Below are 499,769 nucleotides of genomic sequence, written 5' to 3' on the forward strand. Positions count from 1 at the left end.
CAAGGCTCCCCTAAGGTTGGGGAAAAGAAAGCCGGGCTGTGCCCTGCAGCCATGGGTCGCAGCAGGCATTGGCGGTCTTCTATCTGCATTTGTCTCACACCTGCAATGCTCTCCTTGGGCAGGTGTGACCCAGGCTGAGAGGCCTCAACTGCCGCTTTCACTTCTCAAGTGGGCCAACGGGCCCCATCTGGGAAGGCTGCAGGCGCGCTGTTGTGGGGAGAGTACTGTCCCTGGACCCAGGAGCACTGTCTCTTACCATTTTAGTTCTACTCCACCCAGCACCATTCAAGGTACATAATCCCATCTTCCCAGGGCTGGAGAATTTCTCCGAAAGTACAGTGTAGCCACTCCCCTAACGCTGAGTCTCCCTTCTAATGGCAGAGGCGGCAGTTGGCCCCATCTCCGGGCAGCTCTGCCTCTTAGAAAGGCCTTTCAGCTCAACTGTCTTCTTACAGCCTCTTCTCATTTTTCTTGCTTCCCGCCCCCTTCCTGGGTGGCAGGGAGAGACTGACACGACAGCATTTGTAATCCTAAGAAGAGGCTTAGCTCACGTCTGTGAACGGGAGGCAGGTGTGCCCAATAGGCCTAAGTGCGACAGAGGAAAGAGGCAGAGCTCCTGGACCCAAGGGTGGCACAGGACAGGGAACAAGGGGTTCTGCTGCTCATCTTACCCATGAAGTTAGACCTTTGGAGTGAAGAGAGGAAAGTGAGCAACCACTGGAAAGTGGCTTTGGAGATGCTGTGGATAAGAATGTCAGGACCACAAAGAACCATACTGGACAGCACCAGGTAGGAACAGTTAAATACCCTGGGTTCAAAGCCAGCTCTGCCATCTACTGTGTGATCTCCAAACCTCAGTATCCTCATCTGTAAAATAGGGATGATAACAGCACCTAACTCACAGGGCTGATGTCATGGTTAAATGAGTAATTAATATTTCACTGAAAATGCATGTCTTGCGTGTTAGTAAGGGCTCAATAAACTTCAGCCTTTTTTTTTTGCTTTTTAAAGTGAGGAGATAATCTCAGGATGTATTTGTGCCAGGATAGCTCACCGGATGAGGGACTTTAAACTAAAATGGGGTAGGTTCAGGGAGGGAGAACCCAAAGAAGCCCAAGAGGCTGGTCCTTTGGAGGAGATAAGCAAAGAAAGATAAGCTACGCGTGTGGAAGGGGAGGGCGTGACTCACAGGTGCAAAGGCCCAGAAATGGTCAGAAATGGGCGCTGAGCCTCAGCAGTGCAAGAACCGTCAGGCTATCGGCTCAGGGGAGTGAGAAAAGGAGCTTCGCGGGGGGGTGGAACCTCACTGGCACCTCAGAGCTGTGGCAGGAACCAGGCAGGGCTACAAAAAGGAGCAGCCCAGACCGCTACAGAGCAAGTGTGGGCGCAGATCTCAGGGTCTGAACAGGAGCAAGCCGGGGAGGGGATGTGGGTGTAGAAGAGGCAGCAGGACAAGGGGAGGTAGCAGAAGTGGGGCAGCATTCAGCACAGGCACATCTGCTTGGCCATATGGGGTATTAAAAGTCTCAAACATGTCCTACCCTCTGAGGACTTCCCAACCGCTCCCAGCAAAAAAAAATCCAAAGTCCATACTGTGACCTAACGGAAGCAGCTCGGCAGGATCCGGCCAGGCCAGCCCCACACGGCCCTCCCCCTCGATCCCCATGCTTCGGCAGCCTCCGTCCCTGTCCGCTCCCCCAGGACTCCAAGCCCCCTTTCCTCCTCTGCAAGTGTGCACCTGCCGTCCCTCTGTCCTGAGCTCACGTCCCCAGCTCTCTGGACGGCTCATCAGTCCTCAGCCTTCGGGCCTCAGCTCTGAAGTCTCTTCTCAGAGACGCCTTCCTTGCACGCCTGCATCTAAAGCAGCCCCTTGACAGCACAGCGGTTCCGAAGAATCTCGTCCATCTACATTTCCTTGCTAACTGGCCTTGCTCACCCCAACGTGCCCGGTGCGTAGCAGAGTGACCGGCACAAGGGAGTTTATGAGTAAATACTTGTGAATAAAAGACGGATCCATGTGGCCAACACGGCCTGAACCCTGTTGTGCTGGACACTGGAGGGAATACTGATAAATCAGGCCTAATCCCTGCTCCCATGGACCATGCAGTCTAGTGGAGACGACAGAAGTATGAACAAATAATTATGACACAGCGTGAGGTATGCGGATAGAGGCGGGTACGTAGTTTCCCTGGGCCTTAAAGGATGGGTAGGAACTTTCTCAGTAGACAAGGGCGATTCCAGGCAGAGGGGGCAGTGCATGAAAGGCAGGAAAACATGTAAAGACAGGATGTAGTTGGCAAATGTCAGAACGGTTGACGAAATTATACAGGAACATCCGGCTGCTCACCATGAGTCAAAACCCTCCATGGAATTCACTTCAGCGTGATAAGGGCAATTAATGAGAGGAGCTTGGGAATTACACCCACGGCTTCAGGGATCTGGACGCCCGTGCTTGGCAACTCAAGTGGCCTCAGATGTAAACTTGATAGAGATTTTTAAAAAGACCTCATATTTCAGCAAACTGGCTCCATTGGGGGCCTTAGTACCTGGGTGAAAGGTAAGAGAGCAGTCAGAAGGTGCTGAGCCCAGAGGGCCCAGCTAGGCCCCCTGCAACAGAAGGGCCATGACAGATGACCCATGGGCCCTCTGCCCGAGGATGAGTTTGTACCTGGCAGATAGCAAGTTGGGTGGATCCGTAGGAGCTGGTGAAATATGAGTGAAGGGAAATATGAGTCAAAGGTATATCATCTTTATGGCCCAGGACCTGGGCCAGTAAGACTGCAAGCGCTCGGGAGCCAGAACCTGCTTTGGGTGGCTGACGAACTCAGCTCTGGGTCTGAGATGACGGCAGGATGCAGGGAGAACGGGCTCTGCCAGCCTCTGATGCAGAGCGGCTATGAGGGGTCAGTGGTGTGGGGTACAAGGGGGACCGCTGAAGGCCAAATGTGCCGTAGGAGCCAGGCCTCCAGGCGCATCTGTGAACACGGACACTCTGCAATAGGGAAGCCACGATTCCATTCACCGACCATTCCCATGCTGGCAGCTACAGCCATTTCCTTCCCTCACAAGGTTAGGGCTCCCCATCAGTAACGCACCCCTGCTTTCAAGGAACTGTGGGTCCCAGAGGCAAACGTGGGATCCGGCTGCACTCAGTGTATCTGTTCATCCCCACAGAGACACAGCACCTCCCTTGGGAGCCTAGGTTCATCTGGGATGTGGGGCTTAAGTGCACAAAGCACCAGAAGCTGCGTGCGAGGAGGCCCCCCGCAGAGGAGTAAGGTGAAGAGGCTGGGGGGCACATCTGCAAGAGGCAGTAACCCAAGGGCTGGGAAAGAGAGCAGGATCCAGGGCAAACTCCAAAGGGGCGCGCGAAAGGCAGGGCAGCCTCTAAGCAGGTGGTGGGGAATGGAGGTGAAACCAGGTTCTTCACCCATGAGAGGGGAGCTGCGGCAGCCACCCAGGCTGGACAGCAGAGGAGCTGAGAGACTTGAAGGGGGGCGCCCCACCAGCCCAGGAAGGAGAGGAGCAGGCAGAGGAGGACGCGGCGCTCTTAACACGCTCAGTCCAGTGACGGTTGCTGTATTGGCCGAAAGCGGTTTTCATTCTCTCTGGACACTTGGACTATTAACACAGCCCTGCATTTGACCCTGACGAGCAGGTAGCCTTCTCAAACCAAGAAACTGGCTCACCCTGAGCTGCAAAGATAAGGTAGGGAATGTTGTTTAAGGAAAGAAAAGGTGTGGTCCATTCCTCATGCATCCTTCCCCTCCCCCACAGGGCTCTCTAGAGGCTGTCATCTGCCCACCTGTGAAGGTACCTGATGCTGGGCCCCCCTAACACAGGGCTTGACCCTCCTCTTTGCTACCAGCCAGGGAGGAAACAACCCTGCAGCTGTGAGACCAGCCAGCGAGGAAGGAACAGCCACGTTTTACGACAGCGTCTGTGAGAGGTGTCAGAGTCACATGATCTGCGTCACACAGAGGCTGGTTTGGCACTTTGAATCTGAATAGGAGGCACGGTTAGGTGAAGTTTAGAAAGTGAGCCACAATTAGTCACCCATCACCTGGTGGACTCTAAGGCGGTAACTTAGATACGGTATTAACTACCCCCATGCTCAGCAACAGAGACTCAGAAGGAGGCAGGAATGGCTGACTAAGTAAGTCTTGGGCAACTAAATCTTAACTTGTCCCACCCATGCTGAAATGCAAGCTTCCATTCCATTTTATAAACCACTTTTCTCTCACTAAAAGTGGTTAGGGATGCAAGTGTTTTGGGCAGGCTCGGACTGTCCTGGATGGAGGAAGGAATCAGGAACAGATCTAGAGTCCCTGGTACCCTCCAGGGTCTCCTGCCAGGGCTGCACCTCAACTCCTCACAGCTGCAGCCAGATGGGCGCCCGCATTCCTGCGTAGAAAGCAAGAACTGGGGAAGGAGCCCTCAGCCAGGAACCCACCACCACCAAACTCAGACTCATCTCAGACCTCTCCTGGCCCCAAATGGTCAACAGGTGGTAAAGAAGTATCACCACATCACAACAAACCGAAGACTCTTCCCCACAATTTACTGGTCACCCATAAACCACAGGGGCTCCTTCTTCAAATGGTTATTTAAAGGAATACCTGTTTTTATCCCTAAGCTGAGGAGATGGCCTCTTAAAAGGATATAGGGGAAAAAAAAAAAAAGGATATAGGAAACTTACCTCTTTGGGATAGTAGAGAAAGAAGCCATTTTCAGCATTACAAAAACAATAATAAAGATGGGGAAGACATACAAAGAAAATTGACGGCAGTGCCTACATTCTCAATCACATCCCATATCGACCAATATTAACTTTCTTTTTAAAGGACAAGTAAGAACATAGGGTTTACAGCCAGACTGTCTTGAGTTAAAACCTGGCTCTGCTGCATAATGGCTGTGGGTCTTTAAAGAGATTACTTAATCTCTCTGAGCCTCAACTGTCTCATCTGTAAAATCAGTATAAAACCAATCTCATTATGGGCAAAAGTAAACAAGAGGTAGAGCTCAGATAAATATAGGAGATTGAAGTCAAACATCTACTTTAGCTACCCACTGAAACAAGAGGAATTTATTTTGAAAGACATAAACCCACAAGGACATGGAGAATGTGATAAGAGACATAAGGGTGATGCTGGGGCGACAGCTATGCAGCAAGCAGAAAAGGGCAGTTGGTCCATGTTGGAGGGCTTCCAAAGGCTCTGGGAGAGATTTCTTTAGTAATAGGAAATTAACAGAACGCCTGATGCCTCTGAACATCTTCAGAGATCTATACAGTTGGTGAAGAATTTGTTTAATTCCATGATAAGAAAATAGCAAACCAAGCAAATGACAAAAGAACTCTGAGGAAACCAAAAAGTAAAAATAATCTTCGTCCTTACAATAAAACATCACAAACGTGTGGATTTAACAGAAATTGCACTGGCAGGATGGGGAGATGGAAAAGTCCTCGTGAGTGGTGGGAACAAGGTTGGAGAGAGAGCTGATTCCTTATCTTCTAGGGTGGGAACTCAGAAGTCACTAGATAACGACAACTGAAAAAAAGTAATAAAGTAGCAGAACAAGCATTTTCCCAGTCATATGGATAAAAATACTAAGAGTTTGAAGTGGCTGCACCTGAGGAAGGGCAATGGGGTGGGTAGATGGGGAGACGACTACTTTAACAAATCATATACAATTATTTGAGCCTTTAAATTGTGCAGATATATAGTAGTGATAAAAATAAAAACAATCAAAAAGATTAAAAGAGATAAAATGTGTGGTGTGCCTGGCACAGAGTCGAGATTTGATTAACGTGCGCTCCTTTCTCCTCGCAGCTACTGTATTATTGGGCAGGTGTCTGTTAGCTATCTACTAAGAGTTTATCCAACATTATCTCACTTAATCCCGCGTGCCACTTAGGAGTTATTCTCCCCCTTTACAGAGGAGCAAACAGATTAAGCAATGTGCCTGAGGATGGGCACTGTTCTTCCTCCCTTCCAAATTTCTTCTGAGACAGGAGCCCAGTGGAGGGTTTTGAGCACAGGAGGGTCTAACTTACCCTTTAAAAGGATCATTTTGGCTGCTGCTTGAACTGCGGGTGGGGAAGGTGGGGCGGTGCAGCAGTGAACACAAGAAAACCAGGCAAGAGATAAAGGCAGCTTGGACCACAATGATTATGGTAGCTGTTCTATGAGGGCGAAGCCAGTAAGTTCTACTGATAGATTGGGCGTGGGCATGAGAGAGATGGGTGAAACATGATTACAAGGCTTTTGCCCTGAGCCCCTGGGAGAGCGGGGAGAACTGCAGGAGCAACAGTCGGGGGGTGGGGGGTGGGGGGTGGGGAAGGGAGGGATGGGTAAAATCAGGAGGTTGGTTTTGGAAATATTCAGTTTAAGATGCCCGGGATATCTAGAGAGATATGCTGAGTAGGCATTTGGAAATTCAAGTCTGATATTCAGAGAGAAATCTGGGCTGGAGATAATCTGGGAGCCGTTTGCATAAAGGTGGTATTTAAAACAACTGTGTGAAGTAAGTTAAGTAGTGTAAGACCAAAAAAAAAAAGAAAAGAGGCCCCAGGACTCTTTGAAACACTCCAACGCGCAGTCAGGGAGGAGAACCAACGAAAGAGGCTGAAGAGGAGAACCGAGACAGGGGTGCCCTAGAAACCAATGAAGCGTTCAGTGTAGAGGACAAAATCGGGGCGCCGAGTGCTACCGAGTCAGACCAGAGGCCATCTTCTCCCCAAAGGCTCGCTGGAGGTGATCTCACCTGCTTCATAGCCCCACCTGCCCCTGCCTTACCTCCCCCTCGACTGCAAGGGCCTGACTGGTTGCCCTGCCTCAGGCAGCCTCTTCACTCACCTGCACGAGGGGCTCACCTACTCAGTGCCCCTCGAGTCTTGGAGTTTGTCAGAATCACCTGGAGAGCCAATGGAGCACGAGGCCCAGGCTCATCGAAGGAGAAGAGCGCCAGGTGATTCTGAGGCTGACCGAAGTCGAGCCACTGACGGAATGCAAACGCAGCTCCCAGCCGGGCACTCTTCTGCTTGGTCAGGAGTCTCGCGGGCTCACCACCAGCCGGGGCAGAATTATGCTTCTTACCGCGCCCACTCAATCTTCTCAGCTGCAACTCTAACTCTCATCATATGCCTTGGCAAACCTCTGCCCCATCCCAGCCAAATGTCTTATCATCCGGGGACAGATTCTAGGTGTTAACTGCCTGAACCAGTGGCTTTCCTGCTTTTATGTCCATGCCAGAGGCTTTCCCTACTAACTTCCCACTTTCTCTTCGAGCCAATTCTCCCAGAAAACCATGTGTATGATTAGGCCACTCAAGATGGCTGCTCTCTTGTTCTCTGTACATCCCCTGCCCAACCAGTGCCTGCTTTACCCATAACTTATGCACATGACTGACCTTCCTACATACTTGCCTCAGGCCCCCGCTAATGACAGCTTGCCAGAGGGGTGGTGAGGGGCGTGCCCCTCTACTGGTTTCCCTGGTAACTAATAAGCCCATCTGAGGTCAGTTTCCCCCGTAACTGGCAATCTCCCCTTCCCCAAGGATCGTAGACTGCCACCATGTCCTGCCCGCCGTCTGCTGCACATGGTGGGGTGTCGCTCCAGGACCTTGCTTCAGACATGTGAGCTCCCCAGTCCATTAAACCACCGATGTCTCTGCTGTTGACTCTGGGCTATTTCTTTGGTCTTGAAGCTGGGCAAGCACAGGCCTTGTAGGCCTGCAGGATTCAGCCCAACACCATGCTTGACCCTGCCCACCTAAATGTGATCTCCGCATCTCTTTGACCTTGCAGGAAAAGGGTGAGAGCAGCTGTGCACAGCCATCTTCTCTGCGAGCCTTCCACGGGTCTGGGCCCCCGAGAGCATCCCCCCTTCTGTAAGCCCCAAAGAAACTTTTAATTACTGATAAAATAAAACAGTGGGGGGCTTCCCTGGTGGCTCAGTGGTTGAGAGTCCGCCTGCCAATGCAGGGGACGCGGGTTCGTGCCCCGGTCCGGGAAGATTCCACATGCCGCGGAGCGGCTGGGCCCGTAAGCCATGGCCGCTGAGCCTGCGCGTCCGGAGCCTGTGCTCCGCAACGGCAGAGGCCGCAACAGTGAGAGGCCCGTGTACCGCAAAAAAAAAAATAAAACAAACAAACAGTGGGAAACTAAAGCCTGGGAGATAGTGGGGGCTTGGAGAAGGAGTAGCAGCAGGTGGCCCATCCCCCTTCCTACAACCTGACACCCTCCTCCCTCTCCATGCCCTCACTTTCAGTGGACCCCAATTGATGGCCTTCCCAAAACTGCTCCCCATCTCACCTCAGTGATGCCACCACAGTCGCCAAGCCAGAAACCTGGGGGTCATCCCTGGCCTTCCCTTCTAAAGGCCACTGGTCTTAACTGGAAGCTGAGAGGCTCCTAGGGGTGGCAGGCAAGTCTGCAAGTCTGCATGGACCCCGAGGCCCGACTGAGGCCCTGTCCAGCCCTGAGGTCTTTGATCCCACGGGGACGGGCCTGACAGTGCAGAAAAGCAGCACACCTGGCCTCAGGGCCACGGCAGGGCCTATAGACACCAACACTGTATCAGGACTGAAGGACAAGGCCACGGGCATTAACTTCCCATCAGGACAGGGGAGCCAGACACAGAGACACCCTGTCACTACGAAGGGGAGTCAGAGCTGAGCAGAGGGGCCAGGTTGCTGAGAAAGCAGCTGTCAGAGCCGGTGACCGCCTTTCGTGAATATCTGAGTCTAATAAAAGTGAAGAGGTGCAGACGGTTTCTTTTGTCAGTGAATAGAAGCTTAAATAGCCTAAGAAAAACTGCACAGGAGAAAATAAAAGGATGCTACTTAAGGTGAACAAGCACACTTAACTTGTCCCCGTCGAATCGTGGTATCAGCAACTCCTAATAACAAGCATTCGTTTAAAGCTCTTGGCTTCAGAAATGTTTTTCACACCTAAGGCTTCTCATTCCCACCTAAACATCCCAGATCAAGCTGCTCTGATTAGTGGGCCAGTTAAGCTGAGCCCAGTGGGTGCCAATATAAGTCAGAATCCCTGAAGGGCCCTAAGCCTAGGTGCAGGCTGGCGGTGCTGGCTGGCGACAGGGGACAGATGCAATATTTCTTGCTCAGTGTCTTCTTCCCGCTGGACCAGATTAGTGAGCTGCGAGCACTGGGCATTCCCAGCCACTCCCTGTTGGGCGAGTTCCAAAAGATCCCTAAGAACACTTGTGCTGGGGCCTGGCTCTCTCGAGCCCACAGGAAGGAGAGCTTCGGCTTTCTGGCCCTTCCATTTGAAGCCCAGCCCTGCTCCTGTCACACGTCACCGCTCCTGCAGCAGCCTTCTTTGGCACGCCTGAACCCAGATGCTTCCATTTAAGCACTTACCTAGAAAGCACTCGCCCTTCTCACCAAACCACCGCCCTTTAAACAGGGCTCCGTGATCCCAAACAGCTCTTCCACCAACATGTAATAGGGGACTCAGTCCCAAAGCTGAACAGCGTTCTCTAAGGAATTCAGTGAGCACCAGGTACTGAACCTCACCTCTAGGCACCGTGAGCTGGACCCCTCCTGGCTTAGCTGTTCCCCCAGACACAGGAGTGGCATCCTCCTCTTCCTTGAAAGGGCAGTCTTCTTCAGAGAAACACCACCCCAAAGACATGAGCATGAGACACCTCGAGCCCAGCCCACAAGGAGGGACACGGGCTCTGGCCGGGAAACCGGTATGAGAGAGTGCAAGGTTGTCACACCCACACCCAAACCGCTCAGCTGACCCTCTAGGCTGAAGGAGCCAGGAGAGGCGATGTCGAGTTTCTCTCAATGCCTTTGCTCAAGATTTTTAAACATCTGCTTCACCTTCCTGACTGTGCTCACCTCCCATTTTCTGCTCTTGACATTCTGTCCCCAAGCTGGTCTTTTTCCCCAATTCAAGGATTTATTACTGTGGTAAAGAGGCCACAGCAATCTCAGTGACCAAGGCCGTGGGCCTTAAAATAGACCCGCCTGCCAAGGAACAGTTTGGGCAGATGAGTGAGCTGCGTGCACTGGGCATTCCCAGCCACTCCCTGTTGGGCTGCCCTAAGTATTCTTAGGGATATTTTGTCTCAAAAGACAAAGGATACAGGTGCTCCGACAAGGAGAGGGATGGGGGGCAGGGGGAGTGGCTCCAGGCAGGGACCTGTGCCTTTGGGAAGAGTGAGATGGGGAGCCAGACAGCGTCCGGGGGCACAGCTCATCACCAGTCCTCCCACCAGTTTGCCCCTCAAAACTGTGCCGAAGACAAGTACATCCGTGTCTTCACTGCGGTGGGACTCCCTGTAGGTGCCCAGAGAACCTGGGCTGGGAGGTTCTTTTCCTTCCTTCTGAGAGTCTCAGAACGAGTTGCTCTGAGGAGCAAACATAAACGAGAGAGTCCCCTTTGAGGCTGGGATGTGAAGGACCAGGCCGGATGACAAACACCTCGCCCGCTGGAAGATCTAGCTGAGATCTGGTGGCCTGCCCCAGCCCCACAGCTGGCTGGCCGCAGTCCATCGAATGACAGCAGCTCCCTCCAGGGCCACGCAGTCTCCACCTGTCTGTAAGAGCCGCCTGCCTGCAAGTTCACAGAGGGTGAACAGACGCGGCAGCCCCAGTAAAAAGCCTTTGCCTTCATTATCTCACTTAATCTTCCTGGTGACACAGTGCCCTGTGAGGGATATAGTACAATTATCAGCCCCATGTACAAAAGAGGCAGCTGAGACACAAGATATTAAGACTGTGCCGAGGTCCCACGGCCTCTGAAGTGTTCCCAGAGTCCCGCCTGTCTGTCATCTAAGTCTCCGCCTGCTCTCCCTGCCACATTGCCCTGTCCTGCAGATTTGCTCGATGCAGTAAAGAGCTGGGAGACGACGAAGCTGGTTTCCAAGTCCAAACCGAAAGAGCTCAAACACGTGGGGCCATGAGACTCTCTGCTAATGGCTGCCCTGCGTATCTTCATGGGGACTCTGCCTGCTGCCCCGCTTCAACTGTTAACAAGACAGTATCTTATCTGAAAAAAGATACACAGAACGGAGAACAATTCTCATAAAGATGCGTAACCCACAAAAATCAATATATTATTTTTTTTAGATTGGTTTATCTATTTAACAAATACTATTTGCCCCTCTATCATGTGTGAAACCCTGTGGTAGATGCTATGAGGGGAAAAGGAAATGAATTTAAGACTATGTTATTTACCTACCAAGGACCAAAAATCTTTCATCTCTCATCCATGTCGATTAGACTGTGAAGGTTGCATTAGAATTGGGCCTCTATCTGGGATCTGTGAGCCAAAGCCAACAAACTTTGGCTTTTGCCAACGTAGACTTCAGAAATTCATAAATTAATGGTCTTTTTTTTTTTTTTTGCGGTACACGGGCCTCTCACTGTTGTGACCTCTCCCGTTGCGGAGCACAGGCTCCGGACGCGCAGGCTCAGCGGCCATGGCTCACGGGCCTAGCCGCTCCGCAGCATGTGGGATCTTCCCAGACCGGGGCACGAACCTGCGTCCCTTGCGTTGGCAGGCGGACTCTCAGCCACTGCACCACCAGGGAAGCCCCTAATGGTCTAATTTTAAAGCAGCCATGGTATTCTTTTGTGAGAAGAAAAACATCATTTCCCTGAAATTCCCATCCTCTCTAAAATTAAGTTCGGATGGCAATTAACTGCGAGGGTCAGTTCTCCGATGTGACTAGATCAACAGGCAAGTAACTTGGAAAACATCACATGGAAGTTAGTTTCAAAGACAGGCTGAGTTTCAAAAATCAACCATTTCCTGAGCATCTTATGGACAACGAGGTTCACCTTGTCATCCATTTGTTCAAGTTGCTGAACATCCCAGGGGAAGCTCTCGGGTGCCTGGCACCATAGAGGCCCTGGGGATTCCCAGGGAGAAAGACACACACACACAGGGCAACAACAAACCAGGAGGTGTGCTCCCAGGAGAGGGAAGCTCGGCAGGCTCGGGGCACAGCAGCAGCAGGAGGAACGAGACACCAGCACAGTGTGGGCAATCTCAGAAGGCTTCACAGAGGAAGTGAGATTTCTCCAGGTGGGCAGCAGGCACTAATGCAAATGCATTGCAAGAGGAGTAAAGAGCATACCCCAAGGTATGGGGAAGGGTGGGGTATGCATGTAGCTCTGTGTGGCCAGAGAACAACAGGGGAAGAGTGGCAGCAAATGAGGCCGGGACCAGCTTGTGAAGGTCCTCTCACAGCATTTCACCCTCTAGAGCTTGGCCTTTATCCGTTAGGCAAGGGAAACCACTGAAGGGAGCTGCCCATTCTTCTCTAGCAATAGTGCAGAAGCAGGCAAGGACCTGAGGGAAGGATCCTTCTCAGAGGAACCTGCAGGGCTCTCTGGGTGCCCCTCCCCAAGTACAACCAGGCTATGGCAGCCTGTCCACCCCCCCCCCACCTCAGGAGCTCTCCAACACCCTCCCCCACTCCTCTGACGCAGTATCCCCTTTCACCACCCCAACATTCTGGACAGTGAAGATGGAGGTCTTTCTACTGCGTCAGCAGTCAGCATGCAGGACCATCCCCTGAAACTCCGCCTACCTCTCTCCTGCCACTTCCCCAGCTGGCTCTGCCTCCCCGCCTCCCCGACTGAGGGAGGGGCAGGGCAAGTCAGGACCGGAGAGGCAGAGTGAGCCGGGGAGCAGTGCTTCTTCCTTCTGCGCTCGCGGACAGACGCTGAGCAATGCGTACAGCTCCATCAGACCCTCGTGCACCCGGATCTGTAGGCTCGTACTTCCTTCCTCTCAGACTCCTCGGCAAACGGCCGTGCATCTTTCTTTGATGAGAAACGGAATCCCTCAGTTCCCTTTCTCTCCACCTCAAACCTCCCCTCCGCCCTTTGATCCCCTAACCTATCATCACTGAGGCCGGAACCTCTCCATTACTCCCTCTCTAGGCTGAATCCACATCTCCCCCTCTTCTGCTCCTTCCTCCCAGCCCCCACGGACATCAAAGCCTCTGCTACCTTAGAACACGTCCTCTGGCCCGCATCCCCCAGCTACCATTTCATGCTCTTCCTCTGCTTCACTGCCAAAGGGCTCACCTCCCGTTCTCTCCGACGCCCACCGCTATGAGATTTCCACTTATGTGCCTGATGTGCTCTCTCGTCCATCGAGCTACTTTGGTTATTTTCTTGAGAGGCGGTACGTGCAGGGTGAGGTTAAAGCACAAGCTGGAGAACCGGACCGCCTGGGTTCAGAATCCCTGCTGCAGACTCTCACTCGCCATGCACGTGTCCTAAGGCAGGACGCTCACCCTCAGCGCCTCCGCTCCCTCATCTATAAGATGAGAATAATAAAAGTACTTCCTCAAGAGCGGCTGTGAAGGTAACATGAGACCGGCAATCAGTCAGTGTCAGCTGGGATCACTTTCCTTGGCAAACCCGAGACTCTCCTCTTCTGGCATTTGGGACAAAGTGCTCTCTGGGTCCTTCCTTCACTAAATGTCCTATATCTCAGCTCCACTCACTGCCCCGGGGCCGATTCTGGTTTCCTTCTACAGTCTCTCCCTGGATAATCCATACTTCATTTCCATGGTTATGACTCATAACGCTAGATCGCTCCTGTAAACTCCAGACCCAAAAACCCAAATACGCATCAGCTTTATGGCTACGTCTTAGCAGCCCCTGAGATTCTGCATGTTCAGAAACTCTCAGCATGGCCCTGCCCTCGCTTGGAAGCTCCTAGCCTCCTGGAACTGTACACCCTGCACTGCCCTGGGACTCTTCCCTGCCCCCTCCCTCTCCTTCAAACAGCGGCCACATCCCTGGGCATCACTCTGTGCAGGGACGTGCTTCTCCATCTCAACCTTCCCACTCCAGCTGGCCCAGCATGGGTTCAGGTGTCCAGAACTAGGTATTGGAGGGCCTCCTCTCACCTGAACGGTACCCGGCCTCTCCCACAGCAGTCCAAACTCAGGAGTCTGGCATCCAAGGCTAACCACAAATTATCCTGGACATGTGACAGTAATAATAACGGCTGTCATGTATAAAGCACTCACTCTGCTTTGAGTTAAGCATTTATACGCATCTCATATCTCAAGAGTCATAACCATTACTGTCCACATTTTACAGACGAGGAAACTGAAGCTTCGAGAGGTTAAGCTGGTCAAACCACACATCCAGGGAGCAGCAGAGGTGGCATCTGAACCCAGGCAGTCTGACCCCAAGGTCATGTTCTTAACCACTCTGTACTACCTCACCAAGCCTGGTCCCTTCCAACCACATCCTTCTGAGTTCCTGACACTCCAGCCACAGGAGAGCATTCTCATTTTGCCGTGCCCTTTCCATGCTGTCCCCTCAAGCTGAAGGTCCAGTCTCTGGCCATCAGAACTAATTTTTCAAGGCCCAGGTGATTCTCCTTCCTCTATGACAGCATTCCCACCCCTACCTGTGCAAGAGAACTTCTGCTGAGACCCACAACACACGCTCAAGCCTTCATTTAGTTTCTGTTTCATGTTGCCACGGGGATAGCCACAGGGAGGACACTGGCGGTCTCTCCTTCCCGGACCTTCTCACGGTGTGGCTGTGGGGGGAAGCTGAGTATCTGATTGGTGGGAATGAGAGAGGGAACTGAGCCGAGGGGCCCAGCCCCATCCTTCCCTCTGTTTCCAGGGCCGCCTCGCCAGAGGGAAGAGGCCTGTCCCGTGAGGAAGACTGCAGCCAGCTGGGTCCCAGACAGAGGTGGGTCTGTGGACTCAGCAAAGGGATCCACTGGGAATCCTATTAGCCACATTCTCTAAACACCTTTATTAGCCCTGGAGCTGATATCTTGGTCTCCACTTGTCTGACTCGTGGTCTTATTTTTCAGTTGATGCCAAACTCAGAGGGCATTTAAGTGGTACACTTACCACACACCCCCCCGCCCTGCCTACCTGGGTCACCCTCAGTGAAGGATGACTGGTCAGAGTTGGTCTGTGTGGCCCACTGGCAACTAACTGATACTACATCTCGGGGGGGATGAGTAGCGATCACTAACAAGGGTGCCCCAGAGCAGCCTGGGGTGACCCCGCCACCATCCACATGGTGCTGTCTGGGAGCCTGGCTCCCCAGCCACCTGCAGATGACCCTGTAATCCACTTTCCCAGGTGGGGTCCCGCCAGGAAGGCAGGCATTTGTTGTAGCCTCTGGATGACACCTGCCAAAGCAAATGAGCCCACTGGTGTCTGGTGTATAGCCCAGCCTTGTCGGTCTGGTCAGCGTGAATCAGACCCCAGGCCACAAACAGCCTCCGATGAATGGATGATGAGGGTGTCTGACCCAGCAGGCTGGCCTCCCACGCCATCCTCACCTCTATCCTCTCCCCTATCCACACCCACCTGCCCCCCGCGGCAGACAGAACCCTGCCCCACTGACAGAACACACCCTTCAAAGACAGCTACCCTCACTGCCTCGGTCACAGCAGAGAACAGGCACGCATGCGCACACAAATTTAGCCCCAGGGAGGAACAAATGACCATCAAGTCGTTCTACCACCTCGACCTGGTGGTAGACAGATTCAGAGAAATGCTTCCAATGCAATCTCAGCTTGACTACTTCCCAAGCTTCATCTCAAAAAACGCCTCCTAAAAAAACAGAACCAGCGAGGGGTTACTGTTGCAGCTGGGTGATGGATAAGGAGATTCATTAAACTACTCCTACTTTTTTGTATGTTTGAATTTTTTTTAATAACGAAAGTTTTGTTTTGTTTTTTTTAAATCCACCACTCAGGGATCTGGGCTTTTCCAGAGGGCAATACCGGATTCTACCTTCCCTTGCTGAGGACCGCCAGAGCTGAGGTTTGAACCTAAGTTCCTGACGACTCAGACGGTGCTCTTTCTGCGGTGCCATTCAGACTCCCTGAAGGTCCTAACATCTGACCAAACTCTCATCCCACCACCGTCCAGACCCTCACCATCTCTCACCTGGATTTCCAAAGCTGCCTCTCCTAGACTTCCTACTTCTAGCTGACTCTTCTTCAACGCTTCTTTCCCAGAGAAGGCAGGGTATGTTTCATAAAGCTCATGACATTACTCCTCTGCTCTCAAAGCCTCTGTGGTTCCTCACTGTTTCGGGAACAAAGCTGCATTCTGTAGCTCAGCCATCCAAGTCCTCCAAAAAGATTCACTTCCCCGTGGTACTCACCGTGCTCTCGGTCAAGCCACTTGCTACTCTCTAAATACAGAAAACTTTTCCTGTTTTCTCTAATTTCTCTTTTTAGGATGCTTTTCTCCACCTATATTTTCAAATCTCACCCATTCTAAGAACTTATCCAAATGCACCAACCCAAGGAAGCCTTTCCTGACACCGCTACCCCCAGGGCCCAAAGGTGGTGGATGCCTCCACTCTGCTCCTGCCACAGTTGCACTCACGTTCATCATCTCCTTTCCAGCTCTGTTTATATGATTCCTCAATACATCTGTCTCCCCTTCCAAATTAAGATGCTTGAGAGCAAGGAGGATGTGCTATTCACTTGTCCATCCTCAGGGAACAGCAACCAGTATCCACTTGCTTACTTTCTCCATACCCGAGGCCCCCTCTCTTTGTGGTCTTATGCTCAGAGGTGAAGGCAGCTCTGCCACAAGGGGCACCTGACCGTGCTTGGGCCTGGCATGAGCTAACTGATGAATGCAATTATATTCCCAAAGCATCGATGGGAGAAGATGTAACTTCCCCTAATGGATGATAAAACGAGGCATTTCTCCTCATTCTATGATTTTCGAATGCTAAGCAACACGAAAAATCAAAAACGGATCTGAATTGGCAAGTTTTCTCTATCATCTAGTGTGCAGGGGCCTCGTGCATAACTTTAGCCTGCAGCCAGCTACCTCCTACGAGCCTCCCAAGCTGCCTGGGGAGGAGCGCAGGCCCCTGGTAAGTACTAATTGAATTAATCAACATTTATTCTGTATTTTGAACCTTCATTTCAACAAGTGTTAAACAGTTTAATTTTGAATCAATGCAATAGCTTTCCTTCTGCACTAAAAAAAAAAAAAAGTTTAAATTATTAGGAGACCAAAGAATTTCCTTAAAGATGGGCTGTGTGCATCAACAGTCTGGCTCCTGCCTCTGTCAGAGGAGAAGGGGGCTCCCTCTGCAGGCCTGGCTGGAGGGTATTAGTGGAAGATTAGCAGCTCTGTCTTCACTGGAGGGCTGAGGGCCACATGGAAGCCAGGTGAAGACACCAGGCAGAACCCACTGCTGCCAGAGAGCCCAGACTACAGGGAATAGGGCTTTCTGGGCTGAGCCTTTGGACAAAGCCAATCAAACTTCCTCCGCTGGCTGGGCTGAGTCTACCTGCCTCTCCTGGTTCCCTTGGCAGGACCAGCAGTGAATGCCTCTCCGTGCCTCATCATGACACCGAGTCTTGTTCACTGAGGCTTTTGGAAACATCCTGTTATGAGCTGAACTGTATCCCCCTCTCCCAAATTCAGATGCTGAAGTCCTAACCCCCAGTACCTCAGAATGTGAATGTATTTAGAAATAAGATCTTTAAAGACGTAATTAAGTTAAAAATGACACCATTAGGGTGAGCCCTAATCCGACACGACTGGTATCCTTATAAAGACACAGACAGGTACAGAGGGAAGACCTCGTGAAGACACAGGGAGGAGATGACCGTCCACAGCCAAAGAGAGGGGCCTCCGAAGAAACCAACCTTGCCGACTCCTTGATCTTGGACTTCTAGCCTCCAGAATCGTGAGACGATAAATTGCTCTTGCTTAATCCCCCTAGTCTGTGGTATTTTTGTTATGGCAGCCGTAGCAAACTGACAGATGCCCCCATCTGATCTCGGATACGCGCTGGACAAACCTACGGGAAGAAGGCAGCCTCCTCTCCAGAGACGTGGGTCTCTGTTCTCATCCACTGGTGTTCCTCTTCCCTCTCAGTCTAAGGGAGATGGCTTTGCATCTCCAGACCTTATACAACATCCAGGTAAGGACAGTTCCTGACAGTCCTTTATCTATCGTCTTTGTAAGTCAGCTCCGAGTCAGGTCATGCCTGGGGACCATGACCATTTAGTGAGACCAGATGTTGGTATGTTGTAAGGAGGAAACTTGAAGACCCTGCAGCCTGACCAGCTGTCACGCTGCATTCAAGGAGCCATGAGCCCTGGGCCCAGCCCTCTTCTCTTCAAGGCAATTCAACAATCCAGCATATGACGGGGGGAGGGAGGGGCAAAGCCGGTCCCCTAACCTCAGCTCACCAGTCACAAGACACTTGCCACTCAGATCACTTCCCTCCGCTAAGAGTACTTAGGCCAGAGAGTGGCCCAGGGACTTTCCTAAGAAAAGTGATCCAGGAATCCCCCATCTGCACACATACTCACAGACCACAGACAAGCTGGCTGGGGACTGCACTGCAAGAGGTCTCCCCTCCCTGGGGATCCATGAGGTCTGGCTCCCGGAAGTCTGTCAGTCTGACCCCAGGGGAGTGGGAGCAACTGCGACAGCTCCTAGAGGCTTCTCTCCCATCGTTCTCACCTCGTCTTTTCCACAAAGCAGGGCCATTATTTTCCCATGGGAGACACCTGAACAGGTCCTTAGTCTCAAAGTGAAAGGTGTAGAAACTTGTGTGATGCAGAAGGACCACAGAAGGGGAGGCAGTACCTACACCAGAGGCCCACAGCCCAGCCCAACCTGGACCCCCGAGTCTTTGCAGCTCCTTCCTCACTCCCCTGAAGAAGGAGACGAGCAAGATACAACAGAGAGAGTCCAGGCTTGGGAGTCAAGACCGACTTGGGTTTAAATCCTGACTCTACTGCTTAGAGCTGCGTTAGTTTCTGACCGTGGGTAACATAGATTAACCTCTCAGGTTACTGGGTAATGAAGATATTACCACCTGCCTCACACAGGGCTGGTCAGAGGGTTAGGGGGGAAGAGTCAACCACCCAGCTCAGTGCCTGGCCCTTCTCAGAGACCGTGTCCCCACTGCACTATTCCAGAAGATGGACCTCTTATCAGGGCCTAAATGTTGGGATCAGGAAAAAAATATGCAACACTGGCTCCCTTTGAGAAATTGCCAGATCTCTTGAGGCCAGCCTGCAATTAGGGGAACCCTAGGGTACCGCGCAGCGCACTTGCTCTGTGCTTTCTGCGTCTCTCTAGCAGGGCCTTGCAGAATGGTAAGGGAATTGATGACATGTGAGCTCTTACAGCCCCTGGGTGCCTCGCTCAGTCATTCTGCCAGTCCCACCAGGCACCCAGCTTAGGGGCGGTGAGCAGGCAGAGTTTATGATGTTCTCGGGCCATCTGAAGGCAGGTACCTGGCGGAGAAGTCACAGCTGTGGAGATGGATTTGGGGGCCCCAAACATGGCGGCTAAAGCTGAAGCTGGGCTCCAGGGCTTGGGAGGATGAAGGGCCGAATTCTGACCACATCTGTGGAGCAGGAAGGCCCAGACCCCAGGCACTGGCGTCGGGAGAACCCTTAGTAACTCAGAGGTGGCCTTGAGAGAGGACGGCCGAGTGGTACTGGTGTCCCAGAGAGGCCCCCAATTGCGCCCAGTGGGCGTCTCACTCTCAGACACCTAGAACCAAACAGGCGAGCACCCCCAAGTCACTCAGGAATGGGCTCCGCACGGGCGTGTGACAGTGATGCCACAGACGCGTCTCTCACGCACCCTGCAGGCTCCCTCTCACGACTGCCATCCCTCACTCGACTGTCACCAGCTTTATTTAAAATTCTTTCAGGAGTGCCCTGGTGGCCTAGTGGTTAGGATTCCGGGCTCTCACTGATGTGGCGCGGGTTCAATCCCTGGTCGGGGAACTGGGATCCTGCAAGCTGCACGGTGGGGTGAAAAAGATAAAAAATAAAATTTCCTGTCAAATGTAAGTAATCACGACATGTGAAGACTGGATTTGTGACCCTGGAGTAGCCCTTTACGTTTTCAAAGGCGGGACATGGGGGTACAGCTCTGTCCCCCAAGCGCCCTGTAACACGAGATCCCAAGACACTGCAGCCCAGATACGCCCTCCTCAGCACCGGGGCTTCCTCCCTAGGCTGAGGGAGACCTTCCCATCAGGAAGCCTGAAAGACCCTAGGTCCACCCTGAGGACAAAAGCCAGGTGTGGCTGGCAGAGCTGGGTCTGGGTTCCGAGCTCCAGGAGGCAGGCCGAGCTGGACAGAGGGAGTGGCCCTGTGCAGACCTGGTCAGCAATGAGGACCGGCTGGCTCCACAGGACACAGGATAAGAAAGTACCTCAGCTTTGGCAGGCAGCCACCAGCAGCGCCCACCTGCTCAGACCCTGAACATGACACCGTGGAAACAATGCTCTCCCTTCACGCAGGCTCTCAGCACCCACTCCACGCCCCTGCACGGACAGGCTCCCAGCAAACACTTCCAGAAAGGTCAGCCCCTCCTCTCCACCCTGACAGCTCCACCTGGGTTATGGCCCAGGTGTCTCTCTCATCCTCACCCCCACCCTCCCAATCCCCCATCTTGCTTAACATCCCTCGACGGCTGACACCCTGGGGGCCCCAACAGGTGGGATGTAAGGAACTTGTTACTAATGATAAAGTAGCTAAAGTCAGGAATCTTTAGGGACTTCCCTGGTGGCGCAGTGGATAAGACTCTGCCTGCCAATGCAGGGGACACGGGTTCGAGCCCTGGTCCAGGAAGATCCCACATGCTGCGGAGCAACTAAGCCCGTGCACCACAGCTACTGAGTCCGCACACCTAGAGAGCATGCTCTGCAAAGAAGAGTAGCCCCCACTCGCTGCAACTAGAGAAAGCCCGCGTGCAGCAACGAAGACCCAAAGCAACCAAAAATAAATAAATAAATAAATTTTTAAAAAGGAATTATTTTGTATAAATTAGAGAAGATTCTGTTATCTTGCCCCATTCTAATATACTTTGAGTGGGAGAGAAAATAGAGGAATTCGGCCAGGAAGTCAGCAATTGCCTATAGCACTCAGGAAACGTCAGTTTCTGTGACACCATGAACAACTGTGCAACTTCCTACTATTTTTTAGAGATTTACTTATAAATACGTGTGTGTGCACGCGTGTATATATCACATTGGGGCCGGGTGTGCATCATGGCAACCTGGCCACGTCCACCAAGTGCTTCTCACAGGCTAATGTCATCTGACCATCTTCCTGCCTCAACGTGAAGAGCTGATCTTCGTGGCAAACTTAAGACCAAATCCTCTGGACTGTCAAGGTGGCGGCAAGATAGAGTGGAAGGAACATGGGTTTGGGGATCAGATAGATGGGGCATCGATTTTATTTCAACCACTCGCCAGCTAGGGAACCTTGGGAAAGTCACTTATCCTGAGTCAGTTTCCTCCTCCGCTAAAGCCCTGAAAGGCTCCTGCGAGACGTAAGTGAGCACCGACGAGTCTGTGCTCAGTGCCTGACGCATGGTGCGCGCTTAATAAATGATGATTTCCAGTCCCTGGTTCCCTGTCTAGCCTCCCTTCCTCCTCCAGCTCTAGCCAAACCAAACCACTGGCTGTTTGCCACCCGTGCCCCTTAACTTACCGCCCCATGCCTTTCTTTGTACATTGCTGTTCCCTCTGCTAGAAATGCCCTCCTTCACCCCCATAGAACGGGGTGTCTCTGGTCCATCTTTCCTTCAAGACATATCTCAAATGCCCCCTCCTTGGCAAGCCAGGTGCCCCAACCTCTCCTTTCTCTGAACGTTCACTGTGTTTTCTCTGCAGTTATTACTGCCTATTTTGAATGAGGGGTACATTCCTTAAATTCCATCCAGGCAGGGGACATGTCTTACTCATCTTGTGTTCCCACCATAACAGTTCTTGGCACGGAGCATGCTAAAAAAAAAAAAATTAAAAAAATAATGGCGACTGAAATAATAAATGAGGTCACAAGTCTATTGACTCCAGAATACTTAGGAATTATGCCCCACCTCTGCTGCTAAAAGAATTTCCTAGATCCAGTGGGCCAATTCTCATTTAGGGGCTTCCCTGGCCTCCCTCCTACCAGCCTTGGCGGGCTCTCCTCCCTGCCACCCCAGCCAGGACTGTGTGCCCGTCAGGCATCCACGTTGCTTAACCGCAGCACTCTCCATCCTCCAGCACTCACCCCACCCAAAACCTCAGCTCACTTGAATAAGGCCCTGCTGCCCACAGCCCTTCCCTGTCCCCTCTCGGGTCTGGAAGCTTGTTCTGTGACCCAGGCTGCAGACAGTCGATCAGAAGTCCCAGTGTCGCTGCCCACCGCCCTCCTGGATCGCTCCCTCCTACACCCGCTATTACCTCTTGGATGTTGTGAGCTCATTGTCTCAGACCGCATGGCCCTGGTCCTGCAGGTACCAGGACTCTGTGTTCTCGAGATCTTCAAGGGAGGGCCCATGTGTCCATAAGAGCCTTCATGCCCCAGTCAGGTGGTCAGGCCAAGGTAGGCATCAGCAGAGAATACACACAGTACAATCGCTTTGGGGTCATGACCTCAAAGTTCCCGCCCACAAAGGCACTTCCTCAGAGTTTTTCCTCTCTCCCAACGCCTGTACTGGGTGGGACTTTGGCCTAGGACCTGGGATAGAGAAGCTTCTGCACAGCTTCATGGCCGCCCTACCCTAGCGTTCCACTTTCATTCCCCCCTACATTTGCTGCCAGTCACCTCTCTGCTGAGAAGCCACCAATCACCTCCCCAAATCCTACAGTACTTTTAGTGAGACCTACACCCTTTCGGCAAAGTCTGCTTCCTCAGTTATTTCACAAACTCCTCTCTAGTCAGTACTGTCTGCACAATACCCTCTTCAGGTAGACTCCAATAACACGCGCTAAAACAGCCACCCGGCCCTAGAGGGAAGCTTGAGTTATGTGGAATTTCTTACATCATGCCAAACTGAAACCGGCCTCTTCTTTAATCCTCTGTACCGTTACCACCAAGGCCCCTCAGTCCTGTCCTCTGAGCAAAGGCACAACATGGCAGCTCCCCTTGCCCACCTAAAGATCACAGTTCCAACCCTGTGTCTTCCTGTCTGCCCCAGGACCTCCCGGAGCTTACAGGACAGGGACTCCAGCTTTGATGCGGTAACGGGCCCTCCTCCACCTGCTCCCCAGGTGTGGTGCCCAGGGTGCCACCTCCAGGTGCGGCCAGGTTTGGCCACTGCAGGGAAGAGTGGGATGACCCCTCTCCCCAGCAAGGTCTAAAGTCAGGACTTCTATTAATGCAGCCAGGCTAAGGCAAGTTCTGTGGGCTTTTCCACGTGGCCGGGTAGAAAACCCATGAATTGATTTTTGGGGCCTAAGGGCAGGACTCTGACCTTACCCCAGCATGTCCCATGGAGCTGGTTTGGGCTCTGAGCTCACCGTTTGTTGTCCTTGTCCCGTACATTGGTGACCGGCCATCTGGAATCAGCCTGTTCCCTCACCCTGCCGGGGACTGCTGCCTCTTGGACTGACTGCTCACCTCCACCATGGGGGTCACATCTGGAGGCCCAGACAATGCTACTTCCCCCCATGAAATTTCAGAATAAGCCCTCTGGTTGGTGTAAATCACTCCTCTTGACAAACTATATTTGCCAGGCTTTCTGAGAAGAGGATGATAATAATACCACTTACTACTTACGACACCCGAGCACTGGAGCCAACACTTTATACGCATCATCATCTCATTTAATCTTTACAACAAGCAGGTGAGATGGGCCTAGTACTGTTCCCGTGCGACAGGCGAGGAACTTCAAGCTCAGAGAAGGAGACACTTGCTCAAAGGAGAAACAGCAAGTCTGAGGAGAGCCAGGATTTAAATGAAAGAGTGAGCTGGCAGGGCCCTCGGAGATGAGGGCATCCCAGTCCCCACGGTAGTGGGCACCCACCGCCTGCCATGCTGGAGTCAGGGGGCGAGCGAGGAGTCAGTGCCCTGTTCTCCAGCAGGACAACACCCCTGCCAGAGGCTCTGTGCAGCTCCAGTGAGCCACGCAGCAGAAACCTAGCCGGACACACAGGGCAGGGCGGTGGTGCTTGCTGTTACCGGGACAGCAGCGCTGCATGGAAGAACCAGATGTCTTGGCTGCCTGCAGGAAGAGCTTATGTAATAAAACTTTCTCATGACAAGCAGTCGAGGGCAGGTGTCGGAGCCAAGAACTGTTCCTTTGCTTTGGTAAAATGTCGAATTAGAAGACTCCTCCTTTCTCACACAAATTCCAGTTCTAACTTCTCCCCTCGCCCTACTCTAATCCCCTCTCCCCCATCGCCTTCCCCTGCCCCCCCCCCCGCCATTGCTTACTGAATTTAGAGTTCGATGCCGCACGCCCCAGTACGCCCGAGGCAGTGCTGTCTCCCGGGGTCCCATCCAGCTCAGCATCTGTCTCCTCCTCTCACTCTCAGAAGTGGCCCAGTCAGGACAATAAATTCAAGTGAATACTCTGGAACCTTAAAAAAAAATCACTTTCCTTCTCTGGTACCTGTTTGCCTCCCATAAATGGGAATAACACTACCTGCCTCATGAGACAAGCCCTTTATAAAACCCACCAAAGCCAGAAGTTCCTCTCCATCTTTCCTCTGGAGGCAGCTTTCTGGGGCCAGTCAACATACACCTTTGTTTCATCCATAAAGCAGTCCAGGGTCAAGCCAGCCGTACATGTGAAAACCTCTCTGATTCAGGGGAACAGAGCCTTGTGTTGTGGGAAGGAAACAGTCACCCCTAAAAAGAGGAGCTGTTATGTGTGCATGCAAGGAACAAAAGTAACCCGTATTTGGTCTTCCTAACCTGAACTGTGCTCTGCCCTTCTCTGTTCCCTTCGTCCCTACAGCAGATCCCTTGGCCTCTACGCAACTCTCTCTCTCTCTCTCTCACACACACACAAACACACACACGCACAAACACACATATTGTCAACCCAAGAAGTTCCTTCTGGTGGGCTCTCTGGGCCTTTTGGCCAGAGGAAGGTTGGAAAAGTTTGCTAAGAAGACCTCTCGGGACACCCCAGTGCAGTCACGGGAGTGGCCCTCTCGGTCAAAGTGGTCCCTGCCCAGTCAAGAGGCCCAGCCACAGCTGAGCGGGCCATTCCAACCACGCACACAAGTCACTGTGGGTTTATCTCTTTACCTGGGACTCAGGGCAGGGGTCTGACCATGCCCACCAAACACGCCCAGCAACCAGCAGGCGTTGGCTGTCCCTGAGCCAGCAGGGCAACCCTGGGATTTGGGTCACCTCCTTCCCTATGCCTGCCCTCATTCCAGGAAGAAACAGATGTACCCAGAGTGCAGCTCCTGGGAACACCACAGCACCTGTAGGCAGGGGAGCAACCGTGATAGGATCAGTTCCCCACAGCCTCTCCCTGGAGGTTTGTTAGTAGGCCCACCACCCACTTACTTCTGCATAAGTCATTCCTGACACACGTACAACTCAAATATCCTGTCTGCATCCTACGGCTGTCCGTGATATTTTACCATGGGTGAGCAGGCTTTGGTCTCTGTAAAGCGCACATGTGTGCGCGCGCACACACACACACACACACACACACACACACACACACACTCAAAACAAGATGAGGTAGAAACTTGCCAGACCCAGCTACGTAACTCAAAGAGAACCAAGAGGCTTGGGAACTCCCTGGCGGTCCAGTGGTTAGGACTCCACGCTTCCACTGCAGGGGGCATGGGTTTGATCCCTGGTTGGGGAACTAAGATCCCGCAAACCGCTGCACAGTGAGGCCAAAAAAAAAAGAACCAAGAGGCTTAACAAGTTTGACTGAAAGTTGAATCCCAGCATTTCTTGTGTCTGTTTTTATTTGGCAATTATCATATGCCAGGCAATAATCTAAAGGTTTCCCAGGCATTAACCGAGCTCTGCCTTAGCAAAACGAGGTAATCCCTGTGCCACAGCAAAGGCAGGACTCATCCTGGGAGGCTGAGGAGGGTGGCCAGGCAGAGAGGTGTGGAAGCGAAAGGTAAGGAGGGGCGGGAAGCCCAGCCGCAGGGCCACTGAGGCTCTCGGCAGCAGTGCAGACTCTAGACAAGGTCCTCCCTCCTTATCAGACAGCTGTGGCCCTCACTCAACCATCTAAATCCCTGACACTGGCCCTACACACAGGCCCAGGCTTGGAAAAAGTTCTCACGGCTGATTGCCTTCCCCGGATAGGCATAGCCCACTGCCCCCACTCCAGCGCTACACTGGCAACTTCTCAGAGCTGGTTGGAGGCATCCCTAGAGTTTGTTGATGATAGGGAGTGGGGTGGTGGGAGTTTGGGTCCCTGGAATACATCTTCCCATGGAACTGATAGATTGGTGTTTGCATTCCCAGAAGAACAATGTACTCACAGTAAGCGCTAACAAGTATAAGAGTGTAGATACCATAAAAGCACTCCCTACTTCCCGCCAGCCCACATCCCCATAGATCACAGGACAGAAAGAAGGTCTCATGAGCCTTCACACCCCCCAGTGGCTTTGGCTGCCGCACACACTTCCTCCTGAGTCTTTGACCTACACGACTCCATCCAGCCTTAGCTGTACTGCAGAATGAATTCACCCCAAACCTGGTCTCTTTCTCGTTTTTCATTGCCTAATGGAGTCTCCATCTGCACCTTCCGGCAGCTCTCGTCTGGCCAAACCCACTGTGCTACAAAGGGCAGAATTCAAGGCCAGAAGGCCTGAGTTCTGCCACCAGCAGCTGCGTGACCCTGGGTAGCTTCCTTTGCGCCTCACCATCCTCATGGGTAAAAACATAAGGGGCATGCAAGAAACTCCCCAAGGCTCCCTCCTGATCTCAAAAGGAATCGAACACCCTCATCTCCTTTCCCCTTTCCAAGAAGCTCCTCCATGCTCTCATGCTGCTGACAATTGCCTCATTCTTCTCCAGCAAACTAGCACGAAATGTCAGTGTCCAATTGGACTCTTTTCCCTCTCCCTCAAATCTGATCGGTCACCAAATCCTGCAGGATTTCTTGGCAAGCTCCTCACCTCCTCAACATCCCTATTGCCATTGCCTTGATTTAGGTCCTAATCTACCTCAGTGGGTTATTCCAACAGCTCATTCTCAGAAGAAGTTCCTTCCTGTCCCTCCAACCTGCCCTTCTCAGCCTTGAATCCTCCTGAAAGCACAGGCTTCACCTTGTCTCTTCCACACTCAAAGACCTTCAAGGTCATCAGTATTACATTTTAATTCTTTAACTTCAACTTTCAAGACCTTCCAGGATCTCTCCCCAGCCTGAGACTCCAGCATCATTTCTCCCAGTTCCCCTCCCCACCCCACCCTATGACTCTAGCCCTGTGGACCACCCATCAGGCTTGTCCTAGTCTTTCAGGTTCTGCTCTTGCTCCTTCCCTCATCTCCAACACAAAACAACCTGCCCTTTCTACCCTTTTACTGAAGCCAACACTGCAGAACAGACTCAAGGGCTCAAGGCCCTTGCCTGCCACAAACGCTTCCTCAACATCTGCTGAGTGTAGGGCCGAACACAAGGGCCGATGCAGCTCCAGGGCAGCTCAGAGTTTGGGGGGGGTGTGGACAGAGACGTGCGAGCGAAGTGTGTTAAGAACCATAGAAGACATCTGTACTGGATGCTATACTAGTACAATTTAGAGAGAAGAGTAAAAATAACTTGGGGGTGCGGGGAGGAGAGGTGTTTCAAGGCTTTGATCTGCATTTTGAAGGATTAGTAAGAGTTCATTCATCTGGCAGAGCAGAGACAAAAGGGCTTCCCAGGAAGAGGAAATAGCATATGCAAAGGCAGAGAGGCACAAAGGATAGAAATTGTCAAGCTACTCAGTTTGGGGAACAGTGGAGATGCAGCTGGTAAGTCAAATTATTGCCAGCTTCTGTGGAGGAGCCTTGAAAGCCGAACAAGGATATTATACCTTATCCCTTTGAGAGGCGATCCTATCCCACCTTGCCTATACCTTCCATCCACAGCTGAGTTACAGAGGCCAAGATTATTACACAACATGGAACATGATGATTAAAAGCATTGTGCACACATGCCGCGGAGCGGCTGGGCCCGTGAGCCATGGCCGCTGAGCCTGCGCGTCCGGAGCCTGTGCTCCGCAGCGGGAGAGGCCACAACAGTGAGAGGCCCGCGTACCGCAAAAAAAAAAAAAAGTTTGGTTTTCCCTGGTGGCGCAGTGGTTGAGAATCTGCCTGCTAATGCAGGGGACAAGGGTTCGAGCCCTGGTCTGGGAGGATCCCACATGCCGCGGAGCAACTAGGCCCGTGAGCCACAACTACTGAGCCCGTGCGTCTGGAGCCTGTGCTCCGCAACAAGAGAGGCCACGATAGTGAGAGGCCCGCGCACCGCGATGAAGAGTGGCCCCCGCTTGCCACAACAAGAGAAAGCCCTCGCACAGAAACGAAGACCCAACACAGCCAAAAATAAATTAATTAATAAAACTCTTACCCCCAACAGCTTAAAAAAAAAAAAAAGCATTGTGCACAGTGAAAGCTGGGTTCTCAGTGTGCATAAATGTGTATGTGACAGAGATAGGAAATGAAAGTAAGAATTACCAAGGAGCACCAAAGCAAGGATTATCTAGGAGCACTAAACAGAAATCATAAATTTCCCAAAGACAAAGCTGAGAGTTGGCAGCCCCCTGGGAACTCACAAGGCCTTAAGGAAATCTGGTCTAAAGGTAAACAGACGCTCTAAGACGGCATCTCCTGGAAGATTATTTACTGAGTGTGAGAGAGATAAGAATGGCCCTCATGAAAATCCCCATGACCTGGCTTTCAGAGTCTACAAAGGATACAGCCCACCTTTCTGAGACCAGCTGTGGATTCTGCAAAAACTGAGACACACATGTGTCAGCAAGTGTTGAAACCAAAGAATGATGCCATGAAAACATCAAGTGGAACTGCTCTGAGGAAGGAGGAAGCAGGAAAAAGTGACTCAGGAAAACACAAGGCTGCCAGGAGTTTCAGCCTAGTTGTGCCCACACCAATGACGACAGTGTCACATCTTCCCCCTGCCCCCCCCCGACTGTCACCTCTTGAATGAGGGTGCACAGTCCGGGATCTTAATAAATGTTTAAATGCCTCAACAGTTCATAATAGCTCTCCCTTCTCATGTTTTGCAAAAGGGGATCCACCAGAAGCTTTTAAGCAAGAGTGTCATGAACAGATCTGTATATCAGGAAGGAAACGTTTTTGACGGCCAAGTAAAAAACAACTTCCAAATATTATCACAAATGTGATAGTCTAAAGGTCATGCCATTCCTTGTCCAAAGCTCAATTCTTGTTCCTCCCTCCCCACCTCTCGGCCTGGCCCCCTAGTCCATAGATTCTCTCTCTCTAGTCTCTCCTACCTGTCCCCTCTCTGAGGTGCAACACAGGTCCTCCTCACTTCTATCTTAATTGATCTTCCACATCCTAACTGGCCTCTCCACCTCCAGGGCCTTTTCCCACTGGTCACTGCTTCCCACAGCCCGGCCAGAGTCCACCCCAGCAGTTCCCACCTGGCCTTCAACAGAATCACGGAGGCACTTAGTGAAAACAGGCCAGACCTACTTAATCTGAGTAATTTAAAAGCTTCCCAGGCAATTCTGAGGCACAGCCAGGTTTGCAAACTACTGTTCTCATCCTAGTTATCGATAGTGAAGGGGCTGCAACCACTGAGGACTTGTAAGAAATGTAGAATGTCAGGTCCCACCTCTGACCTAGGAATAAAAATTTGCATTTGAAAAAGATCCCCAGGTGACTCTTAAGCTTGTTAAAGGTTGAAAAGCACTGCTACAAAGTGTTGCTTGACCATTCCTTTCACAAATATTTACTGGATTTTCTCTGGGCTGGAGGTTGGGAGGTTGGGAGGTTGAGAGGGTCAAGGGCCAAGGTCCCCGACTTTAAACGCACAGAACCATCAGCCAATCTCCTGCTTAAAACCCATTATTGGTTCTCCTGCTTTCAAAGCCCAAACTTCTCCACCTGGCCTTCATGGCCCGCTGGGAATAGGTTTCTTACTTGTCACCAGCTTTATTGTTTATCGTTCGCCACAGGAGCCAAGCTGGGCCACTTGCCACTTCTCATGGCTACAAAGTGCTTGCCTGCCTGTGTAGCTCTCGCAGCCCAGGTCACGCTCTACTCACCTCTGCCTGGAGAAACCCACAAGAAATTCTTCGAGGTCCATCACACACATGTCACCCCTTCCGTGAAATTATTCCAGATTTTCCGCACTCAGATGAAAGACAAATTCCCACAACTCTTTGCTCTTACCTCCTTCATAGCATTCATCTCATTCTACTTAGTCTTAAAGTCAGGGCAACCGCCATAGCTACCCCAGTAAAGAGACTATGATGCTGGGGACTTCCCTGGTGGCGCAGTGGTTAAGAATCTGCCTGCCAATGCAGGGGACACGGGTTCGAACCCTGGTCCGGGAAGACCCCACATGCCACGGAGCAACTAAGACCGTGTGCCACAACTACGGAGCCCACATGCCATAACTACTGAAGCCTGAGAGCCTAGAGCCCATGCTCTGCAGCAAGAGACGCCACCGCAGTGAGAAGCCCGCGTGCTGCAAAGAGGAGTAGACCCTGCTCACAGCAACTAGAGAAAGCCAGCATGCAGCAACGAAGACCCAATGCAGCCAAAAATTAATTAATTTTTTTAAAGAAAGGAGACTATGATGCTCAGTTTGTTTCCACAGTAGCAATAAGCTAATAACCGGCACATCACCGAATCTCGAAGTAATAATAACAATAATGTATTAAATAAAATTATGGATGAATGCAGTAAGTGAAAAGTTCACCAGTCTCCCTGCTCTCCCACTTCAAAGTCGTTTATATATGAATTTAAGCAGATTACAAACAGGCTGCCTCTCAAGCCCCAAGGAGAAATAATCTCTAAATCAAATATTTTGTGTTTTTCATATGACACAAATAATCATCAAAGACAATATGCTGAAGATGAATTTTGTGTACAGCCAACTACCTTTGTTGGGCATTCAACTTCACAGAATGCAACATAAAATTTGTATTATAATCGATTAAGGAACTGGGAGAGGAAGGAGAGACAGGAAGTAAACCAAAATATGGAAAGGGAGACGGATCTATACCAAATATCCAGCTGCTCTAAAAGTAAAAATATAATACGCTGGATCTGTTTTGTAAGCGGATTAAATGCTGGCCAGAACGCCCGTTTTGATCTTAAGCAAACTTCGGAAGTTCTGGTCTTTAAATATATAATCTTATTTTCAACTGAGGAACAACTGCAGGTCTGGAGTCAGGATGTCATGAGGGAGAGAAGCCCACTTTCAAACAGAACTATCCCATCTTGCCGTCTACTGGAACGCAGTGGCTTGAGATTTGGAAAAGCATGTTGCATTTTTGCAATTACAGTATATAGCTGGTTTCAGCTAAGGCGTTGCAGCTGAACACACGCTCTGCAGAACACCCATTTGCTCGGGCAAATAGACCGTGAGCTTCCCTACCACCTTGGGCTCTCTCTCCAGACTGGGCCGCTGCTCCAGCTGACTTAGCAGAGCTCTGACATACTACATAGAACTGAGGTGACCTGCCACCTTGCGCATCTCCAGGGCCATCCGGGCACCTGTAGGGGCGCGGACTGTCCGTAGACCCCGGACAGGACTGGGTGGAGATTCGGAGCAAATCCACAGGAGTTATACCCTCCTCCCAGTCTTCTGGCCAGAGAAGGGGAGGAGGGTCCCCGCCCTCGCGCCTGGGACACACTCCAGTGCTCTCAGTTCCTCAGGCAATGCCCCTACGCGGGCTCGCAGTCCCGACCGCGCAGAGGGCCTGGGGGCGTGGGGAGAACCCACTGACCTGGGTACGGGGATCCTCTCCGGGCTGCTCAGGTGTGCGGGCGTTTCCCGTGTCCCTCCCACCTCCGAACATGAGAGCCGAGAACCGAGCTCTAGGCCACCGACCCACCGACCAACTAACCGACCAACCAGCGTACCGACCGGCAGCGGCCGGGTCTGGAGCCCACGTGACGGGGGCGGGGACCCGCGGGAGGCTCGTCCCGCAGCGCCCGCTTCCCCACCGCCCCACCTTCCCCCGGGACCGCCCCTCTGCCACGCCCCCTCCCTCTTGGTTCCTTGGCTGCCCGCAGGGACCCATCCGCCGAGGGTTCTGGCTCCGCAGGGACCGGCCTCATCAACCCGGCGCCTTCGAACCTGCTTAGCCCCCGCCCATCCCGCCCCAGCTCCGGCGCCGCCCCCTAGGCCGAGCTTACCGTTCCCCCCCCCAAGCCCCGCCTCTCTCAGGAGGCCACGTCCCTCCGTGGAGCCCCGCTCCGCTCTTGGTCACCTCCCCCCTCCAGCACCCTTCCGGCCCCGAGGAGTCGCCCGGCGGTTCTCAGCCCCCTGTCCCCGGGCTTGTCCAGCCCTTCAGCACCGCTCCTTGGCCGTAGGGAATGAAAGAGAAAAGCAGAAAGGGAACTTGTGTCGAGAATTGCGAAGAGACAGAGCCATAGAAAAAACGTTTTAGAGGCGCTCGCAGCGCAGCAACCTTTTGGGTGTGCGGACTATCTGGGCCCCTGGGATCGCGTTCAAATTGAGGTTGGCCTGACAGCAGCCTCATTTCTTGTCTATGAGCGCCCCCAGTTCGGAAGACTGAGTTACCCTAGGGTCTGGCCGCACTTGAACCCCGCAACCTGGGATGGAGGTCCCTCTAGTGGTTGGCGCCAGTCACTGACACCCATTCTTGTGAACAGCTGGGTACAAGCAGCGCTGCCCTGTGCCCAGCGCTTAGACGAGGTTCCACAGGCGCAAGAAAAGCTTTGGCGATGTCTGACCACAGGAATGGATTGTAGAATCGGGGCAGCACGGGACCCTGGGGACCTAGTCCAGTGCCTGCCCCCAGTGTAGGGCCTGAATCCCCTTTGGTTGTACTGCTAGGTTGTTGCCCTACCTGGATCTCCAAGAATTGGTTGCTCAGTTCGGTTGATGAAAATCCCTGTGGGCCTCAGATGGCATCACACCAGGGACTCTGGCATAGTCCCCAGCTCAGGCAGGAGTCACTACTGCTCTAACCTCAATTTTTATCCACACGTCTACAGGCTGGAGTGTTGACAAACTCCTCAAGACACATATTTTTTCACACTCTCCTGGTGGTCTGAAATTACCAGTGTGCCCAGAAGGCTTGTACATGTGAACAAAACTTAAGCCACCCTGGCAAATATGAGACTCTGGTCACTGCAGGAACCTGGCCAGATGCAGGCCAAGGGCAAAGCCAGCAGACGAAGGCTGGGGCCCACAAGAGTTGTATTACAACAGGACACTCCTTAGTTCTCTTTCACTTCCTTAAAATAGCAGCACAGAGGCTTTGTAGAGAAGGCTGCCACAGTTCACACGAGTTCATGGGTGTTTCCAAATCCCACATGTTATTGCCCTCGTGGGCCCACAGTCCCCAGAAAATGCTAGTCTGTTCTTTAGAACTATACAATTACTTTTTAAAACTCACTTCTAAAAAATGGCGTAAGTCACAGACATTGAAAACAAACTTATGGTTACTGAAAGGGAAAGGGGGGTGAGGGATAAAGTAGGAGTTTGGGATTAGCAGATACACACAACTCTATATAAAACAGATAAACAACAAGGATCTACTGTATAGCACAGGGAACTATATTTAATATCTTGTAATAACGTATAATAAAAAAATCTGAAAAAGAATATATATACGCATATATAAATGCATCACTTTGCTGTACACCTGCAACTAATACAACATTGTAAACCAACTATACCTCAATTTTTTAAAAATGGTGCAAGTCACTGGCTTTCCAGCTTATTCATACTTCGGAACCACTTTAGGGAAGGGGGCTTGAAAGTTATAGTCCTGTCTGGTCCCACCTCCAGAGGCTCTGACTGAATGGTCTGGGGGTATGGCCTGGCAGCAGGATTTTTAAAAGCTCCTCAGGTGATTTAAGAACCACTGGTCTAGGTCTTAGGAACTTCAATCCTCACTAAGATCCAAGAAGAGAGCCAGAGCTGAGAAGTTCATCTGAAAGAAGCCCAAGAAGTATTTGAGGGCCTGCATGTCCAGCCCTGGCTCCCAGGAAGCAAAGTGGCCCGTTAACAGGGGCTTCCTGGAGAAAATGTCTTGACCTGAAGAAGTGATTCTAGCTGCAGGAATTTAAGGCGCCAGAGTGGGTTGGTTGTTAGTGGCAGGTGTGCCCTGCAGAACTGTCAAAGCAAAGCGTATCACAGATGAAAGGCAGATAGCAAGCACATTACAGGCAGCCTCTGTGTGCCTCCAGAGGAACTGTGTGTGCATGACTTACACATAATTCCACTCCAAGATAATTCCCCTGCTACCCTCCTCTGTGAGGCAGCCCGCATTCCTTTTCCCTGTGAAATAGGTAATGTTATTTTACCCATGGGGCAGCTAATGTCCCCAAACCCATGGAGTGGGTAATATCACCACGTTTAATTACTCATACCTGCCTCATTCCACAACAGATTTGGGCTCTCTGTAAAACTCTGTTAGAACTGTGGGTAACTGCACTGTGTCCGTGGAGTGAGTAATTCCATTCTGCCAAAGCTTTACTCAAATGCTATGGGGGAAAAAAAACAAAAAACCTCTCTTCACTGCCTATGGTCTCAGCCTGGGCTTGGCAGAGGAGGGGAAACAGCTGCAAACACACAGAGCAAACCCTCTCATGTGACCAGCCTGGAAAGATAGAGGCCTCAGCACATGACACAGACAGGCACCACAGCCTGCACTTGTGACCCAAACCAGGCTGCAGTGGACAAACGCGTGGGAAAGAGCTTGAAGAAGCCCCACTGGATGGGCACAGCTGCCCTCTGTCCCCTGTGCCACAAGGCACTCCTGCTGTGGCAGGGAGTCCCCTGCCTGCTATCTGGCTTCCATCCAGATTCCAGAATATTTACCGAGGGCCTCAGTGTGCTGGGGATTGTTCACAGTAAACCCAAGCACAGGCAGCACCCCCAGAAACACTTATGCGGAGGGCATGGAGGCAAATAGAGCCTGATGAGGTTTAGTTGCTCAGTGTCTGTTTTATTGTATTTCAAGCAAGATGAGAAAAGCAAGGGAAGGAAAGGCAAGATAAGAACAGAGGTGGGGTCCTCACCCTTAGGCTGGTTTTCTAGAGGAAGCAGCTTTTGAAAGGCCTATAGGAGGGTCTTGTGTGGACATGCGACTAGCTAAAGGGGCGAACCATTATTTTTAGGTTGAGATGATTAACGTATTGCTTAGAGAAGGTTGGGCGAACAAACATATATATTTGATGCTTCCTTGGACAACGGAAAGATTATGGGGTTTGCAGTATTTTCTAGCTCTTTCATTTTGTAGCTTTGGTACTTTGAATGGCTCACCTGAACCCTCCTCCTCTATAAAGACTTGTCCTGACTATCTCCTAAGGGTGAGATGACTTGTAACATGGGTGCAGACACTCTGTAACTGGAAACTGGTATTCAAATGGTAATGTTTTCACTTTATTATTACATCCACCTGGCTTGGTGGAGGGGCAGAACCAGGGGAAACCGAGATTAAACATCAATAAGAAATAGTACTTTATTTGGGCAGTGAATAATGGAAGAATATCAGTAGGCATTTGTGAAAGAGGAAAGAGATTTGAGCAAAGACCAGAGGGGAGAGAAGCCAGGAGTATTAGGGGGTGGCTTACATTTCTAATGGCTGGGGGGCGGGGGCAGGGAGAGTTAGAGTAAATGCTAGTAAAAGAAAAGGCTAGAAGTAAACTGGATCGGAATGTGGAAGGCCTTGAGCTCCAGGAGGTCTGGATGGGTAATGGAAGTTGTTGAAAATTCCTGAATGACAGACTCTCATCTATGCTCTTGGAAGATACTGAAGGCAGTACCATCTGGAAAAGGACGCGTGCACATTCCCGCTTCCAGCCCCTATCCCTGTGTGCGATTAGAGGGATTCTGTGTTGCAAAGGGGCTGTGGCTTCTGTCTCCCGGAGAGCAGCATCCCCGGCGCTCTCCCTCGTGGCTGCAAAGCATCACTGCAGAGGCTGCTTTCTCTTTGTCTGGAGTTTGTAAATGATCTGGTTTCCATCATTCCAGGCATAGAGCTGCTTATCTCTAGGGTTGTAATGGATCATGGAGTGACTCCTCGACCGCCTGGGGAAGAACACGTTGGGCAGATCCTCCTCCATGACAGCGCCCAGCGGATCATAGACACAAGTGATGTGATGCGGGCCGAGGCCACCAGAGCTGTAGACCACGTAGAGGACACCACACAAGAGGAAGGAGGCTTCGGCATCCTGACTTCTGCATGGAGTGTCCCATGAGTGTTCCACTCCCAGTGTGTCGGGCTCAATTTTCGTGAGAACCAAATGGCCGTGGATGCTTGGCCCTGAGTGGATGGCCCAGAGCCCGTGCTCATCCGCAGCCAGGTCAATGTAAGTCGAGGGGGAGCGCGGGTAGGCCAGGGCTCTGCCTGCCCCTCCCGAGAGCAGCATCCGATCTTCCACGGTCCTCTTCTGCAGGTTATATTTGATGATCTCATTGGGAGTCCCTTGGCTGTGAAAAAATAGGAAACCTTTGTAGATCACTTGGCCTGTCCCCTGCCAGGAATGTGTTAGGATCAGCTTCCGGGGGGCTGGCTTGGTGCTATCTTCCATGAATGCCCGGATGCTGGCAAATTCCCAGACAGTGTTGTTTCTGGATCCAATTAAGAGATACACTTTTGGAGAGTCTCTGACAGCATCTTTCATCCAAGAGCCATCTGTGTCCACTGTCTTCTTCACTATTTTCAGAGACTTTATGCCCATCAGCATGTTATCACAGCCTGGCCAAACAGGAGAAAAGGGGAAGGTTACTTTATAAACGCAAGAGGTCTGCTTTTCTCACAGATTGCTTTTTTTTTCCTTCAGTGTCTAGAATAAAATGATCACACAGAGATCAATCATAACTGATTGTAGGATTCAATGAATCAAGGACTTTAATGAATAACTGGGTCTCTGTGAAGCGAGCTGCCGTCCAGTTATAAGCGCATTAGTCACGAAAATCAAATCAGGATATAACCAACTATTTGCTGTGTCAGAGGCCCTGTTAACTCTCTAGAGCGCTTGAGGTTGACACACTGAGAATGACTAGGGTATGGAACGACCTAATTCAATTCTGTTTGCCAAGATGTTACTGGGTATCTGCCGTATACTTAGCTTACAGTACTCTCCCAGAACAGTGCTAAGTACTAAAGATAAAAATTATACTATCAACCCTACACCTTGAGGAGGTGACCTTCTAGTGAAGGATTCTGGTTCTTAACCCTACTAGACCATTATAAGGGTTCTACTCATGCCTTCACTCATTTAGTGATGAATGCATGCGTGCCTTTAGTCAGCTGACTTTGGATACCTACAAAAAGCAAGATACTGAGCTAGGTGTTATGAGCTGGGGCTACAATGGACTGCGGTGCAATGATAAATTAGGCACGGTCCTGGCTTAACAGGTACATGACTATCTAGAATATAAAGCTTAAAATGAATTTTTTTCAAAAAGGAGGACAAAGAAGAGACATATCATGTGACACAGGAGAGAATCTGCATTTGAATTAGCCCTTGAAAGACACCTCGAAGGACATTCTGAGATGGGCGGGAAAATCTTTCCCAACAGTTAACAAAACCACACTGGGGAAAGTCCTCCAAGATTAGTGTTAGTTAAGTAGTATAGAGTTTCACCCAATACCAGCCAAATACTTTGTGTATAAAACTAGATGCATAAAACAAAGCAGTAAATTGAAACCAGCTCCGTGCCTGGAACCTTGAGGGTGGAGCTAAGGAACATGAATTTAATTCTGTAGGGAGGTAGGGAGCTACTGAAGTTTTTGAGCACGACTGAAACATGGTCAAGGTTGTTCTATAAGATTAATTAAGCTGGCAGCCATGTGTACGATGGATACAGGGAGAAGAGACTAAAATCAGGGAAACCAATTCGGAGGGTATTTCTATAATCCAAACAGGATGATAAAGGTCTAAACTAGGTGGAAGAAGATGAAGTAAAAAGAAGGGGCCTACATTTTTCTAGCTCCTCACAGCTACTTAGACTATTACTCTCTCAGCTTCATGCAAAAACCCTTCCTTGGGACTTCCCTGGTGGTCCAGTGGTTAAGAATCCGCCTTCCAATACAGGGGACGCGGGGTCGATCCCTAGTCGGGGAACTAAGATCCCACGTGCCGCGGGGCAACTAAACCCGTGTGCCACAACCAGAGAGCCTGCGCGCTCTCTGCCACAACTAGAGAGAAGCCGGCGTGCCACAACAAAGAGCCCTCGCGCTGCAAGCAATGCCACAACGAAGGTCCTGCATGCTGCAACTAAGACCCAACACAGCCTAATTAATTAATTTAAAAACCCCAAAAAGCAAAAACCCTTCCTTCTTTGACCCTGATCCTGGATCAGTTCAAAGTTCTGCCTGCCCTTGAGAGTTGTGTGTTGGTGGAGAAAAACTCAAAATGGTGCATATTGGTGTCATTACACTAAGGGATCTCCAACCTCAGCTGAGCCCTAACTACTGTACTATACTCTCTGTGCTCAGCCCATCTTCCACATGGCACCTATCTTAAATCCTGCCTCCTGCCCCAAAACTAGCTCATCAGTGCCTCATAATAACTCCTTTGCAAAAATAAATACCATTAGATGTGAACTCCCTCCACTTCCTGTTCCTCACTCATAGACTTTTCTTCAACTCCTGCCCTTTCTACCCTCCCACACATCTTTTTTTTTTTTTTAATTTATTTTTGGCTGCCTTGGGTCTTTGCTGCTGCACGCGGGCTTTCTCTAGTTGCAATGAGTGCCAGCTACTCTTTCGTTGCGGTGTGCAGGCTTCTCATTGCGGTGGCTTCTCTTGTTGCGGAGCACGGGCTCTAGGCGCGTGGGCTTCAGTAGTTGTGGCACACAGGCCTCAGTACTTGTGGCTCGCGGGCTCAGTAGCTGTGGCACACGGGTTTAGTTGCTTCACAGCATATGGGATCTTCCCAGACCAGGGCTTGAACCCGTGTCCCCTGCATTGGCAGGCGGATTCTTAACCACTGCACCACCAGGGAAGCCCCCTCCCACACATCTTAAAAGAAGCCATGTCATTCCTCCTATGTAAGACTAATACTTCCATCTGCACCCATCTCATCCTTTCCTGGCTTCTTCTAGATTTCCTCCATGAATGATCCCCTTTCTATTATCTCAGATTTCTCCTTCGCTACTATTTTATTAGCTTGGCAACATCAATTCTCCCACAGTTAGGCACTCTTTTCTACTTACTTCACCCTTTCTATAATTTTATAGAACTAGACTCTCCTACAGGATAGTTTATACTCTCTGCATCCATTTCTTCACCTCCCATTCTTTCACTTCACCAGAACTTCACAGAAACAACCTTTTAAAATGTGACCAGGGACTTCCTAACTGAAAACTCAGACCTTTTATTTCCGTATCTTACCTGACCTTTCTGTAGCATGGCAGTATTGATCAGTAAAGATCAAGGGGGGAGAAAATGTCTTCCCCCTTGATCTTTGTGTCACCACAGAGACAATGTCTGTGTTCATCAAATGCCGTTTCATTTTCCTCTTCCTTAGTCACACGTTAGCAGTCTCCTTTGTATGTAAGCTGCACCCGTTGACCTATATCCTGTCTAACGGGATGTAGACAGAAGTGGTATAAGCCATTTCCACATGGTCCTTACATACGCTATCTTCAAGAAGACCTTAGAGTCTTGGGATTGTCATGGTGACCAAGTTAAAGAGGGATGTGGGCCAAGATGAGATGAGAGCTGCTCATCATTTTAGGAAAAGTGGGTCATCAGTTGTAATTATGAGCTGCTTGTCGGGACTGCCCTGTTAGGGCAGTGAGCAGTGGTGAGCAGTGTCACAGAGGCAGGGAGTGGTGGCCTTACTAGAAGCATGAAGAACCTTGTGTTTCTCCCTCAAATCTGTAACACAGGTGGGAGAGCAGAGTCTTAATAAAAGCATGGGAACTCTCTGGGCCTCCCTCACTGACTGCTGTAGGGTAAGGTGGTGGAGTGACAGTTGGGTGTATAACAGTCTCTCAAGAAGAACTGAGCACGCTGAGAGTCTCCCTCAAATCCTTCTAAAACCTTTGATATCAGAAGCTAGAAGGGCCAGTGGGTTGTCATTTTGTTCTTAATAAATGCATGGGTTCTCCAGGCCAGCTGGAGGCCGAGTAGAGTCAGAGGACAAGAAGCAGGATGATGGGAGAGAAAGCGGACACGAGGAAGAAGGATACACAGCCATAGCACAGGGAACTATAGCCAGTCTCCTGGGATAAACCATAATGGAAAAGAATATTAAATAAAGAATGTATATATGGGTAAAACTGAGTCACTTTGCTTTACAGCAGAGACTGGCACAACACTGTAAATCAATTATACTTCGATTAAAACAAACAAACAAATAAACATGCACAGCCAGAGAAGTCCCAGAGGTTGAGGTCAGTAAGCATTTGGCAAACTGCTTGTGACTGCCAGCTGTTTGGGTAGCAATCCTACCACAGTTCCTTAATCAATTCACCACCCACAATGATCACAGCTTCTCTTCTCTCCTCAAGGGTCCCTCATACCCTCCTCACTCGCCTAGGCAGATCTTGCCTCTGATTTCACTGAGAAAACAGAAGCAACAGGAGAACAGCATCATCGCTGGTGTGGATTACTGCAATAGCCTTCTACGTGGTGGCCAAACTTCTATCCTTGACCCCAGAGGCCATTCCTCACAGCAGCCGAAGCATCTTTGAAAAATTAAGTCAGATCATGTCACATGAGTTCAAAACTCACCAGGGACTTCCCATCTGACTCAGAGTAAAGCTCACATCTCTGCCTTCCGGGCCATCTGGGACTGCCTGCCCACTGCTTCCCTGCCTTGTCTCCTGCAACTCCCCTACTTTGATCATTTTGTGCAGCTACACTGGTCTCCGTGCGGTTCCTCAAATTATGCCAAGCACGTTCCTGCCTCAGGAATTTGGCACATTTTGTTCCCTCTGCTGGGAACCATCTTCCTGAAGATATCTACTAGACTTCCTCCCTCGCTCCCTTTAGATCTGCTCCCAAATGTCTTCTCCTGATCATAAAGGTCTTCTCTGACCACCCTATTAAAAATGGTGGCCCGTCCTCCAGCTCTCCATATCCCCTTTACCCTAGCTCACTGTTCTCCATAGCGCTTACCTTCTATCTGACATATTATAAATTCATCTGTTAACATATTTATGGCTCAACTCCCCTCAATAGAGTATAAACTCCACGAGGGCATGAGCTTTGCCTTATCTGTTTCATTCACTGCTGTATGTCTTGCCCCTAGGATAGCATCTGGCACACAGCAGGCCAGTATTTGCTGAATGAATGAGTTTCCAACCACCCAATCTATTAACCAGTTGCGCCCAATCCCATGCTCCCTGCGTCCCTCCTGCTCTCTTTACTTTTGCAGTGGATCTCATCCCTCTCACCGAGTCAAGGACTCAGCACCAGAAATTATCTCGCCCTCTCCTGCTCAATAGTCTCTTCCTCCCAACTGGATCGTTCCCCTCTGTAAACAAGCAGGCTGTAAGATCATGCTAGAATCCAGTGTGGCCCCATTTTTCTATTCCACTTTATAACAAAACTCCTTGAGAGAGGAGGTTTCTCACCTCCAATTATCCCTTAAGCCACTCTAATCGGCTCCAGCTCTCCGCAAGCCTAAGTTCCCCTGCCCCACTCCGCTGGATCAGTTTTTGCCAAGGTCGCCAACAACCACCATGCTGTAAAATCTGAGGGTCAGTTCCCAGTCTTCATCCTAATCAACTTCCCAGTAAGCTTTGGTTACTTGATCGCTACCTCTCCCTGAAACTCTTTCTCCTCGTGATTCTGGAACACCCCTGCTTTTGTTTGTCCTATTGTTCAGGATTGTTTTAATCTTGGAATTCATGGCTGCTTCCTTACCACCATCCATCTTTAAGTGTTCTATCCTCAGACCTTTTCATTTCTCTATCTACGATCACTTTCCAGCTCACTTCATTCTTTCCCATGGCTCTGAAGAGCATGTAAGTTCTGAATAAGGATGAAATCCAAACTTGTACCTGGAATGACATCCTATCTGGATGTCTACTTAGCCCCAAACTCGTTCATCTAGTCAGTGTTCCTCATTGGCTATCTTCAAACTTCACCTGTCCAAAGCAGAACTCTTGCTTTTATCCCCCAAACTTCCTCCCTCTTCTTCCCATTTCGAGCAAGAACCATCAATCAAATTTCTTCTCTAGTAGTCATTCTTGATTCATTTCCTTCCATCTCCCCACACTAGCAAGTTCTGGCAGTAAACTTACCTTTAACTTATGACGTTATACTTAAATTAAAATGCTCAGTATATTTATATATCCTCCTCTTCCCACTCCCTCTGCCTCCTCTTCCCCTGCACGCCGTGAACCCTCACCTTTTGCCTGGACTACTACAATAGTCCCTAATTTGTCTCTCTGATTTTACTCTTGCTTTGCTATAGAATGTTCTCCACAAAGCAGTAGGAGTGATCTGTTTAAAAACATGAATTATGTGACCAACCTGCTAACCCTTTTTTCCCACCACTCTTGGAATAAAATCCTAATTTGGTTTAAAGCGCCTACCTCGTTTGGCCCCTCCCTGTCTCTGGGACTTGATCCTCCACTTTCTCCCCAACCCTGCCCCACAATCTTGCCTCACTGTGCACTGATTACATTGGCTTTCTTGCTGTTCTGGGAGCTGTCAAGTTTGCTTCTGCCTCAGGACTCTTGCACTTGCAATTCTTTCTGCCTGGAGTGTTCTCTTCCTTGATCCTCCCATGGCCTGCTCCTACTCGTCCTTCAAAGCTCAGTTTCAATCTTATCTCCTTAAGAGACTACCTGCGACCACTGTATCTACATTTAAAATGATCTACTGCAGCATCTCTCTTATTTTCTTTATATCACTTACCATGTTCTGTAATTATGTTATCTGTTTTACTTACTAGTGTATTGTCCTTCTCCCCCATTAGACTATAAGCTCCACAAAAGCAGGGCCTTTGTCTTCCTGTTTACTGTTGTACTCTACTGCCTTACTGAGAGCTCTGTGGTTCAATAAATATCTATTGAATTAATAAGGAAAATAGGTTCATTCAAGCAGATGTTTTTCTAGGGTTTAACTGGTGCTGCACATCCAGAGTTCTGACCACAGAGCTGTCTTAAGTAATAATAATTTGTAAAGCGCCTTAAAGCTTTTATGATACTTTCAAATGCATTATTTCATTTAAAGATGTGGCACAACATTGTTACCAAGGAAACATAGGGCAGGAGTGGGGTTGGGGAGAGCCAAGTCCTGGGAAATCAGTCCTTTCAGCAGTCATGTCATCAGTGGTTGCTCCCAGAGGCTTTGCCTGGCCCACAGCATGGCCAGGGTCAGACTTTGGGGCAAGCTATTGAAATGAGCAGGACCCTGTGGGGCTCCTGGGCACGGAAGTCTTTCTGTGTCCCCCGTTTCTTGTTTGTAGGGAATAGACTCCAGCCTCCATGACCTTCCCTGAGTTCCAAAGGCCAGACTCGAACAGCTGCTAATCAGGGAAGGGAGGGGACTCAGAGACAAGGGAGGAGCAGTCAAGAAACAATAGTGCAGCCTCGGGGCAGGGTCCTGGTTCCACCTCAAGGGATACACATAACAGTATCTTTGAGCTCTTCTGCAGAACTGAAACCCCCAACAAATGGAAGATGTTACATTCTTCATTCAAGAGAAGGTCACAGTTTGATAACCTTGAGAAGCTCATTGGGAGACCACCTGAGGCCAGATTAAAGGAGTGCAGGCCCTGCACACACCCTGATCCTTGTCAGCAACCCCACCCTTGAACCACTGCTATAAAACTCCTCGCGTTAAGACGCACAGTTTTTCAGGGCATGAGTCCACCATGTCCCCTTCGCCTGGCAAAGCAATAAACCTATTCTTTTCTACTTCACCCAGAACTCTGTCCCCAAGATTTGACTCAGCACCGGTGTACAGCGGCCGAGTTTTTGACATCATTATGGAAATCTCTCGGCCATCATTTGCCACTGTGTTACCCTACTGACCCGCTTTGCCAGACTGGGGGATTGCTTCCCTGTGGCCTCTGGGTCAACTTCATTCTGGTTGGCCTGGGTTAAAGAAGCCAAACCCCTAGGAAAGGCAGAGGAGCCTGGGCCAGCTGGGAACCCTAGAATAAGTTTCAAATATCTCAGCATGGCACTCAAGGTCCCTCATCTGCATTTCAGGAGCAGCTCACAGAAGGATCCCCCTCCACGCTGAGCTTTGGGGGCTATGGGCCGTGGTGCAGAAAAGAGAAGAGTGGACTGCCCTGCTTACCGAGATCCGTCTCTGCTAGGGCTCGGTATGCCTTTTCTCAGTCTCACCAGCCGAATCTGTCTCATGTGAACGCTCTGCTCTTCCCACATACTCTGGTGATCACAGAGGATGAATGAACAAGGATTTAAGCTTGTATGTGATCACAGATACATTTAATGGGAAAGAGTGGGGGTCCCAAGGGCCACAAGAGAAGCTCAGAAGCTGTTCCCTATTGAGGAACAAGCCCAAAATCTCAAGAAATGAATAAATACCTACAAATACATATAATATGCTTGGTACTGTGATAGGTACTTATTTGCATTAATTTATCTACGTCTTATAATAAGCCTAAGTGGTAGATATTTTAATCTCCATTTTCCAAGTTTAAAAAAAAAAAAGTTTGGATAAGTTACTTGGATAGATCATCTAGCTAAGAGGGCCTCTGAGCTCATCTGAGCTGGAAGGCAGGGCCATCCAGGACACCCCCAGCCAGCCCCAGGAACATGGTGGATGGGTGTGTGCACATGGTGGGAAGGGGTGAGCCTGGGTGTGCCTAGAGAGGGAGCGATGAGGATAATGGACTCCCTGGGGCCTGTTCACAGGGTGCTAAGATATCTGTCCTGACTGGGAAGCTCTCAGGCTGCCCATCCTCCTGGGAAGAAAGTTAGCAGGCTTGCAGCCCAGCTACGAGAAACTATGGCTAAGAACAAGGCATTCAATGTCCCATCAGTGAGAAAATGTTCATTTAAAATACAGGAGAAATTAATACAAACATTCTTCTTTCTCCTTCTACTCCTCTTTTCTAATGCAGAATCCTTGAAGAAATAGCAAAACAAGAGTGTTAGATGGTTTCGATCAGGGAAACACAGTCCGGGGGGGAACACAGAATTTCCAACCCCGTGAGGTCCCGCTTCTCCTATCCCTTTGTAGCCAGAACCTGGGACTGGGAGTCAGAGACCTGAGTGGTCCGAGCTCCATCTCTGCCTCCCTCTGTGACCCCCTGAAAGTTCCTTGTCAATCAAGCCTTAGCTTTTCCAGCTGCAGAACGAGGGGTTTAGCCTGGATGTCGTATAGTTTATTCAGGTGGATATTCTGTAATTTTTATAAATTCCTCCTCTTTTGGAATTTGGGGAAAATATACTCACAGTGTCTGAGTAAAAGGGTAAGTTAAAACTCCCTGCTGTGCTTCTCTTGAGAGGAGATAATTAACAGGAGTAAAAGGTTGAGGAAGGATAGGAAACAAATTGAAAACTTTTGAGTCCAGCCAAGATGCAAATTATTTAACAGAGACACTGACATTGTGCAAACCAGAGAATGAAAATCTGTGGTTTAGCCCTTAGGCAGACTTGCAGACAAGCAATTAGGATAGAATTTGGCCCAAGGCCTCAGAGTGAATTCATATATAAATATCATTTATTTGAATCTTTTAAATATTTTCCCCCTTATTTAATAGGATTACTCTCCAGACTTGCTGAGACTCGTCCCTCCATAGGGGAATGACTCAATCAGAGTTATGTTTTAAAAACAGTGGTCTGCATATTAGTAGAGAATGAACGGGGGGCGGGGTAGAGGCGGGGGAGAGGGGATAGAGGGAGACAGGTGGAGAGTCTGTAAGTACAATCCAGACGAGAAAAATCTAAATGGTGATGGGAATGAAAAAATGGGCATAGACTCAAAAAACAGAAAAAGAGAGGTCAGGTAACTGATTCAGTTGTGGGAGTGGAGTGATAAACCAGACTCAAGGTTTTGAGACAGAAGGGAAGCGGGGAGGGCACAACCTTTAAAAGTATGACACTGAGGATACAACAAAAACTGGTTAGACCCAACTAGGCCCAAGATGGCAGAAGATTCAACGTCCAGTAGGCCTTGAGCCCCATTATACGCTCACTGTACTACATTAGCATATGTTAAATGACACCCACAGGCACCATGACAGTTCTGAGGCCGACCATAAAAGACCAAAAGGTGGGTGATGGCCCAATTCCTGGAAATCTCCAAACATTCCCCAAAATAATTGGAAAAATCCCCCCATTCATTAGCCTATGAAATTACCCAGCCTGTAAAAACTAACCACCCCATATTTCGGGGCTGCACTCACCTTCTGAGACAGACCACATTCTGTCTATGGAATGTGTATTTCTCAATACACCTGCTTTCACTTTACTATGGCTCACTCTTGAATTCTTCCCTGTGTGAAGCCAAGGAACCTCACTTGGCGGCCTGTCCCATGGACTTGCCCAAGACCTCAGACGTGACCATCCTCTCACGCCCCATTTTCCTACAACAGTTGGGGGTGATAGAATGCATGAGACAGCAACAGGGAAGGAAGGTCAGATTTAACTGGGAAGAAAAGTGATGAATTCACTGAAAAGAAGAGAATTTCTGTAAAGCCATGCATATTTTGACTGCTTCTTGAAATTCTCTGTTATAAATCTTGATTTCTTCAACCATCTGAATTGTATTCATGTTAATAAACATTTGTCAATACCTCTGAAGTGACAGGTACGTGGGGATGTCAAAGATGACTGCTCTCAGACGAGTAGTCAATTATGAAGCTTCAAGCTATTACAATAAAATTGTCAATGTGGACTTAAGTGTTCTGGAAACTAGGGGCATTTATGCTTTTTGCCCACGGGATATATTTCCTTTTTTTTATTTAATAAATTTATTTATTTTATTTATTTATTTTTGGCCGTGCTGGGTCTTCGTTGCTGCGTGCGGGCTTTCTCTAGTTGAGGTGAGCAGGGTCTACTCTTCATTGCAGTGCACAGGCTTCTCATTGCGGTGTCTTCTCTCATTGTGGAGCACAGGCTCTAGGGGCACGGGCTTCGGTAGTTGCGGCACACGGGCTCAGCAGTTGTGGCTCACAGGCTCTAGAGCACAGGCTCAGTAGTTGTGGCGCATGGGCTTAGTTGCTCCGCGGCATGTGGGATCTTCCCGGACCAGGGATCGAACCCGTGTCCCCTGCATTGGCAGGCAGATTCTCAACCACTGCGCCACCAGGGAAGCCCCTCACAGGATATATTTCTGATATGTCAGCATGGTACCCAAGGTCCTTCATCTGACCTCTTTTGTCATTTGCCCACCACAATGGACTAGTTACTAGTCACTGAACTTGCCATGGCCTCTCACAAGTTTTAAACTTTGCCCCTACTTTTCCTTAGCTCATCTTCACTAACTTAGGATACATCTCTTGTCCTTCAAAACAAGTCTCTGACTCTTGCATAGCAGCTAGTTGCTCCTTGTGTACCTGAAGCATTCTGTGCAGCCCTCTTCTGGGGCAGTTTTCGGGCTGAACTGGAATCGCCCATTCACTTTGCTTCCTTGCAAGCACTTAAGACAGAAGCTGTGCCTTGTCTTTTTATCCACAGTGCCTGGGACACAGTACACATCTCCCTCACTATTCAAACGCTTACTGTTCAAACTCAGGAATCCATTCGATTCAGATAATGCAGTATTAGTCAGTTGCTACCCCAACTCACGCTAGGCCAACTTGGAAATCAAATAGATTCAAATAACAAGAAGTATGTGTGGACATTAGCAGGTGCCATTTCACTGTCTGAATGCCTGGGGGGCTGGATAGCAGGAAGGCAGGAAGACCAGCTTATATGAAGGGTACTCAGTGAGCCGTGGGAGGATTTGGCTTTGCAGACGGGCTGAGAACCCAGGGTGAGTGCTTAAACAGGGCCTGGCATACGATATGCGCTCCACATGTTTTGGTGAGTCGCACAGAACTCTTCAGTGAATCCACCTCAAAGGTCTTTCTAGGTTCCCAACACTAAAAGTATTTCATGGCACCCAGTACAGAGCCTGGCCAGCTTCCCTTTATTAGTGATTAGCAGCAGAGCGTGAGAAAGAAAACATGGCTGTTGACTTGCATGGCTGGGTGCTGCTCAACAGCATGGAGTGCGTGGAAGCTGGGAAGACCTGTGAGTAGACGCGAGTCCACTGCTTCCACTGGAATTACCTATAGTTGGAGTTCATAGCCAGGATGTGTCCTTTCAGAAGAGGACAGCTTTCCATAACCTCATCTTACTTGTTTTTCTTCCACAGTATTTATCTTCTTTCTGACATATTATAAATTTCCTTGCTAACGTATTAATTGTTTGACTCCCCTCAATAGAATGTAAGCCCTATGACGGCAGGGCTTTATCCAATGTGTTATATTCACTGCTGGACATCCTGTCCTAGAATAGCCTCTGGCACATATTACTATTTCTCTATTTTAATTATGACATAATTATACAAAATTATGATTTGTATAATTATAACAAAATTATAATTTTGTTATACATCAACAAAAATTCTTTGGGGTCCTGAATAATCTTTTAAAAGTAAAGGGTTCCTGAGATAAAAGTTTGAGAGCTGTGGTCCTAGAGGATCCAGGCTGGTAAATACTCATGTAAAGTGAAGTACGGAACTGGGCAGTCCTCCAGGGAACTTCTGATCAAACAGCCTCTGTTTAGCATTATTTACCTAACTGTTGCAACATCTTAAGCATTCCAGGTTTATAATTATGAACTTCTTGCTTTTATTTAACTTTTATTTAAAGACTAAGCTGGGTTTTGTTTTTTGCATATTAGGTTAATTTTTTCCTGTAATATTCTTACCCAAACTAAAAAGGATGGAAATGTTCTCAATGTCTAGGTGTGGTATTACCATTCTCCCATGTGCCTGGTTAGAAAACAGAATCATTTTGCGTGTCGCCATGGATTCTTCCCGTGCAATCAATCCCACCGTTCTCTCTATCCTTTCTCAACGTGTGTGGGTATAGCAGCTGCTCACCTCATCCTGAACTCTGCAGCAGCCCTCTCACTGGTTCTCTGGTCTCCCCTCAAAACGATCAATCACACTAATGCCCCACTAATCCACTGCTTTCCTATAGAGATTTGCATATTTAAAATCCCATCTTTTTCTTTTTTTCTTTTTCTTTGCCACACCACACGGCATGTGGGATCTCAGTTCCCTGAACAGGGATCAAGCCCACGCCCCCTGCATTGGAAGGCAGAGTCTTAACCACTGGACCGCCAGGGAAGTCCCTAAAAACACATCTTGATTGCTGCCTCTTTCCAGAAGCAGCAACACCAAAAGCCTCAGATGGATGCTACTAGAGGTTCTAGGGAAGGATGGGCTCCAGAGCCAGACTTGAACTTGCTTTGGCCAAAAGAACGTGGTCAAAGTGACCAGACCTTGGTGTGCTTGTGCCCTCTCCCTCAGACATCTGCCTCCACCACAAGAACAAGCCCAGGTTTGCCTCCTGCAAGATCAGATGCCATGTGGAGAAGAATAAAGCCATTGCAACTGAGGCCATCCTCCACCAGCCATCTCCTGGGCAACGTGTCACTAATTGTAGATGCACTAGGGAGCCCTGCCGAGAATAGCTAAGCCTGGTCCAGGCCAACAGAACTGCCCAGCTGCCCTGTGGACTCCTGAGAAATAGTCAATGATTGTTTTAACCCACTAACTTTCAAAGTGGCTTGTCATGCAGCATTCTTGTGGCAGACACCTCGTGTGGGGTCCGGGTAAGGGAACCATGAGCAAGATAGGGAGACTGAGATGAATCTAGTGTGTCTAGCAGGTGATGCTTACTCTTCAGCGTAGCAGGAAAGTGGGAGGAAGATCGGGCTACATGAAACTCTGAGACACAGTTTCATCATCTGAAAAGAAGTCCTAATACTATCTACCTAGCAGAGTTGTCATGGGCATTGGATACCATATCAGATACAAGAGGTGTAATGGAATTCCTGGCAAACAGTTGCTTCCACTTTCCAAGAAACTACTCCTCAAGGTCAGAAAGTACTGATCCCTACTCTGTTCCAGGCACTGTGTTAGACTTGGGGAACACAGCATGAATAGTGCAGAGATGCATGGAGTATATTTTATGTTTTCAGAATAGCAGATTCAACACAGCATAGAGCATCAGGTGAATGGGAACTGGCAGTAGTGGCACAAGACTAAGTTGAGAAATGCTAAAAGTTGCTGTGTTCAAAACTTACAGTTACCAAAGGGGAAAGGGGGGGAGGAATAAATTTGGAATTTGGGATTAACAGGTACACACGACTATATATAAAATAGATAAACAACAAGGACCTACTGTATAGCACAGGGAACTATATTCAATATCTCATAATAACCTATAATGGAAAAGAATCTGAAAAAGTATATATATATGTATTTTCAGATATATATCTGAATCACTTTGCTGTACACCTGAAACACTGTAAATCAACTATACTTCAATAAAAAAAAAAGAACTTAAAGAAAACTTAAAAAAATTGTTCATATGGCTTGCTATCTACTTTTACAATAACAGTAAATACAATAGATATAGTATGTACAATATTCATGGTTTTTATTTAATCAGCAGGTATTACTTTCAGAGAATAACAAAACACATTATTTGAAGAAAGCTAGGTTGGGGTCAGTTGTAAAGCGCTTTCTTTACGTTATTTTATGGGGTTTGCTTTACCCTGTAGGTTGTGGCTGCCATCCAAGATGATAAGCACTGATGCAGTAATTTTATCAAGATAACCCTGATGGCAATACAGGATGAAACCCTGGAAAAGGAAGATCGGTTAGGAGTCTTCTGCAGTCATCGAGACTGGAGATGATGAGAGAGCAGTGTAGATGGAAAGAATAAACTTGAGAGACATTCAGAAGGAAGAATCTATTGAGCAACTTATCAGATGAGGGCCAAAGGGATGCTCCTGAGATTTCTAGCACAGGAGAGTGTGTGTGGGACTCTTCTGTTAACTGAGAGAATAGTGGGGGAAAGCAGAGGAAGTTCATTATTTAAAAATAAATGAAGAAAAGGCAGGGAATTAAAAACCAAGGGTTGGAGAGAGGCGGGGAACTGGCGCTTCTTGGACAGGATTTGAAAGAATGATTTAAAGCAATCTGTTTGTGAGTAGGAATCATCATTAAATAACAACTAAGAGGCCTGGCGTGGTCTTCACGCATGTCCCACAATAATAATGCCTCTGGGCGCAGGTATTTAGTCTCAGAGCCGAGGGCTGCTACCTGAGGGCCTCTGTGACAGCTCTGCAGATGGCCGGCCTGGCCCCGGCTCTCCCTGCTATGAGCACTCAAACTCCCCCACTGCCAGTCCATTCTGAACACTGGAGCCAGATGATCTTCCTCAAAACCTCCGTCCGAGCCCGGACACTCCCCTGCGTACCACTATTACGCAAAACAGCACGATGGGAAAGGTTAGTATATGTAGGAGTCGGCCTGCCTTGGTTTGAACCCTCGTCTGGCGTCAGTTAGCAGTGAGACCTTGGACAGATGACTTATTCACTCAGTGCCCTGATTTCCACATCTATAAAATGGGGGTTAATTATAATACCCGTCACATAGGTTTGTTGTGAGAATTAGCTGATATAATCCAACAAGACATAGAAAATACTTGAAGATTACCCGGTACATAATAAGCACTCAATAACTATTAGCTACGGTTATTCATATTACTTTCATTCCCCACAGCTAGAAAGCGAAGAGGCTCAGCACAAAGGAGCTTAGGTCTTTTCTGGTTCTTTCATCTCCTCTCCACTCCTCCCTACACCTGGGTCTACTGAACCCTAAGCCCGATTAGGCCTTTGTACATCCGCATGCTGGTCATTTGCTTGAAGTGCCCTTTACTCTGTTCTCCATGTAATTAGTTCTTTTCCAACATTAAAACTTGGCTTGAGGGTCACATTCCAGATTCCACGGTCTCCCCCATCCCCATCTCCATGGCAACCTTGACCTTACTTAATTACTGAATGCCTGCCCCTGTGCTTCTGTGACACCCTCCATCAGAACAGGCATCACACTACCTGTTATTCTGTGTTTGTTTGGAGGTTTCCCCACTTGGCTGTAAGCTTTTTGAGGACAAGAATGTTATCCTATTCAATGTTCCATCTTTAATGCCTGGCACAATGCCAATGTATATACGGAATTCAGCTAGAGATTTGTTGAATGAATGAACAAATGAATGAGTCAGAGAGAGAATGAATAGGGAGGTTCACTACACCTGGAGCCAAAGCCATCAGCTAAAACAACTCTGGGATCTTCTATTAATACCTGTAGTGATGGTCCTGGAGGTATCCTCATAGACCACGGGCCTATGTCCGTTGGCCTTTCTGAACCCAGCACAGTGACCTATGGCACTGTCCCAGAGGCAGCATAGGATAAGCTATACATATACCTTTGGCACTGCTGCTCTGCGAATGCAGTAACTTCTCTGCGTGTGTATGTGTGTGCGCACACAAGTACTCTCATACCCTCCTGCGCTCACACCTGTGTGTACCCTCAATGCCCTCCTTTGTGGGAGATACCTCTGTTGCAATTTAGAGTTATACATCTCTTAATGTTTTGTTCCACTCATCGCAAACTAATGGACCTTGAGAGTTGGCTCACAAATATGTTTTATTTGGCTTCTAGTGGGTTTTATGCTAGTTTGTTTTTTTTTAATTTTAATTTAATTTAATTTAATTTAATTTAATTTAATTTTTGCGGTACGCAGGCCTCTCACTGCCGTGGCCTCTCCCGTTGCAGAGCATAGGCTCCAGACGCGCAGGCTCAGCGGCCATGGCTCACGGGCCCAGCCGCTCCGCGGCATGTGGGATCCTCCCGGACCGGGGCACAAACCCGTGTCCCCTGCATCGGCAGGCAGACTCCCAACCACTGTGCCACCAGGGAAGCCCTGTTTTTATTTTTTATTTTGTTTGGTTTTTAATGGCTTTCAGTATGAGGCACACACATTTATACCTGAATGGACCCCAGAGGCATTTGAATTTGCAGCAATAGACTTTCTCCTCTAAAACATGATCTAACAAAGGATATGAGTTATTTACTTCAGCAGGGAGAGGGTTACTGGAGGTAATTTGCATGCACTCTTGCAAATAAAGGAGCAGGACTAAAACAGGAAGTAAAATAATGCTATAATGTCTTATTCTGACTGCCTTGAGAATTTTTCTTTACAAGCTATTTACAAGTTAAGAAGAGGTTAACACTCTTCTGATCCATCCATGAATACAGCCTGTGGAATCTGCCAAAGACTGTTAGTTGGATAAATTCTCAATCTGGGTATCTGAACCAGTGGTGCTTTGCCATAAGTCGCCAAGTGCAATGCAAAATTTCTTTTTACTTATAACAGTTATAGTACCAAAGACTTGGAATGAGTTTAAAATATAAGTTAGATTGTATTCAAATATCTTTCAGTCACTGCATTCTAAATTGTGTGCATGAGAGACAGAGAAAAAGAGAGAGAGAGAGAGAGAGAGAGAGAGAGAGAAAGGAGGAGAGAGAGTCTATATGTGTTAGAGTTAAGATTCTAAGAATTTTACCTTAGCCCAAACATCCCTGGAATTGCGGTCCTCACCTGAACATCATTTGTGGATCATCTCTCAATAAAGGCTGAAGACTTGAGAACAGCTCTACAGGAAATGGCTTAATTACAGAGCAACTCTACCGTATTTATTATCCCCAGTATCTGGCCCTTTGTAGTTGCCCAATAAATATTCCTAGAATAAACGAGAACCATTTAGACTGATGTTAGAATTTTCTGGAAATCTCCTAAGACACAATGTTGAATTTTCCAAGGAAGTTATGTTATCTTCTCTCTCTAGGTTTTCTGAAAACACTCTCTAAGATGGCACGTATGTATGAATGAAACACTTGATGTGAACTCTGGCGACCCTCCCTAGCCCATAATCCCATATTTGCCCACACGAGGATGCTGACTCGAGGCCTCAGGATTCTAGTGAAAGTTTCACAGCCAGCACAGTCCCAGCAACCAAGGTTAGAAGATAGGAAGATGGGAGCCTTGTGGGAAGAAGGTGGGTACAGGTAACAGCACTGGCTGGGATGGGCAGAATTCTAAGGTTCCCACCCCCATGGTCATGCCCTACATACTCCCCTCCCCTTGAGTGAGGGCTGCAGCCTCACTCAATATGATTGTGAATATGATTGCCCTCCTTGACTAGGTTACATCATGAGACAAAGCTAAAGAGATTTTGGAGATATAATTAAGGTCCAAAATCAGTTGATTTTGAGTTAATCAAAAGGAAGATGATTATGGGTGGGCTTGACCTAAATCTTAAAAGAGAGACTGAGCACATCCGAAAGAGAGGCGCTCTCCTCCTGGCCCCGAGGGAGCAGTAGCCACATTGCGAGCTGCCTGTGAAGAGGAGCGGCTTCTGGAAGCTGAGGCCTCCGCCCTACGACCACAGGAAGGTGAATTCTGCCAACATCAATGAACTTGAAAGAGGACCCTGAGCTCCAGGTGAGAATGGAGCCCAGCCAACACCTTGATTGTACCCTCACGAGACTGTTGAACGAAGCATCCAGCTAAGCTGTGCCTGGACTCCTGAACCCAAAGAAACTCTAAGATAATACACGTATATTATTTTAAACTGCTAGAGCTGCGGTGATGTGTTACACAGCATTAGAATAACTAATACAGGCATAGTTACTAAGATACATGGCCGAAACCATGGGGGATGGGCACAGTATGTAAAATACAAAACAGTGCGTGGAAGGGGGATACGCTGGCATTCCAAAGTCCATCCTTGGGCACAGAACTTCTGGAAATAATAGGTCAGAGGGCACTAATCACGCAGTTGTGATTGTTTGCAGGTCTGCCTTTCCCTAACCACGTTCTGAGGGGTCTCTGCCATCACAGATGGTTCTGCCCTGACCCCGGCTCTCTGAGTACAGGAATGAAGACGTCAGTATATTCACGGTCAGGCTGAGGAGTCAAACACACACAGATATGCGTGCTTGAGAGTTAGTGCTGCCTTGGAAGAGTGAGTGAGGCGCTCCAGGTGCATTAGGGGCCAATCTGTCTAGTGGGGCGGGGAGGGGAGAGCTGGGGAGGTGGGCAGAAGTGTTTACAGAGGATCCACAGAATTTTTGAGACATAAAACGTGGGTAGAAAAATATATATACATATATATATATATATTTGTTTATCTGTTTTAATTGCTCCTGCATGTGGGTAAATTATGGGAGGAGATGGAGATCAGCTCAGGCCACTTTCTGAAGGGTCTTCCTCATATAAAAGGCTGAGATTTGAAGGGGTTTTTTGTGGCTGTTGATAATTGGTGCCAAACGGCGAACACATTCTACATCCACGTGTGTTGTGGGAAGGCCTACGAGACAGCACACGGCAGGAGGAGGCAAAACCAGAGGCCAGAGAAGCTGTAAGAAAGCCAGTGCAGGATGCAGACATGTTCCACTGCTTCCTCTGTCCCTGCTGTGAGCACAGGGCCCATCCAGGAGTCGAGGCAAAAAGTGCTTGTTGAATCATAAACTGACAAATCATCAAAAGAGGGCTCCTGGGATTCCCTGGTGGCGCAGTGGTTGAGAGTCCGCCTGCCGATGCAGGGGACACGGGTTCGTGCCCCAGTCCGGGAAGATGCCGTGGAGTGGCTCGGCCCGTGAGCCATGGCCGTTGAGCCTGCGCGTCCGGAGCCTGTGCTCCGCAACGGGAGAGGCCACAACAGTGAGAGGCCCGTGTACCGCAAAAAACAAAAAACAAAAAACAAAAAGAGGGCTCCCGAGGCAACAGGCATGGAAGCAGCCATCTCTGAAAAGTTGAAAGAGTTTTCACTCACCATGGAGCTGGGAGAGGGAATATTTTAGGCCTCCAGGGTCTGAGAGATGAGGCAGAGGACAAGGGTTGAAATAGCAGAAAGTCCAGACTCAGGACCTCTGCTGAGCTCTAGCTGGAGTGGAAGTGGGCAACCTCAAGGCCTGAGGGGCTTAGAGTGTCTCAGAGATCCAAGCCAGCACCATCGTCCAGGCTTGGGGTCCTCCCTCACCCCTGGGAGAGCACATTCTAGCTCAGGCTACATTTATCACCCAATCCTCCCCATCAGCTTTTTAGGGAGCTGTTCCTTTTCCACTGGCTCATCCTTGCCCTTTTCCCCAGTCCCTCGTCCCATGCTTACCCCCAGCTGCTCCCTCTCAGAAGGAGGAGGTTCATCTCAAGACAGGGCCAGAAAGGACCACTCACTTGACCAACTTGACCAAGTGCTTCATAATATAGATAAGGGACCCTCTTCTCTGTCTTCTGACTCAGAGATAAGATTTTCTCTTTTCTGCCAAAACCTAATAACCCCTCTGTCTGTGCTAACAATCCCTCTATCCATTCATTCATTCGTCCCCTTAGTTATTCACCAACAAGTATTTATTGAACATAGACACTATTCTAGGCACTGGGATGCAGCATCGAACATGAAAGGCAGGATCCAGGCTCTCATAGAGCTGACACTCGAGAAGGGGAGGCAGAAAATGAGCATCGAGCAAATAAATGAACTAGAAGATCTCAGAGTAATAAGCGCTCCGAAAAAAACAACAAAAACAGTCCAGTAGTAAGTGCTCCACAATGCCTCTTGGGTTACCTTTCGCAGCGTACTTCAGACCAACCACCCGACGGCCTAGGCCAAAGACCCAGGAAGCATCGTGGACTCCACCCTCTCACTCATTTTTCACATTCAATTATCTGTCACAAAGCCACGTGTATTCCAATTCTCAGTGACTCTGAAATCCGTCTGTCCTTCTCCATCTCCCTGACACTTCATGCAGACACCATCACTTATTGACCAATTTTTTGCAGTATTTCCCTGATTAGTGTTCTCTCTCTAGTCTCGTCCTCTTCCTGCATGTCATGCCCCTGCTTAAAATTGTTCAATGGTTCTCAACAGTTTCTTCAGTCAAGTTCAACCCCCTTAGCCTAGCACGCAAGGTCTTTCATTATCTGGGTGCTACTGAACCCTTCAGCCTTGCTTCCCTGCACTCACCTGCCCCACGTAGCTTCCACTCAGCCATCACTGCAGATCTACACGTGGAAGTGTTACTTGCCTTTGACCTGCTGCACCCTCACTTAACGCGCCCTCTGCTCATCGTTCTCTAACTTCTTTGTTCAAAAGTCAGATCAAATGTCACCTCATTTTGGAAGACCCATGGAGTTTTTACAAGGATTACATTGAAAAGATATATGAGGGGCTTCTCTGGTGACACAGTTGTTGGGAATCCACCTGCCAATGCAGGGGATATGGGTTCGATCCCTGCTCCGGGAAGGTCCCACATGTCGCCGAGCAAGTGGGCCCGTGCGCCACAACTACTGAGCCTGCGCTCTGGAGCCCGCGTGCCACGAATACTGGGGCCCACATGCCCAGAGCCCGTGCTCCGCAACGGGAGATGCCACTTCAAAGAGAAGCCCGCGCTCCGCAACGAGGGGTGGCCCCCCACCCCCCACCCGCCGCTTGCCGCAATTAGAGAAAGCCTGCGCAGCAATGAGGACCGAATGCAGCCAAAGATAAATAAATTTTAAAAAAAAAAGAAAGAAAAAGAAAAGATACGTGAAACCCTTAGCCCAATAACGGCATTCAGCTTATGTCTTATTTACCTGATGAAATTTCTTACATTTGGGGCAGGCATAATTAGCATATAAATAAAGTTTTCCTATTTGCAATGAAACCATGTCAGAATACAGCCTCTGAGGTGGGGGACTTGTCTCCCTCGTTGTTTTAATGAAATGGAAATTCTCCTTCTCATTTATGTTTCTGTTGCTTGATACTTGCTATTATCATTTGAGCTTCTAACCATTATTCTTAATGGCCTGGAAGTGATTCTGATGGATCCCAAGATTGGAGACAAATACCTTGAACATATCATCATCCCAACAGAATACACAATAATAATTCACTGTAGTTCCTGGCCCTGAGGGTTGGCTGTTGCCTTGTCCAATTTCACGATGTTTCTGGGCACATTTGCAGCCTCTCCCTACTCCCAGGGCACTGGGAGAATCCACCAACCTGCCACTCTTCGTGGCAGGGGACCACACACCTCTATCAACCCAAGGTCTATCTCGAGATGCCCTTCCTAGGCTGGCTTCTAACACGATAGCCCTGATCTTCTACGGGGGCTTTAGGAACTCTCTGGGAAAGGGAAAGCTGCTTTCTGAGAATGGATTTTCCTTTGGACACCTGTGCCCCGATAAGGTTTCTCTCCCAGCACATGCCCACAAGAGCACATGTCCAGTTCTTACTGGGTCAGACCCCCTACCTGTGTGGGAGCTGTCTCCGAGCGTGAAAGTCCCCAGAAGGGGTAATAAAAGACGCAGTTCTCTTACTTGCATTCAGCAGTGTCCGGATCCTTTTCTCCTCCTCAGCTCCTTGGACTTGCTTTTCTGTCAGCATCTTGTCCTCTGACTCTGTGCACACCTCAGCCTCCCGCAGGTACTCCAGGTAGTCGATCTCCCGCTGGGCACGTTCGACTCTCAGGGCCAGGTTATGGACCGCACTCTTGTACTCACTTGTGTACGTCTGACATCGTCCCAGCATAACGGATATGTTTTTCGAGAACTCTCGGAAATCTTCAATGTATTCTCTCGTTGCTTGGGTACATTTCTGCAGTCCTTGCTTCAGTCAGAAAATAAATTCCCAAATTACTGCCAGTTATTTAACTTGCCCAAGTAATATCAACAGCTCTCGTTCACAGGAAAAAGACTTTTAAAGTACAGATAGTCAAATGGGGGGGAAATAAAAATCACCCACAGTTCCTTAATTCAAAGGACTATTGACACTTTAGTGTACAAATCTTTAAAAGTTTTCCCATGCATGTAGTCATACATATATAAACATATTTTTAATGTGATTTCGCTACATGTATGTTTTATAACATATTTTTAGCTTGCTGATATATTGTGAACATATTTCAATACCAATTAATATATATCTATACCATAATTTTAATGACACAATTCCACTGAATTGACATCCCATTATTTATTCCATTAGACTCTTTTTAATGGACACTTACGTAGTTTTCAACGTTCTGCCATTCAAACAAAATCTTTGTCTTTACATATTTGTGTATTTCTCTGGTTATTTTCTGAGGATACCTTTCCAGATGTGAGCTCCATCCCCAGCACCTGCACAGGGCCTGGCACACAGTCGTACTCAATAAATACTTGCTGAATGAAAGATAAGTGAATGAAGGATGGAAATGGGAGGGGTTGCTGGGTCAAACAGCATGTAGACTTAAAGACCATTTGGCGGTTCACCAAAATGCTCTCCACAAAAGTTGTAACAATATTAATATATACTCCAAACAGCAGGATATAAGACTGTTCATTGATGAATGAAAGAGAGAGAGAAAGGTGGGGGGAGAGAGAGTGTGTGAGAGGAAGGGAGGGAAGGAAGGAGGGAGAGAGAGACAGAAATAGAGAGGGAGAGAGAAACAGGAAGGGTGAGAGGGAAAGAGGGAGGAGAGAGAAACTGTCTAAATCTTTCCTCTTTTTCCTTACCCCTCTGACACAAATCCCTCAGTGTGGAAATGGCTTCACTTTGCTGCTACGTGTCTGCCTTGGCCTGATGGAGCACCTGGGGACTCAACTTCCCGCCCAGGTTACCACGATCGGGGCGGGAAGACCTATATACATCATATCCCTATCTTCTTAAATCCACATTCATAGCTATGAAAATATCAGTCTATACTCGATACCCTTGTCTGCAGACAGATTCGAGTATTGGGAAAGCTTGCAGGGATGTGACTGGCGCTGACCCCCAAGGCAGGTTGGTGGTAAATGAAGAGGGACCACGGTTGAGAGTAATTCTGGCACATTTAAGGAGGTGAGACTGGGCAGGAGGTGTCTGAGGAGAGAGCAAATGAGGCAGCAGCAAGAGGCCACTGGCCTGGGAACATTTCATCCATGGCTTCCTGGCCTCAGTCCGCCGGACGTTAGGAAACGTGTGCAGCCTGCTCTGAGGAGCTGTTTTACCCTGACTGTAACCAAATAGTTTGGACTTGAAGAGTTTTCAGGAAAAAACAGAAAATTGGAGATAAGCGTGTCTTTGAGAGGAGATAAATAATTTATCAAAAGTTAACTTGTACAAAAGCAAGGCATGAAGTATGAAACAGCCAATGTCATGGCCAGGGTGTGTCAGAGGTTACTGCGGAGGGTTACATTTGGCCCTGGGAGTCTGTCCCTGCGGCAAAAATGTTGGGTTTTGCAAAGTTTAATGAAGTGGCAGCTGCAACACTTGGAGAAAAAGAGGCCCCAACGCTTTTCTCTCTGTTTAACGTTGCTGAAATCTGCTCATTTCTAAAACCAAGTCCAGTTCAGCAAAAGAAGCTACGAGCTTCTCAGGACACCAATATCATGACTTTTTGCAGTGACCTAATGGCTCACCATGAAAAGACATAAAGAAAACTAAAATCTGCGATCATCCTGATATAGTAAAACATGAAGAAAACGTGACCAAATGTTTAATTTTCCTATTTTAAAAACTGAGCAACTGAATAATATTTTAGACATTTACCACCATGCCAGGCAATGTTCTAAGTAGGAATTAATTTATTAAATCTTCAGAATAGCCGTAAGAGGTAAATTCTATTATCGTCCCCATTTTACAGATGAGGAAAACCTGCCATACCAGAGGATAGCGGAAAGCCCTGCTCAAGGTCTGGGAGAAACCACTAGACTATGAAAAATACTAAGTGTACATTTAGCAATCTATTTATCATTCACTCTCCGGAAAAATGTATCACAGTAGGTAGTGAAGCGTGGGTAAGATAAAGTGACTTCCGGGAGGCAGGTTCCCCAGATCAGGGGCACAGATGCCACCTACCTCCAAGACTTGAAAGCGCTGATAGATGTAGTGCACCATGGCCGGGTCCTGGGCGAACTGCGGCAGGGGCAGAAAGGCTGTGAGGATCAGAACGCTGAAAGCAGAAGCTCGCCTAAGAGCCAGCATGGTCCTGCAAACCACCCAGGGTGGGAATCTCTTCTGCTGTTGCTTCTCGAAGAAGGCTCAAGGGTCCAGGGGGTGGTCTCCTGCTTTCTAGCCGCTGCTGAGAAAAATTCTCCAAAAACAGCCAGACAGCAAAGTCTGCTAGTTACTCCCTCAGATGCGTGATCTTGCTTAGCAAGCTGGTGATCAAGTCCAGCTGTTGGCAAGTCAGTCTCCGGAGGCCCTGCAGGCCGACTTGGGGTAGAGGTCTCCCTGGGTCCAGCATCTGTCGCTATCACCTTTGACACACACGGACCCTCTGCAGGCTAGTGGCTGTCCCCTCTTCCAAGCCTGGGTGAGTGCGCATAGGGGTGGGATGGGGGGCGGGGTGGGCCTCTCCCCTCTCCCCAGCTCTTTCCTTTTTACTTTTGTTTTCTTCCTCCCTAGAGAACTCTGCAGTCCAATCACAGGCCTGACCCAACACACACACCATCCCCAGCTTCTCAGAGTTGGACTCTCAGTTTAGTTTCTGGCCCAGATTCCCGGGATCCTTTTCCCCGGAAATCCCTTTGGGAGACCCCACCCCTCCTCCAGACTCTTTGCATTCCTGCAGCTCTTAAAGGCACAGCAAGGAAAAATGAAAGCTCTGATATACCCGGTCTCTGAGCAGCCTGGGCACTGGGCCCCATTGCCTCTTGGGGAGAGAGGTCCAATGGGCCACAGGCCTAGCCACCCAGGGAGGCAGCTGAAAAATCTGAGATTCACGCTCAGAAGAGTTTCATTAAGAGCCAAACAATGACTGATACAGGGGCATTTCCGGAGCCAAACCATCAGGAAATGGAACTCCTTAGCGCGGAGGTCCTTGAGTTTTCTCAGTCTCCAGTAGCAGAATTCCCTTCACTTGCAGCTGCAGGCCAGCAATACATAGGACTCAACTCCTGCAGGCCCCAGTCCAGCTGAAGATAAATCACATCCTTAGGACACAAGTGTAAAATCTTCCAATTTTTTGCCTTTGCTGTCCAGGTCTACTTATCGCAACCTCTCCTTCCATGGTTGGGTCCAGGATACTCACAGTTCTTTCTCAATCACCTACCAAAGTGGAGAAGGTTGGGGCATCTACGAGAAGTGGAAAGATCTCTGACCAGGAGTCAGAAGACCTGGGTTTGTATTTGGTCCCTGCAAGAGACACTAAAAGAATTTTCCAGTGTGGCCCTTGCATGTCCTTGTCCCCATTAGCTGTTCCTCTCTACCTCTCTTCCAAGTGACGTCAGCCCCTACTGTTCCTTCCCACCCTCTTGGTATCATCACAGACAATGGCTCCTCATCCTTAAGAACAATTCCCTCCTATTTCCAAGAACTGTCTTTGATGACATTCAGCCCTCTGTATCTGCGGATGTGGAGGGCTAAGTGTACTAAGCCATTTTACATAAGGAAGGTGAGCATCGCAGGATTTTGGTATCTTCGGGATGCGGGGGTAGGGGACGGGGGATGGGGCAGTCCTGGATCGAATTCCCCGCGGATATCAAGGGGCAACGGTATTCCCCAATCTAGGTGAACTTCTGCTGATCCCTCCTCTTAAATTCTCATGAAAAATACTGCCCCACTCAGCCTCCTTCCCTGAGCGAGAATGCTCTTTGGGAAACTTTTCATGCCTGGCATTTTGGAATAAAGTGTTATGCTAAAGGTGCTCTGGTTGATTTTCTTTTAAATTTTTATTTATTTATTTATTTGGCTGCATTGGGTCTTCACTTTGTTGCTGCGCGCGGGCTTTCTCTAGTTGCGGTGAGCGGGGGCTACTCTTCCTTGCAGTGCTCGGATTTCTCACTGCGGTGGCTTCTCTTGTTGCGGAGCACAGGCTCTAGTCCTGCAGGCTTCAGTAGTTGTGGCATGCGGGCTGAGCAGTTGTGGCGCACGGGCTTAGTTGCTCCGTGGCATGTGGGATCTTCCCAGACCAGGGATACGAACCCGTGTCCCCTCCATTGGCAGGTGATTTCTTAATCACCGCGCCGCCAGGGAAGTCCTGGTTGATTTTCCTGATGAACTCCTTAAGTCCTAACTTGGAGATGGTGAACTAAGATGGATAAGATCCAGTGGAAGTGAAACTCACAATTAACTTTTAGGAGGCAGTGTTTTCTTGGGGTAATCTTTTTCTTGGTTTTCTATAGCAGGTTTACATTATTTTTACAATGAAATATACATTCAATACTAATGGCATGTAAAGAATTATTGGAGACTCGGTGAGAACGAAGTGGGAGGCCTCATGGTAGCACATGTCCTTGGGCTGTTTCCAAGGCTGCTGTTGCCCCCATGTCTCTGGAAGGGCCTCCAAAGAGCTTGGCCTCAGAGCCCTTCAGTTCAGTCCTGGCAGACGCTCCCTCTCTGCCCCACACACTCTCTTCAGTTACCTGGTTCACAGGCACAAGCCTGGTCTCCCCGCTCTAACGGCCCACACCTGGTCTTGGTTGGCAAGCTTTTACTCTTGTGACCCCAGAGGCAGCAAAGCCCACAGCTGGTTCCCCTAACCCATTAGGACTGATGAGCCATGGGGCAGGACTGGAACATGAGTGGAAACCCTCATGTTCTTGTGACCAGAAGTTTCAAAAAGGAAAGTTAAACTCCTTTCGGAGATAGTCACAGCTTTGACTGACATACAGTGGCCAATGGTGGCCATTTTTATTCAGAGCAGGCCTTACTCAATGGAAAGAAAAAGATGGCTTGGTGCCCCTTAGCCTGCTATTGGGATAAAATCATCCGCTTGGTTCTTTTCCCTTCCTTACATTTAACCTCTGGCCTTGACCACTGCTATAAGCTAGCTCATTAAGGAGGCTAGTGACCCAGCACAGTGACCCCTTTTCTCCTTTGCAAGTGCCTGATCCATCTGCTTTCCAGTCCAGGTATCCTGAGAGAGGAAACTTAAGCCCTTTGACAGCTACCACTATGTCCTCAATGTGGTTGGACCTAAGTCACTAGTCATTGAGCTGTAAGCCCAGCCCCGAGTTGGTGTTTTTCCCTAAATGACCAGTCAGAACTGGACATGCGAATGTCCAGCCTAATCAGCCCACCGAGGCTGATCTCATCCAGTTTTCCAGGTCCTCTTGGAATTCACTATCTTCATTACTGGTGGTCCTTTTGCTGCTGTGCCTCCATGCTAACTGACCCCCTGATTTCTAGAGCCTTCTCTGCTCCCTGCACCCTCCACTTTACTGAGGGGTGCTGGCTAACTCCAGGAAAGTCTGTGAGGAGGAGACCTTGTCTTCTTAAGGAGGCAGAGGCCAAGTCAACAGAATTCCATCTGGGATACTAGAATTCATCATCTGGATCTGAACAGGATGTCTGTTTTTTTCTTCTCTTCTCTTTTTTCCCCAGATTCTTCCCTTTATCTTTTATTCACCACTCCTGCCTCCCCACCCCACCGCCAATAGCTCTTTGCCTTAATGTCATCCTCCAATCTTCCAACCTTTTACAACTAATTGCATTGTTTCCTGCTTGAGTGACTGGAGCGGCCTCTAATTCCCTGTCTCTTTAGATAAAACATTGGCTGCTTTTATGCCAAAAGGAAAGCCCTTTAAAATGTGACCTCAGCCAACCCCTTGTGGGGAGGAAAACATTTTTCTCTATCCTTCTAGGTTCTTCTGGCTGGTCTAAGAATTAAATCGACATGAGGCAGATTAACAAGAGAAAATCAAACAAACATTTAAAAACACGTGTGCATTGGAGAGACCCAGGGAAACAGTAACTCGTCAGAATGGCTGAAGCCCTCACCTTAAATACCATCCTCCGCTAAAGACAAAAGAAGCTGTTGGGTTAGTGATTTGGGACTTCAAAGGGGAGGAAGGCAATTCACAAGGAGATGGAAAAGCAAATGTCTGGTAAACAAATGTTTGCTGGTCCCTGTAGAGACAGAGGGACACAGAGAGAAATTTTAACAGACTTTGCTAGGTTCCTTTCTGTCTGTCACAGCTGGTTCATACTTCGTTATCTATAGTGATGGCTCCCTTCCCAAAGGGAAGAGGTCCTCTATCTATGTTCTTTTAGGCAGTTAGGGGGAAGGTCAAAGTTTCTTCCTGAGTCTTGGGCCTTGATTGTTTTCAGCTCGAAATAATCCAAATGCCAAAGAGATTTTGGGGTGGGAAATTTTGCTCCCCTACAAAAGCAAGACATTTCTGGGGGTATACTCTCTGGAACAATACCTGTGGGGGGATGAATGGAGCATGAGTGAGCAAAGAGAGAAGTTCACCTGCAATGCAGTTGCAACAGAGGCATCAACCAATCCCACAAGGAGCTCTGGAACTAGGCGGGACCTTCAGACGTGTCCAGAATGGAGGCAAAGGGACGATGCCTTGGCAGCCCTGCATCAAGCACTCCTTGGTGGGGGCTGTTCCTGGGAAGGGAGCGTATATGTATATAACCTTAAGTAGGGCAGCTTCCTCTGCCTGAGGACACGGCCTGGAGAAGGACTCAGCTCTGAGCTGTTAGCGGCAACACCCACACAACTGAGGGAATGAGTCTCCTTATCCTGAAGGGTAGATTTGGCCAACATGCCGCAGCACCCACTTCAGTAGGATAAGCAGAGGCCAGACTTTGCCAAGTTTGTAGAACACACCAAATATTTTAGATGTTATGGTAAGAAGAATGAGAGACAATTAGAGTTTCAAGTAAATGAGTTACAGAAATAGGTCTGTCTTTCAGAGAGATGTCTCTGGAAGCCAGGTAAAGGCAACAAGACTAAATTCAAGGTGGGAGATGACGATGCTGTTATGGTGATTCGTGGAGAGATCATGAGGGCCAGAACAAAAGTAGTGTCAGCAGAGAGAGAGAGAAATGGATGTCATGGTATTGTGATTGATAATAAGAAACATATATTTGGTCTTCCACCACTGTTCCTGGAGTTTTCTTTGATGAGAGCCATTAAAGTGTCTTTTGTTTTGTTAATGAGGTGCCTTTGGAAATCACCTAAGGATGGGGACTGGTTGCCAGTGGAGCCAACCTTGTGATGAAAGGGTTGAAGCTTTCCTTTCCACCCCCTGACCTGGGGGAGGGAAGAGGGGCTGGAAGTTGAGGTTAGTCACCAGTGGCCAATGATTTAATCAATCATGCCTCTGTAATGAAGCCTCCAGAGAAACCCACAAGGAGAAAGAGTTCGGAGAGCTTCCTGGTTGATAAACACATAGAGATTCAGGAGAGGGTGCTCCCAGAGAGTATGCAAGCTCCACGCCCTTTCCCTACACCTTGCCCTATGCACCTCTTCCATATGACTGCTCCTGAGTTAGATCCTTTTATAATATACCAGTAATCTAGTAAGTAAAGTGCTTCTCTGAGTTCTCTGAGCTGCTCCAGCAAGTTAATCAAACTCAAGAAGGGGACTGTGGGAACCATGGACTTATAGCCAGATGGTCAGAAGCACAGGTGACATGACAACGTGGACTGGGGACTGGCATCCGAAGTGGAGGCAGTCCTGTGGGACTGAGCCCCGAACCTGTGGGATCTGGTGCTACCTCCAGGTAGACAGTGTCAGCACTGAGTTAAATCGTAGGACACCCAGCTGGTAAAGGAGAATGGTGGTGTGGGGAAAAAAACCGTACATTGTCATTGGTGATCAGCACTGCAGACGTCTTTGAGAAATATTTAGAATGTACAATTGACGGAACTCGTTTACTGACCAAATGAGAGGTAGAGAGACGGGGGAGTCGGGTTCACGGCCAGATTCTGCATTGTTTTCAACAGCCTCCATTTTGACCCCCTTCTAGTTTTAACATTCAGACTGCAGCCAGGGGGATGGAGCCAGTTGGCAAAGCTCATTACGTAATTCCCCTGTTTCGAAGCCTTGACTGTCTGCCAGTTCCTCCCCAATAAATTCCTCAGGCTCAGGGAAGGCTTTGCAAGGAAGTTAAATCTGAATGAAGATGTACAGTTGGAGTGGAAGGTAGGCCAAGGCACAGGGGTGAGTGAGGTACCCTCCTGGTGGCCAGCAAGGTCCTCTTCGGGACCCAGTTTCTGCTACCCTGTTGATGTTTGCCGTATGTCTCCCACTCAGCTCTTAGAGTTTAGACACACATCCTTGCTGAGACTAACTCTTGAAAGAAAGGCTGGGCTTTCCTCTTGGGCTGGGCTCACAACTGACTCAGGAACTGGTCCCTTGTCTAAATCATGCTCACTCCCACCTGGCAGCCAGGACATACCACCTAACCGGCTCTCGGAAAGACACTTGGCAATTCACATGTATGATGTGCAGACCTCAGCTCCATTACAGAGGCCCACTTAATGGGTTTAAGCATTGCCCACAAATCTTATATTATTTTGAAGCGCTCAGTGCCTTCCATCTCCTAGGAAGCTGGACAAATGTGAGATAATTTCACTGTGGGTCACCATAGCCCACGTGCCTATGAAGACTGAGTGCTTGGATACATCAGTTTTACAAGCCATGCAGTGCTGAGGACATGATCCCTCACTTCTCTATCCTTGCTGGAGAATGAGACATTCTTCATAAACCAATTTTCAGAAAGCACAAATTTTCTTTTCACCCAGAAAATTTCAAAACATTTTTTAACCTTATTTTCATGGAAATCTTCCCAACTACTTTTCAAATCTATTTGCAGCCATTTATTATTTTCTTAATGACATTAGATGACATTATGAAAATTAGCTGTAATGGATCTCTCAGAGATTATTAAGGCATGTTGAGGCATTTGCCTTGGTACTTAGTAGGGAAGGACAACTAGGGATTTTTAGTTCCTGGATCTGCTTTTTATATTTTCTCTCTTTCCCTTTCCCTCTCTGTCTCTGCCCAATCCTTTTTTAATATTTTTAAATTTATTTATTTTATTTTTGGTTGCATTGGGTCTTCGTTGCCACGTGCAAGCTTTCTCTAGTTGCAGCGAGCAGGGGCTACTGTTTGTTGTGGTGCGTGGGCTTCTCATTGCGGTGCGTGGGCTTCTCATTGCAGTGGCTTCTCTTGTTGCGGAGCACGGGCTCCAGGAGCGCAGGCTTCAGTAGTTGTGGCGCACGGGCTTCGTTGCTCCATGGCATGTGAGATCTTCCCGGACCAGGGCTCGAACCCGTGTCCCCTGCATTGGCAGGCGGATTCTTAACCACTGCGCCACCAGGGAAGTCCTCCAATCATTTTTTTTAAAAAAATGGGCTCATTCTCATGCCGGTACCCTCAAAGCATGTGAAACAGTCTGGGATTATTTAAACTCAGGCTCCAGAAATCATTTGAGGCTGCCTCCTAATCATACTCCTCAGCTGCTTTGTGTCTCCCCATCTCGTGGGCTCATGATCCGTTTCAATAACTCATCCTGCTTCTGCTCCGTAACAGCATCTAGAACTGGACTGGGGCTCATTATTCTGACCTCAATCTTCAGCACCCTTCCAGACCTTGGCTGCTGAAATCTGTCCTCCAGGTTCATGGGACTTAGCAATGGGTAAGGGGAACCCCACCCTGTGACCTCAGTAAAGTCCTTTGGGACCTGCTCAGATAGGCTAATCTTGGAAATCTCACTCTGTTCTCTTCATCTCTGAATGCAGCCCCAATATCATCTGCACCCCCCTCCAGTCTCTGTCACAAAGTTGCCCCGAGGATACTCTGCCAGTTTTGACAGGCAGAGATCAGGTAGGACTTTTCAGGGTCTGAAGCTTGTCTTGTTTCCGCTTAGGCTGTAGAGAACTCCCTGAATAGTGAGCATAAAATCCCAGAGGGTTTTCTACATTTCAAGGAGGAAAACATCTTCCTTTCCACCTCTGTTCCACCCGAGACAGCAAAAGATAAATCTGAACACTTCAGCCTCCATGGTGGCTGTCCCAGGAGGACATTGCCACGATGGTCAAACCTTGAAAATTCAGACCACTTGGGGTAGGGGAGGGGCACTGAATGAAGAAGAGGCGCCTGAAATACCAAATTAATTGTTAAAAAAGTCAGGGTTAGTACCTTTCAGTATGTAAGAAAACCAGAGCTAGAATCCATAGGAGACTGGTTTTAGTGCCAAAAAAGAATGGTAAGAATAGTTTATAATAAGAGTGCCAAGTGATGGCTACGTGTGTTTATTGAAGCCAATGTGCTGTGAAAATAAGAGGACATGTTCCTGCCCTCAAGGAGCTTATAATTTACAAGTCACACAGACACACACACAATTAGAGAGCAGTATAAGAGAATCCAGTTGTGAGGATGGGGGTTGTTTGTATATAAACGTGAGGTGTTTAGGTGACTTGAAACAGCTTCTTCCTTTCTTAAGTTCTCTCATTTTCCCCTCCATATATTAATTTTGTTAATTTGCTACTCTCATCCTTTCAAATTTTTGGATTATATGGAAAGGAAGGGGGTGGAAGTGAAGCCATAGGGAGTGGCCACAGGGTCACTTCAGGATGTAATAAAAAGGAAGAGACATCTTGCAGAAGGGGTTTAAATTAGACATTAGGAAGAGTGTTCTGAGACTTCTGGGCTAAGAGGTTATTGAAGAAAGTTGGTATTTTTCTAGTGGATAATGAGATATTTGGGGGATCACTTCAAACTCTGTAGAGATTTGTGTGAGAATATGGGAAGTTGGGAGAGAACCCCCAAGAAGGCCCCGTAAAGGTAACAAAAAATGACAGTCGTCTGTAAATGCTTGTGATACGTCCAACCATCGTCAGCTACAGCTTTAGTTAGCCTCTAGCCCACACACCCTCTGCTGCGCCACCAGCCTCTCCTTTTATCAGTAACTTCACAGTTTGACAGGAGTGAGAATTTCCCAAGATGCTCCCTTGACCCCATTCACCTCTTCCTACCTCCCCCACTCACTCCTGGTCTGAGTCCACTCAGAGCACAGGCTTCTCAGTTCTGGGCATCCTCCCCCCACCCCCCGTGCTTTACTAGAAATGCCTTCCAGCCAGATTCCTCTCCGGTCGCTGGCAGTGCCGCTGTTCCCTGCCTGTCACCGGAAGCCTGGTCCCAGGGTGGACAGCTACCTACCTGGCATCCCGTGGTGGACAGTCACAGCCTCTCTCTGCTCTTTGACATAAAAACTATGTGCACCAGAGTCCCAGGAACTCTCAAAACCTCTCATTGTGATCACTTTGGTTTGGCTCTTGAAACCCACAGGGCAGTTTCCTATGAACTGATTCTCCCTGGAGGCCAGTGTCCGGACCTAACTGGCACCAGTCAAACGCTGGACATGGCAGGTGTGGCTGGTTGGGCTCAGGTGGCCTATTCGGAGTCTCTGTTCCTGCAGCACCTGGTAACTTCATTTCTTTTTTTTTTGTATATAAATTTATTTATTTTTAGTTTTGGCTGCGTTGGGTCTTCGTTGCTGTGCGCAGGCTTTCTCTAGTTGCGGCGAGCGGGGGCTACTCCTCACTGCAGTGTGCGGGCTTCTCCTTGCGGTGGCTTCTCTTGTTGCGGAGCACGGGCTCTAGGCGCGCAGGCTCAGTAGCTGTGGCTCATGGGCTCTACAGCGCAGGCTCAGTAGTTGTGGCACATGGGCTTAGTTGCTCCGCAGCATGTGGGATCTTCCCGGACTGGGGCTCGAACCTGTGTCCCCCTGCATTGGCAGGCGGATTCTTAACCACTGAGCCAACAGGGAAGCCCCTGGTAACTTCATTTCTGCCAGAAGTTTCTAAAGTCTTGCTGATGTTTGCTCACCTTGGGGAGGTTTGGGAGTGGAGGGTGGAGAGCTGGGGGGAGGGGACTGATTAATGGGCACCACAGATGGGATGGGATGAGTGATTTCAGGTGGTGTAAGAGAAGTGGCTGCAGCTGGAGAAGACATGCTGGCCGGGAGATGACGTCACCTGCACAGGCTCCTTCCTGAGTGGACCCCAGGGCCAGGGGCTGTCAGCATATGTGGGAAAGCTGGGTCTCACCTAGGTTCTGTGTCTTCCCCAGTGACCCTACTCTTGGTCTCTCTGCTGAGCAGGTTCGAAAGTAAGTGAGGCCTCTGGGACCTATGAACATTTAACCCTCTGGGAACAGAGCCCCAGGAAGTAAAACCAAGGGGTTACCTGCTGTCCCCAGAGAGCACCTGCTTGGGTGGTACCAGTTCAGTGTTCCAGGCACAAACACTGAATCAAATATTCAACGCAAATATTTGTTTAAGCCTCTTGCCACTAGAGGGCAGAGGCTTTTCCAACTGTGGGAGGGTCACAGCCCTTTTCCTTTTTAGAGTTGAATGGGAATCTACAAAAAATATTTGAGTGGGCACGTACAAAAAGTGTCCACAAACCTCTGGCTTTTCTCCCTCCTCACAATAAACTGATATTCTCAACCAGATTGACTAAACGGATAGAATGGACAGTGGTTTTGTTTTCAAAAACGTTCTTGCAGTCAGCAGAGCATCAGGCACTAGAAATCCACATCCCAAGCCAGTGCACACATGGGCCTGGTGGGTGGGCAGCGCTGGCCTGCGTTTGCTAACGCAGTTTGGAGAAGGAAGATACGTGCCCCCAGACACCTCTGACTTGATGTTATCAGGAGCACAGGGCTGAGGCACTGGAGCTGTGGACAAATCCATGAACTTCCCAGGATCAAGATTTCTATCACAGCCTGAGGCAAGGGATTATAGGCTGTTACTTGAGGAAGTAAGCCCAGGAAGGAGCCTCTCAACACCCTCCCCCTTTCCTGCCCCTGACTACGCACGGAGCACAGACTGTCTTTTCCCCTTTTCTTCATCTCGCACCTACTTCATCCAGAAGCCCTTCTTGCAGGGAGCTCTCTTTGCTGCTGCCCTCTTCCCTCCCTCCAGCTAAGCAGCAGGGCTACGATGAGCTCACGGCGTGTGTGTGTGTGTGTGTGTGTGTGTGTGTGTGTGTGTGCGCGCGCGCGCGCGCCAGTTCTGGTTTTATGATGTACAGGAGACATCACTGATCATTAAAAGATTTTTCAGGAAACTCTCAAAATCAAATTCCTTTCAGATCGTTTGTTAAAAATGAAAATCCGTAGAAAAAGGAAATCAGAAAAAATGAAAGGGGTGGAGAGAGAGACAATGTCCTCTGGAAATCATAAAAAAAGTCCTCCAGACTTAGTCTGCACTTGGGTTTCTGGGCAATCTGGGACTGCATGGGCCCCACCCTGGCTACATCGCTTTCCCAGTGACAGGCACATCAGTTCCTTAGACCAGGGACAGGCAGACAGACCCCAGAGGTGGAAGGAGCACAGAACGCACGGGCCGACACTCTTCGTGTGAGAAGCAGCTGGGAGCCGCTTCAGAGGCAGGAGTGGGGGCTTGGGCCGCAGCCCAGCCTGTGACTCTCCGCTGCGTCCTGCTGCGTCTTCTTTGCTCAGCCTTCTTCAGGCTGGCCATCCAGTTAAAAACCCTACATGTGAGTGGCAGAAATGGCAGCCCTGACAAACCCTGCACGTGATGCTGTCGTCTCTAACTTGATCCTTTCTTGAACCTACATATCATGGCCCTGGAGGGGTGGGTGTCACCCCTAGTGACACCTTTCCTGGCTGCAGGGAAAGGCAGAATCTTGCCTTATGGATGTAGAATCTTGCATAAAATGAGAGGGGAGAGCTGCCATGACTGAGGGTCACAGGAAGACCCAGAGAGCTCCTTGCTGCAAAGAAATGCACAAACTCAGGTCTCCCAGCTCTCCTCAGTCATTTCCCCCTGCCTAGGAGGGGCATGAAGCCCCACACCAGCCTCTTCTGAGCTGCGCCTGTACAGTAATTGCATTTGTGCTTGTGTGTGCCTCTGTACAGTGGCCTGGGGACACCAAGCACCATGAAGTAAACATCAGTGAGAGGCTGGGGCAGGGCAGGAAATTCGAGGCTTCTTTGTGGCCATGTTTCTGTTGTGAGCTTGAGCCCTTTGGGGATTGCTTCTTCCAGGAAGTCCTCTGAAGCCCAGAAGAGTGGGAGCCGAGTACAACCACAGGTGCACCACTGTTCTCCCTCGGGCATGTGCGATCTGTTTGTACCAGCGACTGACAAGGTCTGGGCAGGGCCCCTGAGGGCTGGGAGAACAGCAGGAAGATGAGGGCTGGAGGTTCCAGGGTTGGTCAGTGGCAAGAGCAGATGCTCAGCCCCTCCGCGGGCAGGGCTGTCTCCAACCAGCACTTGGACTGGTTTGAGTTCCTTCTGCATCTTCTAGGGCCAGCTGGTCTCTGTCACTGCTTCTGTCTACCAGAACGAGGCAGATGTTTTATGATTAGAACCCAAAGCAGTGCGATCATGCACTAGAATAGTTTCAAGTCGTGGGTAAATTTTAGTTAATCTTCCTTCCCAGTCCTTAACCCCTGTATAATTACAGCCTCAAGCCTGAAATCTGCCTTTTCCAAACTAGTGATTTTACCTTGTCCGCTGGAGTCAAAGGTCATGAGTTCTTCCCTCATGAAGAAAAGTTTAAAAAGTTTTTAGCTTTAAAAAAATATTTATTTATTTATTTGGCTGCATCGGGTCTTAGTTGCGGCACACGGGATCTTCATTGTGGCATGCAGGATCTATTGTTGCGGCGCACGGGGCTTCTCTCTGTGGCGGATGGGCTCAGTAGTTGCAGCACATGGGCTCTCTAGTTGTGGTGCACGGGCTCCAGAGCACGCAGGCTTAGTTGCCCCGCAGCGTGTGGGATCTTAGTTCCCTGACCAGGGATCGAGCCCACGTCCCCTGCATTGGAAGGCGGATACTTAACCACTGGACCACCAGGGAAGTCCCCTTCCTTCATTTACATAAATGCCTTTCTCCACAAGGACTTCCCCTCCATATGGAAGCATCAGAAGACCTGAAGACTGCACTGGGGTTTCCTGAGTCTGCTCTTCCAAGCCAGAAAGGGCCCCTCTGAGGGATAGTAGGTCCCACTGAGGGTTCACGCATAGGAACAGTCCTTTAAGAAGGCACCTGCCAACAGCTACTTTTACATGGGCTGGGAACGTTGACATAATGGAGCCATTCAACCAAATGTCAATATTTGGTCTACCAGACAGAATAAGTGTTTGAATAATTTACTAAACTTTTCTGGGTTTATGGGACTCTTTCAAGTCACGGATATACCCCCTTGGATTTCCTTTGAGATCATTGTTTATGTTTTTTGAAATTCCATCTTTATGTCCCCTAAAAGTTCAAGATCAATAAACTTTAAAACGTAGGGAAAAAAATGAAGAATACGGCATTTGGGCTGGCTCTAGAGTTTCCCCCCCACTCCCCTGCAAGCACACACACTGGTTGTCCTTGTTCTTATTGTGTTTGGTGACATGAATTCATTCTCCTTTGCTCTGAATTTTTTGGGAAAAAAAGAACCACCTTTCAGAGTGGGGAGAATCAAAACCAAGTGGCATTCTGTTGACCCAGAAGCCCCTGCTAAGTGGGTGCTCCGGGCAGTGTCAGCAGGCCAGGGAGTAGCTGTGAAAGGGCCAGCAGGGGTTAACCGCGCTGGTCAGGGCCGGGATCAGGCAAGCAGCTCCTGTGGATTTCAAGTGTGGAAAACACCCGGAGGCAAAGTTTAAATGCCCTCTTGTTAATTTTCCTCAAACAAATCCAATTATTGCAAAATCTGTTAGTGCTGTTCAAGATAGTGTGACACAACTTTGCAGAGAACAAAATAAAATCTATCTATCTAACTATATGAGAAAAATATTTACTTTGGTTGAAGTATTTTCAACCCCAGGAGTTCTGATTTGGAAAAGAGTATTCAGTGTTCCTCTTTCATTTTATGTGGTAAGCCAAGGCACCTTATTCTCTCCAGGGGGCTTACTTAGCTCAGGACTGCCTGGGTCTTATTCTCAATAAAACATTCATATATTCACTCTTTCTATGCCAAAAACACAATTTTAAAATACTGACCATCATGTTGGGACACAATGCTGCTTGTGTAAGAAAGTCTGTAAGCCTTTCTGGATCCAACAGGCCCAATGAGCCCTCAGCAGGGTTGCCATCCGAGTTTGTAGACACACAGGCAGGGACAGCACATTTGTTTGCCTTTAAGAAAGGTACAGTTTATGGCGATGCTTTTCTTTATTGAGTCCTTATCTTGTACTTGCTAGTGCACTTTTAAGGTAAGGATCGTTGGAAAACTCTATTTTAGGCTTAAAAAAATTTAATTAGTTACAAAATTTCTTGAGGAAAAAAATATATTTAAAGAATCATTACTTTTTTGAGATGAAGGTAAAACTTGTTTCTGGAAGACTTATTCACCAGTTTCTATAGTCCATAAGTTCACCTCTGAGGCCGTGGATACAAATATCTTTAGGTATTTGAAGAAATGATTTTATTATTACCTGAAAGCTTTGAGTTTGGTGAATTAGACAAATTGTCTTAACTTGAAGATTCAAATCTGGATACTGCTGCCATGCAGAAAGAATTTTATCTAAATTGTGAAAAAGTCAGTGTCCTGAAGATGATGTTTACTTGATAGGAAAAACCATCAGTATTACTATGTCAAATGCTGGTTTGGAAATAGCTTTCATGCAATGGATAGTTATTGGAATAATAACTACAATAAATTTAGTATCGAGCCAAGAAGATATTAACTTGTTTTTTTAAACTACCTTTACCACTTGGAATTACAAGTTGAATTTTCAAAAAATAAAGAAAATGGATAAAAAAATGATACCATGCATAGTAAACTATAAGATGTGGTGTTATCATCAATAATCTTCATATTGATAAATATACTTAAAAAAAAAAACTGTCTGGCAATGCTTATCCATTTCCCAGGGAAATCTACCTTATGATGGAGTTTGGAGAGGCAGTAGCAATGAGTTAAGGGGACAGCCTCTGTGGCCCGGGTCCCTTTGGCCCGTTCTCCTCTTCCCTACCAGGAGGAGGTACATGAGAATCATCAGCTGGCCTGTGGATGAGATGGGGGACCCTGATGCCACTGAGACTTAGCCAAAGTTACGGGACTTCAGGGCTGGCTCTCGATCCTCTGAGGCCTTGGGGGGCATCTTCAATTTTGATTCTTAGTCCTTCCCATGCCCGGAGCTCCTGGAAACAGTGAGAAGACACCAGGGAGCGAGGGGACAGAAGTGATCATACTACTGGTTTAACTTTGCAGCCCATATGCCCAGGGAGCCCAGGCAGCAAGCGACATGTAAGCCTCTTGAGTGGAAGAAGGAAGAAGTGGGTTCCGCCATAGTCAATGGAGAGCCTCGATCTGTTCTCTTGGGAGACTGAGCAAAGGGAGCTTTATGTCTGACATCATCAACACTGGAGGCAGGTCCGTGGCGCTGACCAGAGCTTCCTTTACCTCACATCTGGGCTTAGCGGTGAGGACCAGGGCTCGTCTTCCGCAGTTCCCAGAATAACAGCCAACCCTCCTTTTTTCTATTTTTCTCAGAGTTCTCCTACAGGTCTTCTCCGGGATTTCCTTAACTGCTGGGACAACTTTTCTGATTATTATCTTTTCCTGAGCTTTACTATTTCACTTCTTCCATGAAGGTCAGTCTATTTGATATGAAGTTGGAGAGAAGGTGGACTAGCTTGTGCTACAATGGAAGGGCTCCACTCATATGGAACGGGCATCTCAGACACACTAGGTTTCTCTGAACACTGCCTATGACTTCCCTCTGGCTGAGAAGGTAAGGTGCCAGGCAGCGCCTTTGTGGCAGGTGTCACTGGGTCTGTGGTTCGGAAAGTGCCCACAGGTGGTTGTTAAAGGACATTGAAGGGTTATGGCCTCTTTTTGGCCCTGAGAGAGGATTGGAGGGGGAGGAGTCAGAAGACCCCATCGGTGAGAAAACCCAAGCCTCAGAGAGGTCTCACTGGCCACTCTCAGCCTCTGGTTGTGCTCCATGTCAGCAAGCAGCTCAGGAATCCTACGTGTGAGAGATTCTTCACAGGGATCTAGAACAGGACAGTAAAGAAACAGGCGAGGCCATCCTCTCTGGCCATTCCAAGGCGCCCCCAGGCTGGACACTCTCAATACCCCTCAGTGGCCATCAGTGAAATGGGTGGCCATGGGCAGCCACATGGCCTGCAGAGTTCTCAGGATCCACATACAGGCTGCAGACACTGTTTTTGGCCATGTGCGCATCCATGGTTATGTCCTTTTCTCAGTTCATTAAATCACTTTCTATAACTTTGCTTTGAAAGTTCTAGCAAGGTGGCTGCATTTGGAGGAGGCCAGGGTGGAGGGAAGAGCAGTGGACCGACCCTGACTATTCCATATGGCAGGACTGCTGCAAGAGAGGGAGGGGCAGACTGGAGGAAGCACCATGGCAACACTAGCCATGCCAGGACCTCATGCCAGGGGACAACTGGCAGAGTTATGCTTAAACTAGATTTGATAAAATCTCTCTTTTAATTAACTACAGTAATTCTTTCTGAAGCGAAGTCTTCAGAAAAGGGACAAACAACCTCTGCTTGCTTACTTTGCATTTTCATTTCTAAGTATGTCCCCAAGCATGGGAATGTCTTGTTTGCACTTTTACTTTGGCAGTAAAGATAAGGGGGGTAAAAAGCACTCAACTCAAGCTTTTGAGCAGTCACTAGAATGACAATTTTCCTCCAGCGTTTCTTGTGACACTGTAAGTTCTGTTTTGATCATAACTATTCACTTTTCTCCAGCTTATGCTCTATTTAAGTGTTCATGAATAACCCTTGCCCTTCTCCTCTGCCCCTTATTATTCCCCCCTCACTCCACCCTCATGCATGTTAAGTATTGCGTGTGATTTTAAAGTGACAGCTATCCAGGAAGCCTTCTGAGTCAGTGACACCTCCCCCTCCACTCCCATCCCCACTATCTCCAAAGTGGCCCCAATGAGATGAGCCACACTTTCTGGTATTCCATTCTTGTGGAATCCCTTCCCCTTGAATCTAGGCTGGCCCTGTGACTTGCATTTGACCAACAGTCTGTGATGGGAATGACTCTGTTACTTCTGAGGTTATTTAGAAGAGCCTTGCAGCATCTACTGGGACCTCTTGCAACGTTAGCTCTGGGGGAAGCCAGCCACTATGAAAGCAGTCTGACTGCCTTGAGACCTCCATGTTGTGAGGAAGCACAAGCTAACCATGTGGAGAGACTATGTGTAGAGAGACGCCCAATCAGCCTCCCGCTGTTCTGGTCATCCGAATAGAGGAGCCAGATGTATCTGCAAAGAGTCCATCACGGATATCCTGCCCAGTTCCGTATTCAGATAGTACCAGCCTCAAGCTGCCATCTGATAGCAACCGTAAGACTCCAAGAGAGAGCAATCACCTAAACACCACCAACCCACAGAATCGTGAGAGATAACTTGCCATTTAAACCACTAAGTTTTGTAGTGCTTTGTTATGCAGCAATAGGTAATTGGGACACCCACCAGGACAGGATGGCCATGAAGACAGCAAGACATTGTCCATATCTACCTTTTGTCAGTCTTGTTGGCTTGAGAGTATGCCTTTCTTCTCTTCATATGAAATGTAGTTCTACTGATGGCCATAAGGACAAAAGCATTCCATTTACAGTCATGCTTGTTTGGGCATTTTGAAAACATCCACACTGTAGACACCATTCCTTTCCCTCCCCTCCCCTATTCCTCCTCTGGTCATGCACCAGTGTACTTCCTAGGTGTCACATCGCCTGCAAAATGTGCCCAGTTCACTGGCTGGGAAGATGCTTTTGCAGGAACACGCAACCAGGGCAGATCTCCTTGAAGACAAAGGCAGCAAGAGGAATGGGCTGAGAGTCAGTGCCAGGTGACTGAGCGAGACAGTTGGTTTCTCTCCATCTCTTGGAACCAGTTTCCCCCAAGGTCTCTTCCAAAGATCTAACCAGGTTATATCCCTTTCCACTGCCATTTCCATTTTTTCAAGGTACTTTAATTTCCTTCTCTATCCTGGAAAAGACAATGGAGAATTACCTTCCCCCCAGGTTCAATGAAACAAGGTTGGAATTTTTCAAAAGGAATATTTACTAGGAAACTAAAGGGAAACCAAACAGAAGGCAAGAGAACAGAGGCAGAGTTGCAGATGGGCTCAAGGAGTTCAAATTTATAACCAGCCTCTGGCCACAGCTGGACTGTTAAAAGCTCTCCAGCACAAGCCACCTGCCTGCCTCACTTTGCCTGCTGGCCCCTACAAAGCCACCTTCTGTTTCATAACAACAAGCCAGTAGCATACTCGTAAGTACCCCAGGGCTGCTAGTTCTCTAGGCAGGAAGATCTTAGCCTGGGGAACAATAGGCACAGCTGCCCCAGGATCTCCTACCCAGGCTCCCAGTGCCAAGGACAAGTCAAAGTTTATTGGGATGGCTGCCTGATATCTACTGGGGCCAGTCTGGTTTCTCTGGGACCATCCTTCTGGGCTCATCCGCCTGGATCAAGAGATAATATTTATCCTGCTGGCACTAGTCCTTCATGCTTTGGTTCTAAACACTGGTATGATGGAAGGTGTCTGAATGCAGAGGAATAGGCAGAGGGAACCTTGGGCAAAGAAGGCTGAATTCTTCTCATGTCAACAGACATAGGCAGAACCTTGGGTTCCCTTTGGATCCTGGAGGTTGAAAGCCAGTCAGAGATGGAAATGGATTAGGCAGGCTGGGGAACACATGAAGCTGGAATATTGTAACACTGCCTCATACAACCAAAGGTCTCCATCCCTTTAAGGTCTGACATTGGGGTAGTTTCTTGTACTGGGTAGCTGTGGCAATAAGAACTTTCTGAAGACCTGCAATGACTGTGCTTCCACCCAGTTAGTCCCACATGGAAGTGTTAATTCAAATGAAGATAAATGAGCTTCCCAGGACGGTAAACTACAGTCCAACTCTGGATTCTACTGCAAAGCGATTGTATGAAAGGGAAATGCTGTCTTGGAGAAATGGTGCAAATGTACGGACGGGGCACCTTACACCTATAATGGGAGAGAGAGGTAACAATACCACCCCCCGGGCATGCTGAGGCCTTTAGTTTCATTTGTATGGAGGCAGAAGCAATGAGGATGAAGAACACAGCTGGCAGTGGGTTGGCTGATGTGGTCACAAAGGAAGCTGAGTAATGAATGTGATACCCGGGGAGAGCCCTTGACCTTCACTCCTGCAGGTATTTCCATTCCCCAAGTGCTGTGAAAGTGATGCATGTGTCCAGAAGTGAAAGGAAACCTGTCGGTGGCTGCCCAAGGCTATGCCTCTGGGCTGTTGCACATGGAAATACCCCAAAAGGCACTCAGGCCAAGAAGGCCCAAAAGTTGTGCCTTGAATCAGGGGCCAGCCGTATCATCTCTCCAGGAACTCAGCTCACTCAATGGTACTTCTGTTTCTGAGGCTGTTCCCTCAGTGGACAAATGTACCTGGGAAAGGTATTCCAGAATGCCTATGCCACTGAGATGTATGCCTCTCTAACAGGGATGACAATGAACTTTCATTCTCATTGCCAACACCAGTTGAAAGGAAGTGGCTACTGGCCATCTTGAAAACAGTGTTGGGGATTCTGACTCCTCACATCTGGGTTTAGCAGAAGAGAGGGCCATGATCAACTGGTACTCACTGCCATGTACATGGGAGTAGGCAGAGAATTTGCTGTGAACTAGACCTCTTTGTACTCGATTTTCTCCAGGGTAACAGCTTGTTTATCCTATTACTCTCCTGGGGCTATTCCTTGCAAAGCTGGAGTACTTCTTGGGTGAAATTATTTTCTGGAGACAACTATTAGCTCAGTGGTCGTCCAGTGTGAATTAGAACTGCTTCCTATTTAGCACCTGGATAGATTTGAAAATATTCTGTCCTTCCAGGGCCTTCGAGCAAATAACATCATGTCAGAGTGACATTGCCAGGGCAGCTGCTAAGACCCCATCACCAAGGGCCTTATGTTAATCATTAAGAGTCCTTTAGGTACTCTGAGTACTCTCACTGTATCAGGTGGTTTCTTCCATAGTCCAATCTCAATTCTTGGCCAGAAGAGATGTGCTTCCCCTACAGCACACCACCTTAGGCCACCTGAAGACAGCTGGACTGTTCACGTTCAGCAAACCCAATCTGGAAAGAGGGCCAGTTACTGCTGTGGTTACAGCTGAATATTTGGTCACTGGCGTCGTCTAGATGTTGTTGGATGGGAAAAGTTACTGAAGATCTTTGTAAGATGGTTGTCCTACTGTGTTCTTGGCATAAGTGGTCCTCTTACCCACAGTCATCGTTTCTGTAGGAAGAAGAAACAAAAAGAATGCTTTGGTTTTCATCCATATATATATATTTTTTCCGTTATTTTCTTTTTTTAATTGAAGTACAGTTGACTTACAATGTTGTTAATTTTGCTATACAGCAAAGTGATTCAGTTATACATATATATGTATGTATGTGTGTGTATATATATATATACACATATATATACACACATTTGTTTTTAAGTATTCTTTTCCATTATGGTTTATCATAGGATATTGAATATAGTTCTCTGTGCTGTACAGTAGTACTTCGTTGTTTATCCATTCTACACGTAAAAGCTTACATCTGCTAACCCCAACCTCCCACTCCATCCTTCTCCTATCCGCCTCCCCCTTGGCAACCACCAGTCTATTCTCTATGTCTGTGATTCTGTTTCTGTTTCATAGATGGGTTCATTTGTGTCATATTTTAGATTCCACATATAAGTGATATCATATGGTATTTGTCTTTCTCTTTCTGACTTACTTCACTTAGTATGATAATCTCTAGTTGCATCCATGTTGCTGCAAATGGCATTATTTTGTTCTTTTTCATGGCTGAGTAGTATTCCGTTGTATATATGTACCACATCTTCTTTATCCATTCATCTGTTAGTGGACATTTAGGTTGCTTCCATGTAGTGCCTACATAGTAGTGAATAGCACTACTATGAACATAGGTGGCATGTATCTTTTTAAATTACAGTTTTGTCTGGATATGTGCCCAGAAGTGGGATTGCTGGATCATACAGTAATTCTATTTTTAGTTCTCTGAGGAACCTCCATACTGTTTTCCACAGGGGCTGTACCAACTTACACTCCCACCAACAGTGCAGGAGGGTTCCCTTCTCTTCACACCCTCTCCAGCATCTGTCATTTGTAGACTTTTTTTTTTAACTTAAAAAAATATATAAATTTATTTATTTATATTGTTAATTTTTGGCTGTGTTGGGTCTTCATTGCTGCGTGTGGGCTTTCTCTAGTTGCGGAGAGCAGGGGCTATTCTTCATTGCGGTGCGTGGCCTTCTCATGGCGGTGGCTTCTCTTATTGCGGAGCAAGGGCTCTAGGCACGTGGGCTTCAGTAGTTGTGGCATGTGGGCTCAATAGTTGTGGCTCACAGGCTCTAGAGCGCAGGCTCAGTAGTTGTGGCACACGGGCTTAGCTGCTCTGTGGCATGTGGGATCTTCCCAGACCAGGGCTCGAACCTGTGTCCCCTACACTGGGGACACGGGTGAACCCGAATCCACCCTGCTGGTGGATTCTTAATGACTACGCCACCAGGGAAGTCCCATTTGTAGACTTTTTAATGATGGCCATTCTGACGGGTGTGAGGTGGTACCTCATTGTAGTTTTGATTTGCATTTCTCTAATAATTAGCAACGTTGAGCATCTTTTCATATACCTATTGGCCATCTGTATTTCTTCTCTGGAGAAATATCTATTTAGGTCTTCGGCCCATTTTTCGATTGGGTTGTTTTTGTTGTTGTTGTTGTTGAGTTGTATAAGCTGTTTGTATATTTGGGAAATTAAGCCCTTGTTGGTTGCATCATTTGCAAATATTTTCTCCCAGCCCATAGGTTCTCTTTTTGTTTTGTTGATGGTTTCCTTTGCTATGCAAGAGCTTGTAAGTTTGATTAGATCCCATTTGTTTACTTTTGTTTTTATTTCTACTGCCTTGGGAGACTGACCTAAGAAAACACTGGTACGATTTATGTCAGAGAATGTTTTGTGTATGATCTCTTCTAGGAGTTTTATGGTGTCATGTCTTATGTTTAAGTCTTCAGGCCATTTTGAGTTCAGACAATACTACAAAGCTACAGTAATCAAAACATCACGGTATTGGCACAGACATAATGGATCAATGGAACAGAATAGAGAGCCCAGAAATAAACACACACACCTACGGTCAATTAATCACTGACAAAGGAAGCAAGAATATACAGTGGGAAAAAGAAAGTCTCTTCAGCAAGTGGTGGTGGGAAAGTTGGACAGCTGCATGTAAATCAATGAAGTTAGACCACACCCTCTCACCATACACAAAAATATTTCCTTTTTTTTTTAGCACTGAAGTATAGTTGATTTACAATGTTTCAAGTATATAGCAAAGTGACTCAGTTATATATATATATACACACACACACACACACACACACACATATATGTTCTTTTTCAGATTTTTTTCCATTATAGGTTATTACAATTGAATATAGTTGAATATAGTTCCCTGTGCTAACAGTAGGTCCTTAATGTTTATTTTATATACAATAGTGTATATCTGTCAATCCCAAATTCCCAGTTTATCCCCCTACCCTTCTCCTTTGGTAACCATAAGTTTATTTTCTATGTCTGTCATCCATATATTTTTAATGGGTATCAGACAAATGCCAGGCACTGTGACAGATGCTGGGAATACAGATACCATGAGGAAGACACAAATCCTGCTTTCAAAGAGCTCACAGAGGGAGAGATTACAACGTGAGAAGCTCAACAACAGAGATGTGTGTAAAATGCGTAGGAGCAAAGAGCAGGGAAGGACAAACTTCAAGGGGACTGAGGTCTACAGGGAGGATTCTGAAGATGTCTTGAGCTGGGCCATTTAGGCTGAAGGGGAGGCCGTCAGGAGAGAAGGAGGGAAGGCCACCGTGGGCCGAGGAAGTTGGAGGGACTGTCAGAATTTGGTGTGAGAAGTGGAGCAGGAGGAAGTAAGCCTGGGGAGGGGAGAGTGGTTCTGCGTGGTGTGACACCCCTTCCGTGCTCTCAAGCTGTAAGGGGTGGGCTTTTTCACTGGAGCCCCAGACTTAGAGTGGCAGGATATCTTGTGATTCACACTCAGCCCGGCATTCAAGTTAATTTAAACTCAGGGCATCTTCCAATACAGACTAAGAGTATTAATGCTGCAGTCACAGAGAGAAAGAACACTGGAGTCACTTCTATGGACATAGCAATAACAAAAAGCAAACATGTAAACCATGGGAGAGCTGCAAACGTTCCCAAACTGGAATGTGTGGACTGCATTTCAAAGGTCAAATGTTCACGTGTGAGGCTATTAGAGAAAGTAATACAAGCCAGAGCATAACTGGTGAAGGTAAAGCCAAGTCTGACGGTGACCCTGGGCTCTGAAGTGTGTGCATGGGTGTGGGTACGCCCATACCCCTGGGAGAAGAACATTCTTTTCTGGATCTAGAAGGAAAATGTGAATGGATATTTCCCTTATATTGTGATTCAAATACAACTGTCCCAGATGCTCTGGAGCACCCTCCAGCTGGCTCTGCTTCCCAACCCACCACCCACATCAGGTACTGGTTCCCAGAGCCCCTTCTGCCAGCTGTGAGACTCATACTGCAGGCCAGCTTGCCAGTCCCTGAATCCTTTCTTATCAGGAAGGCAAACCATCAACAGGCTTAGCCCCACCAATGAATGCCACGTGGTCTGGAATTAGCTGTGCTGCTATTAGCCAGTGAGGCCATATGCCACATGCCTTCAGTTTTTGATTATCTATAGTGATACAAACTTTACAAATCCTTAGAAGAACCCTCTGAAGTTCTTTACTGAAGGATACAGAGATGTAGAGAGATTAGTTTGCCCAAAGCCATGCTAAGTGTCAGAGTTGGAATCTGAACCCAAGATTTCTAACTACAAAGTTTAAGCTTCACAGTATTTACAACAGCCAAGACATAGAAGCAACCTAAATGTCCATCGACAGATGAATAGATAAAGAAGGTGTGACACACACACACACACACACACACACACACACTGGAATACTACTCAGCCTTAAAAAAGAATGAAATAATGCCATTTTCAGCACCATGGATGGGCCTAGAGATTATCATATGAAGTGAATTAAGTCAGAAAGAGAAAGACAAATACCACATAGTATCACTTATATGTGGAATTTAAAATATGACACAAACGAACTTTTCTACGAAACAGAAATGGACTCACAGACATAGAAAACAAAGGAAAGGGGGTGGGGGAGGGATAAACTAGGAGTTTGAGATTAGCAGATACAAACTACTATATATAAAATAGGTAACAATAGGGGCTTCCCTGGTGGTGCAGTGGCTGAGAGTCCGCCTGCCGATGCAGGGGATATGGGTTCGTGCCCCGGTCCGGGAAGATCCCACGTGCCGCGGAGCGGCTGGGCCCGTGAGCCATGGCCGCTGAGCCTGTGCGTCCGGAGCCTGCGCTCCGCAACGGGAGAGGCCACAACAGTGAGAGGCCCGCGTACGCAAAAAAAAAAAAAAAAAAAAAAAAAGATAACAATAAAGTCCTACTATATAGCACAGGGAACTATAGTATATTCAGTATCCTGCAATAAACCATAATGGAAAAGAATATGAAAAAGAATATATATATATATGTATAACTGAATCACTTTGTTGTATATCAGAAACTAGCACAACATTGTAAATCAACTATACTTAAATTTAAAAAAATTTAAAAAATAAAATGAAATAAAAAGTTTAAGGTTTAGCAATTATATCATTCCTAAACGCACCGTGTAAGTTCAGTCTATATATCTGAGCTTCTGCCTTGGTTTTCTAGATACTCTAAATCTAGCCAGATGAGGTAACTTTAAGAAACCCTAATCCAAGCTAGCAGCCTGCCGCAGGTGCTGCATATCCCACTTCAGCTTCCTACCCTCTTATTCCATTTCTCTGGATTCCCCTGGCCAGTGGCCTGCATGTGTATCTCACTTGCCCCCTCAGCTCTATACCCCATTCTTCCCTGTTACGACCTTAGTTTCACCTCTTCATTTGCATAGTCCCTCCAGACTGCTTTGGGTAGAGCTCTCCCAAAATGCCCAGCCTTAGGGACTACCTCTGTACCTGGTTTGTTATGGCCTTACCTAAGGCCTGCTTAGAGGGCTGGGCTATGACCTCAGCCCATCTTTTAACAGTCCCCATACCCAGGAATACCATCAGCAGAGGCCATGCTGCCAGTGGTCAAATCACAGTATAGCTCCAAACTGACCTCTATAACTGTGCTTTGCTCACTTGGTGAAGTCTCCTTATGTGCTCTTAGCTGGAATCAAGCTCAGCCCCTGGGAATACTGTGGAGCAGCCTACTGGTCTACCCCTTCTTCACCTGGGTGACATTTCTGGGCCCTGATCCTGCCTGGTCCCAGCATCCTTGTTTTCCTACTCTGGACAGTGCCACTAAGTCCCCAGAACACTTTTGGTCTGCCAGCCCACAGGATGAAGGGATTAAAGAAGTTTCAACACCTCTGGCAGAGTGGTAAGGTCACTTCTACCAGGAATCTCACAAAAAAAGCTTTTGTAAACAAATTTCTCCCAGGGAAAGTCAGGTATACAAGTCAGGCATGAGAAAAAGTAGTTGAGTTTTTCCAGGAGAAGGACAATTTTGAGTATGCCACGGGTGTATTGTGCTGGGGCTCAGTCCTTTTTGCCTCTCTTGTGGGAGGAAGACTTGAAAAACTCAACCAACCCCCCCAAATAAGCAAATTACAATCTCTTTCTAAATTCTTGTAACCTAATGAGCTGTTTCTCAGCCAAGATTTCTGTTAAATGAGGTATAAGGAAAGAGTTTTCTGTAGTTCAGAAGAGCAATGACCCGGTAGGAATGGTGGTGGGATGGGGTGGTGGAGACCGTGCCATCAAGGTCGGAGACAGCAGTGGTGGTTCAAGGATTGGTGGCTGTCAGGCTGCCTCGCCGCTTCCAGTGCTGGTACCGGGCCCATTTCAGGGGGCAGAAGCAGCAGCGTCCTTGCTATCGGGAAGCGCCAGGGGTTTAGAAGGTATCAGGAACTTCAGTGGCATCAACAAGACGTACTGGTTACAATCTTATCTGAACAGAGGGGATTTTAAGCAAATTCAATTGTTCTGAGACATATGGATTTGATTTGAATTAAATTGAATTGAAACTAAAGATGAGAACTGTCCCAATGAAAACTGTAATGTGAAGTGACATTTCTATCACAAAAATGACAGCTGATGTGAGACAGGCCATTGAGACTGACCCCAAATTAAGAACATGAAAAGATTAAGTAGATCATTAGATAATATCTGCCTGTGAATTGGAAAATGGGTTTCGATTACAGGAAGTATCTAAGGGCTTTGAAATAAGAAGCTTGTCAAAAATTGAAGTGACTCATTACATGATTCAATCTTACTATACTTAATACTGTTAAACTTGTATTTTAAAATTTTATTTTTTAAATAAACAAAAATCTTGGGATTTCATTGACTATTTATTACTTAACACAGCTCTTCAAATATATGAAGAGGGCTTCTCTGGTGGCGCAGTGGTTGAGAGTCCGCCTGCCGATGCAGGGGATACGGGTTTGTGCCCCGGTCCGGGAAGATCCCACATGCTGCGGAGCGGCTGGGCCCGTGAGCTATGGCCGCTAAGCCTGCGCGTCCGGAGCCTGTGCTCCGCAACGGGAGAGGCCACAGCAGTGAGAGGCCCACGTACCGCAAACAAAACAAAACAAAAAAACAAATATATGAAGAAACATAATGCCTGGCCCACTTAGAATCTGATTCTTCCCTTCCCAATTTCCCCAAGGAGGGCATTCTCTAGTCTTCACTCCCCCTCACATCTTGAAGAATCAGTATGTTAAAGAAAGAAAGCAGTGTGAATGTAACTGCATTTCCAGCCAGGAGATTGGGGCAAAAGACAGAAAATGGAAGCGTCCATCTGGGTAATAACTACTATCTATTGAGCACTCAAGCACCCTGCTTTGTCCTAAGAGCTTTGCAAACCTCTCATTCAATACTTGTCTCGACCCTCTGGGACAGATGTTACAGTTATTTTTTTTTACAGAGGTAACTGAGTCTGAGAAAGGCCAAACAACAAAGGTTGTAAATGGCAGAGCCAGGATCTGCCATCACGCGTTTATGGATCCAAATGTGTGCTCTTAGGTACTCTGCCCAGGATGGCAAATTATGGCACCTTGAATGCCAATTCCACTACAGCGCCTTTCTAAGGATTCTCAGCTCAGAAAAGAACTCGGAACAGTCCAGACTTCATAGGAAAGCATGTTAAGATCCATTGTCAGGTCAACCTTGAGGGGAAGGTGGTGAATGGTGACATGTGTGACATGCAGGCTGTTACTGAGAGGGGTTCATCAGAAACAAGCAAGGAGCAGGGCTATAAGTGAGGCACCGTTCATAAGATGAGTGTTGTCATGGTTTTTCAGATGAAGGGGCAAGTTAGGGAACTGCCGCAAGGAAAAACTTATTCTACCTGATGAAGTCAAGTAGAGGATTTTTGGGTTGGTTACTCCAGGTTTACATTCAGTACATTTATTAATTAATTGGTTCAACAAGCATTTATTGAGCACCAGGCAAATGTGCTGACCGCTAGAAACAAGAAGATAACCAACGCACACCCTGCTCTTGAAGAGCTCAGTTGTCAATAGATGACTAGAGAACCGAGGATGATGAGCAAGAAGAAAGAGTAAATGAGGTCTTATCAGGAAGCTTGATTGTAACTGTTAAGCAGTATGTGCATATGCATGCGTGTGTGTGTGTGTGTGTGTGCGCACGCACGCGCACAGGCGCACATAGCTCCATCTACTCAAATCAGGGAAGGAAGAAAAAAGTTATGATAAAAAAATTGGGTAAGGGTGAAAGTTGAAAGGTTCCTAGGATATATGTGATGCACTGGATTGAGGAAAAAATTCCCATTTTAGAAGCCTGAGGATGTCTCCCACTGACAATGCAGCTAGAAGCAGCCAACCATAAGAAGAGACTTCCTTTGTTAATGCACAGCTTTGGTGAAATCTCCCTGGGAGGCAGCCCATGCCCGGTCCCAGGTCTGTGCACAGGTAGCCTACCTTTGTAATTTGGGACTCAGATCTCTGCTAATCTCAGTCACTATAGAGGACTTGAACAGATAATTCTATTCCTGTTATTTGGGAAAGTAACTTTGTAATGCCAGAAAGGTATAACATACAAGAATAACAAATGAGGAAGTAATGATGCTTTTGTGTTAAGTCATATTTATTTAAGTGTAATAACACAATTTTGCTTCGTTTATGTTTTGTTCATGTTTTTAAAGTAAATGCTTAATGAAATAATATAGTAGAAATTTATCAGACTTACGATTTTTAGTGCATATATTTAGGAGAACATAACTTGTTAAATTTATAGTCAATATTCAAATGCTTAGGAAAATCCAATATACTAAATTTATGAATTTGATTTTTAAGATGTTGAAATGCTCAAGGCAATTTAATCTAAATGTATAAGATTTTATTTATTACCATTATAGGAGTTAACAGTCCTTGAGAACAATTCTGTTTAACACCTACTGTGTTAGATATCTGAAGTGTTTCATATAATCACATTTTAAATTTGTGACCTTAGTTTGAAATGTTTAAGGGAAAATAGTCAAATCAATTGCTTAAACAGTGTTTAAATATTAGAAGAATTTTTTGCTAGATTTATAAGGTTTTTTCCCCATTAATTTGAAATATTTAAGAGAATTTGATTAAGTGTGAAATTGGCTTTAGAACTCTAGGGAAATTTAATCTGTCAAATTAATGAGCTAATTGAGAATAAAGCAAAGAACAAGTAAAAATGAGCATTTTAATTTCAAAACAAAATGATTAGATTTATAATCATTGTAACAGTTAACACTAGGTAGGATCTAGTATGTACTGTTTTAAGCATATTGCATATATTAATCTATTTACTCCTCACCACGATTCTTTGAGGTGGGTTCTATTATTATCCCCACTTTATAGATGAGGAAACTGAGGTACAGAGATGTTAAATGACTGCTTTACCAAGTGCTACAGTCCGAATTGTGTACCCTCCAAAATTCATCTTTGCAGATGGGGTCAGAGCAGGTAATCAGGGTCAGATGACATCATGAGGGTGGGGCCTTCATGATGTGATTAGTGTCCTTATAAGATGAGACACCAGAGAGCTCTCTCTACTTCTCTTTCTTTCTCTCTACCTACCATGTGAGGACACAGTGAGAAAGTTGCCACCTGCAATCCAGGAAGAGAGCTTTCACCAGAACCCAATCATGCTGGCACGCTGACCTCTAACTTCCAGCCTCCAGAACTGTGAGAAAATTAATTTCTGTCGTTTTAGGCCCCCAGTCTGTGGTATTTTGTTATGGCAGTCTGAGCTAAGACACCAAGTATATTAGTTTCCTAGGGCTGCCATAACAAAATACCACAAACTGGGTGGCTTAAGTCAACAGAGATTTATTCTCTCACAGTTCTGGAAGCCAGAAGACTGAAATCAACATGTGAGTGGGGCCATGCTCCCTCTGAAGGCTGTAGGTAAGAATTTCCCCTTGCTTCTTCCTAGCTTCTGGTGGGTACCGGCAACCCTTGGCTCTTCGGCTTACAGCTGCATCACTCCAATTCCTGTCTTTATTATCATGCTGCATTCTCCCTGTGTGTCCCTCTGTGTCTTCACATCGTCTTCTTATAAGGACACTAGTCACTGGATTTCGGTCCCATCATTTGGGGCCCAGTACAACTCCATTTTAACTTAACTACATATATCTACAAAAACTATTTCCAAATAAGGTCACATTCTGAGGTTCTAGGTAGATAGGAATTTGGGGAGGAACACTATTTAACCCAGTATCCCATGTCACCATATTCACCACATTGATAAACCCAATGTCAGTTCTCAGTCCTCATTTTACTTGACCTATTGGCAACATCTGACAGATCTGATCATCCCTTTCTCCTGGAAACAACTGCTTTTCTCTTGTCTTTGGATAGTACAAGTTTCTTACTACCACAATGACTTTCTCTTTCCTATTCTCTGTTGGTTTCTCCTCTTTCCCCTACTTTTTTTTTTTTTCCCTACTTTTAAGTGTTGGAATGTCCCAATTTTTAGTCCTTGGGCCTCTTCTCTTCTCCATTTACATCTCAACCACAACTTTACAACTACAGTTTGACCTACCTCTGGAAATCTAGATTTCTGTATCTAACTGCCACTGACGTCTCCCTGTAGATGCATCCAACAGATGCTTCAAATGTAGTAGGTCCAATTCCTGACTGCCCTGCGCAGGGGCTCCACTTGCAGTCTTCCTCAGCTCACTTCATGGCAACTCCATCTTTCCAGTTGCTCAGGCCCCAAACATTGGAATCATCCCTTCGCTTGTCTGTCACACCCTACATCAGGAAATCCTAATAGGTCCCCTTCCAAAATATATCCAGAATGTAACCACTTCTCACCTCTACTGTTTCCATCTAGGTAACAGTGGCAGACTCCTAAAGGTCTCCCCACTTTCACCCTTGCCCTGATATAGTCTATTCCCAGCACAGAACCAGAGGGAACAATTGTAAGCCCAGGCCATGTCATATCTCTCTTCAAAATGTTGCAATGACTTTCCTGTTCATCTCAGAGTGTGAACCAAAGTCCTTATGAAGATCTACTAGGTTCTTTGTAATTGGGCCCTGCCCACCCTGTGTACCGTCCTGATCTCACTCCTATTACTCTCCCTCTCACTCCCTCTGCAACTCCCACACTGCTCTCCTCACTGTTCCTTGTACGAAGTTCCTTAAGGCCTCAGCGCTGGCTGTTCCCTCAGCCTGCTTTTCCACATGGCTTGCTCACTCATCTCCTTCAGGTATTTGCTCAAATGTAAGAATTCTTCTTGAGACCTACCATTACCTCTATTAAAATTAACCTCCCTTTAAAAAACACAACCAACCAACAAAAAAAAAACCATTACCACATTTCTGATTCTCCTTACTTTCTTGTATTTTTTGTAGTACTTATCACCTTCAATATTATATACTGTGTTCATTTACAATGTCTATTTTCTGTTTCTTTCACTAGAATATAAGCTTTATGAGGGCAAAAGTTTTTGTCTATTTCTTTCTCACAGATGTATACCCAGAGTAGTGTGGTACTCAATCAATATTTACTGGACTGATCATTACTTGGACAGAATGGCACAATACGACAAATTATGCAGGAATGCAAAGAGGAATCTTGAAAGATTGCTGAGATAAGCAACCAGCATGGTGATTACAACCATGAAGGAATTCTGAGCTTCCTGTAGGAAACAGTCATGGATCTCCCAATGTGCTTTTAAACTAAGGTGATTCTTTTGCAGAGACATTTATGGAACTGTCTGCCCTTTTGTGTTGCCACAAATATCATCTGTGATAATGACTGGGAATTTGACTGCATTGATTTAACTCTCATGGGCGTCATCTTGCAGTTGGAGAACTGAGTGCTGGAAGGAAGGTAGAGCTCATTTAGTCCTCAAGCAAAGGGAGCTTCTCTGGCTTTCAGAGCTAGCCCTGGGTTACTTTTATATATTAATAGAACCATATGCCTGTATGTTTGAAAATATGACATGCAGAGTCTTCCTAACAAATCAGCAATCATGTTCCAAGTTGTAAGATAGAAGGAACTGGAATTCTATCCAGCAAGAAATTATTCGACACTGACTTTGTGCCAGGCATTCTGCCAGGTACTGGTTATACAATGATGAATAACAGGCTCTGTCCTCAAGGAGCCGTTGGATGTGCTGCAGGTGACTCATACACAGATAATATCAAGCGACACCAAATGTTAAGTTAGGGGTGGGCCAGGGTACTAGGAGAAGAGAACTCAGGCAAGAGACATTTAACTCACAGCGGGACGATCTTCAGAATGCTTCCTGAAGAAGATGACTTCAGGAATGCTTAAAAGATGAGCTGGATCTAGCCAGGCAAAGAGGGGTGGAAAGGACAGCACACACACAAAAAGAAGTGAAAGCAGGAGTAGGGGCCATGGGGTGAATAAAAAGCATGGTGTGGACCACCAATGATTGGGCATGGCCTCAACATAATGCAAGGGGGAGATGAGGAAGGAGTCACAGAGGATTCTGAATGCCAAAATAAAGAACTGGATCTTGTTCTGGACAGAGGGCAGTTACTGAAGGATTTCAAGTACAGGAGGAACACGGTCAGATTTGTGTTTTAGGACTTGGACCCCAGAAGCAGTGTGGAGATTGGATTGGAGAGCACACAAGAGAGCAGGGAAACCAGAGCAAGTGAGCATGTGGGAGCAGCCGAAGCACCCCTCGTGCCTTCGTAGTCCCCATCACCCTGGCAGTGAAGATGGGAAGGAGATAGTGGGTTTCGGCTCCTGAGAGCTCTATTAGGAGCTGGCCCCCAAATAGGACTAGAGTCTTTAAGTTCAGTGTTTCCTGAAAAGGGACAAATGGAGCTCTGAAAAAGAACAAAGAGCCACAAATGCCAAAGAGATCATGAACGAAGAGCCATATATCTACCCCCAACTGCCCCTAAACATGAGCGCACGGTAAATGGAGGCTAGATCACATTAGCGCACAGTAAATGGATGCTAGATCTGTTCACCTCTGAACTTGACTTCGGGATATTACCTTTATGGATGGTGGGCATTTTCTGGCTAAAGAACAAGATCCCAATGTCCTCGAGCTCTCATTTGCCTGACATTGGAGGGGGGTGCACCCAGCCTGCTGCAGGTGTGGGTGCCTTGCATTTCTCCTCGGATGCTTCCACCCACTGTAAGTAGCTGTGTGCAGGCTTCATTTGTCTTAATCCTCCCCCAGGCACGCTCACACCGACCAGTCCCCTCCTGTCTTCTGATCACCACATACTGGAGACTTATCCGTGGACCACAGAGGAAAGCCTCAGTCACCACTGTAGCAAAGGTCAACAAGGAGCCCAAATCAGTTAAATACAGTGAATTTAACTGATTCAGACCTCAAGGGGTTCACGGTCAAGGGAGAAGACAGATGTATTTAACAAACTATAAAGCTAGAGGCGGTAAGTGGTCGATGGGAGTCACCATCAAAGTATTAAGGGAACACTTCGTGCTAAGTGGGGTGCAGTTCACAGAAGAGGTGGCACTTAGACTGAACCCTGAGGATTAGGTAGGATTTATACGGTGAGAGTGTAGAGGAACAGTATTCTAGGGCAAGGAAGCATCAGGAGAAAAGGTACAAAATAGAAAATTAATTTGGAAAACATAAATAGGTATGACTATTTACCTAAAAGCTTCCATGTAAGCTTTTGAAGGAGAAAGACTTGGTCAAACCTGGGTTCTCCTTCCTAAGATGAATGGCTTAGAATGAGAAGGAAACGACTGAGGGGCTGCTGAAATCGCTTCCACAGAGCACCTGAGGGAGAGGTGACAGGCACCGGGCGACCTCCTTCTCAGGCACCTGCTGGGGCCAGTCTCACCTGACTGGGTAGTGATGCGGGGATGTGCCTGCCCTGAACCAACTCCTGATTGTGCCGGTTGGACACAGCCTCAGGGCACACAGAGCACTGGAGCCAAGGGTGTGGCCAGGTCTACCTAAACCACATGGACACAGAGGGAAGCCAGCGGATCCTCAAGGAAAATGGGGTTGTTTTACCAGAAGAGGAGAGAAGAAACACTGCGTATGAAAAACCCTAAGGGTCCACTTCAGAGCTTTTCCCGTTAAGATGACCAGGGAAAATCATGTTCCAATCTGAAGGAATCAAATCTTTGCAGCTACAAAGTTTAGCCTTAGCAGAATACAACATTGAAAAACACATTTGTGGGAAAAAACTCCACAGAATATAACATGACTTCTAAAATGAAAAAGAGTATTCCATTAGCTTTTAGGATTTTCTTTTTTTTAATGGGGCTTTCAGTTAATCAGTTTTACTGTATACTGTTCACTGCACATCCTACTGGTTTTGAAAATTATGGTTATATTGAAGCAGATGATTTAGGTGGGGGGAAGAAACAGCAGAAACAGAACAACTGAAAGTAAATTAGCAAAAAACTTACATGACAAATCATTTGGGAATGTGAAGTTAAGGAACACTGAATTAGTGCCAGCAGGATGAAAACAAAAGAAATTTCCGCAAAGTTCTTAGGCATTGTTTTAGTTTTGTAGTCTTCATTGAGCTGAATAATAACAGCACAGAGGGGAAAAATCTTTTAGAACCAGCAGAGCTGACCAAGCATGTGACAACCTGGTTGTGTCTGACTGATAAAGCTGCGTCTTCTTCCAAGCTGAAGATTTGCTGGGATGTGTAGGTTCCTGCAATTTTTTTTCTAGGGAGAGGGCAGGGGAAGAAAAAGAAGAGTGCACCTGGAACAGCTATAGGTTGCCTACTTCAACTTGATGATGAAGTGGTGAAGAGACAGCCTTTCCTAAGGGGGCGGAGAGAGGTCCCCATCTGGATCTAGCCCAAACAGCCTTGGTTTCTATGCCCAAGAAGCAATGGCACAGAAGAACACTGTGATGTTAAAAGCTCTGTATGGAATCAGAAACATCTTAGTTTAAATCTGGATTAGTCAGCTTTTGCTGCAGTAACAAACAACCCCCAAATCTCAGTTGCTTTCAGCAATAAATTTGTGGGTTGGCTACAGCTCTGCTGGGCTCAGCTGGACCTGGCTCCAGACAGGTAGAGGTCTGCTTCTGAGTCTTACTGTTTGTTCCAGGACCCAGGGAATTCCTATGACAGAGGCCAAAAGCTCAAGGGGTCAAATAAAAATATGTGATGCTTATTAAAGCCCTCACTTGGAACTGTCACCCCACCCATAGTCTACTGGATAAAGCAAGTCACAGGGCCAAGTCCAAGTCATTGGAGTATAAGGCCCTCAGAGAGTGTGGAGAGGGCATATGCCAATGGGCAGACAATGCCATCGACTTCATTATGCTAGCTCTACCACTTAATGGCCTCTCGATGTTTGATAAGTTAGTTCAGCCTCAACTTTTTTCATCTGGGGAGATAATACTGTTTACCTCACAGGGTGAGGGTTAAATTAGATGATGCATGTACAGCACTTAGCGCAGTGCCCTGGATGGAGGAGATGTCACATGTAGGAAAGCTAATGTTGTCTTATTATTAATCTGAGGCATCAGATTACAGGTAAGGTGTGCCTGCTTGTCAGGAGCCCAGTGACCGGCACTGGGGAGAAGGTGGGACGCAGGATTGGCAGGTCACATGGGCACAGACCAGGGTAGCAGAAGAGGAGGGTGGTCAGGCAGGCACGTAAGAGTTGAAGGTGGTGGGAAGGCCAGGGGCACTAGACCCAAGGCTCATGAACATGGGGTGATGAACGCATGGACGCACGGGTGAGAGATGGCTCACGTCCCCTCTCAAACAACTCTGGGAGGGCAGCTGGGTTGGGAGAGCTTGTGCCTTTATCTTCCCACCCCCGGGGCAGCCTGGTCGCCCTACTTCCTCCAGGTAAGGCATACTTGGCCCCTGAGGCCAAACCTGCCAGGCCTCACTCCCTCACCTTCCACCCACTGTCCAGTAGCCTCTCCTCTCCCTACTGCCCCCCACATCCTGTCCTGTACTTCCCCTGCCACGAATGAATCCCCCCTTTGAACCATCCCCAGTCCTCCTCTGGGGCTTTCCATCTGCTGTCCATTCTTGACCTTTATCAAAGGCTCCATCCGTCTCCTCCCCTTAAGTCAATCCTGCTTCTCTCTGATGTCACGACTCTGCCACCCTCTCCTTCGATCCCTTGAACTCCCCACACCTCAGGGTGGGGTGGTGGCATCGTCTCTTTTGCTCCTTGATGCCTTTGTTCCTACACCTTCTTGTAATACCGCCCGTCTACCCTCGACCTCTCCTGCTACCACCAGGAGGAAAGGTCGAGGGTAGATGGCCTCTTGGCCACCTCCTTCATCTGTGCTCCGGTTTTCCCTTCCAACCCCCAGTCCCACACTAATAACCAGGCCAGGGAGGTGTCCCACTTGGGTGCCAACACATCCCACTGTGACACCAGAGCTGGGCATACGGTGGCAGTGGCGGGTGAGGAGAGTAGCGCAGATCTCTGGAAAAGCTTTAGAGATGCAGCCTCTGACTCAGTGTGCCTACTGCAGAATTATCTCGGAGGTGAGTTATTTATGCAAAAGGTGAGTTATTTTGAGAGAATTCTTTGTGCTCTGAAGCAGAGGGGATTTTGCCACTTTATCAAACGATTTCAGTGAAGTCTGGAAAACGAAATCCATGCGCTACATAACGCTGGAGATGGTGGGTACAGTTGGTATTTTCAGCATAGACTGAAGTGGGATAATCACAGCGTGAAACTGCAGTAAGTAAAGCACAGTCGTTTCGCTGAAGCAGACACACGCACATGCATGGGATGCTTTCTTCTTTGGAGCAGGAGATGTGTGCCGCTACCCTGGTCTCCACTGTGTGGCCAGTGCGGCCGGGACTAGAGCTCTGAGTGGAGAAGATAAGACCCCGTGAGGGGTCTGTGTACACACCGCTCGTCTCACAGGAGCCTTCAAAGGCAATGATGTTTCCCGCAAGCCTCAGGCTAGACCTCCACACCTGAGCACGGCTTCCTCGCACGGCAAAGGCTGTTTGCAGAAGAGATCTGAGACAGAAGCAGGTGGTTCTGAAGTCCTGTCGGAGGCCGTGGCCTCCTCTGCCCACTGTCCTCCCTCCCTGCTGCCTCGCCATCTCGTGCCTTCTCAGGTTGACAAGCAAAGTTACAAAATCGTCTCAGAATGCGAAATAGCCCAAAGTCTGCAGAAGCCTGAAGCCCAGCTGGATTTCTCTCTTCGTGGACTGTTCAGACTTTTCCTAAAAGCCCTTCCTGAGCAGGAGATCCCATACTGTCGGTCCAAGCACGGGATGCTGTCTGTGGGTGTTTCCATTCACCTTTCAGTGGGTAGAAGTTGAAACACGTCAACTTCCAGAATCGTGCATTGAGTGTCAGTGAAGGACCCCCGGTCCGGGAGTCAGGAAAGGGGCTTGTGCAACTCATGCTGAGCACGTGGGAAGCTCGGCCCTGCCCTCTTGCCTCCCTCCTTCCCTTCATCTGTCTTTCTCTCCTTCAGCCAGTTCCGAGCACCTCCTCATGAGGCGGGGTCTTACCCAAGGCTGTGCAGGGACTCAGAGACACATGAGATTCCATCCCTGCTCCCAGGGAACTCATCGTCTAATCAGGAAAACACACACAAAGTTACAACGCAGCCTTATGCGAGCTATCACGTAGGTATTTACACAGAGAGGAGGCTATGCTTGGGTTGTATCCTAAGGAAGTCTGCACCGCCGTTCTGGGGAGGTGTCCCGGGCAGATGGAACGGCACAGGCAAAAGCAGAGCGACACCACAGCGCAGCGTCTCTGCATCCTAGAATTAGCTGGTGTGGTGTGGCTGGGGCATAATATGTCGAGGGAGAGAGAGAGAGAGAGAGAGAGAGGGAGAGAGAGAGAGAGAGAGGGAGAAGCCCGGCTGTGAAGGGCTCTGTGTGCACTCTAAGGAACCTGGGTTCTACCCTGTGAAAGGAAGCCAGGGAGAGTGAGAGGGAAAGACAGAATTGGGCTGGGGTGGCCGGGAGACATGAAGCTAGCAGGCAATTCCCATATGCACTCACCAGGGCACAGGGGAGCCGGCTGCACGTCTCCTGCTCAGAGGGGCTCTGATACTAAGTCGAGACTGCTCAGACCCCCAAATATACCGTGGTACCGCAGCGGAAAGCCTTAGCATCTGTCAGCCAGTGCTCTCGCCAGCCCTGCAGACACGCATACTTCCAAGTCACCAATCCCCGCAGGCCAAAGCTGAAGGACAGCAGGATGTGCGAGCGCTTGGGCCCCAGGAGTACAGGTAATGTCGCGGTCACGGCCAGGTTCTGCTGGGACCCAGGGTGGACACCGCAGGTGGCGCTGGTATGGGTGTGCCCTGTGCGTCCTTCCCTAGCTCCTCTCAAGGACTGAGCCTTTACTGCTCCCTGGATGGGCATCACTCTGTTACTCTGGAGTCATTGCAAGGGGCCCAGGGGGCTGACCAGGACCAAGGTGGCTCACAGACAGAAAGGCAGGCAGCGACCACCTGCCCACATGATCCAGGAAGAAGGGAGGAGAAGCCTTGCGCCTCCCACAGGGAGCTCGGGGTATCCACCCGCCACTTCTCCTTGAGGGAGTTGACACAAGGGCCATGTGGCTGGTAGGTGTCGAGCCGGAATGCCAGGGAGGGCTTTTCCTTCCCTTGCTCTGGGAATGCCGGAGTCCAGGTTCTTAAGGGACCACCCTGTGGTACCAAATGCTGAGTTTAGGAGTCAGGAAGCTGCCATGATGTCACTGGGCCTGGAGACACTGGATGGGAGGACAAGCCCCACAGAAGGCCCTTCTGGGAGGTCCCAAAACAGGAGAACCAGGGTCTGCCTAGTGTGTCTGGCCAGCAATCCAACAGCCCTGTGGGCCTGGTTCCTACTTCAATAATAATGACAGTAATAAGAGTTAATATCTCTTAAGCTTACACTAGGTACTAGGCACTCTTTTAATTGCTTTACATTTACTAATTCACTTAATTCGTACAACTCTAGAAGGCAGTTGAAAAACAAACTCCGCTTTACAATCCTTCCAACAATAACAGTGACCATCCATGAACATCTGGCTCTGTCACATCACTGGCTGGGAGCCTCTCATCCTCTCATTTGCTCTGCAGCCCTGCCTCAGGGCCGGGCATAGCTGTAAGATGAGATGGGTGCCCTCCAGGCCAGTCTGGCACCTGGGTGGTGCTGTGCTGGGGGCTGGTTCCCAGTCTGGGGCTGCCGCATAGTTGCTGCTCACGCAGGGGCAGGAGCCAGCCCCAGGGGCCAGTTCCATGCTGGCTGCAAGAGTTGGGCTTTTTAGCAAGCTCAGCGGAAAGAGCCCCATGCTACGGACAGGAGGACAGGATGGCCTAAGCCCAGACACCGGCCAGGGGGCTGCTGCAGCAGTCTGGAAGAGTCGGCTCCCAAACAGGGGACTTCCCCCAGCACCCTCCGGTGTAGACAGTGTCTCTGGGATCCCAGATTTAGGCACAGAGTCAGAAGAGCTGATCTGGCCCAAGAGCCCTGCCTATTAGAGAAGTTGTGTCTCTGGTATCACGAGGCAGGGAAGCAACTGAATCCTGTGGGTCAGCAGCCCCCTGGCCGCCAACTGATGGAGAACAACAGAAAGCAGCTTAAGACAGAAACTTGGGGCATAACTGTATCCAACTGTGAGTCCACGAAAGCATCTGAGAGAGACAGAAAAGGGCCGTCAGAGGTTTGGGAGGGAAGAAGGCTTGTTCGGGGAGCTGCCAGAGCAGTGAGGTCAGGTTCCTGGAGAAGCACGGGGGCAGCAGCTGAGGGAGGGCAGGCTCAGAAAGGATAGGGTCGCAGAGCAAGGGGCTTCTGAGTGGGTCACCACCGAGGGAGGTCAGGGCGGAGGGGCAGCAGCTGTGAAGCCCAAGGCTGGCGCCACAGGCTCTCAGAAGCCGCTGGGCCTCGTGGCGGCACATTTCTGGGCACTCCGGTTCTCCCTCTGCTTCTCTCCTTCCCCGGTACCCACTTGTATGCTGACTAACAGCGATGATTCCAACTTCCCGAGTGCCCATTAAGTGCCAGACACTGTGCTGAACACGTTACATTATTTTCTCACGTTTAAGTCTCCCAACAGCTCTACGAGGCAGGGCCTATTACTGTCCCATCACAGTGTTGAATAATCTGAGGCTTGGAGAGGTTCAAAGACCGGCTCAAGGACACACAGCTGGGAAGTGGGGGGGCAGAAACGTGAGCCCCTGCTTCTAAACATCACAAGCTTCCGGTTCCCAGAGGGAAAAGACCTCGTCCCTGCCTTTGAGCTAGTGGGTGGTGGCCCAGGGCCCCTGCAAAAGTCCAGCGGGGGGGACCCTCCTGGAGACCTCTTGGCAACCAAACCAAAGCCCCTCCCTGCTGCCCCCAGGTTCCTCTAGGTCCCAGTGTTAATCCTGCTCTGCAAAATCACAGGGAGATGAAAGGTAAAAGCCTGCGTCCCTCCCGCCCCCCTGCGGCAGGGCCCGGGGAGACGGCCACCAGGAGACCCGGACCTTCCCCTGGCTCTGCCTCCATGGGAAAGCATACACGTGGGCTCTGGAAACGGGGCAAGTTTTCACTTAAAACCATCTGCAAACAAACTTCAGTGCCTTCAAAATTATACATTCACAGACCATTTCTAGACTCTGGAATAGGATTAGACGGTAATGATTTAATTGATGGTTAAGTGTGTAGATAAAATGAATGTGCTGAATCCTTTCCGTAATTCTCTCTCCAAGGAGCCCCAGCAGCTGTAATTACTGTCTGAGGCTGAAATTACAAACCAGCTGTAGTTTTTAAGCAAAATGTGCTGTAGCCCCTGCTGGAGCACAGGCTCAGCGGCCATGGTTCACGGGCCCAGACGCTCCGCAGCATGTGGGATCTTCCCGGACCGGGGCACGAACCCGTGTCCCCCGCATCGGCAGGCGGACTCTCAACCACTACGCCACCAGGGAAGCCCCCTGCTGGATCTTTGAGTAAAAGTTGGTCACTCCCAGCCCAGGTTCACTAGGTCCTCTCAGTGAAGCACCGCCCTGGCAAAGGCTCCTCTCCCAAACCTCGGGAGCTTGTTCTCACGGCTGCTCTGCACCCCTGGCCCTCACTGCTCTCTCTCGCCTGCTGCGGGTGATCCTTCCTCCTGCCCCTTCTTGACTGGGAAGATTCCTCAGATCAGCCGGCTCCCACAGATCTACCCCTGTGGGCTGAGAGCAGGCTGAACAAAGGGGTGCCCTTAAATCTCAGCTCGGGGATGATGGCGGAGCTCTCCTTGCCCTGGAGGTTGACCCCTGGGGTCACTACAACTCAGGGTCTACACCCTTTTTGCGGCCAATACACCACATTAGGTTATAAATCCACTTCTGGCTACAGTGAACCAGGAGAGCTGTCTCTATTGATCAAATGAGCCCAATCACGATTAGTTCCTTGCAGAAGCTAAGCTCCTGTCTGGATAATTACGCAGAACTCACGTGTTCATTCAACAACCACCACAGAACTACCAGGTACAACCTATGTGCCGGGTGCTGTGCGGAGGACTGGGGACGCCTTGGTGAACACAGCAGACACAGCCCCTGCAATACTGGACTGTGGCTCTTGAACTGTCCTCTACTTGACCAGGAACCTAGCAAAGGTCCTGGTCAGCAGGTTCATACATCTGGACCTGCATCTGGAGAGGAGGTAGGTGGATAGAAGAGGCTGGGGTGGGCATGCTGCAGGTAAGGGGTGAACACAGGAGCTGCTGATTTCAGCAGAGCTCATGGGCAACAATGGGCTCGGTTCCCTCTAGCCGCTTTCATGCATTCAGCACTTTCTGAGACGTCTACTGCGTGCACAGGCTGTGCTCTTCTGCGGTTCATCTCTTCTATCCCAAACCACGGACCCCATACCCTTTTCTTGCAGGGCTCTTACTGGGTGTGAACAAGACAGAACAGCACCAGGTAACACTTATCGAAGCTGTTATCAAACAATCTGTCTCATGATCTACTTATGCAGACATCCTCAGCTGGAGTGTAAATTCCATGGGGGATGGGATTAGCATTTTCCCTCTGTACCTCCAGTGCCTGGCAGAATGCTCACCACCTGCTCAGAAATATTTGGTTTATGAATGAAAACAAACCATCAAATGCTAGGGAGGAAGAAGACAGATGTCCCCAACACATTCCACTACTTGGAGCAGGGCGGGTGTCAAAGATCCCCATTTCCACCCCTAAAGGGGAAGCGGTGCTCAACTCCAAGGACTTTGTCAGGCGAAGGTGCAAGGCAGGGGAGTTTGTGGAATGATGAGTAAATCTAGGCTTCACAGGGGTACCCTGGAATTCATTCATTCTACTCCCATTCATTCATATTCATTCATTCCCCCCCACCTCTGTTCACTTTCCCTCAGTAGACTGTGTGCTTGTGCGAGGCAAGCTCCACATACTTTTATTGCCAAATCCTTTGTCTACACATTGGATACTACAGAGAGGCCCTAAATAAACGCTTCAGAATGAGCACACCAGGGCTTCCCTGGTGGCGCAGTGGTTAAGAATCCACCTGCCAATGCAGGGGACACGGGTTCGAGCCCTGCTCTGGGAAGATCCCACATGCCGTGGAGAAACTAAGCCCGTGCGCCACAACTACTGAGCCTGCGCTCTAGAGCCCATGAGCCACAACTACTGAGCCCACGTGCCACAACTGCTGACCCCCGCGCACCTAGAGCCCTTGCTCCGCAACAAGAGAAGCCACCGCAATGAGAAGCCCGCGCACCGCAATGAAAAGTAGCCCCCACTGGCTGCAACTAGAGAAAGCCTGCGCGCAGCAACAAAAGACCCAACTCGGCCCAAAATAAATAAACAGATTTAAAAAAAAAAAAGAATGAGTAGCACACCAATGAAGCCATCAAAGCACTGAAGGGTCACCTGCAGTGACACGGATGGCCAGGGGAGGGCAGCAAAGGGTAGCAGAGCTGATGGCAGAGGCCCCAGCACCGGGTTATTTGCTCTTAGGAGATCACTTAGGTCCTGTCACCCATGTGACTATTAGGCGAGAGCACTGACTGGAGAAAACTGCTGACAGAAGTCCAGTAAAGTCCAGAATCATAAAGGAGGGAGGTCAGTTTGAGTGGGGAGCTACAGAGGCTGGTGGCCAGGGCTGGGGTTTGTGTGGAGATGAGCTGAGGCCAGGATCACAGGCGAAGAAGTACGTGGTGCAGAGCCACAGTGTCGGCAGCACGAGCCCGTGCGGAGCATCCTTGAGAGCCTCAAACTTACCCCCGGTGTTGACTCTGGTCCTTAAGGTGACAAATGTCCTGAAAGTCAGACCTGATACCGTGTTCCATCCTGGTCTGGGCTCAGGAACAGTGGGAGGGAGGGCCAGGACCAGACGAGGGCTGGTTTTGTGAAGGATGCTCTCAAGGCCCCCCACTCCTGCCGCCAGGCGTGGGAACTGGCAGAGCCCTGGGGCTTTAGCAGAAGAGCTCTTCCTCTCAGTGGAGTTCCCCTGTCGCGCAGAGTGCTGACGGCGTGTGCAGAGGTGTGACAGGAGGCAGGTGGAGGGCAGGCCAGTCTCCTGCCAGCCAGGATCAGCCCTCACCTGGAGAGGTTCTCAGCCGGGGCTACTGGTCTGGTAAACTCTGGTCCAGGCTTGACTTGCTGCCCTGCCTATGTTGGCTTGAGCCTTTTGGAACTGGCTAGAAAATGCTTTCTTTCCAGGAGGGCAGATGACGGAGTCCAGAGTTGCAGACAATGGGGGAGTGCTGGGGAGTCACGGCTGGAAGGTTAGACGGACAAGGGGATGGTCAGTCTGAAGAAGGGGCTCTGTCCAGGCTGGAAAACAACGTCCTCCGAATCAGGGGAAGGCCTTTGGGGCTTGGTGGGTGTGACGTGGCCAGCTAACCTGGACGGTAGGACACACATCCCTTTGGGATGCTATGAATATCAGTAGCTTTGGGAGTCCTTAGCCCAGGAGAATATGGAGAAGCACATCCTGTCCAGTATTTCTAACCAAAGCAGTTTCCTGCACGAAGCTCATAGTGACCTAGCTGTGAAAAACCTGCGGCCTTGTCTCGAGTACGCTCGTTCTTTGAAGAAGCTCAGCTTCCTAGTACAGAGAGATGAGCCGATGTCTAGGTTCAGGAGTGGGGCCCTAAATTTAGGGAAGTTGATAAACAGGCAAATTTCTAGACAGTGGAAGTGCTGCAGAGGGGCAGAAGCGGTGCTGAGAGAGACCAATTAGTAAGAAAAAGGCAAGAGTGCATTTTCCTTCCTGTTTTTTTCATCTTTTGTACATGTCCATGTAACATATCAGTAATTGTGTGTTCCTCATACTTATGGAACCTAAAAAAAAATGGTTCTGATGAACCTAGGGGCAGGACAGGAGTAAAGACGCAGACGTAAAGAATGGACTTGAGGACACGAGGAGGGGGAAGGGGAAGCTGGACGAAGTGAGAGAGTGGCATGGACATATATACACTACCAAATGTAAAATAGATAGCTAGTGGGAAGCAACCGCATAGCACAGGGAGATCAGCTCGGTGCTCTGTGACCACCTAGAGGGGTGGGATAGGGAGGGTGGGAGGGAGACGCAAGAGGTAGGAGACATGAGGATATATGTATATGTATAGCTGATTCACTTTGTCATACAGCAGAAACTAACACAACAATGTAAAGCGATCATACTCCAATAAAGATGTTAAAAAAAAATTGTGTGTTTCTGTGAGCACCGCCCTTACTGTCACTTCTGATTGCACAGTCAGAATAGCATTCTGAAGAGCTTTTCAAATATTTCAAGTCTCTCCGTCAAGGCTTCCAGCAACAGAAGCCTTTATTTTTTCTTCTGAGGTTTGGAAAATCTTGATTCTAAAGCTGATGGGAGAATCTAACCATATCCAAACAGCGCTTCACTGCCTCAGTCTCTCTGATGATAGAGTAGTTCTCCTAAGGGTCTCATCACTTCTACTTTGCCAAAGAGTTCTCATTTTGCTGCAAATTTTCTTTCTCCTTCTCCTTCACATTTTAATATACACTTTTCCTTACTGTCTACATTTATCAGAAGATGCCTGGTGAAGTACACTGTTAATGACCTACCCAGCACCCATTCCCCCTATTTCCTTCTTCCTAAGTGAACCCTGCAACCATCCAGGGTCCCACCTCTTGCCATGCACCTACCTAGGCACCTCATGAGAAGGGGATCCATCTCCAGGGCTGGACCTGTTTGGCCCACATAATCCCATTCCTTTTGCCAGTGACTGATTTAAACTTGGCATACTTTTGACCATGACATACAAGGAGAAAGTTGGGGACTTGAGAAATTTATTCCTTGCTCCATAGCTTCAGGAAGGGCATTTTCCTCTGGTTATTTTCACGTCTGGACACAATGCCTGGAAGTGCATTCATCTTGCTGCCAACCTGAAGATGGCAGCCTGGAAAGATCCAGTGTTCCTGACCCCATGATTAGCTCCTGAATCTACCATCCCGGATCCCTATCTTACCTCTAATTCCTTAGCCAGATGATACATTTCTCATTGTTTAATCGTTTGTGTCAGGATTTCTGTTCTTTTAAAAAAAAAATGAAGAATAGTTGACTTACAATATTACATTAGTTTCAGGTGTACAGCATAGTAATTCAGCAGTTTTACAGATTATACTCCATTAAAAGTTATTATAACAGCTGCAATTCCCTGTGCTATACGATATATCCTTGTTGTTTACCTATTTTATACACAGCAGTTTGCATTTCTGAATCCCATACCCCTAATTTGCCCCTCCCCCCTTCCCTCTGTTTTTTTACATCAAAAGTATTCTAACTGATTTATCCTGACAGCAAAGCAACTCATGAACTTGTCAGATCCTCTGTTTTCAACCAACAAAGACTTCCAGGAAATGTCTTTTCAGTGAGCTTCTCCCTCAAGATGAGATTTAATCTCTGCACTGGTGCTAGGATTTGTTTCAGGAGAGCATCACCTCTACCTGTGATACTCCCACAGTGCGGTCATCTCTGCTAAGACCCACGCATCTGTTTCTCAATTATTCTTCTGCCTCAGATGCACAGCTTTCCAGGCAGGCACAGCGCATTAGTCTGCCCATTTCTAAGTGGTCTGTTGACATGCTTGGGTGCCTGCAGACCTTGCTCTGGGTTAGTGTTTGTTCTCTGTGAGGGATGCACTGGGATACCTAAGGCCACTTACAGCTAGGCTTTCGGTCTTCCTTCCTGGGCACTGCCTGTCCTGAAACTCTTTTTTCCACATCCCATTTAATATCATTCATAGCAACTGGTCTAATGGGTTATCTGTTTTGTTGTGTTGTTTCCCTTTTCCTCCTGCTATTCATTTTTAAATCCTCCTGATGAAACTAACTCATCAATCACCAGTCCCCCGTCTATAGAAGATCTTCTGCACTCTTGGCTAAGAATGGTGTCTTCTAGAATGTTAAGCCAGGGTTCATAGCCTCAGCTAAATATCAACCCGATCTTTTTAGGTAAGTGTTGATCTTCTTTGAGATGTTCCTAGGTCTTCCAGAGTCCCAAAGGGCGATGGGAAGAAGTGATGAAAATAGCGCCTGTGTTCTCAAGTCCTTCATTTTCCACCCCAAAATCATTGTGTCTGAAGATGCAACTGTTTGCTCCTAGTGGGTTGTCTCTGGCCAGGAGAAGCAGTCAGTTTGCCCAATTTCGGCTAACTCTTTGTTACACCTTATTCACCATCAGGAAGGCATCTTGCCGTCAGATCTTTGGGGCCCCTGCACAGCTGCTCTATGCCCCCCAACAGGGAGTCACCAACCAGGGTCTTCTAAGCTTCCCTCCAAGCAGCATTCTTCACACGCATATTCTTAGGGCTTCTTCTTCATCTATGTTTCTCTTCCAGAAACTCTGGACTCCTCTCTGTGGGATAAACCTCATTTCTACTTGTGTTGTTCTGCTGACTCTAGCTTCTTTTCTATTCAGAGACATTCCCACCATTTTAAGGTTTCATCTTAAGCACAGCTAGACTGTGACAAACTAAGGCAAACAAATAGAGTGGCCCAAATCCAACACCCACCAAATATACTTCTGGGCAGGACAAGTCCACACGCGTCCTGGTCAGTCTTTGGGTTGCAAAAAACAGAGACGCACTCAAGGTAGCTCAATACAACGTTAGCTGGAGTGGTGGTGGGGATTTATTGCAAAAGCACTCATGGGGCAATAACGGAAATGGATTCTCATAGAAGTTCAAGAGCAGGAACCATGGTGAGAGGCCCTATGAAGAAACGAGCAGGAGTTTTGCTCTGGGTCCAAGGTAACCCCTGGAACATCAGCATCAGAACTTCTAGATGTTGTCTCTGGTCTGCTATTGTTTAATTTTTTTTAATTTTTTAATTTTTTTTTTGTGGTACGCGGGCCTCTCACTGTTGTGGTCTCTCCCGTTGCAGAGCACAGGCTCCGGACACGCAGGCTCAGCGGCCATGGCTCACGGGCCCAGCCGCTCCACGGCATGTGGGATCCTCCCAGCCCGGGACACGAACCCGTGTCCCCTGCATTGGCAGGCGGACTCTCAACCACTGCGCCATCAGGGAAGCCCTCTGGTCTGCTAATAATGAGACTTCTCTGTCCTCTCCTCTTCTTACCAACTGGCTTCTTAATCCTCTACTGAGTCTATATTTCCATTCACTACAATTTCAGCATACTTATAATGTGGTTTTTTTCATGGCTTACCAAGACCTCTTAAGACTCCCTTCATCTCATGGTTCCACTAATGCCTCATTTTCTTCACATCTACCAAGTGCAGGGGTAGTATCTAATTGACCCAACCCACCTTGGGGTATCAGGCCATGTCATGTGTCACTGGACAGCACACAGACTGGCTGCTGGGAGCACGTGCCCCTGTGGCTCTTGTATCACCTGTGGCCAGGGTTACACTGTACAAACCACGGCGGTCAGGACGGCCTCTTCTACAGACATGCGAGTGGAGCTGTGTGTGCATGTAGGGGGGCTGAGATGGGGCAGCACTGTGAATGGGGGTCAGATGCTTCCACAGCAGTCTTGGCAGGTAGAACCCAGCATTCTCGAGGCTACTGGAGATCAGATAGGCTCCTCTTTCTATCAGCCTGCCTTTGGCTCCATCATGGACCCCCCGTCATCTTCTTTTTTCCTAGAACAGAGGAAGCTTCCCAGAAGGTTTAGGTTCACATTCTAGATGGAGGTCTCACACCATCATGAAACCGCAGTGACAGAGTGACCTTTCCTTCTCTTCTGTGTTGTGTGAATGTCCAGGCCTCCAGTGGCCTGTAAAATTTCTTCCATTCTCTCCCAGAGCTTTGTCCTCTCTATTAAGCTGGGTTTTTCGGCTGCTTCATCCCTCCAAATGTCCTGGAGTTTGTCTGATTGAAGCCAAAAGGGAACAGTGAGTGTTTGCATCCTGAGGGGTGAGGGGTGGCCTCTTGCATCAATGTTGGGCCCTTTAGGACTTTAGAATAAATGCTCAAAGACTGTCCACAGCTGGACGTGCTGGAAGTGAATGGAGGTGGGGGCTATGAATTAGAGCAGGGAGGAGACGATTTAACAGGAAGAAGCGTCTGCATCAAGGGCTGATGCCGAAATCAGAGGTGAGGTCCAAGCAGAGGTGTGGCGTGTCATTCAGGCGTCAGGGGTGGGGCGTGGAGGTGCACGGGATGACAAGGAGTGCGGCTCTGATCTGAGGGGTGCGGTGGCAAACTGCAGCGTATTGGGAGGAGGGGGGTTGTGCGGACAACCTGATCAAAGTTGACAACAGAATAAGAGCAGCCTCTGGCTGCTGCAAAAAGCCCAGCAGGATCCAGGTGGAGAAAGAGGCCCTTTCAAGACTGAGCAAGGCTGGAAGAGGGCTGAGCTGCTTCCAGGACACCGGAGAGTGTGGTACGTCTGCAGAGGAAACCTGGGGACTTGGAGATGCAGGAACTGAGGAGGCAGGAGATCGTCTGGGCCTCGTTCTGGCCGCTGTGGGAGGTGGTAAGGGGCGCTGCATAGATGCCGGGTGTCCTGCCTCGTATGGAGAGCAGCCTCAGGCTACTCTTAACCCCACCTGGGGAGTAACATCTGCTTCCACAGGCTACAGAGGTGAGATGGAGCCAGGCTGTGCCTGAAACGGGGAGGAACATCCTGTGTGCTCGGCGAGAAAAGCTGGGAGTAGACCAGGGCCATGTGGCTCCAGGTTAAAGGCCACACATCAGTCATCCCCTCTCTCCTCTCTCTTCCGTCTTGCCTTCCCTCTCGACCTCTACCACAGCCTATAAAAACACTCACATTTCTTGCTTCCGAACAAGAAAATCCTGCTCTCAAAATCCTTCACCCTTTTCTAGCAACTGGCCTGACCTACCTTCGCCTTTCAGCCAGGACACTGGAAGGAGTTGTCCGTATTCATTAACTCTAGTTCCTCGGGCCTTGTCTGTCTCCAGTCTGGACGCCCCGCGCCTGCCTGGCGACACCCCAGCTCTGCTGAGGATGCCCTGCTCAGGGGAAGGACACACACACAGACCAACGCTCAGGGGAAGGACACACACACAGACCAACACTCAGGGGGGCCAGCCGCGCCCTGTGTGCACAGGAGGGCTGCGGTGTTCTATCCTTCTCTAGATAGCTGAAGAATCTGAAGGGGGCAGAGGAGCGGTGTCTAGTGACGAGGAATGATTTCAAGATGTCAGACGGTTTAATGTGTGGTTGATTTGAACAGATTCTGTCCCAGGCTGCTCGGTGACCTGACGTGGACCGTCTCCACGTGACCCTGTCTCCCGTGTCTCTCTCCGGTCCTCGTTCCCCCCTACTTCTTCCTTGTTCAGAGGACACCCATCTGTCTGAGTGCCCTTTATGACTGCTGCTCCAGAATTTTCTTTTTCGGTCCTCACTCTCGGCCTCGGCAGGGAGAGGGCTGCAATAGGAGAAGCCTGCCCGTCTGAATCCAGGCCCCCTCTCCCCTCAGGGGGATCACAGTGGAGTCTGAGACGCGGGCCAGCAGACAACACCTGCAACCTCCCTTAATTCAGGGACAGCTTCCCTCTGTAAAGCTTGGCGCTTCCTGACGTGCTCTTCCCCGAGGGATCTGGGACTTCAAATTCAGGCTAATTAGCCTTTTGTCAGCAGATTACGGGCATCAGCATTTTCATTTAAAGACCAGGTGAACCAATCTGCCTCCTTCCTGTGGCCGTGGGCCCAGAACAGAATCGGACTGGCTGCCAGCTCGGAGAAGGGTAGGAGCTAGAAGCGGCGCGTGCAGGCGTGTGTGCACGTCTGGGGTTAAAGTCACAATATACCTTCCAGAAGAGCATCTTTTGGAAGGTAACACGGGAACAGTAAGATTTGTCAAATTCTACTGCTTTGGGCACACAGTGAACCTCCTTCATCTCCCCTCTCTCCTGTCAGCTCCTTCTTCCCTGACCCCTACCCCAAACACCCTGTCCCTTCTCTGCTGTTCTGCAGCTCAGTGGACGCCAGGACCCTCCATCTGGCCAACAGAGAGGCCTGGTCATCGTCCTGAGCTCCTCTCTCCCCTGACCTCTCAGAACCCTTTGCATCCTTTCCCACCCGTCCCCCCTACTTCTTCCCTCTTCAGGCCTGAACACAGCTCATCTTGCCTACTCCAGCCCGTGCTCCTCCAGACGGTCAGTGTGCTGCTCTTAAAACACACATTTGAGCACGCTCAGCTCTTCTCAAAAATTACCCCAAAGCTCCTTTACTGCCCCAGCAGAAAGTTCAAATTCCTTATCGTTTCCTTCCCTCTCTGGCCTTGTTTCCGTCCCCTGCGTACCCTGTGTTTTGGTCATCCTGAACTCCTTGGTGTCCCAGGCACCAGCCCTTCTTTTCCACCATGGCTTTGAAGTGTTCTTTCTTTCTCCTTGAGGTTCCTTTTCCTCTTTGCTCAATGGGAGGATTCCTACTCATTTTCTAGAGCCTGTCTTAGTGGGTCATCGTGTCTCTCTGGTCACCACCCTTCCCCAACGAGTGCTTGGGAACTTTCTTGCCTGTGCTCCCGTACAAATCCCCCACTGTCTCCCTGGAGGCGGGCCCTGCGTCCTCAGGACTTCGGACAGTACCTGGGACCCGGCAGGAGGGGGGAGTCAATGTGGAGCCAGGTACCTCGGGGAACTCTTTCACAGCAGCAACACACACATCCAACAAGAGTCACCACTCCTTCCTTTTGTGGCTTTACCCAATATTCTTCTTCAATTATAAACACACAGTTGGTGTCTCTGTGCTGTTTAAGCATTGTAGGCAAAGCACAGCTCCAAACCAGAAGGTTAAAATATTTGTGATAGGGCTTCCCTGGTGGCGCAGTAGTTAAGAATCTGCCTGCCAATGCAGGGGACATGGGTTCGGGCCCTGGTCCGGGAAGATCCCAGATGCTGCGGAGCCACTAAGCCCATGCGCCACGACTACTGAGCCTGCGCTCTAGAGCCCGCAAGCCACAACTACTGAGCCCACGTGCCACACCTGCTGAAGCCCACGTGCCTAGAGCCTGTGCTCCGCAATAAGAGAAGCCACTGCAGTGAGAAGCCCGCGCACCGCAACAAAGAGTAGCCCCCGCTCACCGCAACTAGGAAAAGCCCATGCACGGCAACGAAGACCCAACGCAGCCAAAAATAAATTTAAAAAAAAAGCAAAATATACATATATATTTGTGATAAAAATAATCTATTTGTGCTCATGCAAATGTGGCACATGCAGCTACCTACACAGAGAAGCTCAAACCAAGGGATGGTGTTGTTTCCTGACAAAGAGATGTGATGAAAAATCTAGAATTCTGGTCTTTTGGAGAAAACGCATTCTGGATGGCCCTAAAAATGCATGCTGGTTATGATTCCATACTTCCCTCTTAAAACTCCCACATGGCATCAAAATTCCACTGGCCCTTCTAAAAGTACACGTCCTTTATTTCATTTCTACAGAGTGTAGATCGTGACCCGTCATAGGTTTGTGAAATCAATTTCATGGTTGTGACCAGTATTCTTTTTTCTTAATGAAAAGGTTTTTTTCCTCCAAAATGCACCCCATGGATGTGTATTATTTCATGAGACTTTTGTTGCAGTTTTATATGTGTGTGTGTGTTGTGATGTGTAGAATATCCTTCTTACTGTAAATCACAGCCAAGAGCATTCGAGGCACACTGCTCGATTCCACATATAACCAAGGACTTAATGAAATATTGCGCTACACCCTACGTTCTAAGTCTCTGTGAAGCACTGGAAATCCCCAAAGCCAGAGAAATGACAAACCTGGAATACCTCCCAAAAGTGATCCTTATTTGAGCATGGAAATAGCATCATCAAAAATGAATGACTGAAAAGTTGGGTGGAGTTATATATTTTCCCACTTATTCAATGAACAGTCAGGGAGCATCCTTCACTCCCAGATACTACGCTAGGAGCTTTCATACATGTTATATCATTTAATCACCACATCAGGTATTTAAAAGCAGATACTAGCAGCCCCATTTTATGGAGGAGGAAACTGATCTTCAGAGAGATTAGGTAATTTGCTCAAGCACAGCAGCTCTAGGAGCCAGAGCCGGCTGTCGGTTCCCCTCCCTTTAGACACTAATGCGGCACAACCAGGCTGGTCCACCAGGACGTTTAACTGGGTCACACCTTCCTCTTTGATTAAATGAATTTGTGCTCCTCAGTTTTTGTCTGCTTCGGACACAGTAGCTCTTGCATTTATCTGTTTTATACCTTCAGTTTCCAAATTAGATTTCGCTTCAGGAAAAAAAAAATCCAGACTCCAAAAACTGCACAGAGCTGTGTTAAGCAATTAATTTAAGGCTTTAGGTATGCTTCAATTTGCTAAGAACTACCTTAAATTTGTACATCTGTAGATGCATGTGAACAGCAGATTACAAATAATCTTGAACCCTGTAGGACTTTCATGGACCCTCTAGTCTGGGAGTCAGACTCAGCAAGTTCTCATATTACAATCCAAATGCAAATCCATGTCAATCCTACTGAAGACTGCCTGGAGCTGTGAAGGTGAACTTGTCTCCTGCCGGCAAAATGGACTCTAAGTCTATTTAAACGTCTATTTCCCTGCTGTCCTCACTCCTCTTCTCCCCCAACACCAAACTCCTTTCCCTATGGCTGGCTGCCCTCCACCACCTCTCTCTCTCCCCCAAATCTACCCTTCCTTCAGCTTCTTCAACCACATGGAGGGCCCCTTATACAACCTCCCACCCCATCCCATGCAGCAAGCACATCTCACTCAGAAAAACAGAGCCTTATAGAAACACAGGTCACCTGATGGTCTCTGAGTATGGAGAGGTGGTGATGGTGGAGGGGGCCCAGGCTTAACTTCTAAGCCCTCCTCTCTGGATGGGAATGGGTAAAGCTCTGAGTCTGGCCCAGATAGGTTTCTTCTTTCATAGCTCTGGTTCCCCATCATGCCCTCGCTCATGGAGTCCGCTTCTGGTCTTGACAGCTGACCCACGGATCTGCAGTTGCTCACGGACGCTCCTGAAGTTCAGAGCCATCCACTTCAACTACAATGCAGGGCTCAGTGCTACTGCTATCATTAATTCTGTCCCTAGTTCCTACTACCAAGGAAGTCCAAACCCAGCAGAGCGGGCCCCCTGGGCTCCCATGAACTCAAACACAACCTGTAAAGACAGTGAAGGAAGCTACACTGGGCTGGGGGGCTTTAGAGAAGTATTGGCTTGAAATGGTAAGAGGAACATCTTCTGGGCTGAGGAGTCCTCAAAGACTGCCACGTGCTTCAAAAGTCCTTTTCTTTCCTATTATTTCCATTCTTGCTTTCAAGCATCTCATCTGGTGGCAGCAGCTGGATCTATTCCCCTTGACAAAGTGCAGATTTCTCAAGGTCTTTGTTATTAACTCTTTGGTGCCGACTGACGTGCGACAGAAGGAGGACAAGAGGTGGAGAGGATGGAACACCACGTGTGACGGCTTAGACTGCCGGACGCATCAGCGCGACCCAAGGCGCTATCCCTGACTTCCCCTTGTTACCCTGAGAGCGTACCATTTCTCTTACTACTTCTTTCTCGGCAAGGACCCCTGGATTCCTATACCTGATATAAGATTTAGTTCTAGGTGAGCCCACATTCACGTGGTACTCTGGTTCCATACTTGAAGAGCAATGGAAGGGTCACATTATTATTATTTTTTGGGGGGGGTCACATTATTTTTAAGCGGTAGGATAAGAGCCATTAGCACTCATACTGGGAATGGACGCTCTGCAATTTTAAAGAATGTAAAAATTTTAATGCAAGATCAGATTGTCTCACCCCCAGCTACTCACCTCTGAAGACCATGTTGACTAGACCCTGCAGGCTGGAGAGGCGGAACTGCAGGCATGTGGCTGCCCTGCCAGCCTTCAGGGTCCTGTGATAACAACCTTCCACAGCCAAGGGGCCTGGGCTCTCAACGCATTCCTGGACCTTCTGTGCCAAAGTCAGTCCAATTCTCACACCCTCACCTTTCCACCAGGCTGACCCCCAGCCTGCCAACCTGAGATCCTGCTTGGATCCTACCTCAATCCTGAAAGCTCGCTGTGAGGAGCTCTGCCATCACGCGCTGGAACACAGAAGCCCACCCTGATCCCTGGCTGGCTCTTGGTTCACTGCGGCCACAGTCATTGTCACTGGGGGGCCCCACTCACTATCTTTGGGTGGAAGCTTCCAGAACTAGGACGCAAGCACCAGATGCTCAGCCTCAGTATCTTGACGATGGACTGCGTAGACCCCTCTGCGGCCAGGCCAATTCCTCCGTGCCCATCTCCCCCTCATGAATAGGTGCTGCCTGTTCCCGTTCAGCTCTGCATCCCGGTGTGGGCCCGTGTCCAGTCAACAAGGAGGGAGATGCAGATGAGCCCAAGAAAAAGCATTCTGTTTGTATCCACACCTCCATGTCCCCGTCAGAGACTTCATTAAGCATTCGTAACAGGAAGACCCGGAATGTTTACATTACTTAATTTTCGTCAATCTTAATCCCTTTGGATGGCATCTGCTGCCTTGATTGTTCTTATGACCTTTCTCTAGTAAACTTTTTCAACCTGGACACTGACTGTCAGTGTGTACACTGTTTAAGGAGCTCCACTCAGATCCTGAGCTACGTAGGAAAAAAAAAATCGCACCTTTGTTTTCCTGCTCCTTTTCATTCTAAACAAATGAAATGCAGTACATGGTAGGAGAAAATCACGTGACGGATCCTCACTCTTCAGGAAACCGTGCCTTTTACAACCCAAGGGAGCCGTCATAAGACGGCGAGCTATCCGTGGGTCCTTCAAATCCACACAGCATTTGATTTTTCCTTTGGAAAAATACGACATAAATGCAAAAGGAAAGCAGCTTTCCCCCTCACTTTATACAGTATTTGTGTCATTAAGAGCAGAGAGTCTCTCTTTTGGCTACAACTGTTTCAACACACAAGCTAATTAACCAAACATTGACAATTTGTTTCATTAGGAAAATTTTACTGAATGTCTGTCCTGTGCCACTTACTTTGGTAGACATTGGACATACCACAGTGAGCAAGACGGATGAGTTGATATCGTGACATCTTTGGGGATGGTTCTCTTCACTGCAAGGGAACACCAGTTGGGACAGGGGTGGGTGTTTGCCTATGTCCCGGATATCTTCTGTTTAAAGTAACAGAAATCCTACCTCTTAGTGCTTACGTAACAAAGGAAATCCATGTGCTTACGTATTCATAAGGGCCAGAGGTAACACTATGTTCAGGACAGGCTTCATCCAGCAACTCAACCATATGATCGAGGGTCTGAATTCTTTTTCTCTCTCTATTCTGCCACCTATGGGGTTGGCCTCACCCTAACCCTGCTTCCTCTAGAGGTCCAGAGGGCTACAGCTGTTCCTGTCGTATATGCTTCTTTACTTACACCCAACAAGAAAGAGAGAGCGGCTTTGTCCAAGCATTCACAGCAAACGCTCTCTAATACTATCTGACTGAATCAGCTTAGATAGTACTAATCCCCATGGTTGGCTTGACTGGGTTAGCCCGGGACTAGGTCTTAGTTCCATTACTGGAGCCCAGGATGGAGCCAGGCTCCTTAGAATCCCCAAGGAGAAGTCATGGCCATCAGAAGGACATCCTGCTGTCTGTGTGGGTACCCACAGCACTAGGCAGGCTCCTTGTCAGCCCTCGTTCTGCTTTTTGTTCTTGGGGTGTGCGAACTAAAGCCATCTACCCCAACACAGCCATCTGTCTATAGGATGCACTCCACGTTAACTTGCCTTTACTATTCTATTGGCTTCATTAACATTAACTTTACTATTCCCAGAGACTCTGGCCAAGACAGATGAAAGTTGCAGACAACATTATTGCTCATTACTGGGACTTTCCAGAAAACCATCAACTCTTCCTTAGAAAGTATCAACAGACGGTTTATACCCCAAAACTCTTTGAATCCTGGTCTCAAAATCCTCACCTTGCTGTGTCCACCTAAACTATTACATCATGATCTTTACCCAACCCTAACCAAGCTTCCCCATCCCCTGAATCATCCCCCATGCCCCACTGAAAGGCCCACCTTAAACCATACTTGAAAGTATCGATCAGACGCTGCCCTTCCCCTTCAATTACCAGGTAAGCAGTAAACTCAGCTTTGTCTTTTCAATAGGTTGTTCTGCTGACATTTGGCAGACAGCGTTCAACAGGCACATCCTCTGAAAGACGCATTTCCAGGAGCAGCGGCCTTCTAGACATTCTGTCCTTTGCCATTAACGATGGAAAAATGTTGCCTGCCACATCAGTGAACAAAGGATGTTGGGGAATTCCCTGGCGGTCCAGTGGTTAGGTCTCCCTTTCATTGCAGTGGTCTGGGTTCAATCCCTGGTCGGGGAACTGAGATTCTGCAAGCCACGTGGCGTGGCCAAAAACCAAAACCAACCTTCCCCACCCCCCCCCAGCAAAAAGACCACAAAGGATGTTGTAGCCATCAAGCCTTCCCATTACAGCCTCCCCGACGCAGGATGCCCCCCAGCAAACCATCCCCACAGTGCACCCTGAGGAGACTCAGGATGAGAAAGCACACGATACTGGCCCCAGATAGCTGAGGTGCACATCAAAGGAACGATTTCAGTGAGCCCAGACTCTTGCATCTTCCCTCACACAGAAAAGCGCTAACTTCCTTAACTTGAGAGGTTTGGTTTTCTTTAGTTAACCGTAATCTTGATGTTCCGACTACCTGGTCTTTGTTCCCAAACTCCTATGTAACCTGGTTCCTCCCCTGTCTCTTTGGAGCAGTCCCTCAGAGCTGTCAGAGAGGCTGCGTCCTGGGCTGAAGTGCTCAGTTTTGTGAGACTATTAAAACATAACTCTCAACTTCTAGGTTGTGCATTTTTTTTCAGTTGACACCAGGATGCTCCACCCTTGCCTTGGCCCCCTAACCCAGGAAGTCCTCTCCTCCCCACAGATAATCACGAGGGAGTGCGGCTCTTTCAGAGGTTGGCATAAGCCATTCTAGTTCATTTCATCCACGGGGGGAAGAACTGGCCCATCAGCCCACAGTGTTAGCAGTCACACCGGAATGCCATTCCTGGAGATGAGACTGCTGAAGGCCCAAGCCCACTGTTAGCCACTTTCTTATTTAATGACTATTCAAGTGCGCCGCAGGAACGCTCCAGGGCAGTGACTGCTGGGGCAGGTCATTTGTGAGAGAGGAGAGTCAAGATGCAGTTGACTTTCTGTTTGAGCAGCAACGTTATTTTCCAACACATTGTTATTATCTTTTATACCTCTAGTGTTTACCTTAATGCTTCCGCAGTTTGTATGACTGCTATTTCTACAGACACCTGGAAGAGTTACCGGTTTTGTACCCCAGTTGAAGATGAGAAAACGCTTAGCATCCTTTTTTTTTTTTCCCTAAACCAGATAATTCTACACAAGAAGGAGGACTTGTTTGGGAAATACTGAATGCTCTTGGCTTTGTTTGCTGACCATGCCCTCCACCAGCTGGAAACACAACGCCCCATTAACACTGACCGTGCCTACTGGTCCCAACTGCATTCTGGTCACTTACATCAACTGGCACAGATCCTAAGAGGTTTGTTACATGTTTTTCAGATCCCCAACATGTAGCACACTTCTTTGTTCTTTGCATTCAGGTGTGCTTCAGTGGCCCTGCTGGTGTTTATGGATATTGGCATACTAAATCCCCCAATGAAAATAGTTTATTTTTTGAAAAAATATAATCTCAATGCTAAGTCCTTTATTTTGTCCAAAAGATGCATTCCCTCTATTTTTCTCTTTTTTATCTTCACAGGTAGGGGAAGTGAATCATTACCTGACATAAAATTGCTGCTAAAATGTTTCCCTGGTGAGAAAAGCCAACCTGTGGGCTAATGTCCTTGTCACCCCTCCTGATCTGTTCTCATTCAGGGTACAGCAGTCTGCCATTCACCGCAGGGATGTCTGTGGTTTCTGCTTCCTCCGTCTCTTATGAAAGAAAATACTGAAGCACTCTAGAACCTGGACACGCATATCATCAGCATGAGGGGGACCTTCATGATTTACTAAGGTGCCTAAGTTATTGTTCTGAATATTTCTCAAGTGCACTCGAAATGCAAAGCCACTACCATCAGAGGGCAGTTCATGGGAACCAAGGGGCGAAATGGTCTCTTCTCACGTCCTTCTCCTAAATGGAGAAAAGGTGATCAAAGCTTGGAGCTTAATAAGGCCCATCTCCATTTGAAGAGCCTACTGTAAACTTAGTCTTGATACCTTTTTTTTTTTTTTTAGTCTTGATAACTTTTACATCTTGCTGCGAACTGACTTCTCCTTTGGACTCCTTTGAGTGGGAAACTGTGGGACTTTAGAACTAGAGGAACCCAACTGCTTTCCTTATGTGTCTCCTTCATTCATTCTTTCATTCATTCCTCAAATACTAATTTAATACCTGTGTAACAGGGACAGTATTTCCATTCTCCGTAAATCATGCCGTCCCATGCAAAGGAATCAATGTTATATGTTCCTACAAACGGAGGGCAAATAACGTGATGAGCAGATAGGTCAATGACCAGATAGTCCCTACAGAAACAAAAGTCTCCAAAGCCAGGCCTGTCAAGAGAAAAGAGACACATCGAAATCCCAAATGTTCCCTCTACACATTGAGAGGAAACCTTGGAGATCTGAACCTAAGTCATAGTATAAAGGAAATCATGCTCTGATACAAAGGAAGGTTCCACCAGCCGGAAAGAGGATGTAGAGAGCCTTTGGTAGGGAGATGGGGGGCGGGGCTTGATGTGAGGTCCTGGCTTCACCCCTCAGGCTTGAAGTCTCGAGTTTCAGGTGGGTCGAAGAGGAAGGTGAAGGCAGAAATGGCCCCTGTGCCAACACGGGGCTAGAGGAACAGGTAGAAATGGCCACGTAACTTTATGGGCATGAAGAGGGTGCCTGTAATGGCGCTGAGTCTCCTGCAGCTCCTGTGTGTCCCTGAATGCTTGGAAGATGTGGAAAGGAGGTGACAATATTGGCCGACAAGGTTTTTTTTGGGGGGAGGGTGTCCAGTAAGTGGGAAAGTGACCTGTACCAAGGGCTGCAAAGAAAACCTCTCAGGCGAGAGGTGTGCCAAGGCCTCAGAGATCTGCAGGGCAGTCAAGAGGCGCAGTGTGGCCTGGTCAGCCTCGAGAGGGTCCCGGCAGCACACGTAGTGACGACGTCATCTGACGGCCAAAGACAAGCTGGACAACACACCTGGTCAGATGCAAGCACACAGATCTCCCCTTGTCACCAGGGCCTTTGTGCTTCTCTCGCCTAGGCGCCAGCTTGGGAAGGAGGAAGGAGACAGGAGGCAGGTTGCAACTCCCTTGGGCTTTCCCACCCTGTGCCTAGTGCCTGCTTTTTTCTTTCTGGTTTCAGTTTCCTTCTCTGCTGGTCTAGGCCTCACCAGGACCCCAGGCCTACACACACTCAAACTCCCTGATGGGAACCTGATCCAGGTTCAGTTCCAGTCAACCCCTCCTCTTTCTGGGGAATCACTCCTCTTTCCTAACTCTGCTGTGAATAGCAGTTGGCCCAGAGTAATAAAGCTTTTGACGCCCTCACTTCAAAATCTTCTGGGAAGCAGAAGATTGGGGTCACTTGTGTCCATTTCCCTGTCCTGCCAGGGGGACACTTCTCAGCAAGTCTCCTCTCAACACTCCTGCTGGAGTGGGACCAGGTCACATTTCCATGACCCCTGACCTCTGGCAAACTGGACCAGGGGTGGACACTTAACCCAACCTGGGTAATCTTGGGAATGTGTGGACTTTGAAGACTCCAGGGAGGCCCTGGTGGGCACTTGATGGATAATATCTAGTGCTTGATTAAAGGGCCTGCTAGAGTAACTCCCGGTCGAGTCTGGGTGATGACATTTGCCTTAGCTATACAGCTCTAAATCTATACCCTTAAGGCGGCAGAGGCTGGAAGTTTCTGCCAGGGTGTACTGTACCACACCTGCCCCTAGTTATGCTGGGAACTGCATAACCCTGAGTTGCAGGGGGCTTCCAGCTCTTTGAGGTGGCCCTGCAGACTGTCAGACTAACCAGGTGCACAGAGAAAATGCTGAGCTTGGAGACAGGAAGATTTGTTCACACCTGAGCACCCTTGAGCAGGACTTTGGGGTTTAGAATCTTACATCTGTCAATCAGGGGAATGCTGCGGACCTTCACTGTGTATTCTGATTGGAGTCTATCCCTTATAGAAAAGTAGAAACTGACTTAACCCAATGGTGTCTGTGGTCTGCTCTTCCCACCAAACCAAGTTTACTACTTGTTAATCCAGGGGTCAGGCAGCACTTCACACGGAAGTGATGAAAGCCTGGAACTATTTCTATTATTGTCCCCGGAGCTGCATGGTGTGGGCCAGCTCCACGTGCAGGGGTGGGAAAGGTGCCGGGATGCGGCCAGGCCAGCACCATCTTCTCTTGGATATATGGAGGAGAGGGCTGTGGGAGCTCTGTCAGAGCTCTGTCATCCCCTGAGGCTCCGTGGAGGGGATGCTCCTGTCCCCAGGGCCCAGGCAGCCCACCGAGGGAGTTTACACAGCTTCCCAAGCCTCTGACATCATGGAGAGAAAAGGGAGCGGCACTGGCTGACCTTTGAGTGTGCAGTGAAGCCATCCAGATTCTCTGAGAGAGAAATGGATTTCTGAACTCATTGGCTTTGAAGACTCCATCTGCCACCTGCTCTGGCAAGGTCAGGGGGTGTTGGATGCAGCCCCAAGCAGGCTGCCAGATCTCTGCAGGGCTCAGGGTTCAGTCCTGACCTGGTCCCTCAGCCCCCGGCAGCGAAGAGCTTCTGCCAGGCCAGCCTCCCTTCGTACTAAATCCTAACTACCCCAGATCTTCTCTCTTCTCTTTCTCTCTCATTCATTCTTACACAAATGCTTATGTATACACACACACACATACACACACACACACACACACACACATCCAGAGAAGTGCAACTTAATTGCTGTTTTTGTTTTACAGCAGAAAATTTAACGGTTCTTAGTGTAACAGCAACTCATCTTTAAGGCCAAGGAAGACAGGAGAAAGAACAGAACTGAGATACGTGTGTCTATATCCCGTCAAGTCACAAATGACCCCTTCTCCCAGCAGGAGGTCATGGCTCACCAGCATGTGGGGTACGGGGTACGCCCAACCTTCCTTTTTCCCTCCGTGACCAACATTATCATGTTTCTTTGTGCGACAGTCCCATGAGGACACACAGCAATCCCTCGGAATGTGGGACGTACACAGTAATGGTCATAACTGGGAATTTTACTGAGCATTTACTGGGTGCCAGCCATGGAGCTTCACATCCATTAGATTCTTTAATTCTCACAATCACCCTTGTGGGACAGGCACTATTACAGCCACTTTACAGAGGAGAAAAACTGAGATTCAGCAAGGGAAAAACAAGCAACTGAGTGGCAGCACAGGGATTTGAATCTAGGTCCATCCACGCCAAAACCGCTCTGCCCACGGCCTCCTCCATCCTGACAGCTGTCAGCAAAGCACGGTCACCCCTCTGACACTGCTTTTCATCTCATCCAGTACCCCTGCCCCAATTCCGCTCATAACATGTTTATTCTTAAAAGGGAAAGTATGGCTTCTCCTCTCAGGATGGATCCGAAGTCCCAGGCATGTACTTCAAAGACACATGAAGCAACAGGGCAGGAAAAGCCTTCCTTGGTTTGCCTTTCATATAAGGGACATTTCATTTCCTTAGTTCTGCTGCAACCATTGAGAAAAGGCCACTGAATTCGCCGAAGTAATTCTAGCTGCTGTAACAAATGACCCCCAAGTTTCAGTGGTTTAACTCTAAAAACACGTATCTCTCACAAAACTGTCCAACACCGATTTGCAGCAAGCCAAGTGCTCAGGGTTTAAGGCATGGCTCCCGGGCAGCCAGTCATAGGGTGCTTCCTCCTGGGCAGTGAGGGCAGCCTCCCAGGCCCGCTTTCCACACGTTCCCTCCTGTAAGGTGCACGTGCCGTGCTCGGGGCCCTGTGTTCACAGCCCCATCCACAGTCACTCCCTGGCAAGGTCACTGAGACAGAAGTGCTCGTGCACACAATCAGGGCTCCTGTCTCAGCCCCACGCCACACCCCTGATCCTCACTCCTTTCCCATTTCCTGTGTCCCGAGAGGCACAGAGCCCTGACAGTCTTTGACACTTCAGGTTACAAATAAGAATGAAAGTCGGCAGTGACTCTGTAAGGGCGCAAAAAGCCTATCACAAGTGCTCTAACTGCCCCTGCTAGTGACGGGCTCTGGCAGTCCACAGATAGACTCCTCTGAGAATTCCACCAGGAACTGAAGAAGTGATGTGCACTGTAGCTAGCACCAGTCCCCCGCACTGTGAGGTGGTTCACAGGTTCTATGGTCTCCCGTACGGATTAATTTTGAGCCCAGGAAACAGTCTTCACTTCTACGGCCCAAGGACAGAGGTGTCCTCAAGGACCTGCAAATTAGGCTCTCCTTGAGAGACCCTGTCCTGTTCCTCCCCTCCGGCAGGGTCTCCAACAAAGAAAGACTGTCCCTTCATCCCCTGGGGCCCTCCTGCCTCTCTATGGCTGCCCTACATGTTTACTTAGACTCTCCTGACTGGCCAGGGCAGCAGAATCCACACTGGGTGAGGCTCTGGTCTTGGCCTCTCAGGATGGCTTTGCAGAGAACAGAGCTGCCTGCTCTGGGAGAGTGAGAGGAAGCTCTCTGCCTGGAACCCACGCTCTCTGGTGTCCCTATTCCCAGGGGCTCAGGTTCTCTTCGTTTCCCAAGAGCAGGAGGGACTAATCCTTCATGGACAAGCTCATCCAAGCATGACACTTGCTTCCCTGGTGCCCCTGTAGCACTCGATGTAGATGATAACGCTTATGACTGTGCATCTCAGTGATTAGTTTACATGCCATCCTCTCTCTTATGGTCTATAAGCTCTTCAAGGAAAGGAAAGGTTTCTTACATCTATATTTTCTCTATCTAATATGGCATTTGCCCCACAGAAATGTCACTTAGAGAATGCAATTTATTTCTGAGAGAATGAGTTAGTAAATAAAAAAGAGGGTGAGTCACTGAGTAAGGATGAATGGGGGAAGAATAAATGAGAAGGAAAGGATGGGGGAGTGAGTGAATGAATGAGGGTGGGAGGCAGAACCACGGTCCACTGCCTCCAAGTATCCACTCTCTTCTTCTACCTTGCAACGAGAATCCTGCTTTTTCAGTTGGGCACATTGCCACCGACAAAAAGAATATACTTCCTACCCTCCCTTGCAACCATACATGTCTGTATGACTAAGTTCTGTGACTAATTTAAATGGAAGTAGCAGTGTTGCATAAGACATCAAGGAAAACCCTTTAAAAAGGAATGTGTATGCTTTTGGCTCTTGTCTTCACCTTTCTATGGCCTGGGAGATATGTGATGGTTGGAGCTTAGCAGCCATGTTGCTCAATGAGGTGACCTCAAAAAAACCAACCAAACAAAAAAAAAAACACCTCACACTGGGACAGGGAAGCAGAAAGACAGAAGTCTAGATCTCTGTCAGCCACAGAGCCACTTTAACAGCCTAGACAACCTTCCTAGACAAGCTTCCTCTGGACCTTTTTTATGTAAGAGAGAAATAAATTTCCATTTCACTTGTTATTTTGTGGTTTGTTGACTTGGGGGTTTTTATCATATACAGTCGATACTAACCAGTTTGCCCAGAATCACAGGTTCATGCTACGGCCAGTCTCAGAATCCATGCTTCCTCTCTCCCGGTCTCAAGTTTTTTCTGATGCTAGCTGTAAGTCACTCTATGATGGCCTGGACCTCCACACTCACTCAGATCCTGCAGATGTCCTCCAAATGTCAACCCAAAGCCATAACATGAAATAAGAGAATCTTGATCTTTTTTGAAAACAATCAAAGTAACAGATGATCCCTGATCAATGTTCAAAACCTACCAGACTGGCAGGGAGCACAGACTCAACCTCAGATTGAATGGAATTCCCAACAAGCGGTCCCAGGAAATGCAACCAGGGAAACACATCGATGACCACAGACCCTGGTACACTCACATTTTTGGTGGCTCCTGCATTTCACAGTAAAGCATTTATTCTTCTGCAAAGAGGAGCACGTGGGAGTAGGGTCTTACCTCCACCAGGGAATGCCAGTGTGCAATGGGCTTGCGCGGATATGACAGCATCTCACTCCAGTGGTCTCTGCCCAGCCTCTCGGCTTCGTTGCCTACTTGACACACGCCGATGATCTCATTGTGACCTACACTGTGAAAACGGTGCACAATAGTTTTTTCCTGAAATTTTGGTATGTAAGAGCAGCAACTACTCAGTTAAACTGACAGAGGAATTAGGGAAGGGGTGGTCCTTTTCATTCCCTAATTTAAAACTACAGGCCAAGCTTAATAGCCACTAAGACTCGGGTTACAATATTTCACTCGGGGCACAGAAAGGAAGACCAGAATCTGGCCCTCACGCAGCTCAGCTGTTGGAACACTGGCGTGGCTTAGCTTGTTCTCAAGAACCTGTGTTGGAAGAACTGCCTGCTGCATGCAAAGGCTGTCACCTCTGGTTCTGGAACAAGATTGACCTCAGGCCTCCAAACCCATGTAATGAAAAGGGGGCTATCTGAAAAGAGTTTCTTGCACTAATGGCTGCTTCATTCCTGCAAGAGGGAACCAAGTATGGGTAAGGGAGAAGCTCTGAGTCTGTCAGCTGTAGCCTTGAGCTCACAAAGGGGGCAGAGTGGAGGAGGCTCCTGGATCATCTTGCAACCCCTCTCTTTAGAGAACATGTTGCCTTTTTGTGCTCTTCCCTCCTTCCTTGCAAGCCCAGCTTTGCTTCTTTGACCCAACTTGAGTTCCCTACTGCAGAAATACTCAGCTCCTTTAATACTTAGCTAGTATTTCTGAAACATCCCTGGGTAGATCTCTGCCTTGGACCATTTCTTTTTTCCTTAACGGTTTTTGGTTAGAAGTCCTTTGCATATATCCAGAATGACATGGCCCATCCTTTAACTCTCTGGGATCCAAATTCACAGACTTCTTCTCTTCCTTTTTCCTTCCTACAAGGATGAGGGATTTTTCTCCTATTTGTGTATAGGGAGCAAGGGGGAGACAAGGGTGGGGAAGCAGTGTGAAGGATATTGGATTCTCTGCTCATTAAAATCAGTTGCATGCAGAAGCCCCATGAATTCTGCCATGGATTTTTCCAGGCCAGATTCATGAGTTTACTGAGAATTAAATTGAAGCAGAGCTCACATAATCAGATTTGTCGATGCGGGAAACTTGGCAATAGCTTGAAAAATACTGGCCCAGCCTTCCACGGCTGGTGGGCAATGTCCCCTCCTGTGGCCCGACACTATTTGTGTTGTGTGTCGTCCAGAGGAGACAAGATGAGGTCTACTGCCCAGCGTGGGCTATCACACCCATGGGCAGCTGAGCCAACCCACGTGCCCCCTGGGTTGCAGGACGATTATGCTTCACCCAGGCATCTCTGGAAAGAGTGTTCAGGGCATTGAGGCTGCCTTACTGACATTTCAGGGGTCTGTGGGAAAATTTTCAGCTGCAAATAATACTGTAAGATATTAGAAGTCAGACTTTTTTTGTTTTTTTTATAATTGTGCCCAGACCATGTGGGAGGTTTCCAATTAAAAACAGACTCTGCATTTCAGTCTAATGACTAGTTTAACATGTATAATTCCCTGTTGGTACTTCCTTTGCATATTAAAATGACTGTTTTTCAAATCTGTCCTTTAAATACACAATTGGCTACAATGCAGGCTATAAATATCTCTTCTGTGCTGTATTAATTAGAAAGTCGAGCATCTTATACATTTTAATGTACCCTGTCATCCATACTGACTCTAGCATTTTCAAGAGAACATTTCTGTGTTTGCTTTCAGACTTACGTGGATAGAAACGATCTTTATTAAACACATAGGGAGAAGAAAAAAAAAAAGAACAAAATTATGTATTTAGAAATGTTGATGGTCTGGCTAAAGTAATCATTCTGCTGTTTTGAGTGGAATCTTTCTGATAAAGGCCAGGTAGGATTGCCAGAGAGAAGATTATGATCTGTGGGGTCACAGCTCTCTAAGGTGAGATTCTGAGGGGTGTACAGGGATGGAGAGGGGAAGAAGTAGAGGAGGAAGGAGAATGGAGGAGGAGAAAGAAAGAAGAAATGGGAGAGCTTAGAGGCACTTTGGTAATCTGACTCTACCCCATTGCTTGTAAAATGGTGACTCCTTGTCAATCAGCTCTCAGAGTCTCACCTGACCCTCCTCCTGTGGCTGCACTAAGACACCAGCTAAGAGTCCACAGCTGGCACCCCCCATGCCCCAACCCTGGGCATAGTGGACTTGCAATGAGAAACAGCTCTAGGCCTCTCACCGGTCGTAGTCCATGACCGCTATGGACAAGTAGATTTGGTCAATATTCTCGGGAGGGACGTCAAAGACTATGGCTTCGTTGTAAACAGGGTTCAGAGTGTTCCTCTTGGTGGACGTTTTCCTCTTCTTCAATCGTCTGCCATCAGACATCAATGAGACTTTCACGTAGGGATCTGTACAGACCATGAGAAGCAGAGGTACTGTGAGGATACATGCATATCTAGGCCAGCAGTTTCGTCACGGCAGACTTTCAAGGACCATGGTACGCAGAACCCCTTTACCTGCCTGTGGACTGGAGTTTGAGGATTTTAATTAACATGACGTCTGGGCAGGGACTGGAGTTGGGATAACTGAGTCATTCATTCAGGAAAAAGCACAGGACTCTCTCTCCTCAAAATGAGTGGAATTTAAAAATAGTGTGAAAACATGTTACCGAATTAGATTAGGATCCAGGACCTGCTTGGCTGTCACAGGAAGGGAAATGCAAAGCCATTTCCAAAGCATGGGGAAACAGGCTGCAGGGCCTGACTTGCAGCCACCTCGGGGAATCTTTTTCTAAAAACTAGGTCTTTAGGAAAGGGACAAGCTAAATTCCTAGAGGACTGGGAAAACTTGGGGTGGGGGTGGGTTTCCTTCAGTGCAGGGGCCTCAAGCCCTAGAGCTGCCTGCAGTCGGGGTGCAAAGGGAGAAGCAGTTCAGCGGGGAGAGAAAGGACACAGGCTTGCTTGTGGGGCCATGCTGGGAGGGGGTGACAGGTGGCAAGGCTGGACTCTGCTTCAGGTGGAACTTCCTTGGTTTCACCTCACTATTCTGCTCAGTGGGGAGTCCTTCTTGCTTCGCCTGCCTAACCACGTGCTGCTCTGACACCCATACACTGTCTGGGGCGACTTAGAGGGCCAGAAGAGGCCATATCTTCTTTTCTGCTTGAATAAAACACTGGCATCCAGGAAGCAAAATATATTGCATCTGTTGATTTCAGTGACCAAAAGCCAGTGAACTGGGGGTTTTGCGACCACATTTTGGGAGCCCCTGAAGAGGTGGCTTGTGAACTTGTATAAAAGGAACTGCATATCAGGGTATTTTCTGTTAGGGTTTAGAATTTAAGGCTACATGCTTGATTCACTGGAAAAACCAAACTGCATAGTTCACTGATGGACCTTTTATAGAAGGATATTGGATATCAATCTTCTAAAAGCCTGAGGTGATGGTGATTGCTTGTAATGTGAGGAAGGACCCAATTAGATAAGCTATATCAGCACGTGCAAACTGTAGGCCCAGTTCACAATTATGTGAAGGAGAAGACCTAAGAGAGAACAATGGTAATAATAATGAGAGCTGACACTGAGGAGCATTTAGTGTGTGCCAGGCACCGTTCTTAGGTGTCATATGTGTTAACTCACTTAATCCTGTAATGACCGAAAGAGCCAGATACTATTATTGTCCTCATTTTTACAGAGGGGGAATCTAAAGCCCAGAGAGATTAAGTGACTTGCCCAAGGTCACACAGCTATTAGGTCTAGGACTAGGATTAAACTTAGGCAGTTTGGTTCCAAAGTCCGTGCACTTTATTACTCTACTGGAAGCTTCATAAGGTGTTACATAAGAACGTAGGAAGAAATCTGCATTTGAGCTTGTCCCACCTGATGCTCCCGTTATGTCCATTGCCTTTAAATTCCTTGCTTTTATAATGGTAATGGTCAGCCTGCCAGCCGTGGGAAGATAGCAGAGGGAAAACATCAGCTCTCCAAGATCCACGTTGTCCTGTTGAGAGAACACAAACTGAAGCATTAGAAAGTGTCCTCAGCCTGGCGCACACAGAAGCAGGGCCAGGGCAGCATTGCAAGGGGCCGCACTGCTCCTTCCCTTCACGTAAACCATCAGATGAAGGAGATTAAATGACTGCACTTCGGGAGCACCCTCCCTAAGGAAGCACACTCATCTTTAAACGGCAGAGCTGTGGACACCATCCAGGGTTCTGCCCCTCTATCCAGCTACCTGCAGCCCTGCAGGGCATCACACAGGTCCCGCGGCCCCCAGCAGCCCCCAGAGCAGAAGCCCCCAAAGCCTTAACCATCCCCTACGGAGCCCCCCGTGTGGCTCCACTCATATCCCCATCACATCCACTCAGAGCCCGCAGGACAAAGCTACACAAGAGCTGCCCCACAGTGCTGGGCTGCCCCACCGGCAGCCCAGACAGGCTCTGCACACAGCCCACCCATAGCCTCGTGCACTCACTCAGACAGGTCTCCGTACAGCCCCTTGGAGACTCCCAACCCCCATTTCCTACATAGCTTTCCCCCCCAGTTTTACCCACAGGCCTCACATAGCCCGCAAAGTCCTCCAGTCACCGTCCATGTGCATTCTTCCCCTATAGCTCCACACACCTCCCTACAGAGACCCCCCACCCCAAGTTTGCTGCAATACCTCCGTACACTCCTGCAAACACTCCCCATCCCAGCACGTGCACGCGCACGTACACACACACCCCTCCACCCACCAGAGCACCGCACGCAACCTGGTCACATGCAGCTTGTGCAGACCAGCACGTGGCTCCACTGGACCCTGCAAACACCTAGTCCCTACAGGGCTCTCGACGAAGACCCTGCAGCAGCCTGAGAGTGGCAGCCCGTGACAGCCCTGGACACACCTGGACACCTGCCCAGCCCCTGCGCAGTCTCCAGGCAGGAAGAGAGAGGTGGGGACCCAGACCCCGCAGGCCCCCAACGCCTGACCCCCCTGGCTCCCACTTTGCTGCAGCTCTTGCCTTCTCTCGATGTGTCTCTAAGAACCCCATTTCCCTCTGCAGGGGAAAACATCTCCTGGGGTAGTGTGCAGTCATTCAAATAGGTCAGAAGACACAATTCTCTTTCTCCTTTTTAGCCCAGGGAAAGTATAACCAGAAAGGAAAAAAAAAAAAAAGCCAGTTCATTTAGTTTCAATTTCTGTGATACCTGAGGTTATCGAGCTGGATGTCTGTGTCTAATTAATACAGTTTCATACTGACAATGCTCTGGGGAGTCCGGTTTTTGCCCACAACATCCACAGCCTCCCCTCCCCTCCTTGATTCTCCAAGGATGCTACTATTTTTAGAAGCACAGATTGAGCTCTGTAAGGTCACCTCGCCCAACCTCCCTCCTTGACCGCTTCTGCAGGAGGATGAGGCGAAGGGAGTCTGTTTAGTCGCTAAGGCAGATGGATCGCTCTGTGTCCTTGAGCTCTCCCTGCTTCATGTAAATAAATGACCTCTCCTCGCAAGCATGCCAGGCTCTTCTGGTTCCTGGAGCCCTAATATCAAGAGACCCAGGTAGCTGGGCCTTTCCCGCTGGGGTGGAGGTGTCACATGGGGCAGGTGCTGGACTGCTTTGTGCTCCCGGGTTCCCAACTGCAGGAGTAGGGTCTGCTGTTACTGAAGGATCTGACCCAGCTTCCTGCTGGTGGCGGAGGAGAAAGAGCAGGGACAGCTGTCCCCATAAATTATCTTTCCCCCTCTATACTCCCTGGCCTATTCCTTTGCCCTTGGACCTTTCCTGTGTGCCTTAAGCAGAAAGGCCCAGACACGTGTTCTTCTCAGAGGACTTTTCACTGCACCTGGCTCAAGCCCCCTCTCCTCTCATCCTGCCCTAATAATCTTGGTTTTACACAGTAAAACAGGAGCAACCAAAACCATGCCTAAGAAGCTTCATCATCATTTTTGCGGCATACATTTTCTGAGGGCCCACACCGCACAGGCTCTGTAGGGCTCAAGATGTGACGATGCAGTCCCTGCCCTCAAGACCAAGGCAAATAACTGAATGTAACGTGTCAAGCTACTTTTGCCCTAAGTACATTTTTCCCCAAAGTAAACTTCATTCATAAATATTTATATGATATTGCTGTTTGCTCACGAGTTAAAAGGAAAGAAAACTGCGCTTCAGATTTGGTCATATATTCAGAATATGAACTAGGGCAAAAGTCCACTTTCGTACTTAAAAAACCCTGAGCAAATTAAAGAAAGATTTATTAAGGGGAAAATGCTTGGTTTGATTTCCAAGTGTTTTAAAAATAAATCATTTAAAATTATCTAAATTATGAAGGTAAAAATGATAAAACTCAAATACAAAAGTTTTTAAGTATAATCGTAAAATATGTCCTTTTCTTATGTACATACCACCTAAGTCACGCCTTTCCCCAGAGTAACACTGTGGATAATCACGCACATTTTCCTTTTCATCCATCATCCATCCGTCCATTCATTTATTCACTTATTCTTCTAACATTTGCTGTTGTTGTGGCTGCCGAACACTGCTCTCGTCCAGGTGCCGAGAGCTGTTTTTGCCGTGGTGAACAACAGATGTGGTCCCCTGAGAAGTGATGGACTTGCTGGGATACGGAACAGAAGCTGACGGCACCTAATGCTAACCCTGCTTTCTCCCCCTCAGCTGATGCTGATTTGGGGTTAAGGATCTGTAGATATGGATGTTTATAAACATTCCTTAATTCAGTGGTTCTCAACCAGGAGCAATTTTGCTCCCCTAGGGCACATATGGCATTATTTATAATTGTCACAACTGGGGAGGCAGTTGTGTTACTGACGTCTCGTAGGTAGAGTCCAGGGATGCTGCTAAACATCTTACAATGCACAGGGAAGCCCCTCACTACAATGAATTATCTGGTCCAAAATGTCAATAGTGCCAAGGTTGAGAAACTCTGTCTTATACAGAGGTGCTTATATTGTTAGTAAAAATTTTTCCAGAATGCTGATAAAAGTCAAATACGAAAGAGTCGTGGAGTGTTTGGCTTCTTTTCCAGCTTGACAGAAATTAGATATGCAGAGGTGCCCTGGGGGGTACAAGGGGAAGGAAAATGTCACACAAAGAAATGCTTCATTTGCTCCTGCTTTGTGTGGCCAAGTTCCATATTGTTGGCAAGATATATATATAGGGAATTTATAGCAAGTGTGTGTGTGTGAATTCTCTACCTGCCAATCTGTAAACTCTTTCTGTGGCATGTTTGCCTGTAGTGGTCTACGATAGCTCTAGTTTTTGTCTAACTAGCACACTTTTGCTTTCCTGTTCTTGGGTTCTTCTGGTGAAGTCCTTCCTAGTTCCATGAAGTTCTGGAAGGGCTGCTGCAGGAATTCAGACTGACCAAAATATTCATGCCCCTGTCCACTATTGTCTGTTCAGGGGTGAGTATGTAACCCAAGCAGGGAGATTTAGTCTTCCCTGGGACTGAAAACATCAATATTGAGAAAGAGAAATTTTAATTTTATTGGGGTTATTCACTGGAAAGATATGAAATTAGAATTGTTGTAAGGTTCTTGTACTGTATATACTATAAGTAGTAATAATATCACTTTAAGTTAGGCTGTGTATATTAAAGACATATACTATAAACCCAAAAGAAATGACTAAAATAATACAAGGATTTATAGTTAATAAGCCAACAAAAGAGATAAGATACATGCTTTAAAAATATTAAGTTGATCCAAAAGAAGGCAGAAAAAACTGAAAAGGGAATAAGACCAGAAGAGACAAATATGATAGAAATAGAAAACAAATAGTAAGCTGGTAAATTTCAACTCAACTATTCCAATAATTACATTAAATATAAAAGATCTAAGCATCAAAATAAAAGCAAAGATTAATTCAATAAAATAGCAAGACCCAATATTATGCTCTCTACAAGACATTTAAATACAAAGATATAAGTATATTAAAAGTAAAAGAATAAAAAAAGATACGCTACACTAACACTAATAAAAAGAAATCTGCAGTGGTTAAATTAATATCACACAAAGTATAGTAAGAGCAATGAATATTACCAGGGACAAAAAGGGTCATTTCACTATGATAAAGGGGTCAATTCATCAAAAGCACATAACAATTCTAAATATTTATGTACTTTATAGCATACTGTCAGAATACATAAAGCAAAAACGGATAGAATTGTGAGGATAAACAAGTTGTAGTCAGAGATTTGAATACTTGAACAATACTATCAACTAACTTGGCCTAATTAGGGGCATTAAAGAAACACCCTACCAAACAGCAATAGAATACATATTCTTTTCAAGTGTACCCAGAACACGGAACAAGATAGACCGTATTACGGGCCACAAAACAAGTCTCAATTAAATATGAGAAGATTCAAAGTATATTTTCTGGTTGCAATGGATATGAATTAGAAATCAATAACAAAAAGATATCTGCAAAATCTCTAAATATTTGGGAACTAAGTAACTTCTAAATAACCCATGGATCAAAAGGGAAATCAAAAGAGAAATTACAAAGTATTTCGAACTAAACTGAAATGAAAAAACAACAAAAATTTGTGGATACAGCTAAAGCAGTACTCAGAGGGAAATTTATACCACTAAAATGCTTATACTACACAAGGAGAAAAGTGTCAATTCACTGGCCACCGCTTCCACTTCAAGAAACCAGCAAATAAAAACAAATTAAAAGCAAAATAAGCAAACGAAAGGAAATAATAAATATTAGATAGAATAATGTAAAGATGTATATTTTAAACCATAGAGCAGCCACCTAAAGAACCAGTAAGTACATGTAATAAGCCGTTACTGGAGATAAACTGTAACCATAAAAATACTCAATTCAAAAAAAGGCAGGAAATAAAGAAGAAAAAAAGAAAGTACAGGTGGAACAAATAGAAAAGACAGATTTAAACACCACCATATTGATAATTACTTTAAATGTATATACCTGATAACTTCAATTGAAAGGACATAAATTTTCTGATAGGATCATAAAGCAAGACCCAACTACATATGCTGTCAACAGGGAATCCACTTAAAATATGACAGGGGACTTCCCTGGTGGTGCAGTGGTTAAGACTCCACGCTCCCAGTGCAGGGGGCCCAGGTTCAATCCTTGGTCCAGGAAATAGAGCCCACATTCATGCCGCAACTAAGAGTTCGCACGCCACAACTAAGGAGCCTGGCAGCTGCAACTAAGGAGCCCGTCGGCCGCAACTAAGAAGCCCACATGCCCAACTAAGGAGCTGGTGAGCCACGACTAAGGAGCCTGCCTGCTGCAACTAAGACCCGGTGCAGCCAAATAAATAAATTAACTAAAAAATATATCACGACAAAGATAGGTTTAAAGGAGGAAAAAATTAGGCCATGTAAACGAAGCTGGAGTGGATATATTAATATCAAGAAGATTTCAGAGCAAGGAATATTACCAGGGAGGAAGGGAATATTTCATTGACCAAGGCTAAAATCATCAAGAGGGCATAATCTTAAATGCATATGTTTCTAATAACAGAACTTCAAAATATATTAAACAAATCTGATGGAATTAAGAGGAGAAACAGGCAAACCCACAAGTGGAGTTAAGAGATTCCAACACTGTCTATCAGTAATTCATTGAACAAGGAAGCAGAAAAGAAGTAAGGATATAAAAGACTTTAACAGTATTATTGACCAACCTGACCTAACTGATATTTACTCTACCTATTAATACTCCATCAAACAACAGCAAAATGCACATTCTTTTCAAATATACACTAAACATTCAGCAAGATAAATCATATTCTGGGTCATTAAAAAATTCTCATTAAATCCAAAATGAATGAAATCATAAAATTAAACAATACTCTTCTAAATTACCTATAGATCAAAGAAAAAAATCATAAGGGATATTAAAGATTTTTTTTTTTTTTTTTTTTGGCAGTACGCGGGCCTCTCACTGCTGCGGCCTCTCCCATTGCGGAGCACAGGCTCAGCGGCCATGGCTCACGGGCCCAGCCGCTCCGCGGCATGTGGGATTTTCCCGGACCGGGGCACGAACCCGTGTTCCCTGCATCGGCAGGCGGACTCTCAACCACTGCGCCACCAGGGAAGCCCTTAAAGATTATTTTGAACCAAATGGTAGTGGTTACATGACTATATACATGTGACAAAACTTGTACACTTAAAATTTGTTAATTTTACTGTATGTAAATTAATGGGGATTAAAAAATTCTGAAAAGACATTTTACAGAGGACTGTATTTTTGTCTTCTAGTTTTACTGTCCTGAATTCACAGAATATGTCTTGATGGTTTTAACCGCTGAAAAAATTATCCTATACTATCCCATTCATTTGTGCTCAAATATGTCTGCAAATAATGCCTAGGCTCTACTTGTAGGGGACTATTTCTATATGTCTATTAAATCAAGCTTGTTAATTTTGTGTCCAAATCTTCTTCCTCTTGGAATTTATTATGATTTTGTCCTTTAAAATATGGTTTCTTCCCATTCTACTGTTTCACAGCCAAATTATTAGCAAACATTTAAACTATGGTTAAAATATTTATTTCTCTGCTCACTGCAGTTTCATAAAACCCATGTCATCCCCCACTCTTAGATACATTTTTCATTTTCCTTGTGTATGTCCTTGAGTACTGTTTTTCCAGGGAGGGTTCACAGGTAGTTAAAGTAATCTTTATTATGCTCTTATTCTTTTATTTTTTTTTTAATAAAATTATTTTTGGCTGTGTTGGGTCTTCGTTACTGCTCGCAGGCTTTCTCTAGTTGTGGCAAGCAGGGGCTACTCTTCGTTGCGGTGTGCGGGCTTTTCATTGCGGTGGCTTCTCTTGTTGCAGAGCACGGGCTCTAGGCATGTGGGCTTCAGTAGTTGTGGCACGTGGGCTCAGTAGTTGTGGCTCACGGGCTCTAGAGTGCAGACTCAGTAGTTGTGGTGCACGGGCTTAGTTGCTCCGTGGCATGTGGGATCTTCCTGGACCAGGGCTCGAACCCATGTCCCTGTATTGGCAGGCAGATTCTTGCCACCAGGGAAGTCCCTGTGCTCTAATTCTTAAAAGAAAGTTAGCTGGGCACAGAATTTAGGTTAAAATTATTTTACCTTAGAACCTTTTATTTTGTCACAATATATTCTAGTACTTCATGTTCCAGCTAGGGTGTTTGATGCCATTCTTTTGTACATTTTTTTCCCTCAAGGAGGTTTTAAGATTGTCTTTTTTGTACTTTTACTTTGTACTTGTACCTTCCGAAATTTCCCCAAAAGGTATTGATATCTTGTTTTCACTGATTTTGCTTGGTCCTCAGTGATTGATGTTAATTGGAATTATTTTTCTCTTGCTTTAATCTCTTTTTCTCCAGTGATCAGTTCATCTGTTTACTTTGGACCTTCTCTTTCATGATGTTGGTTTTCTAGGACATCCCTAATTGTCTTTATTTATAACTGAAGGGTCAAAGCAAAAGTCTTTTACAGCTCATCATTTTGTGAGGAGCCTCATGAAGCAGTGGAGGCAATCTCATATTTTCATCTGATATATATAACTGAACATTCTGAAGAATTATTCTTTAACACTACTTGCATGATATTAACATCGCCAAAATTATTGAACGTTGGTTTGTTTGTTTTGCAGTACGTGGGCCTCTCACTGTTGTGGCCTCTCCCGCTGCGGAGCACAGGCTCCGGACGCGCAGGCTCAACGGCCATGGCTCACGGGCCCAGCTGCTCCGCAGCACGTGGGATCCTCCTGAACCGGGGCACGAACCCATGTCCCCTGCGTTGGCAGGTGAACTCCCAACCACTGCGCCACCAGGGAAGCCCTGAACTTCGGTTTTATAGTAGGTTACAAAAGTTAGGCAAAGAGAATCATTATCAACAGACTTTTGATACCCCAGTCTCCTCAATATTTTCTAAGTACCACTGTACTGGGGGGTCCTCAAGACCACCCTCAGGTCTGATGATTCATGAGAAGGACGCACAGGACCCAAAAATGCTGTTCTACTCATAGTTACGGTTTATTACAATAAAAGGACACAGATTTAAATCAGCAAAGAAAAACAAATTACATAGGGTGGAGTCCAGGAGAAACCAGGCATGAGTTTCCAATTGCCCTTTTCCAGTGGAGTCACACAGATAGCACTTCGTTCTCCCAGCAGTGATGTGTGACAACATATGCAAAGTATCAGCAACCAGGGAAGCTCACCTAAACCTTGATGCCCAAGGTTCTTACTGTGCGCGGTACGGAGTACCCACATGACTAACCTTAGCTGGTCAGTCTTTACTCCCTTCATCAGAGGGGGATCAGCACAGCCCAGAGCCCTAGGTGAACAAAAACAAGTGTCCATCATAAATCACACCATTAGCAAAAAATATTTGGTGTGGTCCAAGGTCTATTATACAAAGAACTCCTATCAGTCAGGATATTCTAAGGGCTTAGAGGTTATCTTTCAGTCAAGGACTAGTCCTTTCTTTGGAATGTGCAGGGTAGGGTTTAGGCACCCCAAGCTTACTGAGTCAATCCTTTACTATACAAACACCATGCCCTTATTTCAGCTTGCCTTTTCACACACATTTTCCTGTACTGAAAAGGGGAGAAGTGGTTGTGGTCCATACACTTGTGTACCTAACCATCACACATTCTCACACAGAGGTCAACAGTTGATGTCATAGAAGACATCTGGAAGGAGGTTAGTTAACTGCAGGGTGTGGCAGAGATGTTAGATACGATGAGAGCTGACCATAATGTAACTAAGCTAGAACTCTGTAATAAAAAGATAACTAGAGGGTTTCTATATGTTTGGAAACTAAAAAATACACTTCCAAATAAACCACCGTTCCAAATAAAAATCACAATGAAAATTAGAAATATATTGAACTGGATGATAATAAAAATTATACGTTTCAAAATATGTGGAATGCTGTGATATTGTGATTTATAACAAGAAATATATATATTTGGTTTTCTTCCTTTTTCCTGACACAGGGTTCCTGACACCCTTGTAAATTCCTAAGTGATAAGAGCACTAGGAGCATCTTTTGTTCCAGTGAGGCAACTGTCGGGGTGCTCCTTGATGACGTCTGGATGGGAACTGGTCACCAAAAAGACCAAGCCATGATTAGAAGCTTGAAATTCTCAGTACCAGCCCCCATTCTCCAGAGATGGGAGAGGGCTGGAAATGAAGTTAATAATTGACCATGCCTACATGAGAAAGCCCCCATAAAATATCAAAAGTATTGGTTCCAAAGAGCTTCCAGGTTGGTGAACACATCCATATACCAGGAGGGTGACATACCCGCAACTCCATGGAGACAGAAGCTCCTGTGCTCAGGACCCTCCCAGACCTCACCCTACGTAGCATCTGTACCCTTTATCACATCTTTTAATAGACGGTAAAGCCAGTAAACGTTTCCCTGAGTTCTGTGAGCTGTTCTGGCAAATAATCGAGTCCGAGGAGGAGGTCATGGGAACCTCTGATCTGTAGCCAAGTTGGACAGAAATTGTGGGTAATCTGGGGACCTGCTACTTGTGACTGGCATCTGAAGCCAGGGGCAGTGTCATGGGACTGAGTCCTTAATAAGGTAGACAGTGTCAGAACTGCAGGACACCCAGCTGGTCTCGCAGAATTGCTTGGTATAGGAATAACCCCAACACGTTTGGTTTCAGAAGTGCTGTGAGTGCGGTAGCAGTATGAGAGTAAAAGAGAAACACACAGGACCCACACAAATCCTTAAAAATCAGATTAAGGGAAAAACCTTTTAGCTTTAAACACATAACCTGGAACAAAATAAGGCTGATTAACAGTGATCAAAGCATCTATCTAAAGAATTTGGAAAAAGAACAACAAATTAAACCCAAAGTAAGTAGAAGGAAGGAAATAATAAATTTAAGAGCAGAAATTAATGAAATAGAAAACAAATATATTAAAGAAAATCAACGAAGCCAAAAGTTACCTTTGGAAAGGCTAAATAAAAACTGCTAACCTTTGTTAAAACAGATAAAAAAGAGGGGGCAAGAGAGAAAAGGCAAAAATCACCATGTCATGGTTGAAATACAACACATCTATGGATCTTCACTAAAAGCATTAAAAAGAGAATAAAAAGATTTTATAAGCAACTTTACGCCCACAGATGTTAAAAATTAGACACAATGTACACGTTTTTCAAAACACAAAACATAAAATCTATATAAGAAGAATTAAAGACTCCAAATTTCTATGGCTCATTAAAAAAATTGAATCTGTAATTAAACACCTCACCATAAAGAAAATGTCTGGCTCAGCTGGGTTCACTGGTGAATTCTATTAAAGTTTTATGGAACAAATAGAGCCAATATTATGCAAACACTTTTAGAGAAGAGGAAAAGAGGGAATACACCCCAATTTATTTTTTGAAGATATCATATTTTGGGTACCAAAATTGGAGGTAGCCATTACAAGAAAGGCAAAATTACAGACCAATTTCACTCATGAAGTAAGATTTTTAAAAAACTGAACAAAATATTAGAAAACTGAATGCAGAAAAACATGAAAATGATAATATATTACTCGTATATGTTTTATCTCAAGTTCGTAAGGTTAATTTAACATATGAAGTTTTAAAAATATAACTGCCCATAGTAACATAATAAAGAGGAAAAGTCATATAATTATCTAAGTGAACGTAGAAAAATATGATAAAAATCAAGCATCTATTTACGATAAGAATTTTTAACAAACCAGATATGCAAGAGGAATTTGCTTATCTGATGGAGGGCCTCTAAAAACAAGGCTGCGGCACTGGTGTACGTACTGGCGAAATGTGAAAAGCTTCCCAGTTAACATAAGAAATAAGACACATTACTACTTCTATTCTACACTGTACTTGAGGTCCTAGCTAGGGAAGTAAGGTATGAAAAAGAAATAAAAGGTATAAAGTTTTGACATGAAGAATTCATTCTGTCATTTATTGTTAGATGATGCTCTGTGTAAAGAAATTTTTAAAAACCTGGGGAATTCCCTGGAGGTCCAGTGGTTAGGACTCTGCACTTTCACTGCCAAGGGCCTGAGTTTGATCCCTGGCCGGGGAACTAAGATCCCACAAGCTGTGCGGCGTGGCAAAAAAAAAAAAGAAAGAAAAGAAAAGAAAAGAAAATTTTAAAACCTACAGATAAATTATTAGGATTAATAAGCATGTTTCTTGATGATTGGTAGATTGATGGATATAACATAAGTAAAAAAAATAGATTTCATTTTTATATACCAGAAAAAACAGGTTAAAAAAAACCCAGAAAAAAACCCTCACTTAAAATAGCACCAGAAAACATGAAAACCTTGGAATAAATTTTCCCCAAAATGTCCACTATTTTTTTATAGAAAAAAGATAAAGCATTATTGAGTAAAGTTAAGGAAGGTCTAAATAAATGAAGAGATATACCATGTTCACAGATTGGAAGAACTCAATATTATACAGATATTCTCCAAACTGATCTACAGGCTAAATGTAATTCCAATCAGATTACAATTTGACAAACTGATTTTAAATTTAATTTGGACACGCAAAGTGCCTAGAGCAGTCAAGATTCTCTTGAAGAAGAACAAATTGGGAGATCTTACTCTACTGGATAGGAAAACTTAACTAGAATGCTACTGGCCTAGTGTAGTATTTGTGCAGGGCAAATAAACCCATGGAGTTGTATAGAGAGCTCAGAAACTGACTCATGCACGTATGGACACTTGTCTTATGTACCGATTCTCTTCATTTGCCTCTCCACCCACTCCCTGCTCTATGCCCTTAAAGGCTGTCCTCTACAGAAAGAAATAAAATCTGATGTATTTATGAAGAGACTTAAACCATCTGACAGAGTTTGGGACAAGTTACTGATAGGCACATGAACATACACACAGCAAATAAAACCAAGATAATTCATTTGTAGGTTCTTCATTCAACAAACATTGATGGAATGCAATTATCTGCCAGGTGCTCTTCAGGGTGCTGGGAAGCCATCAGAAAACCACAGGCAAAAGTCGTTTGCCATCGTGAGTCATATTTCTTATGTGTGAAGCTTGATAATGAGCAAAATAAATTATATACAGACACACACACGTATATATACACATACACACATACACATAAATACACATATAATAACACATGTATAATAAAATACAGAGAAGAAAAAAGTCGAGAAGAGGGATTAAGTAGTGTTGAGGAGTTAAATAAAATGTTAAGTGGGGAAGGCTTCACAAGAGAGTGCCTTTTTGAGTGAGGACCTGGAGAAACAAGGTGAGAAAGCCAGTATGCGGCTAACTGGAGAGATTCCACGCAGACCAAGGAGCAAGTGCAGATGCCCTGAGGTGGGAGTGTACCTGCTATGTCTGCGGAAGGGAAAGGAGATAGTGAGACAGGCAGAGAGTAACAATGGTCAGGTCATAGAGGTTGTGAGGGACCAGATCATTCGGGTTACCGAAAGAATTCTGGCTTATGCTCTGAGTGGGAATGGAAGTCATTCGAAGGACTGAAGCAGTAAAGTAGCACAATGTGACTAACAGGATCACTCCTGTGTTGAGAACAGACTGAGGGGACAAGGGCAGCAGCAGGGCCATCAGTTAGGAGATGACTGCAACGGACCTTGTGAGAGGCGATGTGGCTTGGTCCAGAGAAAGCAGTGGTGAGAGGTCATCAAATTTTGAAGACGAAACAACAGGATTTTCTAATAGATTAAATGACAGAAAGAGGATGATTCCAGTATATTTGGCCTGAGTTAACGAAAAGGTGGAACTGCCATTAACCCTCATTTCTAAATGGTGAGGGAGAAGGCACTGGGCTATGGGAGAGACCAAGAACTCAGTTCTGCATACGTTATATGTACAATCCAAACGGGGATGTCAGGTAGCCAATTAGATATGAGTATGGAGATCAGGGGGAAGAGGCAGGCTAGAGATACAAATGACCGACTCCTGGGGGAACAAAGAATGTAATCACACTACACGGCTCAGCTATAAACTAAGTTTATGCAATAATGATATAGATATGAATAACTATCTCTACAAATTTATGATATTACTATTTTGAGAAGATGGAGGAGGATAGAGTGTGTGTGTTTGTGCAGTGCATTTATGAGCTAAATCTTCAACTTCCACAATAAAATTAAATAGAAATCTAAAACTAAAATTAAATAAAATAGATCCTTGAAAAAATATAGAGGTATACTTTGCAAGAAACAGTTGAAAGTATGTGCTTGGAAGAGTGGGAATTGAGGCTGGGGGTATAAAACATAAAGAGGACTTGTTATTTAAAGGCCCTGAAACCTGGACATATAGTACAACAGAATGAAGCTGAGTTCAAGTCTTAGTGCCTCCCTAGTATTCATGCAACCTTAGATAAGCTACATAATTTCTCAGTTCTCTGCTCTCAGTTTCCTCATTTGGAAACTAGAATTAATACCTAAAGCCTAGGGCTGTTAAAAAGATTAACTGAGAAAACCTGCATCTGCAGTAAATACGAGGCGGCTATTATTACTACAATTGATTACATGTTTCTCACTCTCACTGGCCTCTGTACTCTTCCAGGGGAAGTCCCATTTATCCGTGTGTGTGTGTGTGTGTGTGTGTGTGTGTGTGTGTGTGTGTGTGTGTGTGTGTGTGTGTGTGTGTGTGTGTGTGTGTGTGTGTGTGTGTGTGTGTGTGTGTGTGTGTGTGTGTGTGTGTGTCTCTCTCTCCTAGTGGCTGACACTTAGAAGTAGTTTAGTCAGTACTTCTTGAATTGATGCATAAATGAAGAGGAGGTGCAAGGGTTCTTGGACATCTGCTGCAGCCCCAGTAGCCTAGCTTCCTCGAGACTTTGGGTCAAATTTCCAGGAAGCCACCAAGCTATGGGACATTTGGTCACCACCCACCCTGATATTCCCCAGCACTACTGACTCACTGAGAAATCCTGTTCTCACAGAGGCTCTTATAAAAACAAAAACCCTTGCAAGATAAAGCAGCAAGAAATCATTATTTATCAAGCGGAGAGGAAATCCCAGCTGCAGCATTTCCCTCAAGTGTCATTAATTCTCACTGTAACAATTACACTGATGGCCCAAACCTGGCCCACCTGTAACATGGGAGCTGGTAACGATTTGGTCATTCAGTTTTCCCAGAAACTCCAACTGTATTCCTGATGCTTGCCCCAGACATGACAAAATTGGCAAAAACACCTCTTTTCAGTGACAGATCCTACCAATAATTAGCATGCACTGTTAAAGTAACTGTTGATTGCACTTTATTTATAGATATTAACATGATTAATTGCACTGGAAGTGTTCCTGGAGGATGACGCTCTCAGCGGGTGCTGGGGCACGAGTAAACCCCTCAGCCCTCACAGGGAACTGCGAGAGGACTGCCATCAGCTCACTCCTTTTCCTTTTCTGAATCACTCCCTCAAATGATTCTAGATCTAATTCCATAGGACTGGCCCTACGTTAGAAAGTATTACTCTGACTAATGATATGCTCAGCTAGGAATGGACAGGAGAATAACATCCCATACATGTAAAGCACTTTACGGCTCAACAAAAACATTCACATCACTATCTTATCTGATCTTACCCAGTTCCCTGGCTTAAAATGCCACTTTTGTATGGACAACTCCAACATTTATATCTTCATCCCAGCCTCTTCCCTGCATTATAAACTCATACACCCAAGTGCTTTCTTTAGATGTCTAGTTAATTGTCTAATAGGCATCTCAATCTTAGTATTTCAAAAATGGAGCTGATTTCCTTCTCCTACCCCCAGACTTCCTACCTGTCTTTTTCATCTCAGTTTGGTAAACACATCTTCCCAGAAGCTCCCCAAATCTGGTAGTCATCAAATTTACATTCCTCCTCTTCTCTTACCCTCCCACATCTGCAAGTCATGTTATTTTTCCCTTCAAAAATATCTAGAGTCTGTCCAATTTTCTCCATCTCTATGCTGCTACCCTATTCCAAAATACCACCACCCCTCTTATGTAACTCCTGCAGAACCATGAAGACAAAAGGAGAAGTGAGTCCATGAGTCAGGATGGCTGCTATGATATGCTCATATCATATGATGCTATATGGCTCACAGCTGCTCAAGCTGGAAGGAAGCCTCCCTGCTTGCTTACATATCTTCATGCTTCATGCCCTGCAACATGACTGAGTCTGGGATTCCCAGTCTGGACAGGTGCACTGGTGAGGACTCAGAGGACTGGTTCCACCTGTGGAGGGGACATCGTGCACAGTTCCTGACCTCCCCACATGATTGGGGCTTCCCCTCAGAGGCTTCTAAGAGTATGACCTAGGGGCTGGAGAGCTCCCACACAACTCTACTACACAAGAAGCCGGCGGCTGTATCCTAGAATGGCAAAGGCAGATAGCATTGATGATAATAATAACACAAAGAAGAGGGAATTTCCTGGCGGTCCAATGGTTAGGGCCCTGTGCTCTCACTGCTGAGGGCCCGGGGTTCAATCCCTGGTCGGGGAACTAAGATCCCACGAACCGTGCAGTGCAGCAAAAACAGACAAACAACAACAACAAAAACTACAAAGAAGAACTTAATGGTAATAAGAATGATAACGGCTCAATCTGAGCAACTTCTTTGCCTTCCTGTGAAAAAGAAGTGGCTCTGGCTGGTCTTGAATGACAGGACGGCTGGAGATCTGAGCATTTCACATTTCAAAACACTACCCAACACAGCCAGGCAAGAAGTGGTGCCCTTGGCAGACACGCTCTTCTGTGACACACTCAGCCGACCACGTCTCACCGAGGGCTTTCTCGGTGCTCAGCTTTTCTTAGCACTAGACGGTAAAGGGAAAGCTTGGTGACTGGCTTGTGCCCCATAGGAACTGACCGCCTAGGATGACAGGCAGCACTTCACCACAGGCTGTGGTCAGGGCCTTACCAGGCAAAGAGGAAGACCACAGACCCAAGAGTAGAGGGCTGTGCCCTCTTCCTGGGAAAGCAAGTTTGCTGCTCATCTCAGAAACGGTATCAGGATTAATTATTTTAAAAGTATTGTTCCGAAGGCCCTAAAAACATCATTGAGTCTTCATGGGTTCATTAAAAGCAGGTGATAATAGACTAACATCACTTCCTTTTTTGGTTTGGGTTATTTGACTCACGTATCATGGCACTCTTGTAGGTGCAGTAAATGTGGACCTCGGCCCAGCATCTGGTCAGCTCCCTCCTGATCTCCTCATAGATGATCTGGATAAATTTAGGCTAGATGACAGTAAAACATGGCAAATTCATATCCAGTTGGACAACCATACGTAAAGGTGCCGACTGTGATTCCACAACTTGGGTATTATCCGGTTCTGTGACTTTATCAATAACTTAGAAGAAGACAGAATTTGAGCATGACACGTAGGCATAATGAGTGCACTGGACTCCAGAACCAAGATCCATAAAAATGCTGACAGGCAGGTGAGATGGCTACAGCCTAACGATATGTATCTATCAACATCAATTATCTCAGTGCCTAAAAAGTCAACAGTGCAACCTCTGAAGCAGATGCAACCTAACACATGTGAAAGCAAAAGGCTTTATGGTTTAATCTTGTTTTGAATCAAAATGTGATGGAGCTACCAGAAACTAATTTTGCTTTAGGCTGCATCAATAGAGATACAGTCTAGGGAGGGAGGTTATACACCAGCCACAACACATCCGAAACCTGAATTCTGTTCTGGGCATCTCCATTTTAGAGATACGTAATCACCTGGAAGATGGTGAGAAGAGCGACCACCATGGGAGGGGGTCAGGATTACATGAGGAACGATGAGGAACTGTTAAGCTTTCAGGAAAAGATTCAAGAAAGATGAGATTCTTGTCAGCACATATTTGAAGTGGGGTCACAAAGAAGAGGGACTAAACTTGTTCTTAATGGTTCCAAGGTTTAGAACCAGGGCCAACAAGGGGAAGGCATAGGAAGACTTAGAATATTCTCCTCTATCACAGTCCACAGTCTGTTTGTCTCTGAAGGAGGCAAATTCCCTGTCTGTTCAGCTGGTGTCTCTGCTTTAGGGAGGAATGGAGTGGTTGGAAAACGTAAAGCCTTTCCCAGCCCTGATATGCTGCAGTTCCCTGATCTCAGACATCAGCTGGTAGGCAAGAGGAGGCAATCAAGTTCTGGAGGAAGGAAACTGTGTCAGAAGTGTGATGAAGGAGATAGGATTTGGTGGTGTGTGCAATTGTGTTTGAGGGGAAGATGTGGAGAGACTAGGAGGTCAGAAATGGTGAGAGCTGTTGACTAAAAATGCTTAATTCAGCACCTTAGGAACATGTATACTTTAAAAGGAGACATGGAAAACAGGAGGTGAATTCCAAATGTTGGTACCACAAGCACAAGAATTTTGCGTATCAGAGTCTTGCTGAGACTTCTTCTTTCTCAACACGCTGCCCTAATAAATTCTTCTAGATTCACACATGATTTTTTCCAAACTCCTATCTTCCCAGGGAGCATGTCTTGTCAAAGACTGTCCTTGGTGAAAACAAAGACAGCAAATTTCAAAAGTTAAAGGGCTACAGAAAAGGCTTTAGTATTTAATTTGAAGGTAAAATAATCTACTCTGAAAAGACATTTTATAGATCCATCAATCCTTAATAGAAAAAAAAAAAGGAACTGGAGATGAAATTTGGGAACATGAGAGCACCCTCAGAAACTTGGGCGCTGCGTGGTGGCTCCGGCTGCTACAATGTGTTTCACTGGCTTTCGAAGAAAAAAAACCCATTAAGATGTGTTGGAAAAAATTATGAATTCACCGGGCATTCTAAGCATCTTTGTCATCCTGAACATCTCCATCAAAACTAAGAATAGTTTAGGGGAGACAGGAGGATGAGATTTTCTAGGAAAGATGCCGTCTAAAGAGAAGTGTAACAGTCAGTGAATTAAACCAACAAGCTCAGTGCAATGAACAATCGTAAAGAAAAACACATTAATTTTATTCTACCATGGATGGAGACCTGTTCCACAGATAATCCCAGGACACGGGGCGTTTTTAACCTTTTATTGGAGACAAGTACTACGATCCCACTTCTCTTCTGTCCACATGAACTGTTCCTCCATCCCTATTACCACTCTTAGAGCTTAGTGTATGGGTCACCAAGCCATTTCATTTGACCTCCAAAATGTGTCTTGATTACAACTCTTCCTACCTGCCTTGGTCTCTGAAAGATTAGTCGGGGGTAATTCTACCTCTTCCAATCCATCCTTCACATAAACACAGATCTGACCATTTTGTTTCCTTGCTTAAATCCTTTAATAGATCCCAGATGCTTTTAGGTTCAAATGCGAAACTCTTAGCATATCCTATGAAAGACAACTTCTCCAGCCGTCGTCCTGTTATTTCTCCTACCTAACATGTCCAATTCTCCAATCAGTCTGAACTAGTCTTTACTCCCTACACATACCTTACCCTTTCATTCCTTTGTGTGCTGTTTCTTCTTCCTGAGCAACTCTGCTCACTTCTCTGCTGGCAAAATGGTTTTTTTGAGTCTTTGAAGACCCAGCTTACAAGTTATCCCTTCTGTGCAGCCTTCATGTCTCTCCAACCCTGTGCTGTCTGCTCTGGCAGCCCTCTGTCCACATTTCTATTACTACATGAAATTAGAGATACTTGTTTTAGACGATTAGATGCTGAAGGCAGGAGCTATACTTTCTTCCTTTTGGCACTTTTATCTGGGGCCCTGGCCATTTCACAGAAGAGAACCCTGGGTCAGAGAGGTTAAGTAACTTTCCCAAGGTCACACAGCTAGCTAGTGCTGAAGCCACACCCCAAGCAGGAAGCTTGACTGCAGAGCCTACAGCACTCCCAAGTGGGGAGCCCTTGCATAGCTCAAGAGAATCTTAGGGGATGGTGGCCAAATTCTCTTTTTTGTGTGTGGTGGAGACTTAAGGAAGCTTGGAGCTGCTGAGCTGGGAACTACAAGCCTCCAGAGCCTTCCCTTGGTCACACATTTCCACCCTCAGGGCTGACCTTCTCACACCTTTCATCAGCAGGAACTTGCTTTTGCCTTTGCACCTAGAGGGGAAAAGAGAAAAAAGAGAGAGAGAGAAGCTACCTTGACTGGATCCTATTTAAGAACTAGGTCAAATGGAGCTTTAGCAAAAGAGGGTCTGCCTTTCTTTTACACATAAGCATTAGACCGTTTCCCTCCACGTCCACTAAAATTTTCTAATACTCTTTAGGGAAACAAGAGATTTTGTTACAATAAAGGGTAGTGTAGGTGTAATCAGGGGGCATCTCAGATGCACTTCCAATAAAAACAATAGTAATAGTCTCCCTCCCTCTCTTTCTCTAAATACTAAACGAACTAAAAATACGTGTAAAGATAGAGAACAGACCTGTGGTTGCCAAGGAGGAGGGCGGGGCAGGGAGAGGGATGGACTGGGAGTTTGGGGTTATTAGATGCAAACTATTACACTTAGGATGGATAAACAACAAGGTCCTACTGTATAGCAAAGGGAACTATATCCAATCTCCTGGGATAAACCATAATGGAAAATAATATAAAAAAAGAATGTATATATGTGTATAACTGAGTCACTTCGCTATACAGCAGAAATTAGCACATTGTAAATCAACTATACTTCATAAAAAAAAAGAGTAAAAATAAATAAATAAAAATACATGGAGGGCTTCCCTGGTGGCACAGTGGTTAAGAATCTGCCTGCCAATGCAGGGGACATGGGTTCGAGCCCTGGTCTGGGAAGATCCCACATGCCGCGGAGCAACTAAGCTCGTATGCCACAACTACCGAGCCTGCGCTCTAGAGCCCATGAGCCACAACTACTGAGCCCACGTGCCACTGCTACTGAAGCTCGCACGCCTAGAGCCTGTGCTCCGCAACAAGAGAAGCCACCGCAGTGAGAAGCCCGCGCACCACAACAAAGAGTAGCCCCCGCTCGCCACAACTAGAGAAAGCCCGCATGCAGCAACAAAGACCCAACGCAGCCAAAAATAAATAAATTAATTTAAAAAAATACATGGAAAGCATTTAGCACAGTGTCCGAAATATATGTGTTAACTCCTTATCCGTGCAGTGCCTGGCACGGGGTAGGTCTATAAATATTAAATGCAATGCATCAATGAATGAATAGCAGTAGTCTCTACAGGAAGGGAAAGATAGACTGATCAGGGAGAACACAGAGCAAGGACTCCTCTCCATTATCTCGACCCACATTTGAAGACGCTCTTACATCCTGACCTACAAGCCGGATGGATACAGGAGACACACAGATAGAAAAGAATTTCCTACACATATACAATGGAATATTACTCAGCCATTAAAAAGAATGAAATAATGCCATTTGCAGCAACATGGATGGACCTAGAGATTATCACACTAAGTGAAGTAAGTCAGACAGAGAAAGACAAATATCGTATGATATCACTTACATGTGGAATCTAAAAAAATTGATACAAATGAACTTATTTACAAAACAGAGGCAGACTCACAGACTTCAAAAACAAACTTATGGTTACCAAAGGGGAAATGTGGAGGGGAGGTGTAAATTAGGAGTTTGGGATTAACAAATACACATTACGATATATAAAATAGATAATCAACAAGGACCTACTGTACAGCACAGGGAACTCTACTCAATATTCTATAATAAGCTATACGGGAAAAGAATCTGAAAAAAGAATGGATATATATAACTGAATCACTTTGCTGTACACCTGAAACTGACACATTATAAATCAACTATACTCCAATGTAAGATAAAAAATTAAATTTAATAAAAAAGGAATTTCCTAGGCTATGGAAAGAATTACACAGAGAAAAAGACAAATAAGATGTCCTTTTGAAAAGGTACAGCCCTTGTTGCTACAGAAAGTGATCAGACACCAGCAGAGAGGTTGAACAACTTGTCCATGGTCACAAAGTTCACCAGTGTCAAGAATGGGTCTTTCTACCTCTATGTGCTTTCTCTGGCCCGAAGTCTTCATTCAAAGGTGGCGGTTTTTAGAATGTGTCAAACAATCCTATTAGAGTGTCAGAACAAACCTCCCACTCCAACTCCCAGGATTCATCAGAGGGTCTGCAGCTTTCTCCTCCCAATGCTCCTTTTGAGACTCATAGGAATTTCTGGGAAGGCTAAGTCAACTGCTACAGAGCGTCTACTTCCTGGCAATGGCCCAAAGCCATTCCACGTGTTGGGATGATTTAGGTGACAAACCTGGGCACCAAGGCTGCCCTGATCATGTGAAGAATTCCCTGACTCCCTAGCGTCATGACTTACTCTATGTTGTGTAGGAATTCTCTCTTCTCTCAAAAGGCACAGTTCTCATTCACCTAGGATGAGAGCAAAGTCGGGGAGAACCTGGGAATGTTTAAAAGAAGTCTTCCCTTTAAATTTATTCATTCACTTATTCAGTAAGTATTTGTTGAACATCTACCATGTAACAGGCACTACACTAGGTGCTGGGCATATAAGGAGGCAAAAAGGATAAGAACCCTTGCGTTTCCATTGTAGTTAACATTCTAGAACTCAGACAATAAACAAGTAAACTATTTGGATGTTAAACAGTAAAAAGTGTTGCCAAAAAATTACAGGGAGATAGGAGGTTGTGGAAGGAAATGCAATTTTAAATAGGATGGTCAGGGAAGACTTCAGAGACGACAACATTTAAAAGAAGACCTAAAGGAAGTGAGGCAGCAGGCATATGGGTAGCTAGGGGAAGAGGCTCTGGCAGAGAAAACAGTGCTGAGGCGGGAGTGTGTCTGAACATCAGAAAGGAGGCTCCAGTGTAGCCGGAATGGAGGAAATGTTTGGGACAGTAGTAGGAGATGAGGTCAGAGATAATGCAGGGAAGGGGTCCAAATCCTGGAGGACTCTGACTTTTATTGTGATGACACGGGGTGTTGTCAGAGGATTTGGGGCAAAAATAATAAGAATCAACCTAAAAGTCAAAGGGATTAGTCTAGCTTTTGTGTAGAGAACTTGCTGAGGGCAAAGCAGGATCAGGATAACCAAGAGGAAACCATTGCAATAAACTTGCAGCCTACGCCATTCAAGCTTCCTTGTTTTCAGTTAATTTCTTAAGATTGTCTTGGATTTTATAAGGCCTCCTTAATCATTAAGAAGTATTTCGGGCAATTGGGATTGCCATGTATACACTGATGTGTATAAAACTGATGACTAATAAGAACCTGCTGTATAAAAAATAAATAAAATTAACTTTAAAAATTAAAAAAAAAGAAGTATTTCAATTGGTTATTGCATTAGCCACTGCTTCCACCGTAGACCTGCTTTTGCTATGCATCTAGTCAGATCCTATAACGTGTGTAGGATGTTCCTTTTGTTTAGGGAGGTTCACAATAGGGGCCTCACTGAATATTCTCCCCAGGAACTCTAGGATATCGAAGCAAAAGCCTCTAGGACAATCTAGAAAAATGTAAATAGAACGTTAAAAATGTTCATCAGGTAGTTGTTCCCTGAGGCCATGGGCCCCAATCACACCTGACATAAGTATCTCCCTCCAGAGTCTCCAAGAGAGAAAAAGCGGAGGCTGCTTCCAGACATCTGCGAGAGAGGCCAAGTATGAGGCGGAATTATGTGAAACTTCCCCTTCTGTAGGTCAAAAATGGGGCACTACCAGTGATTTCATGGCACAGGGTCAGTGTGGGCTGAGCTTGCGGCTGCCCTCGATGCTCTCATTAAATGCCCTCCGATTCAGTACATGAGAACTCATTCCAAAATAAAATGCAAACCTCAAAACTCAGGGCAGCCGAGGATGCCAACAAAGCCTGTATCTGCAGCAGTGGCACTGAGAGCAGGTAAGCAGGGGGCTCGGGATCCTCTGGGGCTCAGCCCTAGCCTATGACAATAAGGGAAGGGGAGGTATGAGATGAAGGAAATTACTCGAGGGTAAAATGGATAGGGCAATGGGAATGAAAAGGTGACATATGTAAACTGATTTACTGAAAAGTCTACTCCAGAGGAGAAAATAATGTTGACTCTTATGCTGAGTTTAGTATAACCCTGAAACCAGGATCTGGCAAAGATGCGCAAAAGAAGGGCAAAAGAAGGAAGCACCTCCACCAAAACAATACCAAACAAGCGACACTACAGGCCAGTTCTTGTAAGAATATAGTTGGAAGTTTCCTGTATGATATATTCACAAGTAAAATCTATCAGTATTAATAATACACCTTTACCAAGTAGGGTTTATTCCGAGATGCATGGATGTTTCAAAATTAGTAAATCACATTAGTGGATTAAGAAAGAAAAATCATGCAAACGTCTCAACAGAAAAGATATCAGATAAAATCCAACATCCATTCCTAATAAAACAATAATGTAACACTAAGAGCAGTATCATTAAATTCAAGACCAGGACAAGAATTCCTGCTATCACTCCTATTAGTCAACAGTTTGGGAAGTTCTAGCCAATGCCATAAAATAAGGAGATACATAAAAGGCAAAGTTATTACAAAAAAGGAGCAAAAGTATGATTCTCCATAGAAGATATAATTGCTTAGTTGGAAATCGAAGATAACCAAGTGAATAACTACTGAAACTAATGAAACAGGTGTCTAATAAGAATGTACAAATAAAGAACTCCTACAAATCACAAATCAGGAGATATTCCAATTAAAAATGGGCAAAAAGCTGAAACAAATTTTATAGAAGAAGAAAAGGTGCTTGGCATCTCTAGTCAAAAAGGAAAATCACAATGAAATGCCATCCTTAGAACAGCTAAAATTAAAAGATGACAAGACTAAACACTGGCACTGGATACAAAGCAACTGGAACTCACAGGCAGTGCTAGTGGGAAGGTAAAAAATAGTACAACCACTTTGAAAAACTATTTGCACTTCTTATAAACACATATCTACCCTATGACCAAGAATTTTACACCTAGGTATTTTACCCAAAAGAAATAAAAACATATGTCCACACATAAGCTTGTATAAGAATCTTCATAACAGCTATATTCATATTTGCCAAAACCAAAAGCAAACAAAGAAACACTTCCCTCCAAAACTAGAAACAACCCAAATGTCCAAAAGCAGGAAAATGGATAAATTCTGGTATACAAATACAGTGTAATATTACTCATCTACTTATATGCTCCACAACATTGCTGAATATCAAAAACATTATGCTGAGCAAAAGAACCACCCCGCCCCCCGCCGCTCAAACACCACACACAAAAGTATGAACTACAAGAACAGGAAATCATGGCGATAGAAGTCAGAAATTGGCTGCTGTTAGCGGGGTGGAGGGATTGACTGGAATAGGGCATGATGAAACTTTCTGCGATGATGGAAATGTTCTATACCTTGTTTTGGATGGTGATTACATGGGTGAACACAAATTTCAAAACTCGTCAAATTGAGCACTTAAGATCTATGCATTTTATCAAATGTAAATTACATTTCAGTTTTAAAAGGCTTTTCTATATATACCAGTGAATAAAACAGATTTTAAAAATAAAAAAAAATCCCATTCTCAATGGCAGCAAAAATATAAGTACACAGGAAAAATCTTAGAAATATAATGAATGAAGATAAAGAAATTTTACAAAATTTTATTAAATGACTTTTTTTAAAAAGGCTGGAGTAAATGGAGTTATTCTGTTCCCAGATGGGAATATTTAATATTGTAAAGGTGTTCATTCATACCAAAATTGTATATAAATATAAGTAAATCCCAGAGCAACATCACAGTTCACTTTTAACATCATCCCTAAATGATATCCAGGTTTACTTGCAAGATTAAAATGAACGAAACAGGTACTTCCCTGGTGGCACAGTGGTTAAGAATCCACCTGCCAATGCAGGGGACATGGGTTTGAGTCCTGGTCCAGGAAGATCCCACATGCCGCGGAGCAACTAAGCCTGTGCACCACAACTACTGAGCCTGCGCTCTAGAGCCCACAAGCCACAACTACTGAGCCCGTGGGCCACAGCTACTGAAGCCCATGCACCTAGAGCCCATGCTCTGCAACAAAGAGAAGCCACCGCAGTAAGAAGCCCACGCACCGCAACGAAGAGTAGCCGCCACTCACTGCAACTAGAGAAAGCCCACGTGCAGCAAGACCCGATGTAGCCAAAAATAAATTAATTAATTAATTTGGAAAAAAATGAACAAAAAACCCAATCTTTTTGTCACTTATAAGAATGAGATGGGAGGTTTACCTTACTAGATAGTAAAATGTATTATTTTTCTTTATTTTTAAAATAAATTTTATTTTATTTATTTATTTTTGGCTGCATTGGGTCTTCGTTGCTGCGCGTGGGCTTTCTCTAGTTGCAGCCAGCAGGGGCTACTCTTGGTTGCAGTGCGTGGACATCTTGTTGAGGTGGCTTCTCTTGCTGCGGAGAACGGGCTCTAGGTGCGCAGTCTTCAGTAGTTGTGTCACGTGGGCTCAGGAGTTGTGGCTCGCGAGATCTAGAGCGCAGGCTCAGTAGTTGTGGTGCACGGGCTTAGCTGCTCTGCGGCATGTGGGATCCTCCCAGACCAGGGCTCGAACCCGTGTCGCCTGCATTGGCAGGCAGGTTCTTAACCACTGCACCACCAGGGAAGCCCGTAAAATGCATTATTGAGAGGCTGTAGTTATAGTATCAGAATACTGCTACCAGAAAAGTGAAGAAGATGTATGAAAAAAAAACCCTACAAAAACAGGCACTTCCCTACTTTGGTACATAATTATCTCATAAAAACATACAAAACACAAACGCACAAAACTGAAAAACATACTTAGATATTATAAAGTGTTTCTCATTTCTAAGAACTAAAAACTCTATTAAAACCCCAATCACACATTACTTTAGTAGCACAATTTTAAACAATATGTTCCCAACATTATCTTTCATTCACAGTAGATCCAGAATCAACAGGCTAAGTGTATGAGAGCATCTGTTTGAGGATAACAGTGAACTGCTTTCAAGTTCTAATTATTTCCATATTCATCTCAACTTTATTACATTTTTGAGGCTTATACTTTGATTAATATCAGCACTTTTGAATTTCCCATCTTTTGTGTGTGTGTGTGTGTGTGTGTGTATGTTTGAGCAGGGTATAGGTTTTTGCTTTTTTAAAAAAATTGCCTTGTTGAGACATAATTCACATCCCATAAAATTCACCTGTTTTAAGTGTGAAAGTCAATGAATTTTAGTACATTTGCAGGATCTTGTGACCATCACCAAATCTAATTTTAGGGCACCTCCATCACCCTAAAAAGAAACCTCGTGCCTATTTACAATCACTCACCATTCGCACCTCCAGTCCTAAAGAAGCACTCATCTACTTTGAATCTCTGTAGATTTGCCTTTTCTGGACATTCTGGACATATTAATAGAATCATACAATACGTGCTCTTCTGTCTGGCTTCAGAATAAGGGCAAGATGAGATACAATTTCTAAACGACTATATAAATACCACTAATCAAACAAAGGTGAAAATACTGCTGAAACTGGCCTGTTTCAGCAATGACACTTAAAAATAGTTTTCAAGGGGCTTCCCTGGTCGTGCAGTGGTTAAGAACCCGTCTGCGAACGCAGGTGACATGGGTTCAAGCCCTGGTCCAGGAAGATCTCACATGCCGTGGAGTAACTAAGCCCGTGCACCACAACTACTGAGCCTGCGCTCTAGAGCCTGTGAGCCACAGCTACTGAAGCTTGCACACCAAGAGCCCATGCTCCACAACAAGAGAAGCCACTGCAGTGAGAAGCCCGGGCACCGCAATGAAGAGTAGGCCCCGCTCGCCGGAACTAGAGAGAGGCCACACACAGCAACGAAGACCCAACGCAGCCAAAAATAAATAAATAAATAAAATAATTTTTTAAAAAACTAAAAAAAAAAAATAGTTTTCAAGTTTTATCAGCTGATGCATCAAATGTCAAATTTGGGTTGTAAAAGGTGGTTTAGTGATGTCAGTGTATAAGGCTCAAATGTGCAGACAACATAAAAGTTAAAAAAAAGGCATTTGTTATATGACAATATTGGTAGTTTAGGAAGTGCTGGTTTATTCAGATGGGGTTGAGAAAACTGAGTATTGGGGGAAAATTGGTTAAGATCACTGTCATATATGTGCACCAAATTCATTCCAAATGGATTCAAGTTTTAAAGTAGAGATTACAGTTTAGATTGTGGTCTCTGAGGTCAGATTATCCGGATTGGATTCCAGTCTCTGCTACTCACCACGTGACTTTGAACACCTGCTTGTGTCTCAGTTTCTTCATTTGTAAAATGAGTTACAACATCAAATGCCTCACAGGGTTTTTTGTGGTGGATTAGGCTAGCATATACAAAGTTCTTGGAACAGGGTCTGGCAAATGGTTAAGTACTCAGTAAATGTTAGTCTCTGACGTTGCTGTTGTTAATATAGGAGATTTTCGTAATCTCAGGAGTGAGGGTGGAGGTGGGAGGGACTTTCCAAGCATAACTCCAAAGGCAGACCCTCCAATGGAAAAACATTACGTATGTGAAGACACAAACATTTAATGAGGTCGAAAAGCAAACAAAGGCTGACACTTTTAATCTCAAACAGATCTTAAACATTACTAAGAAAAAACAAAAGTAAACTTCCATATAAAAACCAGTAAACAGAGAAACAGCCAAGTCACAAAAGAAGAAAAACAAATGGTCAATACATGTACAAAAAGATGTTTATCTTCACCAGTATCATAAGAAACACAAATCATTATGCCATAATTTGCCTGTTAGATTAGAGAATGATAAAATCAAGATAACAGAAAAAATCTGTGATATCTACATTAACTAAAACAGTAACTACAACAACTACAAAAAGCAAAAATTAAAACAGGATTTTTAATTAAGAGAGCCCCTGAAAATGTCAGTAAAGAGAAAGCAATCAGAACCAAAAGCAATGAATACTGGTGAGAATACTCTGCGAAGAAAGTTCAATGAGCTCATTCATTCATCTTTTTAAAAAAAAGTTGTTACCTACAAGATGGTAGGCATGGTACAGGGTGCTAGAGTGTGGGGTGAGCAGAGGTGAGCGACAGCCCCCAACCCTAAAGAGTTCCGATCCACTTTGCTCAGAAGTGCGAATAAAATACAACCTACAGTTAAACATCATGCAAACATTACCAGAACACAGCATACTAGAAAGTCTTAAACATATTTTTAGGCTTGTAAACATGGAAAAAGAGAAATGTAAAAAAAATTTTTTTCATTCTTGGCTGAGAAAAATATATGAAACGTGCTTTTCTCAATAAATTAGGAGGAGAATAAAAGATGCACTTTTTAGGCTGGAGTGTCTATTTTCCTGACAAGTCATCTGTTCCCATTCTCCCATCTCATCTTGAGGGTTTCTAAGGTATTTCTTTAGGTTTTTTCCTCTTCACAATTATAAATACAAAAGCACTTACACTCCATTATCATAGCTTTCCATTTCCTTGGAAACTGAAAGGTTACTGGAGGGTAAGGGTGCGAGAGTCCTGAGAGGAGGGCGACTGAAGAGCATACTCACTCGGACACCCCAGGAGTCTTCACTGGACAGAAGGTTCATTTAGGACATATTCTTTTTTCTTTCCTTTCTCCCTCTAGCATTTGCTCCCTCATCCATCTGTCACCGCTGCAGAGCTCCACAGCCATGAAGGAATCTGACCCCAAATTCTATTTTAGTCTTAGTGATGCCTTACATTTAACAGAAATAAACGTTAACCACTGAAGACGACTCACCCTGCTCATGCAGGTTAGAGTTTTCAACTGGGTCACAGAGGATCTTAACTCTCCGATGAACTGTAGGAAAGCCAGTGAAAAACTGGAGGAGATAATTTTTGTCTTTACCACACTCTTCTAGCATTTCAAATTAAAATGTCAGTGTAAACCCAAACAGATCTGTGGTTCAGTCCCAACTCTGCCATTCACTAGCTGTATGAGTGTGGGCAAACTGTGTAACATTTGTTTCTACTCTGTAGACTGAGGATAACAGGATTTACCAGGTTTTTGTGACTATTAGAAATAATATATGTCCCTGACACTAGAAATTCAACAAAATGTAGCTATTATATACTAAGCATTCAGGCTACCTATTCTTTCTCAAACCTCTGACCTTTATCTTCACCTCAGTATCAGCAAATAACTTTGCTTCTTACTTCATGGAGAAAACAGGAGCTCCTACAACTTGCTAGCTGGACATCCTTACAAAGGCTCCTGTATCTTTGTCCTTCTCCCTCCCTGTGCTTCTCATCCGAGCAAGTGGGATGGATACTCCACCCCATTAAGGCCTCTCAGAAACGTAATGGAGGGACTTCCCTGGTGGCGCAGTGGTTAACAATCTGCCTGCCAATGCAGGGGACATAGGTTTGAGCCCTGGTCCAGGAAGATCCCACATGCCACGGAGCAACTAAGCCCATGAGCCACAACTACTGAGCCTGCGCTCTAGAGCCCACGAGCCACAACTACTGAGCCGGTGTGCCACAACTACTGAAGCCCGCGCGCCTAGAGCCCATGCTCTGCAACAAGAGAAGCCACTGCAATGAGAAGCCTGCGCAGGGCAAGGAAGAGTAGCCCCTGCTTGCTGCAACTAGAGAAAGCCCGCGCACAGCAATAAAGACCCAACGCAGCCAAAAATAAATTAAAAAAAAAAAAAAAGAAATGTAATGGATTATCCTCTCCAATGGATTCTACTTATCAGTGTTTAAACATTTTCTCCGAATTTTTAAATAAACATCTCCCTTGAAAACATGGTCTTTTCCCAACTACTTTCTTTTCTGGCCAAATTTTCCTGAAGGTTGTTCAGGCAACATGGCTCCAATTCCTTATGTCCCATTCACTCCTCAACCTGCTTCTTCCGGGCTTACACACCAGGGCTCCACCCAAACTGCTCTCAGGAGGTGCCCTTCATGTTACTAAAGACAGTGGACATGTCTCCATCTCGACCTCTCAGAGGTGCTTGTCATAAATGACCACTCCCTCCTTGTGAAATCACTCACTTCCCCTGGATTCCACAACGTTAGATTTTCATGCTTTTCTTCCTACTTTTTACTAGCTTTTCAGTTTCCTTCGGGAAAGCTTCTACCCCACTGGACCTTTAAATGTAAAATGTTTCCATGGTTTGGTACTAGGCATTGCTTTCTTTTCACTCTAGATCATCTGAGGTGATCCTTTCCCATGGCTCCAATATGCTTGGGCTAGCCCCACCTTTAAGTGTGTTTTATCTCTGGAATTTCTTTTTGGTTCTTTCTTAGGATTTCCATCTTTCTGCTTATATTGCCCATCTGTTCTTGCATACTATTTTATCCAGTAGAGCATTTAGCATATTAATCATTGTTGTTTTAAATTTCTGATCTGATAATTCCAACATCCCTGCCATGTCTGGGTCTGAGGCTTGCTCTGTCTCCTCAAATTGTGTTTTTTTTTTTTTTTTTTGCCTTTGGTATGCCTAATTATTTTTCTTGATAGCTGGACATGATGTACTGGGTAAAAGGAACTGCTGTAAATAGACTTTTAGTAATGTGGTGCTGAGCTGTGGGGGGAGGGAAAGTGTCTCACTCTTGTAGGGAGCCTGTGCCTCTGGACTGTGAACTTCACAAATGTTTTTAAGTTTTTTCTCCCCTCTTTAGGTGGGAGAAGATAGCCAAAACTAATTGGAGTTGCAATAGTTAGGCTCTGATAATACCCCAGCAGGTTAGGCTCTGGTTAAATAGTTTCTCCCATCAGCAGTCCTTGTTAAGAAGAACAGAGTACTCTGGTGCATTTCTTTTTTTGTTGTTTAAATTTATTTATTTTTGGCTGCATTGGGTCTTCGTTGTTGCGCGTGGGCTTTCTCTAGTTGTGGCGAGCAGGGGCTACTCTTTGTTGCGGTGTGTGGGCTTCTCACTGCGGTGGCTTCTATTGCTGTGGAGCATGGGCTCTAGGCACGTGGGCTTCAATAGTTCTGACTTGTGGGCTCAATAGTTGTGGCTCACAGGCGCTAGAGCGCAGGCTCAGCAGTTGTGGTGCACAGGCTTAGCTGCTCCGCGGCATGTGGGATCTTCCTGGACCAGGGCTCAAACCTGTGTCCCCTGCATTGGCAGGCGGATTCTTAACCACTGTGCCACCAGGGAAGTCCCTGGTGCACTTCAAAATGGTTCTTTTTCCCCTCTGCCTGCCAGAAGGAGAAAAGGATTTTTCTCTGATATTTACTGTGGAAACCTGACTGAACTCCTCAGGTAAATCTCACAAAATTGTGGGGCTCCACTGTGATTGGGTTTGCTTAGAGTTTTTTTTTGTGTGTGTGTGTGTGGTACTTCGGCCTCTCACTGTTGTGGCCTCTCCCGTTGAGGAGCACAGGCTCCAGATGCGCAGGCTCAGCGGCCATGGCTCACAGGCCAAGCCGCTCCACGGCATGTGGGATCTTCCCGGACCGGGGCACAAACCCGTGTCCCCTGCATCAGCAGGCGGACTCTCAACCACTGTGCCACCAGGGAAGCCCTCCCTAGAGTTTTTAATGCTCAGAGCTGTCTACACTGAGCCTCCACCAATTCATCAGGCTTTCCTACCCTGGCACTGGTTCTAGTGATGGCTTTCACCCATGAGTCTCTACTCCAGGGAGCCGTTATTCTCTGTATTCACCTGTAGGTCTCTCCACTCTTGGGGGTTTGCCCTGCATCCTCACGTCTCTTTCAGATTCTAAAAGAGTTGGTGATTTTTCAGTCTGTTCAGCTTTTTACTTGTTGTTAGGATGGAGTGGCAGGTTCCAAGCCCCTCACATGAAGAACCAGAAACCAGAAGTTGAAAACACGTTCTTACTAAGGAACCATGGAACAGTTACTGAAACTGGCCACATTTAAGGTTGCAAAGGAAGTCTCAGTAAATCTAAAACAATGATATTCTTCAGATCATGTTCTCTGAGCAAAATGCAACAAGATTATAAATCAATGATAAAAAGCCAAACAAGCTCACAAATTTGGAAATTAAAAAGCATACTTCTAAATAATTCACCAGTCAAAACAGGGATAATAATGGGAACCAGAAGCTACTTAGAACTGAATGACTCATAGGATGCAACAAAAAACTACATCAAAAAGTTAGAAAAAACGTTAACAGGCTAATAACACCAACAAAGAAACACACACACACACACACAAAAAGAAGAGGAAAAGGGGGAAACATCAGAAATAAAGACAAAAGAATTAACAATACAAAAGCTGATTCTTTGAAAGGCTCTGACAAATTAATTAAATCCTTGACAAAGCTGATCAAGAAAAAGGAGATAAAGAACAAATAAACAATGTTATAAACAACAAAGAAGCCACAACTATTCCTATATTAAAAACTTTTAGAAATGTTAGAGAATACCAATGACCAATACCAAGAAATTTGAATGAAATAGAACATTATCTAGAAAAATATAATTACCAATGCTCATATCAAGAATGCATACCTTGAAAATTATAACCATTATGTCAATCAGATCAATTATTTAACAAATAATTTTTTCAAATTAATTAATTTATTTTTATTTTTGGCTGCCATGGGTCTTTGTTGCTGCGTGTGGGCTTTTCTCTAGTTGTGGCAAATGGGGGCTACTCTTCGCTGTGGTTCACGGGCTTCTCATTGGGTGGCTTCTCTTGTTGCAGAGCACGGGCTCTAGGTGCGTGGGCTTCAGGAGTTGTGGCACTCGGGCTCAGTAGCTGTGGCTCACGGGCTCTGGAGCGCAGCCTCAGCAGTTGTGGCGCATGGGCTTAGTTGCTCCGCGGCATGTGGGATCTTCCCGGACCAGGGCTCGAACCCGTGTCCCCTGCACTGGCAGGTGGATTCTTAACCACTGCGCCACCAGGGAAGTCCAAATCAATTATTTAAAACCCACCTCAAAAGCCCTCTAAAACAGATAATTTGACAGGTAAATTCTACCAAATCTTCAAAGAACCAATATTCTCTATTTTATACAAATTTTTCTAGAGAAAAATTTTTCCTTTTTCAAAGGAACTTTCTCCAATTTGTGTTATGAAGCTAGTATAACCTTGATATGATAACTAGACATACAGAGTACATGAGAGGAAAAGCCAACTGGCTTTAGGAACACAGCTGCAAAAATACTAAAGAAATTATAAGAAAGCAAAATAAAGCAACATATGAAAAAATAATATATCATAACAAAGTAGCATTTATCATCAGCATTCAAAGATGATTTAACATTAGACAATGTAAATTATAACCTACCACATAGCATGATGGGAATCGAAAGCTGTATTGTCATCATAATAGTCTCAGAAAGAAAACTTACTAAAATTTAACACTGTTTCATGAAAATTCATCTTGTTTAGCAAATCTTTAATCTCATAAAAGGTGTTTACCAAACACTCACTGAGAACGTCATACTTAACGGTGAAATGCTAGAAGCCTTCCCCTTAAGAAGAAGACAACCTCCCTGCTCTCATCGTTTTTAAACAATATTGTACTGGAAGGGCCTAATAATGTTCCCAATAAGAAAAATGGCAACGGGCAGGAAGAGTAAAGAGAATCAAAATTGTATATTGTTAAAAAGACAACCTTAAAGAGAATCTGAAAACTAATTTAACTATAACCAAATACAAAACTTATACTGGGTATAAGATCGGTATTCAAAAATCAACAGCATTTTTACTCACCAGCCAAAAAGCTTATAATTTTAAAAGAAGAGAACTTTCACAATGTCATCAAAAACTATACTGTACTGACATAAATGTAAAAAGGTTATAAAAAAAATTTAAGGAGAACATTATTATTGAATGACAGAAAAAAGAGCACCCTATATAAAACTATAGTACTAACCTAATTAGATTTTTTTAATCTCTTTGCACACCATTTTTTTCTTCTTCATAGTACTTAGCACCTCCTAACATTTGCATTTTTTTATTGTCTGTTTTCCTCTACTAGAATATAAAGTCCTCAAAGCCATTACTTTTTCTGCTTTTATTCTCTGCTGTATAATACTCTCTAGAATAGTGCCTGGCACAGACTAAGGCTCAATAAATACTTTTTCAATGAATTAATGAACATCTAGCTCAATGGAGAAATAAACTGTCTATGGGTAGAAAAAAAATTAATAATATAGATGTTAATTATAGTCAAATTAACATGTAAATTCAATGAAATTTAAATAAAAATGTCTACATTGTTTTTCATGAAACTGGATAAAAGCTAGGCCTAAAATTCTTAAGGAATAGTGAAGGGCTAAAAATAGCCAATCCATGTAAGAAAGAGAAGAGGAAAGTTGAGAACAGAGTTGAATGGGAGGAGACTCATACTACTGGATTCAACAATTACTAAAATAATATGGAAACTGATGAAATATAAACTATGGAACAGAAAAGAGTGCCCAGAGAAAGACCAATGTATATATGAGAACTTGTCATATGTCAAAAGTAGACTTACAAATTCATGGAGAAAGAATCGACTATTCGTAAATGGTGTTGGGACAATTCTGGTAGATTGATTGCAAAAATGGCTCCAATTCTCCACCCTCCCCTGTATGTGCCCTTTGCAACATGAGGTTGTAGCTCCTCCCATAAAGAGGTGGTCTATTTCCCCAAACCTTGAATCTGAGCAGCCTTACAGATTGATTCGGCCAATAAAATGATGCTGAGTGACTGTGTGTCAGTTCCAAACCTAGGCTTCAAAATGCCCCAGGCTTCCACTTTCTCTCCTACTCCTGAGCCTTTACCATGAGAACACGTCCGGAGAACAGTGTGGAGCATAGCTAAGTACAGTTGTCCCAACAGAAGTCTCAGACAGGTGAAGTGCCCAGCCAAGGTCAGTAGACAAGAGACCCATGAGTGAGGCCCATTAGGCCCAACTCAGCAGAACAGCTTAGCTTGCAAGCAAAATAAATATGTCACTGAGGTTTTGTGGATATTAGTTATTCAATATTACCGTGGCAATAGATAATGGATATAGACATGCTCATGGAAAAAGGCAGGCTTAGGTCCCTAACGCACACACTGTACACATAAAAACAAAATCCTGATAGACCAAAGAGTTAATTGTAAAATGCAAAGCTTAAAAGGTTTTAGAAGATAATGTAGGAGGCTCTTTTATGATGACGGGGTAAGAAAAGACTTCTTAAAGCAGAGTCTAAAACTGCAGTCCATTAGGAATGAAGAGAAAAATTTGAACATCTTAAAATTAAAAGCTTCTGGATGACAAAAGATATACAAAATTAAAAGTTAAGCTTTAGACTGAGGGAGATAACCTGTATAATTGAAAAATGATTTATAATCAGAAAGCAAAGAAATCCTAACAATTAATGAACAAAAAAGTAAACCTAAGAGAAAAATGACCAAAGTTATATGATGAGGCAAACCATAAGAAATCCTAATGGCATATATAGAAATTAATGAGATACAATTTAATACCTGTCAGATTGTCAAAATTAACCAGTTAACCAAGTTTTGAGAAATAGGTATAGGATACTTAGGCCCATATATTTCTTTGGGAGTATAAATTGGCATAAATACTTGGGAAAGCAATTTTAAAATATCTAATAAAATTGAATTATGTGTATACTCCAAGCCTTAGTAATTTTATTCCTAGTAATGCCCTAAAGAGACATGTATAAGGATGTTCATCCCAGATTGTTTTTCTGGGTTTTTTTTTTAGCAGAAAGTAGAATTGACCTAACTATCCATCAGTCATGAGGAATGGTTAAGCAAACTAATTTATTTACAGAACGGAATTCTAAATAACAAGTAAATTATCTATATGTACAAGTATCAGTGTGGATAGACCTTGAGAAAATAATATTAAAAGAAAAAAAGCAAGTTACAAAAGGACACGTAAATTGTGATGCTACTCATGAAAACTTTCAGCATACATGAAGCAATATTTTGCTTATGGATATAATCATAGGTACTAAAATAAAAATTTGCATGGAAAGGATATACACCAACCTCAGTGGTTATTTCAGAGGGTTGGGAGGGCTTTGGCTATGTCTGTACTGTTTTATATCTATAAAAACATTTAGAATCAAATATGATAAAATGTTACATGAGTACCTGTTATTATATTTTCTGCATTTTTCTATGTGTTAAAACACTGAAAATAAAAGACACATGAAAAGAAAGTGGAAGGAATTGATGGCCCTAGCCATTCATCTCTCCTCACCCTAGTCTTCTGACCATTCACTCAATCTCTGCTCGCAGGGCAGAATAGCTTTAAAATAGTGCCTATTTTTCGTAGGTGGATATGGCTGGTGAAAGGTAAACAATGGCTCTTCCTGGATTATGCCCTGATCGTGTGAGGTTCCTACCAAGGTGCCTATTAGGAAAAGTAAGAGGAGTAGATTTGGGGTCTCTGGTTATCCACTTATTTGAAAATTATTATATCAGGGGTTTATTTTTCGTTTGCCTTACTCTCTTTAGGACCCTCTCAGAGAAGCTGGAGTCCAATTATGATTGTTTCATGTGCCTTACCTTGTTTAGGGAGACAAAGTTTAGTAATGCCAATAATTTAAAACATACTTTATTATCAAGTGTTGAAGATCAGTGTAAACTTAGTATTATTTTTGTCTTATGCTGGTATCTGTATCTTGTATTTCCAAACAACCAGACATTGGCTCCCTTTTCTTAATCTCTAAATGTAAGACAATACCAATAGAGCCCTTGACGATTTCCCTAGACACCTGACAATCTCCTCCGCATAACAGCCTGAGGGTTATTTTTACTTTTTTTTTTTTTTTTTTTTGCGGTACGCAGGCCCCTCACTGTCGTGGCCTCTCCCGTTGAGGAGCACAGGCTCCGGACGCGCAGGCCCAGCGGCCATGGCTCACGGGCCCAGCCGTTCCGCGGCATGTGGGATCTTCCCGGACCGGGGCACGAACCCGTGTCCCCTGCATCGGCAGGCGGACTCTCAACCACTGCGCCACCAGGGAAGCCCTGAGGGTTATTTTTAACTGCAAATAATTTCATGTCACTCTCTTCCTAAAAATTCTTCAGTGGGTTTCCACTGTTGTTTAGGGGGGAAAATCCCAAAAATTTCACATGGCTTGTTTTTCCATAGTGAAATGCTCTTTCCAGAACTTCTATTACCTTCTAGCCACACTTCAGCCTCAGCATAAATACTACTTCTTTGAGAAAAATTTCCCTGACCCCTCAGACTAGGCTTTGCTCTATCGCTACAGGTTATTGGGGTACCTGGTATTTCTTCTTGCACCAGTTCTCACAGTTTTAATTAAATAGCAGTTGGTGTAATTATTTGTTGAATATTCTCCTCCCTTCGTAGTTGAAACACCATGAAGGCAGAGACCCTAGGACACAGCAGCACAGGGGCCTGGCATGTAGTAACTACTTAACATGGAACTGTAGAATGCATGAATGAGCATGTTTTAACATATATCAGAAAAAAAAGTGAAGTAAAAATAATTGTTCTCCAAATAACAGAATCTGCATGTGGACCGTCAATTACTGATGATCACAGTTACTTTTAATTGGATCTGCTGTAAAAGGTGACAGTTGTCTGCAAAGGACTCATTTTAGAAGGTTCCCAAAGTGGTTTTCCTTACTATCTCAAATGCTCTCAAGGCAGAGGTTTAAGTGATTGAATCACAAGGGGAAAGAAAGAAGCATTAGCGGAGTATAGAGGGATAATGTGCAACAGGGCAGCCTCTACTTCTTCTTCCCTCCCTGGGGGGTTGCATTACAAGGAGTCAATGTCAGGCTGGGAGGGAGAGGGGAGAAGAGCAGAAGAGGCAAAGACCCCAAACCAGGCCGGGGTTGCTCAGGCACGGCCTTGATGCTAACTGCTCATATTTACAACACTGAGATACAAAAGTAGCCATTTCTCGCAAGGGAGGACCTGGCTGCTGAATGTCAGAAGTTCAAAGAAAGTATTAAAATTGAATTTCAACAACTGGAAAGATGACTCAAGGTTGAAGATGCAGGCGGCAGACTCATTAAACATTTCAGTTTTTCTCTCTGTGCTAGAACTGCAAGTGGAAATCAGACAATTAGCCTCTAGGAATCGCTTCTTCCATCCGTTGACAGGCTCATTACCACGTGTTGACTTGAACCTCAATGACAAATCTCAGTTCCTAGACAGGCTCAAGCACATCATCAGTTATCTCAGCCTAGACCTGAGACAGTTAATGAGCATAAGAGAAACTATCACCCATTGGAATGACTGAGGTTTGATTCCCAAACGAAATTCAAGGACGAGGCTTGCGTGTGACGGAACAGGTTCAAATAAGGAACGTTTCATGAGCTCCTATTTGTACAGGGCCTTGGGCCAGGCTCACCATGGCAGACACAGGTCACTAAGGAAAGGAATGGGCTCCCAAGGAACTCCTGGGATAACTGGGGAGAGAAGACACAGCAAGACAAATGCAAACAACACAATTGTGGACTAGTTATGAGAATTCTGAAACTCCAATTCAAGGTCCAAGTGGTCCTGGATAAGTTCCATTTAAACTTGATGGGGCTCCTTTACTCTATTTATCATTTGATCAGATGATCCTCTAAGGTCAATCCCATCAATCACACTGCCTCCTTCCCATTCTTTAACCCAGTAATGGCATGTAAGAGTCGTCCCAAAGCAGTAGCTGAGTATCCGTTCAATTGCCTAATAGATGGATCGGACAAAAACTGCAGAAGCATATGGAAGAAACTGGGGTAATCTATGTCAGATGGATGCTTCTGGCGAAGGGAAGGAAGGCAGGGAGGAAGTTAAGGGAAAGGTGGGATCTGAGTGGAGGCCAGGAAGATCGACAGAAGAGACAGGAGAGGAAGAGTAAAAGGTAATTCTAACACAGCACTTCCCTAATATTTTATATTGTGGCAAACCTAGAATTCCCTATCTGCAGTGCACCAGCTAGGTGAAGAGGGAAGGCTGGAGGTGAGAGGAGCCCACCTGGCCTCCCAGAAAGCTGAGGGAAAAATCAGTACCCCTTAGATCAAGGGTATCTAAAGAAGGTTCATATACCCCAGTGATGTGCAACAGGGCGCCCTACCCTCAAGTAGGGTAAGGCAATAAAGTAACTTCTCTTTATCTTTGTTATTTTAAAAAGAAAATCAATTCATATTCAATATAAAGATGGACACAGGCAGCCTCACTCAATCCCAATCAAAAATATTTGAAATTTAGATATTTACTATTATTAGTGATTAACCATATTTGGTCTATATTGTTATTTGAAATATTTGCTAATGACAGTATAAAGCCATTATAACAAGATAGCTAAAATATAATATTTCAAGTATACAACATTTCATCTTTGTCTCCTTAAACTTTTCATGGATGTTTTAACATATTCGTTAAAATTAGTAAAACAGTACATAAATATAATTGATAAATAAGAAAATGTAAATATGTTGGTAATGCACACCCACCTTTTTTCTTTTTACTAATAGAAGTACACTGTATCTGTCTGGGTCCAAACAAAAAAGAGAAACCATCAAGTAATTCAGACAGGGCAAATTTAATATGAAGAATCATTCATTGTAACAGAGGGCTGAGTAATGAGGTATTGGCCAGCAAGAAGTAAACAGAACTCTAAGGAATAGAGGAACAGTGGATATGAAGAGCAGCCATTTCCCCTTGGGCTGAGACAGAGCACCCAAGGACAGGATCCTCCCTGTTCTGAGGTGGAGTTCCAGACCCTGTTGGAGAGGACACAGCTGTCACTCACTGAATGACAGAAAAGTTGCATGGTACTGCCCTAGCAGAACTTACTGGAAATCTACCCTCTGGAACTTGCCAGAAATCTGCCACCTAGATGCCAGAAAGAGCTGTTCAAGAGGTGTCTCACCAGAGGCACTCTGCTACAAAGCCCCCCGAGGGGTGCCGGGGGAAGCTGCTAGCCACTGAATGCTGCCGATTGCTGTGCACTGCAGAGGCCAAGTGCTGGAGAGGGCACCGGTGCTGTGGAGCAGCTGCCCATACTGCAGGAGGGGGGCTCTGGGGAAGCTGCAGGTGCCGCAGGAACCTGAGGACAGGACACCAGACGGAGGAAGAAAAAGCCCTTCCTCTTGCACTGTCTCTCCAGCGCCCTCTACTGACAGAGCTTAACATGCCAGATGGAAAGGAAAACGAAAGGTCCCAACTCTTCGTTTTCCAGAGCAGGCAATGAAGACTACATTTGGAGCTGAGAGGGAAACATATTTATAATTGGCACATGTAGTATAAAAAAGATTGGGGCATATAGCCCCAAAATATGTATATTTACTTACTTATAACTTATATAGAAGTAGAAAATTCTAATTATATATAATAAACATATGCAAAAAAAAGAGAATAACAGAGATAGAAATAGAAATTCTGATATTTGATTCTTACACCTCAAGGTTTATTTCCTGGAAAACACATTCACAAGCCAGTCACCACCAGCTCACCCATCCAGCAGGCTCTGGCAGAGCGTGTTTGGTCGCTCATTATTTTTTAATTTCTTTCTCTTCCTTACTCTCAGGCCTGACAGGTACACTCCTGGTGATGTTTATAACATAGAATCTTCCCAGCCGCAAGTATTCAAATACCAGCATATCTTTCAAGTAAGCCCACTGTTTGTCTGAGGATATTTTGCTAATAGAGTGACCAAATGTTGACAAAACAGAGCTTAGTCTCATCTCAAGTTTCTACTTCCATCTTCAGAATCAATGAGGATTCTGGAAAGTGCATCATTAATCCCATTATATCATCTTATTGAAGACACTGGTGTGCTGTTTATGAAAGGAAATGCTTTCTTTCCCCATAAAATCAACCATGACAGGCTAAGGCTCCGGACAGGGAACAGGCAGTCTGGAGCTGCAGTCCACCCACAGCTCCCACATGGGGGGCCCGTACCTCAGGAACTGCTCCCAAAAGTAGGGCAGCATCACCACTGCATTGTGCATTTGGTGACTGCCATCAAACAGGCTGCTCAAAGCCTCAGGGCCCTCATGCACCGACTGTGGGAGCTTGACCCTGGCTAGCCACATCCTTGGCCAATTAGCGCAGATGGCAGACTCTTGAAAATGTAACCACTGCCCCAAATGACACACAGTTAATACTTCACTTGTACTAAAGATCTTACGAATTACAGAGCTGTTAGTTCCTTTCCCCACCAAAGTTCATGAGAGTCAACTGATAAGAAATAGGCAGTACACACCACTTTGTTTCAAAGTGCAAAAAAAAAATCATTAAAAATTATTTTTTAAACCGTGGCTGTTCATATGGAAGCAGCACTTTTTAAGGTGGCCCCTTTGATCTGGATGTTTGTAAGACAAGAACATCATATCATAAAAAGCACTGGTTTTATTACCAAGCTGACACTTACCCTATCCCTGATCTCATTCCGTAAGTGACCATCACTCACAAACAGGATGAAGGTTAACAATGGGGTCAGGGTTGGGTATCTGCTAAAAACAGTTATTTTACTAAAAGGAGAGTTGCTATATAATCCAGCAATCTCACTCCTGTGCATATTTCCAGACAAAACTATAATTCAAAATGATATATACACTACCAAACGTAAAACAGATAGCTAGGGGGGAGCAGCCACATAGCACAGGGAGATCAGCTCTGTGCTTTGTGACCACCTAGAGGGGTGGGATAGGGAGGGGGGGTGGGATAGGGAGGGAGGGTGGGAGGGAGGGAGACGCAAGAGGGAGGGGATATGGGGATATATGTATACGTATAGCTGATTCACTTCGTTATAAAGCAGAAACTAACACACCATTGTAAAGCAATTATACTCCAATAAAGATGTTAAAAAAATAAATAAATAAATAAACTAAAAAATGCAACAAAATGAGAAGATGCTTGATGACGGGTGGTTTGCACCAACTGCAATACACACAGGATAGCTACGCCACACAAAGAGTTCATTAAAATTTGTATAAGAAAAAAAATGATACATGCACCCCTATGTTCATAGCAGCACTATTCACAATAGCCAAGACAAGGAAACAACCTGAATGTCCACTGACAGATGACTGGATAAAGAAGATGTGGTACACATATACAATGGAATATTACTCAGCCATAAAAAAGAGTAAAATAATATCATTTGCAACAACATGGATGGACCTAGAGATTATCATACTAAGTGAAGTCAGAAAGAGACAGACAAATACCATATGGTATCACCTATATGTGGAATCTAAAATATGACACAAATGAACCTATCTACAGAACAGAAACAGACTCAGACGCAGAAAACAGACTTGTGGTTGCCAAGGAGGAGGGGCTGGGGGAGGGATGGAGTGGGAGTTTCGGATTAGTAGATGTAAACTATTATATATGGAATGGATAAACAACAAGGTCCTACTGTACAGCACAGGGAACTATATTCAATATCCTGGGATAAACCATGATGGAAAACAATATTTAAAAAATGTATAAAAGCAGTTATTTTATACGCTGTCTAGAAAAGGTTGTAAAAGCTGCAGGTTCATCTGCTTGTTCTGGGCAGTGTCAAAGTGCACGCGGTACTGATTTCCTCCCTATCGCCCCACTCGCTTATCTCCTGGAAAAACCATGCTCTCGGGCTGAAAGTTGGTAGTGGCGGCAACAGCAGAGCCAGTCGTGAAACGAGGAGCTGGGGGGTGGGTGCTGAGAGGAGAGAGGACCGGAACGAAGAGGACAGAGGGAGGCCTTAGCAATAAGCCTTGAGAATAAGGAAGATGAAGGGAAGTCAGCCGGGGCCACAGGCTGTGTCTAGGGGTATGTGTCTAGGAGTCGGGAGTGGGCTGAGACAGGGAGGCAGGCTTGTGGCCTGCAGGACAGACCATGCAGGTGGGCAGCTCAGCCGGGAGCCAACTTTGGTTGCCCTCCAACCTGCTACTCCTTAAATACCTGGCCGGTGTCTGTCGGAAGAGAAGCTGACTGTTCCGATGGGGAGAGAAAGAAGGTTGTTGGAGGCAGTGCTGGTCTTCCCTCTATCATCCGAGCGGTCAAGCCTGAAGCCTGCACTTACCTGGACCTGCATCTTCAGGGCACAGGTTAGGGAGCGGTCACTGCAACCTGAGTTATGCGGGAAAGTCACTGCTCTCCCTCAGGGGCTTACTAAAGTATTATTTCCAACTATACGTGATGTTCTCTTGGAGACAACTGTTGATTAATAGTTTCCTCCCCCTCAGTGTTCTGGCATCCTTTATTGATTAGTTCTCTGGGCAACTGTCTGGCCAGCCTGTCCCTTATTCAGGTTCTGATGTATCGTGTAGTCATGGAAAAGTACACTGGAGGGACAGGGCGTGGTGGGCAGGTACCAGTGGCATGAGAGATTCACAGGGCGGAGGGGACCTGCGATGAAAACATCAGAAATACTAGCGGCTCTCGTTAAGTGTGCTGGACACAAACCATGATACAAACTCATTTTTATTCCAGAGTTGATGAAGGCATGGTTCAAAGCATACTTTTGTACTAGGACAGATATTCTCAAGTGTGGCATAATGAAAAAAGCATAGGTTTCAGAACACGGGCTTTAAATAGGCTTACGTTCAAACTCTGTTTCACTCCTTATTGTGTGGTCTGAGGCAATTAATGAATCCCTTTCTACCTCAATTTCCTCTTCTGTAAAATGGGCATAAAAGCTATTTCATTTTTTGTGAAAATTAACTGGGAATCATATAAAAGCATTGAACCCAGGGTCTGGCACCTAGGAAGTGTGCATTACTCTTGAGCCCCCTTCTTCCTCCCACGGAAACTGGTTGGGACTCCAGCCCCAGGTAGGCACTCAGAGTCTGACGGGTTCACACCACAGTGCAGCTGTTCCTTGACTACACTGATGATTTACAAGAAAGAAAAAATTCTTTTTTAATTAAGATTCTTGTCCGGTTTTGTATTTGCAATGGGCGCACTCAGTATCCAGGAGAGAACCTTGCATAGGGATGGTGAGGGAAGTGAGAAATAGGGGAAGACAGTGATATAAAATGGGCCCATTGTGTTAGGACAGGTGTTGGTGGGGTGATGGCCCAGGTCTCTGGGAGCTGAGGGAAGCCCAGCCCTCACTTCCTGGGCCTCTTCTGAAACAAAGAGGAACCATCCTCAGCGATATTGTCCCCATGCCCGGCAGGCGACAGCTCTGGGTGCTCAGGGTCTGGGTTCTCCTCTGCCGGTGCCCAGTCTTTTCCGCATCCCGGTAGAGGGTTTTTGTTTTTCTGCACATTTTTCAAATTGTGGTAAAATATACGTTACATAAAATTTGCCATTTTAACCATTTGTAAGTGTACAATTCAATAGCATTAAGCACATTCACAATATTGTGTAACCATCACCACTAACCATTCCCAGAACTTCTGCGTCATCCCAGCCACTATCCATTTACCAGTAACGCCCCTAGCAAACCTGCTAGAAGCTTTTAACCCCCCTGTGAAGAGAATCAGGGGCGGTGACAGCAGGCAGTGACCCACCTGAAATTTCCTGTTCCAAACTCACTTCTGAATTTTGTGACTTCTTTGGAGGACACTCCCCCAAAGCTGTGGGGAGCTCAAACCACGTCAGGGTGTGTGGTCCCTCCGCCTTAGCGCCCAGCACTATCGCTCCCCATCCCACCACTGCCGTGGGTCATGTAATCTCCTCAGCTTGTGGAGTTCAGCTTCCCTTTCTTTCTCCAGGATCAGCCAAACCGACCTCTGCTACTTTTCTACAACTATTACTATTGAGAAATACACAGACCAGAGGCAGGACCAGACCTGATGCCCACACCTGGGTGTGAAATCTAAGAGACAGCAAAAGAAAAGGCCATTTTTCAAAAGGACCAGCTCAATTCCTAAAAACCACCCATCCACAATCTGAAGATGTAGAAGGATTCTCTGCTGCATGAAAAAAAAAAAAAAAGAAGAGGAGGTCTGATGGCTCTTCTATCTGGAAGGGATTAAATGCTAAAAATAGCTCGAGGTATTGAGAATGCCGAGGGAGTGCGCAGCTCATGAAGCAGAGGGCAGTAAAATCTGGCATTAAATGCTAACAAGAGAGGAGCTCTTACAAGATATTCGGATCTGTGAGTCACTGGACCCTCTCCCATTAAACGTAAAAGCAAGATTCTTCAACAACAGTTCAATTTAGGACATTACTGTCCAGCCCAGTGTGTTAAGAAAGCATTAAATGCCCAGTAAAGGGGCCAAAACTAACTGGAATGAAGGAAATGAACTATGGGTTAGATTCCTAATGCCTCCCTGTTTTGGGTGAAGCCATGCTGATGGCCAGGTGACATTTGCAGGGCCATCTGGTGACATTTCTTTTTGGGAACAGATTTATAGGGACTGGGGAGGGTGATGGGGCTGGTTCAGAGGCCAACACAAGACTCTCAGGTGGCTTCCTGGAACCGATGTACGTCTTTGAAGGGGAGGATCTCCTATTTTCTTCTGTAAGAGTGTGGTCAAACTATAGTCATTAAACATTGTGTGACCTGACAGGGGACTCCTTCTACGCTGAAAGTGTTCCTTTTCATCCTGAAAGTATCTAGAATATGAAACCCAGGTATTAAAGAAAGTCCCTCATCAGTAAATTTTCTCTCCTCCCCCTCTCACTCTTCCAGTGTGAGAAGGGGATAAACAGAGCTAGAGACGAGTTGCTTCTTCTTAGAACTGGCTTCCTACTCTGATACCACAGACGTAAGCCTCCGCCAGCTTATGGTTTCTTCCTTCCATTTCTATGGGCATTCCAGTGCCTAGCGTTGAGCCTGACTTGCAATGTCTGTTGAAAGATCAATGCCTCACTGGGCCTGGACCATCCCTGTGTGCCCTGCTCTTGTTGAGCTGTTGATCTCTGTCTCAACATGGCAAAACTCCAACATTTCCTCTGTTCAGCTTCCCATCCCCTCAACAGGCTGCTGTCTACATCCTGCTATGAGTGACTAGTGACACCCTCTCCTCCAGGCCTAAGTGGAAGCATCACATATCTGCAAACTTCCTTGCTTCCCAGGGCCAGCAGCATCCTCTGTCGCAGGGGCGCTGGCCCTAAGATCCTTGAAACTGCGCATGAGGCTCCCCCAGCACTGGCCCCCCAAGCGTTGCCTGCTTTGCTCTGAACGCTTCATCAGACTGTCTAAAAGTAGTATTGGCTAAGTGCTCAGCGCCAGCTTCTCTCTTGGACACATTGACGGTGGCCCTTTGGCCTCCAAAGAAAGAAGCAACCAGACAAGCTTCTCCTGAAGGTTGCACGCTGGATGTGTGTTTGCCCAGGGCTGCCTGGCTGCCAGAGAATCCCCGAACTCAGGAAACATGGGCAAAGGGAACCAAGCCCTGTCCAGCTGTCAAGGGACAGGGGCCCCACCACCCGCAGGGAGGGTCCTCTGACAGACCTAGCTGTGCTTTCTGCTTCTTCCCTTAAAAAAAGGAAAGCAAAGAAGCAGGCCAAATCATGTCAGAACCATATAAAAACTGCACATGAAGAGCCACCGACAGAGACTGTACAGGAAAGACATATCCAAACATTAACAGAGCCTGTCTATGGGCAGAGGGATTACAAGTGACTCTCTACTCAGGATTATCCACCCTTCTGTTTTTACTCACGTTTTCTCAATAGTAAAGGGAAAAGCCAACAAATTATTTTTGAAATGTAAATAACTTTTAAAGTTTAAAATATAACAAAGGTAAAGTGAGGCTGAGTTCAACAAGTTATATTTTGTAGTTCCTGTAAAAGCAATCATCAGACCAGTACATCCCAAAGGACCACTAACTCCCTGAGGGAAGGGGCCACTTCACACTCACTCTCAGCACACAGCTCTGTGTCTCGCTTCATGGACAAGACAGAGTCACCAGATGGGGCTTAACGTCACTTCCTGCTTGTGTGGGGCCTCTCCTTCCTACGTGTAATGGAGGAGGAAGTATCCTATCCAAAGCTGGTCCACCAATTCTGTTCTGGATCCCATTCACTTTCATCTTCTCATGGACTCCTGGCCACGGGGCGCCCTCTACTTCGCATCCTCTTTTTCCTTTAAGTTCCCCCACCTGACTGGCTATTACCTGTCAGCATTTAAAATGCCTGACCCCTCCCATCTTGACAAAACCCTCTCTAATTCCAATCCCTCTCCTCCCCTTTGCAGCCAAATGCGTCACAGAGCTCTTTAAATACACTGCTCCCTCCCCCACCCCCTTCCCTCTCGTCTGCTGTTCAGTCTACTCCACTCTGGCTTCTGTCCTTGCCGCTGACCCCCCTTACAGGAGTCACCAAAGACTTTCATGTTGCACAATCCAATGGATTCTTTCAGGCCTTTCTTTATTGACATCAGTGCAGCTGTTGACCCACCACTCACAGTTCCCTGAAACGTGCTTCTAGGGAATCCCATGATACAATATCAGTTTTCCTTTTACCTCTTTGGCTCTCCCACTTCAGGGTACTTTAAGGTTTCAGGAACTGGTCCCATGTTCTTTGCCTTCTTCACTATAGATTCTCTATTAAGTAACTTCATCAAACTCTATGATTCAAATACCATAAGCAGTATATGTTGACAATTCATAAATTCGTATTTCTAACTCAGAGCCTGCTTCTGAGCTCGAGCCCAGTCTATCCAACTGCTTTTGTATCTTTTGTACTTGAATATTTCACCAGAAGTGCAAACTCAATATGTTAAAAATGGAACCCATGATCTTACCTACACCAAAAAAATAAACAACCTTTTCTTCATCTAATGCTTCCTATCTCAGTAAATACCAACACCTTCCTTGAGGTTGCCTAAGCTGGAAACGAAAAAATCATCTTTGACTATTTCCAATCTTCAAGTCTCACAGAAAATTAATCACTTCTGAAAATGATGGAAAAACAGGAAGTGAATTTACCCTCACATTTTAAACAACTAAAAATCTGTACGAAGTATATGATACAATGGTTTACAAGACATTGGACATCAGGCAATGAAGGTAAGAGATATCTGAATGACAGGAAACAAACAAGGTGGTCTTATGATTGCCCCAGCTCACAATCTGGAAAGAGTTTTCAAGACACAGCACAGAGGTGGGAACCTAGGCAGAGCCCAGTGGGAGCCTGAGTTGAGGAAATGGACTTGGGGTTCTGGAAAGTCCATGCCAGGTAGAGTTTACAGAGCAGAGTACCAGAGAGAAGAAAGATAAACACCGAGAGAGCTACAGAGATCTGTACTACAAAACGTTGCTGAAATAAATTAAAGAAGATGTATTAAATGGACAGCTATACACTGTGACTGGGAAGGTTCAATATTTTTAAGATGTGTATTCTTTCCAAATCGATCTTATGCAACGCTAATCAAAATTCCAATAGGGTGTGTGTGTGTGTGTGTGTGTGTGTGTGTGTGTGTGTGTGTGTAAATAGATAAGCTAATCATAAAATGCATATGGAGATTTGAAGGACCTAGAAAAACCAAAACCACTTTGAAAAAGTAGGACAAAGTTGGAACACTCACATTACCTGATTTTAGGACTTATAATAAATCTACAATAATCAAGACACTGTGGTATTGGAGTAAAAATAGACAAATAGAGCAATGGAAAAGAATAGAGTCCAGAAACAGAGCTGTATATATTATCAATTGATTTTCTTCAGAAGTGCAAAAGACAGTTAAATAGATAAAGCACAGTCTTTACAACAATGGTGCTGGAACAATTGGATATCATATGCAAAAAAAAAAAAAAAAATCCAACCCTCCAATCTGTAACTCACACTGCATATTAAAATAAATCAAAATGAATCATAGTCACAAATATAAGAGTTAAGAGTATAAAACTTCTAAAAGAAAACAGTATAAAATCATACCGTATAAATTTGGATGAGACAAAGATTTCTTTGATATGGCACTAAATGCACACTCTGTAAAAGATTAAACTGATAAAACAGATGAGCAAAATTAAGAAATTCTTCCTTTCAAAAGTCAATGTTAAAAGAAAATGGAAATATAAATACAAACCAAAGTTTGGGAGAAAATATTTGCACATCATATATTTGGATAAAGAACTGGCATCCAAAATATAGAAAGAACACTCACAACTCAATAGTAAGAAAGCAAACAACCCAATTTCAAAATGGACAAAAGGGGACTTCCCTGGTGGCACAGTGGTTACAAATACATCTGCCAATGCGGGGGACACGGGTTCGAGCCCTGGTCCGGGAAGATCCTACATGCCGTGGAGCCACTAAGCCCGTGCGCCACAACTACTGAGCCTGCGCTCTAGAGCCTGCGAGCCAAAGCTACTGAGTCCACGTGCCACAATTACTGAAGCCTGCGCTCCTAGAGCCCATGTTCCGCAACAAGAGAAGCCACTGCAATGAGAAGCCCGCACACCGCAACGAAGAGTAGCACCCACTCACCACAACTAGAGAAAGCCCGCGCGCAGTAATGAACACCCAACGCAGCCAAAAATAAATAATTAATTAATTTAAAAAAATAAAAATGGACAGAAGATTTGAACAGACACTTCAGCAAAGAACACAAGCAGATGCTAGATAAGCACATGAAAAGATGCTCAACGTAAGTCATCAGGGAAATGCACGTTAAACCACAATGAGATTCCATGTTACACCCCTTACAATGTCTAAACTTAAAGACTGACCTTGCCAAGTGCTGGTGGGAATGTAGGGCAACAAGAACCTTCTTCACCACTGGTGTGGAGGTAAAATGGTACAAGCATTTTGGTAAAGTTAGGCAGTTTCCTAAAAAGGTAAACACACACCTACCACAGGATCCAGCCATTCTACTCCTAGGTAATCATGCAAGAAAAATGAAAGCACATGCCCACACAAAGCACATGAATGTTGATAGGAGCTTTATCTGTAATAGTCCCAAACTTAAAATAACCCAAATAATCCAATAATAATAATCCAAATGAGCAATGCATAAACAAATAGTGGTGTATACATACAATGGAGCAGCAATTTGCAACAAAAGGATTATTAATATACACAACATGGATGAATCTCAAAATGAGAATTTATTTACTTATTTTTTTTGTGGTACACGGGCCTCTCACTGTTGTGGCCTCTCCCGTTGCGGAGCACAGGCTCCGGACGCTCAGGCTCAGCAGCCGTGGCTCACGGGCCCGGCCGCTCCAAGGCACGTGGGATCTTCCCGGACCGGGGCACGAACCCGTGTCCCCTGCATCGGCAGGCGGACTCTCAACCACTGCGCCACCAGGGAAGCCCTCAAAATGATTATTTTGATTGAAAAATGCTAAACAAAATAAAGAACATATTGTAAGGTTTTTATGTATATAAAATTCTAGAAAAATCCCAACCAATCTATACTGACAGAATCTAGATTAACAGTTGCCTGGGGATTGGAGGATGGATGGCAGGGAGGGGATACAAAGGGGCATAAGACGAGTTTTGGGGGTGATAAATATATTCGATATTTTGATTGTAGTGATGTTTTCACAAATGTATACATATGTCAAATATTGTCAAACTGTACACCTTAAACATATGCAATTTATTGTATACCAATTATTCCTCAAAAAAACTTTTTAAAAAATTCTGGAATCTGCTACTTTTCTCCTTGTCTATTACCACCATCCTGGTGAGAGAATCATCATTTCCCTCCTGGCCCTCTACAATAGCCTGACCCTTTCCTCACTGTCCCCTCTTGTCCATTCTCTGCACTGCAGCCAGAGCGATCTTTTAAGAACATAAATCTATTTGTGTCACTCTTCAAAATCTTTCAAAAATGACTCATAAAATCAGGACCCAAAGACTTATTCTTGCCTATAAGACCCTACTTAATCTTGCTCCTTCCTGAGTTCTGGTCTATTTTCCATCTTGTTCCCCCAATTTTAACCACTCTGTGCTTTCTGCTCCTGGAACTTGCCAAAATTGTTTCTGTCTCAGGACCTCTGCACATGCCACCTCCTTTTGCCTAGAACTTTGCTCTCCTCCAGGTCAACTCCTATCCTTCCTTTAGTCTCAACTTCAATGTTATCTCTTCCAAGCATCCTTTTTTGATGCACCAGGCTAGGTTAGGTCTTAAAAGTAGTACTCACCTATGTCTCCTGCATAGTACCAACCACACATGTAAATAATTATCTGGGAAAATTTCTGTTTACTATCTGTCCCTTCTTCCCACATTCCCATCTCTCAGGACCTACGAGAGTAGGGACCATACGTACTCGATGCCTAGCACATTGCCTGGCACACAGTAGGTATTCAAAAACATTTGTTGGATAAATGATAGAGACAGAACTGGAACTCGCTTCCTAACCCAGAACTCACTCCCTGACTTCCAGATTAGATTTTTCTCAACCCACTCATGCAATATCCATCCTTCTGTATCTGACAGCCAAGTAGACTTTTCCTATAGCTACTTAGGTCTCAAATTGGTAAGAATTAAGAAAGATAATAGAAATAAAAACAAAAAACAAAGGAAAAGAGAAAAAGAAAAACTTAGAAAAAAAGAGAAAGGTAATAGAGTAGAATCTTAAGTATTAAATATTTTAAAACCAAAGTATTAGACTTATAAAAGAATGGTTAGCAATGTTTAACACAACTGAATTGATAGATCAATTGGGGTTTTAAAAATTTAGTCCTGGGCTTCCCTGGTGGCGCAGTGGTTGAGAGTCCGCCTGCCGATGCAGGAGACACAGGTTCGTGCCCCGGTCCGGGAAGATCCCACGTGCCGCGGAGCGGCTGGGCCCGTGAGCCATGGACTCTGAGCCTGCGCGTCCGGAGCCTGTGCTCCGCAACGGGAGAGGCCACAATAGTGAGGGGCCCACATACCGCAAAAAAAATAATAAAAATAAAAAATTTAGTCCTGTTAATGATAAAATTATTCTGGAAATTACACCCCAAGATAGTTACAAAGTTAGTTAACGTGACAGTTAACAAAAGACGAAACCAGATGGAAATGAGGCTAGAGGGACAGGACCTCGTAGGAAATTAAGTGAGGGCTCCTTGCTGAAAGCGGACCATTGATCCAGCACTACTATGCTTTTAGCAAAGCAGTGGCCTAGATTCTCAGTGTAGCTGCGCGTGTGGGGCTAGGAGGATAAAGATTGCAAACGTGGTCATTTTCCAAAACAGCTTCCTAAGGAACAGTCTACCTTCCCTCCCTTTCCGTCCCCACTATGTTTATACACTCCCCTTAATTAGAACATTTAGACATGGAAGCATAATCCAATCTGAAAGAAAATTTCCCTTGAAGCCATCTGTCAGAATTAGACTACACTTAACTACTGGACAGTAAGGCTGTATTGTAGATACCACAGACTACTTGGATTCTCCAAAGGCTCAAAACTCATTTTCTAAGCAAGCAAACGCCAATCCATGGGACAAGGCTTTCTGTCGGGAAACTGGGTCACTATTTTGGACAGTAATGCTTCCACAGGTAGAAGATTATTAAAAATGGTCCCGGGGACATTCTACCTGACTAGCCTCACCTTTCTTCAGAGATGAAACTGCTGTCCTTGACAACTCAATTAAGTTCTCCTTCAGATGTTCAGGCTTGCAGATTTTTTTCATTGAACTGTGCTGTCCAAATGTGTTCACTGTGGAGATATCTATGTAAACAGGGACCAAGTGGAGCCCACTCCAGCCTCCCTCTCAGGGGCACCTGGCTGGCTATGCAGACACCTGCCTTGGTACCCACACAGAGGCAGCAAGCAGGCTCCTGGCTGGGAAAGGAGTATATAGTGGGGTAGTGGGGGAGGAAGAGAGTCCTTTCTCTCCTTCTTCATTTCCTTACATCTCAGAGGTCACGTAAGTCAGCATCTCTCCTGTGTCTCCATAAGCCCTTTTCCCATTGTTCTGTTGTATCACACTGCAGTCCTGCCTAGATCCCCTTTACCAGGCCGGTGCACCCAATCCTCAGCTGCTGTGAGTGCTGGCTGCCCACAGCTCATGGTTGCATCCTTCTTGAAGGAATTCTCCCCAGCTGATGGGAGCCATCTTAAATGACTGGTAAGTTATACCGTCTACCCAGGGGTGGCCTGCAGCCAATGACAAACTAGTACAGGGTGAAAAGGCAGCCCCCTTGTCTCAGGGTGGGATACCTACAGGGTGAAAAGGCAGCCCCCTTGTCTCAGGGTGGGATACCTCCATGGTACCTTTCATGTTCCACAGTTATGGGATTACGCTCAGGACAGGCTTTAACCAAACTCCCCTCTTTTCCTATCCTGCTCCCCTTTCCTTCCTTACAGATTTCACTTGAGAGCAGTCCCCCAACAAATCACTGCACAAGAATCCTCTCAGCCTCTGCTTCTAGAGAATCCTATTAGAGACACACACTATATTAGAGCTATCTTCATTCATTCATTCTTTCACTCAAAACGCACTTAACAGCCAACTCTTAGGTTAAGGACTGAGGGTTCAGTCACAGACTGCCCTGAAGGAGTATCTGGTCTAGTGGGATAAACACACACTCACAATCAAATGTGATAACTGCTATGAAGAGGAACAAAGAGGAAACTTTAAGAGCACACAAGGGACACCTAATCTGTTCTGGGTAGATCTAGGAAGGGCTTGCTTAATGTGGTGAGGGCTAAGCGTAGTAGGACTTCTAGGTTGAATAACACTTAGTTGAACAGGGATACAAGGATTTTTCAATATCCGCAAATCAATCAATGTGATATACCACATTAACAAACTGAAGAATAAAAACCATATAAACATCTCAATAGATGCAGAAAAAGATTCTGACGAATTTCAATACCCACTTGTGATAAAAACTCTCCAGAAAATGGGCACAGAGGGAACCTACCACAACATATTGGGTTGGCCAAAAAGTTAATTTGGGTTTTTCATATTACAGGAAAATCCCGAATGAACTTCTTGGCCAATCCAATAATAAGGGCCGTATATGACAAACCCAAAGCAAACATCATTCTCAATGGTGAAAAACTGAAAGCATTTCCTCTAAGATCAGGAACAAGAAAAGGATGTCCACTCTTGCCATTTTTATTCAACATAGGTTTGGAAGTCCTAGCCATGGCATCAGAGAAGAAAAAGAAATAAAAGGAATCCAAATTGGAACAGAAGAAGTAAAACTGTCATTGTTTGCAGATGACATGACACTATACATAGAAAATCCTAAAGTTGCTACCAGAACACTAGTAGAGCTCATCAGTGAATTTGGTAAAGTTGCAGGATACAAAAATAATACACAGAAATCTCTTGCATTCCTATACACTAACAACGAAAGATCAGAAAGAGAAATTAAGGAAACAATCCCATTTACCACAGCAACAAAAAGAATAAAATACCTAGGAATAAACCTAGCTAAGCACGCAAAAGACCTGTAGTCAGAAAACTATAAGATATTGATGAAAGGAGTCAAAGATGATGCAAAGAGATGGAGAGATATACCATGTTCTTGGATTGGAAGAATCAATATTATCAAAATGACTATACTCTCCAAAGCAATCTACAGATTCAATACAATCCCTATCAAATTACCAATGGCATTTTTCACAGAATTAGAACAAAAAATTTTACAATCTGTATGTAAACACAAAAGACCCTGAATACCCAAAGCAATCTTGAGAAAGAAAAACGGAGCTGGACTATTTACAATAGCCAGGACATGGAAGCAACCTAAGTGTCCATCAACAGATGAATGGATAAAGAAGATGTGGCACATATATACAATGGAATATTACTCAGCCATAAAAACAAACGAAACTGAGTTATTTGTAGTGAGGTGGATGGACCGGGAGACTGTCATACAGAGTGAAATAAGTCAGAAAGAGAAAAACAAACACTGTATGCTAATGCATACATATGGAATCTAAAAAAAAAAAAAAAAAAAAACAAAGGTTCTGAAAAACCTAGGGGCAGGACAGGAAGAAAGATGCAGATGTAGAGAATGGACCTGAAGACACGGGGAGGGGGAATGGTAACCTGGGATGAAGTGAGAGAGTGGCATGGACATATATACACTACCAAATGTAAAATAGATAGCTAGTGGGAAGCAGCCACATAGCACAGGGAGATCAGCTCGGTGCTCTGTGACCACCTAGAGGGGTGGGGTAGGGAGGGTGGGAGGGAGACGCAAGAGGTAGGAGATATGGGGATATATGTATATGTACACCTGATTCACTTTGTTATACAGCAGAAACTAACACACCATTGTAAAGCAATTATACTCCAATAAAGATGATAAATAAATAAATAAAGACAAATTACGTGAAAATTTCAACAACAATAAACATAATAGTGGGAAAAAACAGAGCTAGAGGACTTCAGACTGTACTACAAAGCTAGAGTAATCAAAACAGTATGGTACTGGCACAAAACTGGAAATATAGATCAATGGAACAGGATAGAAAGTCCAGAGATAAACCCATGCACCTATGGTCACCTAATCTATGACAAAGAGGCAAAAATATACAAGGGAGAAAAGACAGTCTCTTCACTAAGTGATGCTGGGAAAACTGGAGAGCTACATGTAAAAGAATGAAATGAGAACACTCCTTAACTGATACATTAGCCTGACAAAAAATGTCAATCAAGATATGGTTGTCAGTAATGCATGATCTTTTCAAGCACATACAACACATTTATAAAAACTGAAGTGGAAGATAACATAATGCAAATCTCAACATATATCAAATAATCTGTAAAATATAGTCTATATTATCTGATCACATTCCAATTAAGTTAGAGCACTAACATTTTTTAAAAACTATATAACGTGAAAATTTTAAGATACACCTTTCAGTAACATACAGATCAAAGAAAAAGATTGTATGTGATATTACAAAACACTTAGATCAGAATGATATGAAAGTAATAAATATCAAAATTTGTTGACATACAGCTAAAGCAGTACTTCAAGGGCAAGTTATAGCCTCACATGCAAATTTAAAGCTTCAGTTATGCAAGATTAATAATTTCTGGAGATCTACTATACAGCATTGTGCCTACAGCTAATAACATTATTTTGTATACTTAAAACTTGCCAAGAGGGTAGATCTTATGTCAATGTTCTTACCACACCAAAATAATGATAATAGTAATATTAATAATAATAACAAAGGGAGCAGGAGGAAACTTTGGAGGTAATAGATATGTCAATGGCTTTGATGGTGGTGATAGTTTCATGAGGGTATACTTATCCCCAAACTTATCAAGTTATATACATTAAATATGTACAGCTTCTTACATGTCAATCATAACTCAATAAGGTGGTTTAGAAAAAGTTTAAAGAGACTTAAAATTACTAGCCTAAAGATATAAGAAATTAGAAATAACTGAATAAACCAAAAAATAAAAAGAGAAAAACAATCATACAGTCAAAAAAAAGAAGTAAAAAACAAAATTTAAATAGACTCAACAAAACTAAAAGTGGTTCTTTGAAAAGACTAATAAAATTGACAAACCTCCAATGGCACTGATCAAAGAAAAAGAGAACAGGAACAAATAGGAAAAGATCATGCATTAGTATTAGAAATGCGAAAAGGACGTAACTACAGATGAGGCAGAAAGTAAAAAGATTAGAAAAGATTATGAAGAATTTCAAGTCCATATATTTAAGCCACAGATGAAATAAGCAAATTTCTAAAATAATCTGTATCACCAAAATCAATGCATAAAGAAAGAGAAAACTTGTATCCTGCTATAGCCATCAAAGGAATGGAATCATTTTCCCCCAAAGTAAACACCTGACCCAGAAAGTTGTGTGGGTCAATTCTACTAAACATTGAAGGAAAAGATTATTTCAAGAGACTAGGAAGAGAGAGAATGCTCCATCACTCATTCAGATGATGAAACCAGATGAAGAGAGAACAATAAAATAAAATCAGAGGCTGATCTCACTTATGAATTTAGTTGTAAAATCTTTAACAAAATATTAATAAACCAAACAGGTGAATATACACACACACATTCATGTGTATTCATGTAGATGAGAAAACTACATCATGAACAAGTAGGATTTATCCCAGGAACACAAGTTCTCACCAAAATCAGAAAATTAAGCAATGTAATTCATCACATTAAATGATAAAAGAAGCAAAACATATGATCATTTCAATAAACTCAGAAAAATCTTATGATAAAATTCAATATCCATTCAGGTTTTCAAAGTCTATAGGCAATGTCCTACTTAGTGGTGAAAATTCAAAGCATTCCTTTTAAGATCAGAACAAGCCAAGAATTATTATAGTGGCCTTTGTATTAGAAGTCCTGATAAATGTAATAAAGCCAGCAAAAAGCAGGATGAGGGGAGAAGCCAAAAGAATCAGAAAGGAAAATAGAGAAAAACAAAACTACTTATTCATGCATGGTATAATTGTCAATGTACAACACTCAAAAGAATCTGTGGTCACCATATTAGAGTATGTAGCAATACCAAATGTTGGAGAGAAGGGAGACTAAGATGGGCTCATGTACTGCTGCTGGGATATATTGTGCAGCGTGGGGAATACGGCCAATGTTTCTTAGTAACTGTAAATGGAGTGTAACCTTTGAAAACTGCATTAAAAAAGAAATAGCGTTTTTTTGATCTAGCAACTCCATTCCCAGGTACATACCTTAGAGAAATTCTTGCACATATTTACCAGGAGAAATGTACAGAACATACACATATAGCCGCATTTTCTAAACTAGAAAAAAAATTAATTCAAATAGCCACTGACTAGAGACCAGATAAATAATTATCGTACACTACGCAATGAAATGCTAAAACACCCTGCCAAAAAAAAAAAGAACTACAGTATGTAGGTGAAAGTAAGTGATTCAATACACATAATATTGAACGTAATAGTTTGCAGAAGAATACATAAAATATAATTTTTTCACATAAACTTCAAAAATAGGCAAAACTGAACAAACTATTCTTGTGTGGTAAAATGACTTAGAAACAACAGAATTATAGATATGAAATTCAATATACTGATTACCTGGGCGGCAGAGTGTGGGGACAGAGGAGGGGTACACAGGGAGCTTCAAAGAGACTGATAATGTTATCTTTCTTCAGCTAAGCTCTGGACTGACAGATACACGTTTTGTTATTGTTTTTCAATCATACATATGAACCAAGCAGGACCCTGTGGGGCCTCCCCAGGGACAGACCTCCCCCCACCCCATGTCCTCCTCCTCTTGTTTGTACACAACCTTTAGCCCCCTAGGCCTTCCCCGAATCCAAATAGCAAATTTAATCAGAGAAGTAAGAAAATGCAGAAACAAAGAAAAAGTCAAACAAGGCAGAATAACCATAGTTTAGCCATAAAACAAAGTGAAGGACCTTTAGTTCCTCTTTAAGGGCTATAGACAATATTTTACCATATCCTTGAGTTGTTTTGCAGATAATAAAGCCCCTACCAGGTAGAAGAAGTGATCTGCATGCTGACCACAAGCATGGAGATTCCAGACAGGTTGGAACCAGAAGGTTGATGACGTTAACTCCCAAAATACCACCCTGTTACCCCATCACCAACCAATCAGAAGAACGTCTACAAGCTGATCAGGCACCCTGCAACCCTCACCCCTAATGTTGCCTTTAAATACACTTCCCTAAAAGCCATCGGGGAGTTCTGGCTTTTTGACCATGAGCTGCCAGTTCTTGCTTGGCCTCACACTGGGTGCTTTGCAATAAACGTTGTACTTTCCTTCACCACAAACTGGTGTCAGTAGATTGGCTTTACTGCACATGGGGCGAGTGGACCTAAGTTTGGTTCTGTAACACATATGCATTACATATACTCTTGTATATGTCATACATTTCACTTTAAAAAGCAAATGCGGGACTTCCCTGGTGGCATAGGGGTTAAGAATCCACCTGCCAATGCAGGGGACCCAGGTTCGAGCCCTGGTCTAGGAAGATCCCACATTCCGTGGAGCAACTAAGCCCATGCGCCACAACTACTAAGACTGCGCTCTAGAGACCACAGGCCACAACTACTGAGCCTGCATGCCACAACTACTGAATTCCACGCACGTAGAGCCCGTGCTCCATAACAAGAGAAGCCACCGCAATAAGAAGCCCGCGCACCACAACTAAGAGTAGCCCCCGTGTACCACAACTAGAGAAAGCCCGAGCGCAGCAACGAAGACCCAGTGCAGCCCAAAATAAATAAGTAAAAAAGCAAATGCAGGGCTTCCCTGGTGGCGCAGTGGTTGAGAGTCCGCCTGCCGATGCAGGGGACGCAGGTTCGTGCCCCGGTCCGGGAAGATCCCACATGCCACGGAGCAGCTAGGCCCGTGAGCCATGGCCGCTGAGCCTGCGCGTCCGGAGCCTGTGCTCCGCGATGGGAGAAACCACAACAGTGAGAGGCCTGCGTACCGCAAAAAAAAAAAAAAAAAAAGCAAATGCATTGTCCCGGCACTTACACTACAATAAAAGCTATCAAAGTCAATTTTTGAGACCTGTAGTTTTATTGATCCCTTCCTTCAGATGTTCTGTTCTGCAGTTCTGCCCCTTTTCACTCCCTCTGAATAATCTAAACGTCCAGGGGATAACATGTCTGAGGGATCATGAATGGGAAAAACAGTAGGGTGGGATTCAGTGGGCTCTCATGAAGACAGCTCATTAGACCCCAGTGATTGCTGAAGTCCACCTACATCCACATTATAGAAGGAACTTGGCTTCTCTGTTGTCAGCTGGAAACCAGGGCTTTCCATGGGGTTTTTCAAATTGTTGGTTCCTTAGGACCAGTCAGCCTTAGTGTTTTCAGCACTACATGCAGCGCTACTGGAGCAGGCTCTTATCAGGGGCACTTGCCAGAGCCAATGTGAGAACCTTTGGCCAACTCCACCTTCAGTGATATTATATCGGTAGGTTGAAATCAGCCCTTCTGCGAGTATTTACATCATGGAAACAAGCAAATGCTACGAATCAGGTCCCCCTCCTATCCCCCACCCCCAGCCGGTTGTTAACACATCTACCAGAACACCACTGAATGTGACAAAGCCATAAAATCATACGATAACAACTCAGGACTCAAGGTATAAGGGAACGAAACAGGATTAAATGAATAAAATTCTTCAGTCAGGAGACCGCCTGTCCCACATTCATTCAACTGCGAAAAGCAAGCATCCTGGGCTTCCCTGAATACTTTTATCTTCCCCTGAGTGGTTCCAGGTATCCACCTTTATCAGGTCTAGAAATGGCCCCAGGGCCCTGGAAGACAGAACAGGGAAATTCCTAAATCAACCACTGCAAAATATTGCAAACCGCTCACAAAGTCTAATTTTCATGGAAATGCAAGGTTTTAAAATTCATAATATTAAAAGAAAGTCTATGCTGCTGCAAATTGTACCCTTCCCTTTTATGAACTGGGATCAATACTGGCATAGAGGGAACCTTGTGATTTCTACTGTTACCGTGTGAGAACTCTGGCATCTCCTCCAAAGCAGAGTCTAGCTGAGATGATCATAGGTCCTAGAGAAACTCTCAGAACCAGTTTCTAAGTGGGCCATGGAGAGAAATTCCTGAAGTGCTCAGGGCCTGTTTGCCAGGGAGCCAGTGATGAGCGGAGGGGACTAAAACTGCCAAGAGCAAAGGCACAACAGCCAACATTCACCCAGACCTACTAAACTCATGCCCTCACAACTGGGACCTTCCCCCAGATACTATCTCCTCTCTTGTTGACTGATATACATCCCACAGAAATGCATTATATATTATTATTGATGGATCTGGCTTCAATAGTTGAGAGGTTTAATTAAACTATCGGTCTTACACTCAATAATTGCCTTTTTGTTCCTTCACAGGAAGGTGTGAGGATTAATTTTTATTTGACTGCTAACATTTATAAAACTCATAATCTCCTTAGAGAAATAACGAACAAAATTTAAAAAATCAATTAATAGATTCAGCTCCGCATAACACCCCCCCAACCAAACCAGTCCCTAGAGCCTCACCAAATTAGCCCCTCATGAGGAACTTAATTTTATTTAGCAAGTATTTATTAATTAGTATCACTTCCAGACACAATTCTAGAGGCTAAGCCCAGAGTAATGAACAAGCTGGTAAGGTCTCTGCACTCACAGAACTGTCTAATAGGGAAGAAAGAAAATTGAACAAATACATATTAGAAAGTATAATGACACAAGAAAAAAATTTGTAACTATGTATGGTGACAGATGTTAACTAGACTTATTATGCTGATCATTTCACAATATATACAAATATAAATCATTATGTTGTACATCTGAAACTAATGTAATGTTATTTGTCAATCATACTTCAACTAAACATTTTTTAAATAAATAAAACATATACATCATTCACATAATAACAAGAATAAATAAACTTGCATTTTAAAGCCTTACATATATGGAAGAAAAAAGGCATTACGAATAATAATAGAATTACAGAATATCATGGATGCATATACGAGAAAAACCTATTCTAGTCCAGGGCTCATATAAGAGTCATCCAAGGAAGGGGCATTTAAGCTGGGATCTAAAAGCTTAGTACAAGTTAACAAGGAAAAAAAGGGGAAAGAAAAGTAAACCAGCATATAGGATAATTTTGAGACACGTTTTCATGAACAGACTGAAATGGCTGTTGAAAAACACTCCTAAGTCCTGTTTGGCCATGATTCAGCTGTGTGACCCTGGCTGACTCTCTTAATGGCCCTCCACTTCAGTTTTATGTGCTAAATGAGGATTTTAGATTACAGGACCTCTTCAGGCTCTTTCTCGTATTCGATTGCAAGGCATTTAACATATATTATTAGTTATGTTAATAAATAATAGATATATACATACATAGATTATTATTTAGTTAGTACAAGTAAAAACTGCTCTTTTGAACAGGCTTTGAGCAATATAGAACACAGTATTTCAAACATAGGGTGGATGTTCCAAGTAAAAATACTAGATTACAAAATCCTTTTTAACGCATAGCAGGGCTGATAGAACAAAAACGGAATTTTTCAGTGCCGGAAACAATGAGAAAGCATGAATCTACAGAGGTAAGTAAGTTGTGGAGCTGGAGTTTGAATGGAGGTAAATGTGAATCTCTGGTGGCTTAGTGCCTGAGTTTTAGCGGACTGAGGGAGAATCCTACATAAAGGTTGGAGTCCTCAAGACTGAGGGTCACATCCTTAAAGGACAAACAAAACAGAACTTCTGCCTAAATAAGTAGACATTGGAAATACATCCTGTCCTGGACTTAATCTAGGTAAAGCAAGAAAAAATAACCCCTTCCAGGTTCTAACCATTAATAAAAGCCTGTACTTACACAGTTGGAGTTTATATCCAGCCTACTTCATTGTCCAAAAACCCTCAAGCTCAAAATTTAAAGTTATTCCATGTCGGTAGTTTGCCTAGGCACCTGGTAGAAGAAATCACAAGTCATCTCTGAAGGAATGCACTTTAAACTCAAAGCTTGAAAATGTCTACTGATAAAGTTCTAAGCTAGATGAGCTCACAGTCACAAATAACTAAGTCCAAGAATCAACAATGCATGATGAGTAAGAGTTGATGGAAATTTCAAACAAAAGAATCAGAGATGCAAAGATTATAGCTACTGGCATGATAAGCAGCAGAATATAAAAATGCCTATGTATGAAATGGTAAAAGAAATTAAAAAAAAGAATTGAAAGTATGTTAAAAAAAGAGAGGCTATCAAATATATATTAGGCAAATGTGAAAATGCAGCAAATAACACTTCTACAAATGGAAAGAAGTAAATGACTGAGACTTTTCCAGAACTGATAAAAGGATACAATCTCAGATTCAGGAAACTCAATAAATCTCAGTCAGGGTAAATAAAAATAAATGCCCACTTATCAATGTTATAGTTAAACTATAAAACGCTAAACAGGAAAGCAAGATCTTGAAAGCAGTAAGAAAGAAAAGAAACATTACATACAAAAGAATAAATATTAGACTAAACGTTGATTTCTCTGAAGCAATTGAAGGTCAGGAAACTATGGAATGATCGTTTTACAATCAGAGTAGCTGAGAGTTTTATGCCCCACACCCCAATTTTTATACCCAGAAAAACAATCTAAGAACAACAGCAAAATAAAGACATATTCAGGACTATGGCTTTCAGTTGAAGGTTACGGCCAGCCTATGGATACTCCAATGAAGGCATCTAGGGGAATAAACAGCCCAACCTCACTCTCTCCCCTTCCTTATTTTCTGAACTAATCAGAAGCCAGAGACTAAGGGAGCCCTTTTCAGTTTGAAGAAAAATAAACAAAAACCCCCAAAGCCTCCAGGGGCCCTGAGCAGGAACAAATGAGAGGTATCCAAAATAATTCTCCCAGATAGTTTTATAAATCAAGAATTACCTTGATTCCAAGCCAGATAAGAGCCATACAAGAAAGTAAATTACACATATCACTCATGAGCACAGATGCAAAAAATGCTAAACAAAATAGCAAACCAAACTCAGCAACGTATAAAACAGGCAATAGATCAAGGCAAGTCTGGATCATACTAAGAATATAAGATTGACTCAAAATTAGAAAAATGATCAACCTAATTGACCAAAATAGTAGGTTAAAATGAAAAAAAACCAAAAACTCACAAGCATAGCATTTGATAAAGTGAATGTTTGTGATAAAAAGGCTGAGTTAAAGGGAATCCTTGTACACTGTTGGTAGGAATGTAAATTGGTGCTGCCACTATAGAAGACAGTATGGAGGTTCCTTAAAAAACTAAAAGTAGAGCTACTATATGATCCAGCAATCCCACTCCTGGGCATATACCCAGAAAAAATGAAAACCATAATTCGAAAAGATACATGCACCCCTATGCTCATAGCAGCACTATTTACAATAGCCAAGAGATGGAAACACCCAAGTGTCCATCAACAGATGGCTGGCTTAAGAAGATGTGGTAAACATACAATGGACTATTACTCAGCCTTAAAAAATAATGAAATATTTCCATTTGCAGCAACATGGATGGACCTAGAAAATATTATACTTAGTGAAGTCATACAGGGAAAGATAAATACTATATGGTATTACTCATATGTGGAATCTAAAAAATAATACAACTGAATCTATATAAAAAATGGAAACAGACTCACAGACATAGAGAACAAACTTATGGTTACCAAAGCGGGGGCAAATTAGGAGTATGGAATTAACAGATACAAATATTATACATAAAACAGATAAGCAACAAGGATTTACTGTATAGCACAGGGAATTATATTCAATATCTTGTAATCACCTATAATGGAATATAATCAGAAAAAATAACTGAATCACTATGCTGTACACCTGAAACTAACACAATACTGTTAATCAACTATACTACAATTTAATAAAAGGCTTAGTCAACTAGGAATAGAGGGATACATTCTTAATATGATAAGACAACCATGATACATCTGTAGCAAAATCATATTCAATGGAAATGTTAAAGACATTCCATTTAAAAGGAATAAGTCAAGGATGACTACTACCACAATTATTATTGAGCATTGTAAGGGAAATCCTAGTCTGTGCAGTAAATTAAAAATAAAAGGTATACGGATTATAAAAAGACAAACAAAACTATCGTAACTCACATGACTGATTATCTACAAAGAAAATTCAGAAGCATCTATAAATTATAAGTAATAAGTTTTAAAAGATTGCCAAATAGAAGATAAATATATAAAATTTAAACTGCATAACTATATAGCAACAATAGAAAATGCAATTTTAGAAAAGATACTATTGAAAATAACAAAAAATAACATACCTAGCAATAAAACTAACAAAATACATGAAAGACATCCTCATGTAGAAAATTATAAGCCTCGAATGAAAGACTTTAAAGGAGAACTAAATAAATGGAGACGTGCACTATGACCATGAATAGAAAGACTCAATATCACAGAAGATGTAAAACTTCCCTGAATTTATCTATAGACTTCATAGAAGTCCAAACACCAGAAAGAAATTTTAATTTGACAATCTGATTCTAACATTTATGAGAAAAGTCAAGTAAAAGCCAAGACTGAACTGAAGAAAAAGCAGGCTGGATAATTTTCTCTTCCAGATGTTAAAGCTTATCATAGAATGATACTAATTTACAAGTGCTATTGGTAGAGATACTCAAATAGAAAAATAGATAGAAAAGAGAATCCAGAAACAGACTCTTCATATATAGAGACCTATACAGGACAGAGCATACACTGCAGATTATTGGGAAAATATGCCAGAAAACTGGTTATCCACATAGAAAAAGAAATATGGGTGTCATATGGACTGAATGTTTGTGCCCCTCCAAAATTCATAAGTTGAAGCCCTAACCCCCAGTGTGATGGTATTTGGGTCCTCTGGGAGGTAATTAGGTTTAAATGACATCAGGAGGGTGAGGCCCCCATGATGAGATTATTGTCCTTACGAGAAGAAGAAGAGAGACCAGAGCTCCATCTCTCCACCATGTGAGGACACATCAAGAAGGCAGCCATCTGCAAGTCAGGAAGAAGGCTCTTACTAGGAACTGAATCTGCTAGCACCTTGATCTTGGACTTCTCAGCCTCCAGAACTGTGAGAAATAAATTCCTGGTGTTTTAATTACCTAGTCTATATACTTGGTTATGGCAGCCCAAGCTAATACAGGAGGCCTATATTACATTTCACAATGTAATTGGATTCTGGGTGGACTAAAATTGTAAATAGGAAAGGCGGAACTTTTTTTTGTTTTGTTTTGGTTTTTTGCGGTACGTGGGCCTCTCACTGTTGTGGCCTCTCCCGTTGCGGAGCACAGGCTCTGGACGCGCAGGCTCAGCGGCCATGGCTCATGGGCCTAGCCGCTCCGCGGCACGTGGGATCTTCCCAGACTGGGGCACAAACCCATGTCCCCTGCATCGGCAGGCGGACTCTCAACCACTGCGCCACCAGGGAAGCCCCAGAACTTTTAACCTTCTAATAGAAAATACAGGAAAAATATCTTTATGACATAGGGTAAGAAAGGATTTCTTGAACAAGACAGAAAAGTGCTAAGTTACAATAGAAAATATTGATCCATTTTACTACATTAAACATAAGAACCTCTATTGATCAAAAATACCATCAAGTGAGCATAAAGACAGCTATAAATGAAGAGACTATGTTTGCAATACACATAACCAACAAAGGATTACATCTAGACTATATAAAGAACATATATCAGTCAACAGGAAAAAGAAAACTATAGGAAAAAAAAAGAAAAAGTGCTGAACAAACATTTAGCAAGAAAGGAAATGTGAATGACCAATGAACATATCAAAAGATGGTTAACCTTGGTGGCCAAGAATATACAAATCATATTCCATTTTACGTGCATGCACATGCACACATATTAAACAATGCGGCAACTGCAAGAGTTGGTGAGACTGTGGAGCATTAGTAACTGTCATACCTCACAGTGGGAGGGTCATCTTGTACAGCCACGGTGGAAAAACGAACTCGGCATTGCCTAGAAAATTTGAACACGTGTACTTTTCCTCTATCAGGGCTACACCCTAGAGAAATTAATGCATCTGTGAACCTGGAGATGTGCATAAAAATGTTCTCTGCAGTATTATTCCGAATCATAAAAAACTAATCACAACCCAATATCATCAGTACAAGAGAGCTAATTTGTGTATATAACACAATGGAATTTTATACAGTAATGAAAATACATGAACCAGAGCTCCACTCATCTCTATTGCTAAATGTCAAAATCAATGTGGACTGAAAAAAAAAAAAGTCAAAGAAGAGCTATGAAAAGCAGAAACAGACAAAACTGAACAATACATTGTCTTACAAATAAAATTCAGGATAGTGGTTTCCTCTTGGAAGGAATGGGCAGAGAGAATGTGACAGGGGAGGACAACCCAGGGGTCACCAGCAAGGTACTTGGTGGTACTCTGCTCTTCAGCTGAGGGATGGGTCGTGACTACTCTTTTAATTTCTCTCATTAGTCTGTACGTGTGTAGCATATACACTGTGTGACATATATGCTATATTATAAAAGTGAAACCTTGGTAAATCTCAGACTTTCATTCTCAGTCTCTGTACAAAGTCACATGCAAAAAAGCACAAACAGCCCCAAATAGCAATTTTTAAATGGAATTTTTTTTTAATGGCAGATTATGAAACAACATGTAATTCCATTCCCAGGACCTCCTTTCTCCTGCTAGCCATCCAAAGGCTTAGATCAATGCTCAGAATATTTATTGTTTGCCTGAGGAAACAACTGAGAATTTCGAGGCTTTTAGCCTTATTGGTTTTCCTCCTTGGAAAATAATTTCACATTCTCCTCAGCTCTGTGGAAATCCAGGATTCTCCGTCACTGGATGGAAAACTCATCGTCACAGGAGAGTGCTACAATGGCAGTGATCTCAGGGCCAAAAGGTCTCTGCAGGCTGTCATTCTATATTCTCATCCCACGGGAAACAGCTCTAAGAGACCTGCCCACCAGGGATCAGCCCTATCCAGATTTTTATCAGCCACTGTGCACTCAGTGTTACTCTTTCCACAAAGTCTTCAGAAGGCAACTCACAGCAGGATCCCTGCTGAGATTTCTGATGACCACGCCAGCTATTATTTTACGGAATCCATTAGTCAAAAAATATAAAATGATGTCACACACTAGATGATCTGACCAACCTCTCTCTACCAACACTCATCACCGTTGGCCAGCAGTATCTCAGGGGACTTGGTAAGAACTCCAGTGAGACAGTTCATTCTTGAGCCATTCATCCCTTAATATCAGCAGCCTGCCCATTCTGTTTCTTTAAAGCTTCTAAAGCTGCCTTCTGATTCTGGCGATTGGGATGTGGGATACAATCCTTGCCACCCACAGCATCCATTTTTGGGTTTACAGATATCACCACCTTTTAAGTTTGAAGAGATCTGTTCCTTCCCCAACCTCCCATATCACCTTAGTTTCACCATCTGATGTTCTCTGCGCCTTTTCCAGCTCCTTCTTTTCTTTCCTAGTCATTATGATAAAGGCCAGCAAAACTCCACGTTCCACTTTGCTTATTTGAGTAGCAGGACAAAGCTGGCACTGGTATCTCATAGGATGTGAAGGGAAGGTGTCCCTTGGAATGTGAGTCCCCAGTTCACAAAAGCGGCTGAGATGAGAGAGTATCAGTGTGGGTATTTGGTCACTGGGAAGAGATTTTGTGTGTTTTCCTCCTGAGCAGAGTGAGAGCCTTTCACTAAATGGGCTCCAAACTCAAGCTAGATCATCACCCGAGCGGAGTAAGGGTGATGGTGCTTGCTGTCCTGGATGCCAGGACAGAGAAAGAGAACGATATCGCCCGCAGAAGATGAGCTCACAAAGCTCCCTGAGCCAATCTGGACAGGGAAACGAAACGAGTGGCCTTAAAATATCAGAGTCCCCTAAGACAGTCCAATTTTCCTTTCTATTTCAGGAGCATCAATACACCTCTGCAGACAGTGAAAAGGATGCAAATGGAGTAAAAACATCACTGCTGCAATATCATGTTTAAATGTAAACACGGGTATATGGCAACACTATGTAGCACTTCTGCCCTCTCTCCTGAGCTCTAAACAGGATTTGACCTTGTATAGATTAGTTTTGCCAATATCTGTAGATCTTTTCAGACGGACCTCCTTGTAACTTTGATTCTGTATTTAAAAATATGGTGCCAACTCTTCCCAATCATTCTCATGTCTGGGATGAAAGCTGAAGATCTGATCGTGGGAAATGCTGCTGAGCTGACCTGAGAACGTGGCAAGAGCTTAATGCTCTCAGCGAGTAAGGCAACGGTCTCTCAGCTGCAGATAACAGTTAATAGGATGCCAGGATCCATTCCGCACAAACAACCTAAGAAAGCTCTAAAGAAAATGAGGTAAGGAGGACAGATAATATCTAATGCCTATTAGGGAATTGCTTAGAATTAGAAAGTAGAAAAGGGAGAATGTTATTAATATTGCCTCCATGAGTAATTCTCGGAAACTGCAAAATGAATATTGTGAAAGACTTGTTTCTGGAAAGGTACAAGGAGGTTTGAAGCGACAGCTCTAAGTACATTGAGATAAATTTTATACTCTGCCACCCCCAAAATAAAATAAAATAAGGTATAAGTAATCTGTTTGCATGCTGACCGAGAAGCGCCCTTCCCCCAACCAAAATGAAGAAATGTTAGACTTACATTGGTGACATATTCGATGTCCTTCCAAAGGATGCACTCCCTGGGGAAATCAGCCAAGTCTAAGAAGTGATCCACCACCACTTGGCCGATTAAGTCATGGCGAGAGAACCTGTCAAAGTCATAGACAGAGAAGTGAAGCTTCCGAGCTACAAGGTCATTGTAGGGAACCGGAAACAAAAACACTTCATCAAACACAGGGTTCAGGGTCTTTCTGTGAACTTTAGTCTGGTGTTTTGTTTTCCGATCGGGAAGCAAATAGATCTTGACATAAGGATCTGAAGTCCCAGAAAAGTCCTTGGCGGGCAAATTGACAGCTTTGTGAATCTTCACTATGAGTTGCTCTAAGTCACAGTCATATTTTAAAATGAAGTTCAGCTTCCCACAGGCTTTGCTGTTACTCCTTTTCCCGTCCTCATTATCCAATGACCTCTGCTTATATAACTCCGGTTTAATTCGACCAATTCCAGTCAACTGTTCCTGTTTTTGAAGCTGTTGGATATTGAAGTCTGGGTTTGACAGGTTGAGTTGTCTTCGGATTGAATTATGCCTTGAGTGAAGAGCAAGAGAGAACAAAGTTATAACCTCATTAGCTCCAGGTCTTTCAGAAACTTGTGCCTGGGACGTAGGCAGACTGACGAACACACTGTTAAGAGCTGAGACCTGTGGGCTTTTTTTTTTTTTTTTTTGGCCTATATTCAAAATGCTCATCAATGCAAGTAAGCTGAAGCTCAAAGGCTTGAAGCTCAAAACTGAGGCCTGGCATCAGGAGATGAACTTACTTACATGCGACCTCGGAGCTTTAAAGGTTTAATGCACTTTCTAAACTGTCTAATATGCCATTAAAGAAGCTTATGCAGCTGGTGGGAGGTAAAGATTTGTACAAACTGGTTTAAAAAATAAAATGATTCGCCTTGATATACAGTATCATCCTGAAGCTGAAATAGCTAGGTGTTATCTGAAAAAGAATGGATCTTCCTCTAAGTTACACAGAATTTCCTGTCACTGGCTTTTAGCCTACTAAGGCTGCATATTCTTACTGGGTCAAATCAAATCATTTCATTATGAGAACACAGTCTTTGCTCTTCTGGAAATGTACGTCACAGGATGTGTCTGCTTGTAGGGGACTCTGTTGACTCTGACAGGTGCGAGTGCCAGCTCCGTGGCTGTGCTACTGCTGAACCACGTGGGAGATGAGTGATGAGAAGGAAGGGTTGTATTTCTTTAACAAACACTGAGGGTATAAAAGTTAAAGGTAAGCTCCTATAAATGTATATAGGGATTCAGTTAGAGAAGGCTGGAAACTGATATTTGCAAATTAAATATTTGCTATTTGAATATTTATATCCGAATCTACTCTTCACCCTATAAACTTATTGGTTTGGGTTAAAAGTTTCCCTGAAATTCTCTTTGCCTTACCTTGTGTGGGTCCTCACAAACTGAGAGAAGTAGTCATTACATACAAAGTTGTCTTGAAGGTTATTTTTGTTTGTTTTTAGCTCAGAGTTCAGAGCCATTATATTGTATTTTGTGCAGTCTCTCAATAACCTTAATTAAAATAGCCTCTCTCCACCAGAAGGTGAAAGGGAACAGTCAAGCTGTCTCTGAGGGGTTGGTAAATAGCTGAAGAGGCAGAGTAAAGATCAGAGTTTGTCTTCTTTTCCTTTCTTAAGACTACTTTATGAAATAAAGACATAAAAATGGGATTAATAGGCCCCGAAACGTGTTTGAAATTATTCTCCCTTGTCATACAGATGCTGCGATGCCAAACATTCCTCTTCGTCCTAAAATACCCTCCTGACTACTAATCACCCACATGGTACAACAAGAGCACAAGCACAGGGCTGTCACTTGAACCTGTCACAGCCAACACAGTCCACACCCAGACACACACATTCCCACATGTGCGAAAACTGTGTGGTGTGAATGATTCTCTCGTGGGATTTAAATTTCTTACAGAGAAACCCACCATCTTAAGTTTTCTCTGGATCTTCTGATTTTTCACGGGGGAGGAAGAGACTCAGGGGAAGGCTGTTAGGCACCTACAACTGGTTCTCTGTACTAGTACCGCCAGGTCCGTCCCCTGCCTAGATGTTGAGCCTCTGTAGTGCTAGAATAGAGCTTTAATCCTGCTCTATTGGGATCTCTGGGCAGAAAGGTCTGGCAGGAAGCAGCAAGTATCCAGCCATATGCAGAGGCCATAAGTGGCTGGTACCAGCTCCAGCTTCCTCTGCCGTTGATTTTTCTCTCCAGGCTGGATTCAAACAAGGGCCCTACTTGAGCCTGGAGTCAGTTCCCACCTACGATGGGCCATTCTGAGTGCTATCTAGTTAGTCAGGGGTGCAATTTAAATACTAAAAGTACACCTTCGAAACCAACTAGGTGTCTGGAAGCCAACTACCTCCACTGGATCTTAAGAAAGAGGACATTACTGCAATTCAACAAATTTGAATGTGTGAAGCAAGGGGTCAGGTAGGGTGGAAGAGACAGAGGGGCAAAGCCTAGTCACTGCTTTCAAGGAAGTGCCTTGCCAGGAGTAGACAGTCATACACTGACTATAAATCAGGGCAGAGGGGGATAAGAACTGACCGGAGGTTAGGGAGAGGGAGAGAGGAAGGCCTCTGGCTAGGGAAATTGTCACGGATGAGATAGCACTTGAGCCAAGCCTACCTACTTAACCTGGCCTCAGCCTCCCAGCTGATGCTCTAGACCTCAACAGGGAAATTAACTAAGTTTTCCTCTTGGCTCCCAGCTCTCCAGCAGGATGGGACCTTCAGCTCCTCTGTCCCAGCAGCTTTCACCTCATACATGCCCATATCTTCCGTTCCAGGCGCTATTAAGAACCAGAGCTCAGAACCTCCAGCATCCCTCCCATCGCTGGACTTCCCCTGCAACCATGGACAAGTGTACACTCTTCTACCCTCTCTCATCTCAGGGACCCCATCTCAGAGGGGAAACTTGGCCTGTCCCTTCCCTGGTTTGGGGCACCAGTGTTTACAAGGCTTCAGGGGGTCCAAAGACAGGAAAGACAGAAGGACATTGTGACTTCAGAACCATGACGGGTTTCTTTACAAAGTTCGAGTCACGACAGGGAAATCTGGAAACAGGAGAAACAGGCCTTCTTGGAATCTTCCCTTGTGATGAGAGGAGAGGGCTGGGTTGTTCTGAACCACCAACAGACAGAAGAAGTGGGAGTAGCAGATAGACACAGTTAACTGACTACAAGGGCAGGAGGAACTGGGAATCTGAGGCTTTCTTGGTTCTGGAATTCGGAGGCCTTTAGAGTGAGTGAGATAACGGAGATGCAGACATCAGGCCTTGGACGGTGGAGGTGTGGGGTTAAGTGCAGCTGGATACACTGAAGCGTGTCCTGCTCCCACCCTCCCCCAAGTTAAAAAAGGCATGAAACCTTGGTGTCATCGTCAAATACCTTATCCCGTTACTAAAATGAGCCTATGTCCACCAACACTTTCTCTTAAGTAGCTCACATCTCATGCCTCTTTGCATTCCCACTGCTTCCAGTTGCGTTCAGGCCCTCACCATCACAGGTCTCAGGCCCTCACCATCACAGGTCTGAACTGGAGCCCTATATCCAGTCTTCACCCCATCCCACGCATCTTATACACTCTCGCCAGATTAATCTTCTAAAGAACAATCAGCACTTTAATATGTGTAACTGGTGCTCTTTTGTGTATTTCCCCTTTCAAGGCCAGGGCTATATCCTTTCTCCCTCTTTACTACCAGCACATAACACAGAACTTTGCACACAGCAAATGTTTAATACGTGTGTCTACAGTAAATATATAAATGCCACGGACATAATAGTTTCTGATCATTAAATCTCAGTAGAGAAAATACACATTTACACCTGGTTTCAGGGTCTCATGGAAGCTGAGAGAGGTCTAGGCAACTTCCATTTTTGAAGCTGTCAGTTCATTAAAATCTGAAGAAATAACTAAAAGAGTAATTCAAAAAATTATGTTTTAAATGTTTACATCTAACCAATGCTCTCAACACATAAAAATATATAGCTTAATAAAACTGTGCTTCTCCTAGAGTAATTGCAGCACTTAATCCTAGTGGGCCACTTACTGGAGTTGCGGCCAGTAATGGGACTCAAATTTAGAAGACTCAAATTGTCTTCTTCTTTCAATTCTCTCAGAGTATTTCTGCGACTCTAAGGATTGTTTAATTCAGAGACAAGCTCAAAAGTCTAAATGTAAGGCTCTGAGGAATGTGAGAGCTGGGACAAGAGACCTTCCATTGGCTTCACACCATTACACGCTCTACTCAGTTTATACTTTTGTGCTTTGCCATTTTTGTCAGCAGAACATGAGGAAAGTGGCCTGATATTGACGAATGTACTCTGTCAGTCATTCATGAAAAATTCCACTATGCGCCAGAGGCTGCACTAGGGGTTAGATATACAGGGAGAAGCAGAGCAGATATGGTCTCTGAACTCACAGAACTCATAGTCTAGAGGGGTGTATAGGCAATAAACAAACAATCGTAGAGTTAGAAATAGACTTTAATCCTGTGAAGAAGTGAAAGTAAGGCAACTTGTGGGAAAATAAAGAGTGGGAGCGAGTGGAGGAAAGAACACATACTTCAGATAGGGTGGTGAGGGAGACCTTTCTGAGGAGGTGACACTTTAGCAGGGACATTAAGGCTGCAAAGGAGCCTGGCGTGGCAAAGGAAAAGGAAAAGCATTTCAGGCTGAGGGAATAGCATGTGTGAAGGTACCAAGGCAGGAAAAGTCAGGGATACTGAAGGAACCAAGAGAGAAGCTAGTGTAGATGGAATGTGATGAGCTTTTCCGGATAAGGCCTCTTAACTGAGTCCATGTTAACAGGGTCCTCTGGGTTTGTGCCACATGGTGGCCTGGCTGGGAGGTGAGGCCGATAGCTGACAGAAGCAGACTGTGGCAGTATTACACAGGCCTTAACAGACCTGATAAGGAGTTTGTGGTGTGGAAATTGAAATTTTTATAAAGCTAAAGTATTTTAAAGGAAATGTGAGAAGACTTAAAAAAAAAAAAAACCAGATTGAACTTTCATTTTGGGACATGAATCAGGAAATGGATTAGATGGCCTTTCAAGGTTCCTTCTATTTTGAGGATCCAGGGATTTTCATATATTTGGAGTCCTCTCATATATTTGGAGACCTCTAAAATGTTCTGGTATTGAAAAGTTCTAAAAAAAAAAAAAAAATCCACATTCCCAGGATATTAGGTCATTATACAAAAGGGATTTCATCCAAATTGAAAGGAATTAACAGGAATTTTGGAGGGTTCTAATAGTAACTGAGCTAACCAGAAACAGAATGCAAACATGCTTGATCTTGGAAGAACAAAAGAAAGTCATCCTGACCAGAAACATTCTTAGAAGATGGAGCAAAGCTCATCTTTAGGACATTCCAAAAGGCAGTGGTGGGAGCCACACATATCCAAGCTGAAGAGGCCAGATGACAGTGGGACTTCCGATGCAAACGCCACGGCTGAAGCTGTGCCAATCGCCATGACAGTGGGGAGGCCTTCACTGGGAGTCTAAGCTTTGTATGCTCTGGGCTGAGCAGGTGCCCAGGGAACTTTGGGACAAGTGATAACAGCTGCAGGAGGGAAGCAGTAAGAAAGAAAGTGACAGCAGTGAGAAAGTGAAGATCATAATGAGAAAGAAGGGAATAGAAATAATAACTAGCAGAGCAGACTGTTTAGAGCCATCTCAGCAAAGAGTACCCCCCCTTTCCCCAAATATGGTATGAAAAATGCTACTTAAAAAAGAATGTTAAAAATGTTCTGGAGCATCAAGGAAATTTCATTCATTTTACCCACTCTGTCAGTAAAAAGGCTTTGTGTGTGTGTGTGTGTGTGTGTTTATAGCACAACCCTAAAGAATTAGAAGACCACACCCTTCTTATTATGGAAAGACCATGAGTCAAAGACGTGTATTTCCAGACATAAAACTAGGTCAGCAGTAATTTAGATAAGAATGTCTGAAATGGGACATGATGCAAATTATCAGTATTAGGTCAAATGCAGCTGGAGAGAGCTTAGTTTTCTTATGGTAGTCAAATATCACCAAACTTGGTTTTGGCCACCAGAAGAGAAAATTTAATTGCACGACTCCAAAACTAGAATAAGTCTAAATGTAAAATGCATTTTACAGGGATCATTCCTTCCCTCTCTCATTTTAGTTTTCTTTTTCCTTCTACCCAGTTTCTACAAATCAGTGGTGAAGATAGCTACAGTTTTTAGCTTTATATGAAATCTATTTTTTGATATGCAGGTTACTTATACATTTTCCTAGGATAAACACTGTAATAATTATAGTGATATGATTGCCATCAATTCATTAGAATTATGGCAGAGTCCTCAGACCTATAATCTAATAAGAACACAGTACTATCACTCCGTATTGATGGAACCCAGATCAGAAAAATGAACATGCAGAGTCAAACCAGATAGGAGACGATTTCAATGGAGACCCCATCTGAAGGCCCTACTTACTGAAGTACTGAAAGGATTTTATCGTGAGTTTGCACCACTGCACAAACTCCACGGCAGCATCCGACAGAGCTCCAGTTATATTTAAGTCTTAAATCTGAAGAGAAATCCTGATGATAAAATCTGAGGATTTCTTCTAAATCAAATGGCAAACAACCATCCACTTCCTCACGGAGGAATATTTTAGGTAAAGCTCTCTAATTCAGAATTGGAAATGATGCTAAAATAGCTTTCTGAAAAAATTAAATTATAAACTGTCATATTCCATCCTACTTAATGTGAATGAGCAGAGCCTCTAGGATAAACTTGATTAACATAAAAAAGGGTAAAATCTTATTTCTGTTTCTAGAGAACAAATAAAAAAGATGTAAAAAAAAAAAAAAAAACCCCAAACTGTGCTTGTACTTTCCAAATAACAGCATATGCTGTTCCCCCAGCTATCACTCAAGCAAATATTTTCATTTTAAAGAAAGCTGCCTTCTGGGTCTCTTTTCCTGAGGTCTCTTATTGAGAGTGAATTTTTATATACAGTGATTCAGAACTGGCTGCTTCGCCTCAAAGCCACCTGTATGCATCTGAGTCTTGGCAGAGGCAGGTCTCGATGATGATGATGATGATGATGATAGCAGCACTAAAAACAAAATGGCAGCTCAGGGTGTGGAGCAGGTGCTAGATGCAGGCCTGGGCAAAGCACATGTTACCACCTCATTCTCAAAACCACCTATCACCGTTCCCCTCTCACAAGACGAAACAGAAACAGACGAAGGCTAAATAGCGTGTCCAATATCATACTTGTAGGTAAAGCTAGTTCATTGGACCCCAGAGCCCTTGCTTTTTAATCACTGCACTGTATTATTTCTCTACTGCGCAAGAGCAGAGAGCATCTAGCCCACGGAAAGACAGTGACAACGGGCCTGGGTACGCTGGAGACCTTGCAAAGCCTGGAGGTGGACGAAGACCCCCAGCCGCTGTGTGGACTCTACAGAGAGCCTGTGTGTGACCACTAGGCTAGGTCAGAGGCACGGAGAATCAACTCCATAGCACTATGAGAGCAGCACGGAAGAGTGGGTAAAAACTTGGGCTCTGGTGTTGTTTGAACCGGGGTTCAAACCCTGACCTGGGTGCTTACCAATATATGACTTTGTTTCTTAATCTCCCTGACTTAAGTTTCTTCTTCTGTGAGACGAAAACGATAAGATCCATCTCACACAAAGTTGTGAGGGATAATAAAATAATACACATGAAGCGCTTAGATAGTCCTTGACATGGTAAGCCTTAGCGATGCTAACTATTGCTGTTATGAACTAAGTACAGACTGAGCAGTGCTCAGGAACCTCACAGGAATACAGGAAGCATCAAGCTTTCCCACATTCATGTCTCTGATACCTAATGGACACGTGACAGGTTACAGGCCCCTCGGCTAGTCAATGCTACTGCTGCCAAGAGAAGGGAACAGGGTGGTGCTCGCCCTGCATCCAGAAAGGAAGGGGGCATCACTGACCGAGCTGATGAGGCTGTTGGCTCTGTGACTTGGCGCTGTACGCGGACGCCATGGGCACAGTTCTCCCGGTCCCCTGTCTGGGTCGAGAGGGGAATGTCAGGGGAGGTGTGGCTGATCTTCATGGAGGAGTCTGGACAAGGGGTGGGAGGGTCTAGGAAGCCCTCGCTGTTCTCCTGCTCGTTGGTCTCTGTGTCCATGTAGTTAAGAGGCTCCTGGTTGTTGTCTTTGCTACCAGAGAACAGGCCTCGTTCTCGCCACGGAACCCAGCAGAGTTTCCAAGACACGAAGAGAGACACGCCAAAGAGGGCGAGGCCACAGGCGGTGACCACAAGGGTCAGCAGGCTCACAGAGATATCTGCAAAGAAGCAAAGATCAAAGGTCAGTGGGATTGCTCCTCCCGTGCCCACCCACTGCACAGTGCGGGCAGAAAGACCCTCTCACCCACGCATCCGTCAGGAGTGATGGCAGAAGGCCAGGCTGGGCGTGGCTGGGTCTCCCGACTCTGAGGCAGGGGCAGTGAGGACGCAGGGGCAATGAGGACGCAGGGGCAACGAGGACGCAGGGGCAATGAGGACGCAGGGGCAACGAGGACGCAGGGGCAATGAGGACTCGGGTACGAGCGCAGAGGATGTAACACGCAGGCATGTTTAGAAACAAACAGCCTGCAATAGCAAGAGACAGGGTGCGTTCAGGGGACCAGGAATGCCCTGCAAGTCAACTGAGACCCGGGCCCTCGGCAATGCAAATCACTGATATTCCGGGAGCAGGATAGCTTCAACTGTGCTTAAAAATTCCTCTGTCATATGGGGACATATGTATATGTATAACTGATTCACTTTGTTATAAAGCAGAAACTAACACACCATTCTAAAGCAATTATACCCCAATAAAGATGTTAAAAAAATTCCTCTGTCATCTCAGAGAGCAGTATAATATAAATTTGGGAATTGTTTAAGTAACATATTTTTTTTTTGCGATACGCGGGCCTCTCACTGTTGTGGCCTCTTCCATTGCGGAGCACAGGCTCCGGACGCGCAGGCTCAGCGGCCACAGCTCACAGGCCCAGGCGCTCCGCGGCATGTGGGATCTTCCCGGACCGGGGCACGAACCCACGTCCCCCGCATCGGCAGGTGGACTCCCAACCAATGCGCCACCAGGGAAGCCCAAGTAACATCTTTTTAAAACAAGAGAAATCAGAGTGCTTTTTCCCCCCTCTTTTTGATAGGAACTTTCAACGGTCTAAGCAAAATGAAGCTCAAGTCCTCCCAAACCCTCAAGAATACCCACCACCTGGTGGTCAGGTGCCCAGGACCCGGGGACGATGGTCATAGTTTGGGTTTCCCCAGTAGCAGAACTGAGACAAGTATTCAAGGGCAAGAGGTTTATTTAGAAGGTGAAGAAAACACATGTAGGGAAGTAGGGAAGTGATCCAGGTAGGAGAGTAGGGAAGTGATCCAGGGGAGTAAGAAAGCAGCCAGTAAGGGGGGCTTTATCAAGCCAGTTACCACAGTGGGAGGCCAGAGGTTAAGCTGCTAGGGAGGTTCCACACGCTAGAGACCAGGGGACTGGGTTATTTATAACATCAACCCCTTCAGCCATTGATTTCAGGGCAGCTCTCGAGGGGCATTTCTAACCTGCAGCATGGGTGGCAAAGTAAGTTTCTGTGGCCAGAAAATTCCCACATTTCAAATAAATGCAGGGCTGGCCTTGGAGGTCAGCAGGCACGTGCTCAAGTGTTAACGGAGTGGGGTTTTGGTGGGGGCAACAACATCTGCTACGTGGACCGCAGTCCCGTGGCCTCAGCTAGGGTCCAAGGCAGTGCAGTGTCCGGTGGCTGTGCACCCAACTCTCAGAACAAAGCCCAACCCTCTTGAGGCTTCCACCACCCTACGGTAGAGCCAGGGAAGCTGAGGCATCGACCTGAACTCATTCCTGGCACTGTGGTGCTTCAAACTCCTCCCTTTAAAGGACACCCCTAGCTGCCCTTGCTGGGCTCCATTACATCCTGGAGCCCCAAGGATTCTCCCCAGGTTCTGCCTTTACTGTCCATCATTAATACTTGTATTGCTTCAGCCAGTTTTCTGGCTGTCCATTCCATGCCAGGGACTGTGCCAGGCTTTGGAGACACAATGGAGAACGTGATAGACACACTCCCACCTTCACAGACTCATATTCTAGTGAAGGAGAAAATTAGGACTCAGGTACTTAACAGCCACAATTTCAACGATCCACAGCACACGACAATCCGTGACATGAGGCAGGTTGCGTCTCTGCTGAGGCATATGCACGTGAACCCGTCCCGCAAGTCCCTTACCTACGGAGTCAAGCTGACCCCCTACCGTCCGTGTGCTTTTCAACGTGACTCTGAAGGTACTTGACCATTCTTATGACATGATAAAACAATTTCTTCATGAGAAATTGCTCTTGACACAACGCCAGCTGCCAGGGCTGGTGATGTATCCACCGTATCTCCTCTATGCCTCCCAATCAATCTTTGCCCTTGTGGCGAAACAATATTATGTTTCTGTTTGGAAACATGGGGGTTCCAGCTTCAGCATGGGTAACTGAGCTCAAAATCTTTGCTTATCTCATTTCTCTCCTTAAATATCACTGAAATGGGATATGCAAGCTATGTGACTATGGAAAGCAAGTCCAGGTACCTTCTATCCATCGGTGAACGAGTAATGCGGAGGAGTTTCTGGGATTGTTTTAAAGGAAAAGCCGATCAGGGCTGAACACTTAACACAGGCAAATGAAGGGACACTGAGGGAAAAATAAAAATTAACAATCTCAAGTGCAGAGCAAAAAGGGCAGGGATGGGGGACAAGGAACAGAGTCAGTGGGGGCAAAGTACAGGGCCCCAGAAATCACACCTCATGGAGCCCCAACTTGAGGGGGAGGAGAGCACGGTTTGGCCACAGGCTCCACGTGGTTCTGAGAGCTCACAGAGCAGGATGGAAAATTTGTCGGTGAAAACTTCCATGACAGTAGTAGTAGTACTGGGGGCACAGGGAAGCAGGAGGCCCCTCCCAGTTAATCAGGCTGCCACAGCAAACATCAGCCCCCACCTCCTCCAACGAGAGCGCCACAACACAGCGAAACCCCTTAATACGTTCCGTAATCCAAACAGAGGCAAAACCCCCTCCCTAATTCCTGTTAATCACTTCAGCACTGTCCTGACACAGACACCACTAGGAGAATAGCATAGGCTGGGGGAGGCATACAGCAGAAGGCAGTAAGGTTCAGGAGTGTGACGCGATAATTACATATTATTATTTACCAAATATTCACTCTTCCACACCACGGTGCCCCCTCCAAGGAAGGAGCATAAATCCAAACCCCCTGACGTTGGTCTTGGCCACGGGACTTGCTCTGGTCAATGAAATATGAGTAGATGTGGCCCACGCCACCTTGGACCAGAGGACTCTTGGGCTCCCGCCTTCTGCTGTGAGAAGAAGAGGTCTTAAATAGGGCTGATATTTCAGCCTGGGTGCCATAAAGGAAGACTTGTGGCATAGGCCCAAAGTCCAGAACACACGGACTGGGGCAGGGCAGAAACTGATCCACAGATCCATGAGCAAAACGTAAATAGTTGATGTTTTATTTAAGTCACTAGGGTCTCAAAGGCGGTTGTCACCATGGCAAAAAGCTGACTAATAAACATGACCATAAAATTTACTGTCCAAGACTAAGATACTTTTAAGAGGGAAAAGAGGCGGTATCAACAATCACATCAACAAAAGACTTCACCCAGGACTGTCCAGGACTACGGGCACCCTGCGTTTAGAATCCCACCTGAGCTGTGGACTCATCAGCTTGGTATAACATGGCCTCTCAGGGTTTACTTGGCGTTGGCAACATGCTAAAAATAAGGTAAATCCTGGCCCACTTCTGCTAGTAACCGTAGGGCCCTGACCCAGCTCAAGAACGATTCCAGCTTGTCAGCTGACTCCCAGCTCACACACCCAAAAAACGCCTTGCTCCCAAGTCCAGTCATGGGGGAGCCATGAGAGCAGGGGTCTGGTCTGAGCAGGCATTCAGTGTACATCTGATGCAGCCCACCAGAGGGCCCTGTGACCGCTTCTGTGTTTACTGTGAGTTAAGGCTGTGGCCTGTAAACTCCAGGAGCCGCTAGTCACATTCATAGTCATGATAAATGTGTGTACATAGAGTTACTACAGAAAATTCTGGCAAATAGCAAGAAGGCCTTTTCCTCATTCACACAAAGGGGCCGTGTAGGTGAGCAGGGGGCCAGGGAGCACCTGCCAGGAGAAACCAACAGCGACCCACACAGCCACACCAACCACTAAGCGTAACAGTCGGAACTTCTGCTTGCAAACAGCTCAGGGTGCCCTCTACACACTCTATTTGTACTTTTCTCTTTTTTCAGAAAGAATTACTAGAAAGTGGCTTCAGAGTCACTAACGCCACACATACCACCCACCTCAGACCCACAGCCTCAGGAAAGGGAGTGGGAGAATCCACTGAGAATCACAAAATAGCTTTATTTAGAAAAGGAGTTCTTGCTTAAGTTAGGTGGCAGGTACATGGCCAATTGTTTTATCACTGATCTTTAAACTACATGTATGCTATACATATATATATATGTGTGTGTATATTCTTTGGCATTTATGTATATTTTATAATAAAAATGGAAAAAACCCCAGCACATAGCGACATCAAAAAGTTATTATTCTAACTTTTTTCTGAAGAATAGAAAAGTGTAATTGGGCCTTCTGTCAAAGAGGCAAGAGAATAACCAGCTGGTGATTCAGGGATGAAAGGAGGCAAATGGTAACCCAGTTGTGATCCAGATTCCCAGAGGGGTTGCTGTTTGGGGGTGACAGTGCGTGAAACCGTACCCAGAGCTGCCATGGAGAACATCCCTCCAGGGAAGATGCGGAGTGGGGTGACTGATCGTCAGAACCCTTTTCTGCTGGCTACTAGCCCTCACCACAGGACATGAGGTACTGCAGCACTATCCCTGGACACCAGACACAAGACACCATGACACCCCTAGACCCAGCAGACACCCAGCTGGACACCTATGATTCCAAGGGATCCCTGCAAGCCTGAAGACTTGCTCTGGAACGACCAATATTACTGCCCAAGGAGCACAAAGCTTGAGCGCCTACACTGCATATGGACAGAGGAACAGTAGTTGCCCCGCTGAACTGTGAAGCAACAGGAGGAGTTTATAAACTGATGACGACAAAATCATAGGACAAATGGGCCAAATCAGCAACTTGAAAGAGGCTAACCAATCAAGCTGAGTCATCAGAATAAATGGCACGTGACATAAATTAATGCGAGAGGCAAATTAATGCCTATACTCAGTGAGATGTTTAAAATAGTGGCTAAGAGGGAGAAGCGTGGTTGCAGCAGTACCCAGAATCCGACATGCCCTGAGGTCTCATCTGGTCTAACTAAGAAAAGGAGACTGTAGCCCTAGAATTCCACAGCCAGCCACATTATCACAAGAAGAAAGGAACGGCGTTTTCAGCCATCAGTGACTCAGAAAATATACCATTCACCTACCCTTTCCAGCAATACAAGCTACGGAAATTCTCCAAATAAATAAAAATTTATGTCCGAATAGAGAACCCAAGAAGGCAAGGGCTTTCTAGATAAGATACGTACTTACATACTATGTATCACAAGAATTAGTGATAAGCAAAGAAGATAGTAAAAAGTGTATTAAATCTGAATAATTGCTGGTTTTGAGGTTATGACGTTTAATGAAACTGTTAAGGAAAGCAACACTTAAGAGAGCAAAGGAATGGTAACTATACACATAAATTCCAACAATTTCAACAAAACGTGGGAGATGGAAAAAGGAAGGAAGTAAAAACAAATTAAATGGCCTACATTGTGAGCAGGGAGAGATGACAGATACTTCAACTCAATGTTGATAAGGAAATATAGGTGCAAATATGTATATAAAATATTTAAGGGAGACGGTGATTCATAATGGTGCATATGCATATATATTTATCCATATATATCCTCTCTTTCCTGACACCCTGCCCCCATTAAATAATATGAAACAAATAAAAAGTATAAACAATCACAAAGAAAATAGCATGGGATGATCAGCAAACAAGGTTTTAAATTTTTTTTTCTGAAAGACAGCATGTGGATGGAGCTGTGGTAGAGGATGCCACAGGCCTCCCCCCGCCCCCCGCAAAATGCAGAGGGAGATACACCTGAGGGGCAGGCAACCAGGCCCACTAAACTCATACAGGCTCAGGACACAGACATTTCCAATGTCGTAGCAGCTAAGACTAAGATGTTGAGCTGAAAACGAGGGCAGTGACTGAAAATCTTCACCAAATACTGTCCAGTCTGGCTAGGGAGAAACCAAGGCAACTAGTATGAGAACTAGTGCCCAGGAGTAGAATCCTCCATATTCTTGAAAAAAAATGGAATCCCTTATAATCCCCTTTAAGTAAACACTCCCTCATAGATACACAGCCTCATGGTCAGCTTTCCTACTGCCTCATTATTAAATATGACTAAATTGCAAAGAATCACCAGCCGTATGGAGAAATCTTACAGCGACATTAACATACAGAAGCAAAAAAAATGTTCCCAGAGGAAACAGAGAGAACTCAGGAAGGAAACAGGAACTCTTAAAACATTTCATTCACAGGAAATTTCCACAATGTATTTCCATAAAATAAGGGTGGATGACTAGTAAATGGAATGAAGAATAAAATAAGACAAGTTTCGTAGGGACAAAATCGCATGATTGCTAAAACAAATAAAAAATTCGAAAGAGGGTAAAGTCAGGGAACATGTACCTGAATAGGAACCAAAGATTCAGGAAACTTAGGCAAAACAAATATGTGCTATACAATATGTACCCAGGAAGTCTAATAACTAAGTTTTCCAGAAGGTTAGGACACAGAAGGTGAAGGTAAAAATCATCAATTAAAAAAAAATTCCCTAGAATTGAAGGACCAATTGATAGGGGTCCACCGAGCACCTATAGTAAACTAACCCTACCTTAGGCCCCTTGGAAATTGTGAAATTTCCAAACATAAAAATCAGAGAAAAATCACAAAAGCTTAAGAGACCAAAAATAATATGAACTCAAAGACATTGGAACCATACTGGCATTGGACTTAAAAAATAGATAATGGAATAATGCCTGCAAACTTCTGAGGGAAAATTACGATCAAGTTAGAATTCTATACCCAAACACACTAACAATCAAGTGTGAGGGCCAAAAAAGTCACTTTCAGACTTACAAGAAGTCAGAAAGATTACTCTCCAGGCACCTATCATAGGAAGTTATTTGAGGATGAATGTGTGAGATTAAAATGAGATAGAACACTCCCTCTTGCGAGAGCACTGGAATCACAAATAACTGCTGAACAATCATCGACAGGAAGACACTGGAACTAACCAAAAAAGATACACCACATCCAAAGACAAAGGAGAAGCCACAATGAGACGGCAGGAGGGGCACAATCACAGTAAAATCAAATCCCGTAACTGCTGGGTGGGTGACTCACCAACTGGAGAACATTTATACCACACAAGTCCACCCACCGGAGTGAAGGTTCTGAGCCCCACGTCAGGCTTCCCAACCTGGGGGTCCGGCAACGGGACGAGGAATTCCTAGAGAATCAGACTTTGAAGGCTAGCGGGATTTGACTGCAGGACTTCGACAGGACTGGGAGAAACAGAGACTCCACTCTTGGAGGGCACACACAAAGTAGTGTGAGCATTGGGACCCAGGGAAAGGAGCAGTGACCCCATAAGAGACCGAACCATATCTACCTGCTAGTGTTGGAGGGTCTCCCGCAGATGCAGGGGGTGGCTGTTTCTCACTGTGGGGATGAGGACAGTGGCAGCGGAAGTTCTGGGAAGTACTCTTGGTGTGAGCCCTCCCAGAGTCTGCCATTAGCCCCACCAAACAGCCAACACAGGAAAGCTCCAGTGTTGGGTCACCTTAGGCCAAACAACCAACAGGGAGGGAACCCAGCCTCACCCATTAGCAGTCAAGCAGATTGAAGTTTTACTGAGCTCTGCCCACCACAGCAACACCCAGCTCTACCCAACACCAGTACCTCCCATCAGGAAGCTTGCAAAAGCCTCTTAGATAGCCTCATCCACCACAGGGTAGACAGCAGAAGCAAGAAGAACTACAATTTTGCAGCCTGTGGAATGAAAACCACATTTGCAGAAAGACAAACAAAATGAAAAGGCAGAGGACTATGTACCAGATGAAGGAACAAGATAAAACCCCAGAAAAAAAACTAAATGAAGTGGAGATAGGCAACCTTCCAGAAAAAGAATTCAAAATAATGATAGTGAAGATGATCCAGGACCTCGGAAAAAGAATGGAGGCAAAGATCGAGAAGATGCAAGAAATGTTTAACAAAGAACTAGAAGAATTAAAGAACAAACAAACAGAGATGAACAATACAATAACTGAAATGAAAAATACACTAGAAGGAATCAATAGCAGAATAACTGAGGCAGAAGAATGGATAAGTGACCTGGAAGACAGAATGGTGGAATTCATTGCCACGGAACAGAATAAAGAAAAAAGAATGAAAACAAATGAAGACAGCCTAAGAGACCTCTGGGACAACATTAAACCCAACAACATTCGCATTATAGGGGTCCCAGAAGGAGAAGAGAGAGAAAAAGAACCTGAGAAAATATCTGAAGAGATTATAGTTGGAAATGTCCCTAACATGGGAAAGGAAATAGCCACGCAAGTCCAGGAAGTGCAGAGAGTCCCAGGCAGGATAAACCCAAGGAGAAACACGCCGAGACACATAGTAATCAAATTGACAAAAATTAAAGACAAAGAAAAATTATTGAGAGCAACAAGGGAAAAATGACAAGTAACATACAAGGGAACTACCATAAGGTTAACAGCAGAAACTCTACAAGCCAGAAAGGAGTGGCACGATATATTTAAAGTGATGAAAGGGAAGAACCTACCACCAAGATTACTCTACCCGGCAAGGATCTCATTCAGATTCGATGGAGAAATCAAAAGCTTTACAGACAAGCAAAGGCTAAAAGAATTGAGCTCCACCAAACCAGCTTTACAACAATACTAAAGGAACTTCCCTAAGTGGGAAACATAATAGAAGAAAAAGATCTACAAGAACAAATCCATAAGAATTAAGAAAATGGTCATAGGAACATACATATCGATAATTACCTTAAATGTGAATGGATTAAATGCTCCAACCAAAAGACACAGGCTCACTGAATAGATACAAAAACAAGACCTGTATATATGCTGTCTACGAGAGACCCACTTCAGACCTAGGGACACATACAGACTGAAAGTGAGGGGATGGAAAAAGATTCCATGCAAATGGAAATCAAAATAAAGCTGGAGTAGCAGTACCCATATCAGATAAAATCGAATTTAAAATAAAGAATGTTACAAGAGACAAGGAAGGACACTGCATAATGATCAAGGGATCACTCCAAGAAAAACATATACAATTATAAATATATGCACCCAACAAAGGAGCACCTCAATACATAAGGCAACTGCTAACAGCTATAAAAGAGGAAATCGACAGTAACACAATAATAGTGGGGGACTTTAACACCTCACTTACACCAATGGACAGATCATCCAGACAGAAAATTAATAAGAAAATACAAGCTTTAAATGACACAATAGACCAGATAGATTTAATTGATATTTATAGGACATTCCATCCAAAAACAGTAGATTACACTTTCTTCTCAACTGCACACGGAACATTCTCCAGGACAGATCACATCTCGGGTCACAACTCAAGCTTTGGTAAATTTAAGAAAACTGAAATCATATCAAGCATCTTTTCCGATCACAACACTATGAAATTAGAAATCAATTATAGGGAAAAAAACATAAAAAATACAAACACATGGAGGCTAAACAATACATTACTTAATAACCAAGAGATCACTGGAGAAATCAAAGAGCAAATCAAGAAATACCTAGAGACAAATGACAACGAAAACACAGCGAGCCAAAATCTATGGGATGCAGCAAAAGCAGTTATAAGTTTATAACAATACAATCCTACCTCAAGAAACAAGAAAAATCTCAACAGTCAAGCCTTACACCTAAGGGAACTAGTGAAAGAAGAACAAACAAAACCCAAAGTTAGTAGAAGGAAAGAAATCATAAAGATCAGAGCAGAAATAAATGAAATAGAAACAAAGAAAACAATAGCAAAGATCAATAAAACTAAAAGCTGGTTCTTTGAGAAGATAAAATTGATAAACCTGGGCTTCCTTGGTGGCACAGTGGTTGAAAGTCTGCCTGCTGATGCAGGGGACACAGGTTCGTGCCCCGGTCCAGGAAGACCCCACATGCCGTGGAGCGGCTGGGCCCGTGAGCCACGGCCGCTGAGCCTGCGCGTCCAGAGCCTGTGCTCCGCAATGGGAGAGGCCACAACAGTGAGAGGCCCGCGTACCGCAAATGAAAGGAAAAAAATTGATAAACCTTTAGCCAGACTCATCAAGAAAAAGGGAGAGGACTCAAATGAATAAAATTAGAAATGAAAGAGGAGAAGTTACAACAGACAACGCAGAAATACAAAACATCTTAAGATATTACTACAAGCAACTCTATGCCAATAAAATGGACAACCTGGAAGAAATGGACAAAATCTTAGAAAGGTATAACCTTCTGAACTAGGAAGAAATAGAAAATATGAACAGACCAATCACAAGTAATGAAATTGAAACTGTGATGATTAAAACTCTTCCAACAAACAAAAGTCCAGGACCAGATGGCTTCATAGGTGAATGCTATCAAACATTTAGAGAAGAGCTAGCACCCATCCTTCTCAAACTCTTCCAAAAAATTGCAGAGGAAGGAACACTCCCAGACTCATTCTACGAGGCCACTATTACCCTGATACCAAAACCATACAGAGATACTACAAAAAAAGAAAATTACAAACCAATAACACTGATGAATACAGATGCAAATATCCTCAACAAAATACTAGCAAACAGAATCCAACAACACATTAAAAGGATCATACACCATGATCAAGTGGGGTTTATCCCAGGGATGCAAGGATTCTTCAATATATGCAAATCAATGTGATACACCATATTAACAAATTGAAGAATAAAAACCATATGATCATCTCAATAGATGCAGAAAAAGCTTTTGAGAAAATTCAACACCGATTTAGGATAAAAACTCTCCAGAAAGTGGGCATAGAGGGAACCGACCTCAACATAATAAAGGCCATATACGACAAACCCACAGCAAACATCATTCTCTCAGTGGTGAAAAACTGAAAGCATTTCCTCTAAGATCAGGAACAAGACAAGGATGTCCACTCTCACCACCATTATTCAACATAGTTTTGGACGTCCTAGCCTTGGCAATCAGAGAAGAAAAAGAAATAAAAGGAATACAAATTGGAAAAGAAGAAGTAAAACTGTCACTGTTTGCAAATGACATGACACTATACAAAAAGAATCCTGAACATGACACCAGAAAACTACTGGAGCTAATCAATGAATCTGGTAAAGTTGCAGGATACAAAATTAACGCACAGAAACTCTTGCATTCCTACACACTAACAACAAAAGATCAGAAAGAGAAATTAAGGAAACAATCCCATTCACTATTGCAACAAAAAGAATAAAATACATAGGTATAAACTTACCTAAGGAGGTAAAAGACCTGTAGTCAGAAAACTATAAGACACTGATGAAAGAAATCAAAGATGACACAAACAGATGGAGAGATATACCATGATCTTGGACTGGAAGAATCAACATTCTGAAAATGACTATACTACCCAAAGCAATCTACAGATTCAATGCAATCCCTAACAAACTACCAATGGCATTTTTCACAGAACTAGAACAAAAAATCTTAACGTTTGTATGGAGACACAAAAGACCCCAAATAGCCAAAGCAGTCTTGAGGGAAAAAAATGGAGCTGGAGGAATCAGACTCCCTGACTTCAGACTATACTACAAAGCTACATTAATCAAGACAATATGGTACTGGCACAAAAACAGAAATATAAATCAATGGAACAGGATAGAAAGCCCAGAGATAAACCCACGCACCTATGGTCAACTAATCTATGACAAAAGAGGCAAGGATATACAATGGAGAAAAGACAGTCTCTTCAATAAGTGATGCTGGGAAAACTGGACATGTAAAAGAATGAAATTAGAAACCTCCCTAACACAATACACAAAAATAAACTCAAAATGGATTAAAGACCTAAATGTAAGACCAGACACTATAAAACTATTAGAGAAAAACAAAGGAAGAACACTCTTTGACATAAATCACAGCAAGATCTTTTTTGATCCACCTTCTACAGTAATGGAAATAAAAACAGAAATAAACAAATGGGACCTAATGAAACTTAAAAGCTTTTCCACAGCAAAGGAAACTACAAACAAGAAGAAACACAACCCTCAGAATGGGAAAAAATATTTGCAAACGAAGCAACGGACAAAGGATTAAACTCCAAAATATAGGGAGGGAGGGAGACGCAAGAGGGAAGAGATATGGGAATGTATGTATAACTGATTCACTTTGTTATAAAGCAGAAACTAACACACCATTGTAAAGCAATTATACTCCAATAAAGATGTAAAAAAAGAAAAAAAATCTCCAAAATATATAAACAGCTCATGCAGCTCAATATCAAAAACAGAAACAACCCAATCAGAAAATGGGCAGAAGACCTAAATAAACATCTCTCCAAAGAAGACATACAGATGGCAAGAGGCACATGAAAAGCTGCTCAACATCACTAATTATTAGAGAAATGCAAATCAAAACTACAATGAGGTGTCACCTCACACTGGTTAAAATGGCCATCATCAGAAAATCTACAAACAAAAGATGCTGGAGAGGGTGTGGAGAAAAGGAAACCCTCTTTCACTGTTGGTGGGAATGTAAATTGATACAGCCACTATGGAGAACAGTATGGAGGTTCCTTAAAAAAGTAAAAATAGAATTACCATATGATCCAGCAATTCCACTACTGGGCATATACCCAGAGAAAAGCATAACTCAAAAAGACACATGGACCCCAATGTTCACTGCAGCACTATTTACAATAGCCAGGTCATGGAAGCAACCTAAATGCACATCGTCAGACGAATAGATAAAGAAGATGAGGTACATATATACAATGGAATATTACTCAGCCATCAAAAGGAACGAAATTGGGGCTTTTGTAGAGACGTGGATGGATCTAGAGACTGTCATACAGAGTGAAGTAAGTCCGAAGGAGAAAAACAAATATCGTATATTAACGCATATATGTTGAACCTAGAAAAATGGTACAGATGAACCGGTTTGCACAGCAGAAATGGAGACACAGATGTAGAGAATAAACGTATGGACACCAAGGGGGGAAAGCTGCGGGGGGGTGGGGGTGGTGTGATGAATTGGGAGATTGGGATTGACATGTATCCACTCATGTGTATACAATTGATGACTGATAAGAAACTGCTGTATAAAAAATAAATAAAATAAAATTCAAAAATTAAAAATAAAATGAGATAAAAGACATAGTGTACAGGGAAAATTGCACTCCTCTCAGAAGACCAGTGAAGGAAGTCCCTGCAAGAAAGCTGAGCGGCAGGCCTGGAGAGGAGCCAGTGCAGCCTAGAACAGGAAGACTGCGTTCTAGAAAGGAGTCCTCCTCAGATAAAAAGGATTTGAAACGATAAAAATGACAAGATGGAGGTTTTAGTTTTTAATAACATCATCAATTGTCTTAAAATAGCATAAAAAAAAGAGAGAAATTAGGAATTCCAGGAGGAAATTTTTAAAGGAAAAATAATCATAGTATTATTTTTCACATATACCTCGACAAAGTATACCTCTTGATTCTGCACTAAATAAAATTTTATGTTCATAATAACACAGACACCATTTATTGATTCTCAACTCTTAGAATCAAGCAATAGATGAAGCATGGAGGACTTAAGTATAGTTGTAGAACAGAGTGGAAATGTTTCCAACTTTGACAGTTTAAAATGAATAAAAGTGATGTCAAAAATTAAGAGGTAGAAAGAGGAAAGAAGCTGAAGAAAAGGTTACAGGTTGCCTTCCGAAATGAGGGAACAAGAGAGATTGTCTATAGTTGATAGATAATATCAATATATATATAGATGCATTTATAAAATTGAAATATGATTTAAAATATATTAGTTTCAGATGTACAGCATAGTTATTCAATATTTTTGTAGACTGTACTCTATATATTGCTGTTTTATGCTAAAATTATTTTTACATTAAAAGCCATGTGGAGATAGGGCAAACCATTTCTGTTGGGATGAAAATAGAAGGGACTTCCACTTCTGTGTTAACTTTACAATGAGTTAGTATTACTGAGAAAAAAATGAAAAACATTTTTGAAGCTGCTGTAGTACATGAAGTATATGTGGTTTAGCACATTCAGGTGAACTTGGGTCTGTAACCCCCAAACATTGCTGAAAACAGTCCTTATTTAATGCTGCTCCTTGTTTGTGAGGAACAAAGAGAATAAAAATCATGATAGTCATTATAATAATGATAATCTCAGTTCCCCAGCACAGTTTTCCTTCCAAATCAAACCCGTCAAAGACATCTACTCTTGTCTGCTCATCTTTATTCAGACTTTTAGTTTTATGAACAAAATATCAACAGACTGACACAGGCTATCAACTTTTTACTTTGCTAACACCAACTTTAAAACAAATAAGTCTTTACTACCGTGCTCATTTCATATAAGAAAGGTTGTTTTAACACTAAATGACATTCCCTTAAAATACTATATTGAGCTTTATGAATAAAACCATCATACTGTCCTTATTTTGTCAATTGCTTCAGAGTTGTGAGAACTTTGTCCTGGATAAATAAGGAAGCAAAAATTGGGAAGCACTGTCCTAGTCCCCTGGATGTCAGTCCTGCCCCACTTCTACTTCTTACAGCAACAATATAGCTCAGGGCAAAACAGGAAAATAGAAGACATTTTTGATTTCCACCCCAGCCTTCCTGTCCTGAGCTCTCCCCCTTCAACTGCTCTTCCAACCCTGTGATGTCCCAGAAGACTGGAATTCTCAAAGGGATTATGTTGGAACCTAAAGATTTGGTGTCTGTGTCTAGTCCTTTCACGCCCACAGGAAACTTATGGTGACAGCAGAGAGGAACAGTGTGGATGCTCGAATGAATCAAGGTGTTTCCAGGGCAGCCAAGGTAAACCTGGAATCACAATTGAGGAGGGAAGCAAAAAAGATCAGAGCTGGAAAAGTGGTGCTGAGCATTGAGAGTGAGGTGGATGGGACATGAAAAGGGAGAGGAAACTCATTGTCAGAAGCTGGGATGATAGGAGCTGGTTTAAAAGAATGGTGCAAAATGAAGTAAGGCCAGTGGCTCAAGATCACTGATATGTTCGCTGACATATGACTTATCTTTTTGCAAAAGGATTTGAGGCAGCTTTAAAATACAATGCAGCAAAGTAGGAGAAACTTTCCAAGGAAATCAGGGACAAAGAAAAATAAAGTTAAAATGAAGGTGAAGTCAGGGGGAAGGTAAATAGCCAAAATGCAAACGTGAGGCTTTGTAAAGTTGCCGGAGGCGGCTACAGAACTGGCTCCCAACAACCCCCTTATCATAGAAAAGAAAGAAATATAACCCATGACATGATTCGGCATCTAAAACACTACACAATTAAGAAAATTTATGAGACAAGGAAAATCTGGACCAGAAATGTAATGCTGTTAGAGATGATTATTTACTTTTAGATATGATAATTGTATTGTGGTTATGTTGTATAGATATGGAAACATTCAAATGATATCATGCCTGGAATTTGCTTCAAATTATAGATGAAACAAGATTGACCATGGGTTAATACTTGTTGAAGCTGAATAATGAGTACATGGGGCTTATTATATTATTCTCTCTACTTCTGAATATGTTTGACAATTTCTTAACACGAAACAAAACATGTTTTGGTTGGGGAAAAATGTTGATTTCTGACTTCAGTCTTAGGACATTCTTATTTAATATGTCTTGGGTGAGAGTCCCTTAATCTCCATTTTTAACAAGCATCTCAGATCTCAGATTTATCTGATGCCGATGGTCTATAGAGAACACTGACTGAACAAGAGCAAGTAAACATTATATATATGAGTTCAGAACACAAGATGCTCTCCTGATCCTAAAACAATTGGGTCTTGGGGGCCTAAAAAAGACAACACTGGGAAATTTACTTAGACAATCAGGTTATGGAGAACTTGAAGATATCACATGGTACCTTGTAGGGAAAGTGGTAATATAATTAGATAGAGGAAACAGCCAAGACCAGACAGCTCTGATGATGAGATGTCAGGTGTTTCAGGAAACTGAATCAATGTGGAACCACTGTATTAGAAGAAACCTTAAAGATCATCCAGAACTATCTATGCCAGAATTCCTTCATCAACAATCCCTTCCATGTGACCTCGAGACCTTCACTGAATACATTATTTTCTGTATTTTTTTAAACTTAATACAATGAACATGTATTACTTTGCAATTTTAAAAGGTAATAATAACAATAATAAAATTTTTGCACTAAAAAATCACAGAACTCTGGAGTTATCCAGTGAAGGGGAACTTAGCCCCACACACACCTCAGTAGCCCAGAGGATGACGCTTATCTTGGATAGGAAGTACGTAATAGATGTTAGGCTACAATTAGATGCTTTGGTGTTTAAATGATTGAACTAAGTTGTCTGGGAGATGCGATCTTGCAGAGACCTTGCTCTAATTATACTGTAGGCACCAAAGCACAGTATTTAGAAACACAAGTTCTAGAAACACACAGTCAAGGTCTTGCAGCCCAACATCAGTTGTGCAACATGAGATAAATCTCTCAGCATCTTGTTTTCTCATAGTAACGTTGGGATATTAATAACATTTACCTCTTGGAGTTGTACTGAGTGCTTAGAAAGGTACTGGCAGTCAATAAATTTAAGTTACTGTTTTTTGGTTTTTTTCATGAGGTGTCTCAGGACTCAGCCACTCCATATCTAGACTTATTCTTACTGCCAAGAAGTGGTCACCATGGTTAGTGAAGAGCGAGGCTTCCCACAGCCTTATGAAATGGGCTGGTAACAAGCAAACGTTAGGCCCCAAATGGTGCTTATTGAGCTGAATTACTGAGAACAAGAGAAGCTTCTACGGAACACCTGATATTTGCTAAGGACCAAACCAGGGGTACAAAATAAATAAGACCAGGCCCTGCCCTCAAGGAGCCACTAGTCCTTTTAGTAATGCTATTTACAATTCAAAGTACTACTGAAACCAAGAAGTGAGGGATATGTAACCCAATGTGGGGTTCAGAGAAGGTGTCCCATAAAATAGGAGTGAGCCAGGTCCTCTTATAACCACTTCTCTTGCACAAAGGTAAAACCCAGGTCACTTGGGCATTGGTCACTTGGTGGTCAAAAGCCTTCACCAGAAGGGAAGGCCATGGCTTCTGCATATGGCCCCCATGTTGCAGAGGGCACAACTTGCTCAACTGTACATGGAGGCCCCAGTAAAGACCTGGCATGTTCCAAGGGCTCATGGACCAGCTTTGCCACCATGTATATTTTGTGACCTTGGGTAAGTCACTGCCCCTGTATGGTCTTCCTCATCTATTCTAAAGGGCCTGGGAATGGCTCTCACATTCTGTGGTTCCCATGAACCTGCCAAATGACCTTGGATTCACAGCAATGTCTGTCTAGAGCTAAAGCCATTGTAATAACTCCTATTAGTGACCACAAGCCAATGGGTGCTCTCCAACTGGAGGCTATGTTTTAGGGCCATTCTTGATTTTCATTCTTGCAGCAGACATGAGGTTCTCTAAGCTCATGGAAAAATACTGGCTCCTAGTGCAAATTGCAAGGATTAAGGAGCATTAACTTGGGCCTGCAGGAGCCATACCATTATTAAGGTACTGAGCCAAGTAAACAGAGCACTCTGCGACCTTAACTCTAAGAAGCCCATGGACTGGTAAAATGAATTAAGGCATGGTAATTGGCAAATGGCGTAACTGCATTTTCCTTGCAATTGACATAAAAGGAGGAGCATATTTAATAGGACTGTGTCTCTTGCCCTGTTGGGCTGCACCCTGCAGGCCTACAAGGCCTGTCCCTGCCCAGCTTCAAGACTGAAGAAAGAACCCAGAGTCAGCAACAGAGACATCAATGTTCTAATGGATGGACATCAATGGTTTAACGGATAGGGGGAGCTTACATGTCTGAAGCAAGGTCCTGGAGTGACTCCCCACCGTTTGTGGCTGAGGGCAGGTCATGGCGTCAGGCTTGGCTCCAGGGGCCAGAGTGGTGGTGGGGGGATTACCACTTATGGGGAGAATTGACATCAGGTTGGCTCATCAGTTACCAGGGAAACCAGCAGAGGGGCGTGCCTCTCACCGCCCCTGTGATAAGCTATTGTGCATGATCATTAGCTAGCACCCGGGCCAAGCATGTAGGAAGGTCAGTCCTCTGAGTAGGGTGTAGGTGAAGCAGGCACTGGTCAAGCCGGGGATGTACAGAAAACAGTCATCCTGAATGGTCCCACCACAGAGGCCCTCAGATCCTTTCCTCAGAAGGCTGCCCAGGCGATTCTGCCTGTGTCAAGGAAGCAGCTGGCCTAAAATTAGCATTGAGAGAACACTTTCTGTTGCACCTTCCATTTGTAAAGTGCAGCCTCTTCAGTGTGACCAGCGCCTCTTCACACTGCCATCACGCCTCTGCCTTAAGGAGATGGAGCAGGGGCTGCTCACGCTATGTATGAGATTGGAGCTGCAAACACTAAGAGCTGGGTTTTGATTCTTGTGTCCATAATCCCTGACCTCCCAATCCTGTTGCACCTGGGCCCCTGCAGTCTGCGTAACAGGAAGGCTCAGGAACTATCCTCAGGTTTGCAACTGGGTTTCCATTCTCTACAGAAATTATTTAATTGGAAAAAAAAAATCCATGTAAGAAAATATTTTACCAGCCACTGTAGCTTCATTAGAAGTGCTTGCAAAATCTAGTGTTTTCTGTATCATGGGATTCTGGCCTGTGCAAAGTAAATGAAAACACTCAGGTGTGCTAGTATTCTTGAGAAATAAAGAAAATCTGATGTGCAGGGTTTTAGACAATGGGGACTTTTTTACCTGAAAAGAACACCATGAAACAAATCTTAAGAACATGTGGGGACCAGACACAGGCCCAAGAGGTCAGCAACCTTCCTTGGTGTGTCTGTGGGAAATGGGAGCCCAGGTCCAGCCAGCAGTGGAGGGAGATGGGAGTGGGTACCCCGGAGGCCTGGTGTCCAGCTCTATCACTTTCTATAAGACTCTGGGCTGCCTGCAACCTCTTCTCTTTAGAAGCCATTTCTCACCTCTAAAATGGGGGGAGAAATTCCTCCCCACCTGGCTCTTTTGAAAATTAGGTGCACTTGAATCCGTACGCGTGCTTTCAAGTAGTGTTGCTTAGAATTCTTTTTAAGCCCAGCACTGCTGCATTGGCCTAAGAATTCACACCTCCCACAGGACCCCTTTCCAAACTCTGTTAGAGTTTCCCAGGTTAGATCTGGTCTTGCTTTGATCCAATTAGTCTTTAAACCTATCATCTACTCTGTGGAACAGGATCAAAAGGTTTCTGACAACCACCCTTGTGAACCAACATTTAGAAAAAAAATCTCTCAAAGCAATGTGTAATGTTAGGGTGGGAATGCTTCTTCCCATTCCTGGCTCCCCTGAAGAGTGACTTTTCCCTAAATGTTCCTGGTCACTTCTCCCACGTCTTCCTGCTCCATTCAGAGGAGAAGTGAGTTACTCAACCAGACAGCTCAGGGTGGCCCTACCTCTCCCTTCTACTTGATATCTGTCTGCCTGCACAGGGTATGGTGCATTTCCTGGTAAGTCTGTTACTGCTCTGGACCCCAGAATTACACAGACTCGATCTCCTGTTCTTCCTCAGGCATAGCTGGACACCTGCAGGACAAGGCCTTGACCCTTACACTTATGGCCTGGCTTACAGCAGTCCTGGGCACATGCTCTCTGTGTCTGTACAGGTAAGGCCGGAGGACAGCCAGGCTTCCATTAGCATGAAGGGAATTTACATGGGCAATATTTTTCTCATAGCACAGTCATTCGGTAAGAGACAGGATATATGAGGAAATGACGTGGAGTCTGGGTGTAGACTTGTTTTTAAACACACGTGAGACATATGGTTATGGCCAACATTAACCCTCGAAATATCTCTCCTGAGAAACAGTTCCAAGCCACAAGGCTACTTAAAGTCAGAACAAAAAGTGGACTCCTGGTTCAAAGTCTTCCTTATTTTTTTTTCTTCTCTTCTGTCTGCCTTGAACCTTGGTCCATGACTAAAGACACATACTCTCTTGTAACATATAACCTCTTACTAGCTTGGACTTCTATGCTTGAAATCCTAATGTACCCCCAGGTCATGAATCTGCCTGTTCTAAAAGCATGATCAAGCTTAGACTATCAGCACTTGATTAAAGGAATGGGCTCTTTTGTCTCTGTATTTAACCGGCTATTTTCTAAACATTGTGTTTTTTAAGCCAATTTCCTTTTAGTAAATATTTCATGCTGCTGAAATGAAGATGGTTTCTTTTAAAACGCTAATTTTCATCAGTAGTCCTGGATAGAAATTGGCATTTATTCCTCATCAGAATGATGAATAATACTGCTATATGACCAAGAAATGTAGTCACTGTTCTAAAGAGCATTGACAAAAAAGATAGAACCCTTTGATTTCAATACAAATTACTCTTAATTTTAACTGGAAGATACCAACTCTTCTCAGAAGCATTCCCTTTAGGACTGCCCTCTCCATGAGTCACAGAAATTCTGCCTGATGGCCGTGGACAAAGCCACAGCTATGAGCAAGCACTGGTGGTTTTTCCTAAGACATTTCTGCAATCCTCACTTCTCTATAAACCAGGTAGGTTTCTTTTATCGCTTTTTTTATTGTGGTAAAATCTACATAATGTCTATCATTTTCACCATTTTTAGGCGTACAGTTCAGTGCCGTAAGTACAGTCACATTGTTATGCAGTCATCATCACTATCCCTCTGTAGAACCCTGTCATCATCCCATACTGAAATTCTATACCTATCAAACAATAACCTCCCATTCTCTTCCTCCCCAACCCCCGGCTCCTGGTAACCACTCTTCTGCTTTCTATCTCCATGATAAATCAAGTAGTTTGCCTCACCATAATGAAAGCTGGTTACAAGATAGGCCCAAAGGTACATAGAGAAGAACTGGAGATGATCACAGCCAGAAAGCACAGGCAGGCTGCTAGATGAACACTGAGAAAAGAGGGGAGTCTGGGGCACATCCCAAATGATGCTTTGAGACTGAAGTAGGGAAAGGGGCCACAAACAGGTGTTCCACTAACCATCTCCTGGTCCCCTGATCCTGGATGCAAGTGTAGTCTCCTGAGGATGCACAGAACTATTCCCACCTTTCTGGGACTCATCAGCATCGTGTACCACCAGGGGTCCAGGTGGCATTGCCCTGGGACGCCCCCTATACAGCCTGGGCTTGAGATAGGAAAAGTTTTTCCCTAAAGACCAAAAATGTGAGCACTGGATACAGGAGTAAAGAAGAGTCCAAAGAGCAACAGTAGAGAAGGCAAGGTTCTCACACTGAAAGGGGTAGAAGAAATTGAGGCTGGATCACTAGTGGTAGATCAGGCAGGAGCCTACAGACAGAGCAGAGCTTAGCAGGAAGCCAAGGCAAGGAGAACAGGGACAGCGTCCGAGGACAGAAACAGCAAAAGCAGCAGGCTCAGCTGAAAGACAGCAAAGCCGAAGGAAGTGTCTCATTTTATGTGGGGTATTATTCTCCTCCATATCCTTCACGGGAGACTCACAGGAAAATACAAGAAGTAGAATGACAGGGGCCCTTCCTACCCCTTGGCAGGTAAAGGCTGCTGATACAGCAAGCCTACATATAAAATATGCTGAAGTACATCCACCTAGGCCCACAGGTTGGTGATATTCAAGGATATATTTGGGTTAATAATAAATGAAACAGAAATAAGAAGTCTTGAAACTATCGGAGAAGATGAGACATTACTATTATAAAAATTGAAGAGAATTACTGAGCAAGGGGAAGATTGATGGAGTTAGGTTTTTAAGAAATGCACATAACTCCATAGCTTCACTAAATACCAATACTAGACAGGTACATAGTCCCTCTCCACCCTTCTGCCAAAGTACTTCGGATGAAATACCCCACAGAGCCTGGGGTTCCTCCTGGGTTTTCCCAGGGCCCTAACAGTCACATACTGATTCCCACTGCTGTGACTCTGGGAGTCTGTGTCAACGGACCCTTGGACAACCCTGCAGAATTCAGTCTAGGGAGCATCTCTGCCGTTTGCCATGCTATCATGAGGTTTTCTTCTACTGTTAACATAGGGACTGGTACATGTCACTTGGAAGGCACGGCACATCAGAGCTTAAACAACTCCACTTTCATAAATAACTTATAAAAAATGTACAAGGAAATGGGATGAAAGCATAAGGTGTTTGATCATCTTCATAACTTACATACTACCTTGGGAACTTCTGCATGTTTTCTGCTTTATAATTTGTTAGAAACTAGAAGGGAGCCCCTTTCTCACTGCCCCAAAATGAGAAAGAAGAAGTTACAATTAGGTGTCATCACTATTAATCAAGTTAGGTATAAAATAAGGGTGCAGATTATCTCAAGGTGAAGAATGTTATGAGTGAGGAGTCTGACCCATTTCTAAGACAGGGAGTCACTCAATGACTTCTCACATCTTTGAACAGTTAAGGATTGAGACATCCTTAAGGATTCACATCCCAAGGATTCACAACATCAGTGCACTGAGGAGTCAATGTGGATAATTACATCCAGTTACTACTGAATGTTATCTTGAGAAGAAGTAAGTGAACTCTGCTGAAAACCTCTTCTGACTAGTCTTCGTCACAGAGTTCTGAAGCTTCCACTTATGAACATATAAAAAGAAACATTAAATTAATATGGGCATTGAAAGGAGAGAGAAACCCACCTGATCTTTTGCCTCAAAATTCCCCTAAAATAGGGTCTAGGGATAGCTTGTGCTTATAGACTGAGTGTCTGCGTCCCCACCAAAATTCATATGTTAAATCCTAACAACACCCAATGTGATGGTATTAGGAGGTGGAGTCCTCACGAAAGGGGTTAGTTCCCTTATTGAAGAGACCCAGGAGAATTCCCTCATCCCTTCACGCACGTGAGAACACAGAGAGAAGGCACCTTCTATGAGGAAGTGGGCCATCCCCACACACCGAATCTGCCTGCACCTTGATCTTGAACTCCAAGCCTCCAGAACTGTGAGATATAAATTTCCGTTGTTTGCGAGCCACCCAATCTATGCTAATTTGTTTACAGCAGCCCAAACGGACTAAGACAACTAGGTCCCTTGAGGAGGTAGTAACATAATCCAACGGCTTGAGTAAACTCATACTGTGGTGTCTTCTTGTTTCTTAATGTTCAAACTCCACAGTCAGATGAGGGGGAGGGTGTGGAAATGATGGTAAAGGGAAGAAAGTATGAGAAGTGGGAGGAGAGGACAAAAGATTTACCCATACTAAAGTATTCTACGGTAGATGTCTGCCTTCTAAGACAAAGTTGAATGTAGAGCAGAGACAAAAAGCAGTAGAGAAGCTAGGAAACACAGAGGATTAATCTAGAAGGCCACCCAAAATATAAAACTGATAAAACAGAGGGCAGGAAATTCTCATAAAGATAAAATAACATTTCCCAAATTGAAAGGACATAAGGTTTTTGATTACAGTAAATGTCTCAGGAAATGCTGGGCAAGGTGAATGAAAAAGGGCATACACCCAGACACATTGCGGTGAAATTTCAAAGTCCGAAGGCTGGAGAGAGCGCCATAGAGACATCTAGATGCAGGCTGCCTTCGGACTTCTTTTAAGCAATTCTATAATGCAAGAGGACCATAAAACAGTACCTTGAAAATTCCAACAGAAAATGATTTTCATTATAGAATGTATGCTCAGCCAAATCATCCATAAAAATGAGGGCAAAATAAAAGCGTTTTTAGAAACGCAAGGACTGGTTATTTATATCCTATGCCCGTCTTCCGAAAAGTTTACTTGACGATGTACTCCAGCTAAATGAAAAAAAAAAATGGAATTGAAGAAAGAGAAAGTAGGGAAATGAATAAAAGTGTACCTAACTTTTAAGTGCCAGTAGTATGGGGTCCCAGGACATCAGCTCTGTGTAGGTTAGAGAATATTTTTAGATGGAAGCAGAACTCCTAGGAAGAATACCATCAAGAAGAAAGTGGGTTCCCAATATCAAATGTATGATTGAGAGACTGGGTATATTTAATAATTTAGAAATATGCTTCTCTTTGTTTATAAAACATCCTAAGTATTTTATAATAGAAAATATTATAAAATAGTCTAAGAAACACAAAATGCCAGAAAAGAAAGTAAGTCAAATATCAAACCAATTAAAATATGACCAGATTTTGAACAATTGACAGTCTACAGCTGAAGACTCTGGATACAGAAACTGAATGCTTCAGGAAGCACAAGATTAACAATATAAAACTGTGCCTCCTTTCCCGAGGGTCCAATCACACTTCATGGCTCAGTAGTTACTAATTTTTACAAAATCACAAAATTGTAATAGCAATAACAATAGCTCCACCTTTGAGTGCCTAACAAATGCCAATGCTGTGACAAGCATCACTTATGTGCTAATTCATAAAACCCTATGATTATCACAATTTAACAGATGAGGAAACCTAGGTACACAAAGGTAAAGCAAGTTGCTGAAGGCTATTCTTAATCACCGTACTCTAACAGTAGAAGCTAATAATACTCTTAGCTAATGTGCTGGTACCAGTTAATTGAAAAAGTCACTTAACAGAAAAAACCACCCCCCCTTATACTTGAAATATCTTATTTTAACGTAAACATTTTATTCTAACCTAAAATATTAAGTTACCAATCCTTTGGTATAGGGTGAAGTTCTTTTCTTTGCATATGAGTTCTTTGATTATAGTTTTGTGTTGTCTTTCTTACATCAAAAACACCCATAATGCAGTTTGCGCTCAGCTTGAGTTTGTTTAAAGTAGAATAAAAAGTTAAAGATATTTGTGAAGCAATCTGAGAATCCTTTTAGTTTTTTTTTTTTTTTTTTTTTTTTTTTGCAGTACGTGGGCCTCTCACTGCTGTGGCCTCTCCCGTTACGGAGCACAGGCTCGGACGCACAGGTTCAGCGGCCATGGCTCACAGGCCCAGCAGCTCCACGGGATGCGGGATGCGGGATGCGGGATCTTCCCAGACCGGGGCACGAACCCGTGTCCCCTGCATCAGCAGGCGGACTCTTAACCACTGCGCCACCAAGGAAGCCCCAGATTTTTATCATTGTTTTCAACCTTTCATAAATGCTCCTCCACTCCTCATTCAGCACCATTTAAAAGAATAAGGCCTTTACTGAGTCTTAGAAGCATTCGATTCTGTTTTCACAGAAACAAGTCTCTTTTAGTATTTATATTTCATCAGTATACATAATATTTAATTAAATTATATAATCGCAATAATAAGTACAACCAGAATAAACAAGTTGTGGAACAAAAATAACTGCTTCTTTGTAAGCATTCAGCTTAATTTATGGGAGCAGGAATAAAAGGGAATAGCAGTGAATAGCCGGCTATCTGTGAGCACTCAGCCTGTAACAATATTTACTGCAATGTTTTCTAGAAGAAACTGAAAGCTCTGATAATTACAGCTAGTTAGATAACTGGAAGCTGGTTAAGAAAGCTTCAACTGTACCATAAAACACCATTTGTGGACATGTAACGTTTGGAATTAATATATAGACAAAACATGGATGACTTTATAGGTATAATACAGAATGTTATAACAGCATAGAAGCCAGCCAGTATCCTCATTTTACAAAGTAGAAGATCCAGAGATAATGTCCAAGGCTTATACAAAAGGCAATGGAAATTTAAAAAATATTTTTAGAGTCTAAAATGTAACCAACAAAAGAACTCAAAATAACATAATGAATAAAGATTGGAGATAGGAAAATTCCTCATCTTGTTTACAAATATTGTGAAGTTCGTAAATAAAAAAACCTGAAGTACAAGTGTTATTATCGTATGGAGATAATTACCAGAAACCTAAAACTGAAAAAGATTAAGTGAAAATGGTTGCCTCTGAGAGTGGACCCACAGGTAAGAGAACTTTCCTTTCTCTTTTTTTTCAGTATTGTGTGATTTTTTTAAACATTGTGTATATATTACTTGGATACTTAAAATTAAAAATAAAATGTGGAGATGTTAAAGGAAATATAAATAAAGAAAACATACTTTAAATTAGGAAGCTGAAACATCCCCAACTCTGACTAATGAGGATCATTAGGGCCCAGAAGGGGCTCTGTCTCAACTGAAACAGACGCCAGAAAACACCAAAAGCACTGGGAGGGCTTCTGCATTCCAAAACTTCCCACAGCACTGCCTATGAGCTACCCTGGGGTGGAGGACCCAGATGGCTGCCCAGGAGCCCCCGGGTCTGTGCCTGTGCACAGTGCCCCGGGAGGTGCGCACGGGAGCAAGTGTTAATTAGGCACTGCCTGTCAACCGGCACGTGAAGCTCGCTCAGGGTGCCTAGCCTGCCATCTGCCTACCTGCCTCCCTCTGTGAACTCACACTCCAATACCCACCTGGCCAAAGGGTATTTTATACAAGCCCTCCACCATGGCTCCATTTTTTTTGCTCTGAACCTGAACCATGGAATCAGCTGCACATACTAAGAGAGATTCTCTATATGGCGGCTCGGCTTGAAAAGAAAAAATAGAAAGATGGCATCAATGCTGTGAAACAGGTTTGGGGTCTCCCTCCAGCCAAGAGATTGCTTGGTTTCACTTTACTCTTTTTATATTATGCCAAAAGTTGCTTTTTCACTTTATAAATGTGTATTTTTACTACAGTATTAGGAAAGACGCTTTCTTGCTCAAAGTAAGAGTCAGTGGACACCATAAAAATTTTAACTTGAGGAGGTATTTGCGAGACTGTAGAAGATCTCTCATGGCCGAAACAGCAGTTGAGTTGCTGGATTACACAACCAATATCCACAGCAGGAAAGAACAATTAACAGCCTAAGGCAATTTTGTGTTTATATTCGTTAGGTAAGCAAAGTTCTGTTTAAGAAGGTCCCTGTGCTATAATTACAAGGGTCAGTACAGAAAATATTGATAGAGCCCAGGTCCCTACAGTGGGAAATTCAAACACACCTCAGGAAATGCTCTTGGAGCACAGAATGAAATGCACAATTTGCTTGTAAGCATAACAGCCAGAAAATAGGAAGAAAGAATATGACTGTGCATTGGAGGCATATTATTTACAACCTGACTATCCAAAAATTCTGTCAAAAATACAACTTTCCACAGCACTGTCGGCTTTAATAAGAATTTACAGAAGTGTGGCTCAAATCCTAGTATCTTCAAATGTGGCAGATAGCCTCAAACTTCCAGTTCCAAGAACTTACAAACTGCAAATAAATTCTATATCTGGCTTTAGGCAAATGAATAAAAAAATCTAGTCTAGTGGCCACAGCCAGGCTGCTATCAGATTTTAATTACAAGCTGGTGTAGACAAAAATGGAAAAGTAAGAAACAATAATATCATAATTGTATTTGAAAGGACTTCTTGAATGGAGAGTGTCAAAGTATCAAAAACAGTTTTGCTGAAATCAGTAGGATGCAACACAAGAGAGGTACCTTTACATGTCAGAATGTCTACTGATGCAAAACACAGAGCTGGCAAAGAACATGAGTCATAAATAGTTTCCCAGACATGACAGGGGAAACCTGTTCTGTTGGATCTGACCTTATCTGTTTAGGAATTCCTCTTTACTCTGATGCCCAGGGGCAGGACACATTTGTCAGGCATGTTCCCGCTATGCTCTAGTTCAGAAGAGCTGCATTTTATGCTAATATGAAAATGTGCCTGAATATTCTATCTGTGCTCCTGTGTAAAAGCAGGGATGCATCCAGTCACATGTCTACAAGCTCAGAAAACTTGCCCCTGTTCAGTAGAGGGCTAGAGCCAGCTCACAGCAGCTCAGAAGAGCCAATTGCTAAACTTTCAGGAATTCTGAGAGCTTGGTATTAAACATAGCCATTACTTAAAAATTAAATTATATAAACTTACAATTATATAAATGATATTGAAAACAAAGGTAATAAACATTCAAAAGTCACCATTTCCTACTCATTTGACTACATTTTACAATTATCTGTGCTCTCAAGGTGATTTCTGTATATTGTATCTGTATGGTGCAAATAACTATTATATAGTGATGTGGTTCTGCACATCTCTTCCCAGCTCTGCATTCAGTGACATCATGTTGGTAGACTGAAAGGGGCTATGGTGGGAAAATTTACATCACAGATATTTCAAACACCACAAATCAGGCCTTATTATTTTGTTGAACTCGTCTTAAGAAAGTGGTGGAGACACTGTCAATAACACAGATTAAAAGTGTGTCATGTCTGTAGCCATTACATTGTGAATAGCACAAAAGACTGAAGATAAATTCTTCCAGTATTCTAAAAACGATAACTCAACAAAGAAGCTGCTCACATTACTGATGAATGGGTGCCGTTATGAGGTGTTGCTGTTGCTTTACTTTTACCTTACTTGTTCACATAAATGAAACTATCAACCACCATGTATGCTGGAGCTATGCTAATTTGTCAATTGCAGCCAAAGTTTGCTACGGATACAGAAGTCTGACAGAAATCAAGACAAACATTCTATAAGAATCAACTGTAATGTAATCAGTAAACTGCAGTGTACATTTAATTATGAAGTGTATGGTACACATCCTTTATATCAGTGAAATTTATAATAAACTTGTGTGTGTATATTTATGCATACATTTTTAACTCTGGAGAACTGGTTGTCATACAGGTAGCAGGACACTGCTGCCCTCAGTTCAGAGGGCGTGGAGACTAACTTTCTCAAGAAACTGTACTGAATTAAGTTTCTTCCAATATGTCTCACTGCTCTTTATATAAGATCTGGACCTGATGCAAAATTACCATTTTGTGCACGAAAGATTTGCCTCATGAGTCCTGCTTTTACAGCATGAGTGGCTGTCACCAGATGGCAACAGAGTTGGGCTTGACCCTGAGCAATGAGATATAGAGGAAGATCAGAAACTTCTGGGCCACAATCATATAAAAAATTAAACTGCATATAAAACTAAATAATTCCTATACTCCTCTAACAGGGTAACGCTCTTCACAGCAGATGATCTTATCTTTAAAGCAATAGTTCTGAAATTTATGTGTGCTTGATAATTGCCAGGGAAGCTTGTTAAAAGTATAGATTCCTAGGCTGTGCCTCCGGAGATCCTGATTCTGGGTGAGGCTCAGGAATTTACATTTTAAATAAACACCCCCAGGCGTCTCTGAAGGCAAGTGGCCCGGGATTCAATTCGAGAAATGCAGTATTATGAGACACTTCAAACACGAACATAGTAGCTTATCTAAGTTCCCCACTCCTTTCTTAAGCAGACTCTAAACTGCCCCATCATGGTGGCCACCAGGAGGTACCTTCCTTCCTCCCTGGCTTTTCTCTTCAACTGACATGAACCTCACCCCAACCCTTTCACCAACTTGGTTTCTTTGTTCTCGGTGAAAAAAAGGACTTCCGTTGGTTATCATAAGCAGCCTCATGAAAAATCCTGTTGAAGTCAAGGGTGACTACCAACAATGGAAGGCTAGGAAGTTTACCATGACTTGGTTTTAATAAGCCAACTCTGGGGCACCTTTTCTTTCCTAGGTGCTCACAAACCATCTGCTAAATTGGCTTAAGACTTTGCCAGGGATGGACACCAAGCTCGCAAGCCTTGAATTTCTAGATTCCACATATCCTCCACTGTGAGAACTGGGCCACCTGCCCAACTCTATCTTTTGGCATTGTTCCTGCCTCCATTGGATGTCTCCTGGCATCTGTTATCACTCCCTCTCCCCAGGCATGGAGATGTCTTCCTTCTTGGTTTGAACATAAATTAATACATTTCTGATCATTCTTTGCATGTTTCCGAAGAACTAATTCTCATCAGCATTCCTGAAAATAACTTCATGGCATATGCCCCTTGAAAGTTCCTAGATGTGTATTTGCCCGGTCCCCTCATTTGTGTGCCCATAACCCTTTAAATTTGTGCTCATTGGCACTAATTTCCATGCTGGTGGGGTCTTCCTCCTCTTCTCCACTTTTAAGAGTCAGAATGTGAGAATCTAAAAGATCCTTTATGTTTTTCATTCCTCTTGCGCTATCTGGAATCTGACTACAGTTCAAGTCAAATATAATATCAAGTGAAATTATAAGATAAAGAACCACCCTCTGACATGATACCAGTATTGTTGCTCTGGTTCCACGTGGAGTAAGGCGCAGCTTCAGTTTCAACCCTTAGGTCCACGTGTAGCCAGGAAGCTGCTGTGGATTCTCAGAACTCAGTAAAACAGAGTTAAACCACTGTGTAGATTTGAGAACTTAGCTCGGTTTGGGACTGGCTTTTCTCTGCCATTAAAATAAAGTACAGCATTCCTAGCTTTTAACAAGTTTATAGCATCACTGGCACAGTGTCCTTCTTAGTGAATCTTTCCATGCCACTGAATCAGAACTGTTCAACTCAAAATATTCTGGGCATGAATTCCAACAAGTTGATGATGAAGTTCTGCAACAGAAATATTTGTTTTCACATTGAAAACCCTAATCCAGTATGTACTCTGGGGGAAGGAACAGTAACTTTCAACAAGCATACTCTAAATCCTTAAGGTATTATCCACTAAGCCATACTGCCCATGTGATTGACGCAATACAGATTACAATACCAATAAAATTACTTCACTATTGCAAAAAAATGTCCTTCCATTCTTGAGAAAACCCTTCAGATTCATAAGACCCAGAAACAAATGGATGTCATCTTCCAATGGTCATTTTTTATTTTCAGTTATTATTAAGCTGATTTTTGGTTTTAAAAGGACAACAGGGAAGGCTAGACATGGGCACTTTCTGACAAGTGTAAGGAGGATGTCCTGTAGCACAGAGCACGCAAGGAACTCCCATTCTGAAGACTACACTAATATCTTCTAGGTTTTGGAAATGCAATTCTGTGCCATAACTTGATGACAGTGACCAGAATTCAGCCAGAAACATGTAACTAGACATTCATTCATTCTTTCATCTACTCAAACATTTATCAAGTACTTTTTATGCTTCAGTCACTGGTTCGATGAGGGGAATAGAAAGACGAATAGAACACAGCCCTTCCAACAAAGCATTCACCATCAAATGAAGGAGGCAGATGCAGGGACAGAAAACGTTTTAAGTGCTGGAACAGTGACAGAGAGAAGAGCACGGAGAAACCGGGTGAAAGAGACCCCGAGGAAAGTGTTAAAAGAATGATGAGTTAGAATCCCCAGGAAGAGAGGGGTCAGGAGAAGAGTCACGGTAGGCTGGAGGACAGTTTAAGCATGGAGGCAAGCAACTGCACGGCACAGCCTACTGTTCGTGTAAAGCAAGGGATGGCTCATTGTGGGACTGGATTCACCTCTCATAGGTCACCAAGGAGCCTGGATACGATCCTCTGGCTGTCTGGGATGCTGAAGAACTTTACAAAGGAAGGCAGCAGGGTCAGGTCTGCTTTCTAGAAAGACCACTTTGGCTTCTGTGGAGGCTCAGTTTGGGTGGTTAAGAACAGAGGCAGTAACTAGTAACTGGGAGAGAGAATTTTGTGACTCTAGGAGTACCTCTGTCAGATCCAAATTAGGGTTCCCCAAATGAAACTCTAATGGGGGGTCAGTAATACAAATAATATCCTGACAGAAAATTTAGATGGATGGATGTCCTGGACACACAGAAAGACAGATAGATAGACAGGTGATGTGTGTGTGTGTGTGTGTGTGTGTGTGTGTGTGTGTGTGTGTGTATAAAATAAAAAACAGGTATCTTCTTTAAAAAAGAAAAAGAACAGACACAGGAAGCACATTAGAAACTCCAATGATACCAGAGAGAGGTTTTTTTTTAAATTGAAGTTTAGTTAATATACAATATTATATTAGTTTCGGGTATACAATATAACGATTCAATGTTTTTATAGATTATACTCCATTTAAAGTTATTACAAAATAATGGCTATAATTCCCTGTGCTGTGCTATGTACCCTTGTTGCTTATCTATTTTATACATAGTAGTTTGTACCTTTTAATTCCTTACCCCTGCTTTGCCCCTCCCCCTTCCCTCTCCCCATTGATAGTTTGTTCTCTATATCTGTGAGTCTGTTTCTGTTTTTTTATATACATTCATTTGTTTGCTTTTTAGATTCCACATATAAGTGATAACATAGAGCATTTGTCTTTGTCTGACTAATTTCACTAAGCATAATACCCTCTAGGTCTACCCATGTTGCTGCAAATGGCAAAATTTCATTCTTTTCTATGGCTGAGTAATATTCCATTGTATACCGTATCTTCTTTATCCATTCATCTGTTGATGGACATTTGGGTTGCTTCCACATCTTGGCTTTTGTAAATAATGCTGCTATGAACATGGGGTGCATGTAACTTTTCGAATTAGTGTTTTCGTTTTCTTCAGATATATGCCCAGGAGTGGAATGGCTGAATCATATGGTAGTTCTATTTTTGGTTTTTTGAGGAACCTCCATACTGTTTTCCACAGTGGCTACACCAATTAACATTCCCACCAACAGTGCGCAGTGATTTCCTTTTCCCAGACAGAGGTTTGAGGGCCTGAAATAAGGTGGTAAGCACAGAAATGGAGTGGAGAGACAGATCTGAGAAACAGTTATGAGAGAACACTGGCTGGAACTGGTGACTGTTGGACAAAGGGAGGCAGGGATGTGGTGACCGTGGCAGACGTTTCTGGAATAACACCCAAGTTTCTGATGTGAGTGACTGGAGATGGGGGTGGTGTCACCCATCAAGATAAAAAAGTACAGAAATCGGTCTGGGGTTGGGGGATATTTATTCATTCACTTAATTTTGGGCACCTACGATGTTCCAGAAATTGGTCCAGGTGCTATAAACATAATAGTGAACCAGACAGGTAAACAGAGCTTACATTCTTAAGGAGGGAGGCGAAGAGTAAACAAGCAAAAAATCTGTCATATAAATCCAGGTACGTGTCCTCCAAAGAAAAATAAAGCCAGGGGAAAAACTGGTACTTATGGGAGCTTTCTGAAAAAAGGTGCTGATTGAGCAGAGAGACTCATCGACAAAGAGAGTGGCAAGCCTTGTGGGACCTTGTGAAGAATATTTCAGGCAAAAAACATCAAGAGTAAAGGTCAGAAGGATGACTCCAGTTTTGGACGTGTTGAATTTGAGATGACTTTTGTCTATCCAGATGGAGATATTCAGGAGGCGGTTAATTATACAGGTCTGAAGCTCAGCAGAAGCTGAGCTAGAATGTGGGTTTGGAACCATCAGCATATTGGAGGCTGGCGAATCTTGAGAGTGGAAGGGACAACTGGGTAGAAGTGCAAAAAGTGAGAAAAGCAGTGGTCAAGCTAACTAATAAAAACACACCGACATTTAAGGGGCAAGAAGAAGAATAGAAACCCACGAAGGGGAGGAAGAAGAATGAGATTCAGTGTTGCAGAATTCAAGAGAGGAAGAAGCAGTGATCACCATTTTCAAAAACGGCAGCATTCCAACAGCTGAAATGTGGCCTGCTGGTATCAGCAATTAGCAGATCACTGATGACTGTAGTTAGAGCAGCCTCAGAGGAATGGTATGTGCGGGAACTGGAGGGGAGTGGTTTGAAGAAGGTGGGAAGGAAACCCAGCAAGTATAAGACTTCTTAGGAGAAGTGTGGCTGTGAAGAGAGAGCGGTCGTTAGGAGAGGTGATGGGCAGCAGAGAGAACATCTACACTGGCAAAGTCCAGAAGCTAGCAAGTCAGGGGACGTCAGCTGGAGCAGAGCTGGCAGGCAAGGGGCGTGCACTGAACTGGAGCAGAGGAATAGCACCCTCTGCCAGGTGGCTTTGTGCGACCCTGCCTGGAACTAATTCCAGCCTGTGACCTGGACTTTACAAGGCCAGGATGGAGCTGTTAGATTACCAGGAATTCCTCGCTCCAGTGGGCTGCAAAAACCTTCAGGAGGCTCTCCCAAATCTTTGTGAGGGACCAGGTGTAACATGAGATGCTGTAAGCAAAACAAACAAACAATGTTTGTCAGTTGAGGGGCCTGGCCATAAAGAAGGGGTCAGGAAGCCTCTTCTAGGTTACCTGAGAAGGTGGCCTTATGTGTGACTGCTGCATCCTGTAAGAGAAAACTCCTCATTCTTCCATTTATACCACAGGACGTCGGCCCCAGAAATTCAAAGTCAGGTCCGGTTCTGTGCATCAGGTGGGACGTGAAAGGTGAAGAAAGGGAAAACACAAGTAAGTGATGAAGACGAGAGCCCAGCTGTGTGGGAAGAAACTAACCAGACAAACAAGCATCATGAAAATATGAATTTAGGAGAGATATGAGCAAAGATTATACAACCATGACTGGTGTGAACTACAGGAACACAGATTTGGTCAACAAATCCTGAAATATCAGAATGAGAGGGCTCCACTGGAAGCAAAAGAGAAACCAAGCTTTGACTAATGAAAGGCAGCTCTACGTAGCCCAGCAGGGAATAAACTTATCATAGGACTTTATCTCAAAGGGCGTACAAGACAGAAATAAAAATAGACTCCAAACATTTTTAGATAAATTCAGCAGTAACAAAACCACAACTGTCTCGTACATGAAATTAGTTGATTTAGAGACATATCTCATCTTGGAGATTACGTTTAGGCAGGACAAGACCTTACTTCAGCATTCACCTCTAAACCCTCATTCACACGCTTCCCTTGGGATCACCGTCAATCAGCCCATGTTTCTGGCCACGGAGCTCTCTTAGAACGGCACTTCTGCTTCTTGGAAAGCAGCCAACTTCCAAGTTCCTCTAAACAATTCCTATGATACCAGAGGATGAACACTCATTATTTTATTCTAATTGCCTTCACAGGAAATGCATACTGGGTTCTCTCCTCCACCTCAACTATGTTCTTCTTATGCTTTGATCCCTCTTAGATACACATAATTGAGCTATGAGTACCCAACTCTGCACACCAAAATGTAAGGACAGGCAGAAGCATCAGAATCATGCCAGAAAACAAAAGAAAACAGTTGGGGATAACAAAAGCAATCACTATCATAATTTCAAAGTAAGATTTGAAATTGCTTGTTTGTTTCAGACCCATATTTACAACTACTACATACCTCAAACATGCATTTCTAAAACCCAGCTGGTCTCTCTCATTCCCTCAAACTGCTCCTTCTGCATTCTGTAAGACCTAGCTGCCTAAATCGGAAACCTCAGACTTCCTTTATACCTCCCCCCTATTGTTCTCCATGCCCTATGGATTCCATCATAAAATAGATCATTATTACCATTAGTATAAAATTCAGGATCTTAACGAGACCCCCTACTTACCTTTCTAACTTTCTCTCTCATCGCATAAACATCCCCCACTGTAACTCCCAAATTCAGCACCACCAACCCTAAACTCATTCAGGCTCCCTAAGGTCATGCGCCACTTCAAGGATTCGAGCCTCTGCATATACTTTATTAAAATCTCTTCCTCTGGGGCTTCCCTGGTGGTGCAGTGGTTGAGAGTCCGCCTGCCGATGCAGGGGACACAGGTTCGTGTCCCGGTCCGGGAAGATCCCACATGCCGCGGAGCGGCTGGGCCCGTGAGCCATGGCCGCTGAGCCTGCGCGTCAGGAGCCTGTGCTCCGCAAAGGGAGAGGCCACAACAGTGAGAGGCCCGCGTATAGGGAAAAAAAAAAAAAATCTCTTCCTCTGAATGCTGTGCTTAAACTCTCACTTCCATAACCTGTCAGAGCTTGTTTATTTCTTCTCTGGGGAAGCAGTTTTAGACACCATTCCTACCAAGTTTGAGTTAGGTACCCCTTGTTGTGTGCTTCCGTAACTCATCACACGTTCCCTGAATTGTTGTTTTTTTTTTTCTTTGCAGTACGCGAGCCTCTCACCGTTGTGGCCTCTCCAGTTGCGGAGCACAGGCTCCAGAGGCGTAGGCTCAGCGGCCATGGCTCACGGGCCCAGCCGCTCCGCGGCATGTGGGATCTTCCTGGACCGGGGCATGAACCCGTCTCCCTTGCATCGGCAGGCGAACTCTCAACCACTGCGTCACCAGGGAAGCCCCCCTGAATTATAATTATATGTTCACAGTCGTCCCTGGGTATCCAAGAGGGATTGGTTCTATGACCCCGCTATGGACACCAAAATCCACGGATGCCCAAGTCCCTTGTATAAAATGGTGTAGTATTTGCATATAAACTATGCACATTCTCCCATATACTTTAAATCATCTCTAGATTATTTATAATACCTAACACAATGTAAATGCTATGTAAATAGCTACTGGAGCATAGCAAATTCAAGTTTTGCTTTTTGGAAATTTCTGGAATTAAAAAATATATATTTTCCATCCTCAGTTGGTTGAATCTGCAGATGCAGAACCCGCAGATACTGAGGGCCCACTGTACTTGTCCATATCCTCTACTAGAAGGTAATCTCCTCGAGCACAAGGACCACGTCCTTCTCCTTCATTATAACCTCAGCACCAAGCACAGCATTCGGCACATGACTGTCTCATCATGTAATAGCTAGATTACATTATGTTCTCACTTATAAACAGCAGCAGAAAAGAGCCAATAACAAGTTTGGAGGATAAAACGCATCAAAAGGGGATAAGATGAAGAAAGAGGAGAGAAAACAGTAATGGAGTAGGGCACCAGAAGATGGGTGGAATACAAGAAGAGAGATTAATGGAAGAAGTAAAAGAAAGCAAAAATAAAGGATGAGCAGAGTTTTTGAAACTCAGAGAAGTCTTTCCCCAGAGAAGTAATAAGAGAACTGGCATTGACTGAGCTCCAAGTGCCAGGCCCTGTCACAAATCCATCATATCATTTACACCTTAAAGTTCCCCTATAAACATCAATACCTCATTTTGCAGATAAGAAAACTGAGACACCAAGAAGTTAGGTGTCCATCCCTACATGATACAGCTGGTAAGTGGGGAAGCAGACTTTGAACTCAGCTTACATGGACTGCCCAGGATATATGCTTTTACCTGGAAACGTTCATTTAGGAATCATTTAACTGTAGAACAGGTAGATTTGATGGTAAAAAAGGCTCTAAGCACCTAATCTTATAAATGAAGCTGTGATTTACCTTGTTATAGCTCAGCACCTGCTTTTTTTCCTTTAAATTTCTATCTTATAGCTCCTCTGAGAGCAAGCAGAATACCTGAAGTTAGTAGCAGCCAAAATCCGATGTGGAACTGAAATCTCGGGACTGTCCATTCCTCCCCAGGCCCCCCTAGGGAAATGTGTGGCCTGCAGGGACCCAGGGCACATTCTGTACAATGGTTGCTCTAGCCCACCCTTTGCTACAGGCTCCAGATGTGGGGATGGGAATGCTGTTACCCCACCAACCAGCAGTCCCGGCCCACGCTACACAGTCCAGCACTGGCTTTTCCACGCTCTAGTAATACCCCTAAAATGTTAACTTCTGGAAATGAGTGGTTTGTAGCAGATAGAAACCTCAGTTAAGGCACCCACCAGGACCAAAGGGAGATGTTTCCTAAATTGACACTAAAAAATGGGCTTGGAGCTAAAATATATATTGTGTTATTTTATATTAGGAAAAAAGTGGTCTCTGTCTTTTTCTAAACTTCTGTAACAATAAAATAGCTTTGTCATGACAGCATTCCCAGGTGCAAGGGAAAGAAGGCTATTCCTCTACTGAACAAAAGCTCACACAATGGCTATTCTGCCTCAGGTTCCTTCATTTTTATGTAAGTTTTCCCTTTCCAGGTAGAAGCAGAGTCCTTAAGGGCAGAGCCCTTGCAGCCTTCCCTTATCTTCCCTACTTTTTGAATAATTTACTAGGCTTTGTAGATTTTTATCTACAAATATTCTCCACATCTGATGACAACTAATATAAATATATTTCTTGTGCATCTAAACATCAAAGTCAATACTTTCTCATGGAAGCAGATTTTTACAAGAAATTAATTTTAACTGATTCGACTCATCATCTAACAGTGGTTACCAAGGATACCAGATAGCCAAAATCACTTGGCTCCAACTTGCTTGTTAATCAAGAGATATTAACAGAAAGCTGTGAAGAATTATGGTTGTCTAAGTAATCTGTCCAGAAACAATGCCCCCTCCCAACGTCCCCAAGTCCTGAACTCAGATAAAAACATTCCAGTCTATAATAACCACTAAAAACATGCAAAGCTGTCCCTAGAATTTGAAATTCTGTGATTAGTATTTGGAAAAAACGACCACTAATGGTTTCACTTTAATCCATTTCCTGATGAAGCACTAAACTGAGAATGGCTACTCATTTGATCTTGTCAATCTGAAAACAGATGATTTTCACCATGGCAGTTACTTGAGCATTCAGGTAATCTAGCTGAAACTGTCCTAAATCAAATATCCCATCACTGTAAATGTATTAATACAAGGTAGCAGCTAACAGCTGAGCCTAGAATGTGCCTTTGAGGAGCAAAGAATTAAAATGAAGACACACAAAACAAAAAATGCTCCCTCTTGCTAAAAGGTCAATGTGGATTTTTTTTGCAGTATACATAAGATTAAACACTATCTATAATGCATTACTCTACATATAAAAAAAAACCCAAAGAATTGATAACTTCTCTCCAAAAGGCACAGGCAATCAAGTTACTTACCAATAGCATATTTCTTTACACTTTAAGAATATTAATTATATGTCATCCTTTGCAACTATTTTGTCCTACTTTGTGATTTGTTTTCACTTTGTTTATAATGCCTTTTGCAAGAGGAAAAAAAGAACTGTTGCTGTTGTGTTTGTCAAAATCCGTCAACCTTGTCTTTTACAGTTGTTGACCTTGGGGTCATGCTAAGGAAGGCTTCATCTACTAAAATATGACAGAAGTTGGTAGTTGCCATCCAGTATCTATTTTTTCCTTCTTCCAAAAAAAAAAAAAAAAAAAAACAGAACTCCTATTGTATTGAAGTTACAATACATCAAGTCAAGAGACATTTCCCAACTTACTTCGTAGCTAGGCCATGTTGACTAAATTCTGGTCAATGATATGAAAGCAAAAGTGTTGAGTGGCACTTCCAGAAAGGTTACTTAAAAAGGGCAGACTCGGGTTGGAGGTAGGGTCTTTTGTCATTCCCAGGAACACAAATGTGAGTGCTGGAATTCCAGCAGCCCTATTAGCCCATGAAGTGACTCTGAGTTAGAAGCCATGCACTAAAGAAGGCAAAATAGAAAGACAGAAGGAACCTGGGTCTTATGACTACCTGGAGCCTCCCAGACCTGGACAGCTTGTCTCTAGATCTCTTTGCAAAAGAGAATTTTAAAATTTGCCATCTATGTTTAAGCCCCTGCTATTATTTTCTGTCATATGTAGAGTATCCTGATTAAAAATGCCTATCCTGGGCTTCCCTGGTGGCACAGTGGTTGAGAGTCCGCCTGCCGATGCAGGGGACACGGGTTCGTGCCCCGGTCCAGGAAGATCCCACATGCCGCGGAGCAGCTGGGCCCGTGAGCCATGGCCGCTGAGCCTGCGCGTCCGGAGCCTGTGCTCCACAACGGGAGAGGCCACAGCAGTGAGAGGCCCGCGTACTGCAAAAAAAACAAAAACAAAAACAAACAAACAAAATGCCTATCCTATACTTTCCCCTAGAATTTTAATGGTTTTATTTTTTGTAAAAATTAAACCTCAGGAAAATGTTTGGAAGTGGAGCAGGAATATAGTGTTTTTCCCTAAGAGTTAACCAATTATTCCAAAACCATTTACTGAATAATCCACTTTCTCCCCTGCTCATTTGAAATGTCACCTTTATTAGATACTACACAGCCATGCTACTTCGTTTAGTTCCATTTTGTTAATTTTTTTGTATAGTCTTTATTTCCTCTGAGAAGTACAGTTAACTGTAGAAAGCTGAGAGTAGAAGTAGAGCTTTAGATGAATGGAAGAAGGACAAAGAAGAGGTCAAATGCTAGCGAAGAACCAGCACTGAGGGCCCAGCTGAGATTAGACGCTCCAGATTACAGCATAAGGATTAACAGGGTGGACTTTGCAACCAGAATGCCTGGCTCAAATTCCAGCACCATGACTCACCAGCTGTGTGCAGTCATTCAATCACTTAATCTGTCTATGCTTTGGAGTCCTCTTCTGTAAAATGGAGATGACACTAGCACCTACCTCAAGGTTGCTGTGTTAAGTGAGTTATTATACAAAAAGCTTAGAACAACATCTGGCATTAAATTCTATTATGTATTATCATTATTTATTGATAATAATACTAGTTATAATGTAACTGTTCCTGTCACTGTCATCATCATTCTTAACATATTAAGATAGTGGCTTTTTTTAGTTTCCTAAGGTATTATCAAGAATAATGTTGAATTCTATCCAATGCTTTTTTGGCATCACTTGAAGGATTATGTTTGTTTGTTTCTCCAAAAACGTATTGTGAATGAGACACAATTTCCCACCCACTAGAAAGGCTATAATAAAAATGACAGATAATGACGAATGTTGGTGAGGAAGAAATGGGAACCCTCATACACTACTGATAGGAATGTAAAATAGTGAAGCCATCTTGGAAAACAGTTCGGTGGTTCTTCAAAATGTTAGTTACCATATGACCCAGCAATTCCACTTGTAGGTATACAACCAAGAGAAACGAAAACATACACCTGCGTAAAAACTTGCACCCAAATGTTCTTAGCAGCATTATTCATAGTAGCTCCAAACTGAAAACAGTCTAAATGTCCATAAACTGATGAACAGATAAATAAAATGTGGTATATCCATATAATGGAATACTAATCAGTAATAAAAAGGAAAGAACTAATAACACACGCTACAATATGGCTGGACCTCAAAAACAGTGTGCTAAGTGAAAGGATCCAGTTACAAAAGACATTGCTTAGTATATGATTCCATTTATATGAAATGTCCAGGAAAGGAACTTTACAGAGACAAAGTAGATTAGTAGCCTCCTGGAACTGGGATTAACAGTGAATGGACCTGAGGGACCTTACTGGGGTGATGGGACTGTTCTTAAACTGATTTATAGTGATGCTTACACAGCTTCATAAACTTACTAAATAATCACCACTTAAAGTGGGTGAATTATAGGGCATGTAAAATATACCTCAATAAAGTTTTTTTGTTTTTTTAAATGAGGGAATGACTGGAGATAAATTGAGGAAAAGTTGTGAAGCTTGTGTTACTTATTTTGTGTAAACATGGCCAAAACTTAAAAAAATTTATAAACAACAACAAAAACAACAAATCTACTAGGGCAATAATAGCTTTACCATTCTTGTATTCTTGAAATAAAGCCTGCTGGGTTGCAGTATATCATTCTTTTAATACAAAGTTGTATTTATTTTACTATTATTTAACATAGAATCGGCTATTTACAATAGCCAAGACATGGAAACAACCTGAATGTCCACCGACAGACGAATTGATAAAGAAGATGTGCTACATATATACAATGGAATACTAGGGACTCAGCCATAAAAAAGAATGGAATAATGCCATTTGCAGCAACGTGGACGGACCTAGAGATTATCACACTAAGTGAAGTAAGTCAGAAAGAGAAAGACAAATATCATATAATTTAACTTATGTGTGGAATCTAAAATATGATACAAATGAACTTATTTACAAAACAGAAACAGCCTCACAGACATAGAAAACAAAGGAGAGGGGATGGGGGAGGGATAAACTAGGAGTTTGGGATTAGCAGATACAAACTCCTATATATAATATAATAAACAACAAGGTCCTACTGTATAGCACAGGGAACTATATTCAATATCCCATAATAAACCATAATGGAAAAGAATATGAAAAAGAATATATATAACTGAATCCCTTTGCTGTACACCAGAAACTAACACACTGTTGTTAATCAACTACAGTATATATTAATAAAAAAATAAAAATAAAAAAAATTTATAGAAAAGAATCTAGTAGTATAACAGCCAATTCTGATCCTCCTCTGACATTTCCCCATGTTCTAAGCTGCACTATTAAGGGCACTATGTAAAACCCACTCCTCTCCATATGCTTCCCTGGATCAAAACTGATGACTGTCCATAGCCCTAAAACACCACCTTTTACTGTAAAAGCATGTGCTACAGGGCGTTTGTTTGGTGAATCTGTTCAATCTAACTTCCCAGTTCCCACGTACTGAGGCACTGGGAAGACAGCTATGATTGAGTCACCGAAGCATAAGACAATATAAAATTAAAAGATCAAAAAAACAATGTAATGGAAAAGAGCTGCAATTTTCATCTTTATTGGGTGCAGAGTGGATCCTCTCAAACTGAACCTATGGGGATTAGTTTCCCCCCAGAGAAGCCCTCAGTAATCCACACATAAATGGCCCCTAAAGCAGCGTGGACTAGGATCAATGGATGCTTCGTTTGGAAGTAAAAAAGAAACACTTTGGGGGATTTTCTAGTTCTCTTTGCAGACTCTCTCCGAAATAGATTCCATAACATGCTGAACTTTAGCTCCATCAAAATTAAAGTAATCCACACAGAGCACTTCCAAAGTCCCAGAAGAAGGATGACCTATAAATTTGGGATATTATGGTGACATTAAATCTAAAGTATCAGTCACAGTGGAACAGATTAGAGAAGAGCAAACAACAGTTTTCTCATTCCCTCTGAAACAATGTGCGAAGTCTTTAGAGCTAGCTCAGCTATGCCATCATTTGACATCCATATTATTCGAACACATCAGAACTGAAAATATGTTTAACCTGAGACTTTCTGAGTAAAGTGTTACAAGTGGTTCTAATGTGTCCCCTCATTCATGCCTATTTCTTTGTTTCCCAGGTTTTTCTGATGGGAAGTGAACAGACTGGCAAGAAGGACTGACAGCCAACAAGAATCAAGCAAACACGTTCTCTAAGCTGAGCACCTCGTTAGAGTTTTTACAGACTTTATTTACAGTATGCTTATCCTAAATTAAAAATAAGCGATAATCATATTACATGCCTAGCAATAAAGAAGACCATGCTTTTAGTTAGCACCAGGATGCTACAGTTACATCCTCCAGTTACATTTCCTACAGAATTTATTATTAGTTGCACCAACAGCAGCTGTACTTACTAATAACTGGAGATAAGTCCCACTGCGGTAAGAAAAAAAAAGAATCAATGATAATAGTAAATGCATTTTCATGCTTAGATTTCCTTCCCTAATATTTTATAATGGTTTTATACAGATGGTCGGAGCACCATTTTGACAATGGGGCTGTAAAAAGTAATTTCAATCCATAAAGGCTATAAATGAACGTCATTTGCAACCTTGGCTGCACACCAGACTAATGTGTAGAGATATTTTAGATGGCACCACAGAAGATTCTGATTTAGTCAGTTTGGGGACAGGGCAGTTGTGTCTTCAAAAGTTCCCCGATTGATTCTGATGCATAGCTGGAATTGAGAGTCACTTTCCAAAACCCTTCAAATTTTTAGGGGGCCTTAGAATTCAACTTTTTCTCACCTTCTTTGATTTCCAGTAACTTCTTCCCAATGACCTACCAGTCAACTGCCCTGGACATGTGCATCAGATCTCACATATATTCTTGAACTTGATGAATTTAAAATTAAACATGCTGGACATCCTACAGTAAACCTAATAAATCACATGACCATCCTCCCAGGCACCTATACCAGAAATTTGGAAATTAGGATCTCTCTACTTCACATCAGCGTACCAACTATTTTACCTCTTAATATTTTCTATATTTATCATCAGTTCTCCAATTCCATTGCTGCAAAACATCCCTTCAACACTTCTGCCTAGATAAATACTAAGGGTCTACTACTTCTGGTATTTTCTTTAAAATCCCCCAGCTTTAACTCTGCAGGTGCCCGACTGCACCACTACACCATCACTACCCATCTTCATCGCAAACATTCCTCATGCAGGTCACTTCCCTCCATTCCTGGTGTGCTGTCAACACTACTTCTGTCTTAATTTTTGGTTAGTTCAATACTTCCCCAGCTCTGGTCTATCTGTTCTCTTCCTTGTCTCCTTCAGTCACTTGTTCCACACTCTACCTTAGGGCCTCACTCCCATGATCACACTCTCGACACAGTCATCCAGCAACTGTAGCCCGTCCATTATCTCTGTTTGGCCCCCTCCTCCTCACTGCTTTCCCAGCTATCATCCTACCCCAAAGCACCTACAGTCCACTAACCCTACCACCTCTTCACTATCCTTAACACCCCATGAGTCCACTTTACTCTCCTTACTCAGATGAAATTTCAGACTCAATCATTCTAGTCACTCCACTTTATACACCATCAACTCTTTATGTGTTTTTTTTAATTGAAGTACAGTTGATGTACAATATTACATAAATTACAGATGTACAATATAGTGATTCACAAGTTTTAAAGGTTATACTCCATTTATAGTTATAAAATATTGACTATGTTCCCTGTGTTGTACAATATACCCTTATGGCTTATTTTACACTTAGTAGTTTGTATCTCTAAATCCCTTACCACTCTATTGCCCCTCCACCCACCCTCTCCCCCTGGTAACCACTAGTCTGTTCTCTGTATCTGTGAGTCTGCTTCTTTTTTGTCATCTTCACTAGTTGGTTGTTTTTTTTAGATTCCACATATAAGCGATAACTATTTGTCTTTATCTGTTTGACTAATTTCACTAAGCATAACACACTCTAGGTCCATCCATATTGTGGCAAATGACAAAATTTCATTCTTTTTTATGGCTGAGTAGTATCCTATTGTGTGTGTGTGTGTGTATACATACACACACACACACTCCATATTCTTTATTCATTCATCTGTCGATGGACACTTCGGTTGCTTCCATATCTTGGCTACTGTAAATAACACTGCTGAAAACATTATGGTGCATCTTTTTTCGCATTAGTGTTTTTGTTTTTTTTCAGATATATACCCAGGAGTGGAATTGCTGGGTCATATGGTAGTTCTTTATTTAGTTTTTTGAGAAACCTCCATACTGTTTTCCACAGCAGCTGCACCAATTTACATTCCCACCAGCAGTGTACGAGGGTTCCCTTTTCTCCACATCCTCGCCAGCATTTGTCATGTGTGTCCTTTTTGATGATATCCATTCTGACAGGTGTGAGGTGATACCTCACTGTGGTTTTGGTTTGCAATTCTCTGATGATTAGTGATGTTGAGCAACTTTTCATGTGCCTGTTGGCCATGTGCATGTCCTCTTTGGAAAAATGTCTATTCAGGTCTTCTGCCCATTTTTTAACCAGGTTGTTTTTTTGATGTTGAGTTGTATGAGCTGTTTATATATTTTGGATATTAACCCCTTATTGGTCATATCATTTGCAAATATTTTCTCCCGTTCAGTAGGTTGTGTATACACCCTCAACTCTTTTGCCACTCTTTCATTGTCATACATAAGCACGACCCTGCTCAAACACAAACTCCTGTCTCTTCATGCCTGCACAAACACAGCTGCATGTGATGGGAGAAAAAACCTCACACCTATGCTGGCGGATATCACTTTAAATTCACAAGCACCAACTTCAAGTAGGCCCTTAATGTTGTCTGGCAGGCACACTCCACTTCCCTAATCCATTCAATCTCCTACCTCCTGGACTATCACTTTCTATCTTTCCTGTTTTCAAACCTTCAGCATCTTCTACCCCATCCTCACTCTCAGCTGGTAACCTTGCTGCTTCCCTTTTCACTGATAATGGAAGAGTAATCAGAGGACAATTCTATAAGATCCCCAAACCATATCTACTCACCTGGGCCCATATACTCTGCGCTGGTTCCTTGACAACAATTGAACTGTTGAAAAACCCATCGACTCAAGCACATCACTCAGGCAGTTCAATCCTCTGCACCGTTTGTAACTCTCACCGTTTATAACCGTTTGTAACTCTCCAGCATACAAACGTGCAGTTATTTTCTCCTTTCTTTAGAAACCATCTTTTGAATCAATTTCTCCTCCCTTTTCCTTCACAACAAAACAAAAAAGTAGTGTATATTCTCTTTTTTCAACATCTCTTCTCTCTTTGTCTCTTGAAGAGACTGTAATCAGACTTTCACCTACTCCATTCACCCACTCCCACTCCAAAACCACTCAGTTCAAGGTCACCAATGAACTACCACGTTGCTAAATGCAATGGGCAGTCCTTGGTTCTCATCGTACTTGACCCATCAGCTGCATTTCACACAAGGGCTCATGGCTTCCTCCCAGGAATACTTTCTGCACTTCCAGGCCATCACACTGCTGATTTTCCTCCCACTCTACTTAACTAATCCTTTTCAGTCTCCTTTGTTCGTTCCTTCTCATCTCCCTCACCTCTAACTAGTTGTTTAACTTCTTTTATCTTAAGTCACTGCTTGGTAGGCTCATCTAGTTTCTTGGCTTATAAATATCATCTTTATGCTGATGGCTCCTAAATGCATATGTGGAGACTAGACTTGGTCCTTGAACTCTAGGAGCATATCCAAATGCCCACTCAAGGATATCCCTCCAGCAAGCCTCCCCTCATTATCCTACATCATTAATTATTGTTCTCTACCAGATCATTCCCATCACCTAAGCACTGTTATCTCTTAATTTCTTATAACTTATTATTTTTTATAAACTTTATTTATTTTAATGTGAGTTTTCTTTTTTTGGGGGGCTGCGTTGGGTCTTCATTGCTGTGCGCGGGCTTTCTCTAGTTGCGGTGAACGGGGGCTACTCTTTGTTGCAGTGCACAGGCTTCTCATTGCGGTGGCTTCTCTTGTTGCAGAGCATGGGCTCTAGGTGCGTGGGCTTCGGTAGCTGCAGCATGCGGGCTCAGTAGTTGTGGCACGCAGGCCCTAGAGCACATGGGCTCAGTAGTTGCGGCACATGGATCCTAGAGCACCTGGGCTTCAGTAGTTGTGGCTCGCGGGCTCTAGAGCGCAGGCTCAGTAGTTGTGGCGCACGGACTTAGTTGCTCGGAGGCACGTGGGATCTTCTCCGACCAGGGATCGAACCCGTGTCCGCTGCACTGGCAGGCGGATTCTGAACCACGGCGCCACCAGGGCCAGGGAAGTCCTCTTATAACTTTAAATAAAAACAAAAACCCTTGATCTCACTTCCCTCACCAGTGACTACTAACTCATTTCTCTCTGCTCTTGTCTACAGAAAAACTTGAAAGAGTAGTCTATACTCACTGCCCCTGATTCCTCTCCCATCAATTTCTCTTAAGGCCCCTCCAGTCAGGCTCCTGTTCTCATCTCTCTACCAAACGGCTTGTCAACATCACGTCCAATGACCCCTACGTCATGTAACTGCTGTAGTCAGTCATCAGTGCTCATTCTACTTGACCCAATGGTAGCATTTTACACAGCTGTTTATTTCCCCTCTTTCACACACCTTCTTCTTCTTGGTTTTCAGGTCAATACTCTTGCTTGGATCTTCTGCTCTCTTTATTAGACTTCTTTTGCTGATTTCTCATTTTCTCTCCATCCTCTTAGTGATGGAGAGTTCCAGCACTCAGTCCTGGTACTCTTATCTCCTCTAGTCAACACCACCTTCCTAGATGATTCCTTTTAAATATCCCCTCTAAGCCTACAACTCTCACATCTGTATCTCCAGTCCAGCCATCTTTCCCAAACTCCAGGCTCATACGTCCAGCTTCCTCGTCTGTTCCCCACATGACTCACTAATAAGCATTTCCAACTTAATACATCCAAAACTTAGCTCCTAATTATTCCCCTCAAACTTCTCCTCTATTCTCTTGCTCAGGCCAAAATCTTGGCGTCATTCTTGATTCCTCTGTCTTTCACACCCTACATCCATCCATCAGCAAGTCCCATCAGCTCTACCTTCCAGCTACCCAGAATCTGACCACGTCTCACCACCCCCACTGCCATCACTCTGGTCCAAGCCACCATCGTCTCTCACAGCAGCCACCTCACTACTCTCCCTGATTCTACCCTTCCCTTCTACCGTCTGTTTTCTATATGCCGGTCAGAGGGATCCTCTCTATTCCTAAGTTAAAACATATTACTTCTCTGCTTAAAACTTTCTTAAGGCTTCCCATCTTTCTCTGAGTAAAACTGACAACGGCTTCTAGGGCCTTACAATCAGCCTGCCATCACCTCTCTGACCTCATCTACTACTTCCCTCCTCCTTGCCAATCCCACCACAGTGCCACTGCCCCTGGCTAATACCTAGATATACCAAGCATGTGCCTGCCTCAGGACCTTTACACCTGCTGTCCCACTGCCTGGAATGCTCCTCCTCCTGATATGTGCACATCTTGCTCCCACATCTCTGACTTTTACTCATACATCCATTTCTCAGGGATGCCATTTTAATTTCCACACCTCTTCTCTTTCCATGCTTTATTTTTCTCCTTAGTGCTTATCACTAACATACGATGTAATTAGTTAATTTATTTATGTATTATTTTCCTCACACCAACATATACGTTCTATAAGGGCAAGCTTTTTATGTTCTGTTTGGTTCCCTAGTGTAGATACAATACTGTATCAGGGTACCTAGGTGTGTACAATACCTAGAACAGAGCCTTGTACATGGGAGAGGTTCAATAATGTTTGATGAGTTAGTGAATGGCATTTCTAATCATAACCTCTGCCTCCAGAGTCATCTAATTAGAAGACAAACCTGCTCACCTCAGTTTTCAGCTTAAAACCCTTCAGTGGGTCTGCAGTGCTATAGCTGATGCAAACTGAAATGTCTTCCGCAGCCAGGCATAGCCCCTAAATGTCATAAGAAAAGTTTACGTGTGGGGGGCGGGGCAGGTGGGGCGGATATGAAAAGTGGAAAATGTAAGACCTGCCTAAGGGCATTCAATTCAATTATTTTAAAGAACTGTACCAGCCTCTTAGCAGCCCCTGTATATATTGGGTTGGCCAAAAAGTTCGTTCGGGTTTTTGGTACGATGTTACGGAAAAACCCAAATGAACCTTTTGGCCAACCCAGTAGCGTAGACCACCATCTCCACAGTGTGGCTTGGTAGGCACTACGCAGGCTTGCCATGCTTACGCCCTCCTGGGCCCTATAACATCAGAGAAAACAGGCTGTGCATATCCTCAAACTGAGGGACTGCCATGCAACTGAACACACTGCTTTTTCATTATCAGATAAACAGGCAAGGAAGCAAGATGTCACTGTTGGCATAGTCTGAAATTGTATCTGGAACCCAGATGTTTGAACCAGACGACTACACTTGCTAAAGGCAGTTTTTACAACTCTATGAGGTAACGACACTTGCGTGTCAAGGTGACATGGCTGGGGATCTGAATAGGTAATCTCCTATGCGGTGATTCCAATCTGTCAGGCCCTTCACTCAGTCAGGAAGAACATTATCACCAACTTCAGCTTTTTTCCCATGAGAACCAGGAAGACCTGAGAAGCGAACTCACAGGATTTCCCCCATCCTGGAATCTCCTGGTCTACTTTGCTGAGAATGGATCCTATGGGCTCATCGCAGTAAACTGTACTTCCTTCAAGATTTCTGCAGCAGAGTACTCTAACCCAAGTCCTCCGTGGGACTTTGACAATGGCAAACAAGGACTTCCATGATCTGATGACCAGGGTTCACAAGAGCAGACTCATCTCTCAACATTACCAACACACTCTCCTCCACTTACTACTGCCAAAGATCCATTCTCTCCTGTCCTAGAACGTTTGTAAATTCCGAGAATGTCCTTCCCACCCACACATTCCAGGCAAAGTGCTCTGCCCAAGAATCACCTTCTTCAGAAATTCTCTACAGATCCACTCAAGTCAGCTAATTACTTCTCTCCTCTTTTTCTGAACTGTATTCAGTAATATCTCCCTTCCAATCTTTATTTTATTAATTGCAATTATTGTTTTATCTCAGTTCCACAGGGGCAGTAACCATGTCTAATGTATCTTTTTTGTGTGTGTGTGTGTGGTTTTTTTTTGCGGTATGCGGGCCTCTCACTGTTGTGGCCTCTCCCGTTGCGGAGCACAGGCTCCGGACGCGCAGGCCCAGCGGCCATGGCTCACGGGCCCAGTCGCTCCGCGGCACGTGGGATTTTCCTGGACCAGGGCATGAACCCGTGTCCCCTGCATTGGCAGGCGGACTCCCAACCACTGCGCCACCAGGGAAGCCCTCTAATGTATCTTTGAATCAGTGATGCCTAACCTAGTACCTGGCACTTAAGAGGCACTCAATGGATGTTTTTTGAATTCAAGTTAATTATAATTAGAAGAGTGATCAGATCAGTGTGGCTATAGTAGTAAAGTGCTAAGAAGGGAGGGGAGTTGGAAAGAGGGGGAAAAAAAGGAAAAAGATTCAAGTTATATAACAGCAATTTTTCTTTCATATTTCACATACATAAAGGCAGCATTTTGCCTTGGAAACAATGTTACAATGAATCCCTATTTCTTGACGCACTCCTAACATTATAAAAGGCAGTCCAGTGTAATGGACTGATTATAGTCAGACAACCCGAGTCCACTGACTATACAATGCTCCTTCTCTAAGTTAATCTGACAGAATATTTATGGTCCAACTAATGCAAACTGGTAAGAAATACATTAAGATTCTCAAAAAATAAATTTGTACGTGGTAGAGAATAAACACAAAATTCACATAACAGGAAATATAAGTTGCTTTAAAATATTAAAAACATTCAACACTACAAACAAAAAATCCAAGTTGAAACAACAACCAGGTAGCTACTTAAACCCTGTTACATTAGCAACCTTTTGTTCACATTATACCACCTGATGGTAGTAGACTGACTGTTGGTATGTAGCAGGGCTAACTGGCAGATATACTGGAAAGCAATTGGAACCCACTGGTGATAATTAACTATTAAGAAATTTTCCCAAAAGGGAGTAGGGTACTATAGATGTAAAATATTATTTGTAGTAATAAAAAATCAGATGCTAGAACTACCCCAAAAGAAAGGTTAAGTAAAAAAAGATTTCTCTACCTTCTGGAATATATAGTCATCACAACAATTGCACAATAATGACTGTTCATCATGGAAAATTATAATAATAATAGTAATAATGGCTAGTATTTATTGAGCATTTTCTACGTGCGCAGTACTACGGTAAGTATTTCACATGCGTTATGAGATAAGTACTAATGTAGGGTTGCTAGATTTAACAAATAAAAATATAAGATGCCCAATTCAATTTGAATTTCAGATAAACAATAGATATCTGTTGTTTATCTGAAATTCAAATTGAATTGGGCATCCTGTCTTTTATTTGGGTAATAGCACTCCATTTTATTCATGAGAAAACTAAGACACAGGGATTGAATAACTTTCCAGGGTCATACAGCTAATTAGTGGTGATAAAAAGTTAAGTTTACAAAAAAGTAGAATAGTAAATTTTGTTTATGAATAATTTCAGGCATACCTTGCTTTATTGTGCTTCACAGATATGGCATTTTTTTTTTTTTTTTACAAATTGAAGGTTTGTGGCAACCCTGCATCGAGCAAGTCTATCAGGCCACTTTTCCAACAGCACTTGCTCACTTCATATCTCTGTCATATTTTGGTAATTCTCCCAATATTTCAAACTTTTTCATGATTATTATATTTGTTATGGTGATCAGTAATCTTTGAGGTTACTACTGCAAATAAATTATGACTCGTTGAAATCTCAGATGATGGTTAGTGTTTTTTAGCAATAAAGTATTTTTAAATTACATACTTTTTTTTAAGACATAATGCTGTTGTACACTGAAGAGACCACAGTATGGTGTAAACATAACTTTTATATACACTGGGAAAGCAAAAAATTCATGTGTCTCACTTTACTGTGGCGGTCTGGAATCAAACCTGCAACATCTCCAAGGTATGCCTGCATAAATAGGTGAAACATGCACGTGCCCATGGATCACAGAGGAGGGGAAGCGTGGACAGGTGACACTACTACCACCAAATCCATTTACTGAGCAGTTACTGGAGCACTTACTCTGCACACTGTGCTGCAACAGCCTCCCCCCGTCCCGTTTTACAGATGAATAAAGCGAAGAGTTAAATATTTTGCCCAAGGTCAATAAAGCTAGTAAGGGCAGGATCAGATTCTGACTCCAAAGCTCTTGTTTATTCCACTTTGTCATCTTGATTTCCTGGGTGAGATTTTTTTTTTTTCTTTCGAGTGCAGTTCTATCAGTGTTGGTATAAAAGTTTTGGTGTGATAAAATACATGCACAAGGACACATGAATATTTCAAGAAGATCTGCAAAGCCAAGTTGCTGGGGTTTGCCTTGGTTTAAAGCCATACTTCAAGCCAACCCAGTGCAAAACTTGAAAAGAAAAAGTCGTGGTGAACATTTATGGCTCAAATTGTGATTTCATTTAGAAAGTAATAATACATACTCCATACTTATCTTTTGGAAAGGGAGACTGCTCTCCCACTGATGTCCCCCACTAAGCTCCTCCCTTTCTCTACACACCTGAGCACATGAACTTGTTAGTTCCCTCAAGTAAGTCACTTAGGAAGGGATTATGATTTTTTTTTTTTAAGCCAACCACATGAGAAAGCCCAGGAGCACACACAAACACAAAAGTGCCAGTATGCATTTACAATGAAAGCAATGCCTGTGCTCTATACGTAACAGGGAATTTTAGGATGATTTCCCTTAAGTGTCAGCTTAAGTTTTCCTTGAGAGCTTAGCCCACATCAAGAAGTTTGCTTTTGATTGTTTATTCTGAAAGAGGCAGCTGGCCACAGGGCTGCCTGTGATGCCTTTACCACAATTTGCTTTTGTTTTTCCCTCTTGATAATGACCTCATGACTAAACCACTCACTGGTCCATGTAGAGGAATCCCGTGGAGATGAAAACACACTTGTTTAAATAAAATATTTATGAAGAAGCCCTAAAATGTCACTGAAGTAATGCAAATTAAATCTTCACATATTGTGCATCCAATATGCCACTCATTCCTTAGAAGACTCTCTAGTTCCTGATTGCAATTAACATTAATTTTTAAAAATTAATCCCATTGTGCATAATCACACCAATGTCTATTCATAAAAATCCAGTGTTTTAAGGATGATTTTTCACTTGACTATCTTTGAAAATCTGAATTAAGGTTAAAGTTTAATCTCAATGATTATTTTGGAGATTTTTCCTTAGGAACTGCATTTAATTATTATTTTACATGTACACCTTTTTTTAAGTTATTTCATTCTAAATCAATATAAGGTGACACTAGTGACGGTTCCACATTCTGGCCTTTCAATGAAATACTTTGGACATGATTTTCTCAATTTGTTCTTTTTTTCCCCCAAATTGAGTGGATATAATAGATTCTCATGATATTTTTATAGAGTCCTTCAAATAAAAATTGGGGGTAATATTGTCAAAAGAAAGCTAAGAATCACTTAGTTGATTTGGGTGATGACTGTACAAGCCCCCGACTTGATACCATCTTTCCTAATTTTGCAAAAAAGAAATGTGAGCTGAGCTGAGAAGAGTTAGGTGGGTTCATCCTTCACTTATTGGCCTCAACAGTTGTCTTCCACCTGGTGCACATTACAACCAAGAGAGGAACTTATATAAAAATATACCGATAGCAGGCCCCACCCCCAGCGATTCCAATTTAATTGGTCAGGATAGAGCTCAGCCATTGGTAGTTTCTTGTTTGTTTTATTTTTGTTTGTTTGTTTTTCAGAGCTCCCTAAATGTTTCTAATATGCAACCAAGGTTGAAAACCAGTCTAGAGAAAGCTTCTCCTGACTAGGGTTAACATCTACTTAGAAAGAGGGGTCATCAACAGTGATGTGTCGTAAGGAGGGGTCATCAGTGATGTGTCGTAAGGAGGGGTCATCAGTGATGTGTCGTAAAGAGGGGTCATCAGTGATGTGTCGTAAAGAGGGGTCATCAGTGATGTGTCGTAAAGCTCTATTTGACACCCTGCCCAAGTGAACATCCTCTAGTTCACCAGAAAATGAAGGAAAAAATCCCTAGAAATATAAAGCTGGAATGTCAATGGAAAACCAGTATTCTGAATAAAAGAATTCATGACCAAGATACTGAGCAATGTCCATCGACAGATGAAAGGATAAAGATGTGATATTATATATATATACATATATATAGTGGAATGCCACTCATTCATAAAAAAGAATGAAATAATGCCTTTTGCAGCAACATGGATGGACCTGGAGATTATTATACTAACTGAAGTAAGTCAGAGAGAGAAAGACAAGTATCACATAATATCACTTCTATGTGGGATTTTTTAAAAAGATACAAATGAATTTATTTATGAAACAGAAATAGACTCACAGACACAGACATAGAAAACAAACTTATGGTAACCAAAGAGGGAGGAATAAATTAGGAGTTTGGGATTAACAGATATACACTATTATATATAAAGATAGACAAACACAGGGACCTACTGTATAGCACAGGGAACTATATTCAGTATCTTGTAATAACCTAGAATGGAAAATAATCTGAAAAAGACTATATTGGGGTGTGTGTGTGTGTGTGTGTGTATAAAACTAAATCACTTTGCTGTACACCTAAAACTAACACAACATTGTAAATCAACAATACTTCAATTTTAAAAAGTAAAAATAAAAATATTGAGCAAAACCTGTATAACTGCATAGAATTTAACCTACACTTAGAGATTAAATCCATGATACAAAAACAGAACAGAGAGAGGACATCTAAATGAAAAAAAAATCTAGCAAATTTTCATTGACAACAACTCCTAGATTCTTAGTATATGTGATGTGTTTATCTAGAAGCTACTTTGACTTAGGCTCAACTCTTTTTCTTAAATGGAACCCACGGCCTTGGGCTAGTTTAGCTCTCTGTACTTCAGTTTATTCAGATATACCAATCTCTTTTGGCAATGCTTCTCAAACGTTAATGTGCCCATGAATCACCTGAGGATCCTGTTAAGACACAGATTCACATTGGTAGGTCTGGCACACAGTCGAACACTTGGAGCAGCGAGGTCTTAGAAGACGTTAAGAGGATTAAAGGAAACAACCTACATAAAGTGCTTGGCACAGATGTAGCTGGCACCCTTCAGAAGAAAAGACTTACAAGGAAAATAATAAAACATGGTTGAAACCTAGAAATCATTCGATCCAATCTTCTTTTCTTTTCCAGATGTGGAAACAAAAGGATGAGAAAAGTTACAATCGCTACCCCCTAATAGCCAAATGGAGAAGAGACGAATTCTTTTTTGACTGCAATAAGTATAATCGAGATCAACAAGTAGAAGTTAAATTGAGCTTTTCATTCCACGCAAGGAAAGACCTTTTAATAACTGCTGTCCTACAATCAACTGGCCCTCTTGAGGAGAGAGAGTGAAGTCCCCAGTTACAAAGTATGAGCATTGACCAGTTGATAACGTTAAAGAAGACTCCCATACTTCAGGTCCCTGTTGAACTTAGAGACATCGCACATCTAATATGTACACACACAAAAAAATCTTTAATAAAACAAAAAAATTTTTAATAAAACAAAAACTTCCTTATTTTCCTCCCCACTCCAACTCTGCTCCTCCTTAAGTCTTACCCTATGCAGTAAATGGAGTTGCTTAGGTCAAAAAGCCTTGGGGGGCTTCCCTGGTGGCGCAGTGGTTGAGAGTCCGCCTGCCGATGCAGGGGACACGGGTTCGTGCCCTGGTCCGGGAAGATCCCACATGCCGCGGAGCGGCTGGGCCCGTGAGCCGTGGCCGCTGAGCCTGCGCGCCCAGAGCCTGTGCTCCGCAACGGGAGAGGCCACAACAGTGAGAGGCCCACGTACCGTAAAAAAAAAAAAAAAAAAAAAAGCCTTGGGGTCACCCTTAACTCCTCTTCTCTCACCACTCACCTCCATTCCATCAACAAATCCTAGTGCTGTATCTTCAAACTGATGTCCACTATCCCCTTTGTCTGGGTTACTAGAGTAAACCTGCTAACAAGATTCCCTGTCTTTACTCTTGAACTTCAACAGCATTTTCTCAACACAGCAGCCAGGGAGTTGCCGCTTCTCTGTTAAAACCCTTCTCGTTCAGAGTAAAAACCAAAGTCCTTATAATGGTTTAGAAGGCCATACATGATCTTCCCCCTCCAACCGTTAACCGTATTTCTTGTCATTCTCTATCTTATTCACTCTGCACCAGTCACCCTGGAACTCAACTATTCCTTGCATCACATCAAGGACGCTCCTATCTCCTGACCTTTGCACTTGCTCTTCCCTCTGCTGTGAAGGCTATTCGCTGAGATTCACGAGTTTATGCCGGACATTGCCAATATACGAAACAACACAATGACACCTAACAGAAGGATTCTAATTGCTCTCTATGGAAAAGTGCTCACCCTCAGCTTAAAGATCCACATTTTACTTTCCATAGTTGGTACAGATGAAGGACTGGGTGAGGTATTCCAGTTCCAATTTATGACTTAGCCTCATCAAATTCTCTCTCAATACCAAGTTAGGGAAGACTAAGGACTGTACTCCTACATCAGAGCACTGCAACTACCTGGGCAAAGAATAACCTTTCTGATAGCCCACTGATTTGTGACCCAGGCTTATCCCACCACTGAAAAAAGGAACAAACATCCTAGATGTGGTATCACTCTGCTGTCCACAGGGAATTATATCTGGTTTCTCCTTTCAAAACCAAAGTTCCTCAGTTGAGCTTGAGAAAACCTAGCTACCACTGGGTAGCCAGGGATGAACAATGGGCAGAAAAAGCTGAAACATGGCATTCATGTGGGTTCCTTTACAGAAAAGGAAGTCACGCATTTACAGAGACGACTCTCTAGGGACCCGCATGCTAGGGCTGCTGCTAGGCATGGTTGTGCCGGGTCCCACTACACTGCAGCAGCAGCGCCATTCACAGCTTTGGGCGGTGCAGCTACTCCAACCACTCAGCTTTTAGGGCTCGGAAGTTAAAGGCACTCTTGACTTGGGCAACCAAACAGCTTTACAGGGATGCAGACAAATGCATCTGATGTAAGAGTTAATGTGGGCAAGGAGAGGAAGGAGGGAGATGAAGAGAGATGCTGGCCTGAGTTGCACTGCCCTGGAAGAGAGATGCTGGCCTGAGTCGCACTGCCCTGGAAGAGAGGGCACACTTTGGATGTGGGCTTCAGCCTCAGTTCCTCTGACCTTGCACTCACGGTCCCCCTCCCCACGCCTGCCTCGTGAACAGGCTACTGCCTGACCCAAATCAAAGATCACGAGGGTCATGGGGCCACCTCAAAGCCACTGTGCCCTAGTTTAAGAAAGCAGAGCAGTGCTTTCAGGAACTCAGAGAGCAGCACGGCATACTCTTTATGTGCGGCTATTTCTCAGCCAAGGAATCAGATGTGTCTTTTGTAAGGAGTCTTCTCCGTGATTCTTCCTCAAGGGCTTCCCAGTGCAGGGGCTGAGGAAAACTTTAGAACATGGGATCTAGCTCGAAGATTAAGAGGAGCAGAGGCACAAAATCAGCCAAAAAGATGTGGAGTGTTAAACATGCAACTCGGCGAGAGGCCTCATCCATCTTCTCTTGTAAAGCCAAAGAGGACCGCTCATGTGCAGTAACAGTGGGAACTCCTGGCACAGTCAACAGGCAAAGCAGTGGCACGTTTCGACACTAACACTTCCTTCGGGTGAAGCAAGCTAGATGATTTCTTGTTCCTGCTGCTTAAGGACAGAACTTTCCCCAGTGAGGACACCATTCTGGGCCCCCAGTTCATGAATGAAGTGCTCTTACTCCTGTCTGCAGTCTGTGCAGCACATCAGTCCAGCAAGGAGGCGCACAAAGGCTGGGCATTAAACCTCCGGGGAAATCACTGGAAATCAACAATATTTCTTGACTTAATTCTCCACTTTGAAGTAACACATTAGTGATCATCCCATAAACTTAATTAATGTAACCACAGGCAATGCGGAGCAATAATCTTTCTTTTACCAAAAAAACGCCTTTGAGTAGGGAAAATCTGATATAAACTTTTATTAGATGACTTCTCTTCACCCCACAGACCCATTTTGGATATACTATCAAGGAAATGCTATTGAAGTCAGGCTCAGTGTATACCTCTTTATGAATCAAATAATTCTCTAATTTATCCTTGGGTAAATGAATTTTTATATAATGGATTGGCTTAAAATGAGGTAAATTCATACTGGATACTTTGCACACCAACAGCTCATTTCCAATATTTATACACAGGAATATCAGGGGAAGGGCCCTTTTCTTACCCCAACTTTAACAATCCAACCACAACATGCTTTTTTTTTAGTACTCAGGTTGAGAGACTATTCGAGAAAATGATTCCTCATGGTGAGAAGAATCTCAAGTAAACATTTGGAAGGAATATGTCTTTCAGTAACCAGCAGTGGATGAGAAGACGTGGGAGACCCAGGACCCTCGGGGAAGGCAAACGGCTCCACTAAAACTCCCTCTTCCTATCTTAACTGGTCAAAGGCCAAAATAAATGAACTTTCCAAAGTTAGGAGCTTCGAAACTTTCACTAGGAATAACTGTAGGTGCACAAGCCATGACCCGTGAGCCCATTGACCTTCGTGTGCCCGGTGGCGGAATCTGGTTGAGCCGGGAGCCCAGGCCCAGGCCGCCTCCACGCCGAGAGACCCGGAGGGAACGGGTTCAGGCCCGGCTGTCCAGGACCCGGAGCTCTCAGTCCCCGGCCCAACGTCGGCTCCCGCCCCGCCCTTCTCACCCCAGACCAAGGACAGGAAATGGGCAATCCGGGAAGAGGATGGGGAGCGCCCGGTGGGATTCAACCGCAGCCCGGGGCCGTCCCCAACTCCCAACTTCCCAGAGTTTCCTCTGGCCTCGTCCCCCTTCCCATGGCTCGCGAGAGCGCCGCGGCCTCTCCTCGCCCGGAGCGCAGAGCCCGGGAAGTGGAGCTCGGAGCTCGGGAGCCGCCCCCAGGAGCCCCGGTGACAGAAGCGCAGGTGACGGGCGTGGTGCCTCCAACCCCGCGCCAGCCCACCCGGTCCCGGCCTCCATGCAGCAGCCTCCACCGGGGTCCCTGCCCGGGTTCACCATCAGGCCACCGTGCGCTAGTTCCTGGTGCCCTCCCCTAGCTCGGTGGTCACCCGCCCTCCTCCCTCCAGTCCGTGTCGTTCTCCTGCCTCAGGGCCCGGTGCGGCCCCAACTCCCAGCCCGGGGCCCTCCGGTCGCGCCCGGCAGCGGCGGCGACACTCACCTGGGTCTCGGAGCCGGGGTCTGGCGCGGTCCCGCAGGTGGTAGATGAAATCCTGGCAGCTGTCGTGCTCCAGGGCCCCGCGGGCACAGAGCTCGGCCAGCAGCTGCAGCGCCTGGTGACAGAGCGCGTCCCTGGCCCCGGGCATCGCCCCCCCGCATCCTCGGACCGAGCCCGGCAGGCGGGCGCGGGAGACAACCCTCCGCCTGCCAGCTCAGAGCCGTCGCCTCCGGGCCGTCCGCGCTCGCCGCCAGGGACCCGCCGAGAAACGGCCCGAGCCCAAGCCCCAGCCCCAGCCGGCCCGGCCTCCCACCGGTTGCATGCAGCTCTTGGCCAGCCGGTCAGTCGGGCTTTCTTTCTCTCCCGCCCTGCCCCTCCGTCCCTCCCCCGGCAAGGAGGAGAGGCGGCGCCGCACAGCCCAACGCGCCTCTCTCCTAGCGCTCCGCCCGCCCCTCGTGGCCGCCGCGGGGCGGGGCGGGTCAGGGGTGCGCGCCAAGGGGTAGGATCCCGGCGGCCCCTGCCTGAGCGCCGGCGGGGGAAGGGGGGCGCTCGCGGGCTCCTAGAGGAGCGCGGGACTCGGTTCGGGACCTCGTGCTCAGGGCGACCACGCCCAGGTTTGGAGCGTGTGTGCGGGTGCGCGCCCTGTCCCGATGCAAACCCATACCCTCTCCCACCGCCCCTCGCCGCGGGAGTCCAAAACATGTTCTTGGGTGCGTTGAGCGAAACGTGCAGTCTGAACCACACCCGCCAGATCTGGAGAACCGAGTCCCGGCTTTGAACTTGAAAAGCGCAGTCTGGGCATAAGCCATGGGCCTAAAGATGCTACACGCCCAAATGCGGGGTCTGGGGCTGAGATTCTCCAACAAAGGAAACATTTCTCAACCGCAGGGCCTTTTCGACCACCTTGGTGATTTGGAAAAGGTGGAGACTCTCAGATCAGAACTAAGGTCAAATAAATGGCTCCTGAGAAAGACGCTGGGACTTACCTGGAGCTTCGTAGACCCTGGCTGGTCTTCTAAGCAACTGATTGGAAACCTGAGGATGGCCAGTTGATTCTCCAGCATCCACCAAGGAAGAGTAGCACAGAATCTGGAATGTTTGGAAGGGAACATAGGGCATCTCTCATACACCCACCTCTTCAGCCTTTCAGGCAATAAGCGTAGAGATAACCAGGAAATACTGAACTCGTGTGTGTGTGTGTGTGTGTGTGTGTGTGTGTGTGTGTGCGCGCGCGCGCGCGCGCGCGCACTGTGCCACAGATCTTTTAGCTATATAATCTCATTTAATTCCCTCGATAGCCCAGCAAGGTCTGTATAACTATTATGCTCATTTTACCAATGACAAACCTGAGACTCAGGAAAGTAGCACCTGTCCAAGTTCATAGGTGGGGAGGCAGGGAACCTTGACTTTTTTTTTTTTTTTTTGCCTTTACTTAACACTATTGTCCTGCTCTAAAACAGAGTAGAATCTGTACAACTGACACTTTTAGCCGTAAGGCTGTGCTGTTGCTAGGGATATCTCATAGCAAATCATATTGTACAGAAAGGTAGTTCAGAATGCCAAAGAGTGTTCACCCAACAGACAAGCTTTAGAATACTGCTGTACACGGCGCTGGGGCCTCAAGGACCTTACATTAGAATAGCAGAGAAAATGCAGAATTGTAAAGGTAAAGCTAACTTCAGAGAGTTGTGAAAAGGCAAGTAGGCTCTCTGCCCTAGGAAAACTAGGAGGAAAATAAATTCACTGAGAGAGAGAGAGCCTTCGGAGGAGGTAGAGCAGAAGCTGGTCTTTTTGTTTTAAAACATCTTTATTGGAGTATAATTGCTTTACAATGTTCTGTTAGTTTCTGCTGTATAACAAAGTGAATCAGCTCTGTGTATACATATATCCCCATATCTCCCCTCCCTCTTGCGTCTCCCTCCCACCCTCCCTATCCCACTGCTCTAGGTGGTCACAAAGCACCGAGCTGAGCTGCTCTGTGCCATGCAGCTGAGAAGCTGGTCTTTGAAAGGGGGGAACTCTTAGAGAAGTGGGGGAGAGAGTGTGGATGCTATAGGGCTGGTGGAATAATGGTGAGGAGGAGCAAATTTGAAAACCATTTCAGGTGTGAATTGACAAGACTGCAGCTAATGGAATGAGAAAGAATGAAAGCCACAGAAGTTCCAAAAACTGACCTGGCTTATACGTGGTGAGCCCCTGATGACACTTAGAATTGCAAGCCCAGAGTTTTAGGACAGTTTTATTTTATTTAGGAGAGTTTTATTTTAACCAACAAAATGTGTGGAAGTGATATTCCAGTATGAGAATGGTGATTGGCACGGACGTAGGAAAAGGAATCCTGGCGCACTGTTGGTGGGAATGTAAATTGAGGCAGCAACTATGGAACTATGGCTGTTCCTCAAAAAATTAGAAATAGAACTGCCGTATGATCCAGCTATCCCACTTCTGGGTATTTATCTGAAGGAAATGAAATCACTAACTTGAAGAAATATCTTCACCCCCATGTCCATTGCAGCATATTCAAAATAGCCAAGACATGGAAACAAACTAGGTGTCCATGAATGGATGAATGGATAGAGAAAATATTGTATATATATATATATATATACACACACACACTCATACACAATGGCATATTATTCAACCTTAAAAAGAAGAAAATCCTTCTTGATTTTCTATGTTTCTACGATCTTCATAGAAACAGTAGAATGATGGTTGCTAGGGGTTAGGGATGGGTAAAATGGGGATATGTAGGTCAAAGGGTACAAATTCTGTTATAAAGATCCAATGTACACATGTTGACTGTACTGAGAGTAACTCTTAAACACTCTCACCACAAAAAAATAAAGTTTAATAAAAAGTTAAAAGGTGATGGATGTGTTAACTTGATCTTAACCTTGGTAATCATTTCAAGATGCATATGTATATCAAATCATCATGTACACTTTAAATATATACAATTTTATCTTTATTCCTCCATAAAGCTGGAAAAATAGAAGTCCCATAAGTCTTTCATGCCATTCTTAGACCATATTGTCACTCCTACTCCCAAGACCTAGATTCTGTACTTGGGAAGTGGTTTGGGATTCCTAATGGCAGAACTTCCTATTAATTGGCACTTTGTTTGATTCAGTTCCTTGCCAGGTAGTTGCCTTTAGCAAAAGAAAATAAGATTCAACTGGCATGACTTATTCTTAGTAAGCCCATGCTCTCTCCCAGCAATTACTCCCGTGAAATACTCACAAACCTCCTGCTTAATTATCCCAGACAGGGATTCATCCTCACACTTGCTCCAGAGCCTGAAGTATAATTCACTTGGACCAAGAGACAAACTGGGTTCGTGTTCCATAATAACCGCTCTCTCATCTTGGGCATCTGTCTCCTGTGAGCTTGGTCCTTCCCTGTTTGTAGTAAGCTTTTCCTGAGAGATGAAATGAAAGCAAATTTGGATTGTGTAACTCCACGTTGTCCACGTATCTGCTATCATTGCACCAAGAAGCGGGTGGTTCTGCTTTCTCTTTATTCTTCCTTCCTAGGCTGTGTGGGTTCCTTCCCAGTTTTATGGTTGCCAATTACAAAGTTCTAATTCCAATTTCTTTGACTTTAAAGAAAGTAGAGATTTATTAGCTTTACTGTTTAACAGATACACCATAAAAGGATATACTGAATGGAACAGAAGGTGATGATCCGGGTCAGAGGACCTGGCACTCCTCTGCTTCTTAGTAGATACTCACGGTTCTCCATTTGTTCATCTTTTCAGAACGAGGCCAGAGGACAGAGCAGAGGTCAGATTTGCACTGACTGAGAGAAACTTGGACCTCAGGACCTTCCCTCACCAAATAACTTTTTAAAAAATACATTTTGCATCCCTGGAGCTGCCTTTCAAAGTGGGTGATGTCGTTCACCCTGGACAGGTCTGGGAAACAGCTGGAGTCTCTCTGGATGCTGGAAAGAGAGAAGATGATGGAGTCCAAAATTGGCTAGACTGTGTCACAGGGGTCATGGAATGTCCAACTAGCTAAAGAAGTGCCAGAAGAAAAGATTCCAAATAACCCACACCTTTCCTTATCTTCCACAGCAAGCTTCCCTCCCTCCTCAGTGCTGAAAATGGATGAAGAGCAGGTTGACCTGCACTCAGGTGCCTGTTTATTAAGAGAAGAGGTGGACGTGAATGTTTATGGGTAACCATATTAAGCTATTAAGCACTTAGAGTTTCAACAATCCCTTTCATTATCTTTGCTTAGCAACAAATAGCTTTGACAATAATCTCTGTGTATACACACACACAGAAACACAGAGACAGAGAAGCATCCATTGTATTGCCTCTAGCCTTATTCAGAAGATCATAAGAAGACCGCATGTTATTCTCAGCCCTCACTCTGTCCAAAGAGCCAGGCTTCAGGTTATTGGCTAAAGTGTTTAGTACTAAATCACATTTAATTAACCAGTCAATTCATCAAATGTCCTTTTTTTTTTTTCAAATGTCTATTGAGGGATCACTTAATGCAAGAGTTTTTTTGATACAACTTCTGGGTTGAATATTATATTTCCATATTGAAGCTTTCTTCTTCTATCTTGCATTCGTTATTCAAAACTTCACCCTTTTAGTACTGCTTATACTTTGAGTTATCCCCATTGCAAATTTTCTTGACTTTTCTCTCCCACCTCTAACCTATCTGCTCCTAATTTTCTTCTTCTCATTTTCTTTCCATAAATCCACTCTGCAAAGCTTTTATCAGGAGAAGTAGACTTTGGAATTCTACAGGTCTGTTTGAACGTTATCATGATAATTATCATATTCCTATTATTTTTACTATAGTTTTTTGAGTTCATGCTATGTGCCAAACACTCTTAAAAATGCTCTAAACAGAGAATGGACTTGAGGATATGGGGAGGGGGAAGGGTAAGCTGTGACAAAGTGAGAGAGAGGCATGGACATATATACACTACCAAACGTAAGGTAGATAGCTAGTGGGAAGCAGCCGCATAGCACAGGGAGATCAGCTCCGTGCTTTGTGACCACCTAGAGGGGTGGGATAGGTAGGGTGGGAGCGAGGGAGCCGCAAGAGGGAAGAGATATGGGGATATATGTATATGTATAGCTGATTCACTTTGTTATAAAGCAGAAACTAACACACCATTGTAAAGCAATTATACTCCAATAAAGATGTAAAACAAAACAAAACAAAACAAAACAAAAATGCTCTAAACAGATTAGCTCATATAATCTACATAACAACCCTATGAGGAGAGTACTGTTATTAACTATCGCCGCTTTTCAACTGAGGTAGCATAAGCACAAAAATAAAGTAGTCTTCCTAAGGTCACACAGGTAATCAGTGGTAGTGATGGGCCATGTCACTCCTGAGCCCTGCCCACAACATTGCCCTCCTCTGCAGGTGGTTTCAGTGGGTCCAGGTGAGAGTACAGAGTCCACGTGCAGAAGCTGAATGGCCCAAGTCGCTGAAAGACCAGCACTGGCACTGTGCTTTCACCAAATCTGGTGGCTGCAATCAGATCTACACCTTGATTTTGTTTCCTGCATATGAGGATGGGTAGGTCTGATCAATCTATATTACATCCCATGTGGTCTTTCCAGACTGCCCATTTATAGCCAACATTTCTTGAGTACTTGCTCTGCACTACATAGTGTCTGCTGTGCTTTATATGTTTCTTTTAACTGAATCAACCATTTGAAATAGATATTGTTATTATCATCCTGACTTTTAGATGGGAACACAAACTCTGAGGCCTAAGTCACCTGATCAAGGTCACAGAGCTAGCAAATGATGGAATCAAGATTCAAATCCACATTATGGAGACTCCAAAAACTGAAATTTCATTATCACACAATATGCCTACCCATGAATTTCATATCAGAATTGCATGGCAGGATTTTTCAAGTTTTATATACATTCTTACAGCCGCTTATGATCCCCCTGGATGGCTGCAGGAAAACCAAATTCACACTCTAAAATGAATTATATAAGTTTACTAAATTTGAAGAGATTATAGTCGAAAACTTCCCTAACATGGGAAAGGAAATAGCCACACAAGTCCAGGAGGCACAGAGAGTCCCATACAGGATAAACCCAAGGAGAAACACGCCAAGACACATAGTAATCAAATTGGCAAAAATTAAAGACAAAGAAAAAGTATTGAAAGCAGCAAGGGAAAAACAACAAATAACATACAAGGGAACTCCCATAAGGTTAACAGCTGATTTCTCAGCAGAAACTCTACAAGCCAGAAGGGAGTGGCATGATATACTTAAAGTGATGAAAGGGAAGAATCTACAACCAAGATTACTCTACCCGGCAAGGATCTCATTCAGATTCGATGGAGAAATCAAAAGCTTTACAGACAAGCAAAAGCTAAGAGAATTCAGCACCACCAAACCAGCTCTACAACAAATGCTAAAGGAACTTCTCTAAGTGGGAAACACAAGAGAAGAAAAGGACCTACAAAAACAAACCCAAAACAATTAAGAAAATGGTCATAGGAACATACACATCGATAATTACCTTAAACGTGAATGGATTAAATGCTCCAACCAAAAAACACAGGCTTGCTGAATGGATACAAAAACAAGACCCATATATATGCTGTCCACAAGTGAGGGGACGGAAAAAGATATTCCATGCAAATGGAAATCAAAAGAAAGCTGGAGTAGCAATACTCATATCAGATAAAATAGACTTTAAAATAAAGAATGTTACAAGAGACAAAGAAGGACACTACATAATGATCAAGGGATCAATCCAAGAAGAAGATATAACAATTATAAATATATATGCACCCAACATAGGAGCACCTCAATACATAAGGCAACTGCTAACAGCTGTAAAAGAGGAAATCAACAGTAACACAATAATAGTGGGGGACTTTATCACCTCACTTATAAAAAGGGACAGGTCAACCAAAATGAAAATAAATAAGGAAACAGAAGCTTTAAATGACACAATAGACCAGATAGATTTAATTGATACTTATAGGACATTCCATCCAAAAAAAGTAGATTACACTTTCTTCTCAACTGCAACAGAACATTCTCCAGGATAGATCACATCTTGGGTCACAAATCAAGCCTCAGTTAATTTAAGAAAATTGAAATCATATCCAGCATCTTTTCTGACCACAATGCTAGGAGATTAGAAATGAATTACAGGGAAAAAAACCTAAAAAACAAAAACACATGGAGGCTAAACAATACATTACTAAATAACCAAGAGATCACTGAAGAAATCAAAGAGGAAATCAAAAAATACCAAGAGACAAATGACAATGAAAACAAGACGATCCAAAACCTATGGGATGCAGCAAAAGCAGTTCTAAGAGGGAATTTTATAGGAATAAAATCCTACCTCAAGAAACAAGAAAAATCTCAAATAAACAATCTAACCTTACACCTAAAGGAAGTAGAGAAAAAAGAACAAACAAAACCCAAAGTTAGCAGAAGGAAAGAAATCATAAAAATCAGAGCAGAAATAAATGAAATAGAAACAAAGAAAACAATAGCAAAGATCAATAAAACTAAAAGCTGGTTCTTTGAGAAGATAAACAAAATTGATAAACCATTAGCCAGACTCACCAAGAAAAAGAGGGAGAGGACTCAAATCAATAAAATTAGAAGCGAAAAAGGAGAAGTTACAATAGACACCGCAGAAACACAAAGCATCCTAAGAGACTACTACAAGCAACTCTATGCCAATAAAATGGACAACCTGGAAGAAATGGACAAATTCTTGGAAAGGGATAACCTTCCAGACTGAACCAGGAAGAAATAGAAAATATGAACAGACCAATCACAAGTAATGAAATTAAAACTGGATTAAAAATCTTCCAACAAACAAAAGTCCAGGACCAGATGGCTTCACAGGTGAATTCTATCAAACATTTAGAGAAGAGCTAACACCCATCCTTCTCAAACCCTTCCAAGAAATTGCAGAGGAAGGAACACTCCCAAACTCATTCTATGAGGCCACCATCACCCTGATACCAAAACCAGACAAAGATACTAAAAAAAAAAGAAAATTATAGACCAATATCACTGATCAATATAGATGCAAAAATCCTCGACAAAATACTAGCAAACAGAATGCAACAACACATTAAAAGGATCATACACCATGATCAAGTGGGGTTTATCCCAGGGATGCAAGGATTCTTCAATATAAGTAAATCAATCAATGTGATACACCATATTAACAAATTGAAGAATAAAAACCATATGATCGTCTCAACAGATGCAGAAAAAGCTTCTGACAAAATTCAACACCCATTTATGATAAAAACTCTCCAGAAAGTGGGCATAGAGGGCACCTACCTCAACATAATAAGGGCCATATACGACAAACCCACAGCAAACATCATTCTCAATGGTGAAAAACTGAAAGCATTTCCTCTAAGATCAGAAACAAGACAAGGATGTCCACTCTCATCACTATTATTCAACATACTTTTGGAAGTCCTAGCCACAGCAGTCAGAGAAGAAAAACAAATAAAAGGAATACAAATTGGAAAAGAAGAAGTAAAACTGTCACTGTCTGCAGATGACATGATATTATACACAGAGAATCCTACAGATGCCACCAGAAAACTACTGGAGCTAATCAATGAATTTGGTAAAGTTGCAGGATACAAAGTTAATGCACAGAAATCTCTTGCATTCCTATACACTAATTATGAAAAATCTGAAAGTGAAATTAAGGAAACACTCCCATTTACCATTGCAACAAAAGGAATAAAATACCTAGGAATAAACCTACCTAGGGAGAAAAAAGACCTGTATGCAGATAACTATAAGACACTGATGAAAGAAATTAAAGATGATACAGATGGAGAGATATACTATGTTCTTGCATTGGAAGAATCAATACTGTGAAAATGAGTATACTACCCAAAGCAATCTACAGATTCAATGCAATCCCTAACAAACTACCAATGGCATTTTTCACAGAACTAGAACAAAAAATCTTAAAATTTGTATGGAGACACAAAAGACCCCGAATAGCCAAAGCAGTCTTGAGGGAAAAAAACAGAGCTGGAGGAATCAGACTCCCTGACTTCAGACTACTACAAAGCTACATTAATCAAGACAGTATGGTACTGGCACAAAAACAGAAACACAGATCAATGGAACAAGATAGAAAGCCCAGAGATAAACCCATGCACCTATGGTCAACTAATCTATGACAAAAGAGGCAAGGATATACAATGGAGAAAAGACAGTCTCTTCAATAAGTGGTGCTGGGAAAACTGGACAGGTACATGTAAAAGAATGAAATTAGAACACTCCCTAACACCATACACAAAAATAAACTCAAAATGGGTTCAAGACGTGAATGTAAGACTGGACAGTATAAAACTCTTAGAGGAAAACATAGGAAAAACACTCTTTGACATAAATCACAGCAAGATCTTTTTTGATCCACTTCCTAGAGTAATGGAAATAAAAACAAAAATAAACAAATGGAACCTAATGAAACTTAAAAGCTTTTGCACAGCAAAGGAAACCATAAACAAGACGAAAAGACAACCCTCAGAATGGGAGAAGATATTTGCAAATGAATCAACGGACAAAGGATTAATCTCCAAAATATATAAACAGCTCATGCAGCTCAATATTAAAGAAACAAACAACCCAATCCAAAGATGGGCAGAAGACCTAAATAGACATTTCTCCAAAGAAGCCATACAGATGGCCAAGAAGCACATGAAAAGCTGCTCAACATCACTAATTATTAGAGAAATGCAAATCAAAACTACAATGAGGTGTCACCTCACACCAATTAGAATGGGCATCATCAGAAAATCTACAAACAACAAATGCTGGAGAGGGTGTGGAGAAAAGGGAACCCTCTTGCACTGCTGGTGGGAATGTAAATTGATACAGCCACTATGGAGAACAGTATGGAGGTTCCTTAAAAAACTAAAAATAGAATTACCATATGATCCAGCAATCCCACTACTGGGCATATACCCAGAGAAAAGCATAATTCAGAGACGCATGCATCCCAATGTTCATTGCAGCACTATTTACAATAGCCAGGTCATGGAAGCATCCTAAATGCACATCAACAGATGAACGGATAAAGAAGATGTGGTACATATATACCATGGAATATTACTCAGCCATAAAAGGAACAAAACTGGGTCATTTGTAGAGATGTGGATGGATCTAGAAACTGTCATACAGAGTGAAGTCCGAAGGAGAAAAACAAATATCGTATATTAACGCATATATGTTGAACCTAGAAAAATGGTACAGATGAACTGGTTTGCAGGGCAGAAGTTGAGACACAGATGTAGAGAACAAACGTATGGACACCAAGGGGGGAAAGCCGTGGTGGGGTGGGGTTGGTGGTGTGATGAATTGGGCGATTGGGATTGACATGTATACACTGATGTGTATAAAATTGATGACTAACAAGAACGTGCTGTATAAAAAAATTAAATTAAATTAAAAAAAAGAATTGATTAAAGCCCAGGTGATTACATCATAAACTACAAGCAAAACACTCTGTGCTCCTATTATTCTGCTAACCCAGTCCCACCTGAGTAAGAAATCAGAGCTCCCACTGTAGTCTGGATCCTCTCCACTGATCTGGTCTGCTTGCTTTTCCTACTTCTCTTCTGCACTTTGGCCATTCGTGTCGGAATTAGAATTGCCTTCCTCCAACACAGAGACCTCAACTTCTCTGTCTGCAACTCACCAGAGTTGAGATTCTGCAGAAAGAGTTTCCACTACTGGACATAAGTTTTCCTCCCATTCAATAACTGCAAAATAATAACTGCTTTAAGGATACTGCCTCATTAAAATAGTAAGAGGTGGTCTTGTTCATTTTTTAAAATTTTAAAATGTTCGGGGTATTAACAGATACATTCAATGCTTGTTTTGTGGGTTTATTTTTTTAGCCCTTTACCATGCCATTTATGAGGGAAATGTCTTGCATATATTATTCAAGAAAGAAAAAGGAGACAAGTTTTCTGAAATATTTTTTCCTCCTAATTATATTCCTATTTTCCTTCAATCTCTAGTGATTTTTAGGCTCAATTAGGAGTGAAACTCACTTAAATTTGTTATATGAAACTTCAAACACACATGCACATTAAGATGCAGAAGATGGCTGTTACCTTCAAATACAGACATCTGGGGATGGAGTGGGAGCGGGGAGAGGAATCGGAACAGGAGAGGCTGGAGGACAACTTGAATCATCTCCTGAACTCTGAGTTCCATCTTGGTTTTCTTTCCCCCAGGCTGCTCAGTTTCATTCTTCTTTACTGGCATCTCCTCTTCTACCTGCCCTCTAGCTGTTCTACCTGGCCTGAGCTTGGTTCTTGGGCCTCTACTTTCTTGCTGTACTTTCCCCAAAGGCATTTCATTTCGTTGCAGGGTTTTAAATTCTTCCTGTACATTGGTGACTCTCAAGCTCAGATCTCCACCCCTGATTTCCCTCTTAGCTCCAAACTCATATGTGAAACTGTCTACTTGGTAACCATTTAAATGTGTAACTCCATCCTCACCTGTTTCTTCCCAGCCTTCCTCATTTAGGTAAATTATGCATTTAAATGCTCAGGTATAAACTAATGCATCGTTCCCTTTATCTCTTCCCAAAGCTCTCCTTCCTAATTCAATCCACCAGCAAATCTTTTTGTTTTTAGACATGTAATATATCCCAATCTGCTTTCTCCTCTCTGTTCCCACTCCATTACCCTAATATAAACCATTGTTATCTCCTGCCTGGACACTGTAATAACCTCCTATAGCAGACTATTGCTTGTTTACCCAGAATCTCTGAATCTCTAGGAGAGCCCTAATGTTTTTTATGTAGCCACCTTCTTCCTCCTGGCCAGGAGCTTCAAGGGAGTCTGGCTCCATCCCCAGATCCCAGAGGTAGGACCTAATTAATCCCCGGCAATAGTGGTAACACCATTCTCCTTACCAGTGACTGCTTTAGGAAGGAGCACCTGATCAAATTATGGCCAATGAGATATGAAGGAAAGTTTATGGAGGGTTCCTGAGTAAGGTTCCTCACTCTTGCAAAAGGATACAAGGAAAATAGAGCCTCCTTCTACCTCTGGACATTGTCATATCTCATCTGATGCCTGGAACTGTCACAGCCAAATTGCAACCAGCCAGAGAGGATGGAACACACACACCGACAGAAGGGCATAGCCTCTAGAGATCTAGTAAAGTGGATCCAGAGTCTTGATGGCATACCTCTGCAGCCTTCTTGTTACAGGAGGGAGTTCATTTCCACATTATTTAAGCCACTCTGAGGCAGTGTTTTCTTAATTTCAAAGGCTTCTGTGTCAGTCTGAGTTCCTAGTTGCCAAAAACACAGCTCACTAGAGGGTTTAAACAAAATGTGTGAAAGAATGTCCTGGAGTGACGCAGGTTTGGAATCTGGGAATACTATCCAGGTTACATCAGCAGACAGCTCCAATGGACACCTTACCACTCCCGCCACCACTGGGGGCCGGCAGAGCAGTCCACAGTGATAGAGGCTGGGCGTGAGATTTACCACGAGCAACTTACTTCTGCCTCCTCTGGGAGCTGAATCTCCCTCCACCACCTTTCCCATAATCAGTTCTTCTTCATGTCATCAGTTACTGAACTGAAGTCTCAGTCAGATGGGCCAGATTGGCAAATCTCAGGCCACTTGCATTCACCCTAAGTGTAAGGGAAGCAAATAAAGAGAGTTTCTGGCTTCCACCTTGGGGTGGAGGGCTCAAAAGGGGGGCGCATTAGTTATCTACTGCAATGTAACAGTAGCCCAACAGATTAGCCCGAAACTTAGCAACTTAAAACAACAGGCATTTGTTATTTCAGTTTCTGAGCTCAGGACCCTGAGGGCAACTTAGCTGGGTGGTTGTAGTTTAAGGTCTTTCATGAGATTGCAGTCAGTTGTTGGCCAGGGCTGCATCATTTGAAGGCTTGACTGGGGCTGCTTTCAAGAAGGTTTACTGGTTGGCTATTGGCTGGAAGCCTCAGTTCCTTGCCATGTGGGCCTCTCCACATGGGTATTCTCAAGACATGGCAGCTGGCTACCCCAGAGTGAATGACCCAAGAGAGTCAGAGGCCAAGACATAAGCCACATTCTTTTACAACCTAATCTTAGAAGTGACTTCTGTCATGTTCTGTTACTTACACAAACTAAACCTTGGTACAATGTGGGAGGGGATGACACAAGCGTGTGAAAACCAGGATTTGGGGATCATTGGAGGACATCTCAGAGGCTGGTTACCACAGTGGGAAACTCTCAAAACAAAGATTGTATAAAAGAATCTGGAGGGACAGAAAACATGAAAAATATGTTTTAGAGCAGTGCTTTCCAATCTTGTTCACATCGTGTCACATGGAAAATGATGCTGTTTATTCAGGTTAATGGATGGGTCTATTTATAGGCAGAACAACCCTGTGGCTTTGGCCAGCCCTGTCCTCTCCTGGTTATAATGAGGACTGAAGGGATCAATATCTTTTACATCTATGACCTGGTTATGTGCAAAAACATCCTAACTGATACACTTCCTAAGCGGTCTTCCTTCTTCAGATCTTGCCTCCTACAATCCTTTCTCCTGAGACTAGTTACAGTGATCTTCTAATTCATGAGTTAAATCAAATTGATTCACTGTTTAAACCTCAAATGGCTTCCAGTTGCCCTGGAAATTAAACCCAACTCCTCTGTGTGATCTATAGTGTGTAACTGAGCTTCCCTCTACCTTGCTGACACCATCTCGAATTAGTCTCCCCCTTGCTCAGTTTGCCTCTGTCACATTGTTCTCTTTCTGTCTCCCAAAACAATCAGTTTGTTCTCAACTCAGTGATGTTTCACTTGCTCTTTCCTCTACCTTAGACATACCTCCTCAGCTGGCCCCTTCCTTTTCTTCACATTTTAGTCTAATCAACATCTTCTTAGAGAAGCCTTCCATATTGACCCTATTTAAATGTTCTATTTCACATTAATCTATTTCCTTCATATCCCTATCACTATCAGAAACATTCATTCTTTCAAACCACAAATACTTATTGAACATCTAGTATGTGCCAGATACTGTTTTGGGCGCCCAGTATCTGTTTGCTTGTTTTTTGCTTATTCACATCCCCCATTCCCCATGGGGGTAGTAACCTTGTCTGTCATTGCTGAGAATCCAGCATCCAAGACAGTGCATGACACTTGGAAGTGTCCAGTGAATATTTGTTGAATGAAAAAAGGTAGATAACAAAGAGCAATGCTCAGGTCCAGATGGGCCAGGTTACTCATGACAGCATAGGTCAGCAGCTTGGCAAACACATAAGAACCAGTGTCATATGAATCATGTGAATCAGGAGCTCAGAATGCAAGTGAGCAGTCTGGATCTGGATACACACAGGACAGGGAGTAAGACTGTGAAAACCAGAAGCAAGATCGGAGGAACTCATTCATGGAAACAAAGGTAAGCTTCCCTCTGTCGTCATCTCATGAACTGTCAGTCTTATCAGTGCAGACCCCAACCAGCAAAGTGCAATGACAGCTGTTGAATAGTGTCCCCCCACAATTCATGTCTACCTGGAGCCTCAAAAATGTGACCTTATTTGGAAACAAGGTCTTTGCAGATGTAATTAGTTGAGAGCTAGAAAGGAAGCCATACCAGATTTAGGGTGGGCTCCTTCTAAGAAGAGGAGAGAACACAGAGACAGATATAGAGAAGACAGAGGCAGAGACTGGAGGGTTGCACCTATAAGCCAGGGAATACCAGGGAATTGCCAGGAGCTACCAGAAGCTAGGAAAAGGCAGGAAGGATCCTTCCCTAGCACTTCCAGAAAGAGTGTGACCCTGCTGACAACTTGATTTTGGACTTCCAGCCTCCAGAATTGTGAGAGAATAAATTTCTGTTGTTTTAAGCTACCAAGGTTGTGGCAATTTGTCATAGCAGCCCAAGGAAAATAGTACAACCGCTGTTATTTTTTTTCTGAGCATGAACTAAGTGTTCAATAATTCAGCCCGGCAAGTTTGTAGCCAGCTATTTGCCCAGCATTTGGCACAGAGTGGTTTATTTTTCAATATTCTTATTGAAATCAATGTTCAATGATTGGGTGACTTGGTATAAGTTCAAAAAACCCTTAGGAGAAACATATCAAAACCTTTCGATGATTCTGTCTCTGAATATGAAGAGTTCAAAAGCACCTGAGGAACCTGACCTTTTCCTGCTGGCTGAAATGAAAATGCATTACCTTTGTCTGTAAAATTATACAAGAGCTGAGGTTAAAATAGATAAGAAAACAGAAGGGCTTGGAAACATGTCTGTAATTTTTATGACAAGGTTGAAATATTTTACCTTGAGTTTGTATCCAGCATTTAGTTCTTTACTACCTGTGCTGCTTCCTTGTGTGATGAATGGAGCCCTGGGCCAAGCGCAAACTCACCCAGACTATTTCAGATCACTTTAGGCCGATGAATTGCACACCTCCTGGATAATGATGATGGTGTCAGTCGCTGTGAGCTTTGGAAATGTATAAGATCAGGTTCCTACCTTGTGGGATCTCACAGTCCTGGATTAGGGACAGACAGGTGGTACCTGGTTAAAACACAGGGCCATGTTAAAGCTTTTCATAGAATTACAAAACAGTGCAAAAGGATGGAGAGAGAATTCTATCAAGAAGCATTTGTCTATTATCTGGTTATGTGGCCACAAGAAAGTGACCCTGTGAATATCAGCGACCCACTGCCAAAATAAACATGTTTGACAAGACAAGGTCCTTTTGGGCACTGACAGTATAACGTTGATTTTGGATTAGTCTGCTTCCTGTGTGTTCGTCTCATCTTCCCTACTAGACTATGATGGGGTAGGACTTGTGTCTCAATCATCTCTCTCTCCCAGTGCCCAGGGCATTGCCTAGGCCACCGTAGGCATCAGTTAAATGCATGTTGACTGGTTGATGACTGAAATTCATCTTTCTCTCCTATTCTCATATCTCAGAATCAGGTAGAATTCCTTGCCTCAAATTGACAAGACTTCAAACAACTGAATTTAAAGATAAATATTAAATACCTGCTGGGAACTATTCCTGGCCTAGCACTGTACCCTCACAAATCCTGCCAAAGGGATTGAGAAGGGCTGTGTCTCAGTTTTACTTTGACAGTAATCTATCAAAAATCTCCCTTTTCTGAACTGACAGAAGCCCCTCACCCCTCCATGGTTCTCTCTGACTCATCACCTTGGACCATGACCACCATGTGCATGTATGTGTGAACATGTCTTGAAGATGTGAGTATTTATAGGAGAGCGGAGTGTGTGTGCACACACAAATACACAATGTAAGAGAGTAAATGTGAAATGTAGTAGCATGTGCACACAAGTGTGGGCTTATGTGTGTTGATTAGTCCAGTGAAGGGAAGGGAGTTCTTTATGTCCTGCAGAATTCCCAGCCCAACCTCAAACCAGAGGTCTTCCTCCAAGTTAGCAGTTTATCCCAGAGAACAAGCCCAGGGTGGGGCTGGGGAAGGTCTCATGCCTCTCGCTTATCAGCACTTGGGCCTCCATCCCTATTCTTGGGGGGAGGATTCCGTTCACTGTGAAGCTTGAAATAAAAATGATCATGGAAAAGCTACCAGTCTCAGGGTTTTGTCTGTTTGTTTGTTTGTTTTTAGAGTATTAAAAAAATAGCAAGCAAGCAAGCTTGGTTTTCTCTGTCGAATAGATGATGTTCTGTTAGAAGAACTGTTGTCTGGAAAGTTTTTTTCCACAGACAGTTATTTTCAGTTTATGACCTGCTCTGCTCCCAGAGGGGCAAGAGAATAAATCATTTGTTTTCCAAAAGAAAAGACAGAACCATAAAATAGAAAACAAAGGACCAATAAGCTGATTTTTTCCCCCAGCTTAAGCCATACTTGTCTGAGTGAATATGTGTGAATTAAGGCCCAACAGGGCTAAGGTGGAAGCAGGTCCAAGTCCAGGCCTCCAGAGACCACCACCTCATGAGTATTAATATTAATCTGGGATTTTCAGGGAATGTAAAACAGCTTTATGTCACACCACTAACACTGTTTCTGACTCCTGAGGCAAAGGAACTTCTCTGTACTGGGGAAGTTTAAGGTTTCTTTTCTTGTCCACCAATACCCCTACTCTTTCCCAGCATTTGCTATTCTATGACAAAACTAATGGTTAACATAGAGCAAACCCATCTGTGGAGCTGTTGCTGTTCTAAGCACTTTATAAGGAATAACTCATTGAATCCTCAAAATAATGCTATCAGGTAAGTACTATTATTATCTCCATCTTAAAAGTAAGGAGGCTGAAGCCTGGAGAATTTAAGTCACTTGCCCAAGTTGACACAGCCAGTAAGTAGGAGAGCTGACATTCGAACCCAGGCAGTCTAGAACCTAGAGCTTGCTTTACAAACTGCAAAACCACATCATCTGACTGACCAGGCCCCTGTTGCAGGCAGGTTCTAGAAATAGACTTGTAATGTGAATATTATATAAAATCACAGTTTAAAAATAGAATTGAATATTGCAATTATGTATTTGAAGATTGATTAATTTTTAGGATTATAACATGACAAATATAAGAATGGAAAACCTTGAGAGTACCTTGTAACAGCCTATGGCTATAATAAAAAATGTACTGATCAGAGAAAGGAGGCTTCAGTGCTTTCTGTCTCTACTTTATACTATCAACTTGGTATCTCTGGATACATTGTTCCACCATCTGTCTACATATGCCCTCAGTTATGTTGAATCCTGGGAATTGAATTCCCTAAAAGCACGCAGAAAAAGACTTACTAATGAGGAGACTGTTGTGTGGGGTTGGAGTGGGGAGAGGTACAAGGACAGTGGCTCTTCTGCAGCCATTGGTAGGTGAAAGCCCTGGACACACTAGGCATTCTCCTTACTTAAGTCCTGCTCTATACTCTGGTTAGTGGCTTTACTTGGGATCTACTGGATTTTTGACCAATATTCCTATGTAACCTTACTTTTTCATGAGGTGTCATTGGAAGAGGAGGAAAGACAAGTCAGGGTTGTCTCACTAGGCTCCACCTAAGCCTTTGTCTCTTCTAAAACAGATTTACATTTATAGCTTAAGAATCCAGTGGAATCATAGAAATGGATGGTTTGGTATATTATCCTGTGGCACGTTGCTCGATATGATGGTTCATCCTTGAACATATCATTGTATTTCCTATACTCTGACTTGATTAAACATTTGATTCCATGCAGAATCCCAAATCAGTCTTTGCCCAAATTTACCAACTATCTGTGACACGCACTTGATTATTTTTCCAACTGAATTAATTATCTGTTTTTGCATAACAAATTACTCCAAAACTCAGCAACTTAAAACAACATACATTTACTCTCTCACAGTCTCTGTGGGTCAGGAATCCAGGTGTTATTTAGCTGGGTTCTGGCTCAAGATTTCTCTTGGTTGTAGTCAAGGCATAAATCAGGGCTTTGTTCTCATCTGAAGGTTTGACTGGGGGAGAATTCCCTTCCAAGCTCACTCATGTGGTTGTTTGCATACTTCAGTTCCTTGAAGGCTGTTGAACTGAGAGCCCTAGTTTCTTGTTGGCTATAAGCTGGAGACCACCCTCAATTCCTTGCCATGTGGGTCTCTCCATTGGGCAACTCACAACATGACAGTTTGCTTTCCTCAGGGTGAGTAAGACAGAATGGCTAAAATGAAATCCACAGTTCTTTTGTAACCTAATCTTGGATGTGACATTCCATCACCTCTGCTGCATTTAACTTGCTGAAGTGAATCACTAAATCTAGCCCACCATCAACGGGAGGGATTTACACAAAGGCATGACTATCAGGAGGTGGGGGTCACTGGGGCCCTCCTAGAGTCTGTTCACCATACATATTAGGACAGGGTCATTCCAACCATGAGAATTATTTATAGTCAAGCACTTGTAAGCTAGTGCTCCCCAAATTCTCCATCTTTTGAGTCCTACCCTTTTCATAGTATCAAAATAAGATGGTTCAAGCAGCCATCCCAATATTGTATGTCTACCTCTGCCACTGGTATAACCCATTAGATTTCCATGGAGGGCTTATGTTTGGATGAGTCCATCTTGACTCCTACTTCCTCATCATAGCCTGCTCCTGATAGGTTTTCTTCACTTTGGGGTCTGCGATGGACTCAACCCACAAAGTACCATGAACACTAGGTTATTTTATATAACAGGTTTCTACTTAAGTTTTAGAGCTAATAGAGGGCAATTATAGTCAATAAAGAAAACACCCTCCGGACCTTCAAGATGGCGGAGAAGTAAGATGGGGAGATCACCTTCCTCCCCACAAATACATCAGAAATACATCTACATGTGGAACAACTCCTACAGAACACCTACTGAATCCTGGCCAAAGACCTCAGACTTCCCAAAAGGCAAGAAAATCCCCACGTATGTGGGTAGGGCAAAAGAAAAAAGAAAAAACAGAGACAAAAGAATAGGGATGGGACCTGAACCTCTGGGAGGGAGCTGTGAAGGAGGAAAGGTTTCCACACACTAGGAAGACCCTTCATTTGTGGAGACGGGGGTGGGCGGGGGTGGAAGCTTTGGAGCCACAGAGGAGAGCACAGCAACAGGGGTGCAGAGGGCACAGCGGAGAGATTCCTGCACAGAGGATCGGTGCCAACCAGCACTCACCAGCCCGAGAGGCTTGTCTGCTCACCCGCCAGGGCAGGCAGGGCTGGGAGCTGAGGCTCGGGCTTTGGAGGTCAGATCCCAGGGAGAGGACTGGGGTGGGCTGTGTGAACACAGCCTGAAGAGGGCTAGTGCACCACAGCTAGCCAGGAGGGAGTCCGGGAAAAAGTCTGGAACTGCCTAAGAGGCAAGAGACCATTGTTTCAGAGTGTGTGAGGAGAGGGAATTCCTTCCCTGTCTGCCCACAGAACGCAGAGCACCACCTAAACGAGCTTCTAGCGATGGGTCCAGAGACGGGCATGAAACGCTAACACTGCTGCTGCAGCTACCAAGAATCCTGTGTGCAAGCACAGGTCACTATCCACACCCACCCCGAGAGCCTGTGCAGCCCACCACTGCCAGGGTCCCGTGATCCAGGGACAAGTTCCCCAGGAGAACACACCGTATGCCTCAGGCTGTTGCCATGTCATGCTGGTCTCTGCCGCTGCAGGCTCGCCCTGCGTTCCAGTTATAACTGCCGTACCTCTCCCTGCCCCTGGCATGAGTGAGCCAGAGCCCCCTAAGCAGCCGCTGCTTTAACTCTGTCCTGTCTGGGTGGGAACAGATGCCTGAGGACAACCTACACACAGGAGGTGGGGCCAAAACCAAAGATGAACCCTGGGAGCTGTGTGAACACAGAAGAGAAAGGGAAATTTCTCTATGCAGCCTCAGGAGCAGTGGATTAAATCCCCACAATCAACTTGATGTACCCTGCATCTGTGGAATACCTGAATAGAAAATGAATCATCCCAAAATTGAGGTGGTGGACTTTGGGAACAACTGTAGACTTGGGGTTTGCTGTATGTGACTGATTTGTTTCTGATTTTTATGTTTATCTTAGTATAGTTTTTAGTGCTTGTTATCATTGGTGGACTTGTTTATTGGTATGGTTGCTCTTTTCATTTTTATTATTATTATTTTAAAAATTTCTTTATTTTAATAATTTTTAAAAATTATTATTATTTTTTCTTTCTTTTTTTCTCCCTTTTCTTCTGAGCCGTGTGGCTGACAGGGTCTTGGTGCTCTGGCCTGGTGTCAGGCCTGAGCCTCTGAGGTGGGAGAGCTGAGTTCAGGACATTGGACCATGAGAGACCTCCCGGCCTCATGTATTATCAATCAGCGAGAGCTCTCCCAGAGATCTCCATCTCAACACTAAGACCCTGCTCCATCCAACGGCCAGCAAGCTCCAGTGCTGGATGCCCCATGCCAATCAACTAGCAAGACAGGATAAAGAGGATGTGGTACATATATACAATGAAATATAACTCAGCCATAAAAAGAAACGAAATTGAGTTATTTGTAGTGAGGTGGATGGACCTAGGGTCTGTCATACAGAGTGAAGTGAGCCAGAAAGAGAAAAACAAATACTGTATGCTAACACATATATATGGAATCTAAAAAAATGGTCATGAAGAACCTAGGGGCAGGATGGGAATAAAGATGCAGACCTACTAGAGAATGGATTTGAGGATATGGGGAGGGGGAAGGGTAAGCTGGGACAAAGTGAGAGAGTGGCATGTACATATATACACTACCAAATGTAAAACGGATAGCTAGTGGGAAGCAGCCACATAGCACAGGGAGATCAGCTTGGTGCTTTGTGACCACCTAGAGGGGTGGGATAGGGAGGGTGGGAGGGAGACGCAAGAGGGAGGAGATATGGGGATATATGTATATGTATAGCTGATTCACTTTGTTATAAAGCAGAAACTAACACACAATTGTAAAGCAATTATACTCCAATAAAGATGTTAAAAAAATAAAATAAAATGTAAAAAAAACCACACAAAACTAGCAAGACAGGAACACAACCCCACCCATTAGAAGAGAGGCTGCCTAAGATCATATTAAGTTCACAGACTCCCCAAAACACACCAGCAGATGCAGTGCTGCCCACCAGAAAGACACGATCCAGCCTCATCCACCAGAACACAGGCACCAGTCCCCATCACCAGGAAGCCTACAGAAGCCACTGAACCAACCTCACCTACTAGGGGCAGACACCAAAAACAATGAGAACTACAAACGTACAGCCTGCGAAAAGGAGACCCCAAACAAAGTAAGTTAAACAAAATGAGAAGACAGAGAAATACGCAGCAGATGAAGGAGCAAGGCAAAAGCCCACCAGACCAAACAAATGAAGAGGAAATAGGCAGTCTACCTGAAAAAGAATTCAGAGTAAGTACAGTAAAGATGATGCAAAATCTCGGGAACAGAATAGAGAAAATACAAGAAACATTTAACAAGGACACAGAAGAACTAAAGAGCAAACAAACAATGATGAACAACACAATAAATGAAATTAAAAATTCTTTAGAAGGAGTCAATAGCACAATAACTGAGGCAGAAGAATGGATAAGTGGCCTGGAAGATAAAATAGTGGAAATAACTACTGCAGAACAGAATAAAGAAAAAAGAATGAAAAGAACTGAGGATGGTCTCAGAGACCTCTGGGACAACACTAAACGCAAAACCTTCGAATTATAGGGGTCCCAGAAGAAGAAGAGAAAAAGAAAGGGTCTGAGAAAATATTTGAAGAGATTATAGTTGAAAACTTTCCTAACATTGGAAAGGAAATAGTCAATCAAGTCCAGGAAGCACAGAGAGTTCCATACAGGATAAATCCAAGGAGAAACATGCCAAGACACATATTAATCAAACTGTCAAAAATTAAATACAAAGACAAAATATTAAAAGCAACAAGGGAAAAGCAACAAATAACATACAAGGGAATCTCCATAAGGTTAACAGCTGATCTTTCAGCAGAAACTCTGCAAGCCAGAAGAGAGTGGCAGGACATATTTAAAGTGATGAAAGGGAAGAACATACAACCAAGATTACTCTACCCAGCAAGGACCTCGTTCAGATTTGACAGAGAGATTAAAACCCTTACAGATAAGCAAAAGCTAAGAGAATTCAGCACCACCAAACCAGCTCTAAAACAAATGCTAAAGGAACTTCTGTCTGCAGGAAATACAAGAGGAGGAAAAGACCTACAAAAACAAACCCCAAACAATTAATAAAATGGTAACAGGAACATACATATTGATAATTACCTTAAATGTAAATGGATTAAATGCTCCAACCAAAAGACATAGACTGGCTGAATGAATACAAAAACAAGACCCATATATATGCTGTCTACATATAGCTGATTCACTTTGTTATACAGCAGAAAATAACACAGCATTGTAAAGCAATTATACTTCAATAAAGATGTTAAAGAAAAAAAAAGAAAACACCCTCAAATTTAATAGAAGACATCACTGTTCCTAGAAATATATTGGTCATTATCCCTCTTCAGGAATTCCTCATTGGCTGGGAATTTCTGTACTACCTTAACCTCCTGACATGTTACTGGTGCACATTTCCCTCTCCAGCTTTGTCATATATCTCCCTATTTCTTCCTAATCTTCTGGAAACTCAAAATTTCTTCTTTGTTTGTTTACTTTGGGATGCTTGTGCTTGGTAGGACCATCTTAATCCACCTCTGAGATTTTTGTAATGTTGACTCTCGAATGAGAAGGGGTTGAAGCTTCCATCCATCTTCTATGGTGGCTTCATGGGCCCCTATGTAAAATTTTCCACTTTCTACTCAAAGACCAGATATGTCTACATACCTAGGGACATTGAGAAAAGGCAGCTTTGGCAAAGACACAAAAACACCTATTGTCCCTTTTCCTCAGGATGACAGGTGCCTACTCCTCTAAAATTTATACAATCAGGAAGGGTTATTCAAGCAGTAAGTCAAGAAAATTTGTTTCAATGTGAATTTCTGTGTCCCACTAGACAAAGAAGCAAATGCCAGCTTCTATTCCAAAATATTTGTAAAGTTCTCTTTCAGGCATCTGTTACAAGAATGCAAACTCAATTCAGAAAGAAGAAAATCTGTATCTATATAGATATATAAAACAAATCTAGAAGAAAAATACAAGCAACTGTTAGTGTAGTTACATCTGAGGAGTGATGTTATTTTGAAGGAGTTCTGTGGGAGGGGGAATAGAAGGACTAAGTAGTAAGAGGGATTTTTACTTTATATAGTACATATGTATGTATGTTTTTTAAAATTCAAATGTATTATTTTTGTCATTGTATTTAAAATTTAAGAATAAAGCATCTTGGCATTAAAGAAAAAAAAAGTTGTAGACAAAGAAACAAATGTCAGCTTTATAATAACAGCAATGCTAAGTACCAGAAAATAATGGAATGTATATTATAATTTTGATGGAAAAAAAAGTATAGGAGAAAAATTTTGTCTTCAGCTATTTTTCTATTCCTGATGGTAACAGAAAGATATCCTCCAATATTCAAAGGCTCAGCAAGTATACCATGCTCATACTCGTATGGAAAAAAATGTGTTATGTGTGATGTATGTACTTCTATGTTTTATTCCAGCTGTTCAGGTAAAGACAGAATGTAAAGAATCAAAGAAGTGTAATTCAAGTATAAAATGATTGAAGAAGAATGTAAATATCAGTAAAACAGAGAATTCATTAATCCATTCAACAAATATTTATTGAATACCAATTGCGTATTAGGCACGCTTCTAAGATCTTAAATGCATCATCAGCAAATAAAACAAAGACCTCTGTTAAAATAAAAGACCGAGAATTGCCAAAGCAATCCTGAGGAAAAAGAACAAAGCAGGAGGCATAACTCTTCCAGACTTCAGACAATACTACAAAGCTACAGCAAGCAAAACATACTGGTATTGGCACAAAAACAGACATATGGATCAATGGAACAGAATAGAGAACCCAGAAATAAACCCACACACCGACGGTCAATTAATCTTTGACAAAGGAGGCAAGAATATACAATGGAGAAAAGACAGTCTCTTCAGCAAGTGGTGTTGGGAAAGTTGGACAGCTGCATGTAAATCAATGAAATTAGAATACACTCACACACCATACACAAAAATAAAGTCAAAATGGCTTAAAGACTTAAATATAAGACATGACACCATCAAACTACAAGGAGAGAACACAGGCAAAGCATTCTCTGACATAAATACTATCAATGTTTTCTTAGGTCAGCCTCCCAAGGCAATAGAAATAAAAGCAAAAATAAACAAATGGGACCTAATCAAACTTATAAGCTTTTGTATGGCAAATTAAATTATAAACAAAATGAAAAGACAACCTATGGACTAGGAGAAAATATTTGCAAACGATGAGACCAACAAGGGCTTACTTTCCAAAATATATAAATAGCTCATACAACTCAGTAACAAAAAAACTAAACAACCCAATCAAAAAATGGGCAGAAGACATTTCTCCAAAGAAGACATACAGATGGCCAACAGGCACATGAAAAGATGCTCAACATAGCTACAATGAGGTATCACCTCACACTGGTCAGAATGGCCATCATTAAAAAGTCTACAAATAACAAATGCTGGAGAGGGTGTGGAAAGAAGGTGGGAATGTAAGTTGGTGCAGCCACTACAGAAAACAGTATGGAGGTTCCTCAAAAAATTAAAAACAGAGCTACCATATGATCCTGAAATCCCACTCCCGGGGGTGTATCCAGAGAAAATTCTAATTTGAAAAAATATATGCACCCCAATGTTCATTACAGCACTATTCACAATAGCCAAGACATGGAAACAACCTAAATGTCCATCAACAGATGAATGGATAAAGAAGATTTGAACATATATACAATGGAATATAACTCAGCCATAAAAAAATGAAATAATGCCATTTGCAGCAACATGGATGGACCTAGAGATTATCATACTAAGTGAAGTTAAGTCAGAAAGAGAAAGAGTGATACCATGTGATATCACTTGTATGTGGAATCTAAAATATGACACAAATGAACTTATCTACAAAACAGAAACAGACTCAAAGACATAGAGAACAGACTTGCAGTTGACAAGGGGGAGGGGGGAGGGGGGATGGGAGACGGATGGAGTGGGAGTTTGGGGTTAGCAGATGCAAACTATTATATATAGAATGGATAAACAGAAAGGTCTTACTGTATAGCACAGGGAACTATATCTAGTATCCTGTGATAGATCATAATGGAAAAGAAACTAAAAAAGATTGTGTATGTGTGTGTATATATATATATATATATATATACACACTATATATATAACTGAATAAATATATATATATATGTAACTGAATCACTTTCCTGTACAGCAGAAATTAACACAACATTGTAGATCAATGTAGATCTAATATACTTCAGTTAGAAAAAACAAAAAAAACCCAAACCACAACAAAACAAAAAACAAAACAAGGACCTCTGCTCTTATAGAACTTTCATTTTAGTTACATAAGAGGCATCTAGAGTATGGGGAAGGTGGGTCCCGGTTACCATTTCCACAATGACACTTCAGAGATAAATGTAAAAATCTTAAATAAACCAATGAAAATAATATAGTAGTATACTAGAAAAATAATATTCCCAGAATAGTGTGCAGTTTTTAATCTTAGAATGTAAGATTCACTTATTAATAGTAAATTTATTAATATTGTCCATTAGTAATAGGTCAGAGGGGAAAAGCAACATAATTGTTCCTGCAGGTGCTATAAAATTATCCCACAAAATTTAATATCTATTCCTCAGAAAAGTCTTAGAAAATAAGCAAGGGAGGAAATTTCCTTAACATTTGAATGAATAACAAAAACTAGAGGCAACATTCTGAAGGCTGCAAAATCAGAAAAATATATATATATATATATTTACATTCAGGAACAAAAAAATTACCTTTAATGTCTTCTTTTTTTTTTTTTTTTTTTTTTTCAGTACACAGGCCTCTCACTGTTGTGGCCTCTCCTGTTGAGGAGCACAGGCTCCGGACGCGCAGGCCCAGCTGCCATGACTCACAGGCCTAGCCGCTCCGCGGAATGTGGGATCTTCCCTGACGGGGGCATGAACCCGTGTGCCCTGCATCGGCAGGCAGACTCTCAACCACTGCGCCACCAGAGAAACCCTAATGTCTTCATTATTATTTAACACTACTTAGTAAATTTGCAAAATAATAATAAAGCTAATGGAAATAAGCTACAATTATTAAAGTAAGGAGAAAAATATTTTACAAATTATTGGTTTGTTGATCTAGAAGTCCCAAGAAATTTTAACAAAAATCATTCAAACTAATTAGAAAAGTTAGGAAAATGTCCAGATGCAAAGATAAACATAAAATATGACTAGTTGCTTCTTTTCACCAGCAGTAATCTAGACAAATTATAGTGGTGAAATTATTTTATTCTGTCATCAAAAATAATTAGGAAAATTTATAAATAACTCTAATAAGAAATCAGTGAAAAACAATTTAGAGGACTGCGTGTTATCTATAGGAAGAGAATTAGAAAATATATGGAGAGATATAATAGGAGAATAAATGGAGAGATATACCATGTTCCTGAATGAGAATACTAAATATTATAAAGGTAATTATTTAATTCTTTTCAAATAATTTAAAGGTTTAATGTGACTCCAATGCAATTTTTCTCCAGTTCTTCTAAGTTTTACTTGACAAAGTGATAATATAGTTCATTTTTTAAAGTATATAGCTTTGAATAGTACAAAAGTTCTAGAAAGATAAAATAAAATGAGATGGAAAGAGCAATGACGAGAGACTTGTCTTACAAGATAACAAAGCCTACAATAAGCCTTCAGTGATCAAGATGCTGTGTATCTATGGCAAGAATTGACAGTTTGATCAACGAAGAATGTAAGAATTACATTCTTTTGTAAGAATTTAATATATAGTTAAATTTCCATCATAAATCAGTACGTAAAAGGAAGAGTATTCAATAAATGATGCTGGAACAATCGGTGAGGTATTTGGGGAAAAATAAAGCTAGATTGAAATGACTTAGTGATGTGCTTAAAATTAAGACAAAATAAAACTAAACCAAAGTGAACTAAACTAAGCTAGAATAAACTGTAAATGAGCATTTTGTAAACCCTAGGAAGAGGAAACTTTTTCTAAGAATGAAAGACATAGAAGAAATCACAAAGCAAAAAGCAAACAAAAAACAGTTGATTTAATTACTTTAAAAATTTAAAATTTGTTTCCTGTAAGTTACCATAAAATAGAATTAAAATAAATTTGACAGCCTGGGAAATTATTCGCAGACAGACTTAGTCTTCTTGACAGATGAATGGATAAAGATGTGGTATATAAACACAATGGAATATTACTCAGCCATTAAAAAGAATGAAATAATGTCATTTGCAGCAACATGGATGGACCCAGAGATTATCATACTAAGTGAAGTAAGTCAGAAAGAGAAAGAGTAATACCATGTGATATCACTTATACGTGGAATCTAAAATATGACACAAATGAACATATCTACAAAACAAAAACAGACTCACAGATAGAACAGACTTGTGGTTGCCAAGGGGGAGGAGAGATGGGGGAGGAAAGGATCCTGTTTGGAAAATAATTTTGGAAAAGTATACCAAAATAGTTAAATATTAATGTCCTTTGACTAAAAAGTAACCTTATTAATTGGAATTTATATTTTTAAAATAGAAGCTATTTAAAATTAGTTTAGGGGGGTAAAGGGGGTGGGATGAATCGGGAGATTGGGATTGACATATATAAATATATACATATATAAAATAGATAACTAACAGGAACCTGCTGTATAGCACAGGGAACTCTACTCATTGCTCTGTGGTGACCTTAATGGGAAGGAAATCTAAAAAAAGAGTGGATACCTGTATCTGTATACCTGACGCACTTTGCTGTACAGCAGAAATTAACACAACATTGTAAAGCAACTATACTCCAATAAAAAATTAATTAAAAAATAAATTAATAAATTAATAAAAATTAATAAAACGAAATAAAAACAGTTTATCTAACAATAGGGAAGAGGCATTACATATTGATAGGTAATAATAATATATTTTTAGCAATTATAAATCATATTCTCAAAGAAATTAATAACACTGAAAAATATTTACAATGCAAATGAAAAATTAGAATGAAAAATTGCTTACAAAGCATAATCATAAATTTGTGTATATCCGTGCACACACACACATGCAAACACTAACATGTGCATACATAAAAATGACTATGGGAAAATATTCAAAACAATTTTTTCTTTATGGTGGATTATGACTGTATTTCTCTTATTCTCTTTATTTTTTTTTTTGCAATTTTGAAAATACTACATTTTTATGAGAATATTATATATTTTTCCTTCCAGTTTTACTAGATATAATTGACATACAGCACTGTATAAGTTTAGGGTATACAGCATAATGATTTGACTTACATACATCATAATAAAATGGTTACTACAAGTTTAGTGAATATCCATCATCTCATATAGGTACAAAATAAAATGAAAAAAACATGTTTTCCTTGTGAAGAGAACTCTTAGGGTTTACTCCCTTGACAACATTCACATATAACACACAGCAGTGTCAACTACATTTACCATGTTGTACATTGCATCCCTAGTATTCCTTTAACTTACAACTGGAAGTTTGTACCTTTTGGCTACCTTCATCCAATATTATATTTTTACAATTTAATTTTGGGATGAAGGATAAGGCAATACTTCTAAAATCCAGGAGACACTCATTCATATATTCACTGAACAAATATTTACCAAATGTCTACTACTGGCAGACACTGTGTCAAGTCCTCAGTATACAAAGGATGAATAAAGTAGGCATGCTTCCTTCCCCCAATGACCTGCAGTCCTTGTGCCTCTCAAGATTTGAATTTCTGGTTTTCAGGCTTTCCTTTTCTAGTATTATCTCAGTCAGAATAAATAGGGGGCATTTTTCTTATACTCAGCCAAAAAAAAAAAATTGGCTTGCTTTCCTGCAAAGAAAACTTAGCAACCAATTCTCTTAACTTCCTATCCTTTTGCTCTCATAGGCAGCCCTTCCCTGGAGCTAACTTTTTTTTCTGAAAGATGACTGTGTCATCAGCAGCAGCTAAATTGCCAAATGACACCTTCCTTTCTCTCTGCTGTGTTATCAGCCCAGGAACTCAGTTTAGCAGAGTTCTGTGCTGAGGTCCCTAAAGGAATGAATTGTTTCTTTTAAATAAGCTCTAAGATGAGTTCTAGGAAGAGCTGCAGTAAACTACATTTTCCCCCAAGATTTTGCAGTTATTTCTACAATATAGTGTGTGTGTGTGTGTGCATCAGCGCTCAATACACATAATCTATGTGTACTAGATTTCCAAATGAAACTTTAAAATTTATGAAAATATATTTAATAAATTATTCCAAAATTAACCTTTATTAGTGCTACTGCCCTTTTAATTACTGATTAGCTGGGCAAGATTTTAAAGCATATTTTTCCTCCAGTTGGAAACAGCTTTTGTCAGGCAGTCAGTCAACATTTATTGAATCCCTTTTAAGTGGCAGTAACGATACCAGCCACCAGGGATATTGAGATGAATGAGGCAATCTTTACCCTTCTGTCCCTAACAAGGTTGAAGAGAGTGTAGAGAATATTACAATGCTGTGAGCTAAGGGTTATGTTCAAGGTTTGTTCAAGAAGCATTGGGAACCACAGGAGAGATCATCTCATAAATTCTCTTAAATACACACTATTTATGCTAAATTTGTGAAGATGTATAGAAGCTTGAATGGTACACAAAACAGGCACAGGCAAAGGGGTACCTGACAAGTTAAGGAACCCAGCAAGAATACCATAAAGTGTGTACTAGGATAATTTATTGACCTACTAGTTGTTGTCTTGTTTCTGCTGCTGTAAAAAAACTGGAAAGAATGTGAGTTCTTTGTATTTTTCTCTTTGTTTTTACTCCTCTGCATTCTGACAAGTTATCAAGCAATATTCTAAATCCCTTTTATAGCTATTAATTCAATAAATCTTCATGATAACACAGTGAATAAGAAACTATCATTATCTCTAGTTTACAGATAATAAAACTGAAGCATAGAGTAAATAAGTAATTTACTGGGTTAGTGACAAATCAGAATTCAAACAGAGGCAGATTGGGTCAAAGCCTATATTTCCTACAACCACCATCCAAACAAAGGATTCCTATGCAGAATATATAGAGAACTGCACACAAGAAGAGAAACACAGAAAAATCGTCACGGGTCATAACCATAGAAGAGATCTGGATGGGCAATAAACAGGAAAAAGATGTTCAACCTTATTTGGACTCTGAAAAACGCAAAGTAAAGGAACAACATAATGCCATTTTCTCTCATCAAATATGCAAACACTAAAAAGTCCGACAATATCAATTATTTGCAAAAATTGGGGGACAATGGAATTCTCATACTTCACTGGTAAGAATGTAAATTGGCATAACAATTTTGGAAAACAGTTGGTAGCAGCTAGCAACATTAAAACTATGCAAATTTTCTGATCCAGCAGTCCACTTCAAGATGTACAAACTAGAAAGTATTCTCACATATATGTACCACAAAACATATATAATGAAAGTGATTAGTCCATTGTTTATGACACTATAAAGCTAACATAAATGCCTATTATAAAGGAAACAGACAAATAAAACTTATGTTTATAATCGTTATGAAATACTCTACAATAAATAAAATTTTTAAACTATATATAGATTACCTGTGTCTGTAAGCAATTAGCCACCATTAATTCTGGGTTGTGGAGAACTGGTATTTGTCATATTATTCCTTTGTGTTTTTCCATATCTTTAAATAAAATTTCTTAGGAAAAAGCACAGTCTTTTAAGAAAGAGATCCTAAGGATATTTCCCATCCTTAGGAAAAGGCAACCTTTCTTCCCATCTTAAGAAAGGAAGCATAAATCCCACAAGATAACCTAAATGTCTCAGATCCCATTTGTATTTCCCACTTTTTGCCACTTCCCTGACATTGCAGAGGCAGGTAATTAAGATTTTGCATTTTCAAAAGATTTATGATTATGTCACGCCTCTCTTCCCCTCCATGGTAGACACAGAATCTGAGTTAAAGACCCAGTAGACAGCAATTGAACTGTTTGACAACCACTCAACTAAGATCATCAACTTCTCAGCAAGGGGCCTTACTATCCAATGCCCAAGCTCTTTGCTAGTTCTACAATTACAAGTCTGTCAATCGTAACACTCCAACCTCTGTGCCAGTTTTTGTATTAATCAGAATGATTTACATTACAAATAACAGAACCTCAAGTCAAACTACCTTAAACCAAAATGAAGCACATTGGCTCATATACCTGGAAAATCCAGGGGTTAATGGTTCCTTCAGGCATGGCTGAACCCAGCATCTTAAATAATTTAACTAGATTTCTCCTCCTCCTCCTATAACACCTCCTCACTTTTTAGTTCTGCTACTCTGTTTGGGGCTCATTTTCTCCTACTATACATTGACTGTTTCTATGCAGTTAGAGTCAGACTGGAATTGCACATCTCTCCTGGGTCTCCATCTTGCTGACTGCCAATGTTGGGACTTCTTAGCCTCCATAATCATGTGCTCTAATTTCTTATATTAAATATTATAATATAATTAGTTATTAAAATTATCATAATTATATATTCTATTCTATTCTCTATATATCCCATTGGAAAGAAGCATGTCAGAATATATGCCATTGGAAAGAAGCATGTCTCTCTCTCTATATATATATCTTTATGTATGTCTCCTATTGGTTGTGTTTCCATAGCTAACCCTGAGTCTGAGTGTCTGAGAACCAAGAGAGCCAATGGAGTAAGTTCCAGTCCAAAAGCCAGCGGGCTCAAGACCCAAGAAGAGCTAATGTTTCAGTCTGGGTTCTAAGGCTGTTAAAGACCAGATCAAGTAGTCAAGCAAGGGGCATTACTTCTTACTCAGTCATTTTGTACTATTCAGGCTTTCAACTGATTAGATGAGGCCCACCCACACTGAGGAGAGTAATTTGCTTTACTCAGTCTAACAATTCAAATGTTAACCTCACCCAGAAACACTCTCACAGATGCACCCAGAATAATGTTTGACCAAAGGTCTGGGCACCCTATGGCCCAGTCAAATTGATACATAAAATTAACCACCACACATGGGGACAGGGAGACAGATGTCCCTGCTTCTAAATCCTTGAGATTTTCAGGTAGTACACCTCATAAGCTTTCTACTATCTTTCTCTTATTCTCCTCTGTTTCTTTGTTTGACCCTTTTCTCTATTCCTTCTGTCATTCTTCTCTATGCCCTCTTCTCTTTTCTGCCATGCTTCTTTCCATATTCTATACTTTCCCATAAAAACCAGTCTTTTTTGGCTAAAAGAAAAGTATAACTGTAGTCTTTTGGGGAAAAACTTACCATTTTGCCTCAGTTACTGAACATGAGAAAACTAACTCTCTATAGCTGTGACATGATAAAAATTGTTCCTCCTGTTTCAAATAGTATGATGAAAGACATCTATGAGGAGAACAGAAAGATATGCATAACAATATTAGAATATATTTAATATCATAAAGACATCTCTTTGTAGAAAGAAAACTCTGCAAAATTCACTGCCGGGAGCCACTTCCTTGAGCACTTTAACTTCCTATCACAGGGCTAACGGACACATGATCAAAAGACACCAAGATGCCTCTGAACACATGAATGAGGAACAGAGGGTGTCTTGAGTGGTGAGCCCACCTACTCCAAACAAGCAAGAGGACTCTGAAGGCTGTATCACTGGTATTTATCCTGTGCCTTCCTGGCTAAGAACCCACTTGTCCCAGAAGTTTCATTCTGAACTCAGTCATACCCACTATCATCCCACGTTCCCTGGATGCAGCTTGACATCCAGTATCCACTATGGGAAAGACCAACACACAGCTTTCCTCCTACTTTCTACCAGGGCTGCATGCTTTGGCCTGATCCTGACTTCATGGCTCTCTAGTCAAATGGAAGTGTGAGTGTTCCTTTATTCTCCCAGGGGAAGCATCCGCCCTCCCTGAGTGCGGCCATGCTGTGAAAAGAGAGATTATAGAGTATTGCTCTACAGCAGCTTCCTTAGTAGCTCATCACCAGGCAAAATGTCACAGCAGCTGCTGCTCATCAATTCACCCTCTGTGATTTCAAATGCCAATTAAAACTGTGAACTCATAATTGCCTCATTTCTAGCCACATTTTAAAGTAATTGAGTAATGGGTTAATAACAGCCTTAATCATTTTTCTAATGATCAGTTCCTGCGTATAGTCATATTTATGACCCGTGAAGAGTGTTGCACTCAGGTCGTATCTGACTAAGAGCCCCCCAGCCGATCCTGTATGGCAATCATTTCTTACCAGGGAAATTTGCCTTCAGCCCCCAAAGCAGTTTAAAAAAAGTCAACCTGCAACCTGTGACTTGTCAGACATCTTAAAAATTTTTTTTCCTCCTCTTACATGTCCTGTCCCTTTACTCTCATCCAATTTATTCTCCTGCTGAAACTCAAGAGAGAGGTGTCAACATCCAGGAGTGATTTCTAATTTCAATGAAGCCTTATCACACGCCCACTCGTAAACATAAGCTTCCTTCTGTGGTAAGAACATTTACCTGCACTTCCAGCTCTGTTTCATCATAATTATAGCTTATATCAGCTGTTAGATATGAAGGGACTTATTAACTTTTGGATTTTGATTCAAGGAGAAGGATGGTCACTGCAAAACTACCCAGACCATCAGGAAAGCTGTAAGCAAGAAGTACAGTGAGTCATCAACAGATCTCCCAAAGAGGCTGAAACTGCCAGTCTCATGACGACCTCCAGCAGTTGAGAGCCAGGGTGACCAGGCCATTTAGAAATGGGTCAGGAAAACACTCGGTGGGGAAAATGGGTGAAGAGGGTCAAAAGGTACGAACTTCCAGTTGTAAAATAAATAAGTGATGGGGATGTAATGTATGGCATAGTTAATAATACTGTATTGCATATTTGAAAATTGCTGAGGATAGATCTTAAAAGTCCTCAACACAAGAAAATAGTTTTTGTAACTATGTATGGTGACAGATGTTAACTAGACTTATCGTGGTGATCATTTGCAATGTATACAAATACTAAATCACTGTTGTGCACCTGAAACTAATATAATGTTATATGTTAATTGTACCTCAATTTTTTAAAAGCCATAAAATATGTAATACCTAAGGCTATTTTCTCTTTGCTATTAAAAAAAAAGAAGAACATTGGAAGTCTCTATCAAATATCACCAACCTCCAATCTTAGGGGTTTGGGGGTTTGGAAATGGGAACTCTAATTCTAAAGATGCAGAAAAAGAGTTCACTTTGTTATACAGCAGAAACTAACACAACATTGTAGAGCAATTATACTCCAATAAAGATGTTTTAAAAAAAAAGAGTTCAGCATTATGAGTGTGGAGATGAAACTACTAGAGAAAATTTTACAGGTCTTGGTTGGTAGAGGGTCTTTTCAGGCAAAGTGGTCCTTCTATTAATTATTTCTTCTTTCTCCTGTAATCACAACTTCTCTCTCTCAACTGGTCTTTTTCATCCAGAATGGAAATATACTAAAGTACTTCCCTTAAAAAAGCAAAACCAAAATGGCTCTCTTCTGCCCTTCCCCTCTCCTCTAGTGACTACCTTGTCTCACCGATAGGTTTTCCAATTCAGTGACCCGCCAGGGACAAGTCCACCCCAATGAGCGGACAGTTCCATGGTATTAGTGTTTCTCAAGGAGGTGTTGGGGGTCAGTGTGGGATGTCAGAATTTGGGGAAGAAAGGTATCAAGGTCACAGACGGGCACAGCTATAGGATATGCCCTCTGCATCTCTAACCTCTGCTCCCAACTGAGAACCACTTCTGTAGAACTATGTCATGTTAACTTCTCATTGTTGAGTGTTTCGATCAGTCCTCTAAACAATGAAATCAAAACTCTGTTCCTGCTAGTTGGATCCAAATCTGGGAGGCATAAAGCCGATTAAAACATATTTCCTCATTATTTTAGGTTGCGTTCTCCAGAAACAGACACTGCAACCAAGATGTGATGCAGCAGGTTCATTAAAGACTGTTCTTGAGAACAATACCTATAAACAAGTAAGAGAAACTGGACTCTGCTAAGGAAGAGGTTAAAGTGGTATGTGGTTGCACTGAGGTTACAGCCAATCTTATGGGAGCTCTGAAGTTGGGACAACCCCTCAGAGGTGTCCTGAATTGACCCATGCAGAGTAGGTTCTGATATCTTCACATCAACCAGCCGTTGAATCCAGGCTGTCCCTGGGGAGGGAGCATACCCTTCAACAAGGACAATTTCTGCAGACGGACTCAGCCATGAGCAGCCAGCAGCCAACCTTCTGACGACTAGAAGAATGAGTGCCTTGCTGCTGGGAGAGGGATCTATATGCTAGACCTCAGCAACTACTGCATCCACCCTTCCTCCTTCTAGGTTCCCCTACTCAAGCCTATTCAGGTCCCCCAGCCTTGCCCAGCCCTTCTGATGCACAGGTCTGGTGGACTTCTCACAACACTGAGGCAACTTAGTTCATATGCCTAAACCTGCTCTGCGGGACATGATTTGCTTCATCCCTTCTCTCCCCTCCAGGAGTTTGGCTCTATTCATTTCCAGCAATAAGCAACCACAGTTTTTCTTCTCATAGACTTCCTTCTAATCTCAGGTTCTTCCTACAAAACCTGTTCAAAAGGTGACTCATCAAAGTCAAACGCAACTCAGGAAAGAGAGTGGAACACTCCTGTACCCTTTGGCTTTCCTTCCCTTTAATTAGAATTTCAGTAACCTCTAATTGTCAGAGTCAAAGGACATCTTTTTGTCCTCAACTTGTTGGACATCTCTAGAAGATGCCTTTATGTTACACTTCTCTCCTTCCCCCACATTTTTCTGACCTCATATTCTCTTCAAATGCTGTCTACCTAATCTTAACTCTGAGATTCTAGATTCCTCTCTTCTGTCTAACCCTAAAGCACCAAAATAATATTCAGACTAGAGTAATAACCCCCAGGTTGTATTTGTCAGTATTATTCTTTCTTTACCAATCAAGCATAGGCTGTTGGTATCTGTCCATATTTTTAAATCTGGCTCATATATCCTTAGTGAACAATTTTGCTATGTTTGTGTGATGTGTGGGTATACATACTGGACATATTTGGACATTTACGTTCAAATATCTTAGACAAGTTACACACAATGTGTCCTCTTTTTTGATAAACCCAATTCTCCTCCTATATTCCCAGCCTCAAGTAATGGTATCACGAGACACTTCTATCATCAAGCCATCGTAGGCTCTGGCTTGTCTTCTTACTCCACGTCCAATCAAATACCAAGTCTGTTGATTCTACTTGCTAAGTGGCTTTTGAATCTCTCCACTATTCTCCGCATTGCTACTGGCCCTAGTAGAAGCCTCATAAATTCTCACCTAAACCTATTTAATAGCTTCTTAATGGGTTTCCTCACTCCACTCTCCCCTCATCCAATTTATTTGCCACACTGCTACCAGAATGAGCTGCTTAAAACACACATCTAATCTTATTGCTCCCTTCCTTAAAAGCTTTAAACTTCTAACTGTCTTCTGGATAATGTTCAAACTCTTTGTCACGGCATCTTAAAAAACCTCATTATCTGGCCCTTCCCCAGCTCGCTAGCCTTCTCTCTTCCACACTCCACTGTAGACCTGCCAGATCTTTTGTAATTTCCAGAATCTATCATGTTCCTCATACCACCATGTCTTGCTTCTGCTGATGCAGTTGAAACATCTTTTCTCATATATGGAGACTTTTTCAGAAGTGAGTTATGTTTCCATAGCATTTCTCATCTGACCACACTGTCCAAGGAAAAGAACTATAGAGGTGAGGGCCAGTCGAGCCTTATGTGGCCCATATTATTGGAGGGATGAAGATGAATGGAGACTATGGTCAATTCCTAGAGATAAAGAAATGTACCACCATCACTTCAAAATTGAAGTTAGGAAAAGTAAAGTGTAAAGGATATTTACAATTCTGAGAAGACAGGAACCAAAATTCAATTTGCTACTGACACAATGCAACAAATGTTGAAGGGAAAACACAGCCAAATTCTTATCATTGGAAAACGGAGAGAGACCAAACCAACATCCCTGCGGCGAGAAACATCAGGTTCATAAAAACATGTCCACAGGAGGATGGACTAAAGGGCAGTGACATGCCTCCCGTCTGCCACTAGTCACTTCATGCAAGTAGAAGCCAGTCAGGTGGCAGCTCTTGGCTTTCTCCAGCTCATGCTACTTGAGTGTAGCCACCCCACTGTCCTGGGAATAGACAAAGCTATGAGCCCAAACCACCCACAGCTGCTTGCCTAGATCACAGGGTCCTGCTTGGCAGTAATATTTGTGGTATCTTCCTCTTTTATAACCTTCCAGTGTTAAAGAGAAAAACCACAGGCCCAAGATACCAAACCAAGATTTAGTACCTAACCTACCTGCAATTTCAACCTTCACCAGAAATGCAATCTTAATCAACCAGTCTGGAATTTTCTGGTCTGCACCAATGAGGCAATCTGTCACTAGGCCCTTTCCATCTCCTCAGAGGGAGAAGACGCAATCTGCACGATAAAACCCTTGCCATTCCCTGGCCTCCCTCCGTGCCCACTCCCCACCAAAAAAAAAAAAAAAAAGTCCTGGCCTAAAAATAATCCTTCCTTCCTTTTCTTTCCTTCCTTCCTTCCTTCTTTCCTTCCTTCCTTCCTTTCTTTCTTTTCTTCCTTCCTTCCTTCCTTCTTTCTTTCTTTCTTTTTCTTTTGCTAATAGCTCCTTTGCTCCCCACTTCTTCCTATAAAAACCTCCCATTTTGTACAGCCCTTCCGAGTGCCCTCCTAGTTGCTAGATGGGATGCTGCCCAATTCATAAATTGATGAATAAAGCCAATCAGTTTAAAATTTACTCTGTGTTGTTTTTTAACACAAGGAATTAACATGCCCATTGGATGAAATTCCCACAGTCACTTATATCAGCTGAGGGGTCTTAAATCATTTACCTCTTCACTCACCTAAGTTGAAGATCTATGCATCTATCTGTCTTACCTGGGAAGGCCTGCCTACCTCTCTTCTATGATCTTTTAGGAAATAAATCCAACTGCTTCTTTAGGTCTACAGATGTCAGAATTACATAGGATTTGAAGGAACTCACTCCAGTGGAAAGGAAAAAAAAAACTATGTAACTCTTCAAGAGGGGAAAATCATGGGGCAAATAAAACAAATCAGTACTTCAAAATAGACTGAATAACCAGGGAAAATAGGTCAAAAATTTTAAAAACAGTTAATGTAAGAGAATAGGAGAAAACTTTAAAGAATTCTAAATCCTATTCTCCGTTGATGAGATATTGCACTGATAAAACACGGCTAGCTGCCATACTAAAGAGCAATTGGGCAATAACAAAGTGTTTTTTCAATACAAAAATCGTACTTGCCAAAATGAAAAATTCAATAGAGGCAATGAACAGAAGAGTGTATGCTACCAAACATTAAATTAAAGAACTTAATTATTGAAATAATCCTTCCATAATGCAGAGCAAAAAGACAAAGGAAAATTATGAGAAAACTCATGGAGGATAAACCTAGGTGCTGCAATTTGAACAATGAGAGGACTGAAAGGAGAGAAAAGGGCTGATAAAGAAGAAATGGCAATAAAAGTTGAACTGGAAGAAAATTTCTCTCCACTGAAAAACCAAATACTGACCAAGATTATTGAAAAAAATACCTACCTGGTGACATTTTGGAATCAAGAGATAAAGTTCTAAAAGCTTCCATAGAGAAAAGATTAGTTATCTAAAAAGAAAAGTAATCAGGGCTTCCCTGGTGGTGCAGTGGTTGAGAGTCCGCCTGCCGATGCAGGGGACACGGGTTCGTGCCCCGGTCTGGGAAGATCCCACACGCAGCGGAACGGCTGGGCCCGTGAGCCATGGCCGCTGAGCCTGCGCGTCCGGAGCCTGTGCTCCACAACGGGAGAGGCCACAACAGTGAGAGGCCCGCGTACCGCAAAAAAAAAAAAAGAAAAATAATCAGACTGGCACTAATATCTTCATATATAATAGTGGATATACAGTATTAATGGAGCAATATCTGCTGATTTTTAAGGAAAAGAGGTGGTAATTCTGTATTACCACATCCAACCAAATTTTGTTCATTTGTGATGGCAAGGAATTTTTAGACATGCAAGCACTTAGAAAGTATTGCATCCATATTTTCTTTCTGAAAAAAAAAGATACTCATAAAAGTACTCTAGTCAAATGAAAATTGCATTAGCATAAAGATCTCAAGATGGTGAAAATTTAGTATATGGGAAACAGTAGCAATCAATGAGACTAGTGGTTATTCAATCTAAATAACAGTTGGTACTATGGTCCTGAAATATGTGGGATTTGTTAAGAATTCTTGAAATAGAAAGGACATAATGTAAGAAAAAATGAATAACAGTGTAAGACTAAATTCAAGAGTGCAAACTGTTAAGCTTAACTGCTACTTCTATCACTTTCTAGCTATTATAATCAAGAGCAAATTATTTATCTTGTGCCTTGATTTCCTCCTCAGTATAATAGGATTGATAATAGCATATGCTTCATAAGGTTGTTGTGAAAAATAAATAAATTAGTACATATAAAGAGCTAAGAAGAATATTTATCATATAGTAGGTGCTTAATGAATATTATCTATCATCATCATTGCTATTATTATTACATCATCAAAAGAGCAGACACATAATTAATATTTTATTATTAACACCACCAGGAAAAAACAAAGCTTCAAAATGTTTATTTAAATTAAGGAAACCAGTAGAAAACTTGAAATAGGTTACAGAACCTAAAAATTAATTGAGAAAAGGGGAACAAATACGATTTAATTAATCTAGCTAATTAACCAAGATGACAAATGCAGGACAAGGAGCTTGTTGGAGGGGATGACTATAAACCAAATTTTGGACACAATGAATTTGAGATCCTTCTTGGACAGTTAACTGGATATTTGGGATTCAACTTACAAGAGAGATCTGGACTGGGGCATATATTTTTGAATATGAAATTCAGAGATGTAGTTAGAGCATGAGAAGATCTCAAGAAGGAGGATTAGGGTAATGTGTTATAGAAAGATCTGATAAAATAGTTTGATTTAGCCACTAGGAGATCACTGGTAACTTGATGAAAACAAGCTCTATCATAGGAGACTGAAGAGGTGATTGGTATCCTGGCAGCACGGAGAATCAGATGGCTAGATTTAATAATATTACCTGGGAAATGCTACAATCAGGGAAGAATATACCTGTCTCTGTGCAGAGATAGAAACCTTCACACATGTAATAACATTCTAGGAATAGGACACAGGCCCTGGAGCAAAGAGACACTCATTACTTCATTCCCTCAACAAATAGCTCTGAACACCTATGTGGCAGATGCTATGCTAGCCTTTGGGGACACAGTGGTGAATAGAATACATCTTCCCAAAGGGAGCCCTTGTACATTCCCGGTGGGAATGTAAACTGGCGCAGCCACAATGGAAAACAGTGTGGTGGTTCCTAAAAAAAACCCAAAACAGAACTACCATATGATCCAGCAATTCTACTCCTGGGTATATATCTGGAAAAAAATAAAAACTCTAATTTGAAAAGATACATGCACCCCAATGTTCACAGCAGCACTATTTATAATAGCCGAGACATGGAAGCAGCTCAAATGCCCATCAACATATGAATGTATTAAGAGATGTGGTATATATATATAATATATATATATGTATGTATATAAACACACATACACACGTATACAATGGCATATTAACTCAGCCATAAAAAGAATGAAATTCTGCCATTTGCAGCAATGTGGATGGACTTAGAGAATATTATACTTAGTGAAATAGACAGGGAAAAACAAATACTGTATGATATCACTTAAATGTGGAATCTAAAAAATAATACAAATGAATGTATATGAAAAACAGAAACAGACCTATAGATACAGAAAACAAACGTGGTTACTAAATGGAAGAGGGAAAGGGGGAAGGGACAAATTCAGGGTAGGGGATTAACAGACACAAACTACTATGTATAAAATAGATAAGCAACAAGGGTATGTTGTATAGCACTAGGAATTACAGCCATTAACTTGTAATAACTTATAATGGAGTATAATATGCAAAAATACTGAATCACTGTGCTATACACCTGAGACTAATATAATATTGTAAATCAACCATACATCAATTTAAAAAAAACACACAACTTCCCTTCCCTTATGTGGTATCATAGTCTATCACCACGAAAAAAAATGAATAGAGAGAGGTTTCTTTCTAGATGTTAAATCAGCAAGATAAATGTTGGGATATAAGAAGGCTCCATCTTCTTCACCCTGCCAGAGAGAAATGTTTATTTTTATCAGCATTCAGTATGTCCTGAATATAGGGTATTTAGGATATACAGGATTCATACAGGATGTAGAGAATATAGGATGTCAACTATATTACACTTTGAGTTTCAGAATACTGGGCAACCCATTAAAAGGAACTCCCCTTTACTGGAGATGTAGACCACCCACTTATTCATTCTCCTCAGATAAACAGCTGGCAAGAAAGGCTTTTCTTTCAGGGCTTCTACAAACTATAGGTTGCTTATGCAGGAGAAAGTCTGGGTACTTCTTATGGACATCCCTTCCCCTCCCTCCAACTCATCCACCTCAAATCAATCTTAGGAAGGAGACTGAGGAAGGGTCAGGAATACCTCTTCTTGCAGTTCTTGTGAATACTCTACCATGAATTTAAACTTCATAGTTGTCAATTGTGCAGTGATAGACCGCAGTTTCCTGTCTGTGTAACTTCATTTTTTCATATAATTGTGCTGCATTCCCTTTTGCAGGGGTAGCACAGTGACCATTTCTCATCAATTGCCTTGAGTGAGTGATGGAAGACTGGGAATTCAGAATTTCATGTATAAATTCTGAAGATGTATTCTATTATATAGAACTAGGGGCTGGAACAAGGAAATCTTTACTCAAAAAAATAGGGGCAGAGGGCACAAAAAACAAAGGCATACATAAAGCCCATGTGGGAACGTGAACTCTGAAGACAGCCAGAAAGATCTCTCCTAAATTTGTTAAAATCCATTGGGACTAGAATCGAATATTAAATCTGGGGTATGGGTCCAGGAGACAAAAATCAGTGATGAATAAAGCAAGAGCAACAGGTACAAAAGTTTGGTGAGTTTATGAAGCTGCTGGGATAAAATTTTCAGAGTTTCTGAGATCTAATGAAGTTGCATGTGACCTCCACGAGCATGAAGCAAGTTTCTTGTAGTATTAAGTCAGAATAAGGCTGTGTGGGTTGTAGAAAAAATGAGGAAATAAATTGGCACTAGCTCCAATATGCATCCCTTAGATTCAGTCTTCTCTAGTTTCCTGGAAAATTATTACTGTTGGTGGCTGGATATTCCATTCAATGGATATATTATAGTCAACTTACCCATCCCCTTATTGTTGAAAATTTATGTCATTTCCATTCTTCACTAATATCATGTCATGATTAACATATCGTAATGCATGTACATTTGTTTTAAAATTACACTATATCCTTAGGATAGATACAGTTGCAGAATTTTAAGAAGGAATGTAACCTGATCAGATCAATATCTTAGAAATACAATTCTCATAAAAAGGAAAAAGAATTGCAAATAGGTAAACAAAATAGGAAAATATTAGCAATAACCCAAGTAAAAATAATAATTATTGAAGTAACAAATTAGCAGGGACAAGGAATATTAAAGGGAGAAGTTAACAAAACTGGATGTCTGAGCAGGTATAGCAGGGAGAGAGAGGAGGAATTCAGGTAATTCCTTGGTTCCCAGGAGGTGAATGTATTGAGTTTAAGATGTCTAAGAAACATCTTGAGGGAGATTTCAAGTGGCTGGTTGGGATGTGCAGCTGTACAGCACAGGATATTTACAAAGTGGAAAACACAGCGATTATTTGTCTGAATATAGATAATACTGGAAACTGTAATTGCATAGATATGATTTCCCAGGAACATCATTCAGAGGAAAGAGGTCAAGAAAGGCCATATTCTGGAGAAGAGTATGGAGGTTCCTTAAAAAACTAAAAATAAGACTACCATACGACCCAGCAATCCCACTACTGGGCATATACCCTGAGAAAACCATAATTCAAAACGAGTCATGTACCACAATGTTCATTGCAGCTCTATTTACAATAGCCAGGACATGGAAGCAACCTAAGTGCCCATGGACAGATGAATAGATAAAGAAGATGTGGCACATATATACAATGGAATATTACTCAGCCATAAAAAGAAGTGAAATTGAGTTATTTGTAGTGAGGTGGATGGACCTAGAGTCTGTCATACAGAGTGAAGTCAGAAAGAGAAAAACAAACACCGTATGTTAACACATACGTATGGAATCTAAATAAAAAAAAAAAAAGGTTATGAAGAACCTAGGGGCAGGACAGGAATAAAGACGTAGACGTAGAGAATGGACTTGAGGACATGGGGAGGGGGAAGGGTAAGCTGGGACGAAGTGAGAGAGTGGCATGGACTTATATATACTACCAATGTAAAATAGATAGCTAGTGGGAAGCAGCCGCACAGCACAGGGAGATCAGCTCGGTGCTTTGTGACCACCTAGAGGGGTGGGATAGGGAGGGTGGGAGGGAGATACAAGAGGGAGGAGATATGGGGATATATGTATATGTATAACTGATTCACTTTGTTATAAAGCAGAAACTAACGCACCATTGTAAAGCAATTATACTCCAATAAAGATGTTAAAAAAAAAATGAAAGAAAGGCCATATTCTTGGGATACAAAAAATAATACAAGAGGGCAGAGAAAGAAGACCCTTTTTGCTTCAAAACAGAGGTCAGTGATATAGAAGAACCAAAATATGATGTGATTATAGAAACCAAGTGGGAGAGCTTCAAAAATGGAATGAAATAGGAAATGTGCTACAGACAAGTCCAATAGGATAAGGATTAGAAAATAACAGGTGTTAAACTTTCTACTGACTCCTAGATTTCTTTAGCAGTTCCTGTTCCCAAATTGGATAGAATTAGATTCTCAGTGAATTATTAAAAACTAAAATGCATATTTATAAGTGATGCTTAACCTATGCCTTAAATTCACAAAATTATATATAACAGACTTATTTCTGCCATAAGCATTTGACTATTGATTTGTTTTATATGTTTACAGCATACAACACATACTTATTTGTTTCAGAACTTAAGTATAAATTTAATCTTTTTTTTTCTAGGATGCATTGCATCTTTTGTCTTTCATTATACCCACTAAAATATTTTGCTTATTGTCATTTCTTATTAAATATTTATTGGATTTATTAAATTGAATCTAAGACATAATTTGGAGCAAATAATAGCTACTCAATAGATGTTTATTGAATGAATAAATTAGTGAGTCAATGAGCTTAAAGTCTTAGTCCACAGAGACTGAATACTTTACCTTCCTCCTTTCAAAGACATAGTGTTCTGCCACATAGCCTGGGAGCATTGTTGAAGCTAGAGGCAATGTGGTATGATTGAATGAAGTGAGAAACATAATAATTAATCACTGTGTGCTAGTCACTGGGACAAGCATGTTACAAACATCTCTCCATCTACCAGAGTCTGCATCTTGATTCATTTCCTTCTTTCTCTTGTATAGATGAATACTTCCTGTGCTTATTTAAGGCCATCTGCTCCACTGATGGATTCAGTGGCACGCTCATAAATGTTTAACATCCTACTCTCCTGGGGAAAAAAGCCCAGATTTGTAGCATCCACTGGTTTCTGTGGTGTAAATAGTTCCACTATGGCCTATTTCAAGCTACCAACATGGTGTCACCGAACTTGGAGTCGGGAAGAGGTGCTCATGATCTGCTCTTGGGAGCCTGTATGAGCAGAGCTCAAACACCACTAGATGTGGAAGATAGCATTCCTTCTTGTCACTCAAGGACATCACTCTTGCAATTCTTCTCTTTTGCTCCTGAAACAATTTCCCTCTCTTCTGGAATTTCCTTATCAGCCTGTGAACATATCAATACTATTCTTTCCCCTATTAAAAAAACCTCTCTTAACCCTACTTCTGTTTCCGGCTACTATGCACTTTTTCTGGTCCCCTCACAGGAAAAAAAAATTTGAGTTGTATACACTTGCTACATATAGTTCTCTTTCTATTTTTTCTCAGACTCAGACTGCCTCTACCACTCCACTTTCATTGCTAAATCCAATAATCCAAAGTTTAACTGCATATTTAAAATCCATTTGATCCAAACTTAATTCCACATCCCCGTGTTACTTGACTAATCAGTAGTATTGGACACTTGGCTTCCAATATTACTTCAGTCTCCTGGTTTCTCTCCACTCCTACTGACCATTGTTTAGCATCCTGTGTTGGTTCTTCCTCCAGTCTTGATTTCATAATGCTGGAGTAGCTCAGAGCTCAGTTCAGACTTCTTTTCTCTATTTACACTCCCTCCCTTGGGGACTTGTCTCATGGCTTTAAATATCATCTATAAAAGGACAACTCCTAAATTCATGTCTCTCCCCTGAACTCCAGACTCATATATCCAATTGCTTTCTCAACATCTACACTTGAGTGTCGAACAGGCACTTCAAATTTATCGTGTCTAAAACTGAGGTTCTGCTCTTGCCCAGCCCCATTCTGCTTCACTGTACTCTAGACCATCCCAGCTAATGGCATCCTTCCCATTGCTTAAGCCAAAAACTTCGCAGTCATCATTTATCCTCCTCTTTCTCTTATATTTCACATCTTTCACCAGTAAATACTTTGAGCTCTGTGTTCAAGATACATCTGGACTCTGACCACTTCTCTCTACATTCACTTTTATAATCATCTCTCAAATGGATAAGCTTTCTAACTGGTCTCCCTGCTTCTACACTTGTTCCTCTATTATTCATTCTCAACAAAGTAGCCAATGTATGTCTATTAAAATTTAGATGAGACCATGTCACCCCCCACTCAAAAATCTCCAATAGTCTTTTATCTCATTCAGATTAAAGCCAAGATCCTTACAATGACTAATATCACCCCACATGATCTAGGCCTCTGTTTCCTCTATGATTTCATCTCCTACCTTCCCTCCTATCCACTCTTCTCGATCCACACTGCTCTCCTTGCCATTCCTTGCACATGCTTCAGGTTCCTTGACCTTAAGGGCATTGTAAAGGCTGGTCCCCACATTTGGAGCACTCTCCCTGCAGGTGTTTGATGTAGCGCAATGCATTTTTCCAGACTTTGCTGAAATGTTACTTTCTCAATGATAAATTCCCTTGCCTCTACCCCACAACTCACAGTCTCTCTTAACCTTCTGTGTCTCCATAGCACTTTTAATGTACTGTAATCATTACTGTATATTAGAAATGCAAGTTTCTTTAGAGCAGGGATTTTTTTCTTATTTTGTTTATCAATATATCTCCAGAACTAAGAACCACATTGGCATGTAGCAGGTATTCAATATTTGTTGAGTGAATAAATGATCTCATTTAATTCTCACAATACTCAAATAGGTATTATCAACTTTTTTATGTTACAAATGAAGAAACTAAGGCTTAGATATACTCCCTGGCCCACAGTCAAAGAGCTGTTATATGGTACAGCTGAAATTTTAATTTATTAGTATGCTGAATAGAACATTAAAAATTACTATTTGAGGGCTTTCCTGGTGGCGCAGTGGTTAAGAATCCACCTGCCAATGCAAGGGACACGGGTTCGAGCCCTGGTCCAAGAAGATCCCACATGCCACAAAGCAACTAAGCCCGTGCGCCACAACTACTGAGCCTGTGCTCTAGAGCCCGCAAGCCACAACTACTGAAGCCTGTGCGCCTAGAGCCCGTGCTCTGCAACAAGAGAAGCCACCGCAATGAGAAGCCCGTGCACCACAATGAAGAGTAGCCCTCGCTCACCGCAACTAGAGAAAGCCCGCGAGCAGCAACGAAGACCCAACGCAGCTAAAAAGAAATAAATAAGTAAATTTACTTAAAAAAAACAGGATACAGAATTGTATATGCAGCATAATCTCTACAACGTACAAAATACATAGAAGATGAAAAGCTCTCATTAATGATGGCCACCAAAATATAATTACTATTAGAGTCTGAACTTCATAAAATTATGAGCCCTTGATTACAATACTAGCAACACTACTAGCAACACTACAGATTTTTTAAAATTATATCACCTAAATAAAATACTGGTTATACACAATACTTGTGAATAATAATGATTTCTTCCAAAGGGTAGGGAGGTTGTAAAAACTGATTCCAGTGATTTGGAGTAGGTGTGGCCCACTCGTTTTCTTCCTACAAGCTAATGAAAATCATCTTATTAAATCATGCATGCCTCTCAGAATATTGCCTGGTTAATAGGTATATTCAAATAGACAAATCTTCCCTTTTAAACCTGAAGATGGAGATGGAGTGGGGTACTACCTATCAGAAGAAATTGTGGTGGACTAATACAGCTCTAAAATCCCTTGCAATTAGAACCAAGTGCTTAATGTGAGCTCTATTCTTTTAGCGAAATACTATTTCCCTGACTGTCAGATATTCAGATATTTGAGTCAATAAAAAGGGAAAACTGGGCAAAAAGAGTGAAGGATCCGAAATTTTAAGGAGATTTCCAGAGATGTATGCTGTACCAAGAGGGCATAGGGCAAACCAAGGTCCAGAGGTGGGAAAGTGCAAAGCGTTGTTCACAGGATGAAGCAAAGTGTAATATAAAGTGGGCTGTGAAGAAAATTTGAAGGAAAACGTGTGAGGTGGTGGCAGTGATGCTAAGTCATTTCTTTAGCACTAGGAAACCTTGGAGGGTTTTTAAAGATGTGATGTATGTGCAATTATATGCATGTGTGTGTGTGCGATGATGATGGTGATGACTGTAGTTGTAGACAACCAAAGGAGGAGAAAGGAAGTTAGCGTGTAAAATTTGGCAGCCCCAAAATGACCTTAATTATTTACTTAGTTACACTGGACCTTAGTTCAAAAGGAGAATTTAAGAGATGGCTGATCAATAGGCTGTTGCAGCCTTCTGGAATGAGGAAGGCAAATGCTGAGAGATGTTATGGAAAATAAGACACAACCACTTGAAAGGAATCGGAGGAGGAAGCAAGTAATCTAAAACATAAGCCAATGCAATGGAAAGAAATGCAGCTAGAACCAGCGTAGGTAAATTAAGCATGTGCATGCATGTACATCCATGTGGATGCCACACCAAATTGCATCGCTAGAATGAAAGGCTTGACGTCATCATAAGCTGTCACATTATGTACTGACTGTCCTGGTCCATGCAGACTTCCGCACATTGTTTGGTCACAGTCTGTATTCGTCATTGCACACACAGAATGTCTTGTGCTGAGCTGTTATAGTATGCAGTGTCTGTAATGGAACATTCAGGCTGATGAACCATGTACTGTCACAGTGTATATGGACTCTTAGAATACAGACAGGCTGACACTTGCCGGGCTGTCAAGTTGCATATTGGTCTGCTAAGATGTTATAACATCTCCTGGACAGTCATGAAACATGGAGACTGACACAAAATGCCTGCTGCCCCCGTGTAAAATGGCTACTGTGGTTCTTACAAGGCTGTCATGGCACATACGGAGCTCTCAAGGCAGAAGGCTGTCATAGTGCATGCTGGCTGATAGATCCTGAACTATCACAGTTTATGTTGGTTGGTTGTCATGATACATACATCCGGACATACTCTGGGCTGTTACAGCAATTACGAGAGCGTCACAGTGTGTGAGACTGAGGCACATTGGTCCTTCACAATGTAAAATGGTCTCAAGGTGTATACAAGCTAATATATGCTGTGCTGTCATATAAATACTTGGTTGTCACTGTGCAGGCAGACGGATAATATGGCACTGTCACAGCATGTAATGGACTGGCATGGCACACACACAGTGACATACTTTGGGCTGATATGGCATATATGGGGCCATTATAGTACATGTAGGCAAACATATCAGGGTGCTTCAGTCTCAACTGGGATGTCACAGTGTAAGCAGGCTGACACACGCTAGACCATCATAGTGACATATAAGATAGCCAAATGAGTTTCCTATTTTATAGTCCAGTGATGTATACTTCTAGCTCCCACATTAAACAACCATATAGTGCTAATAAAAATTATATTAAGTTCAAGTTGAGTTATAAGGTACATACTTAAATTAATACGTCCCTTCATTCCAAAGGAAGGACCCAAATAGCTGAGCAAACATATTCTTTCCCCAATACATTTGAGGGAATATCTTTGGCTATTTCATTTTTCTATCAATTACTTGATTTATATATTATTTTACTTATCTAGGCAGATGGCAATAAACATACTGTGTTTTCCTTGACAGATAATTTGGTTTCCTACACACAGAGTATACTATGTTTATATCAATACATTGCTATATTTCACTTCTTAAGGCTAAATGTATTTTCAAACTTTAAAGAAATTATTGATAATTTTCAAATGTTTGCATTATCAAAATAAGGTAATAAAATATTTTTATATATGTAAACTCTTTATTTATTTTTAACATCTTAATTGGAGTATAATTGTTTTACAGTGGTGTGTTAGTTTCTGCTTTTTAACAAAGTGAATCAGCTATACATATACATATATCCCCATATCGCCTCCCTCTTGCGTCTCCCTCTCACCCTCCCTATCCCACCCCTCCAGGTGGTCACAAAGCACCGAGCTGATCTCCCTGTGCTATGCAGCTGCGTCCCACTAGCTATCTATTTTACATTTGGTAGTATATATAAGTCCATGCCACTCTCTCACTTTGTCCCAGATTACCCTTCCCCCTCCCTGTGTCTTCAAGTCCATTCTCTATGTCTGAGTCTTTATTCCCGTCCTGCCCCTAGGTTCTTCATGACCTTTTTAAAAAATTTTTTTAGATTCATATATATGTGTTAGCATACGGTATTTGTTTTTCTCTTTCTGACTTCACTCTGTATGACAGACTCTAGGTCCATCCACCTCATTACAAATAACTCAATTTTGTTTCTTTTTATGGCTGAGTAATATTCCATTGTGTATATGTGCCACATCTTCTTTATCCATTCATCTGTCGATGGACACTTAGGTTGCTTCCATGTCCTGGCTATTGTAAATAGAGCTGCAATGAACATTGTAGTACATGACTCTTTGAATTATGGTTTTCTCAGGGTATATATGCCCAGTAGTGGGATTGCTGGGTCATATGGTAGTTCTATTTTTAGTTTTTTAAGGAACCTCCATACTGGTTTCCATAGTGGTTGTATCAGTTTACTTTCCCACCAACAGTGTAGGAGGGTTCCCTTTTCTCCACACCCTCTCCAGCATTGATTGATTGTAGATTTTTTGATGATGGCCATTCTGCTGATGTCCATTCTGACCTGTGTGAGGTGATACCTCATTGTAGTTTTGATTTGCATTTCTCTAATGATTAGTGATGTTAAGCATCTTTTCGTGTTTGTTGGCCATCTGTATGTCTTCTTTGGAGAAATGTCTATTTAGGTTTTCTGCCCATTTTTGATTGGGTTGCTTGTTTTTTTAATATTGAGCTGCACGAGTGGTTTGTATATTTTGGAGATTAATCCTTTGTCAGTTACTTCATTTGCAAATATTTTCTCCCACTCTGAGGGTCATCTTTTTGTCTTGTTTATGGTTTCCTTTGCTACGCAAAAGCTTTGAAGTTTCATTAGGTCCCATTTGTTTATTTTTGTTTTTTAGTCTCATTACTCTAGTAGGTGGGTCAAAAAGGATCTTGCTGTGACTTATGTCAAAAAGTGTTCTGCCTATGTTTTCCTCTAAGAGTTTTATAGTGTCTGGCCTTATGTTGAGGTCTTTAATCAATTTTGAGTTTATTTTTGTGTATGGTATTAGAGAGTGCTCTAATTTGATTCTTTTACATGGAGCTGTCCAGTTTTTGCAACACCACTAATTGAAGAGGCTGTCTTTGCTCCAATGTGTACTGTGGCCTCCTTTGTCATTGATTAGGTGACCATAGGTGTGCGGGTTTACCTCTGGGCTTTCTAACCTGTACCATGGATCTATATTTCTGTTTTTGTGCCAATACCACACTGTCTTGATTACTGTAGCTTTGTAGTAGAGTCTGAAGTCAGGGAGCCTGATTCCTCCAGCTCCATTTTTTTTTCCTCAAGATTGCTTTTGCTATTCAAGGTCTTTCGTGTTTCCATACAAATTGTAAAATTTGTTGTGCTAGTTCTGTTAAAAATGCCATTGGTAATTTGATAGGGATTGCATGAAATCTGTACATTACTTTGGGTAATATAGTCATTCTTACAATATTGATTCTTCCAATCCAAGAACATGGTATATATCTCCATCTGTTTGTTCGTCTTTGATTACTTTCATCATTACCTTATAGTTTTTTGCATACAGGTCTTTTGTCTCCTTAGGTAGGTTTATTCGCAAGTATTTTATTCTTTTTGTTGCAATGGTAAATGGGATTGTTTCCTTAATTTCTCTTTCTGATCTTTCATTGTTAGTGTATAGGAATGCAAGAGATTTCTGTGTATCAATTTTGTATCCTGCGACTTTACTAAATTCATTGATTAGCTCTAGTAGTTTTCTGGTGGCATCTTTAGGATTTTCTATGTATAGTATCATAGTATCATGATATAGTATCATGTCATCTGCAAACAGTGACAGTTTTACTTCTTTTCCAATTTGGATTACTTTATTTCTTTTTCTTCTCTGATTGCCGTGGCTAGGACTTCCAAAACTATGATGAATAATAATGGCGAGAGCGGGCACCCTTGTCTTGTTCCTGATTTTAGAGGAAATGCTTTCAGTTTTTCACCACTGAGAATAATGTTTGCTCTGAGATTGTCATATATGGCCTTTATTATGTTCAGGTAGGTTCCCTCTATGCCCACTTTCTGGAGAGTTTTTATCATAAATCGGTGTTGAATTTTGTTGAAAGCTTTTTCTGCATCTATTGAGATGATCATATGGTTTTTATTCTTCAATCTGTTAATATGGTGAATCACATTGATTTATTTGCATATATTGAAGAATCCTTGCATCCCTGGGATAAATCCCACTTGATCACAGTGTATGATTGTTTTAATGTGTTGTTGGATTTGGTTTGCTAGTATTTTGTTGAGGATTTTTACATCTATGCTCATCAGTGATATTGGCCTGTAATTTTCCTTTTTTTGTGACATCTTTGTCTGGTTTTGGTATCAGAGTGATTGTGGTCTTGTAGAATGAGTTTGGGAGTGTTCTTCTCTCTCCAATTTTTTGGAAGAGTTTGAGAAGGACTAAATGTTTGATAGAATTTGCCTGTGAAGCCATCTGGTCCTGCACTCTTGTTTGTTAGAAGATTTTTAATCACAGTTTCAATTTCAGTGCTTGTGATTGGTCTGTTCATATTTTCTATTTCTTCCTGGTTCAGTCTTGGAAGGTCGTACTTTTCTAAGAATTTGTCCGTTTCTTCCAGGTTGTCCATTTTACTGGCATATAGTTGCTTGTAGTAGTCTCTTATGATCCTTTGTATTTCTGAGGTGTCAGCTGTAACTTCTCCTTTTTCATTCCTAATTTCATTGATTTGAGTCCTCTCCAATTCTTCTTGATGAATATGGCTAAAGGTTAACCAATTTTGTTTATCTTCTCAAAGAACCAGCTTTTAGTTTTACTGATCTTTCTATTGTTTTTTCATTTCTATTTCATTTATTACTGCTGTGATCTTTATGATTTCTTTCCTTCTGCTAACTTTGGGCTTTGTTTGTTCTTCTTTCTCTAGTTGCTTTACGTGTAAGGTTAGGTTGTCTGAGATTTATCTTGTTTCTTCAGGTAGGATTGTATTGCTATAAACTTCCCTCTTAGAACTGATTTTGCTGCATCACATACGTTTTGGATCGTTGTGTTTTCACTGTCATTTGTTTCTAGGTATTTTTTGATTTCCTCTTTGATTTCTTCAGTGATCTCTTGGTTATTTAGTAGCATATTGTTTAGCTTCCATGTGTTTGTGTTTTTTAAAGTTTTTTTCCCTGTAATTGATTTCTAATCTCATAGCGTTGTTGTCAGAAAAGTTGCTTGATATGATTTCAATTTTCTTAAATTTACCAAGGCTTGATTTGTGACCTAGGATGTAATCTATCCTGGAGAATGTTCCATGTGCACTTGAGAAGAAAATGTATTCTGCTGCTTTCAGATGGAATGTCCTATAAATATCAATTAAGTCTATCTGGTCTAATGTGTCATTTAAGGCTTGTGTTTCTTTATTAATTTTCTGTCTGGATGATCTCTCCATTGGTGTAAGTGGAGTGTTAAAGTCCGCCACTATTGATGTGTTACTGTCAATTTCCACTTTTATGGCTGTTAGCCTTTGCCTTATATATTGAGGTGCTCCTATGTTTGGTGCATATTTACAATTGTTATAACCTCTTCTTGGGGTGATCCCTTGATCATTATGTAGTGTCTTTCCTTGTCTCTTGTGACAGTCTTTAAAGTCAATTTGTCCGATACGAGTATTACTATTCCAGCTTTCTTTTGATTTCCATTTGCATGGAACATCTTTTTCCATCCCCTCACTTTCAGTCTGTACGTGTCCCTAGGTCTAAAGTGGGTCTCTTGTAGACAACATATATGTGGGTCTTGCTTTTGTATCCATTCAGCCAGTGTGTGTCTTTTGGTTGGGGCATTTAATCCATTTACATTTAAGGTAATTATTGATATGCATGTTCCTATTACCATTTTCTCAATTGTTTTGGGTTTGTTTTTGTAGGTCTTTTTCTTCCCTTGTGTTTCCTGCCTACAGAAGTTCTTTTAGCATTTGTTGCAAAGCTTGCCTGGTGATGCTGAATTCTCTTAGCTTTTGCTTGTCTGTAAAACTTTTGCTTTCTCTGTCGAATCTGAATGAGATCCTTAGTGCGTAATCTTGGTTGTAGGTTTTTCCGTTTCATCACTTTACATACATCCTGCCACTCCCTTCTGGCCTGCAGAATTTTTGCTGAAAGATCAGCTGATAACATTATGGGGATTCCCTTGTATTTTATTTGTTGCTTTTCCCTTGCTGCTTGTAATATTTTTCTTTGTATTTAATTTTTGTTTGATTAATATGTGTCTCAGCATTTTTCTCCTTGGGTTTATCCTATATGGGACTCTCTGCACTTCCTGGACTTCATTGACTATTTCCTTTCCCATGTTAGGGAAGTTTTTGACTATAATCTCTTCAAATATTTTCTCAGACCCTTTCTCTTTCTCTTTGTCTTCTGGGACCCCTATAATTGAAATGTTGGTGCATTTAATGTTGTTCCAGAGGTCTCTGAGACTGTCCTCAATTCTTTTCATTCTGTTTCCTTTATTCTGCTCCAGAGCAGTTATTTCCACCATTCCATCTTCCAGCTCAAGCTCACTTATCCATACTTCTGCCTCAGTTATTCTGCTATTGATTCTTCTAGTGTATTTTTCATTTCAGGTATAGTGTTGTTCATCACTGTCTGTTTGTTCTGTAGTTCTCCTAGGTCCTTGTTAAATGTTTCTTGTATTTTCTCCATTTTACTTCCAAGATTTTGGATCATCTTTACTATCATTACTCTAAATTATTTTTCAGGTAGATTGCCTACTTTGTCTTCATTTATTTGGTCTTGTGGGTTTTAATGTTGCTCCTTCATCTGCAACATTTTTCTGTCTTCTCATGTTGTCTAACTTCCTGTGTTTGAGGTCTCCTTTCCAGAGGCTGCAGGGTTGTAGTTCCTGTTGCTTCTGGTGTCTTCCCCCAGTGGGTGAGTTTGGCCCAGTGGCTTGTGTAGGCTTCCTGGCAGGAGTGTCTGGTGCCTGAGTTCTGGTACATAGAGCTGGATCTTGTCCCTCTGATGGGCAGGACCATGTGAAGTGGTGTGTTTTGGGGTGTCTTTGGGCTTAGTTTGAGTTTAGGCAGCCTGTCTGCTGATGGGTGGGTTTGTGTTTCTCTCTTGCTTGTTGTTTGGCATGGGGCATTCAGCACTGGAGCCTGTAGGCCGTTTGGTGGAGCCAGGTCTTAGAGTTGAGATGGAGACCTCTAGGAGAGCTCTCACCATTTAATATTCCCTGGAGCTGGGAATTCTCTGGTGTTCCAGCGTCCTGAACTTGGCGCTCCCACTCCAGAGGCTCAGGACCGACCCTTGGCCTGAGCACCAAGACCCCACATGGCTCAGCAAAAAAAGGAAAGAAAAAAAGAAAAAGAAGGAAAAAAAAGGGCAGGAAGAAAACAAACAGACAAAAACCCCCACAACAAATAGCAAAGACAAAAACAAGCAAACAGCAACAAAAACAATTAAAAACAAACAAACAAAACCCCAGAAAAATTGTAAAAGCAGAACCAAACAAAACCCAAAAAAACCCAGGAAACACACACACATACAAAACAAAAACAGAGAAAACAAAAAACAAGAGACCAACCATAAAAACAAAAGAACCCTAAAACAAAGTCAAACAATTAAAAACAAAACTAACAAAAACAGAAAATGAAAAACAAAACAAAAGCAGAATGCAAACTGAAGGAAAAAGCAAAGAAAACAAAACAAAAGCACAAAAACAATAAAGATAAGAACAAGTAGAACAAAGAAAAAAAGATAAAAAACAAAATAGAACAAAGGAAAGGAAGAAGAAAAAAAACAAGGAAAAAACACAGAACCAAAAAGTAATGTAGAAATAGAAATATTAAAAAATATATTAAAAAATTTAGGGCTTCCCTGGTGGCACAATGGTTGAGAGTCCGCCTACCGATGCAGGGGATGCGGGTTCATGCCCTGGTCTGGGAAGATCCCACATGCCGTGGAGCGGCTGGGCCCGTGAGCCATGGCCGCTGAGCCTGTGCGTCCAGAGCCTGTGCTCCGCAACGGGAGAGGCCACAACAGTGAGAGGCCCACGTACCACAAAAAAAAAAAAAAAAAAAATTAAAAAACTAAATGAAAATAAAAACAAATAATAAAAAACAACAGAACAAAACATAAGAAACATAGTAATAATTATGTTTTCCTGGGGCCTCAGCTGTCAATGTCCTTGCCCCCACCGTGAGTCACAGCCAACCTCCGCTCCCCAGGAGGCCCTCCAAAACCTCTAGGTGGGTCTCTGGTCTCTCTGTGGGCACTCTCATACTCTGACCTGGCCCAACTCCCACATGTACTAGTCCCCAAAGTCCACAGCTGATACAGTTAGACAGGTTTCATTTGTAGGAACACTCATTGTCCATTCAGATATTCCAAAGATGCAGGATTTACCAAGTCAATTTTGGGGATTTAATCTGCGCCTTGTGCAGGTGCATGGAAAGAGTTTTGTTCCTCTTCTTTAGTTGCCCCGTCCCTGGGGCTCAGCTGTAGTTTTAGCCCCACCTCTGCATGTGAGTCACCCACAGGAGTCTGCTCCTGAGGCTGCCCTGGAGCACTTGGGTCTGCCCCAGTGAGGACAGGGCATGGAAGTGGCATGACTGCCTGGGTCACGGGGGGTCCTGGTGGCAACAGGTGCACAGGAAAGTCAGTGGCCACAGTTGCGAGAAATCCAGTCATAGCGCCTGGTAGCTGGCACAAGGTCAACCCTGGTGGGGGCTTTTCTTAGCACCTGGCAGAGCAGGGGACCGGCACTTGGAGAGAGGGGCTGCAATGGCGGCTCCACCTACTGTGGATCACTCAACAGTAGCGCCTTGCTTCTATGGCATTCTGGGTTTCCTACACAAGCATTCTCAGTTGCGGATTTCCTCCCTCCCATCCCCTCAGGCTGTCTGCTCACAGTCAACAGCAGACCTCCCCGAGGTTTGCTCTCCAATCTCCACATTCCAGCTCTCAGCCCCCGTGTGCACAGGTGGACACATGTCCCAGTCTCGGGTGCGCAAGGCTGTGGCACAGACTATCTGTGTAGGTCTCACTCTGTCCTGTCTGCCATAGACCGGCCGTTTCACCCTCCTCTGACAGCCTCAGATGCTCCCCTTCTGTCCCAACTGATTTTCCCATTGGTGATGGGGCTTCCCCAGATGCCGGAACCTTTCCTCCGCTTCAGCTCCCCCCAGGGGTGCAGATCCCATCCCGCTTCCTCTCCTCTTCTTTTTCCCTTCTTTTGTCCTATCTGGTTATGTGGGGATCCTTCTTGTCCTTTCCAGTGCCCAAGGTCTTCTGCTAGTGTTCAGCTGGTGTTCTGTGAGAACTGTTCCATCTGTAGGTGTATTCTTGATGCGTTCGTGGAGAGAGATGAACTCACGTCCTCCTACTCCTCCACCATCTTGGTGGCTCCCCTAAACTCTTTATACTCAGGTTTCCTGGTGATTATCTGACCAGTTTTTTTTTTAATATTTATTTTTTAAAAAATGATCTGGTTGGGTCTTCATTGCAGCATGCGGGATCTTTGTTGCAGCATGTGGGATCTTTCACTGTGGCGCTCAGGCTCTTCACTGCAGTGCATGGGCTTCTCTCTAGCTGTGATGTGCAGGTTTTCTCTTCTCTATTTGTGGCACACAGGCTCCAGGGCACATGGGCTCTGTAGTTTGCAGCACACAGGCTCTCTAGTTGAGGCATGCAAGCTCAGTAGTTGTGGCGCGTGGGCTTCGTTGCCCTGTGGCATGTGGGATCTTAGTACCCCAACCAGGGATTGAACCCATGCCCCCTGCTTTGGAAGGCAGACTCTTTACCACTGGATCACTAGGCAAGTCCCTGATCAGTTTTATAATAATTATACTGCATGTACATTTTGAGAGCTTTTTGAAATTTTACAGCATCTGAGAGACTCATATATTCAGAGGAGTCTAATTAAAGGTTTAGAAGTGTATGATTAAGTTGGCAATCAACATTTAAATGTTTTGGGAAATTTAATCTGTTTAATGCCTACATTTGATTTATCAGTTTATATACATGCTGTGTAAATACTGAGTGGGATGTTAATATTAAATGAATTCTAGATTCATATGATTAATAAATTGGAAAATAAACTAATTATAAATAGTAGTGCTTATTCCTTTTTCTGCATAGACATCATTTGGACATAAAGTAATTTCACAATGATAAGTCATATCATTCCCCTGGTCTTTGTCTGCAAAATGGCTTTTTTATTTTTGACCCTTAGTTAGCTTAGTAAGTTCTATAAAAGTGCTCTGTAGTAATTTTAATTGAAATTTCACTGAATCAATAGATTAATTTGGAATGGATTTTCCTCTTTATGAGAACACATAGCATTTCTTCCGTTCCTGTTTCAAAAGGGAATGCCTCTAACATATTCCCAGTTAAGATGATGGCTACTTGCATTCAGTGATGCTGATGAAAAATCCCATGTCAATATTATTCTCATTCATTTGCGTATGACCAAGATACCAGACCCTTGTCAGACACAATTTGCAAATATTTCCTCCCATTCTTTGGTTTGTCTTTTCACTTTCTCAGAATAGTGCCTTTTGAAACACGTTAAGTTCTTTATTTTGATGAAATCCAATGTATCTATTTTGTCTTTGGTTGCTTGTGCTTTAGGTGTCATATCTAAGAAAACATTGCCTAATCCAAGGTCAAAGAGGTTCACTGTTATGTTTTCTTCTAAGAGTTTTATAGTTTATTTCTTACATGTAGGTCTTTGATTTTGAGTTAATTTCTTGTATATGGTATAGGTAGGGGTCCAAATTCATTCTTTTGTGTGTGGCAATCTTGTTGTCCAAGCACCATTTTTTGAAAAGACTATTTTCTTCCCTACTGAATGGTCTTGCTACCCTTGTTGAACATCAATAAACTATACATGTATGGCTTCACTTCTGGACTTTCAATTCTATTCTATTGATGTTTATGTTTATCCTACACCAGTACCACATCGTTTTATGATATAATGTAGTTTTCTTTCTTTTTTTTTTTTTTTTTTTTGTGGTACGTGAGCCTCTCACTGTTGTGGCCTCTCCCGTTGCAGAGCACAGGCTCCAGACGTGCAGGCTCAGCGGCCATGGCTCACGGGCCCAGCCGCTCCGTGGCATGTGGGATCTTCCCAGACCGGGGCACGAACCCGTGTCCCCTGCATTGGCAGGCGGACTCTCAACCACTGTGCCACCAGGGAAGCCCCTAATGTAGTTTTCAATGCAACAAGTCTTATACTTCTTTTGTTATATTTATTCCTAAGTATTTTATCTGTTTTATGCTATTGTAAATGGAATTTATTTCCTTAATTTTATTTTCAGATTTTACATTGCTAGTGTATAGAAATACAACTGATTTTTTATATCGTGTCTTGCAACCTTGCTGAACTTGTCTATTAGTTCTAATAGTTGTGCATATGCATGTGTATTCCTTAGGATTTTCAATATATGAGATCATGCCATCTGTAAATAGAAATAATTTTACTTCTTCCTTTTTAATGTGGATGTTTTTTTCTCCTTCTTGCCTAATTTCCCAGGCTACAATATCCAGTACAATGCTGAATAGAAATGACAAAAACAGGCATCCTTTTCTTGTCTCATCATCTCTTAGCTACCCAAATATATTGATACTTTTTAATCTCGTGGTCTCTTGTCTCTCTGGGATGTGTTCTAGATGAGTTTCAAATTTAATTCTTCTAAATATCCAATTCTCTTCCCCACTGTGTCCAGCCTGGAGTTTATATTATTGTTTTAGCTTCTTACTTCAATCACTATACTCTACATTTCCAAGATATTTAAATTGTTCCTTTAAAATATGTTTTTAACCTTGCCAATTTGTTACATAATTTATTTTTATTTTTATAATGGGAGGTTTGTCTTCATTTATCTCTTCAAATACATTCAACACACTAAATTTATGACCATCTGTTCTAGAAATATAATATCATCTATAATCAATTAATTTTTCACTTGTTGATTTTGTAGGCTGTTATCTTAACATTAAGTCTCTTCATATATCTGTATTTTGGTTTGCGAGCTCAATTTTGAATGTTAAGGATTTTTTCCCTTCTTTTTATTTTCTCTGTTTTCTTCTGTGCTTACCTTTTCTTATTTAGTGCTTTTGCAGGTGCATCCTCCCAAGTCTCTGGTCTAGTACATGGCCTTTTAATTATTGTTTCATTTACTGCTTCACTGTGACATTGGGGATATGGCAGATTTGGTTATATTATAGAATCCCTGGTAGCTTAGCTATGTTCCAAGTTTCCCGGCCTTCTATGCTTGTAGCATCTGGAAGTATAGCCTCAGGTAGTATTCAGCATACTCAAAATTATTTATTTCCTGTTCTTTCGCTCTAACCTTTTGTCTTGGTAAAGAAAAGGTGAGAATATTTTTATTTTTTCTCTTAGTCTTGATTAAAAATCTATCATTCAATATTATTCCTTTATCTTCTGCCATCTGTTGTTACTAAGAAGTCTGCTGTCAAAGTAAGTGTTGCTCTATGTGTAATCTATATTTTCTCTCTAATAGTATTAATGATTTTCTTTATCTTTGATGCTCTGCAGGTTCACTGAAAAATGTCTATGTGTGGTGCATTATCTGTATCCTGTTTTGTTCTGGGAGGGTACTTTCAGTCTAAAGACTCATATTTATTTGACTGTGAAATTTTCCATTTTTATCTCCTCTGATATTTACCTTTCATTTCCTCCATTAGATTCTTTTGGACTCTTTTCAAATAAATATCCTTCCTGCCTCTTAACTGTCATTTCACAATGTATATATTAAATTATTTATCTCTTTTTATTGTGTTCATTGTCCAAAACCAATCATGTTGACCCCACTTAACCACAAGACTGCTGAGAATGTGGGGGAGCAGGTGAAATTCTGGGAGAGCACCACTGCCTCCGTCATGGCCTCAGTGCATGTCTGTACTCTGACTGGTCTATTTCTCTTTTCAATATCATCATATCAACCTTCCTTCACTCCTTAGTTACCAGCCCTAATACCTTCTTTGGGCTATGCCCAATCCTGCCCTGGGTGTAAACTCTTGTGTGACCTTCACAGACCAGGGCCCTGAGTTGGTTAATTGATTGTCTTGGCTTCATTTCACTACTCATGCTTTCCCTGGCCTCCTTTCTCTTCAGAGGTGTCGGCAGCCTTTCTCCTCCATTTTGTTTGAAAATATCAGTGCCCTAAGGCCTATCAATGCCTGAGGATGGCTTCAGCATTTGTACCACTCAGAAACGGGGCTTTGTCTGCCTCAAAACCCACAATATTTTCCAAAAGGGTATATTAAGCCCTGGAATTCCTGTCTACAGCCTCTAAGCCATATTGTGGCTTCAGTGAAAAGAACACTGGATTTAAATTCAGAAGTTTTCATCCTGGCTTTGAATTTAACCATCCCCATAATAAATGATTATTATAATAACATCTATCATTTATTACTTGCCTGAGATATACTTATTTCTCTTCTAGGCACATTACACATATTCCTCACAAAGATTCTACATAGCAGTATTATTTTTCCTCTTTAACATATAAGGCTTAGAGAACTATAAAACACAAACTATGGTGAAAACAAAAATCTTCCTCTCCTCTTCTACAGAAGCAGTTCTCAAAGTGTTGTCTGGGGATCTGGGTTAATACTATTTCATATTAATACTAAGATTTTATTTTCCTTTTTAACTCTAATTCTCTGAAGAGGGTAGAACACACCAGATTGCATTCAGAAGCAGAATAAGAATCCAGCTATCTCTATTCACCCAGACATCAAAGAGAATTACAAAAGGTAAAACAATGTTATCTTTTTTTTTTTAATTTTGTAAAATGTGGCTTTTTTATATAAACAGGTTATTTATATTAACATGTAATGGGTTTATTGTTGTAATTTAAACTGAAAAATAGATAAATATATTTTTAAAGTTCTCAATTTTTACTTCTGATACAATAAATATCTATAGGTATAACTCACAGAGATAAAGCTGCTTGGGGTCCTCAGTAATTTTTAATGGTTTAAAGGAGTTCTAAGACAAAAAACATTGAAAACCACTCTCCTAGAGTAATCCTACTTTCCAGCAATAAATATATTTGTGATTTCTTAGGTATCTCCCTTTTTTCCATAAGCACATAAAAGCAAAAGCATGTTTACACACATATTCATATGTGTATCTTTTTCCTCACAAATAAAAATATGCTATATAGCTGATTTTAAATGTTATAGTTATTTTACATTTCTTGCTATATATGTTTGGTGTGTTTTATATCAATTCTTCTAGAAGCTCAGAATCCTGTATGAGAGGTACACATGTAAGAACCACAGGGAGGAGGAAAAGTGGGGCCAGACGCAGAGAAGTCAGACAAGATACCACATAAAAGGTGGTATCTTGAGCTTTTTTTTTTTTTTAATGACTTAAATCCTTAAAAGAATCTTGTACACACAAATATCTGAATAATTTCATCTCGGTATTCTATGATCTGACTTTTAAAATCTTTACTCACTTTTTCTTCCAGAATTCATTTTGGTGAAAGATATACATTTAGTGTGAGTTAGATTTAAATTACTGGTTTCTTAAATTAATAACCAGCTATCAATTTGCCATTTAATAAATGCTCTTTTTTTTTTCTCAGCTATTTTGTGATACTGACTGATTATACAGTTTTTAGAGTTCTGTTCTGTTCCAATGATCTCTTACATTTTATGGCAGAATTGGAAACCATGCATTTTAGTCTCTGCCATGTTCTAATACTTCACTGGCCCTTTGTAAGTTCTGTAATTGCATGACTTGTTCATTTATCATATGAAATATAGAAGCATTTTGTTGCTCTCTAAGATAAAAATCTTGTTGGAGTATCAATCTGAACTATGTGCCATTTCTAAATTAACTGTTGAAAAATTATTGAATTAGTTTGTCATTTGTAATACCTGTGGATATGACATTGACTACATTTGAAAGGGGATTTAAATCAGTATTTCTGGGAAACTTCAGGCTTTGCCTGAACCCCCATGCATGGCCTCCTTCCTCTCCCAGTCCATTCTCTTGCTTTTTTGAACATGCTTTAAGGTAGACCTTTGGTCTTGAACTTTATTCTTTTTCCTTTACTTCTCTTTTTATTATGGTTCACATCTTTTTTGACAGTTTACTTGGTTTCCAGCCTGTGTTTCCTGCTAGGTGCTATGTTTTTCTCCTATTGCTTTGATTCTATTATCTTAGACTACTTGCTAGTCTCTCCTGTTTTCCTCTTCCAACTGTAGATCCTAGAACTCCAACCAGAGGTAGCAGATGTTTATTCTCCCATGTAACAATGTACCTTGCTATACTTGCTCAAAACTTTTATTTATATTTATCAAGGTTTTATTATTTTCATTATGAAGCTATATATTGTCATTTTATCCCAATGTCTTTGTGTGTGTGTTTATATGTGTGCTGTGTGTGTGTGTGTATGTGTGTGTGTGTGTGTGTATGTGTGTGTGTGTGTGTTATCTTGAGGGAAGGTCCCTCCTGTTTAGTCTATTTATTATGAATACATTAAAATATTACTGATTTCTTTTGCCTTGAAACTGACATATCTTCTCCATTAAAAAATTAATGCTATTAGTTTTTTTTTTAATTTTTTTTTTTTTTTTTTTTTGCGGTACGCGGGCCTCCCACTGTTGTGGCCTCTCCCGTTGCGGAGCACAGGCTCCGGATGCGCAGACTCAGCGGCCATGGCTCACGGGCCCAGCCGCTCCGCGGCATGTGGGATCCTCCCGGACCGGGGCACGAACCCGCGTCCCCTGCATCGGCAGGCGGACTCCCAACCACTGCGCCACCAGGGAAGCCCAATGCTATTAGTTTTGACCAATTCTTAGAAATGTTCTAATCATACAGTTACTATATACAGATAATAAAATATTGTTTCATTCTTTCCAATACTTATTGCCCTCATCTAAGGGAATAAGAGAACATAACATCACTGGCCAGACATCAGATTCACAAGAGCAAGCTTTGGTGCCACTGATGATGACAAAGCACCTTCACTGGTGATGCAGGCTACAGAGGTACATGCAATCAGCAGACCTAAGAAACTTAATGCACACATGTTAGATGCTCATGGAGACTTCTAGAAACAATAGAAGGAGAATTTTCAGTGTGAGAAATATGTAATGGTAGGTGAAGACCAGAGCCCCCCAAACCTACTTTATTCCCAGCTCCTATTTATTACTACTGATATGCCCCTTGGCCTTTTGTGACCAGAGGAATATGAGGTAGACAACATCAACTATGAAAGTATACAAGAACTGAACAGTTTCAATGAAAACTAAAAATTTTATAAAAATTCCTGGAAATAGCAAAGAAGAAGGCAAAAAGAGTCAGTAACTCAAGGGATAAAGTTAAATCTCAAATCTCAATCCTACAGAAATGGCATAAAGAACAACTAATAGGTATAGACATTAACTTAGAAAACAATGACAGAGGTTTAGTGTTCCCAGACTTTTGAATTTCATAAATTGTTTTTTTTCCTCCTTTTTATGGAATGCGTTAGTTGTAAATATTTTACAACTAACCAATGAGAATTGATGTCACCACTAGAATGGACATGAACATACACAGTCAGCTGAAAATAAAACCTGAAGTATATCACAGATATAAATCTAATCTGTGCACAACTGTGGTACCAAAGGAGATGTGGGGAAAAATTAAAATAAAATAAATCACAATTATGAAGCTAAGACACCAACCTAAAATAATTTTCTTGAATTGATAAAAAGTGTGTGTCCTGTACTGTGACAGGGATTTAACATTTCTTCTATCATTAACATAAAGGAAGATAGAGAGTTACCAATTCCTTACTTAATTTTTCAGATTACAAATTCAAAGAACTTGAAATACATGTACCTAAGATGAAAGGAGTCCTAACATTCAATGGTGGGAAGAAAAGAAAATCTTTACTTTCATAACTTGAAGATTAGAGGACTGAAGAGACTAGGAAAAAACTTAGAGAACACTTATGGGCTTTGTTTTCTCACCACAGATCAATTATCTTGCTAAGTTGCTGTTCTCTTTGAAGGAAGAAAGAAAACACTTCCCAAATCACAGTAGCAGAAATTCCCTGCCTCTGGTGAATACTACAATGATTCACTGACCTGGTTTTACAGGGAGATGCACACTGAAAGGACAAGTGGCCAACATCTTAACATGGGTGGTCTAACAAGAGACAACTATGAAGTACAAAATATACTTTGCTAACTGTATGGAAGCAAAATATACTTGCTTACTATATGGAAACTCCATTTCAGAAATGGAAACTTAAAAGGATTTAAGATTATTGAGAAATTATAAGGAAGGTTAGGTACAGGTGGGTATCAGTGCAGTAAAGGAAAAAGGGCTAAACAGTAAAACAAAGTAAAACAAAACTCTAGTCCTCCAGGAGGTCATATAAGGTTCACAGAAACACTGAGGGGATTTCTCATATACCCTCTGCCCCCACACATGCATACCCACCCCACTTCCCATTATCAATATCCCCCAACAGAGTGGTACATTTGTTACAACTGATGAACCTACACTGACACATCATCATCACCAGAAGTCCATACTTTACATTATAGTCCACTCTTGGTGTTTACATTCTACAGGTTTGGACAAAATGTATGATGACATGTATCCATCATTATAGGATCACAGAGAGTACTTTCACTGCCCGAAAAATACTCTGTGCTCTGCCTATTTATCCCCCCAACCCCTGCCAACCACTGACCTTTTTACTGTCTGCATAGTTTTGCCTTTTCCAGAACGTTATATAGCTGGAATCACACAGCATGGAGCCTTTTCAGACTAGCTTCTTTTACTTGGTAGTATACATTTAAGGTTCCTCCATGTCTTCTCACAGCTTGATAGCTCATTTCTTTTTAAAACCGAATAATATTCCATGGTCTGGATGTACCACAGTTTATTTATCCTTTCACCTACTGGAGGACATTTTAGTTGCTTCCAAGTTTTGACAACTGTGAATAAAGCTGTTATAAACACCTACTGTGCAGGTTTTTGTGTGGACAAACCTTTTCAACTTCTTTGGGTAAATACCAAGGAGTGCAATTGTGGATCACTTAGTAAGAGTATGTTTACTTTTGTAAGAAACCACAAAACTGTTTTCCAGAGTGGGTGCATCATTTTGCATTCTCACCAGCAACAAATAAGAGTTCCTGTTGCTCACATCTTCTTTGGTATTCTCAGTATTCCAGATTTCAGCTATTCTAATAGGTGTATAGTGATATCTCATTGTTTTAATTTGCACTCTGATGACATGATGTGGAGCATCTTTTCATATGTTTATTTGCCATCTGTATACCTTTTTGTTGATGAGGCATCTATTAAGGTCTTTGGCACATTTTTAATCGGGCTGTTTGTTTTCTTATTGAATTTTAAGACTTTTTTGTATATTTTGGATAACAGTCCTTTATCACGTGTGTTTTGCAAATATTTACTCTCAGTTGGTGGCCTGTCTTCGCATTCTCTTGATATTGTCTTATGCAGAGCAGAAGCTTTTAATTTTACTCAAGTCCAGCTTATCAATTATTTCTTTCATGGATTGTGCATGTGTTGTTGTATCTAAAAAGTCATCTCCATACCCAAGATCATCCACGTTTGCTCCTAGGCTATCTTCTAGGAGTTTTATAGCTTTGTGTTTTACTTTTATTGGGTTGGTCAAAAAGATCGTTCGGGTTTTTCCGTAACATCTTATGGAAAAACCCAAACAAAGTTTTTGACCAACCCATAGGTCTATGATTCATTTTCAGTTAATGCAAATATTTTTAAACTATTTATAAACAGACATCAAGATTAAATAAAGGTAGTTAAGTATGAAGCTTAGATGTTTTCTACAGCTGATTAGCTCTCTGTGGAGAAGACTAAAGAAATATTTATGCATTTGCTCTTTGATTGAGTAATCTCAGTTCTAGAATTTACCTTCCAGATACATCTCCACAAATATTATACAATATAAGCACAAGGTTATTCATTAAAACATTTTAATAATAGTAAAGTCTATTGAAATGTGAGAGAAAACAAATTCCTGTTAGTAGGAGCATGGTTAAACAAACTACACCCACCTAATGGAATACTATGCAGCTGTAAAAATAATTAGAAAGATTTCTATGAATTGATATGGAGTAATTTCCATTTTACTTTCCAAAATTAAGCAGAAAAAAAGTGCAAAAGAATACATAGAGAGAATGCTTCCTTTTGTATAAGAAACGGGGAATTAAGAATAGAGATGTATGCCTATTTTTACAAAAGGAAACATAAGAAGAATAAATCAGAAACTAATGACAGTGATTACTTAAATTGAGTGGTTGTTTCATATTATAACATAGTATGTGGGAGTAGAATGGAGGAGATAAGGATAGGAGCTAGTATCTAAGTGTATCTATGTTTTAATATACCTTTTTATATAATTTACCTTGATCTGAATATATTTTCATATAGTTTTGATTTTTGAATAACGTGAATGCTTTATAATTTCAAAAAATAAAATTAAATAACAGTCTAAAAAGGAAACACCTACAACTGAATATAAAATTAAAGAAACAAATCTAACTGTATATTAAGTTGAGGATACAACACAGGGAAATAGAATTTTTTCAAATGACTTTTGAATACAGCACTGTGGCTTTACAACTCTAGTGGCATATATGCTGAGGTAAAAATGAATTGCAAAGAAATCTTGAGCAATTTATAGTAGCTTATTTTTAGTAGTAATATTAGTATTGTAATTCTGCAGCAGTTTTATATATTTTGTTGAATAAAGAGAATATGTAGGTACCAAGATTTTCATTGTAAGAAAAAAGAAACAAAATATGATATAAACAGATATAATAAGCTGTTTAAAATGTTAATCTTAGTGGTAAATATTAGTATGAACGAATAATTCTTTTCTTTTAATAGATCTTTATTGGAGTATAATTGCTTCACAATACTGTGTTAGTTTCTGTTGTACAACAAAGTGAATCAGCCATATGCATGCATATATCCCCATATCCCCTCCCTCTTGAGCCTCCCTCCCACCTTCCCTATTCCACCTCTCTAGTTCTTCGTAAAGCACCGAGCTGATCTCCCCGTGCTGATCTCCCCGTGCTATGCGGCTGCTTCCCACTGGCTAACCATTTTACATTCGGTAGTGTATATACGTTGATGCTAAGCTCACTTTGCCCCACCTTACACTTCCCCTCCCGTGTCCTCAAGTTCATTCTCTATGTCTACATCTTTATTCCTGCCCTGTCACTAGGTTCATCAGTACCATTTTTTTTTTTTTTAGATTCCATATATATGTGTTACCATACGGTAGTTGTTTTTCTCTTTCTAAATTACTTCACTCTGTATGACAGATTGCTGGCTCATCCACCTCACAACATATAACTCAATTTCGTTTCTTTTTATGGCTGAGTAATATTCCATTGGATATATGTGCCACATCTTCTTTATCCATTCATCTGTCAATGGACACTTCGGTTGGTTCCACACCCTGACTATTGTAAATAGTGCTGCAATGAACACTGTGGTACATGTCTCTTTCTGAATTATGGTTTTCTCAGGGTATATGCCCAGTAGTGGGATTCCTGGGTCATATGGTAGTTCTATTTTTAGTTTTTTAAGGAACCTCCATACTGTTCTTCATATTGGTTGTATCAATTTACATTCCCACCAAGAGTGCAGGAGGGTTCCCTTTTCACCACACCCTTTCCAGCATATATTATTTCTAGATTTTTTGATAAGGGCCATTCTGACTGGTGTGAGGTGATACCTCATTGCAGTTTTGCTTTGCATTTCTCTAATAATAGTGACGTTGAGCATCTTTTCATGTGCCTCTTGGCCATTTGTATGTCTTCTTTGGTGAAATGTCTATTTAGATCTTCTGCCCATTTTTTAATTGGGTTGTTTGTTTTTTTGATATTGAGCTCCATGAACTGTTTGTGTATTTTGGAGATTAATCCTTTGTCCTTTGTTTCATGTGCGAATATTTTCTCCCATTCTGAGGGTTGCCATTTCGTCTTATTTATGGTTTCCTTTGCTGTGCAAAAGCTTTTAAGTTTAATTAGGTCCCATTTGTTTATTTTTGTTTTTATTTTCATTACTCTAGGAGGTGTGTCTAAAGAGATCTTGCTGTGGTTTATGTGAAAGACTATTTTTCTTATATTTTCCTCAAAGAGTTTTATAGTGTCTGGACTTACATTTAGGTCTCAATCCATTTTGAGTTTATTTTTGTGTATGGTGTTAGGGAGTGTTCTAATTTCATTCTTTTACATGTAGCTGTCTAGTTTTCCCAGCACCACTTACCGAAGAGGCTATCTTTTCTCCATTGTATATTCTTGCCTCCTTTGTCTTAAATTGGGTGACCGTATGTGTGTGGGTTTATCTCTGGGATTTCTATCCTATACCATTGATCTATATTTCTGTTTTCATGCCAGTATCATACTGTCTTGATTACTGTAGCTTTGTAGTATAGTTTGAAGTCAGGGAGCAAAATTCCTCTAGCTCCATTTTCCTTTCTCAAGATTGCTTTGGCTGTTCAGGGTCTTTTGTGTTTCCATACAAATTGTAAAACTTTTGTTCTAATTCTCTGAAGAATGCCATTGGTAGTTTGATAGCAATTGCACTGAATCTGTAGATTGCTTTGGGTATTACAGACAGAGAAAGCAAAAGCTTTACAGACAAGCAAAAGCTAAGACAATTCAGCACCACCAAACCAGCTCTAAAACAAATGCTAAAGGAAGTTCTCTAAGTGGGAAACACAAGGGAAGAAAAGGACCTACAAAAGGACCTTAATTCATAACAATTAAGAAAATGGTAATAGGAACATACATATCGATAATTACCTTAAACGTGAATGGATTAAATGCTCCAACCAAAAGACACAGGCTCGCTGAATGGATACAAAAACAAGACCCATATATATGCTGTCTAAAAGAGACCCACTTCAGACCTAGGGACACATACAGACTGAAAGTGAAGGGATGGAAGAAGATATCCCATGAAAATTGAAATCAAAAGCAAGCTGGAGTAACAATACTTGTATCAGATAAAATAGACTTTAAAATAAAGATTGTTACAAGAGATAAGGAAGGACACTACATAATGATCAAGGGAGGAATCCAAGAAGAAGATATAACAATTATAAATGTTTATGCACCCAACATAGTAGCACCTCAATACATAAGGCAAATGCTAACAACCATGAAAGGGGAAATCGACAGTAACACAATAATAGTAGGGGACCTTAACACCCCACTTACACCAATGGACAGATCATCCAAACAGAAAATAAATAAGGAAACACAAGCTTTAAATGACACAACAGACCAGAAAGATTTAATTGATATTTATAGAACAGTCCACTCGAAAGTGGCAGAATATACTTTCTTCTCAAGTGCATATGGAACATTCTCCAACACAGAGCACATCTTGGGTCACAAATGAGGCCTCGGATCATTTATGAAAACTGAAATTACATCAAGCATCTTTTCTGACCACACCACTATGAGATCGGTAATCAATTACAGGAAAAAAACTGTAAAAAACACAAATACATGGAGGCTAAACAGTGTGCTACTAAATAAACAAGAGATCACTGAAGAAATCAAAGAAGAAATTTAAAAATACATAGAAACAAATGACAATGAAAACACAATGACCCCAAACCTATGACACACAGCAAAGGCAGTTCTAAAAGGAAAGTTTATAGCAATTCAATCTCACCACAAGAAATAAGAAAAATCTCAAATAAACAACCTAACCTTACAGGTAAAGCAACTAGAGAAGGAAGAACAAAAAAACTCCAAAGTCAGTAGAAGGAAAGAAATCATAAAGATCAGAGCAGAAATAAATGAAATAGAAATGAAGAAAACAATAGCAAAGATCAATAAAACTAAAAGCTGGTTCTTTGAGAAGTTAAACAAAATCGATAAACCCTCAGCCAGACTCATCAAGAAAAAAAGGGAGTGGACACAAATCAATAAAATTGGAAATGAAAAAGGAGAAATCACAACTGACACCGCAGAAATACAAAGAATTATAAGAGACTATTGCAAACAACTATATACCAATAAAATGGACAATCAAGAAGAAATGGACAAATTCTTAGAAAGCTACAACTTTCCAAGACTGAACTAGGAAGAATTAGAAAATATAAACAGACCTATCACAAGTAATGAAATTGAAACTGTAATTAAGAATCTTCCAACAAACAAAAGTCCAGGACCAGATGGTTTCACAGGTGAATTCTACCGAACATTTAGAGAGGAGCTAACACCCATCCTTCTCAAACTCTTCCAAATAACTGCAGAGGAAGGAACACTCCCAAATTCATTCTACAAAGCCACCATCACCCTGATGCCAAAACCAGAAAAAGATATCACAAAAAAAGAAAATTACAGACCAACATCACTGATGAACACAGATGTAAAAATCCTCAACAAAATACTACCAAACAGAATCCAACAACACATTAAAAGAATCATACACCATGATCAAGTGGGATTTATCCCATGATTGCAAGGATTCTTCAATATATGCAAATCAATCAATGTGACACACCATATTAACAATTAAGGAGTTAAAACTATATGATCATCTCAATAGATGCAGAAAAAGCTTTTGACAAAATTCAACACCTATTTATGATAAAACTCTCCAGAAAATGGGCATAGAGGGAACCTACCTCAACATAATAAACGTCATATATGACAAACCCACAGCAAACATCATACTCAATGGTGAAAAACTGAAGGCTTTTTCCACTAAGATCAGGAACAAGACAAGGATGTCCACTCTCGCCAGTCTTATTCAATAGAGTTTTGGAAGTCTTAGCCATGGCAATCAGAGAAGAAAGAGAAATAAAAGGAATATAAATTGGAAAAGAAGAAGTAAAACTGTCACTGTTTGCAGATGACATGATACTATACATAGAAAATCCTAAAGATGCCACCAGAAAACTACTAGAACTAATTAATGAATTGGGTAAGGTTGCAGGATACAAAATTAATGCACAGAAATCTCTGGCATTCCTATACACTAACTATGAAACATCAGAAAGAGAAATTAAGGAAACACTCCCATTGACCACTGCAACAAAAAGAATAATATATTTAGGAATAAACCTACCTAAGGAGAAGAAAGACTTGTACTCAGAAAACTATAAACCACTGATGAAAGAAAGAAAAGATGACATAAATAGATGGAGAAATATACCATGTTCTTGGATTGGAAGAGTCAATATTGTGAAAATGACTGTAATACCTAAAGCAATCTACAAATTCAATGCAATCCCTATCAAACTACCAATGGCATTCTTCACAGAATTAGAACAAAAATTTTTACAATTTGTATGGAAACACAAAAGACCCCAAATAGCCAAAGCAATCTTGAGAAAGCAAAATGGAGCTGGAGGAATCAGGCTCCCTGACTTCAAACTATACTACAAAGCTACAGTAATCAAGACAGTGTGGGGACTTCCTGGCTGCCACAGTGGTTAAGAATCTGCCTGCCAATGCAGACGACATGGGTTCGAGCCCTGGTCCGGGAAGACCCCACGTGCCGCAGAGCAACTAAGCCCATGCGCCACAACTACTGAGCCTGTGCTCTAGAGCCCATGAGTCACAACTACTGAGCCCATGCGCCTAGAGCCCATGCTCCGCTACAAGAGAAGCCTCTGCAGTGAGAAGCCCGCGCACAGTAATAAAGAGTAGCCCCCGCTCCCCGCAACTTAAGAAAGCCCGAGTGCAGCAAGGAAGACCCAACGCAGTGAAAATAAATAAATAAATTTATTTTTTTAAAAAAAGACAGATGGTACTGGCACAAAAAAAGTAATATAGATCAATGGTACAGGATAGAAAGCCCAGAGATAAACCCACGCACATATAGTCACCTAATTTACAACAAAGGAGGCAAGAACATAGAACGGAGAAAGACAGCCTCTTCGATAAGTGGTGCTGGGAAAACTGGACAGCTACATGTAAAAGAATGAAATTACAACACTACCTAACACCATACACAAAAATAAACTCCAAATGGATTAAAGACCTAAATGTAAGACCAGACACTATAAAACTCTTTGAGGAAAACATAGGGAAAACACTCTTTGACATAAACCACAGCAAGGTCTTTTTTGACTTACCTCCTAGAGTAATGAAAATAAAAACAAAAGAAACAAATGGGACCTAATTAAACTTAAAAGCTTTTGCACAGAAAAGGAAACCATAAACAAGATGAAAAGACAACCCTCAGAATGGGAGAAAATATTTGCAAATGAAACAATGGACAAAGGATTAATCTGCAAAATATACAAACCGCTCATGGAGCTCAATATCAAAAAAACAAACAACCCAATTAAAAAACGGGCAGAAGACCTAAATAGACATTTCACCAAAGAAGACATACAGATGGCCAAGAGGCACATGAAAAGATGCTCAACATCACTAATTATTAGAGAAATGCAAATCAAAACTGCAATGAGGTATCACCTCACACCAGTCAGAATGGCCATTATCAAAAAATCTAGAAACAATAAATGTTGGAAAGGGTGTGGTGAAAAGGGAACCCTCCTGCACTCTTGGTGGGAATGTAAATTGATAAAACCAATATGGAGGTTCCTTAAAAAACTAAAAATAGAACTACTATATGACCCAGCAATCCCACTACTGGGCATATATCCTGAGAAGACCATAATTCAAAAAGAGATGTGTACCACAATGTTCATTGCAGCACTATTTACAACAGCCAGGACATGGAAGCAACCTAAATGTCCATCAACAGATGAATGAATAAAGAAGATGTGGCACATATATACAATGGAATATTACTCAGCCATAAAAAGAAACGAAATTGAGTTATTTGTAGTGAGGTGGATGGACCTAGAGCCTGTCATACAGAGTGAAGTAAGTCAGAAAGAGAAAAACCAATACCATATGCTAATGCATATATATGAAATCTAAAAAAAAAAAAAAAATGGTACGGATGAACCTAGTGGCAGGGCAGGAATACAGACATAGAGAATGGACTTGAGGACATGGGAGGGGAGGCGGAAGCTGGGGTGAAGTGAGAGTAGCATTGTCGTATATACACTACCAAATATAAAATAGCTAGCTAGTGGGAAGCAGCCACATAGCACAGGGAGATCAGCTCGGTGGTTTGTGTCCACCTAGAGGGGTGGGATAGGGAGGGTGGGAGGGAGATGCAAGATGGAGGGGATATGGGGATATATGTATGTATATGGCTGATTCACTTTGTTGTACAACAGAAACTAACACAGCATTGTGAAGCAATTACACTCCAATAAAGGTGTATTAAAAAATGAATTTAATGTACCTAAACTACCAAATGTCATAGCATAGCATAGCCTACCTTAAACGTGCTCAGAACACTTACATTAGTCTATAGGTGGGCAAAATCATCTAACACAAAGCCTATTTTGTAATAAAGCATTGTATTGAATAACTCATGTAATTTCTTGAATATTGTACTGAGAGTGAAAAATGTAATGTTTGTATGGATATAGAATCGTTATAAATATTGGCTGGTTACCCTCCTGATCATGTGGCTGACTGGGAGCTCTAATCACTGCCACTGCCCAGCATTACGAGAGAGCATCGTTTCACATATCATTACCCAGGAAAAGGTCAAAATTCAAAATTTGAAGTACAGTTTCTACTGAATGCATATTGCTTTTACACCATCATAAAGCTGAAAAAGCCTAAGTCAAACCATAATAAGTTGGAAACCATCTGTATACAGTTATGAACTGAGTTGGCAATATAAATTGAGAAGCAAACATTATGGTTTGAGATATGTTGAGTTTAAGATGTCTGTGGTAAGTTAATATGAAAAGTGCCAGGTAAACACATATTAATATATATATTTAAACTCAAAAGGCTACAGACTTGTTTGGAAGTTGACAATTCATTATGTAGTAACTGAAACTATTAGTGTGAATGAAATCTTTCAAGTTTAGTGTTTAGAATGAGAATGAATCCAAAAACAGGATGCTGGTTAATGCCAAAATACAGAGCTGAATGGAAAAAGAGGAGCTAGCAAGGAACTAACAGAGGTAAGAAAAGAAAGAGAAAGTGGTTTGGGAAAGCAAAACAAGGATAGGATCTCAAGATAGAAGGAACGGTCAGCAGAAAGCACGAGTATGAAAAGGACTGAAATGGATTTATTGGTTTTAGCCATTCAATGGAGATTTGTGAAATTAGAAACAGTCATTTCAGCAGAGTAGATACTGTGGATAACACATTATTGCGATTTATATCATGAATACAAGATGAAGTAGAAAAGGATAAGTAGACCACTGTTTTAAGAAATTTAGTTATGAAGATCTAGAACAAAATAGGATATCAGCTAAACAAGGAAATGAAAGTTAACGGAAAATCTTGGCTTTAAGATGAAAAATAAGACTATGTGAGAGGTAAAATTTCAATATACTAATAATTAAATAAAATGTCAATATCATAAAGACAATTCATGAAACAAGGAAGAAGTGAGGCTCAGAGCCTAGACAGGATTTAGCCATGAACATGAAAAGGGAATCTCTTTTCCCTGGCTGGGACAGAAACAACAGAGGGAAGGCACAGCAAAGAAAGCAATCAACAAAATTAAAAGACAACCTACTGATTGGGAGGAAATAACCCATGAATATCTGGCCACCTAATATTTGACAAGGGAGTCAAGAATACTCAAGGGGGAAATGATAGTCTCTTCAATAAATGGTGCTAGAAAAATTGGATATTCATCTGCAAAAGAACGAAGTTGGACCTTTATCTTATACCACTCATAAAAATTAACTCAAAATGGATTAAAGACTTACATATAAGAGCCCAAACCATAAAACTCCTAGAATAAGACATAGGGAAAACTCCTTGACATTGGTGTTGGCAAAGACTTTTTGGATATGACACCAAAAGCATAAGCAATAATAGCAAAAATAAACAATGGGACTACATCAAACTAAGAAGCCTCTACACGGCAAAGTAAACAATTAACAAAATGAAAAGGTAACCAATGGAATGGGAGAAATTACTTGTAAACTACGTATCCGAAAAAGGGTTAATATCCAAAATCTATAAGGAACCCATGCAACTCAATATTTAAAAAATTCAATTTTTAAATGGGCAGAGGACCTGAAAAGGCATTTTTCCAAATGAGACATACAAATGGCCAAAAGGTAAATGAAAAGATGCTCAACATCACTAATCATCAGGGAAATGCAAATCAAAGCCACTACGAGATACCACCTCACACCTGTTAGAATGGCTGTTATCAATAAGACAAGAGAAAAGTGTTGGGGAGGATGTGGAGAAAAGGGAACCTTTGCGCACTGTGGGTAAGAATGTAAATTGGCGCAGCCACTGTGGAAACAATATGAAGGTTCCTTAACATATTAAAAATAGATCTACCATATGATCCAGCAATTCTACTTCTGGCTATATATCCAAAGGAAATGAAACCACTTTCTTGAAGAGATATCTGCACTCCCACATTCACTGCAGCATTATTCACAGTAACCAAGATAGGAAAACAACCTAAATGTTCGCTGGTGGATGAATGGATAAATAAGATGTGATACACACACACACACACATACACACTTGACTATTATTCAGCCTTAACAAAGGAGATCTTACTATTTGTGACAAAGTGCATGAAACTGGAGGACATTATGCTAAGTAAAATAAACGAGATACAGAAAGACAAATCATTTATATTTGGAATTAAAACAAAAATGTTGAACTCATAGAAACAGAGAATAGAGTAGTGGTTACCAGATCTGGGGCATTGGGGAAAGGGGGAGATTTTAAAAAAAGAAAGAAAGTAGAATGGTGGTTTTCAAGGGCTCGGGGGAGGGGATCAGGGAGAGTTGTTTAATGGGTCTAGAGTTTCCATTTTGCAAGATGAAAAGAGTTCTGGAGATGGATGGTGGTGATGGTTGTATAACAACATGAATGCACTTAATACCACTGAACTGTACACTTAAAAATGGTTAAGATAGTAAGGTTTATGTTATATGTATTTTATCCCGATTTTAAAAATTGGAAAAACTAAAAATAAAAGATGTTTCTGGAAAAAAAAAAAAAGAAGAGGAAGAAAAGATGAGGGAGAACAGATAATTTCCCATGTTCCTCAGAGAAAAATCCGGTGTGCTTACCATGGTCTCTAAGGTTCCAAAGGACCTATCCTTTCTGCCCCCACCCCTCCCCAGCACGGCAACCTCAGTTCCTAACAATTTTCCTCTCACTCACTGTGTTCTAGCCATCCCAATCTCCTAGATATTCCTGTCCCCTACTGCCTCAGAGACTTGGATCTCAATGTTCTGCTGCCTGGAATGCACACTCATCATTCTCCAAGTTACCACCCCCCTATCCCAACTTGTCACATAGCCTAGATAACAGAAATTACATGGAGAAAGACTGCCTTTAGATATGGAAGAAATGTGATGAAACATCCTATCTACATTAAGGAAGACTCCATTCTTATAAAGGACTGTGCATTTGAATGAGCCAGTCTATCTACCTATCTATCTATGCAAATTATATGCTGAAGTTATGGAAATGTGAAGTAGAAAGACTTCTCAGTCAGAGGTAGACTCCTGTGGAGATGCATTCTGTAGAGTATCTTTCTCCAAACCTCTATTAACTGAACTGAAAAATTAAGGAAGTCAGCAGGTATTTCTTTGGAATATTTCTTTTAAAATATGCTTCCTTGATAAAAAATAAAGTATAGGGTGGAAAACTAAGATAAGAATTAGAAGAGAAGAGGTGGCTGGCAATTGAGAAATACAAGTCACTGCTGAGCCACAGACTTAGGAGACAAAGCAGGATATTCCAGGCAAAGTAGCCTGAAAGACCAAGTGCAGATAACTGGAAGAAAAACTAGCCCAGGTAAAGTTTTTCCAACTGATAACAATGTAAACGAAAGGGGGTTGGCATCTATGCCTCACCAGCAGGTAACAGGGAACATTTCAGGATACTAGAAAAGGTATGAGGCCCCTACAGTTATGAGTGAAGTTTTCTCCACTGATCTTGTGCAAGATCCTATTCAGCTAGACACAATGTCCTGACACTGAAAGATGCTACTCACAAGCCAGCAGGCCAGACAATCCAAATGGGTAATTTGACACAAGGAGCCGAAGACTCAGATCTTATTAGCTCAGGCATTGGGATCTACTGGGTTATCTGAGATATCTGTTTCTGAAAGGCAGAGTGTTCCAGTGAAAGATGCAAAATGTAAGGAGACTGATAGATAGAAACTAGGTATACAGCATGGAATGACTAGTAGCGTCCACGAAGGAAGGGATCGGACTGTCCCTCACCTGTAGCAACAAAATAACTCTGGGAATGGGGAAAGATCCAGAAAACAAATTATGAATGTTCCAGGTTTACATTGGAAATGGGAGTTTTATATACAGCAATACAGAGAAAAATGGAAGAGCTCAACTGGCCAGTCATACCACATGCCTATGTGAGCCCAGGAATAAGAGATGTACATGAGATAAGCCCTCCTTGGACTTCAGGAGTCAGCACTGGCTTTCACTGGCAAAGAACAAGAAGGCACAATGAACAGGAGAATTTGATTATGTGCCCCTCCACATATCTGTGAGGGGTATTCTAGGTCTACTTAAAGATTCAGACTTAAAGAGGCTTCTCCACCAATTAAAGCATTTTCTCCCCCGTCAGGCGATGGTTCAGTATTATTACTAAGCAGGATAAGCATAGATTTTTCTCCAAGTTATGCAACTCTAAGCTCATGTCATTCAAAGCTCTTAGTTACTGCTCCTTGTTCCTCCTTCCTATTGCCATAGTCAATTGCTGGCTCTTGGCCTTTGGGGTGAGAAACTCGCTAGGTCATGAATTGGCTACTTTCAAAGCCCTCTCATTCTGAGGCATTGTGAAGCCTTTCTTGTTTGCCTCTGGCTTTGACTGCTCCTTTCCTCTATCTCTGGTTATGGCGTGAACCATACTCTTGCACACCTCCCTGGACTCTGAAAGCCTGCCCGATCTTGAATCCATCCTATTGCCCTTCTCTTGACATCAGGTTATAGATCCTGGCTCACCTTGACCTCTTGTATCTGTGTGATCTGGCTACCATCCGCGGTGGATCCAATGATGCGCTGCTCAGATCCCATTTCAAGGAAGGACTTGCTGCACCAGCTGCTTGGAGTACTGTCAGTACACAGGCTCCAACTGTCAGCCCCTTTAGAGACTGCAGAGAGCTGCCTTGCCTAATGTCTCACCCATTCCTGGGCTGTCCCATATCCATTGCATTGAAGTACAAAGTCCTGGCCATCTAGGCCTAACTTGGGACAACTCTAAAGGGCCTTTCTAGCTCCTGAGATCCCTTTGTGATTGGGCCTACACTGTAGCTTGACTTTTCCCTCTATATCTTCCTGCTTCCTTTGCTTCTCTTCCCCAGGTGTTGATTCCAAGGACACTCCTTAGTAAGCATCCTGCATTGTATATTCCAAATACATGTTACTTTTAAAATTTCATTTATCCTTACAAAGTATAATAAAATTTTCTAATATTCACAAAATAAGGAGAATTTTATAAGGAGCCCCTATATAACCTTTGTAATGCAACTGTAATATAATTAGATTGTAATACAATTATATTATTTTGTCAAAGTCTGCATTCTGTCTTGGTATCCTCTACCTCCAATATTACTTTTAAAATCTGCATACATTAAGGTTCATTCTACTGCTCTAAAGTTCTATGGATTTTGATAAATGCACAGTGTCACGTATCCATCAATACAATTTCATACAGAATAGTTTAATCATCCTAAAAAAATCCCCTGTGTCACTTATTTGAATCTCCCCTGGCAATCTTCTTACTGTCTCTATAGTTCTGCCATTTCATATAAATTTCATATAAATGGAATCATACAATATGTAGCCTTTTCAGAAAGCCAAAACAATTCTGGAAAAGAAGAACAAAGTTAGAAGACTCATACTTCCAGATTTCAAAACTTATACAAAGTAACAGTAATCAAGACAGTGTGGTATTGGCATAAGGATGGACATATAGATCAATGGAATGGAACTGAGAGTCTAGAAATAATCTTATGTATCTAAGGTCAACTAAATTTTGACAATGGTGCCAAGACAATCCAATGGGAAAAGAACAAGAACAGTCTTTTCAACAAAGAATGCTAGGACAACTGGATATCATATGCAAAAGAATGATATTGGATCTTACCTTATACCATTAATAAAAATTAACTCAAAATGGCTTAAAGACCTAAATGTAAGAGATAAAATAATAAAACTCTTAGAATGAAATCATGGAGTAAGGCTTCATGACCTCAGATTTGGCAATGATTTCTTAGATATGACACCAAAAGCACATATAACAAAAGAAAAAATAGATAAACTGATTCATCAAAATTTAAAACTCTTGTGCATCAAAGGATACGATAAAATAAGTGAAAAAGACAACCTTCAGAATGGGAGAAAATATTTGTGAATCATATATCCAATAAGGGTCTAGTATCCAGAATATATAAAAAACTCTTATAACTCAATGACAAAAAGACAAACAGCCCGATTTAAAAATGGATGAAGGACAGAATTTGTCCTTTGGACAGGAAGATTTACAAACAACCAATAAGCACATGATTAGATGCTCAACATCCTTAGTCATTAGGGAAATGTAAATCAAAACCACAATGAGATACCACTTCATAGCCAGTAGGATGACTATAATAATAATACTAAAACCCACCCCCCCAGAATATAAGAAGTATTGGCAAGGATGTAGATTAGTTGAAGCCCTCATTCAATGCTGATGGGAATTTAAAATGTTGCAGTTACTATGGAAAGTTTGGCAGTTCCTCAAAAAGTTAATCACCGTAAGATCCAGCAATTCTACTCCTAGGTACATAACCGAAAGTATTGAAAACAGGTGTTCAAACGAAGACTTATATATGAATGTTCATAGCAGCACTACTTACAATAGCCATAAGGTAGAAACAATCCAAACAAATACCAAATGGAAGAATGGATAAACAAAACGTGCTATACCCATCACAATGGAATATTATTTGGGCATTAAAAGTAGTGAAGTACTGATCATGTTATAACACAGATGAACCTTGGAAACATTACGCTATGTGAAAAAAGCCAGTCACAAAAGACCACATATTATATGATTCCATTTATAGGAAATGTCCAAAATAGGCAAATCTACAGAGATAGAAAGTAGATTAGTGGTTGCTTAGAACTGGGGGGTTTGGGAGAAATGGGGAATGGCTGCTAATGGATATAGAGTTTCTTTGGGGGGTGATGAAAATGTCCTAAAACTGAAGGTGGTGGCGGTTGCATATATCTGTGACTCGGCTAAAAATACTGAAGTGTACACTTTAAATGAATGAACTGTATGGTATATGAATTATATCTCAATAAAGCTGTTTACAAAAATATGCAATAAACATGAAATAAAGCATAATTTCCAACTATTTTATTTTGTTCCTTAAAGATACAAGGCATTTTTTCTCTTATAAAATTAATCATATTTTAGGGCCTCGCTGGTGGCGCAGTGGTTGACAGTCCGCCTGCCGATGCAGGGGATATGGGTTCGTGCCCCGGTCCGGGAAGATTCCCACATGCCGTGGAGCGGCTGGGCCCGTGAGCCATGGCCACTGAGGCTGCGCATCCGGAGCCTGTGCTCCGCAACGGGAGAGGCCACAACAGTGAGAGGCCCGCGTACCGCAAAAAAAAAAAAAAAACAAGTGTTCACTCTACGTTTTAAATTTATTTCATTAATAAAACATCACATTTCCCTTGAAGAAGAAACTAAATGAGTCTATTTTTTCAAAACTACCTGCTAGGTAGTATGCTAATGACATGCTTATTGCAGAAAAGGTCAGCAAATGTGGAATGTTTACTTTTTTTAAAGAGAAATATGTGTAGTTCAGCTTTAAGTTTCACTATTTTAATACTCCTTGTCATAAAATAATATGTGGAGCTTAAAAGATTTTCATAATCATTTCCCACTTCATAAATAAGTATTGTGAAGACTCCCCTATCTAAAAAAAATTAACCCACTTAACTAACTCAATAACTACAAAACATTACTAAAATCTGAAAGAAACCCTACCACTTTTTCACTGAATACAACCTCATGAACCCTACCACGTTTTTATTGGATACAACCTATGCCACATTTGATTGTCTGGCAGACCAAATGGAAGTCCACTGTCATACACATATTACACTATAATAAGGGAAACATTCTAAAGATGACAGAGTGGGAAAATAGAAAGTACTTGGGTCCTTGATGTCATTGTTGTGCTGTTGAATTAACCAAACCTGGGATTATCTATCACCAGATTCTTATTGTACGAAATGGTAAATCCGTATTTTTAAGCCACTTTGCACTGGGCTTTCTTTTTCCTTTCTGCCCAGTACATTCTAATGTGTACGCTGGCTCAGGGTCTTTGCCCTTGCTATTCATTCTGACTGGAGTGCTCTTACACCAGGGCTTTATATAACTGATCAGTTCTGTTGTTGTCTTTACTGAAGTATAGTTAGTTGACTTGTAATATTATATTAGTTTCAGGTATATGACATAGTAATTCAATATTTTTATAGGTTACACTCCATATAATGTTATTAAATATTGACTATATTCCTTGTGCGGTACATTACATCCTTGTAACATTTATTCTATATCTAGTAGTTTGTACCTCTTAATCCCCTTCACTATTTTGCCCCTCCTCCCACCCCTCTCCATCTGGTAACCACTAGTTTGTTCTCTGTATCTGTGAGTCTGTTTCTGCTTTGCTGTATTTGTTTTCTTGTTTTATTTTTCAGTTCTCTGCTTAAATGTCAATTCTTTTTCACTCAAGCTACTGCAGACTTACTCCTTCCTAGGTTACTCTCCATCATGTCAGGCTATGTAATTTTCTTCAAAGAATTTAATTTCTGAAATATTCTGATTTGCTTATTTTATAATATTTTTATCTTCAGTCTTCCTCATGGGCAGAGACTTCAACTATTTGCTCATTGCTTAATCGTAGTACAAAAATAATTGCCTGGTACATGATGGCATTCTTCAATTTTATTTCCTGCAACTTCTCCAAATAAAGTCTATGCTTCAACATACTGAGTTGCTAACAATTCACAAAATACAACCTATTTTCTCTTGATCCTGTACCTTTGAATTTTCTGTTCCTTCTGCCAACATATGTCTTTTTCTTCTTCCTCAGTTCTAAAACTTAAAGTACCCACTATGTGTCAGGCACTGTGTTATTATGAATATCAAGTTAAGTAAAACAAAGTTTCTACCACAATGAGTTACCACTTCATACCCACCAGCATGGCTATAATGAAAAGACAGACAATAACAAATGTCGCAAGGGTGTGAAGAATTTAGGACCTCATACCCTGCTGATCAAAATGTAAAATGATGCAGCCATTTAAAAACACAGTTTGGCAGCTCCATAAACAGTTAAGCATAGAGTTTTTCATACGATTTGCAATTCTACTCCTAGGTATATACCCCAAAGAACAGAAAACACGCATCTACACAAAAACTCATACATAAATACTCACAGGAGCATTATTTATAGTGGCCAAAAAGTGGAAACAACTCAGATGTCCATAGAATTGTGAATAAACAGAATGTAGTGTACATGCAATAGATTATTATTTGGCAATAATAAGAAATGAAATACTGATACATGCTACAGCATAGATAAATCTTGAAAACTTTACACTCTGTGAAAGAAGGAAGTCACAAAGTACCATATATTATATGATTCTATTTTATGAGATGTTCAGAAACAGGCAAATATATATATAGAGAAAGTAGATTAGTGGTTGCCTATAACTAGGGAAGAGGTGGGCAGGGGGTGGTTGGCATGATGACTAAGGGGTATGGGATTTCTTTTGGGGGTAATGAAATATTCTAAAATTGAATGTGGTGAAAGATTCACACATCTGTGAATACTATAAAAGCCACTGAATTGCATGCTTTAAATGGGTGAATTGTATGAGATGTGAATTATATTTCAAGAAAGCTGTTAAAAATAAATAAACCATCAAAAACTGGAAAACCAAAATCTCTGCCATCTCTAGATGTCTTCCAATATTGAATTCTAGTTTTTCTCCTCAAGGAAGTCTTGGTTCTGTGTCCCAGAATTCTGAAGCTGCTTATGTCATAGTTTGAATCACCTGCTGTTGTAAGTCTTACTACTTTGTCTCTTCCATCACACTGAATGTTTCCTGGGAACAGGGATGGCATCTTTCTGTTCTGAATCCCCAAAGCCTAGAACATAAATAGTAGATTTTTTTTTTTTTTTTTTTTTTTTTTTTGTGGTACGCGGGCCTCTCACTGTTGTGGCCTCTCCCGTTGTGGAGCACAGGCTCCGGACGCACAGGCTCAGCGGCCATGGCTCACGGGCCTAGCTGCTCCGCGGCATGTGGGATCTTCCCGGAACGGGGCACAAACCCGTGTCCCCTGCATCGGCAGGCAGACTCTCAACCACTGCGCCACCAGGAAAGCCCCATAGTAGATTCTTTAGTAAATGTTGGTTAAAAGAAAGAATGTGAAGAAATAATTGTATTAATAATAACAAGAAAGAGAAGAGTTTTATTTTAGATTAGGAAAAGATTGCAAAACTTTTAAAAAGTGTAGTGTGATGAAGCAAATCCAAGGATGGGGTATGAAAACAAGATATCAAGTTCTCTAGAGTAGAGCAGTACTCTATGGGGGATATGGGAGGGGAGACTTATGGTCTTTCCAATGTAGAGGTTCCTAATGTAAAGAGAAGGTCAAAATTGCTGGACGACAGGGGCCCATGTTGTAGTTTTATTAAACTGCCACTGGATAGAGCTGAAACTTGTCAGTTGAAGTTTTTCTGAGCGTAGGCAGGAAAGTCTATGAAATAGACAACAAAAAGTGAAGTCCCAAAGATCTCAAGAAATACCAAAGAGGATGAAAGAGGACAATACAAATACATAGCATAGATTTAAAGAGAAGATATAGGTATAGCCTTTTTTAAAAAAATATTTATTTATTTATTTTTGGCTGCGTTCGGTCTTTGTTGTTGCACGCGGGCTTTTCTCTAGTTGCAGCGAGTGGGGGCTACTCTTCGTCGTGGTGCACGGGCTTCTCATTGCGGTGGCTTCTCTTGTTGCGGAGCACAGGCTCTACTGAGGCACACGGGCTTCTGTAGCTGTGGCTCGCGGGCTCTGGTGCGCAGGCTCAGTAGTTGTGGTGCACGGGCTTAGTTGCTCCGGGCATGTGGGATCTTCCCGGGCCAGGGCTCGAACCCGTGTCCCCTGCATTGGCAGGCAGATTCCCAACCACTGCGCCACCAGGGAAGCCCTGGTATAGCCTTTTTAATGTAGGGAATATTTCCTTGGAAGTGAGAGTGTTAACTTAAAAAAGTTTCAGAGGTGTTTTAGCAGAATCTCTGTACCACTTCCATACTTCCTTTCAGGATCTGTCAAACAACTGTTGTTCTGTTGTAATCTTTACCATACCCTTTGAAATGTCAAAGGATTTCCACCAATTTCTATTGATATTTATCTTCTGTTGCCTTGCCCATTACATCGAATGCCCTGAACCACCATAAACTTTGCATTTTAACATCCAGCATGAAAATCTTTCTTGGCAATTTTTTGGTACTACAAGTACTCTCTTGGCATATCTTTTCATAGCCAGAAAATGTCAAAATAGTTCTCAAAACAAGTTAATAACAGTATAAAGAAATACCACAGGGCAGCAAATAAACAGATTTATGTTTCAGGTCATTTCAACTGCAAAGAGTACAGGCTAGCACACTAGCACTCACTGGCTGAGATAGCACAACCCTAAGAATAATGAATTACCATACTAACATTTATTGAGGACTTTCTGCATGTCTACTATGTTGTGGGCATTTTACATGTGTTGATTCTAGTCCTCAAAACAATTCTACAGTGAGAAGGTACTATTATTGTCTCTATATTTATGGAGAAGAAAATGGAGAGAGGGGTCAACATCAAGGCAGTCTGACTCCCAAGTCCATACCCTACTCACTTTACTAACCTGCTCCCTGACCCTCTCTACTATACTGGTTGACTAGACATGAGAAAGACATATACTAATATATATATTTGTGACGTGAAAAGCACTGTAAAGAACTGGCACTCTATGGGGAAACATTAACTGAGGTGTAACTGTATTATTAAAAGGATGTACTAAAAGATGGGCTGGCAATGGCAGTAGATATTCAGTAGTATACTTATTATTCCCTGAACACTATTATCTTTGACACCTTTGTGCTTCTACACAAGTTCTGTTCAATGCCTAGATTGCCCCTTCCACCTCTTAGCTGCCTATTGAATAATAATTACTAGTCATCCTTCAAGATACATAATATTATCACTTCCTCCATGGAAACTTCTTCAAATCTCCCAAGCAGAACTAGTCATGCACTTGGCTGTATTCTTAATTGCTTTGTTTATACACCTTTTATACCATGTGTAAACAGTCAGTGCATGGAACAGAAACCACACGAAGTACTTTAAGCAGGAGATTTAATACAGGAAATTAGATGCTCACACACTATCGTAAGGGTTCTAGGCTAGGGCTGCATGGTGCTCTGAAACTGACTCTCAGAGCGCCACAGAACTGAGTACAAGAGCACACACCATACCAATGATCCAGGGATCAGCAAATCAGAGTTGGAAAGTTGCCAATACTTCAACTGAAACTGCCTCTTGCCTGCCACAAAGTCGGTAAACGGGCCTTTGCATGCTGCAGCAGAATAACCACAGCCCCCCAGGACCTTGCTTGCCAACAGAAAATAACCAAAGGGGCAGGAATTTGCCCTTCCAATGCATCAAACTGGTGAACCTAATCTATCCAGAACCCTAGCTGAAAGGGAGTCCAGGAAATAAAAGTTTTTAGCTTTCCAGTCTTTGCAAACAGCAAGGCTCACCAGAAGGAAGAAAACTGAAGCTGAGTAGGTCGATTCACATCACCTACCACAGAACCGTGAAGGCTGCATTTTGATGTATCTGCTTTCATTAAGAACTCGTAAGGGGGAGCAACAATGTCTTATTTGACTTTTCTAATCCCAGATGTTTAGCCAAGAAGTATCAATAGTTATTTGGGGAGTAAAGAAGAATTCCTTACCATCTCCTATTGTTTTGCTACTAAGGTCCATGGAAAACATGGGGCATTAGTGGGCCTGTTACTGAATTGACACACTTTGCTTATACTGAGAAGCAAGTAGGTGAGCCTGAAAAGCTGGAGTATGGACCAGGAGAGCAATGGGAACTTAGATCTTTTATACCAAAGTCAGTTGCTTCTCCAATGAGAAGTGTGTGCTTATTAACCACTTTCTATATTGTAATATGCCCAAACCCCAGATCTACATATTTGGAGATTTTCCCAGTATTTTCCTAAACTCGGTTTGATCACAAAAGTTTGGGGATATAAAGCAAACTGGATATTAGAAGAATTGCCTCTGGGCTTCAGGAGAAAAATCTTAGTTTTGCCATTAGGTAGAACAGTTTCACACAGGATGATTTTTCACAGAACCCCGATAATGTTGTGGTCTTACTAAAAATCTTCAACAGCTCTCATTGCCACAAAATAAAATAAAACATCCTTACTCCAGCATTCAAGATCCACTACTATAAGGTCCATATACCTTTCCAAAACCACCCCCTACCCATTACTATTACTACTTCCAAGTGTCCACTCATTCTCCAGATGGGCCATTGCTTGCCTCCATGTTGTTTTGCTCTCGCCATTTTTCCTTCTGGAACGCCCTCTCCTCTTAGTTCTATTTTGAATGGAACCTGATTTTCTCTGAGTTTTAGGCATTCCCTATCCTTTACAATTTACTCCCTACCCTTTCTCTTAAATGAAGCTCTCCTGAAACCCAGTTCTTTAATATTCTTCCCTTCTCCCACCTGCTAATTCCACCACCTGTTCCATTTATTATACATGTTTTGAATTTTTGTCTTGTTTTTGCCTTAAGTACATTATATTTCAGTCAGTGTTAGCTGTTTCGTAACAGTAAATGGTCTAATAATTTTTTCCCCATATACTGGTCTGATAACTTACCTCTTTGTTAAATGTGAGATAATGATACAATCATAATTTTTCTTAGGTTTTATTTAATGTATATTAGATAATTAAAGCAATATAACTTTGCTAAACACCTACCAGATGTTCCCCCTACAACTATTAATTCTGGAAACTTCTGTACATGAAATGTTAAGGTCAAATGTCACTTCTAGAAGATTTTCCCTGCCTGGCCTCTGCCCCTAATAGGCTGGGCTTTATTATATCAATCTATAACAGCACTTATTCCACTGTATCAGTTTCTGGTTCATAAAAAAAAAAAAATCCCCAAACCTCAGCTGCTTAAAATAACAATCATTTATTTCTCATGATTCACTGGGTCAGCAATTTGGGTTTTCAGCTGGGACAGCTCATCTCTGCTCTAGATGGTTGTCTGGATTCACTCATGGAGACATGGCCGGGCAGGCTGGGCCTCCCTCTCTCTGCATGGCCCCTCATCCTCAATGAGTCTGCCCTTGACTTGTTCTTATCATTGCAATCTCCTAAGAGAATGAGAGCACATGCTGCAAAAACTCACATGACGTCAGCTCTGCTGCATTCTTCTGGAAAAGCATATCATAAGAACACCCAGATTCAAGGGACAAGAGCATAGACCTCACCTTTTGATGAAAGGAGTTTCAAAGAATCCATGGATATTTTTATCTGCTACATCCACTGTATTCCACCTATGTACTGTCTGTTTCCATAATTAGGTTGAGAAATCTTTATATGCCTTGTCTTGATATTTATTTTCATGTACTGAGTGCCTGGAACAGAGTAAACTGCTCCACACGGTGTTGGATAAACATTAGGTTGCATGTTAGGCAGTGGTTGGAATACCAAGATTTGTGGGATACAAGACAGTGTCTGCTCCCAAGGATTTTAACATCTGGTAGAAGAGGAAAAATGGTGAGGCGAGATTAAAAGCGCCTCTTCAAACAACAGAAAAAGTACCATTCCAACAAGGAAATGCAAAACTAATTACCTTAACTGGGATACACAAGTCAGAGAGCAAGCACGCATTACATCTGGTAATTAAGAAGTTAAGACCAGCACTATGTTTTAAGGATAAGATTTGGATTCTTAAGTAATAGTTGGGCATAATTAGTAGATGGAACAATAGGAGAAATGGCCCAGGGATAAAAAAGTAAAACTGCATATGTTCAAAGAAAGGGATAAAAAAGTAAAACTGCGTATGTTCAAAGAAGTAGTGGCTGCCTGCTTCGCCTGGAACTGGAGCTGATGCCGGCGCACAGTGGAAGGCTGAAGGGGCACCTTGGAATAAGGCTGCTTGAATTTTATCTTGTTGGCGATTGAATCTTAGAGCAGAAGAGGGTCAGGATAAATATCGTGTTTAGGGAGAGGGCCATGGTAGCATATGTAAAACGGACAAAAGAGGGAGAGACAGGAAGTAGAAAGAAACAAGTCTGATGAGGGCCTAAACCTCATGTTGGCAGCAAAAACAGACAAGAGGAAGCTGGGAGACTGACAGTTATTGAGCCCCTGCTATTCTTTAAGATGTATTATTTCATCTGATCCTTCAATAACTCTGTGATATAGATGTCAACACCACCATCTTACAGATGAGGACAGTAAAGTTCATATAATTTAGGTAACTAGCTCACGATCATATACCTGTTAATGGAAGAGCTGGTTCTTTTCACTTTGAATTAAAGTTGTATTCTGCTCTTCTTAGGATACAAAAATACTTTATTATCAAGCTTTCATTTTACCACAAGTTTGTGCAAGGTCCCTCACCAAATGCTGAGCAGGTCCCTAAGATAAAAAGGCATTGCTCCTGCCCTCCCTATTTCTGCCCATACAGTAAAGAAGAAAACAAACACTTCAAACAAAATGCAAGGGAATAAAGAGGAGTAAGAAAAAGGAAGACTAAGCACAGAACCATTCAGACACTAAGTTCCAACGTAAGCATTAAACATTCATTCAATATATATGTAGCTTTTTATAAGTGTAGGCTCTGAGCAGGGTGCTGGGAAGAAAAGATGAATCAAACACTATTCCAATCTTTCAAAATAGCAGAGGAAATTGTCGTGTAACAAATAAATGAAATAACTATTGCAAGGGAAATGATGGAATTCTGTGCACAGTAAACCAAGAGACAAATAGGAAGGGATTATTTCCTGCTGAAGCATCAAAGAAAAGCTTCATAACGGAGTTAGACATTGATCTGCATATTGATAGGTAAGAAGATGGCCAAGAAGCAAAAATGGGTAAGGAAACTGTGACTAGTGTGTAGGTATACAAAGCAGGGGACGGAGACAGCAATCACACGGTAGAGAGGGACCAGATCCCCAGGGGCAGGGCAGTTTCACTGGAGGCGGTATAAAACAGCAGGTAAGATGGTAAATGCTAGGGTCAAACCGACAGGCTTCAAATCCCAGTCTGCGCTTCCTCCCTGTTTGGCTTTAAATCAGTCCTTCAACAATATTAAGCCTCTATTTCCTCATCTATAAAATGGAAATGATAACAACAAACAAAACCTTCTCTCTCTCTCTCTCTCCTGACTTCTGAACAGAGCATAGGTGTCAAATAGAAATCAACCAAAAGGCTTTAATCTGATAAATCTGGATTGGAGTATTTGGCTTGGATTTAGAGTGAAAATGGGCTTTCTAATACTTGCTCTCAAAACCATATATTGGATCCTACACATGAGGAGAGTTGGAGCTGCTGAAAAAGTACTTAGCAAGAAGGACTGAAGCCTTCTCACACCCTTATGGACCCTGGTAGACCGTTAGAGCATGGTCCACAGACCAGCGGCAATGGCATTATCTGAGAGTTTAACAGAAATGCAGAACCTCAGGCCTATGGCAAAGACCTGCTGGATCAGAGTCTGCATTTGCATAAGATTCTCTAACTCACTCCTATGAACATTAAATTTTGAGAAATGTTGTCAGAGAGCACTAAAGAAACTGGACGGATAGATGAGAGACTCTCTCCATCTGGTCTATTTGATCCATCCTTCCTTCTCCCATGGGAGGAGCCAGTGATAGGTGGCTGAAGATTCTACCTGATGTCTCTGTGAAGGTGTAAGTTCCAGGAATTCAGAATGGGTGAGAGGATGATTTCGTCTATAAAATAGAGGTTGGGGAGGAAGATGACCCCATGTATGTGACTCTAGTGATTGTACGCAACATTCCTGGGGATTGTGAATGCAGGACAAGGGGAAAAATTTGAAAGGAAAGACAATTTGGAATATGTTATAGTTTCATTTTTTATGTTTAAATCTTAGCTCCGTCTAGAATTTCTTCTAAGTCTCTGCCCAAATATCATCTAATAGGACATTGCCTGAGCACTTTATAAAAACCTCTACCCCTGCTACCACCACCTCCAATGCTCAGCACTCCCTGCTCCCCTTTTGTTGCCTTAGTTTATTTGTCTCCTCCCCTCCCCACTACAATGTAAGTTCCACAAGGAGCTATATCTATTGTGTTCATTACTGTTTCCCCAGTGCTTAGAACAAAGTGGCACTGGGGACATACAGTAGGTACTAGATAATTATTTGTTAAATGAATGAATACGAGTTTGAGATCCCATGGGGGATCAGGTGGAGTTGTCAAATAATAACTGTGTTTATAAGTCTGGAGCTCAGGGGAAGATCTGAGTCTCAGGTAAAGAATGGGAGTCACCAGCTATTGATGGGCACCGAAGCTAGGAAGCTGGATGAGACCATTTGGATAGAGTTCTGCATTTAAGGGAAAGACGATTTCCTTGTTTGGTTGAGATTATGTGGGTTCCAGGAGAAGAGGTGGTGTCATCCCCAGTGAAGCCTGGCCACAGAGCGTAAACAGGTTACCACGAATGCCATCAAATGCAGACACCTCTTCCCATTTTCCCTGAACAAAGCTAGCAACTTCTTGGAAAGTTTCATGATGTCACAAGAGGCAAAAGAGCCAGCAGCAGCATTTATCATTTATGGAAAAACACTTTAATAATTCACTGCTTCAATTAACATTTGCCATTAATCAAGCTTTCATGTCTGAAAGCATCACACCCAAGCTCAGCAGGTCGTTTAGAATCAACTCCATATGTCTGTCATGGAACCCAGTGGGATGGACACAAGGAAACAAACGCAAGGCCTACTGAAAGCTGGCGGTGGGGCTACCTTCCAAAGCAGTCTGCTCTTGGGAGCCGGGCACCTTACAGAGTTAGGAAAAGCAAACTCTGCCTCCAAAAGGGGCCCAGATATTCAAAAAAAAAAAAAAACCCAAAATACAGAGTGTTTTTCCTATGTGAGAGGAAGAGATTGCTAATTATTTTAGGTCTCTTTCACATACCCTTTAATTTGAGATTATTTCACTCTATTTCTTCCTTTCCTGCAAGCTGAAAAAACAATCTGTAATGGAGCAGACAGAACCTTGTTTCCATATTTGATCATTTATAACCTGGTCCTTTGCTGATAACTGTTTCTGCCAAAAGGTAGCACTTCCCCACAGAACAGGAAAAAAGCAAGAAAGGATGCTTGTTACCATTTATTGTTGCTATTATTATGATTATTTCTATTGTTATAAGATGTATAAAATCTTATTTAAAAAATTATAACTTCAATAAACTACTGGAATGAAACCATATTAACAGATAACTAGATAGCATCAAGTGACTGGAGATACTGCTCTTTGACTTAAATAGCAGTTACTTAATCTCTCTAAGCCTCAGTTTCTCCATCTATAAAATGGAAATAACATAGTATGTAACTCAGAAAGTTGTTGTAAGTATTAAATGAGGCACTGCAAAAGCACTTTGCACATTACTCACCTCCTGGGAAACACTAAAACATTTTAACTATGTGTGACAGGTGAGATGAATTTCATACCCTCAGGGAATAAAGGTGAGTCTATCCCCTTTATTTTTTTCAGTTACTCACTTCAGCTGTTTCATTCATTCAACAAATATTTAATGAATGACTACTATGCACTAAGCATTGTTCTGGGAGCTGCAGATCTGTTCAAAATCCCCACTCCCATGGAACTTGCAGTCTAATACTGGAAGAAATACTAAATGAATTAATTCATAGCTAGCCACTCATTCAGTTATTCACTCATCTGTCAACACTCCCTCCCTGCCCCCACAAACTATACCATAAACTGGTAGCTAGCTTAGATTAGAGAGATGATAGAAAGATAGGTAGGTAGATAAAAATAATTAAGAAAATATTAGGTGGTTGTAAATGTTAACTTGAAAATATCAGAATGATGGGAGAGGGGGCTACCTTAAGTTGCGTGTCTAAGAAAGGCCTCTCTGATGCTGTGACGTGGAAGCTGAGGAGCCAGGAGAAGTGCAGTGCAGGCAAAGGGAACAGCTGGTGCCCAGGCCCTGAGGCGGGAATGAACTTTCCTGTTCCTGAAACAGAAAGTCATGTGGCTCCAGTGCAGAGGGCAAGGGGAAGAGTGGGAAGAGAAGGGACTGGAGGGGGTCAGGCCATTAGGGGCTTGTAGGCCAGTGTAAGGAGATTTGGTTTTATAGTGAGCAGGATTTTAAGTCACTGGTGGGTTTTAGGAAGGGAATGACAAGGTTGATTTATATTTTTAAAAGTTAACTCTGTATAAAGAATAAATATAACAGGGAAGAGAGCTGAAACAGCCATCAGGAGGTGAGTAAACTGGGAAAGCAATGCCAGTGATCTATCTAGCACCACAGAAGGAGAATTAAAGAAAAGCAGATGAATTCATTTAGATTTTACAGGTAGAATCATTAGGGCTGATTGATAGATTGGAAATAGGAGAAGGGAAAGCAGAAATCCAAGATTTCTGGCTTGAGCAACTTTAAGAAATCTAGTCTCTCCCCACTGAATCCCCCACCATGCCTAAATGTGGAAGAACACCGGGGGCTCGCTCAGTTTGAAGGGATCCATCCTGCTTCCACAAATATACGAAGAAAAACACGATCATCCCACAGCCTCTACTCATCCACCGCTACCTCACATATTCCACAGCCTCTACTCACCCACTGCTATTCACATAAATTCCACAGCCTCTACTCATCCATCGCTATCTCACATATTCCACAGCCTCTACTCATCCACTGCTATTCTCATATATCTCACTGGTTTCATAAAAACACAGGGATGCTTGTCTACAGCTGCGGCAATAATCTCTATAAAGATCCTGCACATCCACAGCAATACTGCATCCTCGGATCCCAAGCTTATAACTTGGGCAGCTCAAAAGCACATGCTTAGCCTTTTCTGCTAAAGTTCCCCAGGCTGCTGGGGTGGCTATGCCTGCTGCACTAGCCAGCCTCAGCCACAGATTGAAGCAGAGTCCCCAGCCCACTCACGGCGCATGTGCTGCACTCTTGGCTGTAGCCCAGACTCACTCATGGAGAGCTCCTGTTGGGGGGCCCTTTGTTTCATTTCCAGTCCTGGGCCTCAAGTTTGGACTCTAGCAGTTTTCTTGTCAATGAATCTCCTTATGCAAATCATTTCACGTCTTCCTCTGAGCTCAGCACACCATGAAGACAGGACCATAGCTTCTGCTTAGCTACATAAAGAGAGAGAAATGTTCATTAAACCTAGTTCCAGGGCAAGGTAAGCCTACTGGTTGTACATTTAAATAAATAACCATTCAAATGTTTTGCTCACAATTAGGAAAATTTTCTCAATTGCTATCTTCATCAGCAGAAACAGAAGACTGCCATAAAGCCCCATTTTCTACCTCATAAGTTACGTATTTATACAAGCAAAATTAAACTTATGTTTCTCCTCTAAAAAAGTGTGTGTATAAAACACAAGTAGCATTATTCTGAAAAATACAAGTAGTAGATGCGCCAAAGTAAATACAGAGACTGACAATCCTCTAAGAACATAATTTATCTTGGTGGCAGGTGGGGAGGATGCCATTTTGAGGTGAGATGAACTGATGCTCAAATTAACTGGAGCGGGCAGCACCCACCCTGCATAGCAAGGAAAGGGCCTTTGAAAGGAATATGGTTCCTTCTGTAAAGCAGGACAGGCTCCGAGATTGCCAAATGCTCCTTAACACAATAATAGTGAGGTTTATTGTTCCAAGATGGGCAAGGCCCGGAGTCATGCTGACACAAATTATTTCTCTTTTGGCGTATCTTAAATTGCATCGTCCTTAACAAAAATAATACTGACCTTGATGCGACGTGTTTACATGTTCGGTTAAATAGGAAACTAAAGTTAAGCCTCACACCACCTCACCCCTCCCAGCCTAGCAAGGAATTGAGCAGAAGGAAACTGCAGTGAGCACACTGGAGAAACTCTGGACACTACTGGAGTCTGCAAAATGCAAAGGAGGAAACTCTTAATCCTAAAGTATGCAAGGAGTTCCCTGAGAGAGGAGGGAGGGTGCGGAAATGGTACTGAACGACTTCATGAGAGAGTTGCAGAAGGAAAGGGGGAAGCTGAGGCAGAGAGAGAGAGAAAGTAGAGTCAAGGAGAGGGAATGTCCACTGGGGCACATCCGTGCAGAGGATGAAGTATGGCTTTCATGACACAAACTAGACTGAGTTCCGAGCTTGTCCCTCCCACACTGTGCTCCTATACTGAGATGACTTCATCCTTTCCTTCTATTATTATAGTTCTGCCTGTTCTGATGGAGAACAGAGAGGCTCTGGCAGAGTGGCCAGAGAACACTTTTGTTGAAGGTCTGGTTGAGACATCTTTGAAGGGCTTTGGCCCACGTGGATTATTAAATGACAACTGGTTTCTAGCAGTGACTATCTCAACAAAGATTGCCCCCTCCAAACATGGGAGACCCAACGGCCTGTCAGAGATGAGCAGAGCTGGGAAGGACCTGCTGCACACAGATTACAGTATGAGGCCGGGGCTCCACTCATATGTGACCCCATGGAGGAATCACAAGCCTCCTTTACTGCCCTTATTTCTTGCCTTATATAACATATGTGCTCTAGGAAAATCAGTTTTATAGCTAATTTACATAAACTGGATGTCAATTTCCTTTTTATTTCTGTTATCAATGTAGACATTATAAACCCAATAGAAAAAGTTTCAATTGAATATATCAGCACATAAGTATAGAAGGTTTCTGTGTATCAAAACCAAAACCGAAAGGCAAATGATAAACTGGGAAAAATATCTGCAATATCCTAACAGATCAAGTGTTAATCTATGTAGAATAAACATTCAGATGACAAAAATGATAGCAATTTCTCATCTATCACACTAAACATTTTAAAATGAGAATGTTCAGTGCTGGCAAGGGTATAGTATAATGGTTTCTGGATAGCAATTTGGTCACAGATTTTCAGAACTTGAAATATGTTCATATCCTCGGATCCATGGATTCTACTTCTGGAATAGATTCTTAAGAAAAAAAAAAGTATTAAATGGGAACAAAGATTTAAGCACACAGCTGTCCTCTGAAGCATAATTTATAAAAATAAGCCAAATGTCCAATATTTGGAGAATGATTAAGGAAATTATGGTAATTAAGGAAATTATGGTTCACATAGTGGGACATAACACTACTCTTGAAATGATGCTCATGAAACGTTTTAATGATACAGGAAAATTTTTATGAATGTTCTTTTTTAAATGAAAAATATAAGATATTACTTTATATATAATTTCATGTAGAATTTCATTGCAAAAAGATCCAGAAAGGAACATACTAAAATGTTATCAGTAGTTGCTTTAAATGGCTGGATTATGTTTCTACTTCTTTATAATGTTGTGCTATTTTCACACCTTCTGTAATGAGAATATGCTTTTATAATTAGAAAGAAATAGCAAAAAATAATATAGATTCACATGAAAAGGAACCGAGATTCTCTGGAAAAGTGGCTGAATTCAAGTTTGGGGTATGAAATTTATAAGATGAACCTGCAGCATTTTGTTGGTACCTGAAAACAAGGAAACTTTCAAAGACTGTTGGAATGGATCATGTTAAAAGAACATAGAGTCAATCTAGAGAGGCTTCCATAGGCCAAACACGATACAACTTGTGTTTCAAAAAGAAAACACATACTGTAAGTCATTAAAACACGTTAAACATGTTAAATATGTTAGAAACAATATTTGTGTTCATAATGTTATGAAAATAAAAATCGCTGATCACCTCTGGAAGCTGTTAGGGAACTGAATTATGATCCAGAAAAATGGGAAATCAATAGAAAGGAGCATTTATTCTTGTTTTTCTATACAAACTATACCTTAAGGCAGTGTTCCTCAAAGTGTGGTCCCCGGACCAGCAGCACCACCTGAGAACTCGTTTAAAGTGTAAAATCCCAGCCCCATTTTACACTGAACCAGAATTCTGGGAATGAGCCTGAGCCTCAAAGGGTTAAGAGTAGGCTCTCTGAGCATTAGACCAAACTCTGACTCTTTTGTTTTTGTTCTGTTATTTTCTCAGCAATTACAGGGCTCTGGCATGGCTGTTCCTTACCAAAGGGATATAAAATCCCAGATTCTTGTGTGGGCTCAAGGGAAAGAGGCTAGGTGGGCACTTCAGCCTGCTTTCTACAAGGACATACAGGTCAACCTAGTATAGGTGAGAGTTCTCCGAGTGCTCCAGCATATCTCAACTGGGGGTCACACTGGAGTTTGGGGCCAAAGTCCTGGCTAGTACACTAATGCTCCTCCCTCGGCCATTGTCTCAGTGGATGTAACTTCCCCCAAATCATACCAAGACTATACAATTTCACAGGTCAATTCTTTCATACCAGTAAGTAAATAATTCCAATTCCACTTAAACTGTTCCAGAGCTTAGAGTAAGGTTATGGAGCTGATATAACACTAATATCAAAATTGAACAAAAACAGCACTTTAAAATGTGGGTATTATCACAGTTGAGTGAGCCAGTCTTCCCAAAGCCTTGAACTACTTGAATCCGACGTAAACAACTTAAGGTCCCTGTCCAACCATGAGCTCCTCTTAGGAACAGCTTTTAGATCTTGGCCTGAAATCCACAAAATTCTAACCTGCATCATTTTTGTTTAAAATGAATTAGAAAAAGTGTGAATTTTCTCAGTCATCTACTTCTTCAGACGATTAGTAACCCTGGGGAAAAGTTTCCATGCAGGAACATTCAGAAAAAGATCAAATTTTAGAGATACAAGTCTACCAATTAGGACCTAAGATCCCTGAAACACCAAAGGAGTACAAAGTGGTCTAACTGGTTCCTCAAGAAGACAGCAGTTGGCAGACACTGGCACCCTAAACCAATCGCCATTGTGTTGGCTCACAGAGGCATCAATGATCTAAGCAGGGAACTTCCTTCAAACAGCCCCCGCAGTCCATGTGACAGCAAGTCGCCCTCATTGTTCTATCAGGTGCAAGCTGCATTTGTTCCGGGTCTGCTCTTTTAATCCTCTGTGAGCCATCCACGTGTGTAAGGCCTCTGGTCTATTATCAGAGTGTAATCTTTACACTTTTCAAAATAGCTTCTCTCCGGAGCCAGAAAGCTTAAATAGGGCACCGGAGTGCTCATCAGCTCCTGTTCGTGTGTGGGAATGGCAAGCCATCTGTGTAGCTGCCGAAACAGAGAAGCAAAGCTGGATTCCCTCAGTCTGACCCACAGATGCAGTAATGCCACCTTCAGCTCCTATTACAAAGACACTGGCCTGGGTTCTGATTAACGTACAAGCAGAGAAAACAGTGATAGCACAGATGATATGCACTTCTACTATGAAAAAACAGAACAGGCATCAACACTTAGTTTCTTTTGCAGTCATTAGACTACTCCTAGAATCAAAAGTTTCTGGGCTAAATTCATTACCACACCATGAAAGAAAAGATTGCTTCTGAAACGTGTGTCTTTTTTGACTTGATACAGAAACACAGGTTCATTTTCCTAAGACATCTTCCTCCTTAGTCAGGATTTATGTGTCCATTTTCATTTTATGAGCACCTAAGTGCCTAAGCATTGATTCCTCAGTCAAGAAGAAAAACTAAATAAATAAAATGCTACATTTTCATACATAGGTAATCTTACTTTTCCTTATACTGATATACGTTTTCAGGACACAAAGGAAGCCATTTCAATTAGTTTGTTTTTCTTGTTTGTTTGTTTGTTTTTGCAGTACGTGGGCCTCTCACTGCTGTGGCCTCTCCCGCTGCGGAGCACAGGCTCCGGACACACAGGCTCAGCGGCCATGGCTCACAGGCCCAGCCGCTCCGCGGCATGTGGGATCCTCCCAGACCGGGACACGAACCTGCGTCCCTTGCATCGGCAGGCGGACTGTCAACCACTGTGCCACCAGGGAAGCCCCTTGTTTTTGTTTTTTAACTTAAGGGAAGAATACACCTGTTCTCCAGGGGTTAGAGCAAGCCTAGGAAGGGCATTGGCAGACTGGGTGCTGGGGTTTTGAATCGGGGTAGAAATAGTCAGCTACCAAAGTGCCTAGAAGTGGGTAACATCAGAAGGTGAGAATAAGCCACCTTAGAAAGACTAATGGCCAAACCGAATATCCCATCTCAATACTCCACATACCTTACAGCCAATCCAACAGCAAATCCTTTTGGCTCTACCTTCAAAATGTATTCAGAATTAGCAATACATCACTTCTTCCTGCCTCTACCATTACATTCTGGTCCAAGCCATCATCAACTCTTTCCCAGGTAATTCTGATAGACTCCTAACTGCTCTCTCTTCTAATTTTATCTGCCCAGCCCCAAGCCTATTCTCCATATGAAAGTCCAAGTTATCCTTTTAAAGCTCATCAGATGATGGCATTTCCTTGCTCAAAACCCTTCAAGAGTTATAGCCTCAGATTAAAGGCAAGGTCTTGACCATGGATTAGAAGAGCCCATATCCTGTGCTCCCCTTGCCCTCACTAGTACTATGATCTTACCTCTTACCACTCTCGTTCCACTCACTCTGTTCCAGCCTTTATACTAGCATTTCCCTCTAGTGATGTCCTACATACCAGACACAAGCACCCTCTCACTCTGAATTCCTTCCAGTCTCTGTGCAAGTGTCACCTTATTTGAGGAGACTTCCCTGATCACACTACATAAAACAGTAACTCCCAGGACTCCCTGTCCCTCTTGGCCTGATGTATTTTATTTTCCTTCATAGCACTACTGTACACCATATCTATGAATCCATAAAGATAAATATTTGTTTATATTTTGTCTCCACCATGACAATCAGTACCAGAAGGCAAATTCCACTAGGGCAGAACCTTGTTTTACTCATTGGTGTATCCCCAGCACCCAGAACAGAGGCTGGCACATAAGGAACCATCAATATTTGTTTCATAAATGGATGAATGAAAGTCACATCTGGCACTTTATTCAGAGAGAAAGGACAGAATTATAACCAAGAGATAAAGTTAAGGACTGGAAGCCAAGAGAACAGAAGGCTGGGTCCATTCAGAAGGGTCCATTCAGAAGGTTCAGAAGGCCGAATCTCACTTTTACTGCTCACTAGATGTATCATATGGAGTAAGTCAACTTGATTTGAAGCCTGATTGTATGAGAACCAGGAAGCTGGTAGTTTGAGGAATCCAGTTCATTCCTCTTGGGGAAATCAGAACATTTCCTGATCCCCAGCACCTGTTCCATTTTCTGGAAATCCTCAAGCTCCCAGAGAGACCTCCTTCATTTCTGCGTTTTGAGTGTCAGACCTGGTACCAGGCACAGTACACATGCTTGATAAATGATAGTTGAAATGACTGAACTGTGAGTATGTCAGGAATCCCCTCTGTAAACTTTGGAAGGTGGGATGTTAAGTCCTGACTCTGGAGATGGGCTGGCGCTCTCTGATGCTCCACCTTCACTCTGCACTCTCAATCCTCTCTCCAGAGTCCTTGTAACCCTTCTCAGCCTAATAGTATACCTTGAAATACAAGACAGAACGAAATCAGGACTGAGACATCTACTTTCTATTTGTCCCCATAAGTATTAGAGCATGATCTTCAAGCAGGGTCTGTTCTTTCTTAAATCAGGATTTGCTCCATTATAGCCTGTGGCTAAAAATAATGCCCCTCCACTTCTTTACCCCAAAGCACTTTTTTGCAATTCTAGCATATTTGGATGTCAATTTTCTGGACACAATTCTTGTATGTCTTATCACTGTTCTTCATTCAATTTTATTCATACTAATGTTAATTAATTCTCAGTCAATAGTGCATGTGAGGCAGTCTTCCGTCATGTGTTCTTCTTTCCTCTTTGAATTGTCCTTTAGTATCTGAGCTGATCAGACAGCTCCCTCTACAGTCTCCTTGACATTTTCACGTACCTCTTCCTTTTTCTTTGGTAGTATATTGTGTTTTTTAAATCAGAATTTTCTAATTCTCTTAAAGCCAACTTCCCACTTAAAGTTTCACACTGCAGAACTATGATTGTTTTTTTCTTATTTTTAGAATATCTACCATTTTCGAATCTAATACTACCCTTTCATTTTTTCTCAATTTTTACACCACCAACAAATTCCTCCTTATTGGTTAGACTTAGGTTTCTGTCAGGGTTCTCCAGGGGAACAGAAGCAACAGGATAGAGAGAGAGATAGCGACTGATTATAAGAAATTGGCTCAAGTGACTATGGAGACTGAGAAGTCCTAAGATCTGCAGTCAGCAAGCTGACGATCTAGGAGAGCTGGTGGTGTAGCTGCAGTCCAAAAGCCAGTAGGCTGAGACTCAAGAAGAGCCATGTTTCAGTTTGAATCTGAAGGTAGAGAAAAGACCAATGTCCCAGCTCAAATAGTTAGGCCGGAGGACTTCCCTCTTACTCAGGGGAGGGTCAGCCTTTTTGTTCTATTCAGGCCTTCAACTGACTGGAGAAGTTGAAGGCCCCCCCTACATTAGGGAGGGCAATCTGCTTTACTCAGGCTACTAATTCGAATGTTAATCTCATCCAAACACAGCCTCATAGGTACACCCAGAGCTATGTTTGACCAAGTGCCTGGGCATCCCATGGCCAAATTGACACATAAAATTAGCCATTACAGGCCCTTAGTTGCCAGGGCCCTTTGTTCTTTCTTTACTTCTGGAAAATAAAATTTCAGAGAGGAATCAAGGTCTTTCCAGACTCTGATTTCAATCAGAGGTTTCCTCCAGATATCTAGTTAATTCTTATTCCCTTTCACGATGACATCCTGTCTCTGCCAGGTTTATCCTTTGCATGATGTGTGCATCACCCATTTATTCCACAAGAATAAATGCAGCAGGCATTGTGCCAGGAATCATTTGCTCCTTTCATCGCACCCAGTGGTCTATGGGCATCAGTGATTATTTCATTTCAGTTCTGCTCTCCTGGTGGCTTCACCCACATGCTCTGAAGAGAAGGTCCACTCTCAGTCTCTGTCTTTTCTTGCAAGCACATAACTTCATATATAAGCAGTATTTTTCTCACTTCCTGGTCAGATTAATTATTTATTTATTTGCACACTGTTGTGGCTTATAATTCATAGGCAAAGCTAGTGGTTTACTCACAGCAAGATAAATGCATGGAGCAAAAGGAGTCACAACCTGGAAATAGATTCACCCACCTGAACAGGCTAGAGAGACACAGTGACACCCTCTTCGCTGACAGTGGTTGTCAAGAGATGTCCACAATTCATGGTGTCTTGGAAATACTGAGTTTTGGGCAAAAGGACATGACTGAAAGAACTGCCGAACCAACACAGGTGGAATGCAGTATGGAGAATCTGCAGTGGGCAGAACTCTGAAGGACTGGGAGAGAGGCTGCCAGCACCCAGGGTATTTGTGTTTAGTTGGCTGGATTGAAGCTCAGGAACAAGACCGTAAGAACTGCCAAGAACAAGGCCTGACCTTGGTGGTTCACAGCACAGATTTTGAGGCCAGAGCGCCTGGTTTTAGATCCACTTCGGAGCTGAAAAATCTTGAGAAAATTAATCTCTCTTTACCCTGGCTTTTTGATCTGTAAAGTGGAAAAACTAACAGTACTCACTTCACAGGACTGTTGTGAAGTTTAAACGAATATATGTAAATTAGAATACCTAAAGCTTAGCACAAATTAAGGATTTCAATTTATTCTTGCAAGTTTACAGGTTGTCTAAATAGGAACTAATGCAGAATACTAATTATAGAAAGTAAATGGGGGTGAGAATTGGGAGTGTTTTCAGTTTTGAAAATTTAATAAAGAATGTTTCTGTCAGAATAGGGCATTGAGGGCTTCCCTGGTGGCGCAGTGGTTGAGCGTCTGCCTGCTGATGCAGAGAACACGGGTTTGTGCCCCGGTCCGGGAAGATCCCACGTGCCGCGGAGCAGCTGGGCCCGTGAGCCATGGCTGCTGAGCCTGCGCGTCCGGAGCCTGTGCTCCGCAACGGGAGAGGCCACAGCAGTGAGAGGCCTGTGTACCGGGAAAAAAAAAAAAAAAAAGCATAGGGCATTGAACAACTGCAATATGGACATAAATGTGGGAGTGAAAAGTCACGCTGGTACACTTGGCCAGGCCAGAACTGTCTCAGCTGAGAATATGGCCTTATAGATGTGCCTGACCTTATGAGCAGATGTCTCAGAATCTCAGATGAGGAGGAAATCTCCAGCTTTGGGGATTCATGCAGGGCAGTCTTGAAATTGTGTTTGCCTTCTTTTTCCATACTATGATTTAGTCATTTTCATTATGAAATATATCATATACAAAAGCATATATGACATACGTATAGACTAATAATAAAACATACACCTGTTTATCCACCAACCAACATAAATTACAAAACATTACCAGAATCTTTGAAGCTCCCCATGTACTCTTCCCTAATCATAACCCTTTCCATTCCCCCGTAAGTTATCACTATCTTGGATTTTCTTACAGATTTTTACTGTTTGTACCATATGTCCCTAAACAACACACAATACAGTTTTTCAGGGCTTTGAATTTTATATGTATGGAATCAAGCTGCTTGTATGCTTCTGTAATTTGCATGTTTTTCTCAGCATTGTCTTTGGTTGATGCATGTACCTGTGATCTTTCATTTTTATTGAGACTTGTTAATTAATAAAAGTTGCAAGTCACTGGGAAAACATAACATTTTAAACTGCAGGTACTGAATAACATAGCTTTAAAATATATACAGCAAAATTTATTGAAACTACAAGGCAAAAATCAACAAGTCCACTAATCACAAGGGGAGATTTTAATCTAACTCTAAGACAAAAGGTCAAGCAGAGAAAAAAAATCAGCAATAACAGAAGAGGCAGAAACAAAGAAACAGCTCTATAGGAAACAAGGAAGAATTAGTGAGCAGTCAAGTGAAGTATTACCAAGAGACCTAGCATAGTTTAGAGTGAGATGATTAAAAATGAGCATTCACCAGAACATCTTTTTTAACCGTGCCTCTCGCTAGGCTAGGAATAGAACCTTAAGGAGAATTGTAAAATTTTCAAAACCTCTCTCGTAACACCTATGAGTTCTCTTAAGTTTTCTTACTAAGGAGAAATACTGTGTTGAATAATTGGATCCAGACCATTAACTGGGCCACATTTAATAAAGGTTCACTGTAGATTTAAAGATTGTCCATATACTGGTTCTCTCTCCTCTCTTTTCCACTTCAACGACATAGCAAGCGGCCTCAGGGCCACTCTATTCTGGTATGTGGACAACTCTGAGGTTGAGGCTTTGGGCTTCTAAGAAGGAGCTTTAATTAGTCCTTCTTCTTAAACTGTGTCCTCCAGCACAACTTACAAGAATTCTCAGCATTAGGGCCCATGGCCCAAGCCTGGGAAACAAGTCATATTTTGCCTCCTACTTTTTTTTTTTTGGCTGTGTTGGGTCTTTGTTGCTGTGCGCAGGCTTTTTCTAGTTGTGGCAAGTGGGGGCTACTCTTCCTTGCGATGCGTGGGCTTCTCATTGCAGTGGCTTCTCTTGTTGCAGAGCACAGGCTCTAGGCGCATGGGCTGCAATAGTTGCAGCATGCAGGCTCAGTAGTTGCAGCACACGGACCCTACCTAGAGTGTGCGGGCTTCAGTAGTTGCGGCGCGTGGGCTCAGTAGTTATGGCTCACGGGCTCTAGAGCGCAGGCAGAGTAGTTGTGGCGCACGGGCTTAGTTGCTCCGCAGCATGTGGGATCTTCCCGGACCAGGGCTCGAACCCATATCCCCTGCATTGGCAGGCAGATTCTTAACCACTGCGCCACCAGAGAAGTCTGCTTCCTACTTTTCATTATTCCTTGTGGGTAGATTTTTCATAGGGATGTGTGGCTATCGTCTGGTGTACAATTCAGTTATTCCTCAGTCTCCTGAAAATGTCAACACCTATAGCCCACCAAATGAAACCATTACTTTTCCTGACAAGGACACATTCCTTATTCTGAGCTTTCTCCTTCAGAATCTGTTTTGCTTCCGTGGGACGCATCCTGATCGTGCAATTTCACGTGTTCAGAGTTTCTTCTGCATCTTTGCCTCCTCTAGACACCTTTCTCCACACTCCTAACACTTGATCAGGTTTTAATTCTTCTTCAGGTCATTAGATTCCTGTACTTTCAGATTTTCTATCTGTAGTATTTCCTCCCTTCTCTCTGGGAACTTCTCCTCCTCCCAACAAGTAAAAGAGTAGAGGAACTCTTCTTAAACCCCTTTACTTCCCATGAAACAGAATGACCATCCTGCTTTATATATATATATATATATATATACACATATATATATACACATACATACATATATATATATACATATATATATATATATATATATATATATATAAAACTGACCTCTATATGAGGGGACAACTCACCTGCTACTGTATGTGTGTAACCCAGTTGTCAGGTAGTGTGTTTGCCATTTGAATGAGATGGTTAAACTTCTCAGCCTGCAATATAAAGCCTCAGAGAGGGAACTGAGTCAAAGTCTCACCTGAAACTTATTCCTTGTGTCAGTCACATGAAGAATAAGCCCATTTTTTCAGACTAAAAACCAGAATTGAAAAAGTAGACAACAGATATGCAAAAGATGCAGACATAACAGATAACTTTTCTGTTTAAAGCATTTCAGCAGCTTCCCAATGCTCTTATAATAAAGATAAATTCTGTAACATAATTCATCCTATACCCATCTTTCTAGTTACATCTGAACTGAACATGTACCTCCATTACTCACTTTACTCAAGCTGCAATATTATTTTGTACACTACAGTCTGCATTCTTGCTACAGGTTTCTGAATGTATCATTCCCTCCTGACTTCAATATTTTCCCTTCCCCCTTTGCCTTGTTAACCCTACCTCTTCCTTCAGATCTCAACTCAATCATCATTTCCTCAGAGAAGACTTTCTTGATCTCCCTTATGTCCTTGATAACATAAAATATATCTTATTTTATGTTCTTATAGTAACATGATTTTCTCTTCCGTAACATTTGTTACACTTGTGGTATTTCTTCTACTTGTGCGATTGTTTGACCAAAGTCTATCTTCCACACTAGACACATGCTCCCTAAGGTCAGGAACTCTGTCTGTTAGGAGCAAATAAGTTGTCACTGAACAATTAAACAGGAGAGAATTTGAATTTCCTCCCTAAACATGAGAAAATTTTAATTCTCTCCCTAAATGGAAATGAACTTGGGCTAAATTATTAGCTAGATGGTAAAAAATCAGTTTCTTGTATTATAACTAAGCATGATGATCATCCAACCAGAGGAACCAATTCTTCAACATATACTAAAGGAAACCTCCCAGCTCCCTTAAAGGCAACCCATAAGTCTTCAAAGACAGCACCTGAAGGAGAATGTCTATATGGAGAAGGGGAGCTTATACCTCATAACCCAACTTCTGCCCCCTTCAAACACTCTTTTCCCCAAGATCCTAAAATCAGAGATACAGGCATGGAACCAAACTTACTCTCTCCCACCTTCTAAGATCTCTAACTTCTCTCTCTCTTGTTTCCTTTCTTTTTTTTTGGTCGCGCCACGCAGCATGCTGGATCTTAGTTCCCCGACCAAGGGTTGAACCCATGCCCCCAGCAGTAGAAGCGCGAAGTCCTAACCACTGGACCACTAGGGAATTCCCTAACTTCTCTTTCTTTGTATTTCCTAAAGTCGATATCATAGAGGAGACATATGCTTGTCAGCTTTTACTCCCTTAAGAGGAAGAGGCTTTTTCAGGGAAAAGAAAAGGACCAACTCTAGCTTAGTCTCTGTTGTAAAATAATGTTTCTAATTTTAGTAGGTGGCTCATAGGGACAATAAGATTGCTTTTAAGAACTTGGGAAGAATGTTGCACACTGAGTTTTAAACTATTTTTTTAATGATGGCTTGAATTAGAGATATGTAAAGTCACAAAACAGAGACAGAATAAGTTCTGGCCAAGACTCAAACAAAACTATGCTATTTAATATACTAACATATATAGGGTAAAGACATGAGAATTTTTAAGAGATTTAGCTGGCAAAGTAAGTTTAGAAAAGGGAAAAGTCAGACATTGGTAGTGTTTTATTCATGGTCAGGAGAGAGGGTGTCCTGGCTTAGTACGATGACCAACCAGGTGCTATGACAGGTATGACCCTGTGCACTTGGCAATTTTCAGGGCTCTTTGACACCAGGCACTAAAATCCCCAATTAGCTTCCCTTTTTCTAAATTGCAGGCTCACTAAGCAGCCTTCTAGTTATAATGAACTGTTCCATTTTCATTTGCCTCCAGAGAAGGCATTTACTGTAAGTCTACCTAATGGCTAAACAGTGGTACAGTTGATATACAATATTATGTAAGTTTCAGGTGTACAACATAGTGGTTCACAATTTTTAAAGGTTATATTCCATGTATATTTATTATAAAAATACAGGCTATATTCCCTGTGTTGTACAATATATCCTTGTAGCTTATTTATTTTATATATAGTAGTTCGTACCTTTTAATCCCTTACCCTATCTTGCCCCCTTCCCTTCTTCCCCCTCCCCACTGATAATCACTATAAACTTCTTATTTTAAATTAATTAATTGGCATTTATTGGCCTCTATGAGCTTTTTTAAAGGGAGTCCACTTTGAGAAACGGATCTAGCTCTCACCATGCTGACAATCATGTTTTCAGGCTGATGGTTTGAGTGCCATATTCTGGCTTGTCATGAATTTTCCAAGGAAATGCCCACCCAGAGGGATCTATCTGAATAGTCATCCAACTTTCCAATGGGATACCAAGCTTTTCTCTAAGTTATTTTGCATTAAAACTGCAACAATTCACATGGAAAGCCTGAATTTCTACCTCCACCTGGCACTGAAGAGTTGCCTCTCTCCCTCTCTGCCGGAGAAGACAGAGGAAAAAATCAGTGAAGAAAGAACAATAAAAATTACCTAATTGGAATAAAAGAGAAAAAATACACTAAAAAACAAAACAAACAAAAAACTTTCCGGTGTCCCAGGAAGAGAGGAGAAAGAGGGAGGGACTGAAAAAGTACTCAAAGAAGCAATAGATGATATTTTCCCAAATTTAGCAAGAGACATTTATCTATAGAATTAAGAAGCTGAGTGAATCCCAAACAGGATAAAACCCACCCAAACTTAAATAAACTTCTGACGACTAAAAATAAGGGAAAACCTTGAAAGCAGCCAAAGGAAAATGACACCTTACTTATAAGAGAGGAAAATCAATTTGGATAACAGTAGATTTCTCATCAGAAACTGCTGAGGCCAAAAGGAAGTAGTAGCGCAACATTTGTCAAGTGCTAGAAGAACTGTCAACCCAGAATCCTATAGCCAATGAAAACATCCTTCAGGAATAAAGGGAAAAATCAAAACATTCTCAGATGAAGGAAAATGAAAATTCTGTTGCCAACAAACCTACCTTAAAACAATGGCTAAAAGAAGTCTCTAAACAGAAAGGAAATAACAGGGGCACATTAAGAAGGAAGAAAGAGGGTAGTAAGCAAAAAATATGGATAAATATAATAAATATACCTTTGATGATTTACATAGTAGAAAAGAGTTAAGTCTCAAATCAATAATCTAAGATGTCACCTCAAGAACTCAGAAAAAGAAAAGCAATATAAACCCAAATCAAAAAGGAGGAAAAACGTAACAAAACTGTGTGGTATTGGAAGAGCGATGGACAAACAGAACAATGGAACACAACAGAGAACCCAGAAATTGACCCAAATAGATATGCCTGATGGATTGTTGACAAAGGTTCAAAGGTTGTCATACAAGAAATTCAGTGGAGGAAAGACAGCCTTTTTAACAAATGGTGCTGGAGCAACTGGACATCCATAGGCAAAAACCTTGACCTAAGTTTCACACTTTAGACAAAATTAACTCAAAATGGTCATGGACTTAAATGTAAAGTGTAAAACTATAATGTTTTATTTAAAAACTAATATTTTATAAGAAAATGTTAAGGAACCATTGGCTAGGCAATGATTTCCTAGACGTGTCACCATGATCCATAAAAGGAAAAGTAGGTTGTACTTCATCAAAATTAAAACTTTTTCTCTTAGAAAACCTGTTAGGAGAATAAGCAAGCTACAGAGCAAAAAAAAAAAAAATTTTTTTTGCAAAGCATATATCTGACAAAGGACTAGTATCTAGAACACATAAAGAACTCTCAAAACTCATCAGGAATGAAACCAAGAATCCAATTAGAAATTTGGAAAAGGACATGAAGAGACTTCACCAAAGAGAATAAAGCAGACAGCAAATAAGCACATGAAAAGATATTCAACATCATTAGCCATTTGGGAAATGCAAATTAAAACAACAAATGAGATGTCATTACACACCTAGCACAATGGCTAAAATGAAAAACAGACACCCAAACTGAATCACACTCATACATTGCTGGTGTGAATATAAATGGTACAGTCCGTATGGAAAACAATTTGGTAGTGTTTCAAAAAACTAACATGCAACTATGATATGATCCAACAATTGCACTCTTGGGCATTTATCCCAGAGAAATAAAGACTTAGGTTCACACCAAAATCTGTAAACAATGTTTATAGCTGCTTTATTCACAGCAGTCAAACAATCCCAAAGTCCTTCAGTGGGTGAGTGGTTAAACAAACTGCGGTACATCTGTACCTTGGAATACTACTCAGCAATAAAAGGAAACAAACAACTGACACACAAAAACCTGGATGAATCTCCAGAGAATTATGTTGAATAAAAAAAGCTAATTCCAAAAGGCTACCTACTGTATGATTCCATTTATACAATATTCTTAAACTTATAAAATCATGGAACTGGAGAACCAAGTAGTGATTGCCAGAGGTTAAGGAAAGAGTACTCTGAACTGAGTAGACTGGGTAAAGGTCCTTGAAAGTGGTATCCTTCTGTGTTATTTCTTACAATTACATTGGAATCTACAATTATCTCAAATTAATCTTCAAAGATGAGTAGAAACATTTTCTTTCAAATATTCTCTTTATTTTGTCATTGCTTTATGCTTCCTGTCAGAATAGGAACAATAAATACTGATTGAACGTAGTATGTGACAGATATTTTAATATTACCTCATTTGATGCTCACATAACACTGTGAGGCAAGTAATATTATCCCTATTTTATATTTATAGTACATAAGGCTTAGAGAGTTTAAATAACTTATCCAAGATCACATGGTTGGTTACCAAGTGTCAAAATCAAGATTCACCTGCAGACCTGCCTGGCGCTAAAACTGGTGCTCTTAATGCCATAATATCCTTCAAAGACAATCTATGTTGAGCATCACTTGGCAGCACTTTATTTTGGACTGAGAGCTAGGAGCATGAGATTTTAATTGTGCTTTCCCCTCATCCAGTTGTTTTTCCTTGTAGCTCCTTCCCTACACTGCTCCTCTATGCTCTAGTGCCGATATATTTCTTGCATTCCAGAAGCATCACAGGCAAGCTGAGCTTTTTCTGCTTCACTGACTGACCTGATAAAATCCAATATTTCTTAAAATAAGCTTCTAAATAGCTCATGGAATCATTGTCAGGCACTGCCTGCAGCACCCAGAGTTTGTTCAGTCCTTCTGAATCTCTCAGTGAAAGTAACTGCCTCACCCTTCCCTGCATTCTACCTATTCTCTGATGATTCTGGGCAGTGTGGCAGTGGTTTTTAAGTTATATTAAGAAAATCCATTCATTATCATAATTAACCAAAAACCTTACTTGGGGTGATTCCTCAGCCTGTGATACAAACATCTTGCGTCTGCATGGCTTGGAGATAATAAATTAATTCAATATTGCATGGATACCACAGAACAATTTTTTAGAATTGTCAGCCACACAGGGCTCTATAAAGATTCCAGTAAACAAAAGTCCACACAGACCAGCTATTCTTCAGCAGTAATATCTCCCAGTAAGTCCTGTGGAAGAAACTGAATATACATTAATTTGATTTTTGCCATGTGTTGGGCACTGTGCTAAGTGTTTTAAATGTGTTAAATGATTTAATCCTCCCCAAACCTTCATGACGTGGGCATTCTTACATTTTCATTCTACAGATAAGAAAACACACACGGAGACGTTCAATGGCTTGCCTCAAACCACACAAGAGATGGAGTTTTGAACATAGACAGTCTGATCATGAGCCCAGAAGCTTAACCATAATGTTTTACTACTTCTTCTTTTAGTGAATTTACTTATATTGATACATTCTACTAATTTTCTTCCATGTGCCTTCAGGGATCACTAGAAGGAAGTTGAAGTCAGGAGAGAAAACGGAAGTGAAGAAAGTGTCAGAGAAATGATTTTTTAAAAAACTTTTTTATTTTTCAATAATTCCAAAGTTACGCAAAGCCTGCAAGAATAGTAACTTTAGTATGTCTTCAGCCAGGTTTCCCAATGGTTAACTCTGACACATTGTCTTCATCATTCTCTCTCCCTCCCTCGCACCTCCCTCTCTCTGTCTACATATATATATGTACATGTATGTGTACACTTTTTCTCTCCAAATTAGTTGACAATAGGTTTCAGGCATGATGACCCAGTACTGCTATTCCCTAAAGAAAAGGAAATTCTCCTACATAACCACAAAATTGAGAAGATTAAGATTGAGACCATGTAATCCACAAATGTCATTTAAATTTCATGAATTGTTCCAACAATGTATTTTATAGCAAAGGAAAGTTCAAGACTCATCTGGGGATCAAGGATTACATTTCACTGTCATCTCTTTTCATTCTTTTTCAGTCTGGAACAGTTCCTCAGTCTTTCCTGGTTCATGATCTTGACATTTTTGAAGAGTACAAGATAGCTATTTTTTTAAGAATTCCTATCAATTTTATTTTTTTACTTTAATTTTTTTTTTTTTTTTTTTTTTTTTTTGCAGTACGCGGGCCTCTCACTGTTGTGGCCTCTCCCGTTGTGGAGCAGAGGCTCCGGACGCACAGGCTCAGCAGCCGTGGCTCACGGGCCCAGCCGCTCCACGGCATGTGGGATCTTCCCGGACCGGGGCACGAACCCGTGTCCCCTGCATCAGCAGGCGGACTCTCAACCACTGCGCCACCAGGGAAGCCCAATTTTATTTTACTTATGTTTCCTCAATATTAGACTCAGGTTATGCACTTTTGGCAGGAATGTCACAGAAGTAATGCTGTGTTCTTCTCAGGGTATCTTATCAAGAACACAATGTTGATTTGTACCATTCCTTGTGACGTTAACTTTCATCACCGGGTTAAGGGGATGCCTATCAAATTTCTTCACTATAAAGTTATGACTTTCTCTTTGTAATTAATAAGTATCTTACAGGGAGATCCTCTGAGATTACATAACTATCCTATTCATCATGAAACTTTCACCCACTAGTTTTATACTCTATTGATGTTTTTTGACTAAATAATTACTATGATGTTTGCTTATGATGACTTTCTAATACTATCATTTCTTCTACATTTATTCATTGGTATTACACTATAAGAAAGAGCTTTTCCTTTTCCTATATTCATTCATTCATTTACAGACTCACTGATCCTTATTTTAATCAATTGGTTACGTTAGTCATTATTTATTTTGATGCTCAAACTGTCCCAACTGTCCTTCAAGCTGGCTGCTGTGTCCTTTTGACAAGTCCTCATAATTTTTTATTATTTCCTTGGCTTTATGACAAATCAAGATACTCTGGACTCATCTTGTACCTTCCCGTCTTAGTCCTGGAAATAAACATTTCCCTAAAAAGGCCTGGAATTAAAAATTTCTTTAAGAAGTTTTCTCTTATTTGATAAAGATATTAGAAACCAAGATCTGGGTCCTAGATGTGCTCTTTGCTACTAGGGTTACATTAGCAGACAGAGCTAGAAAATGTACACATATATATACAACACACACACATCTATACACACACACACACACACACACACACACATATACACACAGCTATATCCATGTTTCTCTAGATAGACAGATCCACAGAGAGTTCATGTAATACCTCCATTTCCAATTGAACAACACTCTGTTCATTCTATCTTTCACCCTTTCAGTGTTTGAATATCCTTTCTCTGACAATGAGAAATGTGGCTCCCATTTCTCTTACTATATATTCTGGTCATTTACTGGTCATTTTCCCCACTTACAAACAATGCCTCTTCCACCCCAGCCCCACAGGACTCATTAGCCCAGGCTACCTCCTCAGCCCTGAACACCTCCTCAGCCCAGGACACGCAGTCCTCACAGGAGTATATATTTTTACAGTGAAGCACTGAAAGTAAGTATAATTATGTAAATAGATCAGGGCCTTAGAACTGCATGTTGGTGGAATCTGTGAGCTATGATCCAAGACAATACAAGGTTCAGTGTACATACAAAATATAGAGGAGGTGATCAAGAAAGATTTTATGTGTAATATGACCACTGATCAGCCCCTCAAAATCGTATCTGGCAGAGAAGGGGAGGGGGCAGGCAGAGTGCACAGCATGTGTGCAAAGGTATGGAGGTATGAAACAGATTTTTCTGTTCAGGAAATTGTAAGGAGACAATGTCTGTAGAGATAGCTACAGTGAGATAAAAAGCTCTACAGGTAGGCAGGATACAGGTTTTTTACATGATCTACAAAGAAGTTTAAAAATTATTTAATAGGGAGTGAGGAGCTATTGTCTAGTTTCAACATGGGAGAACCAGGATATCCTTAACATTTTAGAAATGTCACTCTGTCTGCAGCATTGAGATTACAATTTAAATGAGGCTAGACTAACGATGAGAAACAGTTAAGAGACTTGTAATACTCCAGGGAAGAGACCATAAAGGTGGACATAAGACATGTTAACGAGATAAAATCAAAGTTTTACTGGTGATAGAGGTGGGGAGTGTGGAAAAAGTTGAAATGTAGAGGGATATCTACGATTCTCACACAGGAGACTAAGTTCATGGGAGTGATATTCACTGAGAATAGAGAAAAGAGAAAGGGTTTTAGGGAGAAGATGATGAATTCCGTTTGTGATCTGCTGAGTCTACGTTGCCTAATAAATATCCAGCAGGAACCTGAGCAGCAGGTCTGGGGCCCTGAAGATTGCACAAGACCGAAGATAGATTTCTGAGAGTCACCGGTACAATGGTAATAGTGGAATCCACAATAACAGATGACACAACCTAGAGAAGTTTGCTCTGTAAAAAGAGAGGAGAGATAGCCAATGACAGAGCCTGTACACGAAAACATCCAAGGGATGCGCAAAGGAAGTAGGACTTGCAGAAGGGCCTTTAAAGGAATGGTTTGAGAATGAGGCTGAGAAGCAAAAATGTTCACAGCTAAGCTGACGGGAGTTACTTTCCACTTCAAATTACTTCTGGGTAGCTCCCCATAATACAGCGTCCCCAAGTAAATACCTAGACAAACAAAAAGGGAACAAAAATGTACATTCAGCACCAAAAGCTGAAAATTAAAACCAACACCTAATAATACCAGAATCTTTTAGGAATCTCTAATAACTTTATTCCTCAAGAAGCTTCCAGGCCTCACCTTATACTACTGAGGCTCTGAAAGCCTGAGTGGAGACTAATACATAATTCACAATCAGCTCAACTACTCACAAAATACTCTATGAACACTTCTTGCCTGGAAGGTTTTTGGATCCCCTTACATGCATCTTCATCTCATCCATTAGACTGCATGTTTCTTTCATCACTCCACCTGTGTGCCTTTAATGCTCTCTTCTCAAACTTTAATGTGCATTCAAGTCATTTGGGGATTTTGTTAAAATGCAGATTCTGATTGTGGGGGGAGTCCGAGATTCTGCATTTCTAACAGGTGACGTATTACAGCTGATCCAAGGACCACACTGAGTCGCAAGGGTTTAGAGTACTCTGTGCCTTCTCTCGTATCTCTACCTGTATATACCACATCTTCCTGTATACTCTCCCCTCAGTCTCTGTCCATTTTATTACCCTGCTGCTGCCTGTTTCAACCTCCCTATGTTCTCTCCTCCTTTCTCTGATCCACTATGCATCCATTACATTTATTATGGCATTCAATAATGCCACTGTCTTCCTCATTTTATTTTTATCCCAACAAAATTTCTACTCATTCCTTCAGTTTGGCTCAACTTTGCATTAGAAAAGCAAATTGATTAAATTAAGTCACACAAGGGTCTTCGTTTCTGAGCCAATTTATGTCCCTCTTGGGTGTTTGTTCATTCAATCTCTCAGGAAAGGAATTTGGTGCAGGGAGGTTTTCCTTAAGTCACACCAACTGGCATCACTTTCCAAGACCAGGCCTATGGGATAAAAGGAAGAACCTTCCCTGAAAAGGGAAGCATTGCTCTGTTTTTCAAATTTCCCCTGCTCTAATCACTTTCTGGGACTTGAGCCTTGAAAATCCCGGTTATTCAAAAAGAGGCAAGTGAGGATTATTGAGATTACAGTTTACAAAGCCAAAAGTGGGACACAGTGTCATAATGAAACAGAACATCTGAAAATGTGACTCCCTCAGAAAATTCTAGAACCTTGTTTGCAATGTGAAAGTTGAATAGGGGTCCAGACCCAGCTCCTGTACCTGTGGATTCATTAAAAAGTTATTCGAGGGCTTCCCTGGTGGCGCAGTGGTTGAGAGTCCGCCTGCTGATGCAGGGGACGCGGGTTTGTGCCCCGGTCCCACATGCCGCGGAGCGGCTGGGCCTGTGAGCCATGGCCGCTGAGCCTGCGCATCCGGAGCCTGTGCTCCGCAACGGGAGAGGCCACAACAGTGAGAGGCCCACGTACTGTAAAAATAAATAAATAAATAAAAAAGTTATTTGATCTTCTTAAGGCTTGTTTTTCTAATCATTAAAAGGCATAATAAAATCTGTTTCAAGGGTGATTATAAGAGTTAAATCCCAAATTTCCATATAATGTGAAAATCCAGAAGCATCTCCCAACCCTTTACAAAATAGTATTACATTAAATCTTCACAACAATCTATGTGATGGGTACTGTCTCTTACTACAACTTTACAGTTGAGAAAACAGAGAGACAGAAAGATTTAGTAATTTATCCAAGGTCACATAGCTACTAGATTGTGGAGCTAATTAGAATTCAGGCAGTCTGACTCCAGAGCCTACACTTTTTAACGACTATATTATTCTACTTCTGGCAAACTATAATATAGCATTCTTTCTGGACCTAATGCAAACAACCAGCAATTTTCTGCATGGTGAGCGTGAGCATTTTGAGTGCGAAGCTTACATCAGATTCATTTTGTATCTCTCCACATCCTACCCCAGCCTTGTGCTTTGGGATTGCTCAGGGTATTTTAGTCAAGCAAAAAAGAAAACAAGACTCTATCTAACTGGCAAATAGTTTTGAATGGAGAAATGTAGACCTTGGTCACTAAGAATCATTATAGGCACAAAATTTCATCTACATGATAAATGACCAAGATAATCAAGTAAATTCTTCCATTCAACTCTTGCATTAAAAGCTCAGAATTCATCAATCTTAAAGCACAAATCCTTGGTAAGACTCTAGTTCAAACTAAGAAATCTGTGATTTGCTCCAATTATTCCTTAAAAGCATATAGCCTATTATAATAAAATATTTGCTCTTGGCCTTATTCTGTCTTATTACTCTAAAAAATGGAAGAAGATATGAAGGAATTGACACTTTCTTTTAATATAGCTCTAAAAATATCCCAGGATAATATAAAGCAAAAGCAACAAAGAAAGCGTCCTGTCATCAAATTCTGCAGTAGGCCTGAGACGCCTGACGCATCTCCTCAAGAACAACGTACAGCACCAACGTGGTGGTTTCTCACAACAATGAAATTTGTCATGAATTTTAATTCACCTGAGCACTCTGTGGTGGTGTGGTTACAGTTCTCTTATTCTGCAGAGTTTGAAGGGTCAGAGGTGGTCAATCCATCAACACAGTACGAGTTTGCAATGTGAATTACATTCTAGATTAGGTATCTAATTTCCCATAAGCCCAGCAAGCCAATAAGGATTCTAGTCTTCTAAAACTTAGAGTAGGAAATGAGAAATAGGTATTAGACTTGCAAGGGAGGTTACTATGTGTGATACAGTTAAACTTGTCTTCTGTTTCCAGAATTACCTCTTTCTCAAGAGATGGGTTTTCAGTCTGTCAACCTTGGTCATGCTGCAGGCATTCCTTAAATATCTGGTGATTCACAGTGGTCCATTCATATTTAATAATAAGGGAATAAGACTGACTAGAAGTTCTGTATATGTGGGTGGAATTTAGCAACTGACAGGCTTCATATCTGTTCAGATGTATTAAATCATTGGCCCATGAGCCTAATTATATCTCACATAGTGATTTAAACTTTATAATTTAGATTGTAAATAATTAAAAATTGGGAGATTTTACATAAAAATTGTATTTCTGGCTTCTTTTGAAAAACAGACTATCTAGCAACACTTGGTCCACGTTCACAAATGCCAGTTGGCTGAGAGTTGGTGGCTATTCTCCTGCAGTCCATTTTAAACATGTGTGTATATGTGACCTATCTGGTTCATACTGACACTGGAACTTAGGATATCTATTTGACAGCAAGCAAGCAGGAGGCTGGAATTTCTGCTGGAGAATCCTTACATACTAGGATAAAGAGGACTTTATTCTGAAGCATCAGACCACACTAGCTGCCACTGTCTTTCCTAGACACATCATTTGTTTATTTTTTTTAAATAAAAAAATTAAGCCCCAGGTGCAGGGAATTGAGTTGATCATGCTCCACAGGTCATTATCAGTTTGTGCAAGGCCATTCCCTTGGTATAGTTTATTCTATTGTATTTTTCTCTAAATTCCCTATCCACCCTCCTATTCCACTTTCCTTCATGGGCACCCAGTCAAATGTATTCCATAAGACCTTGACATGTATGTATTCATGAAAAATAGAATATCTTATATATACTCTAGTGCTCTTTTACAATATGTGTTTTAAATTTAAAGTTAAAGGATCTTTTATTGTAGATATCACTCTCTTCCTTATTTTGTCAATCAGTATTGTTTTAATTATCTACCCATGTCACTCTTTACACAACACATTCATTGATTCTATTATAGTCTTCTACCACACATATCTATCATTCATTTATTCAACATATATTTATTCATTAAGCATCTACTATGTGCCAGATGTTCTAGGCCCAATGAACAAAACAGACAAAGTCAAGTCCCTGCTCTCATGGAGCTTGTTTTCTCAGTGAAAGAGGAAGCAAGATCAATATTCATGAGTAAGGTGGAAGCATAGATGTTGGTGGTATGAGAGAGAGAATATATGGAAGAGTTATTTAGAAGAGTAAGAAGAATAGAATGGTGGCACACTGCCTGTTTGCTGGCAGCACTAAGACTCTACTTGAGATGTATGACCACAGACCTTAAGTGATACTAGCCAGCATGGTTTTGAGATTTTATCTAGCTATATTCAGCTCCCTTGGTGCAGTTGTGGAGCGTGAGGAAAGTTACATCTAACAAGGTTGGGGTTTTGCCACATGAGAATGTCAGGGCAAGAGTGGGGCAAGGGAATTAAGAGAGTAATTAAGTGTTGGACCATGGAATCTAAGCTGGGTAAGGAAGGAAATGAGGACATGAAGGAAATAAGGTTTTATTTAAAAAATGTATTCTGGGGCTTCCCTGGTGGTGCAGTGGTTGAGAATCTGCCTGCCAGTGCAGGGGACACGGGTTCGAGCCCTGGTCTGGGAAGATCCCACATGCCGCGAAGCAACTGGGCCCGTGAGCCACAACTACTGAGCCTGCGCATCTGGAGCCTGTGCTCCGCAATGGGAGAGGCCCGCGCACCGCGATGAAGAGTGGCCCCCGCTTGCCGCAACTAGAGAAAGCCCTCGCACAGAAACGAAGACCCAACACAGCCAAAAATAAATAAATAAAATTTAAAAAAAAATGTATTCTGGTTGTAGTGAAGGTGAAGAATCATTGGAGTCTAGAAGGATGAAATGTAAGGTGGTAGGACAGTCTTCTGAGAACAACAAGTAAAAACTGAGATTATAAAGGGAGTACATTTAAAGATACATGCACCCCAATGTTCATAGCAACACTATTAAAATAGCCAACATACGGCAGCAACCTAAGTGTCCATCAATGAACAAATGGAAAAAGAATATGTGTTATATATACATACAATGGACTATTAGTCAGCCATAAAAAAGAATGAAATTCTGCCATTTGCAGCAATGTGGATGAACAAGGAGAATATCGTGCCTAGTGAAATAAGTCAGACAGAGAAAGACAAATACTATATGATATTATTTGTGGAGTCTAAAAAATAAAACAAACAAATGTATATAGCAAAACAGAAACAGACTCAGATGTAGAAAGCAAACTAGTCGTTATCAATGGGGAGAGGGAAGGTGGGAGGGGCAGGATAGGGGTATGGGATTAAGAGATACAAACTACTATGGATAAAATAGATAAGCAATAAGCATATATTGTACAGCACAGGGAATTATAGCCATTATATTATAATAACTTTTAATGAAGTATAATCTATAAAAACACTGAATCACTTTGCTGTATACCTGAAACTAATATTGTATATCAACTATGCTTTCAGTAAAAAAATTATTTTAAATAAAAAATAAAGGCAATGACTAGATTCAAAGTATGACATGTACTTACAATTTCATCACCTCTCCTCCAAATGCAGTGATGTATATTCTTATACATGTCTCCTTGTTAGATCCATGGAAGGGTTTCTTTAGTTTATTCCCAGGATCAGAATTGTTCAATCATATGGTACAAGCCTTTCTAATCTCTCCAAATGTTGCCACATATCTCTCCAGAATGACTGTACTATGTTATACTCCCACCAGCAGAGCATAAATGTTCCCCTTCTCTCACATTCAACTTCTAACTTTTGTTAGTCTAATGAGTATAAAGTGGTATCTCATGGTTTTAATTTTTCTCTAATTACTATTGTTATTAATGATTTATAACATATCACATACATGTTATTCATTCAGTGTTGCCTTCTGTAAATTGCTCTCCTTTGCCCATTTCTCTATTTAGTTTGATTTATATTGAATTCTACATATATTATAGGTATTAATCCCTTATCCATTCATTTTGTAGTGTAACTATTTACATGTTGGTCTTTAATTTATGTGGTCTTAAATTTATCTTTGTTTATGATACAAGGCAGTGATCTAATTCTATTTTTCTCAAGAGAATGAACCAGTTTCCCCAATAAGATCTACTGAACAATTCTTCTTTTCCTCAACTCTACCATATATGAAGTTATATACACACAAACCTACGCCTATTTCTGGGCTGTCTACTCTGTTCCATTGTTCTTTTGCCGTTCCCATCTTACTTGGAGATCTAATAGGTCTCCTCTTCCGCTCTTTTTCAAAAGTTTCTTAGATACTTGTGGATCTTTATTATTTCACATTTATTTATTATCTCACATATAGTGTATTTTCTAAGAAGATATAGGAGAATATCTTCATAACTCTGAGGTGGAAAATACTTTTTGTAATTAGTCAAAAAAGCATTGATGGCTTTTACTACATCAAAATTAAGGATTCTTTTTTAGTGAAGACTGCCACAAAGGTAACAGATGACTAGGATCTGGAAGAAGATATCTGCAACATCTAAAACTGAGAAGAGACTAATATATATAATATACATAGACTATATATGTTGAGTTTCTCAAAAAATCTGTTAGAATATTTGTTCAAATCTCATTTTATTTATATGTTAACATATAAAGAATTTGAACCACCATAATATTAAGTCCATCTGTCTTTAAACATGGCATATGAAGTTTTCTTTAGGTCTTCATATAGCTTTTAATGTTTTTTGACTCAAAGGTCTTATGAAGACTTTGTTAGGTTAGTTTCCATCTAATTTATAATTTTGCCATTACTGTAATGTTATCTCATTTTCTGTTTTCTACAAATAGTAATTGCCCATGAAGAGATGGTATATATTTTTGTAAGTTGATATTCAACAATCTTGCATAATTCCCTTATTAGTTCTAATACTTTGTCTATTTATTCTTTAGAGTATTATATGGATATTATCATATTATCTGCAACTAATGCACAGCCTTACAGTAGAAGAGTAGCATTATACCAGGCTAACCTAACCCTGATACCTAAACTAGAAAAGAAAAACAAACATAAACACAAACTACGGACTAGACAATTACAAATCAATTTTGGAAAACCAAATCCAGCAGTGCATTAAACGAATAATACATCATGACTATGTAGGGTTTATCTGATGATGTAAAGGAAAACATACTACCTGATTGACAGATATCCCACAAGTGGTTGCTAATGTTCAACAACCAATCCTGGTTAAAATGAACAAATAAAAATACCAGTACTTTTAGAAACTAGGAATTCAGTAAAACTCCTTAAAAACACCCCACAGCAAATACCATGCCTTACGTGAGATATTAGAAGCAAGCTCACTAAACAACAAGAGTAAAGTTAACGAGGATTCTCATTACCACTGCTACTGGTAAAAATTTGATTGGGAGTTGTACCCATTTTACTAAGACATAAAAAACGTAATGAGATACATACATTAGGAAAAAAGAGACAAAAAGTGCTATTTTGCAAACTATATGATTGTCTCCTTAGAATATACAATATAATCAACTGAAAAACTATTAGAAGTAATGAGTGTTCAGTAAGCTGGCCCTATATGAGGGAAGTCTACAAAGGTCAATAGTCTCCTATATCAACCAGCCATAATAACTAGAAAAGAGTGAGAAGGAAAAGCACTCACTGCAGGATGAAAAATTGTTAAATACGTTAGAATAAACCTAACAAAATCGATATGAAGAAAATGACTCAATTTTACCTAAAAACATGATAGAAACTTTATTAAATACAAAAGCAAACTGTATTATTGGATGAGAAAACTCAGTATTTTAAAAATATCAATTAATACAAAGTTATCTATAATTTTGGTGTATTCTCAATTAAAATATAAAATAATTTTTTTAAGGAACCTGACAAGTTGATTTCCAATCTTATCATTCAGGGAAAAACCCCACAAGACTTAGGAGATAAGGAAATAGAGACAACTTTGACTATGAAGGGAAGGAGAGTCACAGGGCAATAGCTAGAGAGGGTTTAATGATGAGGAGGTTTTTTTTTTAAACAGACTTGAGTATGTTTAAATGCTGATGGGGAAAAGCTAGTAGAGGGGAAGAAGTTGAAACTGAAAAAAATGATAGCACAGGTTTCCTAAATGGCTGAAGGGCATAGTACATTCACAATACAGCTATAACAAAAAGAACATTTACAATCTGAATAACACTGTTTCAGAATATACAAAACAGAACTCTTGCTTAGGGTGGCATAATGAACATGTTAGTTAACTCCTACCTTCAATTCCTTCCAAGTTCTCACTGAAAGGACCAAAAGGATCTAATGAAAGGGAAAAATCAACCAGTGAGGGGACTACAGAAGGTTTTACCTGTAGTTACATTGAGAATATATTGAAAGATATAATGGATATAAGATAGGAAAAAGGAACACTAAACTGTAATTTCCTACAAGAGACAGAAAAGCCTTTCTGGGAATATGAAAAAAGTAATGCCAAGGTAATTCCTAATTAATCAAAGCTAACCCCCTAGTCACCTTCACTGTGCCTTTATTTGATGCTGAAAGGACAAACTGGAGCATTTGCAGGAGAAGAGGCCTATCTAAATCCTATTTGAACCTAGGGGAAACGACATTGTCCAAAGAAATAACCTAGCTCCACAGCACAGATTACTAGCTAATTAAGGTAAGGGTCCTGCTGTGGTGATACCTAAAAAAGGCATGATGCATTTTGTTCATTATATACAGTTGTGTGAACACTGCCATAATAAAATATTGAACAGTATCATCACCTTTAAAAAAAAAAGGCAATCACACCAATTACAAAAGGAAAAAAATGTAGGCTTAAGCCTATTTGGACAAATTGATCTGCTCTGGAGAGATTAAAACACACACACTAAAATTTTGGATAAAATATATATAACAAAAATAAATCTTAAATGCCTCAGATATCTGCCAAAATAATAAGAATTTATCAGGCCAAAATGTAAGTGAAGACACTTTTGCTAGGTGAACATGTGCCAAATCTCTGAACTTTAACTGTAGTTTTCAAGGCTTGCTTTCAATTGGGAGTCAAAAGACCAAATCAAGGGTACATCTGGGTGAGGATTCTAAAAGGAGAGCATCTCTCCAAAGAGCTCTATCCTCGGTGCCTTTCCTACCCCACAGACCCAGGGACTTGCTTTGATACTGAACTCAGCATCCATCAAACTGATTGGTAAATAAATGTGTGATGATATCAAGAGTTACATGGAGGTGAAACAACAGGTATTCACAAGTATGACTAGCTGAACTGCATATTAAGGCCACCACATTTGAAAAGCAATGAAAATTAAGAAACTACTACCTCATTCAACAAATGGATCTCGCGGAGGGGGAAGGGTAAGCTGGGACAAAGTGAGAGAGTGGCATGGGCATATATACACTACCAAACGTAAAATAGATAGCTAGTGGGAAGCAGCCGCATAGCACAGGGAGATCAGCTCCGTGTTTTGTGACCACCTAGAGGGGTGGGATAGGGAGGGTGGGAGGGAGGGAGATGCAAGAGGGAAGAGATATGGGAACATATGTATATGTATAACTGATTCACTTTGTTATAAAGCAGAAACTAACACACCATTGTAAAGCAAATATACTCCAACAAAGATGTTAAAAAAACAAACGAAAAAAACAAAACAAAAAAAGACACCACCTGTGAATATAATAAAAGTTAATTATTAAAACAAAAACACAAACAAACAAAAGAAAGAAATGGATCTCACAAATCCAATACTGAGTGAAAGAAGAAAGTCACAAAAGAAAACATAGTATAATTTCTTTCATATAAAATTATAAAATCCAGCAAAACTTCTCCTATTATGTAAGAATATAGTTAGGTTATTAAAATATAAAATTAAAAAGTATATATAGATAAAGAAAAGCAACAGCATGATTATACAAAAGTCAGGAGAGTGGTTACCTCCAGGAGAGGGAGAGGAGTTACGCTTGAGGAGAGGCAATGGGGACCTCTTGTGTGCTGGCTTGATCTAGTTAGTGATGATATACACGTTCACTTTACAATTTTTCTCTAAACTGCACAAGTAATTATATACTCTTTTCTGCATGTATTTTGCAATAAACATTCAAAAGGAAACCAAGACAAAAAATAAATAAAACTAAGAGAAGGAGGATGACAGCAGAGGAGGAGGAAAAAAAGGAGGAAAGATGGAAGCACACAGCTCTCTAACTTGAATTGTCACAATAAACTTGGAAACCTAGTTTTTGAGCATCAAGACAAGGCTCCCTGCTTTGGCTGCTCCTAGCTCTGCAGTTTTCATTTTCCTTCTAGGTTTCTGGATCTCTAAAATAGCAAAGTAAAACTAGAGAATCTAAAATGTCTTCTGTTTGTCAGTGTTTCAAGTATTTGAAAGGAACCAACATGGTCTCTGACAAAAGCCACAATCATTGCTTCCCCACTGATAAAACAGAGACATCTCTCAGCTAACATAATGAAAAGAACAAAAATAACTGGACTATGAAATTACTCAGCAGTGAAAAAGAGGGACTGAACTGACAAATCCATGCAATGTCTCAGCCCCTAGCACCTCAAGTAAACTGACTTCTTGCTTGAAAAAGTAAGAATCATTGAAAATCTAGAGTTCACAAGATTTGGGGGTACATTTTGTTTTATGAAAATAGAATAGAAACTTATGAGAAAAGAATCTGAGATTAAGAGAGATTTTTTTGAGGTCTGAAAGGCATGACTGAATTTTTTTTAATGGGGTCAGCAAACAAGAGATTTGCTATGAGGGACTTCCCTGTTGGTTCAGTGGTTAAGAATCCGCCTGTCAATGCAGGGGACACAGGTTTGAGCCCTGGTCCGGGAAGATCCCACATGCCGCGGAGCAACTAAGCCCGTGCACTACAACTACTGAGCCTGCGCTCTAGAACCCGTGAGCCACAACTACTGGGCCCACGTGCCACAACTACTGAAGCCTGGGCACCCTAGAGCCCCTGCTCTGCAACAAGAGAAGACACTGCAATGAGAAGCCCGCGCACCACAACAAAGAGTAGCCCCCACTCACCACAACTAGAGAAAGCCCGTGCACAGCAACGAAGACCCAATGCAGCCAAAAATAAATAAATAAATTTACAAAAAGAGATTTGCTATGAGAACTGAGATGACAAAGTAAATACACGCTCAGCAAAACTCAAAAGAAATGGCCCAATATAGATAGAACGGAGGAGAGAAAATAAGGGATGTGGAAAACAAATCAAGCACATGAGATATGCATATAAAAAGCATTCTCAAAAGAGAAATAGAACCATGGTCTGGTTTTGGTTTACTAATAGCTTGTATCAAAAATGGATACTGAATATTCATTAATGCTTCATTGGAATCTCTGGATATGATCGTGTGACTTTTTTCTTTTGATATACTGATATAAAAGATTATATTAATAGATTTTATAAAGCCACATTCCTATTTATTCATGGTAATATTATTCTTTAAATATGCTGTATGGTTCAAAACCAAAGAAATAGAAGAAAAACATGCCTTGAACTAAAGAACTGCCTGAATTTTCAAGTTGAAATGTTCCATTTTACTCACAAGCAAATGTAATGAAAATAAAAGGTATATCCTCATAAAACTTGTGAATTTTAAGGATTAAATAAATTCAAACTAGCATTAAGTAAAAAGATAAGATGCACCACAAAGGAAAATAAAGCTCTGCTGGCCTCAGATTTCTCCTCCATAAAAATAAGGACCAGAAAACAATTTAGCATTATCTACAGAATCTTGAAAACAGTAGACATAACCAACATTTTCTATGTGGTTTTGCAAGCATTCATTTGAGAATCGACTGAAAGACATTCACATCCATGTAAGAACTTAGAAATTCTACCAACCACATTTCCATCCTTAAAAGCTATTCCAGGTTCTACTTTAGCTGGCCACAAAACAAATTTAAAAATTTTTAACAATTTAATAAAAGATAGTATAAAAACTGGCAGTAAGTACTGAAAACAAACAAAACAGACTACATAGTTTTTAAATATTCCAATGGAATTGAACGCAACTGTCACTATTTTTGACAAAGCAGCTACACTAAATAATTATTAAATTCTAAAATCCCCATGATTTTATTCAAAACGGCAAAGGAAGACAGGAGGAAACTAGGGAGTAGAAACATTCTAATTTTCTCTTTTTTGAAAAATGGGGGCGGGTGTGTCAAAAATACTGTTTCATTCTTGACAATTAAAGTATAGCTCCTTCCTCATTTATTAACAGTTGAATGTAAACAATCATGTTATCAGCACATAATTACATTTCATCTTCTTCAATTCCTTTTAATATGCCTTTTTCCATATGCCAATATTGAATATTTATAATGCAATATCTTATTTCTTACTTTAATCAGATTCCTTCTGTTTTACTATTAAAATGCTGTCAGCTGATACCTTGAGATAGGTACCTTTTATCATGCTATACTTTTAGTTTACTAAGAGTTTGTATCAAAAACGGATATTGAATTTTTACTAATGCTTCATTATAATCTATAAAGATAATCGCAACTTTTTTTTCTTTTGGCCTACTGATATAAAAGGTATTGATAGATTTATCAAGCTACATTCCTATTTGTTCATGGTGTATTATTCTTTAAATGTTGAGTGGTTCAACTTACTCTTACATTATTGAGAATATGTTTTATCTCTATGGATGAAAAGTACCTATAATCTTCATATTTTTGTATCTTTGTCATGTTTTGGTAGCAAGTTTATACTGGCTTACAAAATGAACTTGGACATTATCTATCTTTTAAAATATTATTCAATGATTTACACAGCATGGGAATTATTTCTTTAAAATTTGAACAAAACAAGTGTGCTTTTAGAATTAACTCTTTCACAGATTTTTAAATTGCTTCCATAGTTATTACCTTATTTATATATTCTGTGTATTCTTCAACCTATTTTATAATTTCTATTTTTCTACTAAAATGTCTATTTTACTGAGAGCAGGAAGGGGGAACCCAGGCCAAGCCTGACCTTAACTAAGAAACCCTTAGTAGAGGATATAGGGACAAGGGTCCAGGGGGGAACAAGGCCACAGTCATATGTAGACCAGAGTATCAGAGAGAAGAGTGTAGCACACACACACAAAAAACAAACCCTGAACATCTGCAGAAGACCCACCGAGAGTATCCAGCCACATCCTGATCAGTGCATGTGTATAAGGAAAGCATCTGAGGCTGGGGAAAGCACCATCCAAAAGGCTTAGGAAAGAACAGTACCAGGTCCTCATACTGGAACAAGGAATAGTGGTGCTGGTTGCCACAACAGTGGATTAGCCCTAGAATGAACACTACTCCACTGCTTTTCTTAATTTTGTAGCTGTTGTGCTGCTTAGCCAGCACTTATACCCTTAAGGAGCTGAGGCCTGGTTAATTTCAACTCTCCTGGGTATCAGGTATCATTCTGGGCCTCTAAAAACATAGTTTAAGAACACATCTAGGGCTTCCCTGGTGGCGCAGTGGTTGAGAATCTGCCTGCCGATGCAGGGGACACGGGTTCGAGCCCTAGTCCGGGAAGATCCCACATGCCGCGGAGCATCTGGGCCCGTGAGCCACAACTACTGAGCCTGCGCCTCTGGAGCCTGTGCTCCGCAACAAGGGAGGCCACGATAGTGAGAGGCCCGCGCACCGCGATGAAGAGTGGCCCCCACTCGCCGCAACTAGAGAAAGCCCTCGCAGAGAAACGAAGACCCAACACAGCCAAAAATAGTAAATTAATTAAAAAAAAAAAAGAACACACCTAAAATCAGGTAAGTGTTTCAACAAAGCACATCCCTCCCCCAAGGTTCATAAATCTAGCTTTGTTGCTAATCCTTCCCAGAACAAATGAAGCATGGAGGAGCTAATCCAAATATACTAGTTACACGTGGAGTGTTTACTCCACTGGAAATAATGAAAATAAATAAAGCAGTGTTATTATTGACGCCATAAAATCCATATGGTGAAAACTAATCTTATTTTGTTATTTTAGTATATCAAAACATTCATAATATTTACGACTTTCTTACATCAGAGAAAATGGTGTTTCTTCAAAGCTTCTAGAAAGCAATTTTTCAATTCACTGTTGTGATGTACTTTTGGAGTTCTGCTGTCAAAAATATTTCACTGGACCTAAAAGAGGAAACACAATGGCTTTATCCAAACCCTCCTTCACTTCAGCCTTTTATTTAGGTTCATTTCTGGTCTTCAAATTTTCCTTCTATTCCAAAGCAAAAGCTTGTTTTCCACTGCAAATGTGAAGTGTTTTTATCAATATTTGTACTCTTATATGTGAACTGGGTTACAATTTCTAGTTTGTGTTTTTCTTCCCCACTGGGCTGAGAGAGAAATATTCAAAGTTAGAGGCTATAATTGGTGTCACATGTCTGCATTTCCACCTTTCAGAACCATGCTCGGTCAGAAGTGTTGAATTCATCTTTAGAAAATGAGTGAATGGAAGGCTGAGGACAACTGCAAACACAAAGTGGTCCCCTTTCACAAGCCCCGTGCCCCTTCGTTCCTCTCCTGTGGATTGGACGTTTTCTTGAAAACCACTGAGCATCTGAAAAGTGGGACTGAACTTCCAGTCTGTCTAAATGCCCAAGCTGATTATTATCCCAAGAATATTTCCCCCTAATTAAATATTATACAAATGTTTTGTTTTCCCAGGTCTCTAATTTTGGTGGAAACACCCACCATAATATCAACTGTAGAAGGTTTAGAATCTCACATAATAAGGTCTGAAGAAAAAGGCTTATAACAAATTTCCAGACTGAAAAAGAACAGATATATGTATATGCATAATTGAATCACTTTGCTGTATACCTGAAACTAACACAACATTGTAAAAATAAAATAAAATATATAATAAAATATATATAAAATAAATATTAAATTAAAAACAAACAAAAAACAAATTTCCAGACTAAAAAGGAAGGCTAAAACCAAACACTGCTGCATGTGGCCTCAGTAACAAAATACAGCACAAGTGAAAACAAGAATGTTACAATGACTGAGCTGTCTGGCATAAATTTGAGATTGGCAGCAGAATCCTATTATGTATCTTGATACTATTGGAAAAGTAAAAACAGGTGGTACCATAATATAATGGAAAAATTAGGACATTTATGAATTTACAATCTCAAAACAGAAAAGAGTCAACGAGTTGCTGCCTGTGAGGTAGTTGGAGGATTCAGGTGAGGGAATGATTGAACAAAGGAATCAAATACTTTGTCTCAAGTTACATCCAGACAGCTGCCACCAGAAAGTGGTCAGTGTGAAAGTAGTATGTCTCCCAAGATTCTGACAAAGCTGAGCTTAACTCTGCATTTGATACCAAAAGTCACTATAGGATTTAAAAAAACATACATAATCAATTCCAATTCAAGATTCATTGCGAGATTTCTTAGTTCAAAACCAAGACTGGGGCTTCCCTGGTGGCGCAGTGATTGAGGGCCCGCCTGCCGATGCAGGGGACGCGGGTTCGTGCCCCGGTCCGGGAAGATCCCCCATGTTGCGGAGCGGCTGGGCCCATGAGCCATGGCCGCTGAGCCTGCGCATCTGGAGCCTGTGCTCCGCAACAGGAGAGGCTGCAACAGTGAGAGGCCCGCGTATCGCAAAAAAAAAAAAAAAAAAACAACCCAAGACTGAATATGATTGAGGGGTAAAATGCTAATTGTAAAGAAGTTAATGATAAAGTAATTAAGAATAGGCAGTAGCCAGCAGAATGCCACAACAGCCACCCAAGATGTCCTCCTGTGCTCTCCTTATATCTTTTCCAAGGAGGAAGTATGAAGTATGAGTTATAAAAAGATAAGAGACTGGGTGAAACTAGGGATGGTGTAGAGCTTCATCTCTGTTAAGTAATCTACATAATAATTTTTAATATATTTCTTCTCAATAAGTATTTTCTATAATTCTGAAATAGGAATGCTTATTAAATAGGGGAAAAACATACCCCATTTAGCATTTTTTCCTAGAACTGAGTCATGTGGATTGACATCATGGAGACCTGGGCTCTTATGCATTGGCCTGCCTGGCACAGGTGACTTTTTTTCAGGCAGTATAACTTTGGGCTCTAGAGGCCACTTAACTGCATTAAAATTATTACTCTACCAAATTTCTATCTCTGTAACCTTGGGCAAATTACTTACCTTCTCTAGGCCTCAGTTTCCTCATCTGCAATATGGGTATTAAAAAGGCATCTAATTCATAGGGTCATTGTGAAGACTAAATGAGGTAAATTATCTCAACATCTGCTCAGAGGAATCAATAAAAAATCTGAGTTATTTCTGTTACTATCATGAGAGCCAAAAAGGAAACTTAGAGATCACATAGGTCAAAATTATCTTAACCTCTCTCAATCTTTTATTTTTGAATTTGAAGAATACTAGGCTAAACAGACTAAATGACTGCATAATCTCTACCAATATTCTGATATTATCCTAAGTATATAAAACCTCTTTTTAAAAACCTGTATATTTTCTTTATAGTGATAATTTCCAAGATGAATTTAGACTTTAAATTTATTTTAAAAATAAAATACAACTGTAGTCTATATATTACTTAACAAAGCACCACAAAGTTCCTATTCTCATCCAATTTTTTCGTATCTTCTTAAAACTCATATTTCATGTCTTCTCCATCTGATAAACATACATGGTAGGGGTACTCCCTGTATTATGTTACATTATAATGCCTTATAAGGCAAAGGTGATGGGATGTCCATGATCATGGATCATGGGATAGGGGATCTCCGCGATTATGGAGATACTATGTAGATACTGTGTAAGACTAACGTTCTGTTCTGTTGTTATATAAGAGTCTGCATTAGCAGACCTGGGGACTCTTTTTCAAGCTTTGCAGAAATAAGTTGCCATGTTACAAGAGGGTCTGTGAGAGGATCATGTGGCAGGGAATTAGGGGTGGCCTCTAGAAGCTGAGAGCAGCCCCTGGCTGACAGCCAGCAAGGAAACAGGGACGTCAGTCTTATAGTCTTCTAACAATAGGAAGATGAATTCTGCCAACAGAAGGAATATACATATGTATAAATATATACGATAAACCAGTAAATTTATTTCTTTAAATAGAAACAAAGTTTTAATCTTTATGCAATCAAATGAATAAATATATAACTTTGACACCTCTGCTTTTGAGCCTAAAAAATCTTCCCAGCCTCAAGATTATATAAAAACACACCTATATCTTCTAAGCTTTTTGCAGTTTCCATTTTTTACATTTAAAAGTTAATCCACCAACTAACAGGATGAAAAAAGGTCTGTGGATGGATGATAATGACAGCAGCACAACAGTGTCAACGTACTTAATGTCACTGAACTGTACACTTAAAAAGGATCAAGATGGTAAATTTTATGTGTATTTTACCACAACTTTAAAAATGTTTTAAGAAAAAACTTACCTAAAGAAAAAAAAGGTCAATTCATCTAGAACTTATTTTGGAGTGTAATGATAGGATATATAATTTTTTTTCCGAAGTCTACAGCCAATTGAATTAGCGTTACTTACTGAATTATTAATTTGTTCCTACAAATATGCATACTTGTATACCCTTGGATATACTTCTGGTCTTTTCAACTGTATGTAATGCTCATTATCTGATTAGATGAAGATTTCCAATTGCCTCTATTTCATTTTCATCTTATCCAGAAGAAAGACACCACCTAGCCATAAGGCCGTTGGCCCTGGAGCTTAGGGCAGGTATAAGGAAGGAAACATGAAGCCACAATCCTTAAGCTTTTGCTGCCATCTAGAGGACTGTTTTCATGGGTTAACCTCTGTTCAGAGTCAGACACCTCCCCTAGGAAAACACCTTTCCCCTTCTCAACCCACTAGGGCAATTTTAAATATAAAAAAATTAAGCCTTACCATGTACAGGATGGCCCTCTGCCTCCAACCTTTCTCTGCAGTCCATCTTTCACAGATGCCAGGGATATAATAGTCAAGTGCAGCTCAGATCACCACTCCTGTTTTCAGAAGTTTCAATGGCTTCCAATGGGCAACAGAATAAACTACATGTAAATCAGCAGGGAGGGAAACAAAATCAAAGATGAGGAAAATCCTAAAATTTACTACAAATGAACCTAGCAGTATTTAAAGTGGGTAACACACACACACACTAAAGAAGACTTTCTTTGTTTCAAGGAAAACTGAAATTCGCATCCTCTGGACAGCCTTCCTCTAATCAGAATTCATTTGCTCCCTTAGCACATTGCCCGTGCCTATCTCATAGCACTTATCTCTCTTTTTCGCATTCTAGGTAGTTAGATGCAGGACAACCTGTCACCCACATTAGACTGTGAATGCCTTAAGGATAAAGACAGCATCTGGTTCATCTCAGATCTAAATAGCCCCGATACCTTTAAGAAGAGTGACTTCCTCTGTTGAAGGTGAGTGTTGAAGGTGATTCTGGGATTTTTAAAGGGGTATTGTTGCATATGCAGTTCATTCCAGGGTATTAATCCAGATGATCCAGGCCTACCTCCCAGTTCCTACATTTTACCTGTTCATTTTTTTCTTATTTATTTGAGCTCAAACTGATCTCATATTTCCTGCCTTTTTTATTTGTGGATTCACATTTTGGTATTCCTCATTTCTGCTCCCCTGTTAATCAACCTTAAGGTATGCCTTCTTAAATTAATGTTAGTCATTAATGTTAGTTAACATTAATGAATCATTAATGTTAGTGATTCATTTGTGCATCATCACTCATCTGTACAGCTTAAACTTCAGCAAAAACTATCCTGATGTCAAAAAAACCAGCAATATAATTATTAGAGAAACGCAAATCAAAAACTAGAATGAGGTACCACCTCACACCCATCAGAATGACCATCACTAAAATGTCTACGAATAACAAATGCTGGAAAGGGTATGGAGCAAAGGGAACGCTCCTACACTGTTTGTGGGAATGTAAATTGGTGCAGCCACTATGGAAAACAGTATGGCGGTTCCTCAAAAAACTAAAAATAGAGCTACCATATGATCTTACAATCCCCCTCCTGGGCATATATCTGGAAAAAACTGTAATTCAAAAAAATACATGCACCCCTATGTTCAAAGCAGCACTATTCACAACAGCCAAGACATGGAAGCAATCTGAATGTCCATCAACAGAAGAATAGATAAAGAAGATGTGGTACATATACACAATGGCATATTACTCAGCCATAAAAAAGAATGAAATAATGCCATTTGCAGCAACATGGATGGACCTAGAGATTATTATATTAAGTGAAGTAAGTCAGAAAGAGAAAGACAAATATTATATGATACCACTTATAGGTGGAATCTAAAATATGACACAAATGAACTTACCTACGAAACAGACTCACAGACATAGAGAATAGACTTGTGGTTGCCAAGGGGGAGGGAGGGTGGGGAAGGGATGGAGGGGGAGGTGTTTTTTTTTGCGGTACGTGGGCCTCTCACTGCTGCGGCCTCTCCTGTTGCGGAGCACAGGCTCCGGACGCGCAGGCTCAGCGGCCATGGCTCACGGGGCCCAGCCGCCCCGCGGCATGTGGGATCTTCCCGGACCAGAGCACGAACCCATGTCCCCTGCATCGGCAGGTGGACTCTCAACCACTGCGCCACCAGGGAAGCCCAGAGGGGGAGTTTTGAATTAGTAGATGCAAACTGTTATTGAAAGAATGGATAAACAACAAGGTGCTACTGTAGAGCACAGGGAACTATATTCAATATCCTGTGATAAACCACAGTGGAAAAGAATATGAAAAGGAATGTTTATACATATGTATAATTGAATCACTTTGCATACAGCAGAAATTAACACAACATTGTAAATCAACTATACTTCAGTTAAAAAAAAGAATAACAGGGTTATATTGTCTCATTTAAATTTCACAGCAATCTAGTTTTTACTCATCTGTCACAGCTTAATTCAATCATCACTTCCTTAAGGATGCATCCTCTGATGTCCTTCACTATACCAAACCTTTATTAAATATAGCATCTTATAGCACTATGCATCTCTTTCATAATGCTTACCGCAGTTAAAATTTTACATTTTTTAACCAAAGTCTACCTTCCCTTTTGAACATTAAGTCCCTTTGAGGCTTAATAATATCTACTTTTGTTCACCACAGTGTCTCCACTGCCAGCTAAGGATCATCTTGTCCAGAAGTAATCCCCAGCAGAGTGGCCTCACACAAAGGATTGGCCTTATGCAAGTTCAGTGGAAACTCGTTAAGGCCCAGTTTTTAAGGCAATCAATCCTGGTCAGCTGCACGGCTTGGACAACAGTTGCCACAACAGTCCCACAATCATGAACGCTGATGTAGCAAATCCTGCCACTAGTTTGCTGTCATACAGCTTCAATTCCAAGACTTTCACCCCAGCCCACTAACACCTTAGAAGAAGTGTTAGTCACAGTAACACCTTTGCAGTCCTTATTTATATTCTACTGTCTCTGCTTTCTCTAGTCCTTGACAGCTGGGCTGGCTAAAAATCTCCACCAGGGGTCTGTGTCCTCTTCTTAACCAGTCTGAAGTAAGGTAGATAGATTTTATTATCAAGGCCTCAACTTCTTCAAATCCCAACCATAAGCAATGAGTGACAAGAGGTTAAAGCGAAGGTTCTGTCATGACATATTGCTATTGGACCCTAACCCCTAACTATTCCTGGGTAGGGGCTGGTACTTCCTATATTGTGCAACCCAAAAGCCCCAGAGCCCAAATGTAGGAGTTCTCTCCCAAAGCTAATGTCTAATCCTGCTGGATCTCTGTGCATTCCCCTAGAATGCATCTGGGCAACCACCAATTGCTACTGCTCTGTTTCTGTGAATCTTCCTTAATTCAACAGCCATGTATATTTGCTGCTGTGCTGTTTGCCTCGTTCACATAAAATTATAAGTGATTGATATATAGTGGATACTGCATAAATACTGGCTCAACATTTGATCTAATAAGTAAACAGAGAGGTGAACAAACAACCTCATAAGGTGAGCACTCCTATCTCTATTTTACAGGTAAGCGAAACAAAGCAGAGGTAACCAGGCCCATATCACACAGTGAGTGAATGGTGGGTATAGGATGTGAATTCAGGTCTACCAGATTCCATACTACTTACTCTGAATCACTATACTCTACTGCAACTCACGGACTTCCTTAGGTGCACCACGCTCTGTGTCAACTGTAAGTAACGATAACAGCCACACTTTTTAAACTCCAGGCATCGTACTAGCTACCTGATTTATGAGATAAAGTCTAAGCTAATTATGCCAGAGAGTAATAATTCTAAATCCTACTAGATTTGAAGGAATCAAGGTCTTTTTTAACCTCTCACTTTTTAAAAATTGAAATATTTTGATGTATAATATTATGTTAGTTTCAGGTATACTACATAATGATTTGACATTTGCATAAATTATGAAATGATCACCAAGATTAAGTCTAATAACTTAATGTGTCTCCATACAACGAGTATAGTATTATTGACCATATTCTTTATGCTGCATGTTACATCCCTGTGGCTTATTTATTTTATAAACAGAGGTTTGTACCTCTTAATCCTCCTTACCTACTTCATCCCCCTTCCCCGCCTGCCTGCCTTCCCTGAAGGAATCAAGGTCTTGATAATAACATGTCACTTCAAACTGGTTAGGAATGGGACATTGAGCCTGCTGATCGAGGTTCTTGGTCACCTTAGCTGTCAAGAAGTTGAGAAGGCAGAGGCTACAGAATATAAATCAGGGCTGTAAAGAGTCAAATACATCTTCTAGATTTCAGGTTGGGTGAATACAGCCTGAATAAATACAATAAAACTCTCAGGTTGAACTTTTCTGAAGACTTCTAGTACATGAGCAATTTTACCAGTCAATGGCAATGATAAAACTCCAAAGGAAAGTCGTGCTACTGCTGTGTGTAGAATGCTGTGGTGCTACCACTTCATGAACCCCGTTCATTCCCAGCACTGCGTTGTGTGTTTATATGCCTTATTTTAAACTCTCAATTTTATGAGATGATTATCATCATTTGCATATGAAAAAACCAAAGGTCAAATTTTTAAAAGATAATTGCCCAAGCCACATAAAATAACAGAATGTGGACTCATTCGTATGACAAAAAGATTACCTTTCTACTGTAACAAGGAGCCTCCAAACATTATGAGGAAGCTATATTAGTTTTTCCTAATTTCTTCCCTAAAAATTCATAACACATCCTCAGATTTTTCATTATTCTTGAGTATTTTGTAAATATGATAGTTGAATACATTCCACAGGGTCATCATTGCTCTGTAGTTATCCTCTAGAGTTAGTTTACTTTTGTGCTTGATACCCATGTTCAATGTCACCCACAAAATATTTGGACTCAGAATCATCTTTAAAGAATTTAGATGTGCTACACTGTGAGAGAAATTAGCTTCACAAACAGTATCACTGCAAAGAGAACATAGAGGTTCTGAAAGGAATTCCACCATCACTGGATTTCATGTGTGCACAGCAAAAGCAACACAGGCTAACTCTGCTTGGTGAGTTTGGGAATATGCCCCAAAGAGGAGGACACAGTTAACTGTCCCCAAAAAGGAAACTTCTCTGGGGGAATAGAAGGATAATCACATAACCTTTGAGGTAAAGGTTAAATGGGAGGCAGCAGGGACCCCACATAATCTTAAGGCTGAGAAATGTTAGAGAGGTCCCAGGTTGGAGAAATACAGGCAGAAAATTCTTTGCCATCTTACCTGTCCTGAGGCAATGGGAAAAGGGGAGCTATTGACCTATAGGACACAAGTCTCCCTCCAACACTCTAGGAGAACCCCAGAATTCAGGTTGCAATCAGAGATGGAAGATGTTAAGGCCTCACCTGATGGGGAAATATTCAGCAATGCTGTCAGTTGCCACATGGACAGTTTGGTTGCTTCTGGAACCCTGTTTTGGACAGAAGGAATGTGGAGAAGGGGTCTTAGGAATAGGCTGAGACAAGCTCAAGATAGAGAACATAAAGGTTTTGGTTATGAGATGCACATTCCTTAAATTATACCCAGGGAGTCAGTCCTGCAAAACACTTGATATGCGCTCGCTCGCGCGCTCTCTCTCTCTCTCTCTCTTTCTCTCTCTCATGAAAGTGATTATAAACAAGATCTCAACTGACTAGCTCTCTTGCTTATTTTCCTACAAAGATAGGTCTAATACATTAATTTCCATTGAGGAAATATTGGGTCTGTTATATACGTACATGAGAAATCCACAGCCATTGTAAGCTATGATCTCTTGAGCTCATTTAAGCTCTGGCTAAGTCTTTATTTCCAAATGTTTGCATGTCACTTTTAAAAAAATTATTAGTAGTTTCAATAGCCATGAGATTACTCCTTAGAAATAACAATTCTGTTAACTGGAAAAAGGTTTTCATCGCTATTGTACTCCAAAAAGAATATCAAAGGGAAAACTGTACTATCAGCTAAGATTTGGTTCTCAGATATAAAAGTTCTACCCTTGCGGTTATCGTGAGCTAGCCATGAGCACAGTCTAGAATAGGAGGGTTCTATGAATTGAGTCAGAATAAGGCGTCATCCACCCAGAGGGAACAAATCTGGGAGGGAGAATCACTGTCAAGGTAAGACAGTTTCAGAGTAATAGTTAACATTTTTTTGAGTAGCCATTATATTCTGGTGCTCACTGAGCTCTATTTTTCATATTAAAATTTGTATTATAAAGTATTTAGAAATTATACAATAAGAGATGCCAATGTGCAGACCATAGAAATTTTTTTTTTTTTTTTTTTTTTTGCGGTACGCGGGCCTCTCACTGTTGTGGCCTCTTCCGCTGCGGAGCACAGGCTCCACATGCGCAGGCTCAGCGGCCATGGCTCACGGGCCCAGCCGCTCCGCGGCATGTGGGATCTTCCCAGACCGGGGCATGAACCGGTGTCCCCTGCATCGGCAGGCGGACTCTCAACCACTGCGCCACCAGGGAAGCCCCAGACCATAGAAATTTAAGGTAACATTGTCATTTTTGCTTAAAATCCATCTCTTTTAAAGAGATAAAACATTACAAATTCAGCTAAAGCTTCTTGTGTATCACTCCAATCATATTTTTTATTTTTAGCACACCTATATTTACAGAATTTACCTTTTTCACCCAGCAAATATTTTGATATTTACCTATGTTGATACATGTGGATCTGGTTGATTCACATTAGCTTCTACATGGAACTTCACCGAAGAATGAATCTCAGTTGACCCTCTCCAGTAGGGTCTTTCTACCCTTTTAACATTCAAAAAGTGCTGTAAAGACCAATCCTGTGCATATCTCCTTGTGTACTTGTGCAAATTTCTCTAGGTCCTCTCCTTGAAGCAGATTTTCTGGGTCATTAAGGTATGTTCCCTCCAACTTTATTAGGCATTGCCAAGATTATTTCCAAAGTGATTGTGTCAATTTACACATCTATCAGAAAGGTATGAGTTCTTTTGCCCACTTTTTTCTTGGTATTTTTTCTTTCTTATTGTTTTCTAAGTATTCTTTTGGAAATTATTTCAATGCAAATAAATTGTTCCAATCTATGGTTTAATACTTCACTTTACCAGTGTCTTTTATCACAAAAAAAATCTTAATGTGGAAAAGTATAACATTTTCCTCCTAGGTTTGTGCTTTTTATCTTAAAAAGAAACTCTATACCTCAGTGTGATATATTTTATTTTCTTCTAAGTGTTTAAATTTCTTTCCTCTTCACATCACATTTATCTTCAAACCAGCTAGAATGTATTTTTGCGTATAGTATTAGGGAATCTCTTTTTGCAGAGATAGCCATTAAAAAAAGTCCATCCTTTCACCATTGTTTTAAAGCTATCTGTCATAATACCATGTTTTCATATACAGCTTGGCCTGTTTCTAGGCTGTTTTGGTCTATTGATCTGTCTCTATTTGCCTGTTGATGTCACACAGCTTTACTAAATTACTATAATTTTCTAATAAGTCTTGGTATCCAGTAGGGTAAGTTCTAATTTTTTTTTTTCAGAATTACTTTGCTCTTCTTGCTCTTTATTCTACCATATAAATTTTAGGATTAGCTAAATCTCCCATTAGTGTCTTTTAAAAAATCTATTTCTTAATAATTTGTTGGTAGTGAATGGGAACTATTAATTTTTTTTTCAGTTTTGTGGTTGATTGGCCAAATCTTTTATTTAGTATTCCATCGCTGATCAACACAAATATTTGATATTATTGGGGAAGAGGGGAGGGGTGCTGTGTGGCAAAAAAAAATCATGTAATTACACTTGAAGTTGTACTGATTTTCCAAATTAATCTGGCAAGGTTGAGAACGGTTATGATAAATTCTTCTGAACCATGACAAGACATGAATCTCCATTTATTTAGGCTTCTTTTATGTCCTTTAACAAAAATTAGCAATTCTTCCATTAAGGTCTTACACATTTTTGCCAGGTTAACTCGTGGATCTTTTTTTTTTGGTTGAGCTATTTCTTGCATTTGATCTTCTGGGCCACTATTGCAGCCTCTCCTGTAATTCACCTACTTTATTATTTTGTCAAAAAATCATGTTTTTAGAGTCATATATGTGAGTGTGTTACATTCAGGTCTCTTTAAGGACTTTTTGTTGTTGTTCAGGTGTTCATCTGTTTCTCTAGCAATTATAACACTGAACATGGATCCTAATATTTTGACCCGATCCGTCTTTGCTCGTTAGAGATCCTTGACTGTACAATTACCTTTCTTTCAGATAAACAGAGGAATTCACAGGAGCTAAATGGAAAAGGTGTTTCTTACCCTGTGCTTGGGGTGAAAAAAGGAGATTCTCATATTCTTGAGCCACTTTGGAGGAAGCCTCTGTGATCTTTGCTCAAGCCCTTCTCCCCACCATAAGAGTATAGACCACTCAACCCATGCCCTTGCCTTTTGTGGACAGGAGGACCTCATAACAGGCTGAGATCCTCAGATGTGAAATGCCAAGCTCTCAGAGATCCTCTGAGTTTCTGAGCTCTAATGATGCTTACTTTTGATTCTTCCACCCCTAGGGGAAGAATCCCAATTCTCCAATTCTCTAGAGCCAAGGGCAAGTAGCTTGCAGTTAGGAATCGAAGCTATCTGGATACCCAAATCCACCCTTGGTATATTTTCTACTTGTTTTTTAAAATTTGTTGGTGGTGAAAGGGAATGGTATTAATTGATTTTATGAGGGGCGTTTTGCAGTTTTGTGGCTGGTTGGCCAAATTTTTAATATAGTATTCCATCCTAGTTCAACACAAGAATGGTATTTTGGGGAGTAAGGGAATAGGAGATTCTGCAGATTTCCAAAGAATAAGAAAACAGGCAAAATGTGGCCAGCATTCTCCATTTGTTTTTTTAGACTTACTGAGTGAATAGAACTTTCTTTCGTTACATGTACAACTGATCTAAGTGGTTTTTGTTGTTGCTGTCGGCTGTTTGGTTTTTAATACGGTTAACACTGAGATTCACTTTGAAAGACACTTAGAAATCTTAGGAGTAAAACACACCAATCCCTCCCCCTCTCCCAAAAATCTAGTTGGTTTGAATGGACAGAATGACCGAATTTTCCATTTTAGGTGTGCAGAAAGATCTTTGTAAAAGATCTTAGAACTTTAGGCCTCATTTATCAGGTGAATTTAGAAGGAAGGAAGCCTTTAGGAGAATTTCTACTTGGAAATATAAGAAAACTAGTACGCAGGTTCAAGTCGTATACTTTTAAATGAACTTGTTGAAAGAAACGTTAACAATTCCAAAACGCAATCAAAACAAGTTTTAACTTTTTCCTCTCAAGAGTACAAAAAAAAAAAAATTATGGAGAGAAAGTTAACAGGAAATTCTTCAAACGTAAAAACAACTCTTCTTTGCGCTAGTCCTTAAGTAGTTACCATAGAACAGTCTCTACTTTTCGGCAGCTTCTTTGTAAAAACAACTCTTCTTTGCGCTAGTCCTTAAGTAGTTACCATAGAACAGTCTACTTTTCGGCAGCTTCTTTGAATGCAGATTTCGGTCCCAAGTCTCTTGGTGCTTAGTATCTGCTCCGGTCTCCCCCTCTCTCCGCACAGCTTCCCAGGCGGCCGCCGCCTAGTGGGGCCCTGCGGCCGGACCCGCTGTAGGACTCGCGCGGGGGCGGGCACCCCCTCTCCATGGACCGCAGCCTCCCGCGATCAGCTCTGCCTGCCCGGTCGCGGCCCCTCCAATAGCGCTCGCTCCGGCCGCCACCGTAAGCATCGGGCGGGCAGCCGCGGTACTCGTCGTAGCGGCCGCCGCCGTAAGATGGCGGGGGCCCCCGTGAAGGGGCGACGCTGCGCGGGTCCCCGTAGCTCTCGAAGGGGTCTCGGTAGGAGCCTCCGCTCGGGTGATACAGGTAGTCGCGGTCGCGCCCCCCGTAGCCGTCTCGCTCACCGTAGCCTCTCGATGGACAGTCGTCCCGGGCGCTGGAGTGGCCGTAGTCGCGGTAGGTGTACTCTCTGGGCGAGGGAGCAAAACCCCGGGGGTCGCGGGCGCTCGAGTAGTCGCGGCTCGACGAGTAGCTGTCACGGGGCGAGTAGCCCTCCTCCCGGGGTCCCAGGTAGGGGTCCCGGCGCGGGGGCGGCGGCTCCCGGCGCAGCGGGCCGGCATAGCCGTCTCGCCCCCGCGTGGCCGGGGGCCGCCCGTGTATTCCACCATTTCCGCTGCGGGCCGGGCCCGACGGCGCGGCCCTCTTCGGGGGCGGGCCGGCCCTGCGCGGCGGCGGCGGCCCGCGCTTCACAGGCAGCGGGGCCCGGGAGGACCGCAGGTAGAAGTCGCCCGCGTAGCCGCCGTCGTCCGCCGGCCCGCCCCGGGACTGGGGGCGCCGTGGGCCGCTGCCGCGGTCCCCGAGCAGGCCCCTCGGGCGGCTATGGGACGGCGGCGGGCCCCGCCGGCTGCTCTCGAACGCCGGCTTGGTGGCCTGGGCCACCTTTATGGCCTTACCATCCAGGGTCTTGCCGTTCATATCTCTGGCGGCGGCCTTGGCATCTGCCGGGCTTTCGAAGGTGACGAACGCGAAGCCCCTGGACTTGCTGGTTTCTCGATCTTTCATCAGGAGCACCTCGGTGAGGCAGCCATACTTGCCAAACGTGGCCTCGAGGATTTTCTCGTCGGTTTCGAGGTTGAGCCCGCCAATGAAGAGTTTCCCCGGGCGGTCCACTTCCACCATGTCTGCGGGTCGGGTGGTCAGTGGCGTGGGCGGCGAAGTCGAGGCACGGGTCTTGGCTTCCGAGCCCCGCTGGCCGAAGGCGGCTCCTACCGGTTGGGCGGCGCGTCGTCGCGGAAACCCCGGAACCACAAGTCGGCTGCGCAGGCGGAATGCTCCGGTTTGTGCCTCTCGGGTCTAGTTCCCGCCGCCTGGCTGGCTCTTGCTGGTTGTGATTGGTTGGTGGTGCGGGGAGGGCCGTCCCGCCGGCAACGAGGCAAGTCGGCGGTTTTGTGACTTTTTTCACACTCGTTTACCTTTGGCCTGAATTCTTTCAGTCACTCCTGAAAAAAAGTTTTTCCCATTGCTCTTAATGAGAGGAATTTTAATGCGTTCCAATCCACGTTACCTAAAACCATATTCAAACAGAAAAAGTAGTTGAAAAAAATGGAATAATAATTTTAAAGTTTTAAAATGCAGTTTCTACGTAAAATGTGTTAAGAATAAGATGTTTTGCGTTGCCAATGGGAAAGAGAGAAAATGATAAGTGGAGGGTTCTTTGGTGGTATAGGAAGAAGAGGGAGTCATTCTTTGGATGTGCCATCTTTCCCTCCTGCACCGTTTTCTTGCATTTTTCAACCTTCAAAGGACTCAGTTATGTAGTATTGAAACTGCCCTTTAAGATAAATATTGAACGGAAAGTCACCTGAGGGACAAAATAAAGGCAAATGTGACAGCACTAGGACACTCGCCAAAGTAGCACCTAAGCAAGCATAGGACACTAAAGACTTTACCGCTTCATCGCGAAAGAAAGGCGCACCTCAGGAAAACAAAACATTTTGGGTTCATTCTAACGAATTACACAGTTCAGATTTGTTCCTCACGATATTCTCTGAATGGAAATAAGTATGAAAAGTAAATTGGTGAACTATCTTCACCCAAGATAGTAATGTCTAAAGCCACTTTTTTTTTTAATATTTACTTTGTGTGGGAGTGTGTATATATATATATTATGTGTTACATTTTTTTATTGCAATAGCCATATAATCTTGAAAAGGGTACTGCAAGGAGGCATTTTTATGATGTTTCTGATTTTAATGGGTACTCTTTTAAGGCTTTGAGAGTTTTTTAGCATGCATAAATGGAAGTTAAAGTATAAATGCATCCCATCAGTTCATGTGAGGAATTGCAGTAACAAATTTTTATTATTAAAATCATTATTATATTTCTAAGGTAAACTTACCTGTTGGGATGTATTCATTTTTAAATATATTAACGAATTTTGTTTGCTCATACTTAGAAATTTTACATTTCTGGGCATAAAGGGTATTAGCCAATAATTTTCTTCCCCATACCTAGCTGGGGAGATTTTTGCCCAAATTTCTTTTAGTTTTCAGTCTATTCAGATTTTTAAAAATTTCTTCTTGACTTGGTCTTTGTAGGATATACTTTTTTCTAAAAGTTATCCATCTTTGTTTAATTTGAAAATTTATTTTATCAATAGCCTGTCCGGTTTTGCTTTCTTTTTTTGTGACCAGTCTTGCCAGAAGTTTTTTATCTTTTCAAAGAACTACACTTTTTCTTTGCTGATCCTCTGTTTTGATTTTATTTGCTGCTACTGTCTTTTTTCCTTTCCATAATTCTTTGGATTTACAATTTGTATTATTTTCATTCTAGATTTTTAGGTAAGACACTTAGCGCATTAAGAGTTTCAAAAAACATTTCTTCTGATTGTTATATCTAAGTTTAAATTTTACTCTCCATGTACTAGTTAACAGCATGCCCTGAGCTGTGATACATGGTTATTTTCACTGTTGTTCAGTTCCTAACATTTTCTCATTTTCATCATTTCTTGACTCATGAATTATAAAGAAGTATGTTTTAAAAATTTCAAACATATGGATATTTTTGGTTTTCTAACATGCTCTATATGATATCCATACGTTGGTATTTGCTGAAACTTGCTTTACGACCTGAAGTATATGTGTGCTTGTGTGTGTGTTGTGTGTCTAATAGTCCACGTATGCTTGAGAAGAAAGTATATTCTCTAAATATTGGGGTAGAATTCTTTCCTTATATAGTGATGTTCAAGTCTTCCTCATCCTAACTTATTTTTTATTTGATAGAGTTGTTGAGAACTGTTTTAAACTCCCATAATTGTGGATTTATTAATTTCTCTTTATTTTTATGTCCATTTTTGCCTCATGTAACTTAAGATTATATTGTTAAATGCATGAAGATTGAGAATTGCTATGTATTTCTGGTGAATGATTTTATTATGTAATGATCCTCATTATTTATAATATTTTTTTACCTTAATTTGTTTTGTCTGACACTCATGTAGCTCAATATTTTTCAGAATTTTTTCTGCCAGCTTATTGTGTGCCGTCTGTTAACCATGCCTTTCTTGCCTCTTTTTTCCATCTTTCCTGCCATCTCTGGTATCACATGATTTGACTATTCCTTTCTTTTTCCTCTAACAATATGGAAGAAGTTATGTTTTCTATATCTATTCCTTGAATGATTACCTTTAATGTTTTTATTGAGGGCTAACTTATAAACACAAAATTTACAAGTTTATGTATAAAATCTTAAATTTACTGCTTAATTAATTTTTACATATGTGTACATCCATGTAAACATGGATGACCCACATCAAGATCTATAACATTTCCATCACCCCCAATTGTTCCCTCATGCCCCTTTCAAAATAATACCTTTCGCTCAGAGGTAACCACTTTTCTGACTTACATAAGCATAATTTTGTTTTGCTTGTTCTTTGACTTTATATAAATGGAATCATATAGAATGAACTCTTCTGTGTCTGGCACTCAGTATATTTTTGAGATTCATCCATGTATTGTACACACCAGTAATTGCACTTTTTCTTTGATTTTTTAGTCGTTGTATGACTATACCAAAATATTTTTTTTTCCATTTTTCTGTTGATGGACATAGTAGCTTGTTGGGGAATGATTCCTTTTTCCTCCAGTTACCACAATGCCCTCTCCCCATATAATCAGTCCCAGATCCCACAATACATCCAGAATCCATTCACTTAACTACTTCTGCACTACAATCACCTTCATACCAACTACCTATGTCCCTTAGCTGGACACCTGCTGGGGACACAAAGTCTTATGAGTGGGTAAAATGGTCAACAGTCCCAAGGGTCTGGGACTCCTTGACAAGGGAGCCTCATGTCCCTTGTCAAGTATCAAAACCCATTGGTGATCTGTACCCGGAGCTGCAATTAGATTGAGAGAATATAGAAATGTAAGGGTTGATAGAATTTAAGTGGAGGTTTGGATGAGAATTGGAATGTTTAAACAGGCTTTACGTGAAATGATAGGGTCTCTTTGTCTCTTTTACCTGAGTGTATTATGTGGATGGATATTGTATCTGACTGAGGAATGTTTCCCCTACCTACTGTTGTAAAACACAAGACAGAAATTGCTCCTTAAGCAGCATTAATAGGACATGCTAAATGGGAACAAGTAAGATTGCCTGAACACAAACGATGCGACCAACAAGGAATTAATTTCCAAAATATAAAAACAGCTCATACAGCTTAATATAAAAAAAATAAACAACCAAATCAAAAAATGGACAGAAGACCTAAATAGACATTTCTCCAAAGCAGACATACAATGGCCAACAGGCACATGAAAAGATGCTCAACATCCCTAATTATTAGAGAAATGTAAATCAAAACTACAGTGAGGTACCACCTCAAACCAGAAGAATAGCCATCTTCAAAATTCTACAAATAATAAATGCTGGAGAGGGTGTGGAGAAAAGGGAACCCTCCTACACTGATGGTGGGAATGTAAATTGGTGCAGTCAATATGGAAAACAGTATGGAGGTTCCTTAAAAAACTAAGGTTACCATATGATCCAGCTATCCCACTCCTGGGCATATATCCAGAGAAAACTCTAATTAAAAAAGATATGTGCACCCCAATGTTCATTGCAGCACTCTTTACAATAGCCAAGACATGGAAGCAGTCTAAATGTCCATTGACAGATGAATGGATGTGGCATATCTTCATACACACACACACACACACACACACACACACACACACACACTGGAATATTACTCAGCCATAAAAAGAATGAAATAATGCCATTTGCAGCAACATGGATGGACCCAGGGATTATCATACTAAGTGAACTAAGTCAGACAGAGAAAGACAAATATCATATGACATCACTTATATGTGGAATCTTAAAAAATGATAAAATGAACTATTTACAAAACAGAAATAGACTCACAGACATAGAAAACAAACTTATGGTTACCAAAGGGGAAAAGGGGGAGGGATAAACTAGGAGTTTAGGATTAACAGATACACACTACTATATATAAAATAAACAACAAGGACCCACTGTGCAGCACAGGGAACTATCAATATCTTGTAATAACCTATAATAGAAAAAAATCTGAAAAAGAATATATATATATATATATATACACACACACATATAGACATACATATATATCTGATTTACTTTGCTGTACACCTGAAACTAACACAACACTGTAAATCAACTATACTTCAATTAAAATTTCTTTTCACAAAAGATTGCCTGAGCCCACACAGTATAGAATAAAACCTTGAATGCTGGTATGAGTGAATCCTCTGTACCAGAGACCTATGTGAAGTATAAACAGGTTTATAGCAAAAGCTTGTGAACACTCCACAGTAGTGACTCCTGGGACTTGGACTAGAGAATTTCCATTTGAGGGGCAATTAGTAGCTTGCTATTGAACATTAATTGCAACTGTCCCTATAACTGAAGGACAAAAAAAATAATCTTCTCACCTCGCACCCATTAGTATGGTTACTATCAAAAAAAAAAAAAAAAGAAAGAAAAAAAACAGAAAATAACATGTTGGGGAGGATGTGCAGAAACTGGAACACTTGTGCACCTACTGGTAGGAATGTAAAATGGTGCAGCCACTATGGGAAACAGGGTGGTGGTTTTTCAAAAAATTAAAAACAGAAGTACCAGATGATCCAGCAGTCTACTTCTAGGTATGTATAAAAAAGAATTGAAAGCAGGGTCTCAGATGTTTTATACCCATGTTCATAGCCACATTATTCACAATAGCCAAGAGGTGGAAGCAACTCGTGTCCATTGCCAGATTAGTGGATAAACAAAACGTAGTATATATGTACAGTGTAATATTATTCAGACTTAAAAGGGAAGGAAATGCTGACACCTGCTACAATGTGGATGAACTTGGAGGACATTATGCTAATTATTTAAAATAAGCCATTCACAAAAAAGACAAATACCGTATGGTGATTTCACTTATAAAAGGTGTCCTAGAATAGTCAAGTTCATAGAAACAGAAAGTGGAGCAGCGGTTGACAGGGGTGGAGGGAGGGAGAAATGAGGAGCTATTGCTTAATTGGTATAGAATTTCAGTTCTTCCAGATGAAAAAGTTCTAGGGATTTGTTGCACAACAATGTGAATATACTTAACACTACTGAACTGCACATTTAAGAATAGTTAAGATGGTAAACTTCATGTTATGTGTATTTAAGCACAACTAAAAATTTTGTAAATAAAAAATAAATAATAATCTTAAAACCTGAAGTATCAGTGACGTCTTGGGTGAGGTCAGAAAAACATGTTCATGGAGAGGGCAGTGGCCAGTAGAGTTCCATAATAAAATGGAAATGGTTTGTATAGGAATATGTTATCAGAGGAATGCAGAGTTACTCAGTGGATTCACAAGCAGGTGTACTCTTTTCTCCAAGGACTGACTATGGAAACACATGAGGGAACTGCCAGAGTCTATTCTATGGATAGTGCCCTGTAAACAGCTTTTCAGCTGACCAAAAAAGAGCTGCTTCATTTATGGATGGCAGTTCCAAGGTGAACGGACCGCATCCTGTTGGGAAGGTTACCATATTGTTCGAAGAAGGTAAAAACCAATTAGTTCAGCAGGACTTTTTGGTCCTCCTTTTGAGTAGGAATCCAATGTAATAATGAAAAAAAAAAACCCAGTCAGTTCAGTGAGCTGAATTATATTGTTTACCTAGCAAATGACAGAAGAAATGAACGATGATAAAAAGCCCCTATGTTTGAGCTTTTACTGACTCCTCGGTGGTGTCCAATGGCCTGGCCTTAAGGGAATGGAAAACTGGCCTAATAAAGGGATGCCCCTATGAGGCATGGCCATATTGGAATCACTATGAGAATTTGAGGGATGCATTACAGTAGGACATGGTGATGCCCGTAGGAAGAAGTGACTAGCAGGTTCACAAGGTGGTTGGAACTGACTAATGGATATCCTGGTGTGCTTGGTTGAGGAGGCCACCTGGGTGCATAATATGAGTGGCACTGAGGGACTACAGCAATACAGAGATGGACTCAGTCTAGACATACTCCTCCTGCACCTCTGAAGCATAAACTGCCACTAAGAACTGTTTTGTTTGCCAAAAGAAAAAGAAAAAAAGAAAAAAGACAGAGCCTGCAGATGGGCTGTTTCAGATACCTTGGAGGCGGAAAGACTGTGAACATAGCAAGTGGCAAGTGAGTCAGATGCTGATATCCAAGGGGTCTTGACAAGAATAGATCCTGACTCTGGTGTAGACTTTGCTTACTCAGAGACAGATGCAAATGCTCAGAGTACTATAAAAGAACAGGACAGAAAATATTATACCAATGTGGATCACCAAGTGACATTTCTTCAGACCAAGGTACATACTTTACACCCCATAGTGTAAAGGGATGGGCAGAGAGATATCCTGCTCAGAGTAATAGTTTGATAGACAGTTGGAATTGGGAATTAAAGCATCAGTTGTCTAAAAGGCAGGTAGATACAGGCGTGAGGGGCTCTCTTACCTTCATGAGTGTGTGCTCACACTCAACATGAGCGGGTGCTCACACTCAACATGAGCGGAGCTAAGGGAGTGTCCTCACTAACTAGAGTCCTCTTTTTCTTTTCTCCCTTATGGATATGGGGTGTAGGAGGATACTAGTATGACTGTGCAGTCCTTCCCACATGGAAGATGACTGATGAGCATAACTTTTTCTTTCCTTCCCACCTCACCTCACCTTTCTTTTCCTTACATAATGGTCACAGAATCAGGGCTGCCACTACAAGTCCCAGAAGGAGGGATGATACCCAAGCAAGAAACTATAAATTTTTATGTCAGAATTCCTAAGGACCTGATGGAGTGGATTGTCCCTTTACCCTTTTTGGCAAAACTGGCATTAACAGTGAATGCAGCTATATTGTCTAATGGTAAAAACGGCCATGGGTTCTGTGTCTACATAACCCTACTCTAAATGAATGGGAGGTACTTTCTACAGGAGTACTGCGGTCTGCAACCTAGAGCAGCATAGCGGGTGCCACGCTCCCTTCCAAAAGTGGAAAAGTTTGGGTATAAATGGAGAGGGGGAGGGTAAAGGAATGAATAAATGGGTTACATGAAGAGGGACACCCAAAATTACATTAACACTCTGAAAGCGGCTCAAAGCAAGAGATGATATTATCTCTTAGCTCGATGAGAACACATGCCTGAAAGAACGGAGCTACACAGTGCAGAGGCCACGCCTGCTTTTGGAACCTGCCAAGATCAAATGGAAGCCTGCAAACCTGGGTGGCCTTATCCTGGGAGATCTTTCATACAATATGAAGACGGACTGGACTGAATGGAACTCTGGGAATGTGCCAGTCTCTTTTGACTTTCATTTTCCAAGTTATATCTACCATAATGCAATATGGTCTTACACTTACATTGTTGTTAAAATGATAATACTGATATTGATAGTCAAATGTACTTGGAAATTGAGTTAAAAGCCTCCTATTTCTTTTTTATTTTTTAGTAAAATTTTTTTTTTTTTTTTGCAGTACCCAGGCCTCTCACTGTTGTGGCCTCTCCCATTGCGGAGCACAGGCTCCGGACGTGCAGGCTCAGCGGCCATGGCTCACGGGTCCAGCCGCTCCGCAGCATGTGGGATCTTCCCGGACCAGGGCACGAACCCATGTCCCCTGCATCGGCAGGCGGACTCTCAACCACTGCGCCACCAGGGAAGCCCAAAAAGCCTCCTATTTCTATTCTACACTGACTCCTCCAAATGTTGCTGTATCTGTTAAGGTCAGACAGATATGATCTTTTTGCTATAAGGAATCCATTGTCAAAGACCAGGGGGTAGCCTATGGTACAACAAAAAACATTTATTTGGTCTTTGTCTAAAACCCTTGCAATTTCCTGAGTGATAGGAGTGTCTTTTATTGTCCATAATGAGACCCTTTCCACCACACCTGAGGAAACTCCTAACGGGGCACCTAGAGAGCTACAGGTTGGGGCCTGGTCACCAGAGGAACCAGCCATGAGATTAGAGGGTTAGAACCTGATCTCTGGGAAGGGGGCTGAAGATTGAATTCAATCACCAATGGCCAATGATTTAATCAATCCTGCCTATGAAATGAAACCCCATGTAAAAACTCTAAACAACAGAGTTCAGGGAACGTCTGGGTTGGTGAACACAGGATGTGCTGGGAGGATCACGCACTCGGAAGGGGAACAGAAGCTCTGTGAATCTGCTCCTCCCCACTCGCAACTTGCTCTTCATCTGGTTGTTCATTTGTATCCTTTATAATAAACTATCATCATAAGTATAGCACTTTCCTTAGTTCTGTGAGTCATACTAGAGAATTATAGAACCTGAGGGGGATTGTGGGAATTCCCAAATTGGTAGTTGGCCTGGAATCTATTGTGGTAATCAGGGAGAGATGGTATGTCATTTCCCAACAACAGTCCTCAATTCTCTGACACCAACTGGGTGTCCCATAATTCAACTCATTGCTGACACTATGTACCTAGAGTTAGCACAGACTGTGCAGCTTAAGGCCTCAGTTCCAACAAAACTGCTCTCACTTCAGAGGCCAGCTGCAAATGGGATCCCCAAATTTCTGCCTGGCCAACTACAGAGCAACTACAATGAAGAGGTTCTGACATACATGGTCTTTGTAAATTCTACACTCGTGGTCTGGGCCGCTCATTTTGAAATATTTTAAAGTAATAATTACAATATCTGAAATTATAAAAAGGCATTAAATAGATGAGTATTTTGTGTGTTTACCCACTGTTCCCCACGTACCCATGAAAAAGAATGTCTCATACTATTTTTCAATCCTTGTACAACTACTGTCAGCAAGCTGTAGTAGATTTGAATGATGAATGAAGGTACGAATACCAGTGAACAAGGAAGGGTCCACCAAAGGAGCTAGAACCAGGTAGGGGGGTGGGGGCATTCCCTATGGAGTCTTTCACTGGCTACACTGGCACCAGTATCCTCCAAGAGAGTAACTGGGCCAGGGTACCCTAGATGGAGACTTAGGGGGCAGAGGAGCTCCAAGATGAAAAAATGTATTACCATCAGGGAATAGAGATGACATTTCAAGAAAAATAAAAAAGAATAACACTCCTCACTCTAAAAATTAAAAACAAAAAAAAATCTCTGCAAAGGGCTATGCCCTGACAAGGATGAGTTGCAGAACACGAGGAATCGTCTTGAAGGTCCCTATCTCCTCAGGGTAGAAATCCCTAAATCAATTGAATGAGATCCCCGTCCTTCCTACTAGGAAGGTCAGGGGAATTTCTCTGAAAGCAGCACCAGCGCCTGTAGCCTGGGCCCCTGAATCTGTCCCCAGTATCTTCAGGGACTGAGTTCTGATCCAACCATCCAGACACACAGAGTGATCTCACGACTCTATACCATGCCCCAAACTCCTTGACAGTGAGGAGGGAGCTTCCCAGTTAGTCTGAAGCTTGGGCACCCTCTCTTTTTCTTCTTAATTTTTAAAATTGTGGTAAAATACACTTAACATAGAATTTACCACCTTAAGCATTTTTAGATACACAGTTCAATAGATGTGATGTTGTGATTTATAATAAATATATATTTTTGTCTTGGTCCATGGTTCCTGGCTCACAGCTCCTAAAACCCTTGGAATTTCCTAAGCAATGAGAGCAATGGGAAATATTTAATATTTGGTTTTTGTCATGGGTTTCTGAAATAGTTCCAGAGCCATAAAGGTGAAAGGAATGTCTTGTTATTCATAACAAGCCCCCTTCTACCACACTTGGGTTTATGTTAATGAGACAACAGTGAACCAGAGAACTTATTGAACTTAGGTTGTGGTGAGGAAGACAGACAGAAAGAAATAAAATAAGGAAATCTTTGTGTTAGTGCTAGGAAAGGAAGGAACACCGATGCATTGTTAGGAAAAGGGGAGAGGGTGGTACTTACAATAGAGCACTCAACCTCCCGGAGGAGATATTTAAAGGATGGTCCACAGCCAGATCTATGAAGAGTGGAAGAGCAGAGTAGGCAACTGCACAAAGGACCAGTGGTGAGACACTTGGAGCATACAAGGAATTGGGAAGAAATTACATTGTTTAGTGAGAGGGGAGAGTGACATATTGGAAAGCTGAACCAAATTATGCAGCCTTTTGAATACGAAGAATTTGGTCCAGCTCTAGTAACGTTCACTTACTCTCTCATTCAAAGAATATTTCTTGAACATCTGATATTAAGGCAGGTATTGTACTAAGTGAGAGAGATTCTGAGGTGATGACAAACAGTAAAGGGGGCTGTTGAATTAAAAAATTAATTACATCTGAAAGACAAAAGTACTAACAATAGTCTTTCTTCCCTCTGTTGCTATAAAGGAACCTGTTCATTTTCACCCTTTCCTCTGCTCTTAAAGAAGGATATTTATTTTCTGGTAGAGGTTCTGTGATGATCTACAAAATAAAGAAATGAAGACTAAGGAAGGAAAAGAAAAATATTAGAAGGAACGATATATGCATAAGAAAACACACAAAATGATAAACTGAAAGTTTAGGGTGTTACTCTGTTTGAAAGTAATGTTGTCAAAGGTTTACATTGTGTTTAGGGGACAAAAGATGAGGCTGAATGTAATCACTAGGGGTGGAAGGAGGGGGAAAAGAGACTTCAATATGGTTTTTGTTTTGTTTTTAAAGAAAACTACATTGAAAGTAGTGTAGACAATATAGAGTAGAATGCAGTATGATGAGAAACCAGGAGACCAGACAGGAAATCATGACCTTAAAGAAACCGTAGCAGGAGACTAGAAAGAGGAATCTTTTCAACCTAGTTATCCATTATAATTTTCTCTTTCACTCTTAAATGTGCTTATGATACAAGGTATGATATGTGTTTTTTTCCTACACCATGAAGCAATGAACTCCATTCGCCTCAGACAACGACCTGGTGTACCACAAATTTAACTCAGTTCTGACACTATCTACCTGGAGATAGCATCAGATCCAATAGGTTAAAGGCTCAGTCCCACAAGACTGCCCCCACATCAGATGCCAGTCATAAGTCCAAGTTGCTACCTGTGTGTCTGACCAACTGGCTATAAACCCGAGGACCTCAGACCCCTTCCTGAGGTTCAGTTAATTTTCTGCAGTGGCTCACGGAACTCAGGAAAGTAATTTACTTACTAGATTACTGGTTTATTACAAACGACAGTAAAGAACACGAATGAAGAGCCAGATGAAGAGATACATAGGGCTATAGGTCCTGCACAGCAGGAGCTTCTGTCCCCAAGGAGTTGGAGGCCTGGCAGGTGGATGCGTTCTGGTTACCATCCTGGAAGTTCTCCAGATCCCTCCCTTTTGGGTTTTTATGGAGGCTCCTTTGTATAGGCATGATTGATTAAACCACTGGCCATTGGTGACTGAGTCAACCTCTACACCTACCCCCTCATCCCTGATTACAGGAGGTGTGATTGAAAGTTCCAACCCTTTAACTGGTTGGTGCCCCTGGCCACCAGCTCCACCATCCATAAGGGGTTTCCCACTGTCACCTCAGAAACAACTCAGGTGTGGCTGAAAGGGCTTGTTATGGATTACCCTTTTCACCTGTATGGCTCTGAAGCTATTTCAGAAACTGAGGACAAAAGATGAAATATTAGAACAAAAGATGCTCCCATTGTTCTTATCAATGAGGAAATTCTAAGGGTTTTGGGAGCCGTGAGCCAGGAACTGTGGAAAAAGACTAAAATTTATTTTATTATAAATCACAGTATCACAGTAGGGTATAGATGGTTGTCCTTCAGACCTTCTCCCTCCTCCTTCAACCCAAAGTTCATTTTCTCCCCAGCTAAGAATAAAGAATGTTAGTGAGACATAAATCTTTTTTTGGCCTCCATGTTATAGATAACTCCAAGTGTGAAAATACTAAATACCTGCCAACATCACAGAACCTGTAACCGATAGTAACAGGACGAAATCCCAAATCCTTTGATTTCAGATCCACTTGAGGTGTGGAACACGACTTGATGCCAGGAGCAACCCTCACTTGTGACAACCAAAATGTCCCCTTGGTGGCCAAATCACCAACCAGAGTTGAGATCCACTGTTCTAAGAGGTGAGCATTGTTAAGAAAAATCATCCAAAACTTAAAAATAGGTAAAAGGGGCTTCCCTGGTGGCGCAGTGGTTGAGAGTCCGCCTGCCGATGCAGGGGACGCGGGTTCGTGCCCCGGTCCGGGAACATCCCACATGCTGCGGAGCGGCTGGGCCCGTGAGCCATGGCCGCTGAGCCTGCGCGTCCGGAGCCTGTGCTCCGCGATGGGAGAGGCCACGGCGGTGAGAGGCCCGTACCGCAAAAAAAAAAAAAAAAAAAAAAAAAAATTGGCAAAAGGTATTACTGGTATTACTGAGTGTCCTTTCACTGTAGTTCTAGGCATTGTCTAGCAGGCCGGGGATTATCTGATTTTCTAGGGGTGTGTATCTTTATGTCAGATTAGTTAAACAAGGAGGCCAATAGACTGAGGTGGTTCTAATACCTTAGGGCCTACTAAACAAACCAAAACAGAAACCTATACATGCCTCAAGGTTAAGAAATCGAAACCTAAGGACAACCAATCACAGCCAACTAGGCTTTTCCAGATAAGGAAAATGCTTAAGCTTTAGCCAGTCAAATAATTTTCCAGTTTTGCGTCTGCCTCTTCTCTATAAAAGCCTTTCCCTTAGCTCCTGTCCGGTGGAGTGCTCCTAAACATTTCTGGTTTGGCACTGCCGTATTTAGTTTTTTCTTTAAATAAACTCTTAAAATTTTTGATTTGCCTCTGCTTATGTTTTAACAGTTCTCTGACTCTCAATTCTATTGATCAGAAGATTCACAACTTTGTAAGGGTAAAGATTATCTTACAGAGACCTGATAGCAATGCAAATAATTCTTGTCCTCGATCAGTGCAAATTTCCTCTGTGATGGAAAAGATAATCCCAAAGTTTATCATTTACTGCCTTGTAGGACATTAATCAGTTTTGTATTTACCTTAGAATGTTATTCTAACTTTAAAAAAAAATGCCTTTCATTCTACAAACAAATGCTGGAGAGAGTGTGGAGAAAAGGGAACCTTCCTACACCGTTGCTGGGAATGTAAATTGGTACAGTCACTATGGAGAACAGAATGTAGGCTCCTTAAAAAACTAAAAATAGATTTACTATATGATCCTGCAATCCCACTCCTGGGCATATATCCAGAGAAACCTATACTTCAAAAAGATACTTGCACTCCAATGTTCAGTGCAGCACTATTCACAGTAGCCAAGACATGGAAGCAACCTAAGTGTCCATCAACAGATGAATAGATAAAGAAGATGTGGTACATATATACAATGGAATATTAGTCATAAAAAAAGAATGAAATAATGCCATTTGCAGCAACATAGATGGACCTAGAGATTATCATATTAAGTGAAGTAAGTCAGACAAATATCATATGATATCACTTATATGTGGAATCTAAAAAAAATTGATACAAATGAACTTATTTACAAAATAGAAACAGACTCACAGGCTTCGCAAACAAACTTATGGTTACCAAAGGGGAAAGGTGGAGGGGAGGGATAAAGTAGGAGGTTGGGATTAACATATATACACTACTGTATATAAAATAGATAATCAAAGAGGACCTACTGTAATAGCACAGGAGACTCTACTCAATACTCTGTAATAACCTATATGGGAAAAGAATCTGGAAAAGAATAGATATATTTATAACTGAATCACTTTGCTATACACCTGAAATTAACACAACATTGTAAATCAACTATACTCCAAAATAAAATTTAAAAATTTTTAAATGCTCTTCATGATGGATATATAAACACTTGTTCGTCAAATGCTTTGTAAAGCTGCATCTCACTGGTTCCCTTACTAATGAATTGATAATATTCTTTGACAAGAGTTCATTTTGCATTTGTATAACCAAAGGGCCATGATTTAGAAAGATCCATGATTTGAAATCCTCAAAAATTATTTAACTGCATCACTGGATCCACAATGGACGAATTAGAGTCTTTGGAAGACATTTTAAACTAAAGCAGGGGAATAAAAGAGATCTTTTCCCCTTGGTTGCTAAGCTGAAAGCATGTGAGCTCAAAGCTGCCTGTGACATACCTCTACCACATTTACCCAATACCATAGCCTCAAAATATCTAAAGGAAAATTTTAAAGAACTATAAGAAAATAAACTTTTCCATCATATTAAAAGATGTAAAGAAAATGTTCTCAATAATTTATAGATTGAGCAACAAAAATTAGTACAAGATGAGCTGAACTGCATAATTAAAAAGCTTGATTTAATGGATATATACACATGTACACACACTCAGTCATGGGAAAATACATATTCTTTTCAAGCACACATAGAAAATTGATTACATACTAGGCCATGAATTATATCTTAACTAATTTCAAACAACATTTTCACATTATCTGAACTCTGTTAGGTTAAAAACAATAACAAAAAGGTAACTTTAAAAATGGCTCTCATGCAACTCAATAGAAAGAAAACAAACAACCCAATCCAAAAATGGGCAGAAGACCTAAATAGACATTTCTCCAAACAAGATATACAGATTGCCAACAAACACATGAAAGGATGCTCAACATCACTGATCATTAGAGAAATGCAAATCAAAACTACAATGAGATATCATCTCACACCAGTCAGAATGGTCATCATCAAAAAATCTACAAACAAGAAGTGCTGGAGAGGGTGTGGAGAAAAGGGAACCCTCTTGCACTGTTGTTGGGAATATAAATTGATACAGCCACTATGGAGAACAATATGGAGGTTCCTTAAAAAACTAAAAATAGAACTACCATTCAACCCAGAAATCCCACTACTGGGCATATACCCTGAGAAAACCATAATTCAAAGAGTCATGTACCACCATGTTCACTGCAGCTCTATTTACAACAGCCAAGACATGGAAGCAATCTAAATGTCCATCATCGGATGAATGGATAAAGATGTGGCACATATATACAATGGACTATTACTCAGCCATAAAAAGAAACGAAACTGAGTTATTTGTAGTGAGGTGGATGGACCTAGAGTCTGTCATACAGAGTGAAGTAAGTCAGAAAGAGAAAAACAAATACCATATGCTAACACATATATATGGAATCTTAAAAAAAAAAAAAAAAGGTCATGAAGAACCTAGGGGCAGGACAGGAATAAAGACACAGATGTAGAGAATGGACTTGAGGACACGGGGAGGGGGAAGGGTAAGCTGGGACGAAGTGAGAGAGTGGCATGGACATACATGCACTACCTAATGTAAAATAGCTAGCTAGTGGGAAGCAGCTGCATAGCACAGGGAGATGAGCTCGGTGCTTTGTGACCACCTAGAGGGGTGGGATAGGGAGGGTGGGAGGGAAGGAGATGCAAGAGGGAGGAGATATGGGGAAATATGTATATGTATAGCTGATTCACTTTGTTATAAAGCAGAAACTAACACACCATTGTAAAGCAATTATACTCCAATAAAGATGTTAAAAAAATGCCTAAGTTTGGAAATGTACAAGCACACTTCTGTGTGACATGTGGGTCACAGAAAAAAAAAATTCATGTAAATCAAAATATTTGGACATGAATGCTAATTAAAATATTCCATATACTGGATGGACTTGGAGGGTATTATGCTTAGTGAAAAAAGTCAGAGAGAGAAAGACAGATACTGTATGATATCACTTATACGTAAAATCTAAAAAATAAAACTAGTGAATATAACTAAAAAGAAAGAGACTCAAAGATACAGAGAACAGAGTAGTGGTTATCAGTGGGGAGAGAGAGAAGAAGGGAGGGGCAATATAGGGGCAGGATATTAAGACGTACAAACTACTATGTATAAAATAAATAAGCTACAAGGATATATTGTACAACAGTATAGCCAATTATTTTATAACAACTATAAATGAAGTATAACCTTTAAAAATAGTGAATCACTATGTTGTACACTTGCAACTTATATAATGTTGTAAATCAACTGTACTTCAATAAACAAAAAAGACTCCATGGTCAAGCATGGGAATTCAGCTAAAATGTAAATAGAAGGGAATTTATATTCTTAATGCTTGTAATAAAAGAAAAGGTTGGAAGTCAATAAGAATCTAACTTGAGAAGTTATCAGGCTTCCCTGGTGGCGCAGTGGTGGAGAGTCTGCCTGCCGATGCAGGGGACACGGGTTCGTGCCCTGGTCCTGGAGATCCCACATGCCGCGGGAGAGGCCACAACAGTGAGAGACCCGTGTAACGCAAAAAAAAAAAAAAGAAGTTAGCATACTGACAAAAAATTCAAAGATAACAGAAATGATAAAATAAGAATTTACAAAATAAATTTATAAAATGAAAACAGACAAAATGTAAAGAATCAACAAATCCAACATTTGTTTTGACCACCCTATTTGATTCTTTGACTATCCTATTTGACTCCTTAACTACACTATTTATTGATAAAATTGCAAACCATCCCTAACACAGAGCTCTGTTTAGGATGAGGGGAGTGGTTTGCCTGATGCACAAATTTGAGAAGATGCCAAAAAAATTCAGTAATCAAGATAAATAATATTTTAGGGAATATTTTTAAAATCAAAATTAGTGCAAAAATATCCATGATAACCAAATATTAAAAATTTAAATAAAGACAGTGTCTGACCCTGAACTTGCACAACCCTGAGAATAAGTGCCTCACTTGCCTCACCCTAATCCTGGTCATGGGTTACCTGATAGCAGTGATACCAGGCATGTTTTCAAAATGTAAGTGGCATTGCTTCTAGTATATTGTTAGCTCAGGGTAAACAGTCCTTATGTTATGGAAGTACCTGACCAAAAAGACTAAATTTTATTAAATGCCTTTTCAACATATAATATATTAAGGTGGTTATTTGGTCTTTCTCCATCAGTCAACTAATACTTGTCCTCTCTTGTACTTCTGTTATAAATCATAAGAATCATGGTATATTTTAACTGTTAGAATTAATTTTCAAATATATTTGATCTTTGCATATATATTCATAAGTGACATTCAATTGTAAATTTATCTCTGTAAGTTCTATTATCAAAGTTTTTCTAACCTTATAAAATGAAATGGAAAAGTTATCTTCCTCTGTAATGCTCTGAAATTTAGTTTAAAAAGCAAAAGAATTTTCCTTTATCTGAAAATCTGTTAGAAATCCCCTTGATAGGAAGCATGTATTGGGAATTCCCTGGGAGTCCAGTGGTTAGGACTTGGTGCTTTCACTGCCATGGGCCGGAGTTCAATCGCTGGTCCAACCCTGGTCAGGGAACTAAGATCCCACAAGCTGCTCACAAAATGAAGCATTTATCGGGCTTCCCTGGTGGCACAGTGGTTGAGAGTCCGCCTGCCGATGCAGGGGACACGGGTTCGTGCCCCATTCCGGGAAGATCCCACATGCCACAGAGTGGTTGGGTCCATGAGCCATGGCCACTGAGCCTGCACGTCCGGAGCCTGTGCTCCATGACGCGAGAGGCCACAACAGTGAGAGGCCTGCGTACTGAAAAAAAAAAAAAAAAAAAATATATATATATATATATATATATATATATATATATGGAGCAACATAAGTAGATTTTAGAAATATGGTATTGAGTGTTAAAAGGCAAGATATACAATAACCAAGACATGGAAACAACCTAAATGTCCATCAACAGAGGAATGGATAAAGAAGATGTGGTACATATATACAATGGAATATTATTCGGCCATAAAAAAGAATGAAATAATGCCATTTGCAGCAACATGGTTGGACCAGAGATTATCACACTAAGTGAAGTAAGTCAGAAAGAGAAAGAAATACCATATGATATCACTTATATGTGGAATCTAAAATATGACACAAATGAACTTACCTACAAAAGAGAAACCTACTCACAGACATGGAGAACAGTCTTTGGTTGCCAAGGGGGAGGGGAAGTGGGGGACGGTTGGATTGGAAGTTTGGGACTAGCAGGTCCAAACTATTATATATAGAATGGATAAACAACAAGGTCCTAACTGTATAGCACAGGGAACTATATTCAATATACTGTGATAAACCACAATGAAAAATAACATGAAAAAGAAATTTTTTAATATATTTTTTTAAATGTCCTGTGTATTTTAAAGAAATTAAGGGGAAAAAAGGTAAGGTATATAAATGGCACCATGCCATTTATGCAAAAATTTCATACCTCTAAAAATAACATTGCATCTTTTATAAGGTACATATAGTTCTATGGCATATTTCAAACACATTAGGTAAGTTGCCTATAAGTGAGAAGGGGACATGGTTAATGGATATAAATTACCCAACTAATCAACCAACCAATAGTTGACAGAAGGCCCTTGCATAAACCAAAGACAATATAATACCATGAACTGGATCCATGGAACAGAATAGAGAGCCCAGAAATAAACCCACACACCTACAGTCAATTAATCTTCGACAAAGGGGGCAAGAATATAAAATGAGAAAAAGATGGTCTTTTCAGCAAGTGGTGCTGGGAAAGTTGGACAGCTGTATGTAAATCGATGAAGTTAGAACATATCCTCACACCATGCACAAAGATAGACTCAAAATAGCTTAAAGACTTAAATATATAAAAGACATCATAAAACTCCTAGAAGAGATCATAGGCAAAACATTCTCTGACATAAATCGTACCAATGTTTTCTTAGGTCGATCTCCCAAGGCAATAGAAATAAAAACAAAAATAAACAAATGGGACCTAATCAAACTTACAAGCTCTTGCACAGCAAAGGAAACCATAAAAAAATGAAAAGACAACCTATGGAATGGGAGAAAATATTTGCAAACGATGTGACCAACAAGGGCTTAATTGCAAAAATATACAAACAGCTCATACAACTCAACAACAAAAAAATAAACAACCCAGTCGAAAAATGGGCAGAAGACCTGAATAGACATCTGTCCAAAGAAGACATACAGATGGCCAATAGGCACATGAAAAGATGCTCATCATGGCTAATTATTAGAGAAATGCAAATCAAAACTACAGTGAGGTTCCACCTCACACTAGTCAGAATGGCCATCATTAGAAACTCTACAAATAACAAATGCTGAAGAGAGTGTGGAGAAAAGGGAAGCCTCCTGTGCTGTTGGTTTGGGAGTGTAAATTGGTGAGCTACTATGAAAAACAGTAGAGAGGGTCCTCAGAAAACTAAAAATAGAATTACCATATGATCCAGCAATCCCACTCCTGGGCATATATCCAGACAAAACTATAATTCAAAAAGATACATGTACCCCTATGTTCATAGTAGCACTATTTACAATAGCCAAGACATGGAAGCAACCTAAATGTCCATCGACAGATGAATGGATAAAGAAGATGTGGTATATATACACAATGGAATACTACTCAGCCATAAAAGAGGATGAAATAATGCCATTTGAAGCAACACGGATGGACCTAGAGATTGTCATACTAAGTGAAGTAAGTCAGAAAGACAAGTACCATATGATATCACTTATATGCAGAATCTAAAATATGGCACAAATTAACCTATCTACAAAATAGAAAGAGACTCACAGACATAGAGAACAGACTTGTGGTTGCCAAGGGGGAGGGAGGCTGGGAGAGGGATGGACTGGGAGTTCTGGGTTAGTATATGCAAATTATTACATATAGAATGGATAAACAACAACGTCCTACTGTATAGCACAGGGAACTATATTCCGTATCCTGGGATAAATCATAATGGAAAAGAACACAAAAAGGAATGCATATATGTGTATAACTGAGTCACTTTGTTGTACTGCAGAAATTAATACAACACTGCAAATCAACTATATTTCAATAAAAAAATAAATTAAAAAAATATATACATAATACCATGAACTGATGAAGTATGTTAAACTCAACCTTTCGGACCTGATGATCCCCCCTACCAACTAATTTTAATTTTCACCTTCTGTTTATCTAGCCATTCAACATTTGAGTGCCTATATAAGTGCTGAGTATATAAACATATTTTTCAGTTACTGCCCACATGGAATACACATTAATGTGGTGGAGCAACAATATCACTAATTATGACACAAGGTACATAAATATCACACAAAATAAACCTTAGGGTTAAAAGCATTATAAGACATGAAAGGTTATCAAGAATTCATCAGGAAACATAATCATTTGCAGTCTCTAATAAAAGTCTCAAAATATAGAAAATAAAAACTAACAGAACTACAAAGTGAAATACACAAATCTGTAATTATAACAGATATTTTAACGTATTTTTCACAATAATCGAATTATCTGGGAAAAAATCACTAAAAATACCAGATGATTTGAGCAACAGAATTAACAATCTTAACTGATACAAAATACTGCAACCCACAACTCTTCATATTCTTTTTAAGCACACTTTGGAACACATATAAAAACCGGGCCATGAAATAAATGTCAACAAATTTTTAAAAATTGAAATCATGCATAGTATGTTCTCAAACTACAGTGCTAGAGATTAAATATAAAAAGATAATAAGAAACCCCTCTTATATTTGAAAATTACGGAGTACACTTTAGAGTAATCCATGGGTTGAAGAAAAAGTCATAAGGGAAGTTAACTATTTTAGACTCAAAATAAGAAAACACTACAGATAATATCAAAACTTGTCTGGTGAAGTTAATGCAGTGATTTGAAGGAAAATCATAACCTGAAGCCTGCTGGAAAAGAAGGAAATATGAAACATGACTAGCTATCTAAACACTAGAGATGATTTAGAAATTAAGCAGATTAATAATATAATAATACTAGACACTTGCCAGTAAGTTTTAAAATTCAGCTGAAATGGATAAAATCACAGGAATAATATCACTTACCAAAAATTACTCAGTAAGAGAAAACCTACATAAATATATAATTATTTAAAAATTGAGTGAGAAGTCAAAAAACTCTCCACAAAAAGGGAACTCCAGATCATATAGCTTCACCAGAAATTTCTACAAAGTTCAAAGAAGAAATAAATTCAGTCCTACACAACCATATGCTAAAACCACACCCGACTGGCTAAAATTTAAAAAATTGAGTCTGACAAAATTGACAAGAATAGAGTGCAACAGGAACTCTTACACACTGCCAGTGGTAGAATAAATTGGTACAATCCTTGGGGATTTTCCCCATGATATAACAATTCCACTCAATTATTTACCCTAGATAAATGTGTACACATCTCGCAATTTATGTATTAAAATACTCAGAGCAGCACTAATCATTAAAGAAAAAAAATGAAAACAAACCGAAAGTCCACCAACAATGGAATGGTTCTATAGTAGAGGAGAACTAATAAACAGAAACCTCAATTAAGTAGAGTTGGGAGACCAGAAGAGGGAGCTCTCACACCCTGCAAAGATAGCAGAGCCCAACTGGAAGAAGGACTTTCCTGGCAAGGACTTAGCCAGTGAAAAGCCGTGGACTCTTAGTTTACTGTAGCCCTTCCAGCTTCCTTTTCCTCTCTATCAACGCATTCTCCTTTCCTTGCCATGTGGAGACTTGCACATGGCTCATTATGGTTACAGTCCCCAAATTACGATTCTCTGCTGATCCCCAATAAACCTATTTTTGCCAGAGAAATATCTGGCAGTCTATTTGTTTTAGGATAGCAATAGTTTATCATATGGTCATTCATTGGAATCTTTTACGGCAATAAAAATGAATGAGAACAGCCACGTGAAACAACCGGATGACTCCTACAATCATAACATTAAGCAAAAAGAAAATCATAACACAAAAGAATACATAAAGTATGATTCCCTGTCTATAAAGTTCAAAATCAAGCAAATTTCAAGTATAGAGTTTATGATTACATATATTATGGTTCACTGTAAAGGAAGACACATAAATTACTGCTATAAAAGTCAAGATGAGGTTTACTGCTTGAAGAGGAGAGAGGCTGTGATTTGGGAGGGATGATTGAGCGGAATTTAGTTTACTGGGAAAATTCAATTTCCTAATCTGAGTGTGATTATATACACGTTTGCTTTTTTAAAATATTAGTTTTATTTATTTTTCTGTATTTTACATTTTACATTTTCTGTATTTTACATTTTATTTTTCTGTATTTTACATTTTATACATTTTACATTTCTGTATTTTACATAAAGAAAATGTTTAAAATATAATTTGGCAGAGCTTAAAAGTAACAGAAGAAAAAAATAAAAATTATAGAATGAAGGTCAAATTAAAAGAAGCAAAAAGAAGTCACAACTGCTAAAAATACACTTAGGAATATGTAGGATGAGTTAGAAAAATCCAGCAAAAGAAGAATGAGTTTTAAAAGATTAAAGAAAATTATGGATAAGGAATACAGACAAAAGAGATCCAACATAAGCATGTTGAAAAAAATAAGACAAATAGATAAGCAGAATCTAAAGATAGGAAACGCTACAGAAAAAAGAGCACAATCTGCAGACTTAAATGGCATATGAGAAAAAATATTGATAAAGAAAATTCAACACAAGACTAATTATTGGGCCAAAGAAGAAATTCTAAGGACATTACAGGCCAAAAAAAAAAAAAAAATTCTTTTTAACCACTAAGGATATTGAAGGGGAAGAATCAGCTGGTTTCAGACTTTTCTACAACAAGAGTCAATGCTAGCAGGGAACAGACTCTGCAGAACCCTGAGAGGATAACCAGAATATGATGAACACAACCAAGCGGCGATTCAAGTTCATAGAAAACTAAGACAATTTCAGATATGCAAAAAATCTCTGGACTGGCCCCTCAAAATTAAATCAAAAAGATTACTGACTGTACCTCCCTCACCAACTCCTGGTCTACATTCCTTAGTGGGGCAGTTTGGTCACTAAATGTGGCTATCCCCTGAAATGTCTCATCTCTTTTTGGCCACCTCCTGGGTAATGATTAGGATGAAAGGGATAGAAGGTTCTATAAAAAACTATTTTGAAGTTTCAGGATTGTATCCTGACCATTCCTCGGCATGATGCTTTTCTTTCCCTAACAGCAACTCCAGGCCACCCTGATTGGTACACCCTCCAGGTGGCAGGCCAGCCAAAAAGGGTCTTTGGGATTCAAACTTCATTCAGATCAGATGCCTGGATTCTCTTGTGTTTTTTTGTTTTTGTTTGTTTGTTTGTTTTGCGGTACGAGGGCCTCTCACTGTTGTGGCCTCTCCCATTGTGGAGCACAGGCTCCGGACGCGCAGGCTCAGCGGCCGTGGCTCACGGGCCCAGCCGCTCCACGGCATGTGGGATCTTCCCGGACCAGGGCATGAACCCGTGTCCCCTGCATTGGCAGGCGGACTCCCAACCACTGCGCCACCAGGGAAGCCCCTGGATTCTCTTTTGGATTGACAAGGCTCTAGGTCATGAGGATAATGATCATTTGGTTGAGTACAATGCTGGACAACTCCCCCTACAAGCCAAGATGTGGAATATAACAGGTTTCTATAAATGTTGTAAAATTGCTTTTGTCCCTTTCCCACCTGAGTGCTCTGGACTGAAGCCCTCGGTGCCAGTGGCAGATGATTAGAGAAAAAGCGAAGTTATAGACACTGCGGTGGACACACTGACTTCATGGCTGGGGGGAAGACTAGCAACACTAATACCTGGGGAAGGAGCACCTTAGAACCTGGGCGGTTCAGGGAGTGGGGAGAACAGCTAAGGCTCTCTTTTTCACCCTAGATCCAACACTACTGCCTGGCAAAATAATTATGTGGTCTGCTTGTGTCAAGCAGCAGCTGCGGCTGGCAACCTGACCCACCGCCCAGTTGTCATGCTGTCCACATGCTATGAGAATGGAAAATTTCACACAGACATGGCAGACCCTGAGCTATTCTGTTGTGCTGAGGCCATCAATGGCAGACCCCAAATGTGGACCCCTCTCGTGTGTATAGACACAGTATGACTTTGCTTCAGTCTGACTCATACGAATTAATAAAACTCTCTTGATGCTGGGAACAGCTGTGGGTTATGTCACATATGGCAAACAAAGCAGTTGTAACTACTCAGTGGCACTGCCCACCTGATGTAACCAAATCAAGGTAATGGTGACCCAAATCAAATATAACAACAAACTCCACGCTGGAGCGACCTGTGCACCTTCAGGTTATGTGTTTGCGTGTGGGGAAGTGTAGACCACTGAATGGCTCTTTAACGGGGAAGGGGTTGTTTTTGGCCCATCTTTGGCCTCCTTTATTTACTGCCAATGACACCAAGAGCAGCAGGTCATTCTAAATTCCCTTTCATGAGTTGTAATGGAAAACCAGACCCATTGTTCCTCCTGGTGTTACTCAGCTGCTGAGCCCAGGACCCTGGGGCATGGTTTAAACCAATACTACAATTTGGCCTCATCCTGTGCTTGGAGTCCTGTTGATAGCAGCCTTAATTAAATGGCACATGAGACAAGCTGAACAAATTTAGTCCCAGCTTCTGTTGGTCAGACTAATCAGAGTAGCCAGTGGAGTGGCTTATCCACGTGAAAATTCACCAGAAGCGAAGACTGTATTGTGTCAGAAAAGTGTTGGATATTTTGGGGAGACATTCTTCCACGGGTATTTCACTCTCCCACATGTTGTACTGACAAAAATGCAAGGCCCTGACAATACTTCACCTGGCTGTTTCCTAGGATGTGTGTGCAGTGAGCAACCTTGAGGGATGAAGAAATGTCTCCCTCCAGGACAAAGGGCAGGCTTGCTCTCTGCTTGCTATAAAATGGTGAGTTCCCCAAACTCAGCGTTCCTCTCCTGGAATGCAACCCACTGCATGTGGAGGCATCCATCCAAGTCTTCCACATCAACCCGGTGGGACCTAGGGCACTCAGGAAACTGACACAAACATGCCCAATGCTTATGGGGCTATACTCTGAGGAATGAAGTCCTCTGTCTCTGATAGGATTCTACATCTCCTGCCAGCATCCACTCAACAGTAATAGGCTAACTTATTAGGTTACAAGCAGAATAAAATTAAAATTCAGACCCCAAAGTTACATCAGAATTGTGAAAAATACATATATAAATTGACAATGGAAACATAGAAAAGCAGCACTTTCTTGGAAGAGCCAGGAAGACGTATCATAGTGTCTAGGCTTCCCACATGTAGAGCAAAATTCTTGACCCAGAGGTCAATAATTCATGCTGTATAAGTAAAAATGTACTAGCCAATATCAATCAGTTCAAGATTTAAAAAGAAAATAAAAATCTAAACAATACATCATTGAACATAAAAAGTACTCTGAACATAGGACGAGATTTTATTAGATTGCAAGCTCCTTGAGACCACAGACAGCATTTTTCCAGATAGAAAATGATTAGTAAAACCTTTGATTTAATAAGAAAAAGTAATTCAAGGACAGATGGAATATCTAAGGATGACAGAACACGGAAGACCTAAATTAAGTGCTATTTACTTAATACATACCCTGTCCAAAGTACTAAGGGGGACACAAAGAAATGTGAAATATGGCTTCTATACTAATAACATGTAATATACTGATCCGTATATATGAAATTCAGATTCTCATTTCTGAGAATAACTTACCTTCTAGCCCCATTTATTTTTCATCGTCTCTCCATATACTAAATTTCTTCTAGCTGTATAAGCCACCAAATAGGTATCATTTTCCTAATGGAAAACTGAACTCACCCAAGCCTCTGAATATTGCAGTTTGGATGTCTCAAAGCCTCAAACAGAATTCTTACTCCATCATCCTGCAGGTCATTGTTCCCAAGGTCCAGGCTCTTCAGGTTTGGGTTGTTCAAAATAGCAGAAGACAGATCCAGACAACATGCACTAATGAGAACACAGCCCATCACTCTGTGAGAAACAAAAAAGAGAAGTGAGATCTTCAGCTGTGAGGTTTTATTAGTTTATTCCTAGGAGAGATGCCCAGGTATTTGAGCCTTTTCTATCTATAACCTAGGGTGCACATAGGAAGGTCTAACACTACTAGTAAAAACAGATGAGATTTCTTAATGAGCAGGAAAAAAGCCAGCAGGTAAAACTGCCTTCTCTCACAAATAGGTTGTTTTCTAGTAAGCTTCCCAGATCAAGGGTATAAACACTCATTTCTATCAATACCAAAAAAAAATGGATATAACTTTCCCAAGCAACTCACAGATCTCTATGCCTTCAGTTGCTAATATATTTTTGAAATAAAAATGCTGCCCAGGAATCTAAAAGTCATATTTCTGAAGAAGAAAGAAGCTACATACAGAAAGGCATTTCCTTCAAGCCCTTTGTAGGGCATTCAAGAGCATCCTCAACCTGGCCTTGGGTTCTCTTTCCATACTTTGTTCCCACCCTATTTTCCAACCATACGCTTCCATTTCCCCCCCCAAATATATCACATCTATCTGCATTCCCCCCTTCTTCTCTCTTCTTTCCTTCTGCTTAGAATATCTGCACATAACAAAATCCTCTTTATCTTTCAAGACTAAAGTAACTCAGTGTCTTCTGTCCCATTCCTTGCTCCTTGGGACTTCTGCCATATCCTTTTAACAACATATGGAATCTATGTATAGTTGGCTTTATATTTATTTCCCTGCCATCTGTACTTTGTGAGTTACCTGAGGACAAGAGCATAACCTCAGAGATAACCTTTAGCCCCCTCAGCATCTAGCTCATATTTGTTGTAAATATTGCTTGAGAGAAGTGGCACCCTGAGAGGCTGTGAGAGTAGCTAAGGAAGTACAAATTGGTCTGTGTGTTTACAGCAATGCTAAGGAGGAAAAGCAGGCTAAGCAAACATCTTGTGTGCATAGGTCACTTAGAAATTATATCTCTGTCGCTGAAATGAAGGCACTGGATTTATTTTTTTAATCTATTTTTTTAAATACACAGCGTGATCTTTTATTTATTTATTTATTCAGCTGCTCCGGGTCTCAGCTGCGGCATGCGGAATCTTCCATCTTTACTGCAGCATGCAGGATCTTTAGTTGCAGCATGTGGGATCTTTAGCTGTGGCATGCAAACTCTTAGTTGCAGCATGCATGTGGGATCTAGTTCCCTGACCAGGGGTTGAACCCGGGCCCCCTGCACTGGGAGTGTGGAGCCCTAGCCACTGGACTACCAGGGAAGTCCCAAGGCACTGGATTTAATGATAAACTCCATTAAGTAAAATGTCTTCTAGTTGAATAATAATCAAGGAAACCAGAGAATCACATTGTAACCCATATCATATACATTTTCCCAGAGGAAGTACAGGTGCTTATTGGATCCAAGAGTTCAATCACCTTAGTGTTTACAGATGTGACAATCAACTATTAAACTCATTTGGAAATTTGGTTATCATGAGTCAGTCCAGTCAGGCCAAACACTTCTGGGTATACCACTGATCATCAGTTTATCGTTCTAGGAAAACAATGTTGGGCTTAGACCCTTAATGACTCACCCAGGCTACTAGTCCCATGGGAGGCCCTAGTGGGAAAGTGAGATTTCTAAGCGACACTTCTATCTTGCTTCACTCGAGCCACAATATTTACCTAATGAAATATTAAACATCATGTAGCCATTAAAATAATCAGATAATTGTATGTAAGTATTTAAATGTGTTTCTGAAATACTATCATGTGAAAAGGAAACCTCAAAGTCATGTCTACACAGTAATCACAATTACATATACACCTATCATGCACATGTATGTCTACCCACTCCCGGAGCAAGGGAGAACATAATAGGAGTAAAAATGGTCGCTGTTTAAGAATGACGGGATGGTTGGATATTTTAAAAAATTTCATTCCCAGTTTCTTTCAAAGTTGACCTAATTATAAACCTGAGTTTAAGAAAGAAAAACTAGTAGAGCACAATTTCGGCTTCATGGATGTAAGGTAGAAGACACACAGTAGACTCCCTGGAGCACAACCAAGGAAAAAATGAAATGGCTACCGTTCCGCCTGATGTCTCTGGTCCTCCCTACCTGAGGGAATGAGGGAAGTTGACTGTAATGACTGTAGTAATTGTTTTAGAAAAATCTGACGAATAGATTTCCCCAGCTTGTCTCACGCAGAATGAGAGAGAGGGAATCAGCTGTGTATTCTTTTCTCTGACAAATACTCTGCTCCCAGCCTTTCTTTCCGCATCTCCCCTGCCCTCACAGCACATAAAGCTACACAAAAGTAAGGTCACAGAACACCTACTCCAGGTCTTGGAGACTGCAGCCTGGATGCCGAAAGACATCACACAGAAGCTTTACTCCATCATCTTGTAGGCAGTTTGACCCCAGATCCAGATGCGTCAGGCTCTTGTTGCGTAGGAGGGAGGTTGAGAGAGATTCACTGCTGGGTGAAGTGAAATGGCAATGCCTCAGCCTGTGGGAAGGACAGTGTAAGGAGAGATGGAATCACTGCTCTACTGCCTAGACATTTATATCTTTGAAGAGATTTCACGTTACAATCCCATATTTACTTGACAGCACGCCATGTCCAATGAAATGCCCTCTTCCCCCATTGCCTCTTTGGCTGTCTCACTTGGGATCCTTAGGTTTGCGCCAAACTGGGCTACAAACTGGGTTCTTGTTCTTCAGAATTTTTCTTACTATAAATAATATGTTAACTTCCTTACACTGTATATAAATATAGTATCCTACTGCAGAAGTAGCTCTATGGAGCACAGGAGCAGGCAAATGGAGTAGAATGATGGTAATCATAATTAACTAAGGACTTTCCGTACATAATAAAAGTGGCATTTCCAATCAGAAGGGAAAAGATACATTATGCCATAAATGATTTGGGGACAACAGATCTAATATACAGGGGAAAGTAAGTTTAAGCCTTATAACGAAATAAATTTGGAATAATTTAAAATTTAAATGCTAAAAATTGTCATAAAGAATATGCAAAAGATGATATAAGTGGGTTTTTTTTTAAAAAGGTATTTCCAATTATGAAAAAACTCCTAGAAGTCATGAGGAGTCATAATTTGACTACACAAAAGTTGTAAACATCTATATCCTAAAATGACCATAAAGAAAGTTAGAAATACAGCAACATGCTAGGTAAGTTATTTACGATATATAAAAAATAATAGTAACAATGTATATGTGATATTAATACCATAACATATATAACAGAAAACATCCAGGAGAAAACTGAGCCTTATGAAGAGGCAATTCCTTGAATACTAGAGGCCAAAAACATTCGAAAAGATATTCAACATTAAATCATTTTTAGAGTTATTTTCAACTATCTAATTAGTATTGATAAAGAAGCTTATAGATACAAAGTGAAGATATTAAAAATGTAAGCCCCTAAACCGCTGAGGGAATGTACACAATCTGTCTGGAGGCAGTTTAACCATATCTGACAAAATAAAAAATTCTGACTCGTCAATTCCACGTCTAGGAAGTTACGTGACAGCAACGAACAGTATAATCACACCGTGATCCAGCCATACCACGTAACGCATTCAATGGTTTTTGTTTAATCATATTGATATATATTTACCTGTTTGGAGCCCAGAATATAGAGTTGGATGGGTAGACTTTCGTCCTAAATCCATCATTTTCTTGTAAGCATTATGAAAGCTGCATAATCTTTCTACGCCTCACATTCCTTACCTGTTCAGTGAGGCACTTAGAACTCAGGTGGCCAATCTGACACCAATAGGTACTTCCGTTCAGGTTAAACAAATTTTGCGCAGGGCCCAGCACGAAGTCAGGACAAAATAAATGGCGATTATTAATATCATCATCCTCATCATCTTCATTATCATTAAAGATTCTAGGGAAAAAGCAAGGGACACAATAGGTCCATAATATTTTCCCAGCTTAAATATATTTCAAAATGTGTATTATATTGGAAGGAGGACAACTAGCAGACACTCACACAAGGCTCTGTAGAGTGCACTCTGCATGTTTCAAGGCATCACTCATAAGCTTTACTCCACTATCTCCCAAGACACTGTCCACCAAGCATAAGTGTCAGCCTTTTATTGCTGATGAGAGCCAAAGAGAGATCCTCACAACCAGCTACCGTGAGCCCACAGCTTTCTAAGCTGAAGGAGAAAGACAGATGGGGAGGGATCAGTCAATTCCCAAAGTGCATCCTCTTCTCCTTCACAGGGAAGTTAGCTGGTACTCACAACCCCTACATCTCTACTATAGAAGCAACCTCATCAAACCTACTTAAATCATGAATTCCATTGCAGCTATGGACAGGGTATGATGAAACAAAACATAGGAGGAGAGAGGATAAGCCTCGAAAACAATGAAAATAAGATGTCCATCATAAAGAGATGTCTACAAGTCAAGTGAAAGAGGAAGGGAGGTAGAAAAAGAAAAGGAGGAGGTCTTGCAGGATTGATGAATGAGCCAATTAATGTCAGGACCCAAGCAGTTTCCCCATTCAGGTCATAATTGAGCTACGCAAGACTGAACAAAATGAATCTATAGAAAATAGTACAGAAAGACTCACGATAATCTCTCTAGGTTACACGTTGGATGCATTAAGGCCTCACACAACATCTTCACTCTGTCATCCAAGAGATTATTAGTTGATGGATTCAGAGATAACAAGCTTTGGCTTCTGATGAGAGCCTTAGAGATATTTCGGCAACAAACCGTAGTTAGGTCGCAGGACTGATTCCAAGCTGGAAAACAATACAGGAAAATAGAAATGACCACTCCTCAGAGAATAATTATAACCCCCGCTCACCCAGCCAGAGGGTGTGGTTTCCCAGTCTTTGGGATTTGTTCTGAAAATCCAGCTTCCCTACACAGAATGAGAATGATTTAACTAAAGCACAGGGCTCTGATACAGAGTTAGGGAGGGGAGGGGAGGAAGCTTGTCTCTTCCATCCGCACCTCCCAGTTTCCCCACGAAATATGTATGCAAGCATTTAAAAATATCTTCACATTATAATCTTTTTTAATCTGGGAGAAATTTCCTTTAACTACAACTTGGAAGAAGGTGGACTGGAGGATGGCTGTATCCTTGCATTCTTTGACTTCTGAAACAGAATAGAGGTGGGCAGGAAATCAGACGTAAAAGCTGTGACAACCACAAAACTGTCTGCCAGGAGCTCATTTCTTCATGGGAGCCAACCTATGTTTTCTGAGGAACCCTGTCCTTAACAGTGAAAATGAGAAGGAAATCAGAAATAAAATAAAATGGTTTCTAAAAATAAAGTAAAAGAGGAAGGGAAACAGAAGAAGAAAATAAGAAGCACATGTAGAGCCCCTATTTTCAGAGACTCATATTTAGAGACGACTTGGGCTTTGACCATGGCTGGGACTAATATCAGCTATTGGTAAGAAGAGTCAGGCAGCAGCATTCCTGGAACTTGGAATTGTTCCATTTACTCCCATTAATCAAGGACTTATCAACTTGAGTCCCTTGAGAATTGGTTCTCTACATCAAAATCAGGGTATAGAGAGGTAGGAACAGGAGAAACTCCCTCCTCAGTCCAGAATTAGACCTCAGTGGGTGACCTAGAACATGGCTCAAGGCTGAAAACCTCACCTTGCTTTGAAAAGTTGTTATGGACTGAATTGTTCCCCAAATTTGTATGTTGAAGCCCTACCCCCAGCCCAATGTGACACTATTTAGAGACAGGGCCTCTAAGGAGGTAGTTAAGGTTAATGAGATTGTAAGAGTGGACCCCTAATCCAATAGGACTGATGTCCCCATAAGGGGAGGAAGAGACACCAGGAGTGAGCACACGCACAAAAAGGCCATGTGAGGACACAATGAGAAGGTAGCCATCTACAAGCCAGGGAGAGAGGCCTCACCAGAAACCAACCCTGCCAGCACCCAGATCTTGACCTTCCAGCTTCCAGAACTGTGAGAAATAAATTTATATTGTTTAAGTCTGTGCTATTTTGGGTATTCTGTTATGGGAGCCTGAGCAGATTAATACAAAAGGGTTTATATCAGCAGCCAGGTAGGCAATTAGGGAAACAAGGGAAATCTTATAAACTATGTTTGAATAGAGCTCTTCTAGACAGAAAAGAGACTCCAATATTATGGGACCTGTGGATAAAATAGTAAAGCTTAAGAGAAAGAAAACATTACACTAAGGGACAGAAAATAAGCACATGTATAAAACCCAGAAAACTAGGAAACAGAAGAAAGTGCTTAGAAAGGCTTCCTTTACATTTTAAATGTATAGGAAGACTCTGTGAAACAAGAATACCACATCAGAAGTGGAGATCAGGGGAATTCCCTAGAGGTCAACTGGTTAGGACTCCACGCTTCCACCCCAAGGGGCACAGGTTCGATCCCTGGTTGGGGAACTAAGATCCCGCATGCCTCAAAAAAAAAAAAAAAAGTCAAAACAAAACAAAACAAAAAAAACAATAGAGAACTGAAATCTGAATTTGAAGAAATGAAAAGCAAAATCAATATAAATAAATATGCGAAACTCCCCAAGAAGGAAGGGGGAAAAAGATTTAGAGGACAAAAAATAAGTAAGTGTTATATAGGAACAGAGCTACAACTAATGACTATTAGATGCTCTTAAAAAAAAGAGACAGAGACAGCACGTGCAACAGAGTGAGCCCTGACGTCATTTTAAAAAACCAGTTTATTCTGAGGGGAATAAAGAAATGTTTCCCACAGATCAAAAGTAATAAAATGTAAAAGTAATTTTAAAAAATCCTGAGAACACTAGTGAGAAAGTCCGGGAAGGTGGGAGGGAGTTAAGGGGTTGAAGTGTCAGGTTATCCTTAGACTTCTCTTTAGAACACTAGAAAAAAGTAATGTAACAAAGTCAAAGTGTGAAGAACACAGTGGAGGCCTAAGACCAAGATACACGTCATTCATCTGTGAAGACAGTCAAAGGACATAAAGGAAGTCATAAAATGTATCATTCACACACATTGCATGAAAACGTTAGTTTAAAATTGTACCACCCAATCATGCAATGAATCAAAACTAAGATTTTATACAGTGGGAAAGGTGAGTTTAAGAAAACAAAACCAAAAACTAGCAGTATACATTGATTAAAAATTAAGTGTACAGAATTGAGTCTAAATAATTGTATTCATGTGTTGCCATGATAAAAAGTCAGAAAAGTTTTGAAAGAGTTCAAAGGGTAAAATATTTAGCCCCTGTAATCCTAGATTAAATGAACATACTGGAAATTGTATGATCGAGGTATACTAAATATACTGCCTTACATAAGGGTATTTTAAATGCTCTAATCCTTTTGAATTTGATCAAGATATATTTGGGGGGGGAACCCTGAAGAGTAATAACTAATAATCATCAATTAAAAACAGGCACTATAACTTGCAAATGTTCCAACATACCTGGACACAAAACAAAAATGAAACAAAATGTAGCTCATTTGTGAATCAAGAAATAGAAGTGGTACTGAAAACATTAAAAAATGCTTCTAACTGGAGATATAAACAGTACGTGCCCCTGAGTCCCTTTGTTCATCATCTATTTTGCTCTTATCCTTTCCATATTATAAGTCTGAGCTTCTCAAACTCTCTTCTTTTCTTCGTGCCAATTAATAGAACTTCAGCTATGGACCTCCTAATGCTTTATGAATGAAATCTCAGCCTCATGAAAAGAAAATGTTCCCTCTTTCCCTTGCATCTGCAAAGAAAAGCAGATGGTATTACAAGTCAGAAAATATTTTGTAAGAACATTTTTGCTGTGTTTTATTGTTTTATCATAACAAGGGAATCTTACAAGATACCTGGACCTTAGAAATTGTTGCTATGCCTTGTGAAAACAACCCTTAAGTGCTTTTAAGTCTGTAATTTTGATTGTCTTATATAAAAATGTGTCTCTCTTGCAATATTCAAATTGATATTTTGGAATTCCTACATGTTACAAATATTGAAAGAATTTTGTTAAAGCAGAAAAAAAGATCATCAGTACTCTCCTCTCACATGCATTAAGGTAATAAAAAATATATAGAATTCTTCTCTTCCTAGAGTTTGAAGGTCCTGTCTCGTTTATATTAATATGTAACATCAATCACCAGTGACTCAGTCGAAAGGGAAGATGAGAGCTGAGGTTTGTGGCTCCATACTTATCCCTAAACATGAACCAGCGAAACGGAGGAAATACATTAACTTACTTTTGGGTCCTATTGGAGAACCAGCCCTATAATCTCTTAATATTGCTACTAAAACGAGGCCCTGGGCTGAAAATTTCCAAAGCCCCTTCAAAGTAAGCACATTACAATTATTATTTTTTTGTTGTTCTTATTGATTGGTTTTATTGTTCTTATTATATTCAGAACAGCTGTCTGAATATATCTTTCTTTTCTAAAAATGCCTGCTGCTTAATTTTCAGGTTGCCCAAGAATTTCTTGTTGTTGAGTGTGAGATTATTTTTCTGATATGAACTAGACATTGAGATATGGCAGAATGGAGTTGCTGCTAAAGCAGTATGGTTGCAGAAGTTATGTGTTGCCCACGTATGGGCCGAATGCACCACAGGTGCCAGAGGAATGGTGCTCACAAGAGAAAGAGCTTTTACGTTAATAAGACAGGCTTCCTGGGCCTGTTCTAAAGCAAAGTAAATCATTAGATAAATCAATGTGGTCTAAAATTTGAGACCTAAAATGGCTATGGGACTTCTCCCTGATTCTACTAAAGTGAGAAATAAAAATGCACACGTTTTCTTAGATCACATAAGGCTTTGCATTTCTTTAACAGTAAGTCTAAACTAAAGAATTTCCTAAATCTCTTACAGTTCCCTTATAGGTCAAATAATCATTACTTATGTTAATATTTATTGTTTATTTTTTTAAAACATCTTTAATGGAGTATAATTGCTTTACAATGGTGTGTTAGTTTCTGCTTTATAATTATGTTAATATTTAAAAGAATATAAATATAAATCTGGGTGTATAATTTAAATGAGTTAAATAAATAACTAACATCTTCATAAATTAGGATCTTATAAATCTTGGAATGAGACAATATTACAAACACTATACTATCTGGGTCAAGCTTGAGATATAATACTGTTTTGCTAAATTCTTAGTTACTAACAGCAGCTATACTCTCCTTAATGTTAACTTGAATATATTTTCTAAACTTACTAATTGATTTTAGAAACTTGGAATAATGTAATATTTAAAAAATTAGTAATTTGGGGCTTCCCTGGTGGCACAGTGGCTGAGAGTTCACCTGCCAATGCAGGGGACATGGGTTCGTGCCCCAGTCCAGGAAGATCCCACATGCCGTGGAGCGGCTGGGCCCGTGAGCCATGGCCACTGAGCCTGCGCATCCGGAGCCTGTGCTCCGCAACGGGAGAGGCCACAGCAGTGAGAGGTCCGCACATCGCAAAAAAAAAAAAAAAAAATTAGTAATTTGTGTTTATCTAAAGACATCTAAAGAAATTAAACTTCAAAGAGAGAAAATAAATTACATTCTTACAACAATCTGTTACCATTTTTTCTTCATACTATTCAAATTAAAATAGCAAAATCAATGTATTGTCTTATATCCCATGTTATTTATGTTTAAAAAGTTAGGGCTTAAACATTTAAACCAGGGGTCCCCAACCCCTGGGCCATGGACTGGTACTGGTCCGTGGCCTGTTAGGAACCGGGATGCAGAGCAGGAGGTGAGCGGCAGGTGGGCAAGCGAGCAAAACTTCAGCTATATTTACAGCCGCTCCCCATTGCTCGCATTACCACCTGAGCTCCACCTCCTGTCAGATCAGCTGCGGCATTAGATTCTCATGGGAGCGCAAACCCTACTGTGAACTGCACATGCGAGGCACCTAGATTTCAAGGTCCTTATGAGAATCTAATGTTTGATGATCTGAGGTGTGGCAACCCTGAGGTAGGGCAACCCGTACCAGCAGAAATTTACCTATGTTTTTTACCTATGTTTTTTTACAAGCTGTGAGTTTTGTCGTCACCAATAAGGACGACTCAGGGAGCTTCACTTTTCTCAGCAAACTACTCATGAGGAAGGACATGGGGTGTACCTGGGTCCAGTCTGTACACAGCACACACTCAGGTTCCTCAAAGGCAAAGTTCAGTTCATCAAAACTATCAGTAATAAAAAGGAGACTACTCGGCTGGGACAGAATCCTTTCAATGGGGCCTTCTGTGCAGGGCCAGTCCTTTGATATCATTTGAGCAAAGCTTCTCTCTCTCAACTGGTTCATTTCTCTTGCATTGAGATAAAAAACATAGGTGAATTTCTGCTGGTAGGGGCTGCCCTGTGCCCAGTCTAACATCACCATTCTCACCAAGGTTGTCTTCCCAACTCCCGCAGCCCCCTGAAGGATCAGCAGAACAGGCTGCTCACCTGTTCTGACATCCTCATCAAACAAACGTTCCAACAGTTCTCGGCCTTCCTGAGCAATTTCATGACAGAAGTTTTCAGATTCTCCAAGCAAATGGTTCTTATCTAACATGATGCAAAATGTTTCCCTTATTTGAACTCTGTATTCTGCTCCATCACCTAAATCAGTTAGAAGGGAGCCAGAAGATACACATGATCAGAATTAATTCTATGATTTTCAATCTTAAGAATATTGCACTTAGAGTAGGACCAGGAAGTGACACATGCTGAAATCAAAGTACAGCTGGTTTAAATGAGAAAAGAATGTAAATAAAACAAAAATATTCTTGTAGATTTAAAACCCACATTATAAACTGAAAAAACAGAACCCACAATGCAGAAATTAATGATGGAAAATAAAAATTAGATTCGTTCCAGAAATACTTTTTCTCTTCCCTGTACTTCTATTCTACAGAGAAAAAAGAGGATGTATGTGGAGAACAGAGCCATCATCCAGATAAAAGGAGAACACAGGCAACAATTAACAATAATACCCAGATAGGAACTGAACACAGATCTGAATCTACAGATCAAAATCATCCGCTTTATACAGATAAACCATTAGTGGACATGAACAGTTGCAGACATTCTCCCCAAGGAGCAAGACGGCTAAGCCCCACATCGAGCTTCCCACCCTTGGGGTCCTGCACTGGGAAGATGAGCCCACAGAACGTTTGGCTTCGAAGGCAGCAGGGCTTACTTTCAGGAGAGCCAGAGGGCTGTAGGAAACACGACTCTGCTCTTAAAGGGCACATACAAAATCTCACATGTTGAGACCCAGAGTAAAAGCAGTGATTTGAAAGGAGCTTGGGTAAGACCTAGTATCTGATCTTGGAAAGCCTCCCAGAGAGGCAGGAGGCAACTGGGACTCACCCATGGGACACAGACACTGATGGCAGCTGTTTGGGGAGTTCCTTCTACCACGAGGACACTGGTGCTGCCAAGAGCCATTTTGGAGTCCTTCCCCTAGCTCATTAGCACCAGGACCCAGCCCTGCCCACCAGCTGGTTGGCACCAGTCCTGGGGCACCCCAGACCAAGCAGCAACCACGTAGGGACACAGCTTCACCCACCAGCAAGCCGGTAGAAGCCGTAGGCCCCCCTGAGCATCCCAGCTGGCCCAGGACCCATCCCCCAGACCCCCACCAGTGGGCAGACACCAGTCCCTGGACCCTGCCTACCAGCGGGTGGACACACCAGCTCCAAGATATCTTAGGCCCCTCAGCCAGCATCCCTGGAATCCAGCGTCAACCACCAGTGGGTCAGTACTGGCCCCAGAACCTCCCTCATCTACCACCCCAAACCTGACTCTGCCCATTAGTGGGTCATTACTAGCCCTGGAACCCCTCAGAGTGCCACAGCCAGTCACCTCTGGACCTGGCTCCACCCAGGGGTGCCAGGACAGACTGGTCCAGTCCTGGCACCCCTGTACTCCCAAAGCCAGCCACCTTGTGATCCGGCCCCACCAACCAACAGGTCAGCCCAGACCGTGCAGCCAGTCACACCACGCCCCAACCCCACCCAATAGCAGGTCAACACCAGCTCTGGGAACCCTGGGCCTGCAGCCGGCCACCCATGGCCCAGCCCCACTCACCAGCGGGACAGCACCAGGACAGGGACCCCCCAGGCCATGCAGCCAGCTGCTCCAGGACCAGCTCCACCAGCAGCCAGCAGCCTCTGCACTAGGCAGGGCCTAGCAACCAGGCCAGGGGCCAGCCATGCCTACCTGTGTGCCCACAGTAGGCATGTGGCCTGTTGTAGCCCTGCCACAACAGAAGGGCCCATGCAGCCCAGACAGGAGTCACCACTAGAGCATATAACTCTGTTGACCAGAGGGAAGTGTGCTACTGGGCCTCAGGTCAGCTCCTAAATAAGCCACTTCCCCAAGATTAGGAAGCACAACTGACCTACCTAATACACAGAAACAGACACAGAAACAACTACAAGAAAAAAACTAAAAAACACATACACATGGAGGCTAAACAATATGCTACTAAACAACTAATGGGTCAATGAAGAAATCAAAGGGGAAATAAAAAAATACCTAGAGACAAACGAAAATGAAACCACGATGATCTAAAACCTATGGGATGCAGCAAAAGCAGTTCTAAGAGGGAAGTTTCTAGCAATACAGTCTTAACTCAGGAAATAAGAAAAATCACAAATAAACAACCTAACCTTACACCTAAAGCAACTAGAGAAAGAAGAACAAACAAAACCCAAAGTTAGTAGAAGGAAAGAAATCATAAAGATCAGAGCAGAAATAAATGAAATAGAAATGAAGAAAACAACAGCAAAGATCAATGAAACTAAAAGCTGGTTCTTTGAAAAGATAAACAAAATTGATAAACTTTTAGCCAGACTCATCAAAAAAAACAGGGAGAGGGCTCAAATCAATAAAATTAGAAATGAAAAAGGAGAAGTTAACAATGGACACTGCAGAAATACAAAGAATAAGAGACTACCACGAGCAACTATATGCCAATGAAATGGACAATCTGGAAGAAATGGACAAATTCTTAGAAAGGTACAATCTCCCAAGACTGAACCAGGAATAAATAGAAAATATGAACAGACCAAACACAAGTACTGAAATTGAAACTGTGATAAAAAACTCCCAACAAACAGAAGTTCAGGACCAGATAGCTTCATAGGAGAATTCTATCAAACATTTAGAAAAGAGTTAACACCTATCCTTCTGAAACTATTCCAAAAAATTGCAGAGGAAGGAATACTCCCAAACTCATTCTATGAGGCCACAATCACCCTCTCACCAGAACCAGACAAAGATATCACAAAAAAAGAGAATTACAGGCCAATATCACTGATGAACACAGACACAAAAATCCTCAACAAAACACTAGCAATCCAAATTCAACAATACATTAAAAGGATCATACACCATGATCAAGTGGAATTTATCCCCAAGGAGATTTCAGTATCTGGAAATCAATCAATGTGATTCACCACATTAACAAATTAAATAATAAAAATCATACGATCACTTCAATAGATGCCAAAAAAGCTTCTGACAAAATTCACATCCATTTAGGAAAAAAACTCTCCAGAAAGTGGAGGTGACCATACTACCCAAGGCAACCTACGGATTCAATGCAATCCCAATCAAAATACCAAGGGCATTTTTCACTGAACCAGAACAATCTAAAATTTGTATGGAAACACAAATGACCCCAAATAGCAAAAACAATCTTGAAAAAGAAAAACAAAGCTGGAGGTATCATAATCCCTGACTTAAGACTATACTACAGTAATCAAAACAGTATGGTACTAACACAGAAACAGACACACAGAACAATGGAACAGAAAAGAGAGCCCAGAAATGAACCCATACTTATATGGTCAATTAATCTACAACAAAGGAAATATGAATATATAATTGAGAAAAGAGAGCCTATTCAATAAATTGTGTTGGGAAAAGTAGACAGCTGACATGCAAAAGACTACTTTGTCACACCATATACAAAAATAAACTCAAAATGGATTAAAGACTTAAATGCAATGCAAGCAACCTAAATGTCCATCGACAAAGGAATGGATAAAGAAGGTGTGGTACATATATACAATGGAATATTACTCAGCCATAAAAAAGAATGAAACAATGTCATTTGCAGCAACACGGATGGACCTAGGGATTGCCATACTGAGTGAAGTAAGTCAGACACAGAAAAACAAATATTATATGATATCGCTTAAATGTGGAATCTATAAAAATGGTACAGATGAATTTATTTATAAAACAGAAATAGAGTCACAGATGTAGAAAACAAACTTATGGTTACCAGGGGGGAAAGGGTGGGGGAGGGATAAATTGGAAGATTGGGATTGACATATACACACTACTGTATATAAAATAGAAAACTAATAAGGACCTACTGTAGAGCACAGGGAACTCAACCTATATGGGAAAAGAATCTAAAAAAGAGTGGATATATGTATATGTATAACTGAATCACTTTGCTGTACAGTAGAAACACAACATTTTAAATCAACTATACTCCAATAAAAATTTTTTTAAAAAGACTTAACTGTTAAGACCTAAACCCATACAACTTCTGGAAGAAAACATAGGCAGTATGCTCTTTGACACTGGTCTTAGCAATATTATTTTGGATATGCCTCCTCAGGCAAAGGAAATGAAAGCAAAAGTAAACAATAGGACTACATCGAACTAAAAAGCTTTTTTTTTAAAAAAGCTTTTGCATTTGAGGGTATTATGCTAAGCGAAATAAGTCACAAAGAGAAAGATATAATATCACTTATATGTGGAATCTAAAAAAATGCAACAAACTAATGAATATAACAAAAAAGAAGCAGACTGACAGATATAGAGAACAAACTAATGGTTACCAGTTGGGGGGGAGGGGAACTATAGGGGTATGGGATTAAGAGGTACAAACTATTACATACAAAATAAGCTACACGGATATATTGTACAACATGGGGAATATAGCCAATATTTTATAACAATAAATGGACTTTTAAAAATTATGATTCTTATATCGTACACCTGTGACTTATATAATATTGTACATCAACTATACTTCAATAAATAAATAAATAAATAAATAAAAAGCTTTTGCACAGTGAAACTATCAACAAAACAAAAAGGCCATCTACTGAATGGGAGAAGATATTTGCAAATACTATATCCATTAATGTGTTAATAGCCAAACTACACAAAGAGCTCATACAACACAACATTAAAAAAAAGCCCTGGTGGCACAGTGGTTAAGAATCCGCCTGCCAATTCAGGGGACATGGGTTCGAGCCCTGGTCCGGGAAGATCCCACATGCTGCGGAGCAACTAAGCCCGTGCGCCGCAACTACTGAGCCTGTGCTCTAGAGCCCACGAGCCACAACTACTGAGCCCAAGTGCCACAAGTACTGAAGCCCGTGCGCCTAGAGCCCATGCTCTGCAACAAGAGAAGCCACCTAATGAGAAGCCCGTGCACTGCGACGAAGAGTAGCCCCTCTCGCCACAACTAGAGAAAAGCCCACGTGCAGCAACAAAGACCTGATGCAGCAAAATAAATAAATTTATTTTTTAAAAAAAACCTATTGAAAAATGGGCAGAGGACCTGAATAGACATTTTTTCAAAGATGACTTCAGATGGGCAACAGCATATGAAAAGATTCTCAACATCACTAATCATCAGAAAAATACAAATCAAAATCACAATAAGATATCACCCCACATCTGTCACAATGGCTATTATCAAAAAGACAACAAATAACAGGTGTTGGCGAGGATATGGAGAAAATGGAACCCTCAGGCACTGTTGGTGGGAATGTAAGTTGGTACAGCCAGTATGGAAAACAGTAAGAAGGTTCCTCAAAAAATTGAAAACAGAACTACCATACGATACAGTAATTCTACTCCTGGGTATTTAGCCAAAGAAAATGAAAACACTAATTCAAAAAGATATATGCACCCTTATGTTTATTGTAGCATTATTTACAACAGCCAAGATATGGAAGCAACCTAAGTGCCCTTCAACAGATGAACAGATAAAGAAACTGTGGTATATATACACAATGGAATATTAGCCATAAAAAGGAATGAAATCTTGCCATTTGTGACAACATGGGTAGACCTAGAGGGTGTTATGCTAAGTGAAGTAAGTCAGACAGAGAAAGACAAATACTGTACAAGTTCACTTATATGTAGAATCTAAAAAACATAATGAAACAGAAACAGAGTCATAGATACAGAGAAAAACAGGTGGTTGCCAGAGGGGTGGGAGATGGGAGGAATTTAGAAATAGGTGAGGGAGAGGTACAAACTAAAAAAGAAAAAGAAAGAAAGAAATGAACATTGAAGCATAGCCTGAAGAATATTTTAAAGAAAAGAAAAGAAATTCCCAAGTGTCCAAGTAGAATGAAAATATAGTTACATCTTTCCCTAGTTCAGTCTGATTCCTTCTTTAGAGCTCAATTTAAATGTCACTATCTCTGGGAAGACTTCTCTGAACTCCAAAGATAGATAGTTCTCTCTTTTGTACATTCTCAGAACACAGTATATTTTCCATTCACAGCACATATCTCAAGCTGGAATTACTTTAGTTTTTAAAGCATATAATTCTTTTCTTTGTTCTACTAGGGCATTGAGTGCAAACATCTAACAAAGTTCATATCCCACTAAATTATGCTTAGTTCTCCCCCAGGGGAAGGTATGGTATTAGAAGTCAGATACTCTTTCTTTTTATGGTATAATATCATACAGTGCTGTACTTTTAAAAAATTGAGATTATAAGGATGATCTTTACTATCTTCATTATACTTTTATCTATCTTCCAAATTTTCCAAAGTAAATTTCTATGGAGGTAGAACCTTGGTTTCCTAAATTTATGGTCAGTTATACCACAAAAATAAGCTTCCTTATGTTGTATCAGAAATTAAGGTCCAAGCAGGAACTTATCTTCAAAATCATTTAATACAATAAGACATTTTTATTTATTAGTGCTTAGAATAAAATAGGTTCTCAATTATTTCTTGAATGAAATAATGTAGCCCATTAGAAAGCAGCATAGCTGAGCTAAGCTGGTCCAGTTTTCTTTGTATTATAATTCAATTTATATAACCTAGAATTCAGCCATATAGAATTCAAAACAAAGTAGGGGGACTGGAAATGGTATTGAACTAAGACTGAGAAAACCTGGTCCTAGAAATAACATTTTACACAGACTAGTTGTCACCATCCTGGAACTCAATTACACCATCATTTCTTTTTAAAAAAATTTTAATTAATTTATTTTTTACACAGCAGGTTCTTATTAGTTATCTATTTTATACACATCAGTGTATACATGTCAATCCCAATAGCCCAATTCATCATACCACCACCACCACCCCCTGCCACTTTCCCCCCTTGGTGTCCATATGTTTGTTCTCTACATCTGTGTCTCTATTTCTGCCTTGCAAACTGGTTCATCTGTGCCATTTTTCTAGATTCCACATATATGTGTTAATATACGATATTTGTTTTTCTCTTTCTGACTTACTTCACTCTGTACGATAGTCTCTAGATCCATCCACATCTTTACAAGTGACCCAATTTTGTTCCTTTTTATGGCTGAGTAATATTCCATTGTATATATGTACCACATCTTCTTTATCCATTCGTCTGTTGATGGGCATTTAGGTTGCTTCCATGACCTGGCTATTGTTAATAGTGCTGCAATGAACACTGGGGTGCATGACTCTTTTTGAATTATGGTTTTCTCTGGGTATATGCCCAGCAGTGGGATTGCTTGGTCATATGGTAATTCTATTTTTAGTTTGTTAAGGAACCTCCATACTGTTCTCCATAGTGGCTGTATCAATTTACATTCCCACCAACAGTGCAAGAGGGTTCCCTTTTCTCCACACCCTCTCCAGCATGTGTTGTTTGTAGATTTTCTGATAATGCCCATTCTAACTGGTATGAGGTAATACCTCACTGTAGTTTTGATTTGCATTAATTTGATCTGATTTGATTTGATTTGCTCTAATAATTAATGATGCTGAGCAGCTTTTCACGTGCTTCTTGGCCATCTGTATGTCTTCTTTGGAGAAATGTCTATTTAGGTATTCTGCCCATTTTTTGATTGGGTTGTTTGTTTTTTTAATATTGAGCTGCATGAGCTGCTTATATAAACATTTTTCTTTTGATGTGGACCATTTTTAAAGTCTTTACTGAATTTGTTACAGTATTGCTTCTGTGTTATGTTTTGGTTTTTTTGTCCCCAAGGCATGTGGGATCTTAGCTCCCCGACCAGCGATCAGACCCATACCTGCTGTATTGGAAGGCAAAGTCTTAACCACTGGACTACCAGGGAAGTCCCTACAGCATCATTTCTAATGGAAGAGAGGAGACACAAAAAGCCAAATAATCCCTGTCAGCTCAGGGACTCTTCAGTCTATAAAACAAGATATCAAGATACCTTTGTTCATCAGACTGTCAATTTTTGACTGGCCATTTCCAAATACTGCTCTTTTGAGGCTCTGAATTAACATGGTTCTGTTTCTGACTTTGTCCAGAGAGCCAGTTTTGTCAACTCTTTTTGAACAATAATCACAGAACAGGTAGGATATTGCAAGAAGTTAACAAGGGTTGAACAAAGGTCCCCTGGGAGATAACTTTCTCCCATGATGCTTCAAAAGCACAAACCTCCCAAATCTGACAAAAAGTCCATCTACTTACCCAGCACTGCTTCCTGATCACCTTGTACCTCTCTGGCCCCAGTGTCCTCTGGTCTCAGTCTGGGCTGTCCCTGCAACAGGTTCCAAAAGGATCGTGAGATTTACCAAAAACAAGGAGAATTTAGTGATGGCCAGAACAGGGGCCAGAATTTTCCTCAGTGTCCAATTCTATGATCATCTGGGTTTAAGAAGCTAGAGCCAACAAGGCCTCAGACTCCACCAGCTCAGCTGAGGGTGAAGTGATGTGGTGTGAACAACACTGAAGCATGATACCTCTTGCCATGCTTCCCACCCTGTAACTCTAAGGCAAGTAGTCTAGTCTAAGCCTAAGTTTCCTCGACTGTACTGACCTCACAAGGATATGGTGAGGCTCAAAAGAAATAATGGGGCTTCCCTGGTGGCGCAGTGGTTGAGAGTCCGCCTGCCGATGCAGGGGACATGGGTTTGTGCCCCGGTCCGGGAAGATCCCCCATGCCGCGGAGCGGCTGGGCCCATGAGCCATGGCTGCTGGGCCTGCGCGTCCAGAGCCTGTGCTCTGCAACGGGAGAGGCCACAACAGTGAGAGGCCCGCGTACTGCAAAAAAAAAAAAAAAAAAGAAAGAATGGATATACATTTTGGAGCTCTAAAGCCTTGTATACGAAGGAGGAATTTTAGATGTCTACAGAATTTCACGCCTGGGAATGACTAAAACTACTGTTTTGCCTTACGTCCTTTAATAATTTTTTGCCCATTCCTCATATTTCAGCAAAGATTTAAGGTCATATTTGAGTGTCCTCAAAATTTAGGCCAACCTATGACTTTATTTGTAGTTTAGGCAAAGGAGCACTAGATGGGGCAATTCTTTTCACTCAATTCCTTTAATCATTCTAATTGGTACAAGATGGATGAATTACCCCCAATTAAGGAGCCAGGCTGAATAACAGTACTCAGAACCCTCCAGCCTGTTTAGTGTTCCTCAAACAATCCAACGTACTTGAGTACCATGGAGCCTGTGTCTCACAGAATGGTTTAATCCCCAAGTCCCTCTCATAGAACCAATGGGCTCCAGGAACCACTTCCTTCTTTCCACCTGTAGAAGTGTGTCCAGCATCACTCACAGTTGATCTCTGCGTTTGCTCTCTCACACAGATCCTTCAGGTTCATCTTGCCAAAGATTTTGAGAGCCACCCCCCAGGCCTGCTCTCCTGGATGGTACTTGTTCATCAAGTTAGCCAAATCCTCCCGCTTGGCCTTCTTCACTTCAGACCAGGGTATCCTGCAGGATCCAGGTCCCGTGGTCTCATTCTTTAGGAGTGACTTGAATCTATTTAATTCCTCTTTGTTTAGCTCCTCCAAATACAGTAGCAGCCCCAAATCAGAAAAGAAGGAGGAAGATGACAAATCTGTCATCTTGTCCAGGGATCAATATTCAAGCTTCAGTGGCGAAAAAATAATCAAAAGAATGTGGAATAAATGGGGCCTATGGAAAAGTAAGTTTAGAAAATGAAATACCTCTAAAAACATATATTAATTCAACAAACCTGTATTGAAGCCTACTGTATCAGGCTCAGTACTGACTTCCTGTCCACTGTAATACATTTTCTATCATAAAAACATTCTTCTAATATAGACCAATCTATGATTCTTCCACCTTCCCAAGAGTTACTCCCAGTCCCACACTTATGAGCTGTAAGTAATAAAGAAAGGCAATTCATCTCTCATTACTCTTCTGCAAAGCAAGGATATCAGAACCAATCTCAGAGGACTGTGGTATGGATTAAATAAGGTAGAGTTCCTATATCAGCTGGCTCAGAACAGGCTCCTACTACGTATTGGCAAATTTCTTCATTCTCTCTCTCCCCCACCAACACCCAACATACATCTCAGCCTATAAAACGTTGTTATTGTACCCCCATCATTACTCTTGAAGCACATGTGTCACCATTGGCATATATCACCATTTACCTCTTGTCATGTCATCTCTGGTCACAAATCCATACTAGTCCCTGAAGACCTGCATTCTTAGCTCACAAGCTACTTTCACATCCACTCCCCAACACCACAATTATTCTGGGTGAGCTCAAAGTTAAAGCCCTTCCCAAACAGCATTCTCCCCCACCTCAACCCCTATGACCTCATTCCACTCTAGCATTTCACTCTGATGCTCTCACTTACACTTTATCATCAGCAGCTACCCAAACTCTGCAGAGTCCCTTAAATTAATTAAACTCTTAAACTAATACCTTCCAGTTAATAGAGCAGTTTCAAGCCTTCACTCCCATGGTGACTGTTCTTCAAATGCTATCAAATCCTAGTCTTTTGAGCCCTCTGTTTTCCTCTTATTTATCAGCCATCTTAAGAGCCTTACTCAATTTCTTATTTAGCACGGGTACTGCAATCATTTAAACCGTATCTTCAAGTTCCTCGTCTCCTCTTCAGTGATTTGCCTAAAGAGACAGAGCTAGTAAGTGGTACAGCTAGAACTCAACCTAGATCTTTCTCCAACCCCCTCTCCTTTCCAGCCTTTCATATGCCACCCCCTACTCTTGCCAATGGGATTGGATAAGATTGATGGGACAAGTAAAGATGTACAGAGGGAGATTTTACTTCTTAAACAGAAGGTGAATTATCTGAAAATTACAAAGTAAATCAGGACTTTCTCCTACAGTAACCTGTGAGCTATCGGCTGTTTTAGGGTTTTGTTTGTTTTGACTGGACTGCAGAAATAATCTAGATTATAGATTAGGATCTGACCAAAACAGGTTCCATAGTAATTTTTTTTTTTTTTTTTTGGCGGCACACGGGCCTCTCACTGTTGTGGCCTCTCCCGTTGCGGAGCACAGGCTCCAGACACGCAGGCTCAGCGGCCATGGCTCATGGGCCCAGCCGCTCCACGGCATGTGGGATCTTCCCGGACCGGGCACGAACCCGTGTCCCCTGCATTGGCAGGCGGACTCTCAACCACTGCGCCACCAGGGAAGCCCAGTAATTTTTTTTTTAAAGAAGCAAAAAGGAGAAAATTTGAGGAAACTTCAAAGGAATACTGAAATTCCTCCAGAACATATAAAATACGGTAGGTGAGGGAAAATGTGACATGTAATATACAGTTATCACTGCATGGGAGCCTATCTTTTCTTTCTTCTTTCCTGTAACAAAAGAAGGTGGCTCTAGCCCCTTTTCTATAGCTCATTCCTTCACCCCTGAAGCTCATTAGAGTCAGGAATTATTAAGGGACTTAATCCATCAGAAATCTCTCTTCACTTCTCTAGCCTCAACTTCTCCCTGTCTTCTAAGTCCTTCCCATTAGCATTGAAACATGCCCAAGTCCACTTTAGTCTTTTACGAATGTTTCCTTCACTTCATATCCCCTTCATCTTCAGAGCCAAACGTCCTCAGTCTTCTATACTTTACGTATTATAGCTCCTCAGTCCCCTGCAATCTAACTGTTGCTACCACAATCCCACTGAGATAGCTCAGACCAATGACCACCCTTTTGTAAAACCCATTTTAAAATTCAATTTTCATATCTGTAAGCAGGAAAAATAACAGTACCTACCTCCACAAGGACTGGAAGATAACACATGCACCTAATTTACAGGGTGCCATACATATACTACTATTTTAACAATGCCTTAATTGTTGATATTTTGTCCCCCCTTGGCTCTCATCATATCCCATACTTCCTTCATTTTCCTCCTGCCTTTCTAGGTGAAACTTTGAGCCAAGATCTGTAAGTTCTGAATCCTACTGGGTTTCTACTATATGATATCTACAACTCTGACAGAGAGTACATTATACTTTGGCTTCCTTCCCAAAGGTTTTATGCTGTTCTTGAAGGAATTTTTTTTTTTTTTAATTTTGTGGTCTTCCTTTGTTTACATTTTTGGGAAGAGGAAAACAGATGTTGTCTGGTGTGGCTCCTCTTCTGCGACGGCATTCATAAATTCCAAAATGTTCTGAACTAAAATGGGAACCCATGGCCTAAGAGGATCTACTTCAATTTGCAAACTTATTGATGTAAAATTTTACCACCTATAATAATGAAAAGATATTTGTTCAAAATAAATTATTCACTCAGCACATATTAATAATTACCATATTTGTTGAGGATCTACTGTGACAGGTTCTTTATGAAAATTTTCTCTAGTCCCAAAAGTTTGGTTTTATCCACATTTTACAGATACAGGGACTCAGAAATTAAGAAGCTTGCCCAGGTTACAGAGTTGACAAGTAGCTTATCAGACTACAAAATTCATTCTCTTTCTACTAAGGTACCACCTGCCTTCTAATTTCACTTTATTTTCCCAGACACTGGGAATTCAGATTTAATGAAATCTGTGTGGCTATGCTCTGATATCTGACCCCGTGCTGAACACCAGGCTAGGGGAAAGGGAAGACCTCTAAATATATAATGGCGGTCCTCTGAGCTCTAGCACTTCCAGAACACAAAGGAAGGAGGAATTCTTTTCCATAAAGGGTAGAGATGAGAAGGTCTTGGAGAAGTTACATTTTATCTAGGAAATAGGATATTCCCACCCTTTTCATACATTCCTGTCTGATTTCCTTTCTTGGGCCACTGTAATCTCCTATAGCAGTTTCTCAACCTCACCACTATTAACATTTTTTGCCAGATAATTCTTTATTTGGGGGATACTGTAAGTGCATAGTAGAATGTTCAGCAGCCTTCCTGGCCTCTACCCACTATATGCCGTTAGGACCCTCAATCTCCCACAGTTGTGACAAACAAAATGTCTTCAGACATTGCTAGATCCTCCCAGGGCAGCAAATTGCCCCAGTTGAAACCAATTCCAAAGCCTTACCCTCTACCGCTTCGTACACAACTCATCAGCCCTTCTCTATGACATTACCATAACAAATCAAAGAAACAGAGCAGATAGCTCAGAAAAAGGCATTCCCATGAGACTGTAATGTATGACAGAAGAAACATCATAATTGGGAAGGGAAGCATTCAGTGTAGATTATTAGGACAACTTGTAAACCATTCAGACAAAAATTAGTATCCTCAGAATAAATCTCAGATACCTAAATCAGAACATTGTTAATACTTCAGACAAGAGGGAGGAAAGCAGAGCATATTCATTACTCCTTAGAAAAGGAGGAACTTACCAGCTTGGACACAATAAGGGAAATGATCAAGAATCAAGAGATACATTGTTAACTATGTTGAAATTAAAAATTCTTGTCCATAGGAATTCAAACACAAAAGGTAAACTGAAAACAGCAAATATTTTTAGGAAATTTGACAAATAATGAGTTGAATTTTAAATCAGTAAAACCACTTTAGAACTGTTGGCATTAACTAGTAAAATTGGAGGTACGCACCCAGACCCAGATCTTGGTTTCTAATACCATTCTCCAATAAGAGGAATGAGGGCTCCTTGGAGAAACTGCAGATTCTAGAGCTGGGAGGATACAAACTGAGTCTAAAGCTTCTTGTTATGCCAGAAAGTAAGGAAAAGAAAAGGATGAGGTAGGTCAAAAAGATACAAGAACCAACCCAGAAGAGCTCCCAATGGCAAAAGTAAGTAATGTATTATAACCTAAAGTATAAAGCAAATGTTCATAAGTCTGTACTGATATAGATAAATGACTGAATGAATAAATTAATGGGGGGAAAGAGACAAATCTTACTTACAGAAGAATTCCAAATACTTTATGTAGCTATTCCTTCCTCCAGGAGGTGGATCTTAACCCCAGCCCACGCCCACCCAGGAGTGCGGATCATTCTTAGTGATTTGCTAAGTGGAGAAACCTGACAAACTCTGCCCTAGCCTGGTGAGCAAGGTTAATATCATCAACCATAAGTCACTGTCGACAGTGTGTACCACTGATGTGATTTGATGAGAATGGCATATAACCACTGTGATATTCTTCCCCTAAATCCATAATCCCAGTCTAACCACGAGGAAAATTTTAGACAAACCTAAATGAAATGCTACAAAATACCTGGCCAGTAACTCTCAAAAACGTCGAGGTCATTAAAAACAAGGAAAGACCGAGAAACTGTCACAGACCAGCAGGGACTAAGGAGACAAGATGCCTAAAAGTATTGATAATATGGTATCCTAGAAAGGATCCAAGGGCAGAAAGAGTACTAGGGAAAAAAGCAGTGAAATCTGAACTAAGTGTGAATTAATAGTTTTAATTAATTGCTTTAGTTGTTACAAATATACGTTAGTAATACAAGATGTTAAAAATAGGGGAAGTTGGGTGATGGGTGCACGAGAACTGTTTTTTCTATAAATCTAAAACTATTCTAAAATAAGATGGTTGTTTTTAAATTGGATTTATGCATACACGATGGCCTAGCAACTACAGTCCTCAGAATATATTATACCTAACAGAAATGTGTGTGTGCAGGTATATGCCAAGAGACATACGAAAAGAGCCATAACAGCATTGTTTGTAATTCCTAAGCACTGGAAAAGATCCAAGAGCAAACCTATAGTAGAACCAACAAATAAACTGGTAAATTCATAGAATGAAATCCTATGGAGCAATGAAAATATATGATCTGTAGTTACATGCCACTAGGATGAATCACACAAACATAATCACTGAAAGAAGTCAAACCCCAAAAGATTATATACCATATAATTCCATTTATAAAAATATCAAAACCAAAAAATAGAAAACGAAACTGGGATACTGTTTATGGATGTATGTGTAAGTGTTAAAGCCATATTTTAAAAATGGGCTGGGGTGAGGAAGTAACTACCATAAAAATCGGTTTAGTGTTACGTCTGCAGGGAGGGAGGGATTTGTAATCAGGAAGCTTCCCCCGGGCTCTTGGGCACTCTACAGTAATGGTAACACGTTAGTAGAGTGTGGTATGGTAATAGTAATCTTCTATTCCTTGACCTGGTGATGGTTCACATGGATATCACTGGGTTAGCATTCACTAAGATGCACATTTATGTTTTATGCAGTCTTCTACAGTCCCCTCTAAAATATGGTTTTAAAAAGGTTCATATCACCAAAAGACATAATACAAATATATTAGAAAAAGCACTGAAATAAAATGATTGTAAATAACCTTTTCAGACAGGGGGAAAATAGCTAACAAGTATTTCAGAAAATGTTCAAACTTAAGCAGATACCAAAACTAATACAAACCAGGTGATATCACTCCACACTTATTAAAATGGCAAAAATAAACTTTAAGAAACAATACCATATAACGATGAGCATGGAACGAAGCAGATATTGTTAGTGTAAATGTTAATCTGTACACTCTTGGAAAGCTGCAGGTTTCACAGCTCTGGAGAACTTTAAAAATATGCATGACTGTTCAATCAGTAACCTCTCTATGGGAAATTATCCAATGGAAAGAATTCCAAATACAGAAGAGAAAGTTTTGTGCATAATAGAAGAGTAAATAATTGTCAACAAATTAAAATTTAATGATGATTAGTGAAATAAATGCATAAAAATATGGCACACACTTGAGTTTTCAGCCATTAAAATGATCTCTTCATACAGCAATATGCAACACATGCATGGTTAAAAGCAAATGGTAGGAGCATAAGGATTACAACTAAGGAATTGAAACCTCTGCATAAAAAATGGATGAAATATATCAAAGTATTAACTACTGTTGTGTTTTGGGTTTAGGACAATTTGTAACAACTTTCTTTAATCAGAATACATTACTTAAATACGTGGAAAAATAAAAAGGTGAGAGAGGCAATATCAATTTGTCAAATCTCAAAGAGATTATGAATGCCTGCCAACTGTACTTGAATTTGGAGGGTGGGAGCTCAGTGGAAACCTCTGTGAAGAGAGCAATTTTTTTTTTTTTTTCGGTACGCGGGCCTCTCACTGCTGTGGCCTCTCCCGTTGCGGAGCACAGGCCCCGGACGCGCAGGCTCAGCGGCCATGGCTCACGAGCCCAGCCGCTCCGTGGCATGTGGGATCCTCCCAGACCGGGGCACGAACCCGTGTCCCCTGCATTGGCAGGCGGACTCTCAACCACTAGCGCCACCAGGGAAGCCCAAGAGAGCAATTTTAGGTCTCTGCTGGGGGAGAAGGAGTGGGAGTGATACTACTACTATGGGTAGAGGGTGACTGACGCAGGGAGCAAATATGCGCTATTCTTTTTAGAACTTTGTTAGAAGAGGAATGAGAGCAATTGGTAGCGAGGAGCATAGAGAGTGCAAAGTTTTAGGCTAGCGGTTTTGTCTTCAGTCGGGCGAGGGGGTTGGAGGCGTCACAGGGTGGAGGAATAATGGCGGAGCCCAGGTGGAGGGAAGATTCTGGGGTTGAACGATAAACACCTGCTCCAGGCAGAGGGGAGAGAACCGTGCCTGAATTCATCAGAACTCTTGACAGTGGGGATAATCATACCACCTGACATCAGGAGAGTTAAGAAACGGGCATTGCCCGCGAGTTAAAGGCTACACTAGGTCTTCACCCAAACTGCACTCATTACCCACGTGGGCACCCCGGTCCCGGGCTGCCCGCCTCCCCAGGTGCAGCGGACGGGAACCTGGGAAGTGGCCTCTCCCGCCCGGTCACCGCCGGCGCCCTCTAGCCAGCACCGTTCTCCACCCCCGGGGTCCTAGGAGCTCTCCTCTTGGGCCTCGGGCCGAGTTTGCCTGCCCTTTCTTGTCTTCCACACAGAATCCGGGCTCTGGCAAGACGCTCACGGGATTTAACTTTGTATTTTAGAGCAGGCAAAATACACGCAGAGAAGAGGACGGTCATTCCATACCTTGGGTCACACGGTGGGCATTGGTGGCGAAGGTTCAATTCCAGCGCTGAAAGCCACGAACCCAGGAGGGAAAAGAAAGAGGGAAGGGAGGGGCTCAAGAGTTACCTGCTGTCTGTTGCGAAAGGGAAACTCACTCTTTGACCCTTTACGCCAAAACTCCCTCCGGCGCTGCGAGCCGAGCAAGCGCGCGCGGAGTGCTGGGTGGGCCGCCCGGAATGCTTGGACCCTCACAGCCCGGCCCAGAGAGTCTCTTCCCATTGGCTCGCGGGGCAAGGGGCTGCTCCCACTCTCCCGCTACCCGGCCTGCGTCTTAGACCCGCGTTACCACGCCCTGCTCCTAGGAAAAGATACACTGTTCATTATAGGATCTTCTGTGTGCAGCACACCTTGGGGCACACAGCCTCCTTTTCCCGATAACCAGTAACATGTGGGGAAGAGAGAGTCTGGGAGTTGGACCCTAGCTACGGATGACCTTTCCCAGACAGGCTGACTTCTAATAAGCTGCGTCCCCTTATTCATCCATCCAATAATCCCTATAACTGTTGAGCACCCACTTCGTGCCTGACAGTTTTCTGGGTCTTCTCTAGCAGGAAACAAAACATTCAAAATTTTCTGCCGCCCCCCGCCCCCAGACCCCCACACCTCCCATGGAGCTTACATTCTACTGAAGGAGTAGAGATAACCAACTGCAGTGTATCAGATGGTGATCATTGCTAAGGAGGAAAACAGTGGGTAAGGGACCTAGTGCTTGGGGGTGGGGGCTAGGAGGTGGGTCCTATCTCTCTTTGGGTGGAAAAGGAAGACACTCTGCGAAGGGGACATTTGCAGAAAGTGAGGGCGTGAGCGATGCAGATGGAGCATTCCAGGGGGAGGAAATATCTAAGTGCAGAGGCCCTCGGCAAGAGTCTGCCTGATAGACATGAGGACATTTGAGTAAATCAATCATCATGGTCATCATGACCCTGTGCTGACATGTAGTTAGTGGAATTTCGTCCAAATCCCAAATCTCTTGTGTAAATTTATGGCCTTGGCCCCTCAAAGTTGGCTTAGACTCTAATAAATCCAGCAGCTTCAGCAATTAGAATCGTCTAACTCTCAGATGAGAGACCTCAGATTAAATGGGCAAATGTGTGTCCTCTTAGGATGGGGATTACCCATTCTAAAGACCCCCCCCCTTTTTTTTTCCTCTTGACATAGCAAGATTTGGGAGATTGTGGAGTTGTCCATAGCCTCATTTAAGGTAACACTTCTCCAGCTGGAATCTTCACGGAGAGCTTTAAACCTTATTGGCAAAGTAGGAGTCAGCATTCATTGTCATTAAGTAAATGTCCACTCTAGGCAGCAGATACTAAGGGAGCAGGCCTGCTAGTTGGCAAGATGGACCCAACAACCTCAATCACCCAGAAATCAGAGCCTTAGATTGTAAAGATTCATTTAAAAACTAATTCAAAAGGATAACCAACAATGTGAGGGTGAGAGAAAACAAGGTACACGCTCTTGGTTTGGCTCCAGCCTACTATATGGATTGGTTATATAATAGCTCTTCAGGTAATGTGCTAAATATTTTATTCACAAGTCCATACATCTTAAGAGAAGCTATGAATGTTAGAGGTTTTGCTTCTGAAACCATTTCTAACATGCTCATAAAAAACCATGAAATAGAACACATTTATTTCAGGAAAAAATTAAAAACTGAGGAGACTGTTAAAGAAACGAAGTTTTACAAACTGAGTGCCCCAGAACTGTACCTTAGTAAAAATGAATTAGACATTTTTATTTTATTTACATATATCTGACAATATTTGATTTTATGTGAATGCTTACGTTTTATATCATGCATTTTAGTGCAATCTTTTTTGTTTCTTTTTGACAGCTCTCCCACTAAAAAAAGCCCCGTGAAGAACATGTTTGCCCTTTATTGCATCATTATTAAAAAAAATTGTTTTGCCTTGGTAAAATTTAATTTTCCATGCCTTCTTTCCTTTTTTTCCCTTAGTATATGAGCTGCTGAAGCAAGCACCATGGCTTTTTTCCTTGAAAAGCTAAATAATAAAATTGAAATGCAAGTCTTATTAATTAACAACTACTAGGGAAAAGGCATTTCTGAAAAAATTTATAGATGTCTCCACAAGCCCTTGCAACTGGAAGGAGAGACACCATTCTTCTTCATAAAACTAATCTAACAAGGTGAAAAGTGGAAATCAGTAATAGAATATCCATCTTGTTTTGCTGTGCAATAAGGAGATCTGCATAGATATTCATAATGCTACCATCTTGTTGTATTTCTCCTTATATTGCACTTGAAAGTGTTAGTTGTATGAAGTACTCCTATAAGATACCTGAGCTTTTGAAAGTATTGCAATGCCTTGTGAAAATAACCTTTAACATCTAACATGAATTCTGAGTGATTGTAGTCCTTGTTCTTCTGATAATAATATTATGAATGACATCTCTATGTTACTAGAAGGTAAAATGCTTGGAGGTTTGTCAAATAAGAAAGCTTGTGATTTCCCTTATCTCCCACAAGCACGTAAAAGTCATGAAATTCCTTTTTTACTAAGAGTCTGAGAGACTTATAGGCCCTCAATTTTCTTCCTATCTTTACTCACAGTGATCTCTCCCAATAAATGAACCACATGAAGAACATCAACTATCTGGAATGTATCCTTTTGCATTTTTTCTCCATGCTTGTATAATTATACTCACAATAACATACACAAACACATACACACACACACTGAGTTACACAATTTGAATTATATTTTTCTGTTTTTTGCATCTTGAATTCCTCACCCAACAAATAATTTTGTGCGTTGGCTATTGATGCTCTCTCCCCATCCCACTTCACTCCACCAAATAGAAGGGCTCCATAGTGGACAAAGATTTTTATCCATTTAGTTCACTGTGTATCCCCAGCACCTAGAACAGTGGATGAGTCCATCCACACCTCATGAATGTAAGAAGGGACTGATGTGGAAACAAACATGACAAGTTGAAAGAACAACAATTAGGCCAGAATGGCTAATACGGCAAAAGGGAGCAGAAAAATGAAATATGGAGTCAGAGAGGTAGGGAATTAGATGAGAAAAGTATGGCTCTATATGTAGGGCCATATAGGTCACTGTGAGAACTTTGGCTTTCACTTAGGAATAAGCTAGGGAGCCAAGAAAGGGTTTTGAGCAAATGAATAATCACAATTATGTTTTGATCATCCAGGATCCTCATGAAGGGGATTGGAGTAGCAATAGAAGAAGCGAGGGACCAGTTAATAATAGTCTATTACAATAATCCAGGTGAGAGAAAATGATGGTAGCAGAGAAGCCTAGGTCTTGGCAGGAAGAGATCAGGCAGGAAAGCCCCACCCGACCAGCGAGTTAGCAGGAGAGAAGCGGGCCCCCATAAAACGAAATTTGAAAAGCCCTCTTCGCGGCTGTGAGACTCGAATTTAGAGACGACGCTACAGCCAGAGCTAGTGGGTTGCCCATTCCGCCGAGTGCGCGAGACAGCAGGCGTTACCACCCCTTGCCCCCCAGGGTGACTGTTTCCCCGAATCCCCAGCCCTGACTCCCCTTTCCAGGGGCCCTAAAAACACCTAGAACCGTCCCATTAACGTTAGTGTCTTGGGGTGCTCAGCCCCATCCTCGGTTCAGAGGGCCATAGTACACGGTCCTCTCACCCCAGAACGCTGACGCATTAAGGCCAGGTCGCACCTCGTTCTTTCTGGCCAATCAGGAGCCACGTCCTCCGGCGTTTTCCTTTCCTGCCCCGCCTCCTCCTGTCTCCATGGGAACGCTCCGAGTGTCTACTCCGAGGCCTGGGGCTTCGGTTTTGGTCAAGCAGGGCTGCGGCCATTGTTTATTTAGACGGTGTATTTGGGCCGGTCCCCATCCCTCTCCAGAGGCTCCGTAAGTGACGCGGACTCTCGGGAGCACCGAGCCAGAAGCGGACAAGGGCGGGGAGAGCTGTGGCAGGTAGAGAGGCAGAAGAGGGAGGGCCGGGGGCCGAGAAGCCGCTCCGGCTTAGAAATCTCGGACACCAGTGTAGGTGGGTTCTTCACAGCCGCCCTCCCCACGTTTAAACTGAAGAAGGGGAAGGAGAGAGGAGGCAGAGGCAGCTTGGGTCCTGGGGCCGGGGTGCTCGGGGCCGGGAGGTGCTGGGGCGGAGGTCTGTATGGGGAACGGAGGCCTGGATGCGGAACGGAGGCCGCGCGTGTTTCCCCTACAGCAGCCGATGCCGCCGGGATCCAGCTCCGCGAGAACCGTTTGTACGTCTGAATCCGGAGCATCAGATGTACAAACTCTGGCGGCCCTTGGTGCGTACGGGGAGCCCAAACCTGCCCTGCTCCTGGGACACCATGAAGCATTTTTCTCTCTAGGGAAAGAGGGCTCTTAACTGTTTATCATTGATATCATTATCATATCAATCAGCAACGGAGGACCAGGGTGGCAAAGACTCATGCCCCCATTTTACAGGTGAGGAAAGTGAGGCCCTACGAGGTCTAGAAGTTTGGTCTTTTTCGAAGTTCTACAAGTGGTTGGTGATAGAGTTGAGACTATGATCATGTCCTGGGGGCCCTAGATCTGGGATCTTTTGCTAAGAATCTGTACTCTGATCTAATAGTAAATCCAGTATTTATGTTGTAAGAAGTAGGAGAGGGTGACGGAATTTACCTTTCTACTTAACTGATTGAACAAAATTTTTAAAATATACTTTTAGAAAGAACTATTTAAGTGTGCTGCTGTTTTTCCAATCTTTTTAAAAAATTGTACATGTTAATAATAAACTAGGAAATTTTTGAGGCTCAGAGAGGTTAAATTACATAGAAAGCATCTTCATTCCTGGAGGGACTAAACTGTGAGATCAAATTCTGTTTTCATGCCCAAACTAGAATTGTACTTTTCTTAGATGGTCAGAAATAAGGTCCTGAGTGCCAGTTGGTACAGCTCTCCTTTCGGGTGCTTGAAAGGGAACAGAAATGTTCTTGGGCTCTTTCTGACCTCTGTCTGGGAGATTTGGAGGTTAACACTCAGTACGTGGGGATTGTAGTGAGTTTGGGAATTTCAAGTCATGCCCAGTCGTTCATTCCTCCTTTCTTCTCCCTCAGCTCAGCCTTCTCAACACTCCACGCTTCCCCCAAAAAGGAGCACAAAGGAGGAAGGAATGGTCACTATTTCCCTCACAGTCTGATCCCAGGTGAGTCGGATTGTCTTTTCTCATGTATAAAATGCCCCCGGCTTCTCCATGGATAGCGGGAGTAGTGGAGGTGGCCACAGGGATGGATGGACCAGACTGAATAGAACATATTCCTCTTTGCCTGGGAAGCTTTCAAGCCTCCTATGCAGCAAGCCCCTACCTCCTGCCCAGTGTCTTTTCCCAGCAATTACTCATTCAGTCAGCCAGTCATTCAAGCCTACTATATAATTCATACTGTTTTTGATGACCCGAGATGAATAAATACAAAAATGTCTTTCCTTAACCTTGGGGAAACAAACCACATGAGGTTAATAAGAATTTCTAAAGTTATCATACATTAAACAGTGCTGGAATGAGTGGCACTTTTAAGTAAAAGACAGGAACAGGAACTCAGAGTTGAATAATTACTATGAATTGGAAGATATCATTCCAGACAGGAAGACCATCATTTAGTCTCAGGCAGAATATAAGGGGACACATAAGGAAACCGGGCTAGTTGCAGTAGAGACATAAGTATGAATGTGTAAGGTAAGGCCATACTCTGGAGGGCTATTAATGTTTAACTGGTTACTTATTCTTGTGTACCACTCAGAGTCCACGGCACATCAACCAGAGACAGCCATTATTGACATTTTGATGTATTTATCAATACTTAGAGCCTTTTATTTAATACTTAATATACATACATACTCACTAATCTGTACAAATACTAGTATGTATGCATACATACACATATGTACAAATATGCAAACATAAATTTAAGATACATATATAAAGAGATGAGTATATATAAAAAAATTGGAATCATTACAGATAGGCTCCATGAGGGCAGGGAATGTTCCTAGTATATAGAACTATGCCTGGCATATAGTGAGCACTCAGTGAATATTTGTTGAATGTATGAGTGGCTGTTATATGTTTAATTTTTGCATTTAACATATGGACACTTTTCCAAGTATGTTTGGATAGCATGAGTATTTTTTTTAACATCTTTATTAGAGTATAATTGCTTTACAATGGTGTATCAGTTTCTGCTTTACAACAAAGTGAATCAGTTATACATATACATATGTCCCCATATCTCTTCCCTCTTGCATCTCCCTCCACCCCCGCCTCCCTATCCCACCCCTGTAGGTGGTCACAAAGCACTGAGCTGATCTCCCTGTGCTATGCGGCTGCTTCCCACTAGCTATCTATTTTACGTTTGGTAGTGTATATATGTCCATGCCACTCTCTTTGTCCCAGTTTACCCATCCCCCTCCCCGTATCCTCAAGTCCATTCTCTAGTACGTCTGCATATTTATTCCAGTCTTGCCCCTAGGTTCTTCTGACCATTTTCTTTTCTTTTTTTTTTAGATTCCATATATATGTTAGCATACGGTATTTCTTTTTCTCTTTCTGACTTACTTCACTCTGTATGACAGCCTCTAGGTCCATCCACATCACTACAAATAACTCAGTTTCATCCTTTTTATGGCTGAGTAATATTCCATTGTATATATATGCCACATCTTCTTTATCCATTCATCTGTTGATGGACACTTAGGTTGCTTCCATGTCCTGGCTATTGTAAATAGAGCTGCAATGAATATTTTGGTATATGACTCTTTTTGAATTATGATTTTCTCAGGGTATATGCCCAGTAGTGGGATTGCTGGGTCATATGGTAGTTCTATTTTTAGTTTTTTAAGGAACCTCCATACTGTTCTCCATAGTGGCTCTATCAATTTACATTCCCAACAACAGTGCAAGAGGGTTCCCTTTTCTCCACACCCTCTCCAGCATTTATTGTTTGTAGATTTTTTGCTGATGGCCATTCTGACCGGTGTGAGATGATATCTCATTGTAGTTTTGATTTGCATTTCTCTAATGATTAATGATGTTGAGCATTCTTTCATGTGTCTGTTGGCAATCTATATATCTTCTTTGGAGAAATGTCTATTTAGGTCTTCTGCCGATTTTTGGATTGGGTTTTGTTTTTAATTTTTTTAATTTGTTTACTTTTGGCTGTGCTAGGTCTTCGTTGCTGCGCCTGGGCTTTCTCTAGTTGCGGTGAGCCGGGGCTACTCTTTGTTGCGGTGCGTGGGCTTCTCATGGTGGTGGCTTCTCTTCTTGTGGAGCACAGGCTCTAGGCGCCTGGGCTTCAGTAGTTGTGGCTCACGGGCTCTAGAGTGCAGGCTCAGTAGTTGTGGCACACAGGCTTAGTTGCTCTGCGACATGTGGCATCTTCCCAGATCAGGGCTCGAACCCGTGTCTCCTGCATTGACAGACGGATTCTTAACCACTGCGCCACCAGAGAAGCCCTGTTTTTTTTTTGATATTGAGCTGCATGAGTTTCTTGTATGTTTTGGAGATTAATCCTTTGTCAGTTGCTTCATTTGCAAATATTTTCTCCCATTCTGAGGGTTGTCTTTTCATCTTGTTTATGGTTTCCTTTGCTGTGCAAAAGCTTTGAAGTTTCATTAGGTCCCATTTGTTTATTTTTGTTTTTATTTCCATTTCTCTAGGAGGTGGGTCAAAAAGGATCTTGCTGTGATTTATGTCACAGAGTGTTCTGCCTATGTTTTCCTCTAAGAGTTTGATGGTGTCTGGCCTTACATTTATGTCTTTAATCCCTTTTGAGTTTATTTTTGTATATGGTGTTAGGGAGTGTTGTAATTTCATTCTGTCCAGTTTTCCCAGCACCACTTATTGAAGAGACTATCTTTTCTCCACTGTATATTCTTGCTTCCTTTATCAAAGATGAGGTGACCATATGTGCTTGGGTTTATCTCTGGGCTTTCTATCCTGTTCCATTGATCTATATTTCTGTTTCTGTGCCAGTACCATACTGTCTTGATTACTGTAGCTTTGTAGTATAGTCTGAAGTCCGGGAGCCTGATTCCTCCAGCTCCGTTGTTCTTTCTCAAGATTGCTTTGGCTATTCGGGGTCTTTTGTGTTTCCATACAAATTGTGAAGTTTTTTGTTCTAGTTCTGTGAAAAATGCCATTGGTAGTTTGATAGGGATTGCATTGAATCTGTAGATTGCTTTGGGTAGTAGAGTCATTTTCACAGTGTTGATTCTTCCAATCCAAGAACATGGTATATCTCTGCTTCTATCTGTATCATCTTTAATTTCTTTCATCAGTGTCTTATAATTTTCTGCATACAGGTCTTTTGTCTCCTTAAGTAGGTTTATTCCTAGATGTTTTATTCTTTTTGTTGCAATGGTAAATGGGAGTGTTTTCTTAATTTCACTTTCAGATTTTTCATTAGTGTATAGGAATGCAAGAGATTTCTGTGCATCAATTTTGTATCCTGCTACTTTACCAAATTCATTGATTAGCTCTAGTAGTTTTCTGGTAGCATCTTTAGGATTCTCTATGTATAGTATCATGTCATCTGCAAACAGTGACAGCTTTATTTCTTCTTTTGTGATTTGGATTCCTTTTATTTCTTTTTCTTCTATGATTGCTGTGGCTAAAACTTCCAAAACTATGTTGAATAATAGTGGTGAGAGTGGGCAACCTTGTCTTGTTCCTGATCTTAGTGGAAATGCTTTCAGTTTTTCACCATTGAGAACGATGTTGGCTGTGGGTTTGTCATATATGGCCTTTATTATGTTGAGGAAAGTTCCCTCTATGCCTACTTTCTGCAGGGTTTTTATCATAAATGGATGTTGAATTTTGTCAAAATCTTTCTCTGCATCTATTGAGATGATCACATGGCTTTTCTCCTTCAATTTGTTAATGTGGTGTATCACGTTGATTGATTTGCGTATATTGAAGAATCCTTGCATTCCTGGAATAAACCCCACTTGATCATAGTGTATGATCCTTTTAATGTGCTGTTGGATTCTGTTTGCTAGTATTTTGTTGAGGACTTTTGCATCTATGTTCCTCAGTGATATTGGCCTGTAGTTTTGTTTCTTTGTGACATCTTTCTCTGGTTTTGGTATCAGAGTGATGGTGGCCTCGTAGAATGAGTTTGGGAGTGTTCTTCCCTCTGCTATATTTTGGAAGAGTTTGAGAAGGATAGGTGTTAGCTCTTCTCTAAATGTTTGATAGAATTCGCCTGTGAAGCCATCTGGTCCTCGGCTTTTTTTTGTTGGAAGATTTTTAATCACAGTTTCAATTTCAGTGCTTGTGATTGGTCTGTTCATACTATCTATTTCTTCCTGGTTCAGTCTTGGAAGGTTGTGCATTTCTAAGAATTTGTCCATTTCTTCTAGGTTTCCATTTCATTGGCATATAGTTGCTTGTAGTAATCTCTCATGATCCTTTCTATTTCTGCAGTGTCAGTTGTTACTTCTCTTTTTTCATTTCTAATTCTATTTATGAGTCTTCTCCCTCTTCTTCTTGATAAGTCTGGCTAATGGTTTATCAATTTTGTTTATCTTCTCAAAGAACCAGCTTTTAGTTTTATTGATCTTTGCTATCGTTTCCTTCATTTCTTTTTCATTTATTTCTGATCTGATCTTTATGATTTCTTTTCTTCTGCTAACTTTGGGGTTTTTATTTTCTTCTTTCTCTAATTGCTTTAGGTGTAAGATTAGATTGTTTATTTGAGATGTTTCTTGTTTCTTAAGGTAGGCTTGTATAGCTATAAACTTCCCTCTTAGAACTGCTTTTGCTGCATCCCATAGCTTTTGGGTCATTGTGTTCTCATTGTCATTTGTTTCTAGGTATTTTTTGATTTCCCCTTTGATTTCTTCAGTGATCTCTTGGTTATTAAGTAGTGTGTTGTTTAGCCTCCATGTGTTTGTATTTCTTACAGTTTTATTCCTGTAATTGATATCTAGTCTCATAGTGTTGTGGTCGGAAAAGATACTTGATACAATTTCAATTTTCTTAAATTTACCAAGGCTTGATTTGTGACCCAAGATATGATCTGTCCTGGAGAATGTTCCGTGAGCACTTGAGAAGAATGTGTATTCTCTTGTTTTTGGACGGAATGTCCTATAAATATCAATTAAGTCCATCTTGTTTAATGTATCATTTAAAGCTTGTGTTTCCTTATTTATTTTCATTTTGGATGATCTGTCCATTGGTGAAAGTGTGGTGTTAAAGTCCCCTACTATGATTGTGTTACTGTTGATTGTATTATGTCAATGTGAATATTGACATAATATGAAAGGATAATCAGGGAGATAAATAAAGTGGAGATTGACCACTTTCAACATATATTTATTGGTCATTTGCATTACTTCTTTGATAAATTGACTCAAATTACCTTTTTCCTACTGAATTTTTTGTTTCCATTTGATAGAATGTACTCAGTATGTAAAATATGGAAGCCAGGGCTTCCCTGGTGGCACAGTGGTTGAGAGTCCACCTGCCGATGCAGGGGACACGGGTTCGTGCCCCGATCCGGGAAGATCCCACATGCGGCAGAGCGGCTGGGCCCGTGAGCCATGGCCTCTGAGCCTGCGCGTCCGGAGCCTGTGCTCCGCAATGGGAGAGGCCACAACAGTGAGAGGCCCGCGTACTGCAAAAAAAAAAAAAAAAAAAAAAGGGAAAAAAAATATGGAAGCCATTTGTTATATGCTGTAAATATTTCTTTAGGTTATCATTTGCCTTTTACTTTTAAGGACTTCTTTGTTTATATGACTTAAATTTGTATAAAGTGAATCTTCTTTTTATTTATATGTATAGTTTTATACAGCACTAGCTGACAGCTCAACATCACTCTCATGAGAGGTCCAAACCAGAACTGCCCAGCCAAGCTACCCATGAATTTCTGACCCAGAGAAACCATGAAAGATAATAATTATTGTTTTAAGCCACTCAGTTTTGAAGTAACTAGTTGTGTGGCAGTAGATTATAAACACAGGTGTTGTTGCATTTTATTGGCCTTATGTTTTAGTTTATTTCTGAAGTTTATGTCAATATTCATTAGTAATATAGATCTGTAGTTTTGTGATTTTGCTGTCTCAGTGTTTTCCTGAGTTTCTTAAAATTTTTGATAACTCTTTTATATGCCTTGGAATAGTTTAATAGAATCACATTATCTGTTCTTTGCAAATCTGAAAGAATTCATTTAAGGAAACTTTTGGGTTGTTATTGTGAAGGTCATATTTCTTTGATAACTTGACCAGTTTCTTTCAAAATATCTGATCTGTTCAGAATTTTTCCCTTTTCTTGGGGCTATATCAAATGGTTTTCTAGGAAAAAATACATTTCCCATTCAGATTTATGTTCTAAAGAATGGTGGAAAGTGCCCACCTAATGTTCAATTAAGTTTTTATCTGTTGCTTTTTCACTAATCTCATTTCTAACTTTTTTCTCTTCGTGCCAACCCCTTTTTCTTTTCTTTTATAGCTAGTCAGGGATTGATCTATTTTATTGTTAATATTTTCCCCCCAAAGAACTGGCCCTTGGATTCATTTAACAATGGTAAATGTTTTTCAATCCTAACATTTTCTTTTACTAACTCTATAACTTTCCCTTTAACATTTAAGTGTTTAATCCATCTAGTGTCCCATTGTATGAGATATCAAATTGGAATCCAGCTTTATCTTTTCTCATAAAGTTAATCAGTTTCACACCACCATCTAGTGTAAATAATCCATTCTTCTTTGATTTTTAATGCCATCTTTATTGTTAATAAGTTTTCATATATAAACAAGTACATTGCTTAGGCTCTGAGTCCTCAATTCTGTTCTACTGGTCTATTTCTTCTGATTTTACTACTGTAGTTTGGTGGTATGTCAGTATCTAGTAGAACAAGTCTTCCTGCTTGGTTTACTTAAGTCTTTATGGACTTCTTTTCCCTCCCTATGAATTTTAGGGAAAAAAGAGTATATCGTGTTCCTCAAAAAATCCAGCTAGAAATTCGACTGGAGGTATATTGAATTTGAGTCATCTCATCCAAGAACATGGAGGCATGCTCCTCCCTTTATTCAGATAATCTTTTTTCTACTTTATTGGAATTTGAAAGTTGTCTTCAAAGATAAAACTATCTTTTTATGAGATAGTTGTTTTTTGGGTTTTTTTGCTGTTGTGAATATCTTGTTTTCTGGTAGTTGATTGCTGATACCGTGATGCTTTTGCTTTATTGTGTCTGGTAATTTTGCTGAGCTTTTTCATCAGTTTATGATTTATCCACATACTCTTGTTTTTCTAGGTAGATTGCCATAACATATGCAAATAATGACATTTTATGTTTTTTCTTCTAATCCTTAGCTTCTTATTTCTTTTTCTTTTCTTATAGTATTTGTCAGAACCGTTAGTACTATTTTGAAAGCAGTGGTGATGGTGGGCATTCTTATCTTGTTACCATCGTAAAGGAAATACATATAAAATTTCTCCATTAAGCTTAATGTTTGATGTAGATTCTTAGTATCAGTATATAACCTTTACCAATTTAGGTAGTTTCTTTGTATTTCTAGTTGGCTAAAAGTTTTTGTAAGACCTTTATAGGCGGTGAACATTATGATCTTTATCACACAATTTTTCTGCATCAGTTGAGATAATTGTGGTTTTCTTCTGTAGTCTATTAGTATAGTGAATTATGTTGATTAATTTCCTCATGTTGAACTGTCCTCCATTCCTGTTATAAATTATGCTTTATCATTTTTTCACACATATCTGAATTCAGTTAGCTAATATCTATTTAGGATTTTTTACATATCTATCAAACTTAAAAATGGGCCTATAGTTTTCTTTTGTATTGTTCTTATCAGGTCTTGTAATCAATATTACACTGGCCATATAATGAGCTAGTAATTTTCACTTTCTATTTTCTAAAACAATTTGATTATAATAGTAATTAACTGTTAATTGAACATTTGCGAGAACTCAACTGTAAAACTCTTTGGGCCTTTGATTTTGGGGGAGGGAGAAAGAATCTTGGCTGCCATTTCAGTTTCCTTTAATACCTACTGGTATGTAATTTTGTATTACTCTTAAAATCTATTTTGGCATTTTATATTGGCATTGTGTACTAGGAATTTGTCCTTTTATATAGATGTTCAAGTGTATTTGCATATAGTTCATAACGCTCTTGTATTATTTTAAGTCTTATGTCTGTGGTTATTTCCTCATTTTGTCCAGTATTTTGTTTATAATCATCTTTTCAAAAGAAAATTAGACTTGCAGAGATCTGACTTATTAAATTTTTTTTTGACATTAAATTTTTAAGAGCATCTTTTGGCCTTATGCATTTCCATATCATCTATTTGTTTATTGCCCCTTTGACTTTCAGCTTTATCCTTCTTTTTTGAAGTTTGCTCTTTTTTTTTAGAGGGGGAGGGTTTTTGTTTTCTGAGTTTCTGAGTTGAATGCTTAGGCTGATTATATGTAGCCATTCTTATTTCCTTTTAGTACTTATTTATCTGGGTCTTGAAAATTTTGATGTGTAATTATTATTATTCAATTCAAATTTTCTTAATTATCATTATATTTTCCTTTTAAATTTAAGGGCTATTTAATATGTTACCTGGGTTCCAGAAGTGTGGATTTTTAAATTCCATTGTTAATAGTTCCTAATTTTATTACCTTGTATCTAGAGAATGTATTCTGCATTATGTTGATAATTTGGAATTTATTGAGATTCCTTTTATAGACCAATACATGGTCAATCTTGTAACAGTATTGTGGGTTCATGAAAATAATGTGTATTTAGTGTTTTGGGAGTATAGAATTCAACACAGAAAAAATAATTCGAGTATTAATTGTACTGTTTAGTCTTTATATCGTTGAGTTCTTTGGTTTTACTTGATCTATCATTTTCTGAGAGGAGTGTATTAATATCTATAATTACAATCAATGGTGTATATATTTTATCTCCTTGAACTTACGATAGTTGTTACTTAATACATTTTGAAATTTTATTTGTGGGTGCAGTTTAATTATAATGGATATTTTTTGGTCTTACTATTTATTAATACAGAAAAAAAACTGTGTTTTTGTCCCTTATATTTTTGCCATAAATTTTTTATTGGGATATAACTGACATTAGTTTCAGGTATACAACATGATTCTATATTTGTATATATTGTAAAATGATCACCACAATATGTCTAGTTAACATCCATCACCACACATAGTTACAAACTTTTTGCCATAAATTTTATCTCAGCTGAAGTTAAGTTTGTCATTACAGCTTTCTTTTGGTTCATATTTGTGTGGAATATGTTGTTCCGTCCTTTTATTCCCATGTTTTTTTTCTTTTTAGTGTGTCTCTTCTAAACCACATGTTGAATCTCATTTTTTTAACCAACAAATCTGTGTCTTTTAATCTGTGAGATTAAGCTATTCACATTTACTATAATTACTGTTATTTTTGCTATCATATGGTCCCCATCTTCTCTCACCCCCCCCACCCTCTGATATACAGTCTTGGAGCAATTCTGATAAAATCTTAATTCTGGTGGGTGGTACACCAAGAGCAATAATTTCATTTCTCATAAAATTACTCTGTTAATCTCGGGTAATACTTTTTCCTTTGATTTTACCTTATGTAATATTAATATTGCAAAACCTACTTTATTTATTTATTTATTTTCCGGTACGCGGGCCTCTCACTGCTGCGGCCTCTCCCGTTGCGGAGCAACAGGCTCCAGACGCGCAGGCTTAGCGGCCATGGCTCACGGGCCCAGCCGCTCTGCGGCATGTGGGATCTTCCTGGACCGGTGCACGAACCCGCGTCCCCTGAATCGGCAGGCGGACTCCCAACCACTGCGCCACTAGGGAAGCCCCTACTTTATTTTTGTCTGTATTTTTCTGTTATAGATTAGCCTGTCTTTTCATTTTTAATCTTCCAGAATTCAGTAGTTTGGAGTGTCTTCTAAGCAATATGCCTCTATATTTTAAAACTGTTTTAGTATCCTTTTGTCTATTAATAATTTTACTTGCCATCTTAATTTATGCTTTCTATAATTTTTTTCCTCTATAGACTTGTACTTACTAATTTTGAATGTAGGTATTCCGCTTTTAACTTTCTAGTGGGGGAGAATATTTTTAACAAATTTTTAAAAATATTTTCAGGGCTTCCCTGGTGGCGCAGTGGTTGAGAGTCTGCCTGCCGATGCAGGGGACACGGGTTCGTGCCCTGGTCCGGGAAGATCCCACATGCTGCGGAGCGGCTGGGCCCGTGAGCCATGGCCGCTGGGCCTGTGCGTCCGGAGCCTGTGCTCCACAATGGGAGAGGCCACAACAGTGAGAGGCCCGTGTATCGCAAAAAAAAAAAAAAAAAAAAAAAAAAAAAAAAAAAAAAAAATATTTTCAAAGTTTTACAGTGTTTTTTAGTAAACTGAAATGCACATGCCTGGTGGTTCTAATTCTGGAAATGTATCTTCTAGAAATATTACGAGTGTTCAATGATGTATTTAAGAGAGTTGTTCACTGCTGTATTATGATAGCCAGAAAACTGGAAATAATCTTCATCAGTATGGGAACAGTTAAATTTTGGAACATCATAACATGAAATGCTATGCAACTTTTACAACAATACATCAACCATCTATTTCTGCATAATAAATTATATGTAGCAGCTTAAAACAACAAACGTTTATTATCTCAGTTTCTAAGGGTCAGGAATCTGGGAACAGTATAGCAGTGTGGTTCTGGCTCAGGGTTTCACACGAGGTTGCAGTCAAGCTGTCAGCAGGACTACAGTTCATTGGAAGCCTTCACTGGGGCTGGAGGATCCACTTCTAAGATGGTTCACTCACATGGCTGTTGGCAGATGCCTCATTTCTTACTGAGGACAGAAGGCCTCAGTTTCTCACCACATGGGCCTTTCTACAGGGCTGCCTAACTATTCATACAGTGTGTTAGGTAGCTTCTCCTAGAGTGACTGATCCAAGAAAAAAAGCATGGAGGAAGCTGCAGTGCCTTTTATGAGCTAGTCTTGAAAGCTGCACACCATTGCTTCCCCTTCTGCTTTTTTTTCCTGTTCATCAGAAGTAAGTCCCTAACCCAGGCCACATTCAAGGGGTGGGGAATTAGGCTCCACCTTTTGAAGGGAAAGGTATCAAATAATTTCTGGACATATTTTAAAATCACCACGAATAACATAGGCCTATATGTACTGAAACGGGAAGTTGTATACTACATATTATGGAAAAAAAGCAGACTGCAGAATTATCACGTCTGTGTTATGAAGAAAACATTAGTGGGGTATGTATGTATGAAAAAAGGTCCGTAAGGACACAGTGAAAACTATAGTGGTTATTTCTTAAATTATTTGGGGAGGGTAGACTTAATTTTTACTTATATTACTTCAGCATTGTTATAATTTTTATGAACTTTCAGTAAAAAAAAAAATGAGGCTCTTACTCTCTAGTATATTTTTTAAAATAAATTCCTAAATATTAGTATATACTGAACATTTTAAATTGAACTTTACAATTGAGAATGTGTCATCAAAGAAAAATGAATTTGTCACATAACCAACTTATGATTTATTCTTTCTACTAAAATATTTTTAGACAGTTAGAATACATGCATTTATCTCTTCTACTTTCTAAAACTGTATAGATATAGTAAAAAACCAAGAAATTTATGAACTTACAATGATGAAGCCGAAGAGCCATCAGCAAATGAGAAATTTCAACAAAATCCTGGATGGCAACAGTTGGCATAGTGGTAAGAGCCACATAGGGCTGAAGATGTTACATCCTAGAATACTCAGCAGGGTAATACAGACAAGAAAGGAACTGATGAGCCCTGTGAACTTCGGAGAGGCTCAAATCCATACACCATTTGGGGCAGAGGGCCAGCCACAAAAGAAGACCCTAAAATATTTCCAGAGAGGAAAGAAAAAGTTGCCCACAAAGGAATTACAGTTTGTTTGTTCTTTAAATCAGTCTTAGCAACACTAAAAGCTTATAAACAGTGAAGCGGTTTTGAGAAAAATTCTTTTCACTCTCGAATTCTTATGAGCCACTTATGAGGTATAGTAATAAAGACGTAAGGCATACAGTGATTCAAATGATTCTTGGGAATCTTTCCTAGTAACCGTGTTTGGACATTCTCCTTTGAAGAAAACCTCACCTGTTTCTCACCTTTGCTTTCTTCGATGGCCACAGGCTTAACATTCACAGGCTTGATTGAACTCATGTTGTTATGTGCCTCCCAGTTAATGGTGTAAAATCACAAAAGAAGAAGAGTCATATGAACTTGAAATGGAGCACTAACGAGTAGCCGGCCCTGACTGGGGCAGGATGATGGACTTTTCCAAAGTAAAAGGGGTGGGTGAGGGGATGAGACACTTGATAAAATAGATTATATAAAGCCTTTTGAAAAATCAAAAAATTGAGGACAGTAAATTTATTAAATAAAAATTAAACAGGTAATTCCCCCCCACAAAAAATTGTATATAATCATATTCAAAATTTTATAAGTACTGCTTATTGATTTAACCAGAAAATTAGTGCTAATGCTACGGGTGGTAATCTAATTCCTCATCTCACAGTGGGAAGTAAACAGTCTAAAGTGATCAACCATGAAGCAATAATATAAGCAACATGAAGCAATATTGTTACAGTTGGCAAATAGTTCTGGTCCAGAGTATGTAGACCTGGGTCCTAGCTGCAGTACCTCCAGGTCCATGATCTTGGGAATTAATCTTTTTCAACCATTATTACTAATGTGTAAAATGAGGATAATAATAGTATCTACAACATAGGATTGCTGTGAGGATTACTTGAAGTATATGTGAAGAGTACTTACTTGGCTCAGTGGTTAGCAGACAAATGCTATATAAATGTTTCTTATGATGGTGATGGTGTTCAGTGATTGGATACATTATTTAAGTACTTGACCTCTTATTATGTCTCCTCTTACCTTTCTTGTTTTTCTTCATTATTGGAGTTATTTCTTTTTCTTTTTGGTTTACCACTTATGTTACCTGCTGAATGTCTTTTTCTTTGTCCATCTTCTCACTTAGATTTCTTCTTCCTGGAAAGCCTGATCTTCGACCAGATGGCAGTAACATTTGAAGATGTGACTGTTAATTTTACTTGGGAGGAGTGGAAATTCTTGGATTCTTCTCAAAAAAAGCTCTACAGAGAGGTCATGTGGGAGAACTACACAAATGTCATGTCAGTAGGTAAATTATCCCGACTCTTAGGGAATAAGGTTAGTTTATTCTGGGACCAGTTTTGTTTTTTTTTTAACATCTTTATTGGGGTATTATTGCTTTACAACGGTGTGTTAGTTTCTGCTTTACTGCAAAGTGAATCAGTTATACATATACATATGTTCCCATATCTCTTCTCTCTTGCGTCTCCCTCCCTCCCACCCTCCCTATCCCATCCCTCCAGGTGGTCACAAAGCACCGAGCTGATATCCCTGTGCTATGCGGCTGCTTCCCACTAGCTATCTACCTTACGTTTGGTAGTGTATATATGTCCATGCCTCTCTCTCGCTTTGTCACAGCTCACCCTTCCCTCTCCCCATATCCTCAAGTCCATTTTCCGGTGGGTCTGTGTCTTTATTCCTGTCTTACCCCTAGGTTCTTCATGACATTTTTTTTTTCTTAAATTCCATATATATGTGTTAGCATACAGTATTTGTCTTTCTCTTTCTGACTTACTTCACTCTGTATGACAGACTCTAGATCTATCCACCTCATTACAAATAGCTCAATTTCGTTTCTTTCTATGGCTGAGTCATATTCCATTGTATATATGTGCCACATCTTCTTTATCCATTCATCCGATGATGGGTGCTTAGGTTGTCTTCATCTCCAGGCTATCATAAATAGAGCTGCAATGAACATTTTGGTACATGACTCTTTTTGAATTATGGTTTTCTCAGGGTATATGCCCAGTAGTGGGATTGCTGGGTCATATGGTAGTTCTATTTGTAGTTTTTTAAGGAACCTCCATACTGTTCTCCATAGTGGCTGTACCAATTCACATTCCCACCAGCAGTGCAGGAGGGTTCCCTTTTCTCCACACCCTCTCCAGCATTTACTGTTTGTAAATTTTTTGATGATGGCCATTCTGACTGGTGTGAGATGATATCTCATTGTAGTTTTGATTTGCATTTCTCTAATGATTAATGATGTTGAGCATTCTTTCGTGTGTTTGTTGGCAGTCTGTATATCTTCTTTGGAGAAATGTCTATTTAGGTCTTCTGCCCATTTTTGGATTGGGTTGTTTGTTTTTTTGGTTATTGAGCTGCATGAGCTGCTTGTAAATTTTGGAGATAATCCTTTGTCAGTTGCTTCATTTGCAAATATTTTCTCCCATTCTGAGGGTTGTCTTTTCGTCTTATGGTTTCCTTTGCTGTGCAAAAGCTTTGAAGTTTCATCAGGTTCCATTTGTTTATTTTTGTTTTTATTTCCATTTCTCTAGGAGGTGGGTCAAAAAGGATCTTGCTGTGATTTACGTCATAGAGTGTTCTGCCTATGTTTTCCTCTAAGAGTTTGATAGTTTCTGGCCTTACATTTAGGTCTTTAATCCATTTTGAGGTTTTTTTTTTGTGTGTATGGTATTAGGGAGTGTTCTAATTTCATTCTTTTACATGTAGCTGTCCAGTTTTCCCAGCACCACTTATTGAAGAGGTTGTCCTTTCTCCACTGTACATTCCTGCCTCCTTTATCAAAGATAAGGTGACCATATGTGCATGGGTTTATCTCTGGGCTTTCTATCCTGTTCCATTGATCTATCTTTCTGTTTTTGTGCCAGTACCATACTGTCTTGATTACTGTAGCTTTGTAGTATAGTCTGAAGTCAGGAAGCCTGATTCCTCCAGCTCCATTTTTCATTCTCAAGATTGCTTTGGCTATTCGGGGTCTTTTGTGTTTCCCTACAAATTGTGAAATGTTTTGTTCTAGTTCTGTGAAAAATGCCATTGGTAGTTTGATAGGGATTGCATTGAATCTGTAGATTGCTTTGGGTAGTAGATTCATTTTCACAATGTTGACTCGTCCAATCCAATAACATGGTATATCTCTCCATCTATTTGTATCATCTTTAATTTCTTTCATCAGTGTCTTATAATTTTCTGCATAAGGGTCTTTTGTCTCCTTAGGTAGGTTTATTCCTAGATATTTTATTATTTTTGTTGCACTGGTAGATGGAAGTGTTTTCTTGATTTCACTTTCAGATTTTTCATCATTAGTGTATAGGAATGCAAGAGATTTCTGTGCATCAATTTTGTATCCTGCAACTTTACCAGATTCATTGATTAGCTCTAGTAGTTTTCTGGTAGCATCTTTAGGATTCTCTATGTATAGTATCATGTCATCTGCAAACAGTGACAGCTTTACTTCTTCTTTTGTGATTTGGATTCCTTTTATTTCCTTTTCTTCTCTGATTGCTGTGGCTAAAACTTCCAAAACTATATTGAATAACAGTAGTGAGAGTGGACAACCTTGTCTCGTTCCTGATCTTAGTGGAAATGCTTTCAGTTTTTCACCATTGAGAACGATGCTGGCTGTGGGTTTGTCATATATGGCCTTTATTATGTTGAGGAAAGTTCCCTCTATGCCTACTTTCTGCAGGGTTTTTATCATAAATGGGTGTTGAATTTTGTCAAAAGCTTTCTCTGCATCTATTGAGATGATCATGTGGTTTTTCTCCTTCAATTTGTTAATATGGTTTATCACATTGATTGATTTGCGTATATTGAAGAATCCTTGCATTCCTGGAATAAACCCCACTTGATCATGGTGTATGGTACTTTTAATGTGCTGTTGGATTCTGTTTGCTAGTATTTTGTTGAGGACTTTTGCATCTATGTTCCTCAGTGATATTGGCCTGTAGTTTTCTTTCTTTGTGACATCCTTGTCTGGTTTTGGTATCAAGGTGATGGTGGCCTTGTAGAATGAATTTGGGAGTGTTCCTCCCTCTGCTATATTTTGGAAGAGTTTGAGAAGGATAGGTGTTAGCTCTTCTCTAAATGTTTGGTAGAATTCACCTGTGAAGCCATCTGGCTGGGACTAGTTTTGTTGAGTATTTTGGTTATTAGGGTGCTATGTTGAGGTAGAAGAACCATTCTCAAAAATGGTTCTTAAATCACATGAGAAATAGAAGGTAAAGAAAGCAAGATATCTTCCAAAACATTTTGGCTATGTAATTAATAGGTATTTGTGATTCTTACTTATTTTCTAGATTACACTTAAAGCACAGATTTCTGCCCATAATTTTGTGCAGTCCTCAATTTGTTCTCTCTTCATGTTCTATTTGTAAGTTAGCTTTTGCTGTATAACAAACTACCCCAAACTTAGTGACTTAAAACAAACTGTGTTATTTTTCATGATTCTAGTTGGTTAGATGGATCTTCTATCATTGAGTGACTTGATTGGGGCTGGATGGTCTAAGATGAAGCTGGACAGCCTGAATGGCAGTTGGTCAGTATCAGTGTTATAACAGGCATGTATTGACCATATGTCTCTCTTCAAGGAGGCCAGCCCAGGCTCATTTACATGGTGGTGATCACAGGACTTTCAAAACCAGCAAGAGAGGCCAAGCCCCAATGCACAAGCACTTTGCGAATCTCTGCTTGTCTCACTTTTGTCCTAGTGGCCAAAGCAAATTATATAGCCAAGCCTAGAGTCACTGTGTAAGGGGAACACTCAAAGATGTAGATAAAGTAGAGAATTTTTTCCCACAATCTACTATACTATTTTAGAACAGAAAAATAGAAACAATATTTTATTTCTTATAATAATGTCCCAAATAGAGTAATCTAATTAAATCTCAGTCTTTAAGACTATTTCCATTAAACCAGTCAGGCTTTCTCTTTTATTTCTAACAGTACCTGGTAAGTAGTAGATGCTCAAGATATGTTTGTTGAATGAATGAATACATCTATGGATGAAAAAACAAATGAATTCCTCACCCAAATATGGAGCAGCCTAAGTCATAACACTTCTTTCCCACTTGCACCTACACATATATTCCTGTAATTCTGGAGCTTGTTGATTGAGATACTTGGAAATTTTTAAGCACAGCTTTCATCTTACCACTGGGTTATCTGCTTATTTTTCTAGGAAACTGGAAAGAGAGCTACAGACTCCAAGAAGAAAGATTCAGATATTTTGAACATGAACATCTTTCCTGCTGGCAAGGCTGGAGGAATGCCAGCACTCAGATATATGATAATCAGATCTATGTGGAAATGGTTCAAGGTATAGATTCCAAAGACCTAAAGCAGCAACACCTTTCTCACTCTCAAGAGTGGTTAATACTCTTCACACAAGGACCAGGGTTTGGGAACTATGAACTGACTTTTGAAGGTAAAATTCCCAGGAACTTAAAATATACGAAGTTTATACCTTGTCAATCCTTAGAAACAAAACACACTGAAGACAATGGTAGAGAAATCTATGTGAGTGATTCACGTGGTTTTCAAGGACGCAGATACCATGTTGTCATATCCAGGAAAAATCTCTCTGTGGAAAGAAAACAGAAGCTCATAGGTCCGCATTCTTATATCCCAGGAGAGGAAGCCCTTCCAGAGTACATTGGGGAGATATGCCAAAATGACCTGCTGAAAGGCTCTGTGGAAGAGAAATACTGTGGATATAATAAATGTAAAGAAAGTTATTATTGGAACTCACAGTGTGTTCACAAGAGAAATCAACTTGGAGAAAAGTTGTATCCATGCTCCATCAGCACAGCATGCTTCACTCAGAGATCAGACCTATACAGACATCCAAGAATCCACATAGGTAAGAAGCCGTACAGATGTAATGAAGGTGCCAGTAATTTTAGTCAGAGCTTCGGTGTTCACTTTCATCAGAGAGTCCACCCAGGGGAGGTACCTTATATATGTAATGTGTGTAGTAAGAGCTTCAGTCAGATCTCCAGTCTTCACTGTCATCAAAGAGTCCACACAGAAGAGAAACTCTATAGACTGCAGTGTGATAAGGACCTCGGTAGAAATTCATTACTTCACATTCACCAGAGACTTCACATAGGAGAGAAGCCTTTTAAGTGTGATCAGTGTGGTAAGAGTTTTAGTCGGAGTTCAGTACTTCATGTTCATCAGAGAGTCCACACAGGAGAAAAACCATATAAGTGTGATGAGTGTGGTAAGGGCTTCAGTCAGAGTTCAAATCTTCGAATCCATCAGTTAGTCCACACAGGAGAAAAGTCCTATAAATGTGATGACTGTGGTAAGGGCTTTACCCAGCGCTCAAATCTTCAAATCCATCAGAGGGTGCATACAGGAGAGAAGCCTTACAAATGTGACGACTGTGGGAAGGACTTCAGTCACAGCTCAGATCTTCGCATTCATCAGAGGGTCCATACAGGGGAGAAGCCCTATACTTGTCATGAATGTGGGAAGGGCTTCAGCAAGAGTTCCAAACTTCACACTCACCAAAGAGTACATACTGGAGAGAAACCCTATAAATGTGAACAGTGTGGGAAGGGCTTCAGTCAGCGTTCTCATCTTCTCATTCATCAGAGAGTCCACACAGGAGAAAAACCCTATAAATGTGATGACTGTGGAAAGGGCTTTAGTCACAGCTCAAATCTTCACATTCATCAGAGGGTCCACACAGGAGAGAAGCCTTATCAATGTGCTAAGTGTGGTAAGGGTTTCAGCCATAGCTCAGCTCTTCGAATTCATCAAAGAGTCCACATGGGAGAAAAGATTCATAAATGCCATGAGTATTATAAGGGGTTCGATCAGAATTCACATCTTCACAGTAATCGCAGAAGAACAGCCTTATAATTCTGTTCATTTAGTTATAACAGCTTTAATCAAAGCTTCACCTTAAGCCCAGTAAATGCTGCTGGGAAGAAAATTCTGTAAATAACCCAAATAATCCCAAGCAACATTTATTGTTTCCCCTAATTCCTACTAAAAATCATTTGCTTCAAGAGGAGATCCTTAGGAGGATATTTTAAATTAAAATGTATTTTCTTTTTCTACAATAAATATTATGCATAGTCATTATAAAATATATAGAAGAGTCAAGAAGAAAACTTTTCATCCTGTTTCATTCTAAGCCTTTTTTCCTGTGCATTTTCATGTGCATGAAGTCATACTGTATGTTCAATTTTATATTTTCACTGACTTCAAAACATTTTCTTATATTTTGGTTTGAATTGAAATTGGCTAGCTATAAATGAAATAGCATCTTGACTCACCTGTAAAGTCCCTAAGAAGCTACAGAAAAAAAATGAAAACACACAAAACTTGAAACTCAAACTGGTAGACAACAAGTTCTCAAATGTTGAAGAACTAACTAAAGGGCCAGTAAATTTGGAAAACAATGTATGACCCTTATCCAAGATAGGGTATCTTAGAGATGTTATTTCTGTCACCCAGAAAACTCAAGAACCAGCCTTTTGTTGCAGGGGTGCTGCACTATGAGGTTACCATAATACACTCTCACCCATTCCCCTTCCCAGTTTTCCACATTTATTCATAGGTTCAGACACTAGGAGGTGTGGAAAAATTCTGGTTTTCTAAAAAAACCAAAGAGGGAAAATGGATAAAGACCTCTGCAACAGTAATTGTCAAAAGACAACAGAATAACACCTTCAGAATTGTGAGACTGAAAAATGTTATCGCCCATAGTTTATCTTATCAACTAAATTGTCTTTTACGTTTGTAGGTAACAAATTAGATAAGAAAACAGAAAACATATCAAATATGTACCTTTCTTAAAGAGAGCTCAAGAATGTGGAAGTCATAGTGTAAAAGAACTGGTAACAAACACTAAAATCAGTTAAACATGCAGTTAAGTCTTGAATAATTGTTAATTTGTTTACAAAACTTCAAAACTATTAAATAGTTGTACAAGAAAATATTTAATATACAAATGTTGAGTATAGAAGCATTATATGTTAAAGTCTGGATGGGAAAGTAGGGTTATCAGATAAAATCCAGGACGCCCAGTTAGGTATGATTTTCAGATATACAATGATAATTTTTTAGTATTAAGTATGTCCCAAATATTGCATGGAACTTATACTAACAAATTATTTGTTCATATAAATTCAAACTTAACAGCACCCTGTGTTTTTATTTGCTAAATTTGGCTACCAAATGAGGGAAGGACAGCAAAAGAAAGTGTGCTACATCTCTGACCGTAAATAGCATGGATTCATTACATTTTCTTCTTGACTTTAACAACTCTAGAAATAAAGGTCTAAATATTTTTTTACAAAGTTAGAAATTGCAACTAAAATAACTAAAAACATATTTCTTTCAAAACAGAGAAGATAAAAGCAAAGAATATTCAGTGCCTATAGCAAAAGACAGAAAACAAAAACAACATGAAGATGATCTAAAAAATTGGAGAACATGGATCAAGGTGAGAGGAAATCAAATTTATCAAAATAGGTTAAATCTCCCCTTAAAAAGTTTTGAAAACCCTTGATTGAATTAAAATTTTACTTATATGCTATTACAACAGAAAAGATTAAAGCAAAATGATATTGGTCAATTGACCAATTTTCACTTGACTGATTGCTCAATATTGATTTATTGATATAAAAGAATAGGCAAATGTTTATTAGGCAAACAAAAGCATGCCTACAATATACTTTTAAAGGTTAATTTTAAATGAACTGATTAAACCCATTAAGGTGGGTAATAATATAAAAACCAAGTTTCCTAAACTCTTGTAATAATCAGAAAAATACAATGGGTGCAAAAAAGGGTTTGAAATACTAAAATTTCTTTAAAAGGAACAAATAGCAAAAATGTAGAATGAAAATAATGAAAAACAAAACATTTAATTGAAAATAAAGGGACTTGTATAGAGCGGATGTTCTTAATTTATAGATTTATTTCCAATCTCATCAAAATCCCAATGAGATGTGAAATTGAAAAAAGTATTCTAAAGTCTTTTAAGAAAAATAGATATTGGAGAAGAGCAAAGATAATTATAAGAAAGATTAATGAGATTGCCCTAACATATAATAAATGATATATTGAAGTTAAAATATTGAGAACTTGATTGTACATTTGAAAAAATGTTCAGGATGCTCAGTTATTACTAAATAGCTTAAAAATAAACCAGTATATGGATTACATATATATATATAAAACATTAAGTAGATATGCTTAAATACTTTACATATGATAAAAGATTTATGTATAGAAGGATTATTCAGTAAATGGTGCTGAGAAAATTATTTAACTCTTTCGTGAAAAATAAAATTAGGCTTTCGTCTCATGACCTATATCATATATACTGATCTAATATATATTGATTAAAGCACAGGTTTTCAAGCTGTGTTCCATGAACCTCCATATGGTTTCATGAAGCCTGGTTCATCAAAAACAAAGCCACAAGTTAACCCCATGCATCTTTTCTGATTCACGTTCAAGATTAGCACAAGATTTCTTTCTTTTTTTTCTTTTAGAGGAGGTTCTACCATTTTAAACATAAAATGTTTAAAATTCACCAAAGTGGGTTTTTCCATGGTTGAAAACACACATGCATTTTTTGAGAGTTTGATGAAATGGAAGAACTCAGAAAAAATACCTAGGAATTTGACCACATTAAAAAAATTTAAACTATAGGTTAAGAACATATGGAAGTCAAGACAACAGGGAAAATATTTGCCCTGATTAGGACAGTTATGAACTTTTATAAGTTAATACAAGAGATGGACACCAACTTTAAAAAATGGCAAAGGACGTCAACAGATTAAAGCAATGAAAATACCACTATCATTAACAAAAATTGTAATAGTTATTTTTAGTGAGAGTACAGAATGATTGATACTTACACACTACTTATGTTGAGGGTAAATTGACATGCTTTGGTAAAGCTATTTGGCCAATTATAAGCCTTAAAATTGTTATTATTCTTTGTCCTATAGTGATTTCATATCTAGTGTATATCCTGTGGAGATAGAGTTACACTCTATTAGGGTACTTCATTTTTTTTTTAAACATCTTTAATGGAGTATAATTGCTTTACATTGTTGTGTTATTAGGGTAGTTCTATTTGCAAAGAACAGAGATCCACTTAAGTTATTTCATATAAAAATTGAGTTATATAACATTATGTTTTAAAATCTCACCAAAAAAGAAAAAGAAAACACTAGGACAGAAGCTTCAATATGAGAATTTGCCGTAGAAAGCCATTAGACAAGGAGGCTACTCTTTCAAGAACTTTTGTTTCTCTTTGGTTATTCCTCTCTTCTCTACAGACTGACCTCCTGTTTACTCACTCTGTGTATGCTTATAATTGCCACCACATCCTTGAATATATTGTTTTCAATTTTATTGCCCATCACTAACTTGTAACTTCTGGGTCTCTGTTTAGATTTCTGAGTAGGGGAAGATGATTGGCTCAACTTATAATTACTACCTCCTGACAAGTCTGAGACCAGGCCAAACTATAGGCTACCGGTAAGCCTTTGGATTGGCCTGCTTTGTATCAGATGTTCACTCTGCTGCTCTCAGACATGCCCAGGGATGAAGTGATAAGGCATATAACATGGTTGTAAGGGCTGATGTTCAAATAGGTTTCTCCAGAAAGTGGTGGGTCTGGGCTAAGCATTCTGAACCACATTAGAACACGTACACAGATAAACGTACACAGATATTTATTATAATATTTCTATGCTGCCCTCCCCCCTAAATAGGGGAAAAGTCATATAAATTATGGTTCATCTACATGATGTAATCTTATGCAGTCATTAAAACTTATATTTTCCAAGAGTGTTATAATAAAAATATACTTATGGTGTTAAAAGTACAAGATATAGAACTCTATGGGGTAAGATTCTATTTATATTTATACAGATATTTCCATGGGGAAAACATTGGATGTATACAAAAATGTTATTAGTGGGTTTCTTTGAGAGGATATTTGGTTATCTTTATGTTCTTCATGCTTTTCTGTATTTTTTATATTTTTATTGGTGTCATTTAAAAAAAATAAAATTTTACATACAACTTATTTAAAATGTTAATGATTACATGACATTCCATTGTGTGGCTGTACCATAATACTTATCGCTATATTATCGGGTATTTAGACTGTTTGAATTTTTATATCATGAATTGAACTGCCATAAATGTACTTATGTATGAAGTTTTCAATTATTTTAGTTAATTTTTATAATGATTTTCTATATTCAGTTATTGGGTTAAAAGATAGGAGGCAGAAGGTATAATTTGTGCAAAGAAATGGAATAATGAAATTACATGATGTATACAGCCAGCTACAAGTAATGTCAAAGTACCTGACAACAATGTCAAAGCTAAGTACTTGACATTGTTGGATTATAAAGTATAAAAGCGAAAGGTGAGGTTAGAGGATGGCCAGGTCATGAAGGACTTATTGTGCCAAGCTAAAAAATTTCTCATGGTCATGGAGAGACATTAAAGAATCTTAAACAAAGCAACAACAGTATGTCATTTGGAAAAGACTTCAACAACAGTGACTGGATATCCAGAGACTGGATATTTTGTAGAGTGAGGGGAAGAGGAGCAAGAATGGAGGTCATGAGCCCATATAGTAGACAAGACAACGAGGTGGTGTCAATGAGTTTTGATAGTAGGAGGCAGTTTCCTTTTCTTTTTTTTTTAATATTTATTTGGTTGCGCCGGGTCTTAGTTGTGGCAGGCGGGCTCCTTAGTTGTGGCTCACGGGCTCCTCGGTTGCAGCATGTGGGCTCCTTAGTTGTGGCATGTGAACTCTTAGTTGCGGCATGCATGTGGGATCTAGTTCCCTGACCAGGGATCGAACCCAGGCCCCCTGCACTGGGAGCACAGAGTCTCATCCACTATGCCACCAGGGAAGTCCTCAGTTTCCTTTTTTTTTTTTTTTTTTGCGGTACGTGGGCCTCTCACTGTTGTGGCCTCTCCCGTTGCGGAGCAACAGGCTCCGGACGCGCAGGCTCAGTGGCCATGGCTCACGGGCCCAGCCGCTCCGTGGCATGTAGGATCTTCCCGGACCAGGGCACAAACCCATGTCCCCTGCATTGGCAGGCGGACTCTCAACCACTGCGCCACCAGGGAAGCCCTTAGCTGTAAATTAAAAGGGTTGAGATAACAAGAGTCCTAAGATCTCTTGTGAACTTATATCTCTAGAATAGTGCATACTACATAGTAAACTATTGATTTTCACAGGACCCTGTTGCCGGGAAGTCTTCTCAAAACTTTAACGTCATTTTAATTTCACAATCACGTCAAGAAAGGTCCTACTAAGTGCACTCTATAGTCAAGAAAAATCGTGGCTTGGAAAGGCTCACAATTAGCCCGAGGAAACCAAGTGGTGAGACCCAGCTGGAAATCTCACCAAGTCTCCAGGCACCAAATGGCAAATCTGTTTCATAGTACTGGAGACTAGAGGTCACTAGACACTTCTAATAGCAATTGAAGAGAAGCCCAAAGGACAGAACAGTTCCCCAGTTTTCATGGGAAAATGTGTGGATTCCGGGATCCGCAGAGAATACATGAGCGACTTGGCCAGGAAAGCCCCACTGCTCTACAGCAGGAGGACTAACGCAGCAGCGGAGTGTGCTGGTGCCAAACCGCTCCACCGGGGCCGCAAGGGGTGGTGCCTCCCAGCGGAATACGTCCAGAGGCTGCAGTGGCTAGACTGTTTCTTAGGCGAGGACTCAAGTATCCTTACTGCCTTGGCAAGCAGTCCGAGCCTTCAGGCCTGCCCAACTCTCAGACTGGAGGGACTCCTGAGGGCAAGCACAGGTTTAGCTTGATTTCTTATTTTTGTTGATAGGCTGAAGCTACCAATTGCACACGCTCTTAGTGAAGATCTCTTAAGGCTCATACGGAACTCCTACTGCTCTCGCGGTAGCAGTGAGCTCAGACCACTCCGGGCTGAGCTAGGCCAACTTTATTCTGGGAGCTGGTGCGAATGGTTTGGGATCCGCCTAATTTCTGGAGAGGGTGGGGGTCCGAGCTGGTTTACAGCGCTCTATTCTAGAGAAGCTGACCTCTTCAGACTACAAAAGTGACAGTCCCTACACTCCACCGGCCGTCTTCCCACCATTCTGCCCTTCCCTAGGGGAAGAGAACAGAAAAGGAGGGATGGATCCCTTCGTAGCTAGGACTCAGGTCAGTAAGCGTTTCTTCTCCATCTGGAAACGCAGTTTCAGAGTCATCTCGGAGATCTTGTCCCCATGCTGGAGGCTTAAACATTGTCATATCTGGTCTCTGGAATCCTGTGCTTTCACATCATTTCTATAGTACCTTCTATATAGGCATTAGGAGTTCCTGTAGTGTTTCTGACTTCTAGCACAGTGTTGACACACTATAAATGTTTAAGGGATGGATACTGTTGAAGAGACAGTATCATCATAACTTCACATCTTAAAATGATTTCAAGTCCATTGAGAGAAAAAAATTTAGAATTTTGGGGTTTAGGAACAAAGAATCCATTAAAATTTTTACACGTGCCCCATACAGAAGTAGTATTCCCAGTTGCTTTTTTTTTTCCTTTATTTTTTTGGCTGTGTTGGGTCTTCACTGCTGCATGTGGGCTTCTCATTGCGGTGGCTTCTCTTGCTGCAGAGCATGGGCTCTAAGAGCATAGGCTCAGTAGTTGTGGCACATGGGCTTAGTTGCTCTGTGGCACGTGGGATCTTCCCAGACCAGGGATCGAACCCATGTCCCCTGCATTGGCAGGTGGATTCTCAACTACTGTGCCACCAGGGAAGCCTTCCAGTTGCTTTTATATGAAAACTGAGTCACCGGAAGAGAAACCTGATTGAAAAATTCCCTTCCTCTTTAAACTAGTACTCTTTTTATATTCATAATGCAATTGACAAGAAATAAAACTTGAAAACAGCATCAAGCAAGTCACTGTGCAGGTAGTCCTCATGTCAGCCTTCTCTCCCACTTTTGTGTTATCCACTAAATAGTGAACATGAAGGAATTATTTTAGGATCAAAGAGCCAAACAGGTAGGAGCTGATGCAGAATATTGATTTAGACTTTTTTTTTAATTCCAAAAAGTTATACATTTTCATTCAGAAATCAAAACCACTGAGATGTTACCATTTCGTACCCATGAAGACACAAAGGAAAATTCCGTTATTCCTGGAAGTTTAATCTTCTAATAGCCTCTTCCTTTTCTTCCCTCAACCCTTCTATCTCCTGTCCTTTTTAATTACTTGGTTTCCTCTATGACATTCATACAGGCATACCTCACTTAACTGTGCTTCACAAATGATGAGGGTTTTTTTGGTTTGTTTTTTACGAATTGAAGGTTTGTGGCAACCCTGCATTGTCAGATGATGGTTAGCATTTTTTAGCAATAAAGTATTTTTAAATTAAGGTATGTATTTTTTTTTTTTTTTTTTTTTTTTGCAGTATGCGGGCCTCTCACTGCTGTGGCCCCTCCCGCCGCGGAGCACAGGCTCCGGACGCGCAGGCTCAGCGGCCATGGCTCACAGGCCCAGCCGCTCTGCGGCATGTGGGATCCTCCCGGACCAAGGCACGAACCCCGTCCCCTGCATCAGCAATCGGACTCCCAACCACTGCGCCACCAGGGAAGCCCTGTATATTGTTTCTTTTAGAAATAATGCTATTGTGCACTTAATAGACTACAGTATAGTGTAAACATGACTTTCATATGCACTGCGAAACCAAAAAAAAAAAATTCATGTGACTCGTTTTATTGCATTATTTTCTTTATTGAGGTGGTCTGGAACCGAACCCACAATATCTCCAAGTTATGCCTATATTTTAGTATTAGACCAGATATCTTTGGTTTTATCTTCCAGTGGGCAAAAGGCCCCCTTTGCTCTCCTGCTGTCTTCCACCTGGGCAGATCCCCATCAGTACCCACATTTAGACTGTCAGGCAACTGGTGAATATGCTCCCAAGTGTTAGTTTTTGCTGGATTTTGTTGTTTTAGAAATAACTGCTTTGATCTAGTCAGTATCTGCTATCCTTGGTAAGCCTGCATTCACATGTATAAACACAGACACACACATTCAGATATTTGAGAGTACTAACACAGGCACAGGATTTTTGAATGGATTTTTCCATAGTTTATATTTTAGCTCTGAATAGGTCTCCAAGAGTTGTTACCTTCCTTTCCTGGTTCAATGATGGATGGGAAAAATAAAGGCATGCCTCTCTCCTTTTGAAAGAAAATTTCCAACCATTTCATAATTGAAAATATCAATATATTAAAGTAGGTGGTGGGGTAAGGTGGGATTTATCCCTGTCTAAACATGAACTGCTCTATCTATGATGAATTCTGGTGCTACAGGTTCTTCCACAGAAAAAGAAGTTTGACTCTTAGAAAGCCTGAACACATACAGTTGAGGAATCCTTCATCCCTGGAACTAGAATTTATTGCATTTGATGTTTTGGAGGGTTGATTAATTTCTGAGCCAGGCTATTGCTTCTTTGGTCAATTATTATAGTTATAATGGCTGTGACTTTTGAGCAATTACCATGAGCCAAACACTGCTACATCACTGAGTGCTAATAATAATGAAAATTATATATTTGCATTTCATTTGCAACTCTTGTACTTCAGTAATAAGTAATATATTATTTCATTTGAGCTGTATAACAATCAAAATGTGGGCCAGTTATCCCCCTTCTCAGGTGAGAAATCAGAGTCCCAAGTTAAATAACTGGTTATAGGACAAATTAGTAGCAAATCCAGGATTAAAACCTAGAAGTTTGATTTTCCATATCTCTTAAGACTATATTGGGGATGAAATGTTTTGTAAGAAGCATTTTCATTAAAAAAAGGAAATCAAAATACTAATCCTATGTATTTTTATTTCTCAGAAACTGTTTTTTTAGCCACTAAACTCATTGTCACATATATTTAGTAAGTGATATCTCTTATGATTTTCCTCACTTGCTAGACTGGTACCTAGTTAATGTCTCTGACAAACAATAGTAGATCCTTCTTTTAAGAAATAACCTATTTCAGTCATTACAACGTCAAAATGAAGTAATGAGGGCAAGAGAAATCAACTTGAATATCAAAGGATCCTTGGAGAAAATTGACAGAGCAGAACTAGTATTGGTAAATTACTAAGTTCAAAGATCACATCTATTAAGATCCCAGTCAGAGCCACTGTTCATAATCCAGTCATAATTTAGTGCAAACAATAGAAATACTTTTTTTTATTCAAAGAAATACACAAACTTGAAAAAAGTACTGGTATGTGTTAGTGGGATCATCAGTACAGAGCCAGTATGGACAACACCTTCAAGAAGTTTGGCTGGCCTGGAGGTGATGTATTAATTAACTAGATGGGGGGAATCCTTTCACAGTGTATATGTATCAAATCACCAGGATGTACATTTTAAGCAACTCATAGTTTTATCTGACTTCAGATTTAGAGGTGATTTTTTAGATTTGACACCAGAAGCAAAGGCAGCAAAAGCAAAAATAAGTGAGACTACATCAAACTGAAAAGTTTCTGCCAAGCAAAAGAAACCATCAACAAAATGAAAAGGCAACCTACCAAATGGGAGAAAATACTTGCAAACAGTATATCTGGTAAGGGGTTAATATCCAAAATATGTAAACACAACTCAATAGCAAAAACAGACAATCTAATTAAAAAATAGGCAGAGGATTGGAATAGACGTTTTTACAAAGACAAAAGGTACATGAAAAGGAGCTTTACATCACTAATCATCAGGGAGATGCAAATCAAAACCACAGTGAGATATCACCTCACATCTATTAGAATGGCTATCAAAAAGATAAGAAATAATATGTATTAGCAAGGATGTGGAGAAAAGGGAGCCCTTGTGCACTGTTGGTGGGAATGTAAATTGGTACAGCCATCATGGAAAAGAGTATGGAGGTTCTTAAAAAAATTATAAATAGAACTAATGTATGACCCAGCAATTCCAGTTCTGGGTATTTATCCTAAAAAAATGAAAACACTAAATCGGAAAGATATCTGCACTACCATGTTCACAGCAGCATTAATTACAATAGCCAAGACATGGAAGCAACCTAAGTGTCCACTGATGCATAAATGGATAAAGAAGATGCAGTATGTATATTTATACACAATGGAATATTATTCAGCCATAAAAAAGAAGGAAATCTTGCCATCTGCAATAACACAGATGGATCTTGAGGGTATTATGCTAAGTGAAATAAGTTAGAGAAAGACAAACACTGTATGATCTCACTTATATGTGGAATCTTAACCGCCCCCCCAAAAAAACCAAACTCATAGATACAGAGAACAGACTGGTGGTTGTCAAGAGTGAGGGGGGGTGAAATGGGTGAATGTGGTTAACAGGCACAAACTTCCAGTTATAACATAAGTAAGTCTTGGGGACACAATGTATAGTATGGAGACTATAGTTAATAATACTGTATTGTATATTTCAAAGTTGCTGAGAGTAAATTTTAAATGTTCTCATGAGAAAAAAAATTACGTGTGGTGATGGATGTTAACTAGATTTCTTGTGATCACAATATATACAAATATGAATCATTATGTTGTATACCTGAAACTAATGTTATATGTCAGTTGTATCTCAAAAACAAACAAAAACACTTCTACTTATGCTACAGATAACCTAATTGGGTACAGAAGCTAGTCCAAGGAGAGCTGGACTCCCAAGGATGTGAGTCATAGATATATTCAGGAAGACTAAGGTCCACTAAAAGTCCCTCATCAGGTCATTTTGGATCCTGTATCAGACATCTTCCATTTGCCTTTCTAAATCCACTCCTATCCTTCTCCAACATTGGGAGGCTGGCCTAAATGGGCTATATCAATAGGCTCCCGAGCCCTCTGGCTTTGACTAGGTTTGGCCAATGGGAAGCCCTGACAGACTGGAGGGTTAATTTTGACTGGCTGCTCTTCTAGATCTGAAGTCACAGCTCTTACCAAAGTGCCTTCTTTACATGACTTTCTCCCTTCCAGTTTCTGGAGATGGCTCCTTCCTCTTCCTCTTCAGGCCTAGGAATAAAACACCCCCTTGTTACTACCACTGGAATACTTCCCTATTTCTTGTGGTTTCCCTAAACTCTGTCCACACCTCTTTAAATAGTCCCAGATTGTTAAACTATTATCAAATTAGTTTAAAATTAGAACCTGTTTCCTGCTGGGACCCAGACTGAAATACTTATTGGGACCAAAGTGGTCCTAGAAAATAGATCCTCTAAATGGGGTTCAGGATTGGGTAACTGGGAGCAGCACAGAGATAACCTCCTTGCTGGAGGAAAAAATTAATTTTAGGGTATAGAGATTTCTCAAATTATCACTAGTGGCAGAATTGAAGAAAAGTGCAGGTAGAGGGCAAGGTGTTGAGAGATCAAGTGGCTATGACATTCAGTTGCTATGATGAAAATAATGATTTTAAAAATTTGGAGCCATCTAGCTTCTCTGTCACCTTCAAGAATAAACAGAGAACAAGAGTAAACAAGAGCTGTGAGCATACAATTAAGAAACAGAAGAGGATCACCAAAAGGTCCCTATGGCAGTTTTTAAGTAGTTCCTCATTTTCAACGGCTGGGAGGAGACCTTCTAGACGGCGGAGGACTAAGACATGGGGATCACCTTCCTCCCCACAAATACATCAGAAATACATCTACATGTGGAACAACTCCTACAGAACACCTACTGAACGCTGGCAGAAGACCTCAGATCTCCCAAAAGGCAAGAAACTCCCCATGTACCTGGAGAGGGCAAAAAAAAAAGAAAAAACAGAGACAAAAGAATAGGGACGGGACCTGCCCCTCACGGAGGGAGCTGTGAAGGAGGAAAAGTCTTCACACAGGAGGAAGGCCCTTCACTGGTGGAGACGGAGGGGGAAGCTTCGGAGCCACGGAGGAGAGCGCAGCAACAGGGGCGCGGAGGGCAAAGCGGAGGGATTCCCGCACAGAGGATCGGTGCCGACCAGCACTCACCAGCCCGAGAGGCTTGTCTGCTCAGCCGCCGGGGCGGGCGGGGCTGGGAGCTGAGGGTCCGCCTTCAGAGGTCGGATTCCAGGGAAAGGACTGGGGTTGGCGGCGTGAACACAGCCTGAAGGGGGCTAGTGCGCCACAGCTAGCTGGAAGGGAGTCCGGGGAAAAGTCTGTACCTGCCTAAGAGGCAAGAGACCATTGTTTCGGGGTGCGCGAGGAGAGGGAATTCAGAGCACCTCCTAAACGAGCTCCAGAGACAGGCGAGAGCCGCGGCTATCAGCGCGGACCCCAGAGACTGGCATGAAACGCTAAGGCTGCTGCTGCAGCCACCAAGAAGCCTGTGTGCGAGCACAGGTCACTCTCCACACCTCCGCTCCCGGGAGCCTGTGCAGCCCGCCACTGCCAGGGTCCCGGGATCCGGGGACAACTTCCCCGGGAGAACGCACGGTGCGCCTCAGGCTGGTGCAACGTCCCGCTGGCCTCCTCCGCCGCCGCAGGCTCGCCCCGCATCCGCACTCCTCCCCGCCCCCCTCCCCCGGCCTGAGTGAGCCAGAGTCCCCGAAGCAGCTGCTCCTTTAACCCCGTCCTGTCTGAGCAAAGAACAGACGCCCTCAGGCGACCTATACGCAGAGGCGGGGCCAAATCCAAAGCTGAGCCCCTGGGAGCTGTGAGAACAAAGAAGAGAAAGGGAAATTTCTCCCAGCAGCCTCAGGAGCAGCGGATTAAAGCTCCACAATCAACTTGATGTACCCTGCATCTGTGGAATACCTGAATAGACAACGAATCATCCCAAAATTGAGGCGGTGGACTTTGGGAGCAACTGTAGACTTGGGGTTTGCTTTCTGCATCTAATTGGTTTCTGGTTTTATGTTTATCTTAGTTTAGTATTTAGAGTTTATTATAATTGGTAGATGTTTATTGATTTGGTTGCTCTCTTCTTTTTAATATATTTTTTCCTTTTTCACTTTTTGTGTGTATGTGTATGCTTCTTTGTGTGATTCTGTCTGTATAGCTTTGCTTTTACCATTTGTCCTAGGGTTCTGTCTGTCCGTTTTTTTGTTGTTGTTGTTTTGGGTTTTTTAGTATAGTTTTTAGCGCTTGTTATCAACGGCTGCAAGGCAAATACGGCTGAGGACCAAATCACACTCTGACTGAAATGGTTGCAAAATTGCAGCACTAATTAAATTCATAACCTGGTCAGAGATATGGTAAGAGAACTGATGAAGAGCAATGGATAGGCATTTGGGTAGACACCAGTGAGGCTAAGAACACGGCCACCCCATTCCTCTGAACCTCTCTTGTCAATAACAACGATATCCCTTATCTGCTTATTTGAGGGTGTCAGACCTCCACTCCATTCAAGTTTACTCTTGATTACATCTGGAGCATTTGCTTCACAAACTGATACCACATCTCTTCAGTGCGCTTCCCCACCACTGTCAGTGGCTCCAGGCCCATAATGAAACTTAGATCCCAACTTAACCCTGATAGAAAAAAATGCAAGCATTCCCTGCTCCTAGAGGAGATACCAATTAGTACTGTACGAATTACAAGACCTCAGTAATTACATTAGCAAGAGCCGGGAGAGAAAGTGTGGGAGTCTATCATGGACCAAATGTAAGTTACATTTGGGTTGAATTCATCGTCATGGGTGCAAACATCTGGAACCTGGAGTTTAACATGTTGCTTTAAACATCTGAAAGAGCAACCTATTCTGTTAAACTGGGTAATTAAAACCTGGAATCAAACTTGACCTACTTCTAATAACATAACTTCTCGAATACCATAGAGAATAGTGTTCAGAGGTGCAGGGTGATGGAATATTGGAAAGGATTTATTATTACTCTCTTCTCCAGAGTTAAGGGATGTTTTGAAAGAGGAGCAAAGACATTCTTGAAGAGCTTTGCTGTGTCTGTTCTGTGTAGGCTAGAGATGATGGTGAAAATTGCTGCAATGGAAATGGGTTTCTTGATCTTAACGGTAATCATATAACTCAAAAGTGGCAGATGACAGATGGTGGGCATGTGTTAGAGACAAAGGGTCATAATTACTGCAATAAGTTACAGGAGGGTAGGAATTAACAGTGTTTTGTTTGATCCAGAGGAATCTGTGCCAATAACAACTTGACCACAGCTTCCTAAATATGAAACAGATGGACAAATATTTAAATGCTTATTGATATATTTAAGTATATGTAAGAGAGCCTGGGTGATATGCTTGCCTTGCCCCTAGCTCATCTATTTTAAAATTTAATTTAATTTTAATTTATTTTTGGCTGTGCTGGGTCTTCATTGTATGTGGGCTTTCTCTAATTGCGGCTAGCAGGGGCTACTCTTCGTCGCGGTACGTGGGCTTCTCATTTCGGTGGTTTCTCTTGTTGCGGAGCACGGGCTCTAGGTGCGTGGGCTTCAGTAGTTGTGGCACGTGGGCTCAGTAGTTGCAGCACATAGGCTCAGTGGTGGCTCGCAGGCTCTGGAATGCAGGCTCAGTAGTTGCAGCACATGGGCCCTAGAGCACGTGGGCTTCAGTAGTTGTGGCGCATGGGCTCAGTAGTTGTGGTGCACAGGCTTAGTTGCTCCGCGGCATGTGGGATCTTCC

The 499,769-nt window shown here is 42.0% G+C and overlaps 5 protein-coding genes and 1 long non-coding RNA gene across 8 annotated transcripts; 1 reads left to right on the forward strand and 5 right to left on the reverse strand.

The window, feature by feature from the left end:
* Window positions 1-35,379: 35,379 nt before the first annotated feature.
* On the reverse strand, window positions 35,380-61,388 carry OLFML1 (olfactomedin like 1). The gene is made up of 3 exons (XM_067750061.1): window positions 60,753-61,388; window positions 58,253-58,541; window positions 35,380-36,636 (listed from the first exon to the last, which is right to left on the reverse strand). Exons 1-3 carry the CDS (start codon window positions 60,876-60,878, stop codon window positions 35,846-35,848), a joined length of 1,206 nt encoding a protein of 401 aa, XP_067606162.1. The 5' UTR covers window positions 60,879-61,388; the 3' UTR covers window positions 35,380-35,845.
* A 17,243-nt stretch (window positions 61,389-78,631) lies between these two features.
* Window positions 78,632-265,204, reverse strand: SYT9 (synaptotagmin 9). 3 transcript variants are annotated; one of them, XM_067750057.1, is made up of 9 exons: window positions 264,776-265,204; window positions 239,766-239,875; window positions 205,440-205,794; window positions 197,440-197,986; window positions 147,606-147,650; window positions 128,546-128,666; window positions 126,907-127,078; window positions 124,654-124,783; window positions 78,632-80,867 (listed from the first exon to the last, which is right to left on the reverse strand). In XM_067750057.1, the coding sequence occupies exons 1-9, from the start codon at window positions 264,931-264,933 to the stop codon at window positions 80,859-80,861; spliced, it is 1,647 nt and encodes a 548-aa protein (XP_067606158.1). In that variant the 5' UTR covers window positions 264,934-265,204; the 3' UTR covers window positions 78,632-80,858. The 3 variants fall into 3 exon arrangements, with proteins under 3 accessions (XP_067606158.1, XP_067606159.1, XP_067606161.1); XM_067750058.1 differs by lacking the exon at window positions 147,606-147,650 and adding an exon at window positions 105,580-105,643 and having other exon boundaries at window positions 264,776-265,202; XM_067750060.1 differs by lacking the exons at window positions 147,606-147,650; window positions 239,766-239,875 and adding an exon at window positions 105,580-105,643 and having other exon boundaries at window positions 264,776-265,198.
* A 580-nt stretch (window positions 265,205-265,784) lies between these two features.
* Window positions 265,785-358,508, reverse strand: LOC137231293 (uncharacterized). Its single transcript, XR_010946448.1, has 3 exons — window positions 358,471-358,508; window positions 297,689-297,787; window positions 265,785-265,861 (listed from the first exon to the last, which is right to left on the reverse strand). It is a non-coding gene; the product is annotated as an uncharacterized lncRNA (long non-coding RNA).
* Window positions 358,509-406,317: 47,809 nt separating this feature from the next.
* RBMXL2 (RBMX like 2) lies at window positions 406,318-408,206 on the reverse strand. Its single transcript, XM_067751789.1, has one exon. The coding sequence runs from the start codon at window positions 407,737-407,739 to the stop codon at window positions 406,588-406,590; it is 1,152 nt and encodes a 383-aa protein (XP_067607890.1). The 5' UTR covers window positions 407,740-408,206; the 3' UTR covers window positions 406,318-406,587.
* On the reverse strand, window positions 407,826-453,913 carry NLRP14 (NLR family pyrin domain containing 14). The gene is given in 12 exon segments (XM_067751671.1): window positions 407,826-408,039; window positions 419,967-420,141; window positions 422,188-422,225; window positions 433,705-433,875; window positions 436,197-436,367; window positions 437,883-437,978; window positions 437,980-438,051; window positions 438,471-438,645; window positions 444,287-444,442; window positions 452,525-452,580; window positions 452,582-452,594; window positions 453,622-453,913. Coding segments are annotated over 12 exon segments (1,629 nt in total).
* An 11,099-nt stretch (window positions 453,914-465,012) lies between these two features.
* ZNF214 (zinc finger protein 214) lies at window positions 465,013-489,256 on the forward strand. Its single transcript, XM_067750064.1, has 4 exons — window positions 465,013-465,142; window positions 466,342-466,430; window positions 479,305-479,466; window positions 483,361-489,256. The coding sequence occupies exons 1-4, from the start codon at window positions 465,021-465,023 to the stop codon at window positions 485,049-485,051; spliced, it is 2,064 nt and encodes a 687-aa protein (XP_067606165.1). The 5' UTR covers window positions 465,013-465,020; the 3' UTR covers window positions 485,052-489,256.
* The last annotated feature ends 10,513 nt before the right edge of the window (window positions 489,257-499,769 follow it).

The sequence above is a fragment of the Pseudorca crassidens genome, chromosome 9, assembly GCF_039906515.1.
Source record: "Pseudorca crassidens isolate mPseCra1 chromosome 9, mPseCra1.hap1, whole genome shotgun sequence".
NCBI classification, from domain to species: Eukaryota; Metazoa; Chordata; class Mammalia; order Artiodactyla; family Delphinidae; genus Pseudorca; species Pseudorca crassidens.

Coding starts and splice junctions, on each gene's coding strand:
- RBMXL2 (XM_067751789.1), bottom strand. CDS start 407,739: ATGGTGGAAGTGGACCGCCCGGGGAAACTCTTCATTGGCGGGCTCAAC.
- SYT9 (XM_067750057.1), bottom strand. CDS start 264,933: ATGCGGGGGGGCGATGCCCGGGGCCAGGGACGCGCTCTGTCACCAGGC. Junction 128,667..147,605: donor CTGATGAAAGGTGTGAGAAG/GTCAGCCCTGAG, acceptor TTCTCTCAACAG/GACAACGTGGATCTTGGAGA. Junction 124,784..126,906: donor GCGGTCATGGACTACGACCG/GTGAGAGGCCTA, acceptor CCGTTTTCACAG/TGTAGGTCACAATGAGATCA.
- ZNF214 (XM_067750064.1), top strand. CDS start 465,021: ATGGGAACGCTCCGAGTGTCTACTCCGAGGCCTGGGGCTTCGGTTTTG. Junction 465,143..466,341: donor CATCCCTCTCCAGAGGCTCC/GTAAGTGACGCG, acceptor CTTCTCCCTCAG/CTCAGCCTTCTCAACACTCC. Junction 466,431..479,304: donor CCCTCACAGTCTGATCCCAG/GTGAGTCGGATT, acceptor CTTCTCACTTAG/ATTTCTTCTTCCTGGAAAGC.
- OLFML1 (XM_067750061.1), bottom strand. CDS start 60,878: ATGCTGGCTCTTAGGCGAGCTTCTGCTTTCAGCGTTCTGATCCTCACA. Junction 58,542..60,752: donor AGCGCTTTCAAGTCTTGGAG/GTAGGTGGCATC, acceptor TTCTGACTGAAG/CAAGGACTGCAGAAATGTAC. Junction 36,637..58,252: donor CCGGACACTGCTGAATGCAA/GTAAGAGAACTG, acceptor CTGTTTGGCCAG/GCTGTGATAACATGCTGATG.